At 38.5% G+C, this 547,474-nt stretch overlaps 10 protein-coding genes, 3 long non-coding RNA genes and 2 other non-coding genes across 19 annotated transcripts; 6 read left to right on the top strand and 9 right to left on the bottom strand.

Moving 5' to 3' along the window:
• Positions 1-22,311: 22,311 nt before the first annotated feature.
• trnai-uau (transfer RNA isoleucine (anticodon UAU)) lies at positions 22,312-22,405 on the bottom strand. Its single transcript has 2 exons — positions 22,368-22,405; positions 22,312-22,347 (listed from the first exon to the last, which is right to left on the bottom strand). It is a non-coding gene; the product is annotated as a tRNA-Ile (tRNA).
• A 14,220-nt stretch (positions 22,406-36,625) lies between these two features.
• Positions 36,626-36,719, bottom strand: trnai-uau (transfer RNA isoleucine (anticodon UAU)). The gene is made up of 2 exons: positions 36,682-36,719; positions 36,626-36,661 (listed from the first exon to the last, which is right to left on the bottom strand). It is a non-coding gene; the product is annotated as a tRNA-Ile (tRNA).
• A 57,802-nt stretch (positions 36,720-94,521) lies between these two features.
• Positions 94,522-152,591, top strand: mafb (MAF bZIP transcription factor b). The gene is made up of 3 exons (XM_028449600.1): positions 94,522-95,589; positions 102,071-102,141; positions 151,814-152,591. Exons 1-2 carry the CDS (start codon positions 94,613-94,615, stop codon positions 102,096-102,098), a joined length of 1,005 nt encoding a protein of 334 aa, XP_028305401.1. The 5' UTR covers positions 94,522-94,612; the 3' UTR covers positions 102,099-102,141; positions 151,814-152,591.
• wwox (WW domain containing oxidoreductase) lies at positions 152,524-390,807 on the bottom strand. The gene is made up of 9 exons (XM_028449599.1): positions 390,577-390,807; positions 388,418-388,482; positions 387,555-387,612; positions 384,205-384,374; positions 363,377-363,483; positions 323,104-323,192; positions 314,040-314,225; positions 307,968-308,232; positions 152,524-152,971 (listed from the first exon to the last, which is right to left on the bottom strand). The coding sequence occupies exons 1-9, from the start codon at positions 390,681-390,683 to the stop codon at positions 152,777-152,779; spliced, it is 1,242 nt and encodes a 413-aa protein (XP_028305400.1). The 5' UTR covers positions 390,684-390,807; the 3' UTR covers positions 152,524-152,776.
• Positions 390,808-396,286: 5,479 nt separating this feature from the next.
• On the bottom strand, positions 396,287-405,619 carry LOC114464531 (uncharacterized). Its single transcript, XR_003674227.1, has 3 exons — positions 405,609-405,619; positions 400,196-400,200; positions 396,287-396,426 (listed from the first exon to the last, which is right to left on the bottom strand). It is a non-coding gene; the product is annotated as an uncharacterized LOC114464531 (long non-coding RNA).
• Positions 405,620-417,269: 11,650 nt separating this feature from the next.
• On the bottom strand, positions 417,270-418,741 carry LOC114465417 (zinc finger C2HC domain-containing protein 1A-like). Its single transcript, XM_028450413.1, has 2 exons — positions 417,489-418,741; positions 417,270-417,314 (listed from the first exon to the last, which is right to left on the bottom strand). The coding sequence occupies exons 1-2, from the start codon at positions 418,482-418,484 to the stop codon at positions 417,294-417,296; spliced, it is 1,017 nt and encodes a 338-aa protein (XP_028306214.1). The 5' UTR covers positions 418,485-418,741; the 3' UTR covers positions 417,270-417,293.
• Positions 418,742-428,746: 10,005 nt separating this feature from the next.
• Positions 428,747-440,090, top strand: sephs1 (selenophosphate synthetase 1). Of its 2 annotated transcripts, none has more exons than XM_028448242.1 (10): positions 428,747-428,851; positions 430,957-431,118; positions 431,197-431,293; positions 431,497-431,600; positions 431,718-431,825; positions 433,977-434,131; positions 434,207-434,297; positions 434,374-434,473; positions 436,513-436,725; positions 439,445-440,090. In XM_028448242.1, exons 2-10 carry the CDS (start codon positions 431,023-431,025, stop codon positions 439,657-439,659), a joined length of 1,179 nt encoding a protein of 392 aa, XP_028304043.1. In that variant the 5' UTR covers positions 428,747-428,851; positions 430,957-431,022; the 3' UTR covers positions 439,660-440,090. The 2 variants fall into 2 exon arrangements, with proteins under 2 accessions (XP_028304043.1, XP_028304046.1); XM_028448245.1 differs by lacking the exon at positions 428,747-428,851 and adding an exon at positions 429,128-429,464.
• A 323-nt stretch (positions 440,091-440,413) lies between these two features.
• On the bottom strand, positions 440,414-461,486 carry cpt1b (carnitine palmitoyltransferase 1B (muscle)). Of its 2 annotated transcripts, none has more exons than XM_028448240.1 (19): positions 461,213-461,486; positions 458,272-458,421; positions 456,423-456,562; positions 452,923-453,097; positions 452,296-452,397; positions 450,759-450,896; positions 450,594-450,671; positions 449,218-449,325; positions 449,045-449,129; positions 446,937-447,132; positions 445,831-446,016; positions 445,654-445,759; positions 445,466-445,582; positions 443,462-443,626; positions 443,250-443,384; positions 441,979-442,131; positions 441,782-441,895; positions 440,893-440,985; positions 440,414-440,807 (listed from the first exon to the last, which is right to left on the bottom strand). In XM_028448240.1, the coding sequence occupies exons 2-19, from the start codon at positions 458,410-458,412 to the stop codon at positions 440,664-440,666; spliced, it is 2,376 nt and encodes a 791-aa protein (XP_028304041.1). In that variant the 5' UTR covers positions 458,413-458,421; positions 461,213-461,486; the 3' UTR covers positions 440,414-440,663. The 2 variants fall into 2 exon arrangements, with proteins under 2 accessions (XP_028304041.1, XP_028304042.1); XM_028448241.1 differs by having other exon boundaries at positions 452,923-453,094; positions 461,213-461,484.
• Positions 461,487-463,437: 1,951 nt separating this feature from the next.
• Positions 463,438-468,129, bottom strand: LOC114464404 (kelch repeat and BTB domain-containing protein 11). 2 transcript variants are annotated; one of them, XM_028448535.1, is made up of 8 exons: positions 467,656-468,129; positions 467,394-467,582; positions 466,282-466,466; positions 465,856-466,207; positions 465,634-465,779; positions 464,877-465,031; positions 463,853-464,010; positions 463,438-463,748 (listed from the first exon to the last, which is right to left on the bottom strand). In XM_028448535.1, the coding sequence occupies exons 1-8, from the start codon at positions 467,878-467,880 to the stop codon at positions 463,566-463,568; spliced, it is 1,593 nt and encodes a 530-aa protein (XP_028304336.1). In that variant the 5' UTR covers positions 467,881-468,129; the 3' UTR covers positions 463,438-463,565. The 2 variants fall into 2 exon arrangements, with proteins under 2 accessions (XP_028304336.1, XP_028304337.1); XM_028448536.1 differs by lacking the exon at positions 467,656-468,129 and having other exon boundaries at positions 466,282-466,360; positions 467,394-467,448.
• Positions 466,377-485,979, top strand: LOC114464409 (uncharacterized). The gene is made up of 3 exons (XR_003674196.1): positions 466,377-466,388; positions 476,765-476,771; positions 485,846-485,979. It is a non-coding gene; the product is annotated as an uncharacterized LOC114464409 (long non-coding RNA).
• On the bottom strand, positions 469,082-481,340 carry chkb (choline kinase beta). Its single transcript, XM_028448537.1, has 11 exons — positions 480,731-481,340; positions 479,140-479,248; positions 478,926-479,039; positions 477,643-477,776; positions 477,337-477,441; positions 475,626-475,684; positions 475,376-475,463; positions 474,888-474,996; positions 474,653-474,747; positions 474,480-474,561; positions 469,082-470,314 (listed from the first exon to the last, which is right to left on the bottom strand). The coding sequence occupies exons 1-11, from the start codon at positions 481,213-481,215 to the stop codon at positions 470,258-470,260; spliced, it is 1,437 nt and encodes a 478-aa protein (XP_028304338.1). The 5' UTR covers positions 481,216-481,340; the 3' UTR covers positions 469,082-470,257.
• A 16-nt stretch (positions 485,980-485,995) lies between the features above and the next one.
• Positions 485,996-488,299, bottom strand: LOC114464406 (zona pellucida sperm-binding protein 4-like; the record flags this gene model as incomplete). Its single annotated transcript, XM_028448538.1, has 9 exons — positions 487,909-488,299; positions 487,654-487,809; positions 487,370-487,554; positions 487,192-487,289; positions 486,904-487,061; positions 486,627-486,819; positions 486,365-486,542; positions 486,198-486,273; positions 485,996-486,066 (listed from the first exon to the last, which is right to left on the bottom strand). Coding segments are annotated over exons 1-9 (1,449 nt in total), but the record flags the coding sequence as incomplete, so codon positions are not given.
• Positions 488,300-490,132: 1,833 nt separating this feature from the next.
• On the top strand, positions 490,133-497,699 carry LOC114464408 (uncharacterized). The gene is made up of 3 exons (XR_003674195.1): positions 490,133-490,143; positions 497,239-497,436; positions 497,580-497,699. It is a non-coding gene; the product is annotated as an uncharacterized LOC114464408 (long non-coding RNA).
• Positions 495,489-497,075, top strand: LOC114464407 (zona pellucida sperm-binding protein 3-like). Its single transcript, XM_028448539.1, has 6 exons — positions 495,489-495,964; positions 496,065-496,184; positions 496,314-496,417; positions 496,491-496,665; positions 496,757-496,874; positions 496,983-497,075. Exons 1-6 carry the CDS (start codon positions 495,549-495,551, stop codon positions 497,067-497,069), a joined length of 1,020 nt encoding a protein of 339 aa, XP_028304340.1. The 5' UTR covers positions 495,489-495,548; the 3' UTR covers positions 497,070-497,075.
• Positions 497,700-507,512: 9,813 nt separating the features above from the next.
• On the top strand, positions 507,513-545,646 carry mapk8ip2 (mitogen-activated protein kinase 8 interacting protein 2). Of its 2 annotated transcripts, none has more exons than XM_028450402.1 (14): positions 507,513-507,920; positions 520,263-520,368; positions 532,312-532,548; positions 532,693-532,771; positions 534,551-534,652; positions 535,735-537,895; positions 538,001-538,209; positions 540,056-540,131; positions 540,873-541,045; positions 541,125-541,234; positions 542,743-542,865; positions 542,955-543,025; positions 543,434-543,532; positions 544,727-545,646. In XM_028450402.1, the coding sequence occupies exons 1-14, from the start codon at positions 507,856-507,858 to the stop codon at positions 544,797-544,799; spliced, it is 3,684 nt and encodes a 1,227-aa protein (XP_028306203.1). In that variant the 5' UTR covers positions 507,513-507,855; the 3' UTR covers positions 544,800-545,646. The 2 variants fall into 2 exon arrangements, with proteins under 2 accessions (XP_028306203.1, XP_028306202.1); XM_028450401.1 differs by having other exon boundaries at positions 534,551-534,754.
• Positions 545,647-547,474: the final 1,828 nt, after the last annotated feature.

Raw genomic sequence — 547,474 nt, 5'->3', positions numbered from 1 at the left:
CAAGAAACAAGGAGCGATCCTTGCTTTTATTTTGAAGGGGACAATTTGTGCACCACAGTATCGTCATTTCCTACCTTTAACAATAAGTAAAGGTAAGTTGAGTAATTAAATAATCAGAAGTAAAGTTGATGATTTGAGCTTTTGGATGTAAATGAGTTAAGAATGAACTTTTTGATCATTGAATAAAAAGCAGAAAATGTTTAACAAATTGTTAGTGCGTTACAAATTAAATAAAGTCGCAACATATTAAAGTTCTTTTCTAACATTACTTTACTGTAATCTTTATTATCCCAAGTTCAAATTGTTAAGAAGAATTTCTCCATGAAGAAAACATTTTTGCCAAACCAGATGAAATTGCTCTAAAGTGTAATAACATTTTGTCTGAAAAATATGATCATAACACGAGGAAATATGTTTAACTAAATTGATGTTTGTGTCTCTGTGATAGATTTTGTTTTCATATTGAAGACGTGCTTTTTTATTTTTAGAAATAAATATTGATTTATCCTCTGTCTTGGTGATTTTTATGATGTTATTTTTTACAATTCTAGTCTGAAGATGATGATTTTGATAAAGTTCCATCAAAGGAGGTTGAAACACACACATTTATCAAGAACAGTAAAAATACAGATGTGAAGCATGGATGCTCTCTGCTGGTGGAGTTAGTTTACTGCAGAGGTAAGAAGCTTTTATCACTGCAGGGGCCACACATTTATGATTGTCTGTGAGGGCCACATTATCAATATTCATGTCAGCATTTAGAATAATGACTAATCATATGTTTCTGTCATTTACTGTGTTTTTGTTGTTATTTTGTGTGTTTTTGGGAGTCATTTTGCACATTTTTGTCGCCGTTTTGTAATTTCGTGTTTTTTTGTAATTATCTTGTGAGTTTTGCAAATAATTGTATTCAGTTTTGTGAGACTTTTTTGTGTAATTCTGTTATCATTTTGTGTGTTTGGAGTCATTTTGTGTATAGTTCTTTCCTTTTCTGTGTTTTGGATTTGTGTTTTGTCATTTTTGTGGACATGTTGTAGATTTGTGTATTTCTCTGTCATTTACTGGGTTTTTTTTTGTCATTTTGTCGTCATTTTAAAGATGTTTTTGTCATTTTGTGGGTTTTTTTTAGTCGTCTTGTGAATTTTGTGGGTAATCTTATGCATTTTTGTTTTCAAACTCATTCACTTCCTGCTGCCAATTCAGAGTCTATAAATAATCAAATAGGATATTAAACGTTACCAATTCTGTGACCAAATGAAGCGAATGGTTCTGTTGATTATTATTGTTGTTGGAAACAAGAGGGTTAGGGTTAGTAATTAAGTATGTAGATATATAGTGATGATAAGTCTTGAGCTTTAGTTAATAGAGGTGAGACTCAGTGACATGCTCAGATCTATTTTAAAGTGCTCTATGCCAACCTATCCCACCCACTGCACTGTCTAATTAAAAAGCTTCATCAGCTACTGTGGCCCTCCAAGGTCAACAGTGTGAACCTGTGAACTAGACCCTGCTGTACCATGAGACCTTTCATTAGATTAAACACAATCATGACAAAATCTTTCATATTTGCATAATCATTAAAAGTGGAATGAAGGACGACTTAATCAATGATGTGGAATGACAAGTTGCTAAATGAATTAAAGCTGCCAATGGGGTCGTGGATGAATCGATGGGAAATGTTGTTCATCCATCAGAGGGAACCAGCGCGTTTAATGCTGCACGATTTCAACTAAACAAATGGTTACAGCGAGTTCATCCTTCAGGTTTGGAGATTCTTTACTTCTTTTTTTGTGTATTTTTCTCTCATTTTCTGTGTTTTTCTGTTCTTTTTTGTGTTTTAAGGAGTCACTTTATGCATTTTAGCTGTCATTTTGCCTATATTTTGTCATTTTTTTGTCGTCTGGTGGAATTTGGGATTAATTGTATGCATTTTTGTTGTCATTTTGAGATTTTTGAAGCCTTTTTTAGTGTAATTTAGTGTGTTTTCAGTCATTTTGTGTATTTTTTGTCTGCTCTAAAAGCCTCTAAAAACATTTATTTAACACAATTGAAAATGAGTTATTTAATGTTCTGCTAAGGGCCAATGCATTGAGACAATCACATTCCCAAACTTACTGTAACTTTTTTAAACCAACAGTGCACAAAGTTGTGATACATTTTGAGCTTTAGTCAATAGAGGCGAGACCCAGTGAAACCTGTAGGTTTGGAGATTCTTTCTGTGTGGGGTTTGCATGTTCTCCCTCTGTTTCTGCATGTTTTGGCTTCTTAAAGTCTCTAAAGTTGGCCATGTAAGTAAATAGTGTCATTTTAACTTAAATAATACACATTCAAACAACATATGCCATGCTAATGCAGTAGTACTCTTTTGTTTTGTGCAAAAACTGTCAATATTGCAGTATTTTGATGTGGGTCAAATCCTGAACAGGTTTTCTTTATCCACACAGAGACACAAGGGGGCAGTGTTGCTCTTTACAAAGCTTCATCTTCACCAGCAGAAGCATTAAAAAGAACTTTTCAATTCAGTTTTCCTTCCATTACAGTAAAAAGATTAATATTGACGCAGTATTTTGGTGTGAAACTGTCTCTTTAAGTGTTGTTCATGTAGCACAAAAACAATTTCCTTTCCCATCCATCAATGGTCCACCAGCTTCTCAAATCTACAAGAAAAATATCTAACCTCGAGATGGAAAACTTTTATCACAGCAGGGCCACAAACATGTGATTGTAACTGATCTGAGGGTCACGTGATCAACATTCATGTCAGCATTAGAATAATGAGCAATCTGAGCATTCAAATTTTCAATTTGTGTCTTATAAGTCATTCAGTGTATGTTTGTTGTCATTTTGCATGTATTTGGAGTCGTTTTGTTTATTTATGTCGCAGTTTTGCATGTTTTTGTCATTTTGTGTGTTTGTAGGTTCATTTTTGTCGACTTTTTTCATATTTTTGTCATTTTGTGTGTTTTGGGCTTCCATTTTGCTGTCATTTTGTGTGTTTTTGAGTCTTATTGTATATTTTTGTTGTCATTTTGCACACTGTGTTATTTTGTGTTTCATTTTTGTCTGAATTTAGTGTGTTGTCAGAGGTGTATTGTACATTTCTGGTGTCCTTTTGTGTGTTTTTAGAATTATTTTGTGCATTAACTTGGGTAGACATTAGACCAAGGGCCCCATGTCTGATTAACTCTTCCCACATGGAAACTTATGAGCAAATTCAAAAGGTGTGCATTGTGTGTGTGTGTGTGTGTGTGTGTGTGTGTGTGTGTGTGTGTTTGAGGAGATGGGAAAGGATGTGCGTAGACTGAGTATTGACAAGCCTTCAGCTGCTCTCTGACACACAGACAGGAAGTCAGTGTCACATGACTGAGATATCGGCACCTTGTCCGATGGCGGGGGGGCCTCTTATGGTCGCTGCCAGCACAAACACAGGCCCAGTCATTCATAATCACAGTGACACAAAGCAACACACACACACACACACACACACACACACACACACACACACACACACACACACACACACACACACACGCACACACACACACACACACACACACACACACACACACACAGACACACAGAGAGAAGTTTGGTGGGTCAGGAGGACAAAAGGAGACGATATTTGGTCTCTTTTCTGTCACTGCTGAAACCAAAACGCTGCTGTGTTCCATTAATGTTTCTCTTTATCACTTCAGCTCCTTTCTGTCCCATCACACTCTATGGATAATTTCCCTAAACCGTCAGCACTAATAATTGGGCCTCTCTGTCAGGAAGGAAATACGGCCCAGTGTTCCCAGTAAAACACACATCCCTCATCCCCAACACTTCTCTACGACTTCCTCTCCTGGATCACCACATTCCCCCAGTATACAGTGGGAATAGTGGGAATCAGCTATATGTGTGTGTGTGTCAGTGGTAGCCTTAGGGCCAGGTTGCTGTTGACATGAACGTTGGTCTCTGATTTGAGGAGAGCCGTCACACCGACGACTGGAACTGCCTCACGGAGTGACACCTGCCTGTTAGTGTGTGTGTGTGTGTGTGTGTGTTGATGGTACAACTTCTACAACACTCATGGACAAACAAGGAAACTTTCCCTGATGAGCTGACATTGTTGAACACCGCGCTGAGCTCTGATTGGCTCTCAGATAGGAAGTGAAGGCAGGAGGAGGAAATAAAGGCTGAGAACAAAAGACAAAAACAAAATACAACCCCATGATCACACCGTTATGAATGAAGCATGGTTGTTCTGTGTTTCGGATTTATTTTTTGGAATCACTGAGTGTATTGTTGTTGTATTTTTGTATATTTGTAGTTCTCTTGTGGGTTTTGCGCATCATTTTATGCATTTTTGTTGTCACATTGTGTTTTTGAAGCCTTTTTTGTGCATTTTTGAAGTCATTTTGTATGTGTTTTGAGTCATTTTGTGTATTTTTATGGTAATTTTTGGTATTTGTCTGTAATAAGCCTTTTCACTGTGGAAGTGCGCATGAGCGACCTGCGGGGTTCATAGGTCAGGAGGTATAAATATGTAAACACAACGCTGTTTGTGCATTGCACTGAAATTTTCAGCGTACTTTAGTACGATAAAGGCCTAATCTATCTGATAATGCAATATATTGCAAGTGCAACACTCAGACTGCAGTTACTCACTTATACCGGCATTCAACCAACACTTTTCATTGAATATTTGCGCTTTTATTAGGCCGGACTCAAAACACCACTCACTTTGTTGTTGTTGTTGTTGTGTACACTAGTTAAAATCGCTACTCTTGGTATAATAATAGGTATAATCTATGAATGTGTACGCATCGACGCTCTGAGTCCGATTTTTGATTTGTTTTTAATGGACGAGGAGTCGCAAAAAATTATGTGCCTGACATAATCTATGGTTAGCTGAATGTGTGAATAAAATGTATGAATATAAATTATTTTGTTTAATATTATAAATTATAAATAAACATATATTAATGGTAGTGGTACTGTGAGATGGTGAAAATACACAGAGAAAAACAGAATATACTATATCGCCTATTTCTAATCACTTGAGTCTATTTTGGCCTTTTATCATTTTTAAAACTGTACATCATACCAATGCAATATACCTAGAACACTTTATGGAGCCTAAGCAGTGGAGCCATGACCCATACATTTGCCGAAACAACCTCCGTTTACTTATTTTGACAAATAAAATTGATTAATTATATACTCTGTAAAGTTCATGGGATTTGTTAATAGGTCGTTTATTTAAATAAAGTATTTTCTGATTCTGATTAAGTGAAACAGCACTGATCAGCCGATTCATGTTTACAAAATGTGACTATAACCTGGGTCACTGTTGAAATGTCAGGAAAAACCGGAATTTTCAGCTCGTGTGCAGCATTAGCTTTAGCAGCGTTAGCTTTAGCAGCATTAGCTTTAGCAGCTAACTCGGTCTTTCTGCCTTGGAGACTGATACCACGCTTGCGCAAAAATATTTTATGGAATCAACGCTCCAACGGCAAAAATAATCTAAATCTCTCTCAGACTCGCTTCCTACACTGTCAGCCTTGGTGAGTTTATCCCTCTTGACCTTTGACCTAATGCGGAAAAACTGAACCAGAGCGAGAGTGTGAAAAGGCTTATTATGTGTGTTTTGGAGCATTTTATGTTGTGCTAAAGGCAAATACATTGAGACAATCACATTCTCAAACTCATTCACATCCTGCTAACAATGTGAAATCTATAAATAATCAAATAGATTATTAACTGCTACTAAATTAACCAATTCTGTACGACTTCCTGAGCACTCGTGGGCAACACCTCGCTGGGCTCTGATTGGCTCTCAGACAGGAAGTGAAGGCAGGAGGAAGAAATAAAGGCCATGATCACAATGTTATGAATGAAGCATGTTTTGGTGGGTTTTTTGTCTGTAGACTGAAGCTTTTGTAGATCCCCATTCCACCTGATCTAATTTCATTAATGTGATCCCCTGTCCATCCCCTGACGGCTTAATAGCCATTATTTGTGGGTCCCTTCAAATAAAGGCTGGGCAGTAAATTGCAGTCTTAGGAAATCGAGATATAAACGCCACCCTGCATTACTGTATAATATCTTTTCGCTTTAATTAACTGAAAGCAGCGCTGACATTTATTGGAATGCAAGTTACTTGTTAATGGCAATAAATTGCGAGACAAAAAGAGAATCATTGCTTATTTTACATCAATAATTTGTGGACCTTTTGCTAATGATTATTCATTATTTGCCACTGACAGAGACTGTAGTGTTTGGTGAGCTAAAGTGAATGAAGAATGTGAAGATATAAGTGGGCAGTGTCTACTTACGGTTAGTATGGCTTTCAGCTCAACGTAACTAACGCTTCTCTCTGTCTCTGCGTCGAGCTTTTGGTGGAGACACTTGATTTTTTTAATCAGTGCAACTTCACGTTTAAAGTATTTTGTTGTAAGAATGTGGCTATTGGCTGAGAATGGTGGTTTGTGATGTACTACGCTATTTTGTTTTCATTTTGTGTCTTTTGAGTCATTTAGTGTATATTTGTTGTCATTTTCTGTTGTTGGAGTTATTTTTGTGTGTTTTTGGAGTGAATTTGTGTCATTTGGTGCATTTTTGCTTTCCTGTTGTGTGTTATTCGAGTGATTGATTTTTGGTGTCATGTTGCATGGTTTTTTTTTTGTGCGTTTAGTTTTTTGTTATTTTTAGTTTTTTCAGATTAATTTTTGTTGTAAGTTTGTACATTTTGATGTTTTGGGATTAACTTTTGTTGTCAGGTTGTGTGTTGTTGTTGGAGTCGTATTGTATATTTTTGCTTTCCTGTTGTGTGTTTTTAACCGAAAAGCTCATATCACTCTCTAGTTCCTGTATGATTTTTCTTGATTTGGCAAAAGTCTTGCGTGTTCACATGAGTAGATGATAGTATTATGGTTGCCTGACAGGTTTAGGTAGATACTACACTCACATTAGAAGATTGTATTGCTCTGTCTTTGAGCTTTTGTTTGAGCTAGATTTCATTTCATCTTCCAGGATTTCATCGGTATGTCCTGTACTACGACGCTGGCTACCTTCTTACTGGGCTAAATCACCATGGTAACTTAAGCTGAACACCTAACCTGGTCGGGAAATGATTAAGGTCTGAGCGAGTACTAAAGTCCCGCCTCCTGACCAATCAGTTCTCTTGTAAAGTGACCTGCCCATCGTTAGAAGATCCTGATTGGTGCAGATCTGACAGCTGTGTTTAGGAAAGAAATATTATTAATAGATAAATGTAATAATTTCATTTACCGATGACATCCTTCAGGAAAGGTATAGATATACAGAATCAGCAGGAACATACTACAGTGAAACAATGTGCTCTCATCCCAGTGTGTGTGTGATTAATTGAGGAGGACCACCTGAATAGAAACACTTCTGTGATGTAATAAAGTGAAACTGATCAGAGCGCTGTCTGTTTATTATCCCATGGATTAATATTGTATAATCTCATGCTTTTACGAATTAAGGTTGATTTGTGTCGTATGGAAGAGGATTAGGGACAATTTTGACAGAGAAATAATAATAATTTTGGGCAAATCAAGAATAAAGTTGAAATTTCAAGAATAAAATTGAAATATGATGTGAAGATTAAAGTTGAAAAAAACAAGATTAAAATTGAAATTTTGAAAATAAACTCAAAATACAATGTTGTGATAGAAGTCGAAGCTTGCTATTAAAGTCAAATCTACGGTCGCTGATGAGGTCCAATACACCATGTATGACAACAGTCTCCATCTAAACTGGCCTTCATCTGTTAATTTTTGCTAATATCTTAAAGAGATTACAATGCTGTGTTTATGAATTAAAACAGAAAGAATCATTGTTATTAAACCCAACTTCAAATTATAGTTTATTGCATTCATCGATACACAGCATTTTGTATGTTGTTTGTTGTCACATATGGTGAATTGGCCCTATCAGCTTCCGTAGATTTGACTTTATTAGCAAACCTTCAACTTTATAATTATTTTCACTTTATATTTCAAATTTATTCTAGAAATTTAAGCTTTGATCTTGACATTTTGACTTTATTCTTAAATTTTCTCCATCAAAATTGGCCCTAATCCTCTTCCATAGTGTCGACTCTAATTGAAGTTTCAAGATGAAAAAGCTTCTTTTGCAGTGAAGGAATCATCTCCCTAGGTGCACCGTTCAGTAGCGACCAGAGAACATCTTCACCACCATGGTGGACCAGGACACCCGTTGAGGGGCTGGTGGTGCTGGCATCCATCTGACATGGAGGGAACCAAGATCTGACAGCCCTGCCACAAAAATCGAGGGCTTTGCTCCCCAGTCTCTGGTCACACACACATAAACACACGCAAACAAACACACCAAGTGAAAAAGAGCAGTCCATCAGGGTGTGCGCATGGAGCCTGTCAGCGTGGATCTGCCTGACGAGGCTCCACATGTTCAGAACCATCACAGAGGAAGACAGAGGCGAGTGGAGGGATGTGTTTAAACGATGGGACGTGAGCTGAGGAGCCATGATGACTCTCCCTCCGTGCCCTGTGTGTGTGCCCCTGGGTGTTTGCCCTGCTTCTCCTTTCTTCTGCCTCATTTGTTGTCTCCTGGTTGTTGATATGACCAGAGACAGGCTCTCAGAGGAACGTCACTCTTCACTGGTATCACGGCGTGTCTCACACACGGGTCTCAAACGGCTACAACTCATCCCTTCTGATGCCTCGCATCAACCTGCGAATGAGCAACTGTGACAAGAGCAGAGAGAGAGAGAGAGAGAGAGAGAGAGAGAGAGAGAGAGAGAGAGAGAGAGAGAGAGAGAGAGGTGGAGGAGGTGGAGGAGGGGTAAAAAAAAAGCAGCTTCACACACATCTGTTTGGTTTGCCTTGCTGACATAAAACCCGTGGAAATGCTGAGCTGGATCACATTGAGTAACACAGACTGTGACTTTTAGGGGGAAACAACAAGCTTTGGTAAAGTTGGAACGACTTTGGATTAACTCGGACTCTCCTCATATTGTGGAAATGTCAGATGAGAGAAATGCACCTCAGCAGTTTACGGCCTGTCTATAGAGCTGCACAGCAACCATGGAGAATGACAGGCTGATGTGGAAATGACTACAGTTCAAAATGTCATCTCTGTTACTTGTGCTCTCAATCTCTGTCTCACTCTATCTGTTCTCCATGTGATGGACTTAAAACCATAAGCACGAGCAGGAGTTTTACTGTGTTTTTAAAAACAGAAAAAGAATAAATGAGGTAATGGTAATGCAAAGGTTTGTTCACCGATGTAATACATGTAATGTGTGTTCAAAGCCTTATTTTTGAAAACATGTTCTAAGCAACAACCCTAACTCACTAAGGTATTATTATTATTATCCATCCTTTCTCTGACCTGCTTGCTCCTTATTTCAGGGTCACAGGGGTCTGCTGGTGCCTATCTCTGGCTCACATTGGGCAGTAGATGTGGTACACCCTGGACAGGCTGCCAGTCCATCACAGAGCAACACAAACACACACAGACACACACCTCACAGACAATTTTAGAGACTCTAATGAACTTAACAGTCATGGTGGGGAGGACATGCAAACTCCACACAGAAAGGACCTAAGTGTCCCCATGGCTTGAACCCAGGACCTTCTTCTTCTTCTTCTTCTTCTTGTTACTATTATTATTTTTAACTTGTATTTATTATCTATACAACTCTATTATTATTGTTGTTATTAATATCATAATAAGGTCAAACACTGACTCATTACTTCTGCTCAGGTTTAAATTTGCTTCTGCTCCTGATGAAGGATTTATTATTTATTTACTGTAAAATGCTGCAACAGGAAAACAGAGTAACAATCATGTCCTGCCAAATGGTGGGACGATATATTGTGATGCTAAAACGTCTGGTAAAGTATAGCTTTCCATCCCTGCTACGTCTGTCTTTCCAACTGCAGGAGACAAAGTCAATGGCCATGTTTACATGGGAGCTTTAATTCCTCTTTAAAGCGGAATAAAAGCTAATTCCTCTTTGTAAACACTTAATTCCTAATGACAATTTAATTCCAAATTAAACGTAATTCCGAATCAGGTGGCTGGTTTATTCCGTTTTGAATTCTGAATTAAATAATTCCTCTTTCTTGTAAACAGTTAACAACACTTAAAGCCACTTTAAGTTCATTCCGGTTGTTCTGCACATGTGCGCCTTGCAGCGATGACACGCTAGGTGATGATATAATTCAACATGGCGGCCCGGAATATAACCAACACTATTTAATAAGAGCCTCAAAAGACATGGATATAATGAAAAAAGGGGATGGACGGAGGCATAAACATGGACTTATCACACACATCAGCAAATGAAACAGCTTCATCAGACGGGTGATACTAAGGCGGAGTAAATGTGTCCCTATATTGTTGCACAGGCTGTAATATCACTAAGTTTATCATTGTAATGGTTGTTAGAGCTACTGTCTTTACCAGGGAGATAATATTTATTCCTGGTTATTGTTTTCCATAGTTTTACTGGGCTTTATTTACTGGTGATTAGATCCTATCTCTCTTTTGCTCTGCAGACCAAAATGTGTTATTGTCGAGCTGCTGATTAAAAACTACAATCAAAATAAAGATGAAAACAGTTCTCATGTGTGGTCGTCTGTGTTACAGCCAACAATAAAAGGTTTGTTGTGTGTGATACATGGCGTTCTCCCACTGTCCAACCCCCAGACCTAAAGCAGAATTATCTAAAGCCAAATGAACGGATTTTCCACTTTAATTTCGAATGATTAAATTTGGAAGAAATAATTCAGAATTAATGACATCATGCAACCATGGCAACTGTCCATATGTTAAATCTGGGATATGTAGACTGTTCTATAGTTTGACATACGTATGAAGTTAAAACCTGTTTTTTAAAAAAGCTTCAGATCAGGTTATTTAAGCTGCAGCAAAGTTTTGGTCACCATCTGTCCTACATTTGATTTAATAAGATTACATCAGACACTCTTCATTTGAAACAAAGCACTCTGTTTGGATAACTTAGTGCTTAGAGCTTCATCAGTTAAGAAAAGGATTTATCCAAACTGGAATAGCTTTAATGGAATCACCAGCATGTGACAGAGAGAGCCTTCTAACCACTTTTAATCCTGGAGATCTTTAGTTAATCCACAGTTGTCCACACTTCCTTCACATAATATTAGCTCAAGATCTCCCCAGCACAAAGAGAATGAATCTCCTCCACCATCTGTATTCTAATCAAAGGTATTTAGTAGAGAGCCTGATGTATTTGATTGGCCTGCTTTACCTCTGACCGAAGCGTGACACTCCGTGGACCATAATAATCTCTTTAGAATTATTGAAGCATTCAATTAGCGAGATTAACTGACACCGCATAAGAAACATGTTGCCAATATGGAGAGGTGACGCTGTACAGGCTGCTGAGCCTGTACGGTTTTCATCGTGTTTGTGACATTGACAAAAATCAATGTGTTGAACTAAAGTCACACATAAAGACTAGACTCTGAGGCATTTAATGTGATATTAGTAATATGCATTAATATTTGTGTCCCTACACTAATGTCAGCCTCTGAAATCCTGAAAATACACAAAATGACTCCATGAACACACAAAATGACAGAAAAGTACACAAAACAACAGCAACAATTTACAAAATGACTACAAGTACACACAAAATGACGGAATAATACACTAAACAACAGCAAAATTTACAAAATCACACAGAATAACAGCAAAAATAAACGAAATCACTCAAAAAATACACAAAATTACAGAAAAATACACAAAACAACAGCAAAATTACACAAAATAACTCTAAGAACATACAAAATGACAGAAAAATACACAAAACATCAGCAAAAATACATAGAATGACCCTAAGAACATACAAATGGCATAAAATACACAAAATGTCTCCAAGAAATGAAACTACAATTGCCAGATAAATATACAAAATGACTCCTAGAACACATAAAATGCCAGAAAAATACATGAAACAACAGCGGAAATACACTACATGACTCATAAAACATATAAAATGTCATATAAAAACACACAGAATGGCTCCTAGAGAAAATAAAATGACAGAAAACTACACCAAATGCCAGAAAAATACACAAAAAATAAATGAAACAACAGCAGAAATACACAAAATGACTCTTAGGAGCTACAAAATGCCAAAAAAAAATGCACAACATGCCAGACAACTACACAAAACAACAGCAGAAATGTACTAAATGACTCCTAGAACACATAAAATGCCAGAAAAATAGACAAAATGACTTGTAGAACACATTAAATGCCAGAAAAATACACAAAACCACAGCAGACATACACTAAATGACCCCAAGAACATACAAAATGCCAGAAAAATATATCAAACAACAGCAAAAAAATACACAAAACGACTCCAAAAAACATGACTTTGAGTGAAATTTAGACAAACTTTATGTCATTCAAATCTACACACACAACAGAATTTCATTGCTTGTGTTTGGATCCTGGGGCATTAGCTTTTTGTTTCAGGTTTAAGCTTAAAAAATGTTGAAACGCTGCTGTAAATGATTTTGTCCAGAGAGTGTAAATGTTTTCAGATGAGGTTTTTAAGTTTTAGCGTTACCTGCTTACACAGAGGCATTGGAAGTCTGAATCTATTAAATATATTAACCATAAAAAGGTCCCCCAGCAGGTAAATAATAATAAATAATAATCAGTAGGTCATTAAAACAAGAAGTAAATAGAACAAATGATAAATTAACCGTAAATTACACGTTTCTGATTTATCAAAGACTCATCTATAAATAACAAGTTATCTAATGTGAATCTGATTATGTTTTATTTATCATTAAAGTGCTTCTTCTGATTCAAGCCACTGATATATTTTTTCTTTTTTTGTTGTATTATCTTAGAGATACATGAAATCTCTTTACACATGCAGGACCACACTCCATGTGCCTAAAATAAACGGGGAAGAACAGCAGAGGTAAAAATTCAGACCCCTTGTTTATCTTCAACGTCTCCCAGCGGCTCCACACACTGAGTTTCCAGCGAGATCTCCATTAACAATAAAGAGAAACAGGTGCTAAACTCCCCACCTCTCATTAATTATTGGTCTTTAATTTCACAGTCCTGGATGTGGCTGTAAAACACACACACACACACACACACACACACACACACACACACACACACACACACACACACACACACACACACACACACACACAGAGAGAGAGGGAGGGAGAGTTTGAGCCATAAACCCCTTTCTGCCAGTGGCTGATGCATGGCACCCTGTTGACACACACTAACAGTGATATATACCAGTGGATGAATCTCTAATTAAGCTTTGGCAGGGACTCCACAGTTACTTAGCGCCACACTTCATTATGTGCACACACCGCGCCTCCAAATCTACAGGCCTAGCGTTGATTTAGAGGAACTTAGAAATTCTCTTTGCTGCAATGCATCTGTTTCCTCTCTTGAACCATGTTTTTTTTTTCCATCTGTGGTCATCGTAACGTTAGGATTCAGCAACTTTGATTTAATCATGCAGCAGGAGTTATAGCAGGTCGAAAATACGGAGCACATGTGATAAATTGTCAAACACGTGTCAAACTTAACAAATCCAGGTACTGGGTTAGTATCCTAGCTTGTGAGATAATGGGAAGTGGTTGCCAGATGCCTTCAAGAAACTAAGAATATTTTTTCAACTAAACCAAACTTGCCATAATTTAACTTATATTCAACACATTAAACAATTTCCACCACTGTTTCCACTTAATGGCACATATGTTGACCCATAGTTGCCACTTTTAACCTTTTTTAAATTAATTTGATTAAATTCATGATTTAATTTTTTACCATATTTCATGTTTCAAATTTTTTTGCCAATTTAACAACATTCACGATTTGTCATGCCCATTATTTGCCAGTTTAAATGTATTGTTCCACATTTTTTAAATGACATTATCCCAACCCCCCTCCCTCCATTTTTGCCAATTTTAAGCCATTATTGACTCCTTGAACCCTTTTTTTCTGTCTGTAATTTGCAACTATTAACCTATTTCTGTGTTTTTTTCCAATCCCATCTCACCACCTTTTCCAACATTTTTGATAACTTATTTCTGATTAAAACATCTTTAAGATGACTTTATACTATGATGCAAATAATAATAAACTTCCTGGATAACAGTGGATTTTTTTCAAATAAATAAATAAATGTAGTTATCACAGATTCATAGAACAATGGACCATCATTTTACTGACTTTATAGATGAACCCCAAAAATCTCTCCCCCTTTATTCCCCCTTATAGATGTCAATGTCTCCACATGACTGTTCTTCAATGTTCATGTCTGTGTTCAACCACCTTCAGGTTATGTTGGGGTCACGGGCTGAAAAAGTTGAGAACTACTGCTATAGAGTGTCTGATTCAGCCCATGGGCGAAAGTAAAAACGAGAAAGAAAACATGAAAAATTGTGTAAATTACCAATTAAATAAAAATGTAAAGAAATTTCTAAATGTTTGCAAGGCTCACAGTTTCCCCCCCCCATGCTTATATCACATGACTGTAGTCCTTTTAAATCTCAATTTGTCCAAAGAATTAAATTTTTTCCAAAATCCAGCAATTAAAGTATTTCACCAAATTCAATAAACATTGGTCACAGAGTCAAGGGAAAATTACATTGAAGATCCTGTCAATTTTATTTACATATCATTTATACGTGGAAGTTGCAACTAGGGTGCATTAATGTTGAAATCACACGTTTTCCTGCCTAAAATCAAACTGTTCTATGTTTGACCCCTGAACTGAAATGAGTTTGACAGCGTTATGAAGCAGTCAATGTTGTAGTTGTGTTGTGTCTGATTGTTACATCCCTGTGACAGCGACGGGTCAAGGGCTGTGGCCTCTAATGATGGCTGAGGTGACAGATGTCATGTAGAGTTTGTAATGCCATTGTTTTAATGATGGACTGAGTCACTGCTCAGTGCTCACACACAGACGAGGTCACTGTTGAACAGCACATACACATGTCCTTCTTCTCTGACGCAGAGCACAATAACTACTTCTGATTGGTTCGTCCCACACAACAGTACAGGCCCGTTGCTGAGTGGGATTACAGCTGATGCTTGGTAATGGTTGGAGCCAGGCAATTTCAGGCAAATCAAGACAGCAGCTGTTAGCGTTCAAAGGCAGATTTTAAACAGCTGTCAAAAATGTATTAACACAAAAATCTGAAAATAAACAAATTGCATCTAGACAGTATGGAGATGTTGGTTATTTGTTTTTAACAATGATTCATTGGCTTCATAAATGAAAAACTAATGTATAAAAATGAAATTTTTGTGTTGGCTCCAACTGTTTGCATGAGAGCAAAATTCAAAATGTAAAAAATTCAGTTTTTGAGATAAAATTCTGATATTTTCCAAACACCATCCACAATAACTACAAAATTTTGTATTTTTTTTAATGAACATTAAAAATGTATTCAACAAGAAAATGCAAGTGTATGCTTACATTACCGTTTAATACATTTTATAGTTTTGTGAAAAAACTGGCTAATGGACTTTTTAATTTGAAATAGGTTTAAATGTGTAAAAGTTTTGATTGCATGGCAGCTACATTTTGATGGAAGTTGCTAATGTTTTGAACATATGGTCGATTTATTGTTAATTTCCAAAATATCTGAAGTTTAGAGGCTTGTTTTAGGGCCACTTTTTGGACTATTGGCTTGTTTTTGCAGCTGAGGCAATCTGGGATGGGACTGGAACTTTGTGCAAAATTTGGTGATTTTTTTGCTCACGGGAAGTAGGATTTCCTCTGGAGAAGAAGAACATGGATGATAACAAAAGGTTCCAGGCTTCTACTGACAAACACATTTAAATGTGATATTTTTGTTGGGTGTTTATTCTGCATTTGTTTGGTGTGATATATTGTCACACATTGATTATAGTCACAACTTTCCCACTAATTAGTTAAGTCAAAATTTAAATTTTGCAGCGTCTCATACTTCTATAATAGATTCAATCATAATTTTACCCCTGGTCTATGTGTGTCCATGCAACTGCACAGATTTCCTTCTCTTTTTCGTTCTTGCTTCAGGCCCGTTTCTCTCTCAACCGCGGCCCATTTTTTACATCATTGTTTGACCAGTGCGGAGGCCCTGCATGTGTCTACAATCTATAACACATTAAACAAGCACTACAAATGGATCACAGGGGGTGTGAAATTCTTTAAGAAGTGTTAAATGCTGAGTCGTGTTAAATTACAACCAAAGAAAGAGACTCTCTGAAGAATTAGCACTTAATTAGGTCTTAATTAGCATAATTATGCATGCTAACAGTGTCTCGACAGAATAGCAGTTGTCAGGAGGGTTGGACCATCTGTAACAGCAGAGGATTAATACATCATCTTTTATATCCAACACCGCTTTACCTCTTCTATCGCAAAGTTCATTAATCAATTTTACTTTTATTGGTCAGGAAATTTGGCATTTTTCATTACGTGCCATTATACCACTCCCTCTGCAGCCATAACAGGTCTAATTAGGCCTCGAGTGTATCCTCAAATACAAACACTTGACGAGAAGGGCACAGAGATGTGTTCACGTGCAAATACACGAGCAATTACAGCCACTGGGACTGTTGTTTTATGTTGATCGTGTTTAGTACGAGTGACGGGCGAGTCGTAGGGCGAGAGCTGGTTGAAGGGTGAGACAAAAAGTCAGGAAGAGAAGGGGAGTAGAAAAGGAGGAGGTTATTCCTGCTCAAGCTTCACAGCAGTTATAGGAGTAGAGAACAAGTGCTGCAGTATTCATTTAAAGGGGACATATCATGGTTTTAAATCCTTCCTTTTTACATATAAATCATACAGTTGTGGTTTATATAAAGCAGAACTGCAATGCTTGGGTCTGAATTCCTCATTATTATAGCTCCACAGGCCCCTTTTCTACCCCTTTTCTGATGTGCTTCTGAGAGCAACTCGTTTTGGTGCGGTCTCTTTAAATGCAAATGAGACACTTCATACCCCGCCCCCTCTCCAGGTTGCAGAGGTGACACTCGGTTCAACTCCACCCTGTTCGGCCATTTTTGTAGTTTGATAGAAGAGATGCGGCTATGTAGCGGCGCATAATCTTTTTATTCACACGTTATTTACAAAATGTCAACAACAGAAGACTTGTCCATCCAGCCTTACATGTTTGAGCCAGAGTCTGACCCGGTGGAGCGAGATGAAAATGAAGATGATGAACCTGCAGAGCAATGTCTTCATATGGATGTTAACAAGTGAGCTAACACAAGCGCCGAGCTAACGCTAGCGCCAAGCTAACGTCACGAAATGCATTTTAATACAGTCTTTTCGGAGACAAAAACGGCAAAATGAAATGACTAATGAAAACTTTAGACTTAAATTAAATCACGTAGGCCATATCATCAAGGATCTAAAACTAGCACAAAGCGCTAACATATGAAGACGGTGCAACTGCTAATGCTAACAAAACAATGACAGGAACGTCTTATCATCACACTTGTTAGCGTTATTTACAGCTTACCGAAGTGCTCTGTTCATCGTCTCCAAAGATAGAAGGAATTGAACCCTCAATCAGACAAAGTCTTTGTCAAATCCTTCTTTATACTGGTGGAGGTTGCTGAAGCAGTCATCCTTGAAGTGCTTCGCGCACACAAAAATGACCTTACCCACAGATGTGGGTACATTTCCGTAAAAAACAAAACTCAACCAGGCACTTTGAAAAGGTTCTGATGCTGGGAGATGGTGTAATGAAGCGTGTGGGTTACTACATCCAACAACCAAACATTTTGACTTATCCTCTCGTAACTTCGGCATCCTGGAGCTTGGACTACAAAATAAAAGTGAGAAATAAAAATGGCGGATTGCTCGACGTGTCGGGCCTGGAGTCGATGTACTAATTTGGCAGTTCCGGTGAAATACTATGATGTAATAGTTCCAAAAACGTGATAGAGAATAGAAAAATCAAAACAGATAAAGATAAAGATATCTACGGAGCACCTGAAGAGACTAATTTGAACTTTTCTGTACTTCTAATCACTCTAAATATACAACAAAATGCATTTAAGGGCTAAAAAAGTGGATTTAGCATGATATGTCCCCTTTAAACCCACCTTTATGTCCTCAAACTAAATTCTCACATCATACCAAACACACTGGTTTCAGGTTGGTTCATGTAAATGTTCTCACTGAAAGTGCAACATTAGAAAATGATCAATACTTTGTTATTAGGGATGGGACGATAGACACAAGTCCACGATACGATACAACAGACAGAGGTGAAACTACTGGATTACAAGCAGGGCTTTAAATTAAAACCAGCCAAATATGAGTAAAACATAACTTTGGCTGGTAACATTGTAGCATTACTAGACATTTTGGCTGGTGAAGAATGAAACAAATACCACTGCATCTGTTTGAATCAGCAGGATGAAGAAACGAGGCGACAAGTCATTGTTGACAGATTGGGCTGTTTTTCGCTAAGAAATGTGAGGGTTTTTGAGTGTGTTTGGACTTTAAAACGTAATGTATATCTGGCAACACTGCTGGTTGTATTAATCCTGCATTTCCCATGAATGCTATGTCGTGACGCGGCATACAACAGTTGGTTACGTGCTTACGTTAGCGTGACTGTTGGTTCGTTATCGGAGAAGTCAAACGAAATGAAGATGTCAAATTAGTTAGGAACAAAAAAACAAACATTTATATATATCGGGTGTAGAGTTCCTACGCAAAGACTGAGCAGCTACTGAGCATATGCAGAGTGGCACAGACTCTGAGGAGGACTCTGAAGATTAGATTTCACACATTATCTTTATCATTTATTCACCTTTAATATGTGCACTATACAGTTTGTAGGAGAAAGTGGGATTTGTTTACATTTGAAGAGCATTCATATGAGTAAAACATGTTTTCTCTACAGTACATGTAATTCTTAGTACTGATTACTTCTATTCTTTCTAACTTCAAACACTGTTCCACGGATTAAATTTTCATCTGAGTTAAGTTTGTTTATTAAATTATGAGAATATACTTTATGACAGGTTCACTTCTCCGACACACCCAAAGTTCCATATTGCACCTTTTAGGCGGCGTTGTTACAACAATGTTTTTAGATAAAATGTATATATTTTTACCTTTTAAATGTATTTCTGCAATCAACTAAATTAAAAACTATTAAAAAAAACATGACCACTTAAATCTTTTCTGTGGCTCTCATAATGTAGTTTATTTCCGCTGGAAAAAAAATTGGCTGGCGGAAAATCTGGTTGGCTGGTAACTTTAGGAATCTACTAGCCATGCTGGCTGGTGATCTAAAAAGTTAATTTAAAGCCCTGACTACAAGAACTCACGTTACTGTAATTGAGTTGCTTTTATGGGTACTTGTACTTTTTTGGAGAATATTTCTAAATCAGTAATTTTACTTGTACTAAAGTACGTTTTAAAAGAAGTAAAGTCATTCGTTACATTTCTACACCCAATCGTTCCTGAGTAAATGATTATATTTTTGTTTTAAAATGATCAACAGACATTGTGAAACTACAAAAAATGAAATGACCAGACAACAATCAAATGCATCACATCATAGTCGACCAACCAGATTAAATATAATGTGATGTCCTAGGCTGCTCCCTGGACCAACTAGAGGAGGTGGGTGAGAGGAGGATTGTAGCTAAGCTGACATCCATCATGCACAACACCTCTCACCCCCTGCATCAGACTGTGGAGGGTCTGAGTCGTTCCTTCAGTGGCAGAAACACCCACAGTATAGGACTGAGCGCTACCACAGATCATTCATTCCCACCGTTGTACAATAAAACAGTCTGAGGCACTGTACTATCTGTAAATATGTATATATTGTATATCTCCACTCCACCTGTTAATATGTATCTATCCTTTTATTCTATTTAGATTATTTTTCCTATTTATATTTCTATTTATGTATAGCGTCTATTTTTGTTTTTGTTTATTTCATTTGATCTTCATTGCACTATTTTTCGGGTGTCTCGGGTTTTTCTGTGTGTTGCCTTCTGTTGTCTTTTTATTGAGCTGTCATGTCAGTAAATTTCCCAACTGCTTAATGAATAAAGAATCTCTACTCTACCCTACTAATGCACGGTGCCAAAAGAGCATTGTTCAGCTGAATACTGTTTTATAAGTACCGCGCACTAACCAATTGCGCCACTGGATAAACGGACAGCGCTCTGTTTCACTTTATTTAGTCAGCGAGGTAAGAGGTATTCTCGCTTCGTAGGATACCCCCTAAGTGGGTCAACTGAACAAAATGTTGCTCCAGGTGAGGGATGAACTCACAACCTCGGCATCGCTCAGCTGAATACAGTTTTATAAGTACCGCGCGCTAACCGATTGCGCCACTGGAGCTTTACTTAGTCACATATTTAATATGATAACTTGGAAACAATGCGAATAATCCAAGAAATGACATTAAAAATGAAGTGAAAACACTTCTATGCATCCATGACTCTGTCTACGGTACTCCACATCCCACAATGCAACACGCAAAACTTTTCTGACAACGTCAACAATGTTCAATACCATTTTTGTTCGAGTTTGTTCTCTGTCTAATCATCTCACTCCACGTGACATTCCATTTTTACTGGATTCAGATATTTCTGTGTACGCCCACAAAGGGCCCCCTAGTGGTCTGGGGCAGACCTGAAATAAGCCTCCCCATGATACTAGATAAATCCAACAATCACTAATCTGAGATGTATCACAGAAAAGAGGTTAAACAAACTCTGACTCTATCCATAAACTCTGGGTCAACATACCCTCAGATGGGAAACTCTGGGTATCTGATTCCGTTACAGCTGGTATGAAGTGAGTCAATCAACCCTGAGTATGTAAACCCTGGGTTTCTTACGTGCACAAGCGCAATAAAAAGCCATCATCAATTGAGCAAAGATCTCACAAACTACCATGGCAACCACCCGGAACAGAGTAATTTATTTTACACCGATGGGTGAAATAAGCCAGCGTCAATGTGCCACTTCAGCGACTATAGTCGCTTAAATCGCCCGTGATTAGTCACGCTTTTTGGTCGCTTCATCACTTCATCGTGCCAGTGATGTGACGACCGGGGAATAATATGAATAAAATGTGTCCGAGGAGCCGGGGCAGCATCAGCAGAGGGATGCTGCATAGAGAGGGCTGATCACGTCTTCTACAGCCGTAGGATTACAGCACTTTTCATAGACAGCTCGTCTTGTACTTATGATTTAAATGATCAACTTACAGAGTTTCTATAGGATGAGTTCACTCAAAATGTAACTATAATTTAAATGGTGTATTCAAGGTGTATTCCACTTTTATCAGTAAGTTGGGGAAGTGTACAGCCCTCCCACTACAGTGGCTATAAAGACAACATCGGCTGTATGACGTCATTTATATTGATTTTTAATGTAATGTAGTCGTCAGCGTCGTCTGGACGTCCAAAAAAGATGTCATAAAAAGCATAGCTGAGCTTGGATTCAAACCCTCAACCATTCACTCCCAAGCACACTTCCTTACTGGCTGCGCCACCATAATTTTCAAACTATGATGTCTTTACATCAAGCTGTGTTACAGTACTCAACAATGTAAGGTTAATGTCGAGCCTTAAATGTTTATTCATTTACTGTAAATTGACATTTTCCCTTTACATTTGCCACAGGTTTGTACATAGGGGACTTCACAAAAGACGTCAGTAGGCGTTTTAATGCAGATTAACCTTACAGTGTCTTTAAATGATCTGCATCCACAAATCACAATTCCCATTAAAAGTCTGTTCATTTAACCCTCTGTTGTGATAATTTGATGAATTTCTCTTTACAAATGACATATTTACAGTAAATAAAGCAGGAACTCTTCGAACAATTTGTTTTAGCAACACCTCCAAATTATCATTATATTGTAATCATTGCTCCAAAGATGTAGTGTGACAGCTGAACAAAACCATGCTCCAGGTGAGACTTGGCCTCACAACCTCAGCATTGCTCAGCCAAATACTTGGTCCCGACCAGGTTAGGTGTTGCTTAAGTTTGAAATTATGAATAATTAAAATCCATCATTCAGACCAAAAACAACACTATTGTTACAGAAAAGGCAGGAATAAAAGAACCCAGACAGGAAGCTGCTGACACTGTTAATGCTTAAAAGCATGAGATTATTTATGATATTAATCCATTGGATGATAAACGGACAGCGCTGTGTTTAACTTTATTTAGTCAGCGAGAGAAGAGGCATTCACGCTTCGTAGGATACCCCCAAAGTGGGTCAACTGAACAAAACAGTGCTCCAGGTGAGGCTTGAACTCACAACCTCAGCATTGCTCAGCTGAATACAGTTTTATAAGTACCGCGCGCTAACCGATTGCGCCACTGGAGCTTTCCATGCTCACATATTTAATATGATAACTCGGAAACCATGAGAATTATCCAAGAAATCACATTAAAAATGAAGTGAAAACATTTCTATGCATCCATGACTCCGTCTACGGTACTCCACATCCCACAATGCAACGCACAAAACATTTCTGACAACGTGTTCCGCCACACGCTTCATCTTTGCTGTAGAAAAACTTTCAGATATAAACAATATTTATTCTTTTTCAGCATTTCCTCTGTAAACATGTTGATGTTTGTTTGTCGCTAAAAGCTGATGAGCTCTCCGATTCTTCTTATTCACCCAGAAAGGAAGTAAAATTGGACCCACGTTCCGTCTCAGCTGGTGCCAGTGTTACCTGGTGACAAACATTGATCTGTGCTGTAGAAAAACGTTCCGATATAAACAATATTTCATCTTTTTTTTCACACGTCATCTCATTAACACAGCAAAAAACAGACAAATGTTATTTTGGACACAAACATGGTCCACAGCAGACACAACACAACAGACATATAATAATAATGCATTGGATTTTATATAGTGCTTTATGAGAGACACTCAAAGCGCTTTACAGAATTAAGGCATTATTCTTTCACTCCACACTTAGTGGTGGTAAGCTACTATTGTAGCCACAGCTGCCCTGGGGCAGGCTGCCATAGTGCGCCATCGGTCCCTCCAACCACCACCAACACTCATTCACACACTACATTCATACTATAGGCAATGTGGGACACAATGCCCAAGGACACAATGACAGATACCACTGGAGCGACTGTCCCCCACTGTGGCACCTGGAATTCTCATCAATCAACTACTAACCAGGCCCAGACCTGCTTAGCTTCAGAGATCTAACCAGATCAAGCAACAAATAAGACAAATTAATTCACAAGATTCACAAATAACAACAAAAATACACAAAATTACAGAACAATATACAATAACATAACCAAAAAACCTACACAAAATATCACACAAAATACAACTACAAATACATCTTTCTATAAAAGCAAGGACTCTCTCTCTGTCTGTATGTGTGTGTCTGTCTGTGTGTGTGTATGTTCCTCAAATGTCTTTGCAAATCAGGATCAGACTGACCTGAGAGTTTCAACATGGTCGCTGCTTGGTTCAAGGATGTGCAATGTCGGATTTGTTTGGATTGCAATGATACGTTAATAAATTATTTCATAAATGCTTTACAAATTCCGTGTGCATCTAAACTGACTGTTGTGGATTAATGACACTAAACGAGTCTGGTCTGAGGAGATTTAGATCCTCGAGGACAACAAACTGGAATGGGAATAGATGGGGTTCAACTCCCCACAGTGTCCTTGCTAAAAGCCAAAATACATGAAAACACAATAGTTATCACTCTACACATTTCACAGCAAATCTAAATGTCCCTGAAGTTTCACCTTCAAACACAACCTCATTTGGTCATCCATGATAAAGCTGCTTAACCTCCCACTTTTTTATAGCAATACATGCTTCCTACGGGCACTGCACTAGTACTATTTAATGTGAACGCACAATATACTAATTTTGACGGTAGACTTGGTATGAGTATTACGTTAGTATTACTCATTGAGTTTGTAGTGTATAGTACGTCAGTGTGACATTTCGAACATAACACAGGATCGGTCATGAGTACTACATTACCTGCTGTTTTCACTGGATGCTACATTTTGTTTCGAGGCCTTCATGCCACAAACATCTCATCTGTCCTGCTGTTATTTTCCACGACACTAATTGGTGAAGCAGTAATTCCTGTCTCTTTCCTTTTACTTTTCCAACCGTCTGCCTTTTTCCTACATCCCGTCTGAGGAATCAATGTCATGATGGATAACAAGTGTGGCATATCTCAGCTTCCTCTTTAGGAAGGAGTGACAGGATCACTCCCAGTGCACGTGGAGAGGTGTGGTTCACGCACACGCACACGTGCGCGCACACACATGCACACACACACACACACACACACACACACACACACACACACACACACACACACACACACACACACACACACACACACACACACACACACACACACACACACACACACACACACACACACACACACACACACAGAGATCCATAAGAGCCCTGAGCTTTAGGCAACCTTGAGACACCGCACTGACTCTGGCCTTGCCAAGAGCATCAGCGCGTCTGTGTGCATTTTATATTTGAATGTGTATTAAAAGAAGAACATCCCACCTGCTGATATCAATCTCACCTGAACATATCAAGTCTAACCTCCTCCAACATCATTGAGATAAAACTCTTCCACTTGTGCATACTAGCTGATTTCATAAGGTATTTAAAGTGGGAGTCAAACACTGGAATAGTTCTGCTCTCCATCTATTCCACAGTCCTCCTCCCCTCGCCTTTCCTCTCCCAGGCCCACAGGGATATTAGCATTATCGATGAGCTCACCCCCGTCACCTCAGACACAGGCTCTTAAAAGAGAATAATTTCATGCAAATGAGATATTGATGAGCTAATGATTAATTGGCTGCCCGACTGTGTTAATATGCAATAGCTGTAGTGTAATATGCATTTCTAATGACTCTGTCTCAGTGTGTTCAAACAAATGGGCGAGTTTGATCATCGGGGTACTCAGAGGCTGTTCAGCATGTTAGCTCGGGGATAAAGCTTTGCCTGGAGCGCCTGTGCATGCTACCATGGGAATAGGTAGAGTGTGTGTGTGTCTGTGTGTGTATTAGTGTAAATATGGTGTGAACAGGGAGGGAATGAGCTGAGAACAATGGAGCATATTAAATATCAGGCCATTGTTGCTAAAGGTCCTGTAGCTCTCCTGCAGAGGGAAGATCATCAAACCTGCACAAACTGCTCCGTCCTGTCCGCCTCTCCAACTAATCTGTTAACAAATCTTCATTTTTCCTTCATCAAACCATCCTGAGAGTGTGTTTGCACTACAAACTTTATAGTAATTTATAAAAATCACGCACTGCTTTGCGCTAATTGTGCCGTGCTTACGGGCTGATGAAATTCTTCATACTTGTTTCACTAATATTAAATTTCAGTGCATAGATATAAAATAGTCTGTGTAGGGTATATTGCTGGCTGTTGCAAAAAGTCTCCCTAAAAATGTGCTTTTTGCTCATTTTGTATTTTATAAGTTTTGGTTTAAAATTAAACTTTTTAACACCAACGAAAATCATTAATCATTCAAAAGAGTTTAGGGGTTTACCAGTGGTTTGATCTCAGGGACAAAGAATCAGTGTATTCTTAAAGTATTGCTTAGAAATTTAGAAGGAAAACCATAAATCACTGACAAAAATGCACTCTTGTGTCCCTCTCTCTCATTAGTGGTGACATTTGTCAGTTTAATATTATTTTATGTACAGAGAGCAGGTACGGGCAACCAATTTATCCAAGATAGCACCGACCAGACTTTGTCTAACCACACATTCTCCTTTATACTGGATGTATTTATCTGACATTTGTGCAATACCCCCCTGGTATTGACACACCCCACGAGTACTTTTTTTTCCCAACGATATATTTATTATTTTTTAGATTTTACAACACACAACAACGATACAACCACATATCTGTGCTTCTGTTTCTTCATGAAAAATGACAACTTACAAAAGTGTTCAGAGACTTCCATAATTTCAAGAAAGAGGAGACAAAAATGTCAAAACTAAAACAAAAACAAAACAAATCAGGCAAGGTACAATCCCAAGTCCAGTGAGTCTCAAGAGTCCTCCTCAATATGATCCTCAGGTAGATCCAGACGTTCCACATGTGTGATAAATGGCCTCCATATAGATTCCCCACATGTACTTTAAGTATTTTATCACAATGACATTATTAGTGTGTGTGAGGTTATCTATTATCAAACACTATGATATGTCGTTAATTATTCATCACTATGTTACACAGATTCATCAGAGTATTCTATAGTGTGAGCGGTTCATATGTTGTTGAGAGCTTAAATACGAGCTATAAGTGAAGGGCCTGACTGAAGCCTTGCAGCCTGTGTGATTAACAGCTGATTAATAAACCAGGGAAAAGACTTGTCACCAGATAATCCAAGGGCAAAATGACTTTTTTGGTTTTCTGTAACAATTGTCTCTGAACTCCACACACACAATGTCAGGACTGATGATGGAATAATGCCAAACCTGTCCTTTTGTATTCTGGGATTTATGAGGTCACCCAATGTCTCTGTCATAAATTTATAGAACAAGTGACATGGGTACAGAGTAAAATTATGCCAATTTAGGGAAAACTGTGTGTGTACGTGTGTGTGTGTGCATGTGTGCATTGGATGTGGCCGTGTGAATTATCTTTTCTATTGTCATTCTGTCTCTCTATCTTTCTGTTTGTCTGAGAGCAGAGACAGACTGTGTGGATACGACAAACAAGCAGGAATCAGGTTTGGTGATGTTCCTGAACAGAAACATTAAGACGAATAGACGGTTTGACAAGTGTGGACGGGCAATAGAACAGGCAGACCTGTGACCAGACCTGTCTGCACTGATAGGCCTGCTGACACCTGCAAGTGTGTGTGTGTGTGTGTTGATGGCTGCCACTCAACCCACTAATCTGCCATCAGCTGTGTGACAGGTGAATGTGCTGTTTTCCTGTCCTGCTCCTTCAATCACCAACTATCACTCTTCACACTGTCAGCTGTGAACACCTTAGGATTCTGTGTGTGTGTGTGTGTGTGTAATATAATGGCTGTATCCCACAGTTTGAGTGTGTAAATCAGGGATGGGCAACTTCTATCACAGCGGGGGCAACAAAAATGTGATTGTCTGATCTGAGGGTCACATTATTAACATTCATGCCAGCATTTAAAAGAATGACCAATCTTTGTTTTCTTTTGGTGTGTTTTTCAAGTCATTATGTGTATTTTTGTTTGATTTTTCATTTTGTGAATTTTAAAGCAAAAAATTACGTAGAAAACACCACAAAATGACCAAAAACACACAAATGGACAACAAAAATACACACAAATGACTCCAGAAAACAAGAGAACGGCTTCCAGAATAGAAAAAATAACAGAAAAATATACAAAACAACATTAAAAATTCACAATATGACTCCTAAAAGACAACAAATATACACAAAATGACTCCAAAAACACAAGGAACGGCTACCAGAATACAAAATTACAGAAAAATGTACAAAATAACACCAAAAATTCACAATATGACTCCAAAGTCACATCAAATGTATACAAAAGGATTCAAAAAAGACAATAAAAGAGATAATCAAAATGAGAGAAACATAATAATACATAAAATGTATCCAAAAATACACAAACATAATCTTTCATCATGAAACTTAAAAAAAATGAAATAATAACTTAAATCAAATCTGACATTTGTGTCCTCATATATTTAGTTTAATGACTCGTTCAACAAATGTAACTATTTCTTGGTGTTGACTGCAGCCGACAGTTTGAGTATCATACAATATTTCATCATTATAAGTCATTACAGTAACATTTTATTCTATATCTGAAGCCATGGACCTCCCTGCATGTCAGTGCCATAATCAAAGTGCATTAATGACTAAGTCTTAATGTTGAATGAAACACAGCATTTGTGTTTATTCATGAAAAAGTAAAACTCCGTTAATGTATTTTTGTTCTCCTTAAACGACCCAAACAGGACACGGTAAAGAAAGTGCAACAGTGTGTTGTTGTGACATCTGCACTGAATTTGTGACTGAATCAGAGCAGCTGAACGTCTACGTGCTGGTCAGGTCTGATCAGCCCACAGATCCATTAGGTTAGTATGCAAATGTATGTAGATCAGGGTCATTGATCGAGGTGAGTGGGCTGTTTTTAAGGCCTGCTGATGCTGATGAGGGAGGAAGGGTTGGCGTGACCTGTCTGTGTGTAACTCAATACAGTGTCACATTACAGCACAACTCAATCACTTACAATCCTGAGTGGACCAGGTAATGATGTCACTTCCTATTGGAGCAGAGGGCATCACAAGATGACTCTGACCTCTGCAAACCTACAGAGGGATGTTGATGTTACACATTCACCTGCATGTAAATTACAATAATTCCCTTTGTGCGGGTTCTCAAGAACATTACTTTTTAAAGAAAAGGTTATGTGTTCATATACCATTCCCGTCTATTTTTAATCGTTTCCAGCATTGAAGCAGTTTCATATGTGTTCTATAATTGTAAATACTTGATGTTCAAGAGCAAGTGAATGCAAAAGTTTATAAAAGCATATTTCATACTCACAGGGAGAACAGCTCCCAGGAAGGATTACAGCACAGGAATCAAACCCAGGCCCCCCTGGAGTGCTAGCCATCATTATTCAATAGAGATGGGATGATTGACAGTAGAGTTTAGATTCTTGGCCCTAGACCAGCCCAAACTCGGGTCGGGCTTCATTTTTCACTTTTTTTTTTCTCTATTACATTAATATTATTTTTTAATAAACACAAAAACACTTCTATATTGTTGTGGTATCATTTCTAAAGTGATTTCTGCTTGTAGAGGGACAGGATATTGACGGCGTTTTGTTTTGTTGTTCAGCGTTCACATTCACTGAATATTATTTGGCTGATTTTGTTCATTCCTCACCTGCTGCTGGAGCGCAGGAAACAAATATGATTGGTGCTTCAGTCTGGTCTGCGCTCCACGCACGGGCCGCCCGGTCTGGTCTGCATACTGTAACGGACTGGGTTCTATGTTCTGGTTCTGTTATGCTGAGATTTCCCATGGCCGAGAAGGCATCATGGTTATGTGCAGCTTTCACTGACAATGTGTGTATTTGTTTACATGTGTTCTGAGTGTTGATTGGCTGGGAGGCTGGGGAAAGGGCGGGCGTAAGCGGGGAAAAGAGTGAACAATTCTGTTCCCACGGTAGTGAGTGTATGACGGTGTAAGTCGTTTCTTTGTGTGTTTGATTGTTTATTTTTGGCGTGTTACTACGACCCCATTAAAGCCTGTAAAACTGTGTTAATGGCTTGAGTCAGGTTATCGAGTCACCGCAGAGCTGTGGTGCATGTGTGCCCCCCCCCTCTCTCCCAGCTCGCCGTGCGAGGCACCGCGCTACTAATCTTCTGGCAGCGATACATTCAATAAAATAATAATTTACGTCGGGCTGGGGCCTACAATTTAAGTTAATGAATCGGGTCGGGTCGGGTCGGGTCGGGTTGGGTCGGGTCAGGTCGGGCTTTATGCCCGCGGGCCCGGTTCGGTTCGGACAGGTTATTTAGGCCCGATCTAACCTATAATATACAAAGTTCATTATAAATGATAACAAGGTCATGATAACCAATGTTTTTGGAAAGGGAAAAAACACAAAAAAATTCCAATTGGGGAAAACATCCATGCTCTTTTTTTACTTGAACTCAGGACATACTTAGTCTGGGTGTGACCTTTACAACACAATAGGAATATTAAAAACTACACCCATCCATCCCTTTTCTGACCCACTTGTTTTTAGTTTCAGGGTCTACTGGTGCCTATCTCCAGCTCTCAATGGGGGTTAGGCAAGGTACACCGTGGACAGGGCGCCAGGGGGACATACAGACAACAACTCACAGTCGTGTTTTTGGATTGTGGGAGGAAGGTGGAGTACCCAGAGGAAACCCACGCAGCACGGGGAGAACATGTACACTCCACACAGAAAGGACCCAAGTGCCCACCCCAGGGTTTGAACCCAGGATCTTCTTGCTGTGAGGCAGACATGCTGAACACTAATCCTCATGTTACACTTTCAGCAAAACCAAAATAGTTGACCCTTACCCACACCTTCCACTGCCCCACCCTAACTCCATCTCCCCCGTTCCTTTCCCCCCTCAGCCATATCTTCCCTCTAATAAAGTTTTCTTACCATTCCTTAAGGAAGGCTGGTGATGGTCAGAGATTGCACTACATGTAGTGTTGACCTTAAACAACATGTGCAAAAGAATACTAAAAATAAAATTTATATAATCAAAACATCAAACTAAAACAGTCGATACATCCCAGATTTCAGATGTGAACTTGAACTCTTTTCATTATATATTAGCATGTCAACATTTTCTGGCTGCAAATGAGACCTTTGAACATGAACTTTGTGTCCTGCAGTTCTAAAGACACTCGCTTGAGACGACGAATGCAGCAGGAATGGAAAGGTAGGCTTCACCCACCCTTTGCACGTGACATGTTGATATAACCATATATCGCACAAGATATCGTCTCATTTCCATTATTTAATATTGACTAAAACATTTCTTAAGAAGTGTATATAGACAGAACACATGTGTATGTTTCCGGTCTTTCATTTTGTCAGAGGAGAAATAAAGTAACAGAATTTGTGATCTTCTAATATTAGAATACACTTTTATCGATCCCAAGAGGGCAATCCGTCTCAGCCAATAGCAAAAATAAATTGTAATAGTCGGCGTTCAACCCTTAGTGGCCAGTAACTCTGACATTTTACAACACATTTTACTAAAATGTTAAAAGTTGGACTAGGATCACTCATAAACAAATACATATGTATTCAGCAGAAAAAAAGTGGGTTTGGGGTTTAGTTACTTTTTAAGGAAAATGGATAGAACATGTGTGTGTATGTGTGCTTTTCTCCTGTCTGGAAGGTGAGTTCAGAGGACGCATAACGTAGCAGAATCTGTGATGTTCTAATGTTGTACTTTACCTCACTCTGAACTGTAAGTTTCTGTGTAATTAGAAAGAAACTGCTTAAATCTCGATACAAATGGAGAACAACGTGAAAAGAAATCACACTTCATGTATTTAATAGTTTGTAGCTTGATACAAAATGAAACTACCTATACTCGTATTTTTGTCCTGTGTTATTAGGAAGACCAAGAACGTCCACCTTCATAAATCTGAATGAGTAACTCAGAGATCGTGAGAAGTAAAAAATAAAAAAAGTCTCTAAGGATGGGGAAACCTCATTAAAGCCCAAATGGAAAGTGTATCATATTTATTGTGGTTAATGGGTGCACGTACTGTACTTGTGTGTGAGTCTCTACCATCTGCAATAATGGGAGCCGACAGCCCCCCCACACCCCTCAGTGCAGTGTGTGTCTATGGGCTGATTCAGAGTGACAGTGTAGATTAGGGGTGTAATCCCCGCAGAGCTACAGGGGATCTATCAGAACCCAGGGCTACACACACACACTTACACACACACACACGCACACACTGCAAAGTAAATTAATTGAAATGTTAATGGAGAAGCAGACACTGTTCTTAATTTTTGGGTGCACGACTATAGGATAGGATCATTTATGAAGAGAATTAAAATGGGGATTTGAGTAATCAAAATCTAAATGTTAAATTGGTCGCCACATGTAAAACTAAATGTTTAGAAATTATACAAAGTGGGCAGGTCAGTGCGATCGACAGGCACTGACCTGCCCATTTTGCATAATACATCATATACTTGGTGACCGATTTAACGTTTCAATTTTGATTTAAAATTTCGATATTTTTCATCTGTATACATTTTCAACAATGAATTTCTGTCTCAAATGAAAGAAAAATGAGGTAAATGTGAGGAAAGTGAGATAAATGTTCAGAATATGTCGGCTATGAAACAGTGACTGTGTTTTTACATTCGGCACCCTAAATGATTTTGGCTTCACAAACGTTGCAGGATCTTAAATGTCTCCTAATTGTCAGAATCCCTGACTGACAACCTTTGGTTTTATATGTTCACAGGTCATGTTAGCAGAGTGAATGGGGGTAATTAGTTAACACTATGTACTCAAGGAAAAGTTCACTATATTTGTCTTTTTTTTTTTTACCCCCCAAAAAATGAAATATCTGAGGTGGCAGAAAAATAAAAAGCAGTGTTTTGAGTTTTCCCGGATGTGTCGAGGAAAAACACTTAGAGGGAGGCTTTGATCTTGGTTTTAATTAGCTCCTATCCCCCTCTAGTATTCCTCTTTTCTGTATTTGCAAGAAAGCACATGAACAATGCTCACAACCAAGCCCCTTCTGCCTATATCAGCATTTTACTTAACTTTCCCTCTTAACTTGTTTTTTCTCTCTTTACTTCTCAAAGTGTAGCCTTGTCATTCCCCCCAAAAAAATGCCACCGTGTCTCCTAAAAGCGTCAAAGTAAGAACTAAGAAGTGATGTCCATCATGTTGATTTTAGTATGCGTCCAACATACGAGGCACGTAATAAATTCATCACATGGATGTATTTGAATCAATATTAATTTAAGGCATCTCATGATGGCAAATCGATGGCAGCATCTTTAAGAGGCTCCTTTGCATGTTGAGCACCTTGTCTCTGCCGGTGAATGGAGACGTGACGAGAGGTGAGGGGGGCGTCCATGGCGGTGCCAGCGGGGAGGCCCCAACTCACTCATTATCTCCCCTCAATTAGACCTTCTTACTTCAGCACCACCAGCCTCACTGTGTGCTTTCCCTGCTGAGTTCTTTACCCAAACAAGTTTCCTCTCACTGATCACTGAGACACACTTGGACAGGCCTTCTCTCTCTCTCTCTCTCTCTCTCTCTCTCTCTCTCTCTCTCTCTCTCTCTCTCTCTCTCTCTCTCTCTCTCTCTCATTCTGGCCTTCAAGAAAGACACAGTTGGATCTGATTGAAGCACATTGTGTTATAGTTTTAAAACCAATGAATGTTATACTGTATGTCTTCATTTCTGCAGTCAATCTTATGTATTCCTAATTTCTCAGTGATGAGTTTGACTTTAAAGCTGCTGGAGACAATCTTATTTTATCAGATAAAGAGAGTGAGGTGATATCACAGGGAATGCTGGGAACAAACAGGAACAAAAATGGAGTCAAGCCAATCACTGTCCTCCTCGTCTGACGTAGAAACGCAAGAAGTGTGATTTATTGATCAATGAGGCCTACACTATGTCTTTATCTGATCGTCTTGTAAGGTTTTCTTTACCTTCTTCCCGTTTCTTTTCATTGAACAGCTCCAAGGACAGATGATAAGAGTAATACTATTTTCATGAGGTTCATTCATAAGCAAAGTTTAGTAGACTAAGCCCACACACAGGTGGTGGAGGAAGATGTCTGTGTTCCTCCATGTCTGTTTCTCTCTGCGTCTCTATTCTGTGTCTGTGTCTGTCTGTTCAACAGTAAAAACCAAGCTTCCTTTAGTCCTTTTAATCTCCAACAGCTTTAAACACTTCTTTTAGTCTCAACAAATGTATTGCACTTTTCTTTCACTTCACTGTTATTGTGACTTCATCAGTGCTCATTATTTACAGAACCGGTCGTGTTATCATTTTGAACATGCAAACATCGGTTAGCGTGTGGTACAATATCTAGCTGAGCAATGCTGAGGTTGTGAGTACAAGCCTCACGTGAAGCACACTTTTGTTCAGCCATTGCACTGTTCACACACTTTGGGCTTTGTGTAACACTTGACTGTTATTGAAATATCATCAGTGTTCATTATTTACCGCAACCACATCCTTAAAGTGGATTGACGACAGCAAAATGTCTACATTTTTAGAAGTATTGTATTTTTTTTAATAATTTGAATGTGTACAATAGGACGGCTGAACTAAAGCTGTGCTCCAGGTGAGGCTTGAACTCACAACCTCAGCTTTGCTACGGCAGAATTGTTTGTTGTACGCTGTGACCCTGAAAAAAAGGAACAAGCAGGTCAGAAAATTGATTGATGGATGTTTTTTTTTAAAATTTAAAACCAGTGTGAATTTGTTATTATGACTTATAAAGTGCTAGTTAGTTACCAGAACTACTGTACATGACATGCTCCAAATACTAAAGTGTGTGTAAAGTGCTATGACTGAAAGAAATTGTGCTGCATATGAAGCTTGAACCCTCAACCTTGGCATTGCTGAGCTGAATACTGGTGTAAAAGTACCACACACTAACCAATTGTGCCACTCGAGCTTTGAATGATCACTTGTTTAAAATATTAACTCATCCATCATGAGAATAAACAATTGCTTTAAAGCTAGTGTGAATGTTGAACATCTCTACAGTCAGTCTTGATCATTACGGTGTCCTGATTTATCAGTAACGTGTTTTACTTTCAGAGCTCGGTTACTCTGAACTGTCTGTGTTTACCATTCCTGAATTATCTCTGATAACACAGCTCATCTTCTCGACCTGTGCAATTTGTGTGATCTGCCATGAATCTCATGAGCAACACACTGGTTCGATTGTTAGGGAGAGTCGTCTACACATCGAACCCTATGAGCCCTGTGTGCCTTTGTGGAAGTCTCTGGCCTCTTGTAGTCCCAACACAGGAGAGGTTACACACTCACTGTTAGTATTCTCCTCAGAACATACACACATGTCACACTGAGGGGAACACCTGAGCTGAGGTGTAACATATAAATTAAATCTTGTGTCTTTGCACGGAGAGAAGGAAACTTGTTATGGGATGAAGAGTTTTACAGAAAAACAGTGAAGGCAGCGAGTAAGAGTAAGTAGAAGAAGTGTGTGTGTGTGTGTGTGTGTGTGTCAAAGTAAGAGGGAGAAAGTTTTGTCTTTCCATCACTAGTCCAGCTCCTGGTCCCTCGGTGCTCCTTCCTTCCTACCCCCCAGAGGGCCCGTTGTTTAGGGTTGCGGAGCCTACCTAGGCCTTGATGAATGTCTCCCCGTCAACATATTAAAGAGTTGCTATTGTTGCTGTGACAACAAGGTGTTGCGGTCGCTGTGGGGAGCACCATGGAGACCAGTGACAGAACTCCAGAATTCTCCTAATCATCGCGAGCTGTCAGGAAGCACCTGGCCTGACACCTCTGCTTAAAACCTGTCTCCCAGGCATAAGATAATTACAAGTGCCAGCAGAGAAACAGAGAGCAGGCAGGCAGAAGGCAAGTGAGCTGCTGAGAGAGAAAGAGAGATTTCTTTCTCATAAGTGGCTGTGTGAGAGGCTGGAGCTTTTTTTAGATAGACGAGATGCCATTGAGGTAGTGGAAGTGTTCAAAGGCAGGAGTGGAGTTGAGCTCGGGGAGGCGTCTGGGGGGTGTCTCCCCTCTTCCCCCCGCAGAGAAGAGTCGGGGAGGTGGTCCCTCGACAGCGCTGTGGGGGACAGCTAAGGGACGGAGCTGTCAGTGGGCTCACGTTCACACATGTTTAGAAGACAGGGAATGTTTGACTGGTCCAGCAGCAGCAGCAGCGACGTGGAGGAAGCTCTGGAAAAGTTCCACTAAAAGTTGTGGAGGCATCTAGTGTACTTTTAGTTGGAGGTAAATAGAGTGTTGGTTTAGGAAAACGAGCGCTCAGGGCTTACAAAACAACTGACATGCCACAATGTTCTCTCTCTGTTTCTGAGGAAAAAAGGAAACACACACGGCTCAAGTCACACTGCGCGCTAACCAAGGCCACTGGAGTTTGGTATAATAACATATTAGAAGCGTTAACACTGGAACAATTAGAATGAAAAAATATGAAAATGATGTCAGAATTGGTTTTCGAGTTAACATTTTCTACATGTGATCACACAACGCTCCAATGGTGCAATCGGTTACAGATATAATCGACTAAAATACGCAGCATGAGTTCATGTTTTTTTTTTTTTTCAGATTCAGTGAGCATTGATTAACCGGATATTGGACAATATTGACAAAATTGTGCTCAAGGTGATGCCTGAACTCACAACCTCAGCATCGTTTAGCTGAATACTGTCCTATAAGTACTGTGTGCTAACCTATTGCACCACTAGAGCTTTGTATAACCACATGTTTAAATTTACCAGCATAAGAACAAAACCAGTGTACATTTTTTTATTATGACTTCATACCAGAAGTACATATTTAAAGCACTGTTAATTTAGTCGACTGAAAGCTTTTGTCAACAAAATGTTTTGTGACAATGACCAGACATGTCATGGATGAAAAGTATATCAAGGTATATTTCTATTTTTGTCAACTAATAGGAACTAAACTATAATTTTGTCACATGGAATGAAATCCCATCACACATTGATTACATCAAATCTGTCCGTGCATGTATTTAACATTAACACCATCCAATGTCAAGTTGATCAATGGGAATTGAATCTGTAAAAAAAATGCATTAACTCTTGCTTTATATTATAGTCGACTATATCAAGATTTAGTCGTCTAGAAACTTGAACTCATTTAGTTTAGAATATAACAGGATTAAACCTGATGGCTATATTTTGACTACATTGTGTCCTAATCAAAAGACTAAAACTAAATAAAAAATTGCTGTTAAAATAAACATGTTTTCAGTGGACACAGTGTTTGCTCTAAATCCTAAAGTGCAACTAAACTGTGCTCCAGGTGAGGCTTGAACTCACAACCTTGGCATTGCTCAGCTCAATACTTTTGTATAAGTACCACGTGCTAACCAATTATGCCACTGGAGCTTAATTTACTGCTTATTAACTGTTTAAAATGTTAAACCGGGCACAAAGAGAATGAATAAACATGAAAACTGATGCCGTACCTGTTTTAAAACCAGTGTGAATATTAAAGCGAGGGTGGGCAATTTTCTCCAGATACACTTTTTAAGTTTTTGGATGAAATTTTCTGAATGTCCTGATAGGAATTAAGATCTTTTGTGCTCTGAAAAAAAAAACGATGAAAATCTGTCAACTGTAGCAGCTGTAAACCTGTAATAACTTCGACCAATGGAAAAAAACAAAACTAACCGTTTTTTTTTTTTTAACCAATCACGTCTCCCTGTCTCCTCGAATGCACGAGCCCACACTCAAAGCGCGTCACTTGTGACGGACTTAAAACAGAGTTTTTTGTCACGTTTTAAAACATATATAATGAGAAAGTTTAGTGTTTACTTACTGCTGAATGAGACATGAGATGACAAAGTTTCTACACAATACAAACAATGAGCTTATGCGGACAGCAGCAGCCCTGCTTGTGCACGTGAGTGAAGGACGGAGCACAGAGGGGAGGGGGGAGGAGGATGAAGGCGGAGCCAACCGGAAAGCTACATTCAAAATCATGCTAGCTTTCGAAAATCCCCTACCCTACCTTTAAACATTTCATCTACAATTCTGAAGTCAATCTTGGGCCTCATCAATCAATTAATCAAAGATCATTTGCTCAAAAAAAGCCGAAAAAAGGTTATAATTGTTGCTCGAAAGTTTGTTTTGATCTCCACTGTAAACACTCGCTTATCAATATTTTTGGAAAAGTTTCTCGCATTGCATTGTGGGAAGTAGATTCCTGTAGACGAGTGGTGTCAAACTAATTTTTGTTCAGGGGCCAAATATGGAGCAGTTTGATCTCAAGTGGGCCACAGATTGTATACGGGAAAACAAGTCATTTCAACATTATTGTGCCTTAGTTTATGCTTCTACATATAAATAAAATACAAAATCTGTAAGAAATTGACAATATCAAAGATATAAGTAATATATATCAGTCCCAACAGGATCTTCACTTTAAATTTCCTAGATTTTGTCACCAATTTTTATTTAATTAAGGGAAATATTACGTTATAATTTGAGAAAAATGTAAGGTTTCATAAGAGTGTTTTCAGCATTTTAACATTAAAAATGTTTGCAATCATGCGATATAAGCACCTGGAAAAATGTGAGCACCTGCAAATATTGTTGAGCTTCATTTACACAATGATTCATGTTTTCTCATTCATTTTGCTGCAAAGGGCTGGATTTGGGTCCCGGGCCACATGTGCTGTAGACAAATGCATAAATGTGTTTTTCCTTTATTCTTTGCCCTAAAAAAACTCTGGTGTTTTCACTAAGTTGTAGCAAAACAATGTAAGGTGTTTATTTTGGGGTTTACAAAGAAAGATCTACATTCAATATTGAACAAAAATGGAGTCGAGTCAATCACTGTCACAAAAATCACAATTTAACACAAGACATTTCTTTTAGTTTCAGCAAATGTACTGCAATTTTCCTTCACTTAACTGTTTTTAGAATTCATCAATGCTCATCATTTAGCAGAACCGGACAGTGTTTGTGAACAAGCAAAAAAAAAAAAAGTGCGACGGCTGAACAAAATGCTGATGAGGCTTAAACTCACAACCTCAGCATTGCTCAGCTGAACACTATCGTATAAGTACAGTGCGCTAACCGATTGCACCACTTGAGCTTCATAATTGTTGGGTCACCAATTCAAATCTAACTTTGGGCAATCACTGTGGGTGGTTGAGTAAGTCCCTTAACTCTAACTGGATAAAAAGCGTGTGTTAAATGACATTTTAAGCATGTTAATGTACCCACTGAAGGTCACTGTAGAGTTGTGGGGAGCTAGACCTGTAAGTAAGTAAGCAAGTAATGTTTATTTCTATAGCACCTTTCACAGACAGAGGTCACTAAGTCCTTTACATATCAGCTCATTCACACACCACTGGGACAATGCTGCCATGCAAGGTCCTAGTCATCCACTGGGAGCAACTTGGGGTTCAGTGTCTTGCCCAAGACCCCAACCTCTCGACCAGAGGACGACCCCTCTACCCCCTGTGATATAATGCTGGATCACGTTCTACCAGACACCTCTGGGTACGAAGGAGGGGCAGCCATGAAGATACACAGACAGAGACCGAGTCTGATTAGTCCCTCCTAGCTCCTTTTCTATCCACTTTTCCTTAATCCCCGGAAGTGTTTAAGGGGTGGCCATGATAAAGAGCGTTCCAATTTTCTTTAAGGTAAGGAAACTATAGGCTCAATGCTTCCTTTATAACCTCCTTTAGCCTAGGAAACACTGATGCATCCTTTACCAAATAATACAAGATAATGCTGACCCACAATTCCGTGCGGCGACAACATTTAAAGGGACACCACAGAAACTCATGATGACCGTGAAGGGACGGAGATCATGTAAGTTACCAATACAATAATATGCCTTGAACAACTTTAAATAATTTAAAACCCATATCTTATTATATGTAAGCCATATCCAATTATAACTGACATGAAAAGGGATCAGAGACATTTTAGCCACATTATAATTTATTCAATATAATTCACTGTGTTAACAACCATACTCACATTCTTTTAGTTTTGCTTTTGTACCTTGTACCTCTTTTCCTTTGATTTACATTCAAACCTTGTGATTTTTGAGATTATATCAGTGGAAGTGTTATAAATGCGCTTTTAGTCCATTATCAGAAATTTGTGGTTTTCCCCCACGCAGACATCACTAACCTACGCGGGTGAAGTTCGTCTGATTGTCAAAACAAACGTGATTGCATATTCCTCACTCCTCTACTAACATCTTTCCATGACGTCATCCATGGGGTTATGGAAAAGTGAATAGGAAAGGAGATAGCAGCCAGTGACAGACATAGACACAGAGCGGCTGTTGTAAATGTCATGCTAACATACTACTCATACTAAGTCTGACAACAAAATGAGTATGTAGTGCATTCAAATGAGATAGTATGGGAATATTGAGTAAGCAAGAAATACCCAGATGTATATTATATGGGGACATTTTTGAGGTGTGCACGGTGGGCACACTGGTCACACTCAACCTCCCCATAATGCATGAGGTGGTTGAGTCCTGGGTCAAACATTCCCTTTTAAAAACAAAAGCATCTCTTCTTGTTTTCCATTAGTTTTTTAATGCTAAATAGGACTTTTGTTTTGAAGTTAACTGGAAGTTTTGTCAGTAGCACAATGGAGGGTCTCCAAAAATGTTCAAAATGTCGGCAAGAAATGTGCATCCGAGAGTTTTATGGATTAAATGACCATGTGTTGATATTCTACTTGGTCACTTTCTCACTTAAAATGCTTTCAGAACGTAAAAAGGTGGAGAATATTAGCCTCATTGTGCTTTAGGTTTTGGTCATAGATTTGAAATGCTTCTTGGGAAACTTGGAACATGGGCGGTTTCTTCATAAGGGCGATCAGGGCAACGCCCTACCAAAGGGGAAGAAGGAGTGATTTTTTTCTATCATAATATTCCTCAATGTTACAGGGTTGTGACAGTTCAAGACCATTTGAGCTGCTCTCTATGCCATTGTCCAATCAACACAGGGTCGTGCTCTATGAAGTACCGCCCTTTTTATTCGATCTCAGTCAAATTGAAAATCTCCCAGACTGCTCTAATGGACTCCCATGTAAAATCACTTTTTTCCAATTTCAGTCATTACAATGCATTCCTTATGGGTTCCTAACGTGCTTTAGTATTACCTATCGTGTGTCAGATTGGCTGAAAACAATGTGGTTGAAAGTGAATTTACTGTAGAACGTGAATTCCTGATGAGGATGATGAGTGACACCCCAGTTCCCCACAAACAGCTTTAACAGCCTACTGCCTTGCTCTAACCTTAGATTCATCGACAGTCACCTGTAAAAAAACTTGTTTTCAACACTTAAAAACAGAGAAACGCCGTCTCCCTCTTTACTGACACGGGATAAACTGGGGAGAGGATGCCGTCACTCTACTCAAAGCAAGTTTTTTTAAGCCAATTGTTAAAAAACGTGTAAGTGCCCCTACTTGGTGCTAATTATTCAATCACTTTGCTTTTGTAGATATATGAGCCCATTTTGTGATGCTCAAAAAAAAGTAGACTAATACTAATTGTGCCCACCCATGGTTTTTACATGCCCCCCAAAGACCGAGGTCTGGTGACGGGTCTGCATCTAGTGACACTGTCAGTCTTAGTCTCTGTCACGCACACACACACACACACACACACACACACACACACACACACACACACACACACACACACACACACACACACACACACACACACACACACACACACACACACACACACACAGTTCACTGTTGAATGCGTGCACTTTCATTTGCACTTAAAGATAGTTAAGCTGCACATAAATCTTTAAAATTTGTACATATACTGTATTTACTGTTTGTTTCTGCAAATACAGTATTGTTTGTGTAATGTTAAGCAATTTAAATGTACTATCCCTTTATTTGGATTCAAATAAACTATTTGTAATTAAAATAACTACTTTAAAGAACTCTAAATAAATACTTTTAATCATTTTGACTTACAGTATATGTAGTTCCCTTTGGTAAGCAAGCGTATCCGTCCATATTCAAGGATATTTGAAGGTAAACTGATTCATTTATTTATCGAGTCAAGTTAATTGTATTGGTTGAACACTTCTGGATGTAACTTTTCCCTGTAGCCAATACATTTGGTATTGCTATGTAAATTGAACAGAAAATAACAAGACGTGACAATTGTCTTGCTGCCTATTAATTTTCCCATATAACGGGTCACCTTAGTCATCATCAGAACAGTTGCCTCCCCTGAGGAATTTGTGAGGAGCCACCACTGACTTAGAAGTATACTTGAGTGGGAATTGTCACCATACTATTCATACTACAGTAATAGTATGAAATGGAGTTGTTGAGTGTATAGTTCATAGTACTTTTGTACGCGATTTCGAACACAGCCTTAGAGAGATACAGAGAACAGAATAACGCAGACATAAAGAGACATAGGCCAGCTGCGCATGGGCTTACTCCACTAAACTTTACTTGAGAATAAACCACATTGAAAACTATAGCACTCTTGTCTTCTGTCCTGGGAGCTGTTCAATTAAAAGATCCAGGAAGAAGGTATAGAGAAAAAACCTTACACCGTATTCACACCCTGGCTCACACACGTTTCATTAAAAGCTCTCATTTCTCGAGCAGCAGGTCTTCCTTCAGAATAACGCTTCTGTCATCCAAACCACGGGGGGGCTGAATTATTCAAATACTCTAATTCTTTCCCCACTTCCACCCACCTACCTTCCCTCGTTCTTCCCAGAACCTTGCCACTCATAATTTGTCTTGCCATTGTTGCCAATGTTCGAGGCAATCCCTCCTGTTAATGATGCCAACTGTTCTAAACGGTGTCGGAGCTGAGTGAAGGAAGGAGGAAGAGGAGGAGGAGGAGGAGGAGGAGGAGGAGGAGGAGGAGGAGGGAAGCGATGAACGTGTGGAAAGGACAATGCTGTAGATTTTACAAGCTGCTGTGCAGATATAAACGGATGATATACTGACTTCCACCCACTCGCTCTGATTGTTAAACAGGTTTTGTTTTATTAACTGTTTGAATGTACATATGTGGCTTTATTTGCTTGTCACTAGTAAGCATATTTTGGGAGATGATGAAATATATCTACATCTGTTTCCTGTGCGAGGTCTACTCCAACGCATTAAACTCCAGGAATCTATTTTCGCTACGAATCAATCAGATCATATACTTTTACGGTTGCGCCTCACGTATTGGCGAGTGGCGAGCTATCTAAAACCACTTCCTTTTCTGTATTGACTGAAGGAAAAGTACAATAAAACCAAATACATCAGCAGGGACTTTGATGATACAGCAAAATGGCACTTAGTAAATTGTTATTGTCCTTTTATGTGTTCCCCGGAGAGTCGCTACACCAAGGAAAATGTATAAAATATCTCAATCAAATCATCAATGTTTGATATCAGGAAGTCATTTTTCACTTCATGTCACTCAGGGAAAGGAACATCTGAAGTAACGTCAATATTTTATCTACGGAAAACTATATCTTACACCAGACATGGGCAACCAGGGCCACATGCGGCTCTCTGTCTAATTTTGAGTGACCACCAAAGTAAAATAACAAAATTACAGAAAAATTTACAAAATGACTCCATAAAAAATATAAAATATAGAAATGCAGAAAAATAGAGGATTTAAAGAAAATGGTGTGGTACAGCTAAGAAGAAGGCCTTGGTTAGGAACAGGGCAAAGGATGGGGGGGAAATGGTAAGGGTTCAGAGTTCGGTTAATGGACTTCATAAATAAAAATGCACAGTTGAGGCGTTACCGCTCAACTTTGCTCCTGATTCTGTCCCAGGAATCCATGAGAAGGATAAATAAAAGCTAAAAGAGTAAAGAATAAATCTTGTATGTGTCTCTGTGATGAACACCTCGGGCCATAGGACGTCATATCCCTTTATAATACTGCTAAATAATGGGGAATTTAACTACTCAGAAAAATAAAATAAATGAAGTAAAATAATTAAAACATTTAAATAAAGCTGAAAAATGAATGACTCTCATTCTTTTTTGGAAGGTGAGGTTTAGAGAAGTGGAGATGGGTAAGGGTATGGGTTAGGGAAACAGCGTTAAAGTAGATTGGAACATCTCCGCTCAATCCACCGCTTTATATCCTGACAAGCGCGCACTGATCGCAGGGTTTGCTCGTTTTCTCGGTGCATCACTACAAACAACAGACTTATGAGTCTACGGAGCACCCGCGGTGTCCTCCATGTAGTAAACAAAGCACTCAGCTGCTACGGAAAGCAGGAGTGTCAAATGTCATCGGCTGCTGGTCCTTTCAAATTTTTTTACTTGATTTTATTTAGTGAACCTTTTAATTTTATATTGCCATTTTTATCATTTCCTATAGTCACTGTGTTTTTGGAACTTAAAATATTTGTATATTATGTACATTTTATTAGGAATTTTATTTTTTTAATGAATTTGGGAAAACTTTTGATCACAAGGGGAACAATGTCCACCCCCTGCAAACTCTGCATATGGTTACATTTCACAATCCCCTGTGACACTGGAATGGGTAGTTGACTTTTGGGTCACTTTAATGAACTTTAAGTCGAACCTCTACCAAAAAAATATGTATAATGCAAGTGTTAGTCAGGTAGTGTGGTTGGGTGGAATTTTCCTTCTCAAAATCTTTATAATATCCACTCCGTTTCCTCCACCAAGATGTCCAATCTCTTCTCCGCTCCCTACACATTTCTTACATCCATTTCAAGAATTTTAACTAATTAAGGAACCTAAAGAAAATACAAGCAAGCTAAAAACAGCGATGTAGTACTCAAGACCAGCCTTGGTATTGAGACCACATTTTAAAGGACTTGGTATCAATTGTCTCGGACTTGAAAGTATTTTTACTCGGTCTTGGTTTCAGACTGCACAGACTTGGGATTTTCCATAAAGACCAGCACTTATTTCTGCTATTCTTCAACTTTATTAATTAGATAATAAAGAGAAGAACTTGGTAAAATGATAAATATCTTCAATTCATGCGTTCAAGTGTGAGTGAAAGGTCAGAGACTTAGTGGTGGCCAAGGGTGGTGAAAAGGTTAAATCTTTAGTGGTTTTTGTATTTGTTGATGAACTTGTTCAGACTGGACGTTTGATGTTATTTACAGTTGAACTGTTTCTGATTAATTATTGTTGAAATTTCAATGAAAACATTTCCCAATGGATCACTGATTGTTCTTCCTCTGTGTAAATCTTTTGGGTTGTCTCATGTGTCAGAAACCTGCATAAATGAAGCATGATCTTATTTCTAGTCAGAAATCTAATCTAGCTCAACCAATTTGTTCAGAGTTGAGATTTTTGGATGTTCTGCTTTGAGTTGCAGACACCTTTTTTTTTATTCTGTCAAATGGATTCAAAAAAACCTAAAACTAAATAAAGAACGTTATTAAACTGTTTAACCTTGTCATGGTTTTTTAAATTGATTTTCATGGCCTCGCTCTTGTTCTTGTCTAGGGCTGCATCCAAATAGTCCCTTCTATCTACTTTCCTATCCACTTTTCCTTAACCCCCGGAAGTGTTTAAGCAGGGGCAGACTGGGGGTGGTAAATGGCCCAGGAGTCATTGACAGTCCGGCCCACTTTATGCGCGGTGAAGGGGAGCCTGCCAGCCGGCAACACATGTTTCATGTCCCTTGATGAAAAAAACTGCATTTGATGTTGCTTTGGACCATAATCATATGTTAATCATGAACTTAAACCCTTAAGTAGCTACAGTAAAGTATTTACAGCAGTAAAGTGATTTTACACCTGTTTTAATGCAAACAGGTCATTGACACAATATAATTTGGCCGTCCAACCACCACAACGCTCCAGTATTTCTTATATTTTAAGACAGGTGTACAGGAAATCTAAAATACCCACTTGTCAACCACTTACTAAATACTATAATGTGATTAGAATCTGGTAGGTTGACCTTTATTAACATTAAAATGCTGTGAACATTCCTACTAGGGCTGGGCGATATGGTCCAAGGTATTCACACGAGTGTTTTGTTTTTTTGCCAGAACGTCTTCTTACATTCATCCATCTCTCGTCTGAGTTGCATCCAGATTTGTTCCTGTTGTGTCGGCACTAATCTCACGAGAACTGCCTCTACCTCTCAGTTTAGAGAGGTAGAGGAATGTTTTTTATTTATGTATCTTTCAATTATTATTACAATAAAATATTTACATGAAAATACTAATACGGGACGATGCTTTGTGTGGTTGTACATTTGTATGCCTACAGTACAACATTATGTAGGCCTATATATTGCATAAATGTAACAAAGTCATAAAATCATACTTTTTTTGGATTCATGTGGATTACATTAATAATAACTAAGTCTCCTAACTCCTCTCCTTGAAGCTGATATCTGGAGTTTCTGAGAAATCTGTCTTTATAAATCATTCTTTTAAAATGCAAAAGTAGTTTTACTATGGTCTACTGCCAGTGGTTATTCATATACGTCAATGTATATAAGTCCCGCCTTTGTCCTATAGACCTCTATACAAATTGCAAATCGCGCCTCGATGGCCCAGCCAATAGGCTTCGACTTCCTGTAGCGGACACTGTCAATCAAAGTGAATAAACTGGCTGCGTGTCACAACAGTAAACAGGTATCACTCTGAGCAGCATTGCATCATGGAGGATGTTCTCTGGCAAGCCTTGGTCTTAAATACTGTGGTCTGATTGTGTGGCACCGACAAACAAACCAACATGTCAATAATAGATTTCAGTTTTTAAAATCTTTGAGCATAACATTTTTTCTTTTACAATGAAACTACAAATTATTCCAAAATGAACATACAATTAAGGTCACACTCTTTCTAAGTTGATTACAATCAAAGGAGTGAACGAGGAGAGAAGACGTAGACAGTAAAACAGACACAGGCCAAAACCCAGAGAGAGAGAAATAAATATTGGCCGGTAAAAGAAAGCCGGGGCCGAGAGACATAGAGCGCGAGCGTGAGTGAGAGAGGCTCAGTTAAGCTGTGTGATAGAACGACGCTGCTATCTTAAATGAGGAATCCCATATGAAGGTCTGGATTAGCCAAATTTAATCCCTCATCAAACGGACAATAACAGTGCAGCCAAATCCCCCCAACACTCCGATTAGCAGCGCTCCTGCTCCCGTCTGTAGGACTGGTGTCGGTCCTCCACAATGACCTCTGGATCAGAACATGCTTCATCACTTCATCATAGTTAGTCAACACACTTTCACCCAATAAACGGTCACAGTGATACCTGAGGGTGGCTCTGTCTGTGTGTAGTTACCCAGTGCTCAGCATTCAATGACTGAATGAGACGTCTAATCATGACTTTGATTGGCTGGAAATAAAACGTTCATAGAGCGGCTTTTCTGTGTGACTTTGAGGACCTTGATTGTACTTAAAACCTTTTAATTAGAGGTTGAGATATGAGCTTGTAATTACCTTCAAGAGTGAAGACCCCAGAGTCAACAAATATGTTCATCTAGCAAATAAAGGATTAATGTACAGTATATATGGGCTCCTTTCATTCCCCCACACACACACAGACACACACACACACACACACACACACACACACACACACACACACACACACACACACACACACACACACACACACACACACACACACACACACACACACACACACTGTTGCTGTTACTATATTTTTTGTGGCGTCTTATCCTCAGATAGAACAAACAGAAATATCTAAATGTTTTTGAATAATACAACGTTATCAACATTCATGTCAGCATTTAAAATTAGCGCTACTGTAACATAGGAAACAAATGACAAAGGGTTTTTTGTGTTTTTTGTTATTTTGAGTATTTTTCCCTTATTTTGTAAGTTTTCTTCTGTCGTTTTCTGTGTTGTTGTTGTTGTTGTTGTTGTTGTTGTTGTTGTTGTGCTTCATTTTGTTGTTTTAAGTAGGTTGTGTATTTTCTGTTGTCGTTTTGTGTATTTTCTGTTGTCGTTTTGTGTTTTTTTGTTGTCTTTTTTAAGTATTTTTGTATGTTTGTGTTACTTTTCTGCATTTTAATTGTCATTTTGTAGATGTGTCTCATTGTATTTGGCAAATGAAAATTGCCAAATATATTGTTCTTGTAGGAGTTTTTATTATTGTATTTGGCAACTGAAAACTGCAAAATACGTTGTTCTCGTAGGAGTTCCTATTTTTTTTCTTCCACAACTCTTTTGTCCTGAACTCCTCCTACACTATTAATGCAGCACTAATGACACATGTCATCTCATAGGAGCAATGTCAAGGATGTGCAGTCGACCTTTTTTTGGAGCCAAAATGTCAAGGTCAAGGTCTCGTCAACATTTTTTCCATATATCTATAAATATTTATCATACAAGTTTGATGCTTACATTTATGAAAAGCTCATCTCAAGTGGAGTGTTTTATTTGATTGGCCAAAGCTGCATAAAAAGTTGCATAAAAATAGGCCGAGGGCCGCATGTGGCCCCCAGGGCCGCTAGTTGCCCATGTCTTATCCATTGCATAGTTGTATTAGTAAAGCACATCAAAGGCCAAGCAAGCAGGCCATTTGTGTTAAATAATTAACTTTTGCTGAGGAAGTCATTCACAAGTTTGGACATCAAGCTGAAATTTTGATTTAAACCTCTGTTGACCATCTGAAGCCTTTGTGCAAATGCTGAGCTTTAGTTTCTCTTCTAATTAAGGTAATCGTGATTGAAGTGTGGCCTGTTCAAGTGCAGCCTCGGGGCACAAATGTTGCGTTTTCTGCAGCACTCTGCTGACGTTTGTGGAGGTGCTCAGACCTGAGACCCTCCAGGCCCCAGGAGATGGATCGTGTGATGTCTGCGGAGTTTTGGAGACTCTGCATGTTTGGGTGAAGAAATGCAGAGGCTGATCTGTTGACAAAACAGTGTATCTGAGTGAGGTGAGAATGGGATGTGGCAGAATGCCTGGAACCTTTTCTTATGAATACACACTGACGCAGCGCTGAATGTTCCAGCTCTGCAGGTATGACACATTGAAGGAACGTTAGAACTTCTTTTAGCATTCTCACAAGTCAACCTCAAAGGAATAGCGTTCAATATAATGTATCATACAGTAAAGCATTAGAAATTAGATTTGGGTCTGAAATATAAAAAATAGTTTAAACTGAATATGAAAATAAAGCAGGTGGAAAACAAATACTACAGACTGACATGGAAAGACATTTCAGTATAAATGTGATGATAAGCTCTACTAGAACTCAAACTTGCAGCATGTGTACTCAATTTCAGTTTTCTGTTTTTCCAATGATCTTTTCCATGGATCTCACCCAAGTTAGACAAAATGTTCTAATTGTTTAATGACCTTTAAAGCCTTCAGTACATCTTTGATTACTCATCTATCCTGACAATCCACAAAACACTTCTTTTAACACAGATAGACATTATGTGTAAAGTTCAATGATCACGAAGCATTTTTACTTCAGTTTTACCGTGATTTCTTGTTTCTTTACCAGAGAAAGACGACAGTTACTCCACCACGTTCAATTTCTGCCGTATTAAAATCAAGATCCGCCATTGTTTTGGCACAATCACATCAATGCGTGAAAACTGCAGAAAATGGGTAACACTTTATACATAAAGGCGGACATTAAACTGTCATTATTATGACATGATATCTGTCATTAGCATGAATAAGGTGTCATGAAGGCTGTGATGAAGGCTGTCATTGAGTCTCGTCCGTTACTTTAACCCTAACCCTTCGTTACCCTAACCCTAACCCTACTATCCCTCCACCTAACCCCAAAAATGCCAACATAGTTCCAAAGGTGTCATAATTTAGCAAACACTTAATGACAAATTAATGCCAGCCTTCTTCACACCTTATTCATTCTGATGACAGATAATGACAGCGCAATGTCAGCCTTATGTGTAACATTTTAAGTAAAGTTTAAATGTTTTTAGGTCACACATGGCATCAGGGGTGGATTAGAAAAAAATATGTTAAAAAAGGTGAGGAAATGTCGCCGACAGCTTCAACATAAATATTCATTTATTAAACTTCTTTGAAAGACTTTTTCCTAGACACGCCTATGTGTAAAATCAATCTAATGTTTTAGGGCTGTGAGAAAAAAAGGTGGAATTAGCAGAGAAAACACACACAAGCACGAGAGAACATGCAATCTTCGCACATACAAGGAGTTGGTCTCAAGCAGTGGAATTTAAGGTGCTTTTTCTTGTGTGTGCACGTGTGTGTGTGCGTGCGTGCGTGCGTCCTCTGTGTCTCAGGCTGACATCAGGGCTCTGTGTAAGAAGTCAGGTTGGCAGCAGAGGAGAGAGGATGTGTGGTTCAGCAGGAGGAGGAATCAGGAGCAGCCAAAGCTTCAGAAGAGGTTTTGTGAAGCCAGGTGTGTAATGTGTGTGTAATGTGTGTGTGTTGATATATCACGTATATCATAGGTGTCAAACTCATTTTAGTTCAGGGGCCAAACACGGCCCAGTGTGGGGTTGTAAGGGTCGCAGATTATCGGAGCGCATAAGCAGTTCCAACATTTTACTAGGTTATACTTCCATGTATAAATAATAAATAAAGTGTAAGGCACAAACATGTCCAATCAAAAGGTGACAGATACCAGCCACTGCAGGATCTTCACTTAAATTTCCTTGATTTTTTTGACCATTTTTTTTTTTTTTTCATTTAATTTTGGGGAAAATTTTCAATATAATTTTTGTAAAAGTCAAAGATTTTGAAAAGAAAAAAAGAGTTTCATTGAATTTGTGTATTTCTAAGGACTGAGATAATTACCACTGAATTTGTGTGTACACAGTATAGTTATGGAGCTCAGGTGGCCAAATGTTGAATCGCTGCCAAGAACAGTAAAGCAGCCCCCACTGATATCAGCTATTAATATTTAACTATCCACTATTAAAGTTTAAGGCGGCTGAGGCTGAGCTGTGGGGGGAGAGAGGCTACTACTTTGGGATCAGTGTAAACACATTTACTAAAGCCCCTGACAGCATTACGGTGTGGATTTAGCAAGTGGGAGGCGTTTTTCCACCAGGCGCCATTTATTCTGTGACTAGATGGACAACGTGTGAGCACCACACTCTGGATATGATAAATACTTATTATTTGTTTGACCTATTAGTCAAAGTGATCAGCGTGACAAGTGGAGACGAAGCCTGTGACAACATGCAAGTGCTGAAACGTGAAGCAGTAGAAGCGTGCACAGGATGCATTTCTTGGCTGCTGATTGTCATGTTTACTATCCTCAGTCTTCGGGACGTAGTGAAAAAAGACTTGTGTAATTTCTGTCATCATAAAACTTCTATACATTTACTTTTATTTGTCACTGTAAACCTTCAGTAGAAAACAAATAAAAACACCATATGGTTTATTGTGTTTTATATTTAACACAGTTATAAATGCATGACTTCATTTAAAATAAAAAAATGGATGAAAACATACAAAGTTTCTCTGTCATATATGATCCCACATGTCACACTTGGTCGTACTCAGCAGTAAAGCACACTAAACTGCTGGAATTTATGTTTATTGCTCTTTTAAAAATCCTTACTCCCAACACATATACTTTTTTCTCTAGTAGCGCAATAAATAATTCATTTTTTAAAGGAGTTTAATTAGTACTCTATGGTAGTCACTGTACATCACAGGTGGTAAATCCAGAGGTTTAGATCATCCAATATAACCCACTGGAGAAAGTAAAAATGACAGAGAAAACGTGAATCATTGTGTAAATAACCAATGAATTCAGTTGTAGATTTATAATACACATATTTAATGAAAATCTACAATATTTAAAGTTTCCCCAAGCTTATATCACATGATTGCAGTCATTTTTAATCAAAAATGTTCCAAGATTAATCACTTTTCCTCAAATCATTCCACAAAATAAATCAAAAATTGTCACAGAATCTAAGGAATCTGAGGTAAGTTCCTGCAGGAACTGATAACTGTCACTTATTGCTTGGATATTGTTGATGTCTTACATAGTTTATGTATCATTTCTACGTAGAAGTGCGACATAGGGCACATTAATGTTGACATTTCTTGCATTCCTGCCTATAATCTGCGGCCCACTTGAGATTAAACATGGTCGGTATTTGGCCCCTGAACTAAAATGAGTTTGACACTCGTGCTCTACCACATAAGAAATGAATAACTCGCAGCCTGGGGTCTACGTGCAGCACTATGTCTTTATTTGTACGGCCCCTAAAGTAAATGCAGAAAAAGACTGCAAAAAACTCACAAAATGGTCAAAAACACACTAAAGTACAAAAAAAACCAAAAAAATAACACACATTCACCCCAAAAACACACAAAAATTCTGAAAACTAACAAAAATATATATATTAAATGACAACAAAAATAGAACAGAAAAAAAAAAAAATAATTATTTAAATAGTGACACAAATATACATTGTTCCAATACAATGAATGCAACTGATGTGTTTGCAGCTATTGCAACTTTTGTCCTGAGTTGGGCTTTTATAGGATTTTATAATCAATGAACTGAAATGAAAATATTCCACAATGCATGCAACCCAACACAGGAACAATTCCCAACAACGACTCCAAAAACACAGTCTGATACTGACAGTAAACACATTAAATTAAAAAACAACAGAAAAAATGTACAAAAAAAATGACTTCAAAAACTGTTTAGACTAAAAATAATAGAAAAATATAGAAAAATACACAAAAATGAACCATAAAACAGAAAAAATGACAACACAAATGCACAAAAGTGACAAGAAATTATACAAACTCAAAATGATGAAAAAAAATACACAAAAATAAGCCCTAGAATGTAAAATGACCAAAAAAATGCACAAAATGACATAATAGATATAGAAAACAACTACAGAAATGAAAAATGGTTCCAAAAATGAAATATGACAATCAAAATGCACAAAACGACAATCACTTATACAAAAAGATAACAAAAATGCGCAAAATGACAGAAAAATTGATGACCCAATGACCCATTGTTCTTTCCTGAATGATTGCTTAGATTGGTCATGTTTTTAAATGCTGACATGATTGTTGACAATGTGGCCCCCACTGTGATAAAAGTTCCTCTTTCACCCACGTCCTACATGCTGTTGTCCCTGCTTCTTTTTCTCCAAATGGATGAGTGACCTCAGCTGACGTTTTGAGGTAAACAAGTCAAACCAAGGTTAAACAAGGAGGAGACGCTGTGTGTGATGCAGCAATGAAAAGGTTTCTATTAAAGAATAGGTTGGCCGGCTAAAAGTGAACATGAAAAATACCCCACCTCCACACTGACCCACGCCATCCATTATGTGGGGTGATTATGAGAATAGAAGTGCATTATGGGTAGCCACAGTTCCAGGAAACAATAAGTCACTGTCAGGCTGTGTTTTAACCAGAGGATGAGCAGCTTTATCACAGTTTCACTATTGGAGACTGACTGAAACCACAGCGGCCATCTTTATTCTGAGATGCTTTAGTTTGTATTCAGTTAAATCACACGTGTCAAACTAAAGGCCCGCAGGCCAAAGACGGCTCAGCAGAGCTTCTAATCTGGCCTGAAGGATTCAGTTCAAAGAAAAAAATTACAACAAAAAAACCTAATCAGAATAATATTACGGACAAGAAAAACAAGATGCATTTAATTTATAGACTTAAAATAGGCCAAAATATTTAATGGAAATTGAACTTGTTTTTGCTCATGCTGCTGCTGTTAAGATTCTGCTGTTTTGTATATTATTGCTTATTTGTATTATTTGTGTATATATTTTATTTATATCACTGGTGTTTTTCTATTTTTATTTGTTTTTCTGTTCTTTATTCTGTTATACTATTTATTCCTTTGACTATTCTTTAAGGGTTTAAAGGGGAACTTAGGGACGCTATTTTGTATTCTACATGTTAATGAGCATAATAACAAATAAAAATCCTTCACAAAAACATGGCTTTTTCCGGTCTGACTCACTTGAGAACAATATGTTAAGGTTTTCTTTTATTTAGACAACTTTTTTCAGGTAATTTACTTTGATCTGCTGACATGTTTCGACCGGTGACTGCCAGTCTTCCTCAGAGGTGTCTGCTGATAGCTTTGATGTGTCCTTATGAGTTCTTTTGACAGGGGGAGACAGGAGGCCTGGCCCTGTCACCTAATGGTCTATGGAGAGAGAGTCCCAGGTGTGGGTTAGGCAGGAGATCAGAGTAAATTTCATGAAAAAAGTTTTCTGAATAAAAGAAAATCTTAACATATTATTCAAAAAGAAGACAACATGAACTTGCTGGAATTATCACTTGAGAACAAACTGGGTCGTATGTGGCCCTTGACCTATAAGATGAGTTTGACCCCTTGTAAATGAAAGAGCTACAGTTGTTGACAAGTGAGGATTTGTATTAGATGGAGCCTGCATAATGGAACCATATCCTTCTGTCAAATACAAACAAATGGCTCTGAAATTAAAAAGTGTGTCGTTTCCGTAACTGTTTTATGTCACAGTGCTTCTCATACATAATGCATTCATGCAAATGACCGGGTGCTGCCTTCTGAACGAACACAAGAACCTAAATCTTTGCCAAAATTAGTCTTTTAATGAAATTTCCATGAATGCAAATGCAGTCCAGGTTTCAGCGTAAATCTGCACAGGAATTAAACCAAGTTGGCCTGCTTTATCTTAATAGCTGATCTCAGCCTAGTGGGGCTGGTATTAAGTCTGTCGCAGTGCTCAACGTAATCACAGCTTTGCCTCCTCTAGCGTGGCCTCCTCCAGTGACCAGCATAGAATTAACATGAGCGTGGACATGTAGCTCACACACACACACACACACACACACACACACACACACACACACACACACACACACACACACACACACACACACACACACACACACACACACACACACACACACCCCCACACACACACACACACACACACACACACACACACACACACACATACGTTTTAACACCAGGAAAAGCCCACAGGTATTCCTCAGTGGATTCTAATGTGCACTTTCTCCATTGATATAGTGGATGTGATATTTCAGTTGATTATCTGTAACTAGAATCCACCTGAAGTGTCCGAATAAACTGAATTCTTTGGGTAATCATATTAAAAACAACAAAACCACAATAAAGAATTAAAGGTGTGGTATTATGCTATTTTCACCCATCTCCATTTGTTCTAAGAACCCCAACAACATAGTATTTGAGGTTTATTTTCCCAAACTTGCCTGTTTTCCAGAGTTTTAGCCTCTGTAAAGTGACTTTCTGAGCAGTTCTGTTTTGGGGCCTACTTATATTCATTAGTAGGCGTGTCTGTAGACGCAGACTCCACACAACGGTTTGCTATCCACACAACTGTTATTGTTTTCAGCCAAAAAATTGTACATTATAATAAAACACATGGATATTTAAGTGGCTTTTACGTTTGTGAGTCAGACAAACATTGCTCCACAGTGTGTTTGTGTTTATGTGGCATCAGCAGCAGAGTTAGTGAGTTAGTCAGCTGCTGCTGCTGCTGCTTCAAACACTCACCGGAGCTGCTAAGTGGCTTTCTTCTCCTCCTCTCCACTACTTATTACAGGAATAGTCCATTCAAGGGGATAGTTCACTGTTTTGTCCAACCGCTGTGTCACATTGGGTCACAAACACGTCAGATCAAGTCAAAGGCGATACGAGGCGATATAACAGGTACTAAAAATGGAACTGTTATAGGTGCTACAACATGGCTGCCCACTGCTCCTCATGGAGGGGTTAAATGTAGAGAATACTTTTTGGGTATATAGCTTTACATATATGACAATAAAGTATAATGTATATTCTATATTAAAACACAGTGTTTGTTTTAGCTGTGAGGTAGTTTGAGAGGGAAGAGCTCACATTCTAATATAGGGGAGGAGGAGCCAGGATTGTCAGGAGGAGGAGTAAAATCCAACTGACTTTTTACAAAATGTAGAAAAACAAGGGAAGGAAACAGACCTTTTTCAACTTTGGCCCTCTGAATGAGGCTAAAGGGATGTACAGTATATGTGATGAAAGCATATCTAATATTTCTGTTGTATTAAAGATTAGATTTCTACACCGTGTGTATATGTAGTTTGTCAATAGTTGGAGTTTGTCAGTTAATTTTTTTTTTATGAAATGCAAAATTACAAGAGCTACATTCATTACACTGAGACACTGATGTTTTGTTTTTGTTTTATCTAATTGTACTCATTCAAAAAGGAAGGTAAGAAGTATATCTGTTGCAAGGCTAACGGTTGTGACATGGCCACACAGCACAATGCCACAGATGTTGCAAGTTCTGAGGGAGCATGTAATCAGCATGCTGACAGCAGGAATGTCTACCAGAGCCTATGAATTGAATGTTCATTTCTCTACCATAAGCCGTCTCCAAAGGCGTTTCAGAGAATTTGGCAGTACATCCAACCGGCCTCACAACTGCAGACCACGTGTAACCACACCAGCCCAGGACCTCCACATCCAGCATGTTCACCTCCATGATCGTCTGAGACCATCCACCCTGACCTCAGGTGGAGACCTCATCAGGGTCTCCACCTGACTGCAATTCATCATCATAACTGACTTGAGTGGGCAAATGCTCACATTCGATGGGATCTGGGACGTTGGAGAGGTGTTGGCTTCACGGATGAAACCTGGTTTTCACTGTTCAGTGCAGATGGCAGACAGCGTGTGTGGCGTCGTGTGGGTGAGCGGTTTGCTGATGTCAACATTGTGGATGGAGTGGCCCATGATGGCGGTGGGGTTATGGTATGAACTGGTGTATGTTATGGATACCGAACACAGGTGTATTTTATTGATGGCATTTTGAATGCACAGAGATACCGTGATGAGATCCTGAGGCTCATTGTTGTGCCATTCATCAGTGACCATCACCTCATGTTGCAGCATGATAATGCATGGCCCTATGTTGCAAGGATCTGTACACAATTCCTGGAAGCTGAAAACATCCCAGTTCTTGAATGGTCAGAATACTCACCGGACATGTCACCCACTGAGCATGTTTGGGATGCTCTGGATCAGCGTATACGACAGCGTGTTCCAGTTCCCTCCAATATCCTGCAACTTGGTACAGCCATTGAAGAGGAGTGGACCAACATTCCACAGGCCATAATCAACAACCTGATCAACTCTATGTGAAGGAGATGTGTTGCACTGGGTGAGGTAAATGGTGGTCACACCAGATACTGACTGGTTTTCTTTAGAAAATGTTTTCAGCAGATGAAAAATGGGAGCAAAAACAAAATGTTGCATTTATATTTTTGTTCCGTGTAATTAGAAATAAAACAAGAAATTAACAAATTCTAATAAAAAGACAAAATATTATATTAAACAACAATAAGTAAATGTCATGTTTTTTTTTTTTACAATGTAAAGACTTTTATGTGGTGCTTTTCCTTTTAATTTGTTAGGGTTAAGACACTGTTTGAGCTCCACAAACAAATAAACAAACACACACACACACACACACACACACACACACACACACACACACACACACACACACACACACACACACACACACACACACACACACACACACACACACACACACACACACACACTCTCTCTCTCTCTCTCTCCATTCATAGTGTGATTTATTGTGTTTGCCCCCAAAAAGTGACTTCCCAACACATTTCTGGTGTTTTCACTGAAGGTTGTGGCAAAACAATGACAGATGTTTATTTTGGGGTTTAGACAAAAACATCCACATCTGGCCAAAAGTTTAAATTCTTGCAGAATGAGGTGATATCAAAGGAATTCTGGGAACAAAGTAGATAAATAATAGAGTCAAGCCAATCACTGTCCTCCTTCTCTGGAGAAGAAACACAACAAATCACAGTAAGAATGAAGGAAAACACTTTTATGATTCTATGTCTGCGGGACTCAACATCCCACAATGCAATGCACCAAACTTTTCCTGAAAATGTCAATGAGATCATTTAGTTATTTTTATTGTATTTAATTTGTGATGTCTTCTCAAAGAAATCATTTGTCAACGGTAACGGAGACAACATTCTAATGCAGATATTATTGGCTGGTCCTACCCTGTTAATAATGTATATCAGAGGTCACTGGGAGTTACTTTAAAGCTACTGAATAATCTGACTGGTTACCAGTTTGATAAACACTTCTAACACCAAAACTTCACAGTTTCACTTAAATTAAAGGGAAAAAGATGAGCAGTGACTTAAGAAAAAACAACATTTAATTTTAATTTCATTCTATTTTACTAACTAGCCACTAACTAACAATTTTTACCTTTTAACAATTTTGTAAAAAAAAAAAAAAAAAATCCACTTTTTTAATTAAAAAAACTAATTGATTAAACAAATATTTAAAAAATAGGACATGCTTAAATTTCAACATGCAACACTTTGTTTTTCCTAATTCATGCAATTGTTTTATTATCATTACAATTCATATAAAATCATCATGTTCCTATTTGAGGTTAGAACACCTGAACAGAGGAATGATACTGTGTGTAAAAAGTCCCAGTGCTGTTGTTCCTCTATCACTGTAAAAACTGTTGCGTAGATCCAACTTAATAAAATAAGGTAACATTTTCCAACCACTTTTTAGTAGTTTAGTGAAATTCTTGTTTTTTTGATTTAGGAAAACTTATTTTTTTAATTTTCCTGTGTTCAATTTTTCTAGGAGAGCCTTGAAGAAAGAGCAAAAAATTGAGTTTGACTAACTTAAAAACAGTCATTTTTTTAAATTGCATCATACTTAATTAAATAAAGTAAAATGTATATTGATTTGGATGAATTCATCCACTCAATCTTATTGATTTAAAAACAATGTTTTTACAAGTTTTGAAAGTTTAAATTACTTAAAATGAGTAAGAAATACCTAATAAAAACTGTTACATTTAAGAAAGAGAGGTATTTGTGTCCAACATTTTTATTTGACAAAAGCATGTTTTGCAACTTCACAGTTTATATACAATACAACTACAATAGATCAGAGTAATCTTTGACCTGATCTTAAAAGTGCTGAATACAACATCAGAGTAGTGTCTTTAGAAAATGTAAACAAAGTACATTAGACAAGTAGATGTTTACAGGCAAATGGGGCTGTGATGTGACATAATCAGATGTAATACAGGTTTTTAAATGGTATAGCAGTCCCATTTTTAAAAGTTAATAAAACTAATATTGTGCAAAATAATGTGTTTTGTTAGGCATAGATCTTCTAATAAGTACACCTCTAAGATTTTAGACAACATTTGCAAAAACAGCGGAGGATCCCTATATCAGTGAAAACATTGATCACAAACTCCGCCTACATCTGCCTACGACAGATAACAAAAAACAATGAACTTGTTAGTAGGTGTTGTCCATTGAGATCCACAGCTCTTTCCAAAATGTCAACAAGTCTAGAAATACAAGTCATTGAACAAGAACTAAAAACCATTCATAGGTGGACTTGCTGGTGTAGGCAAGAAGCTTGTTTTAGAGTGTCATGAAATTGGCAGTTGGTTTTTGGCGCAGCGAGTCTAGTCCAGCAAAAAGTATATGAAAGACCTGAAATGTCTTCCAAGGTTTAGGTGGATACTCCAGATTTAGGGCATTTGTTAATCCGAGGAGTAGGCAACATGCTCTTGCAAGAGTTTCAAGACCAGTAAGCACTGGGACACCCTCGATAAGACCAGCAGCATCAGGCTCCTGGCAAGTGGAGATTCTCAGGCTTTCAGTTTTCAGTTCCACATGTACAGTTTTCTCTGCTGTTCCCTGTATAACATACAAATAGAACACAATTAGGATGAAATATCTCATCTGTTAAAATAATGACTACATAAAAAAACAAAACTTAGTAATTTAATTCTGTGAAGCACTTTGAGTGTCTATGATCAGAATCAGAATCAACTTTATTGACCAAGTAATGTATGGAATGTTATACACACGAGGAATTTGACTTGGTGAACTGTGCTCTCTCTAATAGTGTAAACATTAAATATTAACAAAGCACTGTATAAAATCCAATGCATTATTATTATTTAGAAAGGAAACTTTATTCTAAGTAGTTTCGAGTGTGGTTTTGTGTTTTGGGGCATAATAAAATATATCTGGGGCCTCATTTATAACCGTAGTGTACGTCCAAAATGGGGCCTGAAAGATGTGCCCGACACTTTTCATGCAAAGATTGTGATTTATAAAAATAAAGTGCTAACGCTAAACACGGCAAATGGACATTTTGGATATGTGGGAAAACAATAGTGTAGATGGTAAAGTGGTGAATTGAAGCCAGATTCATTTCACACATTTAATGTGTTCACATATCAGAGTTTTAGATCCACATAATCATACCCACACCTGCTGTGTTATAGATGTAAAGAGTGAGACATTAGGTCATATTAAGGCTCTGAGCAAAAATGAATGCAGTACATAAATTGTAAAATGTGAATACGTTCCACATTCGGATCAACACATGATCCATGTTTCCTGATGCAGAGCTGTGTCTGTAACAGACAGATGAGTTTCAACTGTGAAGGTGTGACAGTGTGGGCTCAGGTTTGTCCTGTAACAGAAACACTCTGACACACTATTACACTGTGACTTTTTTTTCTTCCTTTTACAAAAATTTGGCTAAAACACAGACGTGCTGAGTCTCTTTGAGTGTCTGACCTGAACTCATTGAGGTCAGAAACTCAGGTAATCTGATATGACTGAGTGACTGGCTTCTAGGGATGAAATGATTCACTTAACTCCCGATACGATTTGATTCACGATACTGGGTTCATGATACGATTCTCTCACGATTTATTTTACAAAATGGGACTGTAGACAAATGATGACTGAAAAATATTTCTTTATTTTATTGGGGAAAAAAATATAGAAAATTCTGTACTATTTTCCTTTTATTTTTCATTGTCTAAAGAATCCTTTGATAAACTATTCAAAACAATGCAATTTACCTAAAAATAAATCTTGAATGAAATAAATAAAGGAATAATACAAATGAAGAAGAAGCCTATTAATTTAAATTCTGGTTCTTTAGGAAACAATGCAATTTCTTTTTAAAAGTACAACTGAAAATCTATTTTGTGCCTAAACAAATGGACAGTCTGCACTGTATGTTGGATGTGTACGTGCTACAGAAGGAAGTCCTGATCGTCATGGAGCAACCCTTGGAAGCCATGAACATTATTCAGTTCTTGGATTTGAGAGAAGGACAGATCCCTGAGCATGAGGCAAAGGTCAGTACAGTATTCATCAGCATTTCTCCAAACGTTTCCTTTCCAAAAAGTTCTGCATTCAAATGACAACGTTTTGAAAAAGATTTCTGTTTACATGAGACTGCGGGAAACATCAAAAACAATGTAGTATACATGCCAGGCCAATAGATGGAGGTGTGTTTTTGCAGAGACTCTTCCTCTGAAAATGAGTAAGAGTAGAGCTAAAATCAGACGTACGTAGTTAGACCTGACCTGGCCCGTGACATCCCCAACCCGTACGAACCAGAATGAAGCTGACCACACTTTAAGCCTGAACCCATTGCTGTCGACACTATTCAAATCAGTGCGCGGCGCACTTAGAGAGCTGCTCTCCACACATGATGATATTTGTTTGTTCTTGGCCGTCTTCAAACATATGCAATGCAATACAAAGAATAAACATTTATTTTAACAACTAAAAATGGAACTGCTTATTGGAACTCATCCCCACAGAGCATTATAAAAAAACACAATAGAAACAACTCAGTAACAGCAGTATTCATCAGCTTATCAACTTATGTTTCAATAGGTGCAAAACATTTTGTTTAAAAAAAACAATAATAATAATTGAACATAGGCAGTGAACTCATTATCTTAAAGTGATCCTCAAGATCATTATAAACAACAATGTTCCTCACTCTGAGGTTCTGCAGCCTCAGTGAACATGTCCAACACAGGAAGTGTCTGTTCCCTGTTTGCACGCAGACGAAGAGGAAAGCCTTTTCAAAAATTTCCATTCAGGAGCCCATTTTTTTAAAATTCCGTTTTCAAGCACCAAAACGCAGTTGCCTTGTAAATGGACAGACAAAATGTAACAAAACTTTTATGTTTTCACTGTTTTCTGTCTTCTTGTGTTACAGATAATCTTTAAACAGCTCGTCCATGCTGCCGTGCTCATGCATAGGAACGGGATCCTTCACCGGGACATAAAGGGAGAGAACATCCTGGTTTCCCTCCACAAAGGAACACTCTCAATCCGAATAATTGACTTTGGCTGTAGCGATGTGGTCCAAGAGAAGCTCTACAGTAGTTATGCTGGTTTGTTTTGGAACTAATTGTTTAAATCCACTATTCTGCTCATTGACTCTTGAGTCATTGATTCTGACTGCCTTCCTTTGGGATTCTAGGTACGTTATCCTACGCACCACCAGAACTGTTTCTGCAGCGACAGTACAGCACTGAGCCTACCACAGTGTGGCAAATAGGGGCCACGCTGCGGCACCTGTACAGTAAAGGAATGTTCCACATCAGGGAGTACATGAGAGAGAACCAAACCTCCCCTTTGAACACCTGTCTCATGGTAAGCCATGCACACACATTTATTGATTAACTCACTCAGTGCCATTGATGAGATAACTTGTCATTTCAAATCTATACGCTCAGTGCCATTGACGAGCTAACTCGTCAATGGCACTGAGGAATGAGTGAGATTATGGCGCTATAGAGTGATATTGTGACGTATCCAGCAGCTCGACACACACAAAATACTCCCAGCCTGTGAGCCAGATAGCAAAACAATAGGTGACATGTAGGAGGTAGCAGCGCACCTTTGGATGAGAGGAAAGGCGTTTACGAGACAGAAAATGGCGCTACGTACGAGGGTTGATGTTCCCAGCAGCGCACACTTGACCAGAGCATGTGTGGAACTCATGGATAGTGTGGTGATGGTGAGATAAAACAATAAAAAAACGGGGAGCGCAGTGAAACTCTGTATGTCCAGGAGGAAGAGGAAGTTGCGTGTGTGCAGACTGACGGGAGAGAAAGTTGGAGGAAAGCCAAAATACAGTAAGAAATCCATTCAACTCTGAACCAGATAGATAAATAATAATAATTTGGCCACCAAAAGCACGGTCTCAGTGTTTTTTTTTTTTTTTTGTTTTATATAAGGAAAAGATGTTCAGATGCTAGAGTTGTCACTAAAGCAAAAACAAAAAAAAAAAAAACACTGAGACCGTGCAGATAGATAAATAATAATAATTTGGCCACCAAAAGCACGGTCTCAGTGTTTTTTTTTTTTTTTTGTTTTATATAAGGAAAAGATGTTCAGATGCTAGAGTTGTCACTAAAGCAAAAACAAAAAAAAAAAAAAAAACAGCTTTTAAGACACTGACAGGGTTTTTTTTTTTTTTAAGAAAAAGCCTCTCAAAAACGGCTGGCACTGAGGGGGGTAGAAAATCTGAAAATGGCTGGCACTGAATGAGGTAATGCATGCAAAGTTTTTTTTTTTTCCTCAGTGTCATCATTACAATAACCATAACCCCCCTCCCCCATCCCCGATTCATGGAAAATCACTGCTTTTTGATGTTCTAAACTCCTCCTCTTCTTCTTTTGCTCTCTAGAATGCAACAACTTCATGGACCAGTGCTTGTCCATTAACCCAAAGCAGCGACCAGGCCTGGAGGAGCTACAGCATCATCCCTGGCTGGAGTAAAAACTGCCTTGTTTCACAGCCTTCAGAAGGTGGATGATCACACCACATCAATGATTGGGTTGATGGGTCCAATAGTGTCCCTGCTGGAGCGTCAGGGAATGAACTTATAGGCTTTTGTCCTTTGCTGTAAGTATTTTGTGAATAAAAGTGGATTGTTTCCTCTGTAATTTCCAAGGACTTTGTTAATTGTTAGTTAGTTAGCAGTAGTTTGTTTCAGACATAAATTACCTAATTTTACAGTACCTTTATTTTAACAAACAGAGACAGAATATAAAAATAAAAAGTTAAAAAAAAACAAAAAATACAGAAAAAGCACACACTCACACACACACACACACACACACACACACACACACACACACACACACACACACACACACACACACACACACACACACACACACACACACACACACACACATTCTTCCTTGTCATATACATCTTGTTACTTAAAATCCTGCTCAAGTTAAAAGTCCATTTCCCCAATCGATCCAAGCAGCACATTGTTGCCAAAGGAATCTGCAGATATGAAAGATCACAAGTTCCCCTTATGTTATGGAGACATTGTGTATAGCTTCCAGCTTTTAAGGGAAACTCTTCGTTTATTCTGGCACAAAGTAACACAGAGAGAAACTGCTAGTGATAACTAGTAATTACATCCATTTAAAATGTGCATTATTTTACCCCTGCGCTGAATAAACTAGTGAGGCAGAAAATTGTCCAGTTTCATCCTCTCCCATATAAACACTGTCTTCCCCTCCCCCACAGCGGCCCTTATTATTGACAGGTTTTATCCTGGAGTGCATGGGGATAAACATTCTTGAGGAGTTTTCATGTTAATTGTGGCTGTGACGAACGGACACACACACACACACACACACACACACACACACACACACACACACACTTACTGTCACAGTGAAATACTCCAGAACAAAATTAATCTCTCCACTTCACCACAGCCAATGAAGGATTCATCTTTGAAACTAAGGGCGTTTGACCAAAAATATTAGTTTCACTGTTCCACAAAGCCGACATGATTTCCAGGAAGAGGGATATTGGAGCGGACATGTGCCGTGGATTCACTAAGGGAACTCAGTCAAGCTCCGGCCCTATACAGTACGTGTGAACTCATTGTACGCAGCGAATGGCACAAAGAATGATAGAAGTCTTTAGAAAAAGAGTGAAGCCCTCTCCACAGATTAGACTACATTAGCATTTAAGGTACTGCCATAAATTCCTTCTAAAGTGGAAAGGAGAGGCAGGAAAAATGAAGTAGGATTAATGGAGGACCCGGGTCTGTCCGATAGTGGGGATTGGGAGTGGGGTCACCTTGGGATAGAGGGGCGTTTAGGCAATGGGAATACAGACTTAGACATACCAGCCTCACATATATGAAGGTTTTCTACAAGTGAAGGATGATAAAAAAAATAAGAGGAATGAACATGAAAGGTCTTGGTAAAAGAAGCAGATATGAGCTTAGTGACGAGAAACAGCCTCAGAGTTGGTTAGGTCTGTGACCCCGCCCACATCTGACCTTGACACAGGTAATGAGGTCAGATAAGTCTGTGCTGCGAGTGGATCAGTGGAATCGTTCATTCCTCTTCTAAAATGCTTCATCCACATGGAGCTTAAAGGGTACTGAAGTTTGTACTTATACAGTTACTATATCTGATAAATACACAGACGTTTGAAGAACATTGTTTGCAATCTGAGTGATAAAGCAAGAATCTATATAAACCTATATAAAAAATGTCTTATAACTAAACTGTACAGTAAGGATTGTATTCAGATCTAGATTAAAAACAGTTTCAGCGATAATGATTCAATGAGATTTAAATCAAATGTACATAAGACATAGTTTAGACTTAAATGTCAGTCAAAGTAACAAATCACACCAATGTGCAGCTTTGTAACAGTAAAAAAAAAAAAAAAAATATCTATTTATTTTAGGTATGTTGGGAATAGGCTTTCAAATTATTGTAGCTCAATAAAGGGAAAGGAAGTTGTCACATGTTACTTCTTCGTCCAAGTCCCATCGTGTGTGAACTTAGCATTAAAATCACTCATAGTTGTGCTCATTGTCATTGCAGCTTACTGCAACATTCTGGTTCATCTTATCATATTGTTTAAAGTTGCACATTATTTAACAAATCCTATATTGGTAAATGGATTTGATTTATATAGCGCTTTTATGCTGAAATAGTCCCAAAGCACTTTACAATATCAACTCATTCACCCATTCACATACCTATGGGACTGAGCAGCCATGCAAGGCACTGGGAGCAATCTCTTGAAATTAAGTCACACTTATTGAACAAGTTGTGACTACAAGAAAGGGACGTTTATCAAAATTAGGCTGCAAAAACTATTACTAGTACAGAGCTGAGTTTGTCTACTCCTGAAACACTTTTCATCTTAAAGATAGATTGACTGACAGCATTTGACAGACATTTATTCCAGGCTAATACTCTAATTTTGTTTCTCGGTTAACTCCAGAATGATAACCTTAGCCCATAAACTACTAGATTCTACTGTAACAAAGTCTATTTGTTCAAGACTCCATAAATGTTCAGTAAATATCATTGCTTTTAAATCTGAAGGCTCACAGAGTCCTAGTCCAGAATACATCAGTGAGATGTTAGTCATAGTAAGTATGAACCCAGCAGGTCTCTCAGATCTATGGACACAGGTCAGATAGTGGAGCCCAGAGTTCACAGCAAACATGGTGATGCTGCTTTTAGTTGTTATGCTGCAAAGAAGTGGAACAAAGTAAAGTCAGCAACACATGGGAACATTTTTTAATACTAGTAAAAGTCTTTTTCTCTACTGCGTATGACTGAGAGGAAGATTTTTAATCATATTGCTGTTGATTCAATGTTTTTACTGCTGATTTTGGTGTTCCTGTTCATTTTTCAACTGTTAAATGTTTTATGTTGCACTTTTCAATCATGTAAAGCACATTGAATTGCCTTGTGTATGAAATGCGCTATACAAATATTTTTGCCTTGCCATGAAGATTCTCCTCCTGAGGACTTTAATGAAGAGTTGACTCAAATTAAGGCAAGAAAAACATTTGGTTTAGCACCAATACTGTATATCTGGATCTTACTGATGGAACATTATTTGCAACATCAAATAGAACAAGATCCTCAATAACCACAGAGAAAATATTTTATCCAAACTAAAGGTTTAAATGTACTTTTATGATATTTGAAACAGTTTTTTTTTTTTTTTTAAATGTATAATGCCATTTTATGACCGTAATTCTATCATGCTAATATACAAGACCTGAAACAACCATTAAGGCCATATTTTCACAGAACTTCTTCCATCACCTATTCAGCCTTCAACAGTGTCCAAAGTTGAAGCTAAATGCTGAATCACTGAAGCAAAGTTTTCTCCTCTTCTGATCTGTAGTTGGAATTGACTTTCAGCCAGCTGAAAGAGGTGAGGGCGAGTGTCTGCCTTTATGCAGCTTAACTCGCAACCCTTACAGTAGCAGGGACAAGGTGACTTACAGGTAATCTATAAGAATAAGGAGCCAGGCAGGCGCCCCAGGCTTTTATTAGATCTCCGATACTCCCGGCCCCAACCCCAGTCCCAGCCTCGGCCCTAGATTGGCACTTGCTGGCTCCACCTGGAGAAAGGCTACATCGCAAATTACTCCCGACAGCTGGTATGACATCCACCTAAAAACCACCTTTCCTTTAACAGGGCAGCCAGGCCAGCCATGGATAGAAGATGTCACTGTCTCCTCACGTTGTTCCTTGGAAGAAGTGAGAGAGGCTTATAAAGTAGAGAGAGTAGAGGGGTCTATCCGTCAGGACTTAAGGAGTTTTCTAACACTACATTGACCTTGAGTGGTTGCCATTGATTTCCAGTAACGCCTCCCAAACAGCGTTGTGAACCCCCGCCGAGCACCGTGGGACCCTGATTGGGAACAGATTTCCCAAATTCCAATAGCGTGCCATCTGCCCAGAATGATGGATAGTCCTCTGGTATCCCATCAATTCTCACCTGCCGCCGAAGAGGTGACACCTGGGCCAGATTTATCATCATATACGACACAGAACTAAGCATCCAATCAGGGGAAGCGTAGACTAAACTGAGACCCCACCCTCCTGGATGCTTCCATTATTTTCGGAAACAGATTTATTCCTGTGAGATGACAAGAGGAGAAGTGACAAAGAGAAAGAGCAAAGGAAAGACTGAACGATGCTAAACAACACGTTTAGCGTCATGCATTAATGAAGTCAGGTCTTTGCCAGGGACAGATCAAAGAAATCCTAAATGCAGAATGTACCAAATACTTCAATGAAGTGCAAAGTCATTTAGTGTTGCTGTCTTTTGAAAAAAAAAAACAGGTTAAGATGACGATAAAATCAAACATATTAAACACTCCTGGTTCTGATTATTTTATACTGATCAGAATAATGTATTTAGCAATTTGGAAACTAATCATGTATATAGCATAAAATGTGTTTAATGTAGAGGTGGGACTCGATTAAGAAAATTAATCTGATTTATTAAAGACTTTGTAATTAGGTAATCTCGATTAATCTAAATTAATTGCATAACAATATTTGACACGAGAAGCAACGTTTTTCAATTTAAATGGATTTTGGTATATGGCTGAATCAATGAAAACAATAAGTGAGTTTAAACAACAAAATTGTGTTTATTATTTTCATCACTGAATTACCCCTCAGGGATTCATATTTTTTCTGATTCTGAACATAATGTGTAATATGAATAAAGAGTATGGTTGCATTGTTCACAAAGCAGAAACTTCAATTTAACTAAGTTATAGTCATGTGTTTTTGTGTATTAAAATAAAAAACAGCACTTAGTACAGAACATTCAAGAGAAGTGGAAACTGAAAAAAAAAAAAAAAATATTTAGAATATCTGTGGCATGAAATAAACAGAGCAGCTAATGAAGCTGATTAATTGTGGGAATGCAAAGCATTCCCACTTTTAAGATCCGTTTTCTTTCTTATTCTTATTTTTCTTATTCTTCCGCAAAAATTTGAAGGGCTGCTACTTTGTCAGTTTTTAACCGATCCACACTTGTGGATCGATTAAGTTGGTAACTGTCTTGTTTTTTAAACTAAAATGAATGCCCACAAAACACAGGAATAACTTCTCAGGTTCTCCTGTGTCTTCTGTTGTAGTTTGTGCATCAGTTTATATTTTTTGTGCGTTATTTTTCTGTAATTGATTAATGCGTTAAAGTCCCAGCCCTTGTTTAATGTTTTACAAATAAACAAAATATGTGCACATTTATTTAAAAATTATACCTTAAAATACAATTCATAGGAAGCTCCTACCTGATTTCTTTGATGTTCCTCATTATTTAGGTTTTTGTAGTGCTCTCCTCTACATTTTCTTGAATATCCTTTAATTTGTTACTACAGAAAACACAAGGACGTGTGTTGGAGCTTTTTTTGACGTGTATAAAGCTGTTATTGTGATCTTTTGTCGTAAATCGGAGCAGCCACAGTCAGTTACAGTACATTGTGAGTAGGAGAAGAGCTCTCCTAAGGGGCCTTTACTCTCCCTTAAACAGTGCGTAGCTGACGTTCTTACGGCTGAAGTTAGCGTATAACAGTATGCTTTTGTATGCTATCCTCAGGGCTTGTGTGTCTTCAACTGTTCTTGATTTACTCTCTAACTTCAGCCATCAGAGCGTCAGCCGCACACTGTTTAAGTGTGAGGAGAGCTCTTCTTCTTCGGCATTTTTAACTTTTCCTGTTTTTTAGAGCAACCAAAAGCAGCACAAATTAGCTTTGTACCCGGACATTTCTTTTGTTTTTTAGTAGAAGCTTTGGAGTTTCGGAGCACTACTCCATGATGCTATGCGACTCAGAGTGATACCTGTTTGCTGTTGTGACACGCTGCCTTGCTTTCTTGCACAGTTTACGCACGCGCATTCACTTTGATTGACGGTCTCTACTACAGGAAGTCGAAGCCTATTGGCTGGGTGATTGCGGCACAATTTGCAATTTGTATAAGGGGTCTATAGGACAAAGGAGGGATTTATATACATTGACGTACAATATATGAATAACCACGGGCAGTAGACCATAGTAAAAGACTAGTTAGGCATTTATTCGCATTTCAAAAGAATGATACATAAACATAGATTTCTCAGAAACTCTGCATATCAGCTTTAAGCTCAGATTCTTTGTTGGTATTAGGGGCATGACACCCCTTTAAACACATAGGAGACAATCAGGTATAGAAAATGAATCAATGACCATAATAAATAAAATTAAAGGAACACAAACTTGCACATGGTTTGTAAATTAAATGTAATAATAGATGTGTAAAATCCTCCTGGTAAAATTGTGATTTTGTGAACGTAATTATGCTTTTTGTCTCACTGTTAGGGCAGGACACATACAGGACAATATGTAATCAATTGATCTAATTCCATTTCTCAGAAATAATAATCATGGGGGCAGAAAAGGTAACCACAGAACCATGAATGCACTAATTCAATTAATATCTTGCCACTGACTTTACGACTAGTTAAAACCCTTCTGCTGATTTTATGGCTACAGCTAAACGCACGTTATCTTCTTCTTTTTGACTCGATTGTTCCTCCTTAACTGAACGTTGTGGCCCTAAGATTTGGAGCTTTAAGAGAGCGCAACATCCAACAATCCCCAACACCTCTGGATCAGTGCAACTAAAATCTGAAATGAATGGGGTAGATTTAGATCTGACAGTTGAGATAATTCTAATGTATCTCCACCGATTAATCCCCCAAGTCCTGTTCTTCTACACAAATCTTCTGCCTTGTAAAACCTGCTTGTCCTTCTCTGTTCTTTTGCTTCATACTTTTTGTGGAGATGTAGTTGCTCCAAGACTTACCAGGAAGTGTGCTTTAGCCTTGTGTAATCCTGCCAACCCTATTCCATTAGCCACATGGACTAAAGAGCTCAACAATGCAGTTCGTCTTAGTGGAAGCAGAAAAAGAGAGAGAGGGAGAGAAAATGGCACAAAAATACAAATTTCTCAAAAAAACACAGCTGCTTTCTCTCTCTCTCTCTCTCTCTCTCTCTCTCTCTCTCTCTCTCTCTCTCTCTCTCTGTGTATGGTTTGCCATCCTCTGACTCTCCATCTTGCAGAGCAACCCAGAATGGATTAGAGATGGCATCAATGGGATGAGACGTATTACCAATCGATTTAGCGAGAGCGTGGCATTGTTCCCCTAAGTGGAAAACTTTGGATCTGGCCAATGTGCCGATGCCAAATGCGACTGATTTGCAGATGAAGTGAAGTGAAGGATGAGACGCACTCTCTCCCTCTTCATCTTGTCTGCCCCCCCCCGTCTCATTTCATCTTAAACTGCGACTGGTATTTAGTGACTGAAGTCACAGGGAGCTGTATGTGCGTCATCTGTATTGTCTAGAAAAAAACACGTTGCCGAGTTTAAGAAGCAGTAAAGTAGCTTTACTCTGATCTTAGGGGGAGAGGAGGATAAACAAGCAGATTGAGAGAAACCTGATCAGTGTTAATGTGGATGGTTGGATGATGGACGCCAAATATTCCATTTTAATGATTACACTATGTGCTGAAAACTGTAAAACAGAGGAATAGTAAATATCAAACTTTACTTTAGCATCAATGCAGCTATTCCTGATTTTACGCTTAGCACAAATCTCCACCTTCACCTCTGGTTTACATTACTGTATATTACTTTATATATTCAGCGAGATTTTTGGTTCTATGAACGGTTCTAATTATGTTACCTTTAAGTAAGGGGAAGTTTTTCTTTTAAGTTCCTGAATGTTACAAAAGAACATTCTCAACAAACATTTTAAAAATGTTTAGTAATAACGTAATAACGTAAGGTGTTTAATTATAGCATTGTTATAATATTATGCTTTACTGTTTTCTCAACATTTTTTTTTAATCCAAGAATGTTTAGAAGAACATTCCCTATGAACATTCTAAAAAGGTTTGGTGATAACCACCTCTAGATAGTAACTATAACTAATGTAGCTATAACATTGCTAAAACATTGCCCCTTAACATTTTTGAAAAGTTTTGAAATGCATGTAAAACTGGTGCAAAATTGCAACATTTACAACACAAACCACAAAACATGAGTGCCTTAACTCAATGTCAAACTATACACTCCAAAAGCACATGCAATGTATGAAATCATTACTTTATAATAAGTATTTACAATAGGATCATTGGGCGATGTCTCATTCTGCAAATGTTCAGAAAAATCTATCTCACGGTTTTTCCTGAATTTACACTTATCATAAATCTCAACCTTCACCTCTGGTTTACGTTATGATACTTAATATTTTCAGCAAGGAACTGTTGATCATTTGCACAGTTTTAGTAGCAGCATGGTTGAAATGACAGCAGCGGTGTTTAAGGGGTCCACAGTAGAAGGGGAGGGGAGCTCAGCGGGCGTCTAGCCTGGATGTCAGTGAAGGGCAGAGGGTGAGGGGGACGGGGCAGAGGCGGCTGTCATAATTCTTCATGAGGGCGACAGTGACAGAGGGGCGACAAAACGAATGGCCTGTCAGAAGAAATGAGAACAAATAGTGTTCCGTGGAAAGAAGAGCCTTTAAGCATTACGGCCTGGTTTGGTTTTCAAGCATAAATGTGAAGCGATAGGCTTAAGTTAGCATGGCTGCTAACAGCCCCCAATGTCTGTTTAGGTCACTTGGGTATAACATAGATGCTTTTTAAAAATGCATTTTAAAGCTTTAGGTGTCCCACTGGTCACAATTCAATGAATATATTTGTCAGTCGTAAGAACGGTGATTGTGTTTTATTCTGACTCATTGTCGCACATTTATCACATGCTGTTTAGTAAACAAGTGTTCATTTTTAGAAATCATTCATATAGGGTTGTTGTATGCACAACCGGTCTTGGTTTTGTGACCACATTTTAAAGTCTTGGGCTGTGTTCAAAATGGCTCTAACGTACTATAGGCAAGGCAAGGAAAGGCAAATTTATTTGTATAGCGCATTTCATACACAAGGCAACTCAATGTGCTTTACATGATAAAACATTCAATTGTTTAAAATCAATACGAACAATTAAAATCACCAGTAAAATCAATTAAAATCATCACTAAAATCATCATTACATCAACAACATGACCAAAAATCTCTCTCTCAATCATACGCAGTAGAGAAAAAAAGTGCCTTTAACTTTGATTTAAAAATGTTCACATTAGATGCTGACTTCAGCTCTGCTGGCAGTTTGTTCCAATTCTTTGCAGCATAACAACTAAAAGCAGCATCACCATGTTTACTGTGAGCTCTGGGCTCCACTATCTGACCTGTGTCCATAGATCTGAGAGACCTGCTGGGTTCATACCTGACTAACATCTCACTGATGTATTCTGGACCAAACCCATTGACAGATTTATACACCAGCAGCAGAACTTTGAAGTCTATTCTGAGGCTGACTGGGAGCCAGTGTAAAGACTTTAAAACTGGAGTAATGTGCTCTGACCTCTTTGTTCTGGTTAAGACCAGAGCTGCAGCGTTCTGAACCAGCTGTAGCTGTTTGATGCTCTTTTGGGGGATTCCTGTCAGAAGACCATTACAATAGTCCAGTCTGCTGGAGATAAAAGCATGGACCAGTTTCTCCTGATCTTTCTGAGATATTAAACCTTTCACTCTGGATCTGACTGCTGAATGTAAGATCTGAGTCATTCAGAACACCAAGGTTTTTGACTTGGTCTTTAGCTTTTAAAGATCGAGACTCAAGATACTTGCTGATAGCAGTCCTCTTTTCCTTGTTACCAAAGACAATCACCTCCATCTTGTCATGGTTTAGTTGAAGGAAGTTTTCACTCATCCAGCAGTTTACTTTTTCTAGAAAGTCACACAGCACCTCAATGGGACCATAGTCATCTGGGTTCAGTGATAGATATAGTTGTGTGTCATCTGCGTAGCTCTGATAATCAACCTTACAGTTCTGTAAAATTTGTCTAAAAGGAAGCATTTAAAGGCTAAACAGAAGGGGTCCAAGAACAGAGCCCTGAGGAACCCCACAGGACATTGGTAATCTGTCAGATTCAAAGTTTCCAATGCTTACAAAATAGCTTCGCTCCTCCAAGTAGGACTTAAACCATTGCATTACTTTTCCATTTAGTCCAACCCATGTTTGCAATCTGTGCAACAAAATTGTATGATCTACAGTGTCAAATACAGCACTTAGATCCAGTAGAATGAGAACAGATACTTTTCCTGAATCAGTGTTCAACCTTATGTCATTGATCACTTTGATAAGAGCAGTTTCAGTGCTGTGATGAGAATGAAAACCTGACTGAAATTTATCAAATATTTTGTTGAATGTTAAGAATTGACTCAGTTGGTTGAAGACCACCTTCTCAATGATCTTGGCCATGAATGGAAGGTTGCTGATTGGTCTATAGTTAGCCAGTATAGAGGCATCCAGTGTTCTCTTTTTTAAGAGAGGTTTCACAGCAGCTACTTTCAGGGATTTTGGTACAGTGTCTGATTGGAATGAACAGTTAATTATCTGACACAAATCAGTGACAATTGACTTTACAACAGTTTTAAAGAAGTTTGAGGGTATTGTGTCAAGGCAACATGTTGATAGATTTAGCTGCTGAACAGTTTCCTCTATTGTTTTTGGGTTCACTGTAATAAACTCAAACATTGTAGTTGACTTATCCCTCAGTGGTTGAAGCTGTTCAAGCGTTTTGTGATTTTGCTGGTTTGTTCTGATGTTTGACCTTATTGATTGTATTTTTTCATTGAAATATACAGCAAATTCATTGCATTTTCCAGCTGACAGTAATTCAGGGGCTATCTGATCTGGGGGGTTGTGAGCTTTTCAATTACAGAAAACAACGTGCGAGAGTTGTTGACATTTTTGGCAATAATTTCAGAAAAGTATTGCTGCCTTGCTTTGAACAAGCCATCATTGAATTTTCACAGACTTATTTTGTATAGTTCTAGATGAATTTGGAGTTTTGTTGATCTCCATTTACGCTCAGCTCTTCTACAGTCAGAATTCAAATTCTGCATTATCTCAGTCCTCCTCCAAGGTGTTTTCTGTGTGTTTGGTTTTCTCTTAGTTTTGATTGGAGCCACCATATCTATGACATTACAGACTTTTGTATTAAACTCATCCAAAAGATCATCAACTGTCTCAGCACTCAATGTTGGTGTCATTGCTATGGCTTCCATAAACTGTGCACTTGTGTTGTCATTTATGTACCTTTTCTTTAAACACACAGAGGTAGGGGGAACAGATGTTACAGTCTCTAGGTCAAAAAAGACACAGAAATGATCAGATAGAGCTAAGTCTCTTACATCAACAGCAGAGATATCAACACCTTTAGAGATAACCAGATCCAAAGTGTGACCTTGAGTGTGTGTCGGACCAGTCACATGTTGTGTAAGACCAAAAGTATCCATTAAAGCATACAGTTCTTTGGCAGTATTGTCCATGTTATTGTCTCCATGAATATTTAAGTCACCTGTTATTATTAAAAAGTTGTATTCAGTGCATACAATTGACAGCAGTGTAGCAAACTCATCCATGAATTCTCCAGAATATTTTGGGGGTCTATAAACAACTAAAAACAGAACTCTTGAATCACTCTTCAGTAAGAATGACATATATTCAAAGGAGATAAAATCACCAAATGTTATTTCTTTGCACTGAAATATTGATTTAAAAATGGCAGCAACTCCACCACCTTTCCTGCAAGTACGACACTTATTGAAATAAATAAAGTCTTGTGGTGCACTTTCATTGAGAATAGTATTACTGATACCATCATTCAACCACGTTTCATTAAGAAATAAAAAGTCCAAGTGATGTGTCAAAATAATATCATTAATTAGTAGTGACTTGTTAACAAGAGATCTAACATTAAGAAGAGCTAATTTTAAAGACTTTACTGGAGACACTGGTGGACTTTTTGGATGACATGTTATAGGAGTCAAATTTTTGTCTGTATAAAGCTTTTTGCTTTTCTTTAATTTCACAATTTTACCTGTGTTACCTGTCACCACAGGAATTAAAGAAGCTGCATTAACTCCATAAGGCCCTGACTTTTTCTGGTTGTTCCTAAAAATAGAGCTATTGCAGTCTGGACCCAGCACACATCAGACCTGTGTCGCTCTAAGATGAACAAAGCTGGCCTGAGGAGAAGAGTGATCCTGGGCCTGGTATCGTCGAGGAGGGATGGGTGGTGCAGATTGGTTCTTTAGAGGAGATAAGATGGAACCATGGTGGGGTAAAGGGTGGGGTGTCAGTCTTGTACCAGCCAGAACCAGCTCGTTCATCTGGGCAGTTAAATCCAAGAAGGCAGGGGTAGGAGAGAAGCTGGAGGAGGTGGAAGTAGGTGAATTTTGGGGTGAAGCAGGTGGGTCCTGAGATGTGGGGGTTGGGTTGACCTCTTCATTTTGACGATTTTGATTTCTTGCTGGAAGCTCATCGACTCCATGTTCTTTCCTTGTTTTGTTCTCCGATGGTACATGTTGTCCTCTGTCTTTATCAGGACTGATAGCAGTGTGACTGGTGAAGTAAAACAAGTTGGATGTGAAGAGTTTTACTCCAGCCTTGTTTAGACACAGTCCATCTGCTCTAAAAAGATGACGACGTTCCCAAAAAATAGAAAAATTTTCTATAAAATTTAGTGAAAGGGCAGCACAAGCCGAAGACAAAAATTTATTCAAAGAATAAATCCTTAAGAATTTCAGATCTCCTTTGCGGACTGGAGGTATCGGGCCACTGATGAACACTTTAGGCTGTAAACAGCTCACAGTTTTTAGCAGATGGGTGAAATCCTGCTTTAACACCTCAGACTCCTCCTTGGCTAAATCACTTCACCCAAAATGAATCACAACATTTTTCAAATGTGGGTAATCTGCAACGATATGCAAGATTTTGTCAGCCAGGTCTGATACTGTCATTAGGTAAGCAGATCACTTTCATGTTGCTGCTAAACATCTTCTGAGCATCTTTAACAGAAACGTCTCCCACTATCAGTGTGTGAGGTTGTTGCTTTGGCCTACCATGTCGCTTTTGTTTTCCTGGAGCACTTTCAGTCTTCACAGTTCCAGAAGGTTGTGTGTTGACCTCATTAGAGCCAGATCCTAGGTCATTCAGCAAACTCTATGGGGCGGATTCACTGAGATCTGAAATAAAGGGTGGTGAACCAGGTGCATCCCTAAAACCTTTGGTGGTGCTGTTTCCTCACCTGCTGTGGGGAATTCACTTACATTGCTGAGCATATAGACGTGGTTGAGACCGCCCTATTTAAATGAATATTTTGCTCGTTCAACATGGAGAGGTGAGTGCACTGAAGCACAAAATGACATTTGAAGAACTTCAATTGGAGGCTGGTAGACTTCTCTGTCTGCTGCACAAACATTTAATAATGTAGGAAAAATATAAAACAATTGTTTTTTAAAAAAACAACTGTAAAACCTAAAGAAAATGTGGCTGTTCCGTCAGGTCATGTAACTTTGCTCTTATCAGTCCATGAAAAACAGGCAGATTAGGACAGAAACCATCCTACTGATCTGTTGATGGCATTGATCTGAGTTAATGCAGCAACAGAATCTGTCAATCAGTCAATCATTAGCATTTGAAGATGATCTACTGACCATCATCCAGCAGGTCTGAGCTCCAAAGCAGCGCTTTGCTGAATCTGGCTTGACACTATACCATCAACGCGACATGAGAGTTTTACGGTCAAAGCATGGAGAGAAAGACACAGGAGCTCATTGGAGCGGTGCATCCGGAGCGACATCCATGGAGCTTCGTGCACAGCATCCTCTGCACCACAGCCACACCAGAATCCACACGCGCCACCTCTGGTGTCCAGCTTTTTCTCTCCCTCACACACACTTGTCTTTACACTGCATTTTCTTTCAATGGCTGTTAATATTGACATTTGTTTTATTTAAATTATTTTCGTATACTAGAAAGGTTAACTGGAGTCTTTTTTTCCATCTCAGCTGTGTTTTAAGTCAACATTTACTGCAGCTGATCTCTGGATGTGTTTGCACCTGCTTGGCTGTATGCCTGTACTGTTTTCCCGTGCTAAAACAATCACCACAAACAGTTCCAGGTTTGATGAATTGCATTGCACCCACTGCATTAATTTATTTGCATGTCCTCCTCCCATTTTTTTGCGCACCTAATGGGATCTACCTACATTACATATTCATCAGCGGGAAACGCATTGTGACGTGCAAGCCCTGGGGTTTGTACCCCTTATTAGTGTGTGGAGTGACGTTTGCACACCTTTATTGAATCCTCCCCTGAGTATATACAGTTTACTATAATATAAATATGATCAGGATGATGAGCGTTCCCACTGAAGTATACTTCCAAGTTTTCCAAGATGCATTTAGAACCGACAACGACAAAAAATCTGAAGCACACTGAAGCTAAACATCTCTGTTGATTCTCCACCTTTGAAAGTTCTGAAAAAGCGAGAAAATGACCAAGTAGAATGTCAACATGTGGTCATTTGATCCACAAAACTCACGTATACACATTTAATTTTGACATTTTGGAGATTTTTGGAGACCCGCCATTGTGCTACTGACAAAACTTCCGGTTAACTTTAAAACATCCCTCTATTTTCATCAGACCCACTTGTTCCTGTTTTTCAGGGTTACGGGGAACTTCAAAACAAGAGCTCTATTTACAAAAAAGGTGCATCATGGGGTGGTTGAGTATGACTAGTGTGCCTGCCGTGCATACGTTATGACATTTCGATCACATCATTGGTCTGGACCAGGGCTGCCAAGTTTCAGAAAATGACAAGAGTGAAACTTTAGTGACATGATGTGTTACGGCGGGAAAAAAAAGTGTTCTTTTTTAACATGGCTTTGGCCTGTTTTAACATTGATTTATGCCTTAAGACTGATGTCCTCACCTCCATGCCAGTGGCTCTCCCTGCCCTGTGGCCTCCTAATGCTAGTTTTAATCAACCAGAAATTAGAAATGAAAACTGACAAGAATTTTGACAAAATACATGTATTTGTCAATATTTCATTTCAACCAACTCTCCATCATTTAGCTGAGGACATGTCTCATATTGTAGATGTTTGTCTCAGATTTTGATGCCTTGATGACTTGAGGCAGGGGGCTCCCACTTAAAACACTGTGGCCCAAGGCAGTGCTAACTTTAGCTCAGCTCTCCTTGTTTGCAACAGAAAGGAGGTCATTAAAAAGCTAACCACGTAAATAACATCAAGTGATTTTTGATTGAATGAATGTCTTAGCAGCAGACTGAATGTCCATAGAAAGACTATTACATACAAAAATAATCGAATAAGAACAGTTCAAATGAACATTAGATTAGACAAGGCATTCGTTTAATTTACTATGTATTTATGCTGATATAACCTACAAGTGCAATTCAGCTACTAGCAGTGTTCAAAACACTGCTAGTAGCTGAATAATAGTTTTAATTAATTTAAGTTAATGTCTAGCACAGACACACAAAGACACGTAGAAGTGGGCGATATGGGAAAAAAAAATAAATCACGATTTATTTTTTGTAAAATCACAATCACGTCACAATTTTTTTTATTAAAATCATTTAGACTATTTTAAAGTTATTTACCAATAAAACAAACCAATTAACCTACTTAAAATCATCGCTCTAAATGGAAAAAAGGAATAAAAGATCATTTAAGACAAGGTCATTTTCAAATTATTTTTTAAATTGTATGTAAGCAATTTATCAAACTGGTTTCAAGTACAATTAACATCAAACAAAAGGGCTGACATGTTCTTTTACTCACACAGTCTTTTTAATTTGTTTAACTAAAGTAGTGTTAGCATTAGCAACACTTGCTACATAACAAGGCAGCATATCAGTCTAGTGATTTCCATTTGCTTTTTAGGTAACACAATCATGTTAATAAAGTCCTACTTTAAACAGTGTTTGAACGCCTCATTTCACACAGTTTGAACAATAATATCCTTTACAAGATAAAACGTTACTGCTTTGGTTACATTAGGCCTGGGTGATATGGACCAATATTCATAGCTCTATATTTTTCCTCAAAATGGCAATAGGCGATACAAACCATTTATTTTTTATCAATAGTTTTACAAGAAAACAATAAGGTCAAAGTCAGTGGAGCCACAAAGACCCTTTTATTAATCACTAGCAATAACAACATTTTGTGTCACTTTTGACTTTTTCCTTCATTAAGGCTGAAATTTGATTAAAATATGTAGTGTTGCTTTTTTTAGGGCAGCTCTGAGTTGTTGAAAGTCGTTTTTTGGTTTATTATTGTGTGATGCCAACCGTGGTTGGTTAGATTTAGGCACAAGGAGACATGGATTCGTCTGAGATTGGTCTCGGTCAGTCAATCAGAGCTACTCAAGCTAAGGCAAGTCGCGATGACCAAAGTTCATTATCATGAAAAAAATAAAAAGAGTAATGAATGGGGAAATATAAGCGTGAGAAACGTCAAGTGTGGCGTGTGGTGTGAGAATGCATCAAATTGCGTGACTGTCACACTTTAAGCGTGAGGCTTGGCAGCTGTGGTCTGGACAGACTCAAGATTTTCTGTCCTGACCAATGGAGACCAGCACAGATCTGCTATTCTTAAACTTTATCAATGTGATAATAAGGAGATGCATTTGGACCTGTTCCTGATAAATTCATCTTGTAATTTGACTTCAAACATTTAGCGTTAGCATTAGCTCATTGATTGGAAATCCTTTCCAGTGTCTTATGTGTCAGACACCAGCAAACACTGGGACATCAGTCCATCTTATTTCTAGTCAGAAATCCCTCTGACCACTTAAGGCCTCATTCACCTAATTTTAAGATATTAAACATAGTTCTGGACTTATCAGTGGCCTTTAAATACATACAAGGATTATAGTAATGTTTTGAAAGAATTTAGCTTAAAGGAGACATATTATGAAAAATCCACTTTTGCTGTCTTTTTGATCAAATATGAGGTAACTTGAGTGTCCATCGGCACACAAAATGTGAAATAAAACCATCCAGTCTTTTGTTTGTGGTCTGTGTCAGTCTAACAACACGGAGAAAATTGCTCCGTTTCAAATTTTCTAAGTTTGTGACGTTGAATCGGGAAAGAAAATACACTCCCCTACGTTGGTAACACCACCCATGGACTCCATCCCTAATCAAAATGTTTGCGAAAGACCGTCATTGTCTTTCTCGCTAGCAAAGGAGTAAAGGTGCGTTCACACAAAACGCGACTGCAGGGACTGCAGTCACTTCAATCGCCCGTGATGAGTCGCTTGAACATAGTGGTGCTTTTTGGTCACTCCATCACTTCATCGCTCCAATGACGTGATGACAACTGAACAATTACATTGATTTTGAATGTAATCTAGTCACTTCAGTCGTGTTCGGTGTGAATGCACCTTTAGTGTGTGCCACCCCATGGAAGAGAGGGGATGGGGGTCTTTGCAACTCCAGGGACACCCCCACCAAAACGGAGCGCTCTGAAACAGCTGGATCTTCAACCTCTCCTGTTGCTTGAATCATGTTATGTTTTGACCAAACCCCAGCACAGGTATGTCATTTAGACCACAGGGAACTGTCATAAAAGATGAAGAATGGGTATAATATGTCCCCTTTAACAAATTTGACAAGATTTGAGATTCTTCCATGTTGTGCAAAGAGTTTTGTCTGTCATATGTGTTTTCAATAGAAAAGTAAAATTAAAGAGAGGTTTATCTTTAGTTGTTCACCCTTGTCCTGGTTTTTATGGTCTTGGTCTTGACTTGGCATTGACTGCATAAAATCTTGGGCTGTGTTTGAAGTGTCATACTAATGTACAAATCATACTAAAGTTTTAAAATTAGTATGTAGTGCGAGTATGCGAGAAACTCCCAGATGTATACTATGGGTATATATGTATACACACTAGTCATACTCAACTTTCCCATGACGCATTGCGAGCAAACTTAAAACCGTCCTGGGATCGGCTTCAAGCTAAAATCCAAACATCCCCTTTTCAAAATAAAAGCATCTCCTCTTGTCTTTCATTAGTTTTTCAACCCTTTTATAAATTATCTTGTTTTTAAGTTAACCAGAATTTTTGTCAGTAGCACAATGATTGGTCTCTGAAAATGTGGGAATGAAATGTGTATGCGTGAGTTTATGGATCAAATGAGCCTATATTGATATTGTACTTGGACACTTTCTCACTTAAAATGTTTTCAGAACTTTCAAAGGTGGAGAATCAACAGAGATATTTAGCCTCAGTGTGACTCAGGTATTTGTCCATTGTAGGTTTGAAATGCATCTTGGGAAACTTGGAAGTATACTTTAGTGGGAACGCTCATCATCCTAATCATATTTACTGTATATTGCAGAGAGTTTATACTCACTGAGTTTGTAGTGTATAGTACATTAGTGTGACATTTAAAACAGCCTTAGTCTTGGTCTCGGTGCGTTCTGGTCTCTGGCAGGTCTTGATGTGGGATATATGAGCTTGAGTACAACACTACATTTTTATCTCAATTATTAAAATATTAATGTGCTGATTGAGTTGGTTTTGGGGCCTTTACCATGCTGAAACATTAGTGGTTATTTTGATGAGACAATAACAACAGTTTTGATGGACTTTAATGTTACTATCCCAACAAACTGCTTTGTGAATATAACAGAGCTTCATCATACAAGCGTTCCATCTACCCTCGTCTTCATTCCTCATACGCTACTTATTATTTGTCAGGCTCCCCTTCTTCCCACTCTTTTACCATCTATTTCTTTCCTGGCTCTCTCCACCTCTTCTTCCGTCTCATCATTAGCGGTTGCTCCATGTTGAGGGTAGAGTAATCTGAACTATGTGTCCCAGGGGCCCATTCCTTTACTTCCTGCTGTAGAAATAAGCGACCTATTGATTAGTTATCAGCCCGTAATTGGGCTGCGATCTCCCTCGCCCTCAGATATCCTGGAGATATATGACACTCCTGACAGCTAGAGAGGTTGGGTGTGGAGGGAGCAGTGGCGGTGGTGAAGGGGTTCCTCCCGCCTGCTCGCTTGCCAACTCTTTACTCAACAAAATGTCTTCCTGAGCAAGTCGAAGCCAGCTTCAGCGCCCACATCTTTTTTTTCTTTTTTTTATTGCTCGGGATTTCAAACATCACACCAGGCAAAGATTATTCAATCTTTCAAATTATACAGCCAGTGAGAGGTCCGCTGGGATTTTTATGCTCCATACTAACTACAGTACGTGCACCCATTTTTGCTATTTTCTCACAGGAATAAACTCTGGAATTGTAATCAGAGTTTTGAAAATGAAAAATGTGCGGCTTACTGAGAAAAAAAACTTATATAAGCTCAGAGTGAGTACACCATTCGCATATGGATAATTGCCTGGGAGGGATTTCAATACAAATTGAGGCTCAGGAAGCGGATAAGCAACAGGAAGGGTGTCTCTGCTCCTGTGTAAGCGTCCAAATCTACTGTGAGTGAGCAAAGAACCATGACTAACTCTTACTAAGTCTGTTTGTGCGTTTTTAGGGAAAAGCGTCTCCTTCTTCCTTCTGTCAGAGCCTCCTTTCCCCATCTTTGTGTGTCACTCTGAGGATCTGTTTTAACATGTCAAATGATCTAAAACCTCATTGAAGTTCCCGTCCCTGTGGGCTGGTCGGACACAACATGTCAAACCTTCCATTTAGCAGCAGGATTAAAGCTCATTCCATCCCTCCTTCTGCTGCTTTGCGTCTCCCGTCTTTCCCTCAAAACTGTATTTGATCAACATTTTATTTTTTCGCTCAATAGAGCCGTAATCAAAAGTCCAGCCTTTAAGCAAAGCTTCTTTATCATCCTGCTCTGCACAACGATCAACCTCTTCTCCTTCCTTTCTCCTCCCCTGCTCTCCCCTCAAGAGGAAAGTATCCCAATGGAAGTGCATTTGTCTCTCAGCATTAATCTAGTGCAGCTATAAAGGATCGTTGTACGAGGGCTGGATCGTGTGTATTTTCCTCTATAACAGAGTGCAGAATAATGCAGAGATATGTGACTTTAGTTCGCCTGCTTCCACACACACACGCACGCACGCATGCACGCGCACACACGCACACACACACACACACACACACACACACACACACACACACACACACACACACACCCACACACACACACACACACACACACACACACACACACACACACACACACACACACACACACACACACACACACACACACACACACACCACTTACAAGGCAAATGATTCCCTCATTTCTATAAAAGGAAGATGGGAGGATGAAATTAATATTTCCATTTGTCTGCACTATTGTTTAATCACCGCATGCAGAGGAGTTTGTATTCACGTTTGTTTGTTTTTGGTTGAATCTGATGAATGAATGAATGAATGAATGAATGAATGAACGTACATGTACAGCAATGCAGCAACTATGTTTAAACCGGTCGTTTCCCAACACTGTGCTGGTGCACAAACTGGGCCGTGAACATCATCTGGTGAAAAATCTGACCAAGATGTTTCATTTTTATATTGTCAATAATGTGTTATTTATACTGTGAATTAATTGTTTTAGAATAATGCTAATAAAACTTATAGTATACTAATAATAATATTAACATTGGTGTAACATGGTATCATGTAAGTTGTTTGCATGCAGATATAACCATACACCATAATTTTAACTATGTAAAGCACTTTGAGTTACACTCTGTATGAAAAGCGCTATTTAAATTAAGTGTGATTTGATTTTAATTGTATTTGATACACAGAGGCTCTTTAATCATCCTTTTTGAAACCTTGTTTCACTCAACATTAGTATGAATAAGTCTCTCCTGAGAAAAAGACATTGTTATGTCAATAATAATTTATAAAAAAAAAGTTTTTATATTAAATCATGGATGTCATATTCCATGTCACTGTTTAATGTTAGAAAAATAAAAATCAAATTATGTACTTTTGATTTTGGAATTTGTATTGAATTTTAATGAATAATTTACTTTATTTTAGGGGTAAAATCCTGTTATTCTGCATTGATCACCTATCTGTTATTATGATGTCTGAACGATCATCCATAATCGATTTATTGTTTTATTATCTCTAAAGGTTTTTGTAATTATTACACATTTCTGCATCACAACAAGAAGGCCTGAGTTTTATTCCTGGTTGCGGAACTTTTCCTCCACCTTTCTGTGTAGAGTTTGCATGTTCTCCTCCTGCTTCTGTGAGTTTTCAGCAAATACAGTATTACAACTTTTTCCTCCCCTACAATCTAAACACATGTATGTTAGGACGTTTGTCTATCCCAACCTTACCTCACCCTGAGAGCTGTGGGGTAAGGATTGAAGAGTGAAGTTTGTTATGTAGAGCATTGGTTCTCAACCTTTTCAGGCCGCGACCCCCAAAATAAAGGTTCCAGGGACCAGGGACCCCCACTGTACCTGAAGGTGGTTGAACACAGACATGAACATTGAAGAACAGTCATGTAGAGACAGGGTCATCTATAAGGGGGAATAAAGGGGAGAGATTTTTGGGGTCCATCAATAAAGTCAGCAAAATGATGGTCTATTGTTCTATGAATCTGTGATAACCACATTTATTAATTTATCTGAATAATATCCACCTTTTTAATCAGAAATAAAATAGCTTAAAAGTTACAAAAAATTGTGGAAAGGGTGGTGAAAAGGGATTTTAAAAACCACAGAAATTGGTTAAAAGTTGCATGAGCGGCCAAAAACGGACAAAAAAAGTGGTTAAAGTGTAAAGGGTTCAAAGTGTCAATATTGGTTTAAAGGTGGCAGAAATGGAGGGAGGGGGGTTGGGGTAATTTATTTTAAAAAGTAGGAACAATTAGTTTAAACTGTAAAATAATGGGCACGACAAATTGTGAATGTGGTGAAATTGGCAAAAATAAGCATGAAATATGGTGAAAAAAGGTTAAAAGTGACAATAATGGGTCAACACATGTGATATTAGGTGGAAAGGTGGTAGAAAGGGTTTATAGGTGCCAAAAATCTCTTTAACGTTCAGAAAAGGTTTTGAAATTTGATGGAGAAGTGGCCGAAATGGGAGCAATGCAGCAAAAATGCATCAAAAAGAGCAAAAATATGGCAAGAAAAAAAGAGGACAATAGGTTTGGTGTAGTTGAAGAAAAAGGGTAAAAATAAACAAAAATGGGCTCAAAAAGTTAAAAAAAATATATTCTTAGTTTTTTAAAGGCATCTGGCCACCCCTCCCAATGTTTTTGTTAAATTTAGTTAGAATAAAGGTGAGGTGTGTAAAATGTCTGATTCTTAGATCTTGCATCTTTATCTTGAGGCAAAGAGCTTAAAGATAAAGGTATTCTTTTTTTTTTTTAACTGTAAATGTAATCTTTTAAATCAGTAATTGAAGTTATTTCAGTGCAATGTAAATGTAATTCTTCTCTATTTATCATCTCTTAAGTGTTTCTTTCAAGTGTTTCACAAGAGCAAAGGATTTCAAAGTGTGGATCGGGACCAAAAGTGGGTCGCTGACCTCTTTTGTGTGCATAAAAATGTGTTTTGTCTTGGCAATAAGCAGGAGGAGGAGGAGGCAGCGGTTAAATTAGGATAAAGAGGAAGAGGATTCCGACTCTGACTAATGGGGAAACTCTTTATGTATATGAGCCGCATTAATAACAGCACAGAGTGGACACTGCAGACATTAATAATAGCATACAGTTGCAGGGAGCTTATAGTAGAGTACAGGCACATCAATAACTCCTAACCTCCACCTGCTACATGAATCACAGCAGCTCGTGGACACTGACATCCACACAAACACTGTGTTCGAATGTGGTCTACAAATAGAAAAATCACCTTCCGTACCCTTCAAAAGATAAACCCTCTAACTTTTATTTTGTTCTGTGGATTACTAAAAGCCATTATCAGTGGGAGGAAAATAAATGTTTGTGCTGCTCGTATTGTTTTGAGCATAGGCTCTGTCTCGCTGCTCCTCCACATGCTGCGTGATGCACGGTGGGGATAGTTAATGAGACCAATAATGTAGCAGTGTGTGTCTAATGAGAGAGGATGAGCTTTGCTTGTGTACGATTTACATCCAATTTTAGTGTGCAAACACCACTAAATTGCTCTACTTGTCTGTTTGCTGCAAAATATGATTTTTTTGTACGGGGTGGTGAATGTAAAAACTCAATCAGTGCTTCATAGCCAACATTTTTTGAACACTTAGCTCATTTTTGCCACATTTTCTTATTTTTCATTTAATTTGAGACAGAAATTCACATTAAACAGCATGCTCTATATCATTGTTTAAAATGTGTACACATGAAAAACAAATCTAAATGTAAATGTTGAATCTAAATGTAAATGTAAAAGCTAAATGTTTAATCGATCGCCAAGTGTAAACCTAAATGTTTGGGAATTATGTAATGTGAGCAGGTCAGCACCTGTCAATCACATGGCCCCACCCACACCATTGACTGCGGCTCAGTGAGTGAGGAGAAGGGAAGAGGCGGGGTCGCTCCAAACTGACAAACTTTAAAGTGCGGCAATGACTGGTGTGCGGGCTGCACATCAGTCGAGGACAACTGCCCTTTGACAGTTTAACAGACGTAGAATTGCTGGGAGTACTGGCATGCTGTATGTCAACTCACTTTGGCCAGTGATGAAGATACCGATGATGCGGAATAACTTGGAGGGTGGGGCATGTGGAGTGTGGGCGGGGCCTCATGATTGACAGGCGCTGACCTGCCTACTTTGTAAAATTTCTAAACATTTAGCTTTACACTTGGTGATTGATTTAACATTTAGATTTAGATTTAACATTTACATTTAGAGTCAACATTTAGATTTAGATTTAACATTTACATTTAGATTCAACATTTAGATTTAACATTTTCATTTAGATTCAACATTTAGATTTAGATTTAACATTTACATTTAGATTCAACATTTAGATTTAGATTTACATTTACATTTAGATTCAACATTTAGATTTAGATTTAACATTTACATTTCGATTCAACATTTAGATTTAGATTTAACATTTACATTTAGATATAACATTTACATTTAGAACTATTTTTCATGCGTACACATGTTTAACAATGATATAGAACATGCTGTTTTACATTCATTTCTGCTTCAAATGAAATAAAAAATTAGTCAAATGTTTAAAATTTGTCGGTTATGAAATAATGTTTTTACATTCGGCACCCCAAAATTTTGTGGAGCATTTAAGCTGAAACTCATCCATTCATGCATTCATTCATCATTTGGCCCCCTTGTTCATGTTCAGAGTTACAGAGAAAAGTTCAAAATAATTCCTCAGGGATGTGAATGACACACACACGTCCTCATGGTGTCACTTGCTCTCACTAAAGAGATTGTATTTGTCTGCAATCCCATTGTTTCCTAAACACATCATAGCCGTGTTTTCCTCCCGTTACCCAGAGCCAGAGAGCAGACGAGAGCGCTCAAACGACGCCTGCGATGTCCACCCTGCTGTGAAAGACAATAACCAGATGTGAGAGGCAATTTTGACACATGCAAGTCTGCTCATCGTGGCCAATTACCAGGTTGAAGCATTCGTGAAGCAGGCAGCGAGCCAGGAAGAGTCACAGCTTGGCTTTTTCTCTTCAAGTGCATCCAATCAAATGAATCAAGATCTCAGATCAGATGTTTCTATTTCAGTGTCTTAGGGGAGCACAAATGCCAGTTGTGAATTGAGCAGTTTATTTATTTAGACTTTTAACATTAAAATTATTCCACTGAATTCTGTCATAATATTTTAACATGTATCGCGTGTGTATTTTAAAGCTACTGGAGACGATAATCTTTTATCAAATAAAGACTTAGGCTGTGTTTGACATGGCATACTAACGTACTACTCATAATAACGTACTACTACTCATACTAACGTACTACTCATAATAACGTACTACTACTCATACTAACGTACTACTCATAATAACGTACTACTACTCATACTAACGTACTACTCATAATAACGTACTACTACTCATACTAACGTACTACTCATACTAACGTACTACTCATACTAACATACTACTCATACTAACGTACTACTACTCATACTAACATACTACTCATACTAACGTACTACTCATAATAACGTACTACAACTCATACTAACGTACTACTACTCATACTAACGTACTACTCATACTAACGTACTACTCATACTAACGTACTACTACTCATACTAACGTACTACTACTCATACTAACGTACTACTACTCATACTAACGAACTACTCATTATAACGTACTACTCATACTAAAGTACTACTCATAATAACGTACTACTACTCATACTAACGTACTACTCAAAACAACGTACTACTACTCATACTAACGTACTACTCATAATAACGTACTACTACTCATACTAACGTACTACTCATAACAACGTACTACTACTCATACTAACGTACTACTCATAATAACGTACAACTACTCATACTAACGTACTACTCATAACAACGTACTACTACTCATACTAACGTACTACTCATAATAATGTACAACTACTCATACTAACGTACTACTCATACTAACGTACTACTCATACTAACGTACTACTACTCATACTAACGTACTACTCATAACAACGTACTACTACTCATACTAACGTACTACTACTCATACTAACGTACAACTACTCATACTAACATACTACTCATACTAACGTACTACTACTCATACTAACGTACTACTCATACTAACGTACTACTCAAACAAACGTACTACTCATAACAACGTACTACTACTCATACTAACGTACTACTCATAATAACGTGCAACTACTCATACTAACGTACTACTACTCATACTAACGTACTACTCATACTAACGTACTACAACTCATACTAACGTACTACTCATAATAACGTACTACTCATACTAACGTACTACTCATACTAACGTACTACTCATAAAAACGTACTACTACTCATACTAACGTACTACTCATACTAACGTACTACTCATAATAACGTACTACTACTCATACAAACATACTACTAATACGAACATACTACTAATACGAACATACTACTCATACTAACGTACTACTACTTATACTAACGTACTACTCATACTAACATACTACTCATAACTAACATACTACTCATACTAACATACTACTCATACTACTACTCATACAAACATACTACTAATACTAACATACTACTCATACTAACGTACTACTCATACTAACGTACTACTACTTATACTAACGTACTACTCATACTAACATACTACTCATAACTAACATACTACTCATACTAACGTACTACTCATAATAACGTACAACTACTCATACTAACATACTACTCATACTAACGTACTACTACTCATACTAACGTACTACTCATACTAACATACTACTCATACTAACGTACTACTCATAACTAACATTCTACTCATACTAAGTCTGATGTCAAAATGAGTATGTAGTGCCTTCACATTAGATAGTATAAAAACATTATGTGTGAAATATGTAGATGTACACTAAATGGGGATATTTTTATGCACGGTGGGCATACTAGTCATACTCAACCGCTCCATGATGAATTGCGAGCAGAATGTAAAATCGTCTAGGGACTGGCTTCAAGCTAAAAATCAAACATCCCCTTTTCAATATAAAAGCATCTCTTCTTGTCTTCCATTAGTTTTTTTTTAAACTCTTTTGTTAAGGGACAATTCTGGTGTTTTCATTGACTGAAACTTTCTGCAAAAACAGTGACAGAAGTTAATTTTGGGATTTGCACTGAAATATCCTTCCGAAATAGAATGTCTGGTAGAGTGAGGTGATATTACGAGGAATACTGGGTACAAACGTGTTGAAAAATGGAGTCAGGCCAATCACTGTTGACCTTGTCTAGTGGAGTTGGTTCTTCCCACTGTCGCTAAATGCTTGTTCATGTGGATCTTGTTGGGTTCTTTCTTTCTTACTATGGACTTTATATTTTGTTAAGCGCACTGAGATGACTTTGTTGTAATTTGCAATATATAAATAAAGTTGAATTTAATTAAATTAAATTAAATTAAATTTAATTTAATTTAATTTAATGTAATTGAAGACACACAAGAAGTCACAGTAAGAATGAAGTAAAAACAATCATTTTCATCCTTCTACAGGACTCCACATCCCACAATGCAATGCGGAAAACTTTTCCGACAATGTCAGTAAGAACATGTTTACAGTAGAAATCAAAACAAACTTCTGAGTTGCAATGTCAACTTCTTTTTTTTTGTTGAGCAAATAATATTTGAGTTATTGATCTATGAGATCTACAATATACGTCTTTATCTGAATAAATACTAACTACTTTTTTCAGAGTTTTTCAAGTTCTGTGTCAACAGAAAGTTCACATTCAGAGCTGCTTCACAGAACATATTTAAAACCTGATAAATGCGTTTGAACAATAAACTGTCAGAGAAAGAGCGACCACGCTTATTGTGTCAAACGTAGCCCTTTGTCCCTGTGCTGTTGAGCCCTATTATCCTATTATGCCTCCTTTTATTTGCCTCTATAAAACACTACTACCAAAAGACTGGCAATGTTCTCCGTGTTCATTTTTTAATAGCTCCTCACATATCCTCATTCTATTACAGATGATACAACATTTAGTTAAGGCTTCATTTTCCATCCCTCTAATTAAATGTGTCTCAGATGAGCCCACTGAGCCCACTCGTCTGCTCGTCCCCCATTTGGAGTGCCACCACAGTTTAATATATGGCATTAAACAGGGGCTGAGGCTAGAAATGAAGCCCACCTCCCATTGGGACTATAATGGATGATTATAAGGAATAATCTTAGTAATACAGAAAGCTTTTAGTTTAGTTCTGCTGCTTTTATTTGAGTCACTGTCTGTTAGATATGGTAATTTGTGACGCTATTTTTGGCACACATTGGAAGAGTGTGTATGATGTTACAGAAATGCAAATCTGGCATGAATTGAGCTTTGATTATTTTTTTTCCATAATTTTTGAACCACAGTGATTGTATTGTATCTGGTAGAGAGGGGCAACTTTTCAACTCATGCAGTCAGGACAAGGTTTTAAAAGATGGAACAATTTGTAATGTCTCAGCATGAATAAATCAAATCAAAGCTGAGATGCCTCATTGTTCTCCTGGGTTTTCAAACTACATACCACATTTCATACTAAAGGCCCAGGGGCCAAACATGGCCCTTTAGAGTATCCAATTTGGCCCGCAGGAGAACATAAATAAAGCCGACAAAACATGAATACATGTGTAAATGACTAAATATATCAGTTGTAGAGATCTCAGTCCTACCAAATTCACAAATTCAATGAAAGTCTACAATATTTGCAGGGCTTGCTGTTTTCCAATGTTTTTATTCAATGCCTGCATTCCATTTTAATAAGAAGTCATGGAAATAAGTCTCAATTTGTCTAAAATCCTGCAAATTCTCACAAACAATCGCACAAATATCCACAAATGTTGATCACAAAATAAAAGAATTAATAAATAAAGATACTGCAAGGACTGCTTTAGTGCTTTGATATTGTCAGTGTCTTACACACATGTATGTATACAATTTACATATGAATCAGAATCAGAAATGCTTTATTGGCCAAGTACAGTTTTTAAGACAGTACAAGGAATTTGACTTGGTAGTCATGGAAGTGCAAGTTGGTCAAGTCTTTAAAAGTTATTGCAGAAGTGAGATTTAACAATAAAGACTCCTAATAGTTTTTTCACTAGCTGCATCTTTGATTCAAGCTGAGCTGTCCTTTAAGTTTGTTAGTTTTGTTGTAATAATGTACAAAAAATGTTTGTCAATAGTTGGTCTACAACTGTCATAATTTTTAAATCTGTATTAATGTTCTAATTATAAATGTATTCATTGACAAATGTCTGAGTGCACTGCCTGTATTTTGTGGAGGAAAAAAAAAGTTATAGACCTTTCCTCTACCAGGAACCATTTAACCTCATCTCACCTGGATTAAAGTCCTCCTGGTGCCGGAAAAAATATCTTCTCAATGAAGAAAATACAGTGTATTAAATTTTATACAGTTAAAATTATATAGAATATCATTTGATTTAATTTATATTGATCATGTAAATGGAAACTTAAAAACAGTTTAAAATAAAATTAAATAAATTGACATCAAGGAATAAAACAGCATCTTGTATCTTCAAATTCTCACGTATCTCAGTTTACATGAAGACATGTTATATAAAGAACATTTTTTTAAGTTAATCTATTTGAAAGGCTACAAAAGTAACTTGAATGTGATAACACATGATCATGTGATCAACACATGCTAATTTCTCATTTCTTGCCACACATAAAACATGCATATTTAACCTGCACATTGGTGCTTAAATGAATCTGTTCCGACACAATTAAAATCTATATTTTCTTCCAGAATAGTGTTTTTGTTGGTTTAGTTATTTACCAGGGATTTAAAACTTAAGGTTAGTCACAGGTGCAGGAAAGTTGATGGTCTGTAGATGTTGCAGGAGGTGAAGTAGGAAGGTGCTGAGTCATTGCACAATGTGATTTATTTAAGGTTAACAAATATTTATATCTTGATTTTATTTGTCTTTAATCATTAATAGCCTCTGTAAAAAAAATACCTGTTTATTTCAATTGTTTTTTTTAAAGCTATAAGGAGCCATTGCATAAGAGTCAAAGAGCCACAGGAGGCTCCAGAGCAGCAGGTTGCAGACCCCTGTTATAGACAATTTGTTCTAGATGAGGGTAAACTTCAGAGATGTGTGCTCTTATTGTGAAATGCTGCCGACACTGTTCACTCTGCTTGTATAAGGATGATTTACTTTAAAAAGAAAGACTCCTTACACATGTAAAATCAATCCTATACTCTTCAGTATGAATATGATAGACCAGCAACGACATGCAGCAACATCAGCCTCATGCTGATATTTATTCCGACGTGTCTGAAGATCCTCAGTTGTGCACTCTAATGAATAAAACACAATGTTTATCCATCCTGTTTAACACTAAGTCCCTGTGAACAGTCACAGGGACCAGGAGAATATTTGCTCGTATGGTTGGGACACCAGGGACTTGGATTATGTGCTGGCGGCTTTGTAGTTTTCTGAAGCTTCCCCGAGTGACGCGTTCCAGAGAGAGTGCTCTTATTTACTCTCCGGTCCTGTGTGTAAAGCCCTCCTTATTGTTTGTTCTTATGTCCCACCATGTACCCCTGAGGACTGAGCTCCACAGAGAGATTCTGTTTAAGAAGTCATGTAAATCATGTGCATGGGATACAATATTCAATATATAAAGATGCAGTTTGTGCATTCATATCATTTCAACAAAAAAGGAATTAACTTTGATAAATCACCGATGCAAGTATGCTATACTTAATTATAGGACATCTAAAGATAAAAAATAGGTTAGTTTCTATTTGTGGGGGATGAAGTTCTATTCAGTGCCGAAAGGTGGCGACATTGGGTTTCCAAAGCATTTGATCTAAGCAGATCAGTGCCATGCACTTTTTTTAATAGCCATCAAAATTCTACTTTCCTGATTAAATTGTATTTTAAATAATTCATTAATTTAATTTTATCTTTTTGGTGAACCTTTATAAGGAATATTTCAAACAGGATAAGATATACCAGAGGCTGACATTATAGTGGCAGGAAAATGATTAATTTCATAAACAATATTACCTAATTTATAACGCTTTTGAAATGCATGTATGTGACATGATATGAACATATGAATGTAATCTAATAAGTGAGCACTGAGCAGAGTAAAGAAAAAAAATAAGTAATAATATAAGAAAACACATAAATCAAAAGTTTGGCTTATAAATATGTAATTAAAATCATTATCAGGGGAAATCGTTCATATAATGGAAATTATTGGATTTATTTTTGCTTAAAAACGACATTCAGAAAAAGATTTAGGCGACGTCTCAATGATCTTAAACGCATTTCTTTTTGCCTGAAATGTGACAAAAAGCCTGAATATTCCGCCTCATGTGTCAGTACGCTGATAAGGTCGGACAGCTCAGAAAACTTTCACTCCCCCCCCTCACCCCCCACCCCCTTATGCTAATTAGACCCCGAGCTGGGCCGCTCATTGGCTGAGACTCGCTCAATTTCATATTTCAGCTGTGACGTCAGAGCGACTATAAAACTAAGCAATGCTTTTTAACTCGTCGGCTGACTAAAAAAAATAAAAAAAAATCTATCAATCCTTGGCTGGAGTTTTTTTTCTTTTTATTTCCTCTTCTTCATTCTGCACGAGGCGAAGGTGAAGCTGCAGAAATCAGCGCGCGCTAATCCTAAAAGGATCGAGGCATGAAGTGTTAAACGGTAGAAACTGAGAGAGCGGCTCAGACACCCGCACGCACCGCACCGCACGGAGAGAGGGAGGAAAGAAAGAAAGCGCGTCTGTGCAACACAGACTGAAGGAGGAGAAAAAAAAAAAAAAAAGAAAAAAAAACTTACCGACGCGCAAAACCCAGACGCTGCGCTGCGCAATTAGTGCAAGAAAGAAACTTTTTCCTCTTTTCTTTCTTCTCCTGTTTTTGAAGAAAAATAAATAAAGAAATCAAGCTGGCTCAGTGCGTGTCTCAGCAGCCCACTTTGACAGGTGCTCCTCACCCCCTTTGGAGGACTGTCAACAGCAAGAGGATGGCATCAGAGCTGGCAATGAGCAACTCCGACCTGCCCACCAGTCCCCTGGCCATGGAATATGTTAATGACTTCGATCTGATGAAGTTTGAAGTGAAAAAGGAGCCGGTGGAGCCCGATCGCAGCATCAACCAGTGCAGCCGCCTGGTCGCCGGGGGATCCCTGTCTTCCACTCCGATGAGCACGCCTTGCAGCTCGGTTCCCCCCTCGCCAAGCTTCTCGGCGCCCAGCCCGGGATCAGGGAGCGAGCAGAAGGCGCACTTGGAGGATTTCTACTGGATGACCGGGTACCAACAGCAGTTGAACCCCGAAGCTCTGGGCTTTAGCCCGGAGGACGCAGTTGAGGCTCTGATCAGCAGCAGTCACCAGATCCAGACCTTCGATGGCTACACCCGGGGGCAACAGTTCGGCGGCGCGGCCGGACCGGGGGGCGCCATGGCCGGGGAGGAGATGGGCTCAGCGGCCGCCGTGGTGTCCGCGGTCATCGCTGCAGCCGCGGCTCAGAACGGGACGCCCCACCACCACCACCACCATCACCACCACCACCACCCAGGGGCGCACCACTCCTCCTCCGGGTCACAGCCCGGCGGCGGCTCTGGGGGGAACCACCAGCACCTGCGCCTGGACGACCGCTTCTCGGACGAGCAGCTGGTGACCATGTCAGTGCGGGAGTTGAACCGACAGCTCCGTGGGGTGAGCAAAGAAGAAGTGATCCGACTAAAGCAGAAGAGGAGGACACTAAAGAACAGAGGCTATGCCCAGTCGTGTCGGTACAAGCGGGTCCAGCAGAGACACGTCCTGGAGGGGGAGAAGACGCAGCTCATTCAGCAGGTGGACCATCTGAAGCAGGAGATCTCCCGGCTGGCCAGGGAGAGGGACGCCTACAAGGAGAAGTACGAGAAGCTCATCAGCACCGGCTTCAGAGAAAACGGAGGCTCCAGCAGCGACAATAACCCCTCGTCCCCGGAGTTTTTCATGTGAGTTCCGCGTCCCATACCGTCCCGTACCGTCCCGTACCGTCCCGTACCGTCCCGTATCGTCCTGTATCGGCGCGATAAACTTTTACCAGGACAGTGTTTCTGTAGAGATGGAGCCGCGCGTTTGTTTCACACGGTTTATGTCCAGCACATTTCAGCATGTTTAAAGGACTCTAAAAACACACTTTACGCATTTCCGGCGCACAATCACACCGTCCCCGGATTGTCTCCAAATCTAAACCTTAGACTCAGGAACTGCTGTAAATACACTCTCTTTTTTTCAATCATAATTTCTGTTTTTCCCCCACAATCACCTGTGTTTTCCAAACTGTTTCACCAAAAGTTTGGAAATGTGTAATGCCATATGCTGGTCATTTATGGATTGCGCCTTTGTTTCTTTTATTTTGTAAAGTCATGTGCAATGATTGTATTCTATCATTTTTTGCATTGTTCATGTCTCTTTCTTTGGTGTTTTTGTCAAACAAAAACTTAAAACCCATTTTGTTTGCGTTGCTTCTGAGTAGTTGACTTCCTGCAGAGCAAATCTTATTAATTATAATGTAAGAAAACAAATGTCATAAAGAGTATAGGGGGAAAATGAATTAAAATTCATTGTATTCTGACATTTGCACAGATTAATACAATCAACAAGTGAGACTAAAGAAGTTAAAACGGTGCAAGTTAAAGTCAAATAAAAAGAGTTTGGATTCTACACTAAACTGTTGCATAGATATTTATGTGTTTCCCTTTATTTATGTAAGGTTGTAATTTAGATTAACCACTGACGGAGGTTTCATGTTCTCCCCGTGTCAGACTGATTCACCTTTCATCTTTTATTTGTGATTTCTTCTCAGTATAGCCTCTGTTTCCCTCTGCGCTCCAACAAATTTCCACTTTACCAATAAACCTCCGTGAATGAGAAATAAAAGACACGCTCCTTATGTTTCATTTTTTTTATTTATTTCATTGTTATACACACTTCTCGGTTAAAGCTGAAAATTGAATCTTGTGTTTCTGTAAATCCATGTGTCACATATCAGTTTTAAAAGCGTTGGAGCTTTAATGCGCTTTTGTGCTGGAGAAAATGCGTTTAAATAACGCTGACTTTTAGATTAATGCTGTCACGTGGTGTCACTAATATCTATTTTATTTTTTTTACTCAGTTTTTATCAGTCCAATAAGGATGCAGATAATTGTTCTCAGTCAAATAATATAAAGTGACGGCCTTCAACTGTTGCGTGGTTAAAGTCATCAATTCTCTTTAAAAATGTCAAAACTTGGGTTTCTATTCGTAATTTTAATTGACATTTTTACCTATTTAATTATTATTTTTGTCTCACAGCTGCCTGAACAGCCGCGTTAATGATTCATGATTGATTTCAGAGCAAACCTGCACTTTTTACAGATGAAGCGGCCACTTGTTGAATATTTCCCTTGTATCGGCTTTAGAAAAATGGTGAATAGTTTTTGAAAATGTATAAAAAAAAAAAAAAAAAAAAATGTTAAAATACTCACTTTTGAGTTTTTCCAGTAAACACAACTCGAGCGGTTTGTTCAAAGTGAATTTGGGTTACCCTCCAAATAAAGTGAATTAATACAATTAAGAGAATGTGCGAGCTGTCGGGTTAAACGCTACGTTTAGTTCCTAATGTGGAGCCGCTGAAAAGGCTTGAGTGAACGAGTGAGAGCTAAAGGAGAGGAGAGGGAGGCACTCACAGTAATTGTGTTTGGAGACTGACAGGCTCAGCGTGTCCGATGTGGCCCTGCCCTGCGCACCGTTTGTCCTCCTCATGAACTCCGTGCGTCCTGGAGAGCAGCATGGCACAGATAAGCGGTGCGCATGGTCTGTGCTGTGCTACTTTACAAGGCCACTGTCACGGTGTCACCAACCGACCACCAGCACCACCACCACCACGTCCACGTCCACGTCCACGCAATGCAATGCAATGCAATGCACGGTGCAGCGCGTAAAAGTGTGCGTAAAGTGTTACAGTTTCCTCCTGCTGGACGTTTCCTTTTGTAATAGTTTTGTCTGATGTGAACTTAAACGTTCCCTAGATTGTGGATTGGTGACTTCTCTCAGTTTTTTCAACCTTGGGGTCAGGACCCCATGTGGGGTCGCCTGGAGTTTAAATGTGGTCACCTGAAATGTCTGAAAAATGAAAAAAATACATTTTTGAAATGTGTTTAAATTATTCTTTTTAATTAAAACAACACACAATCTTAACAACTGTATCATATACTTTCACTTTGTCAAATATAAATCTAGTTAAACTAAAATGCTGTAATATATATATATATATATATATATATATATATATATATATATATATATATATATATATATATATATATATATATATATATATATATATATGCTGGCAAAACTTGTCACGAATCCTGGGTACTCTGTATTTATTATACAATATAACAAACATGATCAAAAAGTAATTATGTTAAGTCTTTAGGGTCACCAGAGATTCTTGATGAAATGGGGTCATGACCCAAAAAAGGTTGGGAACCACTAGACTATCTGGACTCACCTGGTGAGGTCACATGGTTTGTATGGAGCGAGCATGAGAGAGAACAGAATGAGGGACAAGATGGGAGAGAGGGATAATAATTAGAGAGAGAGAAGCTGGCTGCCTTCCTGCTCCTCCTTTCAGATGATAAACGATCAGAGATGCTTCCTAGCTGAGAGGAAAGGGCCTTTTAGTGAGCAAGTGTCCACTAAATTATAGCCCTTCTATCTGATTAGGTCAATATAGTGTGCTATTTAATTACATTTGTGTTCTAACCCCAGAGCTGGAGACGCTATTCTTCTTTCATGTCACCTCTTTCCTCTGTCAGGCTGATTCTATCACTGATGATCTTAAAAACTAACTTGAGCATCAAATGTTTTTGTTTTTTAGCGTGACGGTACATTGGCTCCCAACTGGTGGGAAACTGGGTGTATGTTTTCACTGGGTTTACCAGCAGTCGCTCACTGACTTCCTGTGAAGTCACAGGAAACAACCTTTCATAGATCTCTCTCCGATGTTCACTCGCTCTCGTTCTTTCCTTCTGCAGCTCGACAAAGTGCCCTCACGTCACATACACACACACTGACACACACACACAACATTATTAATCTTATCAGTGTGAACTGTAATTCTATTCTCTGGCCCAGGCGTATCGACTTCCTTCACCGTGATCATTCGCAGGGCCGTGCAATGATTAGGTTATTAAAGATAATGTAGTTGTCTGTTGTCATCATAATATCGCACTCTCTGTTTCAGGTCAACTATGGAAAAATCACTGTGGAGTTTATCAGTATTGGCATTTAAATCATCATCATCATTTGTTTAATGTGTGGGAATTATCAGGACGAAGTGTGTGTGCTGTGTTTATGGACTGAGCTAGGGCTCAATATGCTGCAAACGTGCTTCCTCTGATGTGACCTTCTGTTAGAAATAAGTCAAATATAAGACTAAACTGCTTGTTTACTGTGATTTAAGGGAATCCCACAGATTTCGCCCTTGTGGGAAGAATAAAAGACTTCTTAATAATCAGACAACTATAATCATTGGTAACAGAAAGGTAAAATGTAGCATCATCACTACAGAAGAAGACACGTTCAGTTTCACAACACTAAAACATTAATTTAAGATGTTGTAAAGGCTTTTAGTTGCACATGTATTTACTACAGCTTTTGTCCTTATAATCGTTGGTTCAATCAATAACTGAGAAATAGTAAAAAGCTCAGCTCAGTGTAATAAAAGACACAAGACGTCAGCGTGTAATGTTTATTACCGTTTAGTTAAACACAAATTTGTCTCTTATTTGTTGGAAAAATAATTGGTTTGTCTGTTCCGGTGTGCGGTTACTTTATTTTGGTCCCCCCCCCCCACTAACGCCAGCCCCTCAAAGGCTTTCAACGCATTCACATTCAAAAGACGAAACAATTTCAATCTCGTCCACTCAATCTGCATCTGCATCACTCTGTGTGATAAACATTTACATTTAAAGTGATTTAAATCAGCTGCGTTTATGTTCCTCTGTGGAGCGTCCATCATTTCAGCCCCCCATCCCCCACAGTGTCCTGAGTTATGTCATTTATCTGAAACCTTAATAATTTACCTTGTCCCGGCCTCTCGCTGCTGTGTGCATGTGGCAGAACATGTGGAAGAATGCAGCACAACTGATTGGTTTCACGTGAACAATTTGTCCGCAAAATCAAAGCCTGAGCAGCGTCGTCTTTTGACTAATATGCAATAGTTTTAGTCCAAATTTAGTCATCAGGACAATTTTAGTAATAGTCTAGTTTTAGTTATAGTATTTTGACTGAAATGCAATAGTTTTTAGTCATAGGCGGAGTTGGAGATTCTTGCCAGGGGGGGCAAAAAAAATAAAAAATATATATAGACTGTCTCAAGATTTGCGCCAATCACAATGTGTGTAACATATACAATAATGCAAAAATGATTAATAACGTATTTGACGATGTTGACTACAAAAATTTGCGTTGACGCATCATATAATGTTGTAAATTCATGATAAAATCAAGCCGGCGGCCACTTTCTGCTTCATTTCTGCTGCAGTACCATACATGAACTGCTGGGTGCAGTGTCGCTTCACCTTTTATATTGTGAAGAACAATTGCGCAACAGAAGAAAAACCAACCTAAAGTCTCAAAAGTTTGGGACCGTTTCACTAAAATCCTATACCACACACCTGACTAGACTCGGAGTTGGGCTGGTTATTTTACTATCTAAATGCTTTGGAGCACGACATTTCAAAAATTATCTTATATCAATTTTTTTTAATGAGTATCAGAACGAGAGTTTCAGAGAGATGTAGGCTCCACCGTAGCCTTGAAAGCAAAGACGATGTGTATATTATGTACATTAATTTAAGATTTGTATTTTTTTTCTCAATAAAGTCTAACCAAAAATACAATTCTGGGTTAAATTTGCTTATTCTAAAAGCCAAACAGACACATTTATTAACAAACAGCTTCATAAAAAGTGACACTTTAGTCTTTTTCTCCTGTAAGGGACAGCATGTGTGAGTGAGTTCTGTAGTGTAGCTTGTTTAGGGGAAGGATTCAGTGATCCATCTAACTGTGCTTTTCATGCTGTTCTGAGAAATAGTGTAAGCAGCGACTCCTAAAACAAGTATTTAAAAACAAAATAAAATATAAAATCATAATATATTGTTATAGGCGATATTGGAATTGTCTATATCGCCAAAATGAAAACGTCAATATATTGTCCATGAGGCCTGTTTCACAGCAAACATGTCTGACAGCTGAGTCTGTGCGCATGTGTGTGCGTGTGTGTGTGCGTGTGTGTGTTTTACCTGCGTCTTATTGAAGCCAGAGGTGATTTACCCTCCCCTGCATTCAGCCCCCCCCGCTCGCTGTCTTTCAGCCAGTCAAACACACATTGATCTCCCTGCTGGTCAAGGTGACCCCCGCTGTGTTGTTGGGCTCTTCCAAAGCCCCCCCCCCTTTTCAATTGCACCTGGGAAAGGTCCTGACCTCACAAACTGCTGCCTTGTAAGGGCCGACTTCACGTGGACCTCACAGCCCACTACATAGAACCGTGTGTGTGTGTGTGTGTATGTGTGTGTGTGTGTGTGTGTGTGTGTGTGTGCGCGTGTGTGTATGTGTGTGCTTTCTGTGTACTTACGTCTGTGTGTGTCTTTTTTTTTGTTGCGTTTTGGGCACATTTACATCACATCTGGTCAAAGTCGACAGAGCATCTAGTACAACCAACAGGAAGATTTTGTTTAAAGTAAAAAGAAATACAGCAAAACCAGGAGTTTTTTGTAAATTATCATATACATTGCAGATAAAATACGATACATTATTTACTGTAATATTAAATCACATTTGTTTTTTAAAAACCAGGAAAATTCTCAAAAACTATCCCACATAATTCTGTGCAAATTTCCAGAAAATTAGTTGCAAAGTCAAGGAATTTTGACCGATTGCTTAACATTCAGTGTTTAGTTTGAATTTGTGTTTTTTTCCTTCACATAAACATTACAAAAATGTTTTGGTCGAGCCCACTTGACGTCAAACTGGGTCGTATGTGGCCCCCATGAACTAAAATGAGTTTCACACCCCTGATTTACACGTTACTGACGAGTGCGCTGTAGATGTGTCACACTGAGAAACACCAAAATGAATAAATTAATAATATAAAGGATGAAGCAGGGTTTCCTTTATATGCTAGAATATAACTGTGTGTATCCAAACTAATTTTGTGGAGCTGATTGTGAATTTTATGTGTCAGATTGCAAATTTCCAACACATTTTTGCTTTTATAAGGAATGATTATGGATTGAGCAGAAGATAGAAGAGTTGAGATTAAGAAAACATTGTATCCGTACTTTATCAGATTACAATGAACTGAACCGTCTCGTCCTTTTCTTGTTTTGCTTTCTTTTTTCTGTGTTCGATATCAAACTAAATGTTTTCTTTCCTTCTTTGCAGGACGTCGAGAAAATTTCTCCATCTGTGATAGAGAGCTGTGATCTCTGCGTACGTCCTCCCTGGAGTCTGAGGTAAACCCGCTCAGCCTTTTTTAAACTCTGAGTTCAACTTCTTGGTTTTTTTTGTCAGCCGACGCATCAAACTGACAAAAACTATTAATAACCAGGTAATCAACCTGATCCTGTTCTCGTCTAATGTGAACTCGTGTGTGTTGTTTCTTCTATGTGCTCAGTTCACAAAAGGCTTTAAATAGAGATTTTAATCATAATTTACAGATTTTTTTCATTATAAAGTTAGGAACTGTGTTACTTTTTGTATAATAAATCTAAATCCTTAACACATCAGATGTAATTTATTGTAAAATAGCTTGTCTCACTCAATTAAATGATTAATGTAAATATTATCTGTGAAATTTGGATGTCTATTTATTTATATATACGTTTACTCGCTTTCTGTTTTTGACTCAAACGTTTCCGTGCGAAGGCTGTAGTGCATCAATGAGTGAACCTTTAATATAATCTGTTATGATGAATGACTGACTTTTTTTCCACTCAGGTAAGATAATTGCATTTTATATTCAAATACAATCAAAATAGTGAAAAAAAAATCACTGCAATTGCAGAACAAACTCTTCGATGCTGCATTTTTCTTACGTTCACTTCATGTTTAATTCTCTAACAGCTCGACTCTGTCCTCTTTTATATAGTTTGGTATATTCAATGCGTGCACGTTGTGTTTTGGGACACTGAAGCAGTGCTTGAATGACAATGGGGTGACATGTGCTGAGCTCGTGGGACGAGGCCTAAACTTTTCACCCCTGCTCTGACCTCTTCGTCCTCTCGGCTCTCTCTGCGGGTCCAATATTCTACAGATTCTATTTTTTATTTCCTTTCTTTTTGATGGATATGACGAAGCTTGATAGACTGATGGAGTGAAAACAAGCGAGCGGTTTTTGTGAATTTGGTGGTAGAAAAAAATGCAAAACAACAGATTGAAAAAGGAGATTAGGATTAAATCAATGGATACACCTGGATGTGGTTGAAGGAGGAGAGAGGGACTGTCTGACGCAGAGATGGGCAACTTTGATCAATGTCATTGTCTGATCTAAGATCCACATTATGACATTTTACATCAGCATTTAGCATTTATTATTATTGTAATTTTTGTATACATATATATATATATATATATATATATATATATATGTATATATATATTTATATATATATATATTTTTTTTTTTTTTTTCTTTCTTTTTTTTTCTTTTTTTTTTTTCTGTTGTGTGTGTTTTTGCAGTGTTTTTTTGTTATTTGTGTTTTCTTGGTGTCGAGTACATTTTTTGTTTATTTTGTTTTTGTTTTTTGTGTGTTTCTGCTATCATTATATATATATATATATATATAGTCTTATTTTTGTTTATTTATTTTTTTGTGTCCTTTTTCCACAATATTGTTTGTTTTTGTTGTTGTTTTGTTTGTCTCTGGTGTTATTTTGTATAAATTTCTCAAATTTTGTGTTTTGGTTGTAATTTTTCTGTTTTGTTTTGTTTTGTGTGTGTTTTTTTAGTAGTCTTGTGTACTTGCCTGTCATTTTGTGACAATTGGAGCATTTCCTTTTGGGAGGCGCATGTTGCCCGTGTAATCCAGACAGACAGACAGACAGACAGACAGACAGACAGACAGACAGACAGACAGGGAGAAGCAGTCAGTGACCTTCTCTCTCCTGCAGGATCGAAGGCTTTATTTAAAGGCCTGGTCAATGTTGGTGCTGCTGATGTATCAGCCTTTGCAGCCAGGCGACTCATCACCAGTGTAATACAACTCTGCTCTCTATTACACACACACACACGCACGCACGCACACACACACACACACACACACACACACACACAGAGACACACACACACAGGACAGGACACTATGTGGACACCTCAGCTTTTTACACTGCATCATGGAGAGTCTGCATGGACCAAACAACTGAATCAGCATCAGCTCATTTCACTGCAGACAGAATACTCTACTGTCCTCATGTGCTCAGCACTGTGGAGAGTGTTCTGGTTTGCACCATTCACATATTTCAGTGCCAGCTTTAGCCTGACTCGATGTTTTTTAGCTTAAATACAGGAAGGTTTAAAGTGGGCGGAGGCAGAGAAGAAGAGGTTAAAGATTGACAGAATACAGGCTGCCTGCAAAGTGTGTGTGTGTGTGTGTGTGTGTCTCAGATACACACCTGCATGCGTCAGCACTTTCCTTGCCTGTCATGAGCTCTGAGGTCACAGGAGGGGGGGTGGAGAGGGCAAATTAGAGCGACCACACCTTCTCCATCTTCCCTCCTTCACACCTCCCACTGCTTCAGCCTTTTTCACTGTTCCTTCTTCCCACAATGCACGTACCGTCACTCCCTCCTGTCTCTCCTCCCCCACCTCGGAGTCGTCTTCCCCTGGCGATGACGGGGTGAGTCGGTCACTTGGGTGGTGGAGGATGGAGGAGGTGGCTCATAGAGGCAAGGTGCCTCTACAGCTGACAGCAGGCAGGTCAGGATTTTGTAGCCAGTGCACGTGGAGGAAGGAAGGGCACATGCGCACCATGCAAACGTATAAAGGTGTGCATGTATTTAAATGCATGGACATATGGGCTGTGTGCATAAAAAGCCTCTGGAAGTATGTATGGGATACATAATGTCACAGGGAGAGTAAGAACAGCCAGTTATCATCTTCGTCATTACATTAAACCATTAATTACTTTAATGTGGATTTTTGCATTCTATTAAGGCCTTTTCTTGCTCTCAATAGGGGGTTCTCAACCATGGCGTCAGGACCCCATTTGGGGTCAGAAATATAAATATTTTTGTAACAGTTTGAGCCCATGTTTGGTTATTTTTACCCTTTGTCTGCAAATACACCAAACTTGCCATATTTTAACCTATTTTCATCACTATTTCTTTCCATATTTTTGCTCCTTTTAATGCATTTTTGCTAAATCACATTTCAATGCCTTTTCTGCACCTTTTTTTTTCCACTTTCAAGACATTTTCAACACTTATAAACCCTTTCCATCACTTTTCCAGCCTAATGTTGCATATGTTGTCAATTTCACCACATTCATGATTGGTAATGTCCATTATTTGCTCATTAAACTAATTCCTTACATTTTTAACATCCATTACCCACAATTTGCCACTTTTAATCAATTTCTGTGGTAAATAATAATTGTAAACTTCCTGGATAACAGTGGATATTATTCAGATGAATAAAAAATTGTGGTTATCACAGATTCATAGAACAATGGACCATCATTTTGCTGATATTATGGATGGGCCCCAAAAATCTCTCCTCTTTATTCCCCCTTATAGATGACCCTGTAACACATGACTGTTCATCAATGTTCATGTCTGTGTTCAACCACCTACAGGTACAGTGGAGGTCCCCGGTCTCTGGAAGCTTTATTTTAGGGGTTGCGTGCTGAAAAGGTTGAGAACCAGTGCTCTAAATTAGAGGTAAATTCATGTTAGTGATACACGCCAAGTGGCCTTTTTTAATGTTTGCTTCTCTCACAGCTTTGACATACTTCCCTGTACCTCACTGCATGGGTTTATATATAACTACCAACTGCCCGTTGAGAGACTCATTACACTGTTACAGTTTTAGTCCTGACACATGGTGTCATCCCTCCATCCACAAAATTCAAATGACAGGGAGGATATATGAACAGGATGTCTGCTCATTACTTTGCTCGCTGTGAAAAGAGGAGAAATGAGCAGATCTGAGTTTGTTTTAGCGACACCGAAAAAGTTGTGAAGATACACAAGCTGAACGCTGCAAAAACTCGTGTTTAGATTCGGCTTGTTCTTTAAATCTGTTGTGTGTTTTTTTTTTTTTTACTCGTGAAACAGAAAAGATGAAAACTGATGAAAAAGGCTTCGCCCTCGAGCCGAACCCCCGGAAAACATCATCAGCCGTGTTTCTTCTTAACTTATGTTAATAGAATTTTTTTCCGCTTCTTTGTTTCAGCTGTTTAAGCCTCAATCGTGTTGTTTTATTCAAACATAATTAGTTGTAACGCTGTTGGTGTGTGTGTTTGTGTGCGCGGCGAGCCTCACAGCCACTGTGGTCCTCCGGTACATTCCGTGTGTGATTGAGAAAGGAGCTGGAGATGAGCCGTAGGTTAGTGTGATATAATGTATTCTCCTGATTCAGCCCAAGGCCTTCCTCTTACCCGCAGCCTCCTTCTTCTTCTTTTTCTTTCGTTTTTTTGGGAATTTGTTGGTTGAGAAAACTCATTCTCATTTTTGTATAGTTTTTGTTTTTGCTTTGTGTGTTTTTACTGTTATTTTGTGTGTTTTTCTCTCATTTTTTGTTGATGTCTGTGTGTTCTCGATGTCATTTAGTGAGTTTTTCATTGATTTTGTTTGCTTTTGTTGTTTTGTACGTCACGAGTGTCTTGTATATTTCTCTTTCATTTTGTGTGTTCTTGTTGTCGTTTGTTTTGTTTTTTGTCATTTTTGGATTTTTCTGTTTTTGTGTGTGTATTTTTTAGTTTAGTCGTGTATACTTGCCTGTCATTTTGTGTGTTTTTGCACTATTTTGCCGTTATTTGTGTGTTCATGTAGTGCATTTTTCTCTCATTTCTGCTTTCATTATATATATTTTTTTTCTCAAATTTTTGTTGTTGTTTTTGTGTTCTTGATATGACTTAGTGAATTGTGTTCTTGATTTGTGTGTTGCATGTGTGTTTTTCTTTTCCTTTGTTTGTTTTTGTTGTCATTTTTGAAATATCTTTCTGGGTTTCAATCTATCCCCCAAACACACACACACACACACACACACACACACACACACACACACACACACACACACACACACGCACACGCACACGCACACGCACACGCACACACACGCACACGCACACACGTTCTTCTCTGTTTCTTCTCGCCATCATCACATCTTCCCATGTGGTGACGCGCTGTGCTAGCTGCTTAGCATTGCACTCAGTGTCTAATTGAATTCCAACACTGGGGCGTTAGCTCGTGATGCTACAGAGATGTTAACACGGCACAATGCTAACAGTCCTCGGGACGTGCTTCACTCTCAACAGCCTCGTCCTAAAGACAAAATTTACGCTAAAGCTCAGTCCGACAACACATTATTTATTCAGAGCTGCGAACAAGTCTTCTGTTTCCCCTAAAGGATCATCTTTTATCGCCATCAGCAAATCAGCACCTCGCACACACACACACACACACACACACACACACACACACACACACACACACACACACACACACACACACACACACACACACACACACACACACACACACACACACAGAGCCATGAAGAAAATGATACTAAAAGTGTGTGTTTGGTTCACTTTCTTCCTTCTATCATCCTTTTCTATAAATATGGGTGCATCCATATTCCATTTGTCCATCCCTCTCACTTTTATTCCCTGGCTTTTAAAGACACAACCTACAGAAGCTATAACAGCATATATATATATTTTCGTGAGCCATGGCTGAAGCCGGGATGCATCGTCTCCTTGTTAGCTTGATAAATAACCGCGCTGCTGAGAAAGTGCTGAATTTTAACTTTCAGCCTCTATTTTGCTCTGGATGACATTAATTTTAAGTGCTGAGCAGAAGCTAACTAATACAGACAAATAAATAAGGGGCCAGGGAGGGAATGTGTACCTGTTTACACACGATGCAAAGTGCAGACGTGCACAAATACAGAGAAAGGCTGTTCATAAACTTGTTTTGTTGTCCAAAGTGAAATCTTTTTGTGTGGAAGGTCAAAAGTTGGACATGTTGGATGCAGACGGTCGCTCAGTCACTCAGTGGCTCCTCGCTCTTCTATCTACGTCTCTGTCTGCCTCTACTATCTGCTCATCTCGTCTGCTTGAATTTTGTATCACAGAATCAACTGTTTTATTCGATATGAAGGAAAGTGAGTTCAGGTCCTAAGTATACAAAGCAGGGTTATTTAAATGAAGAAAGAGTAGATGTTCTCAGTAAAAGGTCACACTTGTGATGATGATAACATTTAAAAATGAATAAAAATGTCACCAACTTAAGAATAGTTTTGTTTTGAAAAGCTAGTATTGTACAGAATTACAGGAGGAGATAAAAAATAATTGTGAAACGGTCATACTGGATTATGATCCTCATGTATGAAGATACACATCTGGTATCATGTTTGTCTCTGTTCAAAATGAATGGAAGGAAAAGTGAGTGAGTGAGTGAGTGAGTGAGTGAGTGAGTGAGTGAGTGAGTGAGTGAGTGAGTGAGGCAATAGTAGCATGTTGTGGTTATTATAACAGGAGTGTAAATGGGGGTGGTACTTGAAAAGCTTCTGCTTCTTTTCCGACTACTGGAAATGTTTTATTATGGAATTATATTCCCTTGAATTGAATAGTTGTTTACATTTATTTCTTATTTGTTTACATTTATTTCTTATTTGTTTACATTTATTTCTTATTTGTTTCCTCCAAAATAAGTAAACATATTAATAAATTAAGTTGAAAAAAAGTCCAATAAAAGGTTTTCTGACTCTGAATTAACATTTAACATTACATAAAAAATAATTATGTGAATATAAAAAAATAAAAAAAATAACAAAGTAAATTAAAAAAAAGAATAGAAGTTTTCTGACTCTGAATTAATGTTAACTTCATATGACAAATAATAATATGAATACAAATAAATAAATAAGTAAATTAAATTTAAAAAAAAGAACAACAGCAGAAGTTTTTTTTTTTACGAAGACTTACAATTTGTTTCATATTTATTCTACTTTGTAGTCTGTTTTTCCTCTTTTTTTCTTCTGTATTTCCTCTTTTGTTTCAAATCTCAAGATGTGAGACATGTGACAGCTAAAGAGCTACAGCTGTGAAGATATCTGTGCATAGATGAACACACATGAACACAAAAAGTGTTTCAAACAACAACAACAACAACACATATTTAGTGTTTTATTAAAGATTTTCTGTTGTTTATCTGCTTTTGGTTATTATTCAGGTGGTCTTGTTTATTCTTGTTAAAACAGGCTTTTGTGCAAGAATGCGGGCATGGTCCCGGAAACACACACACACACACACACACACACACACACACACACACACACACACACACACACACACACACACACACACACACACACACACACACACACACACACACACACACACACACACACACATTGTTAGAAAAAAGGAACACAATGAAATAGCTAGGGCTTGGACACCTCATACATTATTTTAACAATGTATAGTGCAGTGAATAAAAAGGTCAGTGGTGGAGAACTGGTTTCATGTAACAATAAGATGCATGAACTGTGCGTTGCAGAGCCTTCAGTCAGCATCTGTGCAGTGTGTGTGTGTGTGTGTGTGTGTGTGTGTGTGTGTGTGTGTGTGTGTGTGTGTGCTCAGCGTAATGAAACACCTTACAACAATAGATTTACTCGGCCTATCACTATTGATTGTACATTTTTTCCCTTTTGCCCTTTGCCTCACTTTGATAAATGTCTTTTATTGCAGTATTTTTAAAGCTGGAATTTTTGTTATTAAAGTGATGCTTTTATTAGCCATCTTCGATTTCTCTCCATATCTGAATATATATGCAGCCTTATATAAGCACCAGATGCGATGCAAGCGATGCATGTTTGTGTTTGCAGTGCTGGGGCTTAATTTATCCGCCTGTATTTATCACACGCTGTCATCCTGCGGTCACATGACCAGAGGAACCCCTGCCAGCAATTAAAGCTGATAAATCACTCATTTACAGGAAGAGAGGTGATCCGAGTGTGGCACAATGAATCTCCTGCAGTGCTTCACAGATACAGTATGTGATGCCTTCTGGGTTTTTTTTTTTTTTTTTTTGAAGAGGGATATTGAGTGTTGTTGTGTTTGGGCAGTGTAGTATGAACTCTCAGCAGTAGAGGCTCATTGACTCATACTGAGTGAGACAAAGAGACAGATGGTAGTCGTTTGTGTGGTTTACTGTGATTGTGACCCAAGCGCCCTGCTTTATTTACTGTCAGAGGTGTGTGTGTGTGTGTGTGTGTGTGTACAAGTGTAACACAACGAAGAGCTTCTCTACACAGCTTCCTTTTCAACTCACGGGTTGACTAAGAAACATTGTAATCAAGTAAAAATACAAGCTCATAAATGACACCGTGGCATCATGGGAACTTGAGCGTTCCGTGCTGGTCAGTAGAAGTATATTACTTGATTGAAATTGTACTAAAGTACAAGTAAGTCATACATAAAATACTCAAGTACAAGTAAAAAGTAGCTCAATTAAATAGTACTCAACGTAAAAGTTACTAGTTACTTTCGCCCCCCCATGTTTTTGTTTGGTAATAAATCGTTGCCACGGTTCCCTTACATACAGTAAACATCTCATATATAAACTTAAAAAGGAAGAGATTAAATCTTGCAAAGTTGGAACTTAATTTATTTTCCACAAAGGCATCTGTATACAATAAAAAGTTTGTCAAAATGTACAATTAAACAAAAAAAAAATGTTAATAATACCAATGAATTAAATTGAAAATGAAAAACTTGTCAGGCTCTAAGTATAGCTACATTTATGAACTTTTAAAACAGTGCCATGGCAAATGTGCCATGTGGGTAACAACATAAAAGGTAGAAACCACAACATGAACCATAGAAACTGGCTGGACGTTGATCAGAAATAGCACGACTAACATATTCATTATATTCATTATAAGTGTTTATTAAGACAGGGGTTCTGGTCTCACCCTGGGACCCACATTTTGCCACGATCATTAAATCATGACCCACTTTTTTTTAGAATTCAACAACCAAATTTAGTTTTTCAAAAGTAGCTGCTGAAAACACACACATGCAATCTTTTTTAAAACATAAATACTGTATTTTCCTGTGCAACATGCATTTCACAGCATGCCCGTCAAATAAATGACAAGTCCAACATAAGAGACATTAAGTCTTTATTTATTTTTGACCCGCTGTCCATGACCCACTTAGTACAGGTCCGCGACCCACCAGTTGAGAATCACTGTATTAAGAGACCATGAAACAGAAATTAAAAAAAATAATCAGTAATGGTTGGGTGTAGAAATGTAACTAATTACTTTACTTCTTTTCACACGTACGTAAGTACAAGTAAAATTGCTGATTTAGAAATATACTAAAAAAGTACAAGTACCTATAAAAGCAACTCAATTACAGTAACGTGAGTACCTCTGCGTACTGGTCAGACACAAGCCTCGGTGAGTTATTATGTGTATAAGTTACATCAGAAAGTGTGTCTCAGCAGCTCTGGTCAGTGCTCTGCGGAGACTCCTGCCCACTCACTTGAAAAGGCTGATTAAATTTTCATGACGTAAAAAAAAAAGAAGAAGAAGAAGAAGAAGAAGAAGAAGAAGAAGAAGAAGAAGAAGAAGAAGAAGAAGAAGAAGAAGAAGAAGAAGAAGAAGAAGAAGAAGAAGAAGAAGAAGAAAAGACTTTTAATGGGCTGGAAGAAGAAGAGGAGCAGACAGGAGCTGCTCTTCCTTTTACTGACAGCAGCAGCAGCACTTGTGTCTAAGCCAGAGGTGGAGAACTTTTATCAAGGCAGGGGCCACAAAAATGTGTTTGTTTGATCAAAAGGCCACATTATTATCATTCATGTCAGCATTCAGAATAATGACCAATCTAAGCATTAATACAGGAAATATCAAAGGGCATTTAGAGGCATTTTGTGTTTTTTCTTTCAGCATTCTGTGGAAGTTTTTTTTATTTTTTATTATCATGTGCTTTTCTGTTGTACTTTAGTGCATTTTCCCAGTAAATTTTATGTCTTTTGGAGTCATTTTTATGTATTTGTGTTGTTGTTTTGTTTATTGATAGTACTGTGGGTTTGATTTTTGTGTACTATTGTTGTCATTTTGTGTTATTTGGAGTCTTTTTGTGTATTTATTTTGTCGTTTTGTTCAATTTTGTAATAGTTTTGTTTGTTTTTGGAGTATTTTCTCTTTTTCCCTTTAATGTATTTCTCTGTAATGTTGTAATATTTTGTGTATATTTTAGTGTATTCTTTGTTTTTTTGTGTGTTTTTCTGTCGTTTTGTGCATTTACTTTGGTGGCCAAACAAAATGAGACCACATGTGACCTCTGGGCCGCCATTTGCCCACGCCGTGGTCTAAGCAGTAGTAACCAGCAGAGAGAGAGAAAGCTCATATTTCATTTGATCATTTTCCAGATGACTTTTTACTGGTTGTGTGTGTGCAAGTGGTGTTCGATTAGCTAAATAATCTGTGGTAACACAACCTTCAACAGATTAATAAGTCAACGCTGTGCTTATATGAGTTAACAGATGCCCACTCTGGTATTTTTTTACATGGCTTATGTTTTAATTAGGGCTGAGACTTGTTCGCATTAATTGTGGTTAATTAGTTACAGAAAAATAATGCCCTAAAAAATTTACGCAGTTAATTGCTGTTTTTTTTTTTTTTTTTCACTCCAAACAGTGCGTAACCTTTCTCATTGCACAAGTTCCCGATATACCCATAATACTGATGCACAGACCATAACACAAGAATTATATATATATATATATTTTAAAAAACAACGGATGGAAAACAAAAGTCCAGTTGTGTGCAAACTGTGTAAGAAAGAGGTTGCAGATCACCAGAGCTCTTCCACCTCAATGCTAAACATGTAGCAGCTAGCACCTGCTGGTGGTAAAGGATGTGGGCGGGGCTAGAAGCACTGCTACAGATAGCATCGTAAGACCAACTGCTATGTGGAAAGACTCAAACTAAATTCATCAGCTTCATCAGTTGCTCTGTTTATTTCATGATATCCACAGATATTCTAACTGTTTTGTACTGTTCAGTTTCCACTTCTCTGGAATGTTCTGTACTAAGTGCTGTTTCTTTTAAAATTTTAATACACAAAAACAAATTTATTTTAGAAAGTTTACAAAAAAATCCATAAAAGCATGAATATAGCTTGCAATCACAATATTTTTTATTCATATTGCACATTATGGTAGCACTGATGAAAATAATATAATTTTAATGTTTTAATTGAATCAGTCATATAACAAAACCCATTCAAATTGGAAAATTTTGCTAAATATTGTTAGGAGATTATTTTCAATGAATCGAGATTAATGAAATGAATTAATTAGCTTTTTTTATCGAGTCCCCCATTATTATTATTATTATTATTATTATTATTATTATTATTATTATTATTATTATTATTATTGTTATTATTATTATTATTATTGTTATTATTATTATTATTATTATTATTATTATTATTGTTATTATTATTATTATTATTATTATTATTATTATTATTATTATTATTTTAACTATACATATAAGTTATTTAAATTAAATTTGTTTGCTTCCTATTAAATATTGTTTCTCGTAAACTAATAAGGATTTGAGTTTTATGAGATTCAGGCGTTTCTGTAAATCCCTCCTTTAACAAAGTCTTTACTTTTTGCTGCACTTTGCGTTTAGTTCAAGGTTAAGATTGAGACATGAACAGGAAGGGGAGGGGCCACGGGAAAGAAAGAAAAAGGAATTGATTAAAGTTTTCTGATGAGTTCATTGACTGTCCTGGAAACAATCAAAGACCGATTTTCAATTATTATCGATTATCAATTAAAAATTAATTATCAATATTAATTCATGCTGATTTTTAATAAGGCAGCTGCTGAATTATTTGAATTGCCTTTTGAGTAACACCTCATAGCAATTTCAGTATTGTATAGTGTAATGGAACATCCAAATTAGAAGTACACGCTTGGTTTATAATTATATACAATATATAGAATTTTTATCATTACAAACATGTAAATACGCAATCTTTTTAAATTCAAGAATAGATTGTAATAAAATCATGATTAATCGATCCCCTCATCCTACCTCAGTAAGTATTCTCACACTTTTATAGCATTAAATCAACTTCAAACTAAATTATTCCTATTTAAGTGATACGCTAAAATGGAGACTTCAGTAAAAAATAAAATAATAACATAAAACAAAAATCAATCCCAGTTAAAATTATGTGGAAATGTAATTATTGAGCATGTGTTGCTGATCAGTGCTGCACAGTTTAGCTTGAGTGAATTAAAGGGTGGAACATTAGTAACGTCAGACCACCTGGAGTGAACATCTGCAGACCTGACATACATTACACTTCCTCATCTCATCACGTGCACTGTAACGTGCATGCGCGCACACACATGGCTAGACTGCATGGGGTTAAAAACCTCACAAATACACAAAACATGTTTTGTGTATTTGTGAGACAATTCAAAGACAAACTCAGTGTGTTTTGCAAATACAAAACATAATTCACAAAATGATTAATTTAGTTTAGCAAATAAGAAACATACCTATTAAACACAAAAGTATTCCTCATTTACAAAATACATATATCCTTAAATAAATAACGGGGCATTTCTTAGAAAGTTTACTGGCATTTGTTTGTGAATCCAACACGATCTCATAGAAAAACGTTGAAAACACTGACTTCTGTATTTTTATTTTTTTTTTGTAATGTACGCACAAGTATGATTTTTTATCACAACACTTCATTTAGGGTTTAGGTTGTGTTAAGGATGATAATTCCTGCTAAATTTTGTGATGCACAACCCAAAAAAATAATGTCATAGCACAAAGTATTTTTGTGCTGTTCAACACAAATAACTATTGTTCTGTGGAGCACATAAAATATGAGGAACTTGTGTTGCCACGAACAAAAACATATATATTGAAAATTATCATTATTACCAAAAAAAAAGGAAAAGATCAATTTTCGTGTCATTATCACAAACTTCGTGAACCTTTGCTGGTGAATCTGCAAAAAGTCATGTAAGGATCATACTTGAAGGATCTTTTTGGTCTTGAAGACATTGTATGTGTAAAAATTGCTGTATTTGTCCGATAGGTACATTTCTTATTTGCAAAACACAATGCCTTTGTTTGTGAATGATGTTTTGTATTTGTTAGTGAATCGTTGGGTGTGTGTTTGTGAGGTTTTCGTATCATTTTAACTTGTATCCACTGCACCCAACTCTTCACAGGACGAGTGTTTTATTGACAATGCATTGCTGCTCTGCTGTGAGTTGCTGCTCTGCTGTGTGTTGCTGCTCTGCTGTGTGTTGCTGCTCTGCTGTGTGTTGCTGCTCTGCTGTGTGTTGCTGCTCTGCTGTGTGTTGCTGCTCTGCTGTAAGAGGCTGAACCGTCAGCTCCAGGTTCTGCTCTGCTGGTTCAGAGGTCAACAGATCAGCATCAGACGCAGCTCCATTGGATTATTCCTCAGTAATATTTAGTCTTCGTGTAACTACTCTCCTTTGAATAATTAGACATTCCATTAGGACTGTTTTTCCTCGCATCTCTGTATTTTTTCATCTTCAAAGTGAAACCAAAATAGGGCGATCATTGCAATTTAATTACTACAAGTCTCTTTGTGAATTTGCTCCCGTGTTTGTTTACATGCATGGATTTTTGCCGCCTTCTGCACTCCTCGTGTATGTGTTTTGTGCACGCTTCACTGAGCATTGTCGTTCTCCCCACGCCGTTGTGTGGAGACAATCTCTTCTCCCCCACCCACCCCCACCCCCTCATGTGCGAGGTGCACATGAGGTGCACACAACGTTTGTGTGTAGATGAAGTTGCAGAGGGGTTTATTTAAATAGATAAGATGGGTTTTTTTATTCCCAATCAGAGCAATCTCTTGTCGCATTTTGGTGTGTTCATAATAACCCCCAGCATTGCTTCACATCCCCCTGAAACACAAACACTTGCAGACGCTGCAGTTTTTCCCCTCTCTCAGGGGTAAAACGCTTTGATAAATGAAAATAAATACTTTTTTTTTCATATGAGGAACAGAAGAGGGGGAGAAGGAAAATTGTGTAAGTGACAAGAGGTCTGTGGCAGTTTGATGCGAGCTCGATGCAAGCAAATGCATTTTTAGGTTTGTGAGGCTTTGTGGGCTTTGTGTAAACACTTAAACACAGCCTCATGTTGAGAATGGGGATGTGAGACAGTGGAGATATAACAACGGGCCTGTGGGCTGACACGTTAATTGAGTAACAGTGAGAGGAGGGAAAAACAACAGCAGCACATGATTTAGAGGAAACTGGTTCTCATCCTTCTTCTGTCGGTTCCTGCGACTCCAAGGTCACATGGAGCCTCCCTCTTTCCTCTTCCTCCACCTTTGTTTCCCTTTCGCTTTTCGCTCCTCTGGACCTCATTTCATTCAAGCCTCCCAAACCCTCCGACAGCTCCATAACTATAACTCTCTCCTCCCCTCTTCTCTTCATCCACAGCTAAATGACTCTGTCAGAAATAAAGAACACTTATCTTATCTACTGCCTCCACTCTGCTGTCGCCATCACGCCAACGTCACGCACACACACACACACACACACACACACACACACACACACACACACACACACACACACACACACACACACACACACACACACACACACACACACACAAACAAAAACAATGACAGTAATAATAAAAAACCCTCGGACAAAATCATCCCTAAATAGATTTTCACATGGATTTATTTTCCAGAGTTTCTTTGACGTCACATGATTCCATCTGAAGGAATTGTCACCTATGTTTACCTTCCAAACATTGTTGTATTGACTCCCACAAAAAAGGTCAAACCCACATCTAGAGACAGTGTGACAGACAAAATACACGTGTCCAATCATTCTCCTCATCCATCCTCTGCGGTTGTGTGTGTGTGGACTGTGAGGAATCCACATCTTTCTGCTTCCTACTGACGGCTTACCCTGTGTGTGTGTGTGTGTGTGTGTGTGTGTGTGTGTGTGTGTGTGTGTGTGTTTTTCATCGGGTTAATGTGTAGCAACGTCTCAGCTGGGGACAAGTACAGTAAGGCTGAGAGGGGAAAAAAGAAAGATGAGGAGGTGGAAAGGAGTGCAATAAAAGGGTGGGATAAAACTCTGAGTGAGAACAAAGTAAAAATATACAAAAAGGACAACAAAAATACACAAAAATGACTAAATATACAGAAAGAAATGACGTAAAATACACAAAAGGACAACACAAATAGACCAAAATGACTATAAAACACAATATGGCAGAAATAATACATAAAAAGAAGAGAAAAATGACTTCAAAAGCAACTGAACAAACAGAAACACACACACACACACACGCTTCAATGTGTGTTTAAGTCTCCTGAACATTCGCTCACCAACACTGTTAATTCTGTTGGCTGAAAATTTCCATCATAGTTTTCGTCGACTAATAAAAAATAACAAATAATGTTTACACGTGACAAAATCTAATCATAACTAAGTTTCTTTTCTGAAAGGTATCCAATCAAAATTACTTTTAATGCGTGGAAGGCGGGACAAGCCTTTAAGTGAACCAACAGGAAGTAAGCTGATTGTGTTTGCAGGCATAAGTCAGCTCATGTGATCTGTGTGTATTAATAAATATCAAAACCATCCAATATCAGGTTGATCAGTGATAAAATAGGCTTTGATTTAATTGAAGCTTGTATATATCTGTATATATTTGTACATTTGTATAATTTTTTTGTTTATTTATTGATATAATTATTATAATAATTATTATTTGACTGTAATGTGTGCACTTCTATTTAATCCTTAATTATATACCAGTGATTTAGTCATTTAGTTGACTAAAACTAGACTCTAAGTGCAATTTTGACTAAAACTGAGTTGCATTTTAGTCAAAATACTAAAGCTAAATCAAAGTTTGCTGTCAAAATTATCATTGGTCACAACAAAGGTATTGATCAGCGATTGTGATTAGGCAACACACACACGCACGCACGCACGCACACACACAGGGATCAAAAGTTACGAGCGAAACACTTCTGATTCATCTTCGTGTGAAGGTTTTTCTCGTGTTTATCGGCCCTCGTCCACTTCAGGCCACCTTTTACGTCATATAAATTAGAGCTGCACGTGTTTGCATTCCTTTGCATTCAGAGTTGCTCTTTGTTTGCAATTGTGGAGGCCGACAACGTGAGAAAATGATGAAGGTAATGATAAAACGCTCGCTTCGTGCTCGTGGTGAATATACAGTGTGTGTGTGTGTGTGTGTGTGTGTGTTTGTGTGTGAATGTTGAGAGATGAAACGAGTGATAATTCTGCTACCCTGAGGCTTGGCTCAGCCTCACGGGCTCCCTATAGGTCCCCTGACGGATGCCTGAGCAGAAAGCTGGGGCCTGCTAATTGCCCCCTGTGATAACAGCAGACAAAGGTAATATATGTGTGTGGGGCCTGTTTAAAGCATTGCACCAGTGCTGAGGACGAGCTTACGTTTTCCACGCCCGGTAATTTGTTGGTTTGTAATTCTGCTTTGAAGGATGTTTGGTTTGTAAGCTGGGAGGAGGACTTTTAACATCTCGCAGCTCATTGAAGTCGGAAGCCGCTGAAAGACAATTAAAGCACGAGCAAAAACTCTAGTTCAAAGCATGGCTTCAGTCTTTTAACAGCTTGTTTCTCTAATTGTTTCATAATCTCAGTGTGCTTATTAAATGTACGATAATTGTTAATTACCACACGAGGATTTGAGGAGGATTTGTCTTGAGTATCGAACCAAATTAATTAAACTGAACATGGTTAGAACTGTAGCAGTGAAAACAGCAGGTGTGTGTGTGCATGTGTGTGAGTGTGTGTGTTTCCGGCGATGCCCTTGTTTGTTAGCGTCTCTGTTTAATTGATATTCATAGGAGGAATTTCAATGAGATTTAAATGAGATTCATAGCAAACAGGTAATATGCAGAGATGCATTTAACAATGATTCAGTGTTCAGTGAGAACAAGAGTTTCATTAGACCTTCAGAAGAGAGCTGGAATCATTACAGCGGCTGCAGGAAGAAACAGCAAAACTATGTTTGAGCGAAATATTAATATTGAGATTTTTATGCAATTTTGCAAAGACTTTGAGGCTTTTCTGAAAACTGTTTCTCAAGTGTGAGTGTAAAAAATAACTGTTTGCACATTGATATATCCAAGAGGAGAATAAATTATTGGTGAGATTTTGTCAGAGCTCCCGTAGAAGTGCGTCTCCTGTTTGTTTCATCAGTGAACATCTTATTTTATACACTCACCTGTTTAATCTGTGTAGCATCCAGCTGCCACAACAGCTGGGACAATATAACACAATCAGGCTCACACACAAGTCAACACTCATTCTTCTGTTGCTTACGACTCGTTTCCTCTCCGAACACCGTCTGCACTTTGAATTTACCGAAACTATACTTCATGTCAGTGAGAGGAAGAAACCACCCACGTCTTACTTAGTGTTTGAAAATGTGAATTAATAGGAAAATGGAATATATTCATATTTCATTATAAAAGGGTTCGTGTGTCTGTGTCCAACACAAGAGAGGGGTTGTCATTATTATCTTAATTCTGCACGAGACATGCGACGCTCGGTCTGATATTTTTTGCCTGCCCCCCCCACAAAATAACAGAAAAATATACAAAAAGGACAACAAAAAAACACAAATAGTACAACAAAAAAACACAAAAAATAACTCCATAAACACACAAACGGGCAACACAAATACACAAAAACAATACAGAAAACCCCAAAACGACAACAAAAATGGACTTGGTAAATGGACTTGATTTTATATAGCGCTTTATCACCACACTGAAGCAGTCTCAAAGCGCTTTACATATCAGCTCATTCACCCAATCACTCTCACATTCACACACCAGTGGGACAGGACTGCCATGCAAGGCGCTAGTCGACCACTGGGAGCAACTTAGGGTTCAGTGTCTTGCCCAAGGACACTTCGACACATAGTCAGGTACTGGGATCGAACCCCCAACCTCTCGATCAGAAGACGACCCACTACCACCTGAGCCACGGTCGACCAAAATGCACAAAATGACAGAAAAAGGACAACAAAGGGACAGCAATAAGCACAAAAATGACTAAGAAACACAATATGATAAAAATATATATATATATATATAAAAGGACAACAAAAATACAAAAAATTGACTCCAAAAACACAGAAAACAACAGAAAAAACCCAAAGCGACACCAAAAACACACTTTTTGTGGCCCAGCTGTGATAAAAATTGTCCATCTCTGTTGTGAACGCCTCTATGAATGAACCTGTATTATATATTAATTACATACAGTATATGGTTCGTACAATGGTTAATCGTAGCTCCCATTGTTTGCTAACAGTTAACAAATGGGATTCAAGCACACCAGGATGAACTAAAAACATGTAACAGCGACTCTAATGAAGGATCCATGAGTGCAGCATTGTGTGGGACTGGTTAAGGCACACCAGTAGCTTCCCTCTCCCTTCTCTGGGACTGTGACTGCAGTATTGATAGATGCTGCAGAGCTCCACTCCACCATCCCACTTTATTTCAATTAACTCACAGGAAGCAGGAAATAACCTGCAAATCAATTGTCATTTCAATGAGACTGAAGCTGGAGATTCACTTTGTCCACCAATGAAAGATGATGTAGCCATGAAGAAGATGAAAGGGAATTTGGTGCACGCACACACTCACTTTCACGCTGTTGTACCGTATATCATTAGGATGTGATGGTCCGCGCTTTAAGACAGTTATAGCCATTCTCCAATGGAGAGCGGAAATTTGTTTTCATGGTCTGCTCTTTAAAATAGCCTGGGAGGGACACTCTGCTCAAAACCTCAAATCAAAGTAACTCCAGGCTCAGATGTTCTTTGGTCTTTTACAAATAACACACATAAGGATTTTCTAAATCTGAAGACACACACACACACACACACACACACACACACACACACACACACACACACACACACACACACACACACACAATTTATAATTTATAATATTAGAGTTTTATGTGTGATTACTCAATGACATACCTGAAGAAATGCCCTCACCCCCTCGCCTCCTGCTCTCCTATGTGTGTGTGGAGGGGGATTGACCAATCAGAAGGGAGAATTGGAAACGGACGCACCAAGCCGGTGTTATAGCACCGAAACAAAGTCATTGTTCTGAACTGTAGAGGCAGCATGCTGAAATTTTTCAGATTGTTTGAAAAAGGTTGTTAGAGTCATTTCTGAACAAAGAGTCATGGAAATAGCTTCTCTGATTACATTTAGGTAAACGCTATGTGGAGATTATAGATCGTGATCTGATAGCTGATGCAGTGGCCAAGCGGTTCATATATTTTTTACAAAATCTACAATCTGTAAAATGTGACAAAGCAATAAAACAATGAACACTTAAAGGATCTGTTTTACAAACAAAGAAACACATGAGATCAGCATAGATTAACGCGAGAAAAGTCATTAATGCATCTGTAGTGGCAGATTCGAGAAGTTGTAAGAACAGAGTTGTGGCTGTAAACAATAATTTCCATGAGTTGCAAAAAAAGTCTACACATTTGTGAATCTTTTTTCTGTGACTTCACATTCAAATGATACATGTGTGAATATTTTCTTTGGGTTTAAATCTTAAATGTACAAGTTCACATTGTTGCTTGTCATTTGTGACATGAAATTTGATTATTTCACGTAGGTGTGGATTTTTCTACACAAGCTCACATCACATTCTACAAACTCTCGTATTTTGCATCTCACTTCATACTAAAGCTGAAATCAAGATGCTTCTGAATCGTCAAAGTGATGGGAAGAGTTCCTGGGTGTGCACACTGTAGGTGCACACACAAATGGTTTTACACATTCTACACACATGGGGTTGAAACATGTCACACAGATTGTATAAGCGCATACAAAAACTCATTTTGTTACAAAAATGGCCCGTGGCAGGTTTGTGCCCAGGGCCAATGGTCATGATGATTCGTCTATGCACACAGAACTCAGGATTTTCCAACTTCCTACTCAAAAAAAGGACTTGAAACGTGAAACCTGAAGTCGGAACTCCTATTCGATAATATTCTAGCGGTCAGCCATGTTTGAGAAATTCAAACGTGCTGTTGCTGAACTCAGAGATCAGGATTTTCAACTGGGAAATGCCTTGTACCGAGCTGCCTTGAACGTAGCATTGAGTGTTTCTCAGTTAGCTTCCTTATTAGCTACATTCAGTTCCACGTAACAAATCACGGCGTCATTAAACTCGTCGGCTTTCCTCAAACACAAGGGGAATTTTGTTTGTAATTATTGAACAAGTTTAATATTTGCGATTGTTGGCCCCGCCCCTTTTCAGAGTCGATTATCAGAACAAATTCACTCTGAACACACCTCAGACCACAGGATAAGATCATCTGCATGGTGTTTGCCATTTTTGGTGGGGAAGGAGGAAAATCGGGACAAAAATGGCCTGATTATCAGAATCAGAAATCAGAAACAGAAAAGTTTATTTTGCCAAGTACAGTTTTAAAAAACAGCACAGGGAATTTGACTCGGTAGTCGGTGCACAGAATCTTAATATGTAATATGTATGGCTTTTAGATTTATTTTTTTATGTAAACTAAAAAAAAAAAGATAAAATATTCTACACTTTCCCCGTTCATAAACACATTTGGTCCTATTGATGAAAATAAACGTGACAGATGCTGATGGACAGACCCATGTGGCCGAGCAGGGAACTGTACGTGTGTCATAAAAATACACTGAAGAGCTTTTAGTGAGGGAGGCTGAAAATAGAAGGTCAATATGGATTGCAACCAAGCACGATATGGAAGGTTATATGGCGTATGATCACATGAGAAAACACAGTCATGTATGCGGCCCCCACTTTACACTACATCACACAAACCTGGGAACACTTGGAGTGATTTGTTTGTGTTGTTGGTGCAGCGGACTGAAGCCGTGGCGCTAGTAACTGTTTGATGGTTGGCTTTATGGAGACACTATATAACGCCTGTGACAGTTTATTCAGTGCGTGTCAGGAGGAGGGGATTTGTGACACCACGATGGCTGTGGCACTCTCCTACTTATGCACCCACTGTTCAGAGCTAGCAGGGCGCTAACAGGGAGCTAATAGCTAACAGGCAAGAAACAGACCACAGCATCATTGTGTTTTCTCTTCTTATAAACTGCTGATTTGATTGTGACACCCCACCACCCTTTGTTATGCTCCAACACACTCAAATGTCTGAAGCACTTTAATGAGATTTCCCCTTCACTTCACAATGACAACCAGGCTGAGATTATTAAACGCAACATATCCTTCACCAAAATAAATTCTGCTTTCTTTTTTGCTTTAAAGCTATTGGAGATTATTTATTATTATTATCAATAAATCTAACATCATTTGCTAAAAAAAAGTTTTGAGCTCCACTGTAAACACTTGCTTCCTTGACATTGTAGGAAAACTTTTGCACATTGTGGGATGTAGAGTCCCATAGACGGATGCATCGAAGTGTTTTGACTTCATTCTTACTGTGATTTATTGTGTTTCTTCACCAGAAAAGGAGGACAGTGATTGGCTCAGTTTCATTTCTGTTCAGTTTATTCCCAGTATTTTCAGTGTTATCACCTCACTCCGACCAGACATTACATTTCGGACTGATTTAGATCTTACCATCTAAACCCCAAAATAAATATCCTTTTTCCTACACTTTTCAGTGAATACGCCAGAAATGTGCTGGGAAGTCACTTTGGCAGTTTTTGGGGTCAAACACAAGAACTACAGATCCCACAATGCATTGCATGAAACTTTTCCAAAAATGTAAATAAATTGAGTGTTTACAGTGGAGATAAAAACAAACTTTTCAGCATCAATTTCACCCTTTTAAGCCTTATTTTCAAGCAAATTATCTTAGATTGATTAATGAGGCCTAAAATGTGTCTTTATCTGATAGGAAGAAAAAAAATATTGTATCCAGCAGCTTTAACTTTTTGTTCAGTTATCACCTAAGCACCATCGGACCAGTTCTCACTGGTCCCACTCTGGGCTGGATGCTATTAGCCCTATGATTGGGTATCGAATTAGCCTGCTGATTTGGTATTGAGGGAGTGAAGACTGATGAGAGGATTTAGCCAAGCTTTCTTCTACAAACCTCATTACTCACACTCAAAGAGAGCACGGCTGGGAAACAACAGACATACAGTAGATGCAAAAACACACACACACACACTGTACATGGAGAAAAATGTGTCCATGTCAACACTTTCTCACAGAACTTTGAACAACTTCAATATGCTCCGCCACCCGCAGAACGCAGGGAAAGAAAGCACCTCCTGTAAGTCTCACATTTTAACCTAAAACTTAAAACATTCATATGCTTTAAGTGTGATTATGGGCTGCAGAGACCAAATAAACGTGTGTGTGTGTGTGTGTGGGGGGGTCAGCTCAGGAGAGGGATGTGTGAAAGGCTTTGTGCTGATTTATGCTGCGTTTCATCCCACAGTAAAGATTATGGATGATGGTATTGATTCTGTGGCCATGACTGGGCTGACTCTCTCAGGTTGGGATAAAAAGAGTTCCACTCATTATCATTCACAGACACAGTGAGGAACGTACATCTGCTGCACACTCAGATCATCGTCTGTATTAGCGGCACGTCGCGTCTCTCTTATAGTGTTTGTGAAAGTGATGAAACCCGTCCTGTCGCCGCGTTTCAGCAGACATACAGAGAGCAGCGGGCGTTCCCAGCAGCACAGCCTCAGACAGGAGGGAGGGACCCAGTTATTGACTCCACTTTTATTTAACCTCTCCTGCATGATCCTCACAAGCTGCCAGACTCTTGTAGATTGGGGAATTATCCAAGAGCTGGACTATTGAGGAGGCTTTTCACAACTTTTTTTTAGCTCTTTAGATACGTTTGAATCACAAAAACAACTTCTGCTCACAGAAAGTGACTGAATTAAAGGAGGAAACTTACTTAAGACTGCGAGAAAATAGATCCCAAATCTGCAACATGTATCCAATCTGTTTAAAAAAGTTTGAACAGCACAAACATCCGACCCAGGCCACTTTCCTAAATCGAATTTGCATCTGATATTTTGTGATGCGAGCCAGGTTGCATTTATCTGACCTTTACATCATTGAAATGCGATACTCGTCACAATTCTGTGTCCCAGGAGGAGCGGCGGGAAAAAAGAAAGAGTAAAAGTTGAGTGAGGTGTTGGAATTAATAAATATTTCTATTAATCAGATCATCAGTGACGCACTTCTTATTTACGTCCATAACCACAGTGCGTGCCTGCGTGCTCATGCAGTATCTCAGTGACCTCTTTTGTTCATACGATTCACTTCAGGGTCGCATTCAGTTCATTTTTTAAACTGATAGAAGTTAAAAAAAATCTGATTTCTCAAAAAAAAAGCCCAAACAAATAGTATTTAAAGTGTTTTGCCCCAAACGCATCCGTCTTCCAGAATGTCAGCAATGTCTAAACATTTGCTCTCACAAGCTCCCCTCAGAACAGGCTTCCTGGTATGCAAATGAGCTGTGTCTGGTCACACCCACTTTACGCCCTGCTCTAGGAGAGGGACGTTCACACATTTTATGTTGAATGTCTCCCGATATTATTTGCTCTTGGGTGTTAATGGACACAATGTTAGCAACAGTAGCTTAGCAGTGTTAGCTTCCGTGCTAATGCTACATTTAAGCAGCCAGCAGGTTATTGTGCTACGTAGCCTTATGCAGTGAAAGACGAAACACAAAATTATATGAACTTACATCTTTCACGTTTGCGCTGAATCATGAAATGATGGTACTGTTTTGTACTTTATCTGGAGTTGTTAAGCTAGCTCTGTACAGGCCCATGTTTTCTGAGCAGTCCTCCATAAAATGCTGGACACACATACTAACGTTTGGGAACGTCTTTTGGTAACAACCAGCAAAGATATAATGGGTCCTGAGAGGCTCAGCTGCTGGTCCTGCCTTCAACCATGTCTGATTATCAGCAAAGTAAATAGTAAGTTGAAGAGCTCACCTCCCAGTGGGAGGGGCAGTAGGAGGAGTTATTCCTCTTATGATGTCACAAACTGAGCAAACTCAAACTCTTCTGTCTGAGCGTATATTTCACAAAATGTGCAGCAAACAATGGATGGAAGAATTATACATTTTAACTTTTCGAGTCTCATAATGAGGCTGTGAAGATGCAAATTACTGTTAGAAAAGGTTCAATATGGGACCTTTAAGACCTGCTTTCTGAATGCCGAAGTTTGTGTTTAAGCATCTATGCAGTTTAATAACATTGTATTGTATTAACCATGTGATGAGGAAAACACGGACTTACACGCAGTGTCACCTGTGCAAAGGTGAACTCACTAAACTCCGCCACCATTCACAGTGTATCAAACAGACACAAATATTTCCATGCATACACATACAATGCAAATACATTAACACAATGCGTTTGCCGTTTCCGAAGGTTTCCGATTGAGACAGGAGCAATTATTGGATGTAATATCACCGACTGTTGCTGAACAGCGTTAGAGCTGCTGAACGGGACAATGGTGCACAAAGTGCACTTCTTTTTAATTAATTACCCACTTTTGTTTCTGGAGGGTACTCACAAATAGATACTACACACACATACGTGCACGTACACACAAAGAAAGAGGCAGGGGTTTGTTTTTAGAGGAGGAAAAAGGAGGAAGTGAGAGGGAAAGAGGGTAATATCAGCAGGCTATCTATCCTCTCTTCCACTGGTGCATCCCAATCCTCTTTGGAAATAACAAATGCATAAAGGAGCCACAACACAAATATATCTGCCTGGCTCAGATAGATAGTGCTATGCTAGAGTTTAATACCCTTATGTAAACCAGTAACAATCAAGCCCTAACACACACCCCCACATCACCACTAAGGGGACAATAAGGAACACGCTCTATTCTCCTCCTGCAGATATGAACAGTAAGGAGTGTGTGTGTGTGTGTGTGTGTGTGTGTGTGTGTGTGTGTGTGTGTGTGTGTGTGTGTGTGTGTGTGTGTGTGTGTGTGAGAAAGAGAGGAGAGAGAGAGAGAGAGAGAGAGAGAGAAGGAAAGAGAGGCCGACTTGTCTTCTTTTTTCTCTGTCTTTCAGTAGATAGTGAACAATGCAGTAGCCCAGATTGGCTGCTTGGTTCCCTGATGTTTCTTGTTTCAGTAGCACAGAGTGATATAGATACCGACCTCAGAGACGTCTGATGCTCCGCTTCATTCACCCGTCACCATCCACTCGTTTGATATCTCACTTTATCCCTCCGTGCCAATTTGTTTTTGCAGTTTGTCTCCTTCCTCTCTCGTCTTTCTCTTTTTTTTTTTTATTCCTCTCTAAAACAGACAATTGAGTCGACAAAGAGAGGAGTGCAGCTAATACTGGGGAGTTCATTTGTCTAAAAACGTTGCCGCTGACAAGCAATCTAAAGCGAGGAAAATACATGAGGACTTTCACATTCATCACATTAATTTGTGTCGCATTTCCTGGCGACTGCGACAGTTTTCCTTACGTCAGGACACTCTGACAGAAATTTGAGAAAGCATCTTGGATTCTTGAACAATAAACAAGACGCTTGTGCATCATTTCTTGACAGAGTTTGACAAAGAGGGAAAAAAAATAGGCAGGGCGTGTGTCTAAAGGTGGATCAATAGGATTAGTATTCCACATGTTTGTGTGTGTGTGTGTGTGTGTGTGTGTGTAAGGGGTGGACAGGGGTTAGAATAGCAAAGGTTAATATCATACATCAGCTGCCATCTGCATCCAGCTCTGAGTGAGAAAAACACTGTGTGTGTGATTGTAGGATTGCACACTGCTCCACTTTATACACTCATGAGCTGGATTCCAAACTGAAATCACTGCTGCTTTCTATCGCTGAACACCTGCAACATTTCATCTATTTATTTGTAACTTTCAGATTCCAAAAAATACTACAAAATTTCCCAAATTCCATTTATGCGTCAGCTTTCACTCCCCCCCCCCCCTTTTTTTTTTTTTTTTCTTTGAAAAGATTATTTTTGTATTTTTCAATGTTTGTCTCTGGTAGGCCCTGACACTCTGTTTCTTTGGATTGAACACAAGTTGTGCACTGTTTGCACTCAAGGTCACTGAGCAAGCAGAGCAGAGTTGGTCTGCCCTGTGATATATGGCTAGATTACGTTTGTACCACTTCTTAGACTAACGCTAAAGCTTAGATTGTGATTGTAACTATAATAAACCACATTTAAAGTCATACTACACTTGTAATCTGTCCACAGAACTGTTCAATTAAAAGATAAGGTAGAGAAAAACCTTACACTTTTCTGATTCATCATCTTTCCCTGTTTATTTTACTTCCCTAAATCAGACCAAACATTCTAAATAGGTTTAATAGTCAACTTCTCTTATTAATTTTACATTATAAATGCTTCAGAGCATTGTTGTGCTGAAATCACACAAGATTACGTAGCTAGAGATATGTAACCCACACAGTTTGAAGTAGAAACGTGTGATATGATCCCACAACCTTATTTGTGATACTTTTCATTACCATCAACCAGAAATTATAATCACATTTTTCATAAAATTGGAGATGCTTCTACTGTGACGTGTCACCAGGTAAACTCATCACCAGTTCAGCTAATACACCAACAGCTAAACCTGTCTTTGTACCAGAGCCCTTTCAGATTTAGATGCAGTCATAATAATCTCATTTTCAATCACAGGATAAGATGATCACTACTCTACCTGTTACATGTTGCATGAAAGATTATGGGATTATGGGCAGAGATGGACATATTTTTCTGTATCTTTCACTTTCTAGACATTTAATCAGCATTTTTCTGGTGAAAAATATCATGTAAATGTGTGATATTGTCTAAAAACATGCATGTGAGGCAATTCTGTGTTATTTCGGGGTCTAATTTTAAATATATAGAGAAAAGAAAAAAACAGGGCAGAATAGTTTCAGAACATCGTGAATTCAATTTTTTCCGTCCGTTTTCCACAATCACATAAAATCAGAGTCTCTATTCTTAATGCACTTCATCACCATGTAGCTCCACAGTGATTCTTCCCTATATTTGCTCGTTGTGACGACCATCACTGGAGCGTTTCTCTCTATTCTCCTCACTGCGCGAGCGGCCCGTCCTGCATCACATTCCTGCATTGTCCACCCAGTTCGTGTTTTGTGTTTCCATGAAAGCATCCCTAGAAACTCTCCTTGATCATCTTCCATAATGCAGCACTCTCTTGGCCATATAAGACGCTGCAAGGAAACCATCAAATATTTATATAGCATTATCCCTGATCTTATAGCCTGTAAGTAAAGCAAACACTTTGCTGATTTCCAGTTGTACTACAGCTGTTCAGGATCCTGGCTTTGGCCTGAATGTGAGTAGTTACACTCACTTGCTTTCATCCAGGTTTACTTAGGGGAACCATGACTTGTGCTGTGGACCCCCCACTGGGTAAATTATGCAGTGTGGAAGGCGTACGATCACAGGAAAGAGTTCACAGGCCGGCTTCAGGATTTGTGACAGTTTTTGATATGGAGGAGGAGGGAGGGGAAAAAAAACAAGAGGGAAGGTGAAAGAGTCTTAATTCCACATCCCAGACAGTGAGCGGCCGCTGCTGCTGTGGTGAACCTTGTTTTATGGAGCAGAAACAGACGGATCTTTGTGTTGTTTTCTCTCTGATTGATTGCGGTGGCCTGAGGCTGCTCAGAGTGTGCTGCATTCTGTCGGAGTATTTACTGGAATGTGGGGAGGATAAAAATCACAGCGTCAGACGAACAGAGACGAGTGAGGAGCTCAAAGAACACACCAGACCATGTAGAGAATAGATGGAGAACATATTCACAGTGTCCTCGTTTTCTCTTTTCGGCTTCACCAATATTTCAACATATATCTCCATTTAAACACATGCTTCTGAAATTACTTTGAAAATGACACATTTCGATTAAAAGCTGAGCAATAGGTCCATAAAAGTCTTCATTTAACAAATTATTCATGCAAATCTGACACTTGATGGCTTTTTGGGGGAAACAGAGTGCTTCTTTATTTTCACTGTTCCCAATCAAATTCAATTTGCAGGCTTTTGTATTTATAGCCCAGCAGATATTCAGATTTATTCATTCCAAAAAAAACGAGTGCTGATCTCATTTACTGCACCTTTACACAAAACCAATGGAGAAAAACAGATCAAAGGTCATAATATTAGATGAGTAATACAGTTTTCATTTTGTTTAATCATATCTTTCTAAATTTGTTTGCTTGACACTCAGTTGACATTAGGAGGACAAAAACAAACCATAGAGCATCAGCTTTACTCATTTTTGTCCTTTTTCCAACATGTTTAAAACCTTTGTGCGGTAAATAATAAAGGTAACAATTAGGGATTAAAAAGATTAATCGTGAGGAGGTTAAAAGTCAATTCAAAGGTGGGGAAATGTTGAAACAGAAAATGGGAGGCTCGTTGATATTATTTCATGGTTCACTGCTTTTTAACGCATTAAAAACTCATGAATCACTTTGATAAATTACAATATAACTGTATAAGTTGGTGCAATCAGCCCCATTTTTATTGCTGTTATTTGTGTTGTATGTAAGTGATGGGAACAGCTGCTGAAGTCACTCAGACAGACTGACACAACGGGGCTGTGTCCACACATCCATTCATGTTTCTCATTGTCTCTCATTAGTTGCGTTAAATGATGGAAACCAAAAAAATCCTCCGGCTCACTTTTTCAACCGTAGTACTTAGAAATATAATTTTCTCTCATTATTTATTCTCAGCTCTCATTCATAACAGTCACATTTCTATTCAATAAAATTTGAACTTAAAAGCTGATATCCAGAGTTTCTGAGAAATCTACATTTATGTGTGATGCTTTGGAAATGTGAAAAAATACCTAACTAGTCTTTTACTATGGTCTACTGCCGTTCATATACATTGATGTATATAAGTCCCTCCTTCATCCTATAGAGTCCTATACATATGGAAACAATCACCGACTGCTCCCAGCCAATAGGCTTCAACTTCCTGTTTTTGAGACTGACAATCACGTCACAACAGCAAACAGGTAAATATGATTTTGGCTCTTACCTGAACCATAGACCTATATCAATGTGACCCAATGTGACCTTGTTATGTTCCGCGATGCGAGTACAGAAATGTAGAGGCGTGGCTTCTGGTAGATAGGCAGAGGCAGTGAGAGGAAGTGGAGATGTTTAGGGCGGGACATCGAGAAGTTTCTCAGAAACTCCAGATATCAGCTTTAAGATAAGAAATTAAGGAAATATTTCAACTTAAAATGCTTGGACAAACTTGGATAAATATTTGGAATGTATTTATACTCTTTTTTTCTTTGCTGTAATGAAGTGAATTTTTTTCTTTCGTTGCAAATGTTCTGTGGGTGTTTCATCGCAGTACGTGTGTTGATTTGTGCATTCTGTGGTATAAAGGAGCAAAAACACTTTCCTTTCATCTGTTAGAGAAGGAGGAGAAAACAAGAGCTGAGCTGCTTTTAAGAGGCAAAGACGTGGAGATTGACTTCACTTATTCCAGCACACAGAGATTTAAGAGCGCTCAGCAGGTGATTAACACAAACTTCTTAAAGAGACGTGTGTGTGTGTGTGTGTGTGTGTGTGTGTGTGTGTGTGTGTGTGTGTGTGTGTGGAATGATGGGAGGAGTGTGTGTGGCTGAACTTCCATCAAAGGAACGCGTGGCCACGACTGTGGATGTGTTTGTGTTGAATGTTGTTGAATGACAATTTCTCCCTTTTGGTGTTTTTTTGCCCCTTGTCTGCTCACCTTCCTCCATCTTTATTCTGTCAGCACCACTGAGAACCAGTGTGTGTGTGTGTGTGTGTGTGTGTGTGTGTCCATCCCCTCTCCGTCAGGTTTATTTCTGTTATGTTTCTTAATTAGCTAATAAAGGTCAAGGCATCTCTGAGTGGTGGAGGGGGCGGCGCATGCAAATGAGACAGAAGGTCAGATGGATTAGTGACCGCCTCACACTCTCACACTGGTCAAATACAGACACCAGCGCCCCAACATACAAATACCTGCAGGAGTCACATGATGATGAAAACACACAGTTTAGCCCTCCCATTGTGTGAGGAAACTACGTTCATGGAAGATATTCAAACTTTATTTCAAAACTTTATCTTTAATGACAGCTCTTTTTGTGAAAAGGCAGTGACATCATTTTAGCAGCATTAATTGTGAGTATTTGTTTAGCAATGGAATTATGCTTTGGCCTGCCTGAAGATAAAGACAGTGTCGTCCTCATGGATCAATTAATCCAAGATAATTTGCTTAAAAAAATACATCAAATGTTGAAATTGCCGCGTGATTGCATCCCACAATGCAATGCACAACAGTTTTCCAACAATGTGGAGATGAAAACAAACTTTCGAACAGAAATTTCGAGCAAATGAGCTTTGATTTATTGATCAATGAGGCCTACACTGTATTTATCTGATAAAATTATAATCTCCAGCATCTTTAAGCACTTTGTTCATGTTTATATGGTCTTTACTTCATAGTTCCTTTTTATATTATTAAATACTCTGGGTTATGAACTCAGCTGTCCTTGTTTCAGAGATGATATGAGTGTCAAACAATGTCATTTTGTTCATGACATGGTGTGGCCTCACTCCTCAAACTCATGGCCCGGGGGCCAAATCCGGCCCTTTGGAGCATTCGCAGAAGAAAGTAAAAATGACAGAGAAAACATGAATCATTGTGTAAATGAAACAACAATATTTGCAGGAGCTCACAGTTTTCCCAGTGCTTATATTACATGATTGCAGTCATTCTTAATGTTAAACAGTTGAAACAACATTTTAATATTTCCCTTAAATAAATAGAAATTGGTCACAAAATCTAAGACATGTAAAGAGAAGATACTGTTGGGACTGATATTCATCACTTACTGCTTGGATATGGTCGGTTTATTACATATTTTGTATTTTATGTACATATTTTTGTAGTAATTCTCTGTGTTTTGGGAGTCAAATTGTGTGTTTTTGGCTGTTTTGTGTGTTTTTGTTGTACTTTTACTTATTTTATATTGTATTTTGGAGTCATTTTGCTTTTTTTGTTGGACTTTTGTTTGTTTTTTAAGTCATTTTTGTGTATTTTTGTTGTACTTTTATTTATTTTCTTTATTAATCTTTGTTTTTGTGGATTCTGTGTATTTCTGTTGATGTTTTGTGTGTTTTTGACGCACATTTGTTGTTTTATTTGTTTTTGCAGTTTTGTTTGTTTATGAATTGAGGTGTACTTGTGTCAGAGAAGTTATCATTTTTAATGACACAGTGTTGCTTCACTCGTCTGATATACTTCATAAATAAGTGAACTGAGATCAGTTTGAACCCACGTGTCTGGTTCCTTATAGTAATTCTACTTTACTGCACAGGTTAGACTACTGAATGAGATCATCTGATTAATATTGAGGATGTGAAATAAATGCTGAGTCAGAGAATAAGTTAATAATGGTGTTTAATCCTGATGAACAAGGTGTTGTATCTCCCTGTGACGTGTCTGTGCGATGTATTTCTGTTCCTTTTGTGTGTTTATGATGTATTTCTGTTCCTTTTGTGTGTTTATGATGTATTTCTGTTCCTTTTGTGTGTTTATGATGTATTTTTGTTGTAATTTTATGTGTTTTTAGAGTCATTTATGTGTGTTAGTTGTTTTGTTTGTTTTTGTTATACTTTTACTTATTGCGTTGTATTTTGTGTGGTTTTGGAGTCATTTTTGTTGTTTAATGTGTTTTTGTTGTAATTTTATTTATCTTTGCAGTCATTTTGCATGTTTTTGGAGTCGTTCTGTGTATTTCTATTGATTTTTTTGTGTGTTTTTGATTTACACTGAACAAAAATATCAACACAACACTTTTGTTTTTGTTTGTTTTGAGTTCAGCTCATGTTTATACTTTTGTTCAGTGTACTTTTGTTGTTTTGTTTATGAATTCAGGTTTCATCTGATGTATTATTGAAGTTATTCTACTTTATTGATTAGGCTGAGATCATCTGATGTAATATTGAAGTTATTCTACTTTATTGATTAGGCTGAGATCATCTGATGTAATATTGAAGTTATTCTACTTTATTGATTAGGCTGAGATCATCTGATGTATTATTGAAGTTATTCTACTTTATTGATTAGGCTGAGATCATCTGATGTAATATTGAAGTTATTCTACTTTATTGATTAGGCTGAGATCATCTGATGTAATATTGAAGTTATTCTACTTTATTGATTAGGCTGAGATCATCTGATGTAATATTGAAGTTATTCTACTTTATTGATTAGGCTGAGATCATCTGATGTAATATTGAAGTTATTCTACTTTATTGATTAGGCTGAGATCATCTGATGTAATATTAAAGTTATTCTACTTTATTGATTAGGCTGAGATCATCTGATGTAATATTGAAGATGGAATGGAATAGAATTGTTTGTGCCCCAGAGTGATTAATGTTGTTTAATCCTGATTAACAAGGTGTTTTATCTTCCTGTGATGCACTTATCTTCCTAGCGTGTGGTGCGTGAACACGTAGATAAGATAAGAGCTGCAGACACTGACACCGTCAACATGTTCTATTGGGGTTGATGTGTTACATCTCCTCAGGTCTGTCACCTTTCCACACAGAGCTCGTCTCTGTGTCCTTTAGCCTTAAATCACCAAAGCTGTCTGTATGTGTGAAAGCTCTCTCTCTCTCTCTCTCTCTCTCTCTCTCTCTCTATAAGTCATCCTGTCTGTCTCTTTCCCTCCACCCTCTCATTCACTCACTCACTCACTCTACATTCCATAACTCACCAGGATTCTCATCATCTCAACCCACGCTCTCTCCTCATGATTAAATCTCTAAAATATTGTTCCTTGTTTTCTTCTTTAAAACCATTTCACTTCATCGCGGCTCTTGTTGGGCTTCTTTTATCTAAATCCCAGCGTTCATCTCTTCCTCTCTGATGGGTTACTGGTTTACAGCAGGAGTGACAGACACAAGCCAGCAGAGACCAAAGGCCACCCCATGACACCGCTCTGAATAAAAACGCCCACGCACACATACAGGAGGATGATGACGGACAAAAAGGAAGGAGAAAAATTAGCAAAAACAAAGCTGCACACTTCACAAGTGGAGATAAACACCGTAGATAATTAGTGAAAGAGATAAACTCTAGTAACAAAACCAGTATTACCTTTAAACTTTCTCACACTGGATGAGAGTCACCAACTGTGTGGAGTTACAGGCAAGCGCAGAGCTTTGAAACACATGATAGAGAGAATATGAGCCTCTTTGTTTCTCCCTGTGCTTACCCACAATGCAGCTGGTGTTTAGGAACAGGGTTGCCCTAAAGTAGATTCTGCAACACCTTCTCAGGAGCAGCCAGAATATGAATGTGTCGCTTCAGGAGCTTTTCTACAGCTTCATATTGTATTCTGTTGTCCTTTTGTGTTTTTTGTTTATTTTTGTGTTGATTTTGTGTGTTTTTAGAGTAATTTTGTGTATTTCTTTTGGTTTTTAGAGACATTAAGGCCCTATGCTACGAATCTAAATAATTGTATCCTGATCTTAAACAAATATAATAAATTTAAATTCATAATGAGAGCGAAGCACTAAAGTGTTAATGCAGCTCACAGGGGGGCGGAGCTTTTATACTAAAATCCATATAATTCAGACCAAAAACAACACTGTTGTTACAGAAAAGGCAGGAATGAAAGAACCCAGGCAATAAGATGCTGACACTGTTAACGTGTAAAAGCATGAGATTAATTATGATATTAATTCACTGGATGATAAACGGACAGCGCTCTGTTTCACACACGTTTTTCTATTCAAGTAGACCTATTTATCACACACACTGGGATGAGAGCACGTTGTTTCACAGTCTGTAGTATGTTCTTGCTGATGCCGTCAGCCTCACTATAGTGTATGAATGAATGAATGAATTAATTACTTCACCCGTCCGCGCATACGGAGACACAGGCTTCATCAGCTGACTGTAGCTCAGTCCATCAGATATAAATCTATATCTTTCCTATAGGATGTCATTAGTAAATGAAAGGATTTATCCATCCATAATCGTTCTTTCCTAAACACAGCTGTCAGATCTGCACCAACCAGGATCTTCTATCAATGAGCAGGTCGTTTTCTAAGAGAACTGATTGGTCAGGAGGCGGGGCTTTAGCACTCTCTCAGATCCTAGCCAGAACAAAACCTGGTCCCGACCAGGTTAGTCATTCAGCCTAAGTTACCATGGTGATTTAGCTCTGTAAGACATTAGCCAGCTTCGTAGGACAGCACACACGGATTAAATCCCGGAAGTTAGCGCGATAAGAGGTAATCTAGTTTCGCCTTTCCCTTTGTGTATAATAATGGAAACAATGTGAGGAGATGATTTAGTTAAATGCAGTTTTTAACTGCGTTTTGAAAGATTGTGGTGAGTCAAAGGCCCGGATATTTAGAGATTTTTGGTTCTTTTGTGTGGTTTTGGGGTAATTTTTGTGAATTTTGTGTGGCTTGTTGTACTTGTATTACTTTTTGTAGTAATTTTATGAGATTTTTGAGTAATTTTGTGCATTTCTGTCGACCTTTTTGTGTGTTTTTGATGTACTTCTGTTGTTTTACTTGTTTTTAGAGTCATTTTATTAGTTTCTGTTGTACATTTGTGTGTTTTTGGAGATGTTTTTGTTGTTTTATGTTAATTTTGTGTATTGTTTTGGGGGCTACACAAAATTAGAGCATGGGGCCCTCGGTACAAACTGGAGCATTTGTAGATTTATGATTTTCTACTATTTTAGGCTTCGGGGCCAAACCTCACAGCTTAATAATTAACCCTGAAACAGTTACACAATGAATGTAACACATGAAGATATTATATGTTATCACCGTTCTTCCCGTTGGAATCCAAGGACAGATATTTGGGAGCTTTTTGCTGAAGAAAAATCACTTCTACAAATATTTTGCCAATCTAAAAACAACTCTTCATTGTAAATACAGAAAAATAAATTACCTCGTGTTTACTTCTTTATCATCATTTTGCACTACTCACCACTGCACTATTATCCTATTATATTAAGCTTATGATTATCCTATTTAGTCTTGTACATATTAGTCTTTAATTACTGTTTATACTTTTTAGTTGATTGATATTTAATGTTTACATTATTCAGAGAGAGTACAGTCCAATTCCTTGTGTGTTTAACATACATGCCAATAAAGATAATTCTGAAAATAATAATAATAATAATAATAATAATAATAATAATAATAATAATAATAATAATAATAATAATCATTAAAAAAAAAATTCAGAGGTTGAAGATTTTTTTTTCTTTCTTTAATATTTTAATATTTCCGTTTTATTACAACTCTGCAAACCCCTACAGTACTTAAAACTTGAAGTCAGATCTTCACTTTAACTTTGTCTCCTCAAGTTTTCCTCTAAAAAAACTAAAACTAAAAACATATTTTGTGTTTTCTGGTAGTGAAGGATCGACAGACGCGTTCAGAGGAATTTCAAACGTCTGATCCATAAATCCTCCAAATTTCTTCAATCTTCTGTAGAATCAAAAACCTTCCTTTCACCGATTCTCATTGCAGACCCTGTGAAGCTCTGTGTTCATGGTCGTCCCCTGCAGTCCAGGTATTAGCATTAGCATCGTATAACTTGGACACAATGGAATATAACTAGTCAATAGCTGCTTTGCACTCCCGCCTGCACTCATTGCTGCTAATAAATGCTAACAACAAAGAATGAGGCCATATGTCATTTGCTGTGTTTTGTTATGCAAGTACATTACAAACATTAGATGTGTTATCAATCTCTGTCAGGACTGTGATTACAATAAATGCTTCCTCGCATAGTAACAGTAATGAGCAGTAAATTAATACAGTGCTCTGCAGTAAACACACTCTAATGTTGTTAGTGTTTATCACACAGCCGCGTAAGGTAGATATGAGCCAACTGATAGATAAGGACCACAGACAGAGGCAAAGAGCAAACAAAGATAGAGCAGGAGGTGCTGCATAGTGATGGAGGAGCTGAAAAACACTGATGGGTGCATCAGCATCTGGACTTTAGCATCTGGACTTTAGCATCTGGACTTTAGCATCTGGACTTTAGCGTCTGGACTTTAGCATCTGAACTTTAGCATCTGGACTTTAGCAGCTGGACATTAGCAGCTGGACTTCATCATCTGGACATTAGCAGCTAGACATTAGCAGCTGGACTTTAGCGTCTGGACTTTAGCATCTGGACTTTAGCATCTGGACTTTAGTGACTGGACTTTAGCATCTGGACTTTAGCATCTGGACATTAGCAGCTGGACTTTATCATTTGGACTTTAGCATCTGGACTTTAGCATCTGAACTTTAGCATCTGGACTTTAGTGACTGGACTTTAGCATCTGAACTTTAGCATCTGGACTTTAGCATCTGGACTTTAGTGACTGGACTTTAGCATCTGGACTTTAGCATCTGGACATTAGCATCTGGACTTTAGCATCTGGACTTTAGCATCTGGACTTTAGCATCTGGACTTTAGCGACTGGACTTTAGCATCTGGACTTTAGCATCTGGATATTAGCAGCTGGACTTTAGCATCTGGACTTTAGCATCTGGACAATAGCATCTGTACATTACTATCTGGACTTTAGCATCTTGACTTTAGCATCTGGACTTTAGCGTCTGGACTTTAGCGTCTGGACTTTAGCGTCTGGACTTTAGCGTCTGGACTTTAGCATCTGAACTTTAGCATCTGGACTTTAGCATCTGGACTTTAGTGTCTGGACTTTAGCATCTGAACTTTAGCATCTGGACTTTAGTGACTGGACTTTAGCATCTGGACTTTAGCATCTGGACATTAGCAGCTGGACTTTATCATCTGGACTTTAGCATCTGGACTTTAGCGACTGGACTTTAGCATCTGGATATTAGCAGCTGGACTTTAGCATCTGGACTTTAGCATCTGGACTTTAGCATCTGGACAATAGCATCTGTACATTACTATCTGGACTTTAGCATCTGGACTTTAGCGTCTGGACTTTAGCGTCTGGACTTTAGCGTCTGGACTTTAGCGTCTGGACTTTAGCGTCTGGACTTTAGCGTGTGTAGCTTCTCTTTATTCCCTGTGAGCGAGGCAGGTGAAACCGAAGCTCATTACAGGAGAATTCACTGCTCTGTCCATGTCATTTGGGCATTGTGTTATCACTGAGATCATCCACACACACACACACACACACACACACACACGTGCAGAAAGCCTTTGAATGAATGACACTCCAGTGTGTTTGTGTGTGTGTGTGTGTGTGTGTGTGTGCGCTTCCATATGAAATGTACACGAGGGTGAATCTCAGTGGTGTTAATGGCTTTTTAAATGTCAGGGAAAGTCGGGGAATGATAAAAGAGAGATCTGTTATCCACTGTCCTCATGATGGCCGTACAGCCGCAGCACGGTGCAGCTCTCACCTCGCCTAGGAGTGTGTTGGTGTGTGTGTGTTCAGGAGTCGGCCGAATTCCATCGTGCTGATGTCAGCTTGATTTATGCACCAATCGGATTAGCTCTGAAAGGGAGAGACAACAAGAAACGAAAGAGAGCCTCCAATATCAGGCTGCTCTCACATTCACCATCACATTCGTCAGTGTGTGTGTGTGTGTGTGTGTGTGTGTGTGTGTGTGTGTGTGTGTGTGTGTGTGTGTGTGTGTGTGTGTGTGTGTGAGTGTAGACGTCTTAATGCATGAAAATGATCAAGACCAGAGATAGGCAACTTATATCACAGCAGGGCAACAAAAATGTGATTTGAGGGTCACATGATCAACATTCAGAATAATGATCAATCTGAGGAAAAAACAAAGAGTTTGTGTATTTTTGGAGTCATTGTGTACTTTTGTTGTTGTTTTGAGTATTTTTCATGTTGTGTGCTTGTTGTTTTGTGTGTTTTGGGTTCCTTTTGTGTGTTTTTGTTGCCACTTTCCGTGATTTGTCATTTTGTGTAACTGTTCTGCTTTCTGCGTACTTTTGTTGTTGTTTTGTGTGTTTTGACGTCCTCTTGAGTATATTTGTTGTTGTTTTGTGTGTTTTGACGTCCTCTTGAGTATATTTGTTGTTGTTTTGTATTTATGATATTTCATGTTGTGGGAGTTTTGTGTGTTTTGACGTCCTTTTGTGTTTTTTTTTTTGCCGCTTTCCATAATTTATTGTCATTTTGTGTATTTCTGTTTTGCATTCTGTATAGTTTTGTTGTTGTTTTGTGTATTATTCTGTTATATTTGTTGTCAGGAGTAATTTTGTGCATTTACTTTGGGGGCCACGTGTCACACTGTGTTTTTTTTTCAATGCTGCTCCTAAGGTCTGATTCCACGTCTTTGCTGTTCTGTGATGAGTTTGCATGTTCTCAATGTTTTTTCCGAGGTCAAACTCTCATTAACAAGAATATAAGCTGTAAAAATAGATGTTTGGATTTGTTGGTGGCGACACATTTAAAGCTTCGTTAGCAACACTTCCTCTCTCAGCTCAGTGAGACTCATAACGGACACACTGTGACTCTAAAGAATCAGGAAAGTCTTCACAGTTCTCCACTGGTTTACATAGATTCACACACTCCATGCATGTCTGTGTGTGTGTGTGTGTGTGTGTGTGTGTGTGTGTGTGTGTGTGTGTGTGTGTGTGTGTGTGTGTGTGTGTGTGCACGTGTTCAAACAGAGGGTTGAGTGATGTCACAGCAGACTGCATTTTAATAGAGAGGGAAGCAATTAGAGAGAGGACGGGCCGGAAGGTGGAGAGATGGAGGGGCCGTCGGTGTGAAGATCGGTGCATGCAGTTCAACACACACACACACGCACACACACACACACGCACACGCACACACACACACACGCACACAAATTACTGAGGACGAGTTAATTAATTGCACAATGATTCACGGTATAATTAATCTCAGGTGTGTGTGTGTGTGTGTGTTTTTGAGAGGTGACTCTTCTCCTTACCATTCATTATGTGCACATGCACATCTCACACACGCACGCACACACGCAAAAACACACACACAAGGTTTTTCAGCTAAATTTGTACATTAAATTTATTTTCAACCACGTAAAACATTTTTAAAAAACTCAAAGTAAATCATTAGATCATTAAAAAAAAAAAAAAATGATATAATAAATAATATATAATCATTTCATGAAATAGTCTCACATACATGATGGAAACATGTTATTTATCATCTTTTTCAGCTAAATGTGTACATTAGATTTATTTTCAACCACATGAAACATTTTAAACCACTTGCAATCTCAAAATAAATAATTAATTTAATTTGAAGATTTGGTCAAGCACAAAGTGTGTGTTAGATTCATATTTGGAATGATGTTTAAAGTTTAAACACATTGTATTTTTTACTATGTTGCTCTCATTAGAAGATAAAGATCAATAAGATCAATTGGGTTTTTGATTGATTTGATTGATTTTGATGCTTTTGAGTACATTGTATTTTCAGAGGAAAGTTTGGTTTTTATTCTCCAGAGAGTTCTGAGCTCATCGCACTCCTTTCTTTAGTTTCAAGTGGTCTCATTTCCACTGATTGTGCATTTTAAATATGTGTATATTAAACTTGCCCCCCTGTGATCCTGGACATCTATCAGTGTGAGTGCTGGCACGGCAAACACATTTGGAAATTAAACAAATAAAAAAAAGTTGAAAATAGCTGAATGAGTGATGAAGCTGGAGGTGTAAATCCACCTCTGACTACACACACACTTCCACATATTGTTATGATTTTAGGGTGTTTGCATACATACGCCTTATTTATTAGAATCAAATCCTATCAGGATTATTTACAGGCCAGTTCTGGTGCGGAGCCAACAAGCCCATTACGCACATTGTTGCCCAGTGGTTATATTATCAAATACACAATAGTAATTGTGAGCAGAGAGGCCAGAGTGTTTCTCAATGAGGCGATTATCTGCGTGCAGGTTATTGTTCTATTTCAGCAGGACGTGTAAATCTGCAACACACCATCAATCACGGTCTCCGCTGTTACCAAAGTGAGGCTCAAAAACGCTGATGACATCCAGAAAGGATGAAAAAGAAAAAAGGGTGGAGTCACACACACACACACGAGTCATAAATTATTCCTATAATGTTCAAGTTTTATACTGATATCAAACAATCTTTTTTGAAGAGAGCTAAAAACGGTTTCTTTAACTTTAGAAATCAAAGCTGTCACTGAGATTTCATGGTTATTCTGATGTCGTGGGTCAGATATCAAAGGATCAAAGGATCAAAGGAACCACCTCACAGGACAAAGGTTTTGGGTTTAATCTGATTCACTTTATTATTCTGCTTTTCTTCCACCATCCAAAAACAGATAATAAATAACTAAAGGCAGCTGAAATCTCTACATGCGACCCTCAGGCTGATTTTGTGTGTACCCTCAAAAACAAATCACCCAAAATTGTAATTCAAGAAAATATATTGAATTTAAAAGCCAAAATATTACAGAAAATAACTCCACAAATGCACAGAACAACAGAGAAATGCACAAACTGCCAAAAAAGAACACAAAATAACAACAAAAACACAAAAAAGGATTACACTAAAGTGCATATAAAACACACAAACAACCACTCGAACACATTAAATGTCTCCAAAGACACACAATTAGACAAAAGGACTGAGAAACATACAAATCGACAAAAACATTCACTAAATGGCCTCCAAAAACGAATCACCAAAAGTTGTAATTCAAGAAATTACAATTAATATAAAAGCCAAAATAATACAGAAAATAACTCCACAAATACACAAAACATCAGAGAAATGCACAAATTACCAGAAAAAAAACACAAAATAACAACAAAAACACAAAAAAAATGTAAATGGCACAAAAGTACTCAAACAACCTCTTGAACACTACAAAAATAACACACAAAAATGAGACAAAATGACACACAAATCGACAACAAAAATTCAGCACAACAGAAAATACAATGACTTTAAAAAAACATATAAAAAATACAAAATGGTTTCAAAAATGCACAAAATAATTTTTCAAACACATAATTCAACAAAGGAAACACAAATCATCAACAACAAAGTTCAAACCCTTTGTTGTTTATTGTATTAATGCTCAGATCAGTCATTATATTAAATGCTGACATCAGTCTTGATAATGTGGCCCTCAGATACTGTACAATCACAGTTTTGTGGCTCCTGCTGTGATCAAAATTGCAGATCTTTGCTCTACATTAACATCGCCTTCATCAAAGTATTATTACTTGAGCGATAGCACAGTGATGTTCAACATTACTGAACCAAACTCAGGTTAGCAGGATCAGATCTGTCCATCCACTCTAAAGCCTTTGCAAGGCAAACATTTCATACACAGGGCAATTCAATGTGTTTTACATGATTCAAAAAGTGCAACAGAAAACATTTAACATTTGTTTTTAACATTTTTTACTGCTGATTTAACAAAACATGCTGGCAGTTTGTTCCACTTCTTTGCAGCATAACAACTAAAAGCAGCATCACCATGTTTACTGTGAACTCTGGGCTCCACTATCTGATCTGTGTCCATAGATCTGAGAGACCTGCTGGGTTCATACCTGACTAACATGTCACTGATGTATTCTGGACCAAACCCATTCACATGTTTATACACCAGCAGCAGAACTTTAAAGTCTATTCTGAGGCTGACTGGGAGCCAGTGGAAAGACTTTGAAACTGGAGTAATGACCTCTGACGTTTTTGTTCTGGTTTCCGACCCAAGCTGCAGAGTTCTGAACCAGCTGTAGCTGTTTGATGAAGATCATTACAATAATCCAGTTAGCTGGAGATAAAAGCATGGAGCAGACAAAAGCCTACTTCTGCTCACGTTGGGTAAGGCACAGCCTGAACATCTTCCCAGTCCATCACTGGGATACAGAAACCAACAATCCCAGTCGGACACATGCTGAATTTGTAGAATCCATTTGGAGTTGCTAATCATCAGATGTGTGAAAACACTAATGATCCCTCGTCTGTGTCTGACACACACACACACACACACACACACACACACACACACACACACACACACACACACACACACACACACACACACACACACACACACACACACACACACACACACACACACACACTCCCAGGGGTTATCTGTTCCAGCCTGCGGTGGCCTTAACCAGAGACGTACCATCCCCAATCCAGTGTCTGCTCATGGTGACAGATGTATTTATGGAACGCTTTTGATAGGTATCGATTCACCCAACAGAGCCGCTTAAGAAAGAGAGAAAAATGCAATTTTAGAATCAACGTGGCTGAGAGGGTTGTTTGTTGGAGACGAGGCTTAACGAGAACATGAGTGACACAGAGTAGAAAAAGGAAAAAAGGAAAATTCAGTGAAATAGAGACAGAAATAAAGGCGGGACTGCTGGAGTGTGGCTCAGCAGGAAAATACACACACACACACGCACACGCACACACACACACACACACACACACACACACACACACACACACACACACGCGCGCGCGTCACTGCCCACGACAAAAGTTCTGATTGTCAGAACAAAATGTGCATGAAGTCAGTGTGTGTGTGTGTGTGTGTGTGTGTGTGTGTGTGTGACCTTGGATTGGCCTGCTGCTAAAGTGGGCCGTCACTAGAGTCAGTGTGTGAGCAGTCAAGCGTTCTTCCTCAGATTAGCGGCCTTTATTACCGCCACCAACCACTGGCCTGACAAATCCTCTTATTTCATTTTGCCTTCCTTTGCCTCTCCCTCCCTCCCTCCCTCCCTCCCTCCCTCCCTCCCTCCTTTTTCCTCACATTTCCTCGGCTCAACTTCCTCCGTTTGCTTCAGTTCTGCTGCAGCTTCCAACGCAGCACCTTAATTTTTCTCTCTTTTCTTCTTCTTTCTTCAAATTGGCCCTGGTTTCATGATGTTTTTTTTAATTCGGAATTAATTATTCAGAATGAATTAATTCAGAATTAAAGTAGTCTGCTCCGTGTTGACATGCTAATAGTAATTCCAAATTGAGGTTGACATGGAAAACATGTTTAATCGCCTTTGGGAAAGTTTCTGATTGGACAGGGGGCGAACGTGGCGTATTCACATCTATTGGAAAAACCACAAAACAAACCTTTTCTTTTGGGCTACAACTTAGAAGACCACATAACAAGAACTGTTATCATTTTTATTTTGATTGTAGTTTTGAAGCAGCAGCTCCACAATAACATGTTTCACTTTGGTCGGCTGAGCAGGAGAAGGAGACAAAAGACATACTTTGGCCAATCAGAGCCAGTGGTTAATGCAACGACTGCTCTACCTCCATCTACAGGATGATGAATAGAAGAAGAACTTCATGATGATTCACATCATTAGTGAAGCTCAGTGTCCTGATGCAGGGCTTTATGTCCCCCAATGAAGTCTGTTTGGTTTGCTGATGTCTCTGTGTGTGTGATAATATGTCTGTTTTGTGTGTGTAATATCTGTGTGTGTGTGTGTGTGTGTAATGTCTGTTTTGTGTGTGCAATATTTGTGTGTGTGTGTGTGTAATGTCTGTTTTGTGTGTGCAATATTTGTGTGTGTGTGTGTGTGTGTGTGTGTAATATGTCCGTATGTGTGTAATATGTCCGTGTGTAATGTGTGTGTAATGTGTGTGTGTGTGTAATATGTCTGTGTGTGTGTAATATGTCTGTGTGTGTGTAATATGTCTGTGTGTGTGTGTAATATGTCTGTGTGTGTGTAATATGTCTGTGTGTGTGTGTAATATGTCTGTGTGTGTGTGTGTAATATGTCTGTGTGTGTGTGTAATATGTCTGTGTGTGTGTGTAATATGTCTGTGTGTGTGTGTAATATGTCTGTGTGTGTGTGTAATATGTCTCTGTGTGTGTGTGTAATATGTCTGTGTGTGTGTGTGTAATATGTCTGTGTGTGTGTGTAATATGTCTGTGTGTGTGTGTGTAATATGTCTGTGTGTGTGTGTGTAATATGTCTGTGTGTGTGTGTAATATGTCTGTGTGTGTGTGTAATATGTCTCTGTGTGTGTGTGTAATATGTCTGTGTGTGTGTGTGTAATATGTCTGTGTGTAATATGTCTGTGTGTGTGTGTAATATGTCTGTGTGTGTGTGTAATATGTGTGTGTGTGTGTGTGTGTGTGTGTGTGTAATATGTCTGTGTGTGTGTGTAATATGTGTGTGTGTGTGTGTGTGTGTAATATGTCTGTGTGTGTGTGTAATATGTGTGTGTGTGTGTGTGTGTGTGTAATATGTCCGTGTGAATATCCACATGTCTTCTAAGGCTCTTTTTAAATAAATAGTATCGGCTCTAGTCCAACGCTTGCTGCAGGCGGCCATCTTGGATTATGTCGTCACCAGCGCGATCGACCGGAATTAATTTAACGTGGAATTAAATGTTTACAAGATCAAGGAATTATTAAATTCAGAATTAAAATCAGAATAAAGCAGCCATATTTCGAATTGAAGTTTAATTTTTAATGGCCATTTTCATTCAGAATTAGGTGTTTACAAGGTGATTTTGAACCTTATTAAAGAGGATTTCATTTTTATTCTGAATTAAAGCTCTCATGTAAACGTGGCCAATATCTTCCCATCGTCTGCTTTTCTGTTACCTTTGCAGCTCTTCTATTTCCTCTAAGCTCTACCTTTCCCCCCCCCTCCCTCCCTCAGCCACTGTGTAGTGTGATGAATCTGTAGACAGGGGCTAATAATTGTACTTCAGCCCAAGTGCTCATTTTTCTTTGTGTTTGAAAGCTTTGACAGGCAGGAGCTCTTCCCCCCCCTACCCCTTCCCTTCTCACCTCACCCCTCTCTCTCTCTTTCTTTCTTTTCTTTCCATCCTCACACAATGGGTGAGTAAAATAACTCAGAGTTTACAAGGTCATGTTGTCTCAGCGTGAGGACACGCTGGGGATTTGGGACTGGAAGGATTTCCTCAAAGGTGCCGTGTCGGTGCTTCAATAAAACTGAGAGTTATAGATCGGACAAGGAAATGTGCAGAGGGGAAAATAAGTGCGTTTGGTGGTGAACAGGCTCGATAAATCCAAACGTTATATCAACGCTACATCTAAGACTCGTTATGAACAAATGACAGACGGACAGAAATGGATGGAAAAAATCCGCTTCAGTGCATTTGCCAATATGTGTCCGACATCCTCTGTATACGATTCAGCTTTTATCACTTTCCAAAATAAACTACCTAACTTCATTCCTTCCTCGTTACACATTTGCATTAAATTCATCCTTTTTTCTTCTTTTCTTTAATCACACGCCAAAATCTAAAGACAGTTTGATTAAAAGCTGCTTGTTTGTTATATTTTACAGACTAAACCTACAAAGGACAGATACAAATCTCCTCAGCAAGCAGATTTTTTTGGATTAAAATGCACAAATTACATATGGAAAGGAGCCTGGTGGGAAATAACAGCCATTACAATGTTGTACATCCTTAAAAACAGTTGCAAAGCATGCGGTAAGATATTAAAAGTAAATAATATTATCATTGACTCTACAGCAGCACCTAATGAAAATTGATCAGCAGTTTTAATTCCAATGTCATCCTCGCAAGAGTAAGATGGAAAGAAAGAGTGATGGGGGAGGGGGGTGGGGGAGTTGGAGTTTTATTGCCTGCTGTAGTTAGATGGTAAATTTCCTCCTGGCAGATATTTATTGGGTTAGTTGAGTCTAGAGAGAGCTTTAACATTGATTGTGATCATTAAATATATCCGCTCAAATGGCAACGTGGCGTTGCTGTAGTCGATGGAGCCGATAGGAGCAGAACAAAGGCACGATCAAATCAATCGGCTCATAATTATTCTCAGAGAGGTGAAATTAATCACGGGGAGGAATAAAAACAATAATGGAAAATGAAATGGTCACTCGTAAACAATTACGGCACAAATTGAAATAAACTCAGTGAAGGGAGAAAATCAACTGTGAGCGCGGCTAATTAAAATAACATCCAGGTGTGGATCGGTTCTTTGGTTTACACAGACGTAGAGGAAGAGGAGAGACAGGAAGCCTGGACTCACACGGGGTCAGAGGATCAAGGTCCTGGTCCTGTGAGCCGTTCTTCTCTCTCTTTTCTCCATCTCGCTGAGAGGAAGTGTAGCTCATTGATTAGCTATCAGATGATTCCGATACGGCCTGATCGATAGGACTTTGTATGAAAGCCAGGCTTGGACCTTCCCCTCCTCAAGCCCAGAGATTGACCACTGCAGTGCAGCTGATGGCTCTACGCCATGTTCGCCCATCAAAGGATTCCCATCGGGTGCTTTGTCTACGAAACGTTTCACGGAGTTGTCTCTGCGGCAGAGATTCTTATAAGGATTCATCCAATGGCACACTCCGTACTATGCACTACACACTCAATGAGTATATACTGTACCAGTGAAGTATACTTCCAAGTTTCCAAAGATGCATTTGAAACTTACGACGACTAAAACCTGAAGCACGCTGAGGCTAAATATCTCTGTTGATTCTCCACCTTTGAAAGTTATAAAAGCATTTTAAGTGATAAAGTGACCAAGTAAAATATCAACATGTGTTCATTTGATCCATAAAACTCATGGAAACACTCCATTGTGGAACTGACAAAAGTTCCTGTTAACTTCAAAACAAGAGCCCTGTTTACAAAATAGTTTAAAAACTAATGGAAGACAAGAAGAGATGCTTTTATTTTGAAAAGAGGATGTTTGATTTTTAGCTTGAAGCCGGTCCCAGGACGATTTTACGTTCCGCTTGCAATGCATCATGGGGTGTTTGCGTATGAATAGTGTGCCCACTGTGCACGCTTAAAAAATATCCTCTCTGAGTAGCTGCCTTTAACAAGAAGTTGACTTTATACGAGTCTTGATTTTTTATTACAACACAAAAGGGCGCTGTGAGAAAAATAATTGTAACATCGATGAATCTTCACTCTGACAGTAATCGATCATCGATGCATAGATTTTCAATAATCGTTTATTTAAATGGTTAATTACTTGAAATTCTGTAGAAGTTATTCAAAAGTTTATTTTATTAAACGAGATCACTCAGAGAGCGCAAACCTCAGACAAATACCAAATCTCCTCTATTCCAGATAGTTATCTGGATCAATGATTCAGATCATGGATCATGGATTGCAATAAAATGTACTATCCAGATGTGGATGCATTTTGGTGGAATAATTGATGAACCAACCCAACATAACTGAGTAAAATGTCATAAAGATCCATTACAAACCAAGATATTAATTCTTGTAAATTCCGCCAATGATGAGAGATAGGGATTGTTAGAATCAGTACTGTATATTGATCCACATTCTCTCCAAAATGTAATGGAATCTTCCATGGCCTAAGGTTTATCTTTAGTTAAAAATCTGTCTAAATATGTTTTGTACTTTTGACCTAATCCTGCTGACAGACAAACAAGTTTAGAAGTGCCCTCTTTGTTTATTATACTGTATATGTTAAAAGCAATGATGCTGCTACTTTGATACTTGATGATACATAATTGTTCTAACTGAAGAGTTTACAAATATCCTCTGCTGGTGCGTCTCCTTTGTCTGAATGCAAATGCTAATTGTGTGACAGTATGAAAATACTGTGAACATGTGACCCACGACTCATCAATTCCTGATCGAATTAAATGATGAAGATTCCAGTGAGAGAGTTGGTAACAATCCTCTGAACAGGTTATTCAAACTCTTTGGATTAGAGTAACATTGAAAACATTGGCCCTCAAATCAACTCTGAAACCAGCCTGAACATGTGTGTAATAATACATAATAATACAGCTCAACTGTGTGGACACTTTTAAAAAAACTGCTGAAGACGACACTTTACAGTAAAGCTTTTAGTTAACTGGATTTTAATTTTTATTTATCCTTTAATGTTGCTGTTCTTATGATATTTATGCACTCTTGTTTTATTATTCTATTGTGTTGCACTTGTACTTTTACCACAACTCTGTACAGCACTTTGTGATTTTATCTGCAAAAATTGCTTTATAAATAAACTACTTACTTACTAATAAGAACTCCTCTCAGTCATATCCAGGGCACCCACAGAATGATGGTGTCAGAACTCATTTTAGGACAGATGTTTATCATCGTTAACCCACAGAGTTGTAGTTAATCTGATCAGCACCACGGACAGTGGACAAGGATATTTTCTTATTGTTTCCATTATTTCCAGACTAACAATAGTGTGATTATTCATAGGTTGAAGAAGAGATTTTTGTCACAAAAAATATTTGAAGTAAAAACAGATTCTATGACGGCGCACTAGGTTCACATTCAAATAATATAGATTTATGTTTTAAAAAAAGATTATATGTGTGTTTTCAACAGCTATTTTTAAAAAAAATTAATTTGGTTGGTTGAATTCTAAAAAGAAACTGGGTCACCATTTAATGACCGTGGTAAAATATGGGTCCCAGGGTGAGACCAGTTGAGAACCCCTGTTTTAGGATATGACTTTATTGACTTTAACTTTAAATTCTCAATATTACAACTTTAATCTCGTAGTTCTCAGATTTCTTTTTATTTTCATGTGGTCCTAATATGCCGTTGTAAGATTTAAATACAGATAAATTTAGATTTTTGGGGGGAGAAATACACAAAAAATGAGACTAAAAGCTCTCTTGTCCTTCTACACGTGATTAGCTGTGCACACATAAGGAGTGTACGTGCACTGTATCTCTATTCCAGGTGCTTCCACTGCTGTGAAAGGACAGTGATAAGACACCTGTGCTCTGAGTACAGTACAGATTACAGCGGTATCAGTGTGTGTTTGTGTGTGTGTGTAGGGAACACCATGTTTCAGGCTGACTGTGTGAAAAGCACGTAGTCAGAGTGTGAACAACTTGAGGTGTGTGAGATGTGTGTGTGATCAGTTGTTTTCAGCAGGACTTTTTAAAGCTTTTTACCTCAGTGTAAACATGCAGCTGTAGAAGAGACAGAACACAAATGGGTGAATTGGTTTCAAAAGTCAGTTTTGTGCAGTGAAAAGTAATGAATTACAAGTACTCAAGTTACTGTAATTGAGTTGCTTTTATGGGTATTGTACTTTTTCGAGCATATTTCTAAATCAGTAATTTTACTTGTACTTAAATATGTTTTAAACCAAGTAATCCATTACCTTTCTACACTAAATTATTAAAAATAAATGGGACCTGAAACCACAGTACAGTATAGGTTTTCAGGTCACTTTATGAAGGAACATTGAAAATAATCCATATGTTCTTAGTTGTGCCATTTGTGATCAAAGGTTTCTACCTATTATGTTGTTACCCACATGGCACATGAGGCCTGGCATTTTTTTTAGAGTTCATACATGTAACTATACTTGAGAACATTATTTTGAATCAAATCATTTGTGTTATTCCTATTTTTTATTTTTTTTAATTGTACATTTTGAGAAACCTTTTATTTTATACAGATGCCTTTGTGGAAAATAAATTAAGTTCCAATTGTACAAAATTTGGTCTCTTCCTTTTTAAGTTTATATATGAGATGTTTACTGTATGCAAGAGAACCGTGGCAAGATTTATTAATAAAAATAAACTGGGGGGTGAAAGTTGTAGCTTTTACTTTGAGTACTATTTAATTGAGCTACTTTTTACTTGTACTTGAGTATTTTATGTATGACTTACTTGTACTTGAACAATTTTCAATCAAGTAATAGTACTTCTACTTGAGTAAGATATATCAGTACTCTTTACACCTCTGGTTTTGTGGCTGTGTTCACATCCCTGCACACAAACATCTCCCCCTAATGGACAGTAAATGAATAAACAACCACTGCCTGTAAAATACAAAGACTTCTTGTGTTATTGTCAAAGTTTATTGAATGTCTGCTTCTTTTGTGTGTTTCTCTTACAGATATCAAGACACTGACATGCTGTTTTAAAGAAAAACCCACAGCCTCGTCCAGAACGCCGTAAAGCACAATCCCTCCTCAAAGTCAATCCCCCACCCCCTCTAAAAGGCTTCATGTTAACCATTCCAGGGCAAAAACCAAAAGCCAGAGTCCAACTTTCAAACTAAAAACAAAAAGGATGTAAAGAATGTAGAGGAAAACACAAATTAAAAATACATCGACTGTAAATAAGATTCTCCTTCTTCTGTATTTGCTATTCAGATAAACAAAGATCATTTCACAAATATCCCCAAATTGTAATTAAGTGTTATTTGTAAATTATTAATGCCCAGGCTAATGACAACACGTGGCTTTAGCACAGGATGTTGTAAATATTGTACAGGAAACAAATAAGGACGTCGATGATAAGAAGTCAGATTATTGCTGATTAATGTAAATAGCAAGAGAAATCATAACTCCAGCGTGTTAATTTATCAGTGAGAGTCACATGTCCCTTTGCTTTAATTCATAATAACCCCCCACCACAGAGAAGAAACCCACATTTGCATCGCACAAAGACATTCATAGGGAAGGAGTGATAATCAGACAATATGCTGTAGAGTGTCTTCTTCCTGCTTTGGATTATTTTTTTTTTAAACACATCATTTACATATTGATGTATTTAGTTTTTAAACAAAATGTTAGAAAAAACAAAAAACAAAATGCAAGTTTAACAATCAACAACTACTTTAATTAGGTCATATTGTGTCACGACGTTCCCAAACGTAGCAGAGCTGACACATTCACTGTAATGTATATGAACCCCTTCCTGTGCTGTATCCGTAGTGTGTTTTAGCCCCTGTAGTGGTGTGAACAACCCCCCAGTGGACTTAAGTGGCGTGGCAGCTCAGTCTACAGTTACCTCTTATGAAACTCAGACCAAACCTCCACACACATCGGACGTTCCTTCGTCCATCCTTCGTGCATCAGAGGGCCTGCACGACGCCCAGCGAGCGCTCACCGACCAGCCGCTCGCTCAGCTCCCACAGGCTGGCGGCCTGGGCCGAGTCCTGGGCCTGGGCGGACGGCAGGCAGCGGAAGCAGTTGTTGAAGTACATGCCGCCCAAGCCCTCCAGCTCTGGGGCGTAGGCGCAGTACACGGTGGTGGCCGCCCCTTGTTGCTGTAGATGGAGAAAGACAGAAAAGAAAGAACGATCGATGAGACAAAGAGATGGTACGAGGAGCAACAGGACACACACAGGACATAGACACGGACAGAAGGAGACTCACGCACACTCGTATTAACTGTACATATATTTATAGAGCATATTTATTTATTTGTGTATGTGGTGTTAATGGGACTCTGGCTGTGTGGGGACCAAGTCAATGCTACACGTGTGTTGACATCCAACGGGGATCAAGAAAAGTCACGTCAGAACGGGAATCACCACGGAAACCTCGCTGTTATGTATTCAATGACGCACTGGTTAGCATGCGGACATTATGAAAATGTATATTTTCAAATTGTGTGTACGAGGGCTGTCAAAGATTAACTTAGTGTTCGAAGATGTTGAACGTTTTGAATCACAAGAAAAGTTGGGCATTTTGTGGTCAAGACAATGGCTGTGTTGGAAATGTCACCCTAACGTACTATGCACTACAAACTCAATGAGTATAAACTGTCTACTATATGATTAGCATGATGAGCGTTCCCACTGAAGTATACTTCCAAGTTTCCCAAGATGCATTTGGAACCAAAAAAACTGAAGCACACTGAGGCTAAATATCTCTGTTAATTTTCCACCTTTGAAAGTTCTAAAAGCGTTTTTAGTGATAAAAAGTGACCAAGTAGAATATCAACCTGTGCTCATTTGATCCATAATACTCGCAGAAACATGTTTCATGCCAACATTTCAGAGATTCTACATTGTCCGCCATTGTGCTACTGACAAAACTTCCACTTATCTTCAAAACAAGAGCCTTATTTACAAGAGTACACAAAAAAAGCTTTTGTTTTGAAAAGGACTTTTCCCTTTTTGACTTTTAGCTTAAAGCCTGTCTCAAAATGATTTTACATTCCGCTCTCAATGCATCATGGGGCGGTTGAGTATGACTAGTGTGCCAACCGTGCATACATAGAAATATGTCCTTATGTAGTATACGTTCAGGTATTTCTCACGTACTCAATCTTTTCATACTATCTAATGTGAACGCACTAATACTCATTTAGACGTCAGACTTAGTATGAGTAGTAAGTTAGTATGACATTTATAACACTGCCAATGTATTTCAAACGCAGTTTTCCCTTCTTTTTTTAACTCCAATCCTGACGACCATTGAAAAAGGCTCAACCTACTAAATAACTGTTCCACGTCACCACATGTCACAGCAGACTGTTAAGCAGTATTTGTATATGCAACCTGCCTAATGCCGGAACACGCCCCAGCGCCGTCACTCAGTAATTAGCCGGGGTACGCTTGAAGGGAGCTTTCCTTTCGGTGACATTTAAAAATGAAAGTTGAAACTGCGACAGAATAAACACGTCAGAGAGAATTACACACATAACCCGGCGCCTCAAAGGGAGATCTTTCATGTAGCAGCAGCGGCTAAAAAGCTGCTGTGACAGCTTCCCTGTAAACTCTGGGGCTGGAGACGACTTCTGTACGGCCACATGAAATGAAATGACTCGTCGCTTTATCTGCTGATGAGAGGGGGGAGGGGAGGTGGTGGTGGTGGTGGTGGTGGGGGAGTGTTCAGCACAGAGGCCTGGCACACATTGAGACAACCCCATTGATCCAGAAGTCATCCACAAACATGCAGAATGGAGGCCGATATATGCCAAGTGTTTGAAGCGTTCGCTGAAGCAGCTGTGAACGCAGCTCCATTGATTCCTCAAGCATTCACTTTTTTCAAAAACAAGAATGCAAAATATGCACGAATGCAAATGTAATGAGTTAATAGCCACACACACATACACACACACACACACACATTCCTCCATGCTGTGAGTAAACTTGCAGCAGGAGGAGTCGTGGCGTCGGAGATTGAAACGTGTTTGAAGTGCAGCGCGATGAGAGCTACTGGTAAACAGCAGATGAAACAGCAGCATCTCCGTCTGTCTCACCTGCCAGGGAGGCGATAACTTCCTCCGCGTCGTTCGTCATCATATCAAAGACGAGACAAATGCCAAGCAGTGTCTCTGAGCTGCATGTTCACACGCGCTCCGTTTAACTCATCTCACTGGCTTGGTCGGGGCATCTGATTGAGCTCCTCTGAAAACTGACTTCACTCAACATTTGGGACCTTGAACTTGACTTTCAGAGGAGTTTCTGCTCTATTACACAACACCGTTCCAGCTGTGGGGTGAAATCTGGTGTTATTTAACACCTGAATGTTTTCTAAACACCAGATCAGATGACGGCGTTATGTCCTTGTAGCGGTGATCTTATGGATTCCTCGTGTTGTGTGTACAGCAATGTGTTTAGCTCACCTCCCCCTCACCACTTGACCTCTTGACCTCAGTAAAAGATAAAGCTGATGAGATTAGGCATTAACATGCTCAACCACCCACTGCAGCCATTTATCATTGTGTGTGTGTGTGTGTGTGTGTGAGGGTTGAGCTGTGTCTGAGGTAGAACAAGAAACAGTAAGGAACCTCAGCACACTCAGAGCTACATTCGTACGTCCATCTAAACGTGAACACATCTACGGTGTAGATCAAGTCTGTAAATGATGGACTCCGATGTGCGTATTTTCTCTATTTGTATCTACTGTCTGCAACTAAATGTGAATCCTACTCCTGTGTACAGTCGCATTCTGACAAACATCTGTGATGTTTTGCTTCATGCTAATCAAATCTGCATAACCACATAACTCACATTGAACCTGTATGTCATCAGAAAGTTATTCTCATTGCTGCTTGAATGTTTCAGTCCATCATAAACATTGGGTTTTTTGAGAAATGGTCACGTGATTTGAAATTCGGAGACGTCGCGAGCATTGCATCGTGGGATTTGTGTCCCCACAAAGATGGCGCCAAAGCAGAAAAGATTTGGTAGAAGTGTTTTTACTTCATTACTTCGGCCGTATTCAGGTTTTCCCTTGAAAAGCTATAATATAAACATCCACCGTTGTTTTAACAACTTTCAATCCATGAAAACAGAAGAAATGTCACTTTGGGAAAGTTTTTGACGGATGGGAACAACTTTTGTATGAAATACAGGTGAAAATTTAAACAGTAGTTATTGGGTTAAGCAGCATTAATCTGGATTTAATCCGGTTCATCTGACAGTCTGAGTTACCAGAAGAACAGGTAAACTGTGTCGATTGAAATACAGAATTTGGAGTAAGAAAATTTACTTTTAAGAGACTGTTTCACTTGTATTATCAAATAAACTCAATTCTTTGCCAACATTAGGTATTTTAGGAGGAAAAACTGGCACAGCTCATTCAGTTAATGAGTTGGACTTTAAAGCAAAGTCTCAAAACGTTCATAAATTGAAACTGTACAAAAACAAACCTCCCAAAATTAAAAATCCACAGTCCACAGCAATATGAGTTACCTACGAGCTGGACATAACCACATTAAGGTCAATAAAACATCTAGCAATAATCTGACAGCTAAGAAGTGGCAATAAGTCTTTATTTATCCAGCATGGGGATTGAGCACAGCAGCGTTCTGGAACCAGACTGGAAGTCTTCCTCTCTCAGCACCCAAACACCTCATTTACTTGCAATACAAACGTCACTGTATCGTGTTGGTGCAATACTTCTACTTGAAAAAGGATTATTTTGGGGGGAGATGTGATGTTTGTGAAACGAACAGTGTTGTTACTCTTCCACGTCTTGTGTCTTCATCCTTCTGAGTTGTACTCAGCCATATTAGAGCTTCCTCCAACCTTGTGCATGTGGCTTTTTCTGCCTCCACATCTGTAGGTACAACGTCGCGACTCCTCCCTCTGACCTGGATGTAAATAACCCAGTACTGTAGAGCAGTCTGTTTTTTTTTTTTGGTCAGTCCTTGTAAATACCTGTAAATACTGACAGCTATGCATGCTGAACACCTAGCAATTCTTTCAGGTACTTTTATAATCCCCCAAATTCTCATATGGCATGTGTTGAAAAAAAATCAATTTAAAAAGTAGAAAAAAATAAATAATCAAAATGTCTAAAGAAAAAAAAAAAAGGTTTTAACATTTGTGAGTTGATATTAAGGCAACATCCTCTCCTGGACAGTGTGTGTAGAGTCTTCCTGTTTTCTTACTCCTGTGGGTAGTTCTCTTCCTTTGCCTGTCTGTGCTTCCACTCACCATCCGTGTCAGTTGTTGTCAGTTGGTGTGTGTACAGCGGTGAGGGTTGAGGCAGAGAGGGAGGGTGTTTATCAGCTGACCTTTGTGATGGCAGCTCGTTTGGCAGAGCTCACTGTGCCTGGCACTGGGCGCAGATCATTACCGAACTACAGCATATGTCCACGCTTGTGATATGCTGAAAGTCCAGAAAACGGTTTCCAATCAGAACTAAAAGTGAAGTTTTTCTCCAAACCATGTGGACATTTGGCGAGCAGTCAGTCATAGACCCGCAACATTAATCCAAACCCAGTCGATCCATTTTAAACTGATGAGCAAACGTCTTCCTTCTTCCTTCCATTTACAAACAGAGTTCCTGGCTCGTAGCCTCGGTGAAGGAAACAGGACGAGTGCAGTTTTTTTGCCTCAGCCCTCTGCTCCAATCCGTCTCGTAGCTAGACCTCAGTGGGACTCCAAACTGATTGTGGTTTTGTTTCTGGAATGTTTTTTGGGTTTTTTTTTTCTCTCCCCCAACCTGTGATGTTTAAAATAGATGGAGACGTCTGATTTTTAATCTGTGCTGAAGATATTTTACATTTAATAAATAAGCATTGAAACCAAGGTTTGTGTGCATTCGAATGTCTGTTTATTTGTGGTCACCTCTACAAAGCCAACAGCTGGCTGGACCAGCTAAGGAGGAAATCCTTGGTTGATCATGGCTAACACGAATAACGACAGTTTGACCTCACATCTACGACTAGCACTTCAAACTAATGGGTCTGCTCTATCTCTGTTATACTGGATGAGGGAGTTCAAAGGTCAGCCAATCACGGATTGCAATGGTATGGAGGAAGAATAAGGCCACATCTAACTCCATCATGACTCAGAAAGAGTAAAGAATGTGTGAGTGGTGACTAAGGCTTTGTTCAGACTGCAGGCAAATGTGGCCCAAATCTGATTGGGTTTCCCCATGTGCGACACATATCCAATCTGTTAAAGACAGTTTGAGCAGCACCAATTTCATTGTTTCAAATCCAACCCATGGTACTTTTATATCTGGTCATAAACCCGATATATCTGATATTTTGTTGAGTTGGGCAACATTACCTTCAACCTATATTATCCGCTGATATTTGTTGACATCGGAATCAATATCTAATATTTATATACCACTATGTGCTGCTGTTTGAGACAACATGTTAAATAAATATGAAGTTCAATTATTTTCTTACCCCGCGACCCTGAAAAACAAGAACAAGCGGGTCTGAAAATCTTCTTTTAAGACATCATTAAAAAAGTAGGGTTAACGTGTTATTTCCCTGTAAAGGTACATATTGTGATCAAAGGTATTGGTTAATGGATCAATGATGTGACATCTAAATATTCTGTCCAACTGCATTGCTTTTAGTTAAAAAATGTTTAAATGCATAAAAAGATACCAAATATGTAGTAACTTAGTATACTGTATATGCATTCGCTTTGATTTTTATTTTATTTTAATTTTACTCTATACATTATTTCCATAATTTATTATGTTATTCATAAGTGTCAAAATGTGTTGTGGTGCGATACTGTTGTTTGGAAAAAAATCTTTTTATTTCCATCATAATATTCATGAAAACCTTGCCCGATGATGCCCATTTTATGAAATATGTGCTGAAAATCTTTATACATCATTGACCCTCATACATGAAATTGGAAATTAAGTGTTGGAGAATATCGGCTTATTGGATATCAACAAAAAGCTAACATTTCTAATATTTTTCAATGTGAATGCTCTCTGAACGGCGAGGTCGCATTTATCCAAACTTTACATCTTTAAAATGCGATAAACGTCAGAATTCTGCGAGAAACTTTATTAGTGCCACACACACGTTGAGACGAGATGCCTCCATATTCACTGCCGTAAACACAGTGCGTGTCTCTGTGGTCACGTATTACCTCACAACCTCTTTTGTTCATGTGGGTCACTTGGGGGCAATCTCAAGATTCACGCCAACCACAATGTGTGTATCATATACAATAATGCAAAAATGATTGATAATGCTGACTACAAAAAAGTGCATCGAGGCGTCGTTTAATGTTGTAAATTAATGATAAAATCAGGCCGGTGTCCGCTTTCTGCTTCATTTTTGCTGCTACGCGCAGTGTCGCTTCATCATTTACTTTGTGAAGAAAAATTGCGAAAACAGAAGAAAAACCAACCTAAAGTCTCAAAAGTTTGGGCCCATTTCACTGAAAACAAACTCTGCGTATGGTCTGAACGTATCCTAAATCTCATACTGAGGCTGAGTAACAAGGTGGAATGTATCACTTTCTTCTTAAAAGGATGATCATGAATAACACAAAGAGAAGACAGTATTTCAAATTTCCAGGAGAACAACGCCACTGCATGTTCACGGCCCACAGGCTGATGGCGAACACTCACCTGCAGGCAGTGGACTCCCCTGAGGGGCGTTAAGGACCAGCCTGTGTCTCTTTACTTCATCCTCCATACACTGCCTTCCTCCATCCCAAAGCCTTGTTTTTCCATCCCCTCCCTCCTCCAACACTACTTACAGGACAGCACACACTATTTGATCTAACTAAGGTCTCGTGGGTAAATGCCCATAGGAGGACTTCATGGAGGTAAATGGATGTTTCTACCTAAAGCGATAGATCACAGATGAACCCTGATGACAGCCTTCTTAAAGTCAGAGGATGGACAAAGCTTCTTTTCTTTTCTCTGCCTCAACTCTTATTGCTGCTGATAACATCAAGTGTGTGTCACTCATCAACAGCCTCCATTCACACAGTGATCGTCTCCCTTTGTGATAACGTGCGACTGCGTAAATGTGATGTCCACTGCAAACATTGCAGCTTGCATTTAACGGTGCTGGAAGTGGGAAGTAAGGAACAAAACATGCGGGAATGCAAATGATGCGAAGGAGGAGGGAAATGGAAAGAGGAGAAGAAAGCAGAGGAGAAGGAACAGAAGCAGAGAAGGAGACGAAGGAGCCGCACCACGAGGCAACCAAGGGGAAAACGACGAGCAGTCAGAAGGACTTGCGCAGCGACTTGTGAAACTATCTAATTTTTATCTGGTGAGAAGACTTCCGAAGTGATCTGCACAACCTAATTATTTTCCCCTAATAAAAGCAACATATGCTAAGACAATAAAAGGCCTTATTGGACACCTATTCATTAAAGGAGCGATAAAAGGTAGGGGACTCTGGCACTGGGATTAGCTTTTAAAAGGCTTTTTTCTCTGGATGGAAATGGCCTTTGTCTTCCTTTAGCATGACCATATGGGAGCATCGCCCACCATAAAAGATCTGAATTATACATGAAGAGGCCTGGCTGCTTTATTGGCTGTGATCTTCCCTTTCACTCCAAACATAATTGCATCAGTGCAAGATATTTCAAAGTTTTAGCCCGAGACGCTCAATCATCGTGTTTCAACACATACAGTTTTATAGGAGTACATACAGTAATGAAGCAAAGATGGGTAATGACAGCAGCATGACATCATATAAGTGACAAACCATTGTTGGGTAGGAAACGTGCTGGTGATTCACGTCTGACAGCCTGACACACTGAGGTCATTATTCCATGCGGTCAACGCACTGTAAGTGTCAGTGTGTTTCTATTATGAGCCGAGTGTCGCTGTCTGTGATGAGCCACTGTAATAGAGCCACACACACACGCACAGGTGTGTGTGCACGCTCACCTCCTCACTGATGCACCAGCTAATTGGTCTCCTGCGGCAACCCTGACATATTCACACACTCACACACATACAGTATATGTAGTTATGTGCACACATGTACAGACTGTGTATATGAACATTATTGTAAACATCCCTGTGCATGTGGCTGCAGCCAGAATCACTAAATCAACTCATTATCACAACGTTGTGTCCAACAGAGGGAATGATACGCAACGGAAAACTTCCACTGTACACATACACCTACATCTGAGTACTGCAACTCAAAGTAAACACAATGTTTTAAAGGAGAGGCACCTGCAGGAACCGCACACATCTTTGTACAACCCAACCCATGTGGGATTTTTAGTGCTGATAACAATATTCAGGGGTTTAAATAGCTGATATCCAAAGTATCTGCAGATATATCGGATATCGACTGATATAGCTACTAATATATGAAATGAGAACATTGATATACACACAGGATATACTATATATTGTACGTGAGCTCAAATTCTAATAAATCTATAATATCAAACTATGATTCAAACACTATTACATTTAAATAAAAAATACACCCTAAACATTTTTTTTTTCTGCTGAATACATATGTGACTAGGTATAAAATAATGTAGTACTGTATAGTGATGTTTCACATTTTAGCCAAAGTATTTCAATTTAGCGTTTCTTGTTGTAAAATGTCAGAGTAACTGCTCTCTAACGTTTGAACGCCTGCAATTACAATGGAATTTTGCTATTGGCTGAGATTAGATGAGTGACGTCATTGGCCAAGGTTACATGATGTTTTTTTAATTCGGAATTATTTATTCCGAATTAAAAAATTCAGAATTAAAGTGTTCTGCTTCGTGTTGACATAAAAATGGTAATTCCCGAACGAGGTTTACATTGAAAACTGGTTTATTCCGCTTTAGATAATTCCGCTTTAGGTCTGGGGGTTGGAAAGGCTCGAATTGGACAGGAGAACGTGACGTATCACGTCTATCAGGAAAAACACACAACAAATCTTTTATTGTCGGCTATAACACAGGCGACCACACATGAGAACTGTTTTCACCTTTATTTTGATTGTAGTTTTGAAGCAGCAGCTCAACAATAACACACGGTTTCAGTTTGGACCGCGGAGCAGAAGGAGATAGGAGCTAATCACTGGTAAAAAGCCCAGTGAACCTCTGGAAAACTATCACCAGGAATAAATATTTGCTCCCTGGTAAAGACAGTAGCTCTAACAACAGGTAAAATGATAAACTGGTGATATTACAGCCTGTGAATGCAGTACGGGGACGCATTTACTCCGCCCCCGGGTCCTAGTGCCAGCCGCCAGGTGAAGCCTGTTCCGTTTACCGTCCGTGTGTGTTTAATAAGACCGTGCATGTGTGAAAGTCTGCATGTTTATGCCTCTGTCCATTCATTCTTTTCATTATATCCGTGTCTTTTAAGGCTTTTATTAAATAGTCTAGGCTGGAGTCCGGGCCGCCGCCATCTTGGATTATGTCGTCATCGCCGCAAGTCACGCATGCGCAAAATGATATGAATTGTTTACAAGAAAGCGGAATTATCTAATTCAGAATTAAAAATGGAATAAACCAGCCACCTAATTCAGAACTAAATTAGCATTAGGAATTATGTGTTTACAAGAGGAATTAACTTTTATTCCGCTTTAAAGAGGAATTAAAGCTCCCACGTAAACGTGGCCACTGTTACTGTTGGCCCCGCCCCTCCTATAAAAGATGGGAGGAGGGACTATGTTTCTCGTCTCACAGCCCTCAGTAAGCATTGACTGACAGCTCCGTGTGGAACTATGCAGCGCTGTGGGGGCGGGGCTGCTGTTACTGGGCGTGTCTTAACTACTCTAGGAGCAACGTCCATAATGAAGGCATTTTTTGATTTTCCCCTAGGGGCAGGTCAGCAAAAACCTGGGGGTGAACCTACACTTTAGGTAGGTTGGAGTTGCTAAATTGCCCATAGGAGTGAATGTGAGTGGTTGTCTGTGTGTGTTGCCCTACGATGGACTGGCACCCTGTCCAGGGTGTACCCCTGCCTAACATCAAATGAGAGCTGGAGATAGGCACCAGCAGACCCCAGGGACCCTGAAAACGGGAACATGTGGGTCAGAAAATAAATGGATGGATGGAAAATGAAGTTTCTCAAACGTCAAAGAGAACATGGATAAATCAAAAAAGGCTAAATGTAACTGTAAACAATAGTGACTTCTCCCAGTGATGGAATTTTGTGATCAATACCGCAGATTCAAAAGTGGCAGCTTTATATACAGAAAGCACACAGACACAGAATCTACATATAGTAAAAATGTAAATACATCAGTGACATATTACAGCATCAGTGTTCTGACGAATCGGGCTCTACTTTTTTGCTGCTTCCAAAGATGTGACCACAGGAAAAAAGGCTGCAGTGTGTGAAGACACACAACACAATGCAAACATTATCTGTCTTCTTGTTATGGTAAATAAGCAGTGAACACAGCAGTCATAATTCCACCAACCGGCCCGTGACAATTACCGAGACTAGAGTGCAATTCTGACATTATTATATATTACAAATGGAAAATAAGTCCCATTGTTTAACAGCACCATGCCAAATGCATTCCCTAAGGGAAATGAATCCCAGTACAAATGACTGGGGACATATTATTAGGAAAATATACAGAAAAATCCAGCCTGAGGGGGATATGGATGATTTTATTTTTAAATGTGTTCTTCCCCACTACAGTGTTTTTATTCTGAGTGATTTGTTCGCTTGCTGTCAAGAACTTCTTTAGCTTTAATTGATTTCATTGATGGGCGGGGGGTGGGGAGGGAGGGGGGTCTTCTGACACAGTCATTCCAGCTCAGTTAGTCGTTCCCTTCAAACCTTTCTTTTATTGCCCCCATCCTTCGATGAAGGAGGTCGAGAGAGAGAGAGAGAGAGAGAGAGAGAGAGAGGGATGTTCTGTTTTAAATAAGAAGGCAGCATTGGCCCATTAAACTCTGATAGTAATGATATTAATTTGGCAGGAACGTGTCATTTTCACAGGAGAGCAACTAGCTGAACCGTCATTACACACACACACACACACACACACACACACACACACACACACACACACACACACACACACACACACACACACACACACACACACACACACACACACACACACACACACACACACACACACACACACACGTCACAAGAGAGCAGCTAGCAGAAACATTATGAGAGTCACAGAGATCTGCTAATGGGATAGATTAGCGTGCCCTTGGTCACAACGGCCGCAATAGAGTGAATGAGGCTGTGACATATGCATGTCCCACATGTCTCTACCATCTTTCACTGTTTCACCTCTCCTCTCGCTCTTCTTCACCTTCCTCTCAACACGTCATGTTTCACTCATTCAAAAGAACCCTTGAGGGACTAAAACTTAGCTGGAGCGACAAAGAAAAAGAAAGAACTGCATGTTTAAAAACTCACAACACATTGTCAACATTGTATTTTCCTCTCATGTAATTTGTTAGTTGATTACTATCAAGGAAGATAAGGAATATATCGAGGAATATAAGGAAGACAAACTAACAAAAATATACTATATAGTAAACAACAACAAAAACACACAAATAACAAAAAAAAAAAACAGAACAAAAGCCAATTAAAAATTTACACAAATAACAGAGACATTTATAAAATGACAAAAAACTACACAAAATGACTCAAAACACACGGAACAGCAAAAAAAAAAAAAAAAAAATACACATAAAAAGAGAAAAAAATAATAAATAAATGACAACAGAAATATACATAATTAACAAAAATTTGAAAAGTGATCAGATTGCTCATTATTCTAAATCAGAGGTTCTATTAAACACCAAGGGTTTGTTGAGTTTGTAGAAATGTGTTACACAAAATGAATTTTTATAATATATTAAATATTAAAAGATACATTATGATAATAATTGCCAGGTCCCCTCTTGATTTCTAATCTCAATGAGGCTTTTATCTGGTTAAATAAAGGATATAATAATAATAATAATAATAATAATAATAATAATAATAATAATAATAATAATAATAATAATAATAATAATACGCTGCTGGTGCCTATCTCCAGCTCTCGATGGGCGTTTGGCGGGGGTACACCCTGGACACGGCACCAGTCCATCGCATGGCAACACACACACGCACACAGACACACACACGCACACATACGCACACAGGCAACTCATACTCACATTCATTCCTACAGGCACTTTAGGGAGACTCCAATCAACCTAACAGTCATGTTTTTCGATAGTGGGAGGAGCCCCAGGCTTACATGTGTGTGCCCAAATAAAGTAACTAAGTTTTTTTAAATCTCGATGAAAGCACTGACAAATGGTGCAGTGTTCAATTCCTCCAAGAAGGTTAAGAACCATTGTTTTAAATGCTGACATGAATAAAAGGTGGCTCATCCTTGCACGATACTGTTCCGCCATCTTAGCTGTGACATCAGAGGATAGAGGCTGTAATTTGTTGACGGTTTGTTCAGGGCGGAGGACCCGCTCTGATGCCTTTTCCTTTTTAAGCCCACCTTTAAGTATACATGAGTGACATGAAGCACCATTCCTGAACCCAACAGGAGATTTCTCTGCATTCTGGACCAGCAGCTTTCTCCTCCTCCACCAGCTCATCCATAATGATGCATCAGATGATGTGTGAGTGCATTCCATGGAGGGAAACAATTTTTTTTAACAGAGTGATTCAGCTGCGTGTGTGTTCTGAGGTTAGGTGAGTTTACCTCACAGATCCCTCTTGTGAGAAAGTGTGTGTGCTTCCCCGTGTCCACGCTGACCCCGTCTCAACACTGGCGACTCTGGCTGAACGCAGGCTGCATAAATTAGCGCTGATGCTCTGCGATGTAATTATGCTGCTGTCAGGATGGCCCCTCTACTCAAATTCATTTTAATAAAGTTCATCTCCAAGGTTACCAAGCAGGGGTCACCTTCAGAGTCGGATCCCACCTGCAGGACGTTCTGAAGGTCTGTGGTCAAAGTAGAGGAACACACCTGCATCGACTTCCTCTGAATGGAGTGAAGATAGAACAGAAGGAACAGAGAAGATACAGAGAGCCCGTGGAGGTAAAAATAAACGACTAGGAAAGAAAAAAGTGAGCAGGGACAAGGGCAGAGGGACAAGGAGAGGGCAAGGGAGTGCATCTCCTGGGCAGATGGCGAGGTGTATTCTCATTTGTCCTGCTTGAGTGTGTGTCTGTGCCAACACTAACCTCCAGGGCAGAGCTGCAGCACAGAACACGCACTCAATTAGCCAATAACACAGAGCCGCACAAACAGCTGGGGGAGCGGGAAGTGCACACACACACACAAAAACTCCTCAACACGTCTCCAGAGTGGAGTCAACCCCCTACTCTCTTTAGACGGTGTAAACATTTCAATAAAAGACACACTTTGCAGAGCAGCAGAAATTAAACAAAAGCATTTAAGTGTTAACTCTGCACTGACAACATGATTCATAAATGTTTCAGATGCTGTTTTCTTTTAAAAACCATCAATTATGGAAACTCAACTGAAAAAGAAAAAGATAATAGACCAAAGCATCCAATCGGCTGAAAACCTAATCATCATCATTTGGTAAAACTGAATGTTTTACACTGTGGAAACTATAAGTGATATCACTGCATGTGGAAGTGTTCAAACTAGGACACACAATTGTTGAAATCCCACATTTCTCTGGTCCAACCTATTTCAGATCAAACTGGGCTATTTGTTACACATTATTAAAAGTAGTGTGACACCCCTGCTATAGATGTAGATATATAGAGTGTAGAGTTAAATATGTGATCAATTAGAATAACAAACCAATCTGAGCATTTATACAAACAGTTTGTGTATGTTTTGGTTGTCTTTTTGCATATTTTTCTTATTTTGTGTTTCCGGTTTTGTGTTTTTCTATGTATTGTCTTCTCAATTCATGTGTTTTTGGAGTAAATTTGCATATTTTTATTGCTGTTTTGTATATCTTACTCTCATTTTGCGCTATGGCAGCCTCGCTTCCGTCAGCCTGCCCCATGGCAGCTGTGGCTAGAATAGTAGTTTACCACCACTAAGTGTGGAGTGAAAGAATAATGCCTTAATTCTGTAAAGAGCTTTGAGTGTCTATGATAAAGTGCTATATAAAATCCAATGCATTATTATTATTTGTCCTTTTGTGTGTTTTTTGTTGTCCTTTTCTATATATTTTTTTCATTTTATGTATTTTTTTTAGTCATTTTCTGTCATTGGACGTTTATTTGTGTATTTATCTGTCATTCTACATAATCTTGTTGACATTTGGCATGTTTTTGGATACTTTATGTGTATGTGTTGATGTTTTTCAATTTTTGCAGTTATTTATGCGTTTAAGTTGTTGTTTTATGTCGGTAAGAAACATTTTGTCTTGTTTTGTATCTTTGAAGTATTTATAATCAGAATCAGAATCAGAATCAGAAATGTTTTATTTGCCATGTACAGTTTTGAGGACAGTACAAGGAATTTGACTTGGTGGTTGGTGCACAAAACAAGCAACAAAAAGAAACAAAAGAAATAAAAACAACACAACAAAGAACAACCCAGCAACAATAATAATAATAATAATGATAAATATAAAGGATGAGGGATAAATAAAGGATAGATAGAGAATAAATGATAAATAGGATAAATATAAATATATATATACAGTGCAGCAGGTATCAAGCTGGCGGAGGTGGTGATCGGGTGGGGGGGGGGGGTTCAGTGGGTGACTTGGGGTGTGTTCATGTGGATGGTGGCAGAGGGAAAGAAGCTGTTTTTGTGTCTGGAGGTTCTGGTCCTGATGGACCGAAACCTCCTACCAGAAGGGAGAGATTGAAACAGTTTATGACCGGGGTGGGAGGGGTCGGCCACAATCTTTCCTGCACGCCTCAAAATCCTGGAGGCGTACAGGTCCTGGAGGGAGGGCAGATTGCAGCCGATGACCTTCTCTGCAGAGTGGATGATACGCTGCAGTCTGGCCTTGTCCTTGGCCGTAGCTGCAGCGTACCAGATGGTGATGGAGGAGCAGAGGATGGACTGGATGATGGAGCTGTAGAAGTTCACCATCATCTTTGTTGGCAGACTGAACTTCTTCAGCTGCCGCAGAAAGTACATCCTCTGCTGAGCTTTTTTGATAAGGGAGCTGATGTTCAGCTCCCACTTGAGGTCCTGAGTGATGATGGTCCCCAGGAAGCAGAAGTACTCTACAGAGCTCACTGTAGAGTCTCCCAGGGTGAGGGGGGTGAGGGGGGCTGGGTTCTTCCTGAAGTCTGCTATCATCTCCACTGTCTTTAAAGCGTTGAGCTCCAGGTTGTTCTGGCTGCACCAGGACACCAGCCGGTCTGTCTCCCACCTGTAGTCGGACTCGTCTCCATCAGCGATGAGACCGATGATGGTCGTGTCGTCTGCAAACTTCAGGAGTTTGACCGACTGGTGAGAGGAGGTGCAGCTGTTGGTGTACAGGGAGAAGAGCAGAGGAGAAAGAACACAGCCCTGAGGAGATCCAGTGCTGATGGTCCGGGGAGCAGAGATGGTTTTTCCCAGCTTCACGTGCTGCTTCCTGTCAGACAGGAAGTCTGTGATCCACCTGCAGGTGGAGTCTGGCACGTTCAGCTGGGAAAGCTTGTCCTGAAGGAGAGCTGGGATTATTGTATTAAAGGCAGAGCTGAAGTCCACAAACAGGATCCTGGCGTAGGAGCCTGGGGAGTCCAGGTGCTGGAGGATGAAGTGGAGAGCCAGGTTTACAGCATCGTCTACTGACCTGTTGGATCTATAGGCAAACTGCAGGGGGTCCAGGTGGGGGTCGGTGATGTCCTTGATGTGGGAGAGCATGAGGCGTTCAAAGGACTTCATGACCACAGATGTCAGAGCGATGGGTCTGTAGTCATTAAGTCCTGTGATCCTCAGCTTTTTAGGGACAGGAACGATGGTGGAGGCCTTAAAACAGGCTGGTACGGTGCATGTCTCCAGTGAGGTGTTAAAAATAAGTTTGTGTTGTTATCATGTTAACATTTTGTTCATCTGTCTGTCATCTTGTGTTATTTGTGGATTTATTGTGTTTATTTTTGGAGTTATTTTCTGTATTTACTGGGCTTTCATATACAATTGAACTTCTTAATTACATGTTTTAAAGCTGCGATAGCATATTTTATTTTGATGGTGCCGCGTATCTTTTTAGATGTTGGCACTAGAACATTAAAAAAACACTTTATAGATCACGATGTTGCTGTTTTTTGAATGACTATTTCTTCACATGTTCAATTGACAGAAATGTCATTTTTCGGTCAATCTTGTGCAAATAAATAAATAAACTCATAAACGTGAATCTGTCAGTAAGATTTTGAGATGTGTTCATGAGCTACTACATGTCCTTATTTGCTCCTGTAACACTTTTATGATACATTCTAACCGTCTTTCAGGCAGAACATTCAGACTAAACTATAAAGAAAAAACACGGCACTTTTCTTAGGGCTTGTGTGAGATGGTGTAACCTGGCGGTGAGGGCCGGGGTGACATTGACTGCCTGTGTAACGGTTATAGCAACACGCTTTGTTAGCTTCAGGTAATTTATGGTTGAACTGGCCTGATAGTCTGATACAATCGGCTGCCCTGAGTGTCTTTACCCACCAGCCCCAAAGACACAGAGAAAGGCTCTGTGAGGAAAGAAAGAGGGAAATAAAGAAAGATGAAGAAAGAAAGGCAGCACACAGAATGACCCAAACTGTTGCTAAGAGAACGGAGAGCGCAAAGGAATAATAACACACAGGCGGCGAAGTGAGTGTGACGAAAGTTGATCGGGGAATGAGTAATGCCAAAGAAAGGCATTGACGTGTGGAGAGAAATTAGAGAGTTGCAGGGTAGTTCAGTTCTCAGCATCTCTGGAGCTGCTCTGAGAAGTAGATTGCATTAAAGACTGACAGTCTATTCATCTGAACCAATCCAAGAAGGAACATTTAGCTAATTGAATGATTAATAAATTCAGCTCAGTAACACTATTTCACTTCACTGTTGGCTTTGGATAAAAAAGCCTGCCAAATGTGAAACGTCATATATCACCAGGTTGAGTTTAGAGCTGCAACGGGAAATGAGTGAGACACAGCAACAGTGGGTGAGAGTTGTTAACTCTGTGCTTTGGGTACGGTCTATATTTTATGGCATCCTCAGGTCTCAGAGTGAGGTATCATGTCTAAGCTAAACCTACGACAGATGATACGGACTTAGGCTTCAAAATAAAAGTCGTCAAACTCAACGGCCTTAGGATGTAAAAATGACGCATTCTGATGAAACCAGAAATACGCATGAGGTTAAGATATATCAATGTTTCATTTAACTATGTATTTATTCATCAAACAATACATTGATATATCTTAAGTTTTAAAACATAAAATAAAAGAACAGCTTTTCACCTTACTTCTTTAAGTGTACTTCCGGTGCCTTGAAAATAAAACACCATGTTGTGTTTTACTGACTGAGACTGTTGAGTCTGATGACTTTTATTTTGAAGCCTGAGACCGTGCCATTTGACGGCGTTTCATCTGACAGAGGATTTGATGTGACAATAATCCTGTAATACTGTTTTCCTGATACCTCACTCTGAGACCTGAGGATATCCTAAAATCTACACTGTATTTGGGTGGTCCGTTGTGTTTTTTCTGTGATGACGATTCACTGTGTGAAGTTTTCAGTTTGCTGCTGGCTCATCATTGTCTGCAGACAAAGTTACTCAGTTCAAAGTAAAAGTGCAGATGATGGAAAGGCATGCCACTCTCTCTCTCTCTCTCTCTTTATATATATATATATATATATGCCCACTTCACAATACATACACCTTTGCATGACTCTCTCCTATACTGTGGTTAGGCAGGGGCCCCGTTGCCCTTTTTCTCTCCACTCTCGTCGCCTTTGTCCAGAATCTGTGACTCTAATCTGACATGTCAGGCTAACCGAGTCTCTGATAGCGGTTTTCCTTTCATCTTCCATCTTCAAACAGAATGAGGAAGCTTTTATATTACTAGTTGAGTGAGTCAGGTGGAGACAGGTCCATGATAAGTATGGGTATTTTGTCCTGTTTAAATGAAACTAAAGGTGCATCAGAGGCCTGTCAACGGGACACCTGGAGATCAGAGCCGACAAAAGACAAAGACACTCATTTTTAGTCGTGGGTGATTTGTAGATGCAAAGAAAGGTTGAAGCAATGTGTTACATCAGATCCCAGAGGTTGAAGTAGAGGGCAAACACATCACAGCTCAGTTTAACACTTTTCAATTAAGTTCATTAATCTGATCCATCGCAGTTTTCTCAAAACTTAAAGCTGCTGGAGACAAAAAGAAAAAGTAAAAAGTAAAAGTTCATTTGCTTGAAAAAATGTCAAATTGGTGCACAAAAGTTTGTTTTGATCTCCAATGAAAACACTGTCTTATTGTTGTCGTATTGCATTGTGGGATCTGGAGTCCCAGTTGAAGTCTTTTCACTTCATGCTTAGGGTGCTTTCACACCAGTTTAGTCTCAGACTCATGACATTACTGCTGCAGTCATCGACGGGTATAGCTGTTAAACAGTGACGTGCAGTCAGGGTAGGCAGTGCCTACGGCCTACCCAAGCGTGAATTGATATATTGGCTGCTCTGCCTCTGGCCCTCACAGCCTGTGTTTATATGTGTTTGTGCATGCGCAGTCAGTTCCCCAAGATGAAAACTATTTACGTAAAAAGGCAGCTCTCTACGCTGCCTTTGGACGTAACCGTACTATGCTAAATGCTATACGTAAGTTCACAGTGCATTAGTGAATTGATACAGCGTGGCCGCTGCTACGTTTTCTAGTGAGTGGGTGGGCCGCGGGATAACACTACAGTCAGGATGACAGCGCTAGAGACAATAAAGAAACTTCCTTTTGAGGAAAAACGACATCTTTTAAAAGATGGGAGACCAACACCTGAGCTACCAGATCTTCAGCAAAGGTAAGGTCAGAAAATTGTTTGTACTTTCTACAGTGAATGGAACAAAAGGAAGGATTGACTTTGTGGATGCTCCTCACTGAGGCTGTTCTGAGTTGTTGTCATTTTCTCCGTGATTCTGTGTTTTCGACACAAACAATAGATGTGCTGCCGTGTCATGAGATACATCTTGTTGGGAAAGTATGGAGGCTATATTAAATAATTGTTTAAGTTTCTTTAATGGTGTTTTACGATCTTGATTTTTTTTAAATTATCACTTGCAGCAGAAACATATGAAATTATCATTGGTGTTGACATTGGTGGTCTAGATTTGCAACTCCCTGCCTACCCAACCCTAGAACTCATGGCACGTCACTGCTGTTAAAGTTGTCACTTTGACAGAAAATTTGGATCTAGTTTTAGTCATAGTCGTTTGACTCAAATACAACTTAGTTTTAGTCAAAATGTAGTCATCAGGACTATTTCAGTTGTAATGTACTTTTAGTCAACTAAATGACATTAAGGGTGTCATATAAAGAATTAATTCACACTGGTTTAGTCGTGGACTCGGTCCGAAAGGTTAAAGGATATCTAATAATTTTATCACGGCTCGGTTTGCATTCAAAGAACATCTTCTGATCCGCTCCAAACAGCCTCTGGTGCAGTCACATGAGCTAACCAGTTGAGGGCAACGTTACTGGAGTAGAGACTTCTTTAGGCAGAGGAACAGAAACCTGAAGAATAGACTCTCATCTATGGGTCAAAGCCAGCACTTGAGAGTGCTCAGAAACTTCTTCCTTCTCTGTTTGTTCTTTACCAAAATTGAACAATGGAGCAGCATCATGTTGCCTTGCTATTGGTGGTTTTAAAGCCCTGTTTTGTGCCATTGCCGGTTTTTTTCCGACCACTCACAATGCCCTGTGCTCTACATCGTCTCCGATATATTTTCTGTTTTTAGTCTGCTCCGAGCGCAGTTGTGTTCACAGCGCACCTGATCACTCTAGACTTCAATTGTAAACACTCCAGCAAAAATATTTGCTCTAGAACTTGCCTGTTTGATCCACTCTAGACTTGGTTTGCGTGTTCACACCTGCCAAACGAGGCTGACAATCAGAACAAACGAATCTCAGAGCATTTGAACGCACCCTTATTGACATTGTTAGAAGAGTTTCACACATTGTATTGTGGGATGTGGAGCCCCGTAGACGAATGAATAGATGTTTTTCCTTCATTCTTACTGGGATTTCTACAGAAAAAGAGGACAGTGATTAAGTTCTTCATAGCTTCAGGTTTCTCATAGCTCATAGTTAAGATGCAATAGGCATAGACTGCCGGTGGGGGGGTCTGGCATGCTCGGTTGGAGAGAGGTTGGAGAGGGCGTTAAGAGAGAGGTCATTTAGGTTAGAGAGGGACCGGAGAGGGTCCCATTCCTCTTTCAAACACTCCCTCTATGTCTGCTTCTTCCCTTGTGTGTTTGCTCCTGTACTCCTTCTGGCTTTTGTCTTGCAGGTCTGTGGGATCCTTAGTGTGGAGTTACAGAGTCTCAACAACTCTGTCTCCACCCTTTCCTCTGCACACACCCAACACAGCATAACGTGGATGGCTGTTCATCATAGGAATGGGATCCACACAAGGTTCCTGCTGCTTAACAGAAGGTTTTCCTTGCCGCCATGATGAATTCATGTTGGGTGTGGGATACATATGTATGTGTATATACGTATATATGCATATGTGTGTATCCATAAAATGAAGAGTCCGTCCTTAAGACTGCTCTACTGTAAAGTGTCTTGAGATACCATTGGTTATGATTTGGCGCTATACAAATAAAGATTGATTGATTGATTGATTCATTCATTTTTGTTCTAGTTTATTCCCAGTATTCCCCGTGATTTAACCTCACTCCACCAGACATTCCATTTCAACGAGATTCGGATCCTTCTGTGTAAGCTCCCTAATAAACACCCACCATTGTTTCAATGTGTTGGAAGTCACTTTGGCAGAGTTTTTGGAGACACTTCCACATCTGTCTTTGGAACTCCACATCCCATAATGCAATGCACAAAACAGTAAAGTTCACCCTTTTACATCTTTTTATTTGAGCAAATGTTCTTTAATTCATTGATCAATGAATTAAAGAACATTTGTCTTCATCTGATACAAATATTTTGTGTCAAACAGCTTAAAAGTTTGTTGTTTTCTTTTGGAGTTAAAAACTCTTCTTTGGTCAGTACAGAACAAATGACAGATGTGTGCAAACAGAGGCCGTGTTTCTCTTATGCCAGCATGCACACCTCCAATTTCAGTTCGGCATTACCACACAAATCAGTGGTGAACACAACACACGCACACACGCACACACACACGCACACACACACACGCACACGCACACACACACACACACACACACACACACACACACACACACACACACACACACACACACACAACCATCCAACGCTTACCCAGCCAGCCAAGCATTCTGGATGGATGACACCTGCATACAGTAGGAGGAGGTGCACAAATAGGATTCCAAAGTGGAAGTGGGGTGGCAGGGTGGGATTGGGTCCATAAATAGGTTTGTGTAGGAAGCAGGGCGAGCTAAATAGGATTGTAATGTACTGAAAGGGATGTATAAATAGGAAATGAGAGTCAGGGCTGTGTTCTCACTGGTTCCCCTTTCCCAGTGGTATAGGACTTCTGGAGCACTGGTGTGTGTGGGTAAGTAAAGGCTATTAATGTGAAGGCTAATCTTGAGGCACCTGTCTCCTCGGGCAGGTTCTGACCTCCAGCAGCCAGGTTCAGCCATGTTTGTCCTCCCATCTCATTCCTCACCTCCTCCTCCTACTACTCCTACTCCTGATTCCTTAACTTCTCTATTAATTCTTTATGTCACTTTAGCGCCATGTGCTTAATCAGAGAGAGTAATGTTTGTTTTCAGCCTTGGTTTCTTGACCTTTTGAAAGCGGGACGCTGGTTGCGTCTCACTGGGTGTACGACGAAAGGCTGACGGTCAGGAACGTCTCTCTGTGGTCTCCTCTTGCTTTGCTTTTTGGGGGTCAGTGGGCTTTGGGAGCTGTCAAACCAGTGCTGGTGTCTGCTGTCTGACGGGATGAGGTCAAAGGTCAGGGGTTGGGAGTGGGAGGCCAGGACGTGACCCCAAAGACAAACAGCATGGGGAGAGGGTCATAGCCCTGAAAGAAGCTGTCATTCTCCTCGCAGGGGGTGATGCAGCATATGTGTGTGAGTGTGTGTGTGTGTGGATATTTACATGTTGATGCCACACACTCACCTGGCCTCGAGTTTATCCTGGGAATAATGTGTGAAATGTGTCATGTTTGCATGGCGCGCGTGTTGAGCCCGTTTATGGGTCGTTGTCAGTGTGGCTCCTCTCCACCTGCAGCTACTTTACAAACCTGATTACACAGCCAAGGTCACAACAGGCTACTATAAAAGCAGCCTTCTCTGTATACATGGGCTGCACCAACACAGGCAGTCACACGTGACGAGCATCACCTCGAAAGATGATGTAACATGATGTTTGTGAGGCGCGTGCCACACACGGCGTCCTCAGACAGGTAATGGATGGTGGGACCAGGAGAGACTGAGGGGAATTAAGATAAACACAAGCTGATAAAACCAACCTGTCTGCTTCTTCACAGGAATTAAAACATATTACATGCTCACACACACACACACACACAAACACACACACACACACACACACACACACACACACACACACACACACACACACACACACACACACACACACACACACACTTGACTGCACACATGCATACTTTCACACTTAGTTTAGATGTAAGATCTTTTGATGAATTCAGGCACGAAGGCCCGCCGTGGAATACATGCGAGTAATTGATCAATGAATCACACACAGAGATTGTGGGAATTATAAAGACAAATAAACTCTTCATATATCAGGCTCCCATTATAACATTTTAAACAGATTCAAACAGACAGAAATGTATCTGCTCCAACAAGGGCATTAATTTGTAGCCGTGCGTTGTCCTGCATACAGATTAAGGAAAGCAACGCTGTGACGATCACACTGTGGCGTCAGAGCGAGGCGAGGGGGGCGAAAGAGGAAGAGTGGAATTCAATTCAGTTTCACCATCACACAATTAATGGGAAGTATGTTTTGTTCTACATTTCTACGTACTTCTACTACAAGCAAAAGAAAAAATATACATTATGTTTTTTAAAAGCCTTTTAAAGTGTATATGACACCTTATGTTTTTATTCAGTAATAAAAGTGCCAAACAACACTCGGTTTGACTGTAACCAAGCATCCGTCTTTGGTTTTGCTGAAATCACATTGACATCAGTGGACAAACTCTCAGATCACAATCAAGAAGGAACAACACAAAAGTTCACTTCAAGTAAGTGACGCACCATGAGAAAACCATGAGAAAACAAGTCAGCATGAGATAAATGGAGAAAGAAGTTGAAGTTTTAAAGAAAGCACTCCATGCTTCAAATAACAAAGGTTTTAAAATAAAGTAAACTGGTCTTTGAAAACAGCTTGTTTTAGTGCCGAGTGGCTTCCTTGTTTGGCCAAATAGAAGCTACGAGCCGTTTTCCCCCCCTAGCAACATGGTGTTATGCTGTGGCCAATAAAAATATCAAGGTCATCTTTTTTATCATTAGATTAACTGATTTATTGATTATCATCCCAGGCCTATTTGGATGTGTGTGTAGCTAAGCATGAGTTGCTGTAGACAATCAGCTTGAAGGATTAATTCAGTGTGGTAAATCAAGCCGTGCTCAGGATGTAGGAGAAGGCAGAGTGCAAACTACTGAATGGTGAGTATTATTATAGTTTATATTAAAGAGCACCCATAGGGAATCTTAGCACAGGAAGTAAATACGACTTCAGCCAATCAAAGTCACAGACCGCTCCACAACATCTTATAAAGAGATGTTGTGACACAATCTGTCACCTGACAAAATGGTGCTCTGAAGCCAGCTGTGGAAGGGTTAAAGTAAACCAGTTAAGGGTTAGGGTACACCAGCTTAGTATTTTTTTTTTTTCAAAATCTGCTTGAGTTCGCTGGACTTGCAGCAATCGTTTCTGGTTAAGTTTGGGGTCCTGAGTAAAGTCCTCTAACAGTTTGCTGCTACACAACATCGAAGCATCTTTGAGAGTATAGTTTACAATCCATATATGGTCAAAAGCAACATGGAAGCATGAAGAGCAACATTAAAATGCAAAAATTAACATTAAGATGGACAAATTTGTGACGCACTATTCAGGGTGTTTTGTTGCATTTAGCATCAATATGAAAAATTGTGTCATCTACACTTTAAATGACAGGAATAGACAGAAAATGAATGAGTGAATGAATGAACGAATAAATAGTGAGTGTGTGTGTGTGTGTGTGTGTGTGTGTGTGTGTGTGTGTGTGTGTGTGTGTGTCTTCCTTCACACTTCACACATGCCCACACACTAACCCAGTTTATGCACTGATGATTTACGAACATAATAAAGTGTGACGTATCGAGCAAAGGCACTAATGGTGTGTGAAGTCATTAGTGAACTCTTCCTCTCACTTTCTCTCACACGCACACACACGCACACACACACGCACAAATGCATGGAAATTGTATTTTCTCTCAGTCTGTACATGTAAACTGAGGCTCTGATTGGTCCATTACTTTGATGATGTTTAGTGGGAACAATAGATTCTTAAATCCTGACTCTATTACTGGTGTTGGTTTTAATGGGAGCTTCAGTCTGTGCACAGTGTGTAGCACCTTCCACTGAAACAAACAAAGATGGGCACAAACGCAGGGTTTCCCCCTTTTGCTGATGAGACTTTGAACAACTGTGCATGTGTGTTTTATCCCGACACAAGGTTGTAGTCTATGTCCTGTTTTAGTCTAAGAGAAATTAGAGAAAACGATTAGTGTGAGAGGGAAAAAAGAAAAGGATGGAGGGAGGGATGGAGAGCCTCTAGAAGCTTGTCAGTCCCTCTTAATTATTTTAATTGCTGAGTTCAAGCATCATGCCAGAGCTTAGGCATTCCCCTGGCACAACAACACACACACACACACACACACACACACACACACACACACACACACACACACACACACACACACACACACACATGTTTGGTCCCCCCTATCGTCCACACAGAAGGTGTCCATCTCACCTCTATCAGCAGTCCTCCACCATCACAGCAGACCCTTCTGCTGCCTCTCCTCCTCCACCCCTCTGTTCCTCAGAACTGGATTAAAAGTACTTTTCATTACCCGTGTGGGAGATGTGGCACTTAAAAATCACCCCATTATCATTTTTTACCCAGCAAACAGTGCACACACACACACACACACACACACACACACACACACACACACACACACACACACACACACGCACACACACACACACACTTGGAGACATAATTACCACACCCTGTCATAGTGGGAAGATGGAGACTGCTGATTTCCAGCCAGGCCGTGTGTGTCACTCTTTGTATGTGTGAGTGTGTGCCGCTGTCTGTCTGCCTTTTCCTTCCTGTGGCTGCTTCTCTTATTGATATTAAAAGCGCTGCATAAACGAGTGTTTAAAAATGGCTGTCAGACGAGGAGAGAGAGAAGATCCACTCCAATCACAAACTGCAGCACACATCACTGGATCTCCCGGTAATGGCCTGGAATAACAGAATACTGCCGGATGATTCCAATTCCAACTTTCAAAGTTGTGCGAGGCTTCACGGGAGGCGCGTGTTGGGCCAGGAGTGATGGATCCGGCTTCAAGCAGTCAACATTTAACACATAATGAATTGGGAGTGGTATGATGAATTGGACTTATGTTGGGAGTTTTATCTTAATGGCTGAAGTGCTTGAAACGGGTAAGGCTGCAGAGGGAATGGGAGCCATGACTCATTCGTGCTAATATTCATTTGGGAAGCCGGTCCACGTTCAATAGTGGCGTCGGGTTTGCAGGGAGCGCATTCACAAAGAGGTGTTAAGTATACATGTTTAAGACACTCCCTGCACCCCGAAGACATTCATCACTGTGACAACGCTGCATGGCGGTGCCCTAATATCAATCCGCGGGGGCCTGGTGTTGGCCTGTCAGCGCAGTGGCTGTCCATAACGATGCCTGTAGATAAACGTGGGTCCTGCATGATTAACTGGGCTGCTGTTTGATCACATTTGACTAATTTGTGGCATAAATCTTCAGGCCGGCGCCCCTGCTAGACACCATTAGCCCTGACACCGATACCCCTGACACACACCTGCATGCACACGCACAAGCACACACACACACACACACACGCACGGATACTTTTAAAGGCCTGAAAGACGATGTCACATATTGCTGTTAAAGCTGGCTTTATGTTTCTGTTAAAACAAGCTCCAAACCTTTTTTTTTTTTTGCATGAGGGTCAGAGGCGGGTGTGTGCGCCAAAAACGCTAAAAAAGAGGAAAGTGCAGGTGTACTGGATTATAATATTAAGCAAACATGAGCTCTGAGGTCTAATTATGACACAGGGGAAGGAAGAGAGCGGTAGAGAGGGAGAGATTCAGTGGATGCTGAAGCCAGCAGAACACGCCTGGTCATTTGTAAACAGGTAACGATGCGGGCCAGGTGTATGAGCATATGTACCAATGAGCAAAGGAGGGAGACGAGGGAGAGAGAGGGAGAAGGAGGAGAGGAGGAAGACGGGGGTGAAAAGGAGTGGGAGGAGAAGAGGGAGGATCTAATTAGGGTGAATTTACAGTGCCCCTTGCCAAACAGCTAAAATGGCCAACTGGGCACAGAGATTTATTACTGGGTTAAATTAGGTTGTCTGATGAGGGTTGGTGAGGCCACCTGCAGCTGTCAATTGTCACAGTGATTATTAGAACTGTGGGCAAAGACAACTGTGGTGGTGTCACACCAGCTACACAATGGCTGTGTTGTAAATGTCATACTAAAGTACTACTCATACTAAGTCTGATGTCAAAATGAGTAGGTAGTGTGTTCACATTAGACAGTATGAGAAATACTACTACTGTATATGGGGACAGTTTTTAAAGTGTGCACGGTGGGCACACTAGTCATACTCAACTGCCCCATAATGCATTGCAAGCGGAATATAAACATGTCAGCATGAAATGTGTTTTCCGTGAGTTTTATGGATCAAATGATCACATGTTGATATCCTACTTGGTTACTTTGTCACTTAAAGAGTAACTAAACCCCAAACCCACTTTTTCTGCTGAATACGTATATATTGGGGTATTAGGTAGTGCTGTTTATTGATCCGAGCCCCACTCACATCACTTCACATTTTAGTAAAAGTATTTTAATTTTAAATATTTAGTTGTAAAATGAGTTGCTGGCCACTAAGGGTTAAACGCTGGCCATTACAAGTGAATTTTGATATTGGCTACAGATTCTTTAAGATTCCCCTGCGTCATCAACTTTCACTGTTGGCCCCGCCTCTCCTATAAAAGCTGAGAGGAGGGAGGATGGTTTCCTCCAATCACAGCCCTCAATGAGCATTGATTGACAGTTCTAATGAAGAACTGCCCTCTTCAGCTGTGATGTTTTTGACTCTGTGCTTCTATAAAGAGCAGATTCTGCTGAAATCAGAGGGTTTAGCAAGCTATGTGTGTTACAGACACATCATGTGTGTATTCCCGTCTGTCTCTCCGTGCCCGTGGACATTCTTGTTGCATGCTTGCGTCTTCCTGTGTGTGTGTAAGCAGCGTTCCAGCCTCTGCTGTGCCATGAACCGAGGCTGGAACACAGTGATAGTGTGTGTAGTGTTGTGTGTGTGTGTGGGTGCAGCGTCATTTGGGGATTTTGTGTGTGTGATTGTAGTATTTGATCACATATGTTACTGTGCGCTGAGTGGGCGTGTCTTACTGTGTCAGGAGAAACGCCCATAATCAAGGCAGTTTTTTAATTTCCCCCCTAGTAGCAGGTCAGCTGAAAGCAGCCGTTTAGTTTAAAATGTTTTCAGAACTTTCAAAGGTGGGGAACCAACGGAGATATTTAGCCTCAGTGTGTTTCAGATTTTTGTTGTTGTAGGTTTGAAATGCATCTTGGGAAACTTGAAAGTATACTTCGGTGGGAACGCTCATCATCTTAATCATACTTATAGTATATAGTAGACAGTATATACTCATTGAGTTTGTAGTGAATAGTTCGGAGTGTGACATTTACAACACAAAGCGAAGGAGCCATAGTGCGATGGAGGCTCGTGTAAAGAAACCAAAATGCTTTTGTGTTTAGGACACTATCAATGGAGTCGAGTGAGTAATTAATAATGATGCTTGAACCCATTTAGCATGAATCAATGAAGCTCTGGACAGAAGGTTTCCAGAGTGAGGACCATTTGCTACCATTTACATCAGTATCCTTGATCAAATCTGCAAGGTAAACAGCTTTGAAACCTGCAGAGTGGGCGTGGCTTCACTCCCCTCATGGCCTGGTCTGAAGCTTGGGGCGGAGGTTTGGGCGTCTGAATTGTACTCGGGCTGCCAAGAGCAAGGACATGGCGCAGCGAGCCAGCCCTGAGCGGCCATACTTTCATGGTCGGTTTCCATTTAAATATCTGACTGACAGGGAACATGGTGCCATTAAGGAGTCCAGCAGGCCCAGCACGAGAGGTGGAAATGGGCAGATAAAACCCCTGGGGGAGAAAAGAGGGTGAGAGAAAGGCCACGCTGCCTCCGAAGCCTTTAACTGCAGGATCTGCTCTTAAACTATACAGGCATCAGCGTTCAGTCCTCTCCATCTACGCCCAAAACAACCTTGTCTCTCTGGAACAAAAGCTGGATTTATCTAGCATGACCTACAGCCCCTACCTGACTTTCGTCTTCTGCTGGCAGTATGAGGTCATATATAATGTGGAGTGTGTGTGTGTGTGTGTGTCAGATAAAACTGTAGACACTTTCTTAGGACTATTACAGTACAACTACATTTACTGCACAGCAGGTAAAGCACAAAACATGCTGTCATCCAATAACAGAAGCGAGGGCCTCTGATTTTACTTGATCTTAAAAAAGGACGAGAAAAAAACGAATGAATTTTTTTCATTCGTTATCCCAAATTGGGCCCCAACAAGACAGGGAAACGCTCACATGCATGGTTTTGGGACAATATCATGCATTAACATACTATTTTACACCAGAAAACAGGCGATTGAACTCCAAGCAGGTTTTGTGCTAAAATGTGAGGGTGATTCGCTTGTTGTCAGTAATTAAATGATTCGAAATAATGTTTTGGGACCATATCACAAATTTCCATCTAACTTTTCCTGTTACATGGGTGTCTGAGGGTCTAGCAGGGTGGCTAATGTTGCTTTTGCAATGTTACTTTGCATGATTTCAGCGTAATATCCCGATTTTCTAAATCATCTAAAGCAGTTTTTCTTAAATGGGGTACGTGTAACTCAAGGGGTACTCAATGGAACTATTGGAGGTACTAGAGAAAGAAAGAATAGAAAATTAACAAATTAAGTCATTAAAAATATGGGGTTTTGAATTGTTTATATTTAGTTAAATATAATGATGATGAAAATTATCTGACTGACAATACAAAGGTCAATCTTGGTCCCACATACGGCGGGAGATGACCGGAAATTATAAAAACTATAGAAATAAATCTATTCAGGAGGCACTAAATACTGTTTTATTCCACTTATTTACAAAATGAGATTCTTTAAAATGTGTGTTATCATAATTAATTCCATCATTATGCTCTATAGTTGTCTTTTCATAGAATTCTGATCAAAATGTCGTCGGACAAAGGGGGGGTACTTGGATTCAGAAATAAGACAAATGGGGATATATGAGAACCACTGAACTAATGCATATAAAATATAAATTTCTTAACAATAGTTGACTCTATTAACCCTATTCATCATATTTGGTACAATTTCTGGAATTTTAATAGCCAGTAACATCATCTAAACAATGAGAGATGATGAAACTGAAATGAAACGGAAAAGCGTAACATGACGTGGCAATGGGTCCGCTCTAAAAACACAATTTGGGAAATTTTGAAACGGACAATTGGAGGCCCTAAGAAGGGTTGGTGGTTCGATTGCGGCCCATCTCGCCCTTGATTAAGATTAATGAAAGTTTGCAGGGGTTTAAAGGAGAAAGTGGTGTACATTGGCCACCATAGTTTTTGTCTCAGGGCAGCTTTACAGATGTATGTTACCTCCGCCACCAGTATGACAAAAAGTGAATACCAATTAGATAAAAACAATTTGATCTAATCATATCTACAAGGAATTTCATCATTGTACAACAAAGGTTGGCTATCCTGATCCTTGCTGTAGTCATGCAGGAACTGGGATTGAAGCTAACGTTCAATACAGTCCAATTATTATTATTATTATTATTATTCACTTATCATAACCATTCACACAAAGGCATGTTTTTTTTTTAGAAAAGTATTTCTCATTTCTATCACTAATCCTAATAAAAAATATCAGGTGCTTTCTCATGTGAAATTGATGTTGTCATTATTTTTCCATAACTATGTGCATCAAATCTGTAAAAGCAGTAAAGTGAACTTTTGAAACAAAGTGTATTGTGCCTTAACAATGGCCACTTCCAGTGCAGGAGGTTATGCGGCTGTGAGTGAGTCTATTACAAATGAGCAAAGCTAAAAAAGCCATAAGACTGACAAGCCAGCAGAGACAGTGGCACCATGAGGACATTTATCCAGACAGAGAGAGAACGACAGGAGCAGACAGAGAGTGGGAGAGTCGGCCACTGATTTACGTTCTCCTCCCTACTTCCCACTATTCAGCTCACAAATGTTCCTCTGTGCCTCTGCTTCCTCTGCCAGTGCCACTGTCCACACTGCCAGGCCCAATAAGGGTCAAGTCCCTGCCTTCCTCTTAAGGAGCTCATTTGCATCCCCGCGGCAAACAGCCAGTCAGGGCTTGTTCAAAGGCCCGGCTAATCCAATCAGATTGCTCAACTCTGAGTCCTTATCACCACGGACACCAGCATCTGCAGAAAACACATCACTCTGCATCACACACTCGCTAGTTTAGACGAGTAGAGACAGAGAGTTAGAGGGAGGGAGGAAATCTCAAGGCTTCAACCTGACTTCACGTTAGCCAGGAATGACATTTGGTGAGTAGGAAAGCTTTAGCAACACTTCAATGTTAAACCCACAGCCGCGGGAATGCCACAGATATGGATTTGGTGTGAAACAAATGAGGGAGGTTATATTTATCTCCTGGTCAGAAAGAACAGAGTTAAAGCTCCTGGAAAAAAGAAAAAAAAATCAATTAAAAAGACAAAGTGTCGGCCTCATAGATCGGAAAATCAAGGATTATTTGCTCTAGAAAAGATGAAAAACATTGCTGCTCAAAAGTTTGTTTTGATCTCCACTGTAAACACTTTTGGAAAAGTTAGGTGCATTGCATTGTGGGATGTTAAATCCTGCAAACAAATGCATAGGAGTGTTTTCACTTCTCTAATCAAGGATAGTGACTGGCTTGATGCTATTTTTGTTCTAGTTCGCCCCTAGTATTCCCAGGGATAGCACCTCACTCAGCCAGCTTTCAATTTGTGCTACATTTGGATCTTTCCGTGTAAACACCCCAAAAAACATCCACCATTTTCAGTGAAAACAGCAGAAATGTGTTGAGAAGTCAGTTTTTGGGGGCAAAAAACACAGAAGGATGCACCGAAATGACAATTCTTGGCCAAAACTGAAAACCGAATCACTGGAACTCCTCCTTCTGACAATCCTGGCACCTCCTCCCCATATTAGAATGTGAGCTCTGCCCTCTCAAACTATCTCACAGGTAAAACAAACACTGTGGTTTAATAAAGAATATACATTATACTTTGTCATATACGTAAAGCTACATACACAAAAAGTGTTCTCTGCATTTAACCCCTCCATGAGGAGCAGTGGGCAGCCACGTTGTATCACCCAGAGCAGTTCCATTTTTAGTACCCGTTATATCGCCTTGTATCCCCTTTGACTCGATCTGACGTGTTTGTGACCCAATGTGACACAGCGGTTGGACAAAATTGTGAACTATCCCCTTGAATGGACTATTCCTGTAATAAGTAGTGGAGAGGAGGAGGGGAAAGCCACATAGCAGCTCTGGTGAGTGTTTGAAGCAGCAGCAGTAGCAGCTGACTAACTCACTAACTCTGCTGCTGATGCCACACAAACACAAATACACTGTGGAGCAATGTGTGTCTGACTCACAATCACAATAGCTGCTCAAATATCCATGTGTTTTATTGTAATGTGCAGTTTTTTGGCTGAAAACAATAACAAGAATGTGGATAGCAAACCTTTGTGTGGAGTCAGCGTCTATAGACACGCCCACTCATTAATATGCATAAGTAGGCCGCAAAACAGACCATTTTTAGAACTGCTCAGAAAGTCAACTTTCAGAAGACCAAACTCTGGAAAACAGGCGAGTTTGGGAAAATAAACCTCAAATACTATGTTGTTGGGGTTCAAATGGAGATGGGTGAAAAATAGTATGATATGAGACCTTTAAGTTGCTAATGAAGAGTAGCTTCTCTGTGTGGATTATTTCTTGTGTGCGCTGCTTTATTTATTATTTAATAATAACACGGATCAAGTACAGTTGTATGCCAAAAGGGCTGCACGTCGATGTGACACAGTGTGTACTTTTTACAGTTTTCACTACTCTGCTTAGAATACGCTTTAAGTTCTAAAGCTCCACGAAGACATCGGCTTGTTTCCAGACACACGCGCTGACCGCGGTGGCTGCTTGTGTCCTCACAACTTGTTTCGGCCGGGTTGTTCCTGTGAATAAAAGTGTTTTGGCCAACAACCAAAAATGCACTTTTGAGCCATTTTTGGCCAAAAATCTTCAGTGGCAGAGTTGCATCACTAAAAACCACTTCCAAGCATCTGTTTACGAGACTCCACGTCCCACAATTCAATCCGAGACATTTTTCCAACAATGTCAATAGAAGAGTATTTACAGTGGAGATGAAAACAAACTTTTGAGTGAGCATTTTAACCATTTAAAAAACAGCCATTGGTTTCTCACCAGTAATGTGCCATTTATATAAAAGTTTAATATTTATAATTATTTTACGTCACTCCTTTTAGTAGAAAACTAATCCAGCACCGATCATCAACCCTCAATATCCCATACAGACTAATCCTGCACACACAGGAAGTGAAAACGTATCTTACTTCATCTGCAATATGAGCTGCAAAGGTGATCTGCTCATGTGAGTAACTTTGCATTCAGTGAAAGAGCTGGACATGAAGGGACACGGTGAACACAAAGGTACAAGGGGACGGAGGGACCGATTTGGCCGTCCTTGAATCCAAATCCCACAGAGACCACCTGTGTCTGCATCAGTCTCTTTTATTATTATTTCTGTCCCAGCTTCACTTTTAGACCTCTTCCTTCTTTCCGTCCTCTAGCGCTCCCTCTCACAGTTTGTCCTCCGTTATCGTGAATCCACGTCCTCCACCCGCCCATCCTCATTGTCGTTGTCTCGTCCTCACACTTTGCTCTCGACCCGAGTGCTGTCACTGTTAGCGGCATCACACTGGGATCACATGGCTGCTGAGGTATGAAGGCTGAGTCAATGGTGCGTGACACACAAAGACATCCATATACATTACCACTGCTACCAACTTCTCTCATAACATCTCTCTGCTGCCGTTCCACTTTGTGATTATTTCCCTGGACCGTTGCCAGATGGATTTAAGCAGCAAGAGCAAAAGTTCATACAACTGTTCATCTTAAGATCAAAGAAAAACACTTCGATCTCGCATTAAAATAAAAAAAAAAAACAAAAAAAAACAAATGGATGTGATTGTAAGTCATCATCACATTACAACAGTAGATGTACGGTGATATTGTGACAGGCCAGTGACGTGACCTGCTCTTTGTCCCACTCTTGGCAGACTATTAAGCCTGGAGCGAGGAGTCAGAGAGGTGAGGCAGGTGGATCTATAACAGATCTCAAAACGGAGAGCAGGTGAGGCGGCAGCGATGGATTCAACCTCATCTTGATCCCTTTTTTTTTCTCACTTTCTCCTTTTTGTGTTGTGGATGCGTCACCTGCATGTGTGCTGCTTGCTCCACGAGAGGCAGGAGTGTGCGTGGTGTATGTGTGTGTGTCTGTGTGTAGGATGTGCATGTGATAAGCCTGTGCTAGTAGTGGTCCTATGAGGGACCTAAGGCCCTGTTCTCCTGATTAGTCATTTATCAGGCCTGGCAGCCCAGACCTACCATAATCACTCTTCTGTTACCCCTCCTCCCCCTGTGCTGATCCCCCTCTATCCCTCCAGATCACCCCTATATCCCCCCTACAACAATGCTCTCCATCCCCCAACACAGATGTCTATAAGGTGGTACATGGACCAGTCTCCATCCGAGCGGCACATCTCTGTCCATCCTGACCTCTATCCATCCCTCTCTGTCAATTTCTGTCTTTCGTGACCCTTCTTAAAGGGATATTCCATTGTTTTTACAAATGTGGCCAAAAACCTTTAAAATGTACTAATGAGAAGATCTATGCCTAACAAAACGCATTATTTTGCACCAGTGGTGGCTCCTCACAAATTCCTCAGGGGAGGCAACTGTTCTGATGATGACTAAGGTGACCCGTTATATGGGAAAATTAATAGGCAGCAAGACAATTGTCACGTCTTGTTATTTTCTGTTCAATTTACATGGCGATACCAAATATAACGGCTACAGGGAAAAGTTACATCCAGAAGTGTTCAACCAATACAATTAACTTGACTCTATAAATAAAGATCAACAGAGAGATAAACTGTGAATCAGTTTACCTTCAAATATCCTTGAATATGGACGGATACGCTTGCTTAAAAAAGGGAACTACATATACTGTAAGTCAAAATGATTAAAAGTATTTATTTAGAGTTCTTTTAAGTAGTTATTCTAATTACAAATAGTTTATATGAATTCAAATAAAGGGATAGTACATTTAAATTGCTCAACATTACACAAACAATACTGTATTTGCAGAAACAAACAGTAAATACAGTATATGTACAGACTGCCACATCGGTAACAACATTTTAAAGATTTATGTGCAGCTTAACTATCTTTAAGTGCAAATGAAAGTGCATGCATTCAGCAGTGAACTATAAATACAAATATCATGTCTGGCCAATTGTATAAATTTGCAAAAATAAACATATTGCCTGAAAGCAGCATTTGAATGAAAAAATAACTATTATAAACCAACATCAACAGTTAATAGAGAGAGAAAGTGTGTGTGTGTGGCTCAGATATATACAAAAGCACACTTATTTAATAATCGGCACCAAGTAGGCACACTTACATGTTATTAAACAATTGGCTTTAAAAAAAAAAAAACAGGTAATACTACAATGGATGTTGCAGTTTATGATGCCAGTCCATTACAGCGTGTGCGAACGCACTTTGAGTAGAGGCAGCGACGTCCTCTCTCCAGTTTATCCCGTGTCAGTAACACGGTAGACGGCGTTTCTCTGTTTTTAAGGGGAACTGGGGTGTCACTCATCTTTCTCATCAGAAATTCATACACTACTGTAAATTCAGTTTCAACCACATCGTTTCCAGCCAATCTGACACTGGCTATGCTCACGATAGGTAAAACCAAAGCACGTTAGTGCGAGCCCTCTCGGAACCCATAAGGAACGCATTGTAAAAAGTGTTTTTACATGGGAGTCTATGAGAGCAGTCTGGGCAATTTTAAATTTGACTGAGGTCGTCCAAAAAGGGCGGTACTTCATAGAGCACAACCCTGCGCTGATTGGACAATGACAGAGAGCAGCTCAAATGGTCTAGAACTGTCACAGCCCTGCAACACTGTGGAGGAATATGATGGAAAAAAATCACTCCTTTTCCCCTTTGGTAGGGCGTCGCCCTGATCGCCCTTATGAAGAAACCGCCCATGTTTTGCACCATTTATTTTTTATTAACTTTTAAAAATAAGACTACTTTATCATTTTAGAAACATCCCATTGTTTCCTATTGGAGTGAAGCATTCAGCCTGCTTTTAAGATTATTTAGCAGATTTTCAGTCGTAAATTGTAATTTAGACTGAAAAAGCTGCTAAATGATCAATAAATCAGGCTGAATGCTTCACTCCAATGGAAAACAATGGGATGTTTACAGGCAGTGGGGCCGTGTGACATCATCAATCACGTAATTTGAAGATGGCGAAACACAGGCTCTAAAACTGTAAAGCAGTCCCATTTTTAAAAGTTAATAACATGAATATGGTTCAAAATAATGTGTTTTATAGGCATATATCTTCTAATAAGTGGAGCATCCCTTTAAGTCATTTCTATTTGTCTGACAGTGTTGCGCTTCAACTCAAGAGCTAATAACTTTCAACTACCGACACATTTCTAATTTGTCTGTTGAAATTCTTCGACTGCGTTTTGTTAAATGGTGTAAAAAGAAAGAAGACGAGCATGATCAGAAAACGATGGGAGGGGAAAGTGTCACCCGAAGAGGCATGAGGGCCGGCCCTATCAAGCAGCAGCACATTCCCTCGTCTCGCCATGTCTACAGAGAGGGATTAGGGTACCAGATGCATAGAGCGGCCCGGAATGAGTTAATGCAGTTAGCCAACATCGTCTCCCTCAACCTGTCTTCCCTCATCTGGGAGAAAATGGAAAAGATGTCTAGCCAAAGAGAGGCTCTGTAATCTGGACTATGCAGGCCACATGAAAGGCTTGCCCTGCTGCTTCCCATGCTTGTCTTTTCTTTCCCACACCCTTCCCTCCATTCCTCCCATCATTCCTGATAGTTTCCTATCTCAACAAGAAAGTAAAGAGTGTGTAAGGAGGGAGAAAAAAGTGGGAAATGGGAAAAGCTCTCCAGACTGGGTTAAAGAGAAAAGACAGAGCGAGAAAACATAGAAAGCAGATCATGACAGCTGTTTGGACCCAGAGGAGATAACAGCTGGAGCTGAAGCACTACGCATTTCCCACTAACAACTCTAGGCTCGCATTTCCCTCCATCTTTACTTCCTGTTCATTTTATTTGAAATTCCCAGTTTAAAATGCTTCCAATCATATATTTCCTGTTTTTATGTATTATGAGATATAGTTACCAGCGTACAGCCTGTAAAGGTACCTAAAAGGGATGTTAATGGATGGGAATAATCTGAGTGCCTTTAATAAACGAACCACAGAAGAGATTAATCATACTTTAAAGTTTCCTCTGAGGTCTGATCCACATTTAGGATAATAAACCTTTAGCAGTCTTTGATAAATCTTAATGTAAACAGAGACTGGATTAGTTTAAACAGTGGGCGTCCCCAAGTGAGCCCCACCTCCCCCGACCGTGTCCCTTTATAGAGCCGTCTGCGTAATAGCGCTTCTCTTATAAAACACAGCGGCATGTCACACACACATTACTCAGCCCGCCGCCCCTTTAAATGATCCAGAGATGTATGAGGCCATCTGTGGGGCCGCAATCAAACACCAACCCCTTTAATCCTGCTGCATGCTACATTAGCAGCCTCTGTCCAACACACTGTAAGACCAGTTAAGGGGTCCAGAAAAAACCCATAATTAAAAACAGCACATTAAGTTATATATGACAACGTTACCATGGCAGAAAAGGAAGCAGTTGAACATGAATTCTTTGATTTAACATCATTGTTAAAAAAGTAAATAAATGTACATCAAGTTTTACTTTCTACACTGAAATTCACACAATTAAATGTGATTAAAAATAATGAACCTTTGCCTTTTTCCCCCACATATAAATTATTTGTTCTTCTTGTCTATGAACAGTGTTAATTTTATTATTAGCAATTTATGATTGGATTTTAGTTATAGTCTTTGACTAAAACGTTACTTAATTTTAGTCAAAATGTAATCATCAGAACTACTTCAGTCATAGACATTAACATTTCAGTCAACTAAATCTGTTACAGATATAGTTGATTAAAATATAAAGCACAAGAGTTTATACATTTTTTTTAAAAAAGATTAAATGAGCAATAATTTGTTTTGGGAGTGAAGTTATGGAATGAACTAAATATGTGTATCTATATTCTACGGTGGCTGGGAATAGTCAGTTGAATGCATTTACAGAAACGAACACAAATGCAAACAGGTCACAACGGAAGTGTTTCCGACGGATCGGTATTACAGTCGGACGGGTATTATGATTTGATAGCCTGATATGAAAAATATAAGAGTATCCTAATCAACTTTGACTTGCTTTCATATGCGTTTCGATGTCTTCTTCTTGTTCTTCTCTGTTCTGGTGGGTTAAAAACATCCGCCAGAAACGTGTCCGTCTGTAATACCGGTCCGTCGGAAACACTTCCGTTGTGGCCATTTTGCATTCGTGTTGTGACCTTTTTGCATTTGTGTTCATTTCTTTAAATACATTCACCTGACACTTCCCGGCCACCGGGTTTCCGCAACGGAAGTGTTTCCGACGGACCGGTATTACAGACGGACACGTTTCTGGCGGATGTTTTTAACCCACCAGAACAGTTAAGAACAAGAAGAAGACATCGAAACGCGTATGAAAGTAAGTGAAAGTTGATTAGGATACTCTTATATTTTTCACATCAGGCTATCATATCATAATACCGGTCCGTCGGAAACACTTCCGTTGTGGCCGGTTTGCATTCGTGTTGTGACCTGTTTGCATTTGTGTTCGTTTCTGTAAATGCATTCACCTGACACTTCCCAGCCACCGTAATATTCATATTCAAAAACACTTTAATATCTAAAATGATCAAAGGTTATAACGTGAATTGAAATTTGATTTAACTTCAGTTCAAACTATCGTGTATGTAGTCCTGGTGTAATAGGACTGATGTTGTATTCTGATGTGTTTGATTATTCCTGTGATGGCAAACATTTGGCACTGGGCTTCAGCCTATTCCTTTTTTAGTTGTTGTATTACATGTTATTATGGATTCAATTATTTTATTTTTGTTTTTCAACTGAAAAAGAGTATACTACTATTACTACTACTGCTAACAGCATTGATCAACCTGATATGGGATGACACACAAATCACACAAGCTGAACACAATCATCGTACTTCCTGTTGGACCCCATACCAACTTGTCCTGCCTTCCACGCAACAAAACTAAAATGAGTTTAATTAACACCTGGACTCGTGTATTTGAGCCTTTAAAGAAAAGTCTGATTGTTTTGAATAAAACATTCATATGAGCCACTTTGTAATCACTTTTGTCACAATAGCTTTTCATTGAATATCAGTAACGTTCCTCTTGTGTGGCGTGTTCTCTGTTTGTTGGGCCGTCTTTCTCTCCTTCATTTCCCTCTCGTTCACAATGTCTTCCTGTGTTAAATTATCAGCCGCACATTCCTCGTCCATTGACTGCGCCGGCCTTGTCTGTGAGTGCTAATTGTCTCATTCAGAGGACTTAAGGATGCTCGATGAAAGCTAGATGTGTTAAAGAGGCCGACTGTGAAGCCAGTGTGTGAATGGCAAATTACATCCTTGGCCTTTCTATGGTTGGCACAGACACTTAATAAGCTCTCAATGTGTTCAACAGCTAGGTGAAGAGTTCACCCGCTACACTTTGGAATCTGAATAGCTGTGAAAGATGCAGCACAGATTGTGTGCTCGTGAAGGCACGCGCGCCCCGCTGCTGTTTGTATTCTCAGCGACGAACATCAGTGCTCACTTACAGAGCGGCTCACCTCAGGAAAAACACACCTCGCTCTCAGCACGTCTCTGCCTTTTTCCTCCTTCACCTCCTCGCTCTGACTCTTCTGTCTCTGACCCAGACACACATCGCCCTGCAGCCTCCACTCTTTTCACTTTTCATTCTCTATCATGCTCTCTGTGAGGATACCCCGTGGGAGGGCAGTATACGTGCAACCGCACACACCAACACGGACATGGACACGTGCACGCGTCACTTTTTAGCAGTGAGTTTAGAGTGTCTTTTTCCTCTCATACAAACACAAAGAGAGTTCCACAAACAGGAAGTGTAGCAAGTGCTCTATTTTCTGCCACTGTGTGTTGATTTATGAAAGGTGTGTTTCTCACAGCAGGCAGAGAGCGCTGTTTGGGATGCTTCATTTCATAAATCTATTCTCCACTCGCTCTCCTCACTGCCTCCAAAGTCTACTCTCTGTTCTCCCCTGTGCAGGACTCCCTCAGCCTCTGTTTACACACACACACACACACGCACACACACACACACACACACACACACACACACACACACACACACACACACACACACACACACACACACACACACACACACACACACACACACACACACACACACACACACACACAGTACACATACTGTAAGCGTGTGTGTGTGTGTGTGCTTGTATTTGTGTGTATGTGTGTGTGTATGTGTGTGTGGAGGAGGCGAGAGACATAAGTGGGCTTTGTCTGCAGTCAGGGTAATGATGCAGGAACTACCAAAGCACCTTGTGCGTGCGCATGCGTGCATGCATGTTTTTGTGTGTGTGTGTTGGTGTACATGTGCACTCCATAAACAAAAATAAACAAAAGTAAAACATAAACATAAACGCACACTCATAGAGCACAAATCTCCTCTTTTCCACATATTAGCAGTTATCTGTGATTCTAATCATGGCACCAGGACCATTTTAAAGGCTTGTTAGAAAAGTATATATACATTAATAAACCTACAGCAGGTCCAAATGTATGAACCGTTTGTTTCCGTTTTTTTTTTTTTTTCAGAAAAATTGCAATGAAGTGAACAATCTGAATCAGATCCGGATTAAACTCTTTGGGATAATTCAGAAAACAACGTGACAAAACTGAGTCAAATTTGATAAAGGTCACTCAATTACAAACCGAGACATGAATTTTTTAAATTTTGATTTATAAAACTGTTCTAAAGTCAGCATATTGATCCCGATCCAATCCAAAACTTAATAAAATTTTTAATGGTCTAAATTAATTTGTTAAAATCCATTTAGTACTTTTGACGTAATCCTGCAAACAAACAAACAAAGGCTCAATGTACAACCTTAATCAAAATGAACACACATTAACACACAATGCATGCCTGATATAATACACAATCAGTGATGTGCAGTCAGGGTAGGCAAGGTAGGCAGTGCCTACCCAAGGGTGAATTGATATTTTGATTATTTGTTTTAATTATAATATAATTATAAATTATTTATTTTTCAATTTCCGATAGCCTACAGTAGCTATAAGTTTGAAAGTGTCAGCATTTTGTGCTTTTCATAACCCAAATCCCTAAACATCGCTATTTCCTAACCGCTGTAAAGCAGGAGGAGGCCACGCCCCCTCTCAAAAGCACATTGCTGCTCTGCCTTTGTTCCCAAAGTGTGTTTTTATGTTTGCGCATGCGTAGCCAGTTCCCCAAGATGAAAACCATTTATGTCCAAACGTAACCGCGCTATGCTAAATGCTATGCCTAAGTTCACAGTGCATTAGTGAATTGATATCATGTGACCGCTGCTGCTACGTTCTCTAGCTAGTGGGCTGGATAACACTACAGGCAGGATGACAGTGCTAGAGACAATAAAGAAACATTTTTTTGAGGAAAAACAACAGCTTTTAAATGATGGGAGACCAACACCTGAGTTACCAGACCTTCAGCAAAAGTAAGGTCAGAAAATGTTTCATACTTTTCACAGTGAATGGAACAAAAGGAAGGATTGACTTTGTGGATGCTCTTCACTGAGGCTGTCCTGAGTTGTTGTTGTCTTTTTCTCCGTGTTTCTGTGTTTCCAACACAATCAACGGATGTGCTGCCGTGTCATGAGATATATCTTGTTGGGAGAGTATGGAGGCTATATTAAATAATTGTTTATGTTTCTTTAATGGTGTTTATGATGTTGATTTTGTTAGATGGCTAAACACTTGTTCATGTGGATCTTGTTGGTTTTTTCTCTTTCTTATTATGAATTGTATATTTTGATAAGCGCATTGAGATGACTTTGTTGTAAATTGCTTTATACAAATAAGATTGATTTGAATTTAATTTGAATTGAATTAACACTTGCCAGCAAAACATATGAAATTGTCATTGGTGGTCTCCATTTGGAACGCCCTGCCTACCCTACCCTAGTGCTCACGGCACGTCACTGTACACAATAATAGACTAGAATTACAATATTTTTGGAAAGGAAAAAAGACCAAAAATTTTTTGATTTTACCTCTGGAATTATTTACATAATCTGAGTCTCACCTTTTCTAGTCAATAGGAATAAACAAAATAAAAGCAAACCATAACAATCTGGTGTGTAGTAGATCGTAGGGATTTTACCCAGTTCAGTTCAGTGCCATCCATCATGTAGAAAAGATCCAGCTTATTCTCAGATAAACTTTGTCAAATTTGAACCAACTAAAATGTTAATAATTATTAGACATTCATCCCACACAGACAAAACTGTATGATCTATGAATTCTCTACAGCTCCTCACTTTAGTTACGACTTTGGAAAAGTTACATTTAATGATACGGCTAAAAAGTCAAGTTGGAGTTTTGAGGCAGTCTTTGAATATGATTACAATAAATGTTTAGAGTTTTACAACCTATTATTTTAAGTTCTTTTTTTGAACTTCCTTAACACTTTATTACAGGTTATCAATCCATTATCGAGCTCAAGTTACTTCAGTAAGCGCGTGTACAATACCATCTTCTAGGAATGTAATGAAATTTAATGGCACAAAATTGTGAGAAGTAAAAAAAAAAATGTCGATATAAAATTCAAAGGTTCACGAAATAAAGTAAAAAAGTTTTAAAGGAGTGTATCTCCAACATTAAAGCACATGTATTGAGTGTTGTATGATATATTATGTAGAACAACATACATAATAACACTGCTTAATTTGACCAACTTTACCCTCTCCTTCTTTAAGTTACAGGGGGGTGCTGACAATATCAAGCTGCATTTCCGATTTATTTTGGCAGGTTCATAATGCAGCTTTCTAAACTTTCGTTACAAAAATGAGAAATAATAAAAAAAAAATTTAAATCTGTCAGATTGGTACATTTATTTGTGAAGCAAAACACTCCCACACGCTGTCTCCAACAACATCAACAAAGGTTTGTTACACATTTGTTACTCTTCATTGGGAATTTTTGTAATTTTTTAAATCATATCATGAGTATTTCATATCTTGAGCCCTAGATCATATTTAATATCGAATCGTGAGTTAAATATTTCATTCCCAAAAAAATACTTGTACTTTTTGCAAAGAAAATGTCAAAACTCTACCCAAAAAATCCACAAAGAGCATATACATGAACACACTTTCAAATTAAAACTTCTTTGTGTCTGTGTAAACGTCATCTTTAAACATGCTTCTAAAGTTAATATACATACTAGGGGTGTTGAAAAAAATTAATTCGGCATTATCCGTGCTATTACATCGCACGATTTTTTTCTTTTTAATTTTTTTTTTAAATTACCTTTATTTAACCAGGAAAGTCTTTTCCACTGCAGGAGATATTTTAACTGCACAAAGAAGTGCTCTGACACATGGGCATGTTGACCAGCTTGTGTTTTTTCAATAAAACCTAAAAATAAAGTACTAACTTTCTGCATTTATTTGTTGTTCTAGGCATATACCTCAGTTAAGTTGCACTAAAGTCATGTTGCATTAAAGTTGGTTCAAAAGTCACAGACAGATTGTATGTTATTTTTTTATTTGAAGTAAAATATGCCAATAAAATATATTTCATACATAATGTTCTCATGAAGGTGTACACATTTACAGATTAGTTGTTTCTTAAGTCATATATTTTTTTTAAAAATCGCAATAATTGCCTTAAACTTTAATATCGGGATATATCGTATCGTGACCTATGTATCGGGATATGTATCATATTGCCAAATGCCAGGCAATACACACCCCTAATACATACATTACTATACATAAATAATTACAGATAACTTTGCAGACAAAGTTATGCACTTGATGCTTTCAGAAAAATAAAATAAAATAAAAAAAGACTGAGAAAACAATGGTGCCCTTTAGGAAACGCTCTTTATGGTGAACTGTTAAAAGCTGTGATCCATATTTGCACCACTGGGTCATCTATAGGAAAACACTTCTGAAAAAACAGGCCTCTACATCTGCTGGAAAAGGAGAAAGAAAAAAAGAAAGAAAGAAAGAAAGAAAGGAGAGTGGGGCCACAGAGTAGATAAGGCAGTCTTGTTCCTTATTTATGTCTTATTATAGCTACAGCGAGGCCAGGCCACAGACACAGTCACCGGGGACACAATGATGAACTACTCTACAAGACAGCCTGCTCACTCCTGGGAAGACACACTGCTGCTATTCCTCCACTCCTCCTCCACTCCTTTACTCTGCTCCTTCTCCACCTCCTTCTCCATACAGCCTCCTCCTACTGCTATAGCTTTGAACCCCTTTTTCTTATCCCACAACCTCATTCTGTCTTTGCATCCACACAAGCTGTCCCACAGTCTTCTGATAGATCTTAATACGCCTCATCATGGAGCCCAGATGCTGCTGATGCTGCAGGGTAAACAGGTAAACAGGTAAACAGCCAGTAAACCAAAGGAGCTGCGCTGGAGGAGAACAGCAGCGCAGGTGACATAATTAAGACGTGCACTTTCTCTGCTACACTCCCTCTGTTGTTTCAAATCCTCTCTGCCGTTCTGCGCTCCTCTGGTGGGGTGACCTGCAGAGGTGGATGTGACTGAGCTCATTACCTGCCTTAATGAGAAGAGAGCACCACAGAGACAGCAGCTGCAATTTACCTGAGCGGCACAGACATGCCCTCACAGGAGAGCGTGTGTAAATAGCAGCTACTAACTACTGAGAGCTTTGGTGATGATACCTCAGAGGAACAACGACTGGGAGTAAGTATAAGTACGGTAGTGAAACGCAGATGAAGGCTGGAGTGTGTGAAGTCTCACATCTTAGCTGTTGTTTTATGGAATTACCCCAGTACTAACATGCTTTTCCTGTGAGTAAAGCCTTCTTTTTTTTACCTGGTTCGGTAAAATTAATGTCTATGAGCGCAATATAATCCATCATTGGCTGAAAGCAGAGGTCATTCAGGAAATGATCACAGCAGATAGGTTTCTCCTCCATGTCCACACACAGGAGCCCTCTTATAGAAATGAACAGCCAGTGTGGGTGTGTGTGTGTGTGTGTGTGTGTGTAATGGCTAAACCTTTCTTCCTTTATGCTGTTTGACTTTGGCTTGTTACAACAGAGAAAAGAAGATGAGCTGAACCTGGGAATCACAACAGATGCTGCTACGTTATTCAAATACCAACCATGTGAGTTTATTAAATCTGTACCCAGTGTTTAATGAACAATCACTCATGAACTCATTCATATTTTGGGTGAATATGAACTGAACGTACAGTATTTGTGTCTGATGAATGTTATTATAAATGCGTTTATTCTGATGCTTTTGAAGATTATATACATATTATATAATAGCGCCTGTAGATGACTATTGTTATAATTTGTGCTACATAACTAAAACTGAATTGAATTGAACAGAACATCGTTCTGAACTTTGTTCAACAGCGTGGCAGATTTCTGTAAAGCCTTCCAGACCAAAACTCCTGTAAACACACACCAAACAGGCTATAAATATGTACGGGAAAAACACACAACTGGCAACCACAGAGTCGCACTGCAACTCTAACTCTGATTCTGTCTCCACATGCAATACCACTTCTCCATGGTGGCGACCATGGCCAAAGGGTTGAGGGTTCGACTCCCGCTCTAGTCCCCAGGTCATTGTCATTGTGTCCTTGGGCAAGGCACTTTACCCACATTGCCTCTTATGAATGGGTATGAATTGTGCATGAATGTTGGTGGTGGTCAGAGGGGATGTAGGTGCGAAATGGCAGCCACGCTTCTGTCAGTATGCCCCAGGGCAGCTGTGGCTACATTGTAGCTTACCACTACTGGTATGACTGTGTGAGTGACTGGATGAATAATGTTTCTATACGCGCTTTGAGTCTCCTTGAAAAAAGCGCTATACACACCTAAGGCATTATTATAATTATATGATCCCCCTTTCAAAAATAAAACTCAACCTCCCTTACCAGTATATTTTGTGAACATTTTTAGCGACTGTTTTCTCAATAGAGACATAATGACAAGTGTATGGACTTTATCTTGTGTTAGTGGAGATTTTTCTGGTGTTTTATAGACTCTGACACAAATGCATGTCTCACTGTTGTTCAGCCCGTCGCCATAGCCCAGCGCAAGCATTGTGCCCACAGATTTGTGACACAGGTTTAAAAAAAAAAAAAAATCTGATAGGATGATAGCTATTTTTTGTTATTGTAAGTTTGGATTTATTATTATTGTCATTAAAAATATAAATAAACAATAGTGTTTGTGTATGATCTTTATTTTATTGATGTAAATCTACAAAGCAACAGCCGAGTCAAAAAGGAAGTGACATCAATTTATTTAGCCCATATGTTTGAAATGATCTACCTACCGGCGTATATTTCACCTAACAGACAACTACAAGCCACAAATATGGACTTGTACACAGCAGTGATGCTAGTGAACATTATATCAAACTGTATAAAGATACTGCGCACAGGAAAAGGCTTTGATGCACTGTGGGACCTCAGCTCCTCCAGCTACAGATGCCGATGCTGATCCAGTGACCAGTACCGACCCAAGCAAGAGGAAACCAACAGTGTGCAAGAACCTCCGTGACTTTACAGTGGAGGAAACATTTGGGCAGCCACAAGGTGAAATAGACAGTGTTATTAATGCGGTGCAAGGTGAGATGGATGAGCGTTTTGGAGAGCACAGCACCGCTCATTGAAGCACCTGCTGCTCTGAACCCAGAGGTTGAGGATAATGTCCTGGATCCATCAAAGGTAAACTCTCTACTCAGATTGGCTGGAAACGACGTGTTTGAAACTGAATTTACTGTAATGTGGCTGGTCAATTCCTGATCAGGAAGATGAATGATGTACCAGTTCCCCACAATGACGACAAATGGGCAATCGCCAACGTCCAAACCATCGACAGTCACCTGTGAAAACTCGTTTTCAAGACGTAAAAACGTGTTCACGCAAGACTCAGCTGATTCAGTTTGATTTTGAAAAGGAGCTCGTTCTAGTTTACCTCTGAGTGGAAGGAAATGTTGATGAGGAGGTTCTGTGAGTACCAAGAAATTTCATCCTAGCGGCGTCACGCCCCCCAGTTTTGGAACCACTGACTTAAAGGCGGGTTTCAAGACGCAACTGCAAACATCGACAACGTCAACAGCAAACCTTAAAACGGCAGCCATTCAGCTGCAGCTTTCACCTCCACAGGATATTCTCACTAACAGGAGGAAATGTTAAATGTTAAATGTTCTTTTTTGACTGAGAAATTATTAAAACAAAAAAAAGACAGAATAGTCCTAAAGGTGCAATCATTTTCCAAACCGGAAAACAATTCACATCAAATTCCATTTCAGTCCAAACTAGCCGGGTGCTTTAGTTTAATGTGGAAAATGACACGTTTCCAAAGGAAATATCTCACAACAAGAACTATGAATTTTTCATTTTTGGAAGTGAGAACTTACTTCAAAATTTTAGAATTTTGAATTACTAATCACAAGTTTATTTTAAAATTTGTGAACTGAACTTTGAACTAATTTGTTTGTTCTACGTTAATTCACAACAGAAGCAGTAAAACTTTTAAACTACATCAGAACGCTGGTAACACTTTTTTTTTGTGAGTTGAAAATGTTGAATGTCCAAAACAGGCATTATAGTGAAAACATCAAAGTAACCATTAGGTAAAAAAATAAAAAAAATAAGGTCAAATTATAGCAAAAATTATTATAAAAGAACACATTCTCGTTTTTATACGAACATATCATCAAATACTATGTCCAACTATTGTTTGTGTCACAAATTCACACTTTACCAATTTAAAACTGAATTATTACACAGGCAGAGATGCCTAACTCCTAAAACAGCTCACTTTTCTAAATAATCAATTTCCAACCACAACGTACAATGGTTGTAAAACAATTTGGTTTTAGGACCAATCAGAACAGACAGAAGTTTTAATGGTAAATGTAATGATTATGGTGTTAAGTGACATTAGCTTCATCCATCCATCCATCCATTTTCAAACCCACTTATTCCTGTTTTTACAGGGTCACGGGGGTCTGGGGGTGCCAATCTCCGGCTCTCATTGGGCACTGGGCGGGGGTACACCCTGGACAGGGCGCCAGTCCATCACAGGACAACACAGACAGACAAACACTCACTCTCAGTCACTGCTATGGGCAATTTTAGAGACTCAACCTTACAGTCATGTTTTTGGATTGTGGGAGGAAGCCGGAGTACCCGGAGGAAACCCACGCAGCATGGGGAGAAAGGACCCAGGTCTTGAAGACATTAGCTTCACTTCACATTAATTCTTAATGTTGTGTGTAATTGCATTTGGCAATTGAAAATTGCCAAGTACAATGTTCTCGTAAGAGTTCTTATTTTACTTCCGCAATTTGCTTTGTCCTGGAACTCCTCCTACACTATTAATGCAGCACTAATGACACATGTCATCTCATAGGAGCAATGTCAAGGATGTGCAGTCAACCTTTTTTGGAGGAAAAATGTCAAAGTCAATTGTCAAAAACCAAAATTTCCATATCTCTACAAATATTTATCGTACAAGTTTGATGCTTACATATATGAAAATCTCATCTCAAGTGGAGTGTTTACGACCTACCGGTAAAAAGTTCCATTGGGGTCAAAGTTCATGACGTCACAATAACTTGGCCACTGGTACCATTTAACAACATTTCCCTTCAATGTGTGACCTTGACCTTTGCTCAAGGTCATATTCAAGGTCCAGAACTCCTGACAAAAGTCAATGAAGTGAGATCTCAACGCTCTCAGGATGACAAAGCTCAGCCAAAACAAAAACAAAATATTTTTTTCTTATAACTTGGCCACAAATTCAGATACAGTGCTCAGACTGGTACCATTGAACAACATTCTCTTTCCAAGTGTGACCTTGACCTTCGCTCAAAGTCATATTTAAGGTCAAGGTCAGTTTTTCCCGCAGCATTACTTTCAATTGAATTAGTAAAAAGAACAATCTTGTCAACAAATCGAGACACAAGTTGTCATTCTCGCCAATTTTTTCAATTTTCAATTGCCAAATACATATTGGCCTTGCGAATACAGATCTTGCCTAATTTTAAGTTTGTTTTTTTGACTCACAAGTTACAAAAATGTTCAATTTAGGTAAATAATTAATTTATTGGACTTCATTGAAAAACATCAAATAACTAATGATCGTAATTTCAAAGCCTCTGTACAGTATATAGCATGAAGTCCCAGTGCTACGTTGTGTCAGAAGGAATCAAGGCCACACACACGCACACGCACACATACCCTTTCCAATCTTTAGTCACATGTGAAGTTGTTGACAGATTAATCACATGCATTAATTATTGACAGTTACTTCAATGTGTAAAGCAAACATCCGTCACCTTCGCCCTGTTTCAAATCATTTATAGCTTCCCTACATGGATAATAATGTGGCTATTGATAATATATACACAAGGGCATACTGATAACGTATACATGCACACAGCCTAACATTACCAATGAGTTTGAGCGTGAGTGAAGCTGTGTGTGTGTGTGTGTGTGTGTGGGGCTCAGGTTAAAAAATAATCCTGCTGGAACAGGACAACGTAGGGACAGAAGGTCATGAGATGAAGTCAAACGAAGCCAGACGAGCCGTGTCCTGAAAGTGGACAGATGATCAGCTCCCTCCATAATGCTGGGAGAGATGGAGCGTGGGGTTTTATCTGTGTGACAGAGTGAAGGATGTGTGGTCGGGTTCTACTCTGATGCCGCTGTCCTTTTAGTAAATCAGCCTTCAGTGGCGTCACCTGACCAACCCACGGTCACATATGACAGGTGTCACCCTTACACACACGCACGCAGGCATGCAAACGCTTTACGGAGGGCAAATTGAGTGCGGAGACCACAGGGAGGATGAGTGACAGCTGATCCTTTAAAAAATGATGGTGCAAGTGTTGAGGTTTGGAGCTGATTACTGCTTTTATTAATGTGTTTCACTCGACCTCAACAGAAGGTGTGCTCAGCAGCATCAGCCCAGGATAAAAGCACCAGCTGGACGAGGATGGAAATATTCCAGCAGATTTATTTATTATTATCATTTAAATAAAGGTGATGAACAGTATTGAAATAAAATAAAGGATAAAATTGTATTAATTTATTCTTTAGTTCATGTAGAATAGAAGTGGGCGGCTCTAACACAAGTTAAACGCAAAGAATGACTTCCAAACACACCAAATGACAGGAAAATACACAAAACAACTGCACAAAGACACAATAATGACTCCAAAAACCCAATTTGACAACAACGTACAAATAAATCATAACAAAACAAAAATGACTTAATATACAAAATGATAGAGCAAATATACAAGACTACACAAACATGACTCCAAAAACACATTATATTACATTACACAAAGCCACAAAAATATAGAAATACTAACAAAACAACAAAAACATAAAATGACTCAAACAACACAAAATATGACAACAACAATGCACAAACTTACATACAAAACAGGCAGTATGACAGAAAAATACACAAAATGACACAAAAAATGTGCAAATTACTCCAAAAACATAAAAAATGACAAGGAAAAATCACACAATGAATCCAAAAACATAATAATAATAATAATAAAAAAATTAAAAAAATGTATTAACACTTAGTTTAGTAATCATTGTAAATGTTGATCAAATACTACTGTGGGAAGAACGCTGGAGGAGAAAATCCATTCACACTGAGGGAGAACATCCAAACAAATACGCTCAAGCCAATTCAAACTCAATGAAGCTCAGCACTACATTCTTTAAATACAGTATGAGAACATATTTAAACTTTGAAAATAAATAAAAGGCATATTATAATAACCTGTATAATAACTGCCATTTGTCTGTATTCTATAAATTATAATTCTCTAAAATCCAATAACAGTTTGATTTAAAAAAAGCCTGAATAGACGTGCAGTGAACTTTGGGGCGTGTGCAGCCTTGTTTGCAGGGAAACCAGGAGCTATTTAAGCATCCCCAGACATCACTAATCTATCCATGCTGCAGATTATCACAAAGATGGGCGGAGGCAGAGGGATCAATATCAGGCCTCCCACAAGATCTACAGCCTTCTGATTGATTTCTCACTCTGATCGGTCTCTCTGTGATCAACTGCACTTCCTGTTTAATGCTACTTTGTCTAAAGAACATGTGTTAAACCCAAGGCCCAGGGGCCAAATCTGGCCCTTCAGAGCATCTGATTCGGCCCCGAGGAGAAAATGAAAATTACAGTGAAAACACAAATCATTGCGTACATTATCAAATAAATAAGTTGTAAATTGTTGTTGAAAGACCTCTAATTTCATCCAAAAATCAATGCAATTTTTCTCAAATTACTCCACAAAATAATCCCAAATGAAATAAGTGGTTAGTGAAGCACTGCTAAAAATAATAACGCTAACATGGCTTTAGATGTTTTCTACCTTAGAATTGTTAACAAACAATAGTAATAATAATTAAAAAAAATGTTTGAAATGTTTGGGATTTTCTTTTCTTAATGGAATTAACACATTAAACCTACTTACAGTATAATGTGATGCCTCATTGAATGTATTCCACATAAAACATCTTCCGTGAAAAATATGGAAACTAAATATGTTAACTTTAGTTAAATATTAGACAGTAATAATATACTTCAATAAAACATAAGAGGAAAATACACAAAACAACTGCACAAAATGACTCCAAAAACACACATTATGACAACAAACATTCCATCAAATGATGAAAATAAATACAAAACAACAACAAAAATGCCCAAAATGACACGCGAAACAGTCAAGACAACTAGAAAAAGACACATTATAAAAGAGAAATAGACAAAATGACAAAAAAAATACACAAGATGAACACAAATGAATGACAAATTGAATGTAATACACAAAAAACATCCTCTGTGTCACCATCTCACTCAAAATAATCCTTTATTTTTTTCACAGTCTGGTGGAGGTAAAAGTCTGCCAAATAACATATGAATCAATCAATGTTTTGGTTTTTTGCTATGATTAAATATGTTCGACTGTTGTATCCTCATTTTCTGATTTTCACATTCAGTTCAGGCTAACTAACTACTTCACTAATAATCATGAAGAGCCTCATTTATCATCAGCCTTCTGTCAATCAACCATAAAATCAGGCTTTTAGACTGAATATGTGGAGCGCTGCTAATGTCGGTGTTTATCTGTTGTATAATTCAGATTTGTGTTTAATAGTAATTCCTGAATCATGCATCGTCCATCACACAGTGCATGTAGAATTCAATACATGGAAATCTAAACGTACCAATTTAAAATCAGTGATTAGCCGTTACAGGGAGCTAAAGCCAGTCACATGCATTACCCCTTCAAATACATCCCCAGCATCACCACTAGCCCCCCAACCCCCCACCCCCCACCCCGGGCTCTCCTCTGTGATTGGATTGAAAGGTAATGGTCCTGAAAGAGGAAGAAAGGAGACTTTCCTCCTCTGTTATCTCTTAACACCGACAGTCAGCGAAGCTGCAAACAGTCAGAGGCGCCCCCCTCATGTATGTGCACACACACACACACACACACGCAAACACACACACACACACGCAAACACACACACACACACGCAAACACACGAAGGATGGCGGTTGAAATAACATTGGTTTAATCGAGAAACACATCAAAGGCTAAACACATCTCGCAGGAGGCATCTCAGCAGATAAAAAGATGATAGTAATAGTAACAGTTTTGTCTGTTTGAGAGAATATACACGAGAAAATATGGAGCGATGTAATGCTAAACAGATACAAACTAATTTAATAGGGGGGACTTTAAAATATTCATAAATACTGAATTAATCATTTATAATAGATCTTAAATTAACTGCCGTCCTTGAAGTATTGGATGTGAGGAGAGAGCAAGTGTGTGATACGATAAAGAATGAGCCCTCTAGACATTTTCCTTCCCTGAGCTAACATCTCCTCAGTCTGATGAATGAATATTCATGTGTGATGCAGACACTGCTGCTCAACAAAGACTTGGAGGACCAAAAAAAACCAAAACCTGGCTCGACTTTGTCTGCAGCAGCAAACACTCATAGTGTGCTCTTCCTCCTCATGATGGTGATGGTGATGATGATGATGATGATGATGATGATGATGATGATGATGATGATGAGCACAAGTACTCACGTTACATTAATTGAATAACTGTAATGGGTGCTATTTTGAGTATATTTCTAAATCAGTAATTTGACTTGTACTTAAGTACATTTTAAAATAAGTAAAATCATTCATTACATTTCTACACCCAACCGTTACTGAGAAACATATTATATTTTAGTTTTAAAATGGTCAACGGACATTGTGAAACTACAAAAAATAAAATGACCAGACAACAATCAAATGCATCACATCATAGCCGACCAATCAGATTAAATGTATAATTCACAATGCCAAAACAGAACATAGAGTTCATACAGTAAATGTAGCTATACTTAGAGCATGAGAATTATTTTTATCTTGAATTGAATTCATTGGTGTTATTTTAGAATTGTACATTTTGACAAACCTTTCATTTTATACAAATGCCATGTGCAAGGTCTCTTCCTTTTTAAGTTTATACATGAGATGTTTACTGTATGCAAGGGAACCGTGGCAACGATATATTACCAAAAAGAAAACACGGGGGGTGAAAGTAACTAGTAACTTTTACTTTGAAACTATTTATTTGAGCTACTTTTTACTTGTACTTGAGTATAATTTCAATCAAACAACAGTACTTCTACTAGAGTAAATGATGTCAGTGCTCTGTGTATGATTTACCCTTCCACACGTAGCGCTGGACGACTCGTTTCATTAGCTTTGCTGTTAGCTATTGTTTGACTCTGTGTGAGGACAGTTTGCAGAGTTAAGGACACTGAAGGCGTCTCTGATCACATCCTCGCTCGCTGCTGTTCTCGCTGACACAGCATCCTGATACTGACCTGAAACTATTCACTCACATCCCCTGAAATCCCCTTTGCTTTGGTGGGATGTGCGCGTGTGTGTGTGTGTGTGTGTGTGCGCGTCTGTGTGTGTGTGTGTGTGTGAGAATAAGGGCTGAGTCGGCGTTCTGCGAGTCTCTCACAGATAGCAGAGTCTTACAGAGTAGATTACAGTGGATCCCAGCCACACAGCAGCCAGGCTCATCCAGACCAGCTCTTTCATTCCTGTTCGTCCCAACACATAAGAAGGATAATGTTGGCTAAAAAAAATACACACACACACACGTGCGCGCGTTCTCACTCAAAACAAGACTGACAGTTTTGGATGAACACACCAACAGCTTGAGCTGAGGCGACGTAACATCAGAGAGGTACTGGGATGAATGGGAGATCACTCGTCAGAACGGATGTGGAGAGCATTCATCACCATCCATAAAACGGCATCTTTGAGCACACACACACACACACACACACACACACACACACACACACACACACACACACAGAGATCTCCATTCTGATGTCCATGAATGTCATGATGTCCTAACCATTGCAAAAACTGAACATTTTCTACATAAAACATCATCCGTGCAATACGAAAACGATGTTAACTTCAGTTATGTAAAACCCACACAGATGTCAACCAATATTACATTTCATATCAAATATCAGCCGGTAATATTGCCTGTCTCGAAAAACAACAGGAACATACACAAAACAACTGCACAAATGACTCCAAAAACACACATTATGACAACAAACATACGTCAAATGATGAAAAGAAATACAAAACAACCACAAAAACACGCAAAAATGACTCCAAATAGACACAATATGACAACAAAATGCACAAAATGACTCGTGAAACAGTCAAGACGACCAGAAAAAAGAACATATTATGAAAGAAAAATAAACAAAATAACAAGAAAACAACAAATTGAATGTAATCCACATAAAACATCCCATGTCTCTCTAAAAATAATCTTTATTTTTTCACAGTCTGGTGGAAGTAAAAGTCTACCAAATAATGTAAAAAATAAATAAATAAACCAATGGATCAATCCGAGTTCATGCACGTGTCATTTTAAAAAAATGTTTGCTTTAAATAAATATGTTCCACTGTTGTATCCTCATTTTCTGATTTTCAGATTCAGTTCAGGCTAACTAACTACCTCACTAATAATCATGAAGAGCCTCATTTATCATCAGTCTCTTGTCATTCTGTCAGAATCAACCATAAAATCAGGCTTTTAGACTGAATATGTGGAACGCTGCTAATCTAAGTGGTTTTCTGCCCAATCATTACAATTTTTTTTTTAAATAGAATGGTTATAAAAAGTGTCTCATTTTGGCATGAGCTAAATTTATTTATTAGTAAATAGTCCATATATTTGTAAAGCATTTCAACAAATTACCGGTACTTGTTGAAGAGATGGTTTTACAACCAGCATGTTGGTATAATTCATTCTGCAATTTAAATATCCAGTCGACCCCTGAAAATACACTTATGTAGTTTAAAAACACACAAAAAAAGGTTTGAACTCTTCAGGCTTTGGAAAAAGCCTAAAGCTTTTAATTTTTGTAATAAATAAAACAGATCTCATAGATCAATAAATCAAAGGTAAAAAAAGGGCTAAAAGGTTGAAATTGCTGCACGAAAGTATCTTTTGATCTCCACCGTAAACACTCTTTTATTGACAAAAAGTTTGGTGCATTGCATTGTGGGATGTGGAGTTCTGTTTTACTTCATTGTTACTGTAATTTCTTGTGTTTTTTTTTATTGTAGTTTGTTCCCAGTTTTCCCAGTGTTACTCTATCACCTCATTGTGCCAAACACTCAATAATTTTGTCCAGATTCTGATCTTTCCATGTAAAGCCCATCATAAACGTCCTCCACAGTTTTGCTGGAAGTTGCTGGAAGGTATTTTCCTATCCATTAATAAAATCATGTATTCTCTTTACACAGCAGCATATTGACTTATGTTGACCAGAAGAAAATACAGCAATTTAGAAATCAAATCCCAATTGAAATACGTGAGTTTGTAATTTGTTACAAACAGAACAGAGAAAATAAAAAATCGTGTAGGAACGCACAAAACAATTTAATAATTAAAAATATTAATTGACTAAAATCATTGTGTTGGGTAACCATATAAAAATATAAAATACGTCTGAATAATCAGATTGATGGGAAGGTGGTAATGATGAATAAATTAAACAAAATGAGCAATTCATCAAAGAAAAATGATTCAATACTATCCTAATCACCAGGTATTTTGGTATTAAATTGTCTGCAAATACTGTTACAAATACATAAATAAATAAATCCCTTTTAAGATGAAATAACATCTTTCCTATTTTCTTTTTAACCAAGATAAATAAATGCCGCTGTAATCATCTGCTCCCATTTTTTGGGTCCGTGTCCACATGTTCTAAAGCTATAAATTTCATTGCTTAAGTGAAATATTAATATTAAATATTATAATCTGTTTACAAGTTTCTCACATAAACTTTCCTACTTGTCAATGGGGTATGATTGAATTGAAGAGGTGATCAGAGGACAAACGTTCATGTTAGACAAACACAAGGTACACGTTATTATCTGTGACAGAGAAGCAGGAGGATCTGAGGACGAGGGATTTAAGTTAGTGGAGACGCAACATTCACTTTGTCTGAGGGAGCAGGAGAGGGGCCGAGGGCAGGGAAGTTAATAAGGCACTGGGAATAAGACCAGCTCGGCGTGTCCACACACACACACACACACACACACACACACAAGGAAAGAAGGACACAGACTGCTCAGTATGCAGCCCTGACATTGTCCACATCTGATACGGGACATTAGCCTCTAACTCCCTCCATACACTGCTGCCCTTCACTTTATATTACTTTATGTTAATAGAAAAATATTACATACAACATCATTTGTCTTTGTTAGCACGGCACCACACAACTGATTTAAATGCATGTGTTTACCTCTATAGACAGGTGAAGACAGGGGGATGGGTGTGTGTGACTGACTGTGTGTGTCTCAGTGTGTGTGTGTGTGCTATTGCATGCATCTTGTAGATTTATTGATCTTACCCACCACCTCTCACCAGCACACAGGTTTAAGCCTGTGTGTGTGTGTGTGTGTGTGTGTGTGCGGCACAGGTACAGTAAGTGTGTATCTGTGTTGCTTTAAAGATGAGAGCTGAGCCAGTAAACATAACACCAACCTGCCAACTTTAGTTTAAGGCATATGTTTTACAGACTTCAAGAGTACGAGTTTTTTAGGGCCTCTGATTTTCCACGATTGCGGATAATGGACAGGAAAAATCAGAATTCACGTTCATGAAATAGCAAAAATCAATTTGGCAACTTATTTTTTATGTCCTTTTATTAGAATCGGGCCTCAACATGACATGGAAATGCATGTTTTGTGACTTCATCATGCATTTGCACAGTATTTTTCAACAGAAAACATGTGATTTAATGTCTAAAAAGTGTGACAAACAAAAAAATAATATTTACAATTTCATCTATAATCCAGTTAAAAATCTTGCGCCACGTGTTACTGTTCGTCGAGTGATCATGTTATCCTGTGACTAAAAATGAATGCAGAGCTTTATCTGAAGTGTGTGTTTTAATGTGTTTGGATGAACAAGTGGTTCAGATTATTATGAAGTGCATTCAAAAGTGAAAAAGCTCTGGTTTAGCTGATGGTGTACTAGCTGGACTGGTGAGGAGTTTACCTGGTGACACGCCACAGCAGAAGCATCTACAATCACACGACTGCGCAGGAAACACGAGGATAATTCGCTGGTTGACGGTAATTAAAGGTTTCACATGTTTTTGGACTATATCACACATTTCCATTGGTCTTTTCTCATAAACGATTGACTGAGGGTCAAAGGTGTAGCTAACGCAAAGGTATCGATGAAATCTCAAATATGGGAGAAATCTGAGGCACTAGTTTGGTTTACAGAAATTCATGTTACTCTGTGTTTCTCCTGTTAAAGGCATGACTCAAAGTTTTACTGTAACAAACCACACTGAGACCATGAATGAACTGCTTGCAATAAAGCAAACACAATAAAGTGTCAAACTGTGTAAACTTCAGACTCGTCTTCACATCAACAGCTCTAGACTGAAAAAAACTAAAGGCTTGTTTGAGGTAAGTTCAAGAGGAACCGAGTCGTACTCAGTAAACCGTTCCTGCTTTAGGGCAGGTCAAAGCTGCTGGCAACAATCTCTAACGTTCTTTAAACTGATGCCAGTGTGAGCCCAGAAACGCTGCCAACGCAACAATTCTTGTGTTTTCATGGATTTAAAGTTGTGCCAAAATGGAAACACATGGAAACATGCCAAAATGTAATTTGTCTCAGAGTGACGTAGTTATGTGACCAAGACTTGCCCGAGACCACAATGCATTGAGACCAAGAAAAAGACCAAGACTTTTTGGAGTCGAGACCAAGACAGAGGCCATAAAAATACATTCCAAAAACCATGACAAGATTGAAAAGTTAAAGAACATTCTCTCTCTTTAGTTTTAGTTTATTTTAAATACTTTTGACAAACCAAAAAAAAAAAAACGTGTCTGCAACTTTATCACAGCACAACATGTAAAACTCCATTTTCACTAAATTCTTGGAAAAAATAAACTCTTGAATGTATTACAAAAAGCCACTGATAAGTCCAGAATTATTTTCAAATATCTGAAAACAATATGTTTAATCTTCAGGTGAATGTACAGTAAGTGTTTAGAGGGTTTAGAAGAAGGCCAGAATTTCAGGGCATCACTAGTGTTAATGACGAGGATGCTCCTCTGAACCATCCTTGCTCTCTTTCTTGCCGAATCTGGTGCGAAACTTTTCTGCTTCTGCGCCATCTTTGCATTCTTTTTCAGGATTCCCAATCCCACAATGCAATGCTCAAAACCTTTTTTTCCTAAAATCAAGTCACATGATCTTTTGACAACAAACCCATAGTTACCTACGTCAATGAGGTAATGTTTTCACCAGCGTTTGTCCGTCGATCAGTCTGTTAATGTGGATGTTTGTTAGCAGGATATCTCAAAAGGTTATGAATGGATTTAAATAAAATTTGGTGAGCTGATAGACAATGTCAAAAAAAAAGAAAGAGTTTCATTTTGGAGATGTTTGGCTGGTTCTAAGACTTTGTTCCTCTAATTTGGCGGACGTTTTCACGTGTTTCGTTTGTGATGGAGTCGAAAACAATCTGGCAAGCAGAAATTTCAACCCTTGGTTTGTGGGTAAACCCTTCCAATGAATATCTTTATCTGTTTAAACAGGTGATAGGGATCAACGGCAGCAGCTTTCAGTAAGAACTGAGGAAATAGGTCTAGAAAAAAGAAAAAATGCCCCTTTAACATATCAATAGGTGACCGCTGTACGAACTTCACCATGAATATCTCTAGAAGTTGTTCTGGGCCCTTTTTTGCTGCAATTTGTATCCTTTGATGGTTTCTTCTGTCATAAATGTTCTTGTTTATTGCCCCGTACAGAAATTTCAGCCCAGTCCTGTTGAGCCTAAAGCTCTGAACGATAACTGCTGCTGCACTTACAAGAAGATAAATTCACTTTGTCAGATTGGAGACGGCTGTGATGCCAGTTACAGAGCAGTTTATTTCAGATACTCACCCTGGTCTTTTTCTCGACTTCGTGTAATGTTCTGAGCTCTAAGTTATCCAGTCTGTTTAAATGGGTGATCGTTAACATTTAGGCGTTAGCACATTGAAGTTTTGTGAGCAACTTTTAAACATTTGCATGATGTGGGGATGAGGATCAGACGTGTGACAGACAGGTCGATGACAGACTGTCTCACAGCACATCCTTTCACCCCTAAGATGGTCTCTGATCGTTGATGCTCACCTTTAAGGCTTTAGAGGTCAGATGAACCTGCTCCACTCCAAGTGTGAATGTTTGGGTCATTTGTCATTACCACATACTCTGTGGGCAAGCATCAGTGTTCACATTAATCCATAAGTCAATGAATCAATGTTTGGCTGAAACTGAGGGCTGAAAGCTCTCAGCCATATCGACCTGTCATTTAAAACCCCAATGATCACCGGACTTTAAAGTAAATGCCACCTTAACATCAGTCACACTAACAATTTACATTTATGCTATTTATCCTTATTCATTAAAGGAGGAAGGACGTTTTGCCACAGATAGAGATGATGATTATTAACTTGACCTACGTTACGTTAAGTTCGTATTCAAATGAGAGCAAGGACTTCTGCTTCATATCACAAAATATGCACACCCTATAGTGCTATAAATATATTGATCCTGGAGGTGAGTAAATGTGGAAACATTGTCATGCATGTGAATGTTGTGACATTAACAGAGTGCAAGAGGCTCTCGCTATAAAAGCTTGTGCACTTTGTCATGGCTGGGATGTCAAAGCTCATTCATTACATTGTTAAAACAAGCCCATAACTCTAGCACCCAATGCTAATGCTACACTACACTAATATGTCTCTGAGTGTGTGTGCACGTGTGAGCTGTGCATGTATATATCCTATCTGCTCCTCAATCCCTTTAGTGCTGATTACAAAAGGTGTAGATTGATAGTTGGCCTCAACATGGCCTTTAATCATATTGGCAATCCAAAGCAAAGAAAAATGGCACTTGTTATAAATTAGCGCGGTCAAATCCTGTCGGGTCATTCATTAATGGCAGAAGGAGAGAGAGGAAAGCCAGAAGGAAGTGCAACAGAACTGGTCCGAGTTTCTTGTTGGATTACAAACAAGCAAAATTACTCCCAAAATGACATTAAAAAAGCAAACAGAAACAGGAAAATACACAAAATGAACCCAAAAACAAAAACAGAAAAATGCACAGAAAACAGCAAAAATATACATAATACAACAAAAACACACAAAACATACAGAAAAATACACAAAAAGGACAACACAAACAAAAATTTGACTCCAAAAACACAGAAATAGACAAAATGACTCAAAATTACAGAAAAATACACAGAAAACTGCAAGAATACACCAAAAACCACAAAAGCACACAACAAATTACAGAAACTTCGCCTACATACACAAAAAGGAAACAAAGAAACACAAAATAACATAAAAATGGCAACAAATAAAGACCAAATGACTCCAAAAGCCCTACAAATATACACACAAGATAATTGTCTAAATCTGCAAAACGACACAAAAAAATGATTCCATAAACACACAAAATCAGTCACAACACACAAAACAACAAAATAAACTGAATGACAAAACACATAAAACAAGAAAAATACACAAAACAAAAACGATAAAAAAACACACAGAACAAGAAGAAAAATACACACAAAATGATAACAAAAAATAACAAAAAACACTCAAAACAACAACAGAAAGGATAGAAAAACACAGAAAACAACAGTAAAAAATAAAAAGATGACAGAAAAACACACAAAACAATAACAAAAACACACAAACCCTTTGTTCTTTCCTGTACTAATGCTCAGATTGCTCATTATTCTAAATGCTGACACTAATGTTGATAATGTGGCCCTAGGATCAGATACAATCACCCGCTGTGAGTAAAGCTGCCCATTTCTGGTTTATCATTGAAATAACTCAGTGCCAGTTTGAATGTACGAGACCTTCCACACATTTAAACCCATTGTAAATACAAAATGGTGAGAAAAAAAATGTATAACTCTTGGTCATTTACGTTGCACATCCGAGTGGTTTCCCATAAGTGGCCCAGTTATAATTGTGTAATTGGGCTGGTGGGGATGTCCTGTCCACTTTTGTACAACTGATCCATTTTCATGTGGACACAGAAGGACTTTATGTCTTCCACACGGACTCGCACAATAAACCAAACAAGGAGAGAACAGAGAGGATAGAACAGCAGCAGAAGAAGAGTGTGTACTCATTACAATCAATTAGGGTCAAACTGAGAGCACAGCAGAGCAGGGTGGCGAGAGGCGGGAGATAAAGGACATGGATGAGAGAGGGAGGGAAAGAGCCAATTAAAGTGAAAGCAAAGGGAAATATGAATGATTTAGTGCTTAAACACACATGGGGACATATCTATACGTAAAGCATACAGGAAAGAAAAATAGCATCACACTCAGCATAATCCTTAGCCATGATGCAGGGTTTGGACACAGACCCTAAAGAAAAATAAATAAGCAGCAGATATAAAAGGACTTCCACATAAACACTTTTAAACCAACATGATTTTTGATTTTCATTAAGACATTGATGAGTTACCTAATCCTCCTGACCTGGATTATGACCTTTATGGTTAAAATGTAACCCGAGTTTCTATAAATGTTGGCAAGAAAAATAGTAAAGACGAATGATGAAGATAAAACACACACACTAACTCTGTATGGGTTAATCACACTTACTGTACTCTGCCATACAATAATGTAGTCTACACATTAGGTTAGACTAATTTAATCTTTCTTTAGTGAAACCCGTTGGATAATACAAACATTAGCTGGTTTGTATAAAATAAAAGACAAATGATAAAAAAAAAAAAAAAAATGGCTTTCTTTTTTTTAAAACAATTTTTACTTGTTTGTATTTTTTAAAACATATCACAGAACTATAATCAAACTGTATGTATGTTATGTATGTATTACTAACCAATGGCAGAAAGCAAAAAAGTGAGAGAAACCATGAATCATTGTGTAACCTACAAACTAATTAAGTTCTAAATATCTCAGCTAGATATCTCCAAAATAATACATCAATTCAATGAAACTCCACATTATTAGCAGGGCTTACATTTTCTCCATGCTTATATCACATGATGATGATTTATCTTACATTGTGAAAAATAACTTTAAATTCTTCCAAAATCCTGCAATTTTCCTCAAGTTATTCCACAAAATGTCCCCAAATAACACAAAAATTGGCCACAAAATCAAAAATCATATGTAAGGTATAAAGATCATGCAGGAACTGATATTTGTCACTTATTACTTTGATATTATTAGTTCCGTACATGTTTTATCATTTATTTATATGTAGAAGTTAAAACTAGAGCACAATAATGTTACAATAACTCCTTTTCCCTCCTAAAATCTCAGGCCCACTTAAATTAACTGCTCCGTGTTTGGCTCTTGAGCTAAAATGTTATGTTATGATTCAGGACTGAACTTATTTCTAGCATTCATGTGCTAACACCTTTAAAAACCCCTTCTTTATATTTTTCACGCATTTTTTATGGTAAAATGCTTCAAACTACAATCTGTGGTTTAAAGAGTTCGATTTGCCAACCTTAAGTGTGAGATTATATTGAGTTTAAATAGCGCATAAACCTTAAAGTGAATCGTGCTGTGACTCCGTTTGTGCGTCTCCAACAAACACATCATCGGAGTACGACTGTGTGTGTTTGACTCAGCTGAGTGAGATAATCCAGTTTTCCACATGAATTTGCCTTTGTGTCCCGAGGGGAGAGATTAGGATGAAGATATTATTGACGTTGTAGGGAAGGTTTCATGCGTTGCATCATGGGATGTGGAGTCCTGTAGACGGATGCACATGTTTATTCTTCATTCTTACTGTGATTTATTGTGATTGGCTTGACTCCATTTTTGTTCTGGTTTGTTTCCAGTAATCTCACCTCATTCCATCAGACATTCATTTATGGTCAAACTCAAATATTTCTGTGAAAGCCCCAAAATAAACCTCCGTCATTGTTTGTTACAACTTTCAGTGAAAACACCAGAAATGTGTTTGGGGGCAAACACAGAAAATCACAGAAAAATTCACAAAACGGACAACAAAAACACACAAAATGACTCCTATAACTCTACAAAAATACACAGAAAACACACAAAATGACTACAAGTAAATACCTGAGAACTCTACAAAACAACACGAAAACACACAAAGCAATACAAATGTACAGAATAACAAAAGAATGTGAAACAACAACAAAAACATGCAAAATATCTCCAAAAACATTCAAAACAGCAAAAATGCACTAAACAAAAACAAAAATGAAAAAAAAAAAAAATACACAAAATGACAACAAAAATATCCAAAACGACAACAAAAATATGCAAAATGACTCCAAAACACACAAAACAAATGTGACAGGAAAACACACACAAAAATGAGAAAAATACACAAAACAAAAACAAAAATGATAGGAGAACAAATAAAACAAAGACAAATATGACAGAAAAACAAACAAAACAACAACAATACACAAAACAAAAACCAAAAATGGCAGGAACACACACAAAACAATTAGAAAAATAAACAAAACAACAACAAAAATATGCAAAATGACTCCAAAACACACAAAACAAATGTGACAGGAAAACACACACAAAAATGAGAAAAAATACACAAAACAAAAACAAAAATGATAGGAGAACAAATAAAACAAAGACAAATATGACAGAAAAACAAACAAAACAACAACAATACACAAAACAAAAACCAAAAATGGCAGGAACACACACAAAACAATTAGAAAAATAAACAAAACAACAACAAAAATATGCAAAATGACTCCAAAAACATCAGAAAAAACACTAAACAAAAATAAAATAAAAATTACAACAAAAATGACAACAAAAATACCCAAAACGACAACAAAAATATGCAAATCGACAGGAAAACACACAAAACAAAAACGACAAAAAAATAAGAAAACTGTCTATACGTCAGTTTACAGGACTCCACATCCCACAATGCAATGCATCAAACTTTTCAGAAGATGTCAGAAAGACAGTATAGATCAAAACAAACTTTCGAGCTGCAATTTTTTTTACCTTTGACATCTTTTTTTTCTTTTAGCAAATTTGAGTTATTGATCCATGAAGCCTAAACTTTCTCTGATTAAACAATGTGTCTTCAGCAGCGTTTACAGTAAATGCCTAAATTGCTGAGTGAATAAAAGCAGGGATGTGTTGTTGAGGAGAGGGATGGGGTGTGAGGGGAGAAAGTCGGTGCTGGAAATCTCTCTCCAAGCAGCCTAAACAGGAGAACATCAAACAAACACACCTGCTCCCTGGACCAAAGCCCTCGACTCCGCCCCCCACTTACACCCCCTGTTTCTCATTACACACACACACACACACACACACACACACACACACACACACACACACACACACACACACACACACACACACACACACACACACACACACACACACACACACACACACACACACACACACACACACACACACACACACACACACACACACCCACCCACCCACCCACCCACCCACCCACCCACCCACCCACCCACCCACCCACCCACCCACCCACCCACCCACCCACCCACCCACCCACCCACCCACCACCACCCACCCACCCACCCACCACCCACCCACACACACACACACACACACACACACACACACACACACACACACACACACCACACACACACACACACACACACACACACACACACACACACCACACACACACACACACCACACACACACACACACACACACACACACACACACACGGTCCCATTCCTCATTACATACAGTGAGAGCGGAGCAGTGAGAGATCGTGCACGGTGAACGGAAGCGGTGCTTTGGTGTAATGGGAGGAAATGTTGGTGTTTCATGTGGAATTGATGAAGTCTTGTTTCAGCGGCTCTCCCCGGAGCGCTGGCTGTGTAAATGAAAGGAGCAACACAGAGCCGTGCAGTCAATAGAGCTGCTGGAGAGTCACACAGAGACTCACAACATTAGGATGAGCTGTTTGCAAAACAAAAATCCTGGGAATCACAAAGTTCACAGAAAACAGAGGAGGAGGAAACAGCTGCAGCCAAACACTTTAGACTCTAAGAAAGGCAAAAGGGAGATATTTACACAGTAATAAAGCCCGTTTTTGTAATCGCTCTTATTTCCACAATTATCTACAGTCATTTCAAAAGTCGTACCAGGAAACATTTCTTCAAACAAAACGAGTGAGCAAAGACTTGTTCATGAACGTGTAACCCTGAGTGATGTAAGAGGTCTTAGATCCATAAAGGCTATGAAGAGGCTGATGTAAATGCCTGTTCTAATAAAAGCCCAGTGTTAGGAGGCTGTGCAGAAGTAGATTTAAGTGCTTGTTATAATCAGGATCAAGTCAGTGTGTCAGTACTCCCCCGTCAGAGACTGTTGTCTCAGGTTAAGCAGACAGAGATGAAAGCAGGAGGAGGAGGTCACCTCTATAGACCGACTATAATCTGGAATGTTAAGTGCTTTCCAGACAAACACGCAATACAGAAACGTGTCTATAGGTGCATTCGAAAAAATTGGAAAGAAAGATAATAAAGAACACCCTTTCTCCACCTAAAGATTACACCACGGGATGCCGCAAGGTTCCATCTTGGGACCTATGCTCTTTAGTATTTACATCAACGACCTCCCCTCTGTCTGCACGGCTAATGTTATCATGTATGCAAACGATACAGTGCTGTTTGTTCATCGAAAAAATTTAAGTGATGTGGCAACAAAATTAACTCATCAAATGCAAAAAGTATCTGACTGGCTGTGTCAAATTTTAATGAATTCACCTACTTTGACTTTCAAAAATCATGTAAAAAAACTTTGAAACACTCTACAATTTCACTTGTCCAACTTTAGATACATACAGGCGTCTCTTACCACTGAGACGTCCTATTTGTAGCTAAACTCTATGATCTTGTCACATTGTATGTATTGTATATCGAGTTGGTCACAGTGCTGTAAAACAGTTCTGGGGCCTCTGGAATCATTATGCGCTCAAGATCCATGATAAGAAACCCAGGTGCTATCACCATTGTCAAATACTAAGTATGGAATTCTGAATTTTAAAAACACCTAATATTTTACACTAATGTTTGCTTACTTTTTAAAATTATTCATGGCGTCGCTGCACCTCCTCTGAGAAAACGCGAAACTTTATGTACTGATAAAATGTCTCAAACTACTCGTTCTACTTCTAGAGGAGACTGCAGCATCCCACAATGTAAAACTGCTTTTGCTAAATCTGCCTCATTCACACTGCCAACAGAGATTACTGCATGTACTACAATTAAAGCATTTGCTCATTCAACTAAAAAAGGGCTTCTAGAAAATCAAACTAAATCAATAAATCAGTAACGACGTCATGAGGGAGCGGCCGTTCACCTGGAGAAAGGATTGGTGGAGAATGTTACAACTTATTTAAATTAAATGTATGTTAATGATGATGTTAAAATGTATAAATCCATAGTCACATGCTCATCTACTGTACATTTAAAAACCGTTTTTGTACTGTAACATCAACCTGCCCAGGGACGACAGGTGTAACATAGCATTTTTGCTATAACCTGGTACAATGCATCTTTTCTCTTGGTCAATGTTAAATTGTGCACTGTCCCCTAAATAAAAACCATACCATTCACTCTGAAATTCAAACACGTGTCAGCAAGAGACAATAAGATTAGGAAACGTAAGGAAAGGTCAACAATTTCAAACTCACAATATTCTGAGATTCTCAAAGGACACCCTCAGAATTTGTGTCAAGGTCGCAAATACACGTTCATTAGACTCATGACACAAAACGGCCAATTAAAGCTGCTTGGGACAATTGTCATTGTTTTATTTATTTTTATCAGATAAAGACAAAGTGTTGACCTCATGGATCCATAAACCAAAGAACATTTGCTTTGGAAAAAAAAAAAAAAAAAAAAAAAAAATATATATATATATATATGTAAACGGTAGAAATTGTCACTCGAAAGTTGATCTCCACTGTAAACACCGGGTTTATTGAAACGTTTGGTGCATTGCATTGTGGGATGTTGAGTCCCGTAGACGGATGACTTTTTCTTTCATTCTTACTGTGATTTCTTGCATTTCTTCTCCAGACTAGGAGGACGGGAATTGGCTTGATATCATTTGTGTTCTAGTTTAGTTTAGTTTATTTGAGCAATTTACATTCATCATTTTTACAAAACACAAGATACATCATTACACGGTAATGAAAGCTCAAAAGGAGTGGGTCGAAAGCTTCTCGTATTCCCAGTGATATCTCATCAGTTTTGCATCGATTCCAACAGAGTTTTGCCACAACTTTCAGTAGCTATGACCGTTGGAAATGTGCAAAATATAAATAGCACAATACAAACTGGTAGGGATGTGATACCGATATTGCAGCCTTGAGTATTGACCGATACTGATAACGATCCGATACGATATCTACCTACAAACTGGTAATGGAAAGACCTGAATTTTGAAAAAACACTCAAATATTGCAGAAAAGTGTTTACGTATTGATGAGGAGGATTTTCAGACACTTCTATATTGAAATGTATCACAAAAGATCAATGGAAACACTTTTTCCGCAATTATGCGTCACAGGACGTAACATACCTGGTCACATGACCACTTTTCTCTGAGAAAGCATGGTGCGATACATGTGGACAGAAGGAGACTGAGATATTTCTTAGCATTATACCTCAAAATGATTAGTGCCACATTAGACATGAAACAACAAAGGAATTCAGAGTGTTATTAGGAGGTTTGGAGCATCCATCTTCCATACAGAAACCTCTCAGGTTTATGTCAAAAATCTCCAAAAAGGGAATTATATCACATTCTTGCTAATATTCAGATAATTTCATTCTGATCACATAAAATCTAAATTGTACATTTTCATCCAAAACGAACACACTTAATAGAAGTAACATGCAGCCTTTAGATTAGTGAGGACAGGAAGGCAAATAAAACTGTGGAATTGTCGTTGACTTTAAAACTTGTTTTGGTTTTGAGAAAAAAAAAAAAGCCTCAACTTACCAATTAAATGTTTTCGTCAACTACATTTTCCTAAGTGACAATAAATAGACTATGACTACTTTAAGATAATACATTTTAACAGAAACTATATCAAAATATATTCATATGTTCATCAACAAATAAAAACAAAAATAGGATTTCAGTGCATGGGATGAAATCCAATCAGAACTCATGTGATCATGAGGTCTTACACATTGATCACATCAAATCTATGTGTGTGTGTTTACAAACATTAATACCATCCACTATCAGGTTGATCAATGCTAATAGAAAGTCTATGAAATGCTTAAACTCTTATGCTTTATATTTTAGTCAATTATATCTGAGATTTAGTTGACTAAAATCCTAATGTCATTTAGTTGTGTAGTAATTGAAACAGTCTTGATGACTACATTTTGACTAAAGTTAAGTAGCGTTTTAGTCAAAAGACTGCTATTAAAACAGAATCAATATTTACCATGCTTATTAGAGGTCGCACATTCTTCTTAAGTGTGTGCTTATTTTTGCCTGATCTTTCAAAATAAAAGTGTAATCTCTAAAACTACTTTTATGATTTAATTTATATGTAAATTAGTATATTTTTGTTATTTATTTTGAATGTTTCCCCTCTTTTTGTGTATCTTTGTAATAATATTAATTCTTGTTGTTTTTTTGTGTGTTTTTGCAGTCAATTAGTGTATTATTTAAAATTTTATTTTCTATATTTTTGTTATAATTTCGAATATGTTCCCTTCTTTTCAGTATTCTTATTACATTGTATATTTTTGTTGTTGTTTTGTATGTTTTTGAAGTCAATTTGCATATTTTTGTTGAAATTTTGAATGTTTTTGTTATATATTTTGAATATTTCCCCTTCTTTTTGTGTATTTTTGTGATATTGTATACTTCTACTTGACTATTCATGTATCCCCTTTCTCATAAGCTATGTTGCATTTTAGTCAAAAGACTATGACTAAAACTGAATCAATATTAACAATGCTTATTAGATGTCACACATTTGCCCTAAGTGTGTGACAAATGTGTTCAGTTGATTCAAAATAAAATCTTTAAAGCTACTGTTATGATTTGATTAATCTGTAATGGACTGTTGGATGGATGGATGGATGGACTGTTGGATGGATGGATGGACTGTTGGATGGATGGATGATGGATAAATGGATAGATGGATTTTGGATAAATAGACGGAAGGATGGATGGATGGACAGATGGATGAATGGATGTACTGTTGGATGGATAGATGGATGCATGGATGGATGGACTGTTGGATGGATGAACTATTGGATAGATGGATGGATGGACTGTTGGATGGATGGATGGATGGATGGACTGTTGGATGGATTAACTATTTGATAGATGGATGGATGGACTGTTGGATGGATGGATGGATGGACTGTTGGATGGATGAACTATTTGATAGATGGATGGATGGACTGTTGGATGGATGGATGGATGGATGATAGATGGATGGACTGTTGGATGGATGGATGGACTGTTGGATGGATGGATAAATGGATGGATGGATTTTGGATAGATAGATGGATGGATGGATGGACTGTTGGATGGATGGATGGATGGATGGACGGACAGATGAATAGACTGTTGGAAGGATGGGTGGGTGAACGGATGGATGGATGGACTTTTGGATGAATGGATGGATGGATGTTGGATGGATAGATGGATGGATGGATGGATGGACTGTTGGATGGATGAACTATTGGATAGATGGATGGATGGATGGATGGATGAATGGATGGATGGATAGATGGATGGATGGATGGATGGATGGATGGATGGATGGATGGATGGATGGATGGATGGCGAACCTTTAAAAACTGTGTGTGCTTCAGCGGCCACACACTGAGATCACACAGCAGATACACAGCACAGTGCACAGACCATTCAGTCTGATTGGGCTGAGATAGAGAAGAGATTAATTAACATTTTTATGTAAATGAGACGTTTGTGTCTAAGTATTTCTGTTATTCCAGCAGCACTGAGCTTTGAGGAGCCTGCAGTGGATTTAAATAGGAGAGAGATTTCCATCACATCCTCCCTCTGCGTCACAGCACAGATTACACACACACACACACACACACACACACACACACACACACACTTGGTTCTCCCAGTTGAGACAGTCAAGTGGTGAAAATGAGAAGCCCTTAATTGGCAGAGTGTTCATTACTGTGTTATCTATGAACACAGAAAGCCTCCATGGCCTGTTTGCTGTTAGTTTATGAGCTGATATTAAAGGACGTTAATGTACAGAAAGGACGTTAAACTTTTACAGGCTGAACTTATAGCCAGAGAGACACATGCAGAGCAAGAAAGGGCACACAGTGCACGTACAGTATATACAGGTCACAACATCTACCGCAGAGATGGGAAACTTTAATTACAGCAAGTGATCGTCTGATGATGAATGTCAACATTTAGAATAAGGACCGATCTGAACATTAACACAGGAAACAACAAAGACTTTTGTGGTTTTGTGTGTATTTTTCTCATTGTTTGTTGTTTTTTGGATTCATTTTGTATATTTTTGTTATTTATTTTGAATGTTTTCCCACCTTTTTATGTATTTTTTGTTATATTATATATTCTTGATGTTGTTTTGTGTATTTTTGCTGTCATTTTGTATATTTTTGTTATAATTTTGCATATTTTCTCCTCTTTTGAATATTTTTGTTATATTATCTATCTTTGTTGTTGTTTTGTGTAATTATTATTTATTTTGTGTATTTTTGTTGTCATTTTGTATATTTTTGTTATATTATCTATCTTTGTTGTTGTTTTGTGTATTTATTATTTATTTTGTGTATTTTTGTTGTCATTTTGTATATTTTTGTTATTTATTTTTCAATACTTTCCCCTCTTTTTGTATATTGTTTTATATCATATATTGTGTTGTTGCTTTGTGTGTTTTTGCAGTCAATTTGTGTATTTCTGTTATAATTTTATTGTTATATTGTATTGTATTGTTCTGTTGTTTATTTTGAATAGTTTCCCCTCTTTTGGGAATTTTTGCTTTGTATTTTGTTTTATTTGTTTTTGGAGTCAATTTTGTTTATTTTTCAGTCAATTAATTGTAGTTGCCTTGTGTGTTTATGAAGCAATTGTGTGTATAACTATATTTATTGCCATTCTGTGTATTTTTGGACCCATTTTATGTGTTAATTTTATGTGCCACCCAAACTTAGACCATGTGGCCCCCAGACTGCAGGTTGCCTATGTCTGCTTTTCAGTGACTTTGGGATTTAAAAAGAAAAAATAAATATTTTCGGACTTCCACAATATTCACACACATGCTAGACATTACCATTTCTATTTAATTTAACCCTTTTTGTTTTATTTATAGACAAAAAATATATAGATTTAACATTACCTTTAATTTATTCAGATGTAAGTAATTTTTCTAGATTTGTTGGTCAAATTTAGGTTTTGGTTATAGCTTATTTACATTGTTGTTCATTGCGTAGTTTGATGTACAATTAGTTTTTGTCACATTCAACAAGTATATTCACAGAATAAATAAAAGTCTAAATTACAACCACTAAAACTAATCTTAAAAATGCAAAAATGTTCCCTCTTCGTCACTGAATCACGTTTTGTCACTTTAGCTGATTATCTTTTTATTCTTTCCTCCCGTCTAATTAAATTCCCTCTGAATTTTTGGCAGTAAAGTGTCGCGTTCCAAGAGTTGTGACAGCTTAAAAGTGAAAACAGCCAACGTCGCTGAGTGTGTTGGCTGATTCATGAGGAGCAGTGCAGGAGAGTGATGTGGGACTGCTGGGAAAAAGGAAAAAAAAAAGAGTCTGTGACAGACTAAGAAAAAAAAAAAAAACATCTGAGAGATGTGAAGAAACACATCAGAGAGGAAGAAAAGTGGAGCTTCTGTGTCTAATCCTACAAGTGCTCCTTACATGGACACTACAGTGTAACAACGTGGAGGCCTGAGAGAAAACGCTGTAATAACAGCGACAGAATTGTCTGAGGAGCATTAAAAAAAAAAACAGGCAGATGTTTTTTAACACCTGAGGCCTGATGTGTTTGTCAGTGCTGTGTTACAGTTTAGATACATGCTTCCTCAGGGCGACCATGGCTCAGGTGGTAGTGGGTCGTCCTCTGATCGAGAGGTTGGGTGTTCGATCCCAGTACCTGACTATGTGTCGAAGTGTCCTTGGGCAAGACACTGAACCCTAAGTTGCTCCCAGTGGTCAACTAGCGCCTTGCATGGCAGTCCTGTCCCACTGGTGTGTGAATGTGAGAGTGATTGGGTGAATGAGCTGATGTGTAAAGCGCTTTGAGACTACTTCAGTGTGGTGATAAAGCGCTATATAAATCAAGTCCATTTACCATTTAGTCCATTTTATCTTATAAACAAATGATTTAAAGTGCACTGTACAGGTGACACCAACCTCTGCGCTAACGTGTGTAAAGAAAAACCGTAAGCCTGGAGACGATCATTTTCATTTTCAGATATTGACCTAAATCAATAAATCCAAGATAATTTCATAAAAATGGGGTTGTGAGACATTGCGATGGGGTCGCCAGATGCCTTCAAAAAACTATTTTTTGAACAATTTGAGCCCATTTTTGCTTATTTTTACCCAATTTCTGCAACTACACTAAACTTACCATATTTTAACCTATTTTCATCACTTTTTCTTGTCATATTTTGGCTCTTTATAATGCATTTTTGCTACATTACTCCCATTTCAATGCATCATCAGCACATTTTTTTTTCCACTTTTAAGACATTTTTGGCACTTATAAACACTTTCCACCACTTTTCCAACCAAATGTAGCATATGTTCATGTTTTATATTTACATATTTCATGATGATTTTTTGCCAATTTAACCACATTCATCATTTGTCATGCCCATTATTTGACAGTTTAAACTAATTTTCCATACATTTTTTAAATTTGTTGACCCACAAATTGAAACTTTTTGGTCACTTTCACTCCTTTTTATCTCTGATCAGAACAAGGATTTACATTTTTAAGATGACTATAAACTATGGCGCAAATAATAATACATTTCCTGGATAACAGTGGATATAGTTCAGATAAATAAATAAATGTTATTATCACAGGTTCATAGAACAATAAACCATTATTTTACTGACTTTATGAATGGACCCCAAAAATCTCTCCCCTTTATTCCCCCTTATAGATGACCCTGTCTCCACATGACTGTTCTTCAATGTTCATGTCTGTGTTCAACCACCTTCAGCTACAGTGGGGGTCCCCGGTTTCTGGAACCTTTATTTTTGGGGGCCGCGAACTGAAAATGTTGAGAACTACTGGTCTTTCTGCATTGCATTTCGAGTGGTGAAAGAAGTCAGATTTATTGATCTGAGGCTTAGACTATGTAATTATCTGATTAAAAATAGATAAAAATATTCTCCAGTCGCTTTAACTATACTTTGAAAGATATGAATTCCTTTTATAACACATTGGCAAAGTTATATTCATATGGTTGACAGATCAGCATTACACTCTAAGTCAGGGGTATCAAACTTGTTTTCGTTCAGGGGCCAAATAGGAGCAGCTTGAGTAATTTCAACATTATTGTGCTCTAGTTTACACTTCTACATATAAATAAAATACAAAATGTGTAAGAAACCGACAATATCCAAGAAATAAGTGATAAATATCAGTCCCAATAGCATATTCAATTTAAAATTGCTAGATTTTTTGACCAATTTCTTATTTAATCAAGAAAGATATTATGTTGTAATTTGAAGAAAATTGAAGGATTTTGTAAGAATTTTTAGTTTTTTCCACAGTTTAACATTAAGAATGATTACAATCATGCGATAAAAGCACCGGGAAAACTGTGAGCACCTGCAAATACTGTTGAGTTTCATTTACACAATGATTATTGTTTTCTCTGTCATTTATACTTTCTCATACGGGCCAAATTTGATGCTCCAAAGGGCCGGATTTGGCCCCTGGGCCATGAGTTTGACACACGTGCTCTAAGTGAAGCCAGCAGGGCTCTAAGCTGCATGTTAGTGTGAGGATAAGTAGCTTTTTGTGTCACTAACACTTGATGCAGTGCTGATAGTGATCACTGAGTGTATCATCACAGGGGAGGAGAGCTCTGTGTCGGTGTGCTTCCTTGTCATGTGGGTGTTTGTTTGCAGGGGTTAATACAACTATTTAAAGCAGCTTCACTCCACTAGTACAGGCTGTGCGTTCATATTTTCCCATCCTCCTCCTTCAGTGCTTTATTGCTCTTTGTTGTCATTTGTTATTTTGGGAGGAATCTATCTTGTTAAGGGTCTCAGCAGTGAAATATCTACAGAGATTATGTGGGCTTTTTGATATGATACAGAGAGATTACAGTGCAACACACAACGCAGCCTCCAGAGAATACACACCATGCAGATAGCAATCCAAAGCAGTCCACTTTTCTTCAGGGAGTTCTCTGGGGAGTGACAGCCTAACTGCTCATTATGCTATATGTTCAGCTTTTTCTGAATGGTCCATTTTCTATTTCCACTGTTGACGTCTGCTCATAGAGGCCATTGATCCAGAGACAAGCTACCTTGACTGATTGCTACGAGAAAACGCTGGCATTATGGGCATCTGCGTGTGTGTGTGTATGTGTGTGTGTGTAAGGAGGCAAAGCGGGTATTAGTCTGATGAAGTCATACAGGAAATCAATCTGGTATTGAAAGAAGAAAAATGCTCTGCCCAGGGGTGGCTGCACACAGGCCCACACAACAACACACAACAACACACATCCACCACTAACAATGAAGCACAATGTGACGAGGAAAGGACGACGGCCTGAAACGAAACAAATTAAATGCATTTAAAGCTTAAGTGCAAAATTACAAAAAGATTAGTAAGTTCTCATTAGATACAATCAGTTTTCTCTTATGGCTTCAACTGTTTATAATAGACGTTTGAATGACATCATATTTGAAATAATATTCCTGAGAAATATTCAAAGTAATCGCAGTATGATGTTTTACGCTGTATAGTGGAATGATAAGATGCCGTATTCATCTCTCTAGCTAAACCATAGTTCACAGATGGGCAACTTTTACTAAAGATGCACCGAAATGAAATTTTGTGGCTGAAGCCGAAAAAAATATGAATGCTTGGCCGAATAATGAATATTAAATGTGGTTGTTAAGTTTTTCACTATATATTTAATAGTGCATAAAAAGCCTAGAATGCATTTTTAGACATGTTTTATTTAAGAAAGTAAATGTTTATTGAATATTATGACATTTTTTAAAAATTCCAGTAGCCTTTGCTTTTCAAAAAAAGCACAATTTTCATGTATATTAGCCCTTCAAATAAAACAAAACATGCATTCCAAAAAGGGAGGTATGATGAAAAAAAAATCCCTTTATAATGGTTTTGATACAGTGATATACATCCTTTTAGCCTCATTCAGAGGGCCAAAGTTGAAAAAGTTCTGTTTCCTCCCTCCCTTGTTATTCCACATTTAGTAAAAAGTCAGCACCAAACGGGACAGTTGGGTTTAGCCTAACACGCCTCCTAGAATGTGAGCTCCTCCTTCTCCAACTATCTTACAGCTAAAACTCTTCCTCAACCACTGCGGGCGGTCTCTTTTTCCTTCAAGCCCGGGTCCTCTACCAGAGGCCTGGGAGCTTGAGGGTTCTGCGCAGTATGTTTGCTGTTCCTAGCACTGCACTTTTCTGGACCGAGATGTCTGATGTATTTCCTGGGATCTGCTGTAGCCACTCTTCCAGTTTGGGGGTCACTGCCCCGAGTGCCCCGACGACCACAGGCACCACTGATGCCTTCACCCTCCAGGCCTTCTCCAGAGCTTCTCTGAGCCCCTGGTATTTTTCTAGTTTTCCATGTTCCTTTTTCCTGATGTTGCAGTCACTCGGTATTGCTATGTCAACCACAACGGCTTTCCTCTGCTCTTTGTCCACCACCACAATTTCCGGTTGGTTCGCCATTACCTTTCTGTCCGTCTGTATCTGGAAGTCCCACAGGATCTAAGCACGGTCATTTTCGACCACCTTTGGAGGTGTTTCCTACTTTGACCTTGGGGTTTCCAGCCCATACTCTGCACAGATATTTGTGCACACTATGGTACACTATGTCAGCCACTTGGTTTTGGCGCTCCATGTAAGCGTTCCCTGCCAGAATCTTACACCCTGCAGTTATGTGCTGGATTGTCTCAGGGGCCTCTTTGCACAGTTTAAACCTGGGGTCTTGTCTGGTGTGGTAGATCTGGGCCTCAAGGCCTGCTCCTGTGCAGCCATGATGAGTGCCTCTGTGCTGTCCTTCAGTCCAGCTCTGTCTAGCCATTGGTACGATTTCCTGATATCCGCCACTTCAGTTATATTTCGGTGGCATACCCCATGTAGGGGCTTGTCCTCCCATGACAGAACCTCCAGCACCTCATCTTCTGTTCCCCATTGTCTGAGACATTCACTGAGCACGTCATCTGTTGGAGCCTTGTCCTTGATGTACTTATGGATCTTGGATGTTTCATCCTGGATAGTGGCTCTCATGCTCACTAGTCCTCGGCCTCCTTCCTTACGGCTAGTGTACAGTCTCAGGGTGCTGGATTTGGGGTGGAACCCTCCGTGCATGATTAGGAGCTTTAGTGTCTTAACATCTGTGGTCTGTATCTCACCCTTTGGCCGGCTTATTATTCCTGCAGGGTATCTGATTACTGGCAGGGCGTAGCTGTTTATTGCCCGGGACTTGTTCTTGTCATTGAGCTGGCTTCTTAGGACATGCTTTACTCGTTGGAGGTATTTGGCCGTAGGTCGTAGGCTTTCTTGTAATCAATCCCGGCAGTGCTCAGGTTAGTGTTTTGGGTTCTGCAGTCTCTAGCGACTGTTCTGTCCACCAGGAGCTGGTGTTTGGCACCTCCGGTATTTTTACCCATTCCCTTCTGAGCTGTGCTCATGTATTGATCCATGTGCCCGCTTATCTTAGCCGCTATGATGCCAGACATGAGCATCCACGTTCTGGAGAGGCAGGTTATTGGCCGATAGTTGGATGGGACTGTACCCTTTCAGGGATCCTTCAGGATCAGGATTGTGCGACCTTTGGTTAGCCATTCAGGATGATTCCCATCTCTCAGCAGCTGGTTCATTTGTGCTGCCAAGCGCTCATGGAGTGCCTTGAGTTTCTTTAGCCAGTTGGCGTGTATCATATCAGGGCCTGGTGCTGCCCAGTATTTCATACCTGAGACTCTTTCTTGGATGTCTGCCACTGTGACGGTGGCTGGATTCTGTTCAGGGAGGTTGCTGTGGCCTTCTCTCACCAGCCACTGTTGTGTGCTGCCTCCTTGTCCCATATGCCTTTCCAGTACCAATATATATATATATATACTTTATTGCCATATATGTATATGCGCTACTTTTTCTGCTGCCGATCGTGTTGGGAGTCACTGCTTGGACCCACGGCCATTGTTCACACACATCAGCTGTTAGCACTTCGTGCTAATGCTACTGGAGCCTATGCAGCAAGACCCGGTGTAGTGTACGGAGGAAACGATGGGGATGTTTACGGATTCGTGGCTCACAGTGCTAACAACGGACTTGGTTGTGGAATTGGCCGGTTTCCAACTTTTAAGCGGTGACGGATGACGGAGAGCGGTAAGGAGAGAGTCTGGCTGTGTTTGTGTGTGAAAAGGAGGAGCTGCTTCTGCTGCTCTGCTGCTGCTGCTCTGCTCCTGCAGCAACGCACACACACTTTTCAGACTCTAAATCACTGCACGTTGCTTGATTGCGTCACGCGCTACTATTCGGCCTTGCTTTTAACTCACTAAACCGAAGGTCAAATGTTGCTTTTTTTGCAATATTCGGCCAAATATATTCGGTGGCCGAACATTTGGTGCGCCCCTAACTTTTACCACAGCTGAGGCTACAAATCTGTGATTATCTGATCACATCATCACCATTCATGTCAGCATTTAGAATAATAACCAATCAGAGCAGGAAGACAGGAAAAGACAAAGAGTTTTTTTTGGTCTTTTTTAATAACTGTGTGTATTTTTGCTGTTGTTTTGCGTAACTTCTATTCATTTAGTGTATTATTGTTTTTTTTATTTTACTATTTTTCTGTTCTTTTTTGTTGTTTACTGTATTTTTCTGTTCTTTTGGTGTATTTTTGTTATTGTTTTGTATATTTTTCTGTTCTTTTGGTGTATTTTTGCTGTTGCTTTGTTGAGTTTTCTGTTATTTTGGTGAATTTTAGGTATTGTGTGTTTTTGGAGCCATTTTCTATATTTCTGTTTTTATTATTTTATATAAGTTTGTGTGTTTCTGTTCTTGTGTTGTGTATTTGTTGTTGTTTTGTGTATTTTCCAGTTCTTTTGTGTATTTTAGTTCTTTTGTTTATTTTTTGTTGTTTTGGTTCTTTTTTTGCTGTTTTGTGTACTTTCTGTTATTTAATATTGCTTTATAGAGTAATTTTGTAACTCACCATCGGCCGCCAGTTGCCCATGTCTGGTGCAGTTGCATCACTGCTCTTTAGAAATGTTTAGAGGGAAAATTTGAAAAACATTTTCTCATTTTTACCAGAATGAACAAAACAGAGCCTTTGATCATTGAATGTGAAGATGACAAAAGGCTAGTTGCTCTTTATTGTCCTGTGGGACCGAGTCGTTTTAAAAGTATTGGTAACAAGTTTGTACCTAAAGATTTAAAACCTTCATCAGTGAATCCCTAAACTCCGAACATATCTCATAAGTAAACTAAGCTCCTATTGTTTATCTAAATCATTTGTCCATTATTCTGTGACATCGTGTGAAAACGTGTCTCTGACATGTTACTACAGAGCGCTTCAGTGCATTTTCTGCTTTGAAAAGCAGAGTGCAGGGCAGGAGGCACCACAGGTGGTAAATAATTTATGGAGCTCAGAGACTGGACCCAATACAAGGAGATGGACTGGGCGACTAAATCGTCAGGACACGCACAAACGTGTACACACACTCAACTGACACAACATAAACTACACAAACACACAAAGAGCCGTGCTACTCTTGATCTCCACTCCAGTCACATCAATTGTTAATAAAGCTGAGGCCCCAGCTGATTACTAAAGATTATTCCACTGTTTATTCTGATCAACAGAGCATTTCTATTCCTGCAGCCTCTCATGAAGATGTTTGAGGGCCAAAAAAAAAAAAAAAAGACAGTGAGAAAAAGACTTGATGGCTTTAGTCGCAGCTGGAGCTCACAGCTCTAAGGGGAAGTCAGGGAGATCTTAGCCTGGGGCCACGACTCACATTCCCAAACAGCGAGTTCAGAGCAGGAGTCGGGCTCACACTGGAGTGGATATTAATTTCACTGACCAAGTGGCAGACAGAGGTGCTCCATAAGACCATCAGTCACCAGCCCTGAGCTACTCAACAGCTATTACTATGGTAATCTAAACCCCAGGCCGTGTGTGTGTGTGTGTGTGTGTGTGTGTGCAGTGCTGTGCTACAAAGACAACAGAGTGGGATTGAGTGTGTATCAACACTCATTAACAGACACACACAATTACGTCGGCGCACACTTATGTTTCTGTTCAGGCGGCATATGATGTTCACAGAGTAATTAATCATAAAGGGCGGGGGGGGGAGGGGGGGGTGGGGGGGGAGAGCTGCTGAAGGCTGGAACAACATTATGAGTCTGGGTAATTGTTTAATTTTCCTTCAGTGAGACAACTGAGCTTCATTCCAAGGGTGAAACAAAAATGTGATATACCATAGCCATGCATTATACATATACATAAATGTCTATACATAAATATAAACATACATACATGGAGTATACAGTATATAAAGAGACAGACAAATTGATCTTTAGTTTAGTTTAGTTGATTCCAGTCTCTAAAAACATGTAAACTCATCAATTATATGTCTGCATTAACAATTAAAAACCAAAATAAACAATTAATAATAATAATAATAATAATAATAATAATAATAATAATGATTATTATTTCAACTACCCTTTTCAAATCCCTATTTTACTCAGCTTCATTTAGATTTATATAAACATTAACATAAACATAATTAAATACATATTTATCATAAATAGACCCTTTGTCTATCTAAAATCTCAGATACAAAATATGTTCATACCATAGTTTTGTAGTTTACAATCATCTTGTGTTTTAACTTTTGATTTGATTTTTTTTCTAACCTTTCTAACGTTTACAGAAAAGTGTAACGCCGTAATTTTTTTTGCTCTTCAGTTTCTAAGTTTCTAATGAAATGGTGCTGCCTTTGGGTTCAGAACTCCAACCTGCAAGGCTCGAGTAAAAAATGTGGGTGATGTAAAACCTGGCATACCTGCTCAAGCATAGCACAAGACGGGAATAAACTCCCTGGAAAAGAAGCAAGTAGAACACTCGCACGTATGCACGCACACCACATGAGGCCCTCAGCCTAATTTTGTGCAGTCCCTAAAACAAATCCCCTGAAAATGGTAGAAATTGGAAGGAAATATGAAAACCAACAAAATCACTCCAAAATGCTGAAAAATGTCAACAAAAGAACACAAAGTAATAACAAAAACACACAAAAAATTCCAAGACACTCAAAATGCCAGAGAAATACACAAAACAATAACAAAAACACAGAAAATGACCCAGAAAACGCACAAATCGACACCAAACAATTCACAAAATGTCAAGAAAACACAAAAAATTCCAAAAATACACAAAGTGAATCATAAAACACTCAAAATGACAACAAGGACACATCAAACAATCACTTAAACACACAAATTGACTACAAAACAACAACAACAACACATACAAATGACTCCAAAAACACACAAAATGACAATGAAAATTCCCAAAATGACAAAAGAACTCACAATATTACACAAAAAAACAACAAACAAAGGCAAATCCGTTGCTGTTTCTTGTGTTAATGCTCAGATTGGTCATTATTGTGAATAAATATTAATAATGTGGCCCTGGAATCAGACAAACACATTTTTCTACCATAAAGTGATATATCCCACAACCTGCCATATGCTCAGGCCTTCCGGTTCCACGTATACCGTTCTGCTAACGGTAGCACTTTAAATCTCTCCTTTGAGCAGGATTAAATAACAAGTTAAAAGTGTGAAAACAACTTTCAATTCCCAGCACTTCAGTGAAATCTGCTCTCTCCCAAAAATTAATTACGTCTTACTGGGGACATTGAGTGCACATGACAGTGAAAGTCAAAGAGGTAAGAAGGCATCGCCTCACTCCTCCTTTGTTCAGTAAATGACTAAATATTTAATGTTCCAGGGCTCTTAAGATTAAAGGTAACATGTTGTCAGTAATGGTGCTTCGACTTCAAAGGATGTAAATTATGCATTTCTTCCTTTAGCAGAGAAATCAAAGCAGGTAATGAAGATTAAAGTTTGCGGACCTCCACTCGCTCCACGCTGGAGGAGAAAGGAGGTGAGGAGAGAGAAGAGAAGTAGAAGGACCTGCGTTAAAGGAAGGTTAATCCATTCATAGGATGGATTATCTGAAAAAAGAATCATTGTGTTTATTTCATCTGTGTCACTGTAACTGGTTTGATTAAAGCTGCAGGAGACGATTATTTTCAGATGAAGTCATAGTAGACCTCATAGATCAATAAATCAAGATCATTTACTCAAGAAAAGATGTGAATGTTTATTTTGATGTTCAAACGGAAAAATCCTCCATTGAAGCCATGTTGTAAATGTCATACTAACGTACTGCTCATACTAAGTTTAACATCAAAATGAGTATGTAGTGCGTTCCCATTAGATAATATAAAAAGATTGAGTATGTGAGAAATACCTGAATGTATACTATATGGGGACATTTTGGGGACTGGCTTAAAGCTAAAAATTAAACATATCCTTTTCAAAACAAAAGCATCTCTTCTCGTCTTCCATTAGTTTCTTAACGCTTTTGTAAATAGGACTGTTGTTTTGAAGTTAACAGGAAGTTTTGTCAGTAGCACCATGGCTGGTCACCAAAAATATCTTAAATGTTGGAATGAAATGTGTTTACGTGACTTTTAGGGATGAAATGAGCACATGTTGATATTCTACTTGGTCACTTTCTCATTTAAAATGTTTTCAGAACTTTCAAAGGTGGAGAATCAACAGATATTTAGCCTCAGTGTGCTTCAGGTTTTTGTCCTTGTAGGTTCCAAATGCATTTTGGGAAACTTGGAAGTATACTTCAGTGGGAACGCTCATCATCCCAATCACATTTACAATATATAGTAGATAGTGTATACTAGGGATGTCCCGATACAACTTTTTTATTTCCGATAAAATACCAATATTTCAGCCTTGCGTATCGGACGATACCGATATTAATCCGATATCAGCATGAATCATATATACTTTTATTACTTTTTTTAATTTAATCAAAGAATAATATTGGCTTATTTTATAGTGTGGAATGTTAGAAAAGTCTTGATCAAGTGATGTTACTCAAACAGAGAACAATAGCCAGCAACAGTAGGTATGAGAAAAACTGACATTATTAACCAATTGGTTACATACACTTTAACCTTCAACATAATATCTATAGTATTCTACAATTGAATAAAATAAATAAAAAATGATATCAGGCTGATATTGGATCGATATTCGGTATCAGGTCGGGACACCCCCAGTATATACTCATTGAGTTTGTAGTGTATAGTACGTTAGTATGACATTTACAACACAGCGGGAGATCTATCTACAGTATGGGACTCCACATCCCACAATGTAGTGAGTGAAACTTTTCCAACAATGTCAATGTGAGAGCGTTTACAGTGTAGATTACAACAAACTTTCAAGTGGCATATTGAACCTTTTACATTTTTTTTTTTTTTAATTAGCATATAATCTTGGATTTATTGATCTATGAGGCCTAGACAATGTCTTTATTTGATTAAAAACAAACAGACAAACAAACAAACAAAAAAACGTAAGATCAGTTCATTTTATGGACTTGGGTATATCTGAGTCACTCACTCATATGATTCAGTTTCCTTTAGTGCAGATTTATAAAGTAAAGACTTCAGGTCCACTAAAAATAATCAGTGAATCAGATTGTTTGATTGACTTGCATCAGTATACTGGATAAAGTCAATCATTTGAGTCATACAGGTTTAGCCTGTCAGAGTCACACTCTACAGTGAAAAGGTACGGAAGCCAACAGTAATCCAATGACATGATGAAGACTGACGAGGAAATATATTTTTTATTAAAGTAGATGAGAGGAATGTTGTCGGTTTAAGAAGAAAAATCATCTCGGTATAAAGTTAATGTAGTGTTTCATAAAGGAATAACAAAATACACAAAACAATCACAAAAACAAAGACAAGTACTCCAAAAACGCACAAATCGACAACAACAACTTATAAAATGTCAAGAAGACACACAAAATAATCCAAAATTACACAAAACAACCATTTAAACACACAAAACATTTACAAAAGGCTCAAAAGACACACAAAATGCCAGAAAAATACACAAAACAACCACAAAATAGAGAAAATGACTGCAAAAAGGCACAAATCGACAATAAAAATTCACAAAACGTAAAGAAAACACACAAAATAATAATAATAAAAAACAAAAAAACAAATTTAAGGACTCACAAAACAGATATAGTCAGTGTTTATATTTCTCATCATTGATCATTTTATTTCTCTGCACAGCTTCACAGGCTAACAAAGTTGACATCCAAACACAGTTTTTTGATCTCCTTTGTCTGCAGCCGAGCGACAGAAACGATAGAACAGAATGAAAAGACAGTGGGAGTTTAAAGTGCTTAGCCCCATCCTCACACCCATCCACTAAGAGGCAGCTATCATTTAAAGTGTCCCGTCACGCACCTCCCACAGGCCCCGACCGAGCAGTCAGGCCCATTAGCCCAGTGACGACAGTGCTAATCGCCACGTTTTATTACACTCAATGCCAGCCTGGTGACTGTAATGCCTATTCACAGGAAGTCACACAGGGGCCTCGGTGGCGTCATCAGATCAAAAGAGGACACAAGTCGGAGAGTGGCTTTGAACTGAGGGGAGGGGGGCGGGGCATAACTTAGACCTGATGGATCATTCAACATGAAGACCAGGAAGTTTAACGGATGAATAAATTAAAGAAAGCCATAAAAAATGACAGAAAACCAACAAATTGACGAAAAAACCACTAGTATTAACTTCACTGTTTGATAACAAATAAAAACAATAGCTTCCTTTACTCACGATGACCAATTCAAACCCTTGACTGCTGCTTTCCCCCGTGTATTACTGCACAAACACTTGTTTTACAACAAAAACACACAAAAGCCAAAAAATATACCAAACAATGAAAAAAACACACAAAATGACTCCAAAATCCACAAAATGACAAATAAATACACAGAACAACAACAAAAACAAACTAATTTACAACAAAAACAACACAAAATGACAACACAAATACACAACATTATATAAAACTATGACAAAAACACATAAGATAACACAAATCAACCCCAGAAAATTACACAAACTGACTCCAAAATGCACAAAAGACAAACCACTTCCTTTACTCACCCGTACCAATTCAAACCCTCAGTGTATTTCTGCACAAACAACACTCGATGGACTGAGTCGAGAGAGGCACCAATGCAAAGTGAACATTCTGCGTTATTTTATTGGAATCAGATTCCTCTTTAACTGTACATAGACTTATTGATCACCGTGAATCTACACGAGAGAGCAGCTTTCAAATTAACCGAAGTGTGTGTGTGTGTGTGTGTTTGTGTGTGCGTGTGTGAGTGAGTGAGTGAGTGAGCAGGAGAGCTAGAGAATGAGGTGGCAGACAGAGAGAGAGAGAGAGAGAGTAAAAGAAAGACGGGGTAAATAACATCTTCATCTCCTGCTGCATCTACAGCAGCGAGTCAGCCAAGCATCATTAATCTAGTGTGGAGCCTCATCCGTCGTGTATTGGCTCATTTTACAGCACTGTACTACTGTCTAAATATTGACAAAGCTTTACTGTCTGGAATATTGACTGTAATCAGAATACTGCCCTTCAAAGGAGTGTAAAAAGGAAAAGTCAGAATCCCGGCACGGACACAGGCCACACATAGGACTAAACCATGAGACGCTCACTAGGAGCAGGAAACTCAGCTCCTCTGATCAGAGTTCTTAGGTTTTGGACTCAAGTTTGACAGAATACTATAATACTATAAATTCATCATAAAGAAAACCTACCGTAACTAAAGCTGACGCGGGTCAACTGGACCGATTCAGTCTAAATTTGTGAGGCCCCTAAATTCAATGCAAATATTGACAAAATAAAGACAAGTTATAAACATGACTTCAAAAACACACAAAATAAGAGCAAAAAAATAAACAAAACCAATCGACTCCACAATAAACAAAATGACAGAAAACAAGATAAACACAAAACATGAACGACATAAAATTAAAACAAAAATACAAAATTATACAATACGATAACAAAAATACAAAAACAAAAACAAAAAAAAAACACAAAATTGCACAAATGAACTCCTAAATACACAAAATGACCAGTAAATACACAAAACAACAACAAAGAGACTACTTTACAAAAAAAACAACACAAAATGGCAACAAAAAAACACAAAAAAATCATACAAAACTATGACAAAAAACTTACAAAACATCAAGAATAACACATAACATGACAACAGAAACAACAATAAATTACAACGAATATACATAAAAACATAAAACACAAAACTACACAAAACAATGACAAAAGGACAACAAAAACACATAAAATGACAAATAAATACACAAGAAAACAATAAAAGCACACTAACGTACAACAGGAACAACACAAAATGACAACAATAATAAAGAAAAACACAAAATTGCACAGAACAATGACAAAAACTCACAAAATGATGACAAAAACACACAAATTGACTCCAAAATCCACACAATGACAAATAAAAACACAAAATAACAAAACACACTAATTTACAACAAATAAATAAATAAAAAAAATACACAAAATTATACACTATGACAAAAAACACTCAAAACAACAACAAAAATATACAAAACAATTACAAAAATAAACCAAACCTTTTGTTCGCTAATGTATTCAGATTGGTCATTATTCTAAATATTGACATGAATGTTGATCATGTGACCTTTGGATCACATTCTTGTGACCCCGTGTTGTGATAATGTCGCCCACCTCTGGCCTAAGGTGTGATAGGCTACAGTGTCCTGTAAGTCTAGAAGTTGGATGATGATATGCTTCTGTCTCACTCCCCCACCAAACCAACCTCTGAACCACTGAGCCTGTGATAAACGTTAGACACAAAAAGAAAAAAGTCTCACAGATTAAACAGACATGGAGGACACATACTGTATAAAAACATCTGAAAATCCATACGGGGCTCATTTAGATTTGGGATGAATAGCTCCTGATTTCCCTTATACGTTTTTCTACAGTGTTAAACTTTACTTTAAAAGCCCAGTGCTTTGAAAGCTCTCCACCCAGTGGAGCAGAACAACTGTGAGCCTCTTAACTGCTCTTCAACAATTTTGTCTTTCTAAAAAAGAGCCGGTAATTATGTGACAAATCACAAGCTCATTTAAGTGCCAGATGAGAAAGTGTAAATGGAGGAGGGAAATACGCAGTAAAATAAAATAGAATAATTTTTTCTCTTCCCAGTTAAGTGGCCAGCGAGGGAAAACGGGAGATATTTAATGTTACTTAAATATGCAGTGTGATTCTACACACTGATTAAATTATAGTAGATGAGATCTTCTGTTGGCTGGAAACTTGAAAAAGTCCAGAGCTGTTTAAAAATGCATCAAACATGCTGTTGAATTCATTCCCTGCTTCTGTCTTTCACTGTTCCGCTACGTGTGGGAGCAGGAGAACGGGGCTCTGCCGGAGAACAGGGGGAGGAGGATCGAGGAAACACTTTGCAAATGAAACGTACGATTTGACAGGGAACAAATATGATAATGGAATCAAAGTGAAGTTAATTATCAAAAGGAATCGTTTCAATGGAGTAAGCTAGGAGAAAAATGTGACAATTCTGCGTGCATGAGTGTGTGTGTGTGCGTGTATGTGTGTGTTAATTAGCGTGTTTGCCAAATGGTCCAAATAAGAGCCCATTGGGTCCTGTGCACTGCACTTTTTGGCCTCATCTCGAGGGCCGACATGTGCATATGTTTTGGGCTGCTTTAATTTCTGCGCTCATAATTGGGCTGAACCGCAGGGAGCCGTCATCCACTGGGACAACACTGTAAACACGAGTTTACTTTATCCATCGCTTTCCCTCTGCTCTGTGCTCTCTCTTCCTCTTTCACAATACACACACACACACACACACACACACACACACACACACACACACACACACACACACACACACACACACACACACACACACACACACACACACACACAAGATAAAAACACAACAAAGGGCAAATCAAACAACTTCTTCCACTGTTGAACAAAGAAACACGCACAATTCACTCCAAGCACATGCTCGAACTCAGTAAATGAGCAGAAATAGAAATAATAATAAAAAAATGAGTGTTTGAAGAGTGAGAAGCTGGGAGCGCACCACATTGCATCAGAGGGGCCGGTAGACACAGTGCTTTTCCTGCAGAGACGGGTAATGAAGGCTGCCTGGGAAGTTATTCATAAAAATCTGACCGTGTAAGCACTTGTGCGGAGACGTGATGTTTAATTTGTAGTTTGAGCGAAAGAAGAAGTTTTCAAGTCCGGCTGCAGAATGGGGCACAATAATGTCACACTTGAGTGGGCAAACAGGTCAAACCTGCTGCCATTGTGCTACTTTTGGAACAGTCTGGCACAGCGGGGGTTAAAAGGTAGAATGAGCTTTGGAAGCGTAATAGGTTGTCCCGAAAACGTACTGCTTATCTTTTACTGCATACTTCCATAATTTAGGTGCAGTTTGAGTGTGTGTGTGTGTGTGTGTGTGTGTGTTGAGCAGCCCATGCACACACGTTCCATACTTTTTGGCTAAAGATTTTCCGACGACTACATATTTGTAAGTGACAATGGCTCATTTTAAAAATGGCATGTAAACAAAAGTAAGCAACAACTATTTTAAAATATGTTGATATTTTTGTTAACTAATAAAAAACAAAACTGTACAGTTCACATGGGACGAAACCCAATCAGAACTACAGTATATTGAGTTTTTTTGTTGTTGCATGGAATGTGAACCAATAGGAAGTAAAGCTGATTGTGTTTGTAGACATAAGTCGACTCATGCGATCTGTGTGTATTTACAGACATTATTACCATCCAATATCTGGTTGATCGATGCTAAATAAATTAAAAAAAAAAAAAAAATGCACAAACACTTAAGGCCAAAACATACTCAGGCGGAACGTAGGTGGAGCGGACTCCGCACAGAATGTTGGCACTCACACTTTTGTGTGACACCATGGTATGCGAAGCGGAGTCTGTGTGGTCGTAAAATCTGAGCTTTGCAGGCACAGGCCTTGCTGACCTCTGCATACGTTCTGCCCGAGTACGTTTGGGCCTTTATGTTTTATTTTTTTAGTCGACTATATCTGATTTACAGATTTAATGGACTAAAATCTGAGTGTGTGTTCACACCGACAGACCCTACAGCGGTTAAAACGCTCTAGGCTATGTTTGCTTTAATAGTCATCCTCGTTCACGCAAACTAAGTCTAGAGCAAATCAAACTGACTCCAAAATGAATTTTAGAGCGATTGTTTCTGTCGGTCTCAGAGCGTTTCCAGTTTGCTGTGAATGCAACCGTGCTCAGAGTGGACTAAAAACAGAAAGTACATAAGAAATGACGTCAACTGCACGGCATTGTGGGTGATCAGGAAGAAACGGCAACGGTGCTCCATTGTTGAATGTTGTGAAAGAACAAACAGAGAAGGATACGTTTCTGAGCACTCTTAAACGCTGGCTTTGACCAATAGATGAGAGACTATTCTCTACTCCAGTAATGGCGCCCTCAACTGGTTAGCTCATGTAACTGCACCAGAGGCTGTTTGGAGCGGATCAGAAGATGTTCTCTGAACGCAAACCGAGCTGTGATAAAATGATCAGATGTCCTTTAACCATTCAGACTCAGTACGGGACTAAACCAAGGTGAATTCTGATTCTGAATGCACCCTTAATGTCATTTAGTTCAGAGGTTATCAAACTTTTTTGGCTTAAGTACCCCCTTTCTCTTATTTCTAAGTCCAAGTTCCCTCCTTGTCTGACTTCAACATTTTGCCCAAAATACTATGGAAAAAAAAACAACTAAAGATCATAATGATGGAATGCATGAGTGATAACATACCTTTTAAATAATCTCATTTTGTAAATAAATTGAATGGAATATAATTTAGTGCCTATTTCTATTGTTTAATTATTTATGGTCATCTCCCACCTGTTGTGGGACCACTCTTATTTTCATTTCCATCATTTTTTAACTAAAAATAAACATAAAAAACCCCCGTATTTTTAAGGTGTTCTTTTGTTAATTTTCCACTTTCTCTCTCTCTCAAGTACCCCCTGCAGTGTCATCACGTACCCCTCTGTGTACACATACCCCCATTTGAGAAACACTGATCTACATGGCTAAACTGAAATAGTCCCGATGAACATTTTTTTTACTAAAGCTAAGTTGCATTTGAGTTAAATGACTATGACAAAAACTAAATCCAAACGTGCTGTCAAAATCAACACTGCTGTCCACACGCAGGTTTGCTTGTGGGTTCAGAGGCAGTGACAGCTTTGACAGCTATACCTGCCAATGATCACAGAGATAACCTGTGCCACAAAGCCGTCAGAAAGACTCCAATTTCCCCCCCAGACACTGGGCCAGTCTGTAGAGGCTCCAAAGGTAGGGGGCAAGACAACCTCCAGCCAATCTCTACAATACGCTCGCCTCATCCTTGCAGCGCTTACACATGAATGGGGATCCCATTGATTCCTTTTCACCCCAGTCCATTTTCCCAGCCGGCCTCGACACACAGAGAGGATTTTGTGCTCATCTGCCCTTCCTTGTGTACTTCATATCGGGGAAAAGACCTATAGAAAGGGAAGGTAAAAAGGGGGGGGGGGATCTTTATCAGAAAGCGAATTAACGCTCAAAGTGCTCCATTTGGAAGGTATATCAGGCCAATCCATTAAAAGGAGCTTCAGAAAAGAGCCGGCATGGAGGACACCTTGAGAATGAACACAAGACCTTGCTGAACCAGCATTCTTCACACATACAGAGAGAGAGGAAATTGAGGAAGACACTGGGTGGGTGAGTGAGGGGGAGAAAAAAAAAACACCTCGTAATAATTGGGTCCACACGGTTTTAGATGTACACAAATTAGCTTGTTTATGATAAGAATTCGCTCCCTAAAGCTGTTGTTTGCCTCCAAAGTAACATTCCAAAACATTTCTGACATTTTTACAGAAAGCCAATCACTGTCCTCCTTGTCTGGAGAAGAAACTGTCTATACGGGACTCCACATCCCACAATGCAATGTGCCACACTTTTCCAACAATGTCAATAAAAGAGTGGAGAAAAAAAAAAACCTTTGATTAATTGATGAGTGAGGCCTATACTGTCTATATCTGATTTAAAAAAAAACATTGTATCCAGCAGCTTTAAATCAACATTTTTCCATTTTTTTCCCCTAATTTTCATTAAAATGTGTTTTCTAACAAAATCCATTTCCTCTTCCATAACATCTGAAACACACTCACACACCCGCTCCTGCAGTCGGTACCATTAATCTCCTCCTGGGCCTCCATCCTCTGTGGGCTGACCCAGGTAAGGGAGGGGGAGGCTGGGGGTCAAAGGCTGAATTTCCTGATCTGGATGGAGGCGTCTGGCCCATGGGGGAAGGGTCATGTAGGGACCACCCCCTACGGACACTGGGAGGTCACAAATAAATAAAAAAAATACTAATATTGGTGCATTTTTCTTTTTAATATTTAAAAGTGAGATTTGAAGAAAATTGAGCGACACGTTCATATTAAATGGTGTTGGTTTGCATTTATTATAGTGATTGTTGGTTTGCTTTTCTTTTCCATTGATAAAGAAAAAACAGGTTGTAAAGTTTTTTGTTTTTTTCTATTTTCATTTCAAATATTGGTCTAAAGTACATAAGAAAATAAAGCTAACCTCATTTCTATTGGAATGCACAATGTGGGTTTAAGCACAGGGTCCATGTAAATCAATGAGCCTCCATTCAAGCACAGATCTGTAAAAAAATAAAGCACTGCTCTTGTATTTCATTGTTTTGGCAACATCAACATAAACAAACTTTGGTTGAGATGTGTAATGCTATTTTAAAATATTCTGACTCATAGGGATGTATTGCCCAGAACAAAATGTGGGTATAAATTTGTGTCACAAACACTTGCTCATAATCTGATGGCATGCCACTTCATAACTTTAAGTGCCCTAAAAATGCCTGGAAATAAAGGACTGCAGCATCATTTCAAACAGAATCCACCACGTAGCTATGAAATGATGTGAATATTGGTCCAACAAAGGATGCTCACTGGAAATGTGTCTGATTAATTATATTCTTTAAATCCAGTAACTGGAGTCATGCACCAATTACAGAAATGCTTCAGTGCAAGTAATAATAACACTGTGCAAATATTTCCACTGAATTCCAAAAAAATGGGTTACAAATTCAATAATTTTTGAAGTGAAGTTCCTGCAGGGACTGATATTAAAAACCAAAGCAAAATAATTTCCCCCGACTTAAAATCTGCAGTCCACTTGAGCTCAAACTGGTCTGTATTGGCCACCTCAACTAAAATGAGTTTGACACCACTGCGTTACACGTAGCGCAAGATTTTGAAGGGCATTATCGGTGCAAATGGAAATATTTGTCAAAAATAGCATGTGATGGGTGATATCATTACAAACCATGCATGTTAGGCATTTCTGTGTCATGTTGGGGCCTGATTTTAAATAAAAAGTGAAAAAAGACTGATTTTTTTATTTCAAAATGTTAATTCAATTTTTCCGTCCGTTTTCCGCAATCACGGACAATCGAAGGCCCTAACGATGTAGTCGTCACAGTAGTTGTGAGACTGTATTGCGCTATGGGCAAAGTTTACACTTTAAACTTACTTCCAAAGCCTAAAGAAAAAGTACAAGATTATGAAATACATTTTTAAAATCACACACTCATCTAATTCTAACATCTCCTCCTATCCACCGACTCACAAACAAGAACGCAGACTTGAAAGTGTCAGATATGCGAGGCGCATTGATCCTGTTTGCAATGGCGAGTTTCCGGCGGTAAGCTGTTTCTCTTCCCCCGGTGCGGACTCCCTCCACTCTCCAGCCCCTCATCTCTAATGCATAAGTCGGCCTGAGAGACCGCCGAGGCCAGAGAACGAGGAAACGCCAGGGAGAGAGAGCGAGGGCGGACAGAGGGAGAGGCTAACCCAACACTTTCATATTCTAATAAACCCAACATGAATACACACATACACACAGGAAGGGAGGAAATTGCATTTCTAAAACTCTCTCTGTATCAAAGGGTATTCCGCTGAACATTTCTCTGACACACACACACACACACACACAAACATGCAGTCCTGCATTTTCCAAACCAGTAAAAAATGGTTTAACACACACACACACACACACACACACACACACACACACACACACACACACACACACACACACACACACACACACACACACACACACACACACACACACACACACACACACACACACACACACACACACACACACACACACACACAGAGCTCAGAGGGATTACAGTCTGCTGACGACAGCGGTTGAGAACACACAGACACATAAAAACAGAAAACTTCAGTTTAAGTAACTTAGAAACAGTAGAAACTAATTTCTTTGATTATAGCAGGTGTCAAACTCATGGCCCGAGGACCAAATATGATATCTGTCACTTACAAGTGCAAACTAGGGCACAACAATCGTGAAATTACTTGTTTCCCAGCATACAATCTGTGGCTCTCTTGATATGAAACTGATCCGTATTTGGCCCCTGAACTAATATGAGTTTGATTATAGACGTCACACAGGGAAGAGGCCCCTGATCCCACGCACACATTGTATTCAACATGTGTGATTGTAGCCTCGTTTCTGGCCCTTGCTTCTTTCACGGCGAGCCTTTTAATTCCAAGATATAGCAAAGCGTCCTCTACTTTCCCAGGAGTTAATATCCCATTCTCCCTCCTCCTCCTCCTCCTCTAAGGCTGCAGCCTGATGGAGTCTCAGTGACAGCCTGTAATGCAGGCCCGTATGCATTGATTATGTGACACCCTCCATTCAGGTGTGCTATTAAAGTTCCACCTCCTCTCTTCCTTTCTGCTCTGCTACTGGAATAATGTACAATAATAAGAGGAGCAGGTGAGCAGGACGAGATGAAGACACGCACCTGTTATACAGCCCAACACCGTCAGCCATAGGGAGGGAGGAGCAGGGCGGGGGGATACATAATTGCATTTAAATTACATGAAGGATGCCTTGACTAGTCCCTTGTCTCCCTGCCACTCCCCCTGCATATCTGCACTCATGTAAAAATCAACCCCCCTCCCCCCTCCGCTCAGAAAGGACGCTCCCCTGTCTGTACAACACAGGAGCGTCAGCAACACAGGACACAGTGAACACACCTTTAACTAGAGCTCAATAATGAGAGCTCATGGCAGTGTGAGGCAGAGCCAAATATTAAGTTGAGCATAGAAAAGGTAAAGACGCTTCACTTGTTATCCAACGATGAAGTGAACACGAAAAAAACTGAACTGAACACACGTCCACTTTTGGATCAGGTGAACAATACCACTAAAATGTAGGTTTAGATGGAGGAATCACACAGAGAAAACAACATTCGTGAGAAAAACATGAAAACTCGACACATGTAGGGCCAAAGGTTCATACCTGGGCCTTCTTTCATTGAGGCTTATTCGACTGAAAAAAAAAAAAAAGAAAGTTGTTAATGTAAAAATATTTAAATTAAATACAGTTATGTGTGATTGAACTCAAAAATACAGAATCTAGTCTTTTCATTATTCTGCCCTTTGTCACCGATTCTGTTTTTTCAGCGCAGCCAGGGAATTTAGGGGGTCCGGTTTAGTGGCCTAGGATTGTGTCACAGCTTTTTGCAGATAATGTGGTCCTATTGGCTCCATCAGACCGTGACCATCAAATCTCACTAGATCGGTTCACAGCCGAGTGTGAACGAGATGAGAATCAGAAAAGGTGGAGTGCCTTCTCTTGGTTGGGGATGAGATCTTGCACGAAGTGGAGGGGTTCAAGTACCTCTGGGTCTTGTTCACGAGTGAGGGAAGGATGGAGCAGGAGATCGACAAGCGGTTGGTAGGGAGCTGAGCTGAAAGGCGCAGCTCTCGATTTAATGGTTGATGTTGGTTCCTACCCTCACCTATGGTCATGAGCTTTGAGTCCTCACCGAAAGAACAAGATTGCAGTTACAAGTGGCTGAAATGAGTCTCCACCGTAGAGTAGGTGGGTTTCTCCCTCAGAGATAGGGTGAGAAGCTCAATGTTCCGAGAGGGGCTCGAAGAGGATCTGCTGCTCCTCTGCATTGAGAAAAACCACGAGGTGGCTTGGGCACCTGTTCAGGATGTTTTCGTGAACACTTCCTTAGTGAGGCATTCAGCACGTCCCTCAGGAAAGAGACCCAGAGGAAAATCCAGGACACGCTGGAGAGAGGGAAGTCTGGGCCTCCTTGCTAAGAATGCTGCCCCAGTGACCTGACTATGGATAAGCAGCAGAAGGTGGATAGATGGATGGATGGATCCACATAGATAAGCTAATGCACAGAAATGTTCAACTTCTGTATTTTTTAAAGCAAAAAGAAAAGATTCCATTTTATTGCAAAGGTAAATGTGTATACAACATAAGAGAATGAGGACAAAATAACAACGCACAATTCCACATCATCTAACAACAAATGAAAACCTGTCACATCCATCAATACATCAAACATTATTAACTAAACAAGCTGTCTGCAATCTTAGAACGCTAGCATGATTTAAACTAGCAAGACCTCATCTAAACTCCACCCCCTTACCCCCCTCCCATCAAGGTAGAGTTCAACGCCACGCCCCAACAAACCTAAAAGTGCATCTGATACAAAATTTAATCCTCATTTATTCTCAATATTTCATGAAATGAGGTCATGTGATGAGCGTGCACGCAGAAGAAAGGAGGAGACATGAAAGCGTCTGATTTGTTGTTTCCATTCGGACCGAACGGCAGAGATTGGTCAGTGTTTGAGGATTGAAGCTGCTACACAAATCATATTCTTTTCATTCTTTTTCTGACTACGATATGTATCGACGACTCTCAGAAATTCACCCAGATGAACAAAAAAGGAGTGCGGACTCCACCTTTCCCCAATGTGTCCATTTTTAAATGACGTACAATGACACAGTGTTACATTTTTACTCTAATAAGTAGGTTAAGGCTGTATTCTCTTTGTTTAACTTAAAGCCATTATAGTAGCAAAAATCAGGTCATATTATGGGAGCTGTATGAAGCCTCAGACAGAGAGCATTCTTAAGCCTTCTGCTTTCACCCACACAGTGTTCTACCTTCACCCTCTGTCTCTGAGAAGCTCTCGGCCCAGAATAGAGCTCAGAGCTCCATGGTTTACATAAACCACAATACTTCTTCAGCTTGGAAGGGAGAAGAAAGACACAAGCATCTGTTTTTGTTTGCATTTTATTCCAAAACACAAAATTGAATCAATCTTTTAATACTCTGGATTGCATAAATACGGCAGAGAACGGCTTGAATAAATATCAAAAATGAAAATGGATTTCTCGTCGACGACTATTATCTATGTGGTTTATTTATGAATACCAGGGCTGCTGCCAAAATAGGAAAGACATTGAAAAATACAGAGATAATGTGTTTAGCCTTTTTCATTTTCTTCTTTTTAAGTGAAAGAATAAATATTAGGATTTACATCACATTTACATTTTTATCAAAATCAAGTCGGCTTCCGCTAAACCTGCCTGCACTATTTTTCATCCGCGGTTGCCGGGACGACTGTGAAAATAACAAAAGCAACATGACACTGACATCTTTAACAAGAAAATCATTAAAAGCAACACGAAGGGCCAGATGAGACTGTCTGTGTGGCAGTGCGCGTGTGACTGAGAAACACATGCACCATCCACAATAGACTGAGAGTTCTTACACAATTCAAACTAAATGAATATCACAGAGAAAGGATCACAGTGGGGGCCACAAAAATGCTGGCTGTATCTGATCTGAGGGGCCAGATTATCAACATTAATAGAAGCATTTAAAATAATGACCAATCTGAGCATTAGCACAGGAAACAACAAGATTACTGTGTTTTTGGAGTCACTTTGTGTATTTTTGGTTGTCATTTTGTTAGATTTTCTGTCATTCTGTATAATTTTGTTGTTTAGTGTGCTTTGAGTCATTTTGTTGTTTTGTTTTTGGGGTCATTTTGTGTGTTTTTCTTGTTGTTTCATCTATCTTTGGTCATTATTGAGTATATTTTTCTGTGATTCTGTTTATTTTTGTAGTTTTTTATCTTATGAGTATTTTTGTGTGTTTCTGTTTTAACTTTTTTGTAGTCATTTTGTGTGTTTTGTAGTAATTTTTTTTTTTCTGTTATTCTATGTATTTTCTATTATGTTTCTATTTTTTATTTATGTTATTTTGTGTATCTCATGTTGTTGTCAGGTTTCTGTCTTTCTGTTTAATTTACTTGTATAGTGTGCTTTGAGTCATTTTATTGTTTAGTTTTATAGTCATTTTGTGTATTTTGGTTGTCATTCTGTATATTTTTCTGTCATTCTGTATAATTGTGTTGTTTTGTATGTTAAATATAATTTTGTGTATGTCTGGTGTAACTATTGTTCAAGTAATTGTGTGTGTTTGGTAGTAATTTGTATTTAGTGTATTTTTGGAGTAATTTGTGTATTTTTCTGTCATTCTGTTCTGTTGTTTTGTGTGTTTTTGTTATTTTGAGTTTTTTCAGTAACTGTATTGTAATATGTATGAATGTATTTTTTATGTGTTTTTGTTGTTTTGAGAGCTCTTTAAAGTAATTCTGTGTATTTTCGTGTCATCAATGATTCCACAAACACAATTTGACCTCAAAAATATGCAAAATGATAAAAAAAAAAAAAAAAAGAATACGACATGACCAATGAAACACAAAGATAACACCAAAAAACACAATGTGACCATAGAAAAATGACAACAAGAATGGATACAGATTACAAGAAAAAAAAAAAAAAAAAAATCTATATATATATATACACATACATATAAATGAATAATAGAGACTGTGACGAATGATTTCATATAATATTTCTCATCTCAGATCTTTATAAGCACCACTCTGCTTATTATCAGACAACAGACAGAGGGGAACAAACTTCACCCGCCAGCAGATCCTCCTCCACCAGTCAGATGACTTTCTACAGTCTGTGCACGCTCTCCAGTGTGTGTGTGTGTGTGTGTGTGTGTGTGTGTGTGTGTGACAGGTTTATAGGGGTCATTTATCCTGCTCAGCGGGCTAGTGTAGAGCGGAATAGTGGCCTGAGTGCCAGACGTAGCTTATTGTTGTGTAGCCTTTATAGGCTACATTAAGCACAGCTGAGTGAGAGGGAAACATACAGTACAATACCCTGAGCTCACACATGTCATATACACAGAGATGAAGTACCTCCTGAGGCCTGGGGCCAGGTCTACATCCACTCAGAGCAAAGCCTCCTACAGCAGGCTGAGGTTAAGGTTTCTGATGCACTGAAATCATTCACTGGTGAAAAAACTCAACACTAAAGTTCTATCCATTTCAACAGAAGAGTTTAACATGGAAAAACCAAACTGTATCTTATTCATTAGGGGTCTATTCTACCGTCCGGACTTACACACTTTTTTGCGCGCCTGCAGTTACGCGCTTCTCTCCTACACGTATTCTCCGGTCCAGGCTGCTGACACGCCCACCGCGCATAAAGAGTCAAATTATTCGCAACGCACGAATAAAATGGAATAAAATGTAACACATTTTGTCCCGTCTCGAACTGGTAAATGTGAACATATCAGTAACGCTGAATTTATCAGTAACGCTGAACTTATCAGTAACGCTGAACTTATCAGTAACGCTGAACTTATCAGTAACGCTGAATTTATCAGTAACGCTGAATTTATCAGTAACGTTGAACTTATCAGTAACGCTGAACTTACAGTAACGCTGAATTATCAGTAACGGAACTTATCAGGTAACGTTTGCACTTATCAGTACGATGAACTAATCAGTAACGCTGAACTTATTTCAGTAACGCTGAACTTATCAGTAACGCTGATGTGAACTTCTCAGTAACGCTGAACTTATCAGTAACGCTGAACTTTCAGTAAACGCTGTGAACTTATCGTAACGCTGGATTTACAGTAACGTTGAAATTTATCAGTAACGCTGAAAAACTTATCAGTAACGCTGAACATATCAGTAACGCTGAACTTATCAGTAACGCTGAACTTATCAGTAATGCTGAACTTATCAGTAATGCTGAACTTATCAGTAACGCTGAACTTATCAGTAACGTTGAATTTATCAGTAACGCTGAACTTATCAGTAACGCTGAACATATCAGTAACGCTGAACTTATCAGTAACGCTGAACTTATCAGTAACGCTGAACTTATCAGTAATGCTGAACTTATCAGTAACGCTGAACTTATCAGTAACGCTGAATTTATCAGTAACGTTGAACTTATCAGTAACGCTGAACTTATCAGTAACGTTGAACTTATCAGTAACGTTGAACTTATCAGGAACGCTGAACTTATCAGTAACGCTGAACTTATCAGTAACGCTGATCTTATCAGTAACGCTGAACTTATCAGTAACGCTGAACTTATCAGTAACGTTGAACTTATCAGTAACGTTGAACTTATCAGGAACGCTGAACTTATCAGTAACGCTGAACTTATCAGTAACGCTGAACTTATCAGTAACGCTGAACTTATCAGTAACGTTGAACTTATCAGTAACGTTGAACTTATCAGTAACGCTGAACTTATCAGTAACGTTGAACTTATCAGTAACGCTGAACTTATCAGTAACGCTGAACTTATCAGTAACGTTGAACTTATCAGTAACGCTGAACTTATCAGTAACGCTGAACTTATCAGTAACGTTGAACTTATCAGTAACGCTGAACTTATCAGTAACGCTGAACTTATCAGGAACGCTGAACTTATCAGTAACGTTGAATTTATCAGTAACGCTGAACTTATCAGTAACGCTGAACTTATCAGTAACGCTGAACTTATCAGTAACGTTGAACTTATCAGTAACGTTGAACTTATCAGTAACGCTGAACTTATCAGTAACGTTGAACTTATCAGGAACGCTGAACTTATCAGTAACGTTGAACTTATCAGGAACGCTGATCTTATCAGTAACGTTGAACTTATCAGGAACGCTGAACTTATCAGGAACGCTGAACTTATCAGGAACGCTGCGCAGCAACTGGCTTAGGTACAGGGGGAGAATAGCGCTAAGTCAAAAACAGCACCACTGCACGACTTTTTGGACTTACGTACATGGGAGAATAGGGCCCTAGATAAATGTGGATCTTAAAGTTGCACTATCATCTCTTTAAACACAGATAAAGTAGTGTAGGCCTCATACATCTAGAAACCAAAGGTTTTTCTGATACGCAAGTATAGACATTACATGTCACGTCATTATTATGACATGACACCTGTCATTAGCATGATTAAGGTGTCATGAAGCCCATCATGAATTGTTGTTACCCTAACCCCTGACCCCTAATCCATAACCCCACTAGATCCCTCCACCTGTGATATGACATACATACATTTCGGCCGTATTCCGGCGTTCGCGTGGAAAGCCATAAAATGTTTTCACTTTTTAAAACTAGTCCAATAAAATGTTTTCTAAGCTGTTCACACAACAAATGAGAAAATTAATATTTTATATTACATTAAAAAAAATGCTATTAATATTTTTGAATTGTTTTAGTTTTGTCTGTTTTAATTTGTTGTAACCTAACAAAAGTAACACATCAAAGTGCATTTGTTAAAGTGAATTTCTGAGTGCATCCTAACACAGACCTTTCCCTAAACAAGCCACACTACAGAACTCACTCACACATGCTGTCCCTTAGAAGACACAAATACTTAAGTGGCACATATTGTTAAATGTGCCTGTGTGGCATTTTGCATCAGTAAATTTAACCCAGAATTGTCTTTCTGGTCAGACGAGGTTTATTTGAGATTTACATCATACTGTATATCGCCATTTTGCTCCATATGGCCCAGCCCTAGCGAGGATCTGTTTTAGGTTCAACTTATTGGTGCAACTTTTCTTCTCGTGACATTGCCATTATTTATGAGATATTATTTTATATGTTTGCATGTGTGCACTTGTTCACAAACATACTTGCACATCTAAACAGATCTGACAGCCAGGCAATTTAAAAAGCAGTTTTACACTCTCACTTACCAACTATCCTGCTCCTCAGCTGCGTGTCTGTTTTATTTTTTATTTTTGAAAGCTTCATAAGTTGTCGCCTCTTCAACTGTGTTCCACGGTGTAAAAATAGAGGCCATTATATTGCCTAATGCCTACCTGCCAGCCCTCGATGCGCCCTCCTGTACACCAAGGCTTTTACATGATGAGGTGGGGTGACATGTTCCACACACACCATCCATTACCATATGTACACTGGATAAGACTCAGCCTGCGCAACTTATACTAATGCATGTTTGGTATGCCCTGTGGGGGTGGTAGACAAACGCACACGTGTACACGCACGCACGCAGAGGGGGAGAGAGAGAGAAAGAACAAAAAGATGAGGCAAACTCTCTCCCATACAAATATAATAACAGCCATTGTGTGATGTAGTGCTTGTATAAACTGTAAGGTGATTTTAAGTTGATTTGTGTATCTTTGGTTGTCATCATGTATATAATACTGTGTTTCAGTTTAATTTTGTTGTTTTTTGTGTTGCAAGTCATTTTGTGTGTTTCTGTTTTAACATTTTTGTAGTAATTGTGTATATTTGTTGTTATTTTGTATATTTTTCTGTTATTCTATGTATTTTCTATTATGTTATATTTTTTATTTATGGTATTTTGTAGGGATGTCCCCGTATAGCTTTGTCACTTCCGATGCGATACCGATATTGCAGCCTTTCGTATTGGCTGATACCGATATCAAACCGATACAATATCAGCACAAATCATACATACTTTTATGACAAATTTTGTAGTGTGGAATGTTAGAAAAGGCTTGATCAAGTGATGTTACTAAAACAGAGAACAATAGTCATCAACAGTAGGGATGAGAAAAACCAGCACATTTATCATTAACCAATTGGTTACATACATTTTAACCTTCAACATAATATCTACAGTATTCTACAATTGAATAAATATAATTTACTGTATATCGAGCTTTTAGATGCAGTCTGATAAAACCCAATATTGGTTTTCTGGCTGATATCGAACCGATATCCAATATCAATATCAGATCGGGACACCCCTATTGTAGTGTGTATTTCATGTTGTTGTCAGGTTTCTGTATTTCTGTATAATTTACTTGTTTAGTCTGCTTTGAGTCATTTTGTTGTTTTGTTTTTAGAGTCCTTTTGAGTATTTTAGTTGACATTGGGTATCATTTTGTTGTTTTGTGTAATATGAGTTACTTTGTGTCGTCTGCTGTCATTTGTTTGTAGTTTGTGCCATTTGTTGCTGTTGTGATTATTGTATGTAATGTTTGGAGTCATTCTGTGTATTTCAGTTGTCACTTTGTTGTGTTTCTGTCATTCTGTATACTTTGTTGTTTAGTGATGAGCTTTGAGTTATTTTGTTGTTTTGTTTTGGAGTTATTTTGTGTATTTTTCTGTTGTTTTTGTGTGCTTTTGGAGTCATTTTGTGTATTTTGGTTGTCGTTATCTTTATCTTTCTGTCATTCTGAATAATTTTGAGTGTTTTGTAGTAATTTGTGTATTTTCTATGTAACTTTTGGGAGTTTCTTTTGGAGTAATTTTGTGTATTTTTGGTTGTCATTTTGAATAATTTTGTTGTTTGTGTGTTTTTGTTATTATTTTGTGTGTTTTTTTAGAATAACTGTATTTTGATGTTGTTTTATATATATTTTGTCATTCTATGTATTTTTTGAGGTTTTTGTAGAGGTTTGTATTTGTTGTTGTTTTGAGAGTTTTGGAGTAATTCTGTGTTATTCTAAGTATTTTTGTGTTTTTGGAGTCTTTTGTGTATTTTTGGTTGTCATTTTGTTCTATTTCTGTCATTCTGTATATATTTTTTTGTTTTTTTGTTTTTGAGTCATTTTGTTGTTTTGTTTTCGGAGTCATTTCGTGTATTTTAGTTGTATATTTCCTGTTATTCTGAATAAATTTTGTGTGTTATGAGTAATTTTGTGTTTTTCTGCTGTGATTTGTTGTTGTTCTGTGTATTCTGTAGTAATTTGTATATTTTGCATATTTCTTTGTCATTCAATGTAGTTTTAGTTTTTTTCTGTTTTTGGAGTCATTTTGCTTTGTTTCTGTCATTCTGTATAATTTCATTGTTCAATGTGCTTTGAGTCATGTTGTTGTTTTGTTGTAGTGCTTGTATAAACAGTGAGGTGCTTATAAACAGAACGGAAGCATTACAGTTAGCTATTGGGATGCAGTTTCTTTCCTGTGTGAGACAATCCTCCGCACTCTCTAATTGCCCCTCTAGGTGCCTTGTGTGCTGCACAGCTGAACTCAGGGTAACACACCATCTACACATAGATTAATTGCCAGAGGGTCACAATGGAGCCAAAGACAGGCAGAGAGGCTGAGACCTCACTGGTCCATCCACATCTACAATGGAACACACAACGCATGTGGTCACAAACGCACGGATCCATCCAAAGTAGATTTTTGCTGAAACTGAAGAGAAACATGGTACGGCAGGTCAAAACACACAGACTGAGAGCTACAGTTCAAAGGTGAAGGTGAGTCCTTAAACAAGCTTTAATCAATAGTAGACCATGGAAAAGTGTGGCTGTCTTGGAATGTCCCACTAACGTACTATCCTCCATAAACTCAATGAGTAGTAAACTGTCTACTATATATCATGAATATCATTAGGATTATGATCGTTCCTACGGAAGTATAGGCCTACTTCAACTTTCCCAAGATGCATTTGGAACCTACCATGTCAAAAAACCTCTCTCTGTTGATTCTCAACCTTTGAAACTCATATTAGTTTAAGGCCACATACGACTAGTTTGACCTCAAGGTCCATGTTTTTGTGAAGAAAAAAGCACAAGTTCAAACAAAATCCTGAATGTTAAGCAATTCTTCAAAAATTCCTTGACATTGACACGTTTACATGGGAGATTTAATTCCTTTTTAAAGCAGAACAAAAGCTAATTCCTCTTTACCTGGACCTCTTAAACTCTTAATTCCTGATACTAATTCAATCGAAATTAAATTTAATTCCGAATTACTGTAGGTTGCTGGTTGATTTCGTTTTTAATTCCGAAATAAATAATTCCTCTTTCTTGTAACCAGTTAAGAACTTAATTCCGCTTTAAGTTAATTCCAATTGTTTTGCGCATGTGCGACTTGCAGTGATGACGCGCTGGGGTGACAACATAATCCAACATGGCGGCCCGGAAAAGAGCAGACACTATTTAATAAGAGCATTTAAGATGAAAAAAGGGGATGGACGAAGGCATAAAACATGCGGACATTAACACAGACACATGGACTATCACACACATGGAGCTCAGCAAATGAAACAGCTTCATCAGACGGGTGATTACTAAAATACCTGGAGATGGAGTAAATGTGTCTCCATACTGTTGCCACCGGCTGTAATATCACTACGTTTATCATTGTAATGGTTGTTAGAGCTACTGTCTTTACCAGGGAGATAATATTATTCCTGCTTATTGTTTTCCATAGTTTTACTGGGCTTTACTTTACTGATGATTAGATCCTATCTCTCTTCTGCTCCTTGGGCCAAAGTGTGTTATTGTTTAAGCTGTTGCTTCAAAACTACAATCAAAATAACGGTGAAAAACAGTTCTCAGTGTGGTCGTCTGTGTTACAGCCAACAATAAAAGGTTTGTGTGTGTTTCTCCCGATAGACGTGATCGACGTGATAAATCATTGTTCAGACCAAAAGCGGAATTAAAAAAAGTTTGGGAATTACTATTTCCATGTAAACACGAAGCAGAACACATTTTTATTCCTAATCATTTAATTCTGAATAACTAATTCCGAATTAAAAAACATCATGTAACCGTGGCCATTGCAACCAATGTTCTGAAAATTTGTAAGAATTTTCCAGTTTTTAATAAGATAAATGTGATTGAATATTATATATATATATATATATATATATATATATATATATATATATATGTAAATAAGGTAGTACTGCAAAATTTGTATCCACAAATTTACACAGAGTCCTGTTTTGCTGTAAATTTTACTTTGAACAAAATCTTCCTGTGGGCCGGACTAGATTCTCTGGTGGGCTGAACTTGGCCCCGGGCCTTGGGGGTTTGACATAAGTGAAGTAGAATATAACATGTGGTCATTGTGATCCCTAAAACTCACATATACCACATTTTCATGCTGACATTTTGGAAATTTTCAGAGATTGAAAAACTTAGGTTAACTTCAAAAACAAGAGCCTTATCTACAAAAGAGTAACAAATATAATGGAAAACAAGAAGAGATGCTTTTATTCTGAAAAGGGGATGTCTGATTTTAGCTTGAAGCAGGTCCCAGGACCATTTTTACATTCGCACGCAATGCATCATGGGGCGGTTGAGTATGACTGTGTTGTAAATGTCATACTAACGTACTACTCTGACATCAAATGAGTATGCGTTCATGTGAGAGTTCATGGTGAGTATGTGAGAAATACCCGGATGTATACTATTGGGGACATTTTATAAGTGTGCACGGTGGACACACTAGTCATACTCAATCGCCCCATGATGCATTTCGAGCGGAATATAAATGATACTGGGATGGATTTCAAGTTAAAAATCCAACATCCTCATTTCAGTATAAAAGCATCTCTTCTGGTCTTCCATTAGTTTTTAACGCTTTTATAAATACGGCTCTTGTCTTGAAGTTAACCAGAAGTTTTATCAGTAATCATCATCCTAACCATACTTAGTATATACAGTATATATACCTAGCATATAGTAGACAGTAAATACTCATTGAATTTGTAGTGTATAGTACAGAGTGTGTCGTTTCATTTCGAACACAGCCTATGACTAGTGTGCCCACGTGCGTATGTCCCCCATATAGTATATGTAGGAGGTCATGTCTATGACAGATACCACGGCACACTTCTTGACCACTTTGGTCAGAAACAGTTTCCCTCCTTTTTCCTTTTTCAAACAAAGACAAAGAAGCTGAGTACAGGAATTTGTGACTGTTTGTTCTTCCCCCACTGCTCCTTGAAGCACATGGCAGAATCTTTCCCTTGTGTTCTACTGTTCTCCAAGAATTAACAATGAAACATTCCAAAAGCGGACACACATTTCTGATAAAAGTTGAAATGTATTTTTCTACACTGTCAATAACTGTTTATTCACAGGAAGTCAAGGACAACCTTAGCATAAGATCATATAATTGTTTTTACAGTAAAAGTGTTCCAAAAAGAATATTTCTCATTAACTTTACATAAAGTATATCATGTTTGGTGCCAGAATAACCTGGAAAACATGATCTCTGTTTTTGTCTCGTTTTGAAAGTTATAACTGGTTTCTGAGGTATATTAATATTTCTTGTTCCAAAAGGTTCTCATTATCACACATACATGATAGCCACAACCCACAAAACATCCAAAGGAATCTAATTGGCTCCCGAAAACACGTCGACCAATAGAATCGCTTAGACCTCGATAAAACCAAAGCGCAAAATTCAAATAATTCGATTTCGGTGGTGCTGGTGCTCCGGCCCCACTGCAGTGTATGTTATTCTCGTTTGTCAACTTTTATTTTTCTTTGCAACCTCAAAGTGTTTTCATTAATTAGACCTTTTTAAATAAGCTTGCGCGTCCCAGAGATAAAACCTCCGGTTCCAACTGAAGATGCTGAACACTGAACCAAGAACCAAGCTGAAGGAGCTGAAACACTGAACCACAAAACAAAGGTATGCATGATCTGAGCGGAGTCTGAAGGCCAATGGAGCAAAAGCACGCTGCGCTGAAGAAGTTCATGCAAGGTCAGTTCTCGACCGTGGTGAAGAACACAAGTCAGAACCAGTGGAAACCTGCGGCTCTAAACAGCTGTGAAACACGCTGACCAAGGAACAGGGCCATTGGTCCTATCACAAGCCCAGAACCAAACTTTGCTCCTCAGACTTTTCTTCAAACCACCCGTCTGCCACAAGAGACGGACCACCGACCACGGAACCATCAGAACCGAGATAATCGGGCCTAAAGTAATCGCAGCCACATGGACCCACACTGATCTCCTCATAGCTCTCTTACACACACACGCACACCCACATACACACCCACAACCCACCCACACCCACAACTGAAATCATGCTACTTTCTTTGCTTCCTTCTTTCTTTCTCTACTAAGCTTATACCTTTAAGTATGTACATACATTTATCGTTAGTTTAGCTTTATTGTGTTAGTAGGTTTTAACTTGTTTTGATTAATAAATGTTTATACTTGAGAAGTTGTCTGTGGTTTATGAATATATTACAGTCATAAGGTTTGTTATATGGAGAGTAGACAGTCTGACAAGAGTTCACATCCCTGGATGACAAGGTATTTATAACTAATTAAGTGATCTTAAACACTTTAACTCGATTTCAGATGACACCTCTTGGCAATTACTGTAATATTATTAATAATCCATATTATAATTCTTATCACTCCCCTACATATACATCGAGGTTATTTCTCATGAACTCAATCTTTCATTTACTATCTAATGTAAATGCACTACATACTCATTTTGATGTTAAACTTTAGTATTAGTAGTACGTTAGCATGGCATTTCCAACACAGGCTTTGATCACCTGTTTGTTCCTGCCCAGCGTGGGTGGTCCTTAAAACCTGTTTCACACTTGAGCAGAAGGAGATGCATCGAGCTCCTATTACCGTCCACTTGTCTTCTGTGTCCCCAGACGCACGCACGCACGCACGCGACACACACACACACACACACACACACACACACACACACACACACACACACACACACACACACACACACACACACACACACACCACACACAACACACACACACACAACACACACACAAACACCACACACACACACACACAACACACAGTTGAATAAAGGTCAGTTTGGGCGGCCCATCATTTTTCATGCAAACGGTAATTTAGTGAGACTGCCTATTGATTGAGCGCCGCTTGTCTCCCAAACAATGCCACTTCAATCAGCGGCCCATGGGGGAGGGAGCACGGGCGACGGGGAGGAGGTTGAGGTGAGGTGGGGGGGGGCGGCTGCCGATAGCTGCAGTGACTGATTTAAGAGATGGATAAAAAGCAGATACGTCCCCGCCCTGTACTGATTAATGACAGTGGCCAGAGAGCAACCCCTGGACTATGCCTCATGATTTAACCACCAGCCCTCATCTAAAGATTAGCGTGCACACACACACACACACATACACTCAAAGCAACCACACACACTTTGTACTGTACCTCACAAACAGACAGGCTGAGGAAGGAAGGTGTGAAGGGAAAAAATGCACAGCAACAAGAAAGGCAACTAAAAGAGTTACAATTGGCATGCTTTTATTCTTTTAAATTGTATATTTTGGAACAAAACTAATACCTACACTGCTCATACATGCAGAACAATGAATGAACATGACCATCACAAGCCAAGGCCAAGCCTTCAAACACATTAGTTTAACCATCGGGATTTTTTTTTTGTTTACTCAATTACTTACGAGTTGATCAAATAAATGCACGAGTGGACACATAATCACATGTTTTCACGAAAAGTTCAAAGAAAGCTTAAAGCTGATCATTTTTTATCTGATAAAGACAGAGTGTAGGCCTCATTGATCAAAAAATCTAATATCATTTACTCAAAAAAAAAGTATGAAATTGACGCTTGAATGTTTGCTTTGATCTTCACTGTAAACAATCTCTTATTGACATTGTTGGAAAAGTTTCATGCATTGCATTATGGGATGCCTTCAAGAAACAAAGAATATTTTTTAATAATTTGAGCCCATTTTTGCTTATTTTACCTTTTTTCTGCAACTACACCCAACTTGCCATATAGTAACTTATTTCCATCATTTTTTCTTGCCATATTTTTGCTCCTTCTAATGCAGTTTTGCTCCATTACTCCCATTTTTTTCCACTTCTCAAAACAATTCCATGGTCTCTTCTGCACATATTTTACACTTCAAGACATTTTTGGCACTTAAAAAACCCTTTCCACCACTTTTCCCACCTGATGTTGCATATGTTGACACCACTATTGTCACTTTGACCAAATTCGTGTTTTTTTTTTTGGTTTTGCTTTTTTTTTTGCCAATTTAACTCATTCACGATTTGTAATGTCCATTATTTGTTTAAAACTAGTTTCCCTTCATTTTTAATTTCATTACCCACAAAATACCTACAATGTTCAACTTTTATCCAGTTTCACCACCTTTCCATAATTTTGGTCACTTTTGCCCCCTTTTTATTTCTGATTAAAATAAGGATTATATATTATATAAAGATGACTATATACTAGGCACAAATATTACTAAACTTCCTGGATAACAGTGGATATTACTTAGATAAGTAAATAAATGTGGTTATCACAGATTCATAGAACAATAGACCATCATTTTGCTGACTTTGTGGATGTGGTCCCACAAATCTCTCCACTTTATTCCCCCTTATAGATGCAATGTCTCCACATGACTGTTCTAGAATGGTCATGTCTGTGTCCAACCACCTTCAGGTACAGGTGGAGTTCCCGGTCCCTGGAACCTTTATTTGGAGGCGCCCCTGAAAAGGTTAAGAACCACTAGCGTGATGAATGCATAGACGTGTTTTTACTTAGGGTGCAAAAGTCCCAGAATGCGACGTAGGAAACCTATAGTTTTTGCTTTTATTATTTTAAAGTTTCCTTTTGATCGCTAATTTGACCCCCTGAGAATGCACGCACCTCAGGCCTGCTGAATTTGATAATTGGAAAAAAAACGTTAAAAAATGTGCGCACAGCGCGCATTATAGACGCAAAAATATGATGGAACCGACAGGTTTTACGATACTTACGAAATTTGCCAGATGATATATTTTGACCCCAGGATGAGCAAAAAGTCACCTGATGACCACACCTAAAACCTAACAGGAAGTCAGCCTCTTGAATCAAAGGTCAAAAAGGGCAAAATGCATTTGCGCAAACTAGACTGAGGGGCTCCATCCGATTTACGTCAAACTCAACCAGAACACTTAGGACCCACTGAAGATTAAAAATCATCACAGGAATTTGTGTAACTCTAGGAATTTGGTCGTGGCCGGCCTGCAAAGTTGCAAGGATGACAGGGGTCAGGATGACTGTCATCTACCACCGGCGAAAGGCTCTGGCTCTGAGCCAGAGTTGTTCCAGTCCTGGCCAATGGTTGCCATCGAGCCCATAAGACCCCCTGCTGCAACCAGGGGGATTCTTACTCAAATTATTTTCTGGTTCCAAAGAAGGACGGCAGCCCTTCGACCAGTTAGGACCTGCGGAGACTCAACAGGTTCCTAAAAAGTCCTACACTGCACTCACTGCAGGAGAGGTCCTGTGTGCAATCACAAAAGGGGAGTGGTTCACGCTTTTGGACCTTCAGGATGCGTATTTTCCATGTGCCCATTGCGCCACACCACAGGCAGTTTCTGCGATTGCCTTCTTGGGGCACCACTATCAGTTCAGGGCACTGCCCTTGGATTGTCCCTCTTCTCCCGGGTGTTCACTCGGTGTGTGGCTGCTGCCCTCGCTCCTCTGCAAGCAGACGGGCTGAAGGTCTTTCCCTACATCAACGATTGGCTGGTCTGTGCGCCCTCTCGTGCTCAGGCAGCCAGGGATACAGCCCGGCTTTTGGCCCATGTGGCCTGCCTGGGGCTAAGGGTGAACATGAGGAAGAGCTGTCAGAATCCCTCCCAGCAGGTGACATATCTAAGAATCAACATGAATGCGATCACCATGACGCCAAGCTTGGCAGCTGGACGGGTGGACGACATCCTCTCCTCTCTGTCCCATTTCAGGATAGACAGGACACTGCCTTACGTTCAGTTCCAGCGCCTAGCAGGCAAGCTTACAGCGGCGTCACGGGTCATTCCCCTGGGCCTGCTGGCTCTTCGGCCTTTCCAGATATGGCTCAACAGCCTCCACCTGGATGCCAGGTTACACAGGCATTGAGTGGTCGCGGTTACCTGGAGGTGCGCCCGATCTCTCACCCTGTGAGGAGAGAGGTTTCTGGTGGGGGGTGTGGCCCTGGGTGCCATTCCGTCCCGCAAGGAGACGGTGACGGTGGACACTTGCCCGGCAGGGTGGGGGGCCGTCTGGCAGAAGCGAACAGTGCGAGCCCTGTGGTCGGCCCAGGACAGCATCAGGGACATAAATGTGCTGGAGCTGCGGGCGATTCACCTAGCCCTGAAACATTTTTTGCCCTTCATGGACGGGAAGCACATCCTAGTCCGGTCGGACAGCATGTCGGCAGTGGCACAAATAAACCACCAGGGTGGCACCAGGTCACGGCAGTTACTACGAGTTGCAGAGTGTCTCTTACGCTGGGCTGTGCCACGGCTGGCCAGCCTGAGAGCGATGCATGGGCCAGGGAAACAGAACCAAGTGGCAGTTTCCCTCTCTTGAAGGGGACGCCCACCTGGCAAATAGAGGCTCCACCCCGAGGTGGTACAACACCTCTGGGAACTTTTCGGGGAGGCAGAGATATAGATCTCTTCACTTCGGAGGAGGCGACCCACTGCCCCCTCTGGTTCTCTTGGACAGAGAGACCTCCAGCCCCCCTTGGGCTGGAGGTCACAAGTGAAGCTCACACACGATGGGTTGCTCCAAGCTTTCCCCCCTCTGCCTTGATCCTGCCAACACTACACAGGGTCTCCGAGCAGGGCCACCGCCTGCTGCTGGAGGCCCCTCCGTGGCTGGGGAGGACCTGGTTTCCTCTGCTGTGCATGCTCTGTTGTCGTTAGCCGTGGCGCCTCCCCAGCAAGGAGAGATCTCCTCTCGCAGCTGGGGGGTCAGATCTGGCACGCCAACCCAGGGCGTCTCCAACTATGGGCCTGGCCATTGCAGGGGCCGAGGCCACTGCTGAATGACTGTAACAATGCGTAAGAGCCACCATCCTGAATGCGTTGGCACCATCCACCCGAACGCAATATGAGAACAAGCTCCAGACGTTCTCCGCATGGTGTGCAGACAGGCAGCTGGACCCTGTACACTGCCCAGTGACTGCTATCCTGGGGTTTCTTCAGTCCCTCCTGGATAGGCGCCGCTCGCAGTCCACGCTGAAGGTCTTTGTTGCCGCAATTTCCAGGCAGGCATGCCCTGGTGGACTCGGCCACGGTGGGCTCCCACCGGTTGGTGACCCGCTTCCTATAAGGGGCCTTAAGGCTCTGCCCTCCAAGGATTCAGAGGGCCCCGGTATGGACCTGCCCTGGTACTTGAGGCGCTGGGTTGACATCCCTTTGAACCCTTGGCACAAGTGGAGCTCAAGTGGGTGTTGGTGAAACCACGTGTCTCGGCAAAGTGCGTTGGAGAGCTACATGCCCTTTCAGTGGAGGACACATGTTGAGGTGGCACCCTGAAGGGGGTGGGATCACGTTGTGGCCGAACATGGCCTTTCTCCCAAAGGTGTTGTCACCCCCGTACGTTAATCAGCCGATCCGGTTGGCACGCTTAGTACCAGCGTCAGAAGGGGTGTCAGAACTGCTGTCAGAACTGCTGTGTCCAAACGCTACATCAAGCATTCGCCGATGTGGGCAGCTGTTTGTCTGCTACGGCGACCCTAGGCAGGGCAGGGCCCTGTCAAAACAGAGGCTATCCCATTGGGTGGTGGACGCCATTACGTACGCCCTACACGGCTAGTGCTCTCCCTCCACCATCCAGGGTGAGATGTCACTCAGCGAGGAGTGTATCTACTTCGTGGGCTTCCCTGAAGGGAGTACCATTGAACTACAGGGTCAACGTGGCTACGCCGCCTCCTTTGGAAGCGGTCTTGGCCATCCATCCCTCAACATCCACTATGTGAGGTAGGTGTCTAGATTCCTCATGACACTGTTGACATTGCTTATCCAGTGCTTATCCAGTAGGGATGAAATTGAATGAAAGTTATGTATGTCACTACGGTTCTATGAATCCCGGATGACCGCCAGAGCGTTCAGTCACTCGGAATCAACGTGGTTTGGCAAGAAGATTCCTGAGGAAAAGATCCACCGTGACCCCGGAACTTATAGACTCCGGGGGGTCACTCGGGGGTCACAGGTGACTTTGTTGGTATAGGTGCTCGACCAGTGCATATGTGAGACGTAGATATTCAGTGCTAAAGCACCGCCTCTGGTGGTCATCCGGGATTTACAGAACCGTAGTTACATACGTAACTTTCGTTTTACTGGTTATACTGGTTTTTCCTGTTATACTGCAATATAATTGCTATTCCTACGTTAATGCTATTGCTAGGTTAATGCTAATGCTAGGTTAATGCTAATGCTACATTAATGTTAAAGCTAGGTTCATGCTAATGACATTAGCTACTGATAGCTAATGTTAATACTAAGTAAATGTTATTGCTAGGTTAAACTTATTGCTAGGCTAATGTTAATGCAAGGTTATAGCTAATGCTAGGTTAATGCAAGGTTATTGTTAATGCTAGGTTATTGCTGATGTTACCCCAATTCTAATTTAAAATTGCTAGGTTAATGTTATTGCTAGGCTAATGCTAATGCCAGGTCATTGCTAATGCGAGGATAATGCTAATGTTAGCCCAATACTAATGCTAGGTTGTGCTACTGCTCGGTTAATTCTAATACGATGTTAATGTTAATTCCAAAGCATTTGAATGCAATATCTCCACCATTTTGCACTGAATTTGCTCAGGCCAAATCCAAATCCCAACACTGGGATATGCGGCCTTGGGTTACCGACCCCGGCCACTTTTTCGGACCCTAAAACGCTGCTTGCGACTGTAATTTGTAATGTAACTTCATGTGTTTTCTTGTGCGGCTTCCCAACACATTTCTTGTGTTTCAATGGAAAAAACACTGAAAAGTGCTGAACAGTTTACTACATTCCTATTAAAATCTGAACAATCCAACAGCCTATGTTTTCCCAGCGTAGCACCGATCAAATTCAAACCGAGTCAAGTCTAATGTCACGAGGGAATGAGAGGGAAAAAATCCAACATTCCGATGGAAAGGAAAACAGCAAGTGGCTTATTGGTTTGTGTTCGAAGCTGAGGAGGAGTGATGCAGCCCCTCCCCGTGGCTGCTAAAATATTCATCAGACTCCCCAAGAGCATGTCTGCTAATAGTTACACATGGAGCAGAAGAAAGAAGTGAAAAGGAGGAGGAGGAGGTGGGTGCGAGGAAAAGAGGAGGAGAAATTGGGGAGATGAGTGATGCTCCCTGTGTGCATGTCAACTAATAGCAACACGAGAGCAAGTGAAGAGGGAGCGCAGGAAGAGAAAGACATGCAGGAGAGTGAACAGACAGCTTGCTTAAACAGTCTGCGGCTGGGAGTCACCACAGATGTAACAGGTACAACAGGAAAGAGTGGGAACAGGGTCACTGGGTTTTAGAGAGAGAGAGGAGGCTCAGCTCCGAGGAGACCCACAGATCTAAAATATCAAATGTATACTTTTAATAAAAATGTTCTATGATCCATATTGATTTCCTATTGCTGTTTAGTTTAGGTAATATAGTTTTAGTAAACAACATCAGTTATTGGAGTTCATTGTGTACATTTGTTATTCTCTTGTGTAGTTTTGTTGTCTTTTTGTGTACTTTGTTGTGTCTTTGTGCCCGTGACTAGAGGACGCAAGGTTCAGCAGCAGCAGGAATTTTTTTTTCTTTGGACATCATTATAATGAGCTTTATTATAGTTTCTAAAAAAATAGCTATTAGCTATCAATAGTTATTTTTATGAGATTTGTAGACGAATATACCCTTTCATTTTTTTTTACTTTTCTTTTTAATTAAAAACATATATATGGGGGGGGGTGAACTGGGAGGTTATTTTTCTTCTTTGCCACTTTATAACAAAGAGCTGTATTTCTGCTCTAAAATTATAGTTAATAACATTTTTTTTAATGAGATTTGAAGGATAATCTAAATTTTTATTTTTTCCAAATAGGTCAAACTTTTTTTCTTATTTTTTTACCCATTTTGATTTACAATTTACATTTTGTCATAATAGGTGGGGGTTGGGGGGGAGTTTTTTCATTCTGCAAGGGGGGGGAAGCTGAAAAAGTTTTGGAACCACTGATGATCATTTACTTAAACTCATAGTCTGGCCACTTTCTATTGATTTTGTCGGCATTTTTTTTTTGTAAAAGTAAATAAATAAATAAAACAACGCCATATTATTCAAGAGGACTTAAGAATGTTTCAGTGAGGCTTCAGTCCCCATAAAACAGACCCAATGATGCCACTGAACGTTAGAGAGAGAGACAAATATTGACATGAAGCAATCACTGTCTTTCTTCTTCTCCTGCCGTCGCTCGTCCCTCTGAGCTGCATCGCAGATTGATTAAAAGCTGCTCTGGTAATTGTCAGATCTTGTAGTATCTCTCTCTCTGTGTGTGTGTGTGTGTGTGTGTGTGTGTGTGTGTGTGTGTGTGTGTGTGTGTGTGTGTGTGTGCGTGCGTGCGTGCGTGCGTAAAAAGGGAAACCCCATTTCAACAGTCGGCAGTCATCAGAACAGTGTGAGTTTGTTTTTTATTCTTTCAAACTGAAACAGGTAAGATCCCTATCTCTGCTGAGGAAAACACACCACACACACGCGCGCGCACACACACACACACTCACCACTCCGAGTCATTAAAATGAGAAACAGCCGACGGTGTAGGAGCTGTTGAAATGCCATTAAGAAATGGAGATAAATGCAGAGGATCCCAGCCCTACTATGGCAGCCTCCAACAGTAAATCAGACAGTGACGAATATTACCGAGACCAGACTGCATGCATACGAACGCACACACAAAAATAAAAAACGCACACAGAGATGAATCACATGTGCATGCATGGGTTTACACACAGGCTGTGCAAACAATCTGTGAGGCACCTCCTACAAAAAAAAAAAAGAAAAGCTCCTTTTGTGGATTAATGAGTAATTATCCTAATTAAATGTTTCCTGATCATTCCGTGTGATATATGGATGATTATTACGTTAGGAGGTGATTAAATGATAGTATAACAGAGCAGTCTGATATCATTTCATAGAATTAATGAGCATTTATACAGAGGAACAGTGTGGAAATTAATATTGAATTAACTTTGATTTAATCAATTTCCAGACTAATTCTGAGCCGCAGTAATAGAAAAGTTTAATCATAGGTGAAGATTTATGTCCGTCGCCATTTGTTCTCCGCTAAGGAAAGAGTGATTGCAAACATTTCAGAGGTTTGAAAAATGGAATGAGGAGCACTCTGTGTAAACACACGCTCTGTGTTCATTTCTATGGACTTAAACTATGAAAATTAAATGTTGTTCAAAGGAAATGGGAATCAGAGAAGGAAAAAAAATCCTTTAAGGGAATTAAATTTTCCTGATAAAGACATTTCTTGTTCAGGTTTTTCCAAGCACAGATCGCAGGTTCTTAAAGAGTAACTAAACCCCTGCTTTCTGCTGACCTGCCACTGGGAGGGAAATAAAAAAAAATGGCTTGATTATGGGCGTTATTGTTGTAGCAGTAAGACACGCCCACTCAGTTATCCCATCAGCGCTGTGCGCAGAGACAGACGGTAATACACACAATGATGTGTCTGTACACACACACACATATAGTGAGTTCATAAGCTGAGATGTGTCACTACAACCACAGGTACACACAAACACAACATTAAGCTCACGCACAGCCTTACAGACACACTCAGGGGCAAACAGTCCTGCTCTGCCACCACCTCACGCACACAGGGATAAGACGCGTACACAAATCTGCGCACACAAAGAGACAGACGGGAATACACTCATAGCATAGATGTGTTTGTAAATACACACATAGCTTGATGAACCTTCTGATTAGTGCAGAATCAGCTCTTTATAGAAGCTCAGAATCAAAAATGGCACTGCTACAACAGATGTTTTGGATCAACGCTCACTGAGGGCTGTGATTGGAGGAAACCCTCCTCCCTCCTCTCAGCTTTTATAGGAAGGGCGGGGCCAACAGAGAAAGTTGAAAATGTACTTGTAATAGCTGGCATTAAACCATTAGAGACCAGTAACTCTGACATTTTACAACTGAATAAGCAAAATTAAAATACTTTTACTAAAATGTGAAGAGTGGGACTAAGATTAATAAACAGCACTACTTAATACCCAAATACATATGTATTCAGCAGAAAAAAGTGGGTTTCTTACAGAGTTTACTCCAGGACCTCCTCAGAATCCTTTAGTCAATCAATCAGAATCAATTAAAACACAATTTACTGCCATTTGTTGCTCTCAGTCTATCCTTTAATGTTTCAACTGAAACATTTAAGATCTTTGTCGATTTGTTTAATGTATTACTAATGAACAAATATGTACACCTTTATTTGAGAAAAAATGTAAGTAATTTTCCACGATTTTGTAACCATCGGACAACGCACTTTACAGTGATACAGTGTGACGTTCAGTATTATCTACTGTACATGTTTGTTTTATTGGCACATTGGTCTACACTTTCCTGATGAAAAATAATAGTTTGTGTGTTTTTATTGTTATATATAGTTGTTTTGTTCGCTTTTGTTGTTATTTTATGTTTTATGAGTAATTTTTTGTATTTTTGTCATCCTTTTGTGTATTTTTGTTCGCCTTTTCTGTATTTCTCTGTCCTTGTGTGTGTATTTGCAGTCATTTTGTGTGCATTTAAGATTTTTTTTAGTCATTTCGGTGTGTTTCTGTTGTACTTTTGTGTATTTTTAGGTGTCAGTATATTCCTGTTGGGCGTCTTTGCAGTTTAAGTCAATTTGTTTGTTTTTGTGAGTATTTTTGTACATATTTGATTTCTTTTCACATATTTCTGTGTCACTTTGTTAGTTTTTGGACTAATTTTGTGCATTTTTGTTGTTTTTTTTGTGGGTTATGGAGTCACTTTGTCACTTCTTGTGTTTTTTGTGTCGTTTTGTTGTTATTTTATGTATTTGTATGGCATTTGGTGTGTCTATGGAGTCATTTTTGTACAATTTTGTTGTTGTTTTGAATTTTTTTGTTATTTTTGCTGTACTTTATTGTATTTATTTTGTATTTTTGTGCAGTTTAAGTCATTTTGTGTGTGTTTTTTTTGGTCATTTTGTGCATTTATGTTGTCTTTGTACAAATGTACTTTTTGATGTCCTTTTGTCAATTTTGGGGGGATTTGGCATCATTTTGTGCATATCTCTTGTCCTTGTGTATTTTTTGGGTTTTTGGTGTACTTTTGTTGTCCTTTTGTGTATTTGTATGTCATTTTGCGTGTCTTTGGAGTCATTTTTGTTGCTTTGAATTTTTTGTTTTGAATTTTGTATTTTTATTGTGCTTTTGTGTATTTTTAGTGTACATTAGTGTATTTTTGTTGTACTTTTGTGCAGTTGAAGTTGTTTGTGCATATTTGTTGTCTTTGTACAAATTTTGTCAATTTTTTGCAATCCGTTGTGCATTTTTGTGGTTTTTGGGGGGGTTTTGTATACATTTGTAGTCCTCTTGTGTAATTTAGTTTTCTTTTTGTGTCGTTGTGTGTATTTGTCTGTAATTTGGTGTGTTTTTGGATAAATTGTCTGTATATTTGTTGTCCTGTTGCATATTTTTTGTGTCACGTTTGTGTGCGTTTTTGGAGTCATTTTGTGCATTGGATCTGAGGGCCTGTGTCTGATCTAACCATTCAAACTGAACCACGTGCAGCTTAAAAAAGCTTTTCCTCTCTTTTCTGCTCCTACAAACCGTTGATTGTGTTACTTAGCTTAATGTAAACCGATAAACCAGGCTAACCTTGTAAGGGTAGTCGATGCTTATTTAAAAGCTGATTGATTAACAGTTGTGATTATTGATTCTTGCCATGCGGCTTAGACAGAATTGACGGATCTGATCAAGTCTTTGGTCAAACGGTGGAAATCGAGGAATGGAGAAGAAAAGAGGATGAAGATGGAAAGTCACTGTGATGCTCTTCCTCGTCTCAATCATGTTCCGACATAAAGAGATTATTTAGAGGATCAACTTAATATCTGTAGATAAGTTGAGCCTGTTAAATACATTTGCCCTAACCTCCATCATCTCTTGCTCTATCGCCTGAGTCACTGGAGCCGAGGAGGTGCATGTGAAGGAGATAGTAAGCAGTAATATTCAATTATTGTATGCACGCCGTCGCCGTCCCGCCCTAAATTGATTTCTTTGAGAACGGGCGGCATCGCTCAGTACTGACACACAGCCATGTTTCCCCCATCTACCACATCCACAGCAAATTACTCCTCCATCTGCTTCCCCTCACCACACCGTGCCCCGTACTCCTCACCTCCCTTCTTCCCTCCGCTGCTATATCCTCCCCTCCTTCTCCTCCCGTCTCATCATCTCCTCATCTTCCTCCTCTCTCCATCAGGCACTACAGCTATCGCTTACTGCATGCTTTAATCTCTGTGCATTGTAATGGGAAATGGTTTTGTGTTTTAGTTTTTGATTGAAGCAGCAGGCCCGGCCCTCACCACCACCGCAGGAACCAAGTGTTTAGGAGTGGGAGGTGTTTTCAATTGGGCCTTTTATCAGATAATTCATATCAGCATAGTTTAACAGGCTGTTTGTAAGTGGCCTAATGAGAGAAAAACATAAATGTATTTAGAAAAGTACTTATTTCATTATTTTGTAATGCATTTTTTCTTTGTAAAGCTGATTGAAAATGTTTGATACAGGGACGTCCTGTTTGCTCCTGGAGCATCAGGTTATTACGCCATCATCATAAAGACCTTTACAATTGTAACTTTAATGAATCCACAGAGAGAGAGAGAAAGACAGAAAGAATAATCAATACTTCATATCGCAGGGATTATTGTTTGTTCACCGTCAACATACGTTCAAAAAATTCAGGCTCGATACTCATGTAAAGCTACAATTGATTTCTTTTTTTTTTTTTTAAAAAACAGTTACATTTTTGATGGTGGTGTCACATTTTTGTTTTTGTCTCACCTTCACACACATTATTTTTATATTTAAAAAAAACAACAGAAAACAACAACATCTTTCGTCCTGATAATCCCTGATAAATGTTTTTTTTTTAAATTATATGTTAGTGTTTCATGTATTTATGTACTGTATTTTTTTTTCAGGAAATTTACTTTGATCTTCTGACATGTTTCAACTGTCAACTGCCAGTCTTCTTCAGATGCGTCTGCTAATCTCTTACCCTTAACTTCTGCGTAATGATTCCAGCAAGTAAATGTTGCCTTCCTTTTGAATAATATGTTAAGGTTTCATTTATTCCGACAACTTTTTTTCCAAGAAATGTACTTTGATCTCCATGTCAGGAAATCAAAGTACATTTATTGGAGAGAAAAAAAAAATCATAAATGAAACCTTAACATATTATCCTGTGTCCTGAGTAGCATTTACAGTCTGCTGTGAGTAAAACAGACATACAAATTTCAAGACCAAAATAGAAAATAGCAACACACACACACACACACACACACACACACACACACACACACACACACACACACACACACACACACACACACACACACACACACACACACACACACACACACACACACACACACACACACACACACACACACACACACACACACCTCCTTTTTCTAATTAAAGGGACCTCTCTGCCCTGGGTGTGTGTGTGATATTGACACTTAGCTCCGTACAATAAACTTTATTGGCAAGCCCTGCTTGATTACAGCACTAAACTAGAATAACAAGGAATATGGGAGGAGGGGACGTGGATTATATATTAAACAGACATTAGTGGGGCACTATTCAAATATCTGCTGCTCTTTATTATTATGAGGCCCTGAAAGGCCCAATTCTCTCCTCTGAGCTGAAACTATAAAACAAAATGTACGAATATTACAAAATAAATACTACAAGTAAAAGCAGAGACACATAAAGAGAGGAGAGAAAGAAAAAAATATGTATGGTGGGATAGAGGAATGGAAAGTGGGATGGATTTCCCGTCATTAATGATCTATGGAAAATACTCTGTCTATTTTCAGATATACTGTTAATGGCTGCTTGCTGCCATTAAAATCGTTGCTGTCTTGAACTCGGCTACTCACGTATTGGCTGCTATTGCTTCATCTAATATTCATCTGGCTGGAGGTCAATGGCAGTAGGTGACGTGCTTAATTTGTATGCAAAAATTAAGGCACACCGGTCTAACTTCAGACCTGACCACCACAATAAAAAACAGCAACAGTCCTGCGATGCGATTTGCCTTTAAAGTCACACAATATCAATATTTACAGCCCAATTTGTAGCAACATAAACACACACGTGTAGCGAGAAAAGCCGAGTATGTCTCCTCAGTGAAACAACACACCTTTTTAAGGAAGAACAACCTGCAATTATTTCTGCACAATAGTGTCTGGAACAACAGCTGGAGGCAAAGACTTGTGCAGCGGCAGCTTCATCCTGGACATTAAATTACCAACTCAAGTGCAAAATCAATTAAGCTCAACCGGCAGGCAAAGCGAGAGTCTAGATGTCTTGTTTTTTTTGTATTTCAGAGCAATATTTATAACACGTGCCATAAGTTAGTGCTTTCAAGTGAACAGAGATGAAAAAAAGAAGAAGAGATGCTCCAAGTGAAAAGATGATGCTCTGATCTCAGAGGGATTGTAAAGTTTTGATCACAAGGTCTCACTCAGGGAAGTGGATCCTAGTAGATCCATTACTAAATAAATGTAATAAATAAATGTAATAAATAAATGAATAACTCCATATTCTGTGTGTGTTTGCAAATGAGCAGCAGCTGCTCCATCCTGCAGATCTCAGGATTCTCTGCTCAGTCAGTTGAACTACAATGACCCCTACTGGTCTAAATGGGTACTGATCTCACGCAGACTAAAACTTACAGTATGCGGCTTCAGATCTTCAAAACCAAACCAAAAGATAAGAACAAACACACAAATGATTCTATTATCATATGTAAAATCCTCGACTTATGCCCTGATTTGAGTTGATTTCTCACTTTATTCCAACCCTCGGTTCATATTCCCTTCCACCTTCTCTGGAGGCCTTGGCACCCTCGGCAGGGCCTCTCCTGCTGCGTCCTGTTGGCAGCGATACGTCTCTGATTCAACCACAGCGTGCCTCTGGCTTCACGGGCTGGCACAAAAACTCAGGGCAAGAATCACAGGAGAAGGTTAAAGTGGTCGGTGACAAATCCCAAATCCATCCCTGTGCTTTGGATGTCTTTTAAACTCAGACAAAGAGTTTTTAGGCGTGAGAAAATAAAACATGGGAAATACTGTGTGTGAGAAGAATTCAGAGAACATTAGAGCCTCACCTTGAAGATCCACTGACCCCACGTACATTTATTGCATCTCCAATTAGAGGTGAGGGAGGGAGGAAGTTAAAAAGAGAGAAAGAAAGAAAGTGGAGGGGGGGAGAGAATGTATTTCATGAATGTAGTACCATAAAGAGCACTGACCCAAATGGCATTCACTATTTCTTTTCCCTGTGCCAGAGAAAGGTTGGATAATCAGAAACTCCATCACCCTCTTACCTCTCTCTCCTCCCTCCATCTACAGGAACGTCTTAAACAAAAACTGTGTGTAATAACTCTATAAGCAGGGGTGAAAGTAATAGATTACAAGTACTCACGTTACTGCTGCTTTTATGGGAACTTGTACTTTTTTGAGTATATTTGTAAAATCAGTCATTTTACTTGTACTTAGGTAAGATTTAAAGAAGTAAAGTAATCCGTTACATTTCTACACCCAACCGTTACTGAGTAAATTATTATTTTTTGTGATTATTTTTTTTCATTTCCGTTTCATGGCACGTTGGACATAATCCATATGTTCTTAGTTGTGCCATTTCTGACCAACGCATTTCAGGTTGTGGTTTTTTATGAACTCTAAAACATTATGTGGTTGCACACATAATGTTTTAGACATTTAGACACACGCACACACACACACACACACACACACACACACACGCACACACGCATGCACGCACACATGCACACGCACACGCACACGCACTCATCCACATCGTCGCTTCATTTTAATTAAACAAGTTTCCTCCACTCGCCATCTCTCATCTCTTTGATCTGTTCCCATCTATCTCTCTGCCAACACACACACACAAAAAAAGAGGATACATCAAATCTCCACTTGGAGGAAGATTTTCAAGCTACACAAAAAAAAAAAAAAGACGTCAGAGCACAAAACAGAAAAAGTTACAGAAAAAGACAAAAAAAACATTTTGCTCTAAATAAGTCGACCAATAAAAGCTGAACAAATGCTTTTTTGAAGCTGCTCGATAAACACAAATCATGTCGGCGATACGTTCCAGATGTGTCGCTCTGTGCTCAGATGGATGTGGGCGGACAGAACATTTGAAAGAAAAAATAATAATACAATCAAAAGCACAGAGTTCCCATATCGATCGATCCGCCGGCTTTTCCAATACACCATGGACTTAACGTGGACTTATTCTTTCTTAAGCACAACTGGGATCGCTCACACAATGCTTTCAAAAGAACATTTTGTTTATATGTTCAATAGCAGAAACGTCAATAGAATTATTCATTCATTCATTTCCCATTCAATACAAATTTAATGCAGAGCCACGGAGTAGCCGGCTCATATCAAATCAGGACATCTATCCCCAATCACTCAGCTTTGGGCTTCACTTTACACACACACACACACACACACACACACACACACACACACACACACACATGCACCAAAGGACTGTTTCTAAAAGAGTGATTTCTCACACACTGACTCGATACTGTGGAGAGCGGAGAATGAAGGAAAAGAGCAAATAATTAGGATGGGGTGGACAGAGTGTGGGACTTATTATTTCTTAAGCGCAGCTTTCAAGGTGAGGGCATTGACAATGGAACGTGAGATGAAGCTCACACAAGAAAGATCTTGTTGCAAGTTGAAGGGAGTACATTTGTACAATCAGCTTGAGTTCCTTCCACACAAACAAGGATCAAGTATTGCACTGTAATACATTATATCATGTGCCAAACTCAGGCCCCGGGGATGAAATCCGGCCCTTTAAAACATCCAAATCGGCCCGCAGGGGAAAGTAAAACTGTTGTGTAAATCAGTGGTTCTGAAATGTTTTTGGCTCTAGTACCCCCTTTTCTCCTATTTCTGAATCCAAGTACCCCTTTGTCCGACTACAACATTTTGCTTAAAAAAACTATTTAAAATCAACGATAGAGCACAATGATGGAATGAACTAGTGATATCACACATTTTAAAGAATCTCATTTTGTAAATAAGCAGAATGAAACACTATTTAGTGCAGTGGTTCCAAACCTTTTATGGATTCTGACCACATTTTGACATCAAAAATTTGTGGTGACACCAAAAACATTTTTTTCTAGAATTCGTTTTTGATCATGATAGAACTCAGATATTTTTTATTGCATTTTAGTTGAACTAGATTCACGAAATGAAAATATAGAAATACAAGTTGTCTAGGATTGAGTCCTGTTTTAATTTGAAAAAAAGAATAATCAAATAATTTTAAAAATCTATTTCAAATTTTCAAAATTCAAGGCGATTTAAACTCCAGGCAACCCCACATGGGGACATGGGGTCCTCTCTCTCAAATGGGGGTACAGTGGGTACAGGTGTAAACCACCAAATAATGTAGTTGTAGATATATCAGTAGTAGGCTGGCAAAGGGGCATACAATATCTGACAAATTTCATGCAAATTATTCATCGAAATTCACCATAAATCGGGAGTAATTTTAAATCACTGACTGTATCATATCCAAACGTAAATATTGGCATTAATGCAAAACAATACACATAACATTTCAACAGGTACAGTATATTTGGAAGTAGAACTTTACAATTATTGAAGTGGAGTTTTGGTTTGCAGTTTTCCCATGCTTGTATAACACGATGGAAGTCTGATATTGTTGAAAAAAACCTCATTTTTTCAAAATCCTGCTCAATCCTCAAATTATTTGAAAAAAATGTCCCCAAATTAAATAAATACAGTCACCTATTTCTTAGATATTGTCAGTGCTTTGTATACTACATACTTTTATATCATTTATAAAATGCTAAGTAGCGCAAATGTTTAAATTGTAGGATTTCCCACCTCTGCGACCCAGTTGAGAACAAACTTATCCATACTTGGCCCCTGAATTAAAATGAGTTTGACACTCCTGCATTATAAGAATTTGAGTAAAAAAGTAAAAGTTGAAACATTATGGCTTCAGATGAGCTGTTCTGCAGTCCACAAACAGGCAAAATAAATTAAATTAAAGCTGGAGTTTGGGGAGCTGATTTTATCCCACCTCAAACTCTCCTGCCTCATCCCAGATCCACAGTTTATCTTTAATTCTTTTTTTTGTGTGTGTGCGTGTGTGTGAGCCACAGTTTGGCAGGTGGTTAATTTCACAGCATTGTTACTCAACCTAAATTAAATAGTTGGATGAACTTCTAACGGGAATCATCCTGCCATGGGAATTCTACCTAAACTTAAGATGGAAATCGACAACCTATTGTTAAATTGGACTTTTGGCAGTAAATCTGTTCGTCTCTGAATGGGTGTCCTGATCTGATATTGACCATCGATCAGATATCAGCAAAACATTTATTATATGAGCTTGCATCTAAAATCTCTGATAAAAGCCATTTGATACTGGATTTATTGAGGTTATTTTTCAGTTTTCAAATTTGCTTTTTATTCTTTTTTTCTATTTCATTGTAGAATATGCTTATGCTTAAGGTAAACTAGTGGTTAATTTGTACTTTTTTTTAATTTACAATTATTTAATAATAAATGGGTCAGTTCTCCTAATACTGTTGCTAACAATTCTTCTCTGTTTGAGTAATATCACTTGATCAAGCTTTTTCTAACACTCCACATTACAAAATAAGTAATAAAAGCATATACTGTATGATTTGGGCTGATATCAAATTAGATTGATATCAGTATTGTATTGAATAAGGAAAATTGTATGGGGAGGAGACACCGCATGATAGCGCTATATTGTATTATGCAGAAACGATAACACTGACTGTTCCAAAGCATTGAAAAATTGAGGAAGGTTGAGTTGATATATGTGTTGCTTTGGTTTTTTTAATTCAAATGTGAGCAGATTTTGAGGAGATAAATATCAAAAATATATATAACAGATTGACTTTTGGGGAAATCTAGCCACACCTTTTTATACGACAGGTAATCCTTGTGTTATTTGTAGCCACATATACAAACACATGGCAGAAATATCTCCCATTTACTGTAGATGTTTCATTATTGATCATGTCTTTATAGTTTTAATCATGCGAGTGAGAAAAAAATGAATAAAACACCCATCTTATACAATAAAGCTCTGTTTGTGTCATTTTCTTTTAGAATATTCATCCAATACATAAGAAATTTTAAGTAAAAAAGCAATTACACTCCATTCATTCACCTTTTATAAATACTTTTACTGATTTCAGTGCAACAAACACACATATTCTCAGTCTTACATTCAGACAGTCACTGGTTTTGTTCTGTGCGAGGAAATCTGAACACAATTATTTCATTCAGTTAAGTTAAAGTCCAAATTTAAATATTTGCATTAATTATTTTTCAATGCATGAAGTGGAATACATGATGCTGAAGGTATTGAAACAGTTACAGTGCAACCTGTATTTTCACTTAACTATTTCCCATGATGCTCGAGGGCACGAAGCAAACAGCTGACTGATCAACTCTGTAGTTCTCCTTTTGAAAACAAATCAAACTGTTTTTAGGGTGTAATTATGAAACATTATACATAGAATAAATGTATATTTAGGTAAAGCAGCGGCTGTTGAGGAGCACTGCTGAGCTAAACAAACAATTACAAACATAATCAATCAGAGTTTACATTTACACACGTTTAAAAACAGAACATCATCTCATGCATCGTGCTTTGACTCTGACATGGATTCATAAAAAGATCAGCAGCAGGTGCAGTGAAATCTGTGCATCATTCTTTTTTGGTTATTCAGTCTGAAAACCAAATCAAAATAACAAATAAATGGTGTGGTAATTTTGTTTTACTGACTTAAAACCAAAAAAGAAATACAGAAACATCAAAAACCAGATACGCAGCCTTTTTTTGTTTTAAAATTAAAATAATAATGGTGAAATCTTGATGCATTTGTAAGATATTTGGATATTTACAGGGAAATTAGAGGGAGATTGTAAGCACAACACATTCTGTCAGAGCGAACTGGGCCAGAACTGAAGTCCACTGCACCGGGTTTCCCTCCACAAGTCCTGGACCATGTCTCCGCAAACCTTAGAACTGTTTAGAATTTATCTCTGCAGTTTTCTGGTCCTGCTCCTGTTTTCATGCAGCTCATAACAAAGCTGCTCAGGTTTAAGTTTGGTTTTGTGGTGTTACGGTCCAAATAGTATCCAAATAAACTGGTGACTGACTATCGACTGTGTGGCTGGTGGACAATAGATTTTAGAACTTCTACGATTTGACACTTTTGCAAAAACAATTACAGATATTTCTTTTTGTACGTTATAATACCTCTAACCACTAACAGCAGCCATCAACACACGCAGAAATTGATCACAACAAACAAGGAGCACCAGTAGTTCATTACACCTCCTTGGGTTCCTTCAATCACGTCATGTGCATGGTTTGCTTAACTTTATTTTGTATTTATTTAGGAATTAATAACATTTCAATTCACCAGTTCATCAGTAATGTGACTTACAGTACTGTATGTGCTGCTTCTTTTTTGTCCAGAAGTAAAAGTCCACCCCCGTCTGTGGGTCCCCTCTGTGTGGTGAGCCTAAAACATGAAGCTCTCTTTCATAGTTTCCCCGTAAATATACAATTATCACACAAACGGAACAAGATTTGATTTTAAAACAGGAAAACGCTGCTCGTCTTTTTAATTTTTTTGTATTTATGTTTTGGTTTTAAGTCAATATAAAAAATAACCACAATGGCTACGTTTACATGGGAGCAGAATAAAAGTTTCTCTTTAAACTGACCTTGTAAACACTTAATTCCTGATACTAATTTCATTCAAAATTAAACTTATATCCGAAATAAGCGACTAGTTTCTTCTGATTTTTATTTCAAATTAAATAATTCCTTTTTCCTGTAAACACTTTATTCCACTTTAAGTTAATTCCGGTCATTCTGCACATGTGCGATTTACCGCGATGACGTCCTGGTGATGACATAATTCAAAATGGCTGCCCGGACTAGAGCTACTTAATAAGAGCCTTAAAAGCAGTGGCAGCTGGCCAATAGAGGGTGCTAGGGCGCCGCCCCACCAATCACCACTTTTTTTGGGTAAGTTGAAAAAATAATAGAAATTAATAATGAATTAAAAATACAATGAAACAAATGTATATCTGTATTTATATAATCAGAATGAATAATATATAGATCATGATTATGTATAAAGTTGTTTCGTTCATCTGTGTCTGATTAGTGATGTGTTTCCTCCTTGGGGCGCACTAATCTTTACCGTCCAGTCTTGTTAAAAGTTGTGCATTCGCAGTAACGCCTCTTCAATATGAGTCAATGGAGTGTCTCTGGGCGCAGTTTACCTGCGCCCAGAGACACTACGGCTGTGCAGTGTTGAATGCAGCCGGATCATTTACACGCCACCACCTCCCACCATGGGAGGGGCTGACGTCACAGTCGTCCGTCATAAAGTGGCTTTGACAGATGAAACCGTGGGACGTTAGAAGGAAAAGCAAAATGAAGAAAGAGAAACTACATAATTCCGCTTTCTCTGCCTACCTGCTGACTCAGCATGGCTAAAGACAGGTAGGACTCATTTAAAGCACTTTTCAGAAAAAGCAAAGAGACACGAACAAACTAGGAACAAAACTAAATGTGATCATTTGAAATCTTGAGTTTGTCCATATTTTGTAAACTAGGTCTTAAATTATATTTTGTCAGGTCTTAAATTATGTGAATTTATTTACCTGTTCCTTTGTCACCCCTGTTTTTAATTACTTGTTAAAGTAACTAACTTTTTTTTAAAAAATAAGGAAAATCTGAAAAACAAAATAAAAAAACAAAAAAACTTAAATAAAATTTCAAGAAGTATAATATCCTGACACAGACTCACTCACTCTATTGTATATACCAGAGATTATCAAATTAGGATACGTGTACCCCTAGGGATACGCAATGGCACTCCAGGGGGTACTTGAGAGAGAAGGAACATTAACAAATGAAAGCAATAAAAATATAGGGTTTTATAATGTTTACTTTTAGTTCAAAAATGATAATACTAAATATTACCAGCAATTCACAAAACAACAACAAAAACACCAAATAAGAGAAAAACATACTGAATAATAAAAAGAGGCCATAATTCTCCACCGAAAAAAGGTGGCTTCCCCTCTCTGGGTCGGTGTAGAGTCCTTGCCTCAAGTGGCGGAGTTCAAGTATCTCAGGGTCTTGTTCACGAGTGAGGGTCGGATGGAGCATGAGATCGAGAGACGATCGGTGCGGTGTCAGCAGTGATGCGGTCGCTGTATCGGACTGTTGTGGTGAAGAGGGAGCTGAGTCGGGGGGCAAAGCTCTCAATTTACTGATCGACCTACGTTCCTACCCTCACCTATGGTCATGAGATTTGGGTAATGACCGAAAGGACAAGATCACGAATACAGGCGGCCGAAATGAGTTTCCTTCGCAGGGTGGCTTGGTGCACACTTCGAGATAGGGTGAGAATCTCAGTCACTCGGGAGGAGCTCGGAGTAGAGTTGATGCTCCTTCACGTTGAAAGGAGCCAGCTGAGGTGGCTCGGGCGTCTGTTTTGAATGCCTCCTGGTCGCCTCCCTCGGGAGGTGTTTCAGGCATGTCTTACTGGGAAGAGGCCTCGTGGAAGGCCCAGGACACGCTGGAGGGACTATGTCTCTGAGGAGGTGTGCGTGGATCGGGAGGTCTGGGCATCTCTGCTGAGACTGTTGCCTCTGCGACCCGGCCCCGGATAAAAGGGGAAGAAAATGGATGGATGGATGGATGGATAAAAAGAACAGACAACCAACAACAAAATGTGCAAAATGACACCAAAAACACTCACTAAGAGAGAAAAATACTTACTATTACCAGCAACACACAAGATCGCTACAAATTACACAAACATAACAGAGAAACACACAAAACGATGTAAGAAACAACCAAATGACACCAAAAACACACTGAGAGAGAATAATTTAAAAAACACTAACCACACACAAAAACAAAATACACAAAATGACACCAGAAACACACAGATTGACACAAAAAACATAAAATGATGATAGAAGTGATACTGATTAGAACAAAACAAGGATCATTCTCCTGGTCCCACATCAGGAGGGAGATGATCATGATAAAATCTATAGAAATAGATCTATTCACGAGGCACTAAATACTGTTTCATTCCACTTATTTAAAAAATGAGATTCTTTAAAATGTGTGTTATCACTCATTCATCCATCCATCCATTTTCAGACCCATTTATTCCTGTTTGTCAGGGTCGGGAGGGTCTGCCGGTGCCAATCTCCAGCTCTCATTGGGCGCTGGGCGGGGGTACACCCTGGGCAGGGCGCCAGTCCATCACAGGGCAACACAGACAGACAGACAACCACTCACTATCACTCATTCATTCCATCATTATGATTTACAGTGTTTTTTTAACAGAATTCTGAGCAAAATGTGGTAGTTGAATATAAGGGGGTAATGAGAAAATGAATGAAAAAACATTTGAGAACCACTTGTGTATACTACATTTGTTCTTGCCTGTTAATGGGTTCTGTGGAAATAAATGTGGTTAGTTTGAAAGCAGTTCTGTAAATGAAATTTTCCTTAAGTTTTTGTTCAAAGCTGCACAAACCCTGTTTTTGGTGTACGTATATTTTAGAGTAGAAGCCCCCCTTGGAAAAAAATGCACCAGCCTCCACTGCTTAAAAGACATATAATAGGATATAATGGAAAAAGGGGATGGACAAAGACATAAACATGCAGACATTAACATGGACACTTGGACCTATCACACACACGGAGATCAGCAAACAGAACAGGCTTCACCGTACGGGTGATACTCAGACCCAGAGATGGAGTAAATGTGTCCCCATACTGTTGCACAGGCAGTAATATCACTAAGTTTATTATTGTAATGGTTGTTAGAGCTACTGTCTTTACCAGGGAGCAAATATTTATTCCTGGTTATTGTTTTCCATAGTTTTACTGGGCTTTATTTACTGGTGATTAGATCCTATCTCCCTTCCACTCTGCAGACCAAAATATTGTCGAGCTGCTGATTAAAAACTACAATCAAAATAAAGGTGAAAACAGTTCTCGTGTGTGGTCTTCTGTGATACATCTAACAATAAAAGGTTTCTTGTGTGTTTTTCCCAATAGATGTGATAAGTCATGCCCTCCCTTTGTCCAATCAGAGCCTTCCCAACCCCCAGACCTAAAGCGGAATTGAATGAAGCCAAATAAACCGGTTTTTCATGTAAACCTCAATTCGGAATTACTATTTCCATGTAAACACAAAGCAGAACACTTTAATTCCAAATGATTTAATTCGGGAAAACTAATTCCAAATTAAATAACATCATGTAACCGTGACCAGTGTTTATTTGTCATTTGGATTTGGTTTTAAAACAGAATAATTAAAGAACGAAGGATACATGGATTCAGTAACAAAGAGTGTGTTCCGGGAGCGATCTATAGCTCTGAGCTGCATGTGATCAGGAGACACTGTCACTGTTGAACATCATACAGGGAGTGAACTACAGTCAGATAGAGCTGCAATCTGTGTGTGTGTGTGTGTGTGTGTGTGTGTGTGTGTGTGTGTGTGTGTGTGTGTGTGTGTGCGTGCGTGCGTGCGTGCGTGTGTCTGTGTGTGTGTGTGTTTAACATGTCTGAGCAGGCGAGGTGACACAAAAGTCGGGGTTCACGGGTCAAGTAGAGTCAAACCAGGTAGGCGATCGGCTGATCAGGTCTGGGTGTAATGACTAATCAATGGTTGAATGCATTAGCCTAATCTAATGGGCCAGGTGGGAGAGGACAGCGCGAGACGCATGGAGCACATGATTGAGCACAACATGCAACAAAAATGCAATCAATAACATATAGAGTGGTCCAATCCCACGGGGGTGGGGGTGGGGGGTCCCCCAGTACTGGAAGGAGCAGCTCCACTTGCATTTAGGATGCACGGTGTGTGTGTGTGTGTGTGTGTGTGTGTGTGTGTGTGTGTGTGTGTGTGTGTGTGTGTGTGTGTGTGTGTGTGTGTGTGTGTCAGAATAGCCACACCAGAAGAAAACAGGATGATTATGAATGTAGGGCCTTCGATTTTCCATGATCTGAGAAAAAGATGGATAAAAACAGCAACACACAAAATGACAACAAAGACACACTAAATGAGAAAAACACACAAGATCCCTACAAAATACACAAAAATAACAATGAAACTTACAAAACGACAAAGGAAACAATCAAACGACACCAAAAACACACACACTGAGAGAAAATAATTTAAATAATACCAATGACACAAAAACAAGAACAAAAACACACAAAATGAGAGAAAAATATACTGAAAATTAAAAAAAACAAATGACATCAAAATACACAAAATGACACCAAAAATATACAACATGTTGAGAAATGATCTTGAATAGAACATGAACTGAAAATACAAGAATCAGTCTTCAGGAAGAATCAGGAAGGAGATCACTGGAAATGAAACAAACTTTAGAAATAAAGCTATTCAGGAAACCTCACTACTGTTTCATTCCACTTATTTACAAAATAAAATTATTTCAAATGTGTGTTATCACTTATTCATTCCATCATTATGCTCTATAGTTGTTTTTAGTATTCTGAGCAAAATGTTGTCGCCGGAAAAAGGGGGTACTTGGATTGAAAAGACAGAGAAAGAAGGTAAAGTTTGAGAACCACTGCTTTGTTGCATATAAAATGTAAAATAATAACAGTAATTGATTCTATTAACTCTAGGGATGTAACGATTCACTCAACTCCCGATACGATTCGATTCACGATACTGGGTTCACGATACGATTCTCTCACGATTTATTTTACAAAATGGGACTGTAGACAAATTTTTTTTTTTGGGAAAAAAACTAGAAAATACTGTATTATTTTCCTTTTATTTTTCATTGTCAAAAGAATTCCTTGATAAACTATTCAAAATAATGCAATTTAACTAAAAATAAATCTTGAATGAAATAAATAAAGGAATAATACAAATGAAATTGAAGCCTATTAATTTAAATTCTGGTTCTAAAATAAACAATGCAAAACTGCATAAGTTATTTTTCTTTTAAAAGTGCAACTGAAAATGTATTTGTGCCTTAACAATTGGACTTTAAAAAAAAAAACCGTGATTGCACTGATTTACGTCATATTTGTTTGGACCATCAGAGGGCGCTGGTAACACAGTGGTCGGTTCGCATGCGGATATCTTGCAGTGAAGAAGAGAAGCTATGCTAGCAGACAGAGCTAATAGAAAAACATGACTTTTACAGATATTCAAGTAATATTACAGATATTCTTTCGGTGCTTAAGGGGTAATGAATCATTTATTAACATATTTAAGAGTAGAAGGCGGCCAGAAAGAAAGTATTAGCAGACTCCGCCCGCCGCCTACACTTGTGGATCGCGCCCTCTGCTGGTTAAAAAAAGTACTGCGAATTAATTTTCAGAAAATCGATATCAACCGTGATACCTATGAATCGATTTTTAACTGCCTTACGATTAATCGTTACATCCCTAATTAACTCTGTATTACATGTTTGGTACGATTTAAGGAAGTTCAGCCTTTAAAGTCACATAAAAAGGAAGCAGCAGGTGAGACTGGGGAGCATCACATCCAGCACTCCCCTCACCATTCTGAAGAGCACAGTGCCTACTGTGGACTCTTTCAGGTTCCTGGGATCCACATTCTCACAGTATCTGAAGTGGACCTCCCACATAGACACAACCATAAAGAAGGCACAACAGAGGATGTACTTCATGCATCAGCTGAGGAAGTTCAACCTGCCCCAGGAGCTGCTGATCATGTTCTACACCTCCATCATTCAGTCTGTTCTGTGCTCCTCCATCACTGTCTGGTTTGGATCTACAACCAAACTACAACAAATAATCAGGACTGCAGAAAAGATAATTGCTGTCAAACTGCCCCCCATTCAGGAGTTATACCAGTCCAGGGTCAGGAAATGGGCAGGTAACGTCACAGCAGACCCCTCACACCATGGACACATTCTGTTCAAACTCCTCCCCTCTGGCAGGCGTTACAGATCACTGTACGCCAAAACAGTTTTTTCCCCCAGGTCGTCACTCTGATCAATGCTAAACAGTCATAGTGTCAGACCTGTTGCTGTGAAATAACCCTGGAACTAAACTGTCACTGTGAATGTACATATACGTATATTATTTAAGTTAAATGTTCATCTACACACACTCTTCATTGTAAATACTGAAAAAGAAATGACCTCATGTTTACTTCATCATCCTTTTGCATTACCACTGCACTAGTATCTTATTGTATGATCTTATTATATTATCCTATTTAGTCTTGTACATATTAGTCTTTAATTACTGTTTATATTTTTAGTTTATTGTTACAGTATTATTTAATGGTTACATTGTTCAGAGGGAGCACAGTCCACTGAAGTAAACTCCTTGTGTGTTAAACATGCATGGCCAATAAAGATGATTCTGATTGTGACATAGACAAATGTAACGTGACGCGGACGTAAACCCTGGAATAAAATTTGAAAACGGCCCAATGAATGCTATGTTATGAACTGACATTTAGGGAAACCATCCCACTGATGCACTACGAGAACAACCCAATGAGAAGAACAGAGAGATTGCTGGTTTTCAGCGTATGAAGCCTCCCTCTCTTCAGCTCCTTAGATCAGATACCCAACTTTGTTTCTGTGTTTCACTGGACTGAAAGTCGAGGATAAAATAGTGACTAATTCCTAATCATGAAGCGTTCTCTGTGTGAAAACAAGGAGCAGAAAGAGAGAGAGAGAAAGAGAGAGAGAGAGAGAGGGATGACAGGATTGGGACAGGAGCCAGTCTGAGCAGAGGACAGGCCTCGGTCAATACTCAGAGCACATACTGCTGACACTGCATCGCTTAGCAAACACACAAACACGCACAAAGCCACGCACACACACATCTTTTACATGCAGAAAACACAAACAGTACAGAGTCATCAGACTAACCCCTCAACCCGTCATTACCACAGATAAATATAGACAGTAAAAATCTAAATTATGTGTTGAAACATCTCCAAATGTTTTCATAAAACGACTGGACTTTTATCAAATCACAAATACTGCAAACACATTTATTTAAATCTAATTCAGTTTTTTGTTTTCATGATAACGAGTGCAGGGCAAACAATACAGTTAATAATAATATTACGACTTGTGTGATTTTCTGCAACTAATAATGTTTAGTTCTGTTTTGAAGAACAAAACACAAGGATAATCAAACAACTGTATTCATGTTAGGTGTTACAATTCTTAGGTTGACCCCAAAGTGACTGATTAATCAATACAGCTGATTAATCAATATTGGTCTATAATATGGAACTGATGTATTAACTGTTTTAGATTCTGTGTCTCTGTGATGATTACAAAATAACAACACTGAGAAAAGTCACTAATTTATTATTTACAGTTATATTTTGCCTTTTTTTAAAAAAAAAATGTATTTATCCATGATGACTGTTTGCAATTTGAACAACTTTTTAGAATTTATTTTCCCCTATTGTAGCTTTTCAGAAAATACAGTTTGCACAAGTTTTAAATTTCTTATTCATCAGTGGCTATTAAGTCCTTATGTTGACAGTGTTACTATTTAAAGTTGTTGTTTTTATTTTTTTATTTTAATTTATTGATGCTTTGTCTTTAATCACTATGGATGAAATTTAGCATTGTTGCTAACTCCGGCATATTTACATGCATATTCTTCAATGTAAATGTTCATAAAAATGCATTGTCCAAACTAAATAAATAAATAAAAACATTTTAGGTATTAAAACAACTTGTGTTCATGTACAGTATATACCCTGTGTATATCAATATCAATGTTCTTATTTTATATATGGGTTATTGGCTTTTTAAATCCATTTTTGGTCGCATTCTACATCAAATGACATTATTTTGTAACTGGGAAAATATAGAACAAACAATGTAAAGGTTTTTTATATTGATTATTAAGTTATGACAAAAAAAGCAATAAGCAGTTTAGCATAAAGATAAGTACAAAAAAAACACTTGATTGTCAATGATGACACAGAACAGTTTTAAACTTAATCCTGTGTGTGTGTGTGTGTGTGTGTGTGTGTGTGTGTGTGTGTGTGTGTGTGTGTGTGTGTGTGTGTGTGCGTGTGTGTGTGCATGCGTGCGTGCGTGTGTGTGTGTGCAGTGCCTTATTGAGTGAGATGCAGTGTTTAAGTGAAACTGATGAGAGATGTGTGAGCGCTGAGGACTGGGCTATAAGTATGTGGCTGGGGTCAAAGGTTAATCCCTATCGATTCACTCCGGCATCTGCATACAGACACACGGAGAAGACAAGGAAGGAGAGGCTTGATTTAGCAGCTATCACTGAGAACAAACACAGGATGAGAATCACCCACTCCTTTAATCATTCATTCAATCATTCAGGAGATCAGTGGTTCTCAACCTTTTCAGCCCACGACCCCCAAAATAAAGGTTCCAGAGACCGGGGACCCCCACTGTACCTGAAGGTGGTTGAACACAGACATGAACATTGAAGAACAGTCATGTGTAGACAGGGTCATCTAAGGGGGAATAAAGGGGACAGATTTTTTGGGCTCATCTATAAAGTCAGTAGAATGATGGTCTATTGTTCTATGAATCTGTGATAACCAAATTTATTTATTTATCTGAACTATATACAGTTATCCAGGAAGTTTATCATTATTTGGGCCATAGTATGTAGTCATCTTAAAAATGTAAATCCTTGTTTTAATCAGTAATAAAATGGGTTAAAAGTGACAAAAAATGGTGGAAAAGATGGTGAAATGGGATTTTAAAAAACCACAGAAATTGGTTTAAAAGTTGCACATTAGAGTGCGCAAAAAACAGACAGAAAATTGGCTATAAAATACTGGCTATAAAGTGGCGGGGAAGGGGTTGGGAAAATGTAATTTAAAAGTAGGAACAATTACGGTAGTTTAACCTTGCAAATAATGGGCATGACTGAATGAGGTTAAATTTGAAAATATAAGCATGAAATATGGTGACAAGAAGTTAAAAGTGACAATAATGAGTCAATATATGTGACTTTAGGTGGTAAAAGTGGTGGAAAGGGTTTATAAGTGCCAAAGATACCTTGAAAGTGGAAAAAATGTGCAGAGAGACTTTGAAATTTGATTTGAAGTGGCAGGATGCAAGTAATGAAACAAAAATTCATTAAAAAGGAGACAAAATATGACAAGAAAAAGTGATGAAAATAGTTTGGTGTATTTGCCGAAAAAGGGTAATTATGAGCAAAAATGGGCTTAAATTGTTCCTATTTTCCAAGTTTCTTAAAGGCATCTGACGACCCCCTCCCAGTGTCTCACAACCCCAAATGGGGTCCTGAGCCCAAGGTTGAGAACCCCTGCAGTAGGGAACCCAATTTATGTGGCATTAGTGTGTAGATAGTTAGATCACGACCCTCAGCATCAGCACCAGATATGATCACGATTTTATTTGCACGTCATGACTCGTCCTCACTTAGATATACAGTACATGCATTTAATGTGGCTGCGAGATCATGGTGTTTGTTTGGTTTTTTTTCATGTAAGCAACAATGTATTTTGGTCAGCAAAAACAGCACGGATGGTACACCAACCTTATTTTGCAGCATGGTGACAGATTTAAAAGCTGCCCACAAATCTGATCTCACAGTGAGAGAGAGACCAGACAAGAGAGAGAGAGAGAGAGAGAGAGAGAGAGAGAGAGAGAGAGAGAGAGAGAGAGAGAGAGAGAGAGAGAGTTTCAGGTGAGACCAATAAAAGCCAGACTCCAGCTGTATTCATAAACAGCATCTTCACAAGCTCATCTCACAGGAGGACAGGTGAAATATTACAATTAATATGAACAACTATTAATAATAAACCTTCTACCTCTTACCCCATCACTCCTTCTCTCTCTCTCTCTCTCTCTCTCTAGCTCTATCTCTCCCACTCTCTCCCTCCGCCTCTAATCCTATCATGCGGGCAATAAGTGTATGCACCATGAGCACATTTAATTTCTGCGGTTGGTTTCAGCGAGCCCAGAGGTGAGCCTTAATAAGGATCAATGGCACTTTATCTGGGACAGCACCCACTTCACAGCATGCAAATTACACAGCAACCCTTAAAAAAAAAAAAGAAAGAAATGGATTTAATTAAAAAATGTAGAACCACGGGCTCTGGAAATTCAATTAAAGGATTTATGCAAAGGTTGGCTAGCTTTTTGTGTTGCAGTTCCTGCTTATATAATGAGCTTTTCATATTAAAAATCAATAGGTAATCTGGGCTAGGGGATCGGCTGCTTATGTACATTTTTTGAAATCAATTTGAAAAATAGTCCATCAGCTCCGTGACACAACCAAACTGTGTGTGTGTGTGTGTGTGTGTGTGTGTGTGTGTGTGTGTGTGTGTGTGTGTGTGTGTGTGTGTGTGTGTGTGTGGTGATGGTCAGGGACAGGGATGTGTGAGGATAACATCAGATGAAGGGTTACATCGGGGTCGCCTTAAAATAAAATGGGGTCGTCTGAAATGTCTAGTAATATTTAAAAATTAGATTTTTTAAAAACAATACATAATATCGCAGAAATATAAAGTGCAGGAAAATCAGGGCCAAATACGGACCAGTTTGAGGTTAAGTATATTGTGGAGCACAAATTTTAGGTGGGGAAAGAGGAAATTCAACAGTACTGTGCCCTGGTTTGACCTTCCACATATTAATGATATATGAATGATAAAGTACCGTATTTTTTGGACTATAAGGCGCACCGGATTATAAGGCACACTATCGATGAATGGGTCTGACTGGGTTTATTTTCATAAATAAGGCGCACCAAACTATAAGGCGCACCGGTTTGTTATTATTATTATTATTATTAAGACGCATTAAGCGAAACAAAAATAGTCTGATAAGTCAAACTTTATTCAATTCATTAACAATAATTCTCAACATTGGAAAGATTGAGAGTTCTTTTAACTAATTTCAGATTAAAAGAATACTGCTGTGACTGTCATGTGATATAAGAACTGCAAAACTGAGCTCTTCAAATATAGTAGATTTAGATAGATTGTTTATTTGGAGGGGCTGATATATCTACAACTTAGTTGGTCATTTTTAGATTCTCGAGCAGCCCTAATTTGATGCCCTGAAGGGCCGGATATTTTTATTTAAAACACCACACACATTCTCAAACAACTGTATTTCTAACTGTATTTCACAAACTCAAATTTAAATCTCGTTCAAAAAAATGATATACAGAGTATAACAAGCATGATGAAATCACTAATTTGAGAGAAAAAAGAAGTCTCTAAGGTCGCCAAAAATGTGGTGATATAAAGTCAGGACAAGAAAAAGATTAGGTACCACTAGAACATATGTGTTAAACTCAGCCTGCAGGAGAAAGCAAAAATAACAAAAACACGTAAATCATTGTGTATATGAAACTCAACAATATTTACAGGGCCTCACAGTTTTCCTGGTGTTTATATCTCATGATTTAAAATGTATGTAACCAATTTGTTAATAATAAATAAGTCAGTTTTTCTCATCCCTACTGTTGCTGACTATTGTTCTCTGTTTGAGTAACATCACTTGATCAAGACTTTTTTAACGGTCCACGCTACAAAATAAGCAATAAGCTGCAATATCAGTATCATATCGAAAATAAAAAGTTGTATTGGGACATCCCTACTTTTATTAAATGGAAATTGGTCACAAAATCTAAAAAATGTAAAGTGAAGACCCTGTTGGGACTGATATCTATTGATTATTGATTAGATATGTCAGTTTTTTCCCCATTTTGTATATTGTATACTTAGAAGTTCAAACTCGGGCACAGAAATGTTGAAATTACATTTTTTCCCGCAAAAAAAAAAATCAGTGGCCCACTTGAGATCAAACTGCTCTGTATCTGGCCCCTAAACTAAAATGAGTTTGACACCCCTGGTTTAGAAGAGTGAAAGTCTGAAGCTCTAAAGCTAGTGATGATGAAGGATAAATCAGGATGTCTTTTTTGACCAGGACAGTTTGTGGCTCTTTGACCTGTTCCCATTCAAATCTATAATGGAGAGAGGAGAGTCTCTGGGCAATGAAGGTGTAGCTAGTGTTGACCTGTGGCTCAGACACAGATGCCCTAATGGCCTCCCCAAGGTGTCTGGACCTGGATTAGCAGTGAGGATATGATGGAGACATTCTTTTCACCAACTGCTGTAAAAAAAAAAAAAAAAAAAAAAAAAAAAAATGGACACAATATTCTCGTCTCACACATGTTGTGTGAGCGTATAGTCACGAGGGCTGAATGAGCGACTGCATACAGTAGCAGACTGTCAGCATTTGATTGGTTCTTTATTGATCCGGACACGCTCTCCATCACATCAACTCATCCACAATAAACCATTTACACAGTTTCCCTGTGAAATGGAGCGCGTAACCAGGCCTCAGGCCATTCTCTGTTAACCCACCGCACGCGTGTGTGTGTGTGTGTGTATCTGAGCAGCAGGAGTGTGTGTTTTTCCTTAATTAAATGGTATCTCCGTGGACAATAATCCCAGTAACAGGATTGGGCAGGAACACACATGTCAATACAGGCAAATGGGATTGTGTGTTTTTTATTCATCTCCACACCGACACATCGTCCTTCTCCACGTGTTTGTCTTCTGCACGGCAGGAAACGGCGAGCACAGTGATCTAAAACAGAAAAGCTTCTAAAGAAAATCAGTGAGCGGATCGTAGTGTGTGACCCTTATAGGGCCCTCAATAGTCTGTGATCGGATGGAAAAAAAAAACAACAGAATTTAAGTTCTGAAACAGAAACGTTCCCTCATGCATGTTTTGAGACAATATCACACATTTACACGCTTTTCACTGGAAAAACAAGTAATTGAACATCTCCTGTTCAAAATCTCTTGCAATGTGTAATGAAGGGGTTCTCAACCTTGGGGTCAGGACCCCAATTTGGAGTCACGAGACACTGTGAAGGGGTGGCCAGATGCCTTCAAGAAATTAATATTTTTGAACAATTTGAGCCCATTTTGTTTCATCCACTACATCAAACTTGCCATATTTGAACCTATTTTATTCACATTTTCTTGCCATTTTTTTTGCTCCTTTTAATGCATTTTTGCTACATTACTCCCATTACTGCCACTTCTCCATCAAATTTCATCATCAAAAAGAAATTTCTGGCACTTATAAACCCTTTTCAGCACTTTTCCTATCAAATGTTGCATACGTTGACCCATTATTGTCGCTTTTAACCTTTTTTCACCACATTTCCTGCTTATTTTTTGCCAATTTCACCACATTCACAATTTATCATGCCCATTATTTGCCAGTTTTAAACTAATTGTTCCAACATTTTAAATTACATTACCCCCACAATTTTTGGTCACTTTTAATCAGTGATGTGCCGTCAGGGTAGGCAAGGTAGGCAGTGCCTACCCAAGGGTGAATTGATATTTTGATTATTTAATTATGGATTTGTTATTTTTCCATTTCCAATAGCCTACAGTACCTATAAGTTTGAAAGTGTCCGCATTTTGTGCGTTTCATAGCCCAAATTACTAAACAGCGCTATTTCCTGGAATGGCTGCACAGTCTTTTTTTTTTTTTTTTTTTTTTTTTTCGCTCCGCTGTAAGGCAGAGAGAGGCCACGCCCCCTCCCAAAGGCACGTCGCTCTTCTGCCTCCGTTGGTTGCCGTTTTTGATTTTACGTGTTTGCGCATGCGCAGTCAGGTCCCCAATATGACATCCATTTACGCGTAAAGGCAGCGTAGAGAGCTGCCTTTGCACGTAACCGCGCTATGCTAAATGCTATACGTAAGTTCACAGCACATTAGTGAATAGATGACACGTGACAGCTGCTGCTACGTTCTTTAACTCGTGGGCGGGTGACAGCGCTAGAGATGATAGAGAAACTTTGTTTTGAGGAAAAACGACAGCTTTTAAAAGATGGAGACCAACACCTGAGCTACCAGATCTTCAGCAAAGGTAAGGTCAGAACATGTTTCATACTTTTCACAGTGAATGGTACAAAAGGAAGGATTGGCTTTGTGGATGCTCCTCACTGAGGATGTTCTAAGTTGTCATTTTCTCCGTGTTTCTGTGTTTCCAACACAAACAACAGATGTGCTGCCGTGTCATGAGATATATCTTGTTGGGAGAGTATGGAGGCTATATTAAATAATTGTTTATGTTTCTTTAATGGTGTTTATGATGTTGATTTTGTTAGATGGCTAAATGGTTGTTCATGTGGATCTTGTTGGGTTTTTTCTTTCTTATTATGAATTTTATATTTTGATAAGCGCATTGAGATGACTTTGTAGGAAATTGCTTTATACAAATAAAATTGATTTGAATTGAATTAACACTTGACAGCAGAAACATATGAAATTGTCATTGGTGGTCTCGATTTGCAATGTGCCTACCCACCCTTAGTGGTCACGGCACGTCACTGCTTTTAACCCATTTTATTTCAGATTAAAACATCTTTAAGATGACTATATACTATGGAGCAAATAATAATAATACATTTCCTGGATAGCAGTGGATATTATTCAGATAAATAAATAAATGTGGTTACCACAAATTCATAGAACATCATTTTGCACTTTTATTTTGGGGGTCGGGGCTGAAGAGATTGAAAACTACTGGTGTAATGAATGAAATAGTGATTGTGTTATCCTGTGACTCAAAACGAATGCAGAGCTTCATCTGAAGTGTGTTTTTAATGTGTTGAGATAAACACGCGCTTCAAATTATTATTATGACTGCATTTATTGAATTTCTTTTTTTCAGTGCACTTAAAAATGACTGCAGAAATCAGAAATATTGTCAAAAGTGCAACTTTATTGCTGTGATTGTCCTCAAGAGTTAAAATGTATAGAACAATCTCAAAATCAAAAGTAAATGAGGCTCTGTCATTCAACTATCTCAAGCTTTAACCCAGGTTTAAGCAAAAGTGCAACAGCAACTTCACAGTAGCTTCAATTTTCAGATTAAGAAATCAGATAACTACATATTCTATAACATATAACATTAGAATTAAAAAAATAACAAACTCTTCCCTTAGCATCTCAGCATAGTGCGAATAAAAAATTAAACATGCCTGTGGCACACATAACCTACTCAAAGGGTTAACACATGTAAACAAAGAGGGGGCTGGCTCACATCGCGGACGGAATTATGCAAAAAAGTCCGAAAAAAACTGCGGTGGAAAAAAAAAAAAAATAAATAAAAATTAACTCGAATTTGCAAAATAAAAATTGTTTCTATCTACAAATTTGATAAATCGATTAAATCGATTTTTCCCCCAGCCTTAGTGAAAAAGCTGTGGTTTAATGAAGGGTTTAGCTATTGGTGTATTAGATGAACTGGTGAGCAGTTCACCTGGTGACACGTCACAGCAGAAGCATCAAGTCACATAGCAGTGTGGGATCTCATGCTAAATGTGAGGGTGATTAAAGGTTTAACAAATAATGTTTTGGGTCATATCACATTTCCATAGTATTTTTCCTAGTAAACGAGTAGCTGAGCATTAGCAGTTAATATCGCTCTCACAATCTCATGATGTACGGAAAAGTGTCAAATTAAATTTCTGAAATTTTGAATTGGAAAATCAGAGCGTCTACTTACGTCAGTTAGAATAATGTGTGATATCCAGTGAACCCCTGAAAACAAATATGCCGTATTCTGAGCCAGGCTGCAGCGGTTGAGACCCCCTCCTGTGAAACTTTAATCATCTAGGATGACTCTATTACAACAGCCTGGCAGCCAATCTAAGCTCACAGAGGAGAGGGGGCAGCAGTGGGGTGGACTGGGTGGACTGGGACCTCGGCTCCTCTTTCTTTACACGTGATTGAACAGCACAATCACTCACAAAAAGACTGCTCAGGTTTTGGGACGAGTCACTGCGTCTGTGCATGGGACAATCAACAAATAACTCCATCCACGGTGCAGCTATCAGGGTTGTGGTCAATTACATTTTTCACTCACAATTCTGTTCTTAATTATCCGTGTCCAATTACAACTCAATTATGATTATGTTAACCAGCATTTTTTTCAAATTACAAACTAGAATGAAATTATTATTTTCCCCCTGAAATCGATTACAATTACGTTCTCAATCACTAAAGTTCAAATTCAATTAATCCCAATTACTGAGACTGAAATAAATAACCCCATAAAACACAACATTCCACTTGTGTTAGCTTTCTGTTAGCATCTCTCTCGATAACAGATCAGTTTTGACCCATGTCTTGAATCAGCTGTAAAATACACTAAGAAAATTATCTATCATCTAATTTGTTTCTCATCTCTTACATTGTTAGACTTCCCAATCAATCGATTTAAATATTTTATAATGATAAAATGATCCTCAAGAGAACTGACAGGTATACGTGATATGAAACATATTTCAATAATTATTTACTACGTAGCGCGATGTGTAAGCCATAGAACTGTAACATGGCTCCCCAGTTTGTGTTTAGTTACATTGTAAATTTTACAGAATATTCACTACAATTACAAAGTCGATTATCTGAACTCACTTACAATTACGACAGCAACAGATTTTTTTCAATTACGATTTCAATTATAATTAGTTATAATCAGAGGTTAAAGTAACAGATTACAAGTACTCAAGTTACTGTAATGGAGTTGCTTTTATGGATACTTTGAGTATATTTCTAAATCAGTATTTTTGCTTGACCAGACAACAATCAAATGCATCACATCATAGCCAACCAATTGATTGATTGTACTTTATTAATCCCCGAGGGGAAATTCAGATTAAACATATAATGCACTGCGCCAAAACACACTAGAATGTGGGTTATTTTCTCAGTTGTAGAGATTATAACTTTATCTATACTTAGAGCCTGACAATTTTTTTTTTATTTTGAATGAAATTCATTGATGTTAATCTATTTGAAAAATATTTTGACATTTTGACAAACCTTTTAATTTATAGAGATGCCTTTATGGAGTATAAATTAAATTCCAATTCTGTGTAATTCCACAATTCCTCCTTTAGTTTATTGTATGCAAGGGAAATGTGGCAAGATTTTTCACCAAAAATAAACGTGGGGGAGTGAAAGTAACTAGTAACTATTACTTGGAGTACTATTTAATTCTGCTACTTTTTACTTGTACTTGAGTCTTTTGTGTATGACTTACTTGTACTTGAGTACAGTTTCAATCAAGTAACAGTACTTCTACATGAGTAGAAATATTAGTACTCTTTACACCTCTGGTTATAATTGTAATTAATTACCAATCAGGCTATTATAAATATAACTGAACACAACCCTGGTAGCTATTGTATGGTAACGCTCACACCGCCCTCCGTCACCAGTGTGGAATGGAGCTCCAAGAAGGCCGAGCGCTCCCACACCTCCTTCCTGTAAGAAGTTCCATTTCTCCAAAGCAGGCCTGTCTGCTGGTGCCTGGTCAAAAGTTCAGCCTGTGCATATGTAAAAAGGTGGACGTGTGCCCGAGGCTGGATCCTGGGTAAAATAATCATGCTAAAACACTAAGAAGCATGGGAGCAGGCATGAGTGCAGATGAAACCGGCCCCCAGGGGGAAGGGGGGGCTTGGACGTATCTGACGGGCCGGTCCAGCCTCTGAGGCCTGTGCCCACAACACCCACGTCTCTCTCTTCATCCATCCTGTTAGATGATGATGCCCACATTGACCCCACCCCCACCCCATTCAGTCCAGCCCTGTCTGTGCCTATAGTCAAGCTATAGAAAGTGATGGATATAGGCTAAGCCCAGCTGCCTCAGAGCCTGAGGGTACGCTGATCTTTAGGGAGCGATACGTCAGTCAACAAAATGTCACAGGGTCAGCAATCCAGCACGATAGGACGGTGGCAACTTTACAAAGGTTAAAGCCCAACTAATAACCCAAACACTCCCAGTAATTTATTACGTGCTGCCACTTTTACATCGCATGGGAGAAAAAAGTCTTTAAACAGGAGAAAATTCACCAAAAATGTGAATTTCTGCAAAATAAATGGAAGAACAAGCAATTGATTATTTTCACGTCCTCGCTTTAAAGGGATTCTCCACTGTTTTTACAAATGTGGCCAAAATCTTTGAAGTGTCCTTATTCAAAGATTTATGCCTAACAAATGCATTATTTTGCACCATAATTGTTTTATTAAACTTTAAACGTTTTTAAGCCTGTGTTCCACCATCTAAGTGACTGATGATGTCACACGGCCCCATTTGCCTGTAAACATCCCATTGTTTTCCATTGGAGTGAAGCATTCAGCCTGATTTTAACATCATTCAGCTTTTAGATCATTAGCAGCTTTTTAGACCATCTTGGTCAATGAGTCCCACCCACTCCATGATGTCACAGAAGCATCTCAGCACCAGGCTGATCCAACCACGGTGCTCCACAGAACACCACAGGAAATCATTCCTGCCTGTGGCAATCAAACTGTATAATTCACCACTGAAACCTCATAGCTTGATTGTTGTAAATATCTGTATCATATTGTATATAATTTCTGTATTATTATTATTATTATTATTATTATTATTATTATTATTATTATTATTATCATTTATCTTACTTTTTTTTACTACTGTAATGTGTCAATCTAATCCTTATTTTTAACACTCTTTAACTTAATTACACTTACACTTATTTAACGTTTATTCTTTCTTTATCTTTGTTAAACGTTTTATTCTTTTATTTGTGATTTTTCATAAAGTGGCTGTAACAAAAGCAATTTCTCCTTGGAATTAATAAAGGAATTCTGATTCTGATTCTGATTAGCAGCTTTTAGATCACTTTGCAGCTTATTTCGGTCGAAATGCCATTTGGAACTGTCGCCCCCTGCGATCACAGATAATTTTACTGGTCACTCACAACTGCTTTTATCCTCTTTCGGTAAACAAAACTGGTTTACATCGTCATCTTTTCCAGATTATTTAGAGCAACCAAAAGCAGAACAAGTTGTCATTTTGACTGAAAAAGCTGCTAAACGATCTAAAAAGCTGCTAAATGCTTAAAAAAGCAGGTGGAATGCTTCACTCCAATAGAAAACAATGGGATGTTTACAGGCAAATGGGACCATGTGACATCATCAGTCACATGATTTCAAGATGGAGGAAAATAGGCTTTAAAACGGTAAAGAATTTAAAAAAAAATAAAAACAAAGAGCGTCCAAAATAATGTGTTTTATTAGGCAAAGATCTTCTAACAAGGACATTTTAAAGATTTTAGGCCATATTTGTAAAAACAGTGGAGGATCCCTTTACGCGTGCCCTGTATTTTTACACACCCACACCCACACCCACACACACACACACACACACACACACACACACACGCACACGCACACACACACACACGCACAAACACACACGCACAAAACACACACGCTGTAGGCCAGATCATTTGGAGCAGATAATAACACCAAAGGACACAGGAAAACTCCCACTCCAAACATGCTGAATTAAAGAAACAAGAGTTGGAGGGCTGGTCGGACAATCTCTGATAAGTAGATCAAGGCACGGGGAGGGGAACGGGATGATGGTGAGAGATAGTCTGGCTGATTAAAATGCCATGGCTCTTTATAGATGTCTTTCTGAACTCAGCAAAATTAAATCAGCTCTATACATCAATAGCAGAGTGGGCCGTGCTCTCTCTGCTAATGGATCAGTTTCTTTCGTCAAATCCAAAACACAAAAAAAAAAAAAAATTTCAAAGTGAGAAAGTTGAAATAGAATAGTGATTCCTGATTAAATTATGAACTGTAAAAAAAAAAAAAAAGAAAAGAGTGAAGCTCAAGAGCTGATAGTAATAAATGGAAAAATAAATATTATAAATAAGTTCCTTTACAGCAGGGGTTCTCAACCTTGGAGTCAGGAACCCATTTGGGGTCACCATTTGGGAGGGGGTCACCAGATCCCTTCAAGAAATGTAATATGTTTTGAACAATTTGAGCCCATTTTTGATTATTTTTACCCTTTTTCTGCAACTACACCAAACTTACCATATTTTCACAACTTTTTCTTGCCATATTTATGCAATTTTGCTACATTACTCCCATTTCTGCCACTTTTCCATCAAATTTCAATGCCATTTCTGCACATTTGTTCCATTTTCAATACATTTTCAGCACTTATAAACCCTTCTCCCACCTAATGTTGCATATGTTGACCCATTATTGTCACCTTTAACATCTTTTCACCATAATTCATGCTTATTTTTGCCAATTTGTCATGAACGTTATTTGCCAGTTTAAACTAATTGTTCCTACTTTTTAAAATATATTACCCCAACCCCCCCTCCTCCAATTTCTGCCACTTTTAAGCCAATATAGACACTTTGAACCCTTTTTTGGACCGTGTTGTGCATTGGTGTGTTTGCATTTCCGTTCTCTAAGAGAAAGTGTATATCACTCCACCAGTGCTGCTATAAATCACAACTGTGCTTTAAATGAGAGGCTGCTTATTTGCACAGGATCACACATGGGGGCTCTGTGATTGTTTTTTGGACTCCACATTCTGCTTATGTTTGCATCCTAGAACAATCTCCACGGATCCCGCAAGCGTACGCAAGCAATTAAAGCGATACCATCTTCATATCCCTGCAACCAATAACTGAAATAATATCACTGTTTTATTAAGCCCTTAATGTGGGGGCAGACGGAGCTAGGAGTGGGGTTTTAAAGGGGATACACTTTCAGGGGCCTTATCGAGCCCAGATTTAAATAAGAGCAAATGCTCAGCTTAAGGGAGTGTGTGTGTGTGTGTGTGTGTGTGTGTGTGTGTGTGTGTGTGTGTGTGTGTGTGTGTGTGTGTGTGTGTGTGTGTGTGTGTGTGTGTGTGTGTGTGTGTGTGTGTGTGTGTGTGGCCTTTATCAGACACGAGTTTTAGCTAATCGCTGTGTCAGCACACCCAGAATTTAATTACTAGCTCTACCTTTGTCCTTTTAATATTATTTACTAACATCTACACTACATTTAATTACGGACACGTAGAAACACACCAGTTCCAAGGCGGCGCCCTCATGCTAATTGCAGCTTCGCACTCGCATCCGAAGTTGTTGAGCTGCTTTACCCCCAAACACAAAGAATGTTCCTAACCAATTAGAAGTTTCAGTGGAATTCTACCAAAAGTAAACATACAACAAACTCCCTTTTCAGGAGCTAAACACAGACAACAAGAGATTTTAAAAAATGCTATAGAAGTAGTAATAAGTAATAGTAAACAATACTGAAAAGTTTTAGCTAGTTTGTCAGTTCAAAAGACAGGGGGCAAGTGGCAGCAGGGGGGTCACATGCTGCCCTCGGACTAGTTGTGAGAGACCCCTAAAGTTAGTGACTCCAAAAACATGCAGAAAATGCACAAATTCACTTTGAGACACGGAAATAGACAGAGAAATAAAAAAGAAGAACAAAACCACTCAAAATGACTCTAAAAACACAGAAACCATTTGTTCTTTCCTGCATTAATGTTTAAATTGGTCATTGTTATACGTAAATGCTGGAACAAAAGAAAGAAAGAAAGAAAGATGAAGAAAAAGAGAAGAGAGAGGAAGAAGGAAAAGAAGAAAGACAGAGTGACAGACGAAGAAGAAAAAGAAAAGAAAGAAGTCAGATGAATAAAAAAGAAAAAGAAAAAAGAAGATGACAGACAAAGAAGAAGAGAAAGAAGAAGGAAAAGAAGACAGATGAAGAAGAAAAAGAAGATGGACAGACGAAGAACAAGAAAAAGAAGAAGAAAAAGGAAAAAGAAGAAAAGAACAAGAAGAACATGAACATGAACAAGAAAAAGAAAAAGAAAAAGAAAAAGAAGAAGAAGGGACAACAGAAAGAGGAGGTCAGAGAAGGAGCCACTTGAAAAAGAAAAGGAGGAGAAGAAGAAGTGTCTGTTTGTCTGGAAATAAAACAACTCTATTGTGATGGATTGGCAGCAGTGCAGTGACATGATGGCTTTAAACAATCTATATGTATCTCTACCTGTTTGAGTGATGGAGGGTGGGTGGGTGGGGGGGGGGGCTTTGTGTTGTTGGACTGCAGAAATCATCTGCTTGGCATTTTGTGAGTGGCACTGGGTTAAAGCTCCTCCCACCACATGCAGTTTGTCAAAAGCGACGGTGGAAACGACGGCCCGAGGCCTCACATCTGTCCGAAAATGATGGATCAGAACCAACGCTTCACTAAAGCCTTTTCAACACATCACATCCTCACTCCAGCGCAAACACTAAAATGATAAAGTATGAAGAATAGCTGATGGAAATATGTAAGAGTCAAACTAAAGCATACATTAGGAAGCTATGGAGCCTAAAGGGTAAAGTGCTGCAATCCATTGAAGAGTCTCACAGAGCAACGCATGGAGAACAGAGCGGGATAAATCACACTGCCACATTTTATCGTTCATATCCAAAGCATGTGAGGGCATTAACCTTCAGCTCCTTACATCATGTCACACACACACACACACACACACAACACACACACACACACACACACACACACACACACACACACACACACACACACACACACACACACACACACACACACACACACACACACACACACACACACACACACACACACACACACTATGAGAACTCCTCCACTCATACATATAAATCTAGTCGTACTTTACCAACATGAAGACGAATCCCCGTTCACTCACAGCAGCTTTGCTGTAGAGTCGATTACCTTCACAGCACTTTAGCTCTACGTGTTATCATCTAACCTGATGCTGCTGACAGCAATGGATGCTTCAAGTCTACATACTGATTGTTTAGAAAACGTTTCAAACAGTTAAAGCAGTAAAAGCATAGAAAGCTTCACTGGACTACAATTACAAAAAAAACAAAACAAAAAAAACTTAGCAGTAAAACCAACTACAACAATACTAAAATAAACAAACTGTTTAATTATTAAGGTTGGGACGATGCACTGAGTTCACGATACAATACAATACACTGTGTTGGATTATATATATTTGAGAACTTTTTATCACGTCTAAGTTTCAAAATTAAAAGGAATGTAAAAAGTAAATAAAACAATAACATAAATAAAACCAATTTTTCCTTTTAAAAGAACATAAAGTCCCACTCTGATAAAACAAAGGTAGACAATCTGTGCCCGTCTAAAATGAGAAACAAACATGTCATCATCATGATTTTCTTTTAAAAAATTATAGGTGTAATCTTCGCAAAGCAAGTTTTTTTTTTTTTTTTTTTTTTAACTCCCAGATTAAAAAAATGTAAATTTAAAATAAATAATAAAAAACAAACTATGCACAAACAACATGAGTAAACAAACAAACATCATCAAAGTGTCACCCTTACTATCACATACAATAATAAATAATAAATAAAACAGTCCACACAGCCCAGATTTAAGATATTTCAAAAGGAGGATGACCTTCTTTTTTTGTACACCATAGTGTTTATGGTACACAGACACTTCCTTTGCTGACCAGTTGGGGCAGCAACATGCCTCTGCTACAACTAGTAAACTAAAAGAAGAAGAACATGTAAATGTAGGGTAGAGAGAGTCAGCATGTCACAATATAAAGGGAAAAAAACAGCTGGTTTAAACTTCAAGGAATCAAATCAGGTTAGGGCTGGGCAAGATATAGAGATTCAAATATATTGAGTTTTCTGTTTTGGCGATATAAAAAATTATATCAAGATATAATATATATTATATATAAAGTATACTATAGGTCATTTTGTATTAAAATACTTGTTCTACGAGTTGCTGCTTTTGCTACTTCTCAGATTAGCATGTTAAACTCAGTTAAATGGATTACGGAGTGCATCCTAACCCAGACCTTCCCCTGAACAAGCCACACAACAGAACTCACTCACACATGCTGTCCCTTTTTAGTAGAAAACGCCAAAAGTGGCACATTGTGCAGCTGTTTGTTAATAAATTTTGTATCAAAAAATGTAACCCTGAATTGTCTTTCTGGTCAGACTTAAAGAGACATATCATGCTTTTAAATCCTTCCTTTTTAGATATAAATCATACAGTTGTGGTCTATATAAAGCGGAACTGCACTGCTTGGGTCTGAATTCCTCATTATTATAGCTCCACAGACCCCTTTTCTACCCCTTTTCTGATGTGCTTCTGAGAGCAACTCGTTTTGGTGTTGTCTCTTTAAATGCAAATGAGACACTTCATACCCCGCCCTCTCTCCAGGTTGCAGAGGTGACACTCGGTTCAACTCCACCCTGTTCGGCCATTTTTGTTGTTTGATAGAAGAGATGCGATTGTGTAGCGGCGCAGAAAATGTTTATTCACACGTTATTAACAAAATGTCAACAACGGAATACTTGTCCATCCAGCCTTACATGTTTGAGCCAGAGTCGGACCCGGCGGAACGAGATGAAAATGAAGGTGATGAACCTGCAGAACATCATATGGATGTTAACAAGTGAGCTAACGCTAGCGCCGAGCTAACGCTAGCGCCGAGCTAACGCTAGCGCCGAGCTAACGCTAGCGCCGAGCTAACGCTAGCGCCGAGCTAACGCTAGCGCCGAGCTAACGTCACAAAATACATTTTAATACAGTCTTTTCGGAGACAAAAACGGCAAAATAAAATGACTAATGAAAACTTTAGACTTAAATTAAATCACGTAGGCCATATCATCAAGGATCTAAAACGAGCACACAGCGCTAACATGTGAAGACGGTGCAACTGCTAATGCTAACAAAACAATGACAGGGACGTCTTATCATCACACTTTTTAGCGTTATTTACAGCTTACCGAAGTGCTCTGTTCGTCGTTTCCAAAGATAGAAGGAATTGAACCCTCAATCAGACAAAGTCTTTCGGCAAATCCTTCTTTATACTGGTGGAGGTTGCTGAAGCAGTCATCCTTGAAGTGCTTCGCGCACACAAAAATGACCTTACCCACAGATGTGGGTACACTACATGTGGGTTACTACATCCAACAACCGAATATTTTGACTTATCCTCTCGTAACTTCGGCATCCTTGAGCTTGGACTACAAAATAAGAGTGAGAAATTAAGTGTTGGACCTGGAGTCGATGTCCTAATTTGGCAGTTCCGCTGCAAATACTGTGACGTTATTGTTCAAAAAACGTAATAGAGGATAGAAAAATCGAAACAGATTGAAAAATATGACCAAAACAGAATATAAAGATATCAACGGAGCACCTGAAGAAACTAATTTGAACTTTCCTGTACTTCTAAACAATCTAAATATACAACAAAATGAATTTAAGGGCTAAAAAAGTGGATTTAGCATGATATGTCGACTTTAAAATGATCAAGATTTATATCATATATTGCATTTTGAGAAAAAATATTGAGTTTTGGTCCATATCGCCCAGCCCTAATCAGGTTAGTCTACTAATATGACACTGATGATCAGATAATTTGAATAAATGATGTAAGTTTTTTTTACTTAAAGTGATCTCTACATTGACCTTCCGACCGTACAGTTGATCTGGAAAGTGAGTGTGGACGGTCATGGAGATAGGAAAGCAGTCTCAGAGTTAAACAAACAGTAAGCAGAGAAAGAGGAATGTTTCCATTCACAAAAACCAACTCTCTTTCCCACAGTCCACTGTAGATCAATCTCATCCTTTTCCTGTTCTATCATTCAGAAGCAGCCAAGACAAATAGAGCCACTGCTTCACAGAAAGCCTCATTGATTCTCTGTGTCCCGATAGGACGAAAATCAAACTTTATTAACCCCAACTCATATTATCCTCAAATATTACCCTCGGGGTCAATCGGACCCCAGGGATATTTGCCTCTATTAAATGATTTTCAGAAAATTGTTGACCGAGTTTTGGTCAACAATTTTGTCTTTTTGACTTTTTTGTTGAAGACATAAATAAGCCCTTGGTAATCAAATCTTGACCTGTTCTCTAGCACCACCATAAGGCCAAACTTTTACATTAGAATTAATTTATCTTGATTATTGTTCATTCAAATCTCATATTTACTGACGTGTCAACTCAAAAGCATCAACAATGCGCACAGATAGACAAGTTTTACACAGCTAAAACAGCTCGAGATCAAAATGACCCCAGAGGAAAACCAATGCCTGCAATACGATAGAATACAACATCTTAAAACAATGTACAAAGCTCATTTAAAAATATTACCCACAAATCTGCATTAAAAAAAAAAAAATCATTGAGAAAGAGTAATTATGACTTGTGAGAATTAGAGATATTCTAAAAACCCATACTTAAAACAGTGACAAAAGAAAGGTGCATTTCAGTTCAGGGGGTCAGACTATGGAACAATCTAAATGATGACATCAAATATGTCAAGATCACTTAATATGTTCAAAAAGAATGTGAAATGTATTATGCTGATGAGATATGAGACAGAAATGTAACTGTATTGTTGTTTCAATGACTCCGTTACAGTTTACCTTTGTTTAATGTCATTATTTTTTATTGTATAAGTTTTACTTATTTCAACTCCTTTTCATTTATCTTATTTTATTTTTTCAATGTGAATGAGGGATAAATTTGTTTTAATATAGTGAAATAATCAAACAAACAAAAATGTGTCCAGCACATTAAAAAAAAATATATATATATCATTATGATCATTTTATGCTTAATCAACTGTACCCATCAAATGAGAAAAAGAAAAAGCCATGAAATATGAAGCAAAAAACTAAACTTACTAAGATTTTTTAAATGATAAACACTGAATGAGGTTAAATTAACCCCAAGGACAAAAGGAGGGTTAAACGTTTTCACTTAGCCTTACCATGGACTTGGTGAACGGTCTGCCCAGCGTGAAGAGGAAGGTCATCAGCCACCAGCTGCGGTGGATGGAGGTATACATCATGTTCCCAGGATGCAAAGCGTTGGAGGTGACGCCGTGAGGAGAGAGGCGGCGGTTGAGCTCGTTGCTGAACAGGATGTTGCATAGTTTGGCTCGGTTGTAAGCCAACATGGACCAGTAGTCTTTCTTAGAGGGGGACAACAGGGTCAGGTCTACTTTGCCACAAGAGTCGGAAAGATCCGTGAACCTGGAAGATAATGAAGAGAGAAACCAAGTTAAAGCAAAGTGGACTGTGTGCAGGTTCTCTAGCTGCATAAAAATCAAAGATGTGACATAATGTTCTTTAATTGCCTTCGACGAAGCTGTTAAACTCCAGATGTTTGACAAGGCCCCTTAAACATTACACTGCTTGTGTTGCACACAACACACTAAGACAAAAAGACACAGTGTGTGTGTATGTGTCTGTGTGTGTGTGGGGGGGAACACATCTTCCACATTAATCCAGTCATTAGAAAACAACCAATCAAAGTGTCACCTGGTTTCTTGTCGCGCCTTTACAAGCTCGCTGCCTCTTGTTTACTGTCGCCTTCCGCAACATCTTTGCTTGGCTAAATTACAACATCTGCAGGCTTTTCATTTCATAACTGCTTTACCTTGGCAGAGACGGCTGCCACATATTTTCTTTTTTTTTTTTTTTTGTGTTTTGTTTCCACATCCATTCTTTCCATCTTTCATGTTTTTCTGAGCAGGATTAGTAGAATTGCCAGAGGTGAAAGTAAAGGATTACAAGTACACACGTTACTGTAATTGAGTTGCTTTTATGGGTATTTGTACTTTGAGTTTATTTCTGAATCAGTAATTTTACTTGTACTTAAGTATATTTTAAAAGAAGTCATTTGTTACATTTCTACACCCAACCGTTATTGAGTAATGATCAACAGACATTGTGGAACTACAAAAAATTAAATGACCAGACAACAACAAAAATACATCACATCATAGCCGACCAATCAGTTTAACCATAATGCACAGCACCAAAACAGCATTGAATGGAGATTTTTATCTCAGTTCTAGAGTTGATAAATGTATCTATACTTTTTTTTTTTAATATTTTGAATTGAATCCATTGATGTCATTTTATTTAAAAAAAAATAATTGTACATTTTGACAAACCTTTTATTTTATACAGATGCCTTTGTGGAAAATAAATTAATTGTGCAAGATTTGGTCTCTCTTTTTAAGTTTATACATGAGATGTTTATTGTATGCAAGGGAACTGGAGCAAGATTTATTACTAAAAATAAACATGGAAGTAACAAGTAGCTTTTACTTTGAGTACTATTTAATTAAGCTGCTTTTTACTTGTACTTGATTACAATTTCAATCAACTAACAGTCCTTCTACTTGAGTAGGACATACTGTATCAGTACTCTTTACACCTGAGTATTACAACGACACAGCATCAGTCTAGTAAAACGTATTTTCCCTTTACTATTGGTGGGTAGTTGAACTCTTGGTGAATTCTGCTTCACAATGATGGGAAGAGCCAACATGGAAGTTAGTTATCACTTCTTGAAATCCAAAAAAATGAAAAGATTTTAGAGACTGTCGACAGAAATCTTATCAAAATACTTAAAATGTGTGTAATGTATGCACACCTGCATCAGACTGTTGGGAACAGTAATAAGTAGTTTTAAGGCACAATCTTTATTTCATTTTCATGCTCTGGTAATTTTTTTATTTTATTTTTTTAAAAGGCTCTTCCACACATCTTCACTTGATTCTATTGGATTAGACTCGGCACAAAAGCTACGCATTTCCAGCCTGGAGTCATGTGCACCCCCACGAGACCCATACGCATTACGTACAGTATAAGGATTTCACCGCATGATATTTCATAAAATGTGCAACATCAGGCAAGGTTTGCATGAATATTATGATACAGCAACACCGGTACTTTGAAATCTTATACAGGACTATAATACAACTACAATAGGGCAGAAACAAATTTGAATAGATTTAGAATCATTTAAAAAAAAATTTTAAAACAGCAGTCATGGTCAAACAGTCACACCACATGATATTTTGATATTTGAATAACAAAATAAATTACAGATAAGTAATTTAATAAGTAACATTTAAAAAAATAAAAAAATCTAAGTGAGCACATACTGTACATACTTACTACGGTATATATTTGGTAACTTTTTATGCATTCAAACCTTTTGTAACTAAAATAAATGCAGTTCGACAGAATATTTAGGTGTCATGTCCTTGAACCATTAATAAACAGGATTATTAATTATTATTTCAAATATGGGCATTAAAACTCTTTACTCAAGTGGTTTCCAAATCTTTTCTGCTGCACCCTCCTTTGAAGAATAAAAAATTCTCAAGACCGACCCACCTTTTCTATTTTTCACGCTCAAGGTTCAGCAAAGCTATTCTAACCCCACCCCCAACCCCCTGTCATGACGTCATGCCCCCCAGTTTGGGAACCCCTGCTTTACTTCTTTTTCTAAGATAAATGTGTTTTCAGATTTTTATACAACAGTTTGTCAATTTTTTTTATTTCTATTTTAAAAAGGTCTCATCTTTTCAGTAAATTAATTTGAAAATTATAAATTTTAGTTTTTAAGGAGTGGGTCTCAGACACAGAGAACCAGCAACCTCAGGGAGAACATAGAAACTCCACACAAAAAGACCCAAAACCACACAGCTGGGAGGCGGGGCCTTTTTATATTAAACCTTAATAGTGAAACACTTTCGTAGCAGTAGCAGCTTGTAGCTCGTGTCTAATAGAAATAATTTTATATGGGACATCATCTCCTCTTGTTTGAGCAGATCTGAAACCTAAAGTGAACCTGAAGCGGATCCATTTCACAATAAGCTTGCGGTTGGTGGAAACCGATAAAGCATCCAGCCTCCATCCTGCTCATCTCCCTCCCCTTATTGGTTAAGCTGAGAAGCTTAAGAAACACAATTTGATGCAAGGTCAGAGGTCGCCCACTGCTTGTGCAACAAGGCTAAAGGAATTAACGGGAAATCAGTGAAAACTGAAATGATGGAACAAAAAAAGGGAGTAACTTCAGTGGATGTAATAATATAGGTGTGGGATAAGGTGGACAGAATGAAAGATGTAATAACAGATAGTGTGTGTTTTTGCTGCTTCTATAGGAGGCTATACTTGTGGTGAAGGTTATAGTGTAACTGATGCTCTCTGGTCCTGTTTGAAGGGGTTAAACCTGCTGCTGATAGTGGGGGGAAGGTGATGAGCAGGTATGTGGAAGAGGAATGAATGCTGTGGAGTAAAGACCTGGCAATGTTGGTTCAAACGTCTCAATAAAATCACTTTTTGCATGTTTATTAGTTTTTACCAGGGTTGGGGTCATTATAATTGTGTAATTGATAATGAATTACAATTATGACAACTATAATTGTAATTGGAAATATATGTTGTAACTGTAATTGCATTGAAATTGACTTCAGATTATTGATTTTGTAATTGTAATTGGCATGGAAATTCTATAAAACTTTCATTTACATTTAATTTAACACAAACCTGGGAACCATGTTACACTTTTATGCCTTACACATATCTTGTTAACAATTATTAAAATATGTTTCATATTGTTTACCCTCCAGTTTTCTTGAGGATTACTTTACCATTTATTAATTAAACAAGGGGGTACAATGACAGAAAAAAGGTTCAGACATCCATACCAAAAAACATTAAAGCTATATTTCTCTGGATTAAGAAGCCTAACAAGGAAACCAAGAGATGAGGAACAAATAAGATGATAGATAATATTTTAGTCTATTTTACAGCTGGTTTAAGACACGGGTTAAAACTGACCCTTTATCATAAGAGATGCTAACAGAAAGCTAACACAAGAGGAAGGTTACGTTTTATGGGATTACTTATTAAAGGCTCAGTAATTTGGATTAAATGTAATTGAACTTTAGTAATTGAGAACATAATTGTAATAACTTTTATTGGAAAAATAATATTTGGAACCTTAATTGTAATCAGAAAAAAATGTTGGTTGCTGCTGTAATTGTGTTGTAATTGAACATGGATAATTGAAGTTTTCACATTGTCAAAACTAGTCTGAACAATTTGTACATCAATCAAATACTGTCAATACTTCTTTTATAGTGCACTCGCACAACGATTCTTCCTTTTACTGTTTTTTTTTTTTTTTTCCAACAAGCTTGGAACAACATTTTTGACCCACGACAATCTAAGAGCCAAACCATCCCACTCACTGCTCCGGCGCGCTCGTGCATGGCAGCCAGTATAACATAACTCACAGGAGCAGCCTCGATAATAGTGCTGCTGTTTGATCTGCAAGAATAACTCTGCCTATGTTCCAATCGTCTCAGGTCACTCTGCCGAGCTCCAATCAATCACCACTCGGCTGTCTGACCGACTCGAGCCGGGATCAATGTTGCGACTTTGAAACACATGGCTCAAGGCTTGGACCCACAGATCGCTGCATGATTCCATCATGTTTCCTTAACAAGAAAACTGCCTTAAAGAACAGAATGGCCCAAAAGATGGAGAAAGGAAGTGAAAAAGAGGCTGAGTCAGGGGGTCAGACGGCACAGAGCAGATACTTGATCAAAGTAAATTTTAACTGATAAGTCCATCCATCATGCCGATGAGACATGTAATTTATAGTGACAGCATATGGAAGGAAATGGGCTTCTGTGAGTGAGGCTGTCATGTTTGACAATATACATTAAGTCAAATCTGTCAATTTGTGGTAAAAAATAAATAAAAAATAGCCATTGTTGCGGCCAATGCACTGTGACTGAAGGTTGAGGAGCAGACTGGGCAGTGTTTGACTCAGAAAGAACAAAATTATTATTGTGAAAAAAAATGAAAAAAAAATGTGGTGAAACAAAGAGGCAGGTGAACTGAAGGTAAGCTGAGTTTCCACTAGTGTGAAAAAGTAGAAGAAATAAAGTTTGAAGTGAAATCGCAGCAGATACTCCCTGACAATTAATATACAGAAAAAGGACTCTAACCAGAAGATGAAGAGTTTAAAATTAGCTTAAACCTTGTTTGTTTATTTTAAAGGGCTCAAATAAGTTAGTATTTAAAATATAGCAAAACTTGCTTTATTAAAATGTAATGAAATAAAATAAAATACATTATTCATGTATAAAAGTAAAAGTACTTCTGTTTAGAAATTGTTAAATTAAAATTGTGCTATTTGTAATTGGTATAAAACAGGTTCTAAAGGTAGATCTAGGTTTCTGTTTGTTCAATACCGATTGCATACCGTACCTACGTTGATTCAGTTAAATAGTAAAATACAGTCAAATGTACTTTAACCTAATTAAATATGCTTACCTGAAAATGTATTAATGTGTACTTGCATTGTTTGATGATGCTGAAAGATGATTAACTTATTTGCATTTGGTTTTGTCTTTAAAGGTTTTTCACCTTTCTTGTCACTGTTGAAATAAACTGAAGATTAAGTGAAAGTCCTTCCTTTGTTAAGTGTGGGAATCCATGGCCCTCTAAATACACTTGACAATATCTATCTCAAAAATATGAATAAATGACCGCAATGTAGTGTCAGCTTCACAGAATTCAACACGACTGAGAGGAAACACTGAATATAAAGCCAAAGTTTTGCTCCTTTTAAAAGGGAGACATAACAGCAAGGCCTTCTGCTTTGTCTTATTAATTATATTACCATGTCCTCCTTAAACACATTTTCCTATTACTAATTCTAATATTTTTGTACATGTTTATATATTCATAAAGAAACTGACAGACTTGGTTGTTTTTTGTTTGTTTTTTCTTGGTGACAACAAAAAACATGCATAGTAGTCACAAAAGACTTGTACTATGTAGCATCAATCAACAAATGCAGACAAGAAAAAATAAATAATAACAATTAATTAAAGTTTAAAAAAATGATACTGATCGATGGATTATCCACATGCACAAAAGGCCCAAAAATATTAGCTAAAGTCATTTTCATGGCTCATTTGACTCTTAAAATTGTTTTTCCACCTCCAGTTTGATCTCCTTACCTGTGGGACTCAGAGGACACTACGACAACCCTGGCAGGGGCCGAGCGACGGAGCACATCCTGTAGGCACTGCACCAGCAGGAAGTGGCCAAGATGGCAGATCTGGAAAGTGGACTCCAGGCCGTCCTCAGAGAGACTCCAGGGCTGAGAGAAGACTGCAGCATTGCACACTAGAATGTGAAGCAGCCTGAAAACATAGTAGCAGAGAAAACAATTGTAAGTAAATGTGAGGAGGGGGAAAAAACTCTGAAATTATAGATGCTGCTCAGAAATCATCAGGGCCAGGCAAGAACACGACATCAGCTGTTCGCGTTTAAATGCAGATTCAAATGAAAGTCAAAAATTTACTTATTAAGAGAAAAATGTGAATCTAGGTAAGACAAATTGTATATCATATTTCATACACAAGGCAATTCAATCTGCTTTATATGAATAAAAAGTACAACAGAAAACATTTAAAATCAGCACTAAAAACATTAAATAAACAATAATATGATTAAAAATCTCTCAGACATACGTAGGAGAGAGAAAGAGTGCTTTTAACTTGGATTTAAAAATTCACATGTGATGCTGACTTTAGCTCTGCTGTAGTTTGTTCCACTTCTTTGGAGCATAACAACTAAAAGCAGCGTCACCATGTGTACTGTGAGTTCTGGGCTCCACTATCTGACCTGTGTCCATAGATCTGAGAGACCTGCTGGGTTCATACCTGACTAACATCTCACACTGATGTATTCTGGACCAAAACCATTCACAGATTTTTACACCAGCAGCAGAACTTTAAAAGTCTATTCTGAGGCTGACTGGGAGCCCGAGGAAAAACTTTAAATCAGAACACCAAATTCTTTGGACTCGTCTTTAGCTTTTAAAGATCGAGACTCAAGGTACTCACTGACAACAGTCCTCCACTAGACAGCATGGAGATGTTGGTAACTTCATGAAAAAGTGATGTTTGACATGTTTCAAATACAGTTTTTTACATCGAGTTCAATTGTTCAACAGAGCGACATTCAAAATGCTTAAAAAAAATATTTGTTTTTAGATAAAATTCTGATCTTTCCAAACATCATCCACCATGACTCCAAAATATTGTCTTTTCTTTTAATTGAACACTGAAAATGTATTTAGCAAGAATTTGCACAGTGTTTCCACTACTCTTAACTACAGTTGATGCACTGTAGTTTTTTGTTTTGTTTTTTTTGATAAATCCAAAATTTGTGTGGGTCATTTGTGTAAGACATTTTGAAGTTTGGTGTCAATTGAGCAAAGTTGCAATTTTTGGAAAAAACAGAGTGATGGACTTCAATTTGCAATAGGTTTAAATGTGAAAAGGTTTCTTCAGTGTTTTGTTTGGGGCTCCATTTTGGTGAAAGTCTATAGCACCTATGGATAATTTATTATAGATTAAAACACCACCTTTAGCGCAATTAACCTGTTTTTTGCCGCTGAGGAAATCTGGGCTGGGACTGGAACTTTTGTGCAGAATTTGGTGATTGTTTGTGCATGGGAAGTAGGATTTCCTAAGAAAAAAAAGCAGCAAAAACAAATACAGAAAAACATCCTGGCCCCTAATAAAAATATCTTCCTTTATCTAACATTAGGCAGAAGAGGAGATTATAAGAAGCAGATAAGAGGTATTCAAGTAAAAAGCCACCAAATATTTTGTATTCAGAGGCCTGTTATGATTCTGAAGCTCATAGAAAGCCTTTAAATGGAGCAGACTTGGTTTCCCTCCCACTCTGGAGGCTGCTGCTTTGGTCAGGGCACTGAGAGATCCTTGTCGGTGACAGCGTCGCTCCAACGAACTCCAAACCACAGTGACACAGGCGAACAATCCAAACACACCCCACCAATTTTTAATTTCTTCCATTAGAATTAATTATGAGGCCGAAGGCAATTTGTGTACCCTGTGTTTAAGACTGCCTACTGGATTAATTAAAAACTGGATGCTGGAAAATTAATGTGTGAATTGTTATGCCTTTGCTATAATGAGCCATCCCATGCTATTACATAGTAGTGTAGTGTACGATCACCTTCAGGCCTCTGAACACCACACAAGGTTCATTAAAGAGCACAAACCTAGGCACAAGTCAACTTAAAGAATGCCGAGCTCAGCACATTATTAACTCAGCACATGGTACGAGGAAGGCACTTCAATTTACACCCAAAATACAACCTAAAGATGAGTTTGCGTGTAAATAAACACCAACAATAGCTGTGACTCGGACCTGGTGAAATTAGATAAAGTTTATTGTGTCTATTTTTGGATAGAAACTGTTTTCTTTTCAAAATAAGAGCACTCAGAAAGCACAAAGCTCTAAATCTCCTCTTTTTCAGATATTAGCCATTATCTGGATCATTGATCTTTTTTATTGCATTATCATCATTCAATTTAAAGGCTTGGAAGAAATGTCTATCCTCATCAATAGCAATACAGTCGGCCCAAATAAATATGAACACCCCCATTTTTTTTAGAAAAATCCCAATGAAATGCGAACCCATATCGGATCTGGATGAAACTCGGTGGAGTAAATGAGTAACTAACCCAACATAACTAACTCAAATTTCATTAAGTTTGGTCAATTATGAACCAAGATATGAATTTTTAAAGTTTTGCCAAAGAAGAGCGATAGGGCGTTTTTAATATTTGAAACTGATTCAGAATCAGTATATTGATCCAGATCCCCCAAAATGTAATGGAATCTTCCATGGCGTAAGCTCCATCTGTGGTGCCAATTTTGTCAAAATCCATTAAAGCTAATACCCCTGATATTATTTAAACAGATAAATGAATCAATTAATCAAAGATCAATGAATCGAACATAATTTACAGTAAAAAGAAAGAAAAAAGTAATAACTTTCAACATTCATGCATGGCATTGTGGGAAGTGGAGTCCTGTAGATGGATGCATAGAAATATTTTTACTTTTATTCTTACTGTGATTTCCTGTATTTCTTCTCCAGACAAGGAGGACAGTGATTTGTTTTAGTTTGTCCCCAGTATTCCCCGTGATATCAGAATGAAGTAAAAACTCTTTTGTGCATGCGTTTCAATAATATCAACAAACTGAGTGTTTTATGATGGAAGTGAAAACGAATTTTCAGTGACAATTTCAACCTTTTACATTTTTTTTTAATTTTTTTTTTTAAGCAAACGATCTTTCATTTATTGATCTAAACAAAATTTTGCGAAATGAAAAAACAGCAATATAAAGTTCCTCCTGTAGAAGCTCAGACGCTGCAGTGTTCATAAGATGGCAGACAACACGGATGCTCTGTTGACTCGTCAGTTGTTTGTAGCGATGTACTGAAAAAAAAATGCGGCTAGGCTGAAACAGTAAGCAAAGACTGTGGTGAGGATGCACTTGTTTGGAAACGCGCCAACATGTCTGTTGAGTGACTGTATTTCAACACATCTGAGTACTGAAGCCTCTTCTAAGCAGACATTGAGACAGATCAGGGTGGAAACAATGAAATATTCTCTTTCACATGCTACTCAAAGCTACATAACAGTTAGAGCCTACACCATTGAGACAATGATGGGGAAATGAAAAGCTACGTGCTCCAAACACGAGCCATATTTAAATCACACATAGGCCAAAGCTTTTGTGCAGTACTGAAAGAGGAGCTAATGAATGGAAACTCTAAAGTACAAGATAAAGGCCCTAAAAAAAAACACTCCCACACATATCGTATTTCATATTGTATCGTGACTTGACTATTTCCTCACACCCATTGTTGTGACTCAAACCGGATGACGTGAGATGAAGTTTTATTGCGTCTATTTGTGTTTAGAAGTAGCCTTCATCTAAAAAACAAAGCATCACAGTGGTTGGAGTATCCCCGACTAACATACATAGAGCAACACAAAGCATAACTCTCGACTCTAATCCCAACAAACACACTGGCTGTTCAACTTCTCGCTGTAGCTGTTATTTTAAACTAATCTTGTAACTTAAACCTCCAAAATACATAGTTCTATGACCTTAAACCAGTTATTCTAAATAAAAATAAACCGAATAAACTGTGTCTTCCAGTAATTTGTGATAAAAAACTCACCAACTTTCTTCTTCTCCTGCGTTAAAGCCGTTTCCCCCACGCAGCTCAGATGGGCCTCAGATGAGTCTGCTTGTAATGTAAAAGGCCTGTTAATTCAACTGCCCACCAGTTAGTCCCTCTCTCATAAGCGCAGGTCTAATGAATGTCTTTAATAGGCCTAGTGCAACATAGCACAGTCCCTCTCTCCACATTAAGACCTCACACAACATGGTGAGCACTGTGCAATCTCAGCTCTGGACAAAGCAGGGTGTTAACTACCAAACAGGGAGACATCAGTTTATATATTTACTTTAAATAACCCCCATGGGTATGACCCCTGACCTCTATGATAATGTGGGACAGCAGGAAAAGATTGCCTGGTTGTGCTGGACTCAGACTCCTGGTCGTTAACACTGCACTTTATTGGCAAGAGGGAAAAAGGCACTAAACATCCAAACACTTCTCAGGCTGACCTATATTTAAACACACACACAAGGACTGAAGAGGAAAGTATCTCTGACAGTGACAGTTGAAAACACTGTATGGAGGACCTCCCATTTTCTGATTAAAAATTTCCAAAATTCAAGGTTCACCCATTTATGTGTGATGTTTCACTTTTCTGTTTCAGTTTCATTTCATCATCTTTCCTTGTTTAAATGACTTATTGACCACTAAACTTCTAAAAATCGTACCAAACATGATAAATTGGGTTAATAGCACGGGTGTCAAACTTTTTTTTCGTTCACGGGCCAGATACGGAGCAGTTTGATTTGAGCCACATATTTTATGCGGGAAAACAAGTAATTTCAACATTATTGTGCCCTAGTTTGCACATCTAAGTAAACATAATATACAAAATATGTAAGAAACTGACAATATCCAAGCAATAAGTGATAGATATTAGTCCCAACAGATTTTTTGACCAATTTCCATATAATTATGGAAATCTTTTGTAAAAATTTGAGGAGAATTAAAGTATGTTGTAAGAATTTTTTGTTCTTTCCACAGTTTAACATTAAAAATGACATATAAGCACCAGCAATACTGTGAGCCCCTGCAAATATTGTTGAGTTTCATTTACACAGTGATTTACGTGTTTTCTGTCATTTTTGCTTTCTCCTGATGGGGCGAATTGGATGATCCAAAAAGCTGGATTTGGCCCTCGGGCCTTGAGTTTGGCATATGGTTTATAGAGTCAACTACTGTTATTAATTATACAATTTGTAGGCTTCAGATGATTTGCAAAAACTAGACAATTATGCTGAAATAACGGTTTTATTTCACAAGGACGAAGTTTGAACACTGCTAATCCTCAGCCACGCATATTCCAGGAAAAATCCCATTGAAATGTGCGATATGATCCCAAAACATTATTTGTGAAACCTTTAATTACCACCAACTGGAGAATTCCCCCCTACGATTTGCACAAATCCCACACAGCCATGTGATTAAAGATGCTTTGGCCATGACGTGTCGCCAGGTAAACTCATCACCAGTTCAGCTAACAGACAAACAGCTAAAGCTGTCTTTGTACCAGAGCCTTTTCAGAACTGCTTGTTCGTCACAGCATTTTAAAAACACACCAGATAAAGCTCTGCATTCGTTTTTCAGTCACAGGATAACATGATCACAACTCAATCCATTACAAGTAGCGTGAGATTTTGAACAGGATTATGGGCAAAATTGGACATACAACATTTGTCCGTCTATCACACCTTCTAGACCAGGGGTAGTCAATCTTTCTGAAACTGTGAGCTACTTCATAGGTACTGCATAGTCCGATGCCTACCAGTTTGGAAAGAGCTTCTTAAAGACTACATTTTCCAATTTCACATTAATTAGAGGGTAAGATAATTAGGAAGGTGACTAGAGCTCCTGAGGGCATCTCACAAGGTCCATGTGGGCTACCTGGTGCCCGTGGGCACCATGTTGGTGACCCCTGATTTAGATCATCCAATCACCCATTTTCTGGCGGAAAAATATAGCGTATACATGTATGATACTGCCCTGAAACCTGTTTGTGAGGCATTTCCATGTCATGTAAAAAATGAAGAGAGAGAAAAAAAAATCAAAAATCCAATGATTAGAAGCATCATCAGCTTCCCATTTGTTTCCAAATATCATCTAATAAGGTTAAATTGAAACAGGATGAGTGCAGCAGGTAAAAAATTACTGTGGAAAACAGATTTCACGTGTTAATTATGGCGCGTTCAGTAGAAATTGTATAAAGCCCTCTGTCAGCGCTGCCCTCCATCAATTACATCCCAATGAAATTGCACTGCATTGAACAATATCAATATCCAGGTAATTTCATTTCAAAGGACAGGCAATTAAAGCAGAATTAGGGTCAATGGAACACAAAGCAGCGTGAAAGCCACTGAGTAAAGCACTTAAAAGCACGGGAGTGAGAAAAGAGACGCAAAAGAAAAAGACTCTGATTACATTTCACCTGTCAATGACACGCTGCAGGAGCTTTATTGTACGTGTGTCTATTTGTCCGTGTGTGTGTGTGTGTGTTTGTGTGGTGCGCACCAGTAAACAAATCAGTCCGTACGCTCCTGAACGTGCGTGCGTGTATGTACGTGTGTGCACGCCACTGCATGTGTTACGCCTGAAGACATTGGTTGGGTAATAGAGTGGTGGTAGACTCAGACAGCTGCCCAGTGCCATTCACAGCTCACAGCTCCCAGTCTCCACTCCGCTCTGTTCGCCTTCTGATGAGAATTAATGTACTCTGACATCCCCTGGGAGTCCCCCTCTCCCCTGAAAGCACAGCTAATGAAGAAATACAACCGTGCCCAAATACTGAGATGGAGAAGGAGCGACACAGACGGAGGAAGACTGAAGAAATAAAAAGAGAAACAGAAGATATACACAGGAATATAAAAGTTGTAAGAAGAAGGCAGATGTACTTCAGTGTGCTTAGGAGACTTTGCATGAAATGCTAAAGAAAAGCTACAGGACAGGCGGTTGCCTTAGTTGCCAACTGCCGTAAAACTACACAGAAGAAGAAGCAGAAGGAGAGATTTGGCTGTGACCCAAGACACGCGTCCTGGATGGCCAAACCCTGCCCCAGGGCTGCTAGGGGCGATGGCTGCCCTGCCTCTCCCTAAGGAGCTCCCCTAACACCAACACACATTCCCCTGCTCTGGAAACAAGCAGGTAGAAGAGCAGTGTGGACATTAGGATTCCTTTCCCAAAAATACAAAACACACAGCAACACAAAACACATCGGTAAGCAAAGCGACACAAATACACAACTTATTATAAATAACTTTAAAGACAGATTCAATTATGGCAGGAAAGCAAAAAAAATACTTCCAAAAAAATAAGGGTGCGTTCCCACCGACGGACCATTTGTTTGCTTGGATAGTCGGCCTCGTTTGATCGGTGTGAACATGCAAACAAAGTCTAGATCAAATCAAACAGCAAAATTCTAGAGCGATTGTTTCTGTCAGTCTCAGAGTGTTTCCAATCTAAGTCTAGTGCGATTAGCTTAGCTGTGAACCCAAGAGCGCTCAGAGTGGACTGAAAACAGGAAGTATCTGAGATGATGTAGAGCGCACTGCATTGTGGGTGGTCAGAAGAACCGGGGACGGTGTGAAACGTTGCATTAAAAGCAAGGTAACTTGTTGCTGCTCCATTGTTGAATGTTGTGAAAAAACAAACACAGAAGGAAGAAGTTTCTGAGAGCTCTTAAGCACTGGCTTTGACCCATAGATGAGAGTCTCTTCTTCAGGTTGCTGTTTCTCTGCCTAGAGAAGTCTCTACTCCAGTAACAGCGCCCTTAACTGGTTAGCTCATGTAACTGCACCAGAGGCTGTTTGGAGCGAATCAGAAGTTGTTCTCTGAATGCATCCATCCACCCATCTTCTGCCACTTATCAGTGGTCAGATTGTGGGGGCAGCATCTTTAGCAGGGAGGCCCAGACTTAACTCTCCCTGGCCAATTCTTCCAGCTCTTCCCGGGGGATCCTGAGGCATTCCCAGCCCAGCTCAGAGACATAGTCTTTCCAGCGTGTCCTGGCTCTTCCTCTGGGTATCCATCCGGAGGGACATTCTCTGAACGCCTCACCAAAGAGGCATCCGGGGGCTATCCTAATTAGGTGCCCGAGCCACCTTATCTGAATCTTCTTAATGTGGAGGAGCACCGGCTCTACTCTGACCCCCAACCTGGATGACTGAGCTATTCACCCGATCTCTAAGGGAGAGCCAAGCCACCCTATGGCGGAAACTCATTGCGGTCGCTTGTACCCACAATCTTGTTCTTTTGGTCATGACCCAAAGTTCATGACCATAGGTGAGGGTAGGAATAGGCTCTGAAAGCAAACCGAGCCAAACCAAGGTGGTCAAATTTTCAGCTGTCCTCCAAACATCCTCTTTTCAAAACAAAAGCATCACTTCTTGGCTTCCATTAGTTTTTTTGCACTTTGGTAAATAGTGCTCTTATTTTGATGTTAACAGTAAGTTTTGTCAGTAGCACAATGGTAAGTCTCCGAAAATCTCTGAAATGTGTGAAGAAAATTTGTTTCCATGAGTTTTATGGATCAAATGAGCACATGTTCATATTCTACTTGGTCACTTTCTCACTTAAAATGTTGTCAGAACTTTCAAAGATGGAGAATCAAGAGATATGGAGATATTTAGCCTCAGTGTGCTTCAGGTTTTTTGTCGTTGTAGGTTTTAAATGCATCTTGGGAAACTTGGAAGTAATACTTCAGTGACAACGCTCATCATCCTAATCATACTTATAGTAGAGTATATAGTAGACATTATATACTCATTTAGTTTGTAGTGTGTAGTACTTCACCAAAAACGTAGGGTTTGTTGACAAATGGTCATGTGACTATTTGAAGTATGGGAAAGTTTCAAGCATTGCTTTGTGGGATTTAGAGTCAAAACATAACCTTGATAAATGGTTTTTATACATTTTGTTTGCAAATATCCAGATTTAAATGTTAGAATTATGTGTGTGAGGGGGTTAAAAACAACCAGTGAATTCAGGAGACTCTGCTTGATTTAACTTACAGTTTCTTGGCCTTGAAAGACTCGGCAAACTCTCGTACGCTGCGAAGAGAGGCCAAGTTACACATCATGGCTTCCACTCGTGCTTTGTGCTGTTGAGACAAAGAAAAAACAAATTATTCATCATCTTCATCCTAACATTGTAAACACCTAAAAACTGTTCACATGTGTCGGTCACACAAAGTGTGAGATTCATGTTTCATTTGACTATTACTTTCATTAAGACGTTCAGTCCCCGATCCCAGACTAATGATCTCTATAGGTTGTGCATCAGTGTGTACTTGTGTGTGTATGTGAGGCTTATCTCGCACCATATGTTGGGAGACAGGGTGAGGACGGGACCGAAAGATAAATGACTTAAGAAGTGAATGCATAGCTGCATTTACACACTGCACAAGACAGGCTAAATATTCATCATCGTGCGTGTCCCACTGTAGCAGTCTGCTGCAGGGCACAGGCCTCGAAGATCAAACAGGATAAAGACAGCAGAGAAACATGTTTTTACACTGCACTGTTGGTTTCTTCTCTCTGATTCTCTTTGACTTTGTTTCATTGGAACAGGCTCTCAAAGGAAAAGCACTGCTCAATGTACCTTCAACATCTAAGCTCACATGGGAGCTCAACATATGTGAGCACAAAAGCAAGCAGGACAAGCGTAGATGAAGCATGTAGAGCGAAGCGTCCCTCGTGATTGGGTTTGCGTGCTCATTGGCACCAGGTATTCCTGAGAGAAACAGTGTCAGCCAGGGTTGCCAACTCTCCCAAATATAAACATTAGTGATGCACGATATTGGAATTTTGGCCGATATCCGATATGGCAACATTTTACAGCTCATTTGGTAGCCAATGTTAATACTGATATTTTTTCGCTCTCACAAAATTGAAGAGATAATCTAGTTTCAAACAGAATTATTCTGCCAACTCTTGTGGGCAAATGCAGACATAAGACAAAGGTGATATCACATCACTAATCATTGCTTGTGCAAAATAAGAAAATTACTCCGATTAACGTTCCGTTAAACATGTCATATTTATTCATGACAATTGCTTTTAAACCAAGCTGTGAAGATACTAGCAGCCTATCCTCCTTAAAACACTTAAATTTCACATTTGAGCGGGTAAAACGGCAATTTTATAAGATTCAAGCTTTCTGTGTCAGGAAAAGATCTGTTTGAAAATTGGAAAATTCAGTGAATAATCCTACTTTGAGATTGTTGTGCGTCTCTAGCCGATACCAATAACAGGAAAGAATATTGTCCCTTACTAAGCACTGGGTAGGTTGGTGCTAATTTAGTTAACAATTGCGATATGTCGACTTCTGCATACTTAATAATGCACATGTATTTAAATATACAACATAATAATACAGTGGATCTCAATTAACATCACTTTTAAATAATGATCAATACAAACCAGACAAACTAAGAAAATGTGTTTACTTGAATATGAATAAAATAAAATATGGATTAGTTATTAGCTGAGGTATTACAAAATATCACAGTAATCATCTAAATAAAATAAAATTCCACTGTATTTTTGAAGCCAATTCCTTTTTTTTCTTGGAGAAGGAGCAAATGTCCTGTTTATGGACAGACAGTCAACGATGCTCGAGACTCGTGAATCAGACCAGGCGTCCATTGAGGTGTAGTTATGTTATTGTGTTTTTCGCGAGTAGAAGTGCCTCGACCAATGAAACGAGTCAGATAGTGCATCTTGTGCACTCTTCTCACACTACAATAAGATTACTGTCAAATTTTACTGTTAAAACGCATAGTTTATTTTTCAATTTCACAGAAATAAATGACAAAGTGTTTCCTGAATCAGTTAGTCAGGATGATACTATATTTTATGGGATGGTTGGCAATTCTGGTGTCAGCTCACATTACACACCGACGAGTGCTGATCGTGATCGCTGCGTCCACTGTCAGCAGTGCTGCTGCTGCCCCCTGTCCTGCTTTTTCCTAAGGAACTAATCTCCTGTCTGGGAGCATCATAAGTGAACAGTGTACATGACACCCATAGCAAGGATGCCCCACAGAGCAGTGAGCATAAAGAAAAACCCAGGAAGGGTTAAGAGTGCCTTCCTCCTGAAAGAAATGTGACTCTTCAGGCGTTTTACAGACACCTTAACTGCCCCGCGGTGTGTTTGTACATGCATACATAGGCACACACACACTCGCACACACACAACAAATCCAATGTTGTGACTCAAGGGTAAAACCACTCTATCGCTCCATTATCTATGCCTGAATTGTTCTCTTGATGCCACTCTATACCATTATATGGATGCCATTACAGAGCATTAAAGGCCTGATTATGGCTATTATAGATATGATAATAGGGTACCTGCTTATATGATCTGCACACGGCAGTAATCACAGGTGAGAGGAGACAACTGTCTAATTTTATCTTGTGTGTTGTCTGTTTAATACGCATTTACTTTTCATGCACAGGAATAATAATAATATTCGAGGGGAACATTTAAGGCACTGTGATATCAGACAGTTGAGCCAATTCACTGTAAGTCTTCACTTGAAAAAACAAGCTCAGAAAAGGCAGCAGTGTTATAATTAAGAGGTCACTGTGAGGGATGTGTGTGTGTGTGTGTCTGTGTCTGTCTCTGTGTGTGTGTGTGAGACCAGCAGGGAAAATGGAAGCAGGTGTCAGTTTGACGAAACACATATTCTCTCCTCTCTGGAGACAAGAAGGAAAAGGGAAGGAAAATGGAGTAAAGTCAGACCAGAGGGAGGATAGAGGGGGATGAAGGTGTGTGTTGGTCGTCATTGGAGCAAATCCAGCAGGGAGAAGGTGAGCAGCCTGCTTGCCCACCCGCCTGCCGACCCTCCCCCTGCTGCATATTGAAGTCCTGAGAAGAAAATAAAGTTTATTGCCTGGAAAAAGGAGGGGGGGGCATGTAAAAAGCATTAAAGCGATGGAGGTGAACAATTAGACAGATGGCCAGGTTTTGGAAGGAGAAGACGGAGAAAAAAGTGGCAGAAAAAGACGCACAGACGCAATCGTTCAGGTTTTTTTTTTTTTTTACGAGGACCATGACAACTCATGTCTGTTCAAGGGCGAAGGAAAAGTGAGAGGCAGCGAAGCCTCTCTGGTTAACTCTGCAGCAATCGCTGAGTAGGCAACAGCACAGAGCTCGCGCTCACCGCCCCCAGCTACATACAACCTATCACACCATCTGAAAGCTGAAGGCTAATTAGGAACTAAATGCATGTAAATAAGTGTTTGAATTTGTTGTGTGTGTGTGTAAACTGCTTTTCCTTTACTTTTATTTTGAAATGCAAAAGGTCACCACTAAGATATGGCCTGCGTAATAATTCCAGCAAGTTCATTTTGTCTTATTTTTTAACAATATGTTAAGGTTTCATTTAATCAGACAACTTTTTCAGGAAATTTACTTTGATCTCCAGACATGTTTCGACTGTCAACTGTCAGTCTTTGTCAAAGGCATTTCTTGAAACATTTGTCTGAATAAATGAAACCTAAACATATTATTAAAAAAGAAGACAAAATTAACTTTCTGGAATTAATACTTAGAAGCCAAGGACACATTAAAGCGATCAGCAGAAACCTCTGAAGAAGACTGGCAGTTGACATCTAAAACATGTCAGGAGATCAAAGTAAATTTCCTGAAATTTAATTTGAATAAATGAAACCTTAACATAAGATAGCCCTGCATCAGATTATTCAGGCTTTCATCCACACCTTCAGCTTCTCCCAAAGTGAACAGCTGTCTGTGACGTGACGAACATACCTCCAGGACTTCAAAGTAAACAGGGGTAGCACGAGCGGGGACACATTAGGTTAACCTTTCCCTAAATGGGAAAGGAGGTCACTGGTGTTTTCCACACTGGAGGAAGGTGGGGAGTAAAAAGAGGATAAAGGGGCAAGCGGCGTTCTAATACAATTAGAACCAAGGCCATCTAATCCAATGAAAAAGCAAAGTCTTAAAGCAGGGAGAGCCCCGTCCTGTTCGATAGGACACCGGACCACTCTGCTAACTCACCAAACACACACGTGGCATTACTCACACACGTGCACTCACAGGTACATGCACTTCCATGACCCCTTTGATAGCACAGCAGCCACCCCTAATGGACGCAAGCAAGTGGAACCGCCAAATAATACACTGTCTTAATGCACTGGAGCTCAATCTCATCCCCCTGCTCCTCTTATCCTCCTCAGCCTTCACTCTTACATTTTAACCCCTGCTTCCATCTTCCCTCACCTTGTGCCGCTCACCACCCCAATGCCACTTATAGATCACCAATGAGTGGGCAACACTTAAGAAATCAAAGCAGCCTTGTGTGTTCCGAACACTTCCTGCAAACACCCTTGACACAGAGAGAAAGTCTGTTATTCTTTAGTTTAAAGGGCTTTTACCAACTACTGTTTTTTCTCAGATGAATCCATAGTGTAAGCCTTGATTTCGATTTTTTTTTTTCACTGCAGTTTGTTAATGGATGAAAATACATTAATGCATTAATGCAGTGCTCACAATACATTGTGAGCACTGCTGTCTGTGCAAAAGCACAAAGCTGCGAAGTTTAGACTGATCTGATCAGATCACAAGATAAAAATCCATGTATTGACAGTTCTATACTGAACTAATGAGCTTTAGAAAACTAGAAGTTTGTTTTAATTATTAAAGTGTAAGTACACTCCCAGGGTTTTGCTGACCTGCCACTAGGGCTTTGATTATAGGCGTTGCTCCTAGAATAGTTAAGACACGCCCAGTCACAGCAGCCCCGCCCCCACAGCGCTGCACAGTCTTATAGGGGGGCGGGGCCAACAGTGACAGTGGAGTCACTGTTCTAATCTCAGCCAATAGCAAAATGAAATTGCAATAGCAAGCGTTCCACCCATAGATGGTAGTCATTAACATTTTACAATATCATTACTTAGACTAAAATGTGAAGAGTGGGACTAGGATAAATAAACTACACTACTTCATACCTAATCGTATATGTATTCAGTAGAAATAAGTGGTTTTAGGCTGTACTTACACTTTAAGCTTTGTATTTTAAAATGTTTTTAAAGAAGCATGATTTAATGTCTTTATTCTGGAAATTAACAACATTCCCAAACAACATAGTTTGGATCCTATCAAGAAATAAAAGATCATTTATTCAAAAAAATATGTAAAATGGGGAAATGTGCTGCCTAAAAGTTTGTTTGTCTCTACAGATGAATGCATTGCATGATGGGATGTGGAGTGTATCCGTCTACGGGACTTCACATCCCATAATGCAATGCACCAAACTCTTCCTACATTGTCAATAAACCAAGAGATCAAAACAAACTTTTGAGTGGCAATTTAAACCTTTTACATTTTTTTTTGATCAAATAATCCTTGATTTACTCATCTATGAGGCACACACTGTGTCTTTATCTGATAGAAAAAAACAAGGTAATCTCCAGCAGTTTTAATTTAGTACTCTTAATATTGTTACAATCTAAAAGCAATGTGACATGGAAGTAACTTTAGTGGCAGGATTAGAGGAAAGGTTTCCACTGATAAATGAAAGTGAATGAACAGGGAAGACACCGAGTGAAAAGGGCACCTTATAAAAGCAATTAGAGAAATGACTTTGAGCCTCTCTTCTTGCTCTGTAGATTAGAACAGGCCTCGGAGGGAGGAACATGGACACACTCCGAGCTCTATGACCTTGTCCGCGACGCTTCATATTAAATTGGTCATCAGCTTTTTTTAAGGCTCGTATCAAAAGATATACATTTTTAGCAAAAAGAGAAAAAAAAGAGCGAGGTGGAAACTGTGCGCGACGCTCGGCTCGTACATCATTCTGCCACAATTATGACGTACGTTCATAAATACTAACCAATCTCGTCTCCACCTGGCTAAGTCGTGTGCACTTGTGCTTATGCACGCAGCAGCACATACACCAACAAAAGAAATATGGACACCAACCAAATGCAGTGATTGCACTCGGACGAAGCAAAAATAAAGAAACAGTCACATCTGGCCAGCTGCCCTAGTACGGCTCTGAGAGCTGACCTCCACACACACCAACAATAACACACACACACACACAAGTGAATGCACACGCTTTGCACATTACTTACACACATATAAACAACTGTTTACACAGTGGCGCGCACGCACGCACGCACGCACGCACGCACGCACGCACGCACGCACGCACGCACGCACGCACGCACGCACGCACACACACACACACACACACACACACACACACACACACACACACACACACACACACACACACACACACACACACACACACACACACACACACACACACACACACACACAGAGCAATTAATAAGGAGGCAGGTCTCTGGTGAGGAAGAGAAAGTGCCCGCTCAGCACATACAGGCAGAATATGCAATTTCCTCCAGTTAAGTCTGTATTAAATTGATTTCTTCTTCCTCTGACATGGACGGGGCTTTTCCCTCCTAATGAAAGCTGGATAATCTACAGGTTTTCCCTTTCCTGAAATCAAGTTACAAATCAAGCAATTGCAGGGGGGCAGATATGGGAAAGGTGAGGGAAGGACATGGGATGATTTTCCAGATGAGAAACGGAACGAACGAGGCACGTGTCGTGTGCGGAGGAAACGTCTGGCCTCTGTTAAAGAACGCATTGACAGCGTGTGAGCGGCTCGGCGACACGCTAAGCACAGGGCACGTTGGTAAACACAGCACTAACAGCTTTAATTAATGAAACACATTAATTAGTAAGCACTTTCATCAGTTTCATCAATCATTCCAAGCTGACGGGGAATCATGTGACGGCTGCACAAACACAATCAGAAGACAAAAGGAAAGACAAAACAGCGCGAGAAAAAAGGGATAAGGATGCAGGAAAAAATAAACAAAACACAATTTAATATCCAAAATAATCAAATAACTAATATGTGTTATTCATCAGGTGAAATATTAATTAAGCAGTATATTTAAATAAAAGGTGAAATGAAAGTCTACTTTGATTTTAGTTTTATCACACATTTTGCATGCTTTATGGATCATTTCAATAATAAAACCAGCTGAGCTACGGAAAGCTTGCAAAAAAATATTTTTTACTGAAAAATGAATGTGCTCTTTTTTGCGTTTTTATTTTTTTCCATCTTTTGAATGATTTTGTAAATGTATTTATTTGATTTATTATTTTTGACTCAGTTCATGGTTTGAAGGGATGTGTGTGTGTGTGTGTGTGTGTGTGTGTGTGTGTGTGTGTGTGTGTGTGTGTGTGTGTGTGTGTGTGTGTGTGTGTGTGTGTGTGTGTGTGTGTGAGTGTGTGTGTGTGTTCATAAACAAAAAAAACTAAGTATGATACTGTAACAGTTGTAATGGGAATATGTGCTCATTTTCAATGTCAATTTGAACATTTACTGTCAAAATTATTTAATCAGGATTAAAAGCAAAACACAGCAAACGTACACGCAAATAATCTGAATTAAAAGAAGCAAAAAGAATAATATACAAAATGCCTGCCTCTATTAACAGAAATAATAAACTATATGTGAGATTATACGGTGACTATTTGATGTATTTCTATTCATCAATTTCAAATCTACTGATTTTAGTTATCAATAATGAAAGTAATAATAATAATAATCATCATCATCAATTTCTGATCTTGTTAAATCACAGTTTCTCTCTCTTTTTCAGCTTTTTGTTTTGGATATGTAGCACATATTTCTTACAAACTCAAGTGTAGTCCAAAGTGCTTGACAGGATTTTACTGAAGTGATTGAAAAAAGATAAAATTATATAAAGGTTTAGAGACTACTGCACACAGATGTAATTGAATAAAATAACTAAAAAGATGACAAATAAGAAATAATATTTTTTTTAATTAATTATACTGGTATATGATTTTTTTTTTTTTTTTAATGCATGCATTCGGGGCTTTGAATTAACACCCGCCAACACACCAATTCCGAGAAAAAATGTAATTGAATGTTTATATTTTTACCTTTTTAATGTATTTCTGCAATCAAAAAAATTAAATATGAATGCTTAAATCTATTGTGTGGCACTCATAATGTAGTTTAATTTAGTTTGAAAAAAATTTGGCTGGTGGAAAATCTGGTTGGCTGGTAACTTTAAGAATCTACTAGCCATGCTGGCTGGTGATCTAAAAAGTTAATTTAAAGCCCTGAATGCATTGTAAAAGAAAAAAAAAAAAAAAAAAGAAAGTTTGTCCCTATTCGTAAATCTTGCCTTAAAGATATAGTATGTATTGGCTTCAATTTCTGGGTGGATCATCTTAACTATTGGTCCTCAATCATTCTGATGATATGTTTACATAAGGCCGTCATACGTGCTCGTGCTTGTGCCCTGTGCGCATCGGGTGCGTTGAAAATGGATTTTCACTTATTGGTGGCGAGTCTGACATAGTGGAAAAAGTGCAAGGTAAGCTGAACCAGCAGCTTGTATGAGAGATGCGGACTCCAACTTGTAAACATAGCTGTGCACAAGGAAAACTGGACTTGTGCACGGTCTCTCGCACACGTAGGCGTTCCCTCTTGGAAGCAGGAAGTGTTGCGCATGTGCAGAGAGAGTTTCTTTTCTAAACTTCGGGAAAATCGTCTTCTATACCTTTAATTTTCTTAAACAAAAGTTGTTTAAAGAAAAAAAAATATCCTATAAGCGTAGTGATATTCAATTTTAATTATGATGTGATTAATCAATTTTACATTAAATTAAATTAACGTAAAACATTTTTGAAATGTCATTGCATTTATTAAACATCTTAGACCATGAAATACATTGAGGTTGTTCTCTAACAAGAAGGAAATAAACAAAAATAACAGAAATCCTCCATTGTGATTTTCCAATTCGGACACGTTCTTTCATTTTTAAAGGTGTCGGACAGGAAACGTAAGTGAATAGTAAAAAAAGAGTGTGAGTAAAGACAGACAGAGTGAGGGACAGAAGACGGGTAATGAAAAGGACAGTGCGGTCATCATAAATGCAGAGTTGGCTTTTCAGATGCAGACAGACCAGGGCCAAGGGGCCACAGGCAGATATCAGATTCCACAATGACACACACAAATCCAGCACACACACACACGTTCTACACAAACATGCACGCAGGTAATCCGAAGCAGCAATGTGTGTTTTTATAAAAGCAAAGGAGCATTTAGTGTGTTTGTTTGAAAAGCCAAACTAAAGTAAAGCAGTGGCTTTGCATATTTCATTCAAACTCAAAAAAATAAATATACACGTATATATACAGTATATATATATAGTGTCTCAGTCTTTGTGGGTCCATGAGCGTGCACGTGTCAGTTTCTTGCCTGTACTTTCACTCCTCGGCTCCTTCGTTCAGGCCAGCGTCTGATCAGATTTACATTAAAAAGTGATGGAGATTTAAATAATGTGTCGATGTTCTCAGAAAGACATCAAGCGGATTTCATCTTTTCCTTCTCTTCCTCTCCAAATCCTCACCCTCTCCTGCTCCCATATCACCCCACCCCCATCTCACCCACTCTATCTCTGCCTGTTTCGCAGACAGTGCATTTTTCCTGCATGTCTTCAGTGAAACCGATACTCCTAACAACCAAGACTTTAATACCGTCCATATTGCTCCCTAATATTTTTGATCTCAGAATAAGCACACGGGCAATTACATATTTACACCCAACTTATTTTGCAATTCCACACAGCGAGTGTCTGACTGAACAGAGTTTGCCACTGATTGTGTAGCAGTTAGATAACAATAAAGATAAAGCAGGGACTCACTTACACTGTATATACAACTTTCCATTTAGGCGCGTAAGCGATAAAGCTCCCTCACAGTACAAAATAATGTGTTTTCCTGGAGTGTTGGCTGTAATGTGATTGCTTCATCTAAACGCGCTGCTTTAATTCCTCCTGAAACACTCGTGCCTTTGTATCATCTCTCTATCCTGAGGCCTGGTGGAAAAGCTAAAAAAAACATCAGGAAAACTAAAGTCAATCACACAAATACTGCAGTGGATGCAGTGACGTGGGCACTCGCGCTACTTATGAAAACATAAGAAGAGTTTAAATGATGAAGAAAAGAAACGGAGCAATTAGGAAACGTTGAGGTCTTTGATGTGAGAATGTGTATCAGAGACCCTTTTGATGAAGGAGAGTTATACACTCTGCTGGCTTTGGTTTGCACTTTGATTAAAAGCTCTTTTGTTTGGCAACATTTTAAACTGCTTACCATCGCCACCGTCGCATTAGTTTGTGATTGAAACACGAGAGAAGGAGCTTAATTATTTTCTCACTTTGGCTTTGAATGAAATCACACATGGACTAGATGTAGATGTCATTATGAGTAAAACAAATCAAAGAATTAAGGAGTAAGCTTTTTTAGATGCTTTGACCTTCATCACAACATCTTATCCTGTTCAGGGTCAGAGGGTGCTGCAGCCCTGAGAACATCACCCCCAATTTCCACTGGATGCGTAAGGGCTGCGGTTCCACTCCGGCAAGGCTACGGAGTCTGCTGGCGCCTATCTCCAGCTTTCTACAGATGCTAGGTGGGGCTACACCCTGAACAGAGTGGCAGTGGATTGTATTTCACATATAAATATTGACTGTATCCATGGTTGAATCACAATGATCTCCACAAAAGCAGAATATCTACAGGACAGAACAGAGTAGATTTCCTACTGCTCCTCTCCAAGGACACAGTGAACTGTTTGTATGGTTTTGTGGTTCTCTTTGTATTGACTACAACTCGCTATATTAAGCGATTACGTGGGAATTGGGACGTTTATCGTATTTCAATGACTAAAGGTCAGAAAGATGCGATCTGGCTGTTCAGACAGCATTCGCATCGCATAATATCAGATAAGTATGGGATCTAGGAGCGCATGAAAGTGGCCTATGGGTCGGTTGGATTTGTACTGTTCAAACTGTCTTTAACAGATCAGATACAGAAAAATATGATTTGGGCCGCTTTGGCCTGCAGTCTCTTGCAGAGTTTTACAAAATGTAGGGGCTGTGATTTTCTGTGATAGCAGAAAATGTATGGATAAACTGTGAAATTTACGTTCTGAAACAGAAAAAACTATCTGAACCTTTTTTCCTCTTTTTAAAATCAGGTCCCAAAATGACACAGTAAAATCTCCCATGCATGATCTAGGACAATATCATGCATTTACACACTATTTATTCCCAGGAAAATGGGTGGTTTAAAGGGCTCAGGTTAAGCTAAATCAACTTTTCTGTGCTTTAAACGTCATAAAAGTGCTATTTAGGCTTCATACACATGCCCAAGTGTTTTTTTTCATTGATTCCCTCAATCGTTAGTTAGAGGGTGATTTGCTCCTTTCTTACTGCAGGGCGAGCCTAAACACCTCACTCCAATTTGATGACACGTTTTGACTTTAATGACAAATTTGACGCAGCACTGAGCTGGAGAAGCCGCGCCTCCAGGAAGCTCTCTGCCATGATTGACATGTAACAGACACGCCCACAAAGGTGAGCATTTCAGCGTCCTTCGCGCAGTGCTATGTACAGTGGGGCAAAAAAGTATTTAGTCAGCCATCAATTGTGCAAGTACTCCCACTTAAAAAGATGAGAGAGGCTTGTCATTTTTATCATAGGTATACCTCAACTATGAGGGACAAAATGAGAAAAAAGAAATCCAGAAAAATGTAGGATTTTTAATGAATTAATTGGTAAATCCCTCGGTAAAATAAGTATTTGGTCACCTACAAACAAGCAAGATTTCTAGCTCTCACAGACCTGTAATGTCTTCTTTAAGAGGCTCCTCTGTCCTTCACTCGTTACCTGTATTAATGGCGCCTGTTTGAACTCGTTACCAGTTTAAAAGACAATTGTCCACAACCTCAAACAGTCACACTCCAAACTCCACCATGGCCAAGACCAAAGAGCTGTCAAAGGACATCAGAAACAAAATTGTAGACCTGCACCAGACTGGGAAGACTGAATCTGCAACAGGTAAGCAGCTTGGTGTGAAGAAATCAACTGTGGGAGCAGTTATTAGAAAATGGAAGATATACAAGACCACTGATAATCTCCCTCAATCTGGTGCTCCACGCAAGATCTCACCCTGTGGGGTCAAAATGATCACAAGAACGATGAGCAAAAATCCCACACTATGCCGCCAGGGACTCAAATCCTGCAGTGCCAGACATGTCCCCCTGCTTAAGCCAGTACATGTGTGGGCCCGTCTGAAGTTTGCTAGAGAGCATTTGGATGATCCAGAAGAGGATTGGGCAAATATATGGTCAGATGAAACCTCAAATACTATGTTTTTGGGGTTCATAGAACAAATGGAGTTGGGTGAAAAACAGCATGACATGGGACCTCTAATGTCTAGAAAGTATAAAAAAACTAACAGAAATGTCCCATCTTGCTAATAATCTTGTTCAAAATCTCATGCTATGTAATCACACAGCTGTGTGGGATTTCATGCAAAATGAGATAAAAATATCTTTATGACACAGACTAAACTCTCTCACTCACATGTTTTGGGACCCTATCACACATTGCCAGGGTAGCAGAGTATGTAGCAGAGTAGCTAACGGATAGGTTGTAATCTTGCGTGATTTCAGCGTAACTAAAGCATATCTGTAAAATTTTAAATATTAACAGCAGTTGAAACTATTAACCCAATGTTGTCTCTTTAACAGTGAATTAAACCATCTAAATTATAGTGGAAACTGATGCAGAAATGAGTAAACTGAAATGTGATTGAGGAAATTTTGAAACCAACTGACCTGACATTCATGTCACTGACTAACATAGGTATATGCACTTACATGCTAATATGCTAACCCACACAGGAAGGGTGAGATGACACCTGCATCACTGAGCAGATCTTTATCAGACAGAAATGTTAAATATTAAAACATTTACAATCATTATACAGTGAAGTGTAGTTGTCCACCTCTGTCTCCATGTTGTGCCCTGTTTACTGATAAGGTTACACAGCATTACATTCAGCCAACATGTTTCCCACATTTGAATAATAAGATTCTCATCATGCATCTTTAGCCCCTCATCGCCTGATAATGGCATGAATGGCATTGAACAATCTCATTGAACGCTGCGATAAACACATCAGGTGACTTTAGTAAAGGTCAGAGGTCGGCGAGGCAGTGATGAACGGAGCGCTGCTATGACAGAGAATAAATGATGTCCTGTAAACAAATTGCATTATTACCTTAATTCATGCAGTCTGATTCAATTTCCTCGAAGAAGAGGAGCAAAGAAAGGATGGGGACACGAGGAGACACCACAATGTGTTTTAATCTAAAGAATGAAAGTAACTACATTAACAGACAACTATCATTGCATTCTGTAGAGCAGCAATGGGCAACTTTCATCACAGTGTGGGCCACAAACATGTAATTTGTGCAATATGATTCATTTTGTGTCATTTTAAAGTAGACCATTTTTCTATATTCTTTTAGTCATTTATTTGTAGTCGTTGTGGATATTTTGGAAATAACTTTGTGTATTTTTCTGTAATTGTGTATGTGTGTGGAGTCATTTTGTGTATTTTTGCGAATTTGGCAGATGCTTGTTTTTTTTCCGTCATTTTTTATGTTTTTGGAGTCATTTTGTGTGTTTTGGCTGTTTTTTGTGTATTTTCAATGTGTTGTGTATGTTTCTATAATTTTGTATGTTATTGAAGTCATTTTGTGTATTTATGCTGTTTTATGTATATATTAGCTATATTGGCTGTTTACTTTGTTTCTTTGTTTGTTGTATTTTTCTGTCATTTTGTGGGGTCACAAAAAATAAGACCAAGGGCCAGTTGTGGCCTGCGGGCCACCAGTTGCCGATGTCTGCTGTAGAGCCTGTGGAAGTTTTGAGTTTTTGACTAAATTAATTAAGTGTGTGTTAAATTGAGTCTGAGTTGAACCAATGGAATGACATCCTGCATCGGCATGAACTGAATAAGAGTGAACAGGAGACGTGTAGATTTCGTTAAGGTGCTGCACACTTAAAGAAAACAAAACTGGGTGAGGGAGGGAATAAGCAGCCAGGCCTTTTAAGGTCGCAGCTGTGAATCAATTTATTTAAATACAAAGGAGCCTCTAAATATGTGTATGTAAAGTTATTGGGATGTGTAAATGGGATAGCCCATATTGTATGGTACATTCCCCAGAATAAAACAACAGCATTAAACTTTGTCTATCACCTAAAGCTGCATTAGGTCTCTCATCAGATTGCTTCTTAATTCCATCAGAGTAATCCCACATTATCGCCCTCTAACAGTACCCTAAACGGAGAATAAAAAGTTTGCTCCCCTCTAGCAATGTATTACCAGGAAACAACAGGCCCTCTCCTCATTAAGTTATAGATATAAATGCTCCAAAGCATGAAATTACCCCCGAGCCTCCCTCTCCAAATAACCTGGTTTGCAAACAAATGATCCGAGCACAAGCAGTAAAAGGCAGATTATTAAAATAATAGGAGGGATTTAAATTTGCATCCACAGAACAATTCAGCAAAGGACTGTGCAATTACTCCTCCGCTCCTCCTCCCTCGTTCACTTCACCTTTCCACTAGCAAGCCCACAGTCCGTTCCTCTTTCTGTGTCCGTCTGTTCCCTCGCAGGAAAACAAGGAACGACTGAACTTGGAATTCTTCAAATACTGTTTGTGCTCTTTATCCCATCCAAAATCAATTCAAAGTTTGTTTTTGTACTTAGCACTCAATTGCACACAATATCTTCACTGCGAAACAGGCCCTCCTCCTTTCAAAGAGTAAATGGGGGGCGATGAGAGAGTGAGGAAATCAGGATCGGATGAAGGTGCACACGTCTGCATTAGCTCTGAGTTATGGCCTCCATTTGCATCTCAATCAGCCTCTTTGGAGAGCCCACCACCTTGGTAATACCCCCATCACCTCATAGCCGCTGCAGGTAATCAGGGAGATTTAGTGGGACTGGCAGCCTAACATGGGCACCCCCTGGCTGGGGCTCGCAGCTCATTCCCAGCCCCTGGTCTCGCTAAAGGCCCTCTGGGCCACATCCCAACACTGGAGAATGGCAGCACTTAACAAGACTGACGAAGTCCAAAATAGACGAGCGGCAAGAACCGGCGATAAAGCAGAGGAAAAACAAAGCACCCGTGTGATTGTAATGGATCTTCCAGCTTAGATGTCTGCATAGTGTTCTTTATGGTTACCTCATTAGAACCAGAAGAGGAAAAAAAGGGAAAACAAAGCTGAACTTGTGACCTGAGGTGAAAACACTTTATCTCCGAGATGATGATGGCACTGCGAGCTCTTCCCTGTACCCCGCACGCAGAAACAGACTCCCACTAACGTGTAATGGGAGTTTCAGCGCGCGCGCACACACACACACACGCACGTGCACACACACAAGCACACACACACACACACACAGAGTGTGATTTGCAGATAGCAAATGCTCCACTTGAGAGTTGCATCTCTAGTTAGCGCTGTCTCATGGCTGAACCCTGCTAAGGTATTATTAGCTACAGTCAGCCCTATTGATATTGTGACTCCAACATCTGTTCACTTCCTTATTACTGCACGCACGGCAACACGGACTCATGTCTCACCTTGTGTGTGTGTGTGTGTGTGTGTGCGTGTGTGTGTGTGTGTGTGTGTGTGTGTGTAAGACCTCTGGGCTACAGAGCAGTCTCCATCCACTGTAGTAGAGGCTGAGGAGGCTAATAGAGAAGCCCTCAACACACCAGGGGCCTAATCAAGAACAAAGGACCAGTACTCAGAGCTTTAAACTCTCTTACCCACTACTCTGCTCCTCCTGTTTGCCTCTAATATCAACCATCCTCTGCATCACCTTCGACACCAAGAAGAGTTTGAAGATTAACAATTTTAAAAGTCAAACTTTGGCTTGAAATATAAGTGGTCCAGCAGATAGAGGAGATAACTAAACAAAGAGTGAGGACTGAAGAAGAAGACCAGCTAAGTTCTCCTTATCAGAATCAAATATTAGTGGGGAGAAAAAATAGGGAGTGGGCCACAATTAATCAAAGTGTTCACCAAGTGGGCAGCCATATGGCAGATCAGCACGCCAACGGTGCAAACTTGCTGATCTTCAGTAACGGAGTGCAATTAATTCCACTGGCTGCATTCATCTCTCCCTCACTCACTCACACCGATAGAAAGGAGGGAAAGGAGGAGCAGAGAGGACAGAGGAGGCTTTCTTATGACTTCCTCCTCAACTCAACTATTTTTCCCTTTCTCCCTCCTGAGGCAGAGGAATCAAACACAGGTGATGAATGAGGTGGACAGAAGGGCCTCAGGTAGCTCCTGTGGCGAAAGTAGGAGGGAGTGATGAGAGGAAGACAAGGGGAAGGTAAGAAATTAGAAGGACGAGAGATTGAGCTGAGAGGAAAAATGTACCATTATTAAATATGATAAAGTTTCCATCTTTGAACTGGTGAAATCCCATTTAGCAATAAGATTTTAATGTGTTTATTCAGACAAGGTGTTTATTCAGACAACACCTTGTCTGAATAAACACATGTGGCCCTGGGACAAACTTTATGCACACCCCCATAGGAGACATAAAAAATTGCTCCATAAAATACACAAAATGACAGAAAAAAAGACAACTAGAATAATCAAATTACTTTAAAAACACACAAAAGACAACAAACTACACAAAAATAACAAAAGAAATTGCAAAACAACAATAAAAATACACAAAATGACAAAACAAATAAATACATTCAGCAAAAAGTGCAACAAAAACACAATTCAACAAATACAAACAAAATGAGAAATGGCATACAGAAATCAACAAAAGAAACAAAATCAGAAAAGAAACACAAAACAGCAAACAAACACAAAACAGAAAATAATACACAAAAGTACACAAATTATGCAAAAACTGAAACAAAAATACTCCCAAAACACAAAAAACAAGAAATACAGACAAAATAGAAAATAATATACAAAACAACAATAAAAATACACAAAATGACAACAGAAGAAGACTAAATAGATAAATACATTCAGAAAATACACAATTCAACAAATACAAACAAAATGAGAAATATACAAAACAACAATACACAAAATTAGAACAGAAGTAGACAAAATACAAATAAATTATGCAAAAACTGCAAGAAAAATGCACAAAATACTCACAAAACACACAAAACAGCAAACACACACAAAATGGAAAATAATATACAAAACGACAACAAAAATGCATAAAATGAAAACAGAAGTAGATTTAATAGATAAATAAATTAAGCAAAAACTATGATCACACAAACCATAGAAACGACACAATCATGCCATGTATCAGAGTTTTTGTCTAATAACCAAACTTTAATTGCATTTGGTCTGATTTCATCCATCAGAAATTGTCTGTTTTGTCTCGTTTCACTTAATTAAATTGTAAATTGTTTTCACCTGAATTTATAAGAAAATAAAACTACTTTTACTTACATGTAAACTATCTGACTGATATGTTAGTTTTATTTCACCACTGCCAACCAATGTATTGCAAACAATGTGAGTATTAATAACCTTTTTAGACTTTCCATTAAACAAATTCAAATATCCATCAAGTTGCAAAAAGAAAGTGAGGAAATATTTGGCAAATGTTTTAATTTTTGCTTGTAGTTATTAGTGTGAGAAAATAAATGTATCTTTCAAAACAACATAAAAAGTGGTGGATATTGTTGTATTTTTTGTTTGTTTTTAATCATTTGGTAAATGCATGTAGTACAGGTAGTAACCATATACAGATTATCTCTTGCTCTAGGTAGAAATTTTTCCTTTTCTTTCTGACATCAACTGTTTTTCTGAATTGAAACACACAAAAGAAAAAAGAAACAAAACAAATGATTCTTGTCGACAATTTCTTTTCAATTTTGTTATCTTATTCTTTCAAATATTAAATGAAAAACAAGGTTTTTATTTTTTTAAAGATCTAAAGAAAATGAGCAGAAAACAAAAAACAAAACAAAAAATAGACATAATTTTAACAGGTTGATTACTTATTAAATTATTAAACAATTCTAAATAGAATAAACAACTTTATCCACTTTAATAAACTCCAAATAATGCTTCAGTCATTTATTTTGATAAAATCCTGTCCAGGGGTAATATATAGTGTACCCATTTTTCCAATAAAATTTTGTATTTTTTTTTAAAGACCCATTTTGAGTTTTTTCCCCCATTTTATAAATAATAAATTTGGATTAAAGTAAGCTTTAAATACTGGTCTTTATATACTAATCTGAGTTTCAAACAAATCCAGGGATTTATGATGAACTGAGATACAAGCAGGAAAATAGTATTTTTCTTCTATACAAAAAAGTAAATTTGTCATATAAATACAGAAAACCATTTTAAAACTTGTTTGTTATTGTCAATAGTTTATCAGGTTTTTGCTTTTTGGGTTTTTTTTTTTTTTACTGCTCATCTTAAACAAAACCTAAGTAGAAAACTATTAGTAAAATATGTATTGTTTAGATTAAATAGTTTTTCCAAAGCTATTACAAAGAAACCAGCTATTCTGTGCAAACACTGAAGTAACTCTAATGTGATCTCACTCGTACAAGCACACACAATAACACAGTCCCACACCTCCTTTAGTTTTATGTAAAATTAGCTTCTCCCATGGCTCTTAATACAAACTCATCTCCATTAGGCTCAGCTCAGTGTAACGCACTCCTCCAAATGAGTTGTAGACGTGCATTCATTCCCCTGCCCCATCAACCCCCCCACCCCCCATGCAAACACTGAGTTCTTCTTTCTTTCTTATGTCCATCTCTCCGTTATCCAGCCGTTCCCACAGGCCTAGTCACCATACCACACATACCAATATCATAAACGACTGGGAGGGGAGTCTTCATTAGGAAATGTGTTGCCCCTGCACCCCCTAATCAGGGCATTTTCTTTGTGCACATTGCTTTATGGCCCAAATGGGGCTCTGTTAATGAGGAAGGGTACACGTCTACATTTCCTGTCTAGCCAGGTCGGCAGTTCCTGTAGTTCGTCCTGTTTTAATCGCTGTTTTATTTTCTTTAATGAGCCACATTTATCTTCGTCATCCATCAAACCCCACAAAGCCAGACTGCAACAAAACTACACGTGTGCTTTTTATTTTAAAACAAACATGTCCAAAAATGTAATGCTTGGGCTGGGACTTTATTGTGTTGATTGCAATTAATTAATTACAGACACACACTAAAAATAAAAACAACGCAGTTCATCATCATTTTTTTTTTTTTTTTTGCAATCCAAACAGCACGGAACCTTTCTAATTTCACGAGTTGCCGGTATACACATAATACTGATGCACAGACTACGAGAGAATCCAAGGAGAAGTTGTTGTCGTGCTTCGTGGGCATTATTTTAGTTTATAATATCACAGAATGGAAAACAAAAGCCTAGTTGTGTACAAATTATGCAAGAAAAAGTTTGCTCCACTACCACCTTAACGCTAAACATGTTGCAGCTAGCACGGACACTCGGCTAGCTGCAACATGCTCTTAGCAGGCAGTGTCACCAAGCCACACTGGACAAGATAACAGCATTCAGAGCCAAAATGAATTTCATGAAGTACATGAGTGACAAATGAACAAAGTCAGAGGATAAATGATTGTAGTGGACAGTCGACCACTCTCAGTGGTAGAGGATGTGGGCGGGGCTAGAAGCACTGCTTTAGATAGCGTCGTCTGAGCCCATTTATCAACTGCTATGTAGAACGACTATTTCAAACTAAATTCATCAGTAGGTCTGTTAAATTCATGCCACAGATATTCGAACTATTTTGCACTGTTCAGTTTCCACTTCTCTGGAATGTTCTGTACCAAGTGCTGTTTTTTTTATTTTAATACACAAAACCAATTTAAGTTAGTGCTTTGTGAAAAATGCAATCCTAATGTTATTTATTCATATTGCACATTGTGTTCAGAATCAGAAAAAACTTTATTTATCCCCGAGAGGAAAATAGAAAAGTTAGCACTCAATGATGGAAAATAATAAACACTATTTTGTTGTTTAAACTCACTTATTGTTTTCATTGATTAAGTCATATCCCAAAATCCATTTAAATTGGAAAAAACTTTGGTTCTCGTGTCAAATATTGTCATGGGATTCATTTAGATTAATCAAGAAGAATTAATTACAAAGTCTGTAATTAATTAGATTTTGTTTTTTTTTTTTTTTAAATGTAGTCCCACCACTTATTATGATTATTGTAAAAAGAGTGAGAATGTAAGTGTTGCACATGACATGACGACAGCCAAATGAGTAGAAACGTCAGAAGTTCTCCGACGGCGTTCCACACAATTGCTCCACTTCCACATCTGTCCACCCTCTCTCTCTCTGGACTCCTGATCTCTCATCATCTCCGTCTGTCTTCCTTTCCTCCATCATCCCCTCCTCACTCCCAGGCCACGTTGACATTAACCTGAAGCACTCACATTTTCCCATGGTTCTCCATGTTGCTCTCTGTATGTCAGCGCGGGAGGCTTTACGGCCCACATCCATCAGTGTCACATGCCAGGATTTATGGGAGATGGAGTCCAAACCCAATAGCTCTGAATCAGTCTCACTGAAGCCGACCCCTGGGCTGCTGTGGGATGTAATAGATTGGCTACCCCCCTTCCTCCCCCACCCCTCACTTTTCTCATACTTCAGTGCTGCCTTTCATCTCCGGCCTGGTTGACATATCTCACTCATTCATTCTTTCCTAATTAAAATTTGTCAGTAAAAATGCATTAATAGTATTGAATACTGATAATACAAAAGAAAGTGTGAGGCTTTTAAAGTAAGGGTGTTCTTTAAAAAAAACCAGTATCAATTATATAGGCCTGCATCTAAAATGTCTGATATAATTAATAATATTGTGTTTAATGGATTTATTAAGGTCATTGTTCAAGGTCGTCTCATTTATTTTTAATTTCTATCCATCCATTTTCAAACCTGCTCGCTCTTTTTTCAGTGTTGCTGGTGTTCATTTTCTTTATTTTATTACATTTTTTAATATTCTGTACAGTTTGTCCAAATTAATGAAATAAAATCAGATATTTGTGTATGAAGTGCATATTATTTGCAGATGATACTACCTTATTTTACTCAAGATTCCAAAAAACTATAGAACATGTCTTAGAAGTTGTAGAGACATCAAATTATCAAGATCACTTATTATGTTCAAAATGAATGTGGAATGTATTATGCTGAAGAATTATGAGACAGAAGGGCCAACCGTGGCTCAGGTAGTAAAGGGGTCGTCCTCTGATCGAGAGATTGGAGGTCTATACCGGTCTATGTGTTGAAGTGTCCTAGGGCAAGACACTGAACCCCAAGTTGCTCCCAGTGGTTGACTAGCGCCTTGCATGGCAGCTCTGTCCCAGTGGTGTGTGAAAGTGAGTGTGAATGAGCTGGTATGTAAAGCACTTTGTGACCTCTGTCTGTGAAAGGTGCTGTAGAAAACATTACTTACTTACCTAAGTGTAGTTGTATTGCAATTACACTTAAGTGGCTGTGTTGCAGCTCGTCTTTGTTTAAAGTGATTATTTTTTCATCGATGGGGCAGATGTTATAATTATTTTCTTCTTTCTGCTCCTTTTCATTCATGTAGGTTTTTCTTGTTTTCAATGTGGAGTTCAATTTGTTTTAAAATATCTTAAATGAAATTCATGAACAAACAAACAAACAAATGTTATTTAGGTTACAATGTATGCAACCCATTGGTTAATAATAAAAAGGTCATGTTTTTTTTAATACCTCCTGTTGCTGACTAATGTTCTATGTCTGAGTAACATCACTTGATCAAGCCTTTTCTAACATTCCACACAACAAGATAAGTCATAATCTGTACCGATATCAAATCTGATCGAAAGTGGCATCAACCAATACTTAAGGCTGCAATACCGGCATTGTATCAGACACCCCTACTTTAAAGTAAATAGTTCAGGTTAAAAATATTCAAAACAAGGGTGGGAAGAAGTAAACTCCTAATATTTGAAAGTGGATTTTTCTATTTTCCTTAAAAAGTCTGTAAAAGTAGACAATTTGTATATTCTCCTTCTTGTTTGTAAGAAAACAATTTAGTGAAGTGGAAAAGCAAAAAATGTGCGTGTATGTGTGTGCGTGCGTGCGTGCGTGCCATCATGAGAACGCAAGAAAAATGAAAGGCTAAGGTGTGTATGTACATTAAAACATTTGCATCTTCCTCAACATTAACTAAATTGTAGTGCTGGAAATAATAAATGCATCTCCACACTTCTACTAGTTTAGTTGAAAGGGTAACTAAACCCCCTGCTTTTTACTGACCGGGCACTAGGGCTGGAATAAAAAAAGATGTCTTGATTGTGGGCGTGGCTTTTGGAGCAGTTAAGACACAGTCTATACTATAAAATATCTAAAGAACAATCTATGCTATGCTAACTAGCTACTAAATGCTCTCTATAGCTCTCTATTTACAATTCACTCAGTCCAACCTAATTACCACAGATGCAGTCCACAGGTGATAGTTCTTATAAGAGGGGGCGGGGCCAACAGTGACGCACGATGGTCCAATGACGTCCCAGAATCTTGTTCTCAGCCGATAGGAAAATTGTAATAGCCTTGTTTTAACCCATAAAGTAGAGTCAATCTGACATTTTACAACAAATTGAAATACTTTGACTAAAATGTGAGAAGCTGGACCAGGATCAATCAACAACACTACTTAATACCCAAATATATTCATCTTCAGCAGAAAAAAGAGGTTTTGAGGCTTAGTTTGTACAGACTTCCACTGCATAAGAATCAATCCCCATGCCATCAGTGTTAGAAACATTATAGAATTCATCTGTAGGGAAGTAAAGTGTTTTTCTGAGGGTACTGTCCCAAAGATGGAGATTACTGGGTCAGGGTAGAGCTGGGCAATATGCGCCAGAACTCATACCTTGATATTTTTACCCAAAATGGCGAGCTGCAATATAAATCTCAACATTTCAATCTCAATAAAGTCTTATCAGAAGAATCTGCTGACAGGCAGTGGCGGCTGGTACATTTTTCTCCAGGGGGGGCTACAACTCCAAAACAGACATACACCAAAAACAGGGTTTGTGTATCTTAAAACAAATAAGTAAGGACAATTGCAGTCACAGTACTGCTTTCAAACTAACCAAATGTATTGCCACAGAACACATAAACAAGCAAGAACAATTGTAGTTTATACAATGGAATGAGTGAGTGTGTGTCAGGGTTATTATACTTATTGAAATTTAGTTTGTTTTTGGTTTTTTTGAGATTTTTTTCTTTTTAGTTAATCCATTTTAACAAGTGATTAAACAGAAAGGGGGTGAGAAAGGAAGTGTTAAATGAACATACATAATTTAAGACCTGACAAAATATAATTTAGGTCCAAGTTTACAAAATATGGACATATAGTCAAGATTCAATTCAATTCAACTTTATCTATATTACACTAATTACAACAAAACTAATCTCAAATATGATTTGAAATCATCAAATTTAGTTTGTTTATGTTTCTTAGCTTTTTCTGAAAAGTGCTTTAAATGGGTCCTACTGGGTCCTGGCTGTCTTTATTCATGTTGGGTCTGATAATAAGCAAACTTATTCAATTTCTCTTTCCCCATTTTGATTCTCCTATCCTCCCACGACTGTGATGTCGGTTGTGTAAATGATCGGCTGCATTCAACTTTGCACAGCCGCAGACTGTCTTTGGCGCAGATAAGCTGCGGCCAGAGACACTCCATTGACTCATATGGAAGATGAGTTACTGCGCATGTACAACTTTTAACAAGAGTGAACGATAAAGATTAGTGCGCCCCAAAGCAGAAACACGTCAGCGAAACACCTTAACTCATCATCATTATCTATAATATATTTATCCTGATGATCTAAATACAGATGTAACTTTGTTTTGTGGTATTTTTTACTCATTATAATTATCTATTTTTTTATGTCTTACTCAAACTAACATGGTGAGTGTTAGGGCGGCGCCCTAGCGCCCTCTATTGGCAAGCAGCCACATCTGACAGGCACAGTTATTAACAAATAGCTGCACAATGTGTTCTACTTTAGTATTTTTCTCCTCTAAGGGACAGCATGTGTGAGTGAGTTCTGTAGTGTGGCTTATTTAGGGGAACGTTTGGGTTAGAACGCACTCAATGTATACCAGTATAAATATAGATATATATGTATATATACATATACTGTATATATATATATATATATATATATATATTATAAGCATTATGGTCTTCTTCTTTATTGTCAAAGTAGAAATCTTGATATATCTTAAATCTTGATATATTGCCCAGGCCTAGGCCAAAGTCTACACAGGTATAGCTTTGAGAACTTTGGTCCAGAAGCTGTTGCAAGACGTGCACAACCAACTGGTGCAAATTATTGTTTTAAGTGTGAAATGAATTTTTTAGAAAGTAAGCTTATAAAAAAAAGTGATTGAGTGAATATATTTAACAATGGCGAATGGCATGAAGGGCATTTCCTTTCACATGCCCACGCTGTTCCGCTTGTTCTCTAAGACTGAAAAGAGTTGATCTGAGTGGTCTTTACATCACAGTGACTGGGGGGGGAGCTCGAGGTTAAAAGTCAGTGAACTGTGGGTTACAGGTTTAAAGCGAGTTTTTGGAGTTAATATATTTACCGCACACATACACAGCACATGTTTTAATATTGCCCTGCGGCCCCCAAACAGGGCCAGACCCTAATAAACACTTTACTTTTAGAAAGAAGCAGCGAGGTAGCTCAGACACCTCTGGGCCTCCCTCTCCACACACACACACACACACACACACACTTACACACACTTACACACACACGCGCCTGGTCACAGGTCAGGAGAGCCTACAGCTCTCTGTGGTACTGAAGAACATAACCGCTTGAACTTGTAATATGCTCCTCTCTCCCCCGGTGCTACTTGTTGGGGTTTTAGTGCAGAGGAAATTACACTCTGCTCACTCTCTGTGATGATCTCAGGTGCCGACTGTTGACTACACACACCCACAAACACGCCGAAGGAGCTCAGACCAGCGCTGATCTCTAATGTAGCTGGGGTTTGTATGTAATGTTTGGAAGCTGTGGATCACAGGTAGAAATTACAGGTATGAGCATGATCGCACGGCTTTAAAAACACCGCAGTGTTTTCAAAGTTTGAGCAGTCGGAGTAGGAATAACAGATTTACAGGCCGTAAGTTGCCGGATTGGGTGAAATGAGCTGCCTGTTCTGTTCAAACAGCAGGTGTAGTTTGAAATAAAGAAACATTTGCCCTTTATTTACACTTTAAAAGCACAAGATTCATCCCTGGTGCTGAAGCTCGATGAGACCGGGATACATTACACAGCTGTTGTTCTGCAAACCAAATCATTTGTGTCTTGGCTTAATCATCGTTTTTAATGGTTTTGGCCATTTATTCATCAAAATGCTCAACAAAAATGAACATAACATCTTTCCTGCTCTGCAAGTCAAATGTGAGCTGAGAGATAATCATTGATATGGGGCAAGAGAGAATGAAACTAATAAAAAGGCAGTGTATCAAAGTATTGCAGTTAAGCATTAGTCACGTGAGAGCAACTAACGCCACAACTCGGGTGTTCTCTAAATGAATCCCCCTCGTCCCGCGCTTGATTTATGGACCTGTAAAAACACACGTTGTTTTTAATCTACCTCTGCCTGAATCTGCCCCTCTAATGAAATGTGGATGCGAGTGCGTGCGTGTTTGCGAGTGTGTTGAAGGGTGTTTCCGTGTAAGTGCGTTTGATAATGATGTATGGGGCTGAGGTTTGATTCTACGGGTATGAATTTTCCCTCCGATAAATATGCATTCACTTACACAGACTGATTAAGCTTTAAACCAGTGTTAACTGGTCAAACCGCCGACAAACACACTCAGATGGCGACGTGTACACACATCCACTCACACAAACACTTAACGTGGTGCTGCATTGTTCAGATATGCCTGAAGGAGTGCACAGTATACAATTAACATAAGACAAAATTCTGATGCCATATTAGCAAAAAAAACTAAACAATTATACTATTATATACACATTGTTCGCAAAGTTTGCACAAGGCTATAGCACTTAAAGCTAGAGGTGGAACGATACAGTCCACAATACAATAGACGAGGGGTTTTCAACCTTGGGGTCACGAGACACTGTGAAGGAATCACCTTTATCTTGCCATATTTATGCTCCTTTGAATGCCTTTTTGCCACATTACGACACTCCCATTTCTGCCACTTTGCCATCAAATTTCAGTGCTTTTTCAGCAACAGATGCTAATTTTGGGGTTTGATGGGAAGATCCAAATCTGTCCAAAATTGAATGTCTGGTGGAGTGAGGTGATATCACTGGGAATACTGGGAACAGACGACAACAAAAATGGAGTCAATCCAATCACTGTCCCTCTTGTCTGGTGAAGAAACTCAAGAAATCACAGCAAGAAGAAACTAACAACACTTCTATGCATCCGTCTACTGGACTCTTATGAAAATGTCAATAAAACAGTGTTTACAGTGGAGATCATAACCAACTTTTGAGCAGCAAATTTAACCTTCTGAATATTTTAGTAGTTGAATGATCTTCAATGTATTGATCTGAGGCCTTTGCAATGCCTCTTTAGTTGTTAAAAAAAGCATCGTCTCCAGCAGCTTTCATAGAGGAGGACTGGTTGACTACAAGTTCCACTCCCTTTATATTTTTATTTTTTTTATTTTTGATAAAATATGTTTTATAAACGTATGAAATAAAATTAATTCCAATGTAGACAGCTTACTTCCTAAATGTCTTAGATTTTTGTACGTAAATAAAAAATGCATCATAAAGTTTGACAAATTTTTACTTTTATAAATTTGTCTTAAAGAGTATTTATTACTCCCACATTAACTACCAGCAACCAAAAAATGAGAATGTCACTGTTAATACTAATGTAGATTGATTATTAAACTAAACAAAGAGAAATTGACCTGTTTATCTTTAAAACAAACATTTTTAGTTTGACATGTAATGGCTCAACTTTGGAGGAAAAAGTATTACCCAAAATGTCCACATTGTTACTGGATAAAAAAAAGGAGCCATTTCCAGGTTTTCTGCAGCTTTTTAAAGAGATTTTCATCTTAATAAGAACTCAAACACACACCCAGCTCCGTCTCATCACCATGACAGCGGCCTCTTTGTTCTCTCTGACTTAAAAAACTGGCGACTGGCCTGACAATGAAATATTTGAATTGCTGTGACACACGTCTTCTCATTTGTGGACAATCCCCCGTGTTATTCCCCACAAACGCAAACTGACACCACACATTCATTTGTCCTCTTCTTCTCCTATCTGGCTCACATGTGAAACTCAATCAGACATGGACATGTTGGTTAAGCGTGCAACTGTAGTCTCTGTGGGTTATTAAAGAGGGAGGAGGGACAGCATCAGACAGTGACATCAAACACAGAATTACATCTGATTAGCCCATTGCTTCTCCGTCCTATAAATTCCATCATGGTATCCGAGAGATTCTGTTAATTTCAAATAGTGCTAAAGATGCTAAAAGAGCTCGGGGTAATGGTGGATAAATGTTATAGCCAGTTGCCAGATGGTTTCAGCGCTCAGTGTTACTATTTGGCAGGCATTGAATAAGCCTCAGTCCATTTGGCTGCAGCTTAATACAACTGGCTCCTCTCTTGATTTCAAACATTATAGTGTATGCTGGACTCTCCTTTCTGTGGTCAGCACTTCTGACTTCAGTTAAACATTTTCTTCTGGCAAAAAGGGGAAAGAGAGAGACAGAGAAAAAAGTGAAAGTGATCAAAGCCACCTCTCACCTCTTCATCATAAGAAAGGAAGGCCTGCTCCCAGGGCTATGGACCCTTCAGAAGGTGAAGAAGAAGTGAACGTAAGAGGGATGAGAATGTGTCGGGCTCCAACAACAAAGAGGTGCTGCTTTACACATCCTTCTTCAACCTGTCCCCCTTCAGTGGCAGTGACATCATTTAAATCATTTAAATCCTCCCTTACATGACCTATGGCGAGTGACCCGTCATTCTAACTCACACACCTTTTTTGTGAGAATTCCACCAAACTGCTTATTTAGCAGAAAATATCAACCGGCTAACTACGTGATTTATTCAAAATTATTCCTCCGCGCCGCTCCTTCACACGGAGCGTTTGCCCATAGTTCACCGCGGTCCAGATAATTAGGAGCAGGCCACGCCCCCTTTACAGGAGACGGAGCACCTGGCTGCAGCAAACAGACGCGGGGATGGAACAGCTTTCCACGACAGGCTGGAATAACGAAGCAAAAGCAGTGAGGGAGAGTGAGGAATGCAAGGCAGGCACTTTAGGATTCATTTAGGTTCCCTATCTCCCTGGTCACTTTATTAGCAGTCTGGGAAGAGTGATGCATGTCCCACAGCTATGCAAAAATGCATAATCAAGCATTTAAATACACACCATGTGGGTGGGTTCGACCTGCATGTGGGTGTGCGTCAGTGTGCACATGCTAAACTTGTGGACTGTGTTAGATGGAAGCACACAAAATGCTTACTACAGTGAAACTTCAAGGTTTTTAGTTTTTGTTTTACATCCTGTCCAAACAGACGGTGGCAGACAAAGCTTCCTTTAGTAGTTCTGAGTTTTGTCATCTGTATGATACAAAACAATGATCAACCGAATATCAGAATGGATCCTATTGACGGTTTGTTGTTGAATCCGGACTGAATAGATTTGTGGATAGTGGGTTTTCCTTATTTAAATTTACCAATTACAACTTCTGTCTTACATAATCCATTTATTACCCTCTCATTTTGTCAAATCAATGCATGGAATGGTTAGAGATAATTGAAAACATTGTATTAGGGTCATTCCATGTCATTTCAACAAATGTTAACTAAAAAAAATTAACAAACGACAAATAATTATAATACACAGAGGCAAGGTACAATGACCTCATGTAAAGGAATTTTAATATCAGTGAGTGGTGAAATAACCCAAAATAAAAATGAAGAAGTCACATGAAAAAAAAAATATAACCCAAGCAAGAGTAACCTTTATACTATAAATTAAAACAGATATCAGATGTTTTTCTTACATTACCACATGCAGTTAAGGGCCAATGAAAATAGTAAAAAAAAAAACATTTTTTCGGATTTCAAGAGCTTGTCACCCAAGAACCAGCCATTATATGTGGCTAATCTTTTTTCCAATTTTGAGGGGTTGGCATGTCCACCAGATAGGATGTATAGCACATATTGTTTTGTATATTCTGAAAGAGTAGGTGGAGCCGTATTACTATACCAAAATTCAGTTTTCTATATGGTAAAGTTACTGAGATATTGGAAGCTGAAAATGGAAGAAAAATAAATACGAGCAAATATCGTTACATACTCCCCTCACTAAATTGGCCAGTATTTATCCAATCAAACTAAACAGTTTGTAAACGTTTCTGATTTTTTTTACAGAAGTACATGGGCCATTTGTAAAATAACTTTAGTTTTTGTGTTTGAATACAAAAAATATATATATATATGTATAAAAAAATACATATATATATATATATATCTGTGGTGGTCTGTCTTGGATAAAACAGGTTAAAAAGAAATTATCTGAATTAAATTATTTTTCTTTTGGAGGCAGATAGAAATTGAAAAATAAAAATTACAATTATACCGTATCACAGCAAAATACAAAAAAGATGAGGAAGAAAAGAAGTAAAAAATGAAGCTGGAAAATTTACTGGGACAGAGATAGTAGACACATAACTGCTCGGGTGTAATTTCCTTAATCACTTTAGGAAAAGGCCGAACAATAAAAAGGTGGGAGTCAGTTTGAAAGATGACCAAACAAAAACAGCCGTGTTGCTTGTGAAAAGAGTGGGACAGCAAATAAAAGACGAGCATCCTGAGGCCCTGGAGGGGCCGCGACCAACCAGGTCAGCATTTCACAAATGTCACTTCCTGTTGGCCTCAACAGGAACAGCGTGGTTGTAGCGTGGCATGGCATGGTGGCCAGCGGGGGCACGGGGCCTGTCAGGCTGACACAAGAGGTTACGCACAGTGCAAATAGAAATGCAGGCGCACGCTCACATGTGTGCAAACCTTTTCATGTCCAAAGTAGAGTAATTCAGGTTAAAGGCTCCGCAAGGACAGGAACTGGAGAGTGTATGCTTATATCAAAATATTAAACTTATCTCAACGTTTCCCCTTCCTGCCATTTTTTTTGTGGGCTATAAAAAATAAACGTGTGGCTTTCTCTAATCAGCCATTAGCACCAACATATATAATACATTGTCTTACAAAACAATTCCATCAGATAATCCTGTGGTCTGAGGTATGTTCAGAGTGAATTTATCCTGATAATAGGCTCTGAAACAGGGCGGGCCCAACAATCGTAAATATTAACTTTGATCAATATTTACGACAAAAACTCTGTGTGAGGAAAGCCGACGAATCCTGACTCATGACTCCGTGATTTGTGACGTGAAATTAAACATGTAATGCAGCATTCAAGGCAACTCGGAACTTGCCATTTCCCAGTTGAAAATTCCGATCTTGAATTATCGCAATAATATCCAATTTTTTTTTTTGCTGACTTCACCTAGTAGGATCTCCGACTTCAGGTGCCGTTCCAAGTCACTTTTTCAAGTGGGAGGTTGGAAAATCCAGAGTTCCAAGTTCCTTTGAATGCCGTGTACTCGTTTGATCACGCAAGATTTCAGTGTGTGTGATAGAGGTTAGATAGGGCCCAAAAAATCCATCCCAAACCGACCCGGGACCGCGGGCATAAAGGCCGAGCCCGATCCATTAACTTAAATTGTAGGCCCCAGCCCGAAACAAACCCGACGTAAATTATTATTTTATTGAACGTAGTGCTGCTGGAAGATTAGTAGCGTGGTGCCTCGCACGGCGAGGGAGGAGAGAGCCGTTATGACAGTTTTACAGGCTTTAATGAGGTCGTAGTAACACGCCAAAAACAAACAATCAAACACACATATAAACGTCTTACACCTTCATACACTAACACTACTGTGGGAACAGAATTGTTCACTCATTTCCCCGCTTACGCCCGCCCTTTCCCCAGCCAATCAACACATGTAAGCAAATACACACATTGGCAGAGAAAGCTGCACGTAACCATGATGCCTTCTCGGCCATGGGAAATCTCAGCATCAGTTACCCACTGAAGACACACAAGTGGAACATAACCAGAACATAGAACCCAGTCCGTTACAGTATGCAGACCAGACCAGGCGACCCGTGCGTGGAGCGCAGACCTGACTGAAGCATGATATTTGTTCCCTGCGCTCCAGCAGCAAGTGAGGAATGAGCAAAATCAGCAAATAATATTCAGTGAATGTGAACGCTGAACAACAAAACCAAACGCCGTCAATATCCTGTCCCACTACTAGCAGAAATCATTTTAGAAATGATACCACAACAATATAGAAGTTTTTTAGTTTATTAAAAATCAATATTAATAGAGATTTAAAAAAAATAAATAAAAAATTACAATTATAAACATTTTTAAAAAGTGAAAGATGAATGGTAAATGGTAAATGGACTTGATTTATATAGCGCTTTATCCCCACACTGAAGCAGTCTCAAAGCGCTTTACACATCAGCTCATTCACCTAATCACTCTCACATTCACACACCAGTGGGACAGGACTGCCATGCAAGGCGCTAGTCGACCACTGGGAGCAACTTAGGGTTCAGTGTCTTGCCCAAGGACACTTCGACACATAGTCAGGTACTGGGATCGAACCCCCAACCTCTCGATCAGAAGACGACCCACTACCACCTGAGCCACGGTCGCCCCCAGACCGGCCCGGACCGACAGCTAAGCGGCCCGAACTCGGGTCGGGCTCGGGCCAAGTATCTAAACTCTAGAGTGCATGCGTGTGTGCGTGATGAGAAGAAAACAGGATAATTATGAATGTAGGGCCTCCGATTTTCCATGTATCTCAGAAAATGAATGAAAAAAAAAAAAACAGAATTTACGTTTTGAAATGAAAAAATCAATCTGACTCGTTACTTTTTTAAAATCAGGCCCTAAAAAGACACAGAAGTGCCTTACATGCATGATTTCAGACTATATCATGCATTCACACATTATTTTACCATGTGTTGATATTATAAGATCTCGAACACACACAGACAGTACGATCAAAACTGGTCAAAGCCTGATTGTTTTATCTTCATGTTTACATGTTTCAGCTCAAGAGTAGGAAACTTTCTGTAGTTCCATATTAGGGTTAAAGTTAGGCCTTCGCTCTGTTTTCACTGTAGAAATCCAGTCAACCTGAAATAGACGATGGCCTATTTATTCTGACATCATAGAGTCAACATGCTTTATATGTAATTAAAAAAAACACACGTACACACACTGTTGTTGTTTAAACATTTAAGTCAATCTTTCTCCTCATTTTCACATATTTAACTGAGAATCTGTGTAACATTATGAATGGCTGTTTATCAGCTTTCTTTTTTTCTGTCTGCCTGTCTTGCTCTGCCTCTCCGGCCTGTGTTAATGTTGCTGTTTGACATTGCTAGCAGCAGCCCCCTTTTTCCTCAGCAGCCCTCAGTGGACATTGAGCTTTAGCCTAATTGGTTCCAGAGCAGACCCTGACAGAACTCTACTCAATGGCAAAAAGCCATTTTACGACTAACCCTCCACCGTTACACCCCTCCCACCCTTACCCACCCCCACAAAAGCCAACAACAAGCACGGCAATCAGCGGCTAACTCGTTAATTAACACCCCTACAAAGCATCTCATTACCATGTGTTGTAGAAAGGAGCAGTGGGAAAAATGAGCATTTATGTTTTAAAAAGGAAAAATAAGACCAAGGCACAACAGAGTGTGTGTGTGTGTATGTGTGTGTGTGTGTGTGTGTGTGTGTGTGTGTGTGTGTGTGTGTGTGTGTGTGTGTGTGTGTGTGTGTGTGTGTGTGTGTGTGTGTGTGTGCGTGCATGTATTCTACTCAGGGGCCGAGGCCTTGGCTGGCCCACCACACAGCGTGCTACACAGGGGAGTCTATTACAGCTCTCTGAAGGAGACAGTGGATTCAAAGATAAGCATAATTTTAAAGGCAATCAGGAAAAAGAATCTCTGGAGCGCAGACAACATTTTGGTTACTAACCAGCAACTTAACCTGTTTCTACTGTGAGTAGAATAGTGCAGTTTCTCAAATGGGGGTGCGCAATGGGAGAGAGAGAGGAAAAAGAACAAATGAAAGCATTAAAAATATGGGGTTTTATAATGTTTATTTTAGTTAAAAATAATAATCATACTAAATATTACCAGCAACTCACAAAACGACAAGAAAAACACACACAATGAAATATATATATATATATATATATATATATATATATATATACTGAATAATAAAAACAACAGACAAACAACAACAAAATACACAAAATGACCCCAAAAACACACAAAATGACATAAAAAAAACACACAAAATGATGTTGATAGAAATTGTTTTGATTAGAACATGAACTGAAAAAGGTTGACAAAGGTCAGTCTTTGTCCCACACCAGGCGGGAGATGACAGGAAATGATGAAAACGATCGAAATAAATCTATTCAGATGGCACTAAATACTGTTTCTTTCCACTTATTTACAAAATGAGATTCTTTAAAATATGTGTTATCACTCATCCATTCCATCATTATGCTCTATAGTTATTTTTTCCACAGAATTCTGAGCAAAATGTTGTAGTTGGACAAAGGGGGTACATGAATTTAAACATTATAAAAAGGGGGTACTTGGGTCAAAAAAGTTTGAGAACCACTGGAATCATTTTTGAAATGGATGGCAATAGCAAAAAAAATGTGTTTATTTTCTTATGTAAATAAATTAATATTCTTATTTTGTATGTACATTTTTGTTCTTCTTACCGTGCATATCTTTATTTACTGCTGCTTTCTTTCTCATGTCCATGTGCTCTACATATTACTGAACTCCCTTGTGGAATTGTGGCTTCATTACCACCTGTAAAAGCTGGACAATTTGAACCCTTCTGAGGCAACATGCATCAAGTTTCATGCAAAAAAAAACATGAGATAAATTATCACCTCTAAACTTCATTAATGAGTCTGCTGTTGGCTTCGTCATCTTGTCTCAAACACAGGCAAAGAAACAAATGTCGGGCCTTTGATTCTCTGTGATTGTGGAAAACTGAATGAAAAATAGGAATTCTCTTTCTGAAATGAAAAAAATTAATCTGACTTGTTTTTTTTTCTCTCTCTCTTTATTTAAAATCAGGCCCCAAAATGACATAAAAATGCCTCACATGTATATTTTGGGACAATATCACACATTTACTTGCTATTTTTCACCCAAATGAATGTCTAGAAAGTATGACAAATGGACAAATATGTCCAATTTGCTCATAATCCCGTTCAAAATTTCACCCTACGTGAATGATTTGATATTGTAAAGCGCTTTGGGACTACTTCAGTGTAGGCATAAAAGAGCTATATAAATCCAGTCCATTTACTATTTACCATTTACGGTTTGAGTCGTGATCATGTTATCCTGTGACTGAAAATTAATGCAGATCTTCATCTGAGGTGCATTGTGTCTGACTGTATTCAAATCTATAAAAAAAAGCAACGATACAAAGACAGGGTTAGCGGTTAGCATATTAACTGAAGTGGTGATTGTTTTACCTGGTGACATGTCACAGCAAAGCATCTACAGTAGAACCACACGGCTGTGCATATGAATGTGATTCGGCAGTAGGCAGTTACTAAAATTATATTTTGGGACTTTATCACACATTTCAATGGGATTTTTTTCAGTTCAACCGGATGTCTGAGGGACTAGCAGTGTGGCTAACATTGCGCTAATTACTCATGATTTCAGCTGAACAATTTTTAAAATCTGAAATATTTATGTAAAATGAATAACAGTAGTTGACTCTATGAGCCCCATTTATCATGTTTGGTTTGAATTTGTGAACTTGAATAGCCAGTAAAATCATCTAAACAGGGAAATACATTGACACAAAAATTAAACGGAAAAGAACTCGTACATGATGCGGAAATGGGTAAACCCTGAAACAAAATTTAGGAAATCTACAAAACTTGTGCCACTTAAGTCAGACTGCTGTTGAAGTCACAATATGAAGTCATAAACAGCACAAATGTAAACTCAAACTGTTTTTTTTGACCTAAAAAATAAGAATTCAATGCTCAAATCCAGTGCAACAAAGATTTGTTGTTGCTGTTGTGATTACAGTTGACAGTTAAGTGGTTTTCCTTCCAGGTATCCTGTATTGTTCTGTTTCTACAGCAGCCATTCCAGGCAGAACACAATGAGATTGGCTGGGAAGGATGAGCCCCCTGACCTGGCTCTTCCTGGCTTGTTCTGACCTGCCTATTATCCATCAATGACCCCTCTATTACACCTACTGCTGAACCTGCCCACCCCGCACTCTGAGCGGGCCATCACTCTCAGCTCGGAGCGCCAGCACCAGCCCACACAGACGGACACGGGGACGGCAGGCCGAGAAATAGAGAGTTGAGAGTAATAGTACGCAGGTAGTTTGGGGTCAGAGGTCTCGTACAATCGGGACAGCGTTTCCACTCCTGGCAACCGGAGCGGAACTTTGAGGCAGACCTGGAAGCAGATATGATGACCTTTTGTACAGAAGACCCCAAAATATACCCGCTTATCAAAATGACCTTAACATAGGAGCATGGGAAGGTAAGCAGAGTCCATCCATCATCTTAAAGATTAATCCTCCTTTCTATTCTTCCACTGAATCTATTAATAATGTCGCCATAGAAGAGAATTTGCAGCAAAGATTTATTCTGATATTATGACTTATATTCATTAGCCTATAACAGGGGAATTCCTTGAAAGGGAAATGTGGGGGGAGCTTAGGGACTAATTCACTTCTGCACTTCTATTCAAACTATCCCAAACTCTATTAACTCTACAACTGCTGACACTTTGCACATGCTGCATGATATAGCTGGGTGATAGAGATCATATCTCGATATTTGTTCTCAAAATGGCCATATACGATATGAATCTTAATAAGTCTAATCAGAAAGACGATTCAGAGTTGAATATGTGCCACTTCTGGATTTTTCTCCTGAAAGGGACAGCACGTGTGAGTGAGTTCTGTAGTGTGATTTGTTTAGGGGAAGGTCTGGGTTAAGATGCACTCAGAAATCCATCTAACTGTGATTTGTATGCTGTTCAAAGAAGCAGCAAAAGCAGCAACTCCCAAAACGATTACTGTAATACAAAATAAAACATGAAATAAAAAAAACATATCATTATAGGCGATATTAGAATTTTCTATACTGCCAAAATAGAAATAATATTGCCTAGGCCTACTGCATGACAATGTGCCACAAATGGGAAAATATTTACTTAATATGAGTAACAATGGTATTGTTGTAGTTCTCTAGACCAGTGATTCTCAACTGGTGGGTCGGGACCCAAACGTGGGTCGCGGACCTGTACTGGGTGGGTCGCAGACAGCTGGTCAAAAATAAATAAATACTTAATATTGCATGTTGAACTTGTCTTTTATTTGGAAAGAAACTTTTCTTTTGACAAGCATGCTGTGAAATGCATGTTGCACAGGAAAATAAATAGATTTGTTTAAAAAAAAAAGATTCTGTGTGTGTTTTCAACAGCTATTTTTGAAAAAATAAATTTGGTTGGTTGAATTCTAAAAAAAGTGGGTCGCGATTTAATGACCGTCGCAAAATGTGGGTCCCATGGTGAGACCAGTTGAGAACCCCTGCTCTAGACCCAATTTTGAAGGTCTTGGTCTTGTCTCGGTGTCGGAGTGGCCGAGCTCAGGATTTTTACTGTCAATACCAGCAATGATCTGCTATTCTTTAACTTCATTAATGTGATCATAAGGAGGAACTGTTCCTGATTAATTAATGTTGTAATTTGAGTTCAAACATTTAGCGCAAGCTCCAAAATCTTTTCCAGTGCCTTATGTGTCAAACTCCTGCAAACACTGGGACACTTTATGCCTCATACAAATAAACATCTGATTGTCAGATATTTAAAAATAATTCTGGACTTATAAGTTGCCTTTCAAACGTAACTAAACCCCCAGATTTTTGATGACCTGCCACTCGGGGGAAACTTCTTGATAATGGGCGGCAGCTCGTCCCCCACAATGCGCAGCTGAGCTGTGCTCAACTACTACAGCGATAAGACGCACACGCACACGCTGAGACATATGGGGATACGCACACGATGTGGCTGGACATACACACAGAACTCGATTAACCCTCGTCAATCAATGCTCAATGAGGGCTGAGAGAGCAGAAAATACAAGTCCTTCCTACCAGCCTTTATAAGAGGGGCGGAGCCAACAATGACGGTTAGTGACGCATGATAGTCCTGATGTCAGAGAGTCTCGTTTTCAGCCAATAGCAAAATGTAATTGTAATAGTGTGCATTCAACCCTCAGAGGACAGTCACTCTGACATTTTACAACTAAATATGTCAAAATGAAAATGTCAAGAGTTAGACTACGATCAATCAACAGCACTATTTAATACCCAAATACATTTGTTTTCAGCAGAAAAAAGTTTTGGGGTTTAGTTACTCTTTAAATACATGTAAGAATTTAATTTATCCATTTCATATTTTGCAAGAATTCAGTTGAACAAATTCAATTTTTACATGTTATGCCTTGAATGGTTTGCAGACATTTCTTTGTCTGTCAAATGTATTTTAAAAAAACCTAAAATTAATGAGAGATGCTCTTTAACTGTTCGTCATTATTTTTAAAATGCCTTTCTTGAGTACAACGCTAAACAATGAGTACTGAGAGGAGCTTCTTTGCCATTACAACTTTGTGGCAGTGATGAAAATTCAAAATCAACTTTAAAGCAAAATCTGGTTTTGGGATCCGAGCTCTTCCCACTCATTGAGACCAAGCAGTGGATTTGATGGTGTGGAGCAGTGCTGACAGCCCCTGGGCATACTTCAATTAGAGACTTCAGTGAGTTTAAACATTGCAGGCTGACTCCCAATCAAAGACATTTGTCTGCCTCTCTCTCTCCCACACTCTCCACCTTTTTTTTCTCCTATCTACACTGAGCACTCACTCTCCTCCTTCAAGTCTTGCTCCCTGTAATCAACCCAGTGCTAATGGCTTATTCTTTCTGCTCCAGCGCCCACATTTCACTTGTTTATTTTCCCACACTCGTAAATCTGGAGACATGTCACCACAGCGGTGATATTAGAGCAATAATCTCAGGTAATTATCAGATGCCCTCTCGCTTTTTATCCCTCCCCCTCGCTCTCACAGGAAGGCAGTAAAATAAATGAAGGAAAACACTTCAACGCTTCCGTCTATGAGACTCCACGTCCCACAATGCAATGCATGAAATTTTTTCCGACAATGTCATTAAACCGAGTGTTTAATATGGAGGTTGAAAACAAACATTTCAACCTTTTACATCCATTTTTCACGCAATTTATCGTCAATTTACCCTTTAAAATAATTATTGCACTTGCTTTGGTTCTTTTTGTATAGAATCAAATAATATTTTTTACACTTAAAACTCTCAACCGCCAATGTTTCAGAAGAACATGGAAAAAGAGCGCTGTTTCCATGAACCTTGGAAATGTGTATAATCTAAATATACATAAATAAAAACCAGTAATGGAAACACATTATTTTGTAAAAAAAACCCTCAAATATCGCTAAAAAGAAGGGGTGTAACGATTCGTTTTTGCAATGATTTGATGTGAATCACAATTCATTGTTGTTGATTAGATTTGATGATATTGATTAATTTAGAACGATTTGATCATGACGATTCAGCGACTTTTTTAGCCAAAATAATAATTCAACCAGTGTTGATTAAATAAAAACCTGAATACTGGAGAGTGCAGGTGAGTTTTTATAGATCCTTGTTGTTTCTTGTGAGGGAATCGTCTATAAACACTGGACCCCAAAAGTGGATTGATCAATTTCTCCTTCGCCGGTTTCTGCGTTTTGTTTGTCGTTTGCTGGCACACGCCGTAAAATGTCACATGACGGCTGACAGAGTCAGACATAACGTCTTTAATATTAAAACAGCTTTTAAAACAAATCCATATAAAGTCTGCAGTAGGGGTGAGTATTGGCAATGCAATAAGATATGTATCGCAATAAGTGGGCCACGATACAATATTATCGTGATATATTGCAATATTTTACCCAGTTCATATCAAAATTAAATGTAGAGATGAAAAATCAAGTTGTTGTATATGTTCATCAGAATATATTGATCATTCAGAGGACAAATTGACAAACTATTTGCTTCAAAACATCCTATTTATTATAAATTATTAGGGTTTTTGCACATTTTCACTGAAAAAAAGAAAATGTAGTGTTACACACTGTCATCATAAAATAAAGTGCAACAAGTTTCTTTTCACTGAAACTACTGTGTAGAAGTCTCAAAGTAACCATGACAACATAATGATGGCTTTGTAACAACTGAAAGTGAGAACATTAATGATAAATCACCCTGAGTTACTGATAATGCACAAAAATAAGAAACAAATAATGTATCCTATTGTATCAGTTTAAACACTGATCTGAACAGATTATACAAAAATAAAATGTCTGTGCATACATAAATATTGCAGGTATTACACACGGTCATCATAAAATCAAGTGCATCAAGTAACCATTGCAACACATTGAAAGCATTGTAACCACCACTGAAATATTGCACAAATACACAAAAATATTGATTAAATATCGACAAAAAAAAAAATGTAATAAAAAAATCAATTTAAAATCAGCACCCAAAAAATCGCGATTAATCGTGAAATCGATTTTTTACGATTTTAGATCGATTAATGTCATCAGGAAGGACAACTTGCTGAGCACAGATCGATGTAGCTGGATCGTAGGAATATAAATGGATTCATCAATCTAATGGATAAATCGTTTCACTCTTATTAAAACTATTTTAGGCTTTCATGAGGAGGTTTTCAAGATGATTCAATATTGAAATGTATCATTAAAGCTTAATGGAAACACTTTCCTCAATTAAACATTACAAGACATACCTGGTCACATGACCATTTCTCTCAAAGTAAACATGGCGCGGTACAAGTGGACAGAAGAGGTAACTAGGACATTTCATAGCATTATACTTAAAAAACATATTACTGCCACATTAGAGAGCAAACAACAAAGAAATGCAGAGTTTTATAATGAGGTTTGAAGTATCCAAAACAATCTTGTAGGGAAACACATTCAAAGCGCATTTATACTTTGTCAAGGTTTTATTTTGAGTAAAATCGTTACGGAAACACAGCTACTTACCCACTCCTGCTGGATGAGGCTCACAGCTTTACTGGCCCGGGAGAGGTTCCGGCACGCCAGAATGACGTGGGCACCGTGAAGAGCAAAAGACCTGGCCGTTTCAAAGCCTGAAACAGGAACAAGAAGACAGACAGGGAGACAAAGACATGAGGTCAATGAAAAAAATCAAGGCCAGGCAAATGCTTCAAGATTTCTATTTTAAGATAACTTTGATTCTCATGGGTGGATCTAATGGGGGGCATCCGGGTGCAAGTTAAACTCCCCATCAATTTCAAATATAATTTCTTCCATTGCATTACACAGTGGTAGATGAGCGCTAGCTAATCATTTCTCTGTGAAGTGATGAAAATGATTAAACGATGGTAGTTGCAGACTTCTTAGATAAGGTTTGGGGATCCGACTGAAGGTGAGGGAGACTGCTCCAGCAGGGTTACAGAAGGGGAGGTTTACATTTAAACAGTGATTATCAAAACAGAAGTCAAACAAGCAGCACGTGAACAGACTTGACATTCAAAGTGAAGCTTGTGTGATATTGAAGGACATCAAAGTGCCTCTGATAAGGACATTACACTCATGAAACTGAGTTTATCACTGCAAGACTCCTTCATGGCTCCATCCGAATCATGTACTCACGATAAAACTGACAAAACCTCAAGATAGAGGGAATGAACTACATTTCTAAATCACAATTCTAAATGGGTCATTTCATTACCGTAGGTTGAAAAAATTCATGAGATTAACTGTATTTTTCCAAAAAAAATTTTTATTTCTTCTGACTCTGCGTCTCATTTTTCAGCCTCTAAACACAAACCTCACACACCGACATAAGACGAGTGTCACGACTGACAAAGCTCCAATGGCTGATCAGGGCACGGAGGCGGAGAGCAGGCCCCGGTGTATGAGACGGGGGGATTAATATGGACTGTAATTAGATTATATGTCTTAATCTGATTTTCATTAAGAGCCAAACTGGGAGGCCTAATTGTGAAAGGAGCATTAAAGAGTAATATCTATTTAAACTGAAAATTTCAGGAGTATTAGAAGCTCTTTGTGACAACTGAAGCGTGGAATGAAATTATATGACACCTTAATAGGTGTAATGGAAGGGACTGTGAGGGGAGATGGTTTAACTCACTGGGAATGGAAATGAATTAAAAAAAAATCTGAAACAGTAAAATAACAATAATAATAAAAAACTGTTACTGGATGTGGTAGCAAATGTCTAAAACAAGATCACTCAAAGAGCGCACATCTCCACCATGCAACAAATCTCCTTTTTTCCAGATATTGCGAGTTATCTGCTCATTGATCCTGATCATGGTACCATGATCATTCACACTTTAAATGCTTCAACAAATGTCCATTGGCAGTAGGTTAAAATTTAGTCAAATTTTCAAAAGTATTTTTAATGTAATCCTCCTAACAGGGGTTCTCAACCTTGGGGTCAGGGCACCATTCAGGTAACAATAAAAAAAATGTTTTAACAATTTGAGGCCATTTTTACTTATTTTTGCCCTTTTACTGCAACTACACCAAACTTGCCATATTTTAACCTGTTTTCATCACTTTTTCTTGTGATGAAAAATTATTTTTGCTCCTTCAAATGCATTTTGCTACATTACTCCCATTTTTGCCAATTCTTCAAACAATTTAAATTCCTTTTCTGCACTTATAAACTCATTCCACCACCTACTGTCGCATATGTTGACCCATTATTGTCCCTTTTAACTTATTTTCACCATATTATTTGCTCATTTTTACTAAATTTAACCACATTCACAATTTGTCATGGCCATTATTTGCCAGTTTAAACTGTTTGTTCCTACTTTTTAAATGACATTACCTTAACCCCCCTCCCCATTTCTGTCACTTTAAAGCTAATATGGACACTTTTAACCCTTTTACCCCATTTTTCTGTCAGTTTTTAGCCTGTCTTATTTTCAGGTTTTTACCAATTTCTGTAGTTTTTAAAATCCCATTTCACCACCTTTTCCACCATTTTTGGTCACTTTTAAGCCAATTTATTTCTGGTTAAAACAATGATTTACATCTTTAAGATGACTATATGCTATGGCACAAATAATAATACACTTCCTGAACAACAGTGGATATTATTCAGATAAATAAATAAATGTGATTATCACAGATTCATAGAACAATGGACCATCATTTTGCTGACTTTATGGATGGACATATTTTTTGACTTGATTTATTTTTATTTCAAAGATGAACACAAACAATGTACAGCATATACCATAATATAAAAAAATAAATAAAAGACATTTTAAACAAGTTCGAATGAACTACGGCCGGGCCCGCGGTACGTCTCGGCACCGAATAGCACGTACCACATTCACGAGAATTCAGTCAAATGACTCAGTTCCACCGAGTAAAAACAGTCACCAAGAAGCTCTTGACATCCGTTCATAGAATATCCATGTGAAATTACAGTCCGATTCAACAAGCATTAATGGAGGAGTCATTTGAAGTCAAATAACAAAGGAGTAGTGATTTTAACTAGTGTACACAACAACAAGAACAACAAAGTGAGTTGCGTTTTGAGTCCGATAGCCAGGCCTAAAAACATACAAATGTATACTCCATCTTTGTAAGTGGTACACTCCTGGTAAACAATCCCTCCACTTCCTCGCTTGTTGTGTGTAGAAACCATGAAAGTGAAATTAATCGACACCAGTGTTTTCCATAATGGAGAACAAATTAGAATATGGCAGCGACAACCGCAGCAACACTGAAGCAATGTATTTGCAATGACAAATAACAAGGGCTTGACATTAATTGTGAAATAACAAGAGTGGAGTTGCTGTAACAGAGACTCCCCGCCCTCTCAGCCGTGTTACCAGCAAGGAAGAGTGCACTGAAATGAGTTCTCGGTCAGGTGTACAACAAAAGGAGCCTGTTTTTGCGTTGCATGCTGCTGCTAGAACATGACAAGGGGTCAGAAGGGGCTTTAGTTTTAGCTGCGAAGGATCGACAGATGCCATGAGCTGTGTTCACAGCACACGTGAGGCCGCTCATACATTCTCTTTGTCTAATTAGACATCAGCGTGGGGAATACAGAGGTATCTGTCCCAAAACAATTGGAGTATTTCCAAAAGCTTTGAGGAAAGATACATTGTTCAAACAAATAAAAGTGTAAATGTTTAAGCTATTGTTGAAAATGTGTTTTACTCCAATGTATGAAAAAGCATAGAAAATTTGTAAAATGTCCATTAAACAGTGAATGCTCTTCATGGTACATTAGGATCCTGGCCCTTCTGATATCCCCCAATAATGAGTGTGATTTAGTGATTTCACGCTTTGTTTGTCCTCCCTGGGCCGCCACCCCCCTCCAGATCCCTCTTGTACACAGGTGTAATGAGATCATTACCAGCCTCGTCACTAAACCTGTTTATTTGGCAAAGCGAGCAGCGAGCTGCTTCTCGCTCTTGATCTGCATCCAAAGAAGCATTTAACTAAAATAAACTCTGCAGTACAATTGGACAAACAGAAGTCAATTCAGAATCATTAAAAGACCTGAGGGTGCACAAGCCGAATTCCCACAATCCCCTTTTCACCAGAGCAGCACACAGCAGCACATGAGCAAATGAACACCAAGGCAATTCTAACTGTAATGAGCAACGTACAACTGAAGAATTCCATTTCTTTACCCACAACAAGTACAGTATAGAGTATATCTTCACTACTGGCCTTACACACGAACCATGCACATTGACAGTCACCTACAGAAGTCCCTAAAGTGATAAAAAAAAAAGAGGAGTTTCTATTACTCTTGGAAATGTGCATAATCTAAATAGCGCAATCATAACTGGTAATGGAAACATCTGAATTTCGAAAAAAGCACACGAGCCTGGCCTCAACCCATGTGTCAACGTTTAGACCTAGTTTTATATAACACTAATATGTTTAAGTGTTTGAAAGTATAATTTCAGATAAGGTCATGAATCGGTGTAAGAGCAGAGATGTTCATTTAAACCATTTTGAATTAAAAAAATAAAAATATATATATATTTGAATATATACTGCATATATGTGTATTTATATTTACGTATATAAGAAAGTCAGAATATTTAACTATGAAACTGTGTGTGTGTATATATATATATATATATATATATATATATAAATGAAAGTCTGATTATTTATATATGAAAGTGTATTTATAGATAATTATATGAAAGTGTATTTATATATATATATATGTATATATTTACACTAAAAGGCTTAAAGGTATAGAGGACGATTTTCCCAAAGTTTAGAAACAAACAAAAATGCTTCGCCAGCCCGGTCTGTCGGCAGCGTTTTTTTTTAGGCCAGCAGGTGGGATTTCTCATTCCTTGAGGGTAGCCTTCAGGCGGTCTTTGTATCGCTTTTTATGTCCACTAACCCTTCTCTTGCCCTCGCTGAGCTCTCCGTAGAGGACTTGTTGAGGAAGGCGGTTGGCCGGCATCCGGATGACATGGCTGATCCAGAGCAGCTGGCGACAAAGAAAGATGGACTCGGCTGATGGAAGACCAGCTCGCCGACGGGTGAGGTACCTAGTGCCACCATCGCAGGCCAAGGATTCTCTGAAGGCACCTGATGTGGAAGGCCTCCAGACATTTCACATGCTGACGGTAGAGCACCCATGCCTCGCAGCCATATAGCAGGGTGGAGAGACATACGGCCTTGTAGACAGCTATCTTTGTGCGGATGGTCAGGTCGCGGTTGAGAAACACTCTTCAAAAGGCCGCCGAGGCGAGGTCGGTGTTGATGACCGAGCCAAGATAGGTGAAGCGCGTGACGTTCTTGAGGTCCGCACCGTTAACATGGGAGGCGTGCTCTGCAGCAGGAGCAGGTCCAGAGTGCTGTGGAAGCACCTCTGTCTTCTTGGTGTTGATGAGGATTCCGGCACGCCTGTAGGTGTCCGAGGGGATGGTGAGGTTTCTCTGCAGTCCACCGGACGTGTGGGACGGGCATGCTGCGTTGTCTGCATACTGGAGCTCGAAGATGGTGTCGAGCTATGTCTTTGTCCTGGCCTGACAGCGGCATAGGTTGAAGAAACTCCCATCTTTCCTTTAGCTGATGGCGATCCCATCCGTTGGTGACATGCCGTGGCGGGAAACAAGGGTCACAGCCACAAGAAAAAGGTTGAAGATGACGAGCGCCTGCCTCACGCCGACCTTCAGGGCAAAGGGGTCAGGCTCTGCTCCGCCGATTACAAATTTGGCTGTCGTGACGCCATGGATCTCGTGGAGGATGCAAAGAAAGTTTGGAGGGCACTGCAATTTGGGGATGATGACATCTACCACTTCTTGGAAAAGGTGGAAGAGCATGATGCAGGCGAGGACTTTGCCTCCCACCGACAGCAGCAAAATTCAGGGCCGGCAGCCTTGTTGTTTTTCAGGCCGGCAACGGCCTTCTGAACCTCGGAGAGCTAGGGCGGGGTGTCCAGGGCTGGGAGGGCGGGTAGTTCTGGTAGCTGCTGGATGATGGCTGGGTCAATGTTGTTGGCTCTGTTCAGCAGCGTAGTACCGTCCTTGCTTCGGACTGGGTGCAGAGATTCAAGTTGTGGTCCGTAGATCGTCTTGGTTGCCGAGTAGAACTGCTGGGAATCGTTGTTGTCCGCAAAGCTCTGGATCTCTAGAGCTTTTTTCATCCACCAGTCAATCTGCATTGTCCTGAGTTTGCGTTGGGCACGTGCAAGAAGGTTGGTCCAGTGGGACCTAAGGGCAGCTAAGGATGGGTGGCGGAGTACAGCATCGTGGGCATCATTCTTCTCTCGCAGAAGTCGGTGGATTTCCTCGGCACTCTCATCAATCCAGTCCTGGTGATGTCTCTGGGTGGTTCTGAGAGCGGACTGTGCTGCTTTACTGACCGCCGTGCTGATGGCGTCCCATTCGTTGGTCAGTTGCGCGGTGGTGACCGGGGTTTGCGTCGCGACCAGCGTGATGGCTGCCAGGTTCTTTGCTGTGACGCGCCTCAGTTCTGCCATAACGTTTGGATCGCAGGCCGAGCGGAGGTTCATTCGCGGGTTTGGCTTCTTCTTTCGCACTGGTAGTTGGATGTGCAGACGGAGGATACTTTGTATGAGACAATGGTTGGTCCCGCACTCTGCCCCTTGCATGGCTCTCATGACAAGGGCATCCTGGAGGTCAGATTTGAGAACGATGACATAATCTACCAGATGCCAGTGCTTGGACCGTGGATGCATCAACAATGACTTGTGCATTGTCCGGAGCTGGAACATGGTGTTGGTGATGGATAGCCCATGTTCTGCGCAAAGGCTGAGGAGCCTGAGTCTATTGCTGTTGCTGCGGCCAACCCTGTGACGACCGATGACACCTTTCCACACCTCGTGCTTCGTGCCAACCCTGACGCTGAAGTCAATGAGCAGTAGGATCTTGTCACTGCGAGAAATCTTGCCTAGGGTGGAGTGCACGGTCTCATAGAAGCGGTCTTTCTGGTCTTTGTCGGAAGTCAGGGTGGGGGCGTACAAGTTGAGGATGGGGGCGTACAAGCTGAGGATGGTGGCATACCGCCCTTGGACAGAGGCAGACGGAGGGTCATGGTGAGCTCGTCATTCCTTGCTGGAGTCTCGTCAATGGCATTTAGGAGTGTCAATCGGATAGTGAAACCGCCCCCGTGGATGCGGCGGGAGTCCGCCGGCAAGCCTTTCCGGAAGAAGCTATATCCTTTACCCACTTCTGTAAGGGATCCGTCGTCGAGAAGACTGGTCTCACTGAGAGCTGCAATATCGATGTTGAAGCGGCGTAGCTCCACAGCAATGAGTGCTGTGTGTCGTTCTGGGCACCCACTGCTAGTCCTGTCCAGTAGTGTTCTAACGTTCCAGGTGGCGATCCGGTATGTCAGACAGAAATTCTGGCGGGTGAGACGTGCACAATGAAGATTTAAGTGGAGGGAGGGTGCGCTGGCCACTAACTTTCTCACCCACGAAGTGATCCGGTGGCATGGGGAGGTCCACGACAATTGGCTTTGAGAGCGACTGCAGCGCCCTGCCGGCAGCTCGGTTTGTGTGAAGCGGCACGAATCTTTGTGTCTGCAATTTTAAAAAATGCAGATGTCATTAACTTGCTGACTAGTTTGTGTGCTGGTCAAAATAATAGAACTAACCGTGTCGAACACTGCTCTAACAAGGAAGAAGTCAATGCAATGTTTAATCGTGGACCTTGTGACGTGAGCGACGCAGGTTAGGGTACCCTAACCCTAACCCTTGCAAATATGCCTGACACTTCTCTAGAAAGATTCGGTCTACAACTTTCGACCATTTTCTCAGAATCGTTCGCAACAGAAGAGGTACTGTAAATGCAGGCAGACACTGCAATTTTTTCAACTGTTGTACTCAGCTCCAGCTCAAACTGTGCGACTCAAATGCAGAGTCTGGACGTGCACAGCTCACAATTCATGTTCTCACACCTCTTCTGTCTTGAACAATTCTGAGCAAATTATTAAATTAAATTATTTTGAACAGCCCACGAATTAGCCAGTGAGTGACATCTGCATTTTTTTTAAAATTGAAGACACAAGGTTTCGTGCAGCTTCACTCACTGAAAAAAAAAAAAAAAAAAGATGTACTGTAGGTCTGTGCGAGAAAAAATTATCAAATATATATTAAGTCTTTCATTAACATATATAAATACACTTTTATATATAAATATTCAGACTTTCATATATATATATATATATATATATATATATATATATATATATATATATATATATATATATATATATATATACATATTTAATTTCCTGAACGGCTTGCCATACATATACATATATATATACAGTATATATATATATATATATATATATATATATAATATCACATTTCTGTTAACTATCAAAAATGTGGATTCCCTTACTCTGAGGAACTTGATTCGAGGCAGAGTGAAAATGTTTTGACTGCGTTACAGGTCTTCTTATCTTTTATTGGGTATTTCAATCCTTACATTATCAACCCCAAAATGAAAAGGACAGCAAAAATTCTGCAAAGTGCGTGAAGTCAATAACTCACTTCCTGTCGAGCCATCATTCCTGCTTAGATGTAAATATCTGGTTTCTGCTCATTTTATAGAAAATATGAGTCATTTACCGTAAAGAAAAACCTGATGAAGTATTATTATGTAGACACAACATCCCAATGGTCTCCATGAGGAGTTGATGTATATTTCTTACCCAAGAAGTGAGAAACAGCCCCCCCTGCTCCCCCTGGACACTTTCTGACTTTAAGGATTCCCTCTAATTCCCCCATTAGTCCAGGAGGAGGGAGGTGTCACCCTAAAAGTGGAATGTATGGTTGGTAATTACAGCCCAAGGTTGAGCTGTTTCAGGCGTGAGCGCTGATGTGGTTCTTTCAGCTCTCCCTGTTCCCCTTTGATTCCTTTCTCCCCATTTCTCCAGCGACTGACACCCCCACTTTCACCATGACCTTCCGACTCATTCTTCAACTCTTTGACCAACCACTCAGGTTATCCTCACGCCACACTGGACCAGTGTTAATTTGGAGAACAATTTTTTTATTTTATTTTAGTCTGAGTCATTCACCTACAGAACAAGATAAACAGAGCCACAAGCGGAAGTAAAAACAAAATTAGAATTGTAGAACTTTTTTTTTTTTTTATATCATAATTTTATTTCATTATATTTTTTTGATCTGGATTTTTATCTATTTTTTTGTCTGGGATTTTGTTTTCAGGGTCTTGATTTTTTTTGTTTTTTTTCAGGCGGTCTTAACTTTTTTTTTTCCGTTCAGTTATTATTAAGATAAATAATAAGATTTTGTTTTGACCTTTGTTGTCAGTACATCTTAAATGTACATTCTCGTCGCAAATTAGACTAGTTTTTAAGGTTTAGTTGATCAAATTAGAACTGCACTGAACAGTTTCTAAGCAGTGATGATCAAAAGTTTTTGGAGACTCTGCTTTTGTGTTGAATTTCATTTAGAATCATTTTTATGGCACGATTAGTTGCTATAGTCACACGAGACTTCAATACTTGGTTGAATAATCCTCCATCTCTAACTTCACTCATCACTAAAGCTTTCTTGTCTCCAGCACAATACTTGTTTCACCACTTTGGGTCTGCATGAGAAAATGTGCTAGGTTATTAAAAATAAATAATTAAACTAACCAACCAGGAGTGGTCCTCATAATGAAGCCAATATTCACAAGCATCAGTGAGGACATGAAAAAAGCCCTTCTTCCTTCCATCTGCTCATGGTTCTGTAGACCACTGGTTCTTAACCGTTTCAGCCACAACCCCCAAAATAAAGGCTTCAGAGAGCAGGGACCCCCACTGTACCTGAAGGTGGTTGAACACAGACATGAACATTGAAGAACAGTCATGTGGAGACAGGGCCATCTATAAGGGGGAATAAAGGGGAGAGATTTTTGGGGTCCATCCATAAAGTCAGTAAAATGATGGTCTATTGTTCTATGAATCTGTGATAACCAGATTTATTTATTTATATGAATAATATCCACTGTTATCCAGGAAGTTTATTATTGTTTGCATCCTAGTATAAAGTCATCTTCAAAATGTAAATCACTGTTTTAATTTGAAATAAAATGGGTTAAAAGTTACCAATAATGGTGGAAAAGGGGGTGAAATGTGATTTTAAAAACCACAGAAATTGATTAAAAAACTGACCGAAAAAGTGTCAATATTGGCTTAAAAGTGGCAAAACGGGGGAAGGGGTAATGTAATTTAAAAGGTAGGAACAATTAGTTTAAACTGGCAAATGATACACATGACAAATCATGAATGTGGTTAAATTGGCAAAAATAAGCATGATGAAAAATTTCAGTTTCAGTTTATTTGTTTGTTTGTTTCAGTCTAACTAAAAAAAATATTGAAACATAAATCACAATTTAAAAATATATATAACAAGACTGAAACAGGCAGAAGCAAAAATGCTTATATGCCCAACATAAATAACATTCAAGTAAGTTACTTTTTCCAATAATACATACAAAAGAAATGCAAGCATTCAACAAATACATTTGAGTTGCCTTTTTCAAATAATGCAAAAAAATATATATACTGTATACTATATACACACGCATGTACTTTCTTTATATGTACATGTACCTTCTTTTATATACAAAATTTAACAAAAAACATAAACGTAATTCTGCTTCACATAACTCTCTAAAATATATTGTGACATCTTTTTGAAATTAAATAGTGTGTCACTCTTTTTTATTTCTTTATCAACAGAATTCCACAAAGACAGAACAGACAGACATCTTCATTTAACTACTAATCTTGCTTTTGGTAAAATAAATTGCTTTGATGAAGTATTTTTAAAGCCTTCTGGAAGAGCATTTATTTTTGCTTTGAACATTAGCTAAGGTATTATATAATATTTTTTTTGCACTAAAACAACATCATTGATTATGGTTTTAAAAGTGGTTCCTCAGATTTCTACACAATATGTCATATATGGCCAATCAAAGTATAATAAATTGTAAACAAGGAATTGTAATTAAGTAAACATTTTGTTTTACATAACACACCAAGTGTTTTTGAGACTTTTGTCTTTATATAATTTATATGTTGCCTCCAAGATAATTTATAGTCAATTATGATTCCTAAGAACTTGGTATCAAAGAAACGCTCAATTTTATCTCCATTTATTTGAAGTTTTATTTGTTCAAATACCTCATTTTTGGTTCCAAAAAGCATGAATTTCGGTTTTGCAATGTTGAGTGATAATGTTTTCATATCAAACCAGCTTTTAAGCACTGTAATTTATTTTTCATTTTTTTACCAAAAGTTCATTTATTTTTTTCCAGAACAAATTATGGTTGTATCATTTGCAAACATAAAAAAGATTAAAAGTGACAATAACGGGTCAACATACAGGTATGTGACATTAGGAGGGAAAGGTGGTAGAAAGGGTTTATAAGTGCCAAAAATGTCTTGAAAGGGGAGAAAATGTTGAAATATGATGGAGAAGAGGCAAAAATGGGAGTGATATAGTAAAAATGCATTAAAAAAAAGTAAAAATGTGGCAAAAAAGTGATGAAATAGGTTAAAATATGGCAAGCTTGGTGTAGTTGCAGAAAAAGGGTAATAACAAGCAAAAAATTGACTCAAATTGTTCAAAAAATATTCTCAGTTTCTTGAAGGCATCTGGCAACCTCCTCCCAATGTCTCGGGACCCCAAATGAGGTCCTGACCCCAAGGTTAAGAACCCCTGCTGTAGTGTCTACACAGCGATGGAGGGAAGACACAGCTGAGCACTCAGAAAGAAAACATTGCATGTAAACAAATATATCCTGGATGTGATCTAAATCTAAACCACACGTGGCCACTCAGTGAAGCTCTGCGGCGCACACGTTAAGACACAGAACGCCACATGCTATCCTCACCCTCAACATCTTTTTATCCATCAAATTCCTCCCTCTATGAATAATGCATCTGCTTCCTCGCCGAGGCTCAGGTTGAACGCATGGCTGTGCGCCTCTTTAAGGGGCTCCTTATTCATAAACAGCGGCGCAGTAAATACCAGAGCTTTGCAGCCAATTTGATGGCAGTTATGCTTAACAAATCTGCCTCAATCTAATGATCAGCCACAAAGCTGGGCTGTGGCTTTAATCTACACACAGAGGCTCCCGCAGCTCTGCGACTCACTGAATATGCTTATGGATCTCTTCATCCACCGGCCTGACACTTAATCCTCGAAACACAACACTGGGATCAACACAAATATGAAACGATGTTCGGCTTTCATGAATAGGAATAACGTTGAAAGTTGAGACGATGCATAGAGATGCTACACATTATAGCACGCTCCTGCTCAAATCCTTACCGTCTCCAGTTTGGACCAACCTTCACCTCAATAACAACACCACAAGGAAATTTTTCTGCATGAATTCATATTGAATATGGCTTCAGACAGCAGGGATCACTTTGCAACATAATGCTCGACACAAGGAGCGGACAAAGCTTAGGAATAAACAAAACTTTGTGCATGATGGTACAAAAAAAGAATGAATGCTGCAAATTTGACATCAGACAGCTGGAAGAAAAGTAAAACTTCCTGGAAAAGTGGCAAAAGGTACAAAAATCAAGGTTAAAAAGCAATCGGAAAGATATTTCAATTCATTATTTTTTTTTTTCTTTTGTCTGCACATGCTGTCAAAGGTCAACACTACAAGAAGTACAATCTTTTTTAAGACAGCAATGCATTTTTTTTCTTTCTTTCAGATATTTCAATTAACCGCATATTTTTTAATTTAGGATCAAATGTACCCAAAGAGACAGAATATTCGCATTATTTTTTAAAAAGACGAGTAGACTAAATGCTACTACTTGGATCAGGCAGATGTTAAAAAAGAACATGCAAGCAAAGAGAGAAATCAGATGAATTTGAGAAGGTTCAGGGAGTGTTTATTTTGTTTGTGAAAGACCTGGATTTAGTGGAAGAAGACGACTCAGTACTGATGTAAAATTCTCATGAAGGACCTTAAGGCAAGGCAAATTTATTTGTATAGCGCAATTCATACACAAGGCAACTCAACGTGCTTTACATGATAAAACATACAATTGTTTAAAATCAATAACATTTAAAATAATCAGTAAAATCAATTCAAATCATCAACAAACACATGACATCAACAACATGACCAAAAATCTCTCTCTCAATCATATGCAGTAGAGAAAAAAGTGCCTTTAACTTTGATTTAAAAATGTTCACATGTGATGCTGACTTCAGCTCTGCTGCAGTTTGTTCCACTTCTTTGCAGCATAACAACTAAAAGCAGCATCACCATGTTTACTGTGAACTCTGGGCTCCACTATCTGACCTGTGTCCATAGATCTGAGAGACCTGCTGGGTTCATACCTGACTAACATGTCACTGATGTATTCTGGATCAAACCCATTCACAGATTTATACACCAGCAGCAGAACTTTAAAGTCTATTCTGAGGCTGACTGAGAGCCAGTGTAAAGACTTTAAAACTGAAGTAATGTGCTCTGACCTCTTTGTTCTGGTTAAGACCCGAGCTGCAGCGTTCTGAACCAGCTGTAGATGTTTGATGCTCTTTTGGGGGATTCCTGTCAGAAGACCATTACAATAGTCCAGTCTGCTGGAGATAAAAGCATGAACCAGTTTCTCCTGATCTTTCTGAGTCATTAAACCTTTCACTCTGGAGATGTTCTTTAGGTGGTAGAAGCTGTTTTTGTGATAGATTTGATCTGACTGCTGAATGTAAGATCTGAGTCAATCAGAACACCAAGGTTTTTGACTTGGTTTTTAGCTTTTAAAGATCGAGACTCAAGATAATTGCTGACAGCAGTTCTCTTTTCCTAGTTATCAAAGACAATCACCTCCATCTTGTCATGGTTTAGTTGAAGGAAGATTTCACTCATCCATCCAGTTGGTAACACTGCTACCAACAGTAATCTTTTCAAACAAATAAATCAATTTAGTGTAGACTTCAACTATCAATAAATCGAAGATCATTTGCTTGAAAAAAAGATGTAAACGGTTGAAATTGCCGCTTGAAAGTTTGTTTTTATCTCCATCGTAAACACACCGTTTTTTGAGGGTTTCTCGCATTGCATTGTGGGACGTGGAGTCCTGTCAACAAAATATCAAAAGTGATTTTACTTCATTTTGATAACGCAAGGAATACCAGGAAGAAACTAGAACAAAAATGGAATCACCGATTCAACAAATCACAGTAAGAATCCTTAATTTAAGCAAAGGATCTTCCTTTTTGTTAGAGTAAACAATATTTGATCCATGAAGCCTATAGAGTCATTTAGGACATCCCACGCACTTCGGTCTAACAAATACAGACATTTTTACTAATTGTTCCTTAATCATTCAACAAGCACACTTTAAATCTTCAGTTTGATCGGATAAATACTTTTCGGTACGATTTTCACGCATCTTTTATTTTCTTCCATTTTTAGCTTCCTATATCTCAGGAACTACATCACATAAAAAACTGAAATTTGGTAAAACAATACAGCTCCACCTACTCTCTCAAAATATACAAAAATGTTTGATGTCCACCTTATATGGTGGACATGCCAGCTCCTCAAATTTTGAAAAAAGTTTGTCTGGGTTTGGGTTTCAGTGCAATAACATTTGTACATCTGCCTGTGAGTATCATCTTACCTATCGAGATACATCACCTATCCTACCAGTAGAGCAGGTAAAATATCTAGGTCTTATGCTTGACTCCACTCTCTTTTACTTCTCATATTTATTCTGTTACAAACAAAATCACATATCGTTTGAAATTACTTTATCAGTCGATTAATTGCTTTAGTTTCTAGTAAGAAAACAGATTATTACTCAATTATTACTTCTTATTACAGACTACGGTGATAAAATGTATCAAAATTCCACACCTACTAATCAGCAGTCATTCAATGTTGTTTATAACAGTCTGTGCAGGTTTATTCATCGCTGCCCACCACTGTCTGTTGTATCAACAACTGGCCTGGCTCAATCCGTCCTCTAGATGACAACTTCACTGGTTACTTTTTTATTTTTAAATGCATTCATTATAGTTATCTTGACTATTTGAAACAATATTTACTTCCTTTTAGATCTTCCTATAATGAGGCACACATCTCAAACATTATTTATCGTTCCTAGGACCAGAAAAGTAATCGGTAAACTTTCAGCGCCCTCTGATTGGAATGATCTTCCTACCTTTATCCACTCTATAACCTCACTTGATATGTTTAAAAATGATCTTGTGCAATACCTTCAAAATGTATGTAAATGTTTTTGAGTCTTTTTGCTCATACCTCATATTTGTTAGTTTATTTCCTAATTGTTGTTAAAACGTATATGTCCTTTGACAGTTGAGAGCCCTGTGTGTTTGTGTGTATGGTGTGGGTGTGATAGGTGTTTCTGTGTGTGAGAGGTATGTAACATACTGTTAATGTTTGCCTCTATGTGTTATTGTGTGTATTCTGTGAAAAGCATGTACAGCTGCTTCTGACGTGTCCATCTCTTTGTTTGAACACTACCAAATACCCACTTGAAAACAAGATGGCTCATCTCAAGGGGTTTATCCTATAAATGAAATAAATATGGGTCTGGAACATGTTTGGGCCTTCAGTAAAAAACTTTTCATCAGCTTTGAGCTACAGTATTTACATAGACTGTTCACATCACTAATGATTAGTCACATATATGCATTGATACGTGGTGACACGCTCTTGAAATCCAAAAAACATTTTTTTTGCTATTAGCATTGGCTTATAACTGCATGTGGGGATGTAAAAAAAAAATCTGATCTCTCTTAATTTATAGTATAAAGGTTACTCTTCCTTGGGATATAAAACACATTTTCTTCATGCGTCTTCTTCATTTTTATGTTGGACCCCAACTTTGGGTTATTTCACCACTCATGAGCATTGAAAATCCTTTACATGAGGCCATTGCAGCTCGTTTTGTCTTAAAATTACTTATTGTTTATTAGTTTTTCACTAGTAACATAAAAAACATTTTTTTTTTAACTATTGCATCAGAAAAACATTTTTTTTTTAAACTATTGCATCAGAAAAACATTTTTTTTTTTTTTAATATTTATTTATTCATATTCATTTATTTAATTGCAATAACAAAACATGCATTGCTGTCTTAAAAAGATTGCACTTCTTGTAGTGTTGACCTTTGACAGCATGTGCAGACATGAACAAAAAAACAAAATAAAATACAAATAAAACATGATATTTTTGGGGGTCTTTTTTTTTCCAAAATAGATGAATATATCATCATCACTGACACTTATATTTCTATGAATGTCCGGCACAGCGTTCCATCTTTTCTGGATATGCTGAGCGTATAAGTGAAATAGAGCACCTGGTTGACATGGACAGTTTATTTGACAGAGACAGAGGGGTCACTGTGTTATTTCTGACCACTATTAAACATAGGATGTGTTGACAATGGGGCACCTGGGAGACTGATGACACTCTTCAGGCAGCGGGACACATAAATGTTCATAGAGAAGCGTTCCCAGCAGAGCAGTAGCAGAGCGGGAGTGACCACAATGTGCGACGGGAGGAGCACAACACAAATATAGTTTTGCCTTAGCGGGGGTACTATTTCAAGCCTCGGCTGAACTTGGTACAACACACAAAAAAAAAAAAAAAAAACACTCCATTTGAAACACAAAACTGAGTTTGACTCCTGAACGCTTGCCCATTTGCAGACTTACAGTCTTAGAAAGTAACTATTTTGTCTGCAGACCCTTTGGGAGCCATAGTGATTCAATGACAATGTTCCACAGACCCATGGCCAGTAAATAACCCGAGGGTTGGTTGATTGGGGAGGAATTAGAGCAACAGCCAAGGCTGCGTAATGGGGATGGATAGGAGGCTCAGGCCTGGGTCAAAGCCACTTAGGGATCAATGCAGAGGTACAGGTGTATACTACAGTGGGTCTATAAGAGTTAAAGGAAGGTGAAGAGAGAAAGGGAAGAAACTACAATCATTCATTTCCATTATCACAATTAAATTCAGGTCGGTACTGGTTTTTAATTTACAGAAGAAAGAAGAGGAGCAAGGAAGACTAATGCTGTAAACTGTGCGCAGTGATCACAGCAGCAAGACAAACGATGCCGATGTGTTGCCTTCCAGCAGCACTGTAACAATAGAACTACACAAGGTTGGTCACAAAAGCAGCAGCAGCAGCAGCTCTGATAAATCATGCATTAAAAAAACCCAAAGAAACGTGTATATATATACGTGCTTTTTATGTTCTGTAAAAGCTCAAATGCAAATGTCCTAATTGAATAATATCCTCCCGCTGCTAATAAAAATGTCACATTTGCTGCAGAGGAAATCAGCAATAAGGGAAACGGAAATAGGCTTGACACGTTGGATTAAAACACTACTGATGCCATTAAAATGCTAAGTGGGTCCAACCAATTGGCATAACCGTGTTTCACTGTGGGAATGTCAAAAGACTGCACAAGGAGTAGCAATTACAATTAGAATACTGTTAATTACGGCTGCTGCTGCATTTTTAATATGTGCGAGGGTAAAACAAAGGTTGAGTTAATACAGGTTTATTAAGTATTAACGCGGCATTAAAAATGTCCGTCTGTTGTAGCCACTTGACAAAAAGCTTTTTCCTCCATGAACATATTTCTACTTACCGTACTAAATACAGCTGAACAAAGGTTAAATGTGGATTATCTTTTTTCATTAGGAAGTTTTCTCTTCTTTTTTTTTTAACAAATGGAAAGAATTAAGAACGTTTGGAGGATGTGATACAACAACATGGACCTCATGTGCCCTCTAGTGGACGTCAGCACCCAGTGACTCTGAACTGTTGACAAGTCACTTTATCCATTCCTCTCCTGTGAACTTATTTTACAAGTGCTGCACTGCTTGAGAGGGAAGGAGACGTATTATATATTTTTATCGTCAGGATATTTTACGTAATTCATCGAAGAGGTCCAGGAGGTGCAATAAAGAGAAAGTTCATTTTTCTCCAGGACTGCTTTGTCATTATTCTCATTTATTCCCAGCATTAATCATCACACTCAGACTGCAGACATGCAAAATGTCCCGTATTTTTTTTAATGTTACTTAGCTGCATCAGGTTTTAAAAAACAGATGATCAATTTCTAGTCAAAATAAATTACATTTATTCTGTCTTCAATTCACCATGAATTCAAATTCCCAAATGCAATCTTTCTCTCTTTTGAAGTAGAGCCGGTGATGTCCGTCATCTTTACGTCTTCTACTGCTGGAGTGAAAACGGATGTTTTTCCTCTCAGCTGCGTCTATGCTAAGTGCCACAACAATCACTTTGCATTGAGTGAATTTAATTGCTCATTTACTAAACAATACATTTAATCATGGTTTTGTTTTTGTTTTTTTTGCTTTCTATTTCAAACTATTTTCCTGCTTGAAACATGAATTTGTTTACTTCAACAAAGTAAGGTTTCAATAAAAACTTAGCACTGAACTACAGAAGTCTCTTCAATAACTTGAAAAGCCTTCGAGGAAAACTAGAAGGGATCATGTTTTTTCACATTTTTTCTGAAATTTCTCGCCATGTAATCTCACGTGATTCGCGTAACCCTCCCGGCTTCCGTGAATTTAAATTAATAACAGTAGCTGAATTGAATAAAGCCTATTTAGAATGTTTGGTGTGATTTGGGGAAGTTCATTAGCCAGTAAAGTCATCTAAACAGAGAAAAGATGAAGAAATTGAAACAAAACAGAAATTACATGAAGATTGTAATTTCCCACCTTGAGTGTCTTAAGATTGTTCCTCTCTCTCTTGAAGTAAAGCCGGTGATGTCTGTCACTTTTATGTCTCCAGCTGCTGCAGCTTTGTTCCTGTTAAAATGGGACTTTTTGCTCTCCGTTTCTGCTATGCTAAGTGCCACAATTAACAATTTGCATTGCGTGAACTGAATTGCTTGTTTACTAAACAATACATGTAATAATGTTTTGCTTTCTATTTCAAACTGTTTTCCTGCTGCAAACATGACTTTGTTTCCTTCAACATAATGAAGAAAAGGTTGCAATAAAAAGAAAACGACATAACTTACTGTAGCACAGAACTACAAAAGTCTCTTTGATAACTTCAAAAAAAAATTTTTTTCTGTGATTGTTGAAAACGGACGGAAAAGGTGGAATTTACACTCTGAAATAGAAAAAGCCGCAATTTGAATTTTTTTTTTAAAATAAGGCCCAAGTATGACACGGAAGTGCCTCACATGCATGTTTTGGGACAAAATCAAGCAAACACGCTATTTATCAATGGAAAAAGGACTAATGTGTCAAATTTCGCTCATAATCTCAATCAAAATTTTGCGCTATTAAATCACACAACACGGCTGTGCGGGATGTCGTGCAAAATCTGTGTGAGTAATTTAAGATTTTATGATCAACGTTTTGGGAAGAAAAACGGTCAAATGTCAAATTTCTCGCAGAGCGTTCAGCTCCCAGGCTCCTCACCTTTGGAACCAGCTCCCAGTCTTAGTACGGGAGGCTGCTACTCTCTCCACCTTTAAAGCTAAACTCAAAACCTACTTATTTACTAAAGCGTATACCGTATATTAGCATTAACCTAACCACTAAGAACAAAGATTATATAGTAGAACAAAAACACTATATTCAAACACGATCCACAATCGACACATAGCCAGTCCAGTCAGACAAAGTTATGCCGGGTTGTAGACAATCCCCCATTTCTGAACCTTGTTGTATACCCATCACACTGCTTACACACCAATTACACTGATGTCCACCCCATATTCATTCTCATTCCACTGTATTCCTGTATCATGTTTTTCTGCAATCAGTTCCTTCTCCGTGCTGTTCTCTTTAATTTTTTTTCAGGTGTCTTGAAGCTGGAGATGACAGTTCCTGATCTGTGGTTCACAGCTCAACTAGTCTGAGACACTCTGATGTTCTATCTCTTTCCTGTTCTGTTGGTCCTTCTGTCCACTAACCCCAACCAGTCGCAGCAGATGGCTGCCACCTCTGAACCTGGTTCTAACAGAGATTTCTTCCTGTTAAAAGGAGATGTTTCTTCCCACTGTCGCTAAATACATGTTCATGTGGATCTTGTTGGGTTTTTTCCTTCTTATTATGAATTTTATATTTAGATAACGCTATGAGATGACATTGTTGTAATTTGCGCTATATAAATAAAGTTGAATTGAACTGAATTCATATCGCGTAAACGTAACCTTCCGTGAATATAAATTAACAACAGTAGCTGAATTGATTGACATTAAAAAACAAAAAACTCTGAATAGGAATTGAGGAAATTTCCCTAAAATAAAAAAGTTCATTTACCACTAAAATGGATGGAATTGTGTATGTTTTTACATACATTTCTGTATCATTTAAATACATGTGAAGTCGACACTTCAGGTCTGTTACAAATGTTTGTCCTGTATTGGGATTGTTTGCCAACTATTTCAATAAAAAAATAAGATTCATAATTTGCATTGTTCACTTTAGGATAATTAGCTTTTAAGTGTTTGTACACAATAATTAAAAAACATGGTTTCAAAAGAGTAAAAGTGACCGTGTTTATGTCGTTGCAAACCATACAAATAAACAATCATCTTCCTCTGAAACCTTTGGCTTGTCGTGTGCAAATCTAACTAATGCACAGATAACGACGGAGTTGCGATGAGGACAAAAAGGCGTTTAAGTTCACAGATGTCTTTGTTCAGTGAAGCCCCCCAGGCTGCTGTAAATCTCTGTACTACAACATCATATACACACAGCAATTACACTGTCGTAACTTTCCTCCAGACAAACTATTTGAATATAAAGACAATTAACAATTTTATGTTTATTTGATTTTTCCTCTTGCTGTCATTAAGTCTCAATAAATGGCCAGCACTTGTACTCGTTTAGACTGAAGGAAAAGGGGGAAATACATTTGTTCCCACACCATTATATAGTAAGCCATGCATTTGCAGGGTACAAATGGACGCCATTCATTACAGTTAACAATGACATCCAATTCAGCCCCGCTAATGAACTTCAACACAGTCATGTTCGGTATTAAGGAGTGATTTGTTGAGCGTAAGTGTATCATTTTGGAGGCTAATGCTGATGAATGTCTGTGTGGTGGAGGACTTGTTAGAAGTAGAAAATGTTGTCAAGCTGTGGAGCAACAGCACCATCTAGTGGTGTTACCATAGAAACACATTAATGTGAAGACGTCCAAACAGAGAGTTTAAGAACCCACACTTATTAACGTCCTTACCAACAAGAAACTCCTTTGAAATCAAACAATACACTGTTGTGTTCAGGAAAAATTCATCCTAATTTAAAACTCACCGATGCCTGAGTTTGCTCCTGTGATAACAATGACTTTGTCAGAAAGATCTCGGCCCTGAAGGATCTCCAGAGCAGCTGTGTTTCCATCATATCGCTTTGGTTTCACCGTGACATCCTCCACTGTAAAAGCCTGACGGGGGTCGAAATATGTGCTCCGCTTGTTTATGTGACTAAAGAAAACATGAAAAGGAAAGAAAAACAAGAAGTGCATCATTGTCAGGACTATCAAAGCTGCTGGAGATGAAAAATCAGATAAAGACCTATAGTGTAGGCCTCAAAGATCAATGAATTAAAGAAATGTAAAAAAGATGTAAACGGTTAACATTGCTGCTCAAAAGTTTATTTTGATCTTCACCAGAAGTGAAAGTAATGGATTACATGTACTTATGTTGCTGTAAATGAGTTGCTTTTATGAGTATTTTTTTAGAGCATATTTCTAAATTAGTAACTTTACTCATACTTAAGTATGTTTTGAAAGAAATAAAGTAATTTCTTACATTTCTACACCCAACCCTTACTGAGTAAATTATTGTATTTTGTGATTATTACTTTTTCTGTTTCATGGTCTCTACATATACTGCTGATCTCAGGTCAGCACATTGAACATAATCCATATGTTCATATTTGTGCCATTTCTGATCAACGTCCAGCCACAACATTCTACAGTTCAGGTTGTGGTTTCTACCTATTATGTTGTTACCCACATGCCATATTTGGCAACAAACTGTTTTAGAGTTTATAAATGTAGCTATACTTAGAGCCTGAGAATTTATTTGATTTTGAATTGAATTTATTGGTGTTGTTTTATTTAAAAAATAATTGTACATTTTGACAAACTATTTATACAGATGCCTTTGTGGAAAATAAATTAGGTTCCAATTGTGCAAGATTCAATCTCTTCCTTTTTAAGTTTACACATGAGATGTTTACTGTATGTAAGGGAACCGTGGCAAAGTGTATTACTAAAAATAAATGTGGGGGGCGAAAGTAACTAGTAACTTGTACTTTGAGTACAATTTCAATCAAGTAACAGTACTTCTACTTGAGTAGGATATATCAGTACTCTTTACACCTCTGATCTTCACTGTAAACACTCTTAATGGCATTGTTGGAAAAGGTTCATTGCGTAATGTGGAGTACTGTATACAGATGCCTAGAAGTGTTTTACCTCATTCTTACTGTGGTTTCTTGTGTTTGCCTCTGCCAAAGTGACTTCCCAACACATTTGTGTTGTTTTCATGGACAGAAAGTTGCGGCAAAACAAAGACAGATGTTTATTTTGGGGCTTAAAGGGAAGGATCCAAGTCGGGCTGAAATTACCGTAAATGTCTCACAGAGTGAGGTGAAATTACTGGTAAGAATGAAGTAAAACTAAAAATGTGTTCTAAAACCAGTGCTTAATTTGTAAATCATCAGGTCCCAGAACAAACGGCGGGTGTTGTTCCGGCAGTAAGAAAGAAACAGAATACATTATTTAAAGCGCCATTTGCTAACTCGATGGGCCGATAATTAAAGATTAAATCGGGGCTTTCGCCTTTAATTGGCCATGTAATGTTATTACATTAATGGAATTTATCACGTGAACACAAAGAACCAATTAACCTAAATGTTTATTTAAAAAATTAAAAATCAGCATTAAAGAAGCATGGACATTCGTCCGTTAAGGAGCACATCCGTCTCTTATTCTGGGCGACAGCTGTCAAATCTGCCATGCTGCAGCACCAAGGACAGTAAAATCAGTGCTAATTTAGTGACTCATCACAAAAGTCACTAAACTTTCAGACACAAAAACCCACAAATACTAAATATTTACAAATGTTTCCACCCATAAGGCCATAACTCCTCTAATGAATAAGCAGCACAGCAGAAAACAAAATTAAAACGTGTCAAAACAACCAAAAAAAAAAAACAACCATGGAGAACGTTGTATCCTCGCAACTTTTTTACGTATTTCACAGCCGAGGCCTGCCTTGTCTTTCATTAGCCATGAGTAGCAGCTCATCTGTCTTATGTCCATTCCAGAACTTTAACTGTTGTTTCCTTCTCTTCTCTCTGTCCTCCTCATGTCTCCGAGATAGTTCTCCTTCTGTATCCTGTCTGTTGGAGGCAGGTTCTCCTGCATTAGCATCATCGCTACAAGTGCTGCTACTCGTTACGTTAACAGCTGCTGTGCTGCTGCTGTGCTGCTGCTTTTTGCCGCGATTTCCACAGAAACAACCTTAGCCTTCTTACCTAATGCTTAGCTTCACTTATTGGCTTAAAAAAGCTTTTAAAATCCAATTGTTTTCATTTTCTTTCATTTTCTACCATCTTCTAAGATGACAGAAAAAATATTTTTGTGCAAAATCACATTTTAGACATAGCGTGGGCGTGGTTTGACTTTCCAATGTCTTCCTCACTCACACTCAGTTTTTACATCCAGTTTTGTGTTTACAAAGAAATTTCCAGTGATTTCAACTCAATAAAAGACACAGCTGTCCAAATATAATATTTCAAAATTTAATCAAAACACCTTAAAGTAAATGAGGTGCTGAAAAATAAATTACTTTTTATTGAGGTGTTGGATCCAATCAAATAAGTGCCGGTCAAAATCTAGGAGGTGCCAGATTTTTCTCCGGTAGGATCCGGCCCAAATTAAGCTTTGACTAAAACCATCTACAGGACTCTACATCCTAAAATACAATGCATATAACTTCAGTAAAGGTCGACCAATATGGGATTTTCAAAGGCCGATTCAGATACCGATTTATTTATTTTTTAATTTAGCCGATGGCCGATATACTTTTTTTTAAAGCGCATTGATTATGAAAGACAATTGAAACATTCATATGATATAAACGTATAAGTTTTAAATTAAATTGAATACACCAATAGAACTCTTAACATTTATTGAACTTTAGATATACCCATACACAACCAAGTAAAACAAAAATCCTTATCCTATTAAGAATATAATAGGATATGGTCATTTGGATAATTTGATCATGCACTATTATATTATATCAGCTTTTTTTATTATATCAGCTTTTTATTTGTAAGCCTATTGGCTTCTACCTCTCCCATGCACATGCTGTTATTATTATTACTTTTTGTTGGTTGTATACTCATACATCCGAATGGTTGTTTTTTATGTTCTTTCTTTTTTCCTTCAATGGCTACTCTAAAGTGCTAAATATTTTTTATTATTTATTTATAGATTAAAAAAAAAAAAAAACGGCTAATCGGAAAAAAGTCAATATATGGGTCGACCTCTACTTTTCATTTACAATTTATTGAATATTTAAATCCTATTTAAACACGATATGCTTTACTGCCTGTCTAAACATAAATTCAGTCAGTCAGTCACTCACTCAACATAGAGCATTTGTCCTTTCTCATCAGTTTCCTGCTCCCAGCCATACGGTAAGTCTGTTGGAATGGAAAGAACACTTTTTTTAATATGTTTGGCACAACACAGCAAAATTGGCAGACTTAAGTTATTACATGTAAATAAAAACTGGGTAACACTTTAGTTTAGGGAACATCTATTAACCATTAATAAGTTGCTTATTAGCATATATATATATATATTGGCTCTTAATTTGTAATTATTAAGTACTTATTAATGTCTTATTAAGTACTTATTAATGTCTTATTATACACTTGGCTATCTCGCAGTCCAAAGAGGGTTAGGATTAGGATTAGGGTTAGGGTTAACCTTAATCCTAACCCTAACCCTAATCCTAGCATGTTAAGATTGTAATTCATATACAACAACTTCCTTACTTAATACCAATAAGTAATACTTCTGAGGTTATTGAGGGAAAACTCTTAGTTAATGGCTTACTGGTTGTATATTAAGGCATTAATAAGTACTTAATAATGACTAACTAAGAGTCAATATGTTACAAATATGCATGCTAATAAGCAACTAATTAATGGTTAATAGGTGTTCCCTAAACTAAAGTGTTACCAAAAACTATTTAAAAAAAATTTAAAAAGTTGACTAATGCAGCATTAAGTTAAAAGCCATACAAGAGGCCGAATACTAGGTTAAAGTTGGTAGTTAATATATAATAAATGATGTCCTCTTTGTGCTCAGATTAAGGAAATTTATATTATGGATTAAGTCAGCAATAACAATGAACTCCACAGCTGCTAAATAACCCTGTAAACACTACCTTGCTTATGTGTTTTTCAAGCAAACAAATAAAAAAAAGGAGAATAAACAAACCTCCAGCACAACGTTTCTTTTTTCCCGTCTTCGGGTGTTCCCACTGAGTTTTCATCTCATCGTGGCTGTTGGTGCAACAAGAAGGTGAGGACTTTAGTCAGTGATGTGGACTTAAGGTCTAACGGCACGGAAGAAGAATTTTAAAAATGTTAATGATAAAAACAAAAATAATCGAGAAAATAATTGGACTTCCTCTGCTTATACTTGATCACATATTTAACACGTCTATAATGTTTGTTTGAAATGAGTGGCACTGTTTTAGGGCAACATAGAGAAAAAAGCTGACTTTGAGAAGAACATAGTCTAAATTTATGAGAAAAAACTCATAATATAATGAGAATAATAAGTTCCTGCTGTCACAGGAAAAGAGTCATAGCACTACAATGTGAATAAGTCGGCATTTTAAAGAGAAAAACTGCATCGAAGCATTTACAGATGTTGATATACAGACCCTTTCCAAAAAATTAGAATATCACGGAAATGTTGTTTGATTTCCATAATTCCATTCAAAAAGTTAAACTTTCATACATTATAGATTCAGGGCCCACAATTTAAACTATTTCAAGTATTTATTTGTTTATTTTTATTTTTCAAGTTTAACTTTTTGAATGGAATTATAGAAATTAAACAACGTTTCCATGATATTCTAATATTTGTAATTAATGTAATTCTGTACAGCACTTTGTGAAGTTGTACTTCAGTATATTTTAAATATGGAAATACTTCATCTTTATCATATTATATATATATAAGTTTGTTTTCATAACTATATGACCTTATTCTTGTAATTTGACACGTTTAATCACATAGTATGACTTTCTTCTTGAAATAATACATCTTTATTCCCATTATATTACAAGTTCTAGTCTTGTTTTTTTTATTTTTTTTGCACTATTACATCTTACAAGTTTATTCTTGTTATACTACATGTTTATTCCCATGATATTACAAGTTTATTTTTAGTAATATTACAAATTTATTCTTGTAATATTAGGAGTTCATTCCATCAGTCAACCCAAGGGTAGCTGTGGCTACAACAGTAGCTTACCACCACTAAGTGTGGAGTGAAAGAATAATGCCTTAATTCTGTAAAGCACTTTGAGTGTCTATGATAAAGCGCTATATAAAATTAAATGCATTATTATTATTATTATTATTATTATTATTATTATTATTATTATTCTCATATTGACTTTATTCTTGACAAATAACAATTTTATTCTCACTCATAATATTACAAATTTATCTTTTATAATATTACAAGATTTGTCCTTGTGACATAAGTTTTTTTCTGGTAATACTATAATTTTATTTTCATCATATTACAAGTTTTAGTCATGCAATGACTATTCTTGACATATTACAACCGTATTCTCACTCATAATATTACAAGTTTATTCTTGTTATATTACAAGTTTATTTCTGTAATAATATATATTATTATCATAATACTACAAGTTTTAGTCATGCAATGATTTTATTCTTGACATATTACAATTGTATTCTCACTCATAATATTACATGTTTATTATTTATAATAGTACGAGTATTATCATTATATTACAAGTTTATTCTCATATATCATGACTTTATTCTTGACACATTACAACTTTATTCTCACTCATAATATTACAAGTTTAGTTTTAATACATGATTTGTTCGTGAGACTTTTTTTTTTTTAACACGTTTTTTTCTGGTAGTATTGTAAGTTTTATTCTTGTAATATTACGAGTTTATTGTCATATATTATGACTTTATTCTGGAAATATCACAACTGTATTCTCACTCAGAATATTATATTTTATTTTCATAAGATTACAAGTTTATTCTTGTTTTTTTCCCCCTTTTATGAGTTTATTCTAACAATATTAATTTTTTTGTAATATATTATGACTTTACTCCCGTAGTCTCAAATAAAAAATAAATTTAAATAAAATCCCTCTCTAAAAACCCTTAGACGCCGTCGTAAGGATTTAGTGTCAAACTCTTGACTCTCATTAATCCACCTCATGGCCACAGCACTCTTTCTCTGCCTAAGACTGCTAATATCACTTTTCTAACCATACAAATAGAGGTAAACATCTATTTATAAGTCAGCCCTATGGAAAACGGTGAACACAGACAGTAAGCACACTTCTAAGGTAAACCAGTTCACTCACTTTGCATAGTAAACCCAGCCATCCTTCGTGGATCTCTCCTCCCATCCAGGAGGCAGTTCGTCGTCGCTGTCCGTGTCATCCATGCCTGCGAAATTTAAGGCAGCCATGAACCTAAAATTCACACGGAAACCAGGAGAGAATAAAAAAGAAACGCGACAAAAATGAAAATGTAATTATCCTCTCAGAGGAAACGTTTACAGCTGTCACACCGAGGTGCTGTTCCTCGTAACTTCCGCAATAACACGGTGACGAGACCCGAAATGTCCTCTGGGTAATGTAGGCTTTAATAGGCAGAAAACAAACTATCGCCTATCGGACAATTCTAAACACGACGATACATTATTAAGCAGGTTTTGTATGAAATAATGTTTTACAATTCACAAAATCACAATAACCTACAACATTAATTTGCTGGATAGATTTAATCACAAACAAAACTGGAAATACAACAATATTATTTAAGACTAAAGTGGTTGTGTGAGAGAGATTTAGGATAATTTAGAATTATTTAAATATTTTAGGAAGTTAGAAAAAAGTATTATAAAAAAGCTTGATTTTGATTTACAATTTTAAAATGTTTGAATATTCATATACCTGTAAGTGTGCTGAATCTTGCAATATCCAGCAAGGCTAACGTTCAGTAGCAGATATTCAAAGACTCACATCAATCAAGTGAAAATTAGACACCCAAATTAAGCAATACATATATTGGATTGAGATATGGATTTCAATATGTTAGTTGTATTGGATACAAAGAGTCAATATACTCACTCGTATGGTGCAATCTTTACTGGTTTCTTCAGCATTTTATCATGTTTTTACACAATCTAGCAAATTTCAGAGACTCCCATGAACCGAACATTTATGTTTTTTGGGGATAGATTCAAAGTAATTTAGCATTAACTTAATCATTTGTCATCTGTATGCTATTTTAATAACATTGAATAACTCTCACAAACCTGCTTCCTTCAAAGAGGAGTATTTGCTCTAACAAATTTACCTAAACTTCGGTTTGCATGCTTCATATAGCTTTCGACTCCCTAACATCTGTCATATCACGGGATAATTAATTCAAGTGGCAAAAATTATTGATTCATGATAAATCACGACTTTTTATGATAATATTAAAAATTGACATTTCTTCCCAGAAATTGATTCATGTCTATTATGTTGTACATTACATGTAGTGTTGCACACTAAAGTGTATGATTCAACTTTTTTATATAAGGAAAATAAAGGGATTGCAAATAATACGCTACTAAACATCAAATTATGCACCACGTTCATGTGCATTTGATATACATGTCAGAGCAACTGACTTACTGATGTGCATTGTTTTTAGGAACTATGACTCATATATTGTTACTAGAAGTGCATAATTTAACTTCTGTTTTTGGATGAGGAAAATGTGGAAAGAAATGTCTATCCCTATTGATAACCATATGGTAGGTTTAAATGTATGGGAATACAACTTTATTCTCTAAATATGATTTTCATCTTTAAATATTACAATTTTAATCTTGTAGTGACAATATTTTTCATTTTATTTTAATGTGGCTCTAATTTTAGCAATGATGCTTGTAATTCTGAAAATATGTCAGGTGCACACTATATCTTCTTTAAATTAGGCTAATGAGAATAGGAAATTGTCTTGTAGAAATATATCGCTAAATTTGTAGATGAATCCCTAGCAATTCACTTTTATTTATTTATTTTTTTTACCAAGTATTGATGAATGGTCTATTGATTCATTTTCATACTTAAAAGTTGATGCAGTAATAGTTTAAACTTGGTTTCTTTATGACTGCTGATGTTGATTGTGTGGCAGTGACGTGCCGTGAGCGCTAGGGTTGGGTGGGCAAATCGACACCACCAATGGCAATGTGCTTTTGGGAGAGGGTGTGGCCTCCTTCTAGCTCCCCCTCCTGCCTTACAGCAGAGTGACTCTGTGCAGTGTCTCTGCCGTACCAGGATATATAGCGATGTTTAGTCATTTAGGTTATGAAAAGCACAAAATGCTGACACTTTCAAATTTATAGCTACTGTAGGCTACCAGAAATGGAAAAATAAATAATTTATAATTATATTATAATCAAAACAAATAATCAAAATATCAATTCACCCTTGGGTAGGCACTGCCTACCTTGCCTATCCTGACCGCACGTCACTGTTGTGTGGACATCAGAGGCAAATATGTGACTGGACTTTTTAGATGAACACCAACAGGTGAGGCAAAAGGGAAATGTGAGTATGTTATTACTGTAAAGTCATTCAATTATTTCGCCTTCACGTCAGGTGGAAAGAAGGAGAAAAAGAAGCTGATTGTGTTGATCCTCCTGAGTCATTGATCAGATTTGATTTTCACCTTCAGACTTCGACATTCTGCTGATGGACAGAAGTTGTGATGTATGTGATCAATAAATAAACAAAGGAAACAGACAGTGATTCAACTAATTTCATCTCTCAGGGGAGGGATTCTTTGTTGGAATTTTCTGTGAGGAAGATGGATTTTGTGGAGGAAAAGGAGGAAGTCACAGAGCTTCAAGCTGTGTGTGTGTGTGTGTGTGTGTGTGTGTGTGTGTGTGTGTGTGTGTGTGTGTGTGTGTGTGTGTGTGTGACTATTTCTATTCTTCCTTTTCTTCATCTTTAACAGTAGCTTCTACAATCTCATCTTCCTTGGAGATGATTTTGAGCGTTGCTGGCCCCGGTCCAGAAAATCATCAAAGGGATTCCACATTTGTTCAGGGATTGTGGTTTCCAACTGGTCCTGTATAGTTAGAATAGCTATTCCCTCTGTCTCACTGTCCCGTGATGTAATTACCACCACTTCTGAATATGACTTCTTCTTCAAATAGTTGTAGTAGAATCAGAATAAAATCAAAGCGACGCAAACATGAGCAGTTTACAGTTAAAGCTGATATCTGGAGTTGTATGACTCTTTTGAAATGTGAAAAAATAACCTAACTAGTCTTTTACTATGGTCTACTGCCGATGGTCATTCATATACATTAATGTATATAAGTCCCTCCTTCGTCCTATAGACTCCTAATACAAATAGAAGCGATAGCTGAGTGCGCCCAGCCAATAGGCTTCCACTTCCTGTTTTTGAGACTGTCAATCAAAGTGAATGTGGAACTGTGCACGGAAACAAGGCAGCGTGTCACAACAGCAAACAGGTAAATATGATTTTGGCTCTTACCTGACCCATAGACCTATATCAATGCGAACCAATGTGACCTTGTTATGTTCTGCGATGCACGTGCACAAAATTAGAGGCGTGGCTTCTTTCAGAGACAGGGGAAGGAAGTGGAGCTGCTGACATCAAGACATCCTCTCAAAAACTCTGGATATCAGCTTGAAGGGACTTGTTTAACATCTGCACAGGTTGAATAGGATATATCGACCCTCTGACTACCATCCCACTTCCTTTATCTTTACATCATCACTCTCCTATTGTGAAACACAGATCAGTTCAAAACAAACTCAGCTGCTGGCTGAGGCTGGCTTGGACAATTGCAGTCCACCATTTTTAATAATAACAGTTCTCCCGTTCTTGTCTCCCATGTTATTTGTGACTGTTCTTCTATGTTCTCTTTAGATGGGATGATACTGAAATGTTTGTACAGCATTTTGTGCTTTTTTACCTGTGAAAAGCGCTCTATAAAGTTTACTTACTTAAATGATCTCCAAGCATGTATTTCCCTCTGAAGTCTTCTCTCTTTCCTTCTTTCTCATGGTGTTCTGACTGCAGAGCTGATATTTTTTGATTATGGTTCAGCCAGTGAAACGCTCATGTTTTAGGGCTGGGCAATATGGCCTTTTTTCAATACCCCAATATTTTCAAGCTATATCACGATATACGATATATATCGAGAGGCGAGGTGGGGTTAAGATAGACCGAGGAGAAAATAGCATACTGGCGGCTCTACAGAAGCAACATTTGTTACGTGAATGATATTGATATTACGATATAGTCCTATACTATATCTCTTAACTAAATATAGCGATATTTATTAAAAACTCAATATATATCACTCAGCCTTATCATGTTTGATTAAAAGTATCTTCATACTTGCCATGAAACAACCTATATTTGTTGCAATATAGATAACATTGTATGTATGTACATTTAAGCTTGACTTTACTTTATATGTTACAGTTTTTATCCATTGCTTGAACACTAAACGCATGCTTTAACCAAAGTAACATAACTTGAAGCTGTTGTTACTATACCTTAAACAAAGTGTAACCATACCTTAAACAAAAGCACTGCTTTGCACTTTAATTGCAATTCTGTAACACACTCACTCCTTTCTGCTACACACATTCATACATAAGACACATACAGCGTGTTTCCACTGGCGGCATCGGCTCCACTTGCATACAGGACACGATACTGTTTTTTCAGAGCGTTTCCATTGAGCAAGGACCAAACGTGCGACACATAATATATATTACATGGTAATGTAAATTAGAATTACAGGCCTGTTGCACCTACGCCTGTAGTCATGAAGTGCTTTGAGAGACTGGTCTCTCAGCACATCCGGTCCCGTTTGCCTCCCACTCTGGACCCCCACCAGTTAGCCTACAGGGCAAACCGATCCACCGGGGACGCTATCACCATAGCGCTCCACACTGCGCTGAGTCATCTGGAGCATCAGGGAAGCTAAGTCAGGATGCTCTTCCTGGACTTCAGCTCAGCATTTAACCACATTATCCCAGATATCCTGGTCCAGAAACTAAGTCACCCGGGAGTCTCCACCCCCATCTGCCTCTGGATCAAAGATTTTCTGACAAACCGCCCACAATCTCTCAGACTCGGCCCCCACCTGTCCAGCACCATCTCACTCAGCACTGGCTCTCCACAAGGATGTGTTTTGAGCCCCCTCCTGTTCACGCTTTACACATCCGACTGCTCCCCGACTCATCTATCAAACTCCATTATAAAGTTTGCAGATGAAACCACCGTGGTCGGGCTCATCTCAGGGGGGGATGAGTCTGCCTACAGAGATGAGGTCCGCAGTCTGACTACGTGTTGTTCCGTTAACAACCTCCAACTGAACACCACAAAAACAAAAGAACTGATTATGGACTTCAGGAAGAGCCGAGCGGACCCAGCCCCTCTCTATATCAACGGAGACCGAGTGGAGAGGGTCCACACCATGAGGTTCCTGGCGTGCAGATCTCCGATGATCTCTCCTGGACTGCAAATACCATGGCGGTGGTAAGGAAGGCTCAACAGAGGCTGCTGGTGACCTTCTACAGAGCCACCACAGAGAGCATCCTGACGTACTGCATTACAGCGTGGTATGCAGGGTGCACAGCAGCAGACAGGAGAGCGCTGCAGAGGGTCATCTGCACAGCCCAGAAGATCACTGGCTGCTCCCTGCCCAGCCTGGACGACATTGCAAACTCTCGCTACCTCAGCAGAGCAGGCAACATCATCAAGGACTCCTCCCACCCCAGTAATCACTTGTTTGGCCTGTTACCATCGGGCCGACGGTACAGGTCACACAAAACCAGGACAAACAGACTCAGGGATAGCTTCTTTCCCAGAGCTATTACTGTAACAAACAAATCCGCTCACATCGCTCACACATACTGATCATATTGATCTTGTGCAATAAAACACATTGCTGCTATTGTTGATCTGTACATTCAAGCTGCTATCTGTGTATTTATCTGGGTATTTGTCAGTACATATTATTGTGTCATATTTAAATTTTTTATTGTTTTTGCTGTGTTTTATATATATATATATATTTTTTTTTTTCTCACTGGCACCTTGGAGTTGCACTCAAATTTTGTTGTACCCTGTACAAGGACAATAAAAGGATATTCTATTCTATTCTAATTACAGTAGATCAATTACTATTTGTTTTTGCTGAGTCGCCGACACAGACCATCAGTTTGGGCAGTTAACCGATCTACTGAACTTTAATCGTAAAGGGTGGCATTCCACCATTCTCCAAGGTGTGGTAGATGGGACGGGGGTTTTTTGGAACGTTTTTGCAGGACAGCCTGGGAGCTTGCACAATGCTCGGGTTTTGAGACTGTGCACAATGTGGGAGTTGGCAAGTCGGTGCAATCTATTTCCAGCTTTCAACAGGAACATTGGTGGGGTGAATGTGGGGTACTACATCTTTGGCGATTCTGCTTACCCTTTGCAGAAGTGGTTGTTAAAACCATTCTCTGACACTGGGCGCCTCATTGCAGAACAGCAGGTGTACAAAAAGAACATCAGTAGAGTCCAGGAGTCCAGGTAGCTGATGTTCAAATACCTTTGATCGTATAACGACGAGGTGACGTTACACTTATGGACTGTTAAACTTATGAACTGTTGTAATTTTAAAAAGGTGAATTGTAATACTGTGACAAACTGCAGTGCTTAATCAAATTACGAAAACACATTTTGTTATATTGGTTTAATTAATTTATTTGTCATGTAATCAGGAAGACAGGTGGTGAAGCACATGGTTCAGGCCACAGGATTCATCTAGTGATAAACATAGAAAATACATTTTAGTTTAATTGATAAATAACTTGGCAGTGAGATGAGAGATAAATCAATTAAATATGTTCTGGTATTCTGCATGTGATTGAAATGTGATCTTCAACAAATGCTCTCTTCCTCTTTCCTGAGGTGTTCAGTAAAAGAACTCCTCAGGGGCTTTTGGACACCTTTTTATAGTTCCAGGTGGGAGAGACCAAGCAGAGACTAGGAACAGGGGAGCTTGATGTTTGTAACTCAATGTAAATATATAGTTTAATAATTTAGGGGATGTAAATAAGATGAATGATATATATATATATGTTATTGTTTGTGATAATGTCTGTTAGGAATTGTTTGTGTAAATATTTATGTTGTACTTTTAATGTGCAAATTAAATGTCACCCCATGCTTGGTACAGGCTAATTAGTGGCGCACCTGTATATAAGGACCTTCATTCTGTTCAGTAGAGAGTTGAGTGGAGATTGAAGTACACTGTCCTTGTGGTGTAAATTAAAAATGAACAGATAAACTGATGCATCAATACCTGGAGCCTGGTTCGCTCATTGACTGACTCCACTGCGATGGTTGCTCTTTGACAGGTCGACTGAAGGGAAGGTGGCGTTGCCTTATGAAAAGAAATGACTGTGACCTCATACTGGTAAAAAGTGTGGCGCTGACTTGCTGTGCACTTTATAATCTGTGTGAAAACCATGGCGAGGTTTATGACAGGGAGTGGGATGCTGAGTCAGCAGCAGCAGAGCCTGGAGTGTCACTGTCTCAAGGTATCGATGATTTTAATTAAAATACATTTTAATAACTGTGTTGCACTGTTGTGTTGGCAGTGTACTGTGAAGTGCAGCTCGTACACCAGCCATGACCGTGCGCTTGATCTCCGCCGCCGGGAGAGAACCAGCCATACATCACCCAGGCAGGCATCAGTGAAGAGGTGTGTGGGAGTGGCTGTGTGTGTCTCTGCTTGTGTATTGGTTGAGGTTACAAGGGGCATATGTGCGAAACATTTAGATTTAATATTTAGATTTAACATTTAGATTTAGATTTAAACTCTTAGATTTAAACTCTTAGATTTAAACTCTTAGATTTAAACTCTTAGATTTAAACTCTTAGATTTAAACTCTTAGATTTAAACTCTTAGATTTAAACTCTTAGATTTAAACTCTTAGATTTAAACTCTTAGATTTAAACTCTTAGATTTAGATTTAAACTCTTAGATTTAGATATAAGATTAAGCGTTTAGATGATATATAAGTTTTAGATTTAAACATTTAGATTTAACATATATTTACATTTAGATTTAAGATTTAGTATTTTGATATGATGTATAACATTTAGATTGATTAAATATTTATACTTAGATTTAACATTTAGATATAACATATACCGTTTAGATTTTTTACCCTATGTGGTTAAATGTTGTGTTAAATGTAGGAAAATGTACTAAATATGAGAAAAGTGAGATAAATAATGAAAATGTGTTAGTTATAACTTTTATACTAAATTTTTACACTTGGCACCCCATAAGTGGGAGCAGGCAGTGGTGCTGTTGTATGTCACATCCAACATTGTAGATGCTGCAGGTGCAGGTGAGCTGTGCAAGGGAGTTGCGTGCCCTGCGCGCACATCCCGAAAAGCGATAGTGTATCTTTGTCATTGGGAACCTTATTTAAACTTAGTGCTCTGCCCTGTGAAGGTCCCTTAAGCCCCTCCCTTTCTGTATATCTACAGCTTTCTCATTAATAATCTCTGATCAATGAATGGACACATTTATACTATGTGGTAAATGGAGGCGATGGATACACACGTATCCTTATATATTATTACTGATAGTTTAAACACATGGAGAATGTGATATCTCAATAAAAATACGGTACACATTAAACATGTAGTAAGACAATGATTCTATCGTCATTTGAATGGATTTAAAATCATATTAAAACATTTACCATGATATTCTGTTTAATTTCCTTTTAAAATACCGTATAACCGAATTTTTTTTGACTTTTTCCTTTTTTAGATCTTTTTGAGTGTTTTAAAGCATCACTAAATTACTTCATTCAAAATGATGACGTGGTTTCATGAGAGTGCATCTGCAGCTTAAGCCGAGCCTGCTGCTTAAACCTGGTCGGGAGCAGGTTTGACCCACGAACTGTGTAACTATGGTAACCAAGGTGTTTTCTCATTGATGAAACCGCCGTTCCAGTTAGAACCCGGCTTAACGGAGCCGGACTCTCAGGTTAAACCTGGACTTTACCCTAAGCTGGGTTTGATGAAATACCCCCAGATCTGTGCATCTGTTGCATCATCGCAATGACATCATCCTCGCTCTTTCTGTTGACTGGAAGATGAGAAAAGTTTATTATAACACTCATTTTGGACTTGGATTACTTTCAATAAACATGTCTCTGGTATGAGTGGTTGTACCAAGAACAGTCTACAATTGAAGGGGCTGCACCTACCTCTAGGTGTGCCGGACATTGAAGGTGATGGTGAAGCACATGGGGGCGTTGCTGGGCAATCGGACTGTGGTGATGGTGTTAACTCGGTGGTACCCTCACTTGTTTGAAAGTCACCTTTGAAAATAATTATGAATACATTTAAGTGCCAAATAGTTTATGAGGAATCCACGTACCCTTCGTTCTTTGCTTATTTAGTTTCAAAACCAAATCAAAAAAACAAACGGTGTGTTTTTTTTGTTTTGTTGATGTTTACTTAAAACCAAAACAGAAATACCACATTAGCAGCATTTTTCTGTTTAGAAATGAAATCTTGTTCTGTTTGTGTGATATTTGGATATTCATCACACCACAGTGGGGACACACAGATGAACTTTTACTACTGGATAAAAAAAAGGAAAATAAAAGTGACATTACTCTACAACAATGGCACACAGTACAAGAACGCTAAATTCATCTGCCATGTTTTAGCTTTGTTATATTGTGCGTGTGCTTTTATTAAAACCAGCATATAAAGAAAGAAAAGAGAGCACTCGTTTTTTACTCACCGTCGTCCACCATGAAATTCAACAGCTCCACAGGTGATTCCACGCCGCCTTCCCTGCCTTTGTTTGCGGGTCTGTAGCTGTAAATAGCGTCGATTTGGTCAAACCACTTCCACTTCTTGTGGTTTGCTCCACTCCGACCGTTGTGGTCTTTCATGGAGCGATAGTCGCTTTGGAGGTTTTTTTAACTTCTCCCGGCACTGCACAGAGGTCCGGTCGAAGCCATGGTCACGCATTTGCACAGAAAGCTGCTGGTATTGGAGCAAAAATTAGATCCTTGATCCATCTGAATAATACGCGGTACACCAAAAACAGAAATGAACTGGGTCAATGCATGAACTACATTCTTAGCAGTAATACTGCGTAAAGGATACAGTATGCAGCTAGGTACTGAGAGCTTTGACACATCGCAGTCAGTACATACATGGCACCGGACCAGGCTGGTGACAGTGGACCAACACAGTCTGTAATTAAATGTTCAAATGGTTGTCCAATAGCTGGTATAGGACTAAGTGGCACAGGCTGTAGTGTCTGGTTTGGCTTACCAGTCAACTGGCATACATGATAGGACTTATAATATGCAGACACATCTTTCTTCAGCCGAGGCCAAAAGAAATACCTCTTAACCCGATCATAATTCTTCCTTACACCAAGATGGCCACACTGATCATGCATCACAAAACTTTAAAGGAACCGCCACCTGGTAAACAGGATCACCAACAACACTCTCTAGCTGAGGCTTGCACTTTCTAATTAACACTTCATTGTGCAAAAGATAATGTGAACAATTACCACCCTCATTAGGAGAACAAATCATATGCACCAGTTCCTGCAAGGTACTGTCACTTTTCTGCCCCTTCACTAAATCACTGTGAGAAGCTGACCAAGGAGGAACAGGAACTGAAAGATCACAGTTAGAAGCAACAGCATCCTCACACAAAAGATGAATAAATATAGAATTGCATTCTATTTTGACTTAATTTGTCATTGTTTGTACTGGACATTGAAATGTATTGTAAATGAGCTTCAAAGAGAATTAATATACACAATCTGGTAAAAGACAAGAGTTCTGTGTGGACATCACGGAACTGAACTTCATTTTCATCCGGCTTTCTGGGCATTATAAGAACACTGGTCACCTGGGTTGGAGGAGGAACGTCAACCCAGCGATGTCATTCCCTAAGATCATTGTGACTCCATCCACTGGCCACACACCAATGGACATGACACCCTGAAATAAATCACAATGCAGCATCCTTTTATGTTGTGGTACCTGCAAAACATTAAGGCCCATCCTCACAACAGGAATATTTGTGCCCCCAAAAGTCTGCTCAGAAAAGGGTAACAAAGATGCAACAATAAATGAATCCACTGCACCAGTGTCACACAAAATGTTTACGTGCACATGCTCACTACTCCCAAACAGAGAGACGAAGCCCTCAGTAATGAATGACAGAAAGGACTTTAACTCAGGTGCAACCTCAGACACCTCAGGGACCACATGGCCATTGTGAAACTACAAAAATGAAATGAACAGGCAACAATCAAATACATCACATCATAGCAGACCAATCAAATTAACCATAATGCATTGGGGTGGGGTGAAAGTAACTAACGTTGAGTGGTATTTATTGTGCTACCTTTTTACTTGTACTTGAATATTTTAGGTATGACTTGTGCTTGAGTACAATTTCAATCAACAGTATTTCTACTTGAGTAGGATATATCAGTACTCTGGATACCACTGTGCATGATACATTGACTACAGTGTAGGCAAATGGGTAAAACACTGTCAACTAGTCTATTAAACCACAGCAAAGGCTATTATAACAGATCATCTTAATTTACCACAAAAAGCAGTGGAAAGAATTTAACATGAATTGACAACAACAAAAGCAAACTTGCATACGTAGCCTTTATTTCACTATGTTTACCACTACGTTGCTGCACGTTCCATCTTGGCGCACAAGTGACTTCAAGAGCTTGAGAATCACCCTTCGAGATAGCCAGCTTTTGCTTCCCAGGGATTTTGTGTAAATATTCATACGTTTTTGGTGTGCACCAACCTCATCCAACATGAAATCCCAGTGATCGATGGTGCAGCAGTGTGTGAGAGGTATCAACAAATTTGCCACAGTCAGTATGAAGAGGTGAAAAATCACATCAAGAATCTGTTGGAGCAAGGAGTGATTAGGTAAAGTAGTAGTCCATACTCTTCCCCCCTGGTGATAGTTACAAAAAAAAGATGGGTCAATTTGCCTATGTGTCGATGACAGAAGATTGAATGCAAAGAATTAAGAAATATTGGGACTCCCTGAGTGGCTCAAGGTGGTTCTCAACATTGGATTTGGCAAGCAGATATAATCAGGTGGAGGTGGAAGAAGAAATTGTTTTTTTGTCATTGTTTGAAGAACATATGGTGACTGGATCTGGTTCTCTCTCTCTCTTTGAACAATTCAACTTGAAAGTAAAACTCAGTAAATGTTTCTTTTCCAGTTGAAGGTGTCCTATCTGGGGCATATCATTTCGGCACAGGGGGTGGCAGTTGACCCAGAGGAGATTAGAGTGTTAGCATAATGGAAGAGCCCTCGATGTGGGGCAGAGTTGCAGTCATTCCTCGGTTTTGCAAGCTTTTATCGGAGGTTTGTGAGAAACTTTGCAAGCATAGCTGCTCCTCTCCATGCCGTATCTGCTTTGGGTTCACCCAAGAAAATTAGGCAACGGCAGCCTCTACCTGCATGATTGCTTGGAAAACATTGGTCCCCTGCATGTGGAGTGTGATGAACTGGCTGCAGAGTTCACCACCCAGAATGAATCCATGACCAGCTTTCCACTGTATGATTCACAGTCTCTGGCCAAACTACAAAAGGCTGATCCTGAGAATGCTGCCTTTCTCAGGTACTGGACCAGAGGATAAAAGCCCAATTGTTAGGAGCGGCTGGGGGAACAATCAAAGACCTTAAAGCTGGTGCGTCAGTGGGAGAGGATAGTGGAAAGTGATGGGGTCCTGTATCGTCATCGGGGAAAGCTGAGCAAGGGCCCACAGAGACAGCTGATTTTACCCCGGGCCTTGCAGAGGGAGGTGCTGCAGCAGATGCATGGTTGCCACGGCCACCAAAAGATTGAGCGAACCTTCAAGCTGGTGAATGGACGCTACTATTGGCCGGGAATGTATTGAGACATTGAAGCATTGTGTAAATCCTGTGAGAGGTGTATAGTCTCGAAGGCATCCCAACCCAAGGTTGTGACATCTATGGGCAGCTTGTTGACTTCCCGGCTGCTGAAAGTGGTAGCAATGGACTTTACCATGTTGGAACCTTCTTCAGTTGGGAGAGTGAATGACCGTGTCCGAAATGGCACACTACACACTACAAGCCCTTCTCACTCCTATGGTCTATTTCCTACCGAAATACACTTCCAAGTAGCCCATGATGCATTGCGAAGGTACAACAATAAAAAGCGAAAACACCCAGAGTCTAGAATATCTCCATCAATTTGCCACCTTTAAAGGTTGTGAAAACATTTGTAGCGAGAACGTGACCAAGTAGAATATCAACATGTGCTCATTTGATCCAAAAATCTTGCAGAAACACATTTCATGCCGACATTCTGGAGATCCTACTGACTAAACTTCCAGTTAACTTCAGAACAAGAGCCCTGTCCCTGCTTCTGAGTTCAGATCTGCACACATGTCACAGAACTTCCCTGATGACTGCCTGCAGACGCCGAGGACAAGCCATTCCTCGCCTCCAGCTCATAGTTCATGTGAACTTACATTTCGGTCACCCTGCAGAAGTAAGTCTTTTTGTATTGTAAATGTCGCATCATCACATTTAGATTCCATAGCAAAGTTTTGTAACAACAAATACCAATAAATATTTTTTATTCATTTTATGCAGACTGGACCATACATCAGGATAAATCATCATGTACCCTTGCTGCGCCTGTATTTTGAGAGAGGTGGCCTCAGGAAGGATTTCAGGTTATCCAGACAAACCCTGGATAACCTCATTCAGGTCCTGGGAGACACCGACCATGGGTGGGGAAGGGCGCTTCAGATCCTGTTTTTTTTTGTATTGGTTGGCTAGCACCACATCCTACCGGGTTGTGTCAGAGGCATTTGACATTCCCCGCAGTACATGCCATGACATTGTACACAGAACCAGTAAAGCAATCCAGGCCATTTTATGCAGGATCATCTGCTTCCCCAACAACGCAGAACTGCAGGGAATTGGGGCTGGTTTCCAACAGCGTTCAGGTTCCCCAGCTTTCAAGAGAGTAGCTGGGAGCATTGATGGGTGCCATGTATGGATTGTGCCACCTGGAAGGTTTCCTGGCAATTACTACAACAGGCCATCTGTGATCATAGGGGTTACTTTTTGGATGCTGTTGTGGTATTTGCTGGAGTGTCCATGATGCTAGGGTTCTTAAAGCAGCCCTTTTTACACATCCACAGCTGTACCCACCTCCAGGTTGGCATCTGATTTGCAACGGAGGATATCCCTGCCTGTCGCAGCTGATACCTCTGCTCACCCCATTCCGTGAGCCTGTCCGGAATGCTGTGGAGGCTAGGTACAATGCCAGGCTGTCCAGGGCCAGATGTGTGATGGAGAGGGCATTCGGTGTCCTGAAGATGAGGTGGTGCTCCATCTTCCTAAAGACCCTGGAGGTGAAAGTGAAATTTGTACTTGAGGTTGTGGAGGATGATGATGATGGAGAGGACATGGAGACTCCTGTCCCAGTCCAGCAGTCTGGGGACATACTCAGGGGACTGCCTTGCTGCCGCAGTGTCTGCCCCAACTGACATTGCCGTATTGTGAGAGAACATGATTATTGTTGATAATGTAAATGTTAAGTTTGTTCCCATGAATGTCCCACATTCTCAGTAAACAGTTTGCTAATCTCAGAATATTAGTTTGTGTTATACCATCACACAGCATTGATAATGCTTATCATTATTGTGTCTTAATGTTTGTTTGAGATATTGTATATATTATACAACATTTAGTTTCAACAAAGTAATTACATTACAAAAAAACATTCATGAGTGCTGATAGAGTAACCATCAGCATTAGGACTACAACAATCCCAAAATCACTCTGTTCAGGCATTCTGATAACTCAACCGTCAGTGATTAAATGTTTGTGTTGCCTGGCAACAGCCTCATCTTTTTCCAGTTGCGGAAATGTGTTTTTGAGGAGCAAAATAAATTATTAAACAAGTCAATGTTCACTAAAATGTGCTTGTGGAACTGTTGTATAAATAATAAATGTCACACCGGCAGTTTTGCTGAGACCTCTCATATGATTTGTTTAGTTAAATTGACAATCACAACAGCAGATTACATCAACATTTTATTAAACAAATAAATATAATTAAAAAAAATAACAATTAACGGAACTCTGTAAACTAACTAAATAGTGTTTTGTCTTTCCTCTTCCGGTCTTTCTCGTTCCCTTCTCTCTTCTCTCTTTTCTTTCTCCTCTGCTCTCTTTTCTTTCTCAAATAGGCCAACAGGTCCACTTCACTCCTCCTCTTCCTCCTGTTGTCTCCTTCTGGAGGAGAGCCCACTGTAAAACGGACGTGATGAGGTGGGGCACGGCTATACTGGGTTGTTGGCCCAACACCTCATCCATTGCCTCAAACCACTTCCAGGTGGCAGCAGTGGTCTCTCCTCCCTCTTTACTAACCCCTGTCCTGGGCGTCTTCAGTTCCTAGCAAACGGCACATTGGTTATTAGTTAATGATCACAAAGCTTACCTGACAATTGTGGTTGGATACTGTTGACAAACCAAACAACTATAGATCCATACAATAGTGTTTTTTATCAAACCTTGTACTTTTGCTTGAGGTTTTCTTCAGCCAACCTGCCTCCACCTTCCCCTGCAGGTTGTGGACCTTGATGAAAATGCTAAAAAAAAAAATACAGGATTAGAATAGGAAATGTGGGCTTTGTTGCAATAGATGTTTGTGATTATTAATGACAAAACCATAGGCAAGGCACATTTATTTGTATAGCAATGTAGTCTATATGATAGAAACAAAACATTTAACAGTTTACCAATCAATAACTTCCCATCAACAGCAAATCAACTGTAATCACAAGACAATTAATGTCTGTACTTATGAATCAACACTTCTGCTTTTAACAGCAATAGCTAACTTTCCAGAGCATAAGTGAGGAGCAAATTATATTCTAAATTAGAAGTATGACGATATCTCGATACGGCAATATATCACAATATTTTTTTTCGCACGATCGATTATCGATATGCTCGCGCTAAATATCAATTTTTATTTATTTATTTTACTTTTCAAAACTTGTTCTGCTTTTTCACTAAAATGTGCAGGTAAATGGACTTCATTTATAGAGCGCTTTATCCCCACACTGAAGCAGTCCCAAAGCGCTTTACACATCAGCTCTTTCACCCAATCACTCTCACATTTACACACCAGTGGGACAGGACTGCCATGCAAGGCGGTAGTCGATCACTGGGAGCAACTTAGGGTTCAGGGTCTTGCCCAAGAACACTTCGACACATAGTCAGGTACTGGGATAGAACCCCCAACCTCTCAATCAGAAGACGACCTCTACCACCTGAGCGACGGTCGCGATGAGGCGAGTCTTCACAGAAATTTTGTCACAGTTTGTTGAAGGAACCAATATATTATTTACAGGAATATTGCACTATAATGGTGTCACTGGTAAGAAAAACCCTATTTTTTGGTTTACAGAAAGCACTATTGGAGATACTTATTTGTTTACATTGGTATGTTGACACTTATTTACAGAAATGTTGCACTAAAATAGTGTCACTGTTCATTGGACACTTCTTCAATTTATTGTCTTTCAGAGATATCAAATAATAAAAAAAAAAAAATGTTGTCACAACCTTTTTTTTCTTGTTATGTCATATGTTATCGTAGATTGATTTCTGACCAATATATCAACAATCGCAGTATCGTCATATCGTGAGATAATCGTTATTGTGAGCTTTGTATCGCGTGTTGTGAAGTGCAGAGGTTCCCACCCCTATTTTAAATCACTTGTCTCAACAAACTACAGTACAAACAGTGTTCAACGTCACTTTTGACAGTAACTGGTACTGTAACACAATATATTTCTGAAGAAATAACGCCGTTACTGTTACAATATGGTGCGTTTGTCTGTTACTTTGCTAGCTGCAGTGTACTTCCTGTTTACAGTGGCGCTACATATTTTCGTGGGATGCCGTGCCAAACACGGTAAAACAGTAGAAGAAGAAGCATTGTCAGCGTGTTTCTGTTTACATCACGTTCGCCAATCATGGCGAGTCAATGCGAGAGCAGGACGAGCTTCTCAGAGTGGAAATACGTGCATTATTTTTGTCTTTGGCTGGATTTTAACGGACCGTGACTGTTTTCCAGGTACAGGTCAGCCAAACTATTGCACGGTATGTTGTTGTAAATAAGAAGTCTGTCGCTACTGCTGAGTCACTGCTAACAGCAGCGCGTTAGCCTGATATGTTTAGCATTGTGTAGCTGAGAAAAATGCTGTGAATTAGTTTTTCTACATTTATTTTTATAAGCATTTTCAACAGCAGAAGTTGCATCTGGAATATGCACAGCTTACTTCACATTACTGTGCTAATGGTGAAAAAATACTGTTTTAATTTTGGAGCAGCTGTTCTGTGCTTTATATGCACATAATTTATGGCTGTTTTATAGCAGTTGATCAACAGTGGATTATTATCATTACAGCACTAAAATGAAGCTGTATGGACACAAATGACCCAAAATAAATAATACATTCTTTAATTCTAAGTAACTCAAAAGTTACTTTTTCCAGTAACGCATTACTTTTTGGTTAAGTAATCAAAATTGTAACTGAGTTACTTTGTGAATGAAGTAACTAGTAACAGTAACTAGTTACTTTTTTTCAGTAACAAGCACAACACATCCAACAAATCCGATCACATAAAGTTACATGGGCACAAACAAATGATTAATGTCTATTATCTCAACCATAGAAGCAACAAATAATTAAAACAGTGCAACAATTCCAAGACTAATCTCAGGAGAGTAAGTTGTGATGTTACACTGAACTATTTCACAAGTACCACATTGACTTCTTACTTACCTCAAAACCTCTCTTGGCCGCGTTTCGACAACCATGCCATCTGGTGTCCTCATCACTCCCTTCGGGAAACAAAACACACGTTCGGTACTGTTATGCGGCTATAGGGATGCTTCTATATCATTATCACAGCAGGCCAGACGAATGCTAAAGAAACACACATAACGATATTTAATCTAAGTTCCTTACAGATCCTGGCCGGAAAATATGCTTGATGACTAACCATAATGTAATTTAAAAAGAATAAAGTTGTAGTGGGCAGAGCCCACTGTAGACGAGCTTTGTCCCCAGCTAGTCTGCAGCTAACTCTGGCAAACAGCTAACTACTAGCAAGCAGTTAACTCTAGCAGGCAGTAACATGTTGTGAAGCGTCTGACAAATACCCTTAATGCATTAATTTATGCCTCAACGAATCAGTGTGTTTTACCTCTCAGACACTTCCTTTGTGTGATGTTGTTTACATTATGTTTAAATGACACAAGTTAAATGTACTCTGGAATTGCAAGAGGCTTGAATGGTGTAAAAAAAATCAAACAGGTCATGAACAAGTTGAAAGATATGGAGTCTAAAATAGTTTTTTTACAAGAGACCCATACTTTAGAAGACGATAATATAAAGATAAGCAGAAGGTGGCAGGGAAGTCTGTATTGCAGCCTCATTTACTTCAAGGGCAAGAGGTGTTATTATTTTAATTCATAAATCGGTTCCTTTCCAGGTCACAAATGTTATTAAGGATAAATTTGGTAGATATTTAGTAATTCAAGAACTTATTTTACATGAAAAAATCAATTTGGTAAATGTTTATGGGCCTAATATAGATGATGATCAATTTTTCACAAATCTCTTTCTAACCATTTCATCTCTCTCAGGAAAAACCATCATTGGTGGGGATTGGAACTGTGTTTTGAACCCTACTTTAGATAGATCAACTGGGACTGACTTAACTCATCATAAAAGTAGGGATGTCATCCAGGACTTTATGAAGGACTTAAATATGCTAGATATTTGGCTTCATCGTAAACCCATTGACATAATGTATTCTTGCCATTCTAAAACTTTTAACTCATATTCTCGCATAGATTACTTCCTAATTTCAGCAGAGTTATTACCTAATATAATTACCTGTTACTACGACAGTATAACAGTATCAGACCACTCTCCCTGTAGTATTGTATATTCCCATAAGGATCTTAGGTTGGACCCCCCTAGATGGTGCCTGCACCTAAAATGGCTTAAGGATAAGGAATTCCTTAAATACGGAGATAAAATCGATGAATATTTTGACATGAACACTACACAAACCACAGCCTGTATCAGGTGGGAGGCCTTTAAGGCCGTTCTAAGGGGGCATATAATTTCTTTTACATCATCAAAGTCTAAGGATTCACGAAAAAAAAATTCAATTGGAAGAGAAAATAAAAACATTGGAGGAACAGGTTTTCAAAAATAAAAATCCAGTGGCAGAAAAAGAATTGTTACTGTTAAAAGCCGAGTATAATAAAGAATCTGCAGACCGGGCGACCTCTAATATCATAAGGCTCAATCAAACTTTTTATGAGCAAGGAGAGAAGCCTGGCAAAATCTTAGCTTGGCAAATTAGACAACTGGAGGCTCAAAAAAACATTACCTCAATAATAAATGTAAATGGAATGACTGTAGTGGACCCAAAGGAAATAAATATAGAGTTTAAAAATTATTTTGGAAAACTGTATGATTCTAAGGAAGGTGTAGACTTTAGTCTACATAATGCATTTCTGGATAAATTATCTATTCCCACTATTACAGATGATTTTAATGAACAGTTGGAAGCCGATATTTGTGAAGAAGAAATAAAAAGGGTGATTGACAATATGCGACTTGGAAAGAAAGGTGGTCCTGATGGGTTCCCAATTGACTTTTATAAGAAATTCTTAAATATAGTGTTGTGGTGGTCAAGACCGGTCTTGGTCTCGAGACCAAATTTTAAGGTCTTGGTCTTGTCTCGGACTCTGAAGTATTTTGACTCGGTCTTGTCTCGGACTCGGGCTGCCCGGACTCGCGATTTTCCGTCAAGACCGTTCGAGACCAGCACTAATTCCTGCTATTTTTAAACTTTTTTATAATGTGATAATAACACGGAGAAGAATGGGATAAAACAATCCTTTATTCATTATTTAATCCACCCCGTATAATGACCACAACCTTCCTTAATGTGACTGAGTGACGTGTGTGTGGCTACGGTGTCAGTTTGGACCGCGGAGCGCAAGGGAGATATGAACTAATCACCGGTAAAAATCCCAGTAAAACTCCAGAAAACAATCACCAGTAATAAATATTATCTCCCTGGTAAAGACAGTAGCTCTAACAACAGGTAAAATGATAAACTGATGATATTACAGCCTGTGAAGGCTGGATAGGGGACGCACTTACTCTGCTTCTGGGTCCTAGTGCCAGCCGAGCGGTGAAGCCTGTTCCGTTTACCGTGTTTACTGAGGTCCGTGTGTGTTTAATAAGTCTGTGTGTGTTTAATAAGTCCGTGTGTGTCCATGTGAAAGTCTGCATGTTTATGCATCTGTCCATCCACTCTTTTCATTATATCCATGTCTTTTAAGGCTTTATTACATAATGTCGGCTGTAGTCCGGGCCGCCGCTATCTTGGTTTATGTCGTCACCAGCGCGTCATCGCCACAGAGTTGCACTAGCCAGAATGACTCAAATAAAAAGAAAATCTATTTTTTTTTTAAAGTGGTGGGTTTTTTTTGTGTCTTTAGACTCCAATTACATGTATGTATATAATATGTTCCCCACACTATAAACAGGTTCACAATATAACTATTTTTTATAGTTTCTGTTTCCACTGTATCCAGAATAATAATAATAATTCTCAACAAGAACTATTGATTAATTTGTCACATGACTTTTCCAGGGTTTGAGTTTGTTTTATTTAGTTTCACATCTACCTGTAGCTCTTGGTTTTTTACACTGATGACAACTTGTTTGTAGTTTTATTTCAGAAAGTTTCACTTTTACAGTTACAGTTGGAAACCTTTGTTAATTGAATATCCTAGTTATATTACAGCAACCAAATTAAACTATATCAACTTAGTGAATTAATAAAAATAACCTGTGTAAAGGCTTTTTCAAACTAAAAAAATATCTTGTGAACTCTGTGACCTGTTAAACCTGAACAATTGAAAGAATCAGAATCAAGAATCATTATTTCTTGGCAGAAATGCTTTTAAACACTTGCTGTACATCAGCTGACATAAAAATCTTGTTTTCAAATATGTAGAATAATTGTGAATTTATCAGTAGCAGTAGTAGTTTTAATATTTTAGTTAATTTTTTGCAGGCACCTTTTTTGTAAGTCAAATGTATTTAAAATAAACTAAAATTAAAGAGAAATGTTATTTAACTGTTGAACCTTGCCATAATTTTATTTATTTATATATTTTTTTAAATTGAAAAAAAAATGTTTATGGTCTTGGTCTTTATTTATTTATTTTTATTTATTTATTCAGTTTATTTCCGACATGGTTACATTCACTTTTTTTTTTTTTTATTTTTTTTTTTTCTTTTTGTACATGCCGAAAAAGGAGACGAGAGAAGCAGTTTGCTTATCCGGGTCCCGTCCCCTGTTTTACCATCGCAAATTTACATGGGTTTACATGTCTCTCTGGTCAAACATTCTTGAGTTGTTGAACAGTCCTTTTTTGTGTAATCTCATCTGTGTTGTCCTCCTCCTCTCTATCGTTGTTCGTGTTGGCCTTGTTCCCTGCCAGACGTTGTTAGCATTCCTCCAGTTCAAGAACAGTTCCTCTTTCGAAGGTATTTGGAAGGTTTTTCCCTTTTCATCCATAATGTCACCACTCGGGAATGTCTCTTTTTGACATACAAGTTTGCAGCTTGTTTTGTCTCTACATCAAGGCTAATTCAGCTGTTGTCAGCTCTATTGGCAGTGTTGTATTCTCCACTGTCAGATCCAACTTGTATAAACACATTATTATATCCTAGTTCACAAGCAAGGTAGTATTTTAATGTAATATATCTTAGTTCATAAGCGTGTTTCTAACTGCTGTTGTTAGTTCTAATGGCAGTGTTGTATTTTCCACTGTTAGATTTAACTTGTATAAACACATTATTATATCTTAGTTCATAAGCAAGGTAATAATTTCATTGTACAAGAAAACGTGTTTCTAACTGCACATATGACAATAAACACTTTGAATTTAAATTTACTGTAATCCTTAATCACCCCACTACCTAGCAATTGAAGTGAATAAATGACAGACCTTTTTTACTCTTGGTTTCCACATTTAATTCAGTCTCCGTAAAATAATCACAGTCTGAGTTTTGTTTCCAGTGTTTATATAGATCTGGGTCCATATCCATGATTACCATCAGTAGTGTTGTTGTTTAGGTGGATCCTTCGTATTTTCCCAAGTCTTCCATCGTTTTGATGAGAAATGGTTTTCCGTCCTCTTCTTCCAGGATATAAATCCTGCAGTTTTTTGACCACGTCTTCACAATCTTTCCTCCTTTTTTTATTTGGCGTGCCTTCCATGCAATGCTTGCATTTTGTTTCGTCAGGTTTTCATTGATGTACACCTTCGTTCCCTGGAGTTTATTTCCTTGCCTCAGGAGTTGTCCTTTGAATTTCATATTCGTGAAGGTTATTTTTACAGCTCTGTTATCATTTTTCTTTGGCAGGAGATGGCAGGAGTTGATGTTGTCAGGTTTCAGGACAATGTCCTTCGACTCCAAGTAGTCAATGACCTGTTGTTCAATCGATTTTGTTTCTTCGTCACTCGCATAGCTCCTGGGTTTTATCTTTAGGCCTGTGATGATGACATCTTTCTCTCTTTCCTTTTGTTCCAGTTGTTCAACCCTAGCGTTCAACAATTTTATCTCTTCAGCATTTCTTTCATTCTTTTCTTTCAGTACCTTTGCTTCGCTTTGTAGTTTTTCCAGTGAGTTTTCCAGCGTCTTTTCCAACGACTTTATCTCGGCAGATAGGTTTCGTAGACCCTCGCATATCATCTCCTTGACCTCTTCCAAACCCGAATTGGGTTCTGAAGGGCCTCCCTGCGGTTTTTTCACCATTTTCCTTCAGTCTTGGGCCCAATTTTTCAGGCTGTTCAGCTGTTCAGCTGTAGCCAGCTGTAGCCAAGGTCGTGTTATCGGAGCAAACGAAAACACGTCTGCACTCTCCAAAGACCAGAGAACAAGTCTTGGTCTTGGCTTGTCTCGGTCTTGGTCTTGACTTGGTCTCGGCTCCCGAAAGTCTTGGTCTTGTCTTGGTCTCGGTGCATTCTGGTCTCGGGCAAGTCTTGGTCTCGGATAGTGCGGTCTTGAACACAACACTACTTAAATAAAATAATAAAGCCGATGCTAGAAATGTATCTAGAAGCATTTAATAATGGTAGCCTTCCTAACTTGATGACTCGCGCATTAATTGTTCTCTTACCTAAACCAGGGAAACCTAATGATAGATGTGGTAATATGAGGCCAATAAGTTTGCTTAACTCAGATTTAAAAATACTCTGTAAATTGCTGGCAATGTGTTTACAAGACTCCCTTCCGACAGTTATCCATAGAGATCAAAATGGTTTTGTTTTGGGTCGCCAAGGTCTGCACAATGTACGTAGGGTAGTTAATGTTATTCATGGCTCTGACAATGCTGCAGATGGGGCGCTCCTCTCTCTTGATGCTGAGAAGGCATTCGATAGGGTTGAGTGGCCTTATCTTTTCAATGTATTGTCACGATTTGGATACGGAGAAACAATCCGCAGGTGGGTTCAGTTACTCTATATAAATCCCACGGCAGAAATTCTGACAAACAAAAATGTGTCTACTCCAATTAAAATAATGCGTGGGTGTAGGCAGGGCTGCCCCCTGTCACCTCTCCTGTTCACTCTAGCATTGGAACCACTAGCCATAGCAGTACGTGCACATACAGATATTTCTGGAATTGTAGTTGATCAAGTAGAACATAGACTCTCATTATACGCGGATGACATAATATTATTTCTCTCTCAATTAGATAAATCTATCCCCGCCTTGCTACAACTAATCGATGAGTTTGGTCATATCTCAGGTTATACTATAAATAGATCTAAATCCTCTATTCTCCTGCTGGACAAGAAAAAGAGAGATACACCTCCTGTAGTAACCTCACAGTTTCATTCAGTCCACCAGTTTACGTATTTAGGAATTAAAATACTCCCAAGTTTGGATCTAATAGTTCAATATAATTATGAATCTGTAACTAAAAAAATAACTGATAACGTTAATCGATGGATGTCTCTTCCCATGTCTCTGGTTGGTCGAATCAACATTTACAAAATGAATATACTCCCCAAATTGCTGTACATCTTTCAGAATATTCCCTTACCACCTCCAAATGTTTGGTTTAAGAAGATTAAAACATTAATATTAAGCTTCATATGGAAAAACCAAAGAGCTAGGATAAGGCTGTCCCTACTTCATTTATCTCATGGCGAGGGAGGACTGAAATGTCCAAATATAATGTGGTATTACTGGGCAGCGCAACTTAGGTCCATCAGGTATTATTTCAGGACAACGGATGCTCCCCAGTGGACAGAAATGGAAAATAGGGTCTTAAGCCCATCTTTACCTCAATATATTTTATCCGATTCAGAAGCTAACTTACTTAAAAAAAACCACAAATCCAATTGTTAAGAATATGGTTAAAGTATGGTACAATACTAAAAAATTTATTAAAGAACCAGTTACTCTGTCACAGCTGAGCCCGATATAGGCAAACCAAGAATTTAAACCAGGCAGAGCAGATGCAGTGTTTAAACAATGGGCACTAAATGGTTTGGGTAAAATTCAGGATTTATACACTGCAGGGTCAGATGATATGATGTCATTTGAAACTCTTCAATATAAATATAATATACATAGGAAATACTTTTTTAAATATCTTCAACTTAGAAACTTTATTCAGAAAAAACAAAGCAATCTTTTAAAACCATTTAAATCTAAATTAGAGGTCTGAGTTACTGAAGCCAGTTCGAAAAAAGGAGCAATCTCACAATTTTATAATTTATTGGCGTCAAATTCTTCAGAGAACTCAACTATTAAACTAGAGGCATGGAGAAAGGACCTAGAAATTAATCTATCTCTTGAAGAATGGCGTTCTGTTTGTATAAAAGCCCAAAAACAAACTATTAACTCAAGGTTAAGGATACTGCAATATAAGTGGTTAATGAGAGTTTACATCACTCCAGTTAAATTGAATAAATACAACCCTGACATTCCAGATACTTGTACAAAGTGTAATGAAGAAAAGGGTACACTTTTTCACTGCATTTGGGAATGTAGGGTAATTCAGTCTTTTTGGAATGCAGTTACACAAACTTTAAAAGACATCATCTCAAAAAGCTTAACTCAAGAACCTGCTTTTTTCATTTTGGGAATTTATCCAAACTATCCTAAACACGCTAAATGTGAACGGATTTTTATAGACATTGGTTTACTACAAGCCAAGCTTCTGATTGCACTGAACTGGAAAAGCTGTAGGGCTCCCAGTATTGGTCAATGGGCCAAACAGATGTTGACAATTCTACCACTGGAACGGATTACATATCTTCTGAAAGGGAAAAGTGACTTGTTTGAATCCATATGGAGGCCATTTATCACCTACGTGGAACGTTTGAATCTATCCGAGGATCATAATGAGGACTCATGAGACTAATCGGACTTGGGACTATACCTTTTGAGTTTTATATTCATTTTTTTAGTTTGTTTTTTTTTCTTCTTGGAAATATGGATGTCTCTGTACACTCCTGTAACATGACATTCTTTTTGAAGAAGCAGAAGCACGGGTGTGTGTCTGGGAGGTTGTACTGTTGTTGTCTGTTGTAAAGCAAAAATTAATAAAGACATTGTTGGAAAAAAAATAAATAAAATGGTCTTTGTGGCATTTTTCTCCATGTCTAAGATCTGGAGTACAAGTGATTTAAAAACAGGGACATTTTGACACTTTAATCCCATTTATTCATTAAAACTCATATAAATGGTTGCAAAATCCAGGATGGGGGTCATCAGATGACTTATGTCCTATTTAGCATGAAAATGTAACATTTCATCCGTTTGCATCTTTGGTTTCCACCTGCACATGAAAAAAAGATGGATCTCTTCCCAACCGGAGTGTGTCTTTGTTGTTCTCCTGAGGTCATGTCACATTCACATCCTCCTCATCCCATATTTGCAGCAGAACTTGGCCAACTGCACCAGGTATCTGGTTCCACACAAATGACAGTACTTGCTGATGTTGTTCGCAATGTTGCTGTTATTACTAGATATGTGGTTCTTGCGCCAATTAGACGGCTTTTTGAGAGGTTCGGCTTTCGGTTTGGTTGGTTTCAGGGCAGAGATTTCATTTTCCTCCTGTTCTCTGCTTGCGGGAGTCGAAAACCTTTCTCTTTTTAGTCATTAACTTTTGACATATTACGATATGCTTCTCCCAAACTTTGGGGAAGAATCGTCTTTCACAGCTGTTACATTGAACCAGATCCACAGAGGGGGGGGCAGCTCCATCTTCAAATTCTGATCCGTAACCAGAACTCATAACCTGAGGTTTGTTTGCCGCTCCTGATGGTGGGCTTGTGAGGCCGGCGCTCCTCATTGATCCCGCTGAGGAAGCCTTAGGGTTGGGAATTCCAGACTGCTGACTGACGCCTGATCTCTGAGGTATGTGAGAGGAGGCTGAAGAGACGCATGCTACGTTAGGAGTGTCGGTTTTTTTCACAGCAGCAGGAGGCTTGCATGTTGTGGAACTTGCAAGCTTCTTGGCTCCTCCAGGCTTGCCTTTGTTGGGCATTCGTGCATGTTGCTTCTTGCAGATCTTAATGTGTCTGTCTGCTGCACTTTCATTGAACCTCCGCTGACAGCAAGGACACTGCATATAATCTGGGTCATAGGTAGGAGGTGGGGGTGGAGGCAGCGGTCTTCTACCCTTCTTGGCGGAACTGACAATCCTTGCAGCTCGAATAGTAAAAATTAAATTTTCGTGGTTCTTGCGCCAATTGGACAGCTTTTTGGGAGGTTCGGCCTTTGGTTTGGTTGGTTTCAGGAAGGAGATTTCAGTTCCTCTTAATCTCTGCCTGCGGGAGTCAAAAACCTTTCTCTTTTTAGCCATTAACTTTTGGCAAATTTTGGTATGCTTCTCCCAAACTTTGGAGAGAAATCGTCTTTTACAAGTGTTACATTGAACGAGATCCACAGAGGGGGGGGGCAGCGCCATCTGCAAATTCTGCTCCGTAACCAGAACTCATTACCTGAGGTTTGTTTGCTGCTCCTGATGGTGGGCTTGTGAGGCCGGCACTCCTCATTGATCCTGCTGAGGAAGCCTTAGGGTAGGGGATTCCAGACTGCTGTCTGATGCTTGATCTCTGAGGTATGCGAAAGACCGCTATAGGGATGCGTGATATCATAGGAGTGTTGGTTTTTTTCATAGCAGCAGGAGGCTTGTACGTCGTGGAACCTGCAAGATTCTTGGCTTCTCCAGGCTTGCCTTTGTTGGGCATTTGTGCATGTTGCTCCTTGTAGATCTTATTGTGTCTGTCTGCTGCACTTTCATTGAACCTCCGCTGACAGTAAGGACACTGGATATAGTCTGGGTCATTGGTGGGAGGTGGGGGTGGAGGCAGCGGTTTTTCATCCTTCATGGCTGCAGTGACGGTCTTTGCTGCTCGAATAGTAAAATTTAAATTCTTGTGGTTCTTGCTCATTACCTGAGGTTTGTTTGCCGCTCCTGATGGTGGGCTTGTGAGGCCGGCACTCCTCATTGATCCCGCTGTGGAAGCCTTATGGTATAGAATTCCAGACTGCTGTCTGATGCCTGATTGCTGAGGCATGCGAGTGGAAGCTGAAGGGACACGTGCTACGATAGCAGTGTTGATTTTTTTCACAGCAGCAGGAGTCCTATACGTCGTGGAACCTGCAAGCTTCTTGGCTCCTCCAGGCTTGCCTTTGTTGGGCATTCGTGCATGTATCTCCTTGCAGAACTTAATGTGTCTGTCTGCTGCACTTTCATTGAACCTCCGCTGACAGTAAGGACACTGGATATTGTTTGATTTGTCCTTTGGTTTGGTTGGTTTCAGGACGGAGATTTCAGTTCCTCTTAATCTCTGCCTGCGGGAATCAAAAACCTTTCTCTTTTTAGCCGTTACCTTTTGGCAGATATTGGTATGCTTCTCCCAAACTTTGGGGAGAAATCGTCTTTTGCAAGTGTTACATTGAACCAAATCCACAGGGGGGGGGGGCAGCGCCATCTTCAAATTCTTCCATCTTCCGGTGTTCCTTGTGTGATGCTTTTAAATGTATCTTCTCTCTGACTCTGACTCACTCCACTGAGTTCTAAACAGATAGAACTGTTTATTAGAATGATATGAGCCAAAAACATCAAAGGAGCAATTAGAAGCGATGTGATGATGTCACCCAGGAGGCTCCGCCGCAATGGAACTCTCCTATGTAGCTAGGGAATGTCTTGTGTGCTTGGGTGCACTTGCTCTGGTGGTAGGTGGTGGGCTCTCTTGTTGAAGGGGGGCGTTGCCTCCCACCACAGCCCAAAGCAGCCCGTACGGCCCCACAACAACACCGACAGCTGGGAGGCGACGCCCCCCACCTCTTCCCCGTTTTGGGGCTGTGGTGGTGATCTACCCCTGAACCACTGGGAGGTGTATTTGATGCCCTGTTTTGCTTTTGGGGTTAAATAGTGCGCCGTGGGGCTGGTGTAGGTTTTCCGGCCATGCGGCTTTGTACCGTTCCTTGGGACAACCCTGCCCAACTGCCAATATCCATGTTTTTTTTTTTTTTTAATTGTCTTCACATGCTGTCAAAGGTCAGCACTACAAGAAGTGCAATCTTCTTAAGACAGCGATGTATGTTTTGTATTGCAATTGTTCCAGATCCCACGTCTGTGGAACCGGTAACAGGTATATTGTCCTGTTGGTTCAGGAAAGAAGAAAAGATGACCCGTTGTATCGTTCCGCAGGCCGCATAAAGTCTTTAATAACTGAACAGAATCGGTGATATACGGCAGCCCTTGCAGAGTCCAACCCTCACTGGAAACAAGTTCCATTTACTGCCAGCAATGCGGACCAAACTCTGAAACCTGTTGTAAAGGGAATGGACATATCAGTTACACTGTAGCATTTTTCAGTATTCAAGACCAACACATGAATTATCAGTTTTAATTTTTTATTTTATTCAAGTGCAAAACATTTGGCCCTAATTTGGCTCCATATTAATCTCTTTTAGCTCCTCATCCTTCATTTGTTTATCTGAGAATAATCCAGATTTGTTGGCCATAAAAGCTCCTGATTTGTGTAACTGCATTAATCCATAACAATTAAAACTCCAAGTTTTTGAAACAATATAAGTGTCACAGCCACTTAATCAGTGGATGAGACACACCTGGGAGTGAGCTGCAGCAGGAGTCATTGGTCCTCACATAAAAGCTGCATGCAGTGTGTTTTCTGGTGTCAGACTGTTAACAACTATAGATTTTGTTTCTCTACCCACTTGCCTGGAAACTGCAAGATCATCTGCCAGAGTAACCACTGCTTCAAATCTCCCAGGATCAACTCCACCATCTGCCTCTGCTTCTCCTCTGGACTGGATTTCCTCACACGGCTCTGCTCAGCCATGATCCTCCACTACCTCAGTCAGCCTGTTTCCCGATCCTCTGTCACCATCTCTCCATCACCCAAACCGCCAGCTTTATTCCCCAGTTCTGTTTGTGAGTTTATATCTGAGTTGAATTAAATACTGCAAAGGATCATTGCTTGTTGTGTCTTGTTGTCCTGCACTCGAGCCTCTGAATACCGGCCGTGACAGTACAGTCTGACCAACATGAGCTCAGCAGGCAATGCGTTAATGCAGCGCCAGGTGAAATGTCTTTGCAACAAGCCGTTGTTAATCAAGGTTCTACTCTGGAACAACACGCGGCGTTGCTACAAAGTCTAGTGGAGAGTAATAATGCCTTACTGAGAGAAGTTTCCTCTTTAACCAGCAAAGCTAATCAAATAGCCACTTCAATTGCTTCGCCTGCCGCAGCAGCGGCTGTTTCTAGTCCTGGTGCAAGTACTTTGGCCAACATTGACCCTGCCTTGCCCCAGCCAGTACGCGAACGGCGATGGTAGCTCATGTCAGGCCTTTCTAAAGCAAGTATCTCTCATTTTTGACCTACAACCACTCTCGTACTCCTCAGAAAGGGCTAGGGTAGCATTCCTAATTAGTCTGCTTTCTGGTCCAGCACGAGAATGGGGAACGGCCGTGTGGAGCCGACGGGAGCCTGTGTGCAACGCATACTCGGCATTTGTAGAGGAGATGAAGAAGGTTTTTGACCACCCAGTTCAGGGAAGGGATGCAGGTCACCGTCAATTGTCTATCCGCCAGGGTAACCAAAGCGTGTCAGAGTTCTCTGTGGAGTTCCGCACCTTGGCGGCAGCTAGTGGTTGGAATGGTGAGGCCCTTCAGGAAGCATTCTATACGGCGCTCCAGGACTCCATTAAGGATGAGTTAGCCACACGCGACGAAACCCGCAGTCTGGATGAGACCATCGCTCTTGCCATCCGGATAGACAACAGAATGAGAGAACGCCGCAGAGAGAAGGGCTCTCGACCCGAATCGGTCCGATCCGTTCTTGGGGGACGTCAGGACCCCCCAGCTCTGCCCTGTCTTTTATCTGAACCAGAACCCATGCAGCTTGGCTGCACACTGCTTTCCCTTCAGGAGAGACAACATCGACGGGACACCAACAAGTGCATGTATTGTGGTAAACCAGGACACTTCATTGCAGCCTGCCCAATGAAGTCCGGGAAAGGACCAGGCTCACCAGTAGTAGGGGAGGTACTGGTGAGCCAAGCCACATCTTTAGGAAGACCTCCTCGTCTGCAAGTCTCTGCTTCTCTTTGCTGGCAATCTAGCTCAGTCTCCATCCAGACCCTCATTGATTCAGGAGCTGAGGAAAATTTTCTGGACAGCCGGTTAGCCCAGCAGTTAAAGATTCCATTGGTTCCACTGAAGACCCCTCTTAAGGTATGTGCCCTTAATGGGTTACTGTTTTCTCAAGTCTGTCATAGAACTGTTCCTGTAACATTGATTCTAGCTGGTAATCACCGTGAGACCACCTCCTTCTACATCATGAACCACTCAAATCCTCCTTTGGTCCTTGGCTTCTCCTGGCTCCAGCGTCATAACCCCCGGTTGGATTGGAAGAAGAAAAATATTCTCTCCTGGGATCCTGTCTGTCATGAAACCTGTCTGCATTCCGCCTTGACTCCTTCAAGTCCCTCTCCAACCAGCCCGGCCCCGTTCATCGACCTTAGGTTAGTTCCACGAGAATATCATGACCTGGCACCTGTATTCAGTAAGGAAGATGCTTTGTCCCTGCCCCCACATCGTCCATACGACTGCGCAATTGATCTCATTCCCGGTGCCACTCTTCCTTCCAGTCGCCTTTATAATCTCACCAGACCAGAACAAGTGGCTATGGAGTCCTACATTCGAGACTCCTTGGCCGCAGGGATCATCAGACCATCATCTTCACCCGTTGCAGCTGGTTTTTTCTTCGTGGACAAGAAGGACAAGACTCTCCGTCCATGCATTGACTTCCGCAGAATGAATGATATCACCATTAAGAACTCTCACCCTCTGCCACTGATCAACTCTGCTTTTACTGCACTTCATGATGCCACCATCTTCACCAAGTTGGATCTTCGGAATGCCTATCACCTCATCCGCATCTGTCAGGGAGATGAGTGGAAGACGGCTTTTAATACCCCCTTAGGACATTTTGAGTATCTTGTCATGCCCTTTGGCCTTACCAACGCCCCAGCGGTTTTCCAACATCTCATCAACGATGTTCTTCGGGATATGATTAATCGGTTCGTCTTTGTTTATATTGACGACATTCTAATCTATTCCAGGAATGAGGTGGAACATACTCACCATGTTCGTCAGGTTTTGGAACGCCTCCTGAAGAATCGTCTGTTCGTCAAAGCCGAAAAATGTGAGTTCCACGCTTCCACAGTTTCTTTCCTCGGTTTTATCATTGCTCCGGGGGAGGTAAAGATGGACCCGAAGAATGTTTCTGCTGTCGAATACTGGCCCACACCCGAGGATAAGAAGCAGTTGCAGCGGTTCTTAGGTTTTGCTAATTTCTATCGCAGGTTCATTAGAAATTATAGCAAGATTGCTGTTCCATTAACCTCTCTCACATCTGTCAATAGGCCATTCTCGTGGACCCCTGAGGCGGATCGTGCTTTTCTGGATCTAAAGCAACGTTTTGTTTCTGCACCCATTCTGATCCAACCTGACCCCAGTTTGCAGTTTGTGGTAGAGGTGGATGCATCTGATACGGGAGTTGGAGCAGTTCTGTCCCAGCGGTCCCCTGTGTACCAAAAGCTACACCCCTTTGCATTTTTCTCCCGCCGCCTCTCCTCTGCGGAAAGAAATTATGACGTGGCTAACCGTGAATTGCTGGCAGTGAAACTGGCTCTTGAAGAATGGCGGCACTGGTTGGAAGGAGCAGAACAACCATTCATCGTTTGGACTGACCACAGAAATTTAGAGTACATTCGCTCCGCTAAGAGACTCAATGCCCGTCAAAGCCCGTGGACTCTATTCTTTGGAGTTTAAGTTAACTCTGTCATACGTCCTGGATCCAGAAATATCAAGCCGGATGCCCTGTCCCGACAGTTTGCGGCAGGGGAATCTGCTGGTGAACCCGAGCCGATTCTCCCCAAGTATTGTGTGGTGGCATCCTGGACATGGGAGATTGAGTCAAGGGTGCAAGAGGCGCTGGAGCTTCACCCTGATCCAGGTAACGGACCACCAAATATACTGTACGTACTGACTCTTTCGTTCTCAGGTTCTCGTCTGGCCCATTCCTCTCGGCTTACAATTCACCCTGGTACCGCACGCATCTGGAGGTGTTTGAAAAGAAGTTCTGGTGGCCGTCCTTGGACAAAGACACCCGTGAGTTTTTTGCGCCTGTTATGTTGTTCTGCTAATCAAACCTCCAATAAACCTACGGCGGGGTTGCTCCAGCCCCTGCCTGTGCCTCATCGGCCCTGGTCCCATATCGCCATTGACTTTGTTACTGGTCTACCACCGTCCTAAGGTAACACGACCATTCTTACAATTGTTGATCGATTTTCAAAGGCTGCTCATTTTGTTGCCATCCCCAAGCTTCCCTCTGCTAGGGAGACAGCGGATCTCCTCATCCTGCATGTCTTCAGACTCCATGGCATTCCAGTGGATATTGTTTCGGATCGTGGGCCCCAGTTTACTTCGGAGGTTTGGCGGTCATTCTGTTCTGCGTTGGGAGTAAAGGTCAGTCTCTCCTCTGGATTCCATCCCCAGTCCAATGGCCAGACAGAGAGAGCTAATCAGTCCCTTGAGACCTATCTAAGATGCATGACCTCTGACAACCCCACTGCATGGAGTAACGTCTTGCCCTGGGTCGAATATGCGCATAACTCCCTGGCTAATTCTTCTTCCGGCCTCTCTCCTTTTCAGTGTTCCCTGGGCTACCAACCACCCTTGTTCCCATCTCAGGAAGGGGAGATTGCCATCCCTTCTTTGCAATCCTTCCTGAGACGCTGTGAGAAGACCTGGAAGAGAGCGAGAACCTCTTTATTAAAGGCTGGTCGTAGAATGGCACAACAGGCCAATCGCCATCGCTCTCCTGCCCCAGTCTACGTACCAGGTCAGGCTCCTTAATCAGTGGATGAGACACACCTGGGAGTGAGCTGCAGCAGGAGTCATTGGTCCTCACATAAAAGCTGCAGGCAGTGTGTTTTCTGGTGTCAGACTGTTAACAACTATAGATTTTGTTTCTCTACCCACTTGCCTAGAAACTGCAAGATCATCTGCCAGAGTAACCACTGCTTCAAATCTCCCCGGATCAACTCCACCATCTGCCTCTGCTTCTCCTCTGGGACTGGATTCTCACACGGCTTGCTCACCCATCATCCTCCACTACCTCAGTCAGCCTGTTTCCCGATCCTCTGTGACCATCTCTCCATCACCCAAACCGCCAGCTTTATTCCCCAGTTCTGTTTGTGAGTTTATATCTGAGTTGAATTAAATACTGCAAAGGATCATTGGTTGTCGTGTCTTGTTGTCCTGCACTTGAGCCTCTGAATACCGGCCGTGACAGTAAGCTGCATGTTTTTTTTTTTAACATATCCTGTGTTCCCTGACGTGCATACTTCACTAAATACTAGCGTTGTGTTCAAGACCACACTATCCGAGACGAAGACTTGCCCGAGACCAGAATGCACCGAGACCAAGACTTTCAGGATCCGAGACTGAGTCAAGACCAAGACCGAGACAAGCCAAGACCAAGACCAAGACCAAGACCATAAACATTTTTTTTTTCAATTTAAAAAAAATATATAAATAAATAAAATTATGACAATGTTCAACAGTTAAATAACATTCTCTCTTTATATTTAGTTTATTTTAAATACAATTGACTTACAGAAAAGGTGCCTGCAAAAAATTAACTGAAATATTAAAACTACTACTGCTACTGATAAATTCACAATTATTCTACATCCCAAACGGCTCAGAATGTGGCTTTAACAGCACCTGTTCAAAACCCAAAGAGGACTTAATGAAAGTGAATAGAAATAATGGTATGTGGGAAGAACACAAACTCAGTTTTTAAACATTTTCTCTTTATCTAGAGCAGATGTAGGTAACTGGCAGCCTGGGGGCCACGTACGGCACTCACTTTCATTTTTTTTCGGCCCCCAAAGTCCATTCACAAAATGACTTAAAAAAACATACAAAATTATAGAAGCGACAGCAAACTTACTGGAAAAATTTACAGGATGACAACAAAAATACACAAAAATGACAAGAAAAAAATAGATTGACTGGAAAATCCACAAAATGACTTCAAAAACACACAAAAGATAGCAAAAAATACACATGAAAAATTGAGCAAAGAAATACAGTGAAAAGCACAAAATAACCAATCAGCCAAATTGACATACCAAATTACAGAAACAACAACAAAGAAACACAAAATGACAGAGAAATCTACAAAATGACAACAAAATGACTCTAAAAACCAAAATGACTCATAACACAAAAAACAACTACAAAAAACCCAAATTGACAGAAAAATACACAAGACAACAACATGAGTGTTGATAATGTGGCCCTCGCTTCAGATGCAGTGACATTTTTTGGCCCTTCTGTCATAACAGTTGCCCACCTCTGATCTAGAGCTTTATACATGAAGTCTTTTACTGTATAAGTGTTTACAAAGAACACAGCCCACTCACAAATTAATCAATAAAATACTTGTGTTTATCACCCTGTGGACCCTGCATTTAAGTGAGATTTGAATAACGTATAAAAGTATTGATTCAAGAGATGCCGTTCCTCTTGCCGTGTCAGCAGAATCCTCCTGCTGTTTGTGTAACTGCAAGGGAACTTTGAAGGCTATTCTGCATGAACTGCGCTCCACAAGGAGACTGATACAGTCTCAGGAAGGTCTGTGTCTGATGCTTTTTTAAAATGTCATCTAATTATCTTTACACAATTCTCTTTCACCTCTTCTGTCCAATTCGTCTTTCTCTCTTTCTTCTGTATACCAAAACATTCACATGCATTCATTGTGTTTGCTTTTGAGTATATTTTTACATTTTAGGAGTGTTTTTCTGCTTTCTTTCATAGGTTGTGCTTATAGACAATGGAAGTCTGGAGCCAGCTTTGATGATTGGCTGATCCTGTAGATTTATTTTGAACAACTTCCTAATGTTTCATACTTGATTACATATTCTCTGTGTACCAATTAACTGCTATTTAAGATGTATCTAACAATGTCTATTAAAAAGCCTTTTAATGTCATCTTCTCTCTTAAACACAATCAGACAATGTTATTTTAAATAAACAAAATGTTATATAATATTAGATAATTTCTCAACAACTGTGTTTCTGCACAAAGTGATGGATCAGACATTTTGTTCTGCAGTTTGCACAGATTTCTTTTTAATTCTTTTTATTGAATTTGGTGTTTCCCAAACAAGAAAATATCTTTACTGGAAGCCATCTTTACAACAGAACAAACCCTTTCTTTTCTCTGAGGTATTCATAGCTGGCTTTGTGGTAAAGTGCGTTTACTACTCAAGGATGCCACATATTTAACAGTATTCTTTCCAAATGTGGGTGTTTCTGTTCTTACACAAGTTGTGCATATGGAAGAAATGTTCATATGTAGCCTATTGTGAAAAAATGAGCTTTGCAGGGCGAAACATATATACAAATATGTGCATCCATTGATTTCTGTTTCCCATGGTCATAAAGTGAAACAATCAAATTTCAAAGATCAGATTCATCAGAGCATCATTTTCCATTTCCTAGTGATCAAGGTCTCACTCTCATGTGGCTACTTTTGAAATGTTCAGTAGCCAAAAGTCATCATGAGCCCCTGCACTATTTGCAGACTTACACACAACACCTAATGGAAGAACATCAAACTCATTGTAGTTCAGGGGCCAAATTTTGACCAGTGCAATTGTAAATGGGCTGCAGATATTAGGGGGAAGCGAGCAATGTCAATATTAATTTGCTCTAGTTTGCACTTCCATGTATAAATGATTTGTAAGGTATGTAAAGAACCAATAATATTCAAGCAATGAGTGAACTTCAACTTAAATTCACTATAATTTCCTTCATTTGTGACCAACTTTTGTTTAATTTGGTTCAATTTTTGTGGGATAATTTGATAGAAATAGCAGGATTTTTGAAATAAAATGTAGAATTCTTTCTCCAATTTGAGATCAAAAATAACTGCCATCGTGTGATATAAGCAGCATGGGAAAACTGTGCAAATATGGATTTTCATTGAATTTGTTCATTTGGAGCATCTGGGATATCTACAACTGAATTAGTTGCTAATTTACACAATGATTCATGTTTTCTCTGTAATTCTTGCTTTTTCCTGCGGGCCACATTAGATGCTTTAAAGGGTCAGATTTAGTTTGACACATGTGACTTAATGCAATACAATGTCTTTCTATCAGAGAAGGAAAATGTTGAATAGTCCTAATCACTTTCAATGGATCACTTTGGTTATAATGTTGAAGACAAGAACACATGAAGTAAAACCAGTGCTGCTTTTACTTCACCAAAACAGAGCAGTTCTGGTGATGCTCTTATCAAATTGTGCAAATATTATAGTTTGGAAACAAATAAACTGAAGTCTTTGCAAATTTCATTCAAGAGTATTGTCTTTTTCTAAAACAACAACTTTGTTGACAGTTTGATCATAATATGCTGCTGGAAAACTATCTTGCTTTCAATGTTGATTTTTGTTTCATTTTAGTTTAAGTAACACAACAGGCTGGTTGTACATCACATTTATTAAACTACTTTTCACACTAACAGTAAACAAGTCATTTTATCTGAGTCTTTTTTCAATTGATGTAAGTTTTTTTTTTTCTTTCTCTTTATTGCAAACAAAATATACAAACCAGTCAGGCAAATATTGCATTTTGCAAAGTTTAACATGAATAGACTCCTTCAACAATACAACTGTATTGTTGAATATGTCAACATAGTATACAACATAAAGAAAGACAGAAATGAAAAAAATAAAACACATCTCAATAACACTAAGAAAAATACATACACATACAAAACAACAAAACATTTTTCTCACAATCAATTTAGGCAATATGACATATTTTTTTAATGAAGAATAGAGGTATTTGGCGAGTTTGGAATGCATACATTTTAGGGATTTACAGTAATGTAAAATTGTAATTTGTTTAAGAAGCAGATGAAGATGGGTGTGATTGGGAGACATTTGGATTTATGAATAAAGAATTTGGTTAAGACTAGTAAGGCATTTACCATGAAATCTAATTGTTTCTCTTTTAATATGGTGCCAAAGGTTATACTATTATTAAGTAGTCTAAAGTAGGAGTTTCTGGGTTTTTCTTTCTCAACCAATCAGAAAATAAGAATTGCTGCGTTTAAGAGCATGTAAAAAAAGAGGTGTTTTGTTGTTTCAATGTCATTTTTACAAAAAAAAAAAAAAAACACACATTACTTTCAAAACCAAACCTTAAAAAGTCGCTAAATGGATAGAGATCATTCATTATTTTGGAGTGCATTTCTTTTGGTTTAGGTGAAACTGTGTATTTAAATAATTTTACTGTCAATTTAGATATTGTAAGTTGGTCAAAGATAGTTTTAATCTTATTTCTACTCAATTTAGGGTGAGCCTAGACGTGGTCTCACTTGGAGGGAAACAGTGAATTAAAGGCACACTCCATTGTGGAGAATGTGTTGCCACAGTTTACACACTATTAAAGGGGATGTTGAAGCAGCCTCCGCTCAGACACAGGACCCTTTGAGATCTCTTGAGTTTCCTCATTGTTTTACATACTATTCATTTTTATTAAATAGCACAAAGTTATGTAATAATCTTTTAATAAGATTACGAGTTACCGCAAACAATTACACTCGTTTTTGTTGCCTTTGTAGACTTTAAAAGACAAACCAACGAGTTTTTTGATCAGGCGTTCTCAGAGGACACCGCTTTACAGCCCCGGTGCATTGTGCTCAGTCCCGCTCTTGTGTCGGATCCGCCGCTAACGTGAAGCTGGTAAGCACAAGCCCTTCACTCCAATTAAAGGGGAAATGTGGCACGAATATAACTTCGTGTTGGGCTTAAAATCGCACCCGGCGTGATTATAAATGCTCGTTTTGTACTGCATCAACACTAAGTCTGCGCAGCTAGCGTGTGCAGTGACTTCTCATTGATTCTAACTCTGATGTTGTCCGCATCGCATGGCGCTGGGCAGGAAAGGGTTAATTTTTTCCGCCGCCGACATATTTGTTTAGCGCTCCACTGCTGCTGCTTTTTTTTTTTTAACGTGCATGTGGCTGTGCACGGAGCCAGTGTTGTTGCTGGTGGACGTGCGTGTGAGCGCTTTGAGTGCGTGTGATGTGTGCAGCTCGTGCTCAGATCATCTCATGCACGGGGCAACGAGCTAGAGCTAGCATCAAAGCTAAAGTGTGCAGCACAACAAACGGGCGTGCTACAGCTCAGTGCAGCACAGAACGGAGTCCAACTTTAGTGACTGTGTTCTTCATTTGCTGGTTTCTGTAGAAATATATTGAAACCATAGATTTGTAAACTAACAGCTAAGTTAGTCCCTCCTCACCTGGTATGAGACCACACCCCCTTTTCTTGTAAGACACACCCCTTACCATATGTGAGTAAAGGGGGTTTTTGATGTTTGTTTATCTGTAAAGGCTTCTGTATGAATACAGTTAAGTTGTTGACTATTCTAGAAAGAGTTAATAAAAAATAATTCTAAACTGTAATTATTTTTGCACTGACATGCAATGAACCATTTTATTTTTTAGGTTTATTTTAGTGCCACAAAGAGGTACACATCAACATAAAAAACCTGGAGATCACAGTTTTTATCAAAAGAAAAACATTTGTGCAGAATGGAACAAGTGTAATTTTATTACGTTGTTTTATTGTACGACATCTTTACAGCAGTTTTTAAACTGCTGTTCCAAAGTCATGGGAGGGAAATGGAAGTTAATTAATAATAGGAATGAATGCAATATATATTCAAACTCTAACAATAGCTTTGGATAAAAAAAAATATCTTGGTTGTGATTATTAGTTCAACCCATTATTTTTCAACCATGGTGTTGGGACCCCATGTGGGGTCAGCTGGAGTTTAAATGGGGTTGCAATGAAATGTCTACTACTTAATAATACATTTAAAAAAACTGATTAGAAATAAAAAAAATTTAATTTTGTTTTTGTTAATCCTTTTCAAATTCAAGTTACATACAATCTTAAACAACTGTATTCTATACTTTAAGTTTGTCAAATATAAATCTAGTTATTAATAATAACAAATAGTAGTCTATTTTGTAACTGTACAGTATAACAAAAATGATCAAAAAGGAGTTTGACAGAAAATGTCATTAGGGTCAGGAGACATTTTTGATATCAAAATTGGATCACGATCCAAAAAAGGTCTGGAGCCACTGGTCTAAACTATCAACCTTTTTAGACTGTTTTAATGAAGAGTTCAGTGATGCACAGCTCTTGCTAATGACCTAGCTTGGTCAAATGGTTTGAAAAATCATGATCTTTATGTTTGGTCTCTGTAATAATGCTGCTCTCCTTGTTATGTACAGTATGTAATATGATCTAGTAAGGCAATATTATTTCTTCACTGGTTCAGGCTTATTTTGTCAATAAAGGGGGGGGTTTAACTAAAATAGTAGGGATCTCCCGATACAACTTTTTCACTTCCGATACGATGCCGATATTGCATTCTTGGGTATTGGCTGATATTGATCCAATACGATATCCGCACAAATCATTTATTACTTATTTTGTCGTGTGGAATGTTAGAAAAGTCTTGGTCAAGTGATGTTACTCAGGTAGAAAACAATAGTCAGCAACAGTAGGTATGAGAAAAGTAACCCATTTATTAATAACCAATTGGTTACATACATTTTAACCTTCAACATAATATCTACAGTATTCTTCAATTGAAGAAATATAACATATATCGGAGATTTTAGATGCAGTCTGATATTCGTTTTCTGGCTGATATCGGGCCGATATTCGATATCAATATTGGATGGGGACACCCCTATAAAATAGGTTTGTTTTTTAAGAAAGCAGAGCGGTGTTGTTAAGTGTATGGTTCCTGTGTGTTTTTTTGACAGAGCTCTAAAAGCACATCTTGACACCGGAGTGTCAAGTGGTGTGACCTAGACGGAGTTTCTTCAGACATGTCCGTGAGGGAGGCCTTTAACCCTGAAAGCTATGAGCTGGACAAGAACTTCAGGCTCACACGTTTCGCAGAGCTCAAGGGCACAGGCTGCAAGGTTTGCTGTTTTTATTATTTTTTAATATTTGTACACTCATGGAAAATGTAAAGACAATGTTAAATTATCTGCTCACAGGTTGCCCAAGATGTGCTACAGAAGTTATTAGAAAGCCTACAAGAGAACCACTTTCAAGAAGATGAACAGTTCCTGGGTGCAGTTATGCCTCGATTAGGTACATCATCAAGAACACTGAACTAACAAAGCCTCATTTACCTATAATAACGTATTTAATGAGAATAGATATATGTTTTAAAATGTATAAACATCATTAGAAAGCATATTTGATTTGATTTTTATTGGTGCAGAGATGGACCATGGGTTAAATGTCCAGTCTTTTTGTGATATGATAGAATGAGTTGTGTTTTTATTTTGCAGGCATTGGCATGGACACCTGTGTCATCCCCCTCAGACACGGAGGCCTTTCTCTGGTGCAGACCACAGACTATATCTATCCCATAGTGGACGACCCCTACATGATGGTGTGACTCTCCTCAGGCTTGCGCTCGCGTTCAAAGCGAAAGTGCACAAAACGTGTGTGGAAACAAAGAATAATTTCTGTGCTCAGTCCTTTGTGTTTTTATTTCTTTTTTTTTTAGGGGAGAATTGCTTGTGCTAATGTTTTAAGTGACCTATATGCCATGGGAGTGACGGAATGTGACAACATGTTGATGCTTTTAGGAGTCAGCAACAAAATGTCCGAAAAGGTAAGTGTGTCAACTAAGGCTGAATGATTGACCTTAATCGTATCGATGTTATAGGTTTTCACTACTGCAATAACGTAACCTCAGACACTTCATCAGTCTCCATCATTTGAGTGATATATATGTTCACCAATCAGAATTGGAGAGAACCGCCTACCTGAGTTGTTGGCCAATCAGAAATGGTTACAGGACACACGCTTGTAAGCTCTACAGCGAGTCTCTTTTTAGTTTTTGTTGCTGCAGCGAGTCTCTGAGTGCGCTAACAACTACATTGGGCCCTATTATAAAATCCACGTTAATGGAATCGACCAATGACAATAGAATCTACTGTTGAACGTGGAAATGGACAGAATCATGTTGAAATGTCGTCACCGTGAGGAAAAGTTTTTTTTTTTTTTTTTTTTTTTTTAATGTCCTTCCCACTCTGGCCGCTTCAAACACCGTCTAATCTGGCAAAAAACTACACAAATCATCACTGACTCCTAAACCAGAGCAGACCAGTGCACATTTAACTTTAATGTGTCTGTGGAGCTCTGTCTGTTTCTCATGTAGCGCTGCTGTGCTCCGTGAGAACATGATCAGCTTTAATCAGTTTCACCTGCTCAGAGCGTTTAAACAACATCTCATCAGAGCTACAGAAGATCTGTGGATAAAGTTGTTCTGTTGTTGTGAAGGAGACCATCGAAACCAGGGATTGTAGAGTCTGAAACATTGTAGATTAATGATAATGTCTGATATTCTGGCCCTTAATGGTGAAAAAACACTTGTTGCACGTGATGTGTTTTGCACATTTATTTTTGTTTAATCATTACAGTCTGGAATGATGTCATCAGGATCATTTAAATTAGGTTAATTTAAATGAAGTTGATCGAAACGTAATCAATAAACCTGATCAGATTTAGTAAACCATTGATCCCTGAGGGGGAATTGAGTGACAATGTTACTCTCTTATATCTTTATATGACATGAATGATTAAAAAGGAGCAGACAGAATAATCCATGTCACCACAACTTATATCTACCTTTTAACTGTGTCTTACTCATTATTTTTAAATTACATTTTTATTTTTGACATGCATTTTTGTTTAATTATAGTTTTCTTTTTTATTTGTATTTATTTTGTTTGCTGACAGTACAAATTATATCTTCCTTTTAAGTGTCTTACTTTATTTTTGACATACTTTTTTGTTTAATTATGTTTTTTTATTTATTAGTATTTTGTTTCTCACAGGAGTTAAAAACTATTATCTGAAAAAAACGATTAATATTTCTAAAAAAAAAACTGAATTTTTAAAAATTGATGTGGAAAACAGAATTTGGAAAAAAAATAAATAAATAAAATAAAATGCATATGCATTTAAATGTATTAAATAAAAAAAAAAAAAATCAAATCAAAATTGCAATATCTGTCAGAAAAATTGCAACTAGGTTTTTTGTCAAAATCGTGCAGCGCTCGTGTCAACTTTTATCACAGCGCGGCCACGGAACTTAAATTGTCTGATTCAGCATTTAAAATAATGACCAATCTGAGCATAAACACAGGAGTATTTTTCCTCTCATTTTCTGTGTTTTGGTTTTCTTTGTTCTTTGAGTAATTTAGTGCATTGTTGTATTTTTTGCATCATTTACTGTGTTTTGGTGAATCATTTTGTGTATTTTTGTTGTCATTTTGTAGCCATCTTGTTGTTTTTGCGAGTAATTGTATGCATTTTTGTTATCAAATTGCGTTTTTGGAGCCTTTTTTGTTATTTTGTCATTTTGAATGTGCATTTTTTTTGTCATTGTATTCTTGTCTTATTTAATTTTCTAAATCATGTTGTTTGTTTTTTGTTGTCTTTTGTGTTTTGTGATTAATTTTGTTCATTTCTGTTGACCTATTGTGTTTTTGGAGTAATGTTTGGGAATTGTTGTATTTTTCTTTTGCAACTTTTAACCAATTTCTGTGGTTTTTAAAATCCCATTTCACCACCATTTTTGGTATCTTAATTTTATTTCTGATTAAAACAAGTGTTTACATTTAATTGTGTTCAACCACTTTCAGGTACAGTCGGGGTCTCTGGCACCTTTATTTTGAAATGGTTGAGACTGAACCACTGCTTAAACGTTCCGTCATATTTTGGCTCCAGTCAATGTTTGTTTCTTTTGTTCTTACAGGAGAGGGACAAAGTGATGCCACTGATCATCCAGGGCTTTAAAGACGCATCAGAGGAGGCAGGCACGTCAGTAACAGGAGGACAGACGGTTCTCAACCCCTGGGTCGTTCTGGGAGGAGTCGCTACAACAGTGTGTCAGCCCAACGAGTTCATCATGTAGGAAAGACACTGTGTTTCACTGTCTTAGGTTCTCTAAGCTGTAAACTATATCTTATATTTCTTCCTCTACAGGCCAGATAACGCAGTCCCAGGAGACGTGTTGGTTTTAACCAAACCACTTGGAACTCAGGTGGCTGTGGCTGTTCACCAGTGGCTAGATATCGTAAGTTTGTTCTGCTCATTCATGAAACATTAGCGATGAGACTTACATGTTGTTTAAATGCCTCCTTTTCTTCAAGCCTGAGAAGTGGAATAAGATCAAGCTGGTGGTCACACAGGAGGATGTAGAGTTAGCCTATCACGAAGCCATGATGAACATGGCCCGCCTCAACAGGACAGGTGAGACCCACAGGGGAAATCTGCTGTTTGGGGAAGAAATGTGGATTTTATTTGACCTTAAACACACCACCTGTTGTTCCTTTAGTTAAACGCTTTCTAAAATTATTGAATACCAATAAGGAAAGGTTTCACTACACATTTATATTAATATTATTTCTAAGTTTATTTGATTTCCTTTTTTCAAAGCAGTTCTTCAAAAGTTAAATATAAATTATTGAAGAAATACCATTAAGCAATTTATTTGATTTTTATTTTTATTCTAATGGAGTCTATTTTTTTTTTTTTTTTACTATTTTGAACGATTAAAAATAAATGAATAAACAAATGGAAAAAATAACAATTGTCTATAGAATTAAAAAGCCAATTTCAATATAATACACATTTGACTCATTCGTCAAGGAATAGAAAGAAGCCTGGGCTTGTCAAATCCTACCCACATTCTTCAACGTTCCAATAAACTAAACTGAATGGACAATACAAATAAATACTCCAATCGAGATATTTAAAAAAATAAAATAAAAGAACAAAATGAACAGGGACATGTGACATTTACATTCTCATTTCTGTACTTTTCAAAGATATATCTTTTATAAAGAACATTTTTACAACAAAGCTTAAACTGCAAAATAAAGAATGAACACTTGTATTGGTCACATCCTAATGGCCTCCAATTTTCCATAACGGAGGAAAGGAAATAATGTAAATGACATTCTGAAACCGAAAAAGCAGTCTGACCTGTTTCTTTTTCTTTTTAATTAAAATTGTGTCCCAACATGATACAGAAATGCCTCACATGCATGTTTTAGGACAGAAACACACACATACATGCCATTTTTCACCAGAAAACATCTGACTGAATGTCTAGAAAGTGTAACAAATAGATAAATATATTCATTTCTGCTCATAATCCCAAAATTTGGCGCTACATGTTAAGTTTGAACTAGTGATCATTGTATCCTGTGATTGAAAATGAATGCAAAGCTTCAGTTGAAGTGTGTTCTTGATAATTGTTTTTATTGGATTTAAATGTGAAAAGGCTCTGGTATAATGACAGGTTTAGTTGATGGTTTATTAGCTGAACTGGTGACAAGTTTATTTGGTGACATGTCACAGCTGAAGCATCTTGAAACATGGATGTGTGAGATTTTGTGCAAAACGTGAGGGTGATTCACCATTAAAGGTTTCACAATTAATGTTTTGGGACAATATCAAACATCAATGGGATTTTTCCTGTTAAACGTGTGACTAAGGGTTAGCAGTGCGGCTAATGTTGTCATCACAATGTTGTCTCACGTGATTTGAACGTAACAATCCTGTTTATGTAAATTTTTTGAAGATATAAAATGTTAAATTAATAACAATAATTGACTTTATTAACTAAGATATTTCACTGCGATTATCGTTAAAAAATCGAAAAAATGTCCAAATTGATTTTTTTTAACAAAAAAAAATGCTGAATTGCTTGGAAGTTGATTGCACTTTAATAGAAATAGAATCTGGTAGAAGCAAAAGTTGAACTTGTTAGAAAAAATTAATTTGACAGTTTGATAATCATTTGTTAGTTACCATTTACTTGTTCTCTCAAGTTTAAAAAAATTAAATGAATTGTATTTCATACCATTTTAGTACTTGTAAAGTTGAAATTTGTAATTATTAATATGGTAATGTATATTGTATGGTTTAGTATGCAAATTGTAAATCATATCATATTGTGAGATTGATGGCAATTTACACCTCTGGTAAATATCATTGAATTCACATGTGTTAAAAGCAATAGTTTTTTCATGCTGACAAGCTTTTGTTTAATTTGTGGTTTTTATGTGACTCTCATTTCCTTTGTTTTATTAGAATGATTTTATTTGTCTAAAGTTCTTTACTACTACTATTAACTCTATTTAGCATGTTTGGTATGAAGTATCTTCATAGGGAAAGATGATGAAACTGAAAAGTATAAAGAGACGCAGACGTGATTAAGCCCTGAAAGGTAAATTCTTCCTGCTCCTTCAGTCTCTTCTTTGTTTCCGTGTTTCCTCTTGTAGCCGCCGGTCTCATGCACACCTTCAACGCTCACGCAGCCACTGACATCACAGGCTTCGGCATTCTCGGTCACGCTCAAACGTTGGCCAAACAGCAGCGGAGTGAAGTGTCGTTTGTCATCCACAACCTCCCAGTGCTCGCCAAGATGGCCGCCGTGTCCAAGGCGTGTGGAAACATGTTCGGGCTAATGCACGGCACGTGCCCTGAAACGTCAGGTGAGTGTGTTTTTACCGGGGTTGGGATCAGTTATTCAATTCAATTTCAATTTTAATTTCAACTTTATTTATATAGCGCAAAATACAACAAAGTCATCTCCAAGCACTGAACAAAATATAAAGTCCATAGTAAAAAGAAAGAACCCAACAAGATCCACATGAACAAGCATTAAGCAACAGTGAGAAGAAAAAACTCTTTTATAGGAAGAAATCTCCAGCAAAACCAGGTTCAGAAGTGGCAGCCATCTGCTTTGACTGGTTGGGTTAGTGGACAAAAGGGCAAACAGGACAGGATAGAAGGATAGTCCATTCCAGTGTTCCAGACTAGTTGAGCTGCAAACTACCAGGAACCACCAGCTCCTGCATTGAGACACCTGAAACAGAAAAGAGAGCCCTCAGAGGGCGAGGAGAAGGCACAGACTGCAGGACAAACATGATACACTTGTTCCTAGTGCTTAGGTTAATATTAATATTAAACATCTTGCGGCATGCTCTGAAATTCTACCACTTCAGACGAGGTTTCGTCTTGTACTGGGGGCACGTAGTGATCTCAGCAATCACTACAGAGGGGACCTTGTCTGGTTTAAATTATCGCAATTATACAGTGTACGCTTTAGTAAATAAGTAGGTTTTGAATGTTATCAACACTCGCAATGGTCTGAGGTGCTGACCATTGCGTGGAATGGTCTGTGATTGTGACCAAAACAACGAGACCAAGTCTGTTTTAGGTTAACGCTATTATACAGTATACGCTTTAGCAAATAAGTAGGATTTGAGTTTATTTTTAAAGGTAGAGAGAGTAGCAGCCTCCCGTACTAAGACTGGGAGCTGGTTCCAAAGGCACTTTAGGAACTTCCAGAAGACCAGCAGACTGAGAGCGGAGTGTTCTGCCTGGACAATAGGGCACTAAGAGGTCTTTAAGATACACAGGAGCTTGATCATGTAGAGCTTTGTATGTTAACTGGAGGATTTTAAACTCTATTCTAGATTTTACAGGAAGCCAATACTGGAGAAATATGGTCTCTCCTGTTAGTACCTGTTAATATTCTAGCTGCAGTATTCTGAATTAACTGGAGACTTTTTAGTGAGTGACTAGGACATCCTGACAGTAGGGAGTTACAATAATCTAATCTAGATGTAACAAATGCATTGATTAGTTTTTCAGCATCACTCTGGGCCAAGATATTCCTGATTTTAGAGATATTACAGAGGTGGAAGAAGGCTGTCCTTGTGATTTCTTTAATATGAGAGTTAAAGGATAAGTCAGTATCAAAGATAACACCTACGTTTTTTACTGTGGTACTAGATGACAGAGTAATGCACATCCAGAGACACTATTTACTCTGATAATTTATCTCTAAGGTGTTTAGGACCAAATAAAATCACTTCGTTTTTATCCTGGTTAAGAAGGAGAAAGTTACAGCTCATCCAGTATGTGATGTCTGTAAGACAAGCCTGGAGTTTTAATAACTGATTAGTTTGATGGGATTATAATTATAATCCCATAATTAATTACAGTTGACGTAATTAAAAGTGTAATGTAGTTGCTTAATTGAATTGTAATTGTGTTCAGATAATTGACAGTAATTGTCATTTGCATGAATATTCTATAAAAACTGTAAATTACAATTTGATTGAACACAAACCTGTGGAACCATGTTACAGTTCTATTTACAGTTCTACACATACGTATTTAACAATTATTAAAACATGTTTCATATCAACTTTTCCACTACCTGTCAGTTCTCTTCAGGATTATTTACAATTAAAAAAAAAAAACTGAAATAAATCTAGGGGTATACAGACAGAAAAAATGCTCAGACACCCACACCAAAAATATTAATACCAATAATTTAATTGGTTAGGAAGCTTAACAAGGTATCTAAGAGATGAGGAACATATTAGATGATGGATAATATATTTTTTTGTGTATTTTTCAGCTGATGACGTGGGTCAGACTGACCCATTATCATTAGAGATGCTAACAGAAAGCTAACACAAGAGGAAGGTCAGACGTATAAAGAGTACTGATATATTTTACTCGAGTAGAAGTACTGTTACTTGATTGAAATTGTACAAGTCAGTCATACATAAAATACTCAGGTACAAGTAAAAAGTAGCTCAATTAAATAGTAGTAAAAATTCCTAGTTAGTTTCACCCCCAAGATTTATTTTTTTAGTAATAAATCTTGTCACGGTTCCCTTGCATACAGTAAACATATCATGTATAAAAAGGAAGAGACCAAATCTTGCTCTAAGTATAGATACATTTATTAACTCTAAAACTGAGATAATAACCTCCCTTCAATGCTGTTTTGGATGTGATGTATTTGATTGTTGTCTGGTCATTTCATTTTTTGTAGTTTATCAATGTCCGTTGATCATTTTAAAACTAAAAAATAATAATTTACTTCCTAACGGTTAGGTGTAGAAATGTAATGAATGACAAGTAAAATGACTGATTTTGAAATATACTCAAAAAAGTACAAGTACCCATTACAATTAAATTACAGTAACGTGAGTACTTGTAATCCATTACTTTCACCTCTTAAGGATGGTTAGGTTTTATGGGGTTATTTATTTAAAATGCAGGTCATCGTAATCATAATTGATTTGTAATTGAACAGATAATAGAAGACTCATTTGTAATTGCCCCCCACCCTCAGTTAAGTGGAGCGTGGGCACATCTAAATCTAATCCCTGTGTGTGTGTGTTTTAGGAGGTTTGCTCATCTGTTTGCCTCGTGAACAAGCAGCTCGATTCTGCGCCGAGATCAAATCACCAAAATACGGAGAGGGTCACCAAGCGTGGATCATTGGGATTGTAGAGAAAGGAAACCGTACAGCTCGGATTATTGATAAACCAAGAATCATCGAAGTGGCGCCACAGGTAGCCACGCAGAATGTCAACCCAACGCCCGGCGCCACTTCCTAATCCTCCAACACCAGGGTGAGCTCCGTCAACACATTTTAGAAACAGAAGCCACAACAACAACATCCACTTCATGGTATGTTCACACAAAAGACTGGGTTTGGTGTGCACACTGTGGCCAAGTGTGCACGTCGCCACCTAGTGGACTCAACATGCAGTACCTCTTCAATTGGTCAAAAGTAGAGTACTTATAATCGATCCGTATCTGTTGTACTCTGTTGTTTGGTGAGCTGGATTCACAGGAAGCTTCTAAAGTCAGGGGAGGGGGGAGGGGGCAATGGATTCACTTTGAATGTGAAGAAGTCCAGCATCAGCTCCCCCGAGTGAAGTGTCTGTCATTCCAGTCCATCAGACATCCACTCTGTACAGTTCTAATAAAAACTCCTTTTTAGTTAATCGCTGTAATGATGCCTTCATTCTACACAAGTGTTCTTCATATATTGCTTTATCTTTTGTATTGTCCCAACATGTACTAATAAACACTTAAATAGGACTTAGCTTATCCTGGCTCTTTAAGAGGTGCATTTCATTGAAATTAAATTTTTATTTCCCCTTTATTTCAACTAAAACGTTATTTCAAAGCAAAATATCAAGGTTTATATCGTATGTCACTGTTTTGAGAACAAAATATGGAGATCTGGATTTTGGTCCATATTGCCCAGCTCTAATGGCTTTATGTTGTGGTGCATTTGAATATTCTCATTGTCACATGAATAATTCCAAGTTTTTAAGAGAAATCAAAATAAGTGGATTTTTATATTGTTGACGAGCTTTTTATTGTAATCACTGAAAAAACAACCGACAACATCAAATTAGTACTAAATACTAGAATAGAATTCTGTATTTACAAATGCAATATACACAAACCAAAGACCACAAATATTTTTAAAGGATCCACTGTTAGCAGCAAACACGGCAGCTTTAATAAGTGCAAAATAAATCAAGTTGAAAAGGAGCCATGTGAGGTTTTCCCTTTGGAGTGGAATGAAACTCTCCCATAATGCCTGTCAGATGTGCTTCTTCCCATTTCCATTTTCCATTGGCACAGCCTTCGCTTGGATCTCTGCTCCATTCCTGTCGTTCTCAGGCCTGAACAGACCTTGGATATCCAGCATTGCTTTGTGAATGTTCTCACCAAACCTAGACGAGTCCTGTAAACCCACAAAGACAGACGTTAGCACCACCCACAGACGATCCTGTTAACTTCAACGCCACAAACTCATTTTAAACTCTTACAGTATCCGGACAGGAGAATTTACAGGAGATGTGGAATGTGATGAGATTCTCTCCAACGATGATGTACGACACACCGTAACCATCGTCTGCCACCTGAGGATGGGGAAGAAGAGCAGTGGTTTTAGTTATATATTGGACTTTGCACCAAGACAAACAGCCTCTAGTGGTGGGAACAAGTCACTGCTTCGTAAGTCTCAAGTCACTAAAGTCCCGAGTCAAGACATTCTAGTCCCAGTCATAACTCCTCAACTTTAATTTACAAGTTTTAACAAGTCATTAATAGAGTATAGTCAACTGATATAAACAATGAATTACTTGAACAGAGAACATATTTGTATTAACAGTGATATAATCTGATTTTTACTTTTATAAACAAATCAATCCAGTATCATTTTAAAATGTTCCTCTGTTAACCAAACAAACAATCACACTGGGAACTAGAACCAGGTATAATTTTTCCAAATCAATTACTAATCACGGTATAATCTTCAATCCAGAGGATATCACTCTTGGAATCATTTTCTCTGCTAATGTGAGCACGTACTCAACCCACTTTAATGATTTTAGCTGCTTCCTGTTTGGCTGTCGGTTTGTTTAAAGGTAGACCTGTCAATCGAAGTCCCATATGCCTTCGGATGGCAGAGTGCTGTTCCGCAGAGGTTGGAGCAGACATTGATCATTCATTTTATCATTGAACAGTAGGAAGTCAAGTCTTCCAGAGTCAATAGACTAAAGTCTGAGTTAAGTCACGAGTCGTTTTCAAGTCAAAGTCGAGTTGCAGGTCCTTAATTATTTTGTCGAGTCTAAAGTCATCAAATTTGTGATTCGTGTCCAAGTCATGTGACTTGAGTCCATACCTCTGCCTCTAAGTGTCTCTGAATCAACTTACCGGACCAAAACCTCCTCCCCCGCTGACATACTTTGGAAACTTGTTGATGTCGACTAAGTTGAGCTGTTGCTGAGGTGTTTGGCTGGTGGACAACTTCCACGGCTCTGAGAGAACCTAGAGAAGCACAAGATACAAGAGAAGATCAGAAAGAAGAAAGAATAGAGATTCGGGTTTAACTAAAGCGATCAATGATTCACCTTTTTTAGAAACGGGGAGTCAATGTCAAGATATTTGGACACGATGTAGAGACAGAAGAGGTGTCGGTCGATGCCAGAACCAGTCATGGCGAGACGGTACATGTTTTGATGCTTATCTGCAGCCCTTCGAAACAGTGCCAGCCTTTGGGCATTCTGACCAACACAAACAGATCTGTTTCATATGACATTTACATCACATCAACATGTTTTTTACTATTTACACAAGTGCATGAGTGTCAGTGTCACCCTGCCTGAACATCAGAGTTCATTGTCTTGTCTGAGTCCACAACAACACAATCTGACTTTGTTATGACAATGTTGTGTGTCACTTCAACCCCCCCCACAAACACAATAACAGATCAATGAACTGCTCATCTTGTAGTTAAAGAATGAAAATACAGCCGTGAAAAAAAAAAAAAAAACAATAGTTCATCTGTTCATTGAGTAAGAACAGTTACTGGGACTGTATGGAACTTTTGGCAAATAGATTAATTCTAATAAAACAGAGGAAAATATATTCACGTGAAAACCACAAATTAAACAAAAGCTTGTTAGCAAGAAAAACTTTTAAAATGAGTAAATTCAATTATGTTTACTCGGGGTGTAAATTGCCATTAATCTGATGATATGATTCACGATTCCATGATCAAATATATTCTGATACTAAACAATACTTTATACATCGTTATATCAATAACTACTGATTTCACCTTTACAAGTACAAAATGGTATGAAATACCATTTTTTTCTTGCGAGAACAAGTACAGGTACATCTAAAAAAATTTAGAATATCATGAAAAAGTACACATACACAATCAAAAGACAAGGGAGGCTGGCCGACTGACTTTGTTAAGTCTCGCGGCACTAGTGGCCAAAAGTTACACAGTGTGCTTTTAAGTAGCTTGTAATATAGGAAGATTATTTTCTATGAAATGTAATGAAAATTAAACACTTCTATAAATTAGAAGAAATAAAGTGTTTCATGTTGAAACTTAAACATTTCCTACCTTTTTAAGTTACTGCTAGCCTTCCTTATCATCTTACCCTCTAATTAAAGTGAAACAGTCACATTTAGTATTTGATAAGCTCTTTCCACACTGGTACAGTTATATAAAGTAGCTCACAGTTTCTAAAAGGTTGGTGAATTTCCCCCTGGGATAAATAAAGTATATCTGATTCTGACTGCTCGTCTGGACATTAGTATTTTACTAGATGTTGGTAGTTTTTGGATGGGTTTCCTGTTGTGTGGTGTTTCTCTGTGATGGCAGTACCGTTGCTCCACAGTCTTCCATGGCCCTGACAAAAGCCACAGCCTCATTGGTACAGGAGCGAACGGTCTCCGTCCGTCCATCTCTGAACATGCGAGTCATGGACGACTCATAAGTCAGACAGAACACGCCCTGGTCCTATAGAGCAGACAGAGTCATTGTGGGTTGATGTAGGACTATTACATATATCATCGAGACTTGGTGTGTGTGTGTACCCTGAACTGCGCTAGCTGCAGAGCTAACTGAATGAAGGCATCAGGGCTGGTTCTGCACTTCTTGATCAAACCTTTTCCAAACTCCGTGAACAAACGGCCGTGGAAATCCACGTCTTCGGCGATTTTCTTAGCTGACAAGTACGAAGACTCAATGGCGTCCTGACACTGGGGAGAACACATTTTAAATATGATCAGCACTAGTGATGCACAATATTATCAGTACAGTATCGGCTTTTAAATTAAGTGTCGGTCATTACGCCGATATAATTAACCGATAAAATAACAGGCTTTACTTTATTGATTAACTTATAGATGTCATATACGTAACTGCCTCATCGCCCGTGGAGAGGCGGGACTAAGCAGTGCCATCTTGTATGTGGGGAGCAGACTGCAGGAAAGTGTGTAAATCAACAGAAAGAACAGACACTCATCAATCTCAAAGTGCATTTTATCACTTAGTTAACTGATTTTCAAACGGTTTGGTTTTTTTATTCATATACTGTTTGTAGAATGTTTAGGTCAGAGGTGGGCAACAGTGGGGGCTGAAAAATGTCACTGTATCTGATGCGAGGGCCACATTATCAACATTCATGTCAGCATTTAAAATAATGACCAATGTGAGCAATAATACAGGGGGGGAAAACATGTTTTTTGTTGTTTTGTGTGTCATTGGTGTCGTTTTATGTGATTTGGTGTTATTTTATATTATTTTGTGCTTCTTGATTGGATTTTTGTCTCATTTTATTTATTTTTTGTTTGTTTTGTTTTTTTGTTCGTTTGTGTGTTTTTGAAGTCATTTTGTGTATTTCCCTGACAATCTAGGGTTTTTGTTGTTTTTGTGTTACTAGTGCAGTGCCCATAGGAAGTATGTACATATTTAGCACTGTATTATAGGCTAGCATACATCTGCAGCTTGCTGAGAGAGAGAGTTAGAACTACAAATGAACTTTTTTCTGTTGATTCTTCTTTTTTTATTTTGCCATTGAAAGAGGCCATTACATCTCAAAATAACTTCACTAATCAATCGATCTTAATTTGTATAGCGCCAATTCATAACACGTGTTATCGCAAGACACTTCACAGAAAGCAGGTAAAAGACCTTACTGTTTGTTATCTAATTACTTTATGACTTTGATGCTTTAGAATAGACCCACATTACATAATTATTTATTTTTTCGTTAAATATTAGAATATCAAATTTAATTAATTAAAAGACTTATGTGGGGTGGAATTGCTCATGTCCAACCCTCCTCCTTCATCCAGGCTTGGGAACCTATGACGTCATCATCAGCAAAGAACTTGCTTTATTTAAGAGAACCTGTGACATCAAAACATTTCTTAACATCGAGCTGCTCTGAGAATGCATTTAAGAAATAATTTATTAACGGTGTCATTGCAGTCCAAACTAATCCGACGTTGGCGTCGCACACCCTTGAACCAAGCAGCAGCCATGTTGAAAGTCTCAGCTCTGTCTGTCTCTGAACCGCAGAGATATTTGAGCCACAGACACACAGACAGACATTCCTTCCTTGCTTTATAGATAGATAGATAGATGAGTCATTTTGTTATCACTTAGGTTTTTGGAGTCATTTGTGTTGTCATTTTATGTCATTTTGTTTGTTGTTTCTATAATTTGATATGGTGTTTTTTTCTAAGTCGTTAGTGCATGGGCTTTGGGGACCACACAAATTAGAGCGAGCCCCTGGTTCAGATCTTATAAAAATGCTTTTTAACCACTCAAATGTAAAATGTAAATAGTAAGTGTTTTAAGTAGGATTGGCTGCAAGCATCTTCATTGTTTGGTTTAAAAACGGGTGTCATGAATAAATATGACGTGTTTTACATGATGACGTAAATTGAAGATTTTTTTTTATTATTTTGCACACGAAATTATTACTGATGTCGCATAATTTTCAGCTTTGTTTCATGATAAAAAAAATTCAGTATCGTGCATCATCACCTTCAGATCACATCAGATATTGGCGGCGAATGAATGATGTTTACCTCCTTTGGTATCTGCCACTGGAGGCGTGTGGGATGGGGCAGACCTTTGTTCACGTCCCCTTTACAGTGTCCTTCCTCCGTGTAGCCCAGGTGGAAGCAGTCTGTGGCAAGGACGTACTGTACGAACACAGATATAATATGAATAATCTTAGATCACCGGGGGTTAGCATGAGAACCTGCAATCCTACCTCCCACATGTGTCCTACGATTGGAGCGTCGGCCCACGAATGTTCAGCGTTGATGCCCATTTTTCCATTAGGATACGAGATGAGTGTGAACGACTTGTCGAACCATCTGCAAAGGGAAAATAAAGGTGCCAGTGCTTTAAGGAGAGAGCACCGAAAGCAGGAAGTTAATCTTTCTACCTGTCGTAACATTTCCCGTGCAACAGGGATTTAGCGTAACTGTCGAGGGAGTTGAACGTTCCCGTGTCGTAGCCCTGAGGCTCATCGTCCAAAGCCAGGAAGAAAGCTGCCGATTCAATGGCATCGAGGGATACTTTGTTAACTCCGTGGCTGAAATGCCTGATCCGAGCTCGAGCCCAAGGAACTCTACCAAAGTAGAGGAAAGAAGGAGACGGAGTGAGTGTTGGACATAGCCCGGCAGGTATGTCAAAAAGATGTTCACTATGGAAGAAAGCATGAACATTTGTACATGGGGCTTTTTGAGTATGCTGAATCCATTTTTAATGTGATTCACTCTGGAAAACCAACGGTTCCCACTCAAAATAAAAAAAACCCAAGATGGCCATCGTCTGTATAGAAAATTGGATATTTTGTCATAGCTTTGGTTTTATTTGACATAGAGGCATGATCTCAGTGACAAATTATAGGTTTTCGGGGTCAAGAAATTCAATAACATATCTTAAAATACCAAAAATTGTGTTCAGAGCAAAGTCCAAGATGGCCGCCATCCGTATTACAAATTTCGATCTGACCAAAATTTTGGTTCTGTTTGACGTAGAAACATGATCTGTGTGGAAAAATGAAGGTTTTTGGGGCCAAGGATTGTAATGAAATGCCTTAAAATACAGGTATTTTGATATGTGCTGATGACTGAGAAAGAAATCAATGTTGCAAATTTTCAGTCAACTTGATGCATCACAACTCCTATTTTCATTGCAAATTTTAAGTGGGAACAATATTGAAGTTATACAGGTTTGTCAAATTTTGTCAAACAGATGGTTGCCATATTGGATCTTGCTCTATATACAATTTATAGCATTTAAAGCTATTTCATGACAATCCCTGTCCCCAAAAACCTACATTTTGCCACAAAGATCATGATCATGTTTCTACGTCAAACAAAATCAAAGTTAAGGTAAGATTTTAATTTATGAATACGAATGACAGCAATCTTGGACTAAAAAAACCCCATGTACATATGTTCATGCTTTCTTCCAGAAATCTTAGCCTAATATTGCTATATATCTGCTGGAATAAGATGGATAGGGTTTCTAAAAACTGTGTACCTGCTCCCTGCAGTCAGAGCAGCCAGTTTCAGCTCTCCTGGTTGAGGCTCCGATGGATCGTTGAGGATTCGTTGAAATTGGGTCTCAAGCTCACTTGGTAAGAGATGCCGCCCCCCAGTGTACAGCCACACCTGGAAGAACCGGCCTTTGTGGTAGACTACCAGGTGCTTACGATCGGTCAGGTGCTGCACGATGTCTGCTCAAATGTCGGATACGAGACGATAAAATATTGTTGCCCAAATACTACATACTAGACAATAAAATGAAAGCCTGAGCAGAAGGAGATCTCTGAGATTAAAGAAGAGATTCCAACCATTTCTAAACATGGCTTGAATTTAAAAAGCTGTTCCCCAATGAAAGTTTAAACTAGGGGTGTCCCAATCTGATATTTAAATCGGCCCGATATCAGCAAATAATCAGGCTATCAGGGTTGCCTGAAACATCTTGATTTAAAAAATCTGGTTTAAATTATTATTATTTTTCTATCATTGGTTAATAATAAATGGGTAAGTTTTTCTTATGTCTACATCTCAACTATTGCGTTCTCTTAAAATAATATCACTTGATCTTAACGGATCAATATCGGTATCGGCCAATACACGAGGTTGCATAACTATGAAGGTAGATATGTTGTAAAATGGGAGAGCTTGTAGAATGCGATGTGAGAGCTTGTCGAAAGTAATGTGAGCTTGTGTAAAAAATCCACACACGTGTAATAAATCTGTTTCGCTACAGACGTCTTACAAAATGTGTCGCAAAACTCAAGCAGCGCAGATTCATGCGAGAAAAGTAGTTTGTGCATCTGTAGCAGCAGATTCAAGAAGTTATAACGGAGAGGTGGTTGATGCAAGTAAAAAAAAAAATGCGAACAAATGTTGGATTACAAGTTTGCAACTGTCACATTACTTGCGTAACTATCAGGCTACACATTTGTGAATATTTTTTCTGTGACTTCACATTCAGATCACACATGCAGTGTTTGGAATAACGGCGTTTAAAATAACGTGTTATGTAACGGCGTTTGTTTTTCAGTAACGGGATAATCTAACTAATTACTTTTTACGCTGTTACAACGCCGTTATCGTCACTGAACTTTAAATGTGGGGCGTTACATGCATTGATTTAATAAAATGTTATCCGAAAGCATCCCCGGCTTCTGACTCAGCTGTAGTGAGGAGGCGAGTTAAAAACAAGGTGAGCGGTTATGATTGGCTAAGGCGACATGCCAGCACATGCGACACACACACACACACACACACACACACTACAGATTGGATGAAGCAGCAGAGATGGTGAGCGTGGAGCAATCTGATGAAAAGTTGGCATTTTTAAGGTGACGATACAAACACTACTTTAAATTAATTGTGGTCAAAGGCAAGAACGTGTATGTGAAGTGTTCATTATATCCAGGAGTGAAGACTTTGTCCACATCCATTGTAAGCAACTCAAAATTAATGAAGCACCTCACGACACATCCATCTAAAAAATATGAGTTATTCAACATAGAGCAACTTTTTTTTTTTAATAGTAACGCAAATAGTTACTTTTATTATAGAGTAATTTAGTTACTAACGCAGTTACTTTTTTGAACAAGTAGTGAGTAACTATAACTAATTACTTTTTTAAAGTAACGTTCCCAACACTGCACGTGTGACATTAAATTTATTTCACAAGTGTGGATTTTTTTTTTTTTTTTTGAAAGTGTCTATTTGTACAGTTACCGTACAGACAACCCCTGGTGCTATTGGTACAGTTACCGAAGTACAAGTATGTCGCGTCTTCGGGTTACGGTTAGGGTTAGGTTACAACCAAATATCGCAACAATTTTTAAGGTTAGGTTTAGGTTTAGTCTTAGTCACGTGACCTAAACTGACCAATGACTGACCTATCACATGACCTAAACTGGCAAAATAGGGGCGCTGTGTACAGATAGAATGTCGGTACAATATATTGATACGGCAACCGTACGGATAGCCACTGCCTTTTTTTTAATACACAAGCTCACATCACATTCTACAAGCTCTTCCATTTTGCAACATACAGTATCTACCTTCATACAAAACTGGTATCGTATTGGAAGTGGAAAAGATGTTTTGCGAGCCTCGAACCTGTTTCAATCCCAGGGATGCGAGTGGTGTTGAACATCCGTTCCATCTGAGTGGAGCACATGGGGACGGTTCCTAAAGCCCTCAGCTGAGAAGGAACATCACACCGTTTACTTTCTCAAAACAACAATATATATCTTTGTAAAAAAAAGAAAAGGTGAATAATGAGAGTGTACCGGTGCGTGTTCTCCTCGTTCCAGTTTGCGTCGATACTGCAGCATGGCATGGACCACGTTTCCTGCTCGTGCAGCTTGTCGGTGGGTCGGTGTCATGTACAGTAAGTCCTGGAAAAATCCACATGGCAGCATAGAAAACACAAAATACTCACCACATTAAAAGCAAATATACAGAAGCACATGATTACTTTTGTTCCAATCTTTTCTGTTTGGAGTTAGTCTACAATGAGCACCGACAACATCCAAGCAACAAGAGACAGAAATTAGTTTCTATCGGATCATCAGCTAAATTTACTTGATTTTGTAACCAATTTTGGGGACATTTTGTGGAATAATTTAAGTAAAATTAAATTTAGATCTTTCAACAATTGTGACATTAAAATGTATGCCATCGTCTGATGTAAGCACAGGAAAACCTTTGAGCCCTGCAAATATTGTAGAATTTCATTGGAAGTGTGCATGAGATATTTCCTGAATAATTTGGTGATTTACACAGTGATTCACATTTGCACCTTATTTATTGCAAATACATAAATGCAATGAAAGTCCAGAATATTTGCCAGAGATTATGGTTTTCCCACGCTTTTATCACATGATGCCTGGCAGTTATTTTTAATTGCAAAATATTGAAAAACAAATCTTGATCTTTTCCAAAATGTTTCAATTTTATTAAAATTATTCCACAAAGTGATCCCAAATTGGTCACAAACTGAAGGAAATTTAAAAATTGGATATTATCTGTAACTTCCATTACTGTACATATATTCATAGGGCAAAATAATGGTGAAATTGCTTGTTTTCCTGCTTAAAACTTGTGGCCCACTTGAGATCAAACTGGTCCTTGTTTGGCCCTTGAACTACAATTTCTTACAATCAGTCACACAAAATTCCTTTAAGTTACACAAAAAATAGCTCAGGAAAATCAAGGATTTTAAAAGTTTGTTATTATTGTCAGTACCTTACATACTGTATACTGTATGTAGTATGTAGTTATACATGGAAGTGCCAACTAGGTCACAATAATCTTAAAATTGCCTTCAAACCTAGAATTAGTGGCCCTAAACTGCTCTATATTTGGCCCCTGAACTAAAATCAGTCATGACACCTCTGCTCTAAATCCAATCCAAGCCTCTTTTTAAACACAGGAGGAATTGATGAATGGATTAACTACATTTTAAGATTTTTTTTTAATTTTTTTTTAAATAAACTAAAAAAAAAAAAAATTGTTTTTCTTTAAGGAAAAATTGTCTATTTATAAATAATGATTGAATAATTTCTCTATTTGTTCAGTAATTTTACTATTTCTATAATCTGTCACTTTCACTTTTGCTTAGTATTCAGTCCACTTTTCTCTGTATTCTAGCTGTTGTTCTCACCATGATGTAGAAGTTACTGTTGACCATGATGGGGCTCCGCCCCCTCAGGTAAATGTACTCCTCCCACCAATCACTGACCTGCACAGGAAAACATGCTTTTAGCCTGAATTCACTTCTACTTTGTAGTCTCATGCAAAAACAAAAATCAAAAACTCTGTTACTCACATAATTTGTTGCCCACCAGGATTTTAGGATGAGGAATCTTTGCAGTCGGGCTGCTTTTGAATCTTTGAAATCTTGGGCCAGAATCTCCATCTGGTTGTACTGTTGTTTGTCCAGCAGGGGTCGAACTGATTCAAGGTACTGAGAAACACAATTTTGCTCTTTTATCACAGTGTGGGCCACAATAAGAGGATTTCCTGATATGAGGGCCACAATATTTAATGTACATGCCAGCTCTCTGAAATATGACAAATCTGAGCATTGATACAAAAAAGAAGGTTTTGTTGTTTTTTTTGGAATCATGTGTATTTTATTATTTGTTTATGTTTTTGCGTACTTTTGTTGTTTTGTATATTTTGTTAGTTTTGTTTATTTTTGTAGATGTTTTGCATATTTTCTGTTATTTTTTGGAATCATTTTGTGTATTTTTCTGTAATTTGTGTGTGGCCATTTTGTGCTTTTGCTTTCTATTTATTTTTTCTGTTATTTTTGTGTATTTTTGTAACCAGCTTCTATATTTTTGTTGGCCACATGTAGCCTTTGCTGCAGGATGGATTCTCCAGTGTTCACAAACACCAGAAAGAACTGGAGTTAGACGGAGGGCTACATAACAATCTGGCTCTTGCCAGGTTAGGCCACATGTGGCCCCAGGGCCAACAGTTGTCCAAGTCTGCTGCAGATATTATTACAGTATTAATTGTACTAAAAGTATTAGTAATACTTATCAGCCTCATATGATTTAAAACTGTTTCTTTCTCCACTGGCAATTTCCTCTAATTGTGATTCTGCAAATGCTAGTGATGACAGTGTGTTTCGGTTGTTTCACTTGCAGTGTTAATCTTGTCGACTAAATATTTGAATCATAGTTTTTGACGACTACATTTTTCCAGGTGACCATAACTAGACTATCACTAATCTTAATAAAAATATGTTAACCAAAACAATATCCAAATGTATATAGATTTTTGTCGACTAATAAAAACAAAAACTATTATTTTGTCACATGGGACAAAATCCAATCAGAGCTTATGTGATCATGTGATGTTATTGTCATTGATCAGATCAAATCTGTCTGTGTGTGTTTAATTAATTAATTAATTAATGCCATCCTGTATCAGGTTGATCAATGCTAAGTGAATTTCTTTCAAATGCATAAACTCTTCTGCTTTAGATTCTAGTCTTAATAAGTATAATATGTAATCGTAATGTTATTTGGTTGACTAAAAACTAGACTATAACTGAAATACTAAAATTGGACTCAAATTACGTTGTATTTTAGTCATATGACTGAAGCTGTGTTTGTTGTAGAAGTGAACTCTGTTGAGTTGCTGATTAATGAGCGGCTGTTCAGTTATTTTGGTTAATGAGTAGTGTAGTAGAGCTGGTGTAACACATGATATATTTGGTTAAAGTTTGCGTTTCAGGAAAGCAGTGGTTCTTCTACGATGGTTTGTTTTTTTACACATCCCGTGAATGGTGTTAGTTATGTGTGTGTTTCAGGAAAGCAGTGGTTCTATACGTTTAATCGTTTGTTACACACCCCTTGTATGGTGTCGTCCACACTGGGCACAGGGAGTCTGGGTAAGGAAGCCTGGAAGCTGTAGAGCAGAGGTCTACGTCCAGAGAACATCTTCACCAGGCTCTGAGGGAAACCATGGAAGCAGATCAGACACATTCTCTGCTGACATACTTTAGATCACGTGTCAAACTCAAATTCAGCCCTTTAGATCATCCAATCCGGCTTGTAGGAGGCAATAAAAATGACAAAAAGAAGATGAATTATTGTGTAAATTATGAAATATTCCAGTTGTAGAAATCTCATATTCACTAATTTAATGAAACTCTGCAATGTTTTTAGGGGCTTGTAGTTTTCCTTTGTTTATATCACATGAATGCAGTCATTTTTAATTACAAATTGTGGACAGAATAAACAAACAATTCCACAAAACTCCTTTTAAAATTCACAAAAATTGGTTACAAAATCAATCATTTTCTCAGCAAAGATCTGATGATATTAAAAACTATAGAGCACAATGGATGTTAAAATTGTTCTTTTTCCTCACCTATAATCTGTGGCCCAATTGAGATCAAACTGGTCCATATTTGGCCCTTGAACTAAAATGAGTTTGACACCCCTGCTCATAGGTTAATGGACAAAAAAACGTACCAGCCACACTTTGGTGGAGGTGCTCATTTTCCCATGAGATTCAAAAATCCACCCGTGGTAGGAGAGCAGAGCCTTGAGGCTATATCTGAGGAGGTAGATGAGGAAGAGCCACAGACCCGTAGCAAAGAGGATGGCACTGAGGACAGCTCTGGACTGCGCTGACATGTAGTCTCTGCTTAAAAAGAGGCAGAAACAAATCAAACACAGCAGTGCAGAGACAGGGACGAAGAGCGTAAGAAAAAAATTGATTTGGCGATACATCACGATATTTCACCGCACAATAATTGTATCGATCCAAAAAAATTCTAAATTGATTTTTTAATCATGTTTTTGAACCAAAAAGGTAACACTTATACACAAAGCTGACATTACACTGTCATGATGAGATGACACCTGTCATTAGCATGAGTAAGGTGTCATTAAGGGTTGTTTCCCTAACCCTTTGTTAACCTAACCCTAACCCCTATTTGACAGGATTGAGAGTTATCTTCTGAAACTGCTCCCAAGATACGGGCTATGGAGAGGAATTTATCAAATGGATCTAGTTGCTATGTACAAACCCTACTGCTCAAGTTTTAACTAACAATAACGTCTCAAATCCTTTCAATTTACAACGCTCCACAAGACAAGGGTGCCCGCTCTCCCCAATTCTATTTACTCTGGCCATGGAACCTTTAGCCATTGCAGTGAGAACTCAGATGAGACTATCGGGGGTATTTATTGGGGGAAAAAATCATCAAATCATCAAAATACCATCCCTAACCTGGTGAACCTAATTGAAGAATTTGGAACGTTTTCTGGATAAAAAATTAACAACAGTAAATCTATACTTCTGTTTCTTAATGAAGAGGACAGAATCCTACAGTGAAAACTAATTTTACAATTGCCACAGATGGATTTAACTACTTAGGCATCAAAATTACTCGATTTGAACAAAATAGTTGCTACTAATTATGACCCCCTGGTAGACAAGGTTACAGAAACTTTAAATCATTGGTCAAACTTACCCATCTCCATGATAGGACGAATAAATATCCTGAAGATGTCAATTTTACCCAAATTCTTGTATTACTTCCAGACACTCCCCCTGCCATTATCACAAACATTCTTTGATAACCTAAACAAAACATTCAGTAATTTTATATGGAACAATAAGTAAGCGAGGCTTCGGTTTAAATTACTGTACTTGCCCTATGAAAGAGGGGGGCTTCAACTCCCAAACCTTAGATGGTATTACATGGCTGCCCAATTAACATCAGCTTCACATTATTTCAGCACAAACTCACCTCCAGCTTGGATGACTATTGAACAACAATCCATTCCAGATTTGCCTCTTAATAGTTATATTTATTCAGCCAATTTAAAAACTCTTAAAAAACAGACTAAGAATCCCTTTTTAAAAAACACTATCATCGTGTGGCACAATGCACATAAACATATTAATGATCCTTTATATTTATCCCGATTCACTCCCTTGTGTAATAATGAACACTTCACACCTGCCAAACAGGATGGAGGATTTAAACTATGGAAGGTGAAGGGTGTTCATTTTTTTTTTTTTTTTCCTGAAAAAAAAAAAAAAAAAAGGTGAAGGGTGTTCAAACGGTTAAAGATTTATATGAGGATGATTACTGCTTACGTTTGGTGAATTGTGTCATAAGTTCCAAATTCCTACAATGCATTTCTTCAAATACCTACAACTAAAAAGTTTTCTCTCATCCAAATCTGAAGACATTTTACATATTCCCAATCTATCACTAATAGAAGAAATTTCTCTCAAAAAGTGTGAACAAAAAGGTTTGATGTCGAAATATTCTAATTTAATCAGGTCTAATTCACCAGATTCAACAATAGATAAATGAAATGCTTGGAGAAATGACATACATGAATATATAGATGAATCAGATTGGAATGAAGCTTGTTTGAGGGCTCAAAAAGAAACAATTAATACACGATTAAAGTTATTCCAACACAAATGGTTGACAAGGATCTATATAACACCTGAAATACTTCATCACATGTCCAGCAATATTCCAGACACACGTACTAAATGTCAAGATCACAAAGGGACACTTGTACATTGTGTATGGGAATGTACAGATATACTACAATTCTGGAATGATGTGCTCAAATGTCTATCAGAAGTTTTTAGGGTGAAGATTCCCCTTTCAGCCAAGCTTTGCATACTAGGAATATACCCAGGAGATTTTGCAAGAACAAAGAAGCAAAAGAAATTACTGGACTTTGGGCTATTGCATGCCAGGAGAGTTATTGCCCTAAACTGGAAGAGGATGGAAGCTCCTTCAATTCAACAATGGATCAAAGAATCTTCAGAATGCATTGGACTAGAAAGGAAAACAAAGGGACTTTGAAAAGTTATGGGAACCTTACATGACCATTATAGCAAAATAAGTGGTTTTTTTTTTATAATTCTCTCTCACCTCACTATGGCATGGGTTACAGTGTACAACAATGTATAATGTCTTTACGTGCAAGCTTCACTAGGCATGAGTGTGTGTGTGTGAATGGATGTATGATTGTCTTGTTATTATTATTGTTTTTCATATCCCATGGTTTATGTCAGCATGACCATTTTGTTAATTGTATTTAAAAAGTAAAATTAATAAACATATTTTGAAAAAAAAAAACCCTAACCCTACCTAAACCTAACTCCTAACCCCAACCCTGTCCCTAACCCTATACCTAATTCCACTAGATCCCTCCATCTAACTCAAAAAATGCCAACATAGCTCCAAAGGTGTCATAATTTAGTGAATGACACTTAACAACAGCCTTCATGACACCTTATTTATGCTAATGACAGATAATGACAGCGTAATGTCCTCCTCAGTGACGTGCAGTCATGGTAGGCAGTGCCTACCCAAGGGTGAATTGATATTTTGATTATTTGTTTTAGTTATAATATAATTATAAATTGTTTATTTTTCAATATCCTACAGTACCTATAAGTTTGAAAGTGTCAGAATTTTGTGCGTTTCATAGACCAAATTCCTGGTACAGCAGAGACACTGGACAGTCTCACTCCTCTGTAAGGCAGGAGGAAGCCACACCCCCTCCCACCTGCTTAAACTAACTCACTCCTCAATGCATTTTTACTTGGAAGTTGATTGCATAAAATTTGATTTTTCATAAAACACACAAAGAACTTTTATAGATGCATGTGGTTTTAAGAACTTAACAGAATCTGAATGTGTTGTTGAAGCAAAAGTTGAACTTTTTGACAGTTTGATAAACATACCACTTGTTTACTTGAATTACAGTTAGTTATCATTTACTTGTTCTCGCAAGTTTAAAACATGTTAAATAAATTATATTAAAGGTGAAATTTGTAAGTATTGATGTCACAATATCTTGTGATGTACTGTATATTGTATTGTGTAGTATCGGACATGCAAATTGTGAATCGTATCGTGTTGTCAGATTCATGGCAATGCACAGGCCTACCAGGGACTACCATAGTTCTATGAGTGAATACTGACTGGTGCAGCAGGCTTTCTTTCATGGCATCAATCATTCCCAGCGAGGGATCGACTGGAGTGTACAAGGAGCTCATCATGAAGATCACAACAATGAGCCAACTGGATGGACTGGCAGGATAGACTCCGGCCAAAACGCCATTCTGTGAAAAACAGAACCAGAAATGGGCAACTATAATCACAGCCACAAAAATGTGATTGTATCTGATCTCAGAGTCACATGATCAATATTCATGTCAGCATTTAGACCAATGTGAGCTTTAACACAGGAAACAACAAAGGATTTGTGGGGTTTTGTTGTAGTTTTGTGTGTTTTGTATTCTGTGTTTTTTTATTAGTTTTTTTTATTGTTTTATTTTTTCTCTCATTTTGTGTGTTTTGTTAACTCTGCCATGTCAAAAGAATTTAACAGATTTTTACTAGATTGTATCTAGTCTCATCATTGGCGAAATTAAAAAATAAATAAATCTTGGTTTGTAATTTACCAATCTGTATTACATTTGAATCTGTTAAATCCACTTGGTTCTTAAATAATCCCACTGATCTTAATCCAGATTGCATATTTCATTGCAATTTTTTGAAAATATAGAGTGTTCATACATTGTGACCTACTGTATGGTTATTAATGGGGATAGAAATACATTTCATGCCTTTTAAAAGTGTGAATGATTAATCACGGTACCACGATAAGGATCAATGAGCTAGATAAAATAACTGACAATATCTGGAAAAAAGGAGATTTGGTGGAGGTTTGCGCTCTGACTGGTCTTGGGTTTTAGAGTAACTTTATTTTTGACATTGTTTTGTGTATTTTTAATATATAATATAATGTTTAATATATATATATATATATATATATATATATATATATATATATATTGTGTTTTTGTAGTCATTTCGTGTATTTTTGTTCATGTATTGATATTTATTTCTATTTGTAGTCCTCTTGTGTATTTTTTTAAATTGTTTTTGTCCTTTTGTGTATTTACGTCTTGTGTATTTTTGTTGTCCTCCTGTGCATTTGTGTATCAGTTCTGTGATGTGTGAACACGTCTCTGTGTGGATCTGACCTGACAGCTGACAGGAGAGAGAATACTTAGACATTGATGCAATCCTTTCATTTACCAATGACATCATTTAGGAAATACAGAGATTTATATCTGGTAGACTGATAAGGTAAAATCAATGAAATTAGTCAGCTGATAAAGCCTGCGTGCATCAGGCGCCTTCGCAACAATAAATAAATTAATTAATTAATTAATGTATTCTGTGGTGATGCAAAGACCCTCAGTCCTGCAGATAATATAACATAAATATATTCCCCCTTATGATGCAAGCTGATCTGTATGGATGCAGCATCAGAGACACAGACAAGTTAAAAAAAGAAGAGAAAGTGAAACTGATTCTCCCGTTTATAAGCTCACTAACTTAAATATTATTAACACTCATCAATTCCTACAATAATTACTTTCTGCTTTAACTGCAGCAACAGTGTTGTTTTTGGTCTGAATTATGGATTTTAATTCTTCATATTTTTAAAGAATTTTCCTCATTTGGAACATTCTAAAGTTCCTTTGTGTGATTGGTCTGACGCTGTAATATCCCCCTCTGTCACTAGAGTGCTCCGGTTAACCAGACTGAATTCAACAGCTTAACTCAACGTGTTGTGATCTAGATTCGTAAAACAGCTTCTCTCTGACAGACAATGTATGGTTAGTTGAAGCCCGCTAACGAAGATTAATCCAGAATATAATTATCTAGTTTCGTAACATAGACCCTTTGTGTTTTTTAATGTCCTGTATCAGGTTGTGTGTTTTTGGAGTCAGTTTTTAACCACTGGCTCTATATTTACTTTGAACTGAATGGCTCTCTTCTTCCAGGCTGTCAGTCCGGACAGGTAGATGTTTTTGATGACTTCCTGACTCAGTTTAAGGTCCACCCCGTCTGGACGAACAGTGAACTGGAAGCCCACCGCCTGATGAGCCTCCGCCATACTTGATTACTGGAAAACAAACAACAGAGGAGTGTTCCAGGAAGTGGATTATGTTCAAACTCTGACTATGTTCGGGCTCAAATGAGGGAAATTGAGTATTCCATTCCTGAAAACAAGGTAAGTTCTACTATGAGTATATCACCATGGTAACATTCTTCATAAAGAACACCGCTTCTAAAGGAATACTTTAATTTACATTGGCACACTTCTCTGACACACATTAGTAACATCACACACCACACACATGCTCACATCATTACAAATGTTATGTGCTTACGTTTTTTGCAAACTGTAGTCTTCTTTATAACATTGTGGATGCAGAGCATTTAGAGAAAGATACTGTAAAGTTGATCTGCATTAAAACGCCTACTGACGTCTGTAGTAAAATCCTCTGTTTACAAACCTGTGGCAAATGTAAAGTGGGATATGTCAATTTAAAAAAAAGATCAAAAAGCAATATATTAATATTACTGAAATACGACTGGATGTATACTTATTGACCTTAGAATAAACATAGCACTTTGAATTTTATGGCGCAACGGGTAAGGAAGTGCACTTCCTTACCCGTATGGTTATGGGTTTGAATCTTTTTTTTTTTTTGGACGTCCAGATGACTCTGGCGACAACATTACATTCAAAATCAATGTAAATGATGCGACGTCAAGTGGCCGTCACTGTCTGTAGAGCCGAGGCTGCACTGAGAAGTACTTCCTGTACTTACTGGGGCCAAATGAAAGTGTCATACCTCTTGAATACACCTTTTAAATTCTAAGTATATTTTGAGTGACCTCATCCTTTAATAACCCCTAAGTTGATCAATTAAACTATAATTACAAGTGGAGCTGTCTATGATAAAAGCTGTAAACGTATGGCCGGAGAAGAAGTGATCAGCCCACTCTATGCAGTAGCCCCGGCTTTGCAGGCACATTCTATTCATATTATTACCCTGTTGTCTAATAGTATGTGTAAAGTAATGAAGCAACCAAAAAGTGAGATAATGTTCAAGCGACTCATCACAGGCAATTTAAGCAACCATAATTGCTGAAGTGGCGTTCTGTGGTGGTTGCCATGGTAGCTCATGTTATTTTTGCTCCATTTATAATTTCTTTTTATCGTGCTTGTGCACGTAAGTAACCAAAGGTTTTACATACTCAGCTGTAATAGAATTTAGCTGTAATGGAATCAGATACCCACAGTTTTTCATCACGGGGTATGTTGACCCAGAGTTTATAAACTCAGAGTTTGTTGAACCTCCTTTCTGGAAAACCCCTCATTTGGATAGTATGTTAAACTTTAATTTAATCAGACAACTGTTTATGAAATCCACTTTGATCTCCTGAACTGCTTTGACTGTCAACAGCCTTTGAAGGAAAAATCAAAGCTATCACCAGATACCTCTGACGAAGACTGGCAGTTGACAACCTAAACATGTCAGGAGATCAAAGTGGATTTCCTGAGTAACAGCTCAGATCTATGTTGGATACAGCAGAAATCCAAAAAATGAAACATTTCCATAAAACGTAACATATACATTGATTTTGTAATACAGAGAAACATTCTTGCAGAAAATTATTGCATCTAATTTAGTTTGTGTATTTTCAGTGTTTCTCCTCCCAATTATTGATAGTCAAAAATATCATTAAAATGCATTGTTTTAAGTAAAACAGTATAAAACATTTCTGACAGCCATACAGCTGGCAGTGGGGGATCCAGTAATGTTTCTTTTCATGGGGCCCAAAAACCCTGGCAGTGCCCCTGGGTGTAATTATTATATAAGTGTCAGGTCAGCTTTGAAGAAGTTTTTCTTCAATACACGACAATCCCTTAAAATATGAAATAAGCACCGCAGACTAATTTTATAGTGGCCTTACCTGAAGTAAAACCAATTATAGTCATCGTCCCAAGCACTTCTCAAAAGTCACCTTTGCTAATAGTAACTGTCCCCCACACTTTTGAAAACCAACTGACGCCCTTGACCACAGGTGGTTGTCTTAAAGTGAAGAAAAATACACAAAAGGAGCACATGAATACACATAATGAGAGATTAATACACAAAATGACTAGAAAGCCCCACAACATGACAAAAAATATACAAGACAACCACAAAATGACATGAAATGAGATACAAATAAACAAAATGACAGAAAAGTATAAAAATGGACCACAAAAATACACAAAATAACAGAAAAATTTACAAAACAGCCACAAAATACATAAAATGAGAGAAAAAAAAAAAACACAATATGACCAAATAACTCACAAAATGATAGAAAAATATTCACAACAACCACAAAAACACACAAAATGAGATAAAAATACATAAAAAGACAAAAACAAAAACAAAACAACCCCCACAAAATTATGAAATAATACAAAAAGACCACAAAAATACATAAAATGAGGAAAATATACACAAAATGACAAGTATCTGGACCTTCTAAATTTCTCATAATGACTGGAGCGACTGGTCTAGCATTTCTTTTTCCATGTCAGATGACTGAACAGACACCAAGTGGGACAAAGTTCAACAACCAAATATAGTGGCACACACTGACATGGGTACAACAATATCAACACAGCAGCACTCAATGCTTTTGTGTGTTATTAAACAAAGCCATTATGGTTCAGTCATAAACATAAGAACTGTGTGTTACACTTCATAAAGTTATTGTAGTTTTGTCCTTGAACATTTTTATTCTGAGGACTTTTTAAGCTGAGGTTTAATGCAGAGGAAACACTAAGCATTCACTGCTTTAATACTTTCATAAAGATGTAAAAAAAAAAAAAGGTGCAGCTTTACCTGTAGGTCAGAGCAGTGACTCTGGGCTTTTCTGATGAATTCTTCTCCTTTTCTCCTCTAACTCAGTTCTGCTCGATGCCCTTGAAGCTCCTTCCAAACCACAGGAAGTGATCACAGCTGCCCTGTCACGGTGCTTTCTAACCTTCTCTCTATTCCTCAAAACCTTCACATCAACTTCTCCTCCTCTCCTCTCATCTCATCTCCTCCCTTCTCACCCTGTGCCTGTGATTCTCTCACCCATGACGTTCTTCTCTGTGTAACAGGACACCCAATGCTCCTGAGTAACTGAAGCTGCTGCAGAGACACACATGACTCTTCACCCACTGACTGTGAAAGTGCTGAGCAGCTGATGTGGAAGAAAAGTTTGAATCCAAGACACGCTTTATAAGATTAAAAATACAAATGATTATCTTTATTATTCCGTGGAAAAAAGAGGAAGAAATCAATTATTTCTTGATCAGCTTTACAGGTAGGAGACATTGACGGTCCTGTCCATAAGTACTTATGCTGTTTCATTAAATTGTCAAATAATATATAATAATACATTCTATTTTATATAGCACTTTTCATAGACATTCAATGCACTTTACACTGATGTGCATTTCTCTTTCACTCCAAACATATTGGTGGTAAGCTACTATTGTAGCCACAGCTGCCCTGGGGCAGACTGACAGAAGCGAGGCCATAGTGCGCCATTTGCCGTCCGACCACCATCAACACTCACTCATACCACATTAATACTAGGCAATGTGGGTAAAGTGTCTTGCCCAAGGACACAACGACAGTGATTTGGCTAGAGTGGGATTCGAACACCGAACCCTTCTGTTATTGGGTTGGGGGTTCGACCCACTCTACCACTGACCCACGTTATAACATAGCCAATACACTTTTAACAATAGAGGCTGAACTACCACGCCACACAACAGGAGAACATTTCACAATGATTAACAGAATATTTATTTGTTAAGAAAAAATAAATAAATATTCAGCACACCAAGACATTTTGAACAAATTCAAACTCCCATCTTTGGGGTGTTAAGTAGTAGTGTTGTAGTAGTACTGAGGGGTATTCCATAAAGCGGGTTATGTTCAAACTCTGAGTATGTTCAGGCTCAAATGAGGGAAACTCTGAGTATCACATTCCTAAACGCGAGGTATGTTCTTCTCTGAGTATGTTTCCATGGCAACATTGTCCGTGAACTAAACCTGGTCGCTGGCAGGTTTTATCAAAAAACCCTGGGTTGCCATGGCAGCTCGACTCATCTTCAATCCATTGATGATGGCTTTTTATCGCGCGCGTGCACATCAGTAACCCAAGGTTTACATACTCAGGGTTGATCAACCCACTTCATACCAGCTGTAATGGAATCAGATACCCAGAGTTTCCCATCGTGGGGTATGTTGACCCACAGTTTGTTAACCCTCCTTTATGGAAAACCCCTCTGGTCTAGAGAGCACATTATTAAAGTCTGGTCTCAAGTCCAGCACTGATTTCTGCTTTTCTTTAACTTTAATAATGTGATAATAAGTGAAGAATCTTTAAAGCAGGAGTGAAAGTTTGGAGACGTGGTGGTGGCCAAAAATGGTGAGCTTTAATCTTTAGTTGTTTTTGTATTTTGTTATTGAACTTGTTTTGGTTGCATATTTAATGTTATTTACAGTTGAACTGTTTCTGATTAATTAACGTTGACATTTTAATGAAAATCTTTGCATTGGCTCACTGATTGTTCTTCCTATTTGGGAATAACTTGGGTTGCCTTATGTGACAAACTGGAAGCATCACTCATCTGAAGACCAGAATTCTGGTCTCGGATACTGAGCCCAACACTAGAAAGTAGGGCTGGGACGATAGGCTTTTGCCCCGATTCGATTTCATCACCATACTTGGGTACCGATTTGATACGTATTTGCGATCCTACAAGTATAGTAACTATTATTGCAATTTTCATTAATTTATTTTCTTTCTCCAAAACACAAAAGTTGAATCAAACACTTTTAGAAAAAATAACTTAGTCATGGTTGGAAAAAACAATGCACATCACAAATCAGTCAGACCCTCTGATATTTATTGAAAGTGCACGTGAAGGTCAATACACTACATGTGTTGTTAGTTACCACACATGTAGACATGGTTATTTCACACGATTATTTACATCGATGTTTATTATTGTCACAAAAAGCTGTGATATATCATATTTTTAGTATAATATGCAAATCGAGCTCCTTTTTGTTTGAACATGACAGCAATTGAACAATTAAACTAAATGAATAATTGAACGTTTTTTTTTTTTGGTGCTTTATTAAGTAGTATTTGTTTGATTTCAAACATTAAAACAAGTTTGAAACGTCATCATTAGAAATGTAGATAAAAGGCTGCCTCATAGCGAGTGGAGACAGGAAGAGGAGGAAGAGCAGTGAGGGACAGAGTTTGTAGATCCATCCTTACTACGGCGTTATGTTCTATACTTGGTATCAGGATGTGGTCGTCTCCCACCGTCCCCTGTCCTGCTAACGCCACTTTGTCAACTCCACACACCTGAAGGAAAAACATATAGCAGGAGATGTCTAATGTGAATCATCAATAATATCATGAAAAATGATCATTTATGTTATTATGAAAGTTGCTCGACTTCACTTCACCTGTCCCCACATCTGTGTCTTCAAACTGTATGATGTCACCACATTCTCAGAGTTATTCCCACCAATCACAAACAATCTGTCAGTGGCCCCCAAAAAATAGAGAGCAGGGATGTTTGCATCGGCTCTGGTGAGAGTCGGACGAAGTTCACTCCACACATCTGAGACGACAGAAAAGAACGTCTACATTGATCTGAATAAATAATCTGAGCACAAGCTTTTTATGCTCTTTACCCTGAAAAACTGCTCATACCATGAGCGGCCACATGCAACCCTCTGTCTTCATTTTGTATGACCCCCATAAGCACACAAGATGACCCCAAAAGCTCACGTAGAAGTACACAAATGACCATAAAATACAACAGCAAAACTACACAAATACACTAAAGGACTAAAAAAAAAACACACACACACAAAATTATAGAAAAATGACCTAAAGAAAACAGAAAATGAGAGAAAAAACCACAAAATTACTTGAAAAAAGCCACAAAATAATAGATATACAAAATTACCACAAAAATACCTAAATTGAGAGAAAAATACACAAAATGAATAAACATAACAAGAAATGATAGAAAAATATACAAAATGAATAAATGACAATAATAATACAGAAAGTTAGAGAAAAATAAACACAATGACAAAAAAATCTGCAAAATGACCACACAAATCCACAAAAAACACATGAAATAAGAGAGAAAAAACAATCACAAATATACATAAAATGAAAGAAAAATACACCAAATAACTGAACCCCCCCCCACACAAGAATTGACAATGAATTTATACACTGTATATAGGTTCTTTCCTGCATTAATGCTCAGAATTGATCATTACTCACAACGCTAACATGAATGTTGATAATGTGACCCTTGAACACGACTCCTTAATAAAAGTTGTCCATCTCTGGCCTATAGTATGTTCATGTTGGGAGTCACTGGTGTTTTACGATGTGTGTGTGTGTGTGTGTGTGTGTGGTTGTGCGTGTGTGTGTGTGTGTGTATTATGCTCTGCTGTATTTCTGCACCCAGCTTAGTGTTGTACTGCAGTAACAACACTTCCCCAGTCCTCTGGATGTTTCCCAACACGTAGACGTGTTGTCCAAGGCTGGTGCAGAGAGGAACGTCATGGGACAAGGACAAGGTGAACTGGAAGTCAGTGAGGGGCAGAGAGGACACAAACCTAAGGAAGATCATTTACAAATCAAACAATGCTTTTCTTTGGAGAACAGATGCTGTGAAACACTTGTCAAAGTAGAGGGCTGGGGGCCAAATATGGCCCTTTGGAGTATTCGAGTGGGCCCGCTGGAAAAAGTAAAAGGACAATAAATTACCGTACAAACTCATTCAGTTGTAGATATCGCAGTCCCTCCAAATACAAAAAAAAGATTAACTCACAATTTTCCCATATATCACATGAAGGTAGTCATATTTTATCTCAAAATGTTAAAACAAGCCTCAGATTTTCCAAAATCCTGCAATTTCCCTTAAATTATTCCAAAAGAATTCCCCAAACTAATGAAAAAATTGGTTACAAAATCAAGGAAACTTCAGTGAAGATCCTAGAGGAATTGATATTTTTCATTTATTTTTTAGATATTGTCAGTGCCTTATATACTTTTACATAATTTATATGTGGAAGTACAAACTAGGGCAGAATAAAATTGAAATTGCTTGTTTTCCCGCTGAAAATCTGTGGCCCACTTAAGATCCAACTGGTCCGTATTTGGCGCCTGAGGTAGATGAGTTTGACACTCCCGCCAGTGTAAAAGATGCAGATCAAACCTCCAGGAGTCGGTCCATGGGTCATAGCGCTCTACAGCCGTGTACATAGCCGTGCAGGAGTCTGGAGAAACCAGAGAGTCCAGATACCAGCCTCCCACTGCATAGATACCACCATCGCAGGCCACCGCACTGAAGTGTCTCCTGTGCTGGGAACACAACACATGGCGTCGCGTTTTTATCAGCTTTTCAGAAAATCAGCAGAAAGGTTAAAGTCCTTGTTACCTTTATGAGAGGTGACGTAGTGGCCCAGGTGTGAGTGAAGGGGTTAAACCTGAATGAAGCCATGGTGAACTCCCAGCCTCTCTTCCTGCGCTGCCTGTAGCCTCCTATGATGTACAGGTAGTTAAAAAGCACCACCACCGTAAAGCACCACTTATCAGAGCTGAAAGGGAGCTCCGTGATTGGACACCAGCTGTCGTCGCCCTTTGACCCCTGCAGGGCGAACAGGAACCGGGCTTGATGGGTTTCTGGGTCCGTCCAGGTGCTCAGGTTCTCCTTCCTCACACTACAGACGCATCGCTCGCCTCCAGTCCTCAGTCTGACCGCGTCGTCTTTTTCGTCATCACTCAAACATCTGAGAGTGTGAATATTCCTCAGTCAGACCCACAGCGTGATAGCAAACATTGAACGCATCACGGTGCTGCTCACCTGAACACATCGGGCAGCTCCAGCAGGTTTCTACTCACGTAGGTCAGAACAGTGGACTTCATCTCCAAACAGACGATGTCTTTGGCAAAGTTTAGATATGAGAGACAGTTTGATGGACTGAGATGATCTGACAGAGCTGACAGACACTCAGAGAGGAAGGCCTCAGCCAGGAGATAGCTGCTCACCTCCAGTGTGAGGAAAAAGAAGAATACGTAAACTAAGAATAGCAGGAGGATTTACTGATGTGGTCATTGTAGATCAGACAGGATTGACTTTAATCTTTAATGAATGAATTAACATTATGTAAAAATGTAATGTCTAAAACTAGCAGCCATCAGTCATTTGTGAAATGACAGAATAATACACAAGATAACAGCAAAAATACACAAAATTACCACAAAATCACTCGAAAAACACACATTATGACAACAAAAATACACAAAATAACAGAAAAATATACAAGACGACAACAAATATTCACAAAATAACTCCAACAAACCCCAAAACAGCAACAAACACAGTCAAAATGATTTAAAAAAATGACAACACAAACAAAAAAAAATTACTCCAGCAAACCCCAAAACAACAAGAAACACACACGATTAGAGAAAAACACACAAAATTACAACAGAAATACACTAAATCACTCCAAAAAACACACATCAGTCCAAAAACACACAGAATGACTCCAACAAACCCTGAAACAATAAGAAACACACAAAGATAGAAAAATATACAAATCAACAATAGAAATACACAAAATGACAGAAAATAATATAAAACAATAAAAATAAACAGAGTAACACAAATTACTAAATGAATAGAAAAATAAAATATAATGAGAAAAAAAATACAGAACATGAAAAAAACAATTAAACACGGTAAACGACTCATGAAAAACATCAAACTACAAACAAAAAATGAAAGAAAAATATAGAACATGAAACCATAGCAAACACAAAATCTTTTGTCGTTTCCTGTATTAATACTCAGGTTGGTCATTATTCTAAACACTGACATGAACATTGATCATTTGGCCCTCAGATTAGACAATCATAGTTTTGTGGCCCCACCTAAATTAAAGCAGGTCCAGTTTGATATTTCTCGTTTACCTGGATGTGTGTTCCTAACTCTTCTGCAGGGACATTAAAACTGTGATTAAAGGAGAACTCCAGCAGATTGTAGAATATGTGAGATGGCACGTGTTCCAGGTGGATCAGGCTCTCAGAGGCCTCCCTCATCCTGGACTGGGACAGCGCTCGAAAGTACTCGCTGCACTGCAAAAGTCTTTGGAACTCCACCTTCAAAATAAGAGCAGCACAATTACAGGTAGTTGGTCATATAGTGAAAGACCAAATTCCTATATATACTTACATAGAAGTCATGTGAGCTGGTTTGGATGGTAACCATGGCTACGTCTCCATCTGTAAGCTGGTACGTGCGCAGTGACTCAGCAGTTTTCCATCCCTCTGAGGCCGTGTGTTCTGCACTTGTGCTACGAGTGGATGCAACAATTTGTGAAAGACATCTTTGGAGTCCATTCTTTATGAACTCCAAGAGCAAGAAGAAGCCCAGCTTTAAATAATGTATAATATGCATTAAAATAGTGCTGATTAACTTCAGACTGGGTAAATGACACACTTCATAAGAGGGAAAGCAGCTTAGCAACAGGCAGGCAGTTTAGTCTATAGTCTTCTTGGTGCTCTATTCTGTTCCTCTATGTCCCTCTGAGAAAACTCCAAAGCAGCAGTAAAATCAAAAAGAAAAAGTCAAACTTTCCATTTGATCTTCTTCAAACTGAGACGGTTCAAAGCACTGCCTTCATGTTTAGTGGATGTTAGCTCCTTCTTTCTGGTCTATTCCTGACTCACGGAGGTGGGACAACTGTCCAATGACTGCAGGAAGATCAAATGACTTTGTAGACACAAAAATATACAGTATACACGTATGTGGATTTGTTGGTGTTAATTTTGTTGACCTAAAAAAAACTTTCGTCCTGGTTTTTGTTTACAACATTTTCTAAAGTGACAATGATGACACTAGGACTGTGTTTGAAATGTCACACTAATAGAATATCAACATGTATTAACCCATAAAACTCACTAATACACATTTCAGAGATCCTCCATTGTGCTGCTGAAAATACTTCCAGTTAACTTCAAAACAAGAGCTTTATGTACAAAAAACTATCGGAAGACGAGAAGAGAGGCTTTTGTTTTGAAAGGGGGATGTTCAAGACTTGTCTATATTTAGTCAACATGACTATATTTCAGTTATAGTCTAGTCTTAGTCAACTACTGTAAATTACATTAAGATTTTGGTTAAATAAACCTGTTACTGATATAGTCGATTAAAATATAAAACACGAGAGTAAATACATTTTGGCAACTTTGGTATTGTTTGTAAATAAAAAAAATTTGAAATGAGCGGTTGTCTTTGTCTTTATTAGTTGACAAAAATACATTTTAATATAGTTTTTAGGAGATTTGTTTTAACTAGTCATTGTCTAGTAGGTCTACATTTTTTAAATCAACAAAATGAATAGTCTTACACATTGATCATGTTAAATCTGTTTGTGTGTATTAATAAACATTAACACATCCCATATCTGATCAATAATAGTCTTTTTTCTTTAAAAGCAAAATCTTATGGTTTATATTTTAGTCCACTACATCCATAACCAAATCAGTCAACTAAATCTAAATTGCATTTTAGTCCAAAGACTGACTAAAACTAAATCAACATTTGCTGTCAAAATGATCTTCTGATTTGACAAAAGGAAAAAAAAACACAGACAAAGTTACTGCAAATATTTATTAGTTTTTAAATTATATTGTAGAAGTGCAAAAACAGACCAACAGTGGATCGATGTGCTTTAAATCACAAACAGTGGAGAAAAAACAACCATACACAGGAAATAAGTTACATGGAGTCCTTCTTGCTGACGTAAACTGTTGTAGTATCACAAAAAAACTCAAAGATTCAGTCTGGAGAGAGCAAAAACCTACTGTATTTTATTGACTACATTCAAATAAAAAGAATAGAAAGATATTACAGTGTTACACATCGCAAAGAAAATTACACAGATCCTAAAAAGGTTGCAGGGTTTTCTGTTCTATGGTTTTGGGTGGATGTTCCCTTTGGTATATAGAAAAAAAAAAAGATTTGTAATGAGAAAACGTGCCAAAATAACGCAAAAAAGCTGTGAATAACGAGAACGTCATCAGCATAGATGGAAGGAAAATGGTGCATTACAACGACATGACTGAAATATCTCTAAAATAATCATAAATCAAATAATACATGTTCAATAATTTTAATGATTTGGACCGAGTCATTCAAATAGTATTCGAATAAAAAACACTTGCGATCCACGCAGAGAAAGACATTTTAACTAAAGGCGACAGCCATCGTCTGCATCTGCTTTTCTTGTTCAATGATGCTCAAAACATACCATTCAAATCAGATTAGATCAGGAAAGCAGGTTACCAAAATAAAATGCTCAACAGAAGGAGAACATGGAAACTCTGCTGAGAAGGACTGTGGTGCGAACTGCGAGACCCGTCTCTAGAAGATGGACGGCACAGGAATCCAATACATAATAAGAGGTAGATTCACTGAGAAACACACAAACAACCACCTCCTCTGGTCTTCACATTAGTTTAAGAAAAGAAAAACATGACTTTATAAAGACTGAGTGTGAAGTCAGGAGACATTCATTTTCTGCTAAGGCAACATTCATGGCGGCACAAATAAAGAATCAAACATGCCACCAACAAAAAGTGGTCCAAGAATCAGTGCTTCTACAAACAGCTTGGCCAACTTTACCAGCACTAACATGATTATTTACTCTTTGAAGCCTTCAGATGTGTGTTTTGTGATTTGAACTAAACTTGCCTTAATGGGAACCTGCATAAATTCAATAAGACAGAAATGAAGGAAGAGCCACTGATGGGTTATACAGTTTAGCTGGAAATCAGGTGAAGAGCTTCTTCTGCTTGTAGTAGGCGTCAAATCGACACTGGGCGTAGTCCTGCAAACACAACAGTTTTTACTCACATACAGCACGCATTACAGTTAAACAGGAAATAAAGAATCAATATGTCAAAGTTGAAAAATGCAAAGTCATTCTAAAACCAGGAATATGTCAGCATGAAAGAAACTGAGAAAGGGGAAAAAAAGCCTTCATTTTCTGAGAAAAGTTATTCTCTCTTTTTTCTTTACAAAATATGTAGTTGAAACTATAAAGAAAGCACTTCAAACTTCAAATAACAGTATCAAAAGTTTTAAAACGATAAACTTTGTCCTTGTAAACGGTAAACTTGTTTTAGTGCAGAGAATTCATTGAAATTCCAACAGCTCATTGACATAGCGGCTTTCTTTGGCTCTCCACAAACTGTAATTGTTTTTGACCAATAAACTGCATGTTGTAGTAAAACACATGGCTACTAAGTGTGTGTTTATCACAGCAACAGGAGAGTAAATCATTTACACCTTTCTTGTCCTCCTCACCTGTTCTGACCACAGATATAATCTGTTTAAAACAATAATCCAAAATGAAAATTCTTGGTAAAAACCAAAAACCGAAAATGAAAAAACCAATACACCGAAATAAAATATTACGCATATTATTAGTCCCATTGCATTTATGGATATTAATGTACTGACCTCACTAAAATGCATTACAATTGTATAAATTAATAAAATATTTCACTTGACCCCACTCATACATTACATAATAATGTAGAAAAGTGTTTCAGTTGAAAACCCAAAATGCACTTTTGGGCTATTTTTGGCTGAATATATTCGATGGCGGAAATTTCGTTGCATCACTAATAATAATCCATTGGTTTTTTTTTTCTAGAAGTCGACCGATATGGGATTTTCAAAGGCTGATGCCGAAACCCATTAAAAAAATTTCAGCCGATGGCCGATATATTTTTTAAAAAATCACATTGTTTCAATTGTCGTTCATAATCAGTCATATGGCATAAATGTACATATTAGAAATTAAATGAAATACACCAATACAACTCTTAACATTTACTGAACTTTAAATATACCCCTACACAACCAAGTAAAACAAAAAGTACAGGATGGGTAAGTAGCAGTAAAGCACAACAACAATATACAATGTGTAAGTAGTGGGTTTAAACTAAATACCTGTTTTAGGTATAACCACTCACTCCTTCCATCTATTCACAGCCACAAGAATCCCTTGATAAACTATTCAAAACAATGCAATTTAACTAAAAATAAATCTTGATTGAAATAAATAAAGGAATAATACAAATGAAGAAGAAGCCTATTAATTTAAATTCTGGTTCTATAGTAAACAATACAAAACTGCATAATAGTTCTTTTTCTTTTGAAAAGTGCAACTGAAAATGTATTTTGTGCCTTAACAATTGGACTTTAAAAAACAAAAAAAAAAAACAGTCATTGCACTGTATTTGCGTCAGATATTTGTTTGGACCAGCAGAGGGCGCTGGTAACCCAGTGGTCGATTGGCATGCAGATAACTTGCAGTGAAGAATAGATGCTATGCTAGCAGACAGAGCTAATAGAAAAACGTGACTTTTACAGATATTCACGTAATATTAAAGATATTCTTTCAGTGCCAAAGGGGTAAGGAATCATTTATGAACATGTTTAAGAGTAGAACGCAGCCAGAAAGAAAGGAGTAGCAGATTCTGCCCGCCGCCAACACTTCTGGATAGCGCCCTCTGCTGTTTAAAAAAAGTACTGAGATTCAATTGTCACAGCATTGATGTCAACCGTGATACCTACGAATCAATTTTTAACTGCCTTACGATTAATCGTTACAACCCTAGAAAACAGTATATTTTTTTCATTGTTTTTTCCCCCAAAAAATAAAGGAATATTTTTCAGTCATCATTTTTCTACAGTCCCATTTTGTAAAATAAATCATGAGAATCGTATCGTGAATCGAATCATATCGGGAGTTGAGTGAATCGTTACATCCCTAATTATACCTAAGCTTCACACTTGTCACCATATGCGCAACTACAACATCTCACTCTCACTTTAAAATAATCAACTCTTCCCCACCCTTTCCATTTCCTACCTTGAGTCTCTCCTCCCTGTTCCGTTCCCCCTCACTTAGGTGTAACACTGCCCTCTCTTTTTATATCCTGCCTATAATAAAGTGTTTTTTACCCTTCTTTAGGGAGGGCTGGTGATGCCCAAAAAAATAAAAAAAGTAAATACAATAAAGATTTTTTTGGCCGATCTTGAAAAAAGTCCATATATCGGTCGACCTCTCAATGTTTTTCTACCACTGCGTTGCATTAAGTCACAAATACATCAGATCATCCCATAAAGGCGATACAAGGCGGAATACGGATTGTGAACGCTCAACTGTGAAACCTCTTAACTGTGGATAAACTTAAAAAGTTAAAACCATTGCAGGGGGGTTGGGTTAATGTAAACACAGACTGTTATGCTCCCTCAGCCTATTGCTCTGAGGGAGCCGTTTTCTCCCTTAAAGGGGACCTATCATGGTTTTAAATCCTTCCTTTTTAGATATAAATCATACAGTCTATATAAAGCGGAACTGCACTGCTTGGGTCTGAATTCCTCATTATTATAGCTCCACCCCTTTTCTGATGTGCTTCTAAGAGCAACTCGTTTTGGTGCGGTCTCATTAAATGCAAATGAGACACTTCATACCCCGCCCCCTCTCCAGGTTCAACTCCACCCTGCTCGGCCATTTTTGTAGTTTGATTGAAGAGATATGGCTATGTAGCGGCGCAGAAAAAGTTTATTCACACGTTATTTACACAATGTCAACAACAGAATACTTGTCCATCCAGCTTTACATGTTCCAGCCAGAGTCTGACCCAGCGGAGCGAGATGAAAATGAAGAAGATGAACCTGCAGAGCCCTAACAAGTGAGCTAACACAAGCACCAAGCTAACGCTAGCGCCAAGCTAACGTCACGAAATGCATCTTAATACAGTCTCTTCGGAGACAAAAATGGCAAAATGAAATGACTAATGAAAACTTTAGACTTAAATTAAATCACGTAGGCCATATCATCAAGGATCTAAAACGAGCACACAGCGCTAACATATGAAGACGGTGCAACTGCTAATGCTAACAAAACAATGACAGGGACGTCTTATCATCTCACTTTTTAGCGTTATTTACAGCTTACCGAAGTGCTCTGTTCGTCTTCTCCAAAGATAGAAGGAATTGAACCCTCAATCAGACGAAGTCTTTCGGCAAATCCTTCTTTATACTGGCGGAGGTTGCTGAAGCAGTCATCCATGAAGTGCTGCGCGCACACAAAAATGACCTTACCCACAGATGTGGGTACATTTCCGTGAAAAAAAAAAAGTCAACCAGGCACTTTGTAAAGGTTCTGATGCTGGGAGACGTTGTAATGAAGCGTGTGGGTTACTACATCCAACAACCGAACATTTTGACTTATCCTCTCGTAACTTCTGCATCCTGGAGCTTGGACTACAAAATAAAAGCCAGAAATAAAAATGGCAGATTGCTCGAAGTGTTGGGCCTGGAGTTGATGTCCTAATTTGGCAGTTCCGCTGACGTTATTGTTCAAAAAACGTAATAGAGAATCAAAAAATAGATACAGATTGAAAAATATGACCAAAACAGAATATAAAGATATCAACGGAGCACCTGAAGAGATTAATTTGAACTTTTCTGTACTTCTAAACAATCTAAATATACATCAAAATGCATTTAAGAGCTAAAAAAGTGGATTTAGCATGATAAGTCCCCTTTAAGAACTCTAGAGAGGGATAACATTCAAACGGCTTTAACTTCTTCAAATATTATTTGATTTATGTGTGTGTGACACCTTTGGGAAGCTTAGAATCTGAATTTCAGAATATGTAAATACCTCAAATCGCACCCTGGCTGACATGTTCCTGGTTTTCTCATGACTCATCACATTTGGTGAAAATTCTCAATAATTACGCAATTTAATGTCCAACACTATATAAAATACATGAAAACCAGTGTTAGCATTCTGCATTTTTTGCAAGACAACATTCATTTTGTAAAAAAAGAAGATATGTATAGATATATATAATGTTAGAGAAGCTATTTATAATTGTAAATCATTGCTTGAGCTAATTTAATTGAACATAATTCTAACTTTTCGTGATGATACAGCTACATGACTATGTAAACAAACATCTGCCTACCATGTATCCAAACTCAATCTTTGACAGTTTGGCCTGAATGATGGACCACAGTCCCCAGAGGAAATGTGATGCTAATGCATATCTATGGAAACAAACAGAAACAATGAACAGGAGCATTTCCACATCTGCTTGTTCTTGGAAACGTCCTTAAGGGTTGAGAATATGTGAATTACCGGTTTGCTTCAACAATCATCGCCTCCTCCACTTGTGCCTGGTCCACATCTGAGCACTCTCTTTGTTCTGCCAAATAACTTCTGATGAAAAGAAGCTGAAATACAATGACAACATTAAGCATGTGCTTTGAAACCACACGTAGGTGCTTCATCTCCCAAAGTGCTGAGTATAACTTATATTGTTGCTATCACAGAACAGTCTGTCTGAGTTCAGCATTTTTTGTTGTTATCTCACCTGTTGCTCCCTGGTTGGATAATTATCTGGCGTGGCTTTGTAGAAGGGCCACTTGTTGTAGGTGTAATCATACATCCACTCACAGAAATGGTTCCCAAAGTCAAATCCTCTACAAAAGGAATAAAAACACAGATTAACTTCTACAGCTTTTCCATGATAACGGAAAATTAACCATTTTTAAATATTTTCTTAAATTAGGCTCCAAATTGACACGGAAATACCACACATGCATGTTTTGGGACATTATCAAACATTAGCAGGGACTTTTTCACCAGAAAAAGGATGATTGAACGTCTATCAAGTGTAGCAAATGGACAAATATGTCAGATTTGGCTGATACTTTTGTTAAAGATGGATAGTAAAGGGGAACAGGGGAAGACGAAATGGAAAAGAAATGTGTAAACTCTGAACTGGACAATCAGAGTCCCTGTGCAGCCATAGGTAGAATATTAGAGTGAACTAACCCACCCAAACAATCATTACGTTACCTGTAGTTGTAACTGCTGTATTCAAAGTCTATCAACATGAGTCTCTCAGTTGAAGAAGTGCTCGTTTTATCCAGGATTAGAATGTTACCTACAAACAGCCAAAGCACAAGTGAGACAACAGAAATATTGCACATTAATGATGAGTCATGCTCTTTAGTGTTACATTCAGTTTGACCAAATAGTGAAGTTGAGTTAACTCTACTTTTGACTAATAAGGTGAAGATGGTGAGAGGACGGACACAGCTCTTACCTTCCTGAACGTCGTTATGGCAGAACACGACAGGTGAAGGAGTTGCTGCCAGCAGAGCACTGTTGAATAATAAAAATAATAATAATACAAATAAATCAAAGACACTATTTCAGTGTTACACACTCAGGCGACGTAAACACTTGCACTAAAACAGCAACTTCAATCACAGCAGCGTCCACAAAGGTTGATAGTCATCATGATCTGAGGGCCACATTATCAATATTCATCTGAGTATTTACATTTTGTATATTTTTCTGTAATTTGTGTAGATTTTTGTTGTTGTGTTATTGGAGCAATTACTGTGTATTCTTGTTGTTTTGTTTGTTTTTTGAAGTCATTTTTGTATCTGCATTTACATTTTCTATTTTCTTCTGTCATTCGTGTAGATTTTTGTAGTTCTGTTGTGTTTTTGGAGAAATTTTGGTGTATTTTTGTTGTTTTGTTTGTTTTTCAGGTAATTTTTGTAGTTTGTAGTAGTTGTGTAATTTTGTTGTTTTTTTGAGTCATTTTTGTCGACATTTGTAAATCATTTTAGTTTTTGTGTACATTTGTCATTTTGGTTATTTTTGTTGATGTTCTGTATATTTCGCAGTTATTTCTGTGTATTATAATACATTTTGTATATGATTTGTTGTCTTTTTGTTTATGTTTTTAATATTTTTGCATAGTTGTAAATTTGTGTATTTTCATTAATTGTGGTTGTGCATATTTTTATGTACATTTATATATATTTGTTATTTTTTGTAATTAAGTTGCATTTTGTGCCTTTCTCTGTCATTTTGTGCATTTACTTAGTGGCTACATGTGGCCACTAGTTGGTCATGTCTGCACTGAAATATAGTCTGAAATGAAGAGGGATTTAATTTCAAAAGCAGAAAAGGTCTTTATTAGCAGAGTCAATGACAACCATAAATTAGAATTAAATCTGTCTTTATTAATGTCTTTTTTAATTTAGATTTTTTATTTTAATCCATCATCTACATTGTTAAGGCAGCATGAAACCCTCAGTTGAATACTGGGAACATTCAGAGGATTTCTGGTCCATTTGTGCTTGAACAACAGATAAGTGTAAAGGACGACCCAACCTCTCTTTATAGATAAACACAGACTATAAACGCCCTCGTCTGATTCTACGGCAGCTCTAAGGTCAAGGACTGTTGGGATGTTGGAGGCACTGGGACAAAGGTTAGCCACATGGCTGGAAACCAGTATCACTCACCATTGACAGTTCTGTCCTTAGCATAGTCTGATATGAACTTCCTTAAAAAATGTTTTTTTACTGTAGATTTTAAATGTTATACCAAATGAAAAACATGTCACGCTGTTCATGTAAGCAGGACTTTTAAGGCTTTACACAATGAAATTATTTTGATACATGTTTATTTGAGGTTTTGATGATCGATTTAGTCACAAAGGTCAGATTAAGTTCAGATTCCAACATGCCTTCACTACAGGTTTTTGTTTTTTTAGATTAATCCTTTAAGTTCTGAGTTTCCAAAAACTGTCTGAAGTTAAACAAAACACCCAGTTCGTACCATGAGATCACTCTTACATAACATCTACTTGGAACAGGAGTTGCATCATCGCTCCTACACCTATCTTTGGAACAATACACGTAGTGCGTGCACGCTCATTGACATAATGAGTGGATCATAGATGGCAGACGCACATAAATGTGATCCAAACACTCAGAGCTCACGTTTACACTCACCGCAGACTCTCCAGCTCAGCAGGAAGGTCCAACGTCATCAACTTCTTGTACTTCTTCAAATGTGCATCACGTGTGAATGTTATGTTCATCACCTGATCCATGTATCTACACAGCAACAATGTACAGTACTGCATTTTACAACAAGTTCCGCACACAAAACTATGCAAATGACAACAACTAACAATTACATTAAAAATACATTTCCATTATAAAGAAACACAATCTGACTCCTGCTTCAGTTTTCATTGTTAAAAAAAACAAACAAAAAAAACACAGACTAAAATAGACTTTACTATTTGTTCTTACTTATCGATGGTCTCGAACAGCCACTTGGGCTCTTTGTTGAAAGGCATAACCATCTCATGGAATCGTGCCATCTTAGTGGCAATCTCACTTGAAATGGATGGATCTGAAAGCTGCTCTGTGCACATTCGAGTATTCTGCAACAAACCAAAAGACACGCACAGATTTCAGAAAACTGAGATACTCTGCTAGCCATACAATATATATATATATATATATATATATATTTATATATATATTATACTAATATTCTTTTACTTTTTTCTGTAAGGCACGTGTCAAACTCAAGGCCTAGCGGCTCAAATCCAGCCCTTTATAGCATCTAGCATCATATTCAGCCCACTCAAGAAAGTAAAAATGATAGTTGTAGATATCTCCGCCCCTCCTAACACAAAAACTCAAATTATTCCACAAAATTTCCCCAAATTCCCAAAATCAGGGAAGTTTAAGTGAAGTTCTAGCAGGGACTGATATACTCACATACTTCTATCATTCATATATCATTTGTAAGTGGAAGTACAAACCAGGGCACATTAATGTTAAATATGCTCTTTTTCCAACCTAAAATCAGTGGCCCATTTATGGTCAAACTGGTTCATATTTGGCCCCTGAACTAAAATGAGTTTGACACTGACAGTCCTGTTTTGGGAATGTTATTTGTGCACATGATGATAAATTAAAATCCTTGAATTCTTGAATAGGATTGTCAATTATCCAAATAACTTCTATGGCACAGATTTCAGATTTTGAACGTAAAAATTGGAATCAAAATTTTCAAAAATATAAAAAATCAGGGATGCACCGAATATTCGGCAACCAAATGTATTCGGCCGGATATTGTAAAAAAAAGCAACATTCGGCTTTCAGTGAAGTTAGTTAAAAGCAAGGCTGAATTGTAGCGTGTGACGCAATCAAACAGCGTGCAGTGTCCAACGCACATTCCTTAGTGCCCGTTTAACTTTCCTGTGCCTGTAAAAGCTCTGTCTGTTTTTCATTTACTTTCTTTAAAAAACATGTCTAAAAATGTATTCTAGGCTATTTATGCACTATTAAAAAAAAAGTGAAAAACAACCACATTCGATATTCAATATTCGGTATTCGCCCAAGCATTTATATTTTATTTGGCTTTGGCCACAAATTTTTATTTCGGTGCACCCCTGTTAAAAATGTATAAAACTTTAACTGTTGCGATTAAAAAAAAAATAAAACATCAACAAGATACAAACAACTCCACTTTAGAAGTTAATTAAAGCCGTAATAAAAAAACACAGTAATCGAGAACATACCGACAGGTACTGTTCCAGGCGCCCCTCAGGAAAAATGCCATAAAGTCTCGGACCTAAAGTTCGTTCAGCCAAGATGGCAAACATGACACTCTCCGACACCAGCGAGTCCACTCCCTGAGACGCAAACACACAGATTAATCACGCCGTTATGTAAAATAGTTACAAATGAATACAGATTTGCAACCACACACATCGACTGATCTGAGACACTGACCTGTAAGATGGCTCCGTAGATTCTGAGAAGAACCTCACGAGGTTCTTCTTCCACACACTGAACATGTTGATGCAAACTGCACAGGTACAGGAGGTTACTCAGTCCTCCGCTGCAAAAACAACAAAACCACTGTTATTCCACTGTGACCACATTCCCTTCAACAAGAAATAAAAAGAAAAGCTTTTACACCAAACTTTTCTCAGTCTGTCTTTGGTGTTTGAAGCTTTAAGAGTAATAGTTTCTCAGAGCAGCAGATAAAGCATTGGGCTACTCAGTTTGTTGCTCGACACCAGGGTTTTTCTACCTTGGAGTCGTGGCCAAATGTGGGGTCGTCTGAAATGTCGAGTAATAATACAATTTTTAAAATGAAAAATAAAAAATGTTAAATTGTAGCAGTGTCCTTAAAGGAGGATTTTTCAACCTTGGAGTCGTGACTAGGGATGGACAGATATGGATTTTTCTAGTGCCGATACCAATTTTTTTTTCCATCAGCCTTAGCTGATGACCAATATGGACTGTCAATTTTCTTGAGCTGATATTTGGAGCAGATACCACTTTTGTTCCCTCAATTTACATCATAAAAATTACACAATGATGACAACAAATAGTATGAGTCTCAATTTTTACAAAAGGAACATATATTGAAACTAAGGTGAGTTAGAACGACACCAAGTAAAACATATTTAACAAATATTAAAAACAGGTGATGTAGAACAATATTTCTGCTCTCTGTAAATAATGCGGATCGCAAACGCAGCAGCCCGCATCGGCCGATACTGATACACGTACAATACGCAAAAATCGACTGATCATTTTGGCTGGCCAGTGTATCGGTCTATCACTAGTTGTGACCCCAAAAAAGTAAAATGGGGTCGTCTGAAATGTCTAGTTGGAAAATATATATATATATATATATATATATATATATATATATATATATATATATTTTTTTTTTTTTTTTAAAAAACAGATTTATTTTCATTGATCTATTTTGCACAATTAAAAAACCAATACATAATATCACAGAAATAGATATAATGTGCAGGAAGAGGAAGAAAGCTCAAAGATAATAAATAATTAATATTGTTTTTCAAATTTAAACACCGCACACAATCTCAAACGACTGTATTTCTATACTTTCACTTTCTCAAATATAAATTTAGTTAAAATAAAATGCTGTATAAAATATCCGAGCTGGCGCATATTGTCACTAATGTGATCTAATACCGGCTGCTTTGGATTTGTAACGCAGCATAACAAACATGATCAAAAAACAAATTTTAGAGAAAAAATGTGTCCAGGGGTCTGTGATATAAAGATGGGGTCACGACAAGACAAAGGTTGGGAACCACTGCTATACACATTTGAGCCCCTGAAAATAATGTTGAGTTTTATTTACACAATGATTCATGTTTTTTCTGTCATTTTTACTTTCTCCTGCGGGCAAAACTGGATGCTCCAAAGGGCCGGACTTGGCCCCCGGGCCATTAGTTTGAGTCCTGTGATCTAGTTGACTAAAAGTAGAATATAACGGAAATAGTCCTGATGACTCAATTTTGACTAAAACTGAATGAGAATGAGTGAGTGTTACCTAACAATGCTGATTTGAAAGTCTTCCTCCGAAAGAGTCCTCCACGACCCAGACAAGAAGTCTCGGCACCAGGCAAAGGCCCTGGACCGAGTCTCCCTGTCCACCTCCTCGCTCCTACCCTCCAGGAACGACTCAGCCTCCGAGTCATCATCACAGTTCGCCCCGGAAAAGGGGCTCGGGGTCCGGAGCCTCCTGTCATAAGTGATCGTAGCGCTTTCCACGCGTTTCTTCAGCAGAGGAGAGCCCGTATCTCCGGTGCTGATGGTGGGGATGTAGTTCCCTTCGAGCCCAGGCCCGGGTTTCCTCCCCGTCTGGTTCCAGTCCTCCTGGTCGCTGTTGGCTCCATCTCGGCTGGGCTGCATGGTGAGTGTCCGGGTGAAGCGTAGAGGCCCGCGGCTGTTAAAAGCCGATGTGAGGAGACGCAGTTTGCTCTTAAAGCTACTTAACCGGAACAGCCGAGCATAACTGGACAGTGACAAACGCATGAGAGGCGAATGAAAGGCTGAACACCGGAAGGTTTCTATGGCTGAAGCCCAGTTGGTGACCAACAGCCGCCGTCTGTGTCCGTCAGCCAATCACAATCTAAAAGGAGGGTCACGCGCTAATCTGGTTGAAAATGTTTACGTCATCATCCGGTGCTGTAAAGACATCTGGGATATGACGTAGGTATAATAAATCATAGAAATTACAACACGTAGACGCTGCATCAACTGCTACCGCCCACTAGAGCGGTGCGTCAACAGGGCGGCCATCTTGGACCGGTGGTAATCGCTCTAGTGTATTACATCTATAGAGGAATAATGTGCGGTCCATGACTACGGTGGCTGAGAAGTGCAAAACCTTTTACAAATACCACAACACATTTACAAATGACAGCTCAAAAAAAAAAAAAAGACAACAGAAGGCAACACACAGAAAACCCAAAATACACCCTAAAATAGTGCAATGAAGATAAAATAATAGAAAAAAATAATGTCCTAATAATACATAGTTTTTGTTTTTAAGGATTTTATACCTTTATTGTGGTTATTTTTTATTTAATGCAATACAGGACTTTTCAAGAACTCAAAGACACTTTACAGTTGTTAAAACAATTACACAAATCAAAAAAGAAACTAACAGTAATAAAGGTAAATACAGAAAAAAAAAAAAACATAATCACAAGTTAAAAACTTGGAAGAGGAGTGTGGAAACATAGGAGGTCTGTCGCTTTGACATGCTTCTCTCATCGGTTTTACAAAAGCTTGGATATGTGCATCATTCCCGGGTAGAGTCAGAATTTCGCTCGCTGGAGACCCAGGTAGTCTGTGTTTTCGTGCACCAGGTGTAATCTGTGTGGAAGCGAGGGAACTACTTCGATACTGTTGCTGAGCTGCTCCATCGGTTTTTATAAGTGCTCAGATCAGCCGAAAGTGACTTCAGCGGAAAAAACTGCTGCCTCCCTGAGTCCGAATATGTGTAATATTATGAATATAAACACTATTAAAACACTAAAGATCTCTGGAATAAAATTGCAAACACTTTATTTTGAAAATATCAACAGAGTGAACGAGCTTGTTTACATTTATATCCCTCTAGACCTATGACCCCCTCCAGGTAACACATGCACAATTCCAGATTGTGAAAAGGCTTATTAAAGGGCCCATGTTAAGCTAAATCTACTTTTCTGTGCTTTAAACATCATAAAGTGCTATTTAGACTTCATACACATGCCCAAAGTGTTGTTTTTAATTGATTCCCTCATTCGTTAGTTAGAGGGTGATTTGCTCCTTTCTTACTGCATAGTGAGCCCAAACACCTCGCTTCAATTTGATGACGCGTTCCCACTTTGATGACGAATTTGACGCGGCACTGAGCTGGAGAAGCCGCGCCTCCAGGAAGCTCTCTGCCATGATTGAAATGTAAACAGACACGCCCACAAAGGTGAGCATTTCAGCATCCCTTGAGCAGTGCTATGTATGTATTTTCTACAGTCTATGCATGTACCGGTGAACGCCCCGCCCCCACGCTCTGTCTTGTGTTTATAAAGCAGCTTGAGCTCGGCTACTGAGTGGGTGGGAGGAGGGCGGGTCGTCCTCTGGCGCTACGTCACCGTGCGGGGAGGAGGAAGTCAGTGTCCCGTCTATAGACACGCCCACTCATGAATATGCATAAGTCTCAAATCAGCCTGTTTGTGTAGAGTTGCTCATAAAGTGACTTTTCAGAGGCTAAAATTCTGGAAAACAGGTGAGTTTGGCAAAATAAACCTCAAATACTATGTTTTTGGGGTTCTTAGAACAAATGGCGATGGGTGAAACGTAGCATGTCATGGGACCTTTAAAGAGGACATATCATGCTAAATCCACTTTTTTAGCCCTTAAATGCATTTTGTTGTATATTTAGATTGTTTAGAAGCACAGAAAAGTTCAAATTAGTCTCTTCAAGTGCTCCGTTGATATCTTTATATTCTGTTTTGGTCATATTTTGCGATCTGTTTCAATTTTTCGATTCTCTATTACGTTTTTTGAACAATAACTTCACAGTATTTGCAGCGGAACTGCCAAATTAGGACATTAACTCCAGTGCCAACACTTCGAGCAATCCGCCTTTTTTTATTTCTCGCTGCAATTTTGTAGTCCAAGCTCAAGGATGCCGAAGTTACGAGAGGATAAGTCAAAATGTTCGGTTGTTGGATGTAGTAACCCACACGCTTCATTACACCGTCTCCCAGCATCATTTGCCAGAAGACTTCGTCTGATTGAAGGTTCAATTCCTTCTATCTTTAGAGACGACGAACAGAGCACTTCGGTAAGCTGTAAATAACACTAAAAAGTGTGACGATAAGACATCCCTGTCATTGTTTTGTTAGCATTAGCAGTTGCACCGTCTTCATATGTTAGCGCTGTGTGCTCGTTTTAGATCCTTGATGATATGGCCTACGTGATTTAATTTAAGTCTAAAGTTTTCATTAGTCATTTCATTTTGCCGTTTTTGTCTCCGAATTACTGTATTAAAATGCATTTTAGCTTGGCGCTAGCGTTAGCTCACTTGTTAACATCCATATGAAGACGTTGTTCTGCAGGTTCATCATCTTCATTTTCATCTCGCTCCGCCGGGTCCGACTCTGGCTTGAACAAGTAAGACTGGATGGACAAGTCTTCCGTTGTTGACATTTTGTAAATAACGTGCGAATAAAAAGTTTCTGTGCCGCTACATAATCGTATCTCTTCTATCACACTACAAAAATGGCCGAACAGGGTGGAGTTGAACCGAGTGTCACCTCTGCAACCTGGAGAGGGGGCGGGGTATGAAGTGTCTCATTTGCATTTAAAGAGACAAACCAAGACCGGCCTCGACTACCACAACACTACCCGTTATATCGCCTCATATCTCCTTTGACAAGGTCAAACATGTTTTGTCAGACTCACAATCACAATAACCACTTAAACTGCCATGTGTTTTACTGTACTGTGCAGCTTTTTGGCTGAAAACAATAACAAGAGTGTGTGCATAGCAAAAGAAAATCACGATGGTGATAAAGCTGTTGTGTGGAGTCTGTGTCTATAGATACTGCTCTGGACATGCTCACTCATTTATATGCATCAAAGCCCCAAAACAGCCCATTTTTAGAAGCCTCATTAAACTGACTTTTCAGAGGGCTAAAACTCTGGAAAACAGGCAAGTTTGGGAAAATAAATCTCAAATACTATGTTTTTGGTTTTCTAGAGATGAGTGAAAAAACAACATTATTCTGGACCTTTAAAATACAGCAAAACATAAATTGTTGTGTAAATTACCAAAAGTTTAGTTCTAGATATCTCCATTCCTCCAAATTCATACATTTGATGACACTCCCTAATATATGGGGGACTTGTAGTTTCTCTCTGCTCGTAGTTACACGATTGCTGTATTTTTAATCACAAGTTATTGGCTAGAACTTCAATTTTTTATTCTAAAAATCTTCTACACCTCTCAAATAATTCCTTATTTTAATGTTTTGAAAATTGGGGGAAAAAGGTCAACAAATTCTTAGACTTCTGAAGTTCAAGATCCTTGAGTTACTAACATCTATGACACGATGTTGTAAGGGAATTATTGGCATTGACAAGAAAATCCAAACTTCAGTACAAAAATTTTGAAATTTCTTTTACCCTCTTACAGTCTGTATTTTTGTGGTTTGGCCCATTTGTGATCGAACAAGGTCATATGTGACCCTCAAAGTGAAATAAGTGTGACACTTCTGGGCCCTGGGCTATGTTATATTTCATTTAAAACAGATATTTTTCGGTGAATAAACTGTGCTTTTGTTAAGCGTTTTGGGCCTTTACCATTGAGCATACTTGTGTTTGGTCTCCATTTGTAGAAAGACTGAAGATCTTTCTACATAAAGCAGCTCCTTGAAATACAAATAATCCGTTTGATCCTAGACAGTTGAAAAAAGACCATCAGGTGTCTTGGGTTAAGGTTGTAGTTTTAGTTACTTATTTTAAATACTAGAATAAAAATGATAACCAACATAATATTGACATTTGTGAACACAATTTTATTCAAATACCACAGATGTATTTGAAATCCTGAATTGGAAATAACAATCATTATATTTGTAGTTCTTATGGATCTTTTTTTCTACCATTAAAATATAGCAAGTTATTTTGAAAAACGTCATTATGTTTAGTTTTTTCTGCACTGTTATTTAAATTTTTGGGTGGTTTTTTCTGGATTTCAATATTCAGTGATTATAGCCTTTCTAAAAGTATTGTGCTTTTTGTAAAGAGCACAAAAATATTTTTGTTGCTGGGAAAGGGGCACTGAACGATAATTAAATTAAAAAGAAAAAAAATATGAAGCGCTAAAGGATCCATCACTCAGACATTCATAGGGCTTTATACACAGTCTAACATAAATACCAGCTTATTTGCCCAATCATTGGCACCTATTATTTTAATCCAATCGAATCAATTTGCCTCAATCTGAGAAAAATCTGTATGTACTCTGAGTCTGTAACATTTTCAACTGTATTGAAAAACAAAAGACAACTAAAGTGTTGATTGGCAAATGAAATATTTATTTCAAATCTATATTCAATATCACCTGCATGATTTTGAGGCATAGTTTAAACCTTTCTCAACATTTGAGAAAACAAAAGCATCAATCATAAAACACAACTGACAAGCTGAAGTTTTTACTTGAGATTGATATATTTCTGAGGAAGCATCAGGAACATGAAAATCATGAGAAGAGTTTTCCGTTGCGATCCCATTACTGTGAGGTCCCAGATTCGATTATGACCCCCTTGCTGCTGACCACTTGAGGTTCTGGTCGGTAAAGTTTCTTGACAGAGCTGGATATTTCTCTCTCTGTGTGGGAAAACATTGGTATTTTTTTAAGTACAGTAGTTGTCATTCAATCCAACAATTGCAACAAAAATCCAATCTTTCTCTGATCAAGAATACAAAATAAGTAAACGACACATTGTTGTTTAACTTACTCTTTCTGAAGCAACGAGGTTCACAGTTATCTCCAGCAGTAGGTGTGCACACAGCAGTTTGACAGTGGATATATATCTGCCCAAGAAACAATTTATTTGCAACTATGTTCAAAGGCCGACAGAAAGTGTGAAAGTTTGCATGGTATCAAAATAGCTTTGAACTGTACCTTTTCATTGAGAGGAGTCATCATCTCTCCAGGGGCTTTCTTGGTATCGGAGGAAGCAAGAGATACGAACGTGAACATCTTGAACATAAAATGTCTGTGATGTCTTGGGAACTCAAGTCCTAATAAGGGTTCAATCGGTAAAAGGCTTGTCTGGTAACGGTCATCGCGGTAGGGGCAGCTGTAACAATAATAGACAGTCAATTATACAGTTAAAGGTTTTATAGTGAACGTTTTTAAGATTAATTTATTCCAAATCACTTACCCATCAACCAGTAAGTCCCACTGTGGATGACTGTCTGGGTACATATCAGCAGTTGCCCAACATCTTCCAAGTGTTAAAACAAGGTTGGGATCACTCCTGTCCAGGATATGGACACCGACGTAAACAGGTTCCCTGAGAACCTTAGTCACGGGATAGTCACTATCGGCGTAAAAGGAAGTGTAGGCTACCGCGTCTGTTTCAAAAACAAGAAAGTCATTTTATGGCATTGTAGCCGGCAAATGCAAAAAACTGCTGAGTGCTTATTCTCCACACTTACCATCGTTACAACCCTTAGTGTTACAAATGCCATTGGCAATTCTGAGCTCGACATGCAGCGGTCCAGGAGCCACGACTGGGTATGGAGAGCTCAATCCACTAATCTCCACAACCAAGGCCTCAACAGTGGTACCCACATATCTACACTGTACACTCAAGCTAAGAACGAGGGTAATTAAATAAAAACATCACCTGAATGTTATCAGACTTATTTCATAACATTCATACATTTTTGACGAGTGAATTGTTTTTGTTTTCTGGATATGTGAGTGGACTTGTGACCACTTACTCAAATTGGGTATCTCTGGTAATTGCGCCAAAGGGTCCAAGAAGTACTTCGTATGAGCAAGACAGCCTGTTCTCATAAACAATCATACCAGGCTCCTCCTGCAACATCATACCAGTTATTCCACACTATGCCAGACTTTTACAAGCAGAATCAAAGATCTTAAGATGTCAGACTTTACCGTCATCACGGTGCCACAATGAGTGACAGGAAACTGGAAGACGGCAAATGCTGATGTATAGCCAACAGGGGCACAAGATGGATCGCTATCCAAGAAAGAAATTGATTCCAAGTCAAGGCTTGGCAAGGTGGCATCTCTAGCTATCACAATGATGAACTGGCCATCCTTGGTGCACTGAAGAGTCACTGAGAACAATGATGAAACAGAAGAAAAACTGAATGTGTAAATGTACAGGTCCACATAAACATTTATCTTGATTCAATAACAAAGTTTAAAAAACCCACCAACTTTTCCGTAAAAGCAGGAATGCCCATCATGGCAGCAGTTGATGGCCTCACAATGAGCAGCAGAGATGTCTGGAGCACCACACTTAACCTTTTGCTCATCAGGGACTTGACATGATTTATATGTATCTGGCAACTGAGGAATGACAGGAACCTGAGGATTATTTGGGTGTTGAGGATGCTGAGGATGCTGAGAATCATGATGCTTTTGTGGATAGGGCTTCTTCTGAGGTGGCTGAGGGTGCTGAGGCCTTGTAGGTGTCTGGGGGTGCTGAGGCTTCGAAGGCTTCTGAGGATGCTGAGGCGGCTGAGGATGCTGAGGCGGCTGAGGCTTCTGAGGATGATGAGGCGGCTGAGGCTTCTGAGGCGGCTGAGGATGTTGTGGATGCTGAGGTGGCTGAGGATGCTGAGGATGCTGAGGTGGCTGAGGATGCTGAGGCGGCTGAGGCTTCTGAGGCCTCTGCGGTGGCTGAGGCTTCTGAGGAGGCTGGGGCTTTGACCATTGGTTATCCGAAGTCCATGACTGAGCATCAGCCAGACAGCTAAGCAGAGCAACTGCCACAAGACAACCAATAAGCTTCATTGCCATGGTTTCACAGCACAGGGGGATTCACAAAGACCACCAAATGCTGTGAAAACAAAGTTCCCAATATACTGCTTTTATAAGGTATGAGTGACCCTGACTGACTGATGTATCATGTCTAATTTGCTGACCAATGCTGTCAATCAGATTTACCCATTGCTGGTTGGTCTGTCACAATGACATCAGAGGCATGTTGTAAACCCTGTATAAAAAAGTTATTTGCTGTTTGAACAACATCACAATGTGGTAAGGTCACATAGAGTCAGTGTGACCTTTGCTGTAATGATCAGACAATAAACAAATATCCCCTCTTATCTTCAGATTGGACATTGCCAAAATCTAGAACAAAAAATATCTTGACCGGATTACATAATCAAATGACAGAGGACAGAATTGCAGGTCAAGTCAGAAGAAGTGTACAAATGACTGAAAAGTCAAACATGAAATACAACTTTAGCGACAGTAAAAGTATACCTTCAGCATAGGCGGAGTTTCAGATTCTTGCCAGGGAGGGCATCCAAAAAACAAAAAAAAAAAAAAAAAAAAATATATATATATATATATATATAGAGAGAGAGAGAGAGAGAGAGAGAAACGTCTTGAGTTTCGCTTCACAAATAAGAAATGAAAACAAATTTACCAATCTAACTGTTTTTATTATTATAATTTCTGTAACATAAGTTTTGAAAGCTGTATTATGGACTTTCCAAAATAAATCCAATATGCATCTTGGAATGTTCAGTCCCCACTGTAACTTAAAGAAGAAGTGAGTAAAGTTGCTCAAATTAAGCAGTGTTATTAGTTATGATGTTCTATATGATATATCTTACAACATACAACACTATACATGTGATTTAATGTGGGAGATACAGTTTAACATGGAGGGAGAGACTTGCTGGCAGTTGTAAATCACTAACTTGAACAACAGGTAGGTGAGAATAAAAGGATCTCTGTGGATTAAAAGCATATAAAAGCCCAACAACGTAAATTATGGCATTAAAAGTCTCTAACAACGTTACTCTGCAGTCCGCATTCGTGTAGGCGGGGAAGTAGATTATTTTTCATTTTATTTTATTTATTTATTTATTTGAATTAGGACAAGGCACATTCATCAACATGTCAGCGTAGAGCAACAACGTAAATATGCCGGAGTTAGCACAATGGCTAATTTTCATCTGTTGTCCTAAGGCAGGTTAGTACATTAGGCATTCAACAAGACACAATACAAAGAATACATAAATCACAGGACATTACTATGGGGTGCCAAGTGTAAAAATTTAGTATGAAAGTTTTAGCAAACACATTTTCATTATTTATCTCACTTTTCTCATATTTAGCACAGTTTCCTACATTTAACCACATATATAGAGGTTAAAAAAAGCATTAAATTTAAATACATAAATCTAAATATAAATGGCATATGTTATATCTAAATGTTAAATCTATATCTAAATTTAAAATCTAAATCTAAATGTTATAGTTATATCTAAATGTTAAATCTAAGTCTAAATGTTAAATCTTATATATAAATGTTAAATATAAATCTTAAATGGTAAATCTAAATGTTAAATGTTAAATCTAAATCTAAATGTTTAAATCTAAATGTTTAAATCTAAATGTTTAAATCTAAATGTTTAAATCTAAATGTTTAAATCTAAATGTTAAATCTAAATCTAAATATTAAATCTAAATCTAAATGTTAAATCTAAATCTAAATATTAAATCTAAATCTAAATGTTAAATCTAAATGTGGAACTTAAATGTTTCACACATATGCTAATTGACCCCGCCCATTGTAACCTCAACCAATGCACAAGCACAGACACACAAAACCGCTCCCACCCACCTCTTCACCAATGCTTGCCTGGGTGAGGCAGAGATTGAGCGCGCGGTCTTGACAGGTGGACGTGCTGCCCTTCACATTACACTCCCGCAACACAACTGTGCAACACAGTTATTAAAATGTATTTTGATGCCGTAGTTTGATGTGACACACTGAGATCTCCACATTTCTTGCGGTTACGGTAGCTGAATGGATAAGGCACCGCGCTAGAGCACTTAAGGTCTTGGTTCGAGCCCACCATGGGCCACCTTTTTTTATTTCGTCTTTTTTGGGATGTTTGGAATAGTCTGCTGACATCCCCAAAAAGACAAAATTAGAAAGGTGGCCAATGGTGGGCTCGAACCACAGGCCTTTGGCTTTACAGCAAACCTCCTTATCCATTCAGGAATAACTGTGTTGCACTGTTGTGTTGCGGGAGTGTAATGTGAAGGACAGCTCGTCCACCTGCCATGACCGTGTGCTTAATCTCTGCCGCACGGAAAGAACCAGCCATACATATCACCCAGCCAAGCATTGGTGAAGAGGTGGGTGGGAGAGGTTTTGTGTGTCTCTGCTTGTGTATTGGTTGAGGTTACAAGGGGCCGGGTCAATTAGCCTATGTGCGAAACATTTAAGTTCCACATTTAGATTTAGATTTAACATTTAGATTTACCATTTTACATTTAGATTTAACATTTAACATTTAGATATGATATATAACATTTAGAATTAGATTTAAACATTTAGATTTAACATTTAACATTTAGATTTAACATTTAGAATTAGATTTAAACATTTAGATTTAACATTTAACATTTAGATTTAACATTTATATATAAGATTTAACATTTAGACTTAGATTTTACATTTAGATATAACAATACCATTTAGATTTAGATTTATATATTTAGATTTAATGTTTTTTTTACCTCTATATATGTGGTTAAATGTAGGAAAATGTGCTAAATATGACAAAAGTGAGATAAATAATGAAAATGTGTTAGCTAAAACTTTTATACTAAATTTTTACACTTTGCACCCCATACATTACACATTACAAGTAGACCATAGACAAGTTACATATAGGTTAAGATTAAGACTTTGAGGCCCAAGGAAAAAAGTTCATCTAACTGTGAGTGCATGTCTGGCTAGTTTTCAACCATTGTTTCAGCGTAGTTTTAAATGCTGAATAGGTATCACAGTTTCTGACATGGGCTGGTAGCCTATTCCATGACTGTGTGCCTCTGATAGACCCCACCATTTGGCCAAATTTAGTCCTGCGCCTTAGTACGTTGCGGTCCCCTCTGGTCAATGCTCTGGTGTTTACTCGACTGCTATTTTTTTTTTACTTATAAAATCCATCAAGGGAGGGGGAGCAAATTTATTTAAAACTTGAAAGATGAGGCAAGCATCCATGAATACCTGATAACTGTCAAAATCCAGAATGTTATACTTTCCTAAGATGTTACAATAATGATACTGTAAAGGCTTTTTGTCCAGAACTTTTAGTGTTCTCTTGAAGAGAGACTTTAATGGCTTCAGGATAGTCTATGAGGTATGAGACCAAGTAGTATAACAGTAGTTTATGTGGCTGAATATCATGGCATGCATATAGACCTTTGCCGATTCTTTGGTGAGAAAAGGTCTATGTTTGAAATTGGACAGATTGAAATTAATTATATGCTCAATTGTCTTAACTTGCTGCTTGAAATTCAAGTTGGAATCAAAGACTACTCCAAGGTATTTAAATTGTTCTACCACATTTAATCTCTCACCATTGAATAGCACAGATGGTTTTTCACCATCTGCTGGCCGCCGAGAGAAAAACATACAGACTGTATGAATGGTTTCTGCAGATATTGAAATTGCAAATATTGTCTGTCCTATTCCACTCTTTTCAGATAATTTGATACCCACAGAATGCTATTTTTAAATGTTTCATCATTTAAAAAGTGCTTAAAATACCAGAAAACAGCACAAAAGTTAGTTTAAGGTATCTACTGCAACCATATCGTAAAGAAGGGGCATAACATGATTTTTGACATTTATCTTTACGAGTAATTACAAGTAAAATTCATTAACCGGTTTGTTAAGTAATACTCGGCTATTTTCCAGTCGTGTTTGGTATCAAGCTCTTTCGTAATACATGATATTTCAAGATATGATGTCGAAAAGATCATTTGAATATGCTGAACTTATTAATTATGGTTTATGTGTAAATCTAGGAATCATCCCTCCTGTTTGTCATTGTCTCACGTATAGACACACCCCACACACACCTACAGGCAGTCAGCTGAGATGCTGGCAACTTTAAACCAATCAACGAAGCCTTTCCTCTTGGGAGGCAAGTCTCAAAGATAACCTTTTAAAAGGAAGAAAGCCGCTCCTAATTTCAGTTTTTGGGACGCTGGCATTTCATGCTCAACGCGTTTCCCTTCCCCACCTTTTCATTTATTTCATTTTATTTTTAGTTGAAACAGTTAGATTTTTGGAATCAACAGCTGCTTGGTTCGAACGAATCCAGCATCTAGTGATGTGCGTAACAGCCAAAAAGGAAGCCCGACCCGCGACCCATTGGGGTAAGCCACAAGCCATTCTCTAAGCCAGCTGCGAAGGCCAGAATCGCCTGGATTGGCTGAAGGGGCTATACTCTGTTGAAACGTAACAGAACTCAACGGTGGCACGTCCTACTGCATTTCTTCAAACAGCACCTCCAGGTCAAACCCTGGCATCATCTTCAAGGTACCAGAAGGAACTTTCATCAGCAAACTTCATCCACAATGGATCACATACATACTTCCATAACTACACACTTATACACACTCACATGTTCCACACACAGTTCATCTCATTCATGTCTGTTCGTCTCCCCTGTCTGTCTTCCCCTTTGTTTTATGAGCTCTCTTTATGATTTTTTGATCTTATTATTCGAATATGTATCTGGCATTTTTATTCTTTATTTAGTAGACTGCCATTCTCCTAGAACAGTGATTTCACTTTATTACATATAATCCTCACTTTTACTGTATTAGCCTAGAAATGCATTTTATCATGATTTAATTATCCAATTTCAATTGATATTTTGACTGTGTTAATTGTTGAATTTTGAATAAAATAAATGTAATCTTTGATTCCTCAGATTCATTAAAGCTGTGATTATGGTGTAGATGTTGCTGTTTGATTTCACTTTTCCCTGGTTTCACATTGATAAGTTTAGTCTAAAAACTTAGACATATTTCTCCTGTTAAAAGGAGTGGCATCCCGCAAAATTTGAAGTAATATTAATAATCATAATTAATATTCTTAGTTATATAACCCATTAATAATAACTCATCCTCCTACACCTGTATCTTATTTTCAAGTCTGCTATAATCTTTATAATAGGTCTTTAGTGTTGTGCATAGATCTACTTGTCATCCATAATAGCATTGGAGTGTAATATTGTTTTTGCAGTTTAATACCATATTTTGACTATATATACATGTATTCAGTACTTTTAAAGCCCAAACTTGCACAATTATCAATGTAAAAAGAAATTTACAGAAGTATTTTTTTTCCTACCTACCTACCCTATTTCTAACATTTACGTAATTGTAAGCACAACTATTATTTTTTTTGGCCTAAGAAGCATGTTTTTATAGGGAGGATGTAAAAACGGAGAGCAGTGTTACACCTAGGTGGAGGGGGAGGGGAGCACGGGGGAGAGACTCAAGGCAGGAAATAGAAAGGGTGGGGAAGAATAGATTATTTTACAGTGAGAGTGAGATGTGAAGTAGAACATATTGTGCTTGTTATGTTATGTAATCAAGCCAGTCTGGTGACAAGTGTGAAGCTTAGCTAAAATGGTGGTGGCTGTGGACAGAGGGAAGGAGTGAGTGGTCATACCTAAAGCAGGTATTTGGGATCAACGTGTCTAAAGTTAAGCCCAGTATGAGTTTTATCCCACATCCCAAGGCGTGCCAGTGCATCGTAGACCAGTGTATGTGCAAAAACCGCTACTGCAAGCCCAGGAGCTGCCCTGGGCCCACAGAAGCAGCCGGGCCAGAGCAGAGCAGAGCAGCCCCCCAGATGCCCCCGAGATCCCAGGCCAAGAAGCAGCCACCGCCCCCCACACACACATCTGAGAAAGCCCTAAGGAGCCGAGCACCCAGCGCATCCCACCACCCACACCAACCCCCAACCCCAAGGCCCCCCGCCAACATCCCGCCCCCCATCCACCCACACCCCCGCACGCCCAGAGAGCCCCCACGCCCGAGACCCCAGCAGAGGAGCCAAGACCCACGCCCGGCAGACGGCCAGAGCCACTCCGAACGGGCAGCCGGTGGGCGCCAGAGCCAGCAAGGACCAGAGCCCAGGCCAGAAGGACCCGGAACGGAAGCAGCACCAAGAGCAGCCCCCCCAGGGACGACGACCACGCCCATAGCCACCTAGGGCACCAAGGGGACACTGCAAGTTGCCCCGCCGGCCCCCAGGCGCACCGACCGTGTATTAATATTCAGATAAAATGCCAGGGAATCAAACCCAGGCTTTTATACAGTGAGTCAGATTGAATAACTACCACCACACCCCCATGCTGCCACAAATAAAGTAATTGGGCAAAGCAGAACTCAAACAATGGCATACTGTACATGGCAACAAAATTACATATAATAGTTAATTATGGCTACAAATATGTGGAGAAATCATGTTTTAAATTGCTTCTTCTGAGCAGTTTTTACACATACAAATAGCTAACCAGGCTGTAGAATACAACCCTTGTATTGTCCAATTATTGACTGCTAACATGCTAGTCACACTGACCGTACAACCCAGCATTGAGTGAAGTGGATACAACCTCTCACCTGTATTCAACTGAATGTATTGGGAAATCTGTGTTACATTTATAGACAAATAAAGACAATATGTGGAATTTTAAATATAATAGCAAACGTATAATATTCCTCAATATTGTGGAATGCATGTACTGTAGGGTTTGCTGGTGCTCATCCCAGCAGAACCCAGGAAGCATAACCAACAACCATAAAAACAGGTCGTAACATTCACGGTCAGCTGATATTGATCTGCAGACCTTCACAAAATGTACTTTGGCTCAACATGATGTTTGACTTTGTATTTTTGGGGCAGGTAAACCTTACACAAGGTCAAATTAACCATTTGAGAAGAATGACTTTGAAGTGATTTTACGGTGTGCTGCTTAAAACGTTAAAAAGAAAATGCTGTTAAACATTGTATTCGATTCAGAAACCTTGCTACACACATTTGATGACAACATGAGCAAAGGCTCAAAACCAAGCAAAAGAGGGATTTTGGCCAAGAGCAGCAATCGTTTTATTGGCTGATGTTCGTGCTGTCTGCGTCTGAAAGAGAATGATCAGAGTGAGGGGTGGGGAGTGTAATGAGCAAGCTGGTTTGGTGCATTATAAAAGGAGGTGCAGATTTTCCACAATCCTTACAGCACCTAGTGAACTGCTCACTTGTTGTTGTGAAGCCATGATGTTGAAGTGTGGCATCATTTGCCTTCTGGCACTGGCATTGCTCGGTAACTTCTGCAATGCTCAATACGACTACCAAAAGCCATCTCACCCAAAGAGACCACAAGTCCACCAACAGGAAAAGCAAATTTTTGAAAAACGTATAGATTGGCACTACCCTGCAGATCCAAAGTCTGAAGAAAAACCTGTGGGGCCAGTTGAGACAAGACACCCTATCCAAGCTTCAACTATTGCTGTTGACTGCAGAGAGATGGAGGCCATTATCGAGGTTAAGAAAGATATGTTTGGAGTGGGACACTTCATCAATCCAGCTGATCTTACCCTTGGACCATGCGGTGTTACAGCGGAGGATAGTTCTGCTCAGGTGCTAATTTTCCAAACAGCACTGCATGACTGTGGAGCCACAACAATGGTAAGAACAATGCCAAAGGCCTTTGAAAACATCTAAACATGCCACAGCTAAAGCCTGGGGAAAAGATACTCACAACGGCTTTTATGTCCGTGTTATGTGTTAGACGACAGATGATTCTCTCATCTACACCTTCCATCTGAACTATAGTCCCAGCCAACTGCCTAATACCCCAGTGGTGAGGACAAGCGAAGCTGCTGTGTTTGTGGAATGCCACTACCCGAGGTGGGAAGACTGTCCAATGAGATGTGATGATGAAATAATTTACACTTATTTTGACGTTAATTGCCGTTTTGTCAGATTATGACTGTTGTTGTCTAAATGGAAAACTTCATCTTGTGTCTTGATTTTCAGAAAGCATAATGTGAGCAGCCTTCCTCTTGACCCTCTCTGGATCCCATACTCTGCACTCAAGATGTCAGAGGAGTTCTTGTACTTCAGCTTGACACTCATGACTGGTAAGTTTAAAAATGTTAAAACACATAAAATATGTTTTCTACGATAAAACAAATGTTATATCCTGCTGCACAGATGACTGGATCTATGCCAGGCCAAGCTACCAATATCACCTGGGAGATCTTATCAGTATTGAGGCGAGCGTGAGGCAGTTCTTCCATGTACCCCTTCGTGTGTTTGTGGACTACTGTGTAGCCACTGTTACATTGGACCCATCTGTTGACCCCAGATATGCCTTCATTGAGGATGGGTAACATTTTCTTTAATGAGTTAACCAAAGTTCTTCTGTATGGCAAGTCAACTGCACAGAAACATATTGCACATCTTCATTTGTTGTGCAGGTGCTTGGTTGATGGCCGTCTCACAGGCGCGAAGTCCAAGTTCATACCACGGGGATCAGACGACAAACTCCAATTCCAACTTGAAGCCTTCAAGTTCCAGGGAGCTGATAGTGGAATGGTGAGCATTTCCAAAGCAAGAAAAATTTAAAAATAATAATTAAAAAATAAACAATTTAAAATGCAAAACACATCAAATATTTTCTTTATCCCACCACTGTTCTCGCAGCTTTATATTACCTGCCATTTGAGAGCAACAGCCGCTTCCTCTCAGATTGATAATCACAACAGAGCTTGTTACTACGATAATGGGTGAGTCTGCATTTGAGTTCAAAGACACCGGAGGAAAAATATACCCTTCTACTTATGTTGTGTTGTTTGTTCTCCAAGGTGGAAGGAGGCCTCTGGACAAACCACAGTGTGTGGCAGCTGTGAGCCGACTGGAGTACCGTTGCCTTCCGCCCCACAATACACAGGTGTTACAGGTGGTGGACACGGTGGACACGGTGGAACCGGCGGACACGGTGGAACCGGAGGACACGGTGGAACCGGCGGACACGGTGGAACCGGCGGACACGGTGGAAACCGTGGACACGGTGGAGGTGGCAGTACTGCCTGGACCACCACTGGAGGACATCAATCATATCAATCCCGGAAAAGCCGCGCAGCTCCCAAAGTTGACGGTATGAGAAAGATTGTGCACATTCTTTTTTGTCTTTTTAGCACTCCCTTCATTGTAAACACTTTATTCATGCTATAACATTGTAGCTAAAATAACTTTTCCACTTATGACAACTAAAAAACATATTCTGTCTTCTTTTCACAGTTTTGGAGTACGAGACTAAAGTCACATTGGGTCCAATCCCAATTTCAGAATTACCGATGGCCTAACTTCACATCCTGTCATGGCTGTGACCATCAAAATAAACTATGGTTCATAACTGTCTTTACGTTATTTTCCTGTTTCCTGCTTCTTGGTGGTAGTTCAGCTTAAACAAAAACATGAACACCCTCTTATTCCTATAACCTGATGTATGGATATATTCTCTTACCCGTCACGTCCAATGTTCATATGCCTTATGATACCTGTCTGTTTGATTCATAGAATTCAACTACATCATTTTAAAGGAAATAAAAGTGCAAATGTTTAAATTGCTTGTGTCACTCATTTTAAGAGTCTTTATAGTTTTGAAAAAAAACAATGAGCACACCATCCAACAAAAATAAAGTAATTATTAGCAATAAAAGAAAAGACAGTGGCAAGGCATGCACTGTCAAACCTGACCCGTATCTGTTCTGGCTCAGTAGATTAAAGTAAATTATACCATTTGTTACAGTACTTTACGAATACTGGTACATGCTCAATGTGGCTTTGGTCAGGCTTCAACCAGCTCAAAAGTGCTTTATATTTCATAATGTATCTTTAAAAATAAATAGAATTATAATAATAACAAAATATGTTTATACAAAATATGAAAACAGAAATATAAACCTGATAAACACTATCTCCAAAACGCATGAGATGACAGGAAAATAAACAAAATAAGCATATTCCAAAACACTAAAGTGACAACAAAAATACATAAAATAAATCTACGAATGAGATATGAAATATATATATGTATAAATTTCATATCTCATTCGTATATATATTTATATATATATATATATACAGTGCCTTGCGAAAGTATTCGGCCCCCTTGAACTTTTCGACCTTTTGCCACATTTCAACCTTCAAACATAAAGATATAAAACTGTAATTTTTTGTGAAGAATCAACAACAAGTGGGACACAATCATGAAGTGAAACGAAATTTATTGGATATTTCAAACATTTTTAACAAATAAAAAACTGAAAACTTGGGCGTGCAAAATTATTCAGCCCCTTTACTTTCAGTGCAGCAAACTCTCTCCAAAAGTTCAGTGAGGATCTCTGAATGATCCAATGTTGACCTAAATGACTAATGATGATAAATAGAATCCACCTGTGTGTAATCAAGTCTCCGTATAAATGCACCTGCTATGTGATAGTCTCAGAGGTCAGTTTAAAGCGCAGAGAGCATCATGAAGACCAAGGAACACACCAGGCAGGTCCGAGATACTGTTGAGAAGTTTAAAGCCGGATGTGGATACAAAAATATTTCCCAAGCTTTAAACATCCCAAGGAGCACTGTGCAAGCAATAATATTGAAATGGAAGGAGTATCAGACCACTGCAAATCTACAAAGACCCGGCCGTCCCTCTAAACTTTCAGCTCATACAAGGAGAAAACTGATCAGAGATGCTGCCAAGAGGCCCATGATCACTCTGGATGAACTGCAGAAATGTACAGCTGAGGTGGGAGACTCTGTCCACAGGACAACAATCAGTCGTATACTGCACAACTCTGGCCTTTATGGAAGAGTGGCAAGAAGAAAGCCATTTCTTAAAGATATCCATAAAAAGTGTCGTTTAAAGTTTGCCACAAGCCACCTGGGAGACACACCAAACATGTGGAAGAAGGTGCTCTGGTCGCGCAACACAGCTCATCACCCTGAACACACCATCCCCACTGTCAAACATGGTGGTGGCAGCATCATGGTTTCTTCAGCAGGGACAGGGACGATGGTTAAAATTGATGGGAAGATGGATGGAGCCAAATACAGGACCATTCTGGAAGAAAACCTGATGGAGTCTGCAAAAGACCTGAGACTGGGACGGAGATTTGTCTTCCAACAAGACAATGATCCAAAACATAAAGCAAAATCTACAATGGAGTGGTTCACAAATAAACATACCCAGGTGTTAGAATGGCCAAGTCAAAGTCCAGACCTGAATCCAATCGAGAATCTGTGGAAACAACTGAAAACTGCTGTTCACAAACGCTGTCCATCCAACGTCACTGAGCTCGAGCTGTTTTGCAAGGAGGAATGGGCAAATATTCCAGTCTCTCAATGTGCAAAACTGATAGAGACAAACCCCAAGCGACTTACAGCAGTTATCGCAGGAAAAGGTGGTGCTACAAAGTATTAACTTGAGGGGGCTGAATAATTTTGCACGCCCAATTTTTCAGTTTTTTAATTTGTTAAAAATGTTTGAAATATCCAATAAATTTAGTTTAACTTCATGATTGTGTCCCACTTGTTGTTGATTCTTCACAAAAAATTACAGTTTTATATCTTTGTTTGAAGCCTGAAATGTGGCAAAAGGTCGAAAAGTTCAAGGGGGCTGAATACTTTCACAAGGCACTGTATATATATATATATATATATTTCATATCTCATTCGTAGATTTATTTGATGTATTATTGTTGTCACTTTAGTGTTTTGGAATATGCTTATTTATATATATGAATTATATATATAATATGCTTATTATATATATATGAAAGTCTGAATATATATAATATAATATATATATTTTGTCCCTGCTGCACGTTTATGTTTTCTTTTGCAGTGCTACGATCCAAACAGTATCCACATAAACTGGTGACTGACTATCAACTGAGGCTGGTGTGAGGAACAATAGATGTTAGAATTTCTACCATTTGACACTTTTGCAAAACAATTACAGCTATTTTGAGGGAAGTACATTTTTTTTTTATTTGCACGTTATAAATACCGCTAAGAGCAGCCGTCAACATAGACGGAAATAGATCAGAAGAAACGATGAGCACCAGTAAAATTACATCACCTCTGGTTCCACATGTTTTAAGTAACATCCATTTTTTGGTTTAGATTTATTTAGGTATTAATAACATTTCAATTCACCAGTAATGTGACTTATGCTTTGCTTCTTTTTATGTCCGGACCGAGAGAAAAAGTCTGCCCAGTCACCAGTTTATCTGGATACTATTTGGACCGTACACAGCAAATCCAGCATGCCCAAATTAACACTGTCAGATTGGAGTTCAACACTTTTAAAGTGTCTATATGGGTCCACCCCAGAGAGTGTTAATTTAACTCTTTTTGGAGAGTTGGTACCTTAACTCTAATTAAGTGTCAAATACTAAATCTATCTGGAGTTAATAATTTAACACTAACTCAGTGTTGGAGTCTAAATATTAACTCTCCAAGAGTTTTTTTTCCTTTTAACAACATAATAGTTATTTGTAAATAATACTAAAAAAGGTATACATTTTGTTTTTCACTTTTAGAAATTCCTTGGGAAATAAACATTTAAGAGGCAATTATTTTCTGAAATACATTTATTTCGAAACATGCATCACAATTATAAAACAATTTCTAAAACATGTAACAATGTGGAACAATGTACATGCTCTCACTTTCATTTGAATATTTCTTATCAAAGGGTCTGTTATATGTGAGCTGGTCAATGCAAATAACAGCATTTTCATTATTTTTATTTTTTCAATACATTATGCATGGAAGTGTTCATCAGGATAAGTCCACCCTCTGTGAAAAGTTGAGACTGAAAGCTGAATTTCTCCATAGAGAGAATTAAAATGTCATTAACTATTAAAACCACCAATTCAAGTTGTTCACTCACAGGTAATTAGTCTATACCAATTTAAATTGCACATAAATACAAACCTCTTGAAGAAACTGGAGGAAATGGAAGCATTCATCACTTTGTGGAACTTTAAAGTACTTCTGCACTCCCCCATATTCCACCTTTGCATCTCCTGCGTGGAGATTAAAAAATAAAACCATTATGAACCAGAAGTTGTGTAAGCCCAAGCATTTTATAAGACAATTGTAGATATTATTGTCCATCTTTAAAGGCAATTTTATACTCAAAAGTAAGTAAGTAAATAACATTTATTTATATAGCACTTTTCGCAGATAAAAATCACAAAGTGCTTAACAATAACAGAGAACAGAACTTGTTTGTTAAAATTGTGCTCTCTTAATCAACGCACACAGACAACAGTTAGTGCCGAAATATAAACAAAACCTCAACCTTTTTTATTTTTACCTAAACCGTGTGCACAAAGATCTGAAGAGATCTAAATGTTAACGTAGAACCCAAAGTCGTGGCATAACTGTATGTCAACCTTTCACGATCTGAAAATTGCTTTAGGTGTACATTAGTCCCTCGTTGTTTCACGGATTTTTTTACAGTGCAATTTTGGATGCATTTTTTAGTGTATGAACGCGCATTGTGTTCTGTGTCCTGATTGGCTAATGCTGCGTTTACCCACCAGCAACACATCCATCTCAGTGAGTTTCACTGTCTGCTGTAGTGAGGAGCTGTGCTCCTTTTTCTCCTTCATAAACCACCAGTGAAAAAAGCCGGTGTGATTAGCGGCTAATGCTATGCTAGCTCAGTGTTACAGAGAGAACTTTTACTTGCTTTTACCACGTCCTCGCTGATTCTCCTCCACACCTAATCCTTCCTAGTCCGGTCCCGGTTACAAACGCCGTGTCATAAAGCTCCAGGTGGTCACACACAGCTTCTACTCCATGGTTGAATGGGTGAACAGACCAGTGTCTGTGTTGATGTGACGTCATCGTCAACAAAGAATCTGAATGCGTTCTGCATCAATGTCTGATCACTAACAGTGTGACTCTGAAGTGCTGTATGTTTGAAAACAGGTTTATGTTTTAAAATCTACAAAGTTTTTAACTGAGTGTTTAAACAAGAGAGAAATGTGGTTTTACGGCCATAAAATATGTATAAGAATATAAAAAAAATAAAGCTGACTATTTCGCCTGTTGCGGGTTATTTTTAGAACGTAACCCCCGCGATAAACGAGGGACTACTGTATTTAAATTAGCCAAAAATGTGAACGTTCACCTGCACGGTTTTTTAAAACTATAGTTTTGCCCGCAAACAATGAACTTCGGTGTGCTAAACCAGATATCACCAAGCAATGTGGCTAATGCCTGTCACACAGGTTGGTCTCAGCCCAAAATAATAATGACAAATAAAAACATCTCAGATTAAAATGACTTACCAAGCGTGGAAAACACCACCAGTCATGTGGAAAGCAAATTGTTCTGAATGTTCGCTTCGGTCGCTTCGGTGAGAACCTGTGATGCTGGGGGCGGAGTCAGTGAATTTACTCTTTTAGTGTTATAGACACTGTGGGAGTTTAGAGTTAAAAAGTCAAGAGTTATTGTTTCCATTGTAACACCTTCAGATTTTATATAGAAACCTCTGTTTTAACACTCGATTTTAACTACTAATATTATACACCCCAGAGTTACATAAAAATAATGTGACTCTATTAGAGTAAAATTAATTCTGCTTTTGTACAAAGTCTACCAACACCAAAAATTTAACACTTTTGAATTTGCTGTGTAACACTGTTTGGTAAAGTTGGCAGATATTCACAGATCTGGAGTTCCAGCATCAATAATTCTTTAACTAAATGTCATCGACACACAAGTTACACCTCTGCCATCAGTGTGAGGTGGACAACATGATACAAGATCATTATTTATCAAACGCAGCAAAGTAAAAGTCCATCTGTCGGTTGTTCTGTGTGGTACTTTACATATACTAGTACAGTGCCCGTCGGAAGTATGAATTTATGTGGGAGCATAAGTAGAGTTGTCAATTATGGCCAAATGAGTATGTGTTTGGAGGTTGGATGTAAAAGAGGTCTAAATACTCTGTACTCTGTCTTGTTATAAAGGGGTATATTTTCCGGTGCAAAATGTGGGTGCAATTTTCTGTTTTAATTCTATGGGACATGAACATGATAAATGTGTTAGTTGTTGTTTTTTTCTACTCACTTTTAGATTTTTTGTTTGGTGTATTTTTCTGTCATGTATGTTTTTTTGGAGTTTTATAAATAAATACCGTGTGTGTGTGTTCCCTTGAAATGTTTGAAACGCTGATAATAAAACTCCATAGGCACTGTAGCCCCAATCAGAAAAACAACAAAACTGTGCAAAACAAAATGTTAAGCTCCAAACTACATGAGTGAGTAAGTAAATTAAAGTATTATCTACAATTCGGCTGTCTTTTTTCAAAAACAAAAATCATTGTTTACCTTCAAACCGAGTGGTCAGCGCTTAACTTCCATACACGGCACTACCAAGAATCTGCAGTTTTCCAGATGGAGAATTGAACGAGTTGAGTTCAATACCAACTACAGTGAAACAGTGCGTTAGTGAGCAAATACACGGACAGTTATATGGTTTAAACAATGGGAAAGTTGTCCGTAAAAGACTCACCAGTGGCTGACGGTTTCAAATGACTTATTCAGAGAGCTCCCGTTTTTTTTTTTTTTTATGTATAAATATTTAGTTTTGTGTATATTGAGTAATTTTCATATCTTTGTTGTTGTTTGGTGCATATTTCTGTAATATATATTTTTTGGAGTCATTTTGTGTGCTTTTGGAGCCTTTTTGTATATTTTTGTGCATTTCTTTTGTGTAAATATCGTTTAGTTTTTTGTTTTACGTCATTTGTACATTTTTTTGTATAATTATTGTTTTTTGTTACATTTGTAGTGTGATTCTGGAGTTATTTTGTATCTTTTTTTAATGTAGTTTCTTGCATTCATGTTGTCTTTTGTGTATTTTTTGTATAAATATTTAGTTTTGTGTATTTTGAGTCATTTTCATATTTTTGTTGTCATTTGGTGTCAGGTTATGTTGGTTTTGTTATTTAGCCCTTGGGGTCCTCTTTAAGTTATTCTGTGTCTTTGTTTATTCGGTTTGAGCCTGGCCTGTGTTTAACTCTTGTCTGTGTTCCAGGTATTCCTGCTTGTGGCTCCACCCCCAGTGATGTCTGTGTGCTTGGTTGGTGCCTGATTAACTCCCTCATGTTTTCACCCAGGTGTGGCCGATTCCCAATCAGGCCTCCTCCACTATTTAGCTGAGTGCTTGGTCACAGTGTGTTTGCTGGGTCATTGTTAATGTCATTGTCTTCCCTCCTTGTGTCCTGCTGTGGCTGGTCCATGCTCCTTGTACCTCCCGTCTTTTTGGATTTAAGTTACATTTTCTTGGCGAAATAAACATGGACTGGTTCTGAGAACGCTATGCATCCATCCTGCCTCCATCTCTCCTTGCATTTGGGTCCACACCTCCACTCAACTGTGACAAATTGGTGTGTGTTTGGGGAGGGGGGAATCCATTCTAAATTAATGTGCACCAATCCATCCACATGTGCCTGCCTAACTTTCACTAAACATATCTATTTTCAGTAGTTAGATGTAGTGGCAGGTGTGACGTGAGTGAAGCTGCAGTAATCAGGTGACCTTCACTATGTAGCACCGTCTACGTAACATGTAAACACTTAGATCTGACTCAGAGTGTAACACTACAGTCACTACCACCCAATGGATGGGTGTTGTGACACAGGCTGTAACCGGACTAAATGGTGGTCCGTTATACACTCAACACTCACATACTTGCACGCATGTCACGTAGACGGTGATCGATAGTGAAGTGCACCTGATCGACGTATGTGTGTGAGACTCTCTACCTGAGACTCTAATCTCCTCTGTTGGTTCTCTCTCACCCACACGCCGCGCAGAAATGTGCAGCTTTCAACACAGCAGCCATTGCCGTCAATAAGTTCCGGGTGAGGTCTGTCTGGTCTAAATAGGGTACGGTCAAACTAACATGAAAATAAATGTTTTGAAACATCATCACCAAATAAGGAACAGTAAAAAAGTGTTTTTCCTCAAAAGAGAAGTCCACAGGAGCTCTTGCATGCACCGGAAGTGAGCTGTGTAGTTAAATAGATATAGATGGTGCGCTAGCACCCCCTCACACCCTGAGGTCAAAAGCTGAATAGGTTTCACTTGGGTTTGAAGATGGATGGATGGATATTTATCAGGTCGTGCAGCCTCAATGGGAAAATAGGGCCCCATTAGTGAGATCTCCCACTGATTCTTGTCATGTTTTTTTTTTTTTTTTTTTTTTTTTGTGTGGGGGGGTATGTCTTATTAAAAACATTCTAACAATGCAACATATAAGTTAGAGACTAACCTGTATAGATGGTTAAGATCCCTCACACATTTTTTTTTATCCACATGTGAAAAGTAACTGATGTCATGAAACTTTTTGTCAAACAAAATAAAATTGTTGTGATTTTTCTTCATGTTGGATGTCTTATTATCCCGCTTTGTCAAACTGCTGTAGCTCTGAAGGTGAGGCTGGTCTCTATTGTGATAATTTGGCGCCACTATGTGGCACAGGTAGTCACTGCAGGAAGCTAAAAGACACATTTCCAGCTTCCAGTTCTATGCATCATCCAACAACCATCCATCCAGTGATCCACCCATTCATGACTTAAAATATAAAACAACAACAAACAAACAGACAATACTTCATTTCTAGTTGTTCCTCTAGGCAAGGGTGTAGAATTAATATTCAATATATTATTAAAATGTATTAATAATTGTGGTGCCCTGTTTTTGCACGCCCACATGTAAGACATATTTGGGTCATTTACAATAACATGAACAGACAAAATTACCTGATTTTGCAACACATTTTCTCAAAATTTGGAATGCATTTTGCCAAAATTCGGTGAGATATGATGCAATAGAAATGTACAGGTTTTAGAAAAAAAATGCAATTAAATATTACTAAATACATATAATGTAATAGCTGCCTGCACGCCCCATTGTATTTTGGTGGAGTTTGATTGAATTTGTAGGTAATGAGATAACTACAACTTTTTGTATATGATGGTTTGCAAAGACGCAAACATCAGGAATCTGTCACTGCTTTTTGCAGATGATGTGGTCCTGTTAGCTCCACCAGGTCGTGACCTTCAGCTCTCATTGGATCGGATCACAGCCGAGTGTGAAGCGGCCGGGATGTGAATCAGCACCCCCAAATCTGGGTCCATGGTTCTTGACCGAAAAAAGGTGGAGTGCCTTCGCTAGGTTTTGGGATAAGGTCCTACCCCAAGTGGAGAAGTTCAAATATCGTGGAGTCTTGTTCACAAGTGAAGGAAGGATGGAGCAGGAGATGGACAGGCAAATTGGTCTGCAGTGATGTGGAGTCTGCACCAATCTGGTGAAGAGGGAGCTGAGCCGAAAGGCAAAGCTCTCGATTTACCAGTCGATCTTGGTTCCTACCTTCACCTATGGTTATGAGCTTTGGGTCATTACTGAAAGAACAAGATCTTGGATACAAGCGGCCAAAATGTGTTTCCTCTGTAGGGTGGCTGGGCTCTCCTAGGAGATAGGGCTTAGTCATCTGGGAGGGGCTCAGAGTAGAGCCGCTGCTCCTCCACATTGAGAAGAGCCAGATGAGGTGGCTTGGTCGCCTCCCTGGTGAGGTGTTCAGGTCACATCCCAGCAGTAGGTGACCCTAAGGAAGACCCATCACACGCTTAAGAGACTATGTCTCTGGGCTGGGTCGGGAATGCCTTTGCATCCACGGGAAGCGCAGGACAAAGTGGTTGGGGAGAGGGAAGTCTGGGCTTCACTGCTAAGGATGCTGCCCCTGCGACCCGACCATGGATAAGCGGCAGAAGGTGGATGGATGGTTTACAAAGAGTCATGTTTTTTTTTACTGTGAACAAACTATACTCTTGTGGGCCGCTTTTGGTCACCAAACCTTGAGTTTGACACATGTTCTAAGGTCAGGAGATGCAGACCACAGCTTTAATGTCTTTAATGTAACTAAACAGATATCAGTTGTACATTTGTCCCATTGTCCTTCATCATGCTGCTCATTGCAGAATGACCATGTGGATGCAGCACGTGCGATGTGTCCATGTTTGTTTGTAAAGGTTTTGTTCTCTGTCTTTGTGATGATCGCCTGTTTCCTGGTGGTCAACGGTTTAAGGGTGATGACGTAGACAGTCTGCCCCCGCCCCCTCTCTGTGAGCCACAGGCGAACATCAGCTCCACCAGCTGCTGCGGTGAACGCATCGAGTCACTGCGGAGATCTACGGTGTCTCTGGTCCTCTCTGGTCCTCTCTGGTCCTCTCTGGTGCCGGTGTGGATGGACGGAGGACTGCAGCTTGGAAGCTGCTGACTAGGCTCTTCTGATTGATCGGAGGAGGAGGAGGAGGAGGAAGAGGAGGAAGGAGCGCATCTGTGGCCGCAGATAGGGACGCCTCTGCCCGCCTCCCTCCGTGCGTCTCCGTGCGCTGACCGTGAATGGACGGCGGTGTGTTTTCTCTCTCTCTCTCTCTCCGTGATTTTCAGCTGTCGCTCTGAGTCATTTGTAGAAGAAGAAGATGGCGGACAGGGCTGAGATGTTTTCCCTCTCCACCTTCCATTCCCTGTCTCCTCCTGGATGCAGGTAAGAGCATCAGCACAAGGGTGCGCATCATCGTGCGTGTGCGTGTGCGTGTGTGTCAGACTGCAGTAAAACATCCACAGCATCGGTTCACTTACAGGGATGTTGGGAATAAGCCGCTATAAAGGCCTACCATTCCTGCCCTGACACCTTTGGGTGCTTCAACTGATCCGCGTCTGTGATTCAAAAGGTTGAATGAAAGAGGGAATGATCATCAAAGACAGACGTGTCTTTGTTTTTTTAAAGACATTTTTATTTTTATTTTAATATAAAGCCTGACAAATGTGAGGATGAAGCTGTGGCGACACACAGCAGCTTTGCGCATTATCTGTGCGAGGCCCACGCCCTGTTGAGTCCTAACGCAGAGAAGGACAGACAGGATGCTGCTGCTGCTGCTGCTGATGATGATGAACAAAGATACAGACAAATCCCGTTTACAAAGAGACTGTCTCTGCCACACACTGTTTAACCCAGAACGTTCTAAAGCTGCATCTCAGGCTCTTACATCCAAAACACTGATTTGAACTGTAATCACAGTAGTTACTGATTCATAATCAACAAATCCTCCTTAATTGAGAAGAATAGATACAAAAAAACATGAGTTTTTGTGTGTTTGAACGTAGTTGTGACGATATACAAAGTTCATCAGACAATACGATAGACCAGTGTTTCTCAAATGGGGGTACGTGTAACCCTAGGGGTACGCGATGGCACTACAGGGGGTACAGGGGGAGAGTGGAGTTGGTCCCACACCCAGCGGGAGATGTCTGGAAATGATATAAACTATAAATATACATCTATTCAGGAACCACTACATCAGCGTTTTTCAACCTTGGGGTCAAGACCCCGTGGGGTCACCTGGAGTTTAAATGGGGTCGCCTGAAATTTCTGAAAAATGTAAACAGATTTTTGACATTTTTTTAATTATTATTCTTTTTTTTTTAAATTAAAACAACACAATCTTAAACAACTGTATTTCTATACTTTTACTTTATGAAATATAAATGTAGTTGAACTAAAATGCAAAAATTATTGATATCAAAATGGGGTCACGATCCAAAAAAGGTTGGGAACTACTGCACTAAATACTGTTTCTTTCCACTTATTTACAAAATGAGATTCTTTTAAATGGCTGTTATTACTCGTCCATTCCATCATTATGCTCTATAGTTGTTTTTAAATAGATTTCTTAGCAAAATATTGTAGTCAGACAAAGGGAGTACTTGGATTCAGGAATAAGACAAAGGGGGTTCTTGAACCAAAAAAAAGTTTTAGAACCACTATTATATTAGACAACACGGGGCTCTTGATGATACAATTTTTTTCCTCTTTTTCTTCTTTCTTTTTTTATCTTCATTTTTTTGTCTTCTTTTTTTGCTTTCCTTTTTTAGAAAGAAAAAAAAGAAAAGAAAGAAAAGAAGAGAAAAACAACAACAAAACAATACAATAACGTTTGAAAAATAACCATGTTTTTATTTTACTAACTCAACATACTCAGCAAATATAAAACAAAATAAGAAATAAATGAATATACATATATTTAAAGTTACACTCTGCAAATAGAACTCCAAAACAAAGACTGACTACTCATGCCAGTGTCAAATAAAAACCAAATCTTGTCTTCGTCACGACAAAATTAAAAAAATAAAAAACCCTCCTGCATGAATTTTACACAACTTTTTTTTTTTTTTTTTTTTTTTTTTTTAAACATCAAACTAGAACAGTCCACACTGCCCAGCTAATAAGATAATGACATATACTGTAGGCCTGGGCAAGAGATTCAAGATATATCAAGATTTCTATTTCCGTTGTATAGGAAATTCCAATATCGCCTATAACAATATTTTGTATGAAAATACTCATTTTAGGTGTCACTGTTTTTTTCTACAACTTCTCAGAACAGCATTAAAAAAGATCAGTTAGATAAATTGCTCAGTGCGTCCTGACCCAGACCTTCCTCTAAACAAGCCACACTAAAGAACTCACTCACACATGCTGCCCCTTTTAGAAAAAAAAGCCTGAAGTGGCACATATTGTGCAGCTGTTTGTTAATAAATGTGATTGTGTGGCATTTTTCATCAGCAAATTTAACCCTAAATTGTTCTTCTTGTCAGACTTCATTTGAATTAAAATGATTGAGATGTATATCGTACATCGCCATTTTGAGAAAAAATATCAAGATATGAGATTTGGCCTATATTGCCAGCCCTAAATAAAACCAACTATTCTGATTTAAAGTGCTTAAAAAGTGCCACAGGGATTGACTATTCATGCCATTGTAAAATAAAAACTAAATAATGTCATCATCACAACATTCTTCAAAAAACATGCATGTATATTCCTACCTACACATTCATTTACATTTTAGTTTTGTTTTTAAAACGTCAAACTAAAACAGTCTGCACAGCCAAGATATAAAATAATGACATGTTCTTTTTCAACAACGTTAGCATGTCTACATTTTCTGTCAGCAACTCAGACCTTTGGATGTTGACTATGGGTGTGTTGGAAATGCCACACTAACATATTATATGCCAAGTATAAAGTAAAAAGTAATTTCCCCTTGAGATAAAGCACTTCTGATTATGATTTTGACTACAAACTCAATAGCTGTGTTTTCATTACAGTTTTACACAAATTACAAGCAATATTTCAAAAAATTTGACAAAGTATAATTGCGCTTTGAACACGTTTCCATTGAATGTTGTTTTGGAGACTAGTAACTGGTGAAATCTCTTGTGAGACTTCTCTGCAGGAAGATGGAGGCTTCATACCTTCTTATAACACTCTGCTTTCCTTTGTTGTTTCACGTCTAATGTAGCACTAATAATCTTTAAGTATAAAGCTAAGACATGTCTGGGTCTTCTGTCCAAACGTTCCTACCGTGCCATGTTTTCTCAGAAAGAAGTGGTCATGTGACCAGGTACGTCACGTCAATATAAAAAACTAATGGAAGACAAGGAGAGATGCTTTTATTTTGAAAAGGGGATGTTTGACTTTTAACTTGAAGTTTTTCCCCATATAGTATACATCCTTGTAGTTCTCGCATACTCAATTTTTCCACACTATCCATGTGAACGCACTATATACTCATTTTGACATCAGACTTAGTATGAGTAGTACGTTAGTATGACATTTACAACACGGCCTATGTCTTCTGCAGTTGGAAAGACACGCTTGCTTGAGATACTGTAGATGTAGTACAGATGAAAAGGCATTTGTTCGCAATATCGCGATACCACTTGTACTGTCAATGATGCGTCCTGTGATGTACGATGTATTGTCCAAGTCTTAGTAATTACAGTAGTTTAGGATGGACTTTCAGCTTCTGAATGCTAATTGGGAAACATGTCCCGTTCATTTAAACAAATCCTTCATATTTGAACAATATGATGGAAGCGACTGAGAGGAACTGATACAAAAACATTGATTTCCATTCTCCGTGCATTTTTTTCTTCTTCTTTTTGCCTTAGAACAGAACTGTTTTTTTTCTGCAGATTTTGTGCAACCAAAATACGAGTTTTTAGTTAAAAAATATCCTAAAACTAGCTAATTGTAGCCTATTCTTTCTTAAAATATGTCACACAATATAAATGACTAATATTTTAAAGATACAGCTTTTTGAAAACTTTTTTAAAAATGAAACTTATTTAGTTTTTATTCTTGAGAATTGCCAGAATTATCATCTCATTCTGTTTCATACATGTTATTTCTAGGATTTATCTCCTTTATCACAGCTTTTAAAACATGGGGTTCGACTCCTGAGGTCGAGTGACACTGTGGGGTAGTTTGCATGTTGTCCCTGTTCTTTCATACATTTCCTCCTCGTATTTGATGCCAGCTTCTGATTAGCTTTTAATGCCTCCCGAGAAATCTCCCGAGCTAGCTTGCAACACACACATGCACACACACCGTCCATTGGCATTAACACAGGAAACAACACAATTATTTAGGCCGGACTCAAAATGCCACTCACTTTGTTGTTGTTGTTGTTGTTGTTGTTGTTGTTGTTGTTGTTGTTCTTCTTCTTCTTGTTGTTCTTCTTGTTCTTCTTCTTGTTCTTCTTCTTGTTCTTGTTCTTGTTCTTGTTCTTCTTGTTCTTGTTCTTGTTCTTCTTGTTCTTGTTCTTGTTCTTCTTGTTCTTGTTCTTCTTGTTCTTGTTCTTGTTCTTCTTGTTCTTGTTCTTGTTCTTGTTCTTGTTCTTCTTGTTCTTGTTCTTGTTGTTGTTGTTGTTGTTGTTGTTGTTGTTGTTGTTGTTCTTGTTCACACTAGTTAAAATCGCTACTCCTCTGTTATTCATGAACAAATCGGGCTGAAATTTGGTAGATTTAATCTATGGATGTGTACGCATTGCCCGATTTTTGATTTTTTGGCCCAGAGGGGCCCCAAGGGGGCCCCAAAAGAAACAAAAGTAAATTTCTCATTTATTTGCGGGTCAAATATTACAATGGTTGGTGGTAACGAATCATTGGCACATACCAATATATAAATGGGGTCCATAACTATGTACGTGTCACAGTGGCACCAGGGTGCCCCATTTTTCAAATCATTCAAATTATTCGTTGTTGAATCAGGCTGTATCAGCGGATCAAGAGCCTCTATGAGACCTTTTTTACTCAGTGGAACCGAGTCATTTGACTGGTTTTTAATGATTTTTGCTTATCTTTATGTTGTTTTTGTCATATTTTTGTTTTGTGTTTTTGTTTTCATTTTGTACATATGTTTCTATCACTTTTTTTTTTTATTTTTTGTTGTTGTAGTTTTGTGTATTTTTGTTTTCGTTTTGTATATTCTCTTGATTTGTGCATTTTTGTTGTTGTTTTGTGCATTTTTGTATTCACTTTGTATATTTGTTTCTCATTTTGTTTGTTACTATTGTTGTGTTGTGTATTTTTGTTTAAATTTCTTATATTTGTTTATCATTTTGCATATTTTTGTTGTCACTTTGTATATTTTTCTCTCACTTTTATGTATTTTTGCTTTCGTTTTGTGTATTGTTGTTGTCATTTTGTATATTTTTCTCTCACTTTTATGTATTTTTGTTGTCTTTTTTTATATTTTCCATTAACTTTACACGTTTCTAGGGGTGATTTTTGTGTGTTTATTTTTGGGGCTGCACAAAATTAGGTCGTGGGCCCCCTGGGGTCTCCCGTTGCCCATTTCTGCTGTATGAATATCATATAGCCAGGAAGGGAAGCACTAATCACTGAATTTTAAAAACAAGTCGCTCTATAACTTGGCCGCGATTTAAACACTTGTGCATATTTTTAAATGTATATTTAAAACATTTGTGATATTGATTAGGTTTGATTGCACATAAAGTTTATCCTATTGTGTGTAATTGTGGTTTCATTCTTTGATAGCTTCATAGCTGAGGCCGTTGTTAGTGTTTTGATAGTGAAGCACCATAATCTGGCTGACATAATCCCTCCCATCTACTGTTTCCATTTGGCAACATAATCCTTATGGAGGACAATGCTTTTCCTCAGAGTGACACAAATATATGAAACTGTGCAGCTTCTTTTCTGAGAGAGAAAACTTTAAAGAACAATTTTTATTTTTGACGTTGAGGTGTGTATCTCCATAGATCTGTATATATCAGCTTTGTTTAGTGTTTTTATAAATATCCCCTGTGGGTTTTATTGATGACTTTATAACAGCCTATTTTATTGATTAGCGTTCTGAGCAGCCGCTGCGCTGTTGTGTGCTTTTTGCTTTTTGCTGAGGCAGCAGTTGTAATGCTCAATTGTAAAGTAGGGTTGTGGTCAGCATTTAGGGAATGTGTCTGTTAGCAGGATTACGCCAAACGCACTTAATGTATTTTGATTTTCTAAAGTTTTATTCCTATTTTTATTTTGATTTCACTTGTAAACAAGTGCCTTTCACATTTGCTACTAGTTGACAATATAAAAACATTTTGGTTGTTGATGCTCAAAATTAAATGACCACATTTATAAAAACAGCCTTTACAGTGATGATTTTCCATCATACTCATCCATCCATCTTCATACCGGCTTATTCCCGTTTAACAGGGTCGCGGGGGTCTGCCGGTGCCAATCTCCGGCTCTCATAGGGGGTACACCCTGGACAGGGCGCCAGTCCATCACAGGGCAACACAGACAACCATTCACTCTCTCATTCATTCCTATGGGCAATTTAGAGACTCCAATCAACCTTACAGTCATGTTTTTGGATTGTGGGAGGAAGCCGGAGTACCCGGAGGAAACCCACGCAGCACGGGGAGAACATGCAAACTCCACACAGAAAGGACCCAAGTCCACCCCAGGGCTTGAACCCAGGACCTTCTTGCTGTGAGGTGGACGTGCTAACCACTAATCCACCGTGCGCCCCCGTCATACTCAGTTTCAGTGAAACCTCAGTATTCTTTTAGATATTTCTCGTCTGCGTTTGCTTGATTTTCTCCCTCATCGTCGCCTCTTAAGATGAATCCTTGTTTACTGCTCTGCTCTATCCTTTTGGACTCCATACCCTTTGAAGTCAGTTGGAGAAAGTGAAAAGGAGGACAGGGAGATGCGGTGGGCAGGGTTTCCATGTGGTAAGAGGCTTAAATCAAACCGAGTCTTTTTAGCGTAAACATTTCATTTCTGTCTCTCGTCTATTTTTGTCTCTTTGTACCACTCAAACTTGATATTTACCAAACATAATTTATAGCTGTAGCTATTGCTTATAATTTAAGACAATAGCAATGGCTTATTTTTGTCATAAAAAAAATGCTGTTTTTTCTGCAGACACATCCCTTTAAGTCGAATCCTCACATTCAGATTATTTCACACAGACTATGCTGAGATCTCCAGCAGGATAAATGCATGACTGATGGGTTTAAGTGTCTTTGTGCGTGCACACGTGCATGTGTGCTTTTTTTTAAGCCCAGTGGAGATGGATAGTGGATGAGAAGAGTGATCCTGGTAATGAGTCAGAAGGAACCACTTCAGATATCTCAGCCTTTTAAAGATGATGCCATTGGGAAGCATGCTCTCATGATACAAAAGGTTGCTTGATTACAGAAGTGACCCCCCCCCCCCCCCCCCCCCCGCCCCCCCCCCCCCACACACACACCCCAAACCTCCATGCTTTTGTCCTTATTTGATTTTATCACAATAACACAATATTGTGTTGCGATTCAGAGATATTGAGAGTATTGGGATTTGATTGTAACAATTATTGCCATTTTAATTTCCTTGTTTTCCTTTTTCCAAAAACAAAAGTTGAATCATACACTTCTATTGAAACTATTGATGAGTCATGATCACAAAAGTTCACGACACTGTATATACAGTATGTAGTGTTAAAACAGTGGTTCCCAAGCATTTCTGTTGTGCCCCCCTTTAAAGAATAAAACAGTGTCAGGCCCCACCCCCCCATCGCAACAAAATTGGTAAAAAAAAATAAATATTGAGGTCAAAATTGTGATGATAAATAAACAGTTATAATGAGCTTGTTAGAGTGCAAAGAATTTATTTTAATTACTTTTTTTTCATGCACAATAACTCATGCCCCCCTCATGCCCCGCTGCCATGACATCACCCCTATCTATCTATCTATCTATCTATCTATCTATCTATCTATCTATCTGTCTATCTGTCTGTCTGTCTGTCTGTCTGTCTGTCTGTCTGTCTGTCTGTCTGTCTAACCCATAAAAAACATGTCTTTTCATTGCACATATATTAGTGTTCTAAAATATGTGATTACAATTTTCATGTCATTTGTTTTTGTTTTGAAGAAGAATATTATTCTTCAAAGGGGGTGCAGCAGAAAATATTTGGGAACCACTAACCAATCATTGATGATCTGTAACTGTTGGAGAACAATAATAAATAAGATACTTTTCATTCCGGCTGTGATTTTCTTCAGTATCGGTGACCAGTTTACAGTCAGTGCAACTCTCTCTACCCCCCAAACACACACACACACACACACACACACACACACACACACAGATGTGAGCTCAACACAAGTGACGTCAGAGCCCATTGTTGGGAATACAGGGCGTGGTACTGTAGATCACATGGTGTGAGTGAAGCTGAACACTGGATGTCAACACTGCAGACACTGTGGTGTCTCATGGTGTAAAGATCACTAAGCGTTAGTCACTGTTCTACATCACCAGCCTCATGAACAAGTGTCACTAATAAATAATATTCATTTGCAGATGACTTATCACAAATGTTGATGTGTTTCTGTTTGTCTTTAATATTCAGTTTTCTTTTGCAACAGTAATGGAGAAGGAGAATAGGGTAGAAATAAGATATAATAGATGAATGAATAGAACAGATGGCCAAAGCAAAGACCTATTCATTAAAACTACAGGAGGCAATAGCTCCTTTAGCTATTGCAGTCATTAAAGTGGAACAGTCTTTGTGACAATGAGAAAAGCTTTAATTGCTAAATCAAAAACTGTGCAAATTTGGTGGAAGACAGTCAGGAGGAAACACAACAACCTTATTTCTTATTTACCTTCAAAATAAGATATCCAACAGTTCCCGTAGACAATTAAATGTGAACAAATACAAATTGTTTTGCTCCTGGCAACATCTGCATTTTTCTTTCATTAAGATCTGATGCATTTATCTTACAACAAACTGATTATAAAGATTAAGTTTTTCTTTATGAAAATAACAGTTTGCATTGTAATTTTTGACCAAAATAAAATTTCAAATATATCACAGTAAGGACACACCTGGTTTTTTTGTGTTTCTGATGTGATTTTGCACCTAAGCTGAAAAAATATATGATTTCTTGAATTCTCGTCCAAAACTGAATAATTTTTGATTTATGGTTAAATGACGTATAAGGACTTCACCGCATGATATTTCATAAAATGTTAATCATTGGACAATGTTTGCATGAATATAGTGATGGAAATAAAAATAGAAATACTTTGAAATCGTATACAGGACTATAATAGAACTAAAATAGAGCAGAACATATATTTTAATAGATTGAGAGTCATTTTAAAAAAAAAATTATACTGCATTACATGATATTTTGACACTTTGAATAACAGAATAAATTACAAAAAAAAATTTAGAGAGTAACATTAAAAACATCTCAGTGAGTTCATATATACTATGCATTTAAAAAAAATGTACAACTAAAAAAATGCAGTTGGAAAGAATATTCATGTTACATTTTATTGGTGGAGGTTTGAATCCTCCTGATAGGTGATGAATCTATTATTTAATCTCTACCTGTAGCCTGTGTAAACTGTGCCTACAGTGACTTTGTTCTCCTTTGAGATAATAATAACCTCGTCCTTGTTTGGTCCATGGCTCAAATTACGTTGTGTGTATAATACATCATATGACAGAGCTATGTAAGCCGGAGCCATACACTTTACTCTTCTCAGCTGAAAAGCTGCAGTGCATCAATTCTTTAAAGTTATTTTAAGCAAACTGCAGCGCTAATGAAAGCCTGCTGAAGCTAATGTAGCAAAGACAAATCTGAGTCTAATGAAAGAACTTATAGGAGCATGCATGGTTCATTACAGAAAAACACTGGGTTCCCCAGCAGTGTCGGCATCACGGGGGGGCATTCGCGGGCTGTGCCCCCCCCACTCCACTCTTCCCACTCTGGGACAAACTTTTTGTAACTCGACGAGATCTGATTGGCTCTGACTGTGTACACAAGCACGCCAAAGGATTGACCATCAGCGTTACTGATATGTTCACATTTACCAGTTGTAGACGGGACAAAATGTCTTACATTTCATTATATTTTATTCGTGCGTTGCGGAGCCTGTGTACTGTATGTGTGCTGCTGTTGCTGCTCGTTACAAACTCTGATGATGTCAGAATGATTAAACCATTTTAACACTGTGTACAACTTAAAGCCACAGTTTGCTCACACTACAAGAGTAAATAACAAGTGAAACATTCATAACAGATGACTTAATTAATGATGCGTAACTGCAGGCTCGCAAAAAGGTGCTTCAATCGAGACGGGAGAATAGACCCCTGTATTATTTACCTTCTTTTTTTCACCCCTGCACACCGTGCACAGTAAAAGCTGAACACCCAAATGCTATTTCACTACATAAAGTAGTATGCAGTAGTAGTATATATGTATGTGACAAACAAACCTCATGTATCCTTGACTTTCAGGCTAACGTCGTCGTTAAGATATTTTGCATGTTTGTTTACATTATAGCTATTACTGCTAGCTGCTAGCATCTTAACACATAAAATAGTATAAGATCAAACACTCACCCTGGCGAAGACCAAACGATAATCATCGTGGAGCCGTTTGGTACCGAGGTTGTGGACCCACCCACTCACAAAAAAGTTATATGCCTCCATTTTTTAGGCTTTCATCTGCTGTTTGGTGCAGTGTTTTTAAATGCCAAAAATATGTACTGTATAGTATTTAGAATAACTCCAGGAATGAGCAAAAATGTGTGCCCCTCAGCAGTTTTCTTAATGCCCCCCCATTGAATTTTGTCTGCTCCCCAATGTGTTCTGCTTATGTTCTCCTTTGACCTTTATGTCACAATGTTGGAGAAACATTTCTATTTAAAGGTCACAACTTGGCCCGAGAGACATCCATATACTACAAACTCAAAGAGTATATACTGTCTACTATATACTATTAGTATGATTAGGATGATGAGCGCTCCCAGTTTCACAAGATGCATTTGGAAACAAAAACAAAAACCTGAAGCACACTGAGGCTAAATTTATCTGTTGATTCTCCATCTTTGAAAGTTCTGAAAACTTTTAAAGTCAGAAAGTGACCAAGTAGAATATCAACATGTGCTCATTTGATCCAAAACTCACATATACACGTTTCATTTTTGGAGAATCACCATTTAGGAGTGACAAAACTTCCAGTTAACTTAAAAACAACAGCCTTATTTACAAAAGTGTTAAAAACTAATGGAAGACAAGAAGAGATGCTTTTGTTTTGAAAGTGTGATGTTTGATTTTTGGCTTGAAGCCGGTGTCACGGACTGAGTTTACTTCCGTACTGAGATTGTCTTTTAATCTCAGTACGTGACTGCTACATTCTGAGATGTACCTGTGCTGTACTGATATAAAAAAATACTTAAAACATCACATCAGTCGACCATCGATAAAAAATGGACAAATGACAAAAAATATGATCATTGTCATCATCAGATTGCTAATTTATATAAATACATAAGCTTATTATTGTAAAGTTACATTAGGTTAACTGTTGTTTATTGCAATGAATATTATAATCATGTCTTTTTTGGAAAATAAATTATTCCTTTTTGTATTGAGTTTTATTATAATCATGTTTTTTTGGAGAATAAACTACTGTATTCCTATTCGTATTGAGATTGCTGCATGAGACACTATTACTTTACTCAACTTGTTGACTGAAATTGTCACTCACTTTGCACGGCGGAAGTAGCAAAAATCACAGCGGAACTCGCAATAATTCATTTTCCGGTAGTTGCGCATGCTCATAATCGATTTCAGTATGAGGTAAACTCAGTCTGTGACGTCGGTCCCAGGACCATTTTACGCAGTCGCAATGCATCATGGGACGTTTGAGTATGACTACTGTGCCCATCATGCATAGTTAAAAAATGTCCCTATATAGTTTAGCATTTCTCGCATACTCAATCTTTTATCTTTTCATACTACCTAATGTGAACGCACTACATGCTATATTTGACGTCAGACTTAGTATGAGTAGTACATTAGTAAGACATTTACAACACAGCCAGATACTTGATTGTGGAAAATGGACAGAAAAAATGGATTTCACTTATTATTGCAAATTATATATTATATAATATGTGGACGATTTTAGGAAACGTCAAATCTCATGCAAAATCTCATGTCAATCTCAAACTTCGGACATCGCATTTGGTGCAAATACAGCAGAGAAATATGAATTTAAAAACACTATTTAATTACATTTATGGTATATGAATAAGCATGTTTGGCATGATTTCGGGCCTGTAATGACAACTTGTTTGGAAAAGATAATGAAACAGAAACAAAATGGAAAAGGGTAAAATTGCGTTAGCCTTGCAAATGAGTGATAACACTGAACCTTAGGAAATCTGCCAAAGTCAGTGAAAACATTTCTTTTTCTCGTGGAGCAGTTTTTCCCTGTTCCTCTCCCATTCTACGGACTGAGTGCTGTGTTTGAAACAGGGACAGAGGTCTTTGTGTGTCTGACAGCTCATGAATGAGAGCAGCTTTCTCTCCATCAGGGTTCAATGTGGTCACATAAATCAAAGAGAAGTCCCCTCTGAATCATCCACTGTTGACAGAGACACATCACAGGTATCAACGCTCTTTTTCACAGCGTGTTGTTGATATATATATACTGTCCATCATGTGTTTACAGGCCCTCGCACGACATCAGCCTGGAAGAGTTTGATGATGAAGATCTCTCAGAAATCACAGACGACTGTGGCATTGGACTCAACTATGACTCAGATCCATACGAGAAGGTGAGAGTCAGTAGACACACTGTTTATTTATCATTGGTTCATCAGTGACATGTGCACATCATTTCTATAACATTTATTTAGAGACAAACATTAAATTATCTAAGATCAACCTTTAGCTGAATATAGATTAAAAAAAAAAACGGGAACATGTAAAGAGTTATTACAGAGATGATAATTTTATCAACAAAAACATCATTTTAGTAACAAAATAGTACGGAAAACTATATAAAAGAAGATTTTAAACAATATTTTTGTTGTCTTTTAACTTTCAATCAAAGATGGATCTTAGGCCAGTGGTTGAAGAATGAAGAGCTTTATTACTGTTCTAAAATGATTAGGTATCAATATATATTTTAATGAGATTTGAAGAAGAATAAACCATATTTTTATTTTTTCAAAAAAGGTTACACCGTTTTTTTAACCTTTGTTTTGATTTAATAAGATATGAATGGCTGTATGGTTATTAATGGTTTTAATTTACTTCTTTCAAGCTTTTAAAGTGTGAGTGATCTATTTTTTGCTGTTGTTTAGTGTATTTGTCATTTTATGTGTTTTGAAGTCCTTTTGCACATATTTGTTGTCGTTCTGTATATTTTTCTAGCCATCTTGTGTGTTTTACAAATAATTTTGTGCATTTTCTCTTTATTTTTGTAGTCGTTTTTTTCTTGTACTTTTGTTTTTATTTTGTATATTCTGTATTTTTGTCATTTGGATGTGTGTTTTTGAATTAATTTGTCTATTTTTGTTGGTGTTTTGTGTATCATTCTGTCATTTTAGGAGTTTCTGGAGTTCTTTTGTGTATATTTGTTGTTGTTTTGTATATTTTTTACGTGTTAGCCCTGTCGGGTTGGTTCATCAGTTATCCCAACGAGTTTAATCTGGAATGCGCATTTCATCGCAATTTTTTGAAATAATGGGAATGTCCATACATCGTGACCTACTGTACTGTTATTAATAGTTGTAATACATTTCTTCCAAGTCTTTAAAGTGTGAATGATCATGGTACAATGATCAGGATTAATGACCCAGATCACTGTCAATATCTGGCAAAGAGGAGATTAGGTTTGTGCTCTCAGAGTGATCTTGTTCCACAGAAAAGCTGCTCCTATTTTTCAACGTTTACACTCTGTAAACAAACTGAGCTAGCTTTCCCTGCACTCATTCCAATGCTTATTAGATTCACTGAGTATTGTGTGACATTGAACAATAAGAGTGACTCATTGCAATGTAAGATCTATCATAGAAATTAGGGATAGACAGATATGTATTTTTTCGGGCCAATGCTGATTTTTTTTCCCATCAGCCTTAGCCGATGACTGATACGGACTGATGACTTTCTTGAGCCGATATTTGGAGCCAATACTACTTGTGCTTCCTCAATTTACATCATAAAAATTGCACAATGATGATAACAAATAGTATGAGTCTCAATTTTAATAAAAGGAATATTTGTTGAAATGAACAAAGGTGAAATAGAACAACAAGTAAAAAATATTTAACAAATATTAAAACACGTGATGTAGAACAAGAACAAGTAAAACATATTTCTGCTCTCTGTAAATAATGTGGATTGGCGAACGCAACAGCACTAATCAGCCGATGCGATACACGTAAAAAACGCAAAAATTGTCCGATAATATTGGCCGGCCGATGTATCGGTCTATCACTAATAGAAATCATCATTGTGCATCACAGTTGAATGTGTGAAACTGCTACTCATTCATTAGCTCTAGATTTTAATTAAAGTCACTGATATGAAGCGTCATTAGTTTACATATCTGACATGGATGACAACACTTCCTGTTGTTCCTGACTCTCCATCCTGTGGGGAGCGCGCATGTGTGTGTGTGTGTGTGTGTGTGTGTGTGTGAGTGATGCTGGTGGCTCTGAGCCATGCTGCAGCAGAGGGTGGATGACCCAGTGCAGTTTGCTGCTATGCAGAAACAACCCCCCTCCTCCCCCCGTCCCTGTGCAGTGTTGCCTAGAGACGGAGCTGCTGATCCCAGGTTGTTCTCCTCTGCTATGAGCCTTCACCCCTCCTCAGGTGGTCTTTTCCTTATCTTCCTCTTTTCTCACTTTTCTTCTCTGCTGAAGTGCCGGGGATCAGGATTCAGCTCAGGGATGGTCAGGTCCTTAGGGTTAATCTCAGAGCAGCTTCTTCCACTTTAATCCATTAACTAAATACATTGAATGAGAGCAAGCACGCTATTCTGGAACTGAGATGTTTTCCCCTTACATGTTGTTCAAAGATCTTCAGGTTCACAGAGTATGAGGAGCGTACCTATCAGTGACGTGCCGTGACCACTAGGGTTGGATAGGCACGTTGCAAATCGAGACCACCAGTGACAATTTCATATGTTTCTGCTGGCAAGTGATAATCAAACAAAATCAACATCATAAACACCATTAAAGAAACATAAACAATTATTGAATATAGCCTCCTTACTCTCCCAACAAGATATATCTCATGACACGGCAGCAAATTCATTGTTTGTGTTGGAAACACAGAAACACAGAGAAAATTACAACAACAACAAATCGAAACAGCCTCAGTGAGGAGCATCCACAAAGCCATTCACTGTGAAAAGTATGAAACATTTTCTGACCTTACCTTTGCTGAAGATCTGGTAACTCAGGTGTTGGTCTCCCATCTTTTAAAAGCTTTTGTTTTTCCTCAAAAGAAAGTTTCTTTATCGTCTCTAGCGCTGTCATCCTTCCTGTAGTGTTATCCCGCCCACTAGCTAGAGAACGTAGCAGGCCACATTGGATCAATTCACTAATGCACTGTGAAGGTACGTATAGCATTTAGCATAGCACGGTTACGTCCATTGGCAGCGTAAAGAGCTGCCTTTGGAGGTAAATGGTTTTCATCTTGGGGAACTGACTGCGCATGTGCAAACATAAAAACACGCTATGGGGCCAGAGGCAGAGCAGCAATGTGCTTTTGGGAGGGGGTGTGGCCTCCTCCTGCCTTACAACGGAGTGAGACTGTGTAGCAGTACCAGGAAATAGCGCCGTTGAGTCATTTGGTCTATGAAACACACAAAATTCTGACACTTTCAAACTTATAGCTGCTGTAGGCTATCGAAAATTGAAAAATAAATCATTTATAATTATATTATAGTTAAAACAAATAATCAAAATATCAATATTCACCCTTGGGTAGGCACTGCCTACTTTGCCTACCCTGACTGCACGTCACTGGTACCGATTTATTTTAGCAACATTTCGATTTAAATCAAGATTCATTGTTGCCGATGCGATTCATGGATGATATTGATTAATTTAAAACAATGCAATCTGAAGCAATTCAGTGACCTGAAATCAATTTCTATGCTCTCATTTTCAATACTCAATACACATCAGGTTTACCTGACTTTTCTGCTTGTTTTTTCAACATAAAAATATTACAATATTAATATCAAAAATGAAGTGCAACCAACATCTGTTCATGTTAAATGAGCAGTGGTTGAACCTGCGACTTTTCCTTTTAACATGATTGGTTATCATGAGGCTTTCTGCAGAGCTAATGCTGACAATCTAACGCTACATGTGCTGCTGCTGCAGTCAAGTGGATTGTGGACACAGTGACCGTCTCCTTTAGAATATCTCCATCTGTGTGTGTGGTTTGGGGTATTGTAATTTAAAAAGTAGCATCAATTAGTTTAAACTGGCAAATAATGGGCATGACAAATCTAGAATGTGGTTAAATTGGCAAAAATAAACAAGAAATATGGTGAAAAGAGGTTAAAAGTAATGGGTCAACAAATGGAACATCAGGTGTGGGAAGGGTTTAAAAGTGCCGAAAATGCACGCCAAAACAACGTGTCGCACTCTGACCCTGTCGGGGCCTTTTTTTAATAAATGCGTCAGAAAAACATGACAGTAGAATATTCACAGGGAGCACGAGTGACACTGTCAGCTCTTCATCGTCTTCATCCTCATCATTATCATCAGCAGCAGCAGCTTTTCCGTCACACTTTGCGGATGAAGACAGCTTTTCATTTCACATTGAGCTGCATGTCCTTCATATTTAGGAAGCAAAGCTAATCTTATCCTTTGGCCCTAATCCCAGATTAAATGTAACTTGCTATGGGCTTCAGGACTTGATATAGAGAGCTCTTTAGACTTTGTGACAGGAAATATACATAAATATGACATATTAGTGAGATGAAGTCATATTAACACTAGAAGTCCCAGGGATTTCTATATCCCCCCAGAAGTCCCAGAGCAGGGTCAAATGAACTCTAGGACCAAACTGACGACTCTGATGGCTACAATTTGCATCTATTCATTTGTAAATGAATCACCTGAGAAATCAGCAGGGGGGAGAGCCTGACTCTAACAATGGAAGTCTGGAATGTTAGGGGTAAGTGCCCTGGAAGCTAAAGTCACAATGCCCCGTTCATTAACTCGTTCTGCTTGATGCTGGGGGAGAACAAACACAGACTACAAACATTGAAAGAAACAGAGTCACCTCTTCCAACACACCTGATTCAAATGATTATCAGGCTTCTGCAGAGCTGGATGATCATTTGAATAAGGTGTGCTGATTAGTGGCCCTCGAGGACCGGAATTGGACACCCCTGGAATACCCTGTTGTCATGCAGCCTTTTGTGCTGTGGGGAATAAATAGCTGGCTGCTTCCACCTGCTGATACTCCACACTTATTCTACTCAAAATGCAGAGAAGATTTACCACTCAAGAAGCGTTGGAATTAATCCTGAACAAGGCAAACCCTTGTGACTCAGATGGAGAGGACATAAACCTTCAGCCAAATTCGGATTCGGACTCTGAGCTGTCTTCAGGTTAGATTTCCCAAACATCCTATTTTCATTTCCTGACTTTATTTTTATTTAAAACCAAACAAAAGAATAATTTGAATTTGTTGACATTGCAGATGACGAGACTGCTCCTCATCGGGAAAAGAGAGCTCGGTTGGAGAGTGAGCCCACAGAGACGGCGAAAGAGGGCACAGTGTGGCATGAAGAACATGTGGGTACAATTCTCCGTTTCACTCCAATGGAACCGTACGCTGCAGATGGAGAGCCAACAGCAAAGGCCAGAAGAAGAATCAGGAGTCGCCTTCAGAGCTTCCTCTGTTTCATTACTGTTGGCATGCTCCGTACCATTCAAGAATGGACTATTCAGCATGCACGGCAAACAGAGCAGACGGACTGGTTCATGATCCTCCATGAACTAATGGCATTTATTTCTGTTATTATTTTGAGGGGGGTGACCAAGGTTCCATCTCTGCGTGACAGCTGGTCAGCATGCCTGGGAAACCCACTTATCACTGGAATTATGTCACGAAACCGTTTCCAAGACATCATGCGTCACCTACGATTTGATGACATGTTTACGCGCAGTGAGCGAGTGCAGACAGATAAGTTTGCTGCAATTTCGGATGTGTGGGGATCGTTTGTTACCAACTGCATCACATGCTACAACCCTGGTCGACACATCACAATTGATGAACAGCTTTTCCCATCGAAGACTCGCTGCTGTTTCCTGCAGTACATTGCAACAAAACCCGACAAATTTGGCATAAAGTTTTGGGTGGCTTGTGATTTGAAAACAAAGTACATCTGCAATGTCCTCCCATATCTTGGAAAGGACCCCAGTCGTCCCAGTGAGGAGAGACTTTCTGAGAGTGTGGTGATGAAGCTGATGGAACCATTTATGGACAAAGGCAGGACGGTCACCACGGACAATTTCTTTACATCACTGACACTTGCACGACGACTGCTCAGCCGGAAAACCACCATCCTCGGGACAGTCAACAAGATTCGCCGGGAAATTCCTCAGTCAACTAGAAAGATGGACCGCAAGGAATTCACCACTCAGGTATGTTGTTGGTCTTTTTATTCCATCAACACCTCTGAGTGTGTCATTGTGTTTAAAACCGCTATAATAACAACAATTTCTTCTTTTTTAGGTGTTTTCCACCACTGGTGCCACGCTGACGGTGTATGCGCCCAAACGAAAAAAGACCGTCTACATTCTCAGCAGCATGCACAGCGTGGTTGAGACTGAGGAAACCATCAAAAGGAAGCCAAACACCATCACCCAATACAACACCACAAAGTGCGGAGTGGATGTGATGGACCAGATGGTGCGGGAGTACAGTGTGCGCACAGGAACACGGCGATGGCCAGTCGCCGTGTTCTACAACATGATCGACATGGTGGCACTCAATGCACATCTGCTTTATCAAGCATGCACCGGGGTGCAGGAGAGACGGGTGGACTTCCTGGTTCAGCTAGCAAGAGAGTTGGCTAACTCTCATGTGAGTGAAAAGAAGGCACTCAAAGAGCAACTGCGCCAACAACAACCGCCTACACCTGGCCCTGGGAAAAGGGCTAAGTGTCAGATCAACCATTGCTGCAAGAGCAATAGCGCAACTGTGCGATGTGTTCTTTGCCACAAATACACATGTGGCAAATGTAGGAGAGAGATACCGTGGCAGTGCCAAGTATGTCACGAGTCTCAATAAGAGGATGAAGGAGATTCTTCTAAATATGTGCACAGTTGCTTTGTTATTATCATTATTTTTTTTTATTTTTTTTTTTTTACACAAATAAAAACCATTGAAAACAAATCACAGTTGTTCTTTTGCACATTTCTCACACCACACTGTCATTAAAAATAAATAATTTTTGTGTTCTCTTTGGGTCAAATGACACCTCTCTGGGTTTTATAGGTAAAAAGTTCATTTGACACCTCTGTGGGACTTCTAGTGTTAAAGATGATAAAGGTCAATGTTTGAAACTCTACTCCTACCCTGGTCTGTTTGGGGGTTTTAAGAAGGGATCATGCACATTTGTCTACAAGCATGAAATTTGGCACACAGTGTTTGACCTGCTGAAATCAAATCTGCCAGGAGCTGGAGCAAATTCTCAATGGGGTTGCCGTATTGAACATTGGCAATTCATTGAACAATTCAAAATGGCGGCCACCACCCAAAAACAGGTTTTTCTGTTACTAGCCAACCAGACATGTTTGGTCTTAAATGCTCAATGTTAAAGCTGCAGTTTGTAGAATCCTGTCTCCTGTCCTTGTTTTGAAACCGAAACCGAAACTCAACCTCCTTTACCGGTATTTTGTGAACGCTTTTAGAAACTTTTTTTTCAATAGGGACGAGTGACAAATGTAGGGACATTATATCTTGTGTTAGTGGAGATTTTTCTGGTGTTTTCGAGACTCTGACATGAGTGCATGTATCATTCTGTAGTTACTGTCCCAAGCAGCAGCTACTGCTGTAGGCTCCTCCCTGCCAGAGAGCACACACAGTCGCTCTGAGCGACAGCCACATTCAGACTGTAAAACTAATTCACCTTGAATAAGCTTCTCTTAGGTTTACACACAATTTATTCTGTTCTCACTCTCTCTCTGTCACCAGTGTGTGTGCAGCGGACCCTCCGCAGTCACGGAGGTCCGCGAGGACTAAAAGTGAAAGCGATCCGTGCCTCCTCAGTGTTTTTGACTTTATTCTATTGCTTCTCCACCTCAGTCTGCCTTTTTCCGCTTGGTTTCCCATGTAGCTGTTGTGACCTATGCTGTTATGGGGACTTCTGTTGAAACGTCCGCAAATGCACGTTTACTACCGATGGTACCTGAACGCACCTGACTTCAGTCAAGCAGCCAATAGTAACACTGGCTGACATCCAAATTCTAGGAGTGTCACACTCCTGGATTTATAAACTTCATTTTCAGGGCCAGGAGAAGGAGATGAGATTTATTGTCCACTCAGAACACTTTGGATTACAATATGCTGAAAGATGATTATGGATTTTTGACCAAATGATGCCAAAAAAATAACTTACAAACTGCAGCTTTAAATATTCATAGGTGGCCATATTGGATTTTCCAATATGGCGATGCTAGTGTAGGTTACTGTCAAATACGCATCATATTTAGTATCCCTGAGGTCCAAAACCTTAGAAAAGTGTTATTAATTGTAATTATGTGACTTTTGGTTGGCTCGTAACAGAAAAACCTGTTTTTGGGTGGCTGCCATTTTGAATTGTTCAAAATGGTGACCCCATTGAGAATTGCCCCTGGCTCCCCACAGATTTGAATCCAGCTGGTCAAAAAGCACAAGTGTTCCAAATTTCATGCGTTTAGACAAATTTGCACAATTTGTCCTCTAACAGACCAGACTATGTGTTTAGTATTATTTTACAACTTTTAAATGTCTTTTCAGTAAGAAATATCTCTTTGTGTCTTGGTTCACCACGTGCACACTCAACGCCATTTATTTTCTTTCCTTCCAATTTCTCTAATGACACCCCTCCTCTTCTCCATCTCACTCTGATTGATACACATGCATAATTCAGTTTGTGAGAAAGTGGTGTCCTGTTCACGTCTCAGCTGTGGGGCGACACTGGGTTGGATGTGTGGGGGATTTACAGACAGATGAAAGCTATTGCTCACTGGGTGGCCTCCATTAGCGTTATAGGCTAATCAACATCTGTCAACAGCGTTGAATTCAGACATAGACAACATGCTGATTAGATGAATGAATTAGTTGAACTGATTAAAACAAAGTTCTGAAGTTGTCCCTTTGTTAAAGATGACACCCAACTAAAAAATGTACCAATAACTGCTTCTTCCTCCCGTGGATCCTTCAGGTTCATGTCCATGTCTTTTCCCGTTTCAAGCAACAGTCTCTCTCAAAAACTGATGGATGGGTTTTCATTTATTTAATTGATTAATAACAGAAATTAGAAAAGGAACAAGCGATTAGATTTTGGGGATGATAATGCACGACTGCTGTAGCGTGATCTGCGCTCTCCCAGTGTTTTTTAGTTTTAGTTTGAAGAAGGGGATCAGTGACTGGCCTTTTTAGTGTTAAAGAACAATGCAAAGTAGCAGCTGCAGCCAAAACTGAGGATCTGAGGCACTTTTGAGATAAAAAGCCTTTATTCTTCACAGGGATGTCATTTCAACGTGTTTCGACACAGAGTCTTCATCAGGACACCATAAATGAATGTGTTGACATTTTTGCACATTGCATTGTTGGATGTGGAGTCGCGCAGATGGGTGCATAGAAGTGCTTTTACTTATTTTTAAAGTAAATCATGTTCATTGAGGGCAATACTATGATTTTATTTAATAAAAAAAAGATTAAATATGCTTAGATTGTCTATTATCACGTCTTTCCTTTGGCTCAAAATTATCTACTGACTGATTAATTCATTTCACATCAACTTTATTTTTATATGCCAGGATAACAGACAAGAAGAGATCAGACGATCACAATCTATATCTGGGTCATATTGGTTGATTACTTTTTATTTTACCAGTTTTTTGTTTTAAAAGAGAATTTCTAGCCATTTCCTTCATTTAGTCTTTTAGTTTTATTTTCTATTGTTTTTTTATTGTGAAAAAACACATGCATTAAACTCACAGTGATGTAGAAATCCAGCCTGTTCTGTAGGTACACATTATACAGGTTCCTGAATAAGACTTAAAAAAAAAAAAATTAAATAATAGTCCAAATGTGAAAAAAGTATATATATATATATATTTTTTAGATTAAAAACATTTTGAATTTTTTTGTTAATTAAATTAATGTGTAAGAGAGTATTTTACTTACGTCAAGCTATTTTTGCTTGTTCTGTTGACAGATATTTTTTGCTCATTTAAATGAATATGTCCTTGATTTTACCATTTATATTTTTTTATTGATAAAAAAAAGTTGATTCAGAGAAGAAACCCCTGTTTGTTCATTATTCTCCCTTTATTAGATTCACATTGAATCCAGCAGCCCTTTGATGCCCGTGAGGCTTATTTATAAAGGTTAAATTCATTCAGCAGCAAGAGCAAAAGTCACATGGCATTGTGTGTGGGGGGGGGGGGGTTGTTGTCCTTGGTAACCAAAGAACTGTGGGATCGATCGTTGCTGATGCACAACACTTGATTATATTTAATTATTTACTTTTCTCTTGAACCTTGTTTGCCCTGTTGTCCTTATATATATATATATATATATATATATATATATACATTTATACATCGTTATTCAGCTAGAACCAAAAAATCTTGGAGGAAATTCTGTATCTGTAGTAAAACACATGTGAGACTTTAGTAAAAGTGCATTATTGGGTAAGAACCCAACTTAAAATGGCCACATAATGACATATGCCTTCTGTGTTCACAAAAGATGGTTAAATGTGACAGAAGTGGATGCACCAGACATCAGCAGAACTGTGTGGTAGAGAGAGAGAGAGAGAAGGTTGTCCATTAAACAAAATGCACTGAGAGGCAGAGAAAGTGCTGCGCTGTTCAAACTCAAAGCAACACTCAAATCAATTATTTCGACTACACTGTCAAACAGAAAGAGCTTCTCTTCCCTCAGTACGGTTTCCCAAATGCAAAGTGTAACATGACAAGAAAAAAACAAGCTTTAGTTGATATAAAAATATTCCTTACATGGGCTTATTTTACACACACACACACATGTACACACACACAGACATGCTAACGCCGTCCTAAAATATTTTATTAGTACACATCCTTCCAGGAAACTAGAGCTGAAACCTGAGAAGAGCTGAGAGGACAATTTTATCGACGCCTCTTTTCTTCTTCACCTGCAGACATTCTCTTCCATTTCTTCCGTCCCAGACAAACCAGTTCACATTGGGAGAAATGATTTAAACCAATAACTAGAATCACGATCACTCCCTTACACAGGTGCTGTTTGTCTTGTTTTGTAGTTTCAACGTTTCCAACCACAGCTTGGATCACAAATATATGATAGTGTGATCCAAGGGCATTATCAATATTAATGTCAGCATTTGACATTAACACAGGACACAACAAAGAAGAATTCATGTGTGTTGTTGTTTAGTGTATTTTTCTTTCATTTCATGTAAATTTATAGTCATCTTGAATGTTTTGTGAGTAATTTTGTGCATTTTTTTTGCTGTCATTCTGTTTTTGGAGTCTTTTTTTGTGTATTTTTGTTGTCATTTTGTGAGTACATTTTAAGTCCTATATTTTTTGGTCATTTTGTATTGTCTGTTTTTGGAGTCCTTTTGTGAATATTTGTAGTCATTTTGTATATTTTTCTGTCATCTTACATATTTTTTTTATCATCTTTTGTGTTTGCAAGTAATTTTGTACATTTTTGTTGTCCTATTTTTGGAGTCCTTTTTTTTATATTTTTGTAATTTTGTATATTTTTCTATAATTTTGTGTATTTTTGGAATCAACTTTTGTGTTTTGTGAGAACATTTTAAGTATTTTTTGCATATTTATGTTGTTCTGTATATTTGCATGTCATTTTGTGTATTTTTATGTCCATAATGTCCATTTTTTTTAGTTATTTTGTGTATTTAAGCTATTGTTTAGTGTATTACTCTATCATTCTATCAGTTTTTAGAGTCCTTTTGTGTATATTTGTTGTCACCTTATATATTGTTATCTTGTGTGTTTTGCGAATAATTTTGAGCATTTCTTGTTGTCATATTCTGTTTTTGGAGTCCTTTTTTTGTGTATTTTTGTATATTTTTATGTCATTGTGTGTATTTTTTTAAGTCATATTGTGTGTTATGTGAGTAAGGTTGAATTCTTTTTCTGTATTTTAGTTTTCAATTTGTATATTATTTTGTCATTATGTGTATTTTTTCCATCAGGATGTGTGTTTTCTTTTTTGGGAGTAATATGTATATTTTCGTTGTTGCTTTGTGTATTATTCTATCATTTTTTTTTTGTGTACATTTGTTTTTGTAGTTGTGCATTTCATTTTGTCATCTTATGCATTTTTGCAGTTGTTTTTTTTTTTTTTGCTTTTGTGTTTTCTTTGGGGCCTCACAAAATCAGACTGATGGTTGCAGGTGGCCCCCGGGCCGCCAGTTGCCTATGTCTGCCATACGCCAATCTTACGTGGCTAAATAAAGGCTAATAAAAATAATAATTTCTCTCTTCTGGCCTCAGGACTCCCTTATTCTGGAGAAAAGTGACCTGCACCACCCAGTGTGCTCCTTTCAAGACGACTTCCAGGAGTTTGAGATGATAGACGATGAAGATGAGGACGATGATGAGGAGGATGAGGATGAAGAGGTGGACCCTGATGCACCCCCGTCTCCCTCAGCTTCACCTCCTCCTTCCCCCACCCTTGGGACTCTGAAGAGCCGACCGACCACTCTAAACCTCACCACTGCTGTGTCGCAGGTGAAGGGCGTGTGTGCGTGTGTGTGTGTGTGAGAAAGATACAATCTCAAATGAATGAATGAATGATTGAAATTAAAAATAAAATAAAGAGATGGAACATAAAGTTAGTGTTTATAATGACGCCCTTCACTCTGTTCTCTGTAGGATTCACTGAACAACAACAGCAGTCTGTCCCCAAAGAAGGGAAGCTGGCAAGACTCTTTACGCAACCCAGCTTCACAAGGTGGAAACATTGTTGTTTATGTGTAAACTTCATCACAGCATGCTACAATAGTTCTTTCATGGGACAATTCTGTGTAAAGACAAAAGCAAATGTCTTAATATTTACTATCTAAAGCTGCTGTGAACAATATTTTTTTATTAATCAGATAAACACATAGTGTAGGCCTCATAGATCAATAAGTTGAAGATCGTTTAGAAATTTCTAAAAACCTTTTGTTGGTCAATACTCTCTTATTGAAGAAGACTCAGAATCAGAACCCTTTTGTTTGTCACTGCACAAGAAAAAGTTTTTTTTAAATAGCAGCTCTCATAAACAGTTTAAGACATTTTTGGAAAAGTTTGCCACATTGCATCATGGGATGTGGAGTCCAGTAGATAGATGCATAGAAGTGTTGAAGTGTTTTTACCTAATTGTTGCTGTGATTTCTTGTGTTTCTTCTCTAGACAAAGACTACAGTGATTGGCTCTATTTCTGGTCCAGTTTGTTCCCAGTATTCCTACTGATATCACCTCATACCACCAGACATTCATTTTCAGATTCAGATCTTTCCGTGTAAACCCCAAAACCCCAAAATAAACATTCACCAATTTTTTTGCCACAACTTTCAGGGAAATCACCAGGAATGTGTTGGAATGTTACTTTGGCAGAATTTGGGGGAAAACACAAGAAATCACAAAAAGAATGGAGTAAAAACACTTCTATGCATTCGTCTATGGCAGTGGTTCTCAACCTTTTCATCCCACAACCCCTGAAATAAAGGTTCCAGAGACTGGGGACCCCCACTGTATCTGATGGTGGTTGAACACAAACATAAATATTGAAGAACAGTCATGTGGAGACAGTGCCATCTATAAGGGGGAATTAAGGGGCGAGCTTTTTGGGACCATCCAAAGTCGCAAATTAGAGTGGACAAAAACAGACAGAAAAAGTAGTAAAACAGGCTCAAGTGTCAATTCTTAAAAGGAACAGAAATGGGGGGAGGGGGAAATTGGCATAATGTCATTTAAAAAGTGGGAACAATTAGTTTGAACTGGTAAATTATAGGCATGACAAATCTTGAATGTGGTTAAATTGGCAAAATTAAGCATGAACTATGGTGAAAAGAGGTTAAAAGTGACAATGATGGGACAACATATGAGACATTAGGTGGGAAAAGCGGTGGACAGGGTTTATGCTGACAATGTGCAGACAAGGCATTGAAATTTGATGGAGAAGTAGCAGAAATGGGAGTAATGTAGCTAAAATGCATTAAAAGAAGCAAAAATATTGCAAGAAAAAGTGATGAAAATAGGTTTAAATATGACAAGTTTTGTGTCGTTGCAGAAAAAGGGTAAAAATAAGCAAAACTGGGCTCAAATTGTTTTTCTTAGTTTGTTGAAGGCATCTGGCGAGCCCTTACCAATGTCTTGTGATCCCAAATGGGGTCCTGACGCCAAGGTTGAGAATACTTGGTCTAGCGGATGCCACACCACACAGTGCAATGCATAAAACCTTTCCAACAATGTTATTAAGAGAATGTTTAAAAAACAAATTTTTGATGGTGATTTTATCATTTTACATGTTTATTTTTGGGCAAATGATGTTGGATTTATTGATCTATGAGGCCCACACTTTGTCTTTACCTGATCAAAGACTATTGTCTCTAGCAGCTCTAAGCTTTATCAGAATCAATCTAATTTTAACAAAATCGTTCAGCTAATGGTCATATTGAGTTTATCTAAGGATTTCCTGATCATGCTGTATGATGTTGAGTCATTACGTAATCTGATCTACCCCCAGGCCGTTTGTCTCCCACTCACTCATGTCTGGAGGATGCTGGTCATGTGACTGTCCAGTGCCCAAGCTCTCCAGTTTGCCAGGTCCCCGGGTCACAGAGCAAAGGTACTCCACCCAAACAGACAGGAGAGGGCGGGATTTCCCAATCTCCTCATAGGCCCCTCCTCTGCGACATGGAGGGCAACAGGCGCGAGCGGCCTGAATACGGTAACAAGAAGGCCCGCCATGCCATTTTGGAGCTCATCCCATTGACATCAGCGTTGGTGTAGTAGTGTTGTGTTGTGGATTCATGTGATGTTGTAGAAATTATTCACTTCACTGATCAAATTTGCATGTCTTTTTATCGGGGTTGGGGTCAATTACTTTTTTCAGTTACAATTACATCTTCAAGTATCTTCATGTTCGATTACAATTAAATTAAGAATAGAGTGACCAGTATTTTCTCCAATTACAATTAAATTAGAATTATTTTTGAATCCTTAGAAAGCCTCTTACAATTACTAATTATCAATTACTAAAGTTCAATTATAATGAATTTAAATTACCGAGCCTGAAATAGATGACCTAATAAAAGTTAACCATCCTCTTCTATTAGCATCTATTGGGTCCTAAATCAGGTGTAAAATACACTAAAAACAATTGTCTTTCATCTATTTTTTTTCCTTTTTATTGGTTACCTTAGGCTTCCTAATCAATCAAAATATAAGTTTTAATATTTATTGTGTGGGCCTCTGAGCCTTTTTTGTGTCTGTTAATGGTAAAATGAGAAATCTTGATATTAAGCATATTTTTATAATTTACTACATATGTGTAGAAATGTACATAGAACATTGTTCCTCAGTTTTATGTTAAATTATAATTGACAATTTTTATATCATTTTCATGGCAACTACAATTACAGTCAATGATCTGAACTCCGTTACAATTTAATTATGAATACAACAGCAACAGTTTTAAAATTAAAATTATAATTATGCCATAATTGTAAATTATGATCAATTACACGTTTACAATTGTAATTGACCCCAACCCTGCTTTTCATGCTGCATCCTATTGATCAAATATCTTTCACTTCAGTTTTTTTGATGTTCCTGTTCTTATTCTGTGTACCGTGTCATCTTTACCTATGTGCATTATATTTGTTTAATGCCATTTTATTTCTGTTTACTATGTTTGTGATGTTACAGGCTCCTTTGGTCAACATAAGACAGCTACCAACACCGAGCCCAAGGCTGACCCTCCCATCCAGACGACTCGAGTTCCTTCTGTCGATGAGCACTCACAGTGTTCAGACACAGAAGTGGACCATGACCTCAACAACAGTGACCACAACCACAAACACTCAAACCGACGGGCGACGGACACCTACACAATCACCAGCGAGTCGGGCATGGAGCCGGAGAATGATCTTGACCCGGACGGAACAAGCCGCTGCTTGTCCTCTACGGCACCCATTGGGGGTAACGATGGTTCTGATACGCCGCTGTCAGATGACGAGCTAGAGAAAGACTTTGAAGTGGAGTTTATGTGCAAAGAAAGTTACAACAAGGCCTGTGAGGACAGCCAGTCGTCTTACATAGAATTCCCCAGCATCGAACCCTCCAAACCTGCGTCATACTCCAGCTATCTGTCGTCCAGCCGTTTAGAGGCCCACGACAAGTCCAATAGTTCTACTGGTCCTGAAGCTTCAGCTGTGGATTCGGCTGCAAATGACTCCACTTCTCCATCATCAGACCCAGGGATAGCAGATATGAACCAGCGGGGCTATGTGACCTCGGACCAGGACAAAGATCTTAGCTCTCCAGGTTCCGACTCTGACATTGAAGGTGAACTGGAGGCGGCCTTTGCTTGTGGCACTGTGGTGTCCAACATGATTTCCTCTATCTCAGAGACCGAGCTGGACCTAACCAGTGACGACAGTAGCAGTGGGCGCTCGTCTCATCTCACCAATTCTATTGAGGAAGCCAGCTCGCCCACATCAGATCAGGAACTGGACCCTGATACAGAGTTAGAGCAGGACAGTGGAATTGTTGGACTGAAGGCGTCACTGCTCCTGGGTCAACCCGATCCAATCAAAGAAGGCTTCCCTCTGTCTTCGCCCTCACCTCTCCCCTCACCCACTATTGCCACACCGTCGCCCATTGACTCCCCCATCCTGCCACACGAGACCTATGATGACAGCCTGGCTCTGGTGAAAATGCAGGATGTGGATCATGAGCTTTCCTGTGAGCACCAGGCTGACCCAGATGAGACTTTGCCTCCAGCTCAGTGTTGCGATGACAGTCTTTCCAGACAGATGGTTCTCCAGATTGAGCCAGATCACAGCCTGGAGAGCTTCAAGCGTTCCTTCTACCTGCCAGTGGGACCGCGGCTCATGCCAAACACAGATGATTACGAAGGAACAAGTGAAGGAGAGTCGGAATCAGAAAGCGAAGATGAACTGAGTGAGAACTCAGACTCTCCCTGGCTGCTCAGCAACTTGGTCAACAGGATGATCTCAGAGGGTTCGTACCCAATCAGCTGTCCCGAGGACTGTTTCAAAAGGAAAGTGTCTGTGTCCGACACCATTTCACCCTCTTCAGACATCGGTGAAGCAGATGGATTTGCAGATGAGGACCAAGAGAGGATGGTGGAGTTAGACGCATTAGAGGAAATCAAGGAAGAAGAAGGCTTTAAAAAGGTCAAGATGGAAGTACGCCCAGGCAATCCCACTGGAGACACCACGCTGATTTTAGATCCCTGTTCAAACAATGAGAGTGGAGCCTTGGTAGCTAGCTCCATGTTTACTTGTGACAAGAACTTCACAGATAAGGAGTCTAAAAATACAAAGAGACAGCATGAGTATGAAGAGCCCAATAATGACTTGACCATGTTCAATGGAAGGAAGGATCTGGACTCACCGAGCTTCAGCGAGAGCATCATCAGCGACAAAGATGATGGGCGGGAAACAGAAGCTAAGCCAGCAGGTCGCTCATCTGCCTCCCTGGAGCGAATCACTGAAGTCAAACAAAGCTTGACCCTGGACCTGCCCACTGCTCAGACCAACCGCTGCTTCAGCCTCACCTACTCCACAGACAATGAGGAAGAGGAGGATGACAGAGGCTCTTATCCGTACCTGGGAGGACCGAGGACACAGTCCTACAAAGGCAGTGACTTAGAGCTGGACAGTTCTCCACCCATTGATACCAGCGTTCCTGATCGTCCCCTACCTGACCATGACCGCCCACTGTGTGAAAAAGAACTGGCACTCAGACCTTCCAGTGAGGAGGACGGACTGGCCTACGACTCGATGAAGTACACATTAGTAGTAGATGAGAATACGACACTGGAACTCGTCAGCCTTAGAAGGTTAGCCCAATGACGCTTGAATTTAACCAAAAAACTGTAATTCACACTTTGGTTTCTGTCCAACATGAAGCCCGGGTAGATATTTAAAATGTCTCATCCCTTCAGGTGCACGTCTGTGTTGAGTGACGACAGTGAGCTGTCGACTCTGTGTGATGAAGAACCTTTGGGAACCCGGGAGACAGGCTACGATCGGGAGGATGGCGACATCCGGCCAGAACTTCTCAGCTCCTCTGAGGACTCCTCACCTGAGGCTGACCTTCCATTCTCCAAGAAGTTCCTCAATGTGTTTGTCAACAGTACCTCTCGCTCCTCTAGTAAGTTTTACACACATATATCAATATTAAATTACACCTTAAAGCAGGGCTGCCCAATGCATCAATCATATTATACCGGTTGATCACAGAAGCATTTGGTGTTGATTGACCACCTGGGCTGCAAGACTTCATAAATAAATGAGAATGACACAGTCATGTATAGCAGAAATGAAACCTAACTATTCAGCTTTTGACCTCAAATTGAGGGGCGCTAGTGCACCAATCTGTTCATGTACAACCTCTAATAATAAGTAGAATAAGACCCTCCTCCAGCCTAAAGCTGGATACAATTATTAGCAGCATCTTCAAACATCAGACGTGTTTAGAAGCGGTTGAAGTTCTTCTAAAGAACCAAGTGAACCACTAATACTGAAACGCTCTGTGTGCCAATGACTGGCACTGCTAATTTTTATGAAGTGAGCAGCTGTGTTTGGTGGTTCTCTGGAATTGAACTGTGAGGATCTGAGATGCTGCTGTAAACAAATTGCTGACCATCACACTTTCACAGAGTCTTGGTTCTGATGTGATCAAATGGAAAGGCTACATTTTTGCACATTTTGTACATATCTCACTCCCTCCAAATTTCCAAATTCAATAAAACTCCCTCACAAGACAATGGGACTTGTAATATTAAAGCTGTAATATTAAAGTTTTATACATAAAGGCTGACATGACACTTGTCATTATTATGACATGACACTTGTCATTAGCATGAATTCTGTAAAGCGCTTTGAGTGTCTATGATAAAGCACTATATAAAATCCAATGCATTATTATTATTATTATTATTATTATTATTATAAGGTGTCATGAAGGCTGTCATTTAGTGTCGTTTGTTACCCTAGCTAACCCCACTAGATCCTTCCACCGAACCCAAAAATGACAACATAGCTCCAAAGGTGTCATAATTAAGCGAACGACACCTAATGACAGCCTTCATTACACCTTATTCATGCTAATGACAGATAAAGACAGCCTTATGTATAAAACTTCAAGTAAAGTGTTACCCAACTTTTTTCTAAAACCGTCAAATCTTCGCAAATGGCAAATTACATTGCAAATTTTAAGAAAATTTTAGTGCAAACTGGTGAGCCTCACTGTTGAATTTGATGTTTTTCCTCCCCAAAACATAGATTTTTTTCCTGCTCTGGCTAACTTGAGATCAAACTGGGTCATACTGTATGTGGCAATTAAAGAAAAATGAGTTTGACGCTTCTGCTGTGAAGGGAACAAAGACAGCAGGATGTTTATTGCCATAACAACCCAGTCATATTTTCCATCGTCTACTAATGGGTACTCACCCATCAGTGTCAGTGTGACACATTACTGTGACACATTACTGTGTGAATAAAATATAAATGACATACAGTATATGAGGACTCTCAGCACATCATAACAACTCTTCTTCTGTTCTGTTATTCGTCTGATTAACCATTCAGACTAAAATAGAATAATCACATGCATTAATGGTAAATGGACTTGATTTATATAGTGCTTTATCCTTACGCTGAAGTAGTCTCAAAGCACTTTACAATAACAGCTCATTAACCCATTCACACACCAATGGGAGAGAGATGCTATGAGAGGTGCTAGTCGACCACTGGGAGCAACAAGGTTCAGTGTCTTGCACAAGGACACTTCAACAGGTGTAGGCTAGTATCGAACCCTCAACCTCTTGATCAGAAGACTACCCCCACTACCACCTGAGCCAGGTCTTCATCCTCTCCCTATCATGGGCCCTACCACTGAGATCCACCACCAGTTGTTCCCAGTGCTGAACAGTTTTTCCTTTTATTGGTTAGTTGTTGGTTTGATGTGGTCAAACTGGTGTTTGTGTTTTCTGAAGGCACGGAGTCCTTTGGACTTTTCTCCTGTACCATTGATGGAGAGGAGCACGATCAGACACACAGGGCAGTCTACAGGTGAGACAGTCTGGTGTGACGCCACTGCAACAACACAATGATACAAAGAAAAACAGCTAAAGGGTGGTCACTTTCATTCAAAGACAGGCAACTTTTATAACAGCAGTGGCCATGAAAACAGGATTTTCTAATCTGAGGGTCACATTATCAACAATCATGTTATCATTCGGAATAGTGACCATTCTGTTTATTATTGCAGGAAACAACAAAGGGATTATATGTGTTTTTGTAGTCAATTTGTGTAATTTTCTCTAATTTTGTGAGTTTGCTGTTGTTTTTTGTTGTCATTTTGTATTTTTTTGTCGTCATTTTGTGTATTTTTGATGATGTTTTGTATATTTTTCTGACATTTAATGTGTTTTTGGAGTCATGTTTAACATTCTCGTCAGCATTTATGAATAATGGCCAATCCGAGCATTAATGCATTAAAAAAACATATGGTTTTTTTTTGTTTTTGTTATAAATCATTTTGTTCTTGTGTGTTTTTGGAGTCATTCTGTGTATTTCTGTTGTTGTTTTGTGCGTTACGAGTCTTTTTTGTGTATTTTTGAGTTTGTTTTGTATCTGTTTCTGTTATTTTTGTGTATTTTTGTCGTTACCTTGTGTGTTGCTGGAGTCATTTTGTGTATTTTTCTGTAATTTTGTATGTGTTTTTTACTTTACAAACAGGACAGAGATAAAAACAATGTAAATCATCTGTATATGTTTTAACCTTTGACCTTTTTTTCTTGCCTTCTGAAGGTTTATTCCCAGACATGCAGATGAGCTGGAACTGGACGTGGACGATCCTTTATTTGTGGAGGAAGAGGAAGATGACTATTGGTACAGAGGGTACAACATGCGTACAGGTGAGCGGGGCATCTTCCCTGCCTTCTACGCCCATGAGGTCATCGGCCAATCCAAAGAGCTGCTTGGTAAGTGGACAGACGTGTGTGGGGTTTTTGTTTCATGCTGAATTTATGGAGAATAACACTTCATAATTCCATGATGTAGGAATGAAGAGAAATCCAGCATGGATCGAGAACTTCAGCGTTCAGTTTTTGGGATCTGTCGAGGTTCCTTTTCACCAAGGCAACGGGATCCTTTGTGCCGCCATGCAGAAGGTAGGAATACTTCATTAAATCCCTCACATGTTATTGGACACATTTAGTTATTAGTACATTTAGTAACAGATTTTTTTTAATTCTAATCAGATTCTTTTAAACACACGTGGGCAACTGTTGGCCCACATGAGACCCTTAGTAAACACAAATGACAAAATGATAGAAAAATACATAAAATGACTCCAAAAACACACATTATGACAACAAAAAACAACACAAAACACCAAAGTTACACAAATGTATTCCAAAAACAGAAACACAGATAAGACGACAACAATTTTATAAAGGAATTACTGCAAAATTTAGAAACAACAAAAATACACGTAAATGACTCCAACACAGGGGTACACACGGGCCTATACTACAAGGCTGGATTTCCTCTTATCACACTAACTTCCGGGATTTCATCGCTGTGTCCTGTACTACGACACTGGTTAACTTCTTATAGGGCTAAATCACCATGGTAACTTAGGCTGAACATTTAACCTGGTCGGGACCAGGTTATGAATTGATAAGATCTGAGCTGCCCAATAAAAGGAGGATGATTGTGTGAATACGTCACTGCATGGATCTGATGTGACACTGACAGGAGAGAGAATATTTATCCTTTCATTTACCAATGACATCCTATAGGAAAAATATAGATTTATATCTGATGGACTGACCAACATTAGTCAGCTGATAAAACTTGTGTGCGAGAGCCTCAGTCCTGTAAAAATTAAACAGGATGTAAAAAATGTAAATATTGTCCACCGTATGATGTAGGCTGAGCTGTATGAATGCAGCATCAGAGCCACAGACAAGGTCTGTGCCTTAATAAAGTGAAATCAGTGTCCATTTTCTCTGATGAATTACAGTATGTATAATCTCAGTAATTTAAGCATTAACACTCATCAATTCCTGCATCCATTCCTTGCTGCTTTTTCTGATACAACAGTGTTGTTTGTGGTCTGAATTATTGATTTTAATTCTTCATAATTTTAAAGAATTATTCCTCAATTGCAATGTAAGTTGTTCTACACAGTTTATCTGATTGTAATTGGTCTGACGCTGCAATCTCCTCCCCTTCCACTGGAGCGCACACAGCCAGGTTGAAATCACCTGTCTTAGCTAAGTGAACATATTTATATCCTGCTTTGTAGGACAGGGGCTATCTGACAGAGAATGTTTAGTTAGGTGAAGCCCGCTAACGGAGCGATATCCAGGATATATTTATCCAGCTCCGTAGTACAGGTGCAGGAATAAAGGAAAATATACAAAACAACAACACAAACCCTTTATTTCTTTCATGTGTTAATAATCTGATTGGTCATTATTGTAACTACTGAGATGATATTCTGATACTGTGTCCCTCGGATCAGACAATAACACATCTGTGATCAAAGTTGCCCGTCTCTGTCTTACTGTATTCATTGTTGAATAGATTCAAGCTCAGGATAAAGACTTTTCATTTGGTCTGGTTGAGCGTGTTGGGGTTGATTTGTGTCCTTTTTTTGTTCACCTGTTAGATCGCTCTGTCTAGGAAACGAACGGTCCACGTGAGACCTCCGTCTCTGTGTGAGCTGGAGATTAGTTTGCAGGGAGTAAAACTGATCATGAGTCTGGAGGATGAGTACGACACTCTTGATGAGGTGAAAACAAATAACAGATTGAAATTGACTCATTAATGATGAATTATAATCCAACTTTGCTTTTATCTGATGTGTGTCTATGTCCTCAGTACGACAGATGTAGTCACTTCTTCCAGATGAAAAACATCTCATTCTGTGGATGCCATCCGAGGAACAACTGGTAAACCACCACTGCTCATTTCCTTTCCTATGTGTTACATAATGCAGGGTTTTTTAACCTTGGAGTTGTGACCCCAAGGGTGGACGTCGCCTGAAAATAACATTCAAATGGGGTCGCCTGAAATGTCTAGCAATAAAAACAAAAAATACTATTTAAAATTGTAGTTTTTAATGTATTGATTTTGTATTGATGAATTAAAAAAACAAATCATAACATCACAGAAACGGACATACAGTGCAGGAAGAGGAATAAAGCTTAAAGAGCTTAAATAATTATTATTCTTTTTCAAATTTAAACACCACATGCAATATCAAACAATGGATTCTGTATTATTATTATTATTATTATTATTATTATTATTATTATTATTATTATTATTATTAATAACCCTGTTTGCTCTCTCTGCAGCTACTTTGGCTTCATCACCAAACATCCACTGCTCAACAGATTTGCCTGCCATGTGTTTGTTTCCCAGGAGTCCATGAGACCTGTAGCTGAATGTGTTGGGTACGTCCAAAAACTGAGCCGTTACCTGCCAATGGCCTCACACACATCAATGGATGTTTTTGCTGCTTTCAGAACTCTGCTACTGTGGTCCAAACATGGATTAAAGGGAATCTGTTCTGACAATGTATTTTATTGTGTGTGGATAGAAAAGGGGGAAAGCTGTGAGTTTAAAGGCTGCATGCTGAGTCCCATCTAATCACCACTACGCTATAATAATACAGTGAATAATGTATTTAACAGGGAAGCTTTTGTTCTGCTTACATTTGAAGTGAGTCTTAGGCAATAGTGCACAGAGACTTATTCATTCTTGTTGATTCTGATTGTATGAGAACTAATCAGCACTACACATTACTTATACATTATTGGATATTATTATTATTATTATTATTATTATTATTATTATTATTGGTAAAAAAATAATATTAGTAGTAAATAAAATTTAAATGTTTGTAATGAAAATAATAATAATATAAATACTACCACTACTACTGCTAATAATAATAATAATTATTATTATTATATTTTATTAAATTATCATTATTATTATTATTATCATTATTATTATATATTGTAATAATAATATTAGCAATAATTAATTTAAATTAGCAGTACAAATTGAAATATAAAAAGATAAAATAATAATAATAAATATTATATTATAATAATATTAATAATAATAATAATTATTATTATTATATATTGATAATAATAATATTAGCAGTAATATAAATTAAAATATATGTAAAACAAAAGTTACAATAATAATGATGATAATAATAATGCAAAATGAATTCAATTTATTAGTAATAATAATAATAATAATTAAACAGCATTTTCCCCCTTTTATAAACTCTCTACAATAGTAGATAATGTCTATATTTATTATAATTGAAATGGTTACATTTGAATGTGATGTGAGAGACTCAGAGATGCTGTAATAATCTAATTTTCTGAGACAGAATAATAGGTTTAATTATCCTTAAGCCTTCATCATCAAAATTTAAAGAAAAATGGTCTTGAAATATTTCACTCTATGTGTCATTCATCTATAACATATTTAGGGATTTCAACTTTCTGAACTTTTTCATGATATTCAGATTTTTTAGATGTACCTGTAGATAAATGACCTCCTGAGTTCCTTGTACTGGTTATTTTATTTTGAAGGTGAAATCCTTGTCTGTCTTGTTTTTGCAGGCGAGCGTTTCAGGAGTACTACCAGGAGCATCTGGAGTACGCCTGTCCCACTGAGGACATCTACCTGGAGTAGAAAAGCGTTTCCACGGCAACCTTCCTCCTCTGCAGCATGCTCGTGTGCCACCAGGGGGTGCTGCTGTAAGGGGTTAGGGTGTTGGTTTCATATTTCACTCCAGCGTAAATGACTCCTCCTGTGTCCTTCCAAAGCCGGCGTCCTCATTTCTACTCTTTGCTTGGCATCTGACTGACTTCATTCACTCCCCCTTTCCTTTTTTTAAAATGTATTTCCATGATCCTCATCGTGGATTTATCGCCTTTATTTCTTTTTCTCTTTTTTTTTATTTTATAAAAAAAAACAAAGATGCTGAGCACCTGTTAATTTAGTTAATTTGAAGTGAAAATGAATATACCAACTACTGAGCTCGATCACTTTTCAATGCATGGCTAGTCAGGTTAATGCACACGGACACACCAAGAGATACAGATTACAATCAGAGCTGGAATTGGGAGTAGAATGTGAGGAATGAGCTGTAAATATGTCGTTAGTTATTAGTGATTTCCACTGATAGAGACGTTGGTGGGACGAACAGTGAGGAGCAGATCAGGCTTGATTCTTGTGTTGCGTGTAAAATGTGTGTGTTGTAAATAAGTGTATAGAAAGTAGACATTATGTGACTTTACAAGACTGGGAACAATGGTGGGAATTTTTTGGGATCGCAGTGGCACTCTGACGGGATTTTAAAAGTTGACTCGGAATTAACTTTGAATGTCACGAGCTTCACATAAACTACCTTCACTGTTTGTCTCTCACTGACCTTTTTACTGTCGAGAGCTTTTCAAAGCAAATCATTCACCTGGAAAAGCGCGTAAATCCAAAGTCACCGTTCGTCTCTTTAGCTGTGATTGATCTGACATTTAAGTGAAGCGTTACTCTCCGGAAAGCCATATTATTACCACATCACAGATAAACACAAGTTCAGGGACTCAATTTTGTCTGTTTGACACTTTAAACGTGGAAATAAGAGCGAGTGGTAGTAATCTTGGAGGTTTTAAAGTCGCCTGAGCTGTTAGTTCTTTGAGTAAACTGGTTATTGTGTAATAATAACATCCAACAGTTGTTGTTCACTTTTGGTCGTGTGGAGTCATCTGGTAGTCCATAGGTTTATGATTCCTGTAGTTTCCAGTGCTGTTTGTCTCTTTACTGCAATGTTGTCAGTTACATTCCACCAGATGCATCAGATCAGCAAGATCTCAACATCACTGGTTTGAAAGAGAGGCCGTCTGTTAAGATCAGGGGTTCTCAACCTTGGGGTCATGAGACACTGGGAGGGGGCCGCCAGATGTCTTCAAGAAACTTAAGAATATTTTCTGAACAATTTGTTTTTTTTTTTTACCCTTTTTCTGCAACTACACCAAACTTGATACATTTAAACCTTTCATCACTTTTTCTTTGTCATATTTTTGCTCCTTTTAATGCATTTTCGCTACGTTACTCTCATTTCTGCCACATCTACATCACATTTCAATGCCTTTTCCGCGCAGTTTTTTCCCACTTTCAACACATTTCTGGCACTTATAAACCCTTTGCACAGCTTTTCCCACCTAATGTTGCATATGTTGACCCATAATTGTCACTTTTAACCTCTTTTCACTATATTTCATGCTCATTTTTTTTTAAATTTAACTAAAGTCATGATTTAGCAAGTCCATTATTTGCCAATTTAAACTGATTGTTCCATTTCTGCCAATTTTAAGCCAATACTGACACTTTGAACCCTTTTTACTGTTCGTTTAATTTAACCCATTTATGTGATTTTTAAAATCCACTATTTTTGGTTATTTTCAACTTATTTCTGATTAAAACAAGGATTTACATTTTTAAGATAACTACAGTATATACTATGGCCCAAATGATAATAATCTTCCTGGATAACAGTGGATATTATTCAGATAAATAAAGAAATGTTATTATCACAGATTCATAGAACAATAGACCATCATTTTACTGACTTTATGGATGGGCCCCAAAAACTTTCTCCCCTTTATTCCCCCTTATAGATGACCCTGTCTCCACATGACTGTTCTTCAATGTTCATGTCTGTGTTCAACCACCTTCAGGTACAGTGGAGGTCCCCGGTCTCTGGAACCTTTATTCTGGCGGTCTCGGGGTAAAAAGGTTGGAGAACCTCTGTGTTAGATGATGTAAATACAATAGTGCTGTGTCCTTTATGTTACTGTTACTAAAATGAAACTGTTGACAAAGGAAGAAGAAGAGATGAGCGTAAAGAAGGCATTGGTCTAACATTAAAATGCAACGTATCTTAGTCTCTGCAGCGCATTAAGGGGAAACCACTGACCAATCAACTGTTAGACCTGAGGTTTGACTCACAGCTGCTGCCCGAAAATTCATATTTGTGTCTCGCTGATCATTGTAATCGCCTTTCAGCTCTCACAGTGCGACCATTTTTGGATCCGTGTCTTCTCGTGGTTCTATCTTCAAAACAGCCGAGGGAAAAAAAACCTTTTGTTTTTACAAGCTTCACAACCACGACCTCTGACCTATAGCCGCTGAGAAATAGCCGTTAATGCAACTTTGGACCTCATTACTTTGAACATAATTCTTTAGCGTGTACTTAGAACAACAATACCGTATGTGGCGGAGCAAACATATCCAATCTTGTATCTTTAAACAATGAGGACTTGTAAAATTCAAGATGAAAGAATAAAATCACTGCTTTGTCATGGGTT

The sequence above is a fragment of the Gouania willdenowi genome, chromosome 6, assembly GCF_900634775.1.
Source record: "Gouania willdenowi chromosome 6, fGouWil2.1, whole genome shotgun sequence".
Lineage (NCBI taxonomy): Eukaryota > Metazoa > Chordata > Actinopteri > Blenniiformes > Gobiesocidae > Gouania > Gouania willdenowi.
The sequence above is the reverse complement of the archived record's forward strand: the minus strand, read 5'-3'. Positions and strand labels throughout refer to the sequence as shown.

Coding starts and splice junctions, on each gene's coding strand:
- mafb (XM_028449600.1), top strand. CDS start 94,613: ATGGCATCAGAGCTGGCAATGAGCAACTCCGACCTGCCCACCAGTCCC. Junction 95,590..102,070: donor TCGTCCCCGGAGTTTTTCAT/GTGAGTTCCGCG, acceptor CCTTCTTTGCAG/GACGTCGAGAAAATTTCTCC.
- wwox (XM_028449599.1), bottom strand. CDS start 390,683: ATGGCTGCCTTAAATTTCGCAGGCATGGATGACACGGACAGCGACGAC. Junction 388,483..390,576: donor GGCTGGGTTTACTATGCAAA/GTGAGTGAACTG, acceptor TTGCACCAACAG/CCACGATGAGATGAAAACTC. Junction 314,226..323,103: donor TCTTTCAAGGCCAAGAAACT/GTAAGTTAAATC, acceptor CTATGTTTTCAG/GCTGCTTCACATTCTAGTGT.
- LOC114465417 (XM_028450413.1), bottom strand. CDS start 418,484: ATGGCGCTGCCCCCCCCCCCTGTGGATTTGGTTCAATGTAACACTTGC. Junction 417,315..417,488: donor GAGCAGCAAACAAACCTCAG/GTAATGAGTTCT, acceptor TGACTCCCGCAG/GCAGAGATTAAGAGGAACTG.
- sephs1 (XM_028448242.1), top strand. CDS start 431,023: ATGTCCGTGAGGGAGGCCTTTAACCCTGAAAGCTATGAGCTGGACAAG. Junction 431,601..431,717: donor TGGACGACCCCTACATGATG/GTGTGACTCTCC, acceptor TTTTTTTTTTAG/GGGAGAATTGCTTGTGCTAA. Junction 434,474..436,512: donor GGCCCGCCTCAACAGGACAG/GTGAGACCCACA, acceptor TTCCTCTTGTAG/CCGCCGGTCTCATGCACACC.
- cpt1b (XM_028448240.1), bottom strand. CDS start 458,412: ATGGCGGAGGCTCATCAGGCGGTGGGCTTCCAGTTCACTGTTCGTCCA. Junction 450,672..450,758: donor CCTGGTGGGCAACAAATTAT/GTGAGTAACAGA, acceptor TTTCCTGTGCAG/GTCAGTGATTGGTGGGAGGA. Junction 443,627..445,465: donor AGTGGCAGATACCAAAGGAG/GTAAACATCATT, acceptor TGTTCTCCCCAG/TGTCAGGACGCCATTGAGTC.
- LOC114464404 (XM_028448535.1), bottom strand. CDS start 467,880: ATGCATATTATACATTATTTAAAGCTGGGCTTCTTCTTGCTCTTGGAG. Junction 466,467..467,393: donor AGTTAGGAACACACATCCAG/GTAAACGAGAAA, acceptor CTCACACTGGAG/GTGAGCAGCTATCTCCTGGC. Junction 464,011..464,876: donor GCAGTACAACACTAAGCTGG/GTGCAGAAATAC, acceptor CTGTCGTCTCAG/ATGTGTGGAGTGAACTTCGT.
- chkb (XM_028448537.1), bottom strand. CDS start 481,215: ATGCGTTTGTCACTGTCCAGTTATGCTCGGCTGTTCCGGTTAAGTAGC. Junction 474,748..474,887: donor ATCCAACCAGGGAGCAACAG/GTGAGATAACAA, acceptor ATTGTATTTCAG/CTTCTTTTCATCAGAAGTTA. Junction 474,562..474,652: donor ATGATTGTTGAAGCAAACCG/GTAATTCACATA, acceptor TTGTTTCCATAG/ATATGCATTAGCATCACATT.
- LOC114464407 (XM_028448539.1), top strand. CDS start 495,549: ATGATGTTGAAGTGTGGCATCATTTGCCTTCTGGCACTGGCATTGCTC. Junction 496,185..496,313: donor GTGGAATGCCACTACCCGAG/GTGGGAAGACTG, acceptor CTTGATTTTCAG/AAAGCATAATGTGAGCAGCC. Junction 496,666..496,756: donor TATGCCTTCATTGAGGATGG/GTAACATTTTCT, acceptor TTTGTTGTGCAG/GTGCTTGGTTGATGGCCGTC.
- mapk8ip2 (XM_028450401.1), top strand. CDS start 507,856: ATGGCGGACAGGGCTGAGATGTTTTCCCTCTCCACCTTCCATTCCCTG. Junction 520,369..532,311: donor ACTCAGATCCATACGAGAAG/GTGAGAGTCAGT, acceptor TTCTGGCCTCAG/GACTCCCTTATTCTGGAGAA. Junction 532,772..534,550: donor ACGCAACCCAGCTTCACAAG/GTGGAAACATTG, acceptor ATCTACCCCCAG/GCCGTTTGTCTCCCACTCAC.